The sequence below is a fragment of the Cololabis saira genome, chromosome 11 (genome assembly GCF_033807715.1).
Source record: "Cololabis saira isolate AMF1-May2022 chromosome 11, fColSai1.1, whole genome shotgun sequence".
Taxonomy (NCBI): domain Eukaryota; kingdom Metazoa; phylum Chordata; class Actinopteri; order Beloniformes; family Belonidae; genus Cololabis; species Cololabis saira.
The window spans coordinates 13088454-13665169 of NC_084597.1; the positions used below are offsets into that span (position 1 = coordinate 13088454).

At 40.0% G+C, this 576716-nt stretch overlaps 12 protein-coding genes, 14 non-coding genes and 2 pseudogenes across 34 annotated transcripts; 17 read left to right on the forward strand and 11 right to left on the reverse strand.

The window, feature by feature from the left end:
* Nucleotides 1-1332: 1332 nt before the first annotated feature.
* Nucleotides 1333-4585, reverse strand: surf6 (surfeit 6). Its single transcript, XM_061733765.1, has 4 exons — nt 4356-4585; nt 2779-2991; nt 2594-2676; nt 1333-2515 (listed from the first exon to the last, which is right to left on the reverse strand). The coding sequence occupies exons 1-4, from the start codon at nt 4444-4446 to the stop codon at nt 1826-1828; spliced, it is 1077 nt and encodes a 358-aa protein (XP_061589749.1). The 5' UTR covers nt 4447-4585; the 3' UTR covers nt 1333-1825.
* Nucleotides 4586-4614: 29 nt separating this feature from the next.
* On the forward strand, nt 4615-10117 carry LOC133454992 (surfeit locus protein 1). 2 transcript variants are annotated; one of them, XM_061733766.1, is made up of 9 exons: nt 4615-4764; nt 5516-5591; nt 6571-6698; nt 6798-6880; nt 7882-8073; nt 9215-9287; nt 9451-9613; nt 9786-9867; nt 9953-10117. In XM_061733766.1, the coding sequence occupies exons 1-9, from the start codon at nt 4702-4704 to the stop codon at nt 10017-10019; spliced, it is 927 nt and encodes a 308-aa protein (XP_061589750.1). In that variant the 5' UTR covers nt 4615-4701; the 3' UTR covers nt 10020-10117. The 2 variants fall into 2 exon arrangements, with proteins under 2 accessions (XP_061589750.1, XP_061589751.1); XM_061733767.1 differs by having other exon boundaries at nt 5534-5591.
* Nucleotides 10118-36789: 26672 nt separating this feature from the next.
* Nucleotides 36790-41941, forward strand: LOC133454874 (large ribosomal subunit protein eL8-like). The gene is made up of 6 exons (XM_061733591.1): nt 36790-37041; nt 40314-40485; nt 40669-40818; nt 41033-41173; nt 41432-41511; nt 41782-41941. Exons 1-6 carry the CDS (start codon nt 36790-36792, stop codon nt 41914-41916), a joined length of 930 nt encoding a protein of 309 aa, XP_061589575.1. The 3' UTR covers nt 41917-41941.
* LOC133455823 (small nucleolar RNA SNORD24) lies at nt 40522-40594 on the forward strand. The gene has a single exon (XR_009783748.1). It is a non-coding gene; the product is annotated as a small nucleolar RNA SNORD24 (small nucleolar RNA).
* On the forward strand, nt 40894-40963 carry LOC133455824 (small nucleolar RNA SNORD24). The gene has a single exon (XR_009783749.1). It is a non-coding gene; the product is annotated as a small nucleolar RNA SNORD24 (small nucleolar RNA).
* Nucleotides 41280-41352, forward strand: LOC133455813 (small nucleolar RNA SNORD36). Its single transcript, XR_009783739.1, has one exon. It is a non-coding gene; the product is annotated as a small nucleolar RNA SNORD36 (small nucleolar RNA).
* LOC133455811 (small nucleolar RNA SNORD36) lies at nt 41563-41639 on the forward strand. Its single transcript, XR_009783737.1, has one exon. It is a non-coding gene; the product is annotated as a small nucleolar RNA SNORD36 (small nucleolar RNA).
* A 46-nt stretch (nt 41942-41987) lies between the features above and the next one.
* Nucleotides 41988-43847, forward strand: LOC133454876 (large ribosomal subunit protein eL8-like; annotated as a pseudogene).
* Nucleotides 42691-42763, forward strand: LOC133455820 (small nucleolar RNA SNORD24). Its single transcript, XR_009783745.1, has one exon. It is a non-coding gene; the product is annotated as a small nucleolar RNA SNORD24 (small nucleolar RNA).
* Nucleotides 43187-43259, forward strand: LOC133455816 (small nucleolar RNA SNORD36). The gene has a single exon (XR_009783742.1). It is a non-coding gene; the product is annotated as a small nucleolar RNA SNORD36 (small nucleolar RNA).
* On the forward strand, nt 43469-43545 carry LOC133455809 (small nucleolar RNA SNORD36). The gene has a single exon (XR_009783735.1). It is a non-coding gene; the product is annotated as a small nucleolar RNA SNORD36 (small nucleolar RNA).
* Nucleotides 43848-43892: 45 nt separating the features above from the next.
* Nucleotides 43893-46230, forward strand: LOC133454877 (large ribosomal subunit protein eL8-like; annotated as a pseudogene).
* Nucleotides 44569-44641, forward strand: LOC133455822 (small nucleolar RNA SNORD24). The gene has a single exon (XR_009783747.1). It is a non-coding gene; the product is annotated as a small nucleolar RNA SNORD24 (small nucleolar RNA).
* LOC133455815 (small nucleolar RNA SNORD36) lies at nt 45066-45138 on the forward strand. Its single transcript, XR_009783741.1, has one exon. It is a non-coding gene; the product is annotated as a small nucleolar RNA SNORD36 (small nucleolar RNA).
* LOC133455810 (small nucleolar RNA SNORD36) lies at nt 45349-45425 on the forward strand. The gene has a single exon (XR_009783736.1). It is a non-coding gene; the product is annotated as a small nucleolar RNA SNORD36 (small nucleolar RNA).
* Nucleotides 46231-48176: 1946 nt separating the features above from the next.
* LOC133454575 (uncharacterized) lies at nt 48177-50758 on the forward strand. Its single transcript, XM_061733301.1, has 2 exons — nt 48177-48690; nt 50187-50758. Exons 1-2 carry the CDS (start codon nt 48181-48183, stop codon nt 50652-50654), a joined length of 978 nt encoding a protein of 325 aa, XP_061589285.1. The 5' UTR covers nt 48177-48180; the 3' UTR covers nt 50655-50758.
* A 3598-nt stretch (nt 50759-54356) lies between these two features.
* On the reverse strand, nt 54357-62027 carry LOC133454878 (large ribosomal subunit protein eL8-like). The gene is made up of 9 exons (XM_061733592.1): nt 61968-62027; nt 61806-61898; nt 56232-56403; nt 55897-56046; nt 55542-55682; nt 55204-55283; nt 54806-54936; nt 54587-54656; nt 54357-54490 (listed from the first exon to the last, which is right to left on the reverse strand). The coding sequence occupies exons 1-9, from the start codon at nt 62025-62027 to the stop codon at nt 54386-54388; spliced, it is 1002 nt and encodes a 333-aa protein (XP_061589576.1). The 3' UTR covers nt 54357-54385.
* On the reverse strand, nt 55077-55153 carry LOC133455812 (small nucleolar RNA SNORD36). The gene has a single exon (XR_009783738.1). It is a non-coding gene; the product is annotated as a small nucleolar RNA SNORD36 (small nucleolar RNA).
* LOC133455814 (small nucleolar RNA SNORD36) lies at nt 55363-55435 on the reverse strand. The gene has a single exon (XR_009783740.1). It is a non-coding gene; the product is annotated as a small nucleolar RNA SNORD36 (small nucleolar RNA).
* Nucleotides 55752-55821, reverse strand: LOC133455825 (small nucleolar RNA SNORD24). The gene has a single exon (XR_009783750.1). It is a non-coding gene; the product is annotated as a small nucleolar RNA SNORD24 (small nucleolar RNA).
* Nucleotides 56123-56195, reverse strand: LOC133455821 (small nucleolar RNA SNORD24). The gene has a single exon (XR_009783746.1). It is a non-coding gene; the product is annotated as a small nucleolar RNA SNORD24 (small nucleolar RNA).
* A 2241-nt stretch (nt 62028-64268) lies between the features above and the next one.
* On the forward strand, nt 64269-102221 carry usp20 (ubiquitin specific peptidase 20). 3 transcript variants are annotated; one of them, XM_061733768.1, is made up of 26 exons: nt 64269-64530; nt 64658-64770; nt 66311-66364; nt 66653-66715; nt 66834-66974; nt 67068-67170; nt 69145-69214; nt 69324-69437; nt 69545-69623; nt 72498-73011; nt 73116-73265; nt 75670-75738; nt 77119-77231; nt 80198-80370; nt 85304-85398; nt 86196-86229; nt 86309-86354; nt 86451-86631; nt 87364-87490; nt 87570-87739; nt 88683-88764; nt 95278-95386; nt 95490-95592; nt 95690-95758; nt 96628-96796; nt 97470-102221. In XM_061733768.1, exons 2-25 carry the CDS (start codon nt 64693-64695, stop codon nt 96783-96785), a joined length of 2895 nt encoding a protein of 964 aa, XP_061589752.1. In that variant the 5' UTR covers nt 64269-64530; nt 64658-64692; the 3' UTR covers nt 96786-96796; nt 97470-102221. The 3 variants fall into 3 exon arrangements, with proteins under 3 accessions (XP_061589752.1, XP_061589753.1, XP_061589754.1); XM_061733769.1 differs by having other exon boundaries at nt 72498-72978; XM_061733770.1 differs by lacking the exons at nt 95278-95386; nt 95490-95592; nt 95690-95758; nt 96628-96796; nt 97470-102221 and adding an exon at nt 94800-94920 and having other exon boundaries at nt 88683-88780.
* A 12300-nt stretch (nt 102222-114521) lies between these two features.
* ptges (prostaglandin E synthase) lies at nt 114522-121358 on the forward strand. 2 transcript variants are annotated; one of them, XM_061733303.1, is made up of 4 exons: nt 114522-114673; nt 114792-114874; nt 119882-120178; nt 120301-121358. In XM_061733303.1, the coding sequence occupies exons 1-3, from the start codon at nt 114566-114568 to the stop codon at nt 120129-120131; spliced, it is 441 nt and encodes a 146-aa protein (XP_061589287.1). In that variant the 5' UTR covers nt 114522-114565; the 3' UTR covers nt 120132-120178; nt 120301-121358. The 2 variants fall into 2 exon arrangements, with proteins under 2 accessions (XP_061589287.1, XP_061589286.1); XM_061733302.1 differs by having other exon boundaries at nt 119882-121358.
* Nucleotides 121359-129063: 7705 nt separating this feature from the next.
* On the reverse strand, nt 129064-273245 carry garnl3 (GTPase activating Rap/RanGAP domain like 3). 5 transcript variants are annotated; one of them, XM_061733777.1, is made up of 31 exons: nt 272866-273245; nt 224051-224120; nt 195508-195582; nt 191665-191764; nt 187389-187507; nt 186744-186808; nt 171662-171725; nt 171488-171514; nt 171307-171382; nt 169763-169861; nt 169574-169677; nt 163929-164037; nt 163760-163805; nt 163545-163651; nt 162628-162743; nt 162070-162174; nt 157712-157786; nt 156718-156832; nt 156518-156544; nt 156327-156431; nt 155595-155708; nt 150035-150192; nt 148987-149145; nt 147458-147524; nt 147005-147112; nt 143991-144109; nt 142265-142400; nt 138651-138710; nt 135228-135446; nt 132480-132600; nt 129064-132391 (listed from the first exon to the last, which is right to left on the reverse strand). In XM_061733777.1, the coding sequence occupies exons 1-31, from the start codon at nt 272961-272963 to the stop codon at nt 132226-132228; spliced, it is 3129 nt and encodes a 1042-aa protein (XP_061589761.1). In that variant the 5' UTR covers nt 272964-273245; the 3' UTR covers nt 129064-132225. The 5 variants fall into 5 exon arrangements, with proteins under 5 accessions (XP_061589761.1, XP_061589760.1, XP_061589762.1 ...); XM_061733776.1 differs by having other exon boundaries at nt 162070-162192; XM_061733778.1 differs by lacking the exon at nt 272866-273245 and adding an exon at nt 244332-244578 and having other exon boundaries at nt 162070-162192.
* An 83873-nt stretch (nt 273246-357118) lies between these two features.
* Nucleotides 357119-485550, reverse strand: si:dkey-34e4.1 (carboxyl-terminal PDZ ligand of neuronal nitric oxide synthase protein). The gene is made up of 11 exons (XM_061733781.1): nt 485036-485550; nt 480480-480551; nt 427402-427498; nt 427234-427288; nt 421899-422007; nt 421117-421258; nt 414463-414650; nt 404843-405004; nt 401531-401729; nt 397353-397671; nt 357119-359288 (listed from the first exon to the last, which is right to left on the reverse strand). Exons 1-11 carry the CDS (start codon nt 485138-485140, stop codon nt 358727-358729), a joined length of 2010 nt encoding a protein of 669 aa, XP_061589765.1. The 5' UTR covers nt 485141-485550; the 3' UTR covers nt 357119-358726.
* Nucleotides 485551-501052: 15502 nt separating this feature from the next.
* Nucleotides 501053-511666, reverse strand: cacfd1 (calcium channel flower domain containing 1). Its single transcript, XM_061733771.1, has 5 exons — nt 511173-511666; nt 506202-506274; nt 502429-502554; nt 502168-502275; nt 501053-501800 (listed from the first exon to the last, which is right to left on the reverse strand). Exons 1-5 carry the CDS (start codon nt 511279-511281, stop codon nt 501710-501712), a joined length of 507 nt encoding a protein of 168 aa, XP_061589755.1. The 5' UTR covers nt 511282-511666; the 3' UTR covers nt 501053-501709.
* Nucleotides 511667-515202: 3536 nt separating this feature from the next.
* ptcd2 (pentatricopeptide repeat domain 2) lies at nt 515203-523651 on the reverse strand. Its single transcript, XM_061733304.1, has 10 exons — nt 523534-523651; nt 520459-520551; nt 520255-520384; nt 519993-520110; nt 519803-519881; nt 519636-519727; nt 519419-519532; nt 519256-519330; nt 519055-519168; nt 515203-516128 (listed from the first exon to the last, which is right to left on the reverse strand). Exons 1-10 carry the CDS (start codon nt 523643-523645, stop codon nt 515907-515909), a joined length of 1149 nt encoding a protein of 382 aa, XP_061589288.1. The 5' UTR covers nt 523646-523651; the 3' UTR covers nt 515203-515906.
* Nucleotides 523652-534382: 10731 nt separating this feature from the next.
* On the reverse strand, nt 534383-562496 carry map1b (microtubule-associated protein 1B). Its single transcript, XM_061733772.1, has 7 exons — nt 562068-562496; nt 559070-559171; nt 545883-545965; nt 544742-544882; nt 537904-543205; nt 537585-537811; nt 534383-536513 (listed from the first exon to the last, which is right to left on the reverse strand). The coding sequence occupies exons 1-7, from the start codon at nt 562249-562251 to the stop codon at nt 536358-536360; spliced, it is 6195 nt and encodes a 2064-aa protein (XP_061589756.1). The 5' UTR covers nt 562252-562496; the 3' UTR covers nt 534383-536357.
* Nucleotides 562497-576716: the final 14220 nt, after the last annotated feature.

Here is a 576716-nt window from a genome sequence, read left to right on the forward strand (position 1 = left end):
TGTAATAAGAAGATAAGATCTACTTATTTCAAGTGAAAATTTACTTGAAACAGGTGAAAATTATCAAATAAGTTATTTTTCTGGTGTTATTTTTCTGGTGATGACTCTAAATGTTGAAATAGCAGTAAAACCACATTCATTGATGAAATGACATAAGGGATGGAAAGGGGGGATGGCAGTTTTACAGGGGGGATGATTTGGACCGTTTTTATTTCAGGGTGGATGCCATCCCCCCTAAACTTGAGTACTGTATGTATATATATATATATATATATATATATATATATATATATATATATATATATATATATATATATATATATATAATTCAAGGAATACATTTAAAAATATGATTGCAAATCACTAAAGAAAAATAAGTAAAAATAAAAAAAAAATTCCCTTTTGTTCATGAATGTATATTTTGGAAACTTTAAAATTCTTTTGGCATATCAGTTTATTAATCTTAATCTTTTTTTTTTTCTTTGCTTCACTGAGCTTTATTTTCACACAGAGCAATTCCATATGTGAAGAATTAAATGCAAAGTAACTATACATGTAATGCAAAGTTAAGTATGTTGAATATGCAGACAGATAGCTATATACATAGGCTATGATAAATCACAATAAAAGACAAGTTCTCATGGAATTACTTCACTATAAAAGACAGGCTGTCATCATCATCCAACCCCATTCTGTCTTTTGCAATGCACATGGAAAAGACCCTTTCTGATCCATCATTCACAATCTTCAGGAATCCAGCCCTAATGCATTCATGAGAGACGTCTGATGATGAGATTGGTCACTCCGTTAGGAAAAGTGTTCCTCTATCTGGTTCACGTGTCCTTTCATTCACTATTTTTTTCATTCCCAAAAAATAGCTATAAGAGTTTCAAGGTCAGAGAGTCAACTTGAGATCGGCTCCAGCTGAATCTCCAGTATGCTTGAATCTTTTACAGGCGCTCAAATCTGACCAATATAGAGCAGCTGTAGGCCACACATTCTTAATATGTTTTCTTTGTAGTCCTTTTAGATTTTATTCCGAACTATTCAAGTTGTAATAGCTTCATCTTCATTGATATAATAATAATGGAATTTATTGATAGATTCCCTGAATAAGGAGAGCTCTGAGTGCTTACAAGATTAAAACGAGTTAAAACAAGTACAAGAAAAGGTCAGTATCAATAATAATTTACGGGGAAGTGGCGAAAAAACACACCAGCATCCTCTCCTCTCTACTCCCCTTAACAGTTAAATGCTTTCCTGAATAGGAGGGTTTTCAGGCCTGTTTTGAAAGTGTCCAAGTTCTGTGGAGCCCTCAACTTGGCGGGGAGACTGTAAGACTGCGGGGAGATAGATTGATAATTAATAGTTACATAGGGATTGTAGAAGTATTCTGAATGCAGGAAAAAAAAAATCATGGCATTCCTGTAATTCCATATTTCTTTGCATTCAGTGTCAAGCAGAATGCCAGAGTTTAACATAAAGAGCCATAAAAAAGGAAGAGAAAAAAAAAAGACAATAGCAAGAGATTTTTCATTACCCATCTAGTAGATCTCTCATCCCTTTTGACAGTTTTGCATCAGTCCTCATATCGGTGTCAGTAAAAACAAAAACTTCTGTTTTTGTAGTGTTATGGAAAATTTCATAGCTTATGTTTTCCATTGAAGTTAACAAACTAATCTGAGAAGACATGCTTTTATTGATAATATCACATAGTATATTACAGCTGCAATGGAAGAATAAGTTGTGCATGAGCAGTTCACTTTTACGAACATTTTAAAAATGTCTTTCCCACAGAACGACACTGACATTACATTTATCTTCTCTAAACTGCAGCTTTTTTCAAGTCCTCGGGCAGTACTCTGCCCCTCTTCCGCGCTTTGCTCTTCTTGTTCTCTATTTTGAGCTGCTTGCGCTTCTGGAGGTTCTTTTTCCTTTTGTCCTGCCTTTTCTGCATCTTCTCTACGACGTTCCCGCTCCGTTCCTCCCAGTTCTTCTTCCTCTGCTCACGCTTCTTCTCTTTCTTCTTCAAAGAGGAGCGCAGCATGTCTTCGTCGTCTTTAATTTTGATGCCCTCTGCCTTATAGAGCAGGTTGGTCCACTTCATCTTCATTTCCATCTCTTCGGCCTTTGCCTCATCTTTCTCTTTGAGCTGCTCCAGCTTCGCTTTGCGAGCTTCGACACGGCTGAGGAGCTGCTTGTAGTTCTTCCCCGTCAGAGGCGTCAATTGGCCCTTCACACTTTGTTTCTTTTTCTTCTTTTTCAGCATTTTATCAACATATTCCTGTTCCACCGTCTCCACTTTGTTAAAGATAATAGCAGTCTCAGTTCTTTTGACTGACACAGGAACCTGCGGTTTTTCCTTTTTGATCTCTGCTGGTGGCTCTTTCCCACTTTCCTCAGCAAGCTTCTTCATCAAAAAGTCTTTCCTCTTCCTCTTCTTGCGCTCCCGCTCAAGTTTACGCTTTGCACGTTTTGCCTGGACTGCCTCTGATAATGCATCTTTTGGGGCACCCTAAAAAAAAAAGAAAAACGGATGCATAAATGTTTAAACAGTTTGGGCGAAGGATGCCGACATCAGAATACAACATACCTGCCCTCTGGACTCTTCAATCTTTTGATGCAACCTCTTGCGCAACGCATCTACTGTGGAAAAAGTGGATACAACGTCCCGTCCTTTCATAGATAAAGAAAAAAAAAACACCATAAAATGAGATCAAGTGATGTTAAGGAGATTCTGAAATCAGACCATTAGTGAACTTGCATCCTCTCAGATACCTTCAGGCATGTGTGTTGTGGCTCCATTTGTAGTCTCAGTCTTGACCTTGCTTTGTTTTGCTGCAGCTGGACTTCTCTGAGCTTTTGGAGATGGTGTAGGCTTTTGCTGAGGTTTGGGCGAGTTTTCATTCGTGGCATTATTTTTAAGGTCCTTCTTTTTATTCTTTTTATTCTTCTTTGGTGGATCAGTGCCATTTTTACCCTGGAAGTGAACTGAAGACGGACAAACATGATAAACTATATGCCTTCCTTGGAGCACAATTATAAGTTCTTGCCAGGTTACGGTCTCTTTAATGCTTAAGTTATTTGATGGAAAACAAGTCAGTACAGCTCTGAAAGAAAAATAAATTTCAAGACCCTCTTGCTTCCTCATTCTCCACGAGGCAAAAGTCAGTGACAGCTGACAATGTGCCCCAGTTTTCCCCATCAGTTTTTAGTAAATGCGTTAATTGCGTTTGATAAAATGACCCCGCTTGACAAGTCAGGGGGTGTTTGAAAGATCATTGAAAGATCAGTTCACCCGAACGATATCTCATGAAACAATTCCTGTGCCCTCACTGAAATAAACATCGGCCCATGAATCGATATTCAGAAATTAATCTTTGCTTCCTTGATCAAACTTGTGTGCCATTTATAGCTTATAAACATGAAAACAAACATGCAAAAGGCTCCCTATCTGTCAAACCAAGGGCCACTCGGACTTGTAGGAACACATAAACACAGCAAACTGTGAAAAAACGAAATGTTATTTTCCACATCTCTGCAGTTCTGTTTCAAAGAGATGGTGCCTTTGAATGTGTCACTGCCTACTGTTCATAGTTTTACATCAAATTATGCATTTTTCTGAACTTTTAGTTACTTCATGTACGTGCATGGTTTCCATTAGTTATGGGATTATTCGTTTTCCAATATTTTTGTGTTGTGTTTATCAACAAATGTAGCAAAAGCACTAAATACTCATTTAAGAAGTTAAGTATTTCCATCCCGATTTATTATGGATAAAATTGACTCTGACTTCACTCTGTATTGGAAAAATTTATTGTTTGGTTTCATCAGTAATGAAAGAAACAAATCTAAAGAATCTTTTGTAATCAATTTAATAATTATTCTTGCAAAGTTTAATATTCATAAATCCAAATTCAGTCATTCAAAACCCCTTTTTTTAATTTTTGATAATGAAACCAAACAATACTTGAGTTCCATCTCTGACTCAAATAACAAAAAAGCTGTCAAAACTATTAATTTATGCTCTCTATTTAATGTGTTTGTTTAAAAATCCCCCTGGCTCCTGTGTTGTTGTACTTTTATGTATTAATGACTGTTTTGTATGTCTGTCTGTTTATGTTTTTTGTAATATGAGAACTATTCAATAAAGATTGTAAAAAAAAACATCATGAGCAAACAGAAAAGTAGACTATCGCCCCCTGTGGTGAAACAAGGGAATGCACCACACACACGTTTATAATATGCTATTTTCTCCCGCTGACACATAAATCCCTACATGTTACAGTGTCTTTTAGACTCAACCCCCATAAAAAAGGTTGTAAACTGCAATAAATAAAGCCATTAACACTTACCAAACGGTCTCTTCTTTGGCTCATTTTCTCGCTGGGAAATCACTTTACTTGCAAGTTTCTGAATGTACGCGTCCTTCGCCGCGAGATCCATCTTTACAACTAGAAATATATGTCGCCGTGAAAATAGGAATACGGAACAAACGCACGCACAAATTTACGGATTTAAAGCATCATATCTTTGTACACACGTGGGTCCATGGTGTGATGTTAAAACTAGTAGGCGGAACCTTAGTAACCCGGAAGCAAATGACACCTAAAAGTGTCCGGGTGGAAACAAGTTGGTTATGTAGCTGTTATGTAGGTGATATTTTTCTACACGCGTCTTCATCAATTTGTTCATTTTAGCATGGCTTCTCTGAAATCACTGCTGTCTCACTCCAGCAGGCTTCTTCCGACATTTAACAAACAGGTGAGTTTGTAGCAGAGTTTGTGCGTGTTTTTGAAGAAGCATGCATGTCCCTTTGACTGCTCGACCTGCACGTCTGTTTCAACCGCGGATGAATTGGATATTCGACATTCAAAGACATCCATTTAACTTGTGATACATACCACTGATTTTGGTCATATTGCTTGTGATGTGTTCATGGTCATCTAGGCTATATATCACAAGAGAGTAATTATTATAAAATCATATTATGGGCTGATTTAATGTAGTTTTATGAATTCAACACCCATAAAACTTGTGATACATACCACTGATTTTGGTCAAACGACCATGAACGCATCACAAGTGGTTTGAAAACAATTGGTGACAAGTTTTATGGGTGTTGAATACATTAAACCTCATTAATCAGCCCATAGTATGATTTTTTTTTTTTTTTAATTATAATTACTGTCTTGTGATATATAGTCTGGATGACCATGAACACATCACAAGTGGTTTGAAAACAATCGGTGTTATTATGTATCACAAGTTTTATGGGTGTTGAATTCATTAAACCTCATTAAATCATCATTAAACCTCATTAAATCAGCCCATAGTATGATTTTATAATAATTACTCTCTTGTGATATATAGTCTAGATGACCATGAACACATCACAAGCAATACGACCAAAAATCAGTGGTATGTATCACAAGTTAAATGGATGTCTTTGAATGTCCAATATCCAATATCCAATATCCAATATCAAACCAATTCAACCGCAGTCTCACTTCAGGGTTTTTCTACTTTGCAGACTTATGTTTTCATCAAAAGGACTCTCTTCGTGCCAAGACTCTTCAAACGTGGAGACGGTACTTGACATTATTTTCTTATGACTATACAAGAGAACTACCTTGATTCTCCAGCTCTATTTTATTTTCTTAACAACTGTGTCAGTTTTGAACAGAAAATAAGAAACTGATGATCTAATCGATATTTTAAGGCAGTATTCCTAAACCAGGGCCGATACCGAGTACAAATCAGACACCAGTATTATTATTTATTTATTTTTAATGGCAAATAAACATATTTTTTCAAATTAACAATGAATGAGTAATTTATAACAAATAAGCAATTCCAGGAATTAAACTTAAAGTATGTACATGGGAAATAAACAGGCATTTAGGTTTTAATATTTGAACACATCAGAAGTGCAAACATCTGTCATAAAGTTGACGTGTTCTTTTGACTTAATTTTAAGAGCAGTCGGTCAGATAATTTGGAGATAGTGTCAGAGAAGGTTTGTCTTTCCGACCTGGGAAACTGTACGACATATCCAGACTTTTTTGATCATTTATGCTGCAGGATCTAACATTTCACCAACAGGTGAACCCTGGTGGGGTTTTTCTAGTCCAAAATAACATCACATTGCGACCGTAATGCTTAATCTAGATCACCAGCTAAACCCATGCAGCTGCTTCTCCACCTGCTCCTCAAGACAGGAAGTTTAGAGCTTGTATTATAAAACTTCCTGTGCTGGCTTTAACAGCAACAAAGATACATTAGGATTCTGTTTATACATTTAAGTTTGTATTGGATTGTGGATAGACGTACTCCATATACCCTAATGTTCAGCAGTATTGCCATCAGATCAACTCAAATATCAGGCAATATCCATTATAAATATTGATCTGTGCATCCCTGTTTAACATAAAACATTGACTATGAATAACATCTGTTACTCTGATCATATTTATGAAAAAACATTTATCATTATCATCATTTATTATTCCTTTTCTTGATGTGGTTTCTTACTGTGCCAAAATCACGGTTGCACTTGAACGTTTTCAGGCAAGTTTATCAACTTGGGGCGGCTGTCCAGCTCCGCAGCAGCCGAAGCAGAGAAGGGCGAAGACTCCTTCCTCAAATGGTTCCTGCTTCTCATCCCTGTCACCACCTTTGGCCTTGGGACTTGGCAGGTACAATTTGTGGAGTTTTTGATGTCTCTTATCATTTTTTGTTTTTAGGTCTCTTGTTTGTTTGTCTTTATTTACTCATATGACGCCATGTCTTCGAAGGTGAAAAGGCGTCAGTGGAAAATGGGGCTAATTGATGATCTACATCGACTAACCACAGTAGCGCCCATCCCGCTTCCTCTTGAGTAAGTACATTTATTGGCCCAAGTATAAATCTCTTTGCACTCATGGAGGAAGACCAACTAAAATGGCTAATTTATTCAACATAGGACACTGAATAGGCTGTTTATGCAGACCAAATACTTGCTTCACAGATGTTGCTGGAATACAGGAATAACACACATACTGTATGTCCTGTCCTGAAATTGGAAGTGAATTAGAGTTATTGGTGGAAATTATTGTGAATATATGGGATTAAATGAAACTGCAAATTAATCTTTCACAAGTACAACCTAAAAACTTGCTTCACGTTAATCTTGATTGAAACAATTATATTTAATATAAGTACAGCTGAATTGTACCCAGGATATTCCAGCATTTTCTTTTCCTAAAAACAAAAGTACATATGTGTATGTATTTTAGAAGCGTTTACAAGATTAATCTCTTACAAGTAAATAAAAACAAAACAAAATAAATACAATAAAAATAAGTCATCAAAATATAAGATGGTCAATAATGGAACTGTACTTATAATAGTTATGTTACTTATAATAGTAACATTACCAAATTCATGATTTTAACTTCTTGTGGAAAGTTTCTGAAAATGTTCTCGTATTTTTGCTGGCAATTATGATGTTAGTACCATTAAATTGAAACTGATGTGTTTTGGATTAATAAAATAAAATATTTATGTTGTTTCAGTGCCCAAATGTATTGATCTCATTGTAATTGTGGCTCTTTTACAATTTCGAACAAATATATTCCTTTTCAGTACTTTAATATGTAAATACAGTATTTTCTAAGGTCTCAGATGATGAAGCACAACGGTTCACTGATAATCATAGCAGCTCATGCTAAAATAAACACTTTCTTTTGTTTCCATTTTGTATCTTAAAATGCACAAACACGAAATGCATTTTGTATTTAGATTTAAATGATGCATCAGATCCCTGCAGCATTTATTCATATAAATAAATAAACTAATAAAATTAAGTTCATTGACCATTTCTTTCCTTCCTCATCGTAGTCCTCATGAGTTGAACGGTCTGGAGTACAGAAGGGTGAAAGTACGTGGACACTACGACCACTCACAGGAGCTCTACATCCTGCCCCGCTCACCCGTCGACCCGGAGAAAGAAGCCAGGGAAGCGGGACGGCTGTCTTCGAGCGGAGAAACTGGCGCCAATGTCATCACCCCTTTCCACTGCACTGACCTCGGGTAAGGAGCCAGATAACGCATTAAGGGCCCGATTTACTAAAGGTTTGCGTGTGTAAAAACGTGTGCAAACTTGACAGCACCCGCAAACCAAAGTGCCAGCTGATCTACTAACAGCGTGCAAAGACGACTGCGTCTCTCAAATGCGCAAAATAGCACACGCAATCCATTTAGTACTTTTGCCCTGATGAATAATCAATATGGGGCGTACCCGCCAGAAATCGCTAAATACTGGGAGGGGAAGATGCAAATTGGTCCATTTACCACGCGCAATGAGATTTACCAAGCCTGAAAGTTTTTGCAGGGATTGTGATTGCGTCTGTATTTAATACGTTTGAAAGGAAGGTGCTAATCTCCACATGCAAAAGGAGAAATATTTTATTTGAATGTTAAATCGAGTATTATTCAACAAAAGGTTGCCACAGGAGGCACATTCATTTTTTTATTTGTGATAATAAATAAATCACGTGTTTTCATGAAGAAAAAAGTGTTTCTCATTGTGCGCCTATACTTGTTCTGCAGTCATACCCCGGTGTTGTGCCGTATGCACCCCTGCCGTGAAAAGCACCCCCTCGTCTGACAAAAATGATATTCTCATTCCGTGTTCTGTTCATGTTCTGTTGTCCATGTTCTGTTTAGCGTCCAGTTTTGTGTTAATGATTCATGTTTAAATGCGCTCATGGATTCGGGTAAAAAAAAAAAATCGGGTAAATGGTTATTGATGTCATTAATTAATAGCCTGCTTACTGTGTTGTCTCCATAATATTTGTAAATATATATAATATAAACTCCTAAGTATGTGTTTGTGTGAGTGTGTATATATAAATATATTGAAGTGTCAGTGTGTTGTTTTTTTTCTTGGTCTACTTATCATTGAATATACGAGGGGGTGCTTTTCACGCCGCAAACCGTAAGACGCGCAACACCTCATTTAAATACTGAGGTTTGCACCTGTTATCAATTGCGCACGCAATCTTAGTTGATCACCCGCAAAACACACAACAACAGCACGCGCAAACTTTTTCAGTGCACACGCAATTTAGTACTCTTTATTTAGGATCTTAGTAAATCGGGCCCTGAAGGTACTGACTGTTCTGATTCACACAACAGCCAACATTGCTCCGTGGTATTTGTGTTGCTGCAGCATTACAATCCTGGTGAACAGAGGGTACGTCCCAAGGCAGAAAATAAGACCCGAGACCAGGACGAAGGGGCAGGTTAGTATCAAAGACTGTTGTACAACAGCATTGCAGAAACAACACAAAAATAAAAGTGTCTCTACTGCAAGAGACACCTCCTTTCTTGGCATCCAGCTGTTACTTTGCAGCTGACTTAAAAATTTGCATACCGAATGACGCTTCTTAAACATTTTTTATCCAGGTTGAAGATGAAGTGGAAGTGGTGGGAGTTGTCAGGCTCACAGAGGTTCGTAAACCATTTGTGCCGGACAATGACGTAGCAAGAAACCGCTGGCATTTCCGTGACCTGGAGGCCATGTCCCACGTCACTGGAGCCGCACCCATGTTCATCGACGCCGACTTCGGTAACCACTCCGGATAATCATCATCTTCATCGTCAATGTTGTTTGATTGATGATTAAATCATGATATCCGTGGCTGCTTTACATATCAGTTACGGTTTTGCTCCAGCAATGTCGGACAGAAGAGTGTTTGCATCTTTCACATAAATATGATGAAGTGTTTTGTGTCGTGCAGGAAGCACCATTCCTGGTGGACCAGTTGGTGGACAGACCAGAATAACTCTGAGGAATGAGCACATGCAGTATATAGTAACATGGTGGGTGGAGATGTCATCTTTGTCCTGTAAAAGTAGTATTTATTAATGTATTATTATTAATATAAATAATTCCTCCTCTTTTTAGGTACGGCTTGTGTGCTGCTACCTCCTACATGTGGTATACCAAGTTCATCAGGAAGATCAAACTGTAATTTATTTAATATGAGATTGTCATCATATATATAATCTGCAGTGTATTTACTGATAATTACATATGTAAATAGTGAATAAAGTGAGAATAAATAAAGCGTGGAGCTTCTTCACTTTGTTTGCAGTCTTGAGTTGATTAATCTATATTCTGAAAATCTCAGAGAAAATAGATTCAAAACATTTGTGTGTGCGTATTACTGGATATGTGATTTGTGCTTGGTACTTGATTGGTGAGTATTAATAGATTTGTGCGTGCGTAAGTTTAAATACGCATGCACGAATCGCCTGATACACATGCACAAAGCTATAGATACGCACAGATGGTTTTGAGATCCTTCACACCTCAGAAGCCTCAGATTCGTCCATACTGTACATGGTGCATTTAAGTACTGGTGGAAAGATGGTTCATCTGATTTTTCATCTGGGTCCAGCATTATTTCCCTTGATACTTAGTTACCTGCCCTAAGAAGGTATACCTAATTCAGACCACCGTAGACCACTGTGATGCCCCACCATTACTATCTTTATAGTACATACATATACTACATTATAATTGTTTATGCTACTCTGTTTTATAATTTTTAGTTTAGTTTATCCTATTTTATTATCTCATTGTTTTATCTCAATGTATTTAAACATTTTAGTCGTTATTTATGGTCTATTTTATACATTCTATTATTTTATTCTCTCAGTTTTTAATGCCTTGCTTTCTAAACCTACTTTAAGGATTTTATGTTATACTTTTAAACTCTTTTAGTGTTTATTTTAACCTCATAGCCTATCTTATCCTGCTTTCTTGTAGCTCTTAGCTCCAGTGTTTCCTCATGGGGGGCCTCCATGCTGGGAGTGGGCTCTGGCATGCAGGGGTGTCGTCCTGGGGTCATCCGGGCCGGGATGGTCTCTGTGGAGCGCGCGCGCCCCCCCCGTTATAAAGATTTGTACCATTTGGTCTAACTTTACTTTCTAGTGGCTGAAGATGCATTGTACTCCTGCATCAGTCATATTGAAAGTAACCCTTTGGACAAATCGAACTAAATCACTTGCTGAGCTCAGTGGTGAATAATGCAGCCAACAATCATGGACATATATATATAAAAACAATGTATATCCCCCCCTCACAAAAATAAGAATGTTATTTGTTGTCTGAAAATGGTTCAAATGTTATTTTATTGTCTGAAAAATCGTTCTTGTTATTTTATTCTCTGAAAAATCGTTCAAATATGTTATTTTGAAAAATGTAAAATAGGTTTTGTTGAGAAAATATGTTTCTCTATTTTTCTTATTTTTGTGAGGGGGGATATATATTGTTTTTCGGCACTACCTTGTTCTCTATAGCTGATATAACATGAATTACTCCTATGTGGGATCAATAAAGTTCTTATTTTTGCCATCTGAGAAAATTAAATATACTATATTTGATGCCTAACTGTTTGCCAAGTATATGAGTGACTGTATGAATGAATTAATGAGACGTAAAACGTACATTTCTTTGTAGAAAGGCGCTTTATGAAAATAAGTCAATTTACTTGTATTAGTTTACAGCGCAGTCTTGCCACATCCAATATGGCGGCGACGTTGACGTATCGCAGCAGCGATTCGAATCAAAACTTTATTTAAATTCTACATGTCAAACTTTATTTAAAATATAAAAAACAACACAGATCGATATGTTTTGCTGCTACAATCTTCTTACTCATGGTGCACCAGCAACCAGAACATCACCAAACAACATTTAAAAAAAAGAACGAAACCGGCAAAACCATGCATATAAAACACACAAAACCACAGTTAGTGAAGGAAACCTCCAAACTAAAATGGCATCCAATGAGTCCAACTCTATACATCCATGGTCCAACCTCTTCACTAACTGCGGTTTTGTGTGTTTTATATCTGTGGTTTTGCCCTATTTCGTTTTTTTTATGTGTTTGGTCTTCCATCTGCGATAGTTTTTACAGGTGATGTTCTGGTTGCTGGTGCACCATGAGTGAGAAGATTGTAGCAGCAAAAGATATCTCTCTGTGTTGTTATTGTTACTTGTTATCAATAAAGTTTGACTTGTCAAGTTTAAATAAAGTTTCCATTTGAATCAGTAAACTGACTCGATCTGAGTTTCAAACGAGGACAGACGAGATTACTGTCTGGTGAATATCACATGTGAAAAAAATATTTATTATATGTCCTCCACAGTCCAGGATATTCAGCCTAATCCTGATTTGACATGCTTTGTGAAGGATGGGAACTCCAGGATCACTGACACTTGCTCAACAGAATCTGCACCACCATGTGAATGGCAAACAGATATTGGGCTTAATTTTTACTGGGTATTTTATGATAAACGTCTTGATGTTGGTGACTAATCTGTAAATAGGTAATTTAAGACAGGTCAGTCTCAATGCAGGAGCTGATGGATCAGTTATGGTACCTATGAGGAGAACATGTAAAGAGTTGAGCACGATTCAAAGGTAAGTACGTACTAGTGATGTTTTGTAGGGTATATAATTACTCCAAGAAATGTAGTTTGATGGCTTTCACGTTTTCCCGAAACAGTGACAATGAATTTCCAATTCCTAACAGATTGCCTAAATTTGTTTGAAAAAAAAAAAATCACATTTCTAATCTTGGAATTGCTGCTCACAGAATTTAAAGAATATATAGGTTACACCTAAAAAAATAAAGGTAGTATTTAAACACAACAGTATCTGTTAAAATCAAAGATTTTATGGAGAGAAAATGTATGGAGCTACAACTTTCAGCAACAAACAGGCATTACTGCTCAATTAATTCAACAACAGCATGAAACATCTCTTCCACCAAAAGAGAAATACCAATATTTGATGGTAACCATCCAGTATGGATCATTTATCATGTCATTTGAACAAGGGATGGAAAGTAAAGTCTCAAATGAACAAGACTGCCTGCACTATCTATAGCAATACAGCAGGGGGCAGCAAAGAGAACTGTTTAGAAGCTGTTATGATGTGTCAGATAATTAAGGCTACACTAGAGCCAAACACTTAATACAGGACCAAAGAACAAGCAATCTTTGTGCAACTCAGGCCTCAATTGAAAATGATAATATTGGAAACATCATTCAGCAACAAACAGGCATTACTGCTCAATTAATTCAACAATAGCATGCAAACTCTCTTCCACCAAAAGAGAAATACCAATATTTGATGGTAACCCTCCAGTATGGATCATTTATCATGGCATTTGAATAAGGGATTGAAGGTAAAGGGTTTTTTGCACTGTTTTTCTTTCTTTTCCCGTACTGCACTACATTTTTATTTTCCATTCCAATGTATATACTGTTTATATTTTGTAATTAAATATTTTTTACTCTTTTTACCCTTACCCTGCATGTGTGTGTTAAGTGTACTGCTGCTGCACAGAGTGAATTTCCCCATTGAGGGAGAAATAAAGGATAATCTTATCTTATTTTATCTTATCTTAAAGTCTCAAATGGCCAAGACTGCCTGTACTATCTATAGCAATACACCAGGGGGCAGCAAAGAGAACTGATCAGAAGCTGTTATCATGTGTCAGATAATCAAGGCTACACTGCAGCAAGTGCAATCTTCTCAAACACCAATGAGAGGTGATGTAACCTCCATTAATTCACAACAGGACCAAAGAACAAGCAATGTTTGTGCAACTCAGACATCAAATGAAAATTATTATATTGGAAACATCATTCAACAACAAACAGACATTACTGCTCAATTAATTCAACAGCATGCAACATCTCTTCCACCAAAAGAGAAATACCAAGACTTGACGGTAACCCTCTGGATCATTTATCATGGCATTTGAACAAGGGATGGAAAGTAAAGTCTCAAATGGCCAAGACTGCCTGTACTAACTATAGCAATACACCAGGGGGCAGCAAAGAGAACTGATCAGAAACTGTCATCATGTGTCAGATAATCAAGGCTACACCAGAGCCAAACACTTAATAAAGAAACACATTGGTAATGAAATGAAGATTGGAGCAGAATACATGGAAAAAGCTTTAAGTTGGCCAACAATAAAAGCAGAGGATGTTGGCTCCCTTCAATCTTTTTTGCTGTTCTTGAGAGGATGCTGTAATAGGATGGCAAGCTTGCAGTATAAGTTCCTTGAAATCAGGCCTAAAAACATTACTGTTTACTGAAGCATACACTTAAATTAAATACTTACCTGCTATACTCTACTGCCCTAACTTTTTAACAACTTGTGCTTTTTATTATTTTACCTCTATTCTTATCATTTTATTTCATTTTATTTGTTATTTACTGTTTAATTGTGTCTTCCTGCTTTTAATGTTTATGTAAAGAACTTTGAATTACCTTGTGTTGAATTGTGCGATACAAATAAACTTGCCTTGCCTAAGATTCTTGTGATGAAACTTCCATACAAGTTAAGGGAAAGATGGAGAGCAGCTGCTTGTGACTTACAGGACAGAAGTGGATGTAGGGCATTGTTCGCTGATTTTGTCAGCTTTTTGGAGCAACAAGTGAAGGTTCTCTCTGATCCATTCTTTGGAAACATCCAGGACATGCAGGCTGCTAACACGAAAGGAAAGGTTTTCTCAAAATCTATGCCTAGAAACCAAAATCTTGCAACTGTGGCTGCAGTCATCACGTCATGCCACATGCTAGCACGTAGGGAATAACTGTTGCAGCTGTTGTGGTGCATAAAACAAGCGCACCCATTCTGCAGTCCCCGTAGTTCTCAGAGAGAGGAATTACGCAGAGATCTGGAACGAAAAGGTATGCAACTTGCTGACACAGCTGTAGGGGAAGGGAAATGCAAGAACTTTGAGTGTTGATAGGAGGTGACCATTACTGGAAAGTTGTGTCTGGGAAATTAGACTCTCTGAACAACTGGTTGCATTAGAGTAAATTTGTCTGGCAGATACAGATTGTTTTTAGGTATACTGTTCATAATTATAACACTAGAGGTTCCAGTCAGCTCAAATTACCAATTCCAAGGACCATTCATCTAAAGAGATCTTTTATTTATAGATCAGTGACATTGTGGAATAACCTGCCTCAAAACCTCTGCATATACAACAAATTAACTTTTAAAAAGAATCTTAAAGTCTACTTAATATTGTAAAGTTTTTGTTGTTTATTTGTTCTTTTTGCATTCTGTATAATTTAATAATTTTCTTTTCCTTAATGTAATTTTATCTAGTATCGAACTTGTAATTGTGCATTGAGTTAATCATGTAATCACTTGTATTTGCAATTGTATAACTCCTGTATGTTTCTTTTTTTGTGGAACCCAGGAAGACTAGCTGGTTGCTATGGCACCAGCTAATAGGGATCCTTAATAAAATCTAATCTAATCTAAATCTAATGTGAAACTAACTTCACATGTGCACTCTGGTCATTCAATTGGGAAATGAGGAAGGGCTTTTTTTTCTGTTGTGGAAGAATACGTCATCAAGATCCAGCAACGTGGATGCATCAGTAGACAAACAATAAAATAAACAAACACACTTAGACTAATAAATACAGTTGTGATGGGATCAGCGGTCCCGCTCACAACGTAAAACTAAACTAGTTAACTGTGTTAACTATGTTTCTCTGCCCAGACACAAAACAGCCTCTCATGTGGATCTTTGTAGATGGAGAAAAAGGTGATTTGGTCTTGGCAGTCAGCATTCCTCGGTGAACAGCTGGATGGTTACGCTCGGCAGGTGATCCTGATAAAGAGCGTCTCTCTCTCTCCTGCTCTCCTCATCTCAGTGTGGATGAGGGGAATGCATGGGCAGAGCAGCTGGGCCTCCTTCAGCTCCAGGTTGGTCCAAAGGTGTTCACGTCGGGTCATGCAAGGGCCCTTCATTCAGCTCATCTGGGGCTCTGAACATTCGCGGGTCATTTGTTGCAATGCTGCAGACTATGGTTGCCATTTCAAGGCAACCAGACGCTTCTTCAGGCACGATAATGGAGAAGGCCGGCACATAGCTAGTAGCTCTTCATGCTAAAATAGGAGCTGTGGCCTTCTTCATAGCTCACGGAGAACTCCATGGGACCGTGGACAGGTCCGACGTAGAAGAGATCTTAGGAGCAAAAGAGGAGGAAAAGAGAGAAAAAAAGTGAGAAGAGGGGAGACTACTTTTTATAGCTAGGTGTTGTGATCGAATTGATCACCCCGGGTTTGTTGATTGAGCTGGAAAAGTTAAATAAAGACACAAGACTGGGATACAATTAAAGAGGTTACCTTTGCAAAGGGAGACCCAGGCTGAACCGCCTCTGCAGCCATCCTACCTAGATCTGCCAGCTCTGCGAGAACAAGTTTTATTACTCTAGAGAAAGGGGGAGAGGGCCGGGGTGGCCCAAGTTTTATTGCTCAGCGGCCTCTCTTATCTGGTGTCTGGTACAGCATGGTACTTTCAGTGAAAGTCAGAGGAATGCACATTAGTTCCACATACAGAACATTTAGTTAATCAGCACATGCAGTTTACATATTCAGTTTGATTTTAAATTATTATTTATTCAACATAGGTCCAGGCTGCCATAAATCGAATGCTGCCCCTCCTGCCATTTGGGGTCCTTGTCCAATGAGGGAGCTATTCCTTATCACAGAAGCGCCGTAAATGCAAAGCCTGCTGGGGCTTTGAGTCAATATGGAGGCTCCTTTGTTTCGAACCATGCGGGCAGCTGTAAGAAATCCAGGCTGGCCTCAGAGTTAGGCCTCAGAACTAGGCCTAAGAATTGATATCTTTCCATGATCAAAACAGGACTGTGGCCCAAGTTTTTACAGGTGTTGGTTGTCCCATTGTTTGCAGGAAAATGTCTGTTTTGTTGCTGTCCTGGTGTAGCTGTGTCATAAGGTGCTCTGTACAAAAGGTGGCCGAGCTTCCTGCATCAAAGAAAGTCTAATTTGACAAGATCTTATTTCCATTCTTGGCCTTTATCTGCAGTGGTACAATTGAAAGTACACATCCTTGCTTACCGGCCCCAGTGTGAGCACAGTTCTGCTGAGGGACACCAGGATTTTTTGTTTGCTGTTCTTCACGTGATTTGAGCTTGGTTGTGATATGAATTATGATTGGATGGTTTGAGTTGCATATATTGCACGTTATACGACCCTTGCAATTCTTGCTGACATGACCAGGATTTTAACAGCCAAAACAATGAACAATGCCCTACATCCACGTCTGTCCTGTAAGCACAAGTTGTTAAAAGGTAAGGGCAGTAGGGTACAGCAGGTAAGTATTTAATTTAGGCGTACACTTCAGTAAACAGTAATGTTTTTAGTAAAGTTTTTAGGCCTGATTTCAAGGAGCTTATACTGCAAGCTTGCCATCCTATTACAGCATCCTCTGAAGAATAGCAAAAAAGATTGAAGGGAGCCAAAATCCTCTGCTTTTATTGTTGGCCATCTTAAAGCTTTTTCCATGTATTCTGCTCCAATCTTCATTTCATTACCAAAGTGTTTCTTTATTAAGTGTTTGGCTCTGGTGTAGCCTTGATTATCTGACACATGATAACAGTTTCTGATCAGTTCTCTTTTCTGCCCCCTAGTGTATTGCTATAGAAAGTACAGGCAGTCTTGGCCATTTGAGGCTTTAAGATGAGATAAAATAATATAAGATTATCCTTTATTTCTCCCTAAATGGGGAAATTCACTCTGTGCAGCAGCAGTACACTTAACACACATGCAGGGAAAGGGTAAACAAAGTAAAACATATATACGGTAATTACAAAATATAAACAGTATAAACATTGGAATAAAAAATAAAAATGTAGTGCAGTACGGGAAAAGAAAGAAAAAAAGTGCAAAAAAACCCTTTACTTTCAATCCCTTGTTCAAATGCCATGATAAATGATCCATACTGGAGGGTTACCATCAAATATTGGTATTTCTATTGGTGGAAGAGAGTTTGCATGCTGTTGTTGAATTAATTGATCAGTAATGCCTGTTTGTTGCTGAATGATGTTTCCAATATTATCATTTTCATTTGATGTCTGATTTTCACAAACATTGCTTGTTCTTTGGTCCTGTATTAAGTGTTTGGCTCTGGTGTAGCCTTGATTATCTGACACACGATAACAGCTTCTGATCAGTTCTCTTTGCTGCCCCCTAGTGTATTGCTTTAGATAGTACAGGCAGGCTTGGCCATTTGAGACTTTACTTTCCATCCCTTGTTCAAATGCCATGATAAATGATTCATACTGGAGGGTTACCGTCAAAAGTTGGTATTTCTCTTTTGGTGGAAATGATGTTTCATGCTGTTGTTGAATTAATTGAGCAGTAATGCCTATTTGTTGCTGAATGATATTTCCAATATTATCATTTTCATTTGATGTCTGAGTTGCACAAACATTGCTTGTTCTTTGGTCCTGTTGTGAATTAAAGGAGGTTACATCGCCTCTCATTGGTGTTTGAGAAGATTGCACTTGCTGCAGTGTAGCCTTGATAATCTGACATATGATAACAGCTTCTGATCAGTTCTCTTTGCTGTCCACTGGTGTATTTCTATAAAAAGTACAGGCAATCTTGGCCATTTGAGACTTTGGGCCAGTCCCAATACACCCCCTCGCCCTACTTTTTTGCCCTACCCCTAAATTTTGCGCGTTTCCGTGAGGGTAGTGGTGTTCTAATTACTCTTTGCATATAGGGGTATTGGGCATAACGAGGGGTACGGTGTATGAATCTAAACCGTTCAGAGTGAGGGATTTCAGATGCTGACTCGCCGACGGAGGGCCAGAGAAAATTTCCCAGAATGCTTTATGTCATATTTGCATACTGAATCAAACAAAAAAACATGGCGGACATTTCAAATTTTTTAGTGAATAAATCAATATTTTGAGTTAGTTTTTGCATAAAAATGAGTTTTGATTACATTTCTAGCGAGAGATATATATTTTACTTTCATAATATTCACTCATTGAATGTACATAATCATTCGCTTGCTCGTTGTTGCGAAGTTTTTTCAGATGTCGCCAGAATAAAGGCTGATTTATGGTTCCGCGTTACACGAAAGTAGAGCCCACGCCGTACCCTACGCTGTACCCTACGCCATACCCTACGGCGAACCCTACGCCGTAGGCTCTGTGTCGATTTAACGCAGAACCATAAAGCGGTTTTCACATAGAGGGCGCACAGTGGCAGCCACCGCCGGCTTTCCCATTCATTGTGTATGTGCCGCACGCCGTTGAGTTTGCGCGGCGGCAAAAGGCGCAAGCTGGTGCAAGACGGCGCAAAGCGGCTTTCACCTAGAACGCGGTTTGCATTCTACACTGTGTACACATTTGAACAAGGGATGGAAAATAAAGTCTCAAATGCCAAAACTGCCTGTACTTTCTATTTTTTTTTTTTTTTATCCCCCATTTTTTACCCATTTCATCACCCAGTGCTCATACCTAGACAGTCCTTGGCATTGTTCCCCTCTGCCAACCCAAGGAGGGCCCTACACTGAGCTCAGGTCTCCTTCTTATCCTGAGGAGTGATGGACCGCTTCTTTTCACCAGACAGGATGAGGATTCTCCGGATGAGGATTCTCCGGCCGAACGTAGTGCGTGGAAGGATCACGTTATTCCGGCCGGATCCTCCCCACCCCATCTGGCGCCCCGGTTGCCCAGAGGGGGCATGTATAGCATGTTGCATGTTTTTGTGAGGGTAGCTCCCATTAGCTACCCAAGGGAACACGGGGAGAACATGCAAACTCCACACAGAAAGATCCTTTCGCCAACCCCACCCAGGGTGTGGGCACTGAAGTCATGGGAGAACTAACACGCACTTCAGCGCCCACAGCGTCCCCGGCGGGAATCGAACCCAGGACCTTCTTGCTGTGAGACGGCCGCACTACCTGCTGCGCCACCGTGCCCCCCACTGCCTGTACTTTCTATAGAAATACAAAGGGGGCAGCAAAGAGAACTGATCAGAAGCTGTTATCATGTGTCAGAAGGCAAGACAAGTTTATTTGTATAGCACAATTCAACACAAGGTAAGTCAAACTTCTTTACATCAACATTAAAAGTGACAAGACACAATTAAACAGTAAATAATAAAATAATATGAAATAAAATTATAAGAATAGAGGTAAAAAAATAAAAAGCACAAGTTGTTAAAAAGTAAGGGCAGTAGAGTATAGCAGGTAAGTAATTGAGCAGTAATGCCTATGTGTTGCTGAATGATGTTTCCAATATTATCATTTTCATTTGATGTCTGAGTTGCACAAACATTGCTTGTTCTTTGGTCCTGTTGTGAATTAATGGAGGTTACATCGCCTCTCATTGGGGTTTGAGAAGATTGCACTTGCTGCAGTGGAGTAAAATGTGTCATTTGTGTTTGTGAATGTTTGCTTTCCTTGGTACGTGCACTGAGTGGGTGTAAATATGCCAGTCAAATTTACTCTCTACTGCAACCAGTTGTTCAGAGAGTCTAATTTCCCAGACACAACTTTCCAGTAATGGTCACCTCCTATTAACACTCCGAGTTCTTGCATTTCCATTCCCCTACAGCTGTGTCAGCAAGTTGCACACCTTTTCGTTCCAGATCTCTGGGTGCGCTTGTTTTATGCACCATAATCGCTGCAACAGTTATTCTCTCCGTACCAGCATGTTGCCAGGGGTGGCGTTACAGAATAACAGTAAAGGAAGGAGTCCGAGCACAGACCTTTGCAGCTGTGACAAATGTGTATAAAATAAAACACAAGCACCTTCTCTCATTCTTGGCCTTTATTTGCAGTGGTACAATTGAAAGTACACATTCTTGCTTACCGGCCCCAGTGTGAGCACAGGTCTGCTCAGGGACAACAGGGTTTTTTGTTGGCTGTTCTTCACATGATTTGAGCTTGGTTGTGATATGAATTATGATTGGATACTTTGAGTTGCATATATTGCATGTTATATGGCCCTTTCAATTCTTGCTGACATGACCAGGATTTAAACATCCAAAGCAAATACCTCTCTGCTTTATCAGATCAAGTCTCTCATGATGAGTTGTGTTCTTAATTTGTTCACAATTTTCCATTTTGTGATCACCTGTGCATATGCAACACGATGCAATCTTGTTTCTTGCAACTGTGGCTGCAGTCATCACCTCTGCAGATATCAAAGCTACAGAATCACTGATCTGCCATGCCTCCACTTTATCAAGATTTTGGTTGGAGTGGAGTCATGGCAGATCAGTGATTCTGTAGCTTTGATATCTGCTGAGGTGATGACTGCAGCCACAGTTGCAAGATTTTGGTTTTTAGGCATAGACTTTGAGAAAACCTTTCCTTTCGTGTTAGCAGCCTGCATGTCCTGGATGTTTCCAAAGAATGGATCAGAGAGAACCTTCACTTGTTGCTCCAAAAAGTTGACAAAATCAGCCAACAATGCCCTACATCCACATCTGTCCTGTAAGTCACAAGCAGCTGCTCTCCATCTTTCCCTTAACTTGTATGGAAGTTTCATCACCAGAATCTTAGGCAAGGCAAGACAAGTTTATTTGTGTAGCACAATTCAACACAAGGTAATTCAAAGTTTTTCACATCAACATTAAAAGTGGCAAGACACAATTAAACAGTAAATAACAAATACAATGAATTAAAATGATAAGAATATAGGTAAAATAAGAAAAAAACACAAGTTGTTAAAAAGGAAGGGCAGTAGAGTATAGCAGGTAAGTATTTAATTTAAGTGTACGCTTCAGTAAACAGTAATGTTTTAAGGTCTGGTTTCAAGGAGCTTATACTGCAAGCTTGTCATCCAATTACAGCATCCTCTCAAGAACAGCAAAAAAGATTGAAGGGAGCCAACATCCTCTGCTTTTATTGTTGGCCAACTTAAAGCTTTTTGCATGTATTCTGCTCCAATCTTAATTTCATTACCAAAGTGTTTCTTTATTACCGGTAAGTGTTTTTGGCTCTGGTGTAGCCTTGATTATCTGACACATGATAACAGCTTCTGATCAGTTCTCTTTGCTGCCCCCTGGTGTATTTCTATAGAAAGTACAGGCAGTCTTGGCCATTTGAGACTTTAGGATAAGATAAAATAAGATAAGATTATGGTTTATTTCTCCCTCAATGGGGAAATTCACTCTGTGCAGCAGCAGTACACTTAACACACGCATGCAGGGAAAGGCTAAACAAAGTAAAACATATATATTTACAAAATATAAACAGCATAAACATTGAATGAAAAATAAAAATGTAGTGCAGTACGGGAAAAGAAAAACAGTGCAAAAAAAACCTTTACTTTCAATCCCTTGTTCAAATGCCATGATAAATGATCCATACTGGAGGGTTACCTTCAAATATTGGTATTTCTATTGGTAGAAGAGATGTTGCATGCTGTTGTTGAATTCATTGAGCAGTAATGCCTGTTTGTTGCTGAATGATGTTTCCCATATTATCATTTTCATTTTAGGCCTGAGTTTCACAAACATTGCTTGTTCTTTGGTCCTGTATTAAGTGTTTGACTCTGGTGTAACTTTGATTATCTGACACATGATAACAGCTTCTGATCAGTTGTCTTTGCTGCCCCCTAGTGTATTACTCTAGATAGTACATGCAGTCTTGGCCATTTGAGACTTTACTTTCCATCCCTTGCTCAAATGCCATGATAAATGATCCAGAGGGTTACCATCAAATATTGGTATTTCTCTTTTGGTGGAAATGATGTTGCATGCTGTTGTTGAATTAATTAAGCAGTAATGCCTATTTGTTGCTGAATGATGTTTCCAATATTACTATTTTCATTTGATGTCTGAGTTGCACAAACATTGCTTGTTCTTTGGTCCTGTTGTGAATTAAAGGAGGTTACATCACCTCTCATTGGTGTTTGAGAAGATAGCGCTTGCTGCAGTGGAGAAAAGTTTGTCATTGTGTTTGTGCATGTTTGCTTTCCGTGGGACGTGCACCGAGTGGGTGTAAATATGCCAGTCAAATTTACTCTCTACTGCAACCAGTTGTTCAGAGAGTCTAATTTCCCAGACACAACTTTCCACTAATGGTCACCTCCTATTAACACTCCGAGTTCTTGCATTTCCATATGCACCATAATCGCTGCAACAGTTATTCCCTACGTGCCAGCATGTTGCCAGGGGTGGCGTTACAGAATAACAGTAAAGGAAGGAGTCCGAGCACAGACATTTGCAGCTTTGACAAATGTGTATAAAATAAAACACAAGCAACTTCTCTCATTCTTGACCTTTATTTGCACTGGTACAATTGAAAGTACACATTCTTGCTTACCGGCCCCAGTGTGAGCACAGGTCTGCTGAGGGACAACAGGGTTTTTTGTTTGTTGTTCTTCAAAACTTTGAGCTTAGTTGTGATTTGAATTATGATTGGATGCTTTGAGTTGCATTTATTGCACGTTATACGACCCTTTCAATTCTTGCTGACATGACCAGGATTTAAACAGCCAAAGCAAATACCTCTCTGCTTTATCAGATCAAGTCTCTCATGATGAGTTGTGTTCTTAAGTTGTTCACGATTTTCCATTTTGTGATCACCTGTGCATATGCAACACGATGCAATCTTGCTTCTTGATAAAGTGGAGGCATGGCAGATCAGTGATTCTGTAGCTTTGATATCTGCTCAGGTGATGACTGCAGCCACAGTTGCAAGATTTTGGTTATAGGCATAGACTTTGAGAAAATCTTTCCTTTCGTGTTAGCAGCCTGCATGTCGTGGATGTTTCCAAAGAATGGATCAGAGAGAACTTTCACTTGTTGCTCCAAAAAGTTGACAAAATCAGCCAACAATGCCCTACATCCACGTCTGTCCTGTAAGTCACAAGCAGCTGCTCTCCATCTTTCCCTTAACTGGTATGGAAGTTTCATCACCAGAATCTTAGGCAAGGAAAGACAAGTTTATTTGTATAGCACAATTCAACACAAAGTAATTCAAAGTGCTTTACATAAACATTAAAAGCAGGAAGACACAATTAAACATTAAATAACAAATCAAATGAAATAAAATGATAAGAATAGAGGTAAAATAATAAAAAAAGCAGAAGTTGTTAAAAAGTAAGGGCAGTAGAGTATAGCAGGTAAGTATTTAATTTAGGCGTACGCTTCAGTAAACAGTAATGTTTTTAGGTCTGATTTCAAGGAGCTCATACTGCAAGCTTGTCATCCTATTACAGCGTCCTCTCAAGAACAGCAAAAAAAAAAAAAGAAGGGAGCCAACATCCTCTCCTCTTATTGTTGGCCGACTTAAAGCTTTTTCCAATTATTCTGCTCCAATTTTCATTTGATTACAAAAGTGTTTCTTTATTAAGTGTTTGGCTCTGGTGTAGCCTTGATTATCTGACACATGATAACAGCTTCTGATCAGTTTTCTTTGCTGCCCCCTGGTGTATTGCTATAGAAAGTACAGGCAGTCTTGGCCATTTGAGACTTTAAAATAAGATAAAATAAGATAAGATTATCCTTTATTTCTCCCTAAATGGGGAAATTCACTCTGTGCAGCAGCAGTACACTTAACACACATGCAGGGAAAGGGTAAACAAAGTAAAACATATATAATTACAAAATATAAACAGTATAAACATTGGAATAAAAAATAAAAAAAAGTAGTGCAGTACGGGAAAAGAAAGAAAAACTGTGCAAACAAAACCCTTTACTTTCAACCCCTTGTTCAAATGCCATGATAAATGATCCATACTGGAGGGTTACCATCATATATTGGTATTTCTATTGGTGGAAGAGAGTTTGCATGCTGTTGTTGCATTAATTGAGCAGTAATGGCTGTGCGTTGCTGAATTATGTTTCCAATATTATCATTTTCATTTGAGGCCTGAGTTTCACAAACATTGCTTGTTCTTTGGTCCTGTATTAAGTGTTTGGCTCTGGTGTAGCCTTGATTATCTGACACATGATAACAGCTTCTGATCAGTTCTCTTTGCTGCCCCCTCTTGTATTGCTCTAGATAGTACAGGCAGTCTTGGCCATTTGAGACTTTACTTTCCATCCCTTGTTCAAATGCCATGATAAATGATCCAGAGGGTTACCGTCAAATCTTGGTATTTCTCTTTTGGTGGCAATGATGTTGCATGCTGTTGTTGAATTAATTGAGCATTCACTAGCAAGGACCACGCCATCAACGAGATACGTTTAATTGATTTATTGAGAAGATGATGACGATGATGATGGCGATGACGATGATGATGACAAAGATGATCCGTGGTTCGGTCGATGCGTTGTGGGGAAGCTGGTAGGGAATCCGCCGCAGCGCCCGGGCAACGACGGACCCCCTAGGACTCTATGAGGTAGAGAAAGAGAGGGAAGAAGGAGGAGAGAAAAGGGGTGGGGGGAGGGGTGCAGAGAACGAGAGCGAAGAGGAACTGAGGGTTAGGTTAGTATTTGAAGATATGCCGGAGAGGCGTGGTGCCAGAAGAGGCGTGGTTGGGGCGTGGTTGAGGCGTGGTCCTGCTCCTGAAACTCGCTGGTTAAGCTTCAATTCACTAGCAAGGACCACGCCATCAACGAGATATATTTAATTGATTTATTGAGAAGATGATGACGATGATGATGGCGATGACGATGGCAATGATGATGGCGATGACGATAATGATGACAATGATGATCCGTGGTTCGTTCGATGCGTTGTGGGGAAGCTGGTAGGGAATCCGCCGCAGCGTCCGGGCAACGACGGACCCCCAAAACCGATTATTTAAGGAGATGCGACTGAGCGGATCTGAGGTCGCTAAGATCTGAGCGAATGTAGCGATGATAGGTTTGGGAGGACCAACGGCCCATGAGCTGTATGAGGTGCTTTGGGATACCGTTGCGGGAGGCTGAAGTGGCGGCTCCGATCCTAAAGGAGTGACCGGAGTAGTGCGTGGGAGAGATGCCAGATAAGGAGAGTATATGACGGAAGTGATGGTGAAACCAGAATCTGGTGACGACGTGTCCTGGCTCGGACACGAAAAGAGGATCTGTCGAAGATGTGCTCTGTGTTTTCCGGAATGACAAGTAGTTGGCCAGGGTCTCGAAAGTATTCAGTGGTGATTGGTCTTTGAAGTAGAAGACAGGTGTTGGTGAACCTGATTGATTGGTCTTGGTTTGCTTCCGGTAGAAGACTATGATGTCGTCAGAGTAAAAAAACAGGTCAGAAATGCATGCGTAGCGGCGTGGGTTGAAGTGGATGGTGGGCGCAGTGAATTCAGAGCATATAAGGAAGCCACAAAAGGCAAGTAAGAACATGGCTTCAAGGGTTAGAGCGACATAGGGGGTGCTGTATCCGGAGCAGATGGTGTGGATGCATGTTGATAACAAATTAGCAGTAAGGGGAAGGCGGCGTGGATTCTGGGCTGGTTCTTGACGTAGAAGTCCTTTAAGGAGAGCGGTAACCTGAGGACGATTAGAGGCTGGGCTTGGACTGCCGGTTAAGAGCTTGGAGAAAAATTGATACCGCTAAGATAGACTTTGATGGTCTGTGTCTTAATAGCCATCACGGAATGGGCGTAGGTGATGTAGCTAGACAGGGTGATGAGGTCAAACGATGGGAAGGTTATGTTGTGTCTACCGTGAAAATGACGGAAACTTCTCCAGGTGGTCCAGTACGATGATAAGGTAGTGGGTGATAAGCTGTTGATGATGGCATTCTGGGATTCGACGATCAGAGGTCTTAGGGCTGGGTTGAAAGTCAACGCAGAATAAGGAGGAACTGGTGTTGGAAAGGGATCTGCATGTGGGGCCAAGCTTCTGAATTTCTGGAATAAGAAAAGAGAAAGAGAGTCAGCGATGGTGTTGGAGTGACCGGGGACATGTGCTGCACGGAGGATATATTGATGTATGACTGAGTGCCAGACTAGGCGGCGCATGAACGGCATGATGGATGTGGAGTTGGAGCGTCCTTTATTGATTATGTCGACTACTGCGAGGTTGTCTGAGTAGATGAGAATGGACTTGCGGGACCATTCATGGCCCGAGAGAATTGCGGCCACTGTGATGGGATAGATCTCGTAGAGAGCGGATGAAGCCGTGTAGTATTCGTTTGCAAGCTCTGAGGGCCGTCCTGCTGCGAACCATCTGCCATCGTAGAAACCCCCAAAACCGATTGAAGGAGCAGCATCGGTGTAAAGATTGATGTCGTGGGGGTGAGCCAGTTGGTCGTCATAAAAGAAAGTGATCCCATTCCAGGTGGCAAGGATGTTGAGCCACAAACGAAGCTCGGCACGGCTCGAGTTGTCTAGGGAGATGGGAGACAAGAGAGATGGAACAGCGGAAGCGATGGACAGCAAGTGGGAGATGAAGGCCCGCCCTTGGGGAATAATGCGCATGGCAAAATTGAGGTGGCCCAGGAGGGAGAGGAGTTGGCGTTTGGTGCAGCCTGGGGCTAAGAGGAAATTGGAAATGAGAAGACTGATTCGGTTGAGCTTTTCGGTCGGAAGAGAAGCCTAAAAGAGATCTGTATCGAGAGTGATTCCGAGGAATTCGAGGGAAGTGGAGGGGCCCTCCATTTTCTCGGCGGACAATGGAACCCAGAGTTCGGAGAAAAAGGAAGTCAGGGTGACCAGGCCAGAAGCGGGTGGCGATGAGGGAGGGGTAACGATGAGGAAATCGTCCAAGAGATGGACGAGGAAAGGAATGCCGTGGTTGTTGGAGAGGATCCAGCAGAGGGCCTCTGATAAGGTTTCGAAAAGTTTGGGGCTGCTCTTGCAGCCGAAGGTGAGCCTGACTGCGAAGTAGTATGCACCTCGCCAGCGGACGCCGAAGTATTGCCAGAAGTCTGGGTGAATGGGGAGAACCTTGAAAGCGCTGGTGATATCCGCTTTTGAGAGCCACGACCCTTTCTCGGCGAGTTTAATGAGGGCGATGGCGTGATTGATGGTGGCGTAGTGAAGGGAGAAGTCTTCGCTTGGAATCAGGCTATTGATGCTTGGAATGGAACTGCCATGAGGCGCTGAGAGATCGACGATGATACGTTTCCTTCCTGAGTATTTCCTGGTTGCAATGCCGAGGGGGCTGATTCGAAAGTTCGGAAAGGGGAGATGAGTGAACGGGCCGATCATGAAGCCTTCTTTAACTTCCTTGGCGAGCAAGCGATCGACTGACTCCGGCTCGTTTATGGCGGACAGTAGATTTTTGCATTCGAAAGATGAGGGCAGAAGTGAGATAATGCCGGGGTGGAAACCTTCACTGAACCCTTTCACGAGGAACTTAACGAAGCACGGATTAGGGTGGTTGCGAAGTGCCACCCCTAAAGCGGGAATGTTGATAGGTGTATAGAGATGCTCACCTAGTTTCTGCGAAGTTGGGTTGTGCGGGCAGGCGGGGCGGGCGTGTCCGCCGCCGCAGTAGGAGCAGACATGGAGGAAGCGGCACTGGGACATATTGCAGCCGGTGTCGTTGAAGTTGTTACAAATGGAGCGGCCTCCTTGATGCATGATGGGCCTGCCTTTAGCATCGATGCCCTTGGTTATAGGAATGCTGATGGATGGGGTGGATGATGTGTGCGTTGGAAGTAAGGGTGCTGGCGGTGCTGCTGACGACAACCGGGAGAAAGCTGAAGATCTTGCTTGGGTGGAATGAGGCCCAGCGTGGGCAGGAATGGAGCAGGAAGAAGCTGGGTGCGATGGGGCACCGCACAAAGAGCATGTTAGGGCTGTGCGGGCGGCGAAGATGCAGCAATACAATTCGGTGTCCAGTGTGCCCCAGTATGTGGCTTCGTTGAACTGATGAAGGCGAGTTTCAGCTTCGGAAGCGAAGTGGATGTGGTATAGATAAAAGCCGTTGCCTCCGAAGCGGAGGGCCAGATTGAGGATGCTGGATAAGTAGTCGTCCAGTTCCTGGTGACGTGAAGGAAAGATGGAACACATGACATCTCTGTAAAGAGAGAAAGCGTATGCAACCTCGGTCGGTGTGAGCTCTTTTGAACAGGTGGATGACTTTCCTTTCGGGTGGAGGCACCCTTCATGGTCTTGAAGATGTCTGTCTGCAGGTGGTTGGTGGAGGGAAGGCATGAGGAGGAGTGCGAGATTAATGTAGTTACCCTCTATGATTTGTTTGCGCAGGTTGGCCGGAACTGGAGAAGGGCGGGAAGCGAAAGCGTTGGGATGACGGACGGCGGGATTAGCTGTGGACAGGGTGAAATGAGTAGTTGCCTGCGGGGCCGGAACGGGTTGAGGAAGGAAACTGGGTTGAAATGCGGTGGGAGGGAGGCCGGGTACCAACATCCCGATGCCGGTGGCTCCAACCGAGGTAACCTGCTGGGACTGATGGAGCTGGGAGGCAGAGGATCCTGGCAATCCGGTGCCGAGAGCCCCTTCTACCGCTGGCAGTTGAGGCTGCTGAAAGGGCATGGCAGGGGGTGCTAGCATCCCGGTGCTAGCAACCCTGGCCGAAGTTAGCTGTTGTAGGTTCTGGAGGTGGGCTAGGTGCTGGAGGTGGGCTGAGGGGGGCGCTGGCATCCCGGTGCCAGAAACCCCGGCCGGATCTAGCTGCTGTAATTGCTGGAGGTGGACAGTGGGGGGCGCTGGCATCCCGGTGCTAGTAACCCCGGCTGAAGTTAGCTGTTGTAGGTGCTGGAGGTGGGCTAGGTGCTGGAGGTGGGCAGCGGGGGGCGCCGGCATCCCGGTGCCAGAAACCCCGGCCGGATCTAGCTGCTGTAGTTGCTGGAGGTGGGCAGCGGGGGGCGCTGGCATCCCGGTGCAAGGCACCTTGAGGAAGGAGGGAGGAGACTGCTGGTGTGGGTGGAAATCCGGATGGGAGGTGGAAGGTCCAGGAATGATGAGGCTGTGTGCTCCTGCTGAAGTAGGTGATTGACCTGTGTTACTTGTTCCGATGGCTGTTTTTTGGAGGGTGGCGATGGTCCAGTCCGAGATGTTTGCAGAAGGCCGGCCGTCGAGGTTTCTCGCTGGAGCGTGGTGACGCTGGGACCTCCGGCGGGTTGCACAGCCTGTATCGTCGGGTCGATGGCGAGGGGCTTGGGTTAACCTCGTAGGAGAAGGAGTCGGGGACCTGCGACGACGGCTATGGGCTGATCGGGATTGTCCGCGTCCTCTTCTCTCCAATGACGGAGCTGGGCTAGGAGACGGTGAGCTGCAGTAATCCCGGATGTTCAGGAGAGATGAACCGGGCGGGATGTGGACCGCTGAGGAGACGGAGCTTGGCCGGTTTGCCGGCTTCCTGGGCGGCTGTCGGGCTCGGGAGAGCGGTGTTTCGGGCACGGCGGCGGCTGAAGAGTTTTCCTCCTCCGAAACTTGCTGGAGATCCCCTGAAAACAGGTCGTCGTCCGATGGCGACAGCGACACGAGATCCATGCCTGAAAGGTAAGAAAAATCTTCGAGATACGAGTGGTAGCGTTTGACGTGCTTGCGGCTCTGGTGCAGAGAACGAGAGCGAAGAGGAACTGAGGGTTAGGTTAGTATTTGAAGGTATGCCGGAGAGGCATGGTGCCGGAAGAGGCGTGGTTGAGGCGTGGTCCTGCTCCTGAAACTCGCTGGTTTAGCTTCAAGTAATGCCTATTTGTTGCTGAATGATGTTTCCAATATTATCATTTTCATTTGATGTCTGAGTTGCACAAACATTGCTTGTTCTTTGGTCCTGTTGTGAATTAAAGGAGGTTACATCACCTCTCATTGGTGTTTAAGAAGATTGCACTTGCTGCAGTGGAGTAAAGTTTGTCATTTGTGTTTGTGCAGGTTTGCTTTCCTTGGCACGTGCACCGAGTGGGTGTAAATATGCCAGTCAAATTTAGAATCAGAATCACTGATCTGCCATGCCTACACTTTATCAAGATTTTGGTTTCTAGGCATAGATTTTGAGAAAACCTTTCCTTTCGTGTTAGCAGCCTGCATGTCCTGGATGTTTCCAAAGAATGGATCAGAGAGAACCTTCACTTGTTGCTCCAAAAAGTTGACAAAATCAGCGAACAATGCCCTACATCCACGTCTGTCCTGTAAGTCACAAGCAGCTGCTCTCCATCTTTCCCTTAACTTGTATGGAAGTTTCATCACCAGAATTTAGGCAAGGCAAGACAAGTTTATTTGTATCGCACAAGGTAATTCAAAGTGCTTTACATCAACATTAAAAGTGGCAAGACACAATTAAACAGTAAATAACAAATAAAATGAAATAAAATGATAAGAATAGAGGTAAAATAATAAAAAGCACAAGTTGTTAAAAAGTAAGGGCAGTAGAGTACAGCAGATAAGTATTTAATTTAAGTGTACGCTTCAGTAAACAGTAATGTTTTTAGGTCTGATTTCAAGGAGCTTATACTGCAAGCTTGTCATCCTATTACAGCATTCTCTCAATAACAGTAAAAAAGATTGAAGGGAGCCAACATCCTCTGCTTTTATTGTTGGCCAACTTAAAGCTTTTTGCATGTATTCTGTTCCAATCTTCATTTCATTACCAAAGTGTTTCTTTATTAAGTGTTTGGCTTTGGTGTAGCCTTGATTATCTGACATACGATAACAGCTTCTGATCAGTTCTCTTTGCTGCCCCCTGGTGTATTTCTATAGAAAGTACAGGCAGTCTTGGCCATTTGAGACTTTAAGATAAGATAAAATAAGATAAGATTATCCTTTATTTCTCCCTAAATGGGGAAATTCACTCTGTGCAGCAGCAGTACACGTAACACACACATGCAGGGAAAGGGTAAACAAGGTAAAACATATATAATTACAAAATATAAATAGTATAAACATTGAATGAAAAATAAAAAAGTAGTGCAGTACGGGAAAAGAAAGAAAAACAGTGCAAAAAAACCCTTTACTTTCAATCCCTTGTTCAAATGCCATGATAAATGATCCATACTGGAGGGTTACCATCAAATACTGGTATTTCTGTTGGTGGAAGAGATGTTGCATGCTGTTGTTGAATTAATTTAGCAGTAATGCCTGTTTGTTGCTGAATGATGTTTCCAATATTATCATTTTCATTTGAGGCCTGAGTTGCACAAACATTGCTTGTTCTTTGGTCCTGTATTAAGTGTTTGGCTCTGGTGTAGCCTTGATTATCTGACACATGATAACAGCTTCTGATCAGTTCTCTTTGCTGCCCCCTAGTGTATTACTCTAGATAGTACAGGCAGTCTTGGCCATTTGAGACTTTACTTTTCATCCCTTGTTCAAATGACATGATAAATGATCCAGAGGGTTACCGTCAAGTCTTGGTATTTCTCTTTTGGTGGAAGAGATGTTGCATACTCTTGTTGAATTAATTGAGCTATATGCCTTTTTGTTGCTGAATGATGTTTCCAATATTACCATTTTCGTTTAAAGTCTGAGTTGCACAAACATTGCTTGTTCTTTGGTACTGGTGTGAATTAAAGGAGGTTATATCGCCTCTCATTGGTGTTTGAGAAGAATGCACTTGCTGCAGTGGAGTAAAGTTTGTCATTTGTGTTTGTGCATGTTTGCTTTCCTTGGTACGTGCACCGAGTGGGTGTAAATATGCCAGTCAAATTTACTCTCTACTGCAACCAGTTGTTCAGAGAGTTTAATTTCCCAGACACAACTTTCCAGTAATTGTCACCTCCTATTAACACTCCGAGTTCTTGCATTTCCATATGCACCATAATCGCTGCAACAGTTATTCCCTACGTGCCAGCATGTTTCCAGGGGTGGCGTTACAGAATAACAGTGAAGGAAGGAGTCCGACCACAGACCTTTGCAGCTGTGACAAATGTGTATAAAATAAAACACAAGCAACTTCTCTCATTCTTGGCCTTTATCTGCACTGGTACAATTGAAAGTACACATTCTTGCTTACCGGCCCCAGTGTGAGCACAGGTCTGCTGAGGGACAACAGGGTTTTTTGTTGGTTGTTCTTCACATGATTTGAGCTTGGTTGTGATATGAATTATGATTGGATGCTTTGAGTTGCATTTATTGCATGTTATACGGCCATTGCAATTCTTGCTGAGATGACGAAGATTTAAACAGCCAACGCAAATACCTCTCTGCTTTATCAGATCAAGTCTCTCATGATGAGTTGTGTTCTTAAGTTGTTCACAATTTTTTCCATTTTGTGATCACCTGTGCATATGCAACACAATGCAATCTTGCTTCTTGATAAAGTGGAGGCATGGCAGATCAGTGATTCTGTAGCTTTGATATCTGCTGAGGTGATGACTGCAGCCACAGTTGCAAGATTTTGGTTTCTAGGCATAGATTCTGAGAAAATCTTTCCTTTCGTGTTAGCACCCTGCATGTCCTGGATGTTTCCAAAGAATGGATCAGAGAGAACCTTCACTTGTTGCTCCAAAAAGTTGACAAAATCAGCAAACAATGTCCTACATCCACGTCTGTCCTGTAAGTCACAAGCAGCTGCTCTCCATCTTTCCCTTAACTTGTATGGAAGTTTCATCCCCAGGAGCTTAGGCAACGAAAGACAAGTTTATTTGTATCGCACAAGGTAATTCAAAGTGCTTTACATCAACATTAAAAGCAGGATGACACAATTAAACAGTAAATAACAAATCAAATGAAATAAAATGATAAGAATAGAGGTAAAATAATAAAAAGCACAAGTTGTTAAAAAGTAAGGGCAGTAGAGTATAGCAGGTAAGTTATTAATTTAAGCGTATGCTTCAGTAAACAGTAATGTTTTTAGGCCTGATTTCAAGGAGCTTATACTGCAAGCTTGCAATCCTATAACAGCATCCTCTCAAGAACAGTATGTATCCTGTTCCAATCTTCATTTCATTACCAATGTGTTTCTTCATTAAATGTTTGGCTCTGGTGTAGCCTTGATTATCTGACACATGATAACAGCTTCTGATCAGTTCTCTTTGCTGCCCCCTAGTGTATTGCTATAGAAAGTACAGGCAGTCTTGGCCATTTGAGACTTTAAAATAAGATAAAATAAGATAAGATTATCCTTTATTTCTCCCTAAATGGGGAAATTCACTCTGTGCAGCAGCAGTACACTTAACATACACATACAGGGAAAGAATAAACAAAGTAAAAAATATATAAATACATAATATAAACAGTATAAACATTGGAATGAAAAATAAAAATGTAGTGCAGTACGGGAAAAGAAAAACAGTGCAAAAAAACCTTTACTTTCAATCCCTTGTTCAAATGCCATGATAAATGATCCATACTGGAGGGTTACCATCATATATTGATATTTCTATTGGTGGAAGAGAGTTTGCATGCTATTGTTGAATTAATTGAGCAGTAATGCCTGTTTGTTGCTGAATTATGTTTCCAATATTATCATTTTCATTTGAGGCCTGAGTTGCACAAACATTGCTTGTTCTTTGGTCCTGTATTAAGTGTTTGGCTCTGGTGTAGCCTTGATTATCTGAAACATGATAACAGCTTCTGATCAGTTCTCTTTGCTGCCCCCTAGTGTATTGCTCTAGATAGTACAAGCAGCAGGGCTGTACAGTGCGACAGTTTTCATCGCATTTGCGAATAAAAATCATCCGGTGCGAAGAGAAATATGTATCCACTCGCATTTGTGCGAGTGAGTTGCGCTGGGGTCATGTTAAAAAAAGTGTGAAAATCAATAGACCAGCCTTTCTCAACCCGGGTGTGGCAGGAACCCTGGGGTGTCGTCCAAAAAATTACCCATTCTGACATTTCATAAATAAATACCGTATTTTCGCGACCATATGGCCGGGGCGCCGTGTGGAAAGGTTATTAATACTATTAATACATCCATGATCCGACCGCGCGTGGCGACTGCGCCTCGACAAGCGGACCAAAATCTTACTCCGCTCAGAAGAAAGTAGTACCTTTTTGCGGTCCCGATCACGGGACTCTAGCGGGGTTTTGAGCTCTGAACTTTTAAGTCTGGTGTAGAGTTAAGCCTTACCTTATTAAATTAAACCTTTTTCGGGTCGTGAGTAGGATAAACACGGGGAAACTTCTGCTGAGTTTGAGAGTACTTTACTGTCCGCTCAACAGCGTAGGATTTTAGAACATCAACACAGCAGCTAGTGCTGTATCACTCCGCCCAATCTAAAACATATTAACAACTACAGATAAACTGACTAGTGTCATTATAGTCCCTGATTTACATCAGAATATAAAGAATATATTTATAACATAATGAACCCTGAATTACCAAAATAACCTTCTTAACAAAAATAAATCTCCTCTTACACTTATAAGGTGAGCATGAATCAATCTTTTTTTTATTATGTAAAATTGTATGTATTTATTTACTTTTATTTATTTATTTAATTTTAGTTGTTAAATTTCTGGAAAAGAAAAAAGTCAAATCATACATGAGAGAAACTATTCAGTTTGTGGCTAAATATTTTTATTGTATGAAACTGAAGATGCATAATGCAAACCTGACATTTACTTTTAGTTCAGTTTGTGGAAAATGGTTGGCCTGGCTTTCTCTTTAAAACTTAAACAGTTATAATGCATTACAAACTGTAACAATAGGGCAAACGCACAGCATTGTTTTGTATTTTGTGTCTTTCAAATAAAAGACCATTTTTTCCAGTCATATGTTCCTCATTCAAGGTTGTTAAAAAAATACTGCTATAATATCGGATCGTTATCGTGACCTCAGTATCGTGTATCGTACCGTATCGTGAGATTAGTGTATCGTTACACCCCTACTAAATGTCCACCCGGGTGTGCTAGTAAATTTTTATTTGTGCTACTAAAATTTTTAACTTGCTAGCACCAGTGCTACCATTCAAAAAAGTAAGCGTACAGCCCTGAGCAGTCTTGGCCAGTTGAGACTTTACTTTCCATCCCTTGTTCAAATGCCATGATAAATGATCCAGAGGGTTACCGTCAAATATTGGTATTTCTCTCTTGGTGGAAGAGATGTTGCATGCTGTTGTTGAATTAATTGAGCAGTAATGCCTGTTTGTTTTCCCCTACTTGTGTCAGCAAGTTGCACACCTTTTCATTCCAGATCTCTGCGTAATTCCTCTCTCTGAGAACTAAGGGGACTGCAGGATGGGTGCCCTTGTTTTACGCACCACAACAGCTGCAACAGTTAATCCCTACGTGCCAGCATGTTGCCAGGGGTGGCGTTACAGAATAACAGTGAAGGAAGGAGACCGAGCACAGACCTTTGCAGCTTTGACAAATGTGTATAAAATAAAACACAAGCAACTTGTCATCCTATTACAGCATCCTCTCAAGAACAGCAAAAAAGATTGAAGGGAGCCAACATCCTCTGCTTTTATTGTTGGCCAACTTAAAGCTTTTTGTATGTATTCTGCTCCAATCTTCATTTTATTACCAAAGTGTTTCTTTATTAAGTGTTTGGCTCTGGTGTAACCTTGATTATCTGACGTATGATAACAGTTTCTGATCAGTTCTCTTTGCTGCCCCCTGGTGTATTACTATAGAAAGTACAGGCAGTCTTGGCCATTTGAGACTTTAGTCTAACGTTCCACACTCCAGTCCAGTAGGTGGCGGTAATGCGCCTTCAAGTTGGTTTGCCAACCGCCAATAAACACCATTGAAGAAGAAGAACAATATAACTTGAGAAGAAGAAGAACTGCACCGTCACTTAAGGATGGTTACTGATCGGTTGATACACTGTCTAGAACAGCGAGGCTATTTTGCCCCACACCAGAGCGGGTTTAGGCTAGGGCGGGGAACTATGGACGCAGTTCTTGGGCTAGACAAAGATATAAAGAAAGCGCTGGTGAATAAGGAGGTGGTGGTTGCTGTGTTTTTGGATATAGAGAGAGCATATGATATGCAGTGGAAGGAGGGTTTGGTAGTTAAATTGTATGATGCAGGGATACGAGGAAGGATGCTAAACTGGATCAGGGAATTTTTGGCAGGCCGTACAATACAGGTGAGGGTGGGAGGAAGCCTGTCGGATATTGTCACAGTGGATAATGGTACTCCGCAGGGGAGTGTGATTAGCCCTGTACTGTTTAATATAATGGTGAATGACATGTTTGATGACGTGGGAGAAGGCTTTGGTAGATCCCTATTTGCGGATGACGGAGCAGTGTGGAAGAGGGGGCGCAACATCGAGTACTTGATGAGAGAGATGCAGAGAGCTCTGGACAAGGTGCAGGGTTGGGCGGACAAGTGGGGCTTCAGGCTGTCAGTAGCTAAATCCAATTATGTGATATTTGGCAGGAAAAAGACTGTTGGCAGGCTGGGGCTTGGGCTTTATGGAGAACAACTGGTGAGGGTTAAGGTCTTTAAGTTTTTAGGGGTATGGATGGATGAGAGGCTGACATATAGAGTACATGTGGAAAAAATGGGTGTTAGGTGTGAGAAGGTCATTAATATCATGAGATGCCTAACTGGCTGTAATTGGGGAGCAGACAGGAGCCAAATCCTGATGATCTACAGGGCCATGGTGAGATCAATATTTGATTACGGATGTCTAGCATATGGGTCGGCGGCTAAGACAACACTGGCTAAACTGGATGTGGTGCAAGCTAGAGCCCTGAGAGTATGCACAGGTGCATTCCGGACGACGCCGACCTCTGCACTGCTGGTGGAGACAGGGGAGGCCCCTCTGAGACTGCGGCGAAACAAATTAGCACTTAACTATTGGGTTAAGTTGAAGGGGTTTTTATCAGCTCTCCCATCAAAGGATTTACTGGATGAGTGTTGGGAGTTTGAGGAGGGGCAGACAAGGCTCAATAGGGGCAGTTATATGGAGTCCGTTAGGGACTATGTAAAGGAGCTGGGATTAGGGGGAGTGTGTATAGCACCCACGATATGCTGGCCGTCTGTCCCGCGGTGGTTGTGGGCCGAGGCAGATGTGGACATGACGGTGAGAGAAATTGTACGTGAGGGGAAGATTGGAAATGTGGTGGAAGGGGTGGAGAGACACCTTGAGTGTAGGTGGAGTGGATATATTAAAATCTACACAGATGGTTCAAGGGACCCACACACGAAAAAAGTGGGATTTGGAATGTTCGTCCCTCATGTCCACATCTGCCAAAACAGGAGGCTACCAGATGGGATTTCTATTTTTACTGCAGAGCTGGTAGCATTATTGTGGGCACTGAGGTGGGTGGAGGAAGGGGGGTTGGAGCATGTAGTGCTGTGCACTGACTCTATGTCGGCCGTGATGGCGTTGGGGGGAGCAGAGGGGGGCAGAGCTAGAGCGGACATTGTTGGGGAAATCTTAATGACTGTAACAAAACTGGAGAGGAGGGGGGTTAGCATTGGGTTCGTGTGGGTACCTGCACATGTAGGGGTGGAAGGAAACGAGAGGGCAGATCAGGCAGCTAAGGAAAGTTTGGGCAAAGATGAGGTGGATGTGGGAATGCCACTTGGAAAGATGGAGTGTAGGAGCATTATTCATGAAAAACTCCAGAGTCAGTGGCAACAGGAGTGGGAGGGAGATAGTAGAGGGAGGAAACTATATAACATCCAACCATCAGTGCAGCCTAGTGCAAGAGTGACCATGCAAAGAATGGATGACATCAAGATGACACGGCTTAGACTGGGTCATTGTGCTCTGGCAAGTGGGCTAGTATTGGTGGGGAAGCATCCTGACGGCAAGTGTCAGAGTTGTGGAGCACTGGAATCTGTCATGCATGTAATGATGCACTGTCCAACTTATGCTGAGCAAAGAAGGGAACTATTTTTAGCATTATCAGGGATGGGTTTTAAGAGCTTTTCTCTCCCAAATATGCTGGGTAAAGGGCTGGAGCAGAGAGAGGCTGCTGAGGAGATAGTTCACTTCCTTAGATCTACAGGTCTATATTGTAGAATATAGACCAGTGTGGCTCAGAGTTGCAATGACGTAAAGAAACCAGTGCGAGGCAGCAATGCACTAAACCGTGCCTAGTCTGCCGAAAATTTAAAGAAGAAGAAGAAGACTGCACCGTCACGCCGCGCGTACCTTTAAAAAAAAAGTGAAGTGAAGATGTCTACAGAGGCTCCAGACACCCCAGCTCGTCCTAAAAAGAGGAAACATCAACACAAATATCGACGGGAGTGGGACGAGGGAAGAGGGCAACCCGTGGCTCGATAGTCACTGACTACATTTACATGCAGTCAAAATTCTGGTTAAGGTCAAAATTCCAGTTACTGAAACACTCATGGTGAGTGCACGGCTCGTTCCTCCACGGGGAAACTATTTCACTTACATCTGCTTCCATCTACGTCTAATTGTTTGTTTTGACGCCGTAAAATGTACCTATGATATCACTTAAACCTTTACTTTGTTTCTATGTCGATATTGCGGCTTTATTTAGTTTTTTGACTGAAGATGACTGGGTTGATGTGTACAAAGTGTAGTTGGTGTGAGGAGGCTAACACTCCGTGGCACGTTTTTGCTTCTTGTTATATTATTGTAGCGTTTTGGTATATCTTTGTGTTAAATTGTGATCATCTTGAGCCAAAGACGTAATTTATGGGAACAGCAGCGTGAGTCTGGTTGTCTTACCGGGCCTTAGCATTTGGCTTTAGCCGGAAGCTGTATTAATAATAACTTTAATCAAAGGAACGTTTTCTAAGTGCATTAAATAATTCACGTGAATACTTGGTTGCAATTAGGTCTTAATTGAATATTTGGAGCAGCGGTGTGTTTGCATGGTAATGTCTGTTCTCATACTTGGATTCAAGACTCAATAAGTTGGTGTGTTTGAAGACATCTATTTGGAAATAAGACGCATTTTGATCAATGTTTACTTAAACCTCGGTGTAGAATGAGATTTTAACAGTACAAAGGGGTTCTCAAAAGCCTACCTGATTATTTAGTTTATTTATTTTTAGCAATCTAAGACAAATTGAACAATAAATGTAAAAACATTGAAATAACATGCAAGGAAAGGAAGAAGCCTGGAGGCTTATATAGAATCCTTTCCATATATGAATAAAAACAAGCTACACAAGGGGGAGTAAAAACAAAATAAAATGTAACTCAGATTTAATAATAAACACTACAAAGATGAAACAATAAGAAAGTTCTTTAAATGTTTTTTGAATATTGGCAAGGATGGTGATGATTTAAGAGATTTGAGTGAATTCCACAAGTGGGGGGCCTTGTTACAAAAAATATTGATGAATCCAATTATAAAATGCCCTTTTTTTTTACTGTTAATACCTGTTTTTTTCTGTTTTTTATTACTTTTTAGCAGTGAAATGCAGGACACAATCGGATATCCCCAGATTTAATACAAAAACGAGTTTAATTACTACTTTTTAGAACTATTTAGAGATCTATCCAACAGCCATCACATAACACACGGTGAACTTCCAATAATCAGCTGATATTTATATGAAACAATGATGCTGAAGAGAATTAAAACAAAGATATATACCCGGCTAGACTATTTAATGATTGCAATTTATTTTGAACAGTTACATTTAACCCAAACTCTTCTGGTAAAGCTTTAAAATCCAGACAAAAATAAACAGACAGATAAATCATCACCATCCTTGATTTATTGAGTGAATTCCACAACCTGATGATGCTTGAATTGTGGTTAGTTCATAAAGCCTTATACTTATCACTCCAATATCTGTTTCCTAACTCCACAGCCTAAAGGAAAGAAGGCTAAGGGGAAGAAGGTGGCTCCGGCCCCTTCTGTGGCCAAGAAACATGAGGCCAAGAAGGTCGTCAACCCCCTCTTTGAGAAGAGGCCCAAGAACTTTGGCATCGGTGAGTGTTTAGTTATTATTCCTGGGATTGTAGTAGTGCAGATGATGTAAACGAGTATTTGCTATCTTAATACTAATGCTGACAATTTCCCACCAAGATCGCTGATGCACTTTAAAACGAGGACGGAAGAGTTTACTGTTTGGTGATCAAATGTTAAAAAAATGTATATTATGTCCTCCACAGGCCAGGATATTCAGCCCAAGCGTGATTTAACACGCTTTGTGAAATGGCCTCGTTATATCCGCCTGCAAAGACAACGCTCCATCCTCTACAAGCGTCTGAAGGTTCCCCCTGCAATCAACCAGTTCACCCAGGCTCTGGATCGCCAGACTGGTAAGATTCACATCGGTGGCATGATGAAGTGCTCCCAGGTTAGATTGTGGGTCCTTGATGATACTGTTGCTGCTTTGCAAATGATGTGAACGAATATTTGCTATCTGAGTCGTGCTGACTATTGACTACCAAGATCGCTGATGCAATCAATTGAAATATTGCATTGCTCCATGTGTCGATGGTGGAGTTTTTAATGTAGGATTTTCCTCTTCAGCCACCCAGCTGTTCAAGTTGGCCCACAAATACAGGCCAGAGACCAAGCAGGAGAAGAGGCAGAGGCTGCTCGCTCGTGCTGAGCAGAAGGCTGCTGGAAAGGGAGACACTCCCACCAAGAGGCCTCCTGTTCTTCGTGCAGGTGAGGTGTTGAGCAAGTGGTCAAATTATAGATAATGGTTACTGATGTGTATGAAGCTGGACAAAGGGTTCATGATCCCGTTACAGCTTTATTTAACTTGGCCTGAATGCAGTGATGACTTGAATTTCTTCACCTGAAACTATCTTGATGTTCTTTTGAGCTTTTTAACCCTGAGCATAAGTGGCCAACATTTGAAGTGAGATCCTTATGTGCTGCATGTTGGTAGAGAAGTTCATTTGAAAATCTTCTTTGCTGCAGGTGTGAACACCGTCACCTCTCTGGTGGAGAGCAAGAAGGCCCAGCTGGTCATCGTTGCCCACGATGTGGATCCAATTGAGGTAAAAATGCTAATTTTTTTTTGATTTGAGATGAACCTAGAAAGTGGTCACTAGCAATGATGTCTGAATTTCTTCACCTGAATCCTCTATGTGGATCAAAACATACGAGCTTTTTAACCCTGAGCAGAGACCACAACTGAACAGTTTCTTGTTCACGTCTGACCACAAAATGGTCATATAGAACTCTAATTTTAAATTATTTTTTTTCTGCTGCAGCATGATTCACGACATACAACTCCTTCATCTGTGCTTTATTGTTTTTCCCCTCAGCTCGTTGTGTTCCTGCCTGCTCTGTGCCGGAAGATGGGTGTCCCATACTGTATCGTCAAGGGCAAGGCTAGACTGGGCAAACTGGTGCACAGAAAAACGTGCACTTCAGTTGCCTTCACAACGACTAACCCGTAAGTGTGATCATAAAGCTGTATTGGTTCAGAGTTTTTATTAACAATTAAATACATATTTCGGTCTTAGTCGCCATGATGCGCATGGTGATGTCATGTCTCTGTTCTCATACTTGGACTTAAGAAGTTGGTGTGTTTGAAGACATCTATTTGGAAATAAGACGCATTTTGATCAATGTTTACTTAAACCTCGGTGTAGAATGAGATTTTAACAGTACAAAGGGGGTTCTCAAAGGCCTACCTGATTATTTAGTTTATTTATTTTTAGCAATATAAGACAAATTGAACAATAAATGTAAAAACATTGAAATAACATGCAAGGAAAGGAAGAAGCCTGGTGGCTTATATAGAATCCTTTCCATATATGAATAAAAAACAAAACAAAAGCTACACAAGGGGGAGTAAAAAAAAAACAAAAAAGAATTTAACTCAGGTTAAATAATAAACACTACAAAGATGAAACAATAAGAACGTTCTTTAAATGTTTTTTGAATATTGGAAAGGATGGTGATGATTTAAGAGATTTATTGAGTGAATTCCACAACCTGATGATGCTTGAATTGTGGTTAGTTCATAAAGCCTTGTATTTATCACTCCAATATCTTTTTCCTAACTCCACAGCCTAAAGGAAAGAAGGCTAAGGGGAAGAAGGTGGCTCCGGCCCCTTCTGTGGCCAAGAAACACGAGGCCAAGAAGGTCGTCAACCCCCTCTTTGAGAAGAGGCCCAAGAACTTTGGCATCGGTGAGTGTTTAGTTATTATTCCTGGGATTGTAGTAGTGCAGATGATGTAAACGAATATTTGCTATCTTAATACTAATGCTGACAATTTCCCACCAAGATCGCTGATGCACTTTAAAACGAGGACGGAAGAGTTTACTGTTTGATGATCGCATGTTAAAAAAAATGTATATTATGTCCTCCACAGGCCAGGATATTCAGCCCAAGCGTGATTTAACACGCTTCGTGAAATGGCCTCGTTATATCCGCCTGCAAAGGCAACGCTCCATCCTCTACAAGCGTCTGAAGGTTCCCCCTGCAATCAACCAGTTCACAAATACAGGCCAGAGACCAAGCAGGAGAAGAGGCAGAGGCTGCTCGCTCGTGCTGAGCAGAAGGCTGCTGGAAAGGGAGACACTCCCACCAAGAGGCCTCCTGTTCTTCGTGCAGGTGAGGTGTTGAGCAAGTGGTCAAATTATAGATAATGGTTACTGATGTGTATCAAACTGGACAAAGGGTTCATGATCCTGTTACAGCTTTATTTAACTTGGCCTGAATGCAGTGATGACTTGAATTTCTTCAACTGAAACTGTCATGATGTTCTTTTGAGCTTTTTAACCCTGAGCATAAGTGGCCAACATTTGAAGTGAGATCCTTATGTGCTGCATGTTGGTAGAGAAGTTCATTTGAAAATGTTCTTTGCTGCAGGTGTGAACACCGTCACCTCTCTGGTGGAGAGCAAGAAGGCCCAGCTGGTCATCGTTGCCCACGATGTGGATCCAATTGAGGTAAAAATGCTAAATTTTTTTGATTTGAGATGAACCTAGAAAGTGGTCACTAGCAATGATGTCTGAATTTCTTCACCTGAATCCTCCATGTGGATCAAAACATACGAGCTTTTTAACCCTGAGCAGAGACCACAACTGAACAGTTTCTTGTTCACGTCTGACCACAAAATGGTCGTATAGAACTCTAATTTTGAATTATCTTTTTTCTGCTGCAGTATGATTCACGACATACAACTCCATCTGTGCTTTTTTATGTTTTTCCCCTCAGCTCGTTGTGTTCCTGCCTGCTCTGTGCCGGAAGATGGGTGTCCCATACTGTATCGTCAAGGGCAAGGCTAGACTGGGCAAACTGGTGCACAGAAAAACGTGCACTTCAGTTGCCTTCACAACGACTAACCCGTAAGTGTGATCATAAAGCTGTATTGGTTCAGAGTTTTTATTAACAATTAAATACATATTTCGGTCTTAGTCGCCATGATGCGCATGGTGATGTCATGTCTCTGTTCTCATACTTGGACTTAAGAAGTTGGTGTGTTTGAAGACATCTATTTGGAAATAAGACGCATTTTGATCAATGTTTACTTAAACCTCGGTGTAGAATGATATTTTAACAGTACAAAGGGTTTCTCAAAAGCCTACCTGATTATTTATTTTAAGCAATATAAGACAAATTGAACAATAAATGTAAAAATATTGAAATAACATGCAAGGAAAGGAAGAAGCCTGGTGGCTTATATAGAATCCTTTCCATATATGAATAAAAACAAGCTACACAAGGGGGAATAAAAAAACACAAAAGAAAATGTAACTCAGGTTTAATAATAAACACTACAAAGATGAAACAATAAGAAAGTTCTTTAAATGTTTTTTTGAATATTGGCAAGGATGGTGATGATTTATTGAGTGAATTCCACAACCTGATGATGCTTGAATTGTGGTTAGTTCATAAAGCCTTGTATTTATCACTCCAATATCTTTTTCCTAACTCCACAGCCTAAAGGAAAGAAGGCTAAGGGGAAGAAGGTGGCTCCGGCCCCTTCTGTGGCCAAGAAACACGAGGCCAAGAAGGTCGTCAACCCCCTCTTTGAGAAGAGGCCCAAGAACTTTGGCATCGGTGAGTGTTTACTTATTATTCCTGGGATTGTAGTAGTGCAGATGATGTAAACGGATATTTGCTATCTTAATACTAATGCTGACAATTTCCCACCAAGATCGCTGATGCACTTTAAAACGAGGACGGAAGAGTTTACTGTTTGATGATCACATGTTAAAAAAAAATGTATATTATGTCCTCCACAGGCCAGGATATTCAGCCCAAGCGTGATTTAACACGCTTCGTGAAATGGCCTCGTTATATCCGCCTGCAAAGGCAACGCTCCATCCTCTACAAGCGTCTGAAGGTTCCCCCTGCAATCAACCAGTTCACAAATACAGGCCAGAGACCAAGCAGGAGAAGAGGCAGAGGCTGCTCGCTCGTGCTGAGCAGAAGGCTGCTGGAAAGGGAGACACTCCCACCAAGAGGCCTCCTGTTCTTCGTGCAGGTGAGGTGTTGAGCAAGTGCTCAAATTATAGATAATGGTTATTGATGTGAATGAAACTGGACAAAGGGTTCATGATCCTGTTACAGCTTTATTTAACTTGGCCTGAATGCAGTGATGACTTGAATTTCTTCACCTGAAACTGTCTTGATGTTCTTTTGAGCTTTTTAACCCTGAGCATAAGTGGCCAACATTTGAAGTGAGATCCTTATGTGCTGCATGTTGGTAGAGAAGTTCATTTGAAAATCTTCTTTGCTGCAGGTGTGAACACCGTCACCTCTCTGGTGGAGAGTAAGAAGGCCCAACTGGTCATCGTTGCCCACGATGTGGATCCAATTGAGGTAAAAATGCTCAATTTTTTTTGATTTGAGATGAACCTAGAAAGTGGTCACTAGCAATGATGTCTGAATTTCTTCACCTGAATCCTCCATGTGGATCAAAACATACGAGCTTTTTAACCCTGAGCAGAGACCACAACTGAACAGTTTCTTGTTCACGTCTGACCACAAAATGGTCATATAGAACTCTAATTTTAAATTATTTTTTCTGCTGCAGCATGATTCACGACATACAACTCCTTCATCTGTGCTTTTTTATGTTTTTCCCCTCAGCTCGTTGTTTACCCTGCCTGCTCTGTGCCGGAAGATGGGCGTCCCATACTGTATCGTCAAGGGCAAGGCTAGACTGGGCATTGGAGAAATAAAGGATAATCTTATTTTATCTTATCTTAAAGTCTCAAATGGCCAAGACTGCCTGTACTTTCTATAGAAATACACCAGGGGGCAGCAAAGAAAACTGATCAGAAGCTGTTATCATATCAGACCATGACAGAGTTGTCATTAAACCTGTTGGAAGTTGATGTACCACCACAATGACTCTGGAAATATGATATTAAGGTGGAAAAGTTACATAGTGTTGCTTTAATCCCCTTGTTTACTATGACAAGTGTTTAGTTATTAATCTCAATTGCTTTAATTGTGTAACTACTTATAAAAGCCACATATGATTGTAGTGGCAGCTGTCCATGCTGAAGCTCTGTCAGGTGGGACTCATGGGATGCCATTTTAGTTTGTAGGTTTCCTTCACTAACTGTGGTTTCCTATGTTTTATATGCCTGGTTTTGCCATTTTTCGTTTGGTTTTCCATTTGTGATCATTTTCACAGGTGATGTTCTGGTTGCTGGTGTACCTTGAGTGAGAAGATTGAAGCAGCAAAAGATATCTCTCTGTATTGTTGTTGTTGGTGTTACTTCAGTTGTCAATAAAGTTTGACATGTCAATTTTAAATAAAGTTTTGAGTTGAATCAGTAAACTGACTCGGCCTGAGCTTCAAACGAGGACAGAAGAGTTTACTTTCTGGTGAATATCACATGTAAAACAACGATTTATTGTATTTCCTCCACAGTCCAAGATATTCAGCCTAATTGTGATTTGACACGCTTTGTGAAGGATGGGAACTCTTCAAGAATCCAAGGATGGTGACGACCGTTAATTAGAGTCAGGTGTATTGATGCAGGGAAACAACTAAAACATGCAGGACTGCGGCCCTCGAGGACCGACTTTGGACACCCATGTTTTACTGGAACCCCAGAAGCAGCACCTTGCCACCTGTCCCTTGAAATACGGAATTGTTCTGTAATTGGGATTTAAAGGTGGCGTTCCGTATTGAACCAATACAGACACATATTATGCCGGGAGTCTCCAACCCTGGTCCTGGAGAGCACCTATCCAGCATGTTTTAGATCAGGGGTAGGCAACCCTGGTCCTCGAGTGCCACTGTCCTGCATGTCTTAGACCACGTCCACACGTAGCCGTGTATTTTTAAAACCGAATATTTCCCCCCCTCCGTTTATAAAAAAAATTGTATCCACATTACATGTTATGTTATGTTATGAATCTTTATTTCGGCTTGTACAGAACAAGATGAAAAGGAAGAAAAAAAACATTTCTTTTGCCGAAAAGGTGTAGCTGAAGCCGTAGCTTATAGTGCCTACCCTTTTTTCTTATGATCAGCAAAAATATGAGACATTAGTTTTTACTCAGTGGAAACAAACAATACATAAAGAAGAAAAAAATAAGCAAGACAAAATATAAAATTGACGTTTCACATCCTAGAATGTTTTTGATGGTATACTTTATAATTATAGTGTTTTATATTTATTTACAGTATTTTCTTTAAACAATTTCTTAAACTTGACGATAGAGCGACACATTTTTAGGTTGTTATTACAACTATTCCAAATTTCTCTAGCCTTAACTGATGTACATCTCTTTTTACTATTAGTTCTTGCTGTCGTCATCTCAAACATGAGTTTCCCCCTCAGATCATAGCGGGTTTCTTTTATCTGGAACAGGTCCTGAATGCAGTTTGGAAGCAGTTTCTGCTGGGCTTTAAAGGCAAATAAAACAGTTTTCTGCTCTACTATATCATGGAATTTTTAAGGTATTATATTTAATAAAAAGATTATTTGTTGGTTCATAATAGTCGGTTTTATTAATTATCCTTAAAGCTCTTTTCTGTAATAGAAAAATAGGGTTTGTATTTGTTTTATAGGTGTTACCCCATATCTCCACACAATAAGTCATGTATGGAACAATGAGTGAGTTATACATTAAAAACTGTGCTCTTTGACAGAAAAAATTATTTGTTTTATTTACTATTGCTAGGGTTTTAGACATTCTTGATTTTACACTATTTATGTGTGATTTCCAGCTAAGTTTATCATCGATTATTACCCCCAGGAACTTATTTTCAAAATACTCTTTCTATTTCCATACCACTAATTTTAATTGTTAGCCTATATGATTATTTTTTTTTCTAGTGCCAAAAATGATGAACTCAGTTTTAGTTAGGTTTAATGATAACTTATTGATATCAAACCATGCCTTCACATGTTTCAGTTCTCCTTCCACCACATTCAGCAGCTGTTCCAAATTCTTCCCTGAACAATAAAGGTTTGTATCATCAGCAAACAAGACATAATTTATTATTTTAGACACTTTACAAATATAATTTATCATTTATTTACATCGTTTTTAAAAAAAAAAAAAACCTTCCACACATAACCGAAGATCTGCGTTTTCGACCACATTCATAAGCATTCCAAACCTCTATAATACATCCATGTTCCAAACCTGTAGGTGGCATTATTTCCGGTTATTTCCCCAAATCCTACCCTATCAGAAAAGCCCTCTGTTGTCGTCACTTCCGCCTAAACAAGCAACATGGCGCCAAGTTCCTTCGTTTGGACCGACAAGGAAACAGAATTGCTTCTAAATATCATTTTGGAATATAAAGTTCGAAAGACGGAGGAGAGCATAGATTGGGAATCTTGCCAAAGCAAATATGTGTACATATTGACACAATTTTTGGAGCAGTATCCCGCGGAGAACTCTAACGACTTTCCTCATGAGAGGGCCGAGTTCACGCAGAGTATCTTGATACAGAAAATTAAGGCTGTGAGGAGCGAATATCGTCTGGCTGTTGACAACGGACGCAGGAGCGGGTATGGCGGAGTCGGTCTTCTCTGTTTCGAGTTATGTGAACAGATATGGGGTGGTTCCCCCGCCACCACAGGCATGCCGTCTGGCATAGAAACAAGTGACTTGAATGACCACGCGTCTGTTCCCTCGCCTGCTGCGTCCTCCTCGTCCGCCGTGGAGCCATCTGCTTCAGACACCGACCAGGAGAGCAGTGAGACGCCCTCAGGGAGAGAAAGAAGAGACTTGTTCCTGGTAAAGTATATGCACTTTTGCTTAACAGAGTATGTGTACGTTTACAAGGATACAAAGTAGGGATGGGGGGTATGGACTAAAAAAATTATCACGATCATTTCTGGCATTTATCCCGATAACGATAAAAATTACGATAAAAAAATACCAATTCAACTCCACCTTTTTAACTATAAATCTATCACCACATTCAGTCTTTTGAGCCCCCAAAACACTGCTCTTCTTTCTTTCTTTCTTTCTTTCTTTCTTTCTTTCTTTCTTTCTTTCTTTCTTTCTTTCTTTCTTTCTGGCTCATATCTTTCTTTCTTTCTCATTTCCTTCCTTTCTTTCTTTCTGGCTCATTTCTTCCTTCCTTCCTTCCTTCCTTCCTTCCTTCCTTCCTTCACGTACGTTGTGCGTGGATTCAACACAGAACCATAAATCTTTCTTTCTTTCTTTCTTTCTTTCTTTCTTTCTTTCTTTCTTTCTTTCTTTCTTTCTTTCTTTCTTTCTTTCTTTCTTTCTGGCTCATTTCCTTCCTTCCTGTGCGTGGATTCAACACAGAACCATAAATCAGCTTTACACAAAAACGTCATCAACGGGAATTTATCGTTTTTACCGCGAGATGATCAATTCTTACCGTGGGAAATTTTTCTTTCTTTCTGGCTCATTTCTTTCTTTCTTTCTTTCTTTCTGGCTCATTTCTTTCTTTCTTTCTGGCTAATTTCTTTCTTTCTTTCTGGCTCATTTCTTTCTTTCTTTCTTTCTGGCTCATTTCTTTCTTTCTTTCTGGCTCATTTCTTTATTTATCGTTTTTACCGCGAGATGACAAATTCTTACCGTGGGGAATTTTTTTGATGGTAAATCATGAACGGTAAAATATCGCCCATTCCTAATACAAAGATGTTTATTTGTCACATGCATATGATTACTGATGTAAAGCATGCAGTGCATAGGGGGGGAGGGGGCAGTAAGAGCAGGGGCATTGGCATATAGTCCATGGGCCAGAGCCCAAAATTTCACTTGTCAGCACCTCTCAAGGTGACCAAACTTGCTCATAATTTTTGAAAATATCCATGTCTGTAGATGATATTCCTGAATCCGTATGGTCCTGTGAGTATTCCAATTGTTGTATTTTGTGTCTCTGTTGTTCCTAGATGACACAGGGATAAAAAATAGTATATCATTTTCTGAACTTCATGAGCTGATAACTATGATACAGCTGCCACTCAGGAAGGGTTATCATACCAGAATATCATCTACAGACATAGATATTTTCAAAAATTATAAGCAAGTTTGGTCACCTTGAGTGGTACTGATATCTGTCCTGGCCCATGGACTAATACTAATGATTCAGGGGGTTGGGGGGTGTACTGTGTGTATGTAGGGGTTGGAGGGTTAAGGGGCAGTGTATGTGTGTGGGGGGAGTGTGTATTGTGTGTGTGTGTTGCAGATGCCATCTGGACGCTATAGTTGCACTGAAATAACTATTCAAATATTCATTTTTTTGATGTTCAAAGGAAAGACTGAATGGACATCGGCACAACCGAATGAAGAGAAAGCTGCCAGCCGAGACCCAGTGGCTTAATGCAATGGAAGAGGACCTGCGTGTGAAGAAGAGATTGGTGGACTTTTTGGAAACATCAGAGAAGCAAGCAGCTGATAACTTTGCTAAACTTTCAGATACTCTTAGCAGGTTAACTAAAACTATGTCAGAAGGTTTTTCTGTCCTTAGACAAATCTTGCAGCCTCCACCCACTCAGCCATCACACTACATGCCATATGAAGCAAGAGGGCACATGTCACACACACCATATATACAATCAGCACATCCTAGTCAAGCTTTTCAGTCACTCTCAAACATCTCCCCTCCTGTCAGAGGAACACAGCGGAATGCAGTTAACACACAAGATGCAGCTCATTCCAGCACAACTGCTGGCAGCACAGGGTTTTCTTACACTCAAGGTCTTTACAGTGATGAGAACTGATCACATTTCTAAAGTTTTCTTGTGTTAAAGGAGCTTGAGGCAAGAATAAGAAATGAGACGACCATCGGGGGTACTGCAGCCAACAGCGAAGCCGGCACAGGAGAACGGGGAGAACGCGCATGCAGTGTCATTTGACGTCACATCCGCAGGACAGCGCGGGAAATTCGGGCCCGGAATTTCCCGCGCTGTCTTGCGGATGTGACGTCAAATGACACTGCATGCGCGTTCTCCTGTTGCCGGCTTCGCTTTTGGCTGCAGTACCCCCGACGGTCGTCGTTGCGCTAAGTCTCATTTCTTATTCTTGCCTCAAGCTCCTTTAAATGTTTATCGCATGTTCTTGCGATAAATGTGAAGTGTTTACAGTTGGTTACAGGAGCTGAATTTGGGTTACTTTTTTGCATTTAAGATGCAAACTTATTTTCTGTAGCATGTTTTTAAAGTGCGTTCTTTGTTAAATACTTTTAAATAATTTTCCAAATTCTTTCATACTGAAAGATTTTTTTTTTTTTTTTAAGAATATTTCATACATTTATAACACTGTTTATTCATTCTGTTTATAAGTATACAAAGTGGTAATATTGGTTTTCAACAGTTTTCTTTCTGCAGCAATACTGACGGCAGTGACTCTGATACATACAATAATATTATAAGTAATATCAGCCACATATAGGTACTGAATAAAACGGGTGATAAAAAGAAAAGATTGTGAGGAAAGAACGGAAACATCCTCTTGAGCTCTTATTTGCCTAAGTGTTCTTGCACATTTCCAAATGTTCAGTGACAAGTGCAATGTTTGTTTTGACACAACAATAATAATAAAACATTTTTGCCACTTCAGTAAAACAGCTTTGAAGAGTTTTCTTTGATTTTTTTCTGGCAAAATTGGCCCCTTTATGGATCCAGATACTGGGTTAGGACTCTCCTGACGCTTTTCCCTTCAGCTGTCAAGCTGTCTCCTCTGACAACAGCTGGTTCTGGGTTTGGCTGGTTGTCTCTGTTATAGCGAATGGCTTCAGCAACATAGTTGTCATCTATTGTGTCTTTGGAGGCCTCGCAGTAATTGTGAAGCACAAAACACGCATAAATGACATAGGGCAGGTCATGTAGATTTATATCCATGGCTCTCCTCAAAACTCCAAAACGGGCCTTTAGCCTCCCAAAGGCACATTCTATTACCATGCGCACTCTGCACAAAGAAAGTCCGAAATACTGCTCCTGAACAGTGCTTCCTCCATTAGCATATTCCTTCATTAGATTTGGCAATAAGGGGTATGCGGGATCGCCCAAAATGTAAACTTGAATGGGTCAACAATTTGTTTTGGACAAGGAGGGATTTTTCCATTTTTTAAAAAGTCGTTGGTGGTTGAGTTGGAAAAGACACGGGCGTCATGGACACATCCTGGCCACTTCACTACCACATCCATAAAGCAGTATTTATAATCACATGTTGCTTGGATATTTAAGGTAAAATTACCCTTTCTGTTCACATAATCAGTGGAATTTGCTGAAGGCTGCTTAATCCCCACATGTGTCCCATCCACTGCACCCATGCACTGAGGGAGGCCATGTACCTGTTCAAATTTTTCCACTTGTGAATGCACTGCACTTTCAGTTGTTGGTAGTTGTATGAACTGGGGTCCCAAGTGCACTGTTATAGCTCTACACACCTCCCTGACAATGTTTCAGACAACCTGTCTTGACAAACCAAATGCATTATCTGTTTTCCGTAATCTGCCCTCGTCAGCTAAATAGTAAAGCGCGCACGCAACTTTTTTGATCACACTGACGGGTGATCGCATGACCGTGGACCGCCCCTCGATATGAGGACGTAACATCTCCGACAGTGACAGGAGTGAGGACCGGGACATACGAACATTTTCAGGTCTGGATAGTTCTGTTGATGACACAGCTCTTTGTATCACGGTGTGCTGAAGCAGGGAAACATCTGGGGTAGGCAACCCTAGTCCTCGAGTGCCACTGTCCTGCATGTCTTATGCTACCCTGCTTTAACACACCTGATTCTAATTAATCGTCATCAGCTTTGCATCCAGGGCTGCACAATTCTGTTGATGACACAGATCTTTTATCACGGTGTGCTGAAGCAGGGTAGCATCTAAGACAGGGGTGCCCAATCCTGTATACACGTTGATTGTCTTCAAGTTAAACATTTACATTTTCACTCATGTGGCCCTCTAGCGTTCACTGACTGACACAGACGCAAGTTTCTGAGGCTCCAGCTGCTGCTGCTGACGGACATCGGTCCTTCCCCCGTGAGACATGAACATCGCAGTTACACACGTCTTTCAGAACTCGTAACTGTAAATTTAGTATCCCATTTTAAGAGATATTTTAAAAGTCCTCGCTTTTTTGGCGGAAATGCCTTCTCTCTCGTTACATCCATCCATCTCTCCTATTTATTGTTCGGAGTTTGCTCCATGGTTTGCTCCCGTTGTTGCCTCTAACCTCGCGAGAACTGCCGCCCAGCCTACAGCAAGCAGCAGTTCTCGCGAGGCTAGTAAGAATCCAGTTTGGAGGCACAATAATGTTGCTTTTTAAACATTTTCGTATTATAAAAACAGGAAATTTACGGGCAAATACTAATACGGGAAAGAGGGGTAAAATACAGTAGTTTCACGGCCAAAACGGGAGACTTGACAGGTATGCCGATGTCCGTCAGCAGCAGCAGCTGGAGCTCAGAAACTTGCGTCTGTCAGTCAGTGAACGCTAGAGGGCCACATGAGTGAAAATGTAAATGTTTAACTTGAAGACAATCAACGTGTATAGAAATATGAAAATATTTAAAAATAAATAAATGTGCTTTAATTTACTTTTGTATTTTCATTTAGGCTCTAATTCTAGGAATTACACACATAGGAATGTCAGCATTTTAGTGTCAAAGGTAAACCTATCAGATTATGAGCACATATTAGTTTGTAAGAGGTTGACAGGTAGATATTTTAGATTTCTTGTAAACCTGTCTTAAAATGTAAGGTTTACTGGTTTCAATTGCAAAAAGCCAAATCAAATAGATTTGTTACAAAGATAATCCATCCAAAAACTGAGGAAGCCATGACATCACCAAAGGATATAGCACGGTGGTGCAGCGGATAGTGCAGCCGTCTCACAGCAAGAAGGTGAAAGGGCCTTTCTGTGTGGAGTTTGCATCTCCCCCTTATTTTTAAATCCAAAACTTGTCAGGTATGAGTCAGGGGAGTCTCAAAATTGGTACACAAATGCAGTCAAGTCCACAGACCACCAAGCGTTTGTAAATCAGGTTATATTTGTGTGTATATCAGAAATACATTTGTATATCTTGTCCAACACATTAGAATTGTCCCGTGTATTTGTGGTTGATTGTTCTAGCTCCATAAAATCTTGCATTTTATTCATACTGTTGTGTTTAAGTAGTCTTTTTTTTTTGCAGTATATATAGTGAGCAGGAATCCAAAGATTGAAGTGTGATTTTTTTTTTTTTAACAAATCTAGGTAAACTTTCAGGAATTGGAAATGTATTGCCACTGTTTCTGGAAAACTTGAAATCCATTAAACTACATTTCTCTGAGTATTATATACTCTACAAAACATCACTAGTATGTACTTACATTTTATGTCCCCCAATTATTTCTGCATTAATAATTAAAGAAGTAGCATCTGGTTTAACATTAAAATAAAATGATTTGACAGAAAGACAAGTCACACCAATTACGATATTTGTTTTTATTTTAAACATGTTAACCAAGCTTGGTTGCCAGTTCCTTGGCTTTAGCCTTCTCCAGCTTCGTGATGCGGGCTGTGGATTTGGGACCCATGATGTTGCCTCCCCAGTGACGACGGATCTGAAAAGACAAGTTAAGAGTTTTTGAAGAGTTAGATTTGTTTTTTTGATACACATATTATCAAAATGCAGATAGCACAAGTTAACGGACACCCACCTCCTCATATCTGTCGTTGTAGTTGGTCTTGATAGCTTCAACAAGCTTAGCAAGTGCACCTTTATCCTCACTAGAAAGGGAGGAAGGAGAAAAAAAGAGATTGTACTGACTACTTTACATGACAAAAACCTTTTAGCGCATCATGGCGACTAAGACCGAAATATGTATTTAATTGTTAATAAAAACTCTGAACCAATACAGCTTTATGATCACACTTACGGGTTAGTCGTTGTGAAGGCAACTGAAGTGCACGTTTTTCTGTGCACCAGTTTGCCCAGTCTAGCCTTGCCCTTGACGATACAGTATGGGACACCCATCTTCCGGCACAGAGCAGGCAGGAACACAACGAGCTGAGGGGAAAAACGTAAAAAAAGCACAGATGGAGTTGTATTTCGTGAATCATGCTGCAGCAGAAAAAAGTAAAAAAATTTAGGGTTCTATATGACCATTTTGTGGTCAGACGTGAACAAGAAACTGTTCAGTCGTGGTCTCTGCTCAGGGTTAAAAAGCTCGTATGTTTTGATCCACATAGAGGATTCAGGTGAAGAAATTCAGACATCATTGCTAGTGACCACTTTCTAGGTTCATCTCAAATCAAAAAAATTTAGCATTTTTACCTCAATTGGATCCACATCGTGGGCAACGATGACCAGCTGGGCCTTCTTGCTCTCCACCAGAGAGGTGACGGTGTTCACACCTGCAGCAAAGAAGATCTTCAAATGAACTTCTCTACCAACATGCAGCACATAAGGATCTCACTTCAAATGTTGGCCACTTATGCTCAGGGTTAAAAAGCTCAAAAGAACATCATGATAGTTTCAGGTGAAGAAATTCAAGTCATCACTGCATTCAGGCCAAGTTAAATAAAGCTGTAACAGGATCATGAACCCTTTGTCCAGCTTCATACACATCAGTAACCATTATCTATAATTTGACCACTTGCTCAACACCTCACCTGCACGAAGAACAGGAGGCCTCTTGGTGGGAGTGTCTCCCTTTCCAGCAGCCTTCTGCTCAGCACGAGCGAGCAGCCTCTGCCTCTTCTCCTGCTTGGTCTCTGGCCTGTATTTGTGGGCCAACTTGAACAGCTGGGTGGCTGAAGAGGAAAATCCTACATTAAAAACTCCACCATCGACACATGGAGCAATGCAATATTTCAAGCGACTGCATCAGCGATCTTGGTAGTCAATAGTCAGCACGACTCAGATAGCAAATATTCGTTCACATCATTTGCAAAGCAGCAACAGTATCATCAAGGACCCACAATCTAACCTGGGAGCACTTCATCATGCCACCAATGTGAATCTTACCAGTCTGGCGATCCAGAGCCTGGGTGAACTGGTTGATTGCAGGGGGAACCTTCAGACGCTTGTAGAGGATGGAGCGTTGCCTTTGCAGGCGGATATAACGAGGCCATTTCACGAAGCGTGTTAAATCACGCTTGGGCTGAATATCCTGGCCTGTGGAGGACATAATATACATTTTTATTTAACATGTGATCATCAAACAGTAAACTCTTCCGTCCTCGTTTTAAAGTGCATCAGCGATCTTGGTGGGAAATTGTCAGCATTAGTATTAAGATAGCAAATATTCGTTTACATCATCTGCACTATTACAATCCCAGGAATAATAACTAAACACTCACCGATGCCAAAGTTCTTGGGCCTCTTCTCAAAGAGGGGGTTGACGACCTTCTTGGCCTCATGTTTCTTGGCCACAGAAGGGGCCGGAGCCACCTTCTTCCCCTTAGCCTTCTTTCCTTTAGGCTGTGGAGTTAGGAAAAATATATTGGAGTGATAAATACAAGGCTTTATGAACTAACCACAATTCAAGCATCATCAGGTTGTGGAATTCACTCAATAAATTATCACCATCCTTGCCATTATTCAAAAAACATTGAGGGCCGAAGAACATAGCCTCCTATCTGCAAAATTGTCTGGTGTTTTTCACTTTAGATGACATCACAAGGTGGGCTGCACCTATTAAGCCTGTCTGTACGTTATTTCCACCCATATGTATAGAGGTATCCTTAAAAAAAAAATAGCATTCTACAACAAAACAAGTTTTTTGTGTTTTCCCAAAAAAGTGAAATTTTCAGATAGGATGTTATGTTCTTCGGCCCTCGATTTAAAGAACTTTCTTATTGTTTCATCTTTGTACTGTTTATTATTTAATCTGAGTTACATTTTCTTTTGTGTTTTTTACTCCCTTGTGTAGCTTTTGTTTTTTATTCATATATGGAAAGGATTCTATATAAGACACCAGGATTCTTCCTTTCCTTGCATGTTATTTCAACGTTTTCACATTTATTGTTCAATTTTTCTTATATTGCTATAACTAAATAATCAGGTAGGCTTTTGAGAACCCCTTTTGTACAGTTAAAATCTCATTCTACACCGAGGTTTAAGTAAACATTGATCAAAATGAGTCTTATTTCCAAATAGATGTCTTCAAACACTAACTTCTTAAATCTTGAATCCAAGTATGAGAACAGACATCACCATGCAAACACACCGCTGCTCCAAATATTCAATTAAGACCTAATTGCAACCAAGTATTCACGTGAATTATTTAATGCACATAGAAAACGTTCCTTTGATTAAAGTTATTATTAATACAGCTTCCGGGGGAAGCCAAATGCTAAGGCCCGGTAAGACAACCAGACTCACGCTGCTGTTCCCATAAATTACGTCTTTGGCTCAAGATGATCACAATTTAACACAAAGATATACCAAAACACTACAATAATATAACTAGAAGCAAAACCGTGCCAAGGAGTGTTAGCCTCCTCACACCAACTACACTTTGGACACATCAACCCAGTCATCTTCAGTCAAAAAACGAAATAAAGCCGCAATATCGACATAGAAACAAAGTAAAGGTTTAAGTGATATCATAGGTACATTTTCCGGCGTCAAAAATAACAATTAGACGTAGATGGAAGCAGATGTAAGTAAAATAGTTTCCCCGTGGAGGAACGGGCCGTGCACTCACCATGTTGGTTCAGGCAGAAAGGAAGGCCGGGGGATTCTGGGTAAATAAATATCGCGAGAGTTACGCTCCCGGAATACCGCGAGCGTAACTCTCGCGGTATTCCGGGAGCGTAACTCTCGCGAAACTCTCGCGGAAAACTGATCTGGAGTCAGATTGATCTGGATCAGCTGATTTATCAGCAATGAGTGCAGCGTTAATTAGTAGTCCACAAAATAACGAAACATTTAAAAAAAAAAAAAAATCATATATATAAATCCCTATTCAAAAAGAGACAAAGCATCACAAAACTCCGAACATTCATAAAATAAAACCAGAATCAGAATCAGGTTTATTGGCCAAGTGAGGTCAAACAAGACAGGGAATTAATTTGACTCGATTATTTCGCTCACTGTACAGTAAATAGACAAATGTGCGTAGCCCCTCTGGTGACATTTAAAAAAAAAAATGCGTTGCCTCGTGGCCACGAGATAATCAATTCATACAAATTACAGATCTTATTAACATATACAATTTTTTTTTAAAGTGAAAGGTGCAGCAGTACGAGGTAGTCATGGTTATTGAAAGGTGCTTGTTGCAGCCATTATATGTTTGATTATTGATTGTTGATTGGTTGTTTATTTGTGGTTGTCGTTTGTTGAACGCTAGGTGGTGCAAGAGGGAATTTAGGTGAGTTCACGGGTGCAGGTGTAATTGATTGCAGGTGATTGAGACCGTGATGAGCACACAGTTTGTGACCGTGTAGCCATGCACACCTTTTTTGATTTTATATTGGAATAAACACTGTTAAATTGCAACAGAAGTTGTGTGTATTTGTATGTCGATGTAAAGCACTTTGAATTACCTTGTGTTTGTATTGTGCTATACAATTAAACGTGCCTTGCCTTGTATTTAGTTCACGCGTCCAAACTTTTATGTCCCAGTAAAGCAATCCCTTAGGGACTTTTTGAGGAGCAATAGTCAAAACACAGAAGTCACAAACTCGCTAAGAAGAATCGCCTGAGATTTGTCAATGGGACAGTTGTAGCCTAATGGTGAAGTAGCGCTACTAAGGAGGCTGCTGCAATTGGAATAATGATCAGAAATGCCTTCTCTCTGGTTACATCATGGATGTATTATAGAACGGGTTACATCCATCCATCTGTCGGATGTTTGCTCCCGTTGTCTCGCGAGAACTGCCACCCAGGTTACAGCATGTGGCAGTTCACGCGCAATTAAGTTAAAAATCATTATATTAAAACAGGAAATTTACGGGAAAAAAATACTAATACGGGAGGACGATGGGAAAGAGAGGTAAAATACGGTGGTTTCCCGGCCAAAACTGGAGACTTGGCAGGTATGGCTAAACTACATTTCACTGTCTTCATGCTGTTTCCTTTTAAACAATGTTTTTTCTTCATCACATGGTGCGAACGGAGCCATATCACATCAACACCAGCAAGACGAAGGAGGTGGTGATCGACTTCGGCAGGAACCCTCTGCCTCTTGCACCGGTTAACATCCAGGGGCTGGACATTGAGACGGTGGAGGAGTATAATGGCCCTTTTGCACTATCACCTCAGCTCGGTTCTACCCGTTTTGCGCTTTTGCATTAGGGCTGAGACGGGTAGAGCCGCTCCAAGCCGATACCTTTTTCTGTAACCATTCTGGCGAGGTTCTATAAGCGGGCTGAGCCGGGACTATTTCTGAGGTCACCACCCTCCTCGCCACTGATTGGCTGTGGAAAAACACACGGGTGGAGCCACGTCGAGCCGCGCCGAGCCGGGCTGAGCCGAGACTAGTGGAAAAGTGCCAAGTGTACCTGGGTGTTCACCTCAACAACAAACTGGACTGGTCACACAACACCGACGCCCTGTACAAGAAGGGCCAGAGTCGACTCCACCTGCTGAGGAGACTGAGGTCCTTCAGTGTGTGCAGGGAACTCTTAAGGACTTTTTATGACTCTGTGGTAGCGTCTGCTGGAGCTGCGGGAGCTCTGAGAGAGAGAGGAAGAGACTGAACCGACTGGTCAGGAGGGCTGGCTTGGTTCTTGGTTGTGCTCTTGACTTTGCTGAGGAGGTGGGTGAGAGGAGGATGCTGGTCAAGCTGAACTCCATCATGAACAACCCCTCTCACCCCCTACATGACACTGTGGGAGCATCAGCAGCTCCTTCAGCCAAAGACTGCTCCACCCGCTGCAAGAAGGAACGCTCCTTTATCCCCACAGCCATCAGACTCTTCTTCTTCTTCTTCTTCTTCTTCTTCTTCTTCTTCTTCTTTGGAGTTTTACGGCAGCTTGCATCCAATTAGTTGCACTGCTGCCATCTTCTGGATCTTTCAAAAGCTCACACTATATTCTCCTCATTAGCCCAGTATCATTCAAAAATTTAAATAAACTCTGCCTCCCCCTTCCACTCGATCCCACTTCCAAAATACTTCTGACTGTTATTCCTTTCATGCCCATTTCTTGCAGCTCTGCCACTAGTTCGATTCTTTCTCTATGGTACCTCCTACAGCAAATCAGTACATGTCGCACTGTCTCAGGCTCCTGACACTCAAAACACAGTCCATCTTGATGCTTACCCATAATGTGAAGAGTACTGTTAAGAGCAGTATGCCCAATTCTTAACCTGGAAATAATGACATCTTCCTTTCTCCTCCCTCCTCCTCCGATGTTTACTGATTCTGTCACTTTCTCAGTTATTGAAAACAGATGCCTCCCTTTATTTCCTTCCTCCCACTCCTTCTGCCACTCCAGAATGATCTGTTTTCACACAATACTTTTCCCCTCACCCTAAGATAAGCTTATGTTGACATCCACCCCCTCCTTTTTCACTGCTTTCTTAGCCAACATGTCTGCTCTTTCATTGTCCCGGATACCTGAATGCGCTGGAACGCACATCAGCACCACTTCAGCACCCCTCCTTTTCACCATTTGATTTGCTATCAGAATCTCATATACAAGATCTTTCCTCCCCTTGGACATCCCCACCCCAACACTCTTCACCGCAGACACAGAATCACAACAGATCAATACTACGATTCATCAGCTGTTCTGCCCACCTCACTGCCATTAAAATCGCATATAACTCAACAGTATATACATTCAAAAAATTAGAAGTTCTCATATATGATCGCACATTCTGCCTGTGCTCGGTAAAAGCTGCACCCGTAGCACCTGTCTCTTGATCTTTAGAACCATCTGTGAACACTAGGGATGGGCGGTATGGACTAAAAAATGTATCACGATAATTTCTGGCATTTATCCCGATAATGATAAAAATGACGCTAAAAAAAATACCAATTCAACTCCACCTTTGTAACTATAAATCTATCAGCATATTCAGTCTTTGGAGCCCCCAAAACACTGCTCTAAAAGAATACCAAATTCTACTAAACTACACCAATTAAATTGAATTAATAAAAACCAATTAAATGAGTCCACCTGTACTGTAAAACTGTAATGACTCAGATCCGCCATGTTTGTTACACAAACACGTATCAACGGGAATTTATCCTTTCTTTCTTTCTTTCTTTCTTTCTCTCTTTCTCTCTTTCTTTCTTTCTCTCTTTCTTTCTTTCTCATTTCTCTTTCTTTCGTTCTCATTTTTCTTTCTTTCTTTCTTTCTTTCTTTCTTTCTTTCTTTCTTTCTTTCTTTCTTTCTTTCTTGCTCATATCTTTCTTTCTTTCAGGCTCATATCTTTCTTTCTTTCTGGCTCATATCTTTCTTTCTTTCTGGCTCCTTTCTTCCTTCCTTCCTTCCTTCCTTCCTTCCTTCCTTCCTTCCTTCCTTCCTTCCTTCCTTCCTTCCTTCCTTCCTTCCTTCCTTCCTTCCTTCCTTCCTTCCTTCCTTCGCAGAACCAAAAATCAGCTTTACACAAAAACGTCATCAACGGGAATTTATCATTTTTACCGCGAGAATTTTTTTGACGGTTTATCGTGAACGGTAAAATATCACCCATTCCTAGTGAACACTAACACATGATTATTGTACCTCTCAGTCACATGACACGGAAACTCATTGACCAAATCTGCTTCCTCATTCTGCTCCCAAATTTCAAGTAACCCCAAGTCAGTCATTGGGACTTGAAGCTCCCACACAGGTACCACAGGCCACAACACTACAGGACAGAACTCTCGATCATATATTAAAACTTCCCGAGCCACCCTCTCCCCTGTCCATCCAAAACTAGACCCCCCCCCCCTCCTTACTCCTCTCTCCCAGGTTGCTCGCATAACCAATCTGACAGGGTGATCGTCCCTTTGACCCATCAGGTTCACCCAGTAATTAGCCTGAAGCTGTTTTCTCCGCAGACACAAAGGCATTTCTCCCATCTCAACCTGCAAGGAGCACACCAGAGATGATTTTATAGCTCCTGTACATATCCTCAGCGCTTTAGCTTGGACTACATCCAGCCCGGCCAGCACAGACTTGGAGGCAGACCCATACACCAAGCTTCCATACGCCATTCTTGATCTTATCAGATACACATAAATCTGTCTTAGTGATGTTTTATCTGCTCCCCACTCTATTCCAGCTAAGCACCTCAATACATTCAACACTTTTTTGCACTTGTCAATGACTTTCCCTATATGGTCCCTCCATGTAAGCCTCGTATCAAAGAATACTACCAAAAAATTAAAGCTCTTAACCCTCTCCAAGCTATTGTCATACAGCATCAACTTCACATCAATTTTCTTTCTAGTAAAGAACATAACTTTTGTTTTCTCCACAGAGAATCTGAAGCCCCACTTTCTTCCCCATTCCTCCACTTGTGCCACAGCTTCCTGCATTTTCCTCACTATATACTTCACATTCTTACCCCTCTTCCATAAACTACCATCATCAGCAAAAAATAACGACCTGCCAATCCCCGGCTGGACATTCAGAAAAACGTCATTGCCATCAGACTCTACAACAACCAACTCTAGTCACTCGAGTGCAATAACCTGTTTTTCTGAAAACACCACCTGTATATTTGCTCTGTTTAAATATGTGTGTGTCCTATATATATATATATATATATATATATATATATATATATATATATATATATATATATATATATATATATGTATATATATATATATATATATTTGCTTTACTTTATTTATTTCTCAGGACATTGCACATTGATGAACATATATACATATGTAAATGTGCCAGATTGTAGCACAAGGCTAGTTTCCATCTGTAGTCCAATATAGGCAGGTAAGGTGTTAAAAGCAGAAAAGGTAAAAATGCAATAAGAAAAAGAAAACAGAAACAAAGACAAGTACAAACAGCAAAGACAAGTACAATTAGTAAAATGAGAATGATAGTGCACCAGATTGATGCATTTAAATGCATTATGCTCAAAAAACTTCCCGGACGCCCCCACCAAACCCCCCATCGCCCCATGTATATATTATTCGTTTTTAGCGTTTGGCATTCCTTTTGTACATTGCTCATTTTTTATATTGCTCTTTTTAATTACTTAAATATTATTATATCTTATATTATATCTTATATTATATTATATATATATATATATATATATATATATATATATATATATATATATATATATATATATATATATATATATATATATATATATATATATATATATTAGGGCTGGGCGATATATCGAGATTTTAATATTTATCGATATATTTTCAAACGCGATATGGTACGAGACAATATCGTTTATATCGATTTAATTTTTTTAAATTTTTTTTATTTTTTTTTTTATTTTGATATAGCTTATTTTGTGACAAATTGACTTGAATGTTTTATTTGAGATTTGCACAAATGTTTTGTTATTTGCACAACTGTCAACCTCAGTGGAAAAGTCTGCCTGTTACTGTCTACATTGTATTAATTGTACAGTGTATTTTAATTTAATTGTTATGCAGGAAAGGGATATTTGTTTTATTTTATTCAAGAAGCATTTTTATTCTATATATGCAGGCAGTTTATTTTTATTTCATTTGTTTTATACATGTTGATATTGTGCAGACCTCTGTTAATAAAGTTACCTGTGTGACATTTGGCACGAGGCTTTGTATTAAAACTGATTGTTTTTTTAAGGGTTTGCCTCAGAAAAAAATGAAGCTAACAGAGATGCTATGCTATAATGCTTTGGGGGAAACCCCAATTATGGCACAGAAAAAATATCGAGATATATATCGAGTATCGCCATTCAGCTAGAAAATATCGAAATATGACTTTTGGTCCATATCGCCCAGCCCTAATGTATATATATATATATATATATATATATATATATATATATATATATATATATATATATATATATATATATATATATAAATATAATATATATATATAAAAATATAATATATATAAAATATATATATATATATATATATATTTTTTTTTTTTTTTTTTTTTTTTTAGCATGTTCGAAATAAAGTTTTTCATTCATTCATTCATTCATTCATTCATTCATTTATTCATTCATTCATTCATTCATTCATTCATTCATTCATACTTAGCTATTTATTGGTTATTTTTTTTGGGATATACTTTTTTATACCTTTTTTCGTGTATATTTTGTAAAGATTGTGGAGCGTGTATGTTTGCTGCTGCACAGGTGAACTTCCCCTCTGGGGGATCAATAAAGTTTATTCTCTTCTCACAGGGCTGCCTCCTCCTCCGGCGGGCGGCGCCTGCGCGCCTCGCTCCGCCTCCCGCCTGCGTCGTGCGGCGCTCCGCCCGGCAGCTCTGCAGGATGTTGGGTCGGGGGTATTATTATTATTACGTAGCTCGGCTTTTCTTGCAAACGTAGTGTCACCTGCTCACTTTTATCATGGCTTGTTTACGAGAAGACGAGAAATAATCGCCATGGTTTGGCCGGAGACTTCTCTTGTGTGGTAATGCGAGCCGTGTCACGCCGCACTGCTGTGAGCCGTCGTGGGTAAACACGGGGCCCGTCGAGCCCCTAAACATACATTTTCGTAAAAAAAGGTAGCGTAAACAGTCATGTGGGTGTGTGGCATATGTTTTTTAAGGTGTGAGTGAGCGGGGACGTGTGGTTTCTGTGCGCAGAGATGGGATGACGAAGCTCACTGTGGCCTCTAATGAAATAACACAGATTTTCTGATGCTGAGCTGAAGGCGGAGAGCAGCCATGGCAGAGCAAGACGTCTGTCCTCACCTGGATTCAATAGGCGAAGTGACAAAGGAGGACCTCATCCAGAAGTCCAAGGTGGGTGAAAGTGTTCACGTCCTAGTGCAAGTCATTGGCTGACACACACACACACACACACACACACACACACACACACACACACACACACACACACACACACACACCCACCCCATTACCAATGTTGTTCAGGTGAGATGTGCCAAAATAGAAGAGAGGAAGAGATTCCTGAGATCAATCTCTATGACATAATCAGTACTGGAGTTGAGGGAGGATGAGGGGGGATGGCATCCCCCCTGAAATAAAAACAGTCAAAATCATCCCCCCTGTAAAACTGCCATCCCCCTTTCCATCCCTTATGTTATTTCATCAATGAATGTGGTTTTACTGCTATTTCAACATTTAGAGTCATCACCAGAAAAATTACACCAGAAAAATAACTTATTTGACTATTTTTACCTGTTTCAAGTAAGTGTTCACTTGAAATAAGTAGAAAAATCTGCCAGTGGGACAAGATTTATCTTCTCTTTACAAGCAAAAACATCTTGTTCCACTGGCAGATCTTTGTACTTATTTTAAGTGGAAATCTACTTGAAACAGGTGAAAATTGTTGTTTTTTCCAGTGATGAGTCTTGTTTAAAGTGTAATGAGATTTTTTTACTAAAATGAGACATTTTAACTAGAAATAAGACAAATATTCTTGTTAAGATTTTGAGTTTTTTCAGTGATCCATTTTACTTATCGTGTGAAGGACAGAGTCATATTGATAAGTTCAGAAAACTGTTTTTTATTGTTGTGTTTTGATGTATTTGATGTAAGCCCAGTGGATATTTAAAGCTTACAGAAGGCTGCATTTAACTGCTGCTATGTCATTCCTGCAGTATTTCTGTAGGTGTTTTGGTCAGTGCTATTATTTGTAATATATTATATTATTTGTAATCAGCACAAATTATCTGTCCCCATATGATAAAATCCGCCATCCCCCCTGATTTTTTTTTTTTTTTACAACTCGAGTACTGGACATAATACATCCGCACCTCTGTTAAAAAAATACTCTATATTACCCATTCATAAACTCAATGTTTTTCACTCATGTTTATTTGTGCACAATTTTATCAACAATAAGCAAGATCTTCCGGACACCTTTCATAATTTCTTTAGTTTTTCATCTGACTTGCATTCATACTCAACTAGACACAGTGTCAATCTACATTTACCCTTCCGTCGAACATCTTTTCATCAGTTTAATATTTCATTTAGAGGTCCTAAACTCTGGAACAATTTAGATATGTCTCTGAGATCCACATTGTCATTTATATCCTTCAAAAAATTGCTGGAAAAACATCTCATGTCCTAATTTTTCAATGTATTCTCTATTATGTATCCTTGTTTTCTTTTCATGTTTATAATTAGAGTTTTCCTATGTTTGTACATTTAATTTTCTGTTTACAGTAGATGACGGGGGTGGAACTCTGTACAAGCCCTCTGGGCTTCGTTCCCTCCTTGCACTGTTTTTTTTAAAATTATGCTAAATAAATAAATACAAATACAAATATGTCTGCATGCACATTTCAGTTTATACTGTTTTCTTGGTTTGCAGGGAACATGCCAGTCCTGTGGAGCCGGGGGCCCAAACCTGTGGGCCTGTCTCCAGGTAGGGTCGGGACTCAGATGCACATTTAAAATGCTTTGAGTTATCTTTATCTCATGATACTGGCTGGCTTCTGCAACAGCAGCTCCTGCTGCACTTACCGTGCATCATCTGCTGGCAGGAGGCAGGTGACTGCTTAATAATTAATGATAGTGTGGTGGATGAATGTAACTGCAAAAATGCAGCATATCTCAAACTTACAGGCCAGAAAGTTAAATTAGTCTTGTCTTTTGATTGACACCGTCTTCAGATCAGGCAGATCCTGTCTCACACAGTGTCTCTGCTCTCTAGAGTGACTGCCCTTATGTCGGTTGTGGAGAGTCCAACTCTGATCACAGCACGCTGCATGCACAGGTAAAACCCTCTTACGATAAATAAACTCCCTCTTCCTCCAGCATTTCACATCGTGACACCTTGACTGCTTGAACATTTAATCGATCTAAACTAATGGCTGTTTGTGGGCTTCTTTTAGGCTAAGAAGCACAATCTGACAGTGAACCTGACAACCTTCAGGATCTGGTGCTATGTGTGCGAGCGGGAGGTGTTTTTGGATCAGCGGCCGGCCCTGGTACCAGTGCCGGCTGCTCCCCACCACTGCAAAGCCACAGAGCAGGTGCAGTATCAGCCCAGTGCACCTCGATCATTTCCACCTCTGGCTTTGTCATGAATGCACACAACTTATGTAATGTATTAATCGTTTTTACAGGATGCAGCCCCCTCAGTCGCAGGTCACCCACTAAAAGCAGTACCGATTGCAGTGGCAGAAGAAGACGGTTCAGAATCAGAGGAAGACGAGCTTAAACCCAGAGGTGCACAACCAGTGGCGAAACAACTCAGCACCGGGCCCCGATGCAAGATCATTAAACCGGGCCCTGCCCATCACAATGCAAAACAGACACGCTGTGATTGACGCAATCTCTCAGCAGATGCATCACCATTCAAATGACAACGGGCAATACTGACAGCTTTAACCCTTAACACAACCACAGCGCAGATAGATATGTTTAAAAAAAATCAATAACACAAGCACATTGCAATTTGGTGACACGGCAGAACACCACATAAAAACAATCATAGCGCATAAACACAACAAAAGCACATATAACCAACAGCATAACGCACACAGTGCGCCGGTGTGCGACAGAACACCGGCAGTGCCAACAGCTGAGAATAAACCCACACAGCACACAGATTGAAATTTGGTGGCACGGCGGCACACCACAAATAAAAACATCATAAACACGCATAAACACAAACAAACTAGTGATAGACTATCACTATAACAAATATTAATAATGATGGGTCATTACTTACCATTACAGTTTGACTTTGCGGGCCTTCCGCTGGGCAAAGTCATTACCCTATTGGCCCGAATATAAGACGACCCTGATTATAAGACGACCCTCTTTTTCAAGACTCAAGTTTGAAAAAAGACTTTTTGAACACCAAATTCAATTTTCATACAGAAAATAATTACAGTACATCTGAAACAAATGATTATAACAATATATTCGAGAGAAAAAGCTTGTTATTTTGCCTCATTCAAATCATCATCTTGAAGTTTGCATCATAACTTCTCCTCAGCTGCCGGTTCACCTGCCGATCTTCCACTCACTTTTCTCGTTTCTCCATCTTCTGTTATCTCTTCTCTCATTTTCTTCTCTTTTCTTTCTTATACTATTTTTTATTTCTCTTCTTCGTGACAGGGGTTGGCTTTGGCCTGGGGAGTTAAGTTCAGGATTCACTTTAAAGATATCTGGCGCCATCTAGCGGTGTGAATGGGTATAACGTCTAGACCCCGAATGTAAGACGACACCCACTTTTTCAGTCTTATTTCAATGCAAAAAACACCGTCTTATATTCGGGCCAATACGGTAATTGATTCCTGTCAACAGTTCAACTCTCAAGCCTGAATTATGGTTCCGCGTTAAATCGACGTCGTAAGGTACAGCGTAGGGTACGTGGCGTAAGATCTGCGTTGGTGTAACGCGGAACCATAAATCAGCCTTCACTCCTTTCCTCTCCTCACTCGCCAACTCTTCCTCTACGCAAATATGGATTACACATGCGCACTACACCGGCATCATCCGAGATCATCTATAAATTAACATTTTTATTTAAACTAGATATATCTTTATAACCAGCCCATAACATTGATGTAAACACACACACCTCAAAAAAAAAAAAGAAAAAAAAAGTCCAGGGCCCGCACGTCCCCAGGTCCTGCGCGTGCGGGCCCTGGACACGTGCGGGCCCCTATGCAGTCGCATTGTCTGCATATATGGTAGTTTCGCCACTGTGCACAACGTTTAAACGTATCAAAAGTTTTTAAGGATCGAAAAAAAACAGGCGGAAACGAGTGTTCACGCAGCACACAATGTGTTAAGATGTAAAAGCATAAACTTACCAGCCCCTTTTCCATTAATCCAGACTTGCAGCTGTAACGACCCATCAGGGGCACTCCTTGTTTCTCTCGGCAGCTTAATTTTATTTTTCCCTCTGCTTGAAGATGTTTCACCTTCCACCCAGAAAGTATCATCCGTTCGAACTGACTGGTGGGGAGTTTTGAGCTCACAAAATGTTCAAATCATATGCAAATCCCTGACAGTGATGGGATTTGCATGTTACTTTCAAAGCCTTCATTCAAAGCCTCTGAAAGTTACAATGAGCGAAATGACGGAGAGTGTACACCGCCACATCCCCCCTGCTTTGCCTTTTTTACACCTGAGTTCATTAATACATTATATAAAGAGCTTTGTGGGTGTTGTTCTTGTTGCTTGCAGGCTTGACGGGAATGAAAAATATTGGAAATTCCTGCTACATGAATGCCGCTCTTCAAGCCCTGTCCAACTGGTGCGTTCACTTACTCCCTTTTCAGTATTTAAAAAAAAAAAAGTAATTATTTTAGAGTGACCTCCTTCTAAGGCAGATGTAGTGATCCTGTTATCCGTTTCTCCTCCAGCCCGCCTCTCACTCAGTTCTTCCTGGACTGCAGTGGGCTTGTCCGGACCGATAAGAAGCCGGCTCTGTGTAAGAGCTACCAGAAACTCATCTCAGAGCTCTGGCATAAGAAACGGTAAGAAAGGACATGCTTTGAGACCAGTTTCCAGGTGGAGGCTTTACAAATTGGATTAAAACGTTTTTAATTTATTCAATTTCTCCCGTTTTCTTTTGCGTCCTCAGGCCCAGCTACGTCGTACCAACCAACCTGTCTCATGGGATCAAACTGGTGAACCCCATGTTTCGAGGTTATGCACAGCAGGTAAGAAGCTCATTGTCTTCAGACTAGCAACCCCATTTATGTATTTTTCATACATATTTATATTTACTGTTGAAACACTTTTTTTGTCCCCACCAATGTTAGGTCTAGCCTGGATTATGGTAGTCTAAAATAGTCTAATTTTCTTGAAACAAGACTTAAAAAAAAAAAAAGAAATTAGTTTTTGCAGCACTGATAGTAGTATGACTTTGAGAAAGTAGACATACTGAACTTATTCAGTCAAGTTTAAACATTTTAGAGGAAGATATAGCTGGTTGTAATTAATCATCCAGGCTTCCTTTTGTCCTGTCATGACAGCAAAAAGTTGCTCACCCATCTGTGCATTTAAAAAAAAACCAAAAACAAAGGATAAACTCACAATATTTTAATCTTATGGCTAAAAACAGCATGTGTAAGATAAATATGCACGTTCTTTCAGCTGCCTTTTTGAGTTCGTCTTTGTAAAGAGACGTCATCAAGGAAAAGACTTTTGGGGGGGAGGTGGCTGTGGTGTAGTGGGTAGAGTCAGCTGTACTCCAACCAGAGCCTGATGCCCCCCCATCATCATCCCAGCCTCGATGCTGGTACTAGTCCCAAGCCTGCATGAACGGGGAGGACTGTGTCAGGAAGGGCAACTGATGTAAGAAAGAAAAGGAAACAAATTCTAGGTGTGGATGCAGTGGTCGACTGTGGCAACTTCTGCAAAAGGGAATGAATAAAGATGAAGAGAGAGGGACTTAAAGGGGACCTATTATTAAAAACACGTTTTTTTCTTGCTTTAACATATATAAAGTGGTCTCCCCTCAGCCTGCCAACTCAGAGAAGGAGGAAAGCAACCAAATTCTGCAGTGTCTGTACAGCCGCCCGGATGAGCCGTCCAGTCTGATGTGGATCTACAAGACATTCAGATTCTGCTCCCTTTCGTTACGTAACCAAAATGCGATTTACATAGGTTGGCCTCCGATGCGTGAAACCACGCCCACAACTAACTCCGCCGGCCGGAGCTTCAGCAATTTTTTCGTATCGGTGTATCGCGTCATTCAGGCAGCCAATCAGCACAGTGCCTCATTATCATAGCCTCCCCACCCACTCAGAATCCTGCATAGATAATGAGGTTAGAGAATGGGAAGATAAAGACATGGCTCAGAGACTGAATTTCTAATTTATGTAGCAAAAACAATCAAAAGCTTGTTTTTAAGACATTCAAGGCCTGTTTAATATAGGTATTAGATGCCATAATAGGTCCACTTTAAGTAATCAAAATATGTAAGTTAGGGGTTATAATAGCCAGACAGAATCAATCCACTAAGTTTCCCTCTAAAATAAGCTTTCTATCTGCTGCCTCTTACATTAATGCAAGAGGGTTTACTTAAGGTTTACTGAATTATTACTTTTTGAACACTTATGTTATGCCATATCCTCAAAATGCACACAAACACTTAAGAAAATGCATAACTTTGTCCGACTCCAAGTTTGGAGGAAACCTGAATTGTCACTTAAAAAACACAAACAGCTCCAGTCGAACCCTTGAAATTGTTGCATATCCTGATCATTTGAGTCTTTCAAGTCAAGTTTTTTCCAATATAAACAATATTTTTTTGGGCTCAAGAAAAGATTTGTGTATCTTAAATTGTGAAGTACTGAGGGTGTCGCATAATTAGATTACGCAGAACTCAATCTGCAAATCACAGTACCTGTCTCCACCTGTCAGTGGATTACCAGCTTCCTGAGTGACAGGAGGCAGCAGGTGAGGCTGGGGAGCATCACATCCAGCACCCGCACCATCAGCACTGGCGCCCCCCAGGGGTGCGTCCTCTCACCACTGCTCTTCTCCCTCTACACCAGGGGTGTCAGACTCCAGTCCCCGAGGGCCAATTAGAATCAGGTGTGTTAAAGCAGTGAAACATCTAAAACATGCAGGACACCGGCCCTCCGTGGATTCAGTTTGACACCTGTGCTCTACAACCAGACACAACCTCCAGACACAAGGACAGTTTCTTCCCCCAAGCTGCTGCTCTGATGAACTCTTATCACTCATAGTCTATAATAATAATAATAACAATAATAATCATCATCATCATCATATGCTGTAACAATGCACCTTCCAACAATAATCATGTCTGCCTCATTCTGCTGCACCTTTCACTTAAAAAAAAAAATTGTATATATGTTATTTAGAGCCGTCATTACCATGTCTACCTCATACTGCTGCACCTTTCAGTTTTTTAATTGTATATATGTTAACAGGGTGCTTGCGCAAGTCTTGAAAGTCTTAATAAGTATGGAATTTTGAAACACTGTTTTCCAGACCTTGAAAAGTCTTGAATTTTGTGTGAAAGTTTTAATAAAGTATGGGGAAACATGTATGGTAGAATTTTACAGTATGCTCAAAGGCATTGTGAAAATGTAAAATTCGTGTACTTGTGATTTTCATGTTTTGAAACGTTTTCATCAGTAAAAACATAATTTACTGTGAATAATGCATTCGTTGATTGAATACTAGCCTATAAAAAATTCTAACAAACATTTCTAATAAACACAATTGGTACAATCTCAACCAATGGAGTAGGCAGTGGGCACACAAGTAAACAAGTACGTAAAGTTAAGGTCTTGGGAAAAGAAATATCAGTTTTAAAAAAGTCTGGGAAAAGTCTGGAATTTTAATTTGGAAAAAGAGTAAGCACCATGGTTAATTAGTGCCACATTTGTTTATTTACTGTTTGCTATTTTTAAATATGGGTACAGTGAGCGAAATAACCGGAGTCAAATTCCTTGTCGGGCAATGTTCAAACTTGGCCAATAAAGCTGATTGTGATTCTGAAATCAAGTCAAGAAGAATCAAGAATCTTCATTTTCCTCGTGTCCTTCATGCTCCAGGACACCCAGGAGTTCCTGCGCTGCCTGATGGACCAGCTACACGAGGAGCTGAAGGAGCCTCTGACGGAGTGCAACATGAGCGGGGACGGGAGTGACATCGAGGAGAGAAGAGACGGGGACCGCTCCCCGTCCGAGGATGAATTCCTGTCCTGTGACTCTGGTTCCAGCAGCGACCGAGGGGAGGGAGGAGGGGCGGGTGACGGCGAGCTGCTCTTGCAAGACGAGTGCGACGGGGTGAGGTCGCCGCCTGCAGGGATGAGGGGTGTCGGTTCGCCGGCAGTGATTTCTGAGAAAGAGAGGCTGAAGGAAAAGAGGGTGTCCGGCTCCCCGCTACGCGGAGGCTCGCAAGAGATGGACGAAGATGCGGATGTGGACACAGCAGCTGAGGAGGGGCTTCCTGAGAGGGGGGAGGAAGAGGTGCTGGCAGCAGCGCCAAACACAGAGGTCCAAAGCCAAGACAACAACCAGACATCTAACACAGGTCCAGGGCAGGCACAGAGCACCAACACATCAGGTTCAAGCACACGAGTAATATCAGCGTCACTCTCAAATTCTTTTTTTATGATCATTCGTCTTTGAATTGTAAATCTTGTGCCTCCGACTTTATTTTTCACTTAGAGCCCGACAACGAAGCGTCGATGACCCAGCCCCAGTCCACTCCCTGCAGTCCTGTCCGAACCCTTCAGGAGCTGCACCCCAAACTGTCCTCGAGTCCGCCTCGCTCCAGCCCCCTCCGCTCAGCAGGACCTGCGTACTCCTTCAAAAAAGGTGGGCGACTGTCTCAACATCACTGCTAAAGATGTTTTGATGATTTTTCAGGACATTTAATCTGTTGTGGGGGACTCAAACTTACACTCGTGGATAGGGATGGGTAGGGATGGGAATTGATAAGATTTTTCCGATTCCATTTTCGATTTTGCTTAACGATTCGATTCTCTTATCGATTCTCATTTGGAAAAAAGGAGAACAAACAATTTTAGTATCAACTTTGTTTTATATCTTTGAACAAAAAAATATAAGTGAGGTCTTAAGACGCCCCCCAGCCTTGGGCTCCTCGATGGTGCCAGGGGGTCCCCACAAAATTATTTGTAATATAAAATATGTATTTAATATGAAATAATAATAATAATAAAAGTAAATATTCTTCTGTAGAAATTAACTAAATACAACAAATTATTTTGTGGCAATTACACAAGAATGTCCAGTAACATGTTCAACACAACAAACTTAGTCACTGCTGGTGACTAGGCATGGGACGATATGAAAATTTCATATCACGATATTAGTGGACAAAAATATCACGATTACGATATTATCACGATATTAGCGTGTCGCTTATAAAATTCTTAAAATGCAAGGAAAAACACTAACCGTGGATCCACTGGTTCCTTCAGAACATTTATTCTCAAATCATTCTCAACACAGTGACACTTGAGGTAGAGAACAAATAGTGTACTGTAAATGTTATGCATTACAAAGTGTAAACTATAGTACCGGTACTTATTTGAACTTTCTTTTTTTGTAAGAAAATACTTCCCTGAGAGTCGAAAGAAATAAGTGACAAATAGAAATAAAGTGACAAAGTAGAGCCAAATGCACACTGATTGTATTACTCTCTGAAACTTTAACAGTGGCTGGCTGCCTGCTACTTAGTACGGCTCTCTGGAAAATAATAAAATAAACGCACTGCTCTGTAGTATACAAAACAAAAGCTGCATGGCCAACACAAAGATTGAGTGAAAATAAAGTGCCACAGTAGTCAAATGCACACGGATTGTACTACTCTCTGAAAAAATATTAAATAAATAATAATAATAAATAATATTAATAAAATACATGAAAAAAATAACACTGGCTTCTACCTGGCTGGTAGCCTTGTGTGACCAAAATTAAAAAATAAATTTAAAAAATAAATAAAAAAATTGGCGATAATTACAGTACCCCACGATAACGTTATCGCGGCCGTTTTTTATCGCAATATACGATAATATCGTATATCGCCCCATGCCTACTGGTGACATTCATCTATTCTGGCCTGGGTCATACTCTTCCCTGCCTTGATGAAAGGAGAAGCTAGCGGCTTTAACTTCTCCCATAGATGAGCTGACAAGCTGCAGCTGTGTCAGGAGCGCGCTCCGCAGTCTGCCGGAGCGCCCGGCACGTCCGCCCGGCCGAGCGCGCAGCTCTTCTAAAGCATGATTTATGGTTCCGCGTTAAATCGACGCAGAACCTACGGCGTAGGGTACGCCGTACGGTGCGTGACGCCGCGTACCCTACGCCGTAGGCTCTGCGTTGGTGTAACGCGGAACCATAAATCAGCCTTACCACACGCCGGCTGACTCCGCGCTCACAGCGCATCAGTCGGCCGAACCCTAACAGTTTCCCCCCTTTGTTGAAATGTCCACATTGCAAGTATTGTCGCCCTGTTGTCATTCTTTTTGGTAAAATGTAACCAAACTTTCAAGCGTTTATGCCGCTTTGTCCCCGTGTTTTCCTGCTGGGCGCGAATGCGCACGTTGCGCAACGTGCTTGGTGACGTCATTCGCGCCCACTGGAATCGATAAGGGAATCGTTTGGGAAAAAGGCAAACGATTCCAAGGAATTGAAACACTGGGAACCGGTTCTCAACAAGAACCGGTTCTCGATTCCCATCCCTACTCGTGGACACACATTTGTACCACTAATTACAGTTTATCGTGGATAAAACGATTTGAAGTGGTATGTGGTGTCAGTTGACTCTTATAAGTTTAATCTTAAGAGTGCAAGTAGAAAGCAGCTCTCTTCTTTTCGTTGTTGTTTGAAGGCCGTGAAACATTTGACCAAGTAGCTGTGTTAAAAAAAAAAAAAAAATTCAGCCTTAGGATTTAAATTCCATGTCTGAAAAGATCTCCATCCACATTACACCCATAAAAGCACATCACACATCACACTGGGCGTGTGGTTGAAAACAGGTTTACTGGAAAAAAAACTTGTTCTTGTAAGTAAGTTAATAAATAAATAAATACATAAATGGGTTTATTTCAATGCATGTAAGGATTCGCAGCTTTATGAAGTGCAGGATTTGGCTGCAAGCCAGCTGATACCAAAGACAACAAAGTTAGCAGCACCTGCTACGTTATCATTTACGCTAAAGTGCACGTGTGTGTTATTTTTTTTTTGTCATATGATACAGGCTCGGTGAATCAGGGACGGATACGTAGCAACCCAGAAGAGCAAATCATGAAGCGATTTGGTGCAAGAGGTTTGAATTCCCCCGAGTAGCCTAGATGCTGGGCGTAACTGTCACAGAAGTGTTACGCTTTGAAATGTAAACATGTTAACGTGGATGTAGCCTGTAACGCCCCACCAAGTCGGTGAAAGGTTTCTGATGTGAATATTATTAATTATTATCCACACTGCTTTATTTAACTGAGGTTGACTGCAGACAAAACTGCAGTCAAGCAACTGCAAATAAGGGGAAATGTACTGCATTGAAACGATTTATCTCCAGTATTGACGATCGGAACAGGCAAGCATAGTGACAAGAAAACAGATAAACCTTTTGTTTGTTGAGTTTAGGTCTGGTTTAAAATTTTGTTTCAGGGACCTTATGCGGTGGTATGAAAACATGGCGTACCACTAGAGGGAGCTCATGCACCGCAGTGTGACTGCTTCAAATGACATGATCAGTGACATTTGTACTTTTGATTAAAATGTATTATGACCTTTATGTTAAATTTAGACCCATCAACGGGTCCAAAATCAAATGACGACGGTGTCTTCTGCTTGGCTAGTGAATGCTTGGATTGGGCCTAAAGCAGTAACTGTTTCCCCACCATGCTGATGGCCCACGTTTATTTGATTGTTTGTGTATCAAGCAGATGGAGTCGATCTGCTAAGGGGCATATTAATAACATATCCTGTCAGCATTATTATTTTATGTTGCCTTGATATAGATCAAACAGGTTAATTCCTCCAGTGAGGCAGGAGCTCAGGCAGAACATTTTCATCATAACCGCATGTTCGTCAGACGACCACACAGACGCTACAGACGTATTTAAAGGTCGTGCGCACTCCTTTGAGCAGGAATTCCTTCGTTCATCTTTCTTTAACCCTTTGTTGTTTTCTAGTGAATCTTAAGAAGAGGGCTTGAGTTGTCATTTGTGAGTTTTATACTTGCAAAAAAGGTATTCAGTCTGCACATTCAAGCCTGGTAGTGAGGAAATCCTCAGAGCGAATAAGACATCTTTTAATCCAGGGCTCCATCGCATCATGCACCTACAAAACAGGATGTCTCCAGCAAGTGAGGCTCACTAGCCGTTTCTGCTCGGAGGTCGAGGCGAAACGTAAAACAGGGAGCTTGACACATTTTGAGGCATCTCATTTCTCCTTTCGCATAGAATAAAAAAAGATCAAAACAGGTAAATCATCAGACATGCAGAGTAGAAAACAGTAGTTCTTGGTGACAGATTCACGCGTAGGAGAAGGTAATTTAAAATGAGGTTCTGGGTTTTGCAGCAGGAGTACAGACTTCCAGACTTGTTTTTTTTTTTCTTCACTGATTCGCAGCACCAAGGTTTAATTTGCTCTGTCAGCCGGGTTTGTCCTCTAAAACAGCTCCTGCCATCTCTGCGTTTTCCAGCTCAGCTGTTGCTGAGTTCCAGGAAGAAGAAGCAGTCTCACTATCGCAGCGTGATCTCTGATATCTTTGATGGCTCCATCCTCAGTCTGGTCCAGTGTTTAACTTGTGACAGGGTAAGATGCACGTCTCATGTTAAAGCACCAGGGGAGGCTGCTCACGTATCAGGTCACAAACAAAATATTTGTATCGTTTGGATGGAAAGATTACGATGCGCCTGTTTCATCTCAGTTTTGTTAAAAAATGTCTACAGAAAATTCTGTTTAAAATAACAACATTTCAACATTTTAAAAAGGATTATTCTCCTTACAACAACCCCAGTTACAGAAAAGGTTGGGAAACTGTGTAAAAAGCACGTTAAAAACAGAATGCAAAGATCTCCAAATCGCAAAAGCCCCTATTTTATGCACAATAAAACATAGAAAGCATATTAAATGCACCTTTGCCCCTCCTTTCTCTGTTCTTTACCTGCCATTGTTTTTGTAATAATTGCGAAGTTGTTTCTAGGTGGTTTTTCAGAGATTCAGAACAGGGGTCATGTTCTGGGTCTCTGGAAAGCGCGTAGCGACAACTTCTATTGTAACATATGCTATATAAATGAAATTGAATTGCACTAAAGTGATTCACATTAAAACTTTTCATGAAAAGCAGCAACATCTTCATTAAAAAAAAAAGTCATAACCTGGAAAACAAAAAGCTTGAAAAGTGAACTAATTAGGTTAGTTGGGAATAGTTTGGATATGAGGCCGGTTCTTTCGGATTAAAAGGACAAACCAGAAAAGCGATCTTGGACGACTTTGATCTTCAAGTGCTCCTGTGGTTTTACATTAAAAACAGGCATGATTTCATAATGGAAACTATTGTCTAAAATGGACTGAAGCAAAGAGGAAAACTGTCCTGCGGTCAAATTAATCAGTTGAAATTCTTTTTGGAAAATGAGGGATATTGCTTCCTCCAGAGCAAAGACAATCAGGACCATCTTCTTTATCAGCGCTCAGTCCAAATGCATATTTGATGGTACTGGGTGCATTGGTGAATGGTGTCGACATGTTTTAAAACCACATATACTGCCAAAGTCGTTTTCATGGACGGCCTTGCATCTTTCAGCAAGATAATGCTAAACTGCGTAATTGCTGAACTGGGTTTCATGCAGTCAAAGACCTTTGAAAAAATCCTGAAACACAAAATATGGTGCCTAAGATCAAAGGGCCATATAAAACAAGAAGGGGACATTCCTCTCCCAAAACGTAAAGTAAAATTTAAAATGAACAAATTAATTCCTAAAAATGTCCTATAATAAAAAAAAGTACCGTAACATTCATAGAGCATGTTTCACAGATACCAGTCACAAAGTGCCGTACAATAAACATGATAGATTTAGATTAGAAAAAAAAAGCAATGAAAAAGATTGCATGGCGTGAAACAACATAAGACATACCTTTTTAAAAGCTTGTCTGAAAAAAAAAAAAAGAAAAAGATTTCAGTTCCAGAGTCTCAGTGCCACCTCCCCAAAAACCCGATCATCACAAGCCACCAGCACCGCTCTCCTCTCAGAAGACCTCAGAGATTGACCACAAGAGATACACATATACACTACTGGGGTGCCATTGAGAATTAAAGCAAGAATTTAAAAATTGATCCTCAAACTGAAGCCAGTGATGAGTTTATTTTTTTAATCAGAGTTCTGTGGTCTCTCTTCCTGGAGTTGAGTAAAAGGTGTGCAAACTGCATTTTGAACAGCTGCAGCTGGTTCAGGGATATTTTGTTCAGACATGTAAAAATTAAAGTAATCTAGCCCTGGAGAGATAAAAGCATGAAGGATCGTTTCCATATCTTCCTCAGAAACAGCTGAGCTTGGGTCCGAAAGAACCAGCACAGAATATTAACCAGAATCAGCTGTCATTAAAACATCATTCTAGTTAAAAACAGTTAAAACTGAATTATGTTTAGGATTCGTCAAAGATGTAATGCTTTTCTAGAAGAGCTACGAGGTGCTAAGCGACAACCTTTTCTAAAATCTTTGATAGAAAGATCAGCTTTGTAGCTTTCAGGCAAAGATGGATCCAAATAAGATTTCTTTAGCGGTGGTTGGACCAGAGCAAAGTTTAAAAGCAGAGCGACCAGAACCAGTCAAGGAAGTTAATCACATCAACTACAAACGGCTGATTAAGTTAAAAAACGGTAAAATGAGGACATCAGCAGGACTTGATGGAGCTTTAGTTTTGGATAATACAGCACTAATGCTGTCTCGTGTAACGGGAGAGAATGGGCAAGGTTGAGGATGGAGAGAATGAAGGTGCAGTATTACAAAGTAATTAAGACAGTCACTGTCAGAAGAAACTGAGATCTGCTGAAAAAAATGTATTTGAGATTTGCAAATCATTGCATTGTGTTTTTATACACGTTTTATACCTTTTTGAAATCAGGTTTATGATTTAACTCAGGGGTCGGCAACCCGCGGCTCTAGAGCCGCATGCGGCTCTTTAGCGCCGCCCTTGTGGTTCCTGGAGCTTTTTCAAAAATGTTTGACCTTTTTTTTCCTTTTTTTTTTCTTCTTTTTTTTCCCTTTTTTCTTTTTTTTCCCTTTTTTTTCTTTTTCTTCATTTTTTCCTTTTTTCTTCCTTTTTCCTTTCCTTTTTAATCTCGATCTTTTGACTTTTTTCTCGTAATTTTGACTTTTTTTCTCGAAATTATGACTTTTTTTCTCGAAATCTTGACTTTTTTTCTCGAAATTTTGACTTTTTTTCTCGAAATTATGACTTTTTTTCTCGAAATCTTGACTTTTTTTCTCGAAATTTTGACTTTTTTCTCTCGACATTTTGACTTTTTTCTCAACATTTCGACTTTTCTCGAGATTGTACTTCAGCATTAGACTTTTCATTTTTTGCGGCTCCAGACATATTTGTTTTTTTGTGTTTTTGGTCCAATATGGCTCTTTCAACATTTTGGGTTGCCGACCCCTGATATAACTATTTCAATAGTGGCTGTTATCATATTCATCGCTCAAACATTTAATTAAAAAAGCTCTCTTCTTCTCTGCTCGATACACACAGTGTAATCCAGCCCTCTGCATGTGTGACAGGTCTCCACCACAGTAGAAACCTTCCAGGATTTATCCCTCCCTATTCCCGGTAAAGAGGACCTGGCCAAGCTCCATTCATCCATCCATCAGAACTTGCCCGTCAAGACCGGCGTGTGTCCCGACACTTACGGCTCGCAGGGCTGGATCACCTACATCATGGACTCCATTCGTCGGTCAGTGACTCGCACGTGCACGAGTTAAAGAAAAGGCCACATGAGAGCCAACGGCTGAATTCAGGAGAATCTGATTACCTGTGTGGTTATTTATTTGGATATGCTTTAATCAGGAGTGTTGAAGGGTTTCATATTGACCTTATCTTCAGATGTAGGCAGAGGTTGGAGAAGCGTGACTCGAGGGCAAAGTCTTCCCAGAGAAAGTTGGCGTGTAAAATCTTGAGCTGTCACGCTTGGCTCCTTAGCCGTGAAATTCCATCTTTTCACTCTGAAAATCCACCACACCTGATTTTTCTGGGAAGATGAAAAAGAAAATTGAAGTTTGGCGGCCATACAAACGGAGACGCAGACAAGAGACGGTGATGCAAGTGAGGACATGCAACCCTGTCACTTGGGCTAATGTGTTGTACCCTGTTCCTCACGGTGATGTGGAAGGATAGTTCTTGGGACTTCAGCTGTGATGATGCAGGTGTTTCGTGATTCACTTAACAGGAAATGCAGTGAATGAGCTGATTACCGTATTTTCTGGACTATAAGCCGCTACTTTTTTCATAGGTTTTGAACCGTGCGGCTTATACAAAGGTGCGGCTATTCTGTGGATTTTTCTTCCACCGCTAGGGGGAGTGCTAACCGGAATTAGAATCAAAACTAAGACAAAATAAATGCAAAGAAGAATACGCTACTTTTTCTTTAGCAGATAGAAGTAGAAGTAGATTTCAAACAGATAAATAGATAAATAAATACCGGTTATTTTCTCTTGGTTCTGTCCCGTTTTAATCAGCAAAGTTGCTGCCGTGTTAAAAGACACTGTTAGGAAAGGATCTATTTAGGTACAAACATGTACATCATTTACAGCTCAAAATCGTTCTGTACATGTAGTAAATATCTTATCTAACAACATAAATATCTGCGGCTTGCATATCTTTTTTTTTTTTTAAATAAAAGTGGGTGCGGCTTATATACAGGTGCGGCTTATAGTCCAGAAAATACGGTAGTCCATTTTTTGTGGAAAAACAGCACAATCCTGGATTTACAGGATGATATGTTGTAGGGCTGGGCGATATGGACCAAAAGTCATATCTCGATATTTTCTAGCTAAATGGCGATACTCGATATATATCTCGATATTTTTTCTGTGCCTTAATTGGGGTTTCCCCCAAAGCATTATAGCATAGCATCTCTGTTAGCTTCATTTTTTTCTGAGGCAAACCCTTAAAAAAACAGTCAGTTTTAATACAAAGCCTCGTGCCAAATGTCACACAGGTTCCTTTATTAACAGAGGTCTGCACAATATCAAAATGTATAAAACGATGAAATAAAAATAAACTGCCTGCATATATAGAATAAAAATGCTTCTTGAATAAAATAAAACAAATATCCCTTTCCTGCATAACAATTAAATTCAAATACACTGTGCAATTAATACAATGTAGACAGTAACAGGCAGACTTTTCCACTGAGGTTGACAGTTGTGCAAATAACAAAACATTTGTGCAAATCTCAAATAAAACATTCAAGTCAATTTGTCACAAAATAAGCTATATGAAAATCATTAAAAAAAAAATGTAATTTTTTTTTTTTTTTTTTTTTTTTTTAAATCGATATAAACAATATTTTCTCGTACCATATCGTGTTTGAAAATATATCGATATATATTAAAATCTCGATATATCGCCCAGCCCTAATATGTTGTACGGTTTACTGGGAAGTAATCTGCACTCGTCTGTTGTGATGAAGAGTCGGTTCAAAAGGCAAGGCTTTCCATTTACCAGTCAGCCCACACGCCGACTCTCACGTTTGGTTGTGAAATATGGGTAGTGACTCCAGGGTTGCTAGAAGATAAATGCAAGCCACACTGCACAAGTTGGATTTTCTTAATCTTGGGTGAGACGTCAAGAGCGGCGTGCACAATGATGATGCACTGTTGTGTTGTAGGCTACGGCATGATGTGGCAGGGTGCAGGTTGCGTCATCAGCGTGCAAGAGCGGCTAGAAAACAAGAGGTGAAAATGAACCACAGACGTGATGTTTGTGTGTGCTGAATGCGGTTAAAAAAAATTGTTTAAAATGAGTTTCTGGTCATCATTCGGACGACTAGACTAGAGTCTGGTGCACCATGATGTGACTCAGGCTGTTGATACAAATGTGATGCGAGATGACTCCTTTTGCCTCAACTCCACCAAATCTGACTCTTTCTCAGTCTTGTAAAGCTTAGTTTCTTTTATGCTTAGCTTCTTTCTTTTGGGAGGAATTACTCTGGGTTGCTTAACCTTTGTCTGGTGTTAGCTTTCTGTTACCATCTCCGATGTTAACGGGTCGGTTTTGACCCGTGTTTTAAATGATCTCTAAAATACACTAAAAGCAATTATCCATCATCCAATTTGTTTCTCATCTCTTGGTTACATTGTTAGGCTTCCTTATCCATGAAAATATTGGTTTTAATATTTTTGGTATGGGACTCTGGGCCTTTTTTTTGTCAGTATAGCCCTTAATTTCAATTTTAAAAACTGGTAAAATGAGCCTCAAGAGAATCATATGAATAAATAAAAGGTTGTTGTGTTACCTGGCTATTACGGAGAGGTATTAGGACACATATCTTAAATACATTTGTTTCATTTATTTTTTCATTTTATTATTATTAACTATAGTAACATCTATGGTGTTATGGGTAAGTTTCGACCCAATTTACTTTAAGGAAATGGAAAAAAAGTAAAAGGTAACAATTTCAACCAGAGCCTTTTATAATTTAGTGAAAAAAAAATGTTGGATATTATTTTGTTGAAATAAAGGTTCCTGACAAAGTCAAAAAGCCTTGATGCAATAAACGCATTTTTGTGGTATTTTTATGAATTTAAAACCTAAGAACGGGTCGGTGGCGACCCTAACAACAGACAAAGGTTAAATACATTGTTTTTGGGCTTGTGTGCAGAAGGAATCATATCTGTCGCAGCCTGTTTTTGGTTGCAAGACGGTTCTGTCTTTCGTCTTTGCTCCCGAAATTGTGTAAATTGAGTAGAGTCGCTGCTCTTCCACATTGAAAGGGGCCAGTTCAGGTGGTTTGGGCTTCTGGTTCAGGACGCCTCCTGGACGCCTCCCCTCTGGAGTTGTTTCAGGTGTGTCGAACCAGGTGGAGGCCTTAGGACAGACCTCAAACATGAGGGAATGCCTCAGTATTTCCCTGGTAGAACTAAAAGTGGTGGTCTGGGTTCTCCCTGACCACTCACACCACTACCCCTAAGACACCTAAGTGAAGAGGTCTGAGCCTCCAACCAATCTCAGATAAGTGGAATTTATTGGATAGATTTATGTTTCATTGAGCTGCAAGCGCCGAGCTAACAGGATGATTTACAGCTCTCCAAAGGTTTCTAGGTGACATACCCTTCTTTTTACGACATTCTTGCGATAGAAAAGCGCTGCAGACATGTTGTTAGACATAAAAGAAGACTCAAAGGTTAATATGTTCACACCTGGATCAGACGGTAAAGACACGGATACAGGCTCTAACTTGCTGTCGTTCAGTAGATCCAGCTGTGAACAGATAGTCATCATTACTGGCTTGGTGTTCTCCAGTTCTGTAACCGTCTACGCCGCACTGTGACACAGAGGAGTAAATCAGTGTTTGGTCACGTCTGTTCCGGAGAATTATATTTTTCAACGGGTGTGCGGGCTTGTTTGAATCATTTCTTTCGTATTAGACGGTGAATCCCATGAAGATGTGCATATCAATAATTTTTAAGGGAATTTTGAATCATCAGCATGACCTTTAGTGATGAATATAGAGCAGGGGTCGGCAACCCAAAATGTTGAAAGAGCCGTATTGGACCAAAAACACAAAAAACAAATATGTCTGGAGCCGCAAAAAATGAAGTCTTGTATAAGCCTTAGAATTAAGGCAACACATGCTGCATGTATCTATATTAGTTATAACTGGGAGAAGATTTATTTTTTTTATTATGCACTTCGAGAAAAAAGTGGAAATGTCGAGAAAAAAGTAAAAATTTCGAGAAAAAAGTCTAAATGTCAAGATTAATGTTGAAGTACAATCTTGAGAAAAAAGTTGAAATGTCGAGAAAAAAGTCAAAATGTCGAGGAAAAAGTCGAAATGTCGAGAAAAAAGTTAAAATTTCAAGAAAAAAGTCAAAATGTTGAAAAAAAAGTAAAAATTTCGAGAAAAAAGTCGAAATGTTGAGAAAAAAGTCGAAATGTCGAGGAAAAAGTCGAAATGTCGAGAAAAAAGTTAAAATTTCAAGAAAAAAGTCAAAATGTTGAGAAAAAGTCAAAATGTCAAGATTAAAAAGGAAAAAAGAAGAAAAAAAGAGGAAAAAAGGAAAAAAAGAAGAAAAAAAAGAAGAAAGAAAGGAAAAAAAGGTCAAACATTTTTGAAAAAGCTCCAGGAGCCACTAGGGCGGCGCTAAAGAGCCGCATGCGGCTCTAGAGCCGCATGCGGCTCTAGAGCCGCATGCGGCTCTAGAGCCGCGGGTTGCCGACCCCTGATATAGAGAATCGTCATCTTTTTCTGTCAGCTCTGTATAGTTTTGTAGGGTCTTAAAACCTAAACCCTCTTCGGAGTACCCGTCCACAACAGCAAAATAAGTTTTATTGCATATTTAAACTTTTGTTTGCCAAACTTCACTTCGTTCAGCAGTAACAGTAACATGAGCAGCAATAGCTTTTTTTCCTTTTTCAACAAAATTATTGCACAATTGGCGAAAAACTAAAAGAAAAACACTTGTTACGAAACGGAGAGGTTCCTGTTCAGAAATGTGGACTGATCTGAGATTATCCACGGAGCACATTGTGTACCGTGGCTGAAAGTCGACTCTCTGCTCGTGGCTGGATAATACTGCTGACGGTCATCGTTGTCAGAAACGTCCAGGTCAGGACCGTCTCTGCTTGCAGTGATCAAATCTGGCCATGTTGTGTTTTTCAAACAGGTTCGTAGTGTCATGTATCCCGAGCTGGTTTTGGGGTCCCATGGTGACGCTAGAAGACTGCCTCGCTGCCTTTTTTGCTGCAGATGAACTCAAAGGTACGCATGTCCTGAAATGTGCATTGTGATGGGGAAAAAGGTGCTTCACGTCGGCCCATCCTCTGTCAACTTCTCTGGCCTCCTGTAAAACAACGCATACATTTCAAGATTCTCCTCACCCCATTCACCCCCAACGAACACGCTCCACTGATGCCAACGCTCTCACCACCATCACCAGGACCAAATGCCTTTGCCACTGCCCTTCCCCCCTGGATCTCATCCCCCTCCGGCCATCCTTAACTCTGATTCACTGCCATCTTTCAAAAGTCATCTCAAAACCTGTCTCTTCAACATCACTTACAACACCTGATGAATCATTTTCCACCCTATCTCTTTCTTATTTTCCTGTCTACTGTCTGTAATGTTGTTTTTGAGTTCTGCATTCTGTGTTTTTTTTTTTTTTTTTTTTTGCACAAAGATGATTTTAATTTACCGTTTTGTAGAACATGTAAACATCAATCTTTCCCCACTTGTAGAATTCACTCAATAAATCTCTTAAATCATCACCATCCTTGCCAATATTCAAAAAACATTTATTTTTTTTTATAACTTTATAAGGTTTTTCAATATTTTTTAAGACAAACAACCCCACATATATCCCACCCTCCCCAGTTCCCACATACAAAGAAGATAATAGCAATAAAACATAATATGTAAACAAGAAATAAAATAAAAATTGAATTAAATTAAAAAATAAATGAATAAAATTAAAAATTAAAAAAAAAGTACACAAATAAAATAACATTAGTAATAATAACACATGTGTGATTTTTATGTTTTTGTGCCCTTGTTTCCAGGAGACAACATGTACAGCTGTGAGCGGTGTAAAAAGTGAGTGTTTGCAGTAATTCTATGAACTGATAGTGTTTATCCTTCACATGCATTTGTTTACTCATTTTGTTCTGTGCAGGTTGAGAAATGGCATTAAATACTGCAAAGTTCTTAAGCTTCCAGAGGTACTTTTTATTTTTAATCATCTGATCCTTGTCTTGCTTGAGATGAACAGTTTGATCTTGGTTGCGATCTGCTGCTCGACTACGTTTCTCTTCCAGATTCTGTGCATCCACCTGAAGCGTTTCAGGCACGAGGTCATGTACTCGTTCAAGATCAGCAGCCATGTGTCCTTCCCGTTGGAGGGCCTGGACATGCGGCCTTTCCTGGCGAAAGAGAGCCCATCTCAAGTCACCACTTACGACCTTCTGTCCGTCATCTGCCACCACGGCACGGCAGGAAGTAAGAGACCAGACAACATAGGACTGGGCGATATGGACCAAAAGTCATATCTCGATATTTTCTAGCTGAATGGCGATACTCGATATATATCTCGATATTTTTTCTGTGCCTTAATTGGGGTTTCCCCCAAAGCATTATAGCATAGCATCTCTGTTAGCTTCATTTTTTCTGAGGCAAACCCTTAAAAAAACAGTCAGTTTTAATACAAAGCCTCGTGCCAAATGTCACACAGGTACCTTTATTAACAGAGGTCTGCACAATATCAACATATATAAAACACATGAAATAAAAATAAACTGCCTGCATATATAGAATAAAAATTCTTCTTGAATAAAATAAAACAAATATCCCTTTCCTGCATAACAATTAAATTAAAATACACTGTGCAATTAATACAATGTAGACAGTAACAGGCAGACTTTTCCACTGAGGTTGACAGTTGTGCAAATAACAAAACATTTGTTCAAATCTCAAATAAAACATTCAAGTCAATTTGTCACAAAATAAGCTATATCAAAATCATAAAAAAAAAAATGTAATTTTTTTTTTTTTTTTTTTTTAAATCGATATAAACGATATTGTCTCGTACCATATCGTGTTTGAAAATATATCGATATATATTAAAATCTCGATATATCGCCCAGCCCTAAGACAACATCAGGGTCCCGTCTTTCTGCTCTCGTCCGTCTTTGGTGACGTTTCTGTGCTACTTTTATTTTTTTATTGATACAGGTGGACACTACATAGCTTACTGTCAGAATGTGATCAATGGCCAGTGGTACGAGTTTGACGACCAGTATGTGACAGAAGTCCATGAGACGGTGGTGCAGAACGCGGAGGCATATGTGCTATTCTACAGGTGAGCATCGGAGGACCTCATTTACTCAGAATCGGCACAGCTCACTGCGCTCACTGGGTTTTTCCACGGACTGATGCAGGAAAAGTAGCGAGGAATCGGTAAGAGAGAGACAGAAGGTGGTGGCTTTGGCCAACATGAAGGAGCCCAGCCTGCTGCAGTTTTACATCTCCAGAGAATGGCTGAACAAGTTCAACACCTTCGCCGAGCCGGGCCCCATCAGCAATCACACGTTTCTATGTCAGCATGGAGGTAATAGTGTGGTAATTGTGTCCAAAGCCTTTCAAGATCAGAATCAGACCTGCTTTCGCTAAGAGCTCAAGGGGTGTCAGATGGCTGACCTGGTTGAGGAGGCACTGAATTGCTGTTAATGAAGGTTACCAGACCCAAAAACTCTGTCGATTTTGGGAAAAATTATAAAAATCTGACTCTGATGGAAGAACGCCACATCTGCAATTTCAATAACATTTAGGTTTTTATTTAAAAAATGCTGTGACTGACAAATAAGAAAGGCTGAAGATTTTATTTGATGACAAAATATCAATATAAGTAATCACACCCACACCACCCCAAAATAAAATAAATTAATAAAAATGACAGATGCAGTGTGCAAGGATTTGCAGTTAATTTGAATCCCATATTGAAATGAAGCTTGTCAAAAGACAATGAATTAAAAGTTGAAACTGATTTTCAAACTGACGACGACGAGAACAAAACGGCTTCAAAGCATTTGAGACCTGAGCAGACCCGTCTCTGGTGTCCTCGCAGGCTCGGCAGGTTTTTGCTTCTCTCGTCGCGTCTCCGCCATTTTGAAAATATTGCTGGTATGAATTTCAATGTGACCCCAACTCTTTGTTTTATCACACTCATACTGGATATGTTGAACCATTTTCAATAAAAAAAATAGATACAAAATTAAAAGACTGAGTCAGCGCTTCCAAAAACAGCAGAATTACAACCGTCGACTCGCATTGCACATCGCTCATTTGCAGCGTCGTTTTTGAATTTCGATCACCATAAGTCATGTGAATGTTTTGATTTGGGAAAACCTGGCCATGTTGCTTCTAAGTTGCAGACTTTCACCGTGCAAGAAGGGAGGCAAAGGGTGGTTTTCTTTTTTGTCCTTAAAAAAAAACAACAAAAAAAACAACTCCTTTCACATTGTTTCATTAACCTTAATGCTTTCTCTGCACAGGGATCCCTCCTAATAAGTATCAGTACATCGATGATCTGGTCGTGATCGTTCCCCAGAACGTGTGGGAATACCTGTACAACAGGTAAATGTACACAGCGCTGCCATATTAACTTCTTTTTTTTTTTTTTTTTTTTTTTATTGATCTTTTTATAGGAAACAACATACAATGAAAACATGGAAATCTGTAGTCAAACACACGCATTATACATTGTCTCCTTTTTTTTTTTTTTTTTTTTTTAAAACACACAAAACCTAACTAAGGAACAGAGTCTCTGTAGCGTTAAATAATAAATAAACAGATGAGCAAGAAATGATCAAAGGAGGAAAGTAATGTATGAGCAAAAATGCATACAAAAAACAAATGCAGTGGTGAATGTAGATGCCCATAAGTGATATCCCATTAACTGGAAATAAATAAAACATAAAAAAAAACAAATTAAGGAGATGAAAAGAAAATTAAGGGAGGGGGGGGGTCAGTCGGTGGGTAGAGTCTTCAACGCGGTAAAGTGGTCTATGAAAGATTGCCATTTGCGAACGAATTTAGCTGCGTTGCCTTTTAAAGAGTATCTCACCTTCTCCAATTTAAGAAAAAACATAACATCACTAAGCCAAATAGAAATAGACGGGGACTTGGGGGATTTCCATAGAAGTAAGATACGACGTCTTGCTAAAAGGGATGTGAAAGCCAATACTTCTGACTGTGTGTGGCTGATATGTGAGGAGTCAACAGAGAGTCCGAATATTGCTAAGAGAGGGGCCATAACAACTTTTTTACCCAGAACTTTAGACATGATCACAGAATAATCACTCCAAAATTTCTGTAACCTAGGACAGGAGAAAAACATATGACTTAAATTGCAGGGAGAGCCCTGGCATCTGTCACATAGGTCTGCAACATTCGGATATATTTCCGATAATCGGGATTTTGATAGGTGGGCTCTATGCAGCACCTTAAATTGAATAAGTTCAAATCTAGCGCAAGGCGTGCTAGATCGTATGCTACGGATAGCTTTATCCCACAGCTCCCCTGTGAAGTCAAGGCCCAACTCTCGTCCCCAACCCTCCCGAGCTTTATCTACAGAATGATCATCAAATGTCATACACAGTGCATATATCTTAGATATCAGAGACTTTTGACTGAGTTTCATTGTTAGAAGATCATCCCACGGTTGGTTAGCAGGAAGGGAAGGGAAGCATGGAAACAGAGCAGAGGCGCAGTGTCGAAGCTGGAAGTAGCGAAACAAATGGGAGGCAGGCAAATTGAACTTTGACCTCAGATCTGAAAATGTGGAAAAGATACCATCCTTATATAGATCCCTGAAGTGCTTAATGCCCCGGCTGTACCAAATCATAAAAGTGGTGTCTATTAGTGATGGAGGGAACAGATGATTCTTAGTAACAGGTGTATAGATGGATGGAGAAGCAAATTTAAAGTGGCGCCTAAACTGTGACCAAATCTTAAGGGAGGAAAGCACCACAGGGCTATTTGTAAACTTAGAGGGATTCAATGGTAAAGAGGAGGAGAGTAGGGCCGTTACAGAGGATGAAGAGAGTGACTGAGCCTCCAATCTGCACCATAATAACTCAGGAGACTGAAGCCAATAAGTTAGTTTGTGAATATGCGCTGACCAATAGTAAAGCATAAAGTTTGGTAGTGCTAGACCCCCATTAAATTTAAATTTTTGGAGAAGCGAATACCTCACTCTGGGTGTCTTACCGGCCCATAAAAAGTTGGAAACAATTTGGTCAAGTGATTTAAAAAAAGATTTTGGTAGAAATAAAGGAGTGCATTGGAACAAAAAAAGAAATTTAGGCAATACAGTCATTTTCACTGTGTTAATTCTTCCTATCAGTGACAATGGTAGGGAGTTCCACCTCTGTAAGTCCGCCTTCACTCGAGTTACCAGTGAGGAAAAATTAGCGGTGAAAAGAGAGGGCAGAGTGCGGGTCACATTAATCCCTAAGTATCTAAAGCCTGACGGGCTGAGTTTAAAGGGGATATCAGATTGTTTGAGTTGTAAAGCAGAGGAGTTTATGGGGAAGCATTCACACTTGTGAAGATTGACCTTATAGCCGGAGAAGGATCCATAATTCTTCAACAGAGATAATATTGGTGCGATGCTGGTTAAAGGGTCAGATACATATAAAAGGAGGTCGTCTGCATAAAGTGACAATTTAAGTTCCACATTGGACCTAGAGACTCCGCGAAATAGAGGAAGAGTTCTTAAAGCAATTGAAAGTGGTTCGACGGATAGAGCGAATAGCAAAGGGGAGAGAGGGCAGCCCTGTCTCGTGCCACGTGATAATGTAAAATAAGTGGAGTAGTTGTCATTGGTGTGAATGCTGGCCTGAGGGGAAGTGTAAAGAAGTCTAATCCACGATATAAACCTGTGTCCAAATCCGAATTTATGAAGTGTTGCAAAAAGATAGTTAAATTCGACATGATCAAAAGCTTTCTCAGCATCAATTGCGATAACAACTTCAGGGAGTGGAGAAGAATCTTTAGAGAGAATCACATTAAGAAGTGTACGAACATTATAGAAGAGCTGGCGTCCCTTGATGAAACCATTCTGCTCCTCAGATATGATGCTAGGAAGGATCTTATCAAGACGAATTGCTAGTGCTTTGGCTAAAATTTTGACATCTACATTCAGTAAAGACAAGGGCCTATAAGAAGTGCATGATTCAGGGTCCTTGTCCTTCTTCAAAAGGAGGGCAATAGACGCCTGCATTAAAGAGGGAGGCAATGAGCCATGATCAAGGGACTCATTGTACATTGAAAGTAAAAGGGGGGCTAATTTGTCTTTGAATTTTTTGAAAAACTCAGCTCCGAACCCATCGGGACCAGGGGCCTTGTTGCTTTGCGTAGCTTCAATGGCGGCAGCAATTTCTTGCAAGCTGAAAGGAGCATCGAGGCCATTAGCCACATCCAAATTAATAGTAGGGACAGTGATATTATCAAGAAAGGAGGTCATTTCTGCTGTGTCAAGTGGAGATTCTGACTCATAGAGAGAGGAGTAGTATGATTTAAAAGTTGTGTTGATGGCGATTGGATCGGTGGTAAGTGTGCCATTAGAATCTCTAATGCTGGGAATCAGTCTCGACGTTGCTTGCCTTTTTAATTGGTGAGCCAATAACCTGCTTGGTTTATCGCCGTGTTCATAATAGTTGGCATGAGCGCGTAAAAGGAGCCGTTCAGAATCGGCAGTCGCTATAAGATCGAATTTTGACTGCAAATCAAGCCGTTGTTTCAGTAAACTCGGACTCGGGTTAACTGAGTTTAGTCTGTCTGTGTCCTGAATTTTAGATGTGAGCTCCTGTAATTTAGCCCTGCGGATTTTACTGGCGTATGCTGAATAAGAGATAATCTGTCCTCGCAAATATGCTTTGAGTGATTCCCATACTAGCGAAAAACTGGTAGAATCTGTTTTGTTTAATGCAATGAAATCATCTATTGAAGCAGATATAGAAACATTAAATGCATCGTCGGATAAAAGCAATGGATTAAACCTCCAGGGAGAAGAAAAACGGGGGCGCTCAGACCATGTTATATTCAAAGTTAGAGGGGCGTGATCCGAAATAACAATTGGGTGGTATACGACAGAAGTAACTTTGGGGAGAAGAGAGCCATCAACAAAAAAATAGTCAATACGTGAATATGACTGATGTACTTGAGAAAAAAAAGAGAATTCCTTATCTCCAGGATGTGAGACCCTCCACGGATCAACAAGCCCGTTCTTGACTGTAAAATCGGTAATAGATTTTGACATAGAGGATTGAGTCAAAGTACGAGGATTCGAACGGTCCAAAGAAGGATTAATAACACAATTCAGATCACCGCCCAGTATTGTAATATGCGTATTTAAGAAAGGGAGGTTGCCAAACAGCCTATCCGTAAAATTGGGGTCATCAAAATTAGGGGCATATATATTCACCAACAATACAGGGTTACAGTATAGAGTGCCCGCAACAATAAGATATCTACCATTCTTATCGGATATTGTCCTGGAGACGGAGAAATTGACTCTTTTGTTGATCAAAATTGCTACTCCTCTAGACCTAGAATCAAAATTTGAATGAAAAATATCACCCACCCAAGCTCGTTTGAGTCTGAAATGATCTTTATTTCGCAAATGAGTTTCCTGAAGGAAAGCTATGTCAGTGTCCAAGCGTTTCAAATGTGAAAAAATCTTTGATCGCTTAATTGGATTATTCACACCTTTCACATTCCAGCTAGTGAATGTAATGTTTGATCCAGTATCAGGCTTGCGCAGATTACGATCGTTCATAGGCATTCTCTGAGAGAAAATAAGACCGACTCACCCACCACCAGAGGAGATATAAGGAAAAGAGGTAAAAGGGAAAACCAAAACAAACAAAACTCAGGAGTATATACATACCTACAGAGACAAAAAGCCAACATCCCATAACCCCCGCCCACCCACCCAACGCACATTAGATGATCCCATCCCCAAACGATGGAAACAGCCGTGCTGGCTTCAAAGGAAGCCATTCTCAAAAAGAGATGCTTTCGACTATAAAGCTAAATACAAAAACAAAAACAAAATTAGCTCCTGCAGAGTTAAAACCTTTAAAAAAAAAAATAAATAAAATATGAGGCATATGAAACCATCAATCTGAGGCATTCTGACGATCGCTGTCTTGTCAGGGTAACAACAAACGTAAATTAAGGAGATCTTTGGCCTATAGAACAATAATATATACATATATGCACTCACACACCCACACAGACACGCACACACATGCACACAATTTAAGAAAAGACAGGGGTGCGTGCATATTTTCTTATCAAGGCATCATACCAGAGAAATGATTAGGCCATCAATTTAAAACGGTGTTGTTCCCATTGATAGTTAGAAGAGAAAAGAAAAAAAAATTAATAAATAAATAAAAAATAAAAAATAAAAAATTACGACATAAAGTCCCATTTTCTGAATTGACTCAGTCACTCACCCCGGGCCAGAGTCCCGCACGGACATCAAGCTGGATAAATCGTCCCAGAAAACTAGCTGGTAGTCACTTTTTTTATTTTCCTGATGAATGCCAGGGCTTCATCTGGCGACGTGAAGTCACGCTGCTGGCCGTCATGGGTTACACGCAGCCGTGCGGGATACAGCAATCCATACCGGACTCCTTCAATCTCCCGCAGCTGACGGCGCCCGATATAAAGGCAGCGCGCGCCCGCGCTGTCTTGGCTGTGTGGTCCGGGAACACGGAGATGCTCATACCCCGGACTTTGATCTGCTGCCGCTCTCTCGCCTTTCTCAGGATGTCAGCGCAGTCGGTGTAATAATGGAGCCTTGCCACTATTGCGCGGGGCCGCTCCCCGGGCTTCGGTCTCGGCATGAGGGTGCGGTGGGCTCTATCCACCACCGGCTCTGCGTCGAGGGAGAAGGCTTCCGCCAATAGCCTGGAAACACCGGCTGCAGATGAAGAGTCAGGATCCTCCTCCGGGACGCCAATAATCCGTACGTTCTGCCGACGAGACCTTGACTCCAAATCCTCGCATCTGTCCTCCAGCCTCACATATTCTTTCGACAAGTGATCCACTTTTTTCTGGAGAGCAACGATGTCGTCTGAGCAGCTTGAGACGGACAGCTCCATCCCAGCGACCGTGGTCGCGAGACCCGCGACGTCCGCCTTCATGGATGAAATACTGCCAGAAAGATCGGCTTTAAGAGAAAGCAGCTCGGACTTAATGGACGTTAAATTCTCGGTAAGTGCTGCCTGAAGCTCTGACCGAAATATAGCTGCAACATCATTGCGGAGAGCGGAGAGGAGTTCGGTTTTAAGCCGGCTGAACTCCGCAGCTGGAACCTGCGCAGCGCAGGTGCTCTCCGGAGGAGGGGAATCACCGCGGGGCGAGGAGACGGCATGAGCAGCAGGCCGCGGGTTAGCTAGAGGGTTATTCCCCGCTTTGAAGGACTTTGGAGGCATTTCCGTGGTAAGTTGTCGAAGTAACCGCGTTGAAAATAATTTAGTTAAAACCAAAGCCGTGGGAGTGATGCAAAAAGTGCCTATAAATGTTGAATTAAAATTAACTCTGCAGGAGCTCCGCTAATCACGTCTCACCCCATGTACAGCTAAGCCGGAAGCCTGCCATATTAACTTCTTTTGGGTTTCTATCTGACTCGTTAAGTCTCTGTTCACCAAAATGTACAAGTTTGGAGAGGTATAATAAACATGCGGAGACCAAAAACACTTAAACTCTTTAGGAATGGTTCCAGTTAAAGCACACTGGCGGGTTTAGAAAACTATTTGCAGTGTGCGTGTGTGCGTGCGTGCGTGCGTGCGTGCGTGCGTGCGTGTGTGTGGCGTTTTGCGTTGCATTTTATTTGTATGATAAGCGCTAAACAAATAAAGTTTGATTTATACACCATATTATATTTGTATACCTTAAATAAACACATTTATGTATTAGAATATACCAGAAAACATTGTTTTTTGCTGTTTTCTGATGCTGTTCTCCTTCCTGCATTTGTACATTCATCTGTAACTGAGTAGATACCGCGCTTCTGTGCGATACTGGTATTTATAGTTACTTTTGATTTGATATCGGTGTCTCCGTTTTCAGCTTTGGAGGCGGCCCAGCCGTCAACCACCTGTACATTTGCGCCATCTGTCAGGTGGAGATCGAAACTCTGGCGAAACGCAGGAAAACAGAAATCGACACTTTCATCAAGGTAAACGCCTGCACGTCAGTGGGGTTTCATGTGTGTGTAAGTCTATCTTCATGCTTTGTGTTCAGGCATTTTTAAAGGAGTGTTTTTTCTCCATCATTTGCAGCTGAACAAAGAGTTTCAGGCTGAGGAGGCTCCGACGGTGATCCTATGTATCAGCATGCAGTGGTTCAGGGAGTGGGAGAGCTTTGTGAAGGGCAAAGATAATGGTATTACCCAGCAGTATAAATATACTGGTGGTTATTTGAGTTGTCCATCTTTGTCTCTTTACAAAACTTTTTTTTTTGTTTTTTCTCTTCATGTCAGAGCCACCGGGTCCCATCGACAACAGTAGGATTGGTGTTATGAAAGGAGGACACATACAGCTGAAGCAAGGTAAGACCTCAGCACTGACGGAGGATGATGGAAAGGTGCAAATGATGTAAACGGATGGTGATATATATATATATATATATATATATATATATATATATATATATATATCGATTTTAAATCGTAATCGCGATTATGTAATTAGAACGATGTTAAAACGTGAAAATCGTAAAATCGATTTTTCACTTTTTTTTTTTTTTTTTTTACCTTGTCTGCACACATATTAATGATTGATACCATATTAATGATTGATGGAAATACCTCTCAATACCTGCGACAAGTGCCCCATGGGAGAGGCTCTTTAGTGTAGGAGGGGGCGTTGTAACATCGGCCACCGGGCATCCCTCAAGCCAGATGCGGTAGACCGGCTCGTGTTCCTTGCAAAAAACTTGCAAATGTGAATAGCAAATGTAATGACTGACATTACACACCTCTACCTCCTTCATGGGTTGCATTATTATTTAGCATGCAAAGACCCAGTTTAGTTTAATTAGAAAATGTCTTGTTTTATTTAATTGGAAATATAACTTACTGTGTGTTTGCAAGTGCTGATTTGCTGATTTTTTTTTTTTTTCAGAGATAAAACTTTATATTTTATTATATTTTTTAAAACTTTTTTTCAACTTATTTTACAGAGTTTTGCACTTTATTCATTCATTTTTGGTTTAATAAGAGCAAAGTTTGCACTTAAAGCCCAAAGGGGCAAATGTTCAATAAAAAAACAGCATATTTGAAATCATTTCTTTGCCTTTTGTCAATTCTCAAAATAATCGTAATCGAAAATCGGATTTTGAGAGAAAAAAATCGAGATTTTATTTTTGGGCAAAATCGAACAGCCCTAATATATATATATTTTCTGTTTTCCACCTCAGGTGCAGACTATGGTCAGATCTCAGAGGAGACGTGGCAGTACTTGCTGGGCATTTACGGCGGAGGCCCTGAGATTGCAGTGAGACAGACGGTGGCGCTGGCTGACCCCGAGAGCCTTCATGGGGAGAGGAAGATTGAGGCAGAAACCAGAGCACTTTGAGAGGAATGGAGGTTGGAGTATTCACTAATGTTAGTTGTTGGCTGAATTGAACCGAACAGTGTCTTGTTAATCCCCAACGGGCAATGACATCGTTGCACTTCAGTATCCAGGGTGTGTTATTGCTCCTTTACCGTAAAATAATCCAAGATTATAGCATCTGTTGTCAGACACTTTAATCCTGTTTTCATCATTAAGTCATATCTGTTAATTTCTTTGGCCAGTGATCTCGACTTTCCGGCAACGACAACAGTAGCAAACGGTGGACATTTTCTCCTCTGTCAATCTTCTCATAAGCTTGGTTGAATTTGAGGTCTTTTATTGGGGCTTTAAAATTTCAATGAGCTTGTCTCATGTACAAAAACAGCTTTGCAGTCGTTATTGTTACTCACAGATGTTAAAATAGGCCAGAGCATCCAAGTAGTGTAGAAAAATCTTGTGTACAGACTTTTGGATTACATGGAAGCTGAAGCTGAAGTCTTGGAGCGTGAGACAACCCCATCCACGTTTGTTTGCGTCAACCACAGCGGCTCATAAATTCCTTCTGGCCGGCAGAGAGCTAACTATCTGCAAATGTGGCCAAGAACAACAGAGAAGCAGTTGAAATCTCATTTAGGGAGCTGCAGATGAGGGTGCTTTGGTTCTCCAACAGTTTCTCACGTTTATGTTTCATTTTACTCTCCCCAGGTCTTCTGATGCCCACTCCTGTCCTCACAAGAAGCTGAGGAATTTGCACCTTGGTGGAGAGGCCCCTTTGTATATGTAGCGATGTATTATTTTGATGCAGCGCCGCAAAGAGGAGGAAACGGTACTTCGGTAGCGTGTAACTTATTGGATAACTCAGATCTTCAGTGTTAAGGCGTTTTAATAACAAATAAGTTGTAACATCTCTGGAGCTGTTTTCAGTAGCTGTGGTGTCTCCGTGGCTGCTGTAGTTGACTACGTCTCATGTACTGCTTCAACCGTCGGTGGCAGGCGGGGCAGCTGCCGGTATCACGAACCAAAGTGCTGCAGAGAACATGGCTTCATGGGTTTAGTGCAAGGACTTTTTCTGTTTCACTGGTAGCAACAACCACGATGCATTAACACGCTTTCTGTTGTGTGCCTGTTTACTCGTTACATAGGAACAACTGCAGTGAAAAAGGTGGGATGTATCAAATAATCAACCCCTGCACCTCCCACCTCAACAGCACCGTGGAGCGAGCCCTCAGGAATTAAGTCTTTTTTTCCCCTTTGTTTAATTATGCCAGTTAAGATGGCCATAGCAGGTTTATTTATGACTACAAAACATGCACGTTTGGGTTAAAACAGATCATTGTTGGGGCTCACACTGCATGCAGCTCCAACAGAGGCATTTTACTGACAGGATGACCCCCCCCCCCCCTCCTTCTGCTCAAACAGATAATCTATCTGTTGATGTGCTCGAAATTATCTAAACATTGACTGGCTCTTGTTTAGTTTATGCAAGCACAACCATCAAATAGTCATAAGGGCATGTATAGTGTTGAATGGTATGATGTTATGAGTCATAGAGGAAGAGATGATAAGAAGGGCGATAAGAGATACTGTTCAACAAAAATATTACTTTTTCTCGTAAAAGCCTGCAGAGAAATTCTCCTGCAACATTAGTTTAAATCAACTTGCATCAGCTGCTATTTGAGCTTCCTGGGATTCAAAGTAACGTGACAGTTGTTTATTAAATAAAGCACTTTTTCCACCATGTAAAAGCAAGAACGAGCTAGTTTGAAATCACTAATCACCACAGGATGTCAAAATTCAAACCTGTTACAGCAGAAAGGTTCTTTCTGTTTTTTTTTAGATGCTTTTGAGCTCTTTCCTCATTGCCATAATTTGTCATTTAGTTATCGAGTAAGAGAGTAAGGACAATTTTACACAGGTGTTTGCTTTTAAAAAAAAAAATTTGTGCATATGTATATATCTTAAATTACGCTCCATTTTAAAGGTTTATTAATGATGCACATCACTGATTAAAACACTAAAGCTTGTTTGCTCAAGTTACAATCCGCGTGTGAAGATTTCCATCATCCTCTGCGATTGAACCATATTTTAAGTCATCGGGTTCCAGTTGTTTGCTGTTTAAAGTCACCTGTCAGTAACTGCTCTTAGGTTGTTTTTTTTTTATATTTTTAACTTTCCGTGTGTGCTCCAGCTGTTTGCTGGAATTGAGATTATTGGAAGAAAGATTAGACTTCAATCCAAATGTCGATATGGATAGCATTATTTTTTTCTGTTTATATTCGGTGTTTGATGATATTGACATCCATTTTTACAGAAGAGCAGAATGGATAAATGCTGCTGCTGTGTTTAAAATCAAGAAATACTTTTTAAAAACCTGTGATTTTCGTTAACAAATGACCTAAAATTTGAATGAAGGCTCATTTTGGTCTTCAGGTGTCAGGATCTAGCGGGCTGTTTTCTCCTTTTCCCTCTAAAATAATACTTAGCAGTCATGGATTATGTAAAGATAATAAAAGTTTATGTTAAGTTCATCTATATATACATTTTCTTTCTCAGCAAATAGGTCAGTTAGTGGGTTTTTTACCAGGTAACAAGGCTTGTGTCGGGGAACATGAATCCAAACTTTCAAAGTTTTTTTTTTTTAAAGCTTAACGTGCAGTTAATTTATTAGCTCTTTCTAATCTTGAGAAATTTGGCTGATGATGGTAGAATACTCGCCAAGGTGCATCATGTTAAGTAACCCTCTAATACAGCCGACACAGTTGCACTTTGACCCAGCTTTTAATCTTTTGTATTTATGATAAACCGGTTAGAGTTTGTAGAAGTGCAATGATTTAAGCCACATTTACCGAGAGGGATAATTGTGACGGACATAAAAGACAAGGCTTTTAGGTCTGGAACCGGCACCACTCAAAATGCCAGGTATATTTTGTAGTCCTGTCTATGAGAGGAGACGGTACCTTTTACTTGGACCTGAATCTCCATAATAAATTAATTATCAGCAATCGTCCAACTTTAAATCTCCCCCCAATCCCTCTTAAGACTTAACAAATTAAAATGTAAATTTTTCTCCCTTCTTTTTGTCTAAAAACCTATAAAAGCTGAAGTTAAGGCAGCTGGCAGGAAGCGCTTTAATGCCAAAGCAAGCTACCCGTTAACTGGGGAACTGGGGAACTGCTGGCTGTAACTTGTTATCCCCCCACCCAGAAAAGCCGACCCGTACAACAACATTAATCTAATTGATGCTTTTTTTATCATTAGTTCATACATGACAAGTTTGACTCCGGACGACGTCAGAGGTCTTTCTGCCGGAAAGATGACGTACTTGTGCTTTATCTTCATAAAGTTGAGAAGAAATACATTTTGAACATCTCTTCACATTAAATAAGTGTGACCTGTGAACACACCCCAGGATTTTGACTGTAGAAGAGTAGGAGCAGGTTTGACTAGAGGAAAAACAAAAAACGTCTGCTCCAACGAACGAACGATGTTTCGAAAGTCCGTAAGAACACGAGTTCACTCAAATATTGTAAGCTGCACTGCATTGCAAATATAGTGCAGCATACAGTATTTACAGCATACGGTGGTTGTAATTATTGTGTAGTACGTCACCATAAACATGCTCTGACAAAACCAGAAATTGACCACTATTTAAGGTAGACTGGTTAATTGCATGCTGGACATTTTTCTGGAACTAGCGCACCGTCCAGATATGTCCTGCACTCTGTGGATTTTGTACTTGAAATACTGCGTACTACGTATTCTAGGTCAAAGTTTTGCATCTGAACAATGTGGGTGGATATAATAGAATAAATGTACACGGTGGCATTTAGTGAGTTTTGAAAAGTTCATAATGAGATATGCATCGCACTTTTGAATAATAGCCATTTGCGTTCCCAGGTGAAGGTCTGAACTTCTTCAAAATTGTATTTTCATTCAGTTTCAGTGATTTCTTGCACATTGAAAAGGCTCGTTTTTTTGCCAACAGACTATTGAACTGGGAAATATTCCTGAAACCACGAGCAACCAGGAACTTGGGATTGTGGGAAATACTATGTATGCACTGCGGTTAACAGGCGACATTGGCGTCGCCGAGCTGCTCTCCCTCTGAAAGGAGGCGTGTCCATCTGCAGCAGTGGGGGACCAATAAGAGCCAACTGCAAGACAGCCACTAGGAAGGTCATTCATTTCACCTGTGACATGTCAAGATGTTTGCTGTGGCTCGTGAATGTATTTTTGACTGTGGTTCACAAGAACCCGCGCGTACCCGTTTAGATTCTCGAGCACGTCGTCAGCTCTTAGAAAGGCCACTAATACATTGTTTTGTGGTGTAAGTTTCTCTTTTGTTCACCCACTACTTTAACAACAAGAGATGATAATCATTACTGTGACAGTATGTATCCTGTGTTTTGATATGTTTGAGGGGAAATAAGTGCAATGAGAAATACAAATAAAAATCCTTGTGCAATTTTGAGTTTTCTCATGAGAGAAATACTGGATATCTTTTAAATGATAATAGTTTCAACAGCTGAGGTAGTTCAGGATACTCCAGCGCAGTGTTAGGAAGTCTTGAGTGGTGATTACTTAACTATTCCCACAAATGGAGTATGTTTTTGCTCGTGTTAGAGCACGTAGTTATGCGTGTGAGCTTTTCATTTTACTGGAAAAATGCGAGCATGGCTGTGGTTCAGAGGTTAACCACGGTATCACGGCAGCATTTCACTCACTCAAGTTCTCCCTGAATTTTACAGCATTTGGCTGCAGTGGTCATGACCATGTCGGTACGTCCAGCGGTGGACGGTGGGATGTCTTAATGTCTGTGTAACTGATGTAATGATTAAAGTTTTCTGGTCCTCAATTAATCTTGTTTGTTGTTTTTTATGTGTTGAGTCAGACGGCACATGTGAAACAGACAAAATCTGTTTGCAATTAGTTTGGAGATTTAAATCTCAGAGAATTGGTGAAGGGGAACTTGCAGGATCCCTGACGTCATCATGGAGACGACCACTCACCCTGTTTAAGCTCATTTAATCTTGAATCGCACGTTATGAGCTGTGGTAACGCCTTATGTGTTGTTGCACAAAAGATGTTGTAAAATGCTACACAATGCCATTACAAAACTAAAGTAATGAACCTCTCGTGCATCACAACTATTAATCATAAATCTGGAAACATTTCACAAAAATACTGCAGCATTTGGAAATATCCACATATGACATTTCATTAAAGGTAGGGTAGTCAATTCTTATCCAGAACATTTTCTTAAAACCACAGTTGTTTAGCTTCCCCTTTTCTTATGTGAAGCAAAAATAGAAAATATCCCTGTCTCTGTAAATTGAAACTGTAACAAACATTTCTCCAGCCAATCACTGACAGGGGGAGGGTCTTTTGGAGGAAGGCCAGAGAGGAGCAAGCTCTGTTTTGCTGATGTTTGTCATAAACAGCAAATGTGATTTTTTTTTTTTTGTCCAGTAATTACTTATCCTTCATTTTAATTATTTCTTTTTGTGTTTGCCTTGTTGCTTTGTTTGATTTATGAACTACAAAAACTACTGTATGTTGTGAAATGTCCTGTTTTGTTAAATATATTGTTGAATGCCAGTTTGTTCTTAGAAATGCTGCATTCTCATTTTGCTTTTGTGTGTTTTTAAAATACATTATGTTGCTGTAAGATATATAACTAATACGGATATCTTCGCATTAATATTGCACATTTACAATAGAAATTTTTTTTTTGTTTTTACTGAGTCTCATCCCTACGACGGAGTATTAGGGCTAAACTAAGACAAAAAAAAATTGGAAATTACGAGAATAAAGTCATAATATAATGAAAATTAAGTCGTAAAATTACGAGAATAAAGTCGTAATAGAATAAAGTCGTATTATGAGAATAAAGTCGTTATATTATGAGATTAAAGTCGTAATATTACGAGAATAAAGTCGTAATATTACGAGAATGAAGTCTTAATATTACGAGAAGTCGTAACATTACGAGAATAAAGTCGTAATATTACGAGAATAAAGTCGTAAAATTACGAGAATAAAGTCGTAACATTGCGAGAATAAAGTAGTAACGTTACGAGAATAAAGTCGTAACATTATGAGAATAAAGTCGTAACATTATGAGAATATAATTTATGAGAACTCTTCTCCCTGTGTAAAAATGAATATTGAGCATTTTGTGAAGTTATATTTATATATTTATAATATATATAATATTATGACTTTATTCTCGTAATATTACGACTTTATTCTCAAAATATTACGACTTTATTCTCAAAATATTACGACTTTATTCTCGTCATTTTACGACTTTATTCTCGTCATTTCCTTTTTTTTTGTCTTAGATTGGCCCTAATACTCCGTCGTACGTCCCTCTATTACATTTGTCAGGTAAATATGAGCCCACATGGGAAAGTTAAGTGCAGTAAACAGCTGTTGAGGTTTTTGTCTCCCAACAAACGCATTAGTATTATTTTGAGTCCGTACAGAAATCGAAGGTCAAAGTCCAAAAGCCAAAGTATGAAGCGAAGGTGAATAGATGCTGCTCCATGTTTAATGCAGGGTAGCCTGCATGCATATGAGAGAACTTAACCCCCTTATCTGAAGTTTCACAAGAATGGAAGTCAAAGGAATTTCCTCAAACCAGTTCCTGATGAAAGTCATTGTGAGGTTTATCAGGCCAAAAAGATGTTGATTGTACTGTGAGGAAATGGCCGTCTATCCGTTTGTCAGGTGATCGCATCCACCAACAGCTCTGGGTCCATTTAGATTACAGAAAGGTTATAAGTTAGCCTGGACTTCTATCCTAATAATGTTCCTCCTCGATACAAAGAATTAGATTCCTCTGGATTTGACTTTGATGTCTAGCGGGCAGCACCGACGTATGCAGAATAAACTGCCTCTGGACGCCAGCGAATAGAAATACAACCAATCAGAGAAGTGGAACGTGTGAAGTAGGCATAGCAACAACCAGGCTAGTATTTATAAAGGACATCTGAAATGACGTGCGGTGAAGTAGGAACACCGGTGAATGACTGTTGCAAGTTTTGCATTAAAAACGTCTTGATTAAAGGTGTTTTTAGTAATTCTGCGCCATCGTGATCGTTTTGATTGATGGCTCTTAGACACCCCATTTGAGTCGCCACAAAAAAAGCCAGCCTCTGCCTCATTGTGATTGGTTCGGTACAACATTTACTGGTGGAAAAGGCTGGGGAGAACCTTTGCAAAGTGAAAGGGGAAGGTCAACAAGCTTGTTAAAAAGAAATCACCCTCAGCCGACTTAATTGAAGCTCTGTAAGAGCTGGAGCCAAAATTCCTCCTTTGAAAAGCAGCCGCTTCTCCCGAAACACTGAGATTTAATTTGTGCATTCACTCACATAAGTATGCTAGATATAGATCGTTCAAAGTGGAAGTCTGCGGCAGCCAAATGCTTGAGGCTTAGGAACAACTGTGCTCAAAAATGGATGACATATACATTAGCAACATCCACTTCCTATCTGCAGCTTATTGGCTCACTGTGGATCATTTGTCAGTTGATTGATGATTAAGGCCTCGAAGATTCTCTTTTAATGATATTTCAATATTCTTGTGGGGAAATGCGTTAAATCAAGCTTTAGTTTAGACTTTAAATTCACCTAACTCAGTTAGAATTAGCGCCTACAGGATTTTAAACTCTCTTGCAAGCGCTGCAAATGGAACATCATTAAAAATCTCTGAACTCTTCCTTTCAATCCAATACACAGTGCAATCCCAGTTGATTATTCTCTCTTTTATTATTGTTATGCCATTTGCTGTGAATTTGTATGAAGTCTGAAAGACAAAAGAAAAGGAGGACTTGTTTAAATCTTAGAGAGATGGCAGCTCTTAAGTCAGGAGCTGTGATGTCATCTATAGCCCCACGTGCATGCTGAGCTGTAAAGAAGCCAGACGGAGTCATCCTTCGACCGAGAGGGAAACATAGTGGAGTGCTGAGACGATGGGATGCACATAAAGAGCGTGCGTGCAGAAAAGATGACCAGCATGCTGCCTTCAGGTAAGAAAAACCATGCCTGTCACAGTATTTGTCACTCTTGCATGTTTTCTGCAATGTGTGTTGTCTCAGACTGAACGCACACACACACACACACACACACACACACATTGCTTTGACACTTAAATATTTCTGACAGGATGATTACATTAAAGATGGGTAATGAAGCCGTGCATGATGCACTTCATAAATCACCAGACATATTGACAAATTAATAAATATCCCATTTTAAATAGGCAGTGATTTAAAAAAAAAAACACACAACAAAAAGTGTCATTTGAGGAACAGCAGAGCAGCGGCTCCTGCTGCGTCCGTTCACTGGGATGGGCTGGGTGTGGCATGAATCAGCACCCTGCTCGTCCTCTCTGTCCTCATCAGTCGTCTTCACCCCTGCCTGTGGCTCTCTGAGCACCAGCTATAGATCATGAAGTCAGGCAGCATAGATCTCAGAGGGAAAGCTGACTTTGATATTGGATACGTGGAAATGTCTCCTAATCTTTACACAGATCCTGTGTTTACAACTGCAACTATTCTGGAAATGCTCATAGGCATGAGGCACTGAGGACTGAGCATCCACAGACTCGTCTTCTGTGTGTATGTTAAATAAATCGGTCCCAGGGAGGTGATCTCTTCATTGTTACAGCTGTTACAACAAGCCTGCTTTACACATACATTTTTAATGTTTCTGTTTATGAGCGCTTGAGTGGTTGCTCCCCTTTTTGGCTGTGCTGTAGTACTGAGTCAGAAATTAGTAATACGTGACTTTGGATGTCACTTTATCTATAAATCTTTGCATCTTTTGAGCTGGGCTGTGAACCGTCTTTCACCAGCTTGGATGTTTTACATGTTTACTCTCCCTCAGGTCTTGAAGACACTTAGTCTTATACAGAGGTGTCAAGTAACAAAGTACAAATACTTTGTTACCTTACTTAAGTAGAAATTTTGGTTATCTATACTTCACTGGAGTAATTATTTTTCAGACGACTTTTTACTTTTACTCCTTACATTTTCACGCAATTATCTGTACGTTTTACTCCTTACATTTTAAAAACAGCCTCGTTACTCTATTTCATTTCGGCCTTTAAAAAAAACTATCCAATTAAATTTCGCCATCCGGATAGAGTGAATTTGGTTGTGGTTGTTTCAGATGTTCTTGTCCAGTTTTGTTCTTACATCCGTTCCCTCAGATTCCTGCAACTAAACTTGGATGTACATTCCAATAAAGGTTAGGATAAATGATAACATGCCTCTGAAGTTTGACTTTTTGCACCATTACAATACTTATAGGCAACTAGTCATCATATCTCCTGCTCTCTGAAACACATGTTAATGCTCAATAGTACACATATATGCTTCTTTAATATATTTACATTATACTAAGATACATTCATTTCCAATGGCTTTTGTCCTTAATGGCTTTTTTCCACCTTACATTACTTTTACTTTTATACTTTAAGTAGTTTTGAAACCAGTACTTTTATACTTTTACTTGAGTAAAAAACTTGAGTTGATACTTCAACTATTATTATTATATTTTTAAACTCTAGTATCTATACTTCTACCTGAGTAATGAATGTGAATACTTTTGACACCTCTGGTCTTATAACTTAAAAACTAAAAAAAAGTACGTTTTTTTATGGCTCTTACTGGTTTAGTTGAATAAAGAAGAGAGGAACCCTGCGGACTGTTATTGCCCCGGAGTTCAAAAGCAGCCGTCTATTATGGCATACACAAATGCACGAGGGTTTATTTGTGCGCATGGCACGGTCGACTCACTTTAGAGCCACCAATCAAAGGCTCACCGATATTCCACCGGCTTTGAAACCAAGATGCTGCCAACCACACAATATCTCTTACAATATCTCTTATTTTGGCATGATGATAACAAGCCACATTCTGCTCAACAGCATGGCTCTGAAAACCAGCAGAAAGGTGTTTTTTTCCTGTTAAAACATAAGCTTTAATTTCATTTGAAGGAACATTCGATTACTTTTAGGGGATGGCATCTAGCTCTGGCGGTCTCTTGTCCCTTATATGACAAATACTGTGGGACTTCACCCACTTTTGCTTAGATTAGCTTTGGTTTTGTGAATCTATGATGCTACATAATGTTACCTTTACTGTATATTTGTCCTCATTAAATCTGTCTGAAACTGTCCAAACTGAAACAAAAATACAAAACCAATGCCATAGTGGACTAGCGGAGCTGTGTTGAGAACTGCGGTCAATCGGCCCGCTGCTCACGGGTCAAGGCCATCCGCCTCGTGAGTGCGGACGAGGCTCGTTCGGTTCAGGTAAAAACCGGTAAACGGTCACTTGCAGCACTGGCCGCAGCGGTCCCCTGGTACAGCTAACAGCACAGAAAGCCATATTACCATACCTTTAAAGTTTGTGACTGTACTACATTATGGGCCCGATTTACTAAGATCCTAAATAAAGAGTACTAGTGCGTGTGCACTGAAAAAGTTTGCGCGTGCTGTTGTTGTGTGTTTTGCGGGTGATCAACTAAGATTGCGTGCGCAATTGATAACAGGTGCAAACCTCAGTATTTAAATGAGGTGTTGCGTGTCTTACGGTTTGCGGCGCAAACTTTGCGCCATGGAGAGTGGATGGAAAGCAGGATATAGTCGCAAGCGCAAAATGAAATTTGACGAGTTGGAGTTATAGAGATATTAGTGGAAGAGGCAAATTGTTGTGCCGTATTCAGCACCCCTGCCGTGAAAAGCACCCCCTTGTATATTCAATGATAAGTAGACCAAGAAAAAAAACAACACACTGACACTTCAATATATTTATATATACACTCACACAAACACATACTAAGGAGTTTATATTATATATATTTGCAAATATTATGGAAGACAACACAGTAAGCAGGCTATTAATTAATGACATCAATAACCATTTACCCGATTTTTGTTATGTGATTGTGGGAAAGTATGACTATTGTGGAATCCATGAGCGCATTTAAACATGAATCATTAACACAAAACTGGACGCTAAACAACATGACACGGAATGAGAATATCATTTTTGTCAGACGAGGGGGTGCTTTTCACGGCAGGTGTGCTGAATACAGCACAACACCGGGGTATGACAACTGCAGAACAAGTATAGGCGCACAATAAGAAACACTTTTTTCTCCATGAAAACACGTGATTTATTTATTATCACAAATAAAAAAATGAATGTGCCTCCTGTGGCAACCTTTTGCTGAATAATACTCGATTTAACATTCAAATAAAATATTTCTCCTTTTGCATGTGGAGATTAGCACCTTCCTTTCGAACGTATTTAATACAGACGCAATCACAATCCACGCAATTACTTTCAGGCTTGGTAAATCTCATTGCGCGCGGTAAATGGACCAATTTGCATCTTCCCCTCCCAGTATTTAGCGATTTCTGGTGGGTACGCCCCATATTGATTATTCATCAGGGCAAAAGTACTAAATGAATTGCGTGTGCTATTTTGCGCATTTGAGAAACGCAGTCCTCTTTGCACGCTGTTAGTAGATCAGCTGGCACTTTGGTTTGCGGGTGCTGTCAAGTTTGCACACGTTTTTACAAACGCAAACCTTTAGTAAATCGGACCCTATGTCTTTATTCACAGTTAAAAAAAGTTACCAACGGGAAGACAGCCGTTGGCTACGACCAGCCATCAATAAAAAGACCACACCCCTAATTATGCATATGTTCGCAGCTGTATATAATCTTACCCGATGAGATATGTAAAAATGACCTTTCCGTAGATGTTTCACGGATGTAAAATCTAAGTATGAAGAGACCAAAATCAGGTTTTTGAATCACATGCCGGACCATCCCTACTCATTAGTACGGCCGCTGTTTTGTCAGCACAGTAAATCTAGACGCTCCCATGTGGTTACAAGTGGTAGTTGCTACATAGATGGGCTTCAAAGAGACGTCCAAACCCGTCACTCAGTGAGTATATCTGTAGCATTATAAAAAAACGTGAAAAAAAAGGACAGATGAGGGTGCAAATTGTTGTGCAATGGAAAAATGATATCAGGCGAGAACAATGAAACGATAAAAAGACAGTGCTGATTGCTTGTTGGCTGTCAGAAGAACAGATGTTACATGTTACATAAGTATATCTTAATTATTCCATTGATTTGTAATTTCATGTTGATTTAATATTGAATTATTTTATTTTCTAAGCACTTTTGTCTTATGATTTGCACAAGCGTCAAGTTATTCCCTTAAACTTGCCTTAAGGAGTGAATCTACACTGTACTTATCAGCTTCTCTCCAATTTTCTGTCCTCAGGCATCTTTTAATTCTCTGATAACAACTGTGCTCCTTCAAGCTCGAGAGAAGATGCCCGACATGACACGGGACAGAATTCACTCGTATATATTGCAGTGAGACCAGATGCTGCTGTGATTTACGTAAAAGCCAAGAACGGTGGTGTGAGGAGAGCGAGGCACTTGGTTCTTCTGAAAGCAGACCGGCTGGACAGGCCGCAACCGCCTGAATCCACTCATCTCTCAGAAGCTTTTTTTCTTCTTTTTGCAAAAGGCAGCCTGTGTAAATATTTGCATACCATCGCCGACAGCCGTGAGAGATGGACACCTTAAACGACTTTTTTATTAACCTCTTGGTACCCTTTGAGTCTGCAACTGTGTGGCTTTTTTTTTTGATTAATGAAGACAAGGTTCAAAGTTGAGATCTCCTTGTTTTGAGGAACTTTCTGGTGCACCACAGCTTCCATTTTTCATACATTTTTGTTTGCAATACTTTTCTACACAGCTTCCAAAGAAACTTGTGTTTCACAAATATGATTTTGTAAACATATCAAGGAATTTTTTTTGAATTTAGTTGATATTTATTTAACGTATACAATTGAATAAAATATTAAATGCAATGACTTGAAAACATGACATTCAATTTAACTCACATTATATTAGAAATATGTTGTTTTTTTTGTTGAAAGATTTGTTTAAAAATCGTGGCTTTTCTTGCTTCTAGATGTTTCTGTTCCTTCTTGAGTAAGGACGTAAAGACGCCAGTGTTTGTGTGTACATTTGTGCATACCTGTATGGTCTGTGTGTACACACCATGGGCTGTGTGATGTGTTCTCAGTGGGTTGACATGTGGACCGTGAGGGCGAGGAGGACGGGCCGCCGGGCCATGGAGCTCGCCACCTACCCACAGATGCTCCAGGGAGGCTACCACAGGGTCACGGGCCTCCACTACATGTCCTCCTTCTCTGATGCTGAGGACTGCTGTGACGACACCAGTTCAGGCAGTTCGCCAACGCTGGACTGGCAGCCGCGAGGCACTGACGGGTGACGTTTGACCCTGAGGTGCTGCGCTGCAAATATGGACAGAAACATGGCTGCATTCACACCGCTGGCTCAAATTTGATTTTTTTTTGCATAACTAGATTGTATCTGGAAAGGTTTGTTGATGGTTTGAACGGACAAAAACTATTTTGTTTTGTTTTTTTGTGCCTAATAGGGTTCAAAACACACATGGAAGCCATTTTAAAATGCGGTTCCAATCGGATTTGCTCAGATATGTCTCAGTCTGGACAGTCTAGTTGCTCAAATAGGATCTAATTTGCAATGCAGGACAAACAGCTATGTCTGTCAGAGTGATGAAACTGTTCTGTCCGTTAGGTGAAAGCTAACCTCTCTGGACCATGCACCCACTGTGCTGACGTAGCGGCGGAGACAACCGCCTGAAATAAAGACGTACACAGAAAAATCCTCAGTTTCTGGCACTTTCTTACTGGTGAAAAACAACTGCACCCCTACATAACCATTCATGACAGTAGCCAAAATAGTTCACCATCTTTTGCTTTTTATTTGTATTTATTTATTCTTTTATCACGACAACCGCATGCATTAAGAAATCCCAGGCAGGACACGCAGACCTGATCTGATCACTTGCCAACATTGCATTAGAAACAGTGTTCCTGTAAGAATTTGAGAAAAAATCTACTTTTTCAGCGTTAACTGACAGCCAATCAAAGTGCAGCTATGCAGGTGGTGCTATACACCAATCGCTTGGTAGCGGTATGGGCTTTATCCTGTAGTGCTGTGGCTAGCATTGCTGAGCTGCCTTGATAAGACTCAGATAGCAACACAGAAAAAAACATAATATGTTAGTTGGAGCTGATAAATATTACTCGACAGTCATTTTAACCGTCTTTATTCTACCTGGGCTGAAAGAGACTAAGTTGCAGAGGTGTCAAGTAACGAAGTACAAATACTTTGTTACCTTACTTAAGTAGAAATTTTGGTTATCTATACTTCACTGGAGTAATTATTTTTCAGACGACTTTTTACTTTTACTCTTTACATTTTCACACAATTATCTGTACTTTTTACTCCTTACATTTTAAAAACAGCCTCGTTACTCTATTTCATTTCGGCCTTTAAAAAAAAAAACTATCCAGTTAAATTGCTCCATCCGGATAGAGTGAATTTGGTTGTGGTTGTTTCAGATGTTCTTGTCCAGTTTTGTTCTTACATCCGTTCCCTCAGATTCCTGCAACTAAACTTGGATGTACATTCCAATAAAGGTTAGGATAAATTATAACATGCTTCTGAAGTTTGACTTTTCGCACCATTACAATACTTATAGGCAACTAGTCATCATATCTCCTGCTCTCTGAAACATGTTAATGCTCAATAGTACACATATATGCTTCTTTAATATATTTGCATTATACTAAGTTGCATTCATTTTCAATGGCTTTTGTCCTTAATGGCTTTTTCCCCCTTACATTACTTTTACTTTTATACTTTAAGTAGTTTGAAACCAGCACTTTAATACTTTTACTCGAGTAAAAAACTTGAGATGATACTTCAACTTCTACAGGAGTATTTTTAAAGTCTAGTATCTATACTTCTACCTGAGTAATGAATGTGAATACTTTTGACACCTCTGCTAAGTTGTGAGGAATAATACGTAGCAGGATAAACCTTGCTAATAAGCGGGCTGATCATGTTAGTTGGTCAGCTTCAACTCAATTGCATGGCAACATTTCTGGGGAGGTGCATGTCAGGTTACAGTGGTGCTCATGGTTAGATGTTCCCTCTATGGTGGACATGTGGTTCAATGTTGAATCAAAAACCATAACAAAGTCACGTCAGAAAGCTCCATGGTCAAAGGTTGCCAAAGAAGAAGTTGCTCTACTTTTACTTGGAAGTGTTTCTGTAATTTTTTGTAAGCTTTCGAATCAAGGATTTAATTTATAATGCTATTTTTCATCACTTCTTAGTGGATTTCAATCCTTTCCCTTTTTCATTCATTCAGACCTTCATTCCTATTGAGGATTATGGGTTAAGTTAAGTTACCATTAAATGGAAATAATACATTTCCATTTAAGCAAAACGAGTTCCCTTTTGTGTTTTTGTATGGTATTTAGCTGCATATAAGAAATTGTTTGCATAACACTTTCGTCATGCAGTGATGACGGGATGGTGTTGGGCAATAAAGCAGTGGATAACCGCTACAAAAAACTCCACATTGCTGTGGAAATTTCCTTGTTTTGCAACCAACCACACGTCCCATATTTTGACAGCAGGCCGATATGAAATAATTTTCCCAGTAGGCTCACCGCTGGAAGGGGAGCCACGTTTGCTCTGAACGTCAGCCAGTGTCAGAATGAGCAATGGGGTGAGTAAGTGTCTTTCCAGATGGGTTACACAAACCTATTAGTGTATGATTCAACAAGCAGGGAAAGTTGGCTTCCTCAACTGTCCAAATTTGGGGGGTTGAGACATTTTTATGATATAAAAAAAAGACTGGGTTAGTGAATGGCCTGGCATTTTTAAAATAAGTGATGGTGAGATGAGTCTTAAATCTGAAGTCAAATCAAAGCACTTTCATTTGTAATAAACCCAGTCATACTTGTATAATTATTTGTGATCCATTCATTATCTATATCTATCAGTCCATCATTTATACCCATCCATCAATTATTTACATTTATGGGTCCCAAATGGAAAGCCAATGTGGGGCACATATAGGAATAATAATAATATAAGGGATACAACTGAGCTAAAAGGAGCTTTCTGTAAAGCCTCATCGTGTACATCGAAAAACGTGTAGGTCCCACTCAGTGTCCATGTGGGGAAAAACAGGCAGAGGGGTGTGGGTATGTCATTCATGTAAATTATAAAAAAGAAAAGGGGGGCAGTAATCTTCATGTCAATGGCAATGAGCAGGGGCGTCAATTGGGTATGGCAAGGTATGGCAGCCGCCACACCTCGGCTTCAAGGGAAAATGTAAATGTTTGTTTTTTAAATACATTTATGGAATTACTCTGTGTCTATTTGTATTGATTATTCTATTTCTTAAAACATATAGAATAACTACAAATGCAAATCAGAACAACATGATTGATTTCACTAGTTATTATACACTGCAAAAACTCAAAATCTTAACAAGAATATTTGTCTTATTTCTAACTGAAATGTCTAATTTTTAGTCAGAAAAATCTCATTATATTTAAGACAAGACTCAAAAACAACCATTTTCACCTGTTTCAAGTAGATTTTCACTTGAAATAAGTAGAAAAATCTGCCAGTGGAACAGGATTTTTTTTGCTTGTAATGAGAAGATAAATCTTGTCCCACTGGCAGATTTTTCTACTTATTTCAAGTGAAAATTTACTTGAAACAGGTGAACATGGTAAAATAACAAGTTATTTTTCTGGTGATGAATCTTGTTTTAAGTGTAATGAGATTTTTTGACTAAAAATTAGACATTTTAACTAGAAATAAGACAAATATTCCTGGTAAGATTTTGAGTTTTTGCAGCGAGCGAGACTGCATTTGAAAAAGTTCCAATTTTCTTAACCACACAGACAGTGGCGCCACCAGGGGGTGGCCAATGGTGGCCACGGCCCCCCCTACAAATTTGCTGCCCTCCCCACTGGCCACCCCTACGGAAGAGTATTAGGGCCTGGCAGGAGAAAAATAAAAATAATATTTTAGAGGAGGAAGATTTTTTTTTCATTATGCACTTAGAGAAAAAAATCGAAATGTCGAGAAAAAAGTCGAAATGTCGAGAAAAAAGTCGAAATGTAAACATTAATGTTGAAGTACAATTTCGAGAAAAAAAGTCTAAATGTATTTCAACTTTATTCTCGAAATTTCGACTTTATTCACGAAATTTCGACTTTATTCTTGAAATTGTATTTCAACATTAATCTCAAATTTCGACTTTTTTCTCGAAGTGCACAATAAAAAAAAAATCTTCCCCTCTCAAATATTTTTTTCTCTTGCATGGCCCTAATACTCTTCCGTAATAAACCTAAGTATATCAGTAGGCGTTTTTTAAGTATTTCTGAGCCCTTATACTACAACAGTATATACATTCCTGTAATGATGGCTTTTAGTTTTGGTGTCCACCCCAAGAATTTAAGTGGCCCCATCTGGCCCCCCCTATGAAACATTTTTGGAGGTGCCCCTGCACACAGATAAGCTACATATCAGACCTCTGTGATGAATATTTGCTGGACGTGTTGATTGATACTCTAGTTAAGTTCTGTGACTCGTAACCTTGCCATACCTTAGCTTCGACTGAATTGACGCCACTGGCCTCAGGGGAGGGATTTTCTCACTTCAGTCTGAATGAATGAATGAAACATTTCCGTCTGGTCCAACCATCCTGTCAGCATGGTGGGTGGAGGAATCACCGCGGGTACAAAAACACCCCCCTCCTCCCGGGTCACTCTCACTTGCAGCAGCTTCAGTTTCGGAGGTTTTCACGGCTCTTGCTGAAGGTTCAAAGTCATGATCAGGAACGAGGTTTTCTCCTGCTTCGTCTTCTACGCAGTTCTTCTCGTCACTAAGATGTACGTTATAGCCATCATAACGGGACAAGTCAGGCTGCGTAAAAAGGTGCGTTTGGATGAATTGACTGAAGTCTTTCCAAGCAGGATTTATTTGACCTGCAATCAGTCCTGAATTGTTTGGTTTTTACAAATGCGTTTTTTTAAATTCTTCTCGTTTTAAAAAGGCTTTTGCCAACCCCGAGGACGCGATGAGACACGGAGGTTTGCAGTTTCACCGAGAAGATCCTTATGTGGAGAGATGCCGGAGGTAAGAGCGCAAGAAAAAAAAAAAAAAAAACTTTCTGAAAACACTTGTTTGGACTTTGGACATTAAACAAGCATGCGTCCTATATCTAAATCACAGCATGGAAAACTGCTCACTAGTATTTAAAGTATGCCGATTTCTTACAACTGTAAGGCTGAAGCAAACATTTCTGCAGAAGTGGTATGAAGTAAACATGTAGGCTGTACAGTACTTACTAGAGTCAAACCACTTGGTCAGATTACACCTTTAATATTTTCCCTAAGGATATATGTATTATTCCTTCTCCAATTCTGTTGTTGTTTTCCCCCCGGTGCATTTCACATATAAATCATCAGGTTGTTGCTGCAAGCAGTGATTCCCATTTTGTTTTTTGTGCAATTTTCCAGTTCAGATACAACTTTTCCATACTTTAATGTATTTCCCCCCCTCTGATTTGCAATAGAGTTGGCAGCCTAAATATGCAGATTGCTAAATTTTAACTTGTCTGAAACTGCTTTGTCAACCAAAAACAAAAAAGGAAAAAAAGGGAGATCTTGTAAAGGATTCACTTCTGCTTTTCTTATGTTCATGTGCTGAACTATCTACGAACTTTGCAGAAAAATAATCGCAGTTGGGAGACAATTGCATATCCTTCTGTTTTAAAAATCTACCTTGCAGATTCCCTTATGCTGACTTGACTTGACGTGTTTCTGTTCGTTTTTCAAGCCTGCAGGCCCCATCAATTCTTTTTCACATGCATATTCTGGAAAATCCGATAGCGTGGCATGTTTCCTAGAATAATACTTTTGTTTGCTCTGACCGCTTGGGAAGTAAGCAGGAAAGTAGTCTGATTGTGGTCTGAGGGGGTTCCCAGAGAGAGAAAGTTACTTCTCAGATTTTGCCTGGGAAATGAACTGGACCGAATCAAGCTGATGCAGGAAATAAAAGAGTTACGTAAAGAAAGAATTCCATCTCTCGATCTTAAATGATTTGTAAACGTGAATGAGTCACAGAGATTTTGAAATACTACTATACAATCCCCAGCCTGCTGACTTCAGAGCTTGCCCTCGGGAAGTCTGCCTTATATTGTTGAGCTGCAAGCGGACCAGTTTGGGGTTTTCTGTTTATTGCTTCCAATTTCATTTACGGTCAGTTTCATGTCCCATCTGTGAGATTACCTTCATGTTTTGTTGTTCAGATGTGAAAGCAAGCTTTTGTGACAGTGAACCAGAAGGTTTCTAACCGACCTTAGCCTCCAGTTTATTTCAAATTATATGAATATGAAAATACAACCTCATTTTTCTTTGATAAACTGATAGTGTCGGTTGTCTTCCAACCAGAAGGCTGGTGGTTCATTCTGCTGATTTTAGCAGAGCAAAAATAAAAGTGTCACTCAAAGAAACACAGCTCATATGGTCCAGTTAAACACAAAAACAACAATAGCCACAAACAATGGAGTGAAACCCCCCCGGGTGGGGTCAGAGAGATGGGTTTTGTTCTCCAGAAAACCAGTGGGAATGGAAACGCACACCAGTTACTCCCAGAAACCCACCTTTGTAAAACCTGAGCATCACTCTACTTGCTTTCAGTGGCACATTAGAGGTGGCCACTTCCTGCGGATTCTCTCTTATCTAAAAAAGTGATTCTGAATTAACTTATCACTCATCATACTTCCTGTTTGTAATCACTCTACAATGATAAATATAAAATTATATTGAGCAGCATGACTTCCTTTAAGTGAGGAGATGTTGTCTTAAGGGTTTTCTTGTCCATTTGAAATGCTCGAGGTTCAAATGTCTTATGATCAGAGGTGTCAAAGGTATTCACATTCATTACTCAGGTAGAAGTATAGATACTAGAGTTTAAAAATACTCCTGTAGAAGTTGAAGTATCAACTGAAGTTTTTTACTCAAGTAAAAGTAAAAAAGTACTGGTTTCAAAACTACTTAAAGTATAAAAGTAAATGTAATGTAAGGGGGAAAAAAGCCATCAAGGACAAAAGCCATTGAAAATGAATGCATCTTAGTATAATGCAAATATATTAAAGAACCATATATGTGTACTATTGGGCATTAACATGTGTTTCAGAGAGCAGGGGATATGATGACTAGTTGCCTATAAGTATTGTAATGGTGCAAAAAGTCAAACTTCAGAGGCATGTTATCATTTATCCTAACCTTTATTGGAATGTACATCCAAGTTTAGTTGCAGGAATCTGAGGGAACGGATGTAAGAACAAAACTGGACAAGAACATCTGAAACAACCACAACCAAATTCACTCTATCCGGATGGGGCAATTTAACTGGATAGTTTTTTTTTTAAAGGCCGGAATGAAATAGAGTAACAAGGCTGTTTTTAAAATGTAAGGAGTAAAAAGTACAGATAATTGCATGAAAATGTAAGGAGTAAAAGTAAAAGTTGTCTGAAAAATAATTACTCCAGTGAAGTATAGATAACCAAAATTTCTACTTAAATAAGGTAACAAAGTATTTGTACTTCGTTACTTGACACCTCTGCTCATGATTAGTTGAAGTCTTGCAAGTTTATCTTTGAGGGGCAGAGCTGCATCATAAATAAACACAACTGCTGTTGCTTGTGGGGAAGGTCAGGGATGGAAGACATAGCTTCAAACTATGCAGCAATAAATAAAACATTGACAGATAGTTTAGGTTTTGAACAACGAAAAGTAATCAAATCCGGCCGTTCACGTTAGAGCCAATATCAGCTTTAGCTCTCCAGCAGAGCGCTGGCTGCATAAGACTGCTGAAAGTTAGCTGGATTTATGACAGTTTTGGATTTATTTGATACTCAAAAAAAAATGTTCAAGACTGCAACATTTTATTGTACTCAAATAATCAAATATGCATTGCTATATCATCATTTCTCAGAGTGTGTGACATCATGACGCATTGCCGGAAGCTGTTCTTTTCATGAATGTAGAGTGATTCTGACCAATCAAGGCAATTTCAACCTTATGACATCACTAGTTCACATCCTGAAATAAAGAGATCACAACACTTGGACACAATTCAATTCAATTCAATTTTATTTATATAGCGTCTAATACAACAGAGTTGTCTCTAGACGCTTTCCAGAGACCCATACCCAGAACATGACCCCCGAGCAGTTATTACATAAACAATGGCAGGTAAAAACTCCCCTAGTGGGAGAAAAACCTTAAGCCAAACAGTGGCAAGGAAAAACTCCCCTTTAGGAGGGAAGAAACCTTGAGCAGGACCAGGCTCATAAGGGGGGACCCTCCTGCCGAGGGCCAGACTGATGGGTCAGGGACGGCAACAGCACAGCAGGCAGGTGGAAGCAGCAACGGGATGACCAGGGGTGGGGACCGCAGGCCAGCACGCAGCTCCCGAAGCTCCGGCCCAATCAGCAAGTCCCAGGTTGGGGTGCAGGGTCAGGGAAAGACTTGTGCTCCATACGGACACACAATTTACTTTGCATTGAAACACAGCAGCACTAAATAGGGCCTACATCTTTCATGTATATACTAATTTAGAGCTTTGAGGTAAGAAGCCATCATTGCCTCTCTTAATATATAAATCAGAAAACAGGGAAAAGCATGCTGTAGACACTTAAACACACCACTGGCTAACAACATGGGTCCCGTATTAGAAAACTACTTAAACGAAGCACAAAGGACTGTAGTTCACAGTGAAATGTGTTTGTTTAGCTGTAGTGATAACAAGGTTGTTCCAGACTTTGTGAGAAAACGAGTATAGTTTTACAGCATTATATCAGCATTGACGAAGCTTTCTCACAGAGCTTCATTGGACCTCTTGGCAGAGATGGACTCCAGAGAGTAATTACAAAAAGAGATTAGAGCTGCAAGCAGCGATGAACGGGCCCTCGCACCCTTGTGCACGTTCAGGCGTGCTGCAGTGGAAGCGCTTGTATGACTTGCATGTAGATTCTTCAGGCCTGGACATTTAGCGGATGACACCAGCCATGACTCTCTATGTCAAACCATTCAAAAGTTATGGCAGAAAGTAGGAACTATCAGATATCGACCGATCAGAAGAAGGGGCGGGGCTAATTCAGGCCAATGAAGGTCAAGTACTCAATACCATGTCCGATGACACCACCCACAAGTCTTTCTCACAACCCGTTCAAAAGTTATGGCAGAAAGTAGGAACTATCAAATATGGACCAATCAGATGAAGGGGGGTTGCGCTTTTTGGCGTCTATCGTCGCCACGGTAACGCTTTTAACTGAGAAAAGTAACGCCCATCGTTGCAGGATGGAGACGCACATTTTGAGTTATAACACACCTGGGTGCACGTTACGGTTCGGCCCGTATTAACGGCCAAAGAAGTGGCATAAATTGCACCAAAATTACACGATTAATTCAAAATGGCCATGTACGTCAAACCGTATTGTGGGGCTTGAGGTACAAAATTTTGTAGGGGGCGCTGTTGAGCCATTTTGCCACACCCATTAATGAAAACCATGAAATATCAAATTTATAGCCAGGGCTGTCTTGCATGCAAAATTTGGTGACTTTTGGGGAACTATCAAATATGGACCAATCAGATGAAGGGGGGGCGCGCTTTTTGGCGTCTAGCGTCGCCACGGTAACACTTTTGACTGACAAAAGTAATGCACGTCGTCGCAGGATGGAGACGCACATCTTGATGTATAACACACCTGGGTGCACGTTGCGGTTCGGGCCGTATTACCTGCCGAAGGAATGGCATAAATTGCGCCAAAATTACACGATTAATTCAAAATGGCTGACTTCCTGTTCGGTTTCGGAAGAAACTTTTCTTTAAGTTCATAGTTAATAATGTTAATGTTGACCAATGTTAATAATGATAATAATAATAATAACAATAATAGTAAAATGACTCATCCAAACTATGTGGGATAAGCCTCGTAAGTAAAGCCATAGTTATTAAAATTAAGGTCCTTCAGTGTGATTGGCTGTTTCCTGAGAGATAAGTTTTGGTGACATTTGTCAAACAGGACAGTTACAGCTTCCTTCATATTGTGCCTTTTTCTCCCCTCTCTTTTAGGGCTCACTTAAACGACTTGGAAAACATCCTCCCTTTCCTCTTCCTGGGCGCCATCTACTCCCTGACTGGGCCTTCGCTGACCGTGGCCCGCGTCCATTTCCTCGTCTTCTTCCTAGGCCGCCTGCTGCACAGCGCTGCCTACCTGTTTGCTCTGCCGGCGCCCACCCGCTCCGTTGCCTACTCGGTCGCGCAGATGCCCTGCATCTCCATGGCTGTGCAGATCCTAATATCGGTCGCAGTATATGCCTGAAACATCTGAGGGATGAAAGACTGAACACGAGGTGTTGTCCAATAGGGGTGGGTTAAAAAATCGATACATCATCGATATACATGTGTAGGAACGATTATCGATACATAAATCCAAGTGTTGATTTAATTTTTTTTTAAATCACAATTTTTTTCCCGAATTTATCACCCAGTGCTCCCACGGCGCTGAAGTCATGGGGGAACTTTAACACGCACTCAGCGCCCAACAGCGTCCCTGGCAGGAATTGAACCCAGGACCTTCTTGCTGTGAGACGGCTGCACTACCAGCTGCGCCACCATGCCCCTTAATTTTTTTTTTTGGAGAATCCCTTCCATTGCCAAAGAAAAATTGGTATTGTAACTAGAATATCGATATCGAATCGTATCGGAAATCGTATCGACTTGGGACCTAGTGTATCGGAATCGTATCGTATCGGGAGGTCAGTGATGATACCCAGCTCTATTGTCCAAACACTTCTGTGATGACTACAGTTTGTGACCCAGGTCAGAGTAATCAGCTGAAGGGGTTCGAACCCAGCTGGAGTGCATTGAGAGAAGCACACAAATGCACCAGTTCTAGTTTTTGGGGAGATTTTGACAGTATTTTAACTCATATATTTTTCAAAATGTGACAGTAACTTAAACAATATTTGAAGTGTGATACTTGATATCTGACGTCATAGACTGTACTTGTGTATTTAACATGCAAATATGAAGGTTGATGCTCTTTTTCACATAATTTTTCTCACCGACTGACATTTGTAGACCTGCAGCCTCTGTGGAATATTTCCCTAGCCGAACTGCACTGCATGCTGATCCCTAACCTCTCTTTTGTTTACACAAAACACAATCTGATCGACGTGGCTTCATATCCTCGTCGTGGCTTCATCTGTTTCCTGTGTGGGTTTTCCATCTTTTGTGTTATCATTTGTACCCTTCGCTCAACAGAGTTTTTAATGGATCTTGATGTGCTGACTGATGAAGTGTTGCAGGATTAAATACCCCTCTGTCTGAAGCGGCTCCTGTGTGAACGAAACTGGTTCTCAGGCAATTTTAAAAAGGAGGACAGGACCGACGTGTAAACGTCTCTACAGCATGCAGGTTCTCTTATAATTTGATCTGTGAAAATGTATTTTAAAGATTTTGTTAATGTTAATTTATTATTTGTTTGTCATGTTTATCACTCCACAGTAACAATTGTTTTTTTGTCAATAAAACATTGCAGCAAACTTGTCTAGATTTGATTATGGTTGCAGAGTTTGCTTAATCGTGCAGAGACTGGTTTTTCTGGGGATGGGGCCCCATTTTGTGTGTGAGTGGGAAGATCCAGGAGTTCGAGGCAAACTTCCAGCATTCCTGCACCTCTTACGTAAGACCTTGGGCTGTGTTGTGTTCGCTGTCGTACCCCGAGGGCCCTGGGAGGGCGTAATAAAAACCATATACATACTTGCAGGCAGCACAGTGCTCGGTCATGCGTGCAGACCAAACACGATTATAATGGGTGGCCTTTGTCAAATGTTTTCTTTCATCTGTCATCTGTCTTTGACTTGGTTGTTTCTCACTCCAGTGTAACTAGGAGCAACAATTTTCCACCTCTGTAGTCATGTGATCCTACTAATGCGACTTTGGGCAAATTTCCAACCAGTGAATATGGCTAAGCCTAAACTTAGAGCTGGAATCTTTTGTGATTATAGCTTTAAGTATGAAAAACTTGGAAAATGGGAGGACTGCAAAACTAATTTGCTTTGAATGAATTAGCTTTGACAATACACATGATCCAAGAGAGAAATGAAGCTGACATGCAAGGAGGGACTGGGGTGTGTCTGTATTCAGAGCGTGCATCAACTTAGTGGTTGTCTTAATGAGTTTTAGCCCTTGGGTTAGAGAAAATAAGGTTCGTGACCTAGCTCCCACAGTATTTCGTGTATTATTAACCTTTCACAGATCAAACTGAAATTGCATGTTCAGTTTTTTTTTTGGTATGTGTACGTGCAAAAAGCTTTGTTTTCCTTGGCTGCTTGTTCTGCATCAGGAGGTGAGTTCATGCTGGACTAGACAGTCTATTATTCAGAGGCTGAACGCTGTGAAAAAAGGTATGAGTCAGGGCTTCCCTCAAAACACAAGAAACTGGGATAAAAGCTTTGTTTTGATAGTTTTATCTCATGGCAGCTACATCAAAATATACCCCCACCTTGTGGCGACACACAGACTATACACAAAGAAGTCTGGTGCTCCTGATTTCAGCTGTCTGGGGAGACCAAACCGTGGCGGCTTCCTGCATAACCACACCAGATGTACGTGGCAGAACAGGTGGTACTCACTAGATCCGAATTTCAAGTAGTTATTTGCATAATTAGAGTAAAGACGGGTGGCAGTCACAGTTCAATCTTGTCGTTGCCTTTAGTCGGGATTTATTTTTTCTTTTTTGAAATTATGCCAATATTGTTGGAGACCTTTAAGGGATCAGTGAAAGAATTAGTCTTTTTGCATCCCATCATAATTCTTTTGCTTTTTATGACTGATTTAGGGTCTAATATGTGCTACTTTTGGCCCCTGTGGCTCCATGACAGCACTGACAAGTGCTATGTTTTCCAAATTTAATGTACTTGTATTTTGCGTTATATGAACAAGATGTGTTCCCTATTTAACAAGGTCGTTGTAATATGGGAAACAGCAAGTGCTGTGAAGGCCCGGCGTGGCCTGAACTCTCCAAAGAAGATGAACACTTGGTCTCCATCAAACGGATACGTGGCTGAGCTGAGCTTGATGAGCTTGAAGAAAATGAAAAGAGGAAGGGATGAATGATAAAAAGCATTAAGAAAAAAGAAATGTTTCATATGATGCACATCCTCTTAACTGAGGGGCGATGCTACCATGTCGGTAGATGTAAGGCAGGATCCATTTAAGGTGTTAAACAAATAATCATTCACTTTTTACTGTTCTTATTGCCCTCTTAAGTGGTTTTGTTTCTTGTTTTGTACTCTTATTGTATTTTTTGTTTAACATTTTTTAGTTGTTTTAAAACTTGGTTTATTTTTTGTTTATTTTTTAACTTTGTTGCAGCTGTTGCTGCATTAAAGGGCCCGACCCATAAAGTCAAGTTTTAAAATGTTTATTCAATCTCAATTTAAATGACAAAATCTGGCATTACATAGTCAGACAAAATTCCATATATTTAGGTCAATATATAATCGAAATGACAAAGCAGATATTACGTATAAATTACAGCTGCAAGCAGCGAGGAACGGGCCCTCGCACCTTTGTGCACGTTCAGGCGTGCTGCAGTGGAAGCGCTTGTATGACTTGCATGTAGATTCTTCAGGCCTGGACATTTAGCGGATGACACCAGCCATGACTCTGTATATCAAACCATTCAAAACTTATGGCAGAAAGTAGGAACTATCAGATATCAACCAATCAGAAGAAGGGGCGGGTCTAATTCATGCCAATGAAGGTCAAGTACTCAAAACCATGTCCGATTGGCCGCTCGGTGGCGCAGTGGGTTAAGAGGCGGCTCATATACTGAGGCTACAGTCCTCCTCCTGCAGCGGTCGCGGGTTCGAATCCAGCCCGCGCACCTTTGCTGCGTGTCTTCCCCGTTCTCTCTCTCTACCCCTTTCCAGTCTGCATCTCCAATAAAGGGCCACTAGAGCCCAAAAAAATCTAAAAAAAAAAAAAAAACACCACCCACTAGTCTTTGTCAAACCATTCAATTGAGCCGTCCAGCAGCTAAACCCGCATGGAGTGCAACGTCATGACCACATTTAAAGGGACCACGACCCCTGAACAGTCATAGTTGCATGAAGGACAACATGCTGCATTTAATAATGTGTGTAGAACCACACTTAATAAACAAGGTGAATTATGTCTGTAAAATTCACTACAGAACTATCAAATATGGACGACCAGATGAAGGGGGGGGCGCGCTTTTTGGCTTCTATCGTCGCCACGGTAATGCTTTTGACTGAGAAAAGTAATGTCCATCGTCGCGGGATCTAGACGCATATTTTGATGTATAACACACCTGGGTGCACGTTACAGTTCGGGACGGCCAAAGAAATGGCATAAATTGTGCCAAAATTACGCGATTAATTCAAAATGGCCGACTTCCTGTTCGGTTTCGGCCATGGCACCAAGAGACTTTCCTTTAAGTTGCGACATGATACAAGTGTGTACCGATTTTCGTGCATGTACGTCAAACCTTATTGTGGGGCTTGAGGCACAAATCTTTCTAGGGGGCGATGTTGAGCCATTTTGCTACGCCCATTAATGCAAACCTGTCAGTGGTCAGTGCAATGGGAGCTGAGGAGTCAGGATGAGCCCGCATGGTGGGTCTAGCCAGGGCCACTTTTGCATCAGCAAAGGCTTTGTCTCTTTCTGGGTTCCAGTCCACCTCACGTTTGAGCTTGTTGCCTTTCAGGGCCTCATACAGTGGTTGCATGGTGAGGGCCGCCCCGGGTATGAAACGGTGGTAAAATTTAACCATACCGGGAACTCCTGCAGTGTTTTCACAGTGGGCGGGCGTAGAAAAGCGGTAACTGCCTCCACCTTGGATGGCAATGGGACCACCCCATCCTCAGTGACCCTGTGCCCCAGAAAGTCAATGGCGGAGACGACGAACTGGCATTTTGCTGGATTAATGATAAAGCATAAATTGAAATGTTAAATAAATGTATTTGTATAAATAAAAAAAAAAAAAGAAAACACATCCGCGATCGGGGCACTCGTCACGTGATCAGGATCTCCGCTCGTCACTCTATGACGTAGAAAGGATGCCCAGGGAATTCCCTATGTTTGACGGAATGGGAGAATGGTTAAAACAATTAATTTAAATATCGCCTGTCTCCACTTCCTGGTTCAAAAGCCTTTAAAAATGATATTTTGTGGCTGGATGACGCTCTGGTTAAGGTCTGGTTAGGTTAGGCATCACTTATGATTGGTTAGAAGTAGGAAACGCTTTTGGTTTTTGCTAAAAATAATAATTTCACATCACTTACATCAGGGGTTCTTAACCTTTCTGACCTTGGGGCCCAATTTTTTCAGTACAGAGTGGCCCGGGGCCCGTTAAATATTAACAAAGTATAGCAGGGGTATTCAACTTTAAAAGGGTCCATTTAGAGAAAATTTACTCAAGCGAAGGTCCAGAACATCATAATAAATATATATATATATATATATATATATATATATATTCAAGTAGCCTCATAGTTGTATCAACATCTGCATCTGACTGTTATATTAAAAAAGTACATATTTGCCCATTAACATGTGTAACTTCAATTACACATTTTTTTCTCTTAAAAATAAAATAGATTTTATTTTATTTTTCAAATGCTATCTTATTTTATTTCTATATCTTTTTATAATAAATGAATATAAACACATCTTAACAATTTAAAAGTTTAGCAGTTTTTCTTTCTTCCCCTTAATCTTATGCCCCCACTTTCTGTTGTTCAGTGAGAGAACTGAGCTCTAATTTCTCCTGTCAGGACTTTAAATCTGGGCTGGATGGTGTCAGGTTCTCATGCACATGAGAAGGTGCTCATTGGTGAGCCTGGATCGATATTTAGTTTTAATTATGTTAATTGTGGAGAAAACTGCTTCACAGCTGTATCTGGACCCAAACATGTTTAAGATGGTCAGCTTATTTTCTGTGACTTCAGTTCAGACTTGAGTGGATATGTTTGATGAAAAACTTTGTGTTTTGTTTCAGTGGCGTTTCACTTTCGCACTTTGAACGCCACGGTCTCTGAACGCATGAGACACTGGTTTTGTCCCAGTGGGAAGACTGAACCAGGATGAATCTGTCCATTCTGGGTTGAACTTTCCTTTCCACCTGTTCTCATCTCTGTAAGACTCAAGCTAATTACTTACTAAGTAACTTACTAAGTTTTATTTACATTAATAAGTTGTCAGGACTGCGCGTGTCGGATTTCATCCGAGCCTGATCAGCTGAGACGGGCAGAACCCGCACCTCTCTGGCCGCTGCAGCCGTGTCACTTTCCAAACGCTTTTGCGAGCCCGAACAACAGTCCAGTCCACACATCTACATCTACAATCCTTCAGCAGTAACGACAGAGCCGCCCGAGCGGCACCGACCTCCCCGGCCGCGGGGACGCGTCAGGATTAATGATCACGCCGCGCTCGCTCGCTCGCTCTGGGCCCAAGTGTGGGCCGCGGCCCTATGGTTAAGAATCACTGACTTACATGACCTCCGTCGTCATGGCGACAGCAAACAACATGGTTAAATACTCAAATTTACGTTAAATACTAGAAAACATGGTTAAATACTCGCCGTCAAAATACTGTTAAAAATCATCAAAACACCATTAAAACACTGTTAAAACAGCGTTAAAAACATGCTTTTACAAACTGACAGTAACAAACAGTAACTTGCGCGTCAAAAACTCATAACTTAGCCACTATAATAAAGAATAATATATACATAATAATAGTGTAATAGTCCGTGTATATCACGACAACGGATCCTATTGACTTCACATAGTACAATATCCGTGGTGCTCACACGGAATTATACCATTTCCGTGTTGGTGTCACGGAAAATAGTGGTGAGAGGTCGTGGGCATTTCACCGATTTTTGTGAGATCAGGTTGACCAGAACACTAGTAACAACATAAATTATAACCTGAATAAATGCTGTATGGTAATGCTGTGACTAACATCTCTATGCAGGTGAATTATGTACACATCACTATGAATGATAAAGGCACTACAAACCATTAAATATATAATTTTTCTCCAGTCCTGGCTTGCGTGCAAAATTTGGTGACTTTTGGGGCACGTTTAGGGGAGCAAAAAGGCCCTCCTTTCGTCAGAAAAATAAGAATAAAGAAAAAAAAAAAAGGAAAAGGAAAATTCCTACAGATACAATAGGGCCTTCGCACTGTAAGTGCTCGGGCCCTAATAACAGCAACTCCTCAGCACGGAAATGAGCTATTCTGTCCTAAAGTCGCTAGATGGCGCTAAATGACCTCATCGCCTAATTTTCATAATTTGCCATTTGTATGTAATTGTCACGCCAGCTGTAATAGAGACGAATAAAGTGGTGGAAGAGATAAAACGGAAGTTTGAAAAACAGAACATGCTTAGAACTACAAATTAACTTTCTTTTTGTTTATTCTTCTTTTTATTATGTCACAGCCCTCTTCCTGTATCCTGCAGGCCAGTGCAGTGTCATTGAATAATTATTAAATAATGACATTGAATGATATATTAATAATCTCCTGTTCTAAATGAATGTCTACTTGTATTTACAATCATGTTGATGATGTCTATGCAACTCTAGATATTGAGCCACTTTTCATATTTTTTATACTTTTATTTACCTATCGTAATTATGTTATCTTGTAAAACAGGTCTCTTGAAAATGACGCCCCCGTGTCTCCACGAGACTAACCTATATATACCGTATTTTCTGGACTATAAGCCGCACCTGTATATAAGCCGCATCCGCTCTATTTAAAAAAAAAAAAAAAAGATATTTAGCCGCAGATATTTCTGTTGTCAGATTAGATATTTACTACATGTACAGAAGGATTTTGAACTGTAAATGATGTACATGTTTGTACCTAAATAGATCCTTTCCTAACAGTGTATTTTAACACGGCAGCAACTTTGCTGATTAAAGCGAGAAAATAACCGCTATTTATGTATCTATTTATCTGTTTGAAATCTGCTTCTACTTACTTCTATCTGCTAAAGAAGAAGTAGCGTATTCTTCTTTGCATTTATTTTGTCTTAGTTTTGATTCTAATTCCGGTTAGAGCGCCCGAGCGGTGGAAGAAAAATCCACAGAATAGAACCTTTGTATAAGCTGCATGGTTGAAAACCTATGAAAAAAGTAGCGGCTTATAGTCCAGAAAATACGGTAAATAAATAATATTCACTAGTGCAGAGCCAGTACAGGATCAGCCGGTGGTGGTGCATGTGCAGTCCATTGGACGCTGGTGGCAGTGATGATCAATAGCCAGAAAAAAAAGGACGCTTAACAAATGCTAGTAGTAGTGACAGTGGGACTATGAATGCTGGGTGAATGCTGAAGATGCTCAGGGAGCTAAGATGTCCCACCTGACAAAGCTCGATTGAAGTTATCACTATCAGGGCATCAGGGTTCGACTGGGAGCGGTGCAGTTCGTGCAGTGCGGTGACATTTTCCAACCAGTCAATTAACTGATCTACTAAGGTCTACTTGGAAGGTAATGATTGTCACAGTTGTAGGCTGATATATTGATCTCACTAGAGTCGTTCAGACTACTTTCTGGGTCAAATTAAAAATGTTTTTTGGTCAGGAGGGTTCAACATTTTTGCAATGCATTTACGGTATTGATAACTGTTTAAAAATGAGAACACATTAGTTAAACAACATTAAAAACTAAGTATTTCATGCTGTTTCTGTCTTACTTTCACCAGTTTTGTTAAAAACATATTTTAATCAGTTAAAAGTTTATTACATGTTGTAAAGCCTAATGGACATGTCACCAATTCCTCGTGTGTTTAAAAAATGTAGGTTGAAATGTTAAGTTTTAGAGTAATAAAAAAAAGTAATAGCGCCGAGGGGGATGTTACCATGGTTCAAAAAGACATTTTCCAATGCCAACACATTCAAAATTGCTAGTACACGGCTTAAAAGCCACGAATGCGTCTCCATGAAATCAAAATAAATGACATTAAGCTAACATGGAGACAGCAACAGCAGTTTTAAGTAACAAACAAAAGTACTGATGACACATTAAAAATAGAGATATTGTAGCCTTAATAATTTGCCAACAGTAATTGTTTTTATGCCTTTGCCTGGATATACATTTTCAAACTGAAGATGAGGGTTTCCAAAAAAATTAACCAAACAATCCACAAACTTCAAATCCATAAATATTTATTACATATTAATGAACATAATCAACTACTTTCACAGCAGTGGTCTACAGCACTTGTTTAAAATAACTGCTCAAATAATAATAATAATAATAATAATATTAATAATAATAATATAGTTTAGTTTCATTTGAGGCAACATTTGATACACAAACATTTACAAGTATTACTTGGCATTAAAAACGATGGCGATACAATATTTTAAGACACTTGGTGTTTTTGTTTTTTGTTTTTTTGTACATTTTCTTTAATTCTGATATCACAGAGGTTCAGCGACAATCTTAAACAGGAAATATAGATTCATATACAAAAACAAAAACAAACATAAAACCCAATAGTGACGTAAAAGCTCCAAGGAGAGGTAGAAATCAAGAGTACTCAACAGAAATGGTTGAAAAACTGGACCGACACAAGCGAGAGAAGCAGTGTTCCTCCCATCACCCACCCTTGCTGAGGTCGACAAATATTTAAAGATAGCATCTTTGCATTTAAAAACAATGAAATAGTTAAAATCCACTTCTCGTTCCATTTTCATCCCTTTCTTAAGTTGTGTTATTAGAGGAGTTCATGCTGCGGCAGGCTGGGGAACAGGGGGAAAGGCGTAGTGGGAAAAAGGGGGAAGAAAAGCTCATGCAAGTATCTAACAGCTGTTGTGTTGTGAAACGTCCACATGAAGGCGCTCTACTGCAAACATCAACTTAACCGTCATGCCTCCAAGCTTGCTACCTTACTCAGATTTCTGCCTTGACTGTATTTTTTTTGCAGATTTTCAGGTTTGAGTCCAACGCAAAAGGAATGAACTCAGTTTACTAATTTTGAAAGAAAACCTTAGGAATTTTAACGTGAAGGCAGTTTGTGTAAAAACTTGTCATGGCTTGTGTTTCAGAGCTGCTGCGTTTTCATTAGGACAGCCTGCTGCAATGTTGTTTTCATTATTATTATTATTATTCTACCAGGGGGATAATTAGAGGAAATTGCTCCCACCTGTTTGACGGAGTCTCTTAAAAAAATCCAGATTAATTTAGTGTATATGTGTAGAAACTAAACAATTTGAATGGGCATTGCATTATTTTTTACAAATTAAGTAAAATTTGATACAACCAAATAAAATGTGTGGTTCAGGTATACCTGACAAAAGAACCTGATTAAAGTGAAGTTTTATTCTGCCGCTGACGCAGGATCCAGCTGAGCAAGGAAGGAACAGCCGCTACGACCCCCATCACCTGTCAAAGTAATGCAGGTTTATTCAGTCTTCCATCATTGATGAGACGGCAATGCCACAGAGCAATGCTGGTTCTTGTAAACCCCGGAAAGCAATGCGGTAACGATGAACATTCTCACATGCACATCATGTGAGATGGATGGTAGAATTAGAAAAACAAAAAATCCTAAATTTATGATTTCAGTCGGTACTTTGATAAGCTGATGATCAAATAATATGCATTCACACTTGAATGCCACGTAATTCAAAGTTGCTGCTGATGATTGTGAATGTCAGTCTTGGGATGGTGTCCGTCTGGATTTTACAAACTTTACTACTTTGAAGTTGATGCAACACTGTCAAACAAATATTGGCAAGTCAAGCTGGTAATTACAGTAACTGTGATGTGACATGAATGCAGTTTCAAGCTTGTAATAGAGAGTTTGTTCAGTAAACTCAATATCTGATGTTTAACTGAAGAGGCAGAAACATGTTTATCATGAAATGCAGGGCCATTGATATCACAAGGGTAGCCATGTCTCATATTACTCTCTAAAAAATATATATATTTTGAAAATCTGGCTTATTTCAGTCCTTTGAACTTAAAAAAAAGTGTACTAAAATAAGCAGCAATACAATTTCAGGCAAACCAATTAAAGGTTCAGCAATGACAGGCAAAAAAAAGAAAAGTTTTTAGGATAATTGAGTAATGGAACCTTTGTGTTTGGCATTGTAAGATGTGTTGAGCTGTTTTTCAAAGACTCAAAGTGCTATGGGGATAAAAAAGTAACTAATTCAATCATCAGTGCCTTCCTGAAGTTAGTTGTTCTCTTATTTTACAAACAATGAAACCCTGATTTGATCATTTAGGCCAACATTTTCCCCCGCTTAAACACGCCTGGGTCAAATTAGCAGGTTAAAGCCGTCAATGTTGATCCAATTAGGTGTGTTTGAGCAAAGAAATGTCTAACACAGGACCTGGGCTGAAGAACACAGATTCAGGCTCCTTATTTTTTCTATTTTGTTGTGGACATAATTTCTTCCAAAGAAGCTATTTCGTGGCACAGAAAAAAAAAAGAGAAGCAGTAGCAGAAGTGGCTGATGTAGGTTTAATGTCCGCTCAGTCTTACAGGGTAAAATGTTTACCGTATGAATTAATTGTGGATCGTCGCTGTGATCCAGCATGGGCTGAAATCATGGCGTCTGCTGTCAGATACTGGAATGTGGTGGCTGTTTGGGGAGTAATTCAGTGAAAGTGGTAAACGGCACTTGTGGGAGACTTGCGCCTCCAGCCCTGTCAACCTGCAACGTGTGAATGAGGAGAGGCAATTTGGATGGAAATCTACAGAGAGGATAAAACACCATACTTTTACCAAGTGTGGAAATAAAATGATATACTGTATATATTTTTAAAGATATCTATAAATATGCATCACAGGCCGGAGTGGCATATATGCCTGCCGCCGTATGCAGTTTCATGTAAAAACAGATGTACACATACATATTCATATCACACAACATTTTGAAGTGGACTGGAAATAAACACATAATATACAACATATATTGAACAAATTCAGAGGAAATTGTGAATGCACAGATTTTTGTTGTACCTTGGTGAGCAGATTTACATTCAGCTTGTGGTTTGGGGGGTCAAATAATTCTCTCAAAGTTGCTGCAGTCGGTGTCCCAACACACCACAGCATCCTCAGCTCACTTCCTCTTTGGGTTATCTGCCGCGGGGGGCATTGCAAACACTTGACACGCAGTGGGTAAGTGACAAACACGCACGATATCACGTCTCCTCGCTCCCTCTGCACCCATCCCATGTGATGAATGGGGAACGGAGGGATGCTGGGATGTAAACGCGGGAGAGGGGTAATAAAGCCAACGCACAAATTAAAAGCAGGATATATTAAAAAAAAACAACAAAACAAAACAGTAAAACTTGGTAAAACAGTGACAGTAGAGGAGTAGGTGAGCAGAGAAGTGCACAATGGGATTGTCTTCACTTTAAATCCAGGACATCTTCCTCAAAGGACGTTGAGAGGGCGAACGTGCTTGTGAGGGGTGGGCTCTCCGTCTGGAGCATCACCTTCTCTGGCTCGGCCTCCAAACTGGACGAGCAGTGCAGCTGCACGTCCTGGTCTGCCTCCGAGGACTCTGAGGTTATCCTGTTCGGTGCAGAGAGACACGTCAAACTTTCAGCTCACAACGGTAAACCCAGTCCCCTAAATGTGTCTCCAGAGTCGGGTGCGTCACCTGTCGCTGTTGGTTGATGTCAATGCCCGCACCTTCGACTCCTCGTCGATGTTCTTCTTGCTTATCTTTCTCTGTTTGACCGATCCACTGTCTGGTTTCCCACTTGGTTCTTCCGTCAGGCCTTTGTGGGTGTTAGGTAACAGGAGAAGAAGCGCATGAGTGCCCATGTGGGGAGTGCACTTATCCTGCAAGGCCTGACACTCCATGGTAACAGTCATGCACAAAAATATAGTCCCATGTTTGTTTGTGTTCTAGGTTTAATTTGTGTGTGTGTGAAGTAGGGATGGGCGGTATGGACTAAAAAATGTATCACGATTATTTCTGGCATTTATCCCGATAACGATAAAAATGACGATAAAAAAATACCAATTCAACTCCACCTTTTTAACTATGAATCTATCTCGCTCTCAGATCCGCCATGTTTGTCATCAACGGGAATTTATCTTTCTTTCTTTCTTTCTTTCTTTCTTTCTTTCTTTCTTTCTTTCTTTCTTTCTTTCTTTCTTTCTTTCTTTCTTTCTTTCTTTCTTTCTTTCTTTCTTTCTTTCTTTCTTTCTTTCTTTCTTTCTTTCCTCCTTTCCTCCTGCTCTCTCCTTCCTTCTTCCCTTCCTGTTTTCTCCCTTCCTTCTCCCCTTTCCTTCCTTCCTTCCTTCCTTCCTTCCTTCCTTCCTTCCTTCCTTCCTTCCTTCCTTCCTTCCTTCCTTCCTTCCTTCCTTCCTTCCTTCCTTCTTTTTTCCCCTTCCTTCCTCCTTTCCTCCTGCTCTTTCCTTCCTCTTTTCTCCCTTCCTTCCTCCTTTCCTTGTTTTCTCCCTTCCTTCTCCCCTTTCCTTCCTTCCTTCCTTCCTTCCTTCCTTCCTTCCTTCCTTCCTTCCTTCCTTCCTTCCTTCCTTCTTTCTTTTTTCCCCTTCCTTCCTTCTTTCCTCCTGCTCTCTCCTTCCTTCTTCCCTTCCTCTTTTCTCCCTTCCTTCCTTCCTTCCTTCCTTCCTTCCTTCTCCCCTTTCCTTCCTTCCTTCCTTCCTTCCTTCCTTCCTTCCTTCCTTCCTTCCTTTTTCCCCTTCCTTCCTTCTTTCCTCCTGCTCTCTCCTTCCTTCTTCCCTTCCTCTTTTCTCCCTTCCTTCCTTCCTTCCTTCCTTCCTTCCTTCCTTCCTTCCTTCCTTCCTTCCTTCCTTCCTTCCTTCCTTCCTTCCTTCCAAAAATCAGCTTTACACAAAAACGTCATCAACGGGAATTTATCGTTTTTACCGCGACATGACAAATTCTTATCGTGAGGAATTTTTTTGACGGTATATCGTGAACGGTAAAATATCGCCCATTCCTAGTGTGAAGAAAATTAATCATCTGATTGCAGCGTGTGCAGCATGTGTGCAAAACAAAAAGAGCAGATGCTTTTATCCAGAGCAACTTTGATAAGAGGAATACAATCAAGCCCTAGCATCAAAGTACGGAACATCAATCCAAGCAATTTTGCGTACATTGTTCCAAAGTGAGACAGGTTATTCAAGAAGAAAGCCTCTTGTGTCTAAAACTAACATGGAAGCAGAAACACCTCGTTCTCTCTGTCAAGCATGGCGGTGGAGGGTTAATGACTTGGGTTTGTTCTGCAGCCACAGCCCTCCCCTCTATTACCACAGTGTTCTGGATGCAAATGAGGGGCCTTGTGTCCAACAGTTAAAGCTTGGTTGAAATAGGGTGATGCAGCAGGACCAGTCTTTCTTGAGTCAGCTGCCTCCGCCAGGATGTCTGCTGTAAATACTAGTGATGCACCGATTGTTCGGTAACCGAAATTGTTCGGCCGAAAATGGCAAAAAAAAACACTTTCGGTGTTCGGTGGAATAAGTGGGGAAAAAAAACGAACAATTAATAACGGTGTTGTAAAATAAGGAAATAAACTGGCCGCTCCGTCCCGTAACGTTGCGCACTACATAAATCGTTGGCCAACCAAAAACTAACCCCATAAGAATTTTACCTAATAGACTGGCCGCTCCCGTAATAAATCGTTGACCAACCAAAAACTAACCCCATAAGAATTTTACCTAACATTCACCAGGAGGTGGAACCAAAACAACATAATGCTGGGAAATTATTTTTTTTTAGTTTTTTTATGTTCAATAAATATTTTCTACCTTGTAATTTTGTAAAAGATTTTTTTCTTTGAAAAGCATGCCTAAATCAAATGTATTTGATTTATGCAATGGTGAAAAGATTGGCAAAATAAATGAAAAACTGCTGAAGAACCATGTTCGATATTGTTCGGTATTCGGCCAAGTGTTTATTATTATTTTCAGTTTCGGCCACAAATTTTCATTTCGGTGCATCACTACTCGAGCTCCGCTGCTGCTCATGTGTGACGCAGTTCTGTAAAATGACACGCGGCTGTCCGTGTGTCAATTTACCCACAAAGTATGTTTGTGTTTCCGACCCACCCACTGGCACGGAAACACAAACATGCTTTGCCTGGTTGTTGCTGATGGTGGGTACGGCTGATCGCCGCAGCTAAACAACGCTTTGTGAGCAAATATTCCTTCAAATGAAACTGAAACGGATAATTGAATGTGAAGAAAAAGTCCTAAATTCTGCTAGATTTTTCTTTTTTCTTTTGAAGCTTTACTTCTTTAAAAGCCACAACAACCAGATGATTTCTTTTTTTTTTGTAATCATGCAAAACACTGGACTAAAAAAAAGGGGGTACTAACTTTTGCACTTTGATAAAACATGTATTGTTTAGTTTATAACCATAGTTCAACGTACCGAGCAGCTCTTTCCGCGTACGGGTGGCGATCTCTTTAATCTCCATGCGGGATAAGGACAGAGAATGCGTGGCGGAGATGAGAGGAGTCGGGGGCACCATGGCGGGGGCCTGGGTTGTCAGGACCTTGTTGACCAGAGGCGACTTCAGGGGCCTCTCGATGCTGCGGCCCACCAAGTTACACAGAGGGATCTTGAAAATGTGTTTGCACATTGCTTCTCCTGCGAGGGAAAATCCCAAGGAGGAGAGACGGGTGAGAAAAAAAGAGCAGACAGTCAGGAAACTGATATAACAGTTTGTGAAATAAAGGAGTGACAAAAAGAGAAAAGATGGGACCAGAATGTCATAAAAAAGAGAGATAAAGATAAGGTGAAGTATGGGAATTAATAGAAGGATAACAATTCTAGGACTATTTGTTATTTAGTAAGTTTTAGTAGAGTACCGTAGTAAAACTAGGAAATATGTTGTACACATTATGAAGACTAATGTATTAAAATGTACCTTTTATAATCAGTCCAAGTACGACGGAGTATTAGGGCCAAACTAAGACAAAAAAAATTGGAAATTACGAGAATAAAGTCATAATATAATGAGAATAAAGTCGTAAAATTACGAGAATAAAGTCGTAATGTTGCGAGAATAAAGTCGTAATAGAATAAAGTCGTAATATTATGAGAATAAAGTCGTAATATTACGAGAATAAAGTCGTAAAATTACGAGAATAAAGTCGTAACATTACGAGAATAAAGTCGTAATGTTGCGAGAATAAAGTCGTAATATTATGAGAATAAAGTCGTAAATTTATGAGGATATCATTTATGAGAACTCTAACAGGAAGAGCTTCTTCTCCCTGTGTTAAAATGAGGAATATTGAGCATCTTGTGAAGTTATATTTATATATTTATAATATATTACGACTTTATTCTCGTAATATTATGACTTTATTCTCGTAATTTTACGACTTTATTCTCGTAATATTATGACTTTATTCTCGTAATTTTACGACTTTATTCTCGTAATATTATGACTTTATTCTCGTAATTTTACGACTTTATTCTCATAATATTATGACTTTATTCTCGTAATTTTACGACTTTATTCTCGTAATATTATGACTTTATTCTCGTAATTTTACGACTTTATTCTCGTAATATTATGACTTTATTCTCGTAATTTTACGACTTTATTCTCATTACATTATGACTTTATTCTCGTAATTTCCTTTTTTTGTTTTTTTTTTGTTTGGCCCTAATACTCCGTCGTAGTCCAAGAGCATGAAAACTTGAAAATTATTTTTCCCATTTAAACATGAATGAGAACATCCAACAAAGTAAAACTTAAATGAAGAAAATCTAAAGTGATTAATAGTCCAATTTACTGAAACAGCATGCAACCGTAAAATTAATCATCCTTTCATCAGAAAGCTAATGTAATATAACTGTTTGGCAGCTATTTATAGCAGTCCATCTATTATTCTGAAGAGACTACAGGACTTAAAGTCCGCTGGGAACACATTTAGTGGATGTTTAGTTTTTCAAAAATGACACGATCTGCCCACAAAGATGCAGCGCGCCAGCCTGCAGTTCCTCACTCTGCCACATGGGGTCAGTATTGGTGCTCAGCAGAGTGAGCTAATCCATTGATCCAGGCGCTGATGGGAATGGATCAAAGTGGATGCTGGGCAGCAGAAAGAGAGAGGACCTTCTCATCTGAAATGTCAGTGGGTGAGAGGGAAGTAAAGAGCCATGGAGACAAATAGAGGGTCCCAGATACATTCTGTTAGTTCTGTTAGAGATCTGCTCTCATGTACCTGTGCTGTTGAAGAGCAAAAAACAAAACAAAACAAACAAAACAAAGCAACAAACAAAACCAAGATGTGAAGGGGAAAAAAGGCATGCTGTTTGGAATATATAAATCACACACACAGATCAATATATTCCACATGCGCTTGTTTCTGAACCGGGGGAAGCGCCACTCTCCACCACACTGGCCAAAGAATGACACGAGCATCGGGGATGCCGTCACGGTTTTTGGAAGCCATTATTGTCCAGAAGTGTTTTTGCTGCAGGTCTTTAAGCCAGTGAAGGTAGATGGTGGCCTCCAAAGTAACAACAGATGGGATTTTTGTCAGCGGCCCTTCAACCTTTCTCCCCTTCCTCCAGCCAAACCCCCTCCCACCCCCCCGACAGCCACCCACCATCAAACTGTGTCACCACAGTTTGGACTCGCACTCTGGATCGAAGAGAGGGCTGACAAAAGTCTCCATGGCGACAGTGCAATCTGTAAATCATGCTGCGGCAGAAGTGTCTTCTTCCCTCTTTGCCTCTTTTCTCCCATCCTCCTGCATGTATATACAACCCCTCTCTCTGCCCTCTCGTACCTTGTTCTTAGGGGTGTGCAAACAAGGGTACCTCACGATTCGATTCGATTTCGATTATTGGAGCTTCGATTCTTCGATTATAACGATTGTCGATTCGATTCGATTATTGGTGCCATGATTCTTCGATTATTGTGATTTTTAATGCTTTTTTCCATACAAGATTGATTTTGTCTTCATCTGTGGCTACATTTGTAAATAAATAGCCAATCAATTAACTCAGTTCCTCTAACAACACTCATTAAGTAAATAACAAGGTTTTTTGACATGTATTTTTCAAAGACACAAAATAATTTATTTTATGACTATGTAAACATTTGCTCTTTGACTTACTTAACTTTGACCAGGGAAAGCTGCACTTGCATGAGAGCGCCCTCTATTGGCGGAAAACACTGAAAACGGTCAAGCCCTGGATTTAATGAGTTCATTAATTCAATTAAACAAGATATGTACTTCCATCAAATTTATTTAGTGTAAACATATCTGCCATATTTCTAGTGAATAATAAGAAATGTGCATTCTTGAAAATGAAATGATTCCGCAGCTTATTCAGTCTGGAATCTGGATAGGATAACTTAAAAAAAAAAAAAAAAAAAATTTTTTTTTTTTTTTTTTTTTTTTACTGGACCATAATCGATTACAAATCGTCACGTGACGCATCGCGATGCATCGACACATCGATGAATTGCACCCACCTCTACTTGTTCTGCATCCCCTCCCTCTCCTCTGTCTCTAATTATCAAACCCTGCGCCCTGATTGACATTATCAACTCCGTCTCACTCTTCACTTTGCGCTCTGTCACCTTTTCCCCTCCCCTCGTTCTATCCTCACGCTAATGCTTTAATTAGTCAAAACAGAAGGGGTGGCGGAGGATGGGGGGGTGGTGGGAGACACAACGTTCACTTAACATTCAACCGGCGTCCAAGTCAACATGCCGCCTCGGGGCAGACAGGGTGTTACACTCTGGGAGCGTGCGCATGTTAGTGTGGCAGCTTTATGAGTGTTTTTTATGAGCTGAGGATGAATTGTGGGAGAATCCTGCAGTACCTTCGGCATCCTTAGACATGTACAGGGAAAGCTTGGTACCATAGGGGATCCGTATAGAATCTGAACCAGGGATGAAGAAGAGGATTACACAGACTGAACACACACACACAAGTAACACACATTTAGGTGAGCAAACACACACACCAACACAGTAGGTTTGTCATCTCTCCAGGTGACGGAGGAATTACACACAAAACCAGCTAAAAAACAGGGCAGCAAATAAATAAAAAGTCCCTTTGAGGGAACTGATTACCCGAGCCAGTCTGAGAGCGTAAATCCCCTCCACGTCTAATTGAAGCTGCTACGGCTAAACCTTCCTCCCTGTTAATTTTAATGGGAGCCGTAAAGAGCTGCTCCCCCTCCGCTCGATGCCGTAGCCGCAGGTACGCTGCAGATGTAATAATTGTGCCGCTCGGACCCCGTGCTTCATCTCCGTCACCAGAATTAACTGGATGCATTTGCGTTACATTTAGCGCTGGAAGGTCTAATGGACAAAAGAAGAGGTGACTTCTCCTTCATCCATCAGTCGGTCCGGCTCGCTATGATTGAGCGAGCTGCGTTGTAACGGCATTAACAACGGCAGTATCAATCTGGAGGAGGTCAGGGACGGGGGGAGACGAGGCGGACTGATCAAATATACAATGAGAGATGAAGGAGAGAGGGGGAAAGTGGTCTCGAAGGGAGAGAGAGGCTCATATTGATCCTCAATCATCTTTAAAAGCTTTCTCTTGCTCTGATGTGTTCTTGAATGGTGGTGGAGGGAAATCTGACGGCAATAAGACTGAAACTTCTTAACTAATTTGTTGTTTTATCATTGAGGATCAAATAACATTAGTCCAACTTCCACTGACTGTCCATACGACTGATGTCAGATCGTATTTTCATCATCGCTGCTATTGTAGGTCTTAATTCATTTAATTATTCGTTGATTGATTGAATTTATTTATTTAAAACAGGGATAATGCACAAAAAAAACATTAATCTTGTAAAACAAGAAGAGATGCTTTGAGCCAGGTTATAGCAACAATTGCTAATTTCCGCCTGTAGTCCCTGGGCAGGTAAAGTGCTAAGCAGATACAATATTAAGATTAATTGAAATAAGACATAATAACCATAATATTTAAAAATTTGACAGAATGCACTAATAAATAAAAGCACGGAAACAAGAGCGCCAAATCATAAAATCACAAATCACATTGCTGCCTTTAACTTTGATCATGTTAGTCAGCTGTTTCATAAGCTGTTTTGTTTAAGGATCCTCAAAATCCTCTGGTCCTTCGATACTGAGAGCGTGCTGAAAGTTTTCCATCCATGAATTAATTTCTGCCTGTCCGGGAAGTAAATTATTGAAATAAAACAAAACAATTAATTCTGCCCAAGTCAGTTTATCCCCCAGAGTCCAACTCTCACATTTGGGCACCTTAAGAACAAGTCTAGGTGGCCTCTATGGAGAATGAGGCATTACGAGAGGGCGTCGCCACTGATAGGACATGCCTATCTGTTGCCATAGTAACTTCATCGGCGAGACAGCAGTGGCTTGTCATTTGCTTGATTTTTCAGACGTGGAGCTGTTTTCTTGAGAAGAAAAGGAGAAAACAAAAGGGTCTCTATTGGGAGAAGCTGAATACCAAAAAACAACCAGCTGCATTTTGGGAGAAAGCCTGAGATCAGTGACGGTGATCTATTCAACCCATACTGGAAATGGCAGAACTTGAGTATGTCAACACCTCATCCAGGGGAAACCTTTCAAGATAATGGCAGCGGAGAAGTGATGTGAACCTCTTATTCTCTCTATAAAAGGTGACATCATCATATTTTTGTTTTGTTTTGTTCGTGTCTCTGCAGATAAATACACCAACACACACTCATACAACCGCAAATCAGAAAATGCTCAAATGGGAAAATGAAACCCCTCAAGTTATTATTCTTGATTAGTTTAATGTTTGAAAGACAGCTACAACTCAAGATATTCACTCTTTTTTTTCAGTCAGCTTAATTTCATTTGAACGCCTCTATTATTGCACTTCCCGCCCTAAATATATATATAAAAAAAAGAAAATTTGGGAAAGAGTTTAGTGCTACAACAGATGATAGTAATGACGATTTGGTACAAAAGTAGTACCCAAGAGAAGGGTCTCCACTTTGTCAACATAACTTCCTTAAGGAAAGATTTAGCGTGATTTGCTTCTCATCCTACAGTGCATAATAATAAACTATTCAAGGAATATAGAGAAAGTTCAGTCCATAAAAAGGCGAGGCACAAGCCTAATACAGACGTCTGTGACCTCCTGTCCTCCACATGTCACCTCATCAAGAACTGCTATTCATCAAGAGCTGATGAAACCACAGATTACTTTGTCAAGCGTCAGGGTATGGAAGCAAATTCACAAAATACATTTAAAAACTGTGCTGTGCACGTGCTGCTTTCAAGATGACATCTTTTCCAGAGATGTCCATACAAAACTCGGTTCTGCGCAGCTTACAAAAGGCACAGTGAACTGATTTATTTTTTCCCCCCGCCCCACTTTTTGGAGAAGCTGATGCAGGTCTGACATACGAAAATGGATGAAACGATAAGAAAAATAAACCCCAAAATATCTTGGTTTGCATACAGTGGCGTCAATTCAGTGGAAGCTAAGGTATGGCAAGGTTACGAGTCACAGAACTAAACTAGAGTATCAATCAACACATCCAGCAAATACTCATCACAGAAGTCTATGTAGCTTATCTGTGTGGTCAAGAAAATTGGAACTTTTTCAAATGCAGTCTCGCTCACTGCAAAAACTAAAAAAAAAGAATATTTGTCTTATTTCTAGTTAAAATGTCTAATTTTTAGTCAAAAAATCTCATTACACTTAAAACAAGAGTCATCACCAGAAAAATAACTTGTTATTTGACCATGTTCACCTGTTTCAAGTAAATTTTCACTTGAAATAAGCAGAAAAATCTGCCAGTGGGACAAGATTTATCTTCTCATTACAAGCAAAAAAATATTGTTCCACTGGCAGATTTTTCCACTTATTTTAAGTGAAAATCTACTTGAAACAGGTGAAAATGGTTGTTTTTGAGTCTTGTCTTAAATGTAATGAGATTTTTTTTTACTAAAAATTAGACATTTTAACTAGAAATAAGATAAATATTCTTGTTAAGATTTTCAGTTTTTGCAGTGTATAATAACTAGTGAAATCGATCATGTTGTTCTGATTTGCATTTGTAGTTATTCTATATGTATTAATAGAATAATCAATACAAATAGACACAGACTAATTCCATAAATGTATTAAAAAAACAAACATTTACATTTTCCCTTGAAGCCAAGGTGTGGCGGCTGCCGTACCTTGCCATACTGAATTGACGCCCCTGTTTGCATATTGTCAGCAAACAAACGGAGGCCAAAGTAAATGCAAGCATCACTGCTTGTTTTTTTTTTAACATCCCATGTCCTAGTTTTTTTTTCTGATCTGAGGTTGTATCACATGGTTGAGATCAAAGTCTGGATTAGGAGAGCATCCAAAGTCAAAAAGATCTGCAAGCAAAGCTGACACATGAAAATGATTAATATCAACACCCCGCGGCTGCTCTGTCGTGCTGCTGCGCCGCTGTGCAGGGCTTACCGTCACCGAGCGGCGAGGGAAACACAGGCATCTCATAGCCAGTGGGAGTCTGTGGGGAACTTTGAGAACTGGTGTCTCTGGAGCTGCAGTTGGAGGCTGAGCTCACCGGTGCCGACGAGACGAAATAGATGTCTGACTGTGGGCAGATTAACAGAAGCAGGAGAAGAGGGAATTAAATTAAAAAAACGGAGATGGTGGGCATGTAGAGAAGGCAGGAAATATTAGAGAGCACCGAGGTAGGTGGTGAAATGAAGACGGACAAGAAATAAAGATACACATTTGATACCAGATGCACTGTTTTCAATTATCTGCGTGTATAAATTATTAGTGAATTATTGCCTTGTAGCCATGGCGATTGTCTGGCATATTTCCCACTGGGGTAATAAAGTTTGATTGAATTGAGAGAGCTTGAACGGCTACTGTACTTCAACCAAAGATCCTCTATACCAGGGGTCGGCAACCCAAAATGTTGAAAGAGCCATATTGGACCAAAAACACAAAAAACAAATATGTCTGGAGCCACAAAAAATGAAAAGTCTCGTATAAGTCTTATAATGCAGGCAAATGGCGAAAGGCAAAATGTCGAGAAAAAAGTCTAAATGTCGAGGAAAAAGTCGAAATGTCGAGAAAAAAGTTGAAATGATGAGGAAAAAGTTGAAATGTCGAGAAAAAAGTCAAAATGTCGAGGAAAAAGTCAAAATTTCGAGAAAAAAGTCAAAATTTCGAGATAAATGTTGAAATGTCGAGAAAAAAGTTGAAATGTCAAGATTAAAAAGGAAAAGAAAAAGGAAGAAAAAAAGGAAAAAAGAATAAAAAAAGAATAAACAAAGAAAAAAGGAAAAAAAAATGAAAAAATGGAAAAAAAAGGTTAAACATTTTTGAAAAAGCTCCAGGAGCCACTAGGGCAGCGCTAAAGAGCCACATGCGGCTCTAGAGCTGCGGGTTGCCGACCCCTGGTCTATACAGAAGATAGCGCATTACCGTTACTGCCAATGGTATGAAATGGTATACACTTCCGGTCTCCTAAATGGGCGTGGCCGCCCCTCTCCCTACATCGTTTTGGAACATACAACACTAGATACAGTACAACTTTCTTCCAAAAAGACTTAAATAATAAAAAATAACAGTATTATTAAGCAAAGAAGCAAGTTTTATTTTAGTTTTAAACTTCATTTTATCCGATGGGAAAACGATGAGAGCCAAATCTCGCGAGAGTGTGTTGCTCAGACATAGACAGGTTTCAAACAAAGTTCATTTTCTCCTAATCTGTCGGTCTGAAAATGTCCATTTTGGTGTCAGAATGTTCAGAAGGTTTGTGGCTTTTGGAAAATGGGTCCCATATTTACTTAGGTTACTATGGGGCGAAGGAATTGGTAATAATCTGTGCTCACGTTCACTTTTCCCATAGGACTCAATAGACTCAGGACCTACTTCCTGTCTCCTAAAGGGGAGGGGCAGTCACGTGACACAGATACAGGAAACCGAACCGTAGTGGGCTGTCTCGTTTATTGAACGTCTCTGCTTCAACTACGCAGAGTGAGGCCTGCAAAACTTGTATTATGAATTTTGCGACAGCGGAAGTAAAATAGCTGAAGGTACAAACATCACAAACGACAGACTTCAAAAGGACATTTCAGAGAATAAAGTCATCCAACATAAGTAGATGTCAAAAAGAGTTCCTGACTGAAGAGCATGAATCTGATGGTGTGTTATGGATCCCACTGACCCGTGAGGCGGCCAGCTGCAGCTCTGGCACCACTGCTGTGTACACCAGGTTTCCATTCACCACCAGCCGGATCTCAATGGAGTCCGTGGTGAAGGCCAAGATGTACGGGAAAGCACAAACTGCAAAGACAACACAAACATACAAAGTCAGCGCATCTCTTTGAGATGAAATGCACAACCAGGCAACAGTTAAAAAGGCCGTTCCTCTCATTCATCGCCTAACCATCCGCCAGCTTCACACCTCACAAAAAAAACTAAAACCCTGGTCTTCATACACAGTCCTGACAAACGTGACATCATTCAGGAATTGCTTACTCTACCTCTAAGTGTGTGCAACTAGAGTGAGACAAATAAAAGACTGTCTTATAACAGTGTGAAACATTATCAAACAGTTTTTATACATACATGAGTTTTTACACATTTAAGTTAATTATCACTCAGTTTTATCTTCTGCTCTGAATTAAGAGGAAAACATTCGGTTTGTAGCAAAATACTCAACTACTTTAATCTGTCATTAGCCAACTTTGACAGCCTGAATTGGTGAAGAAAGTACAACAATTACTTTTTAGTTTAATATTAGATTAAAAAAAAAACCAAACATACATTTTGAGCCAAAATGACAGTTACCTTTGTCAATCATTCACTCAGAAAATTAGGTACAGTTTTAACATAATAAAGTCATAGAAAAGCAACTGGTTAGTAAAAAAAATGAACTAACTCTTAAATTGTATGATATAAAATATTTTTCTGAATTATCAATAACAGATTAACTATCTTATCGATGCTTGGCCCAAATTGTCCACCAGTCTCCAACACCCTGCAGGTTTTACCACTCATTTCTAGGTGGTGACGAAATCCCAAACCATAACACTTCTGTCTCCATGCTTAAGATGCTTAAGAGCTGCTACCAGTTTCTTTGGACCTTCACTAAATTTTGTTATTTTGGCCAAACAACTACATCTCTGACTTGCCTGTTCAGACCAAAGTATTCCAAAAGTCTTTATCTGTGCCAGCGTATGCTCCGGTAAACTGCTCCTATGCTTTTTTAAAAAGGCACCAAAGACTTTCTCTGAACATCTACAATGCAAAACTATGCTATGACTGAAGATGCACATGCACATTTTTACACACACACACACACACACACACACACACACACACACACACACACACACACACACACACACACACACACACACACACACACACACACACACACACACACACACACACACACACACACACACACATATATATATGTGTCCAAACATTTGGTCTGTACTGTATATGGCAGGGGTATTCAACTAGATTCGGCCGGGGGCCACATCTGCAAAAGGACTGTATGGAGAGGGCCGCACAATTTGAAAATTTGGGGGTTTTCAAAATGTATTTTGCACTCAAAGACGAAGACTTATGTATATATAATACATTTGTATTATACATTTGAATATATCTACTTTACATATGAATTATGTATTAATTGTCTCCAGATTTAGTCATTGTGAATGTTAAATATAATATTCAGATAAATAAATATTATTTTAAATGCAAGTTCATTTTGAAACCATGCATTGTGAAAACTTAATGAAGTTGATATTGACCTACTTTTAATAAAACACGCCATAATGACAAAGCACCACTTTCCACCAAGATTTCCTTATTTGAATATTATATTAAGCATTGAGCACAAGCATTGCAGTCCATAGTAGCCAGTTTGATGTTATAAATAAGCAACCAAAATATTAACCATAAGCTCCTTTATTAATGACACATCTGTGCATTATATCAGCAAAACAAAACAATCACATGAAATTATAGGAGGCTTAGAAGTTCCATCAGAAATGCAAAGTCCTCACTTATTCAAATTAATTCTGTCTGTCTGCATGTGTCTCAAGGCTGCTCGTCAGCCAGCGGTGTACAGTGGGCCAACAAAATTACGCAGCGCAGTTGGCACTCTCTCAAAAACAATTTAAATAAAAAGAAAACAGCTCGAGCTCGGAACTGAAGTACAGTAGTGCAAACTAATGTGTGCCATATTGTCCAATGTCCATCACTCATTTACAAAAAAAAATAAAATAAAAATAGATTTACCTTATCTAACTGTTCGGTTTTTTCCCCACTTATTCCACCGAACACCGAAAGTGTTTCTTTGCTATTTTTGGCCGAACTTTCGCTGCATCACTATTATTAAAAAAAAAAAAAAAAAAAAAAAAAAAAAAAAAAATTCAACAAACAACCCCTTTTTGAAATATGACCAGGGGCCACATAAAAGCTCCTGGCGGGCCGCATGTGGCCCGCGGGCCGCCATTTGAATATCCCTGGTATATGGGTTTAATTTTGCATTAAATAGACAGGATTTCACAAGGATCAGAGTGGTGCAATAAATCGTATTCAGTTGAGATGTACATCAATCAAATGATCAATCAAGTGACTTTTTCAAATAGTGGTATGATTGAAAATAACTTATTTTAAAATCTCTTGCTAAAAGGATTTTCCAGTGATTCTCCACTATTCTCATTCACTTTTTATTACATTAGACATGTTTATTTTTAGTGTACAATTTGGAACTTTTAATGTGCATTAATTATGAAAACAACAAATTTTATGTTTCATTTTTTTTCGTTTTTCACTTGGTTTTACAAATCACGTGACAGCTGTAACTGGTGTCTCAATAACAACTATTTTGTGTGACCAGTGTTTTTCATGACGTCTGTTTCATTACTTTGATGTGCTTCTTTTCTTGTGACAAGTGTCTGTGCATGAAATAAGGGAAACATGATAGATGCCTAACAAAAAGGGGTAGAATTTTGTTTCCAACTGGGTCAGGATGAACAACAACAACAACAACAACAACAACAACAACACTCGCAGTCAAAAACATGCACAAAAATACACACGTAAATCACACAGGCCAGCTTGTGGTCACACATGGTGTTTCCATGGCTACAGCAAGCTCTGGCCAGGCCTGCAGCATGGGCAGGGTGGGGCCCATGCACTGTTGCCATAGTAACCTACCAATAGCATTGGGCATCTGGTTCCAACTGAAGTGGAAATCAGAGGTGTTCGACTGGATCATCGGTGTGGAGCCATTAAATGGACAAACTTTCTTATACGAGCAAATATCTGGAAAAAATAAATTGTAATAAAATAAAAAAACAGGTTAAAAAGCATCATATTCATGTTAACTGTTGTGTATTGTCTTTGTCTGAATATGAGCAGTATCTTTATTGTAGCTAAGAGAAGAAAACACAATTTTTTTCCCTCTTATCTAGACGTAAAAAAAGTGAGTTATAGAAAGCTGAGTTTTGAAAAGAATAAATAAAAATCTCTGAATTTTATCATCCTAATGTGGTCTGTGCAGGGACCCTTACTCTACCTGCTGAGGAAAAAACATTAAGGCTAAGCTTTGACACTGGAGACAGAGGGCTGAGTAATATCTGAAATGTTAAGAGTCAAAGGGACACTCACAGTTGTAACACAGGAGCAGACCTGCCTCGCCGTCTTCATAAACATCAATGGCTGCTACAAAGTTTACCTGCAGGCAAAGAAAAGTCATTTTAAGGAAATCCCTTCAACATGATGCAAAAAGTAAGAGCACAGTTTTTAAATTGGTGGGGGGCTGGACTCTTATGGTTGTAGGTAGGGCTGGGCGATATGGACCAAAAGTCATATCTCGATATTTTCTAGCTGAATGGCGATACTCGATATATATCGATATTTTTTCTGTGCCATAATTGGGGTTTCCCCCAAACCATTATAGCATAGCATCTCTGTTAGCTTCATTTTTTTCTGAGGCAAACCCTTAAAAAAACAGTCAGTTTTAATACAAAGCCTCGTGCCAAATGTCACACAGGTACCTTTATTAACAGAGGTCTGCACAATATCAAAATGTATAAAACAAATGAAATAAAAATAAACTGCCTGCATGTATAGAATAAAAATGCTTCTTGAATAAAATAAAACAAATATCCCTTTCCTGCATAACAATTAAATTAAAATACAATGTGCAATTAATACAATGTAGACAGTAACAGGCAGACTTTTCCACTGAGGTTGACATTTGTGCAAATCTTAAATAAAACATTCAAGTCAATTTGTCACAAAACAAGCTATATCAAAATCATAAAAAAATAAAAATAAATAAATACATTTTTCTTTTTTTAAATCGATATAAATGATATTGTCTCAAACCATATCGCGTTTGAAAATATATCAATATATATTACAAATCTCGATATATCGCCCAGCCCTAGTTGTAGGTGTATATATGTATGTGGAAACGCGTGTATCTATAGATATATGAACAGAATAAGTCAATAAGATTGTACACAGCTGAATATAAATTCACATTGTAAATAATTAATGTCTTTACGTATAGATGAATACAGGGACTCGGGTATACCACAATTTATATTTATGAAATTCTTACTATTAATTTGTGCATCCTTTAACTATTTCAAGTTTTTCTTTTCTTTCATATTTAATAATGAGGGTCCAACTGAAAAAAAGAGTATTGAATTCAAGGGGTAGGAGTTCATAAGTTTTTTACTTCTTCCTACTCCTTTTTCTAGCATAACATGTTTGCTATTACGGTATATTTATTAATTCTCCTCTACTTTGTTCATGATAGTGCATTTATTATTTAGTGATTTTATTGTTCTTTTTTATGTTATTGATTTATTGTTCTGCTGTTTGATTTATTTATTTTTTGTGCTCATGTTCGAAATAAAAGATATCAAATCCAAGCAAATAAATCATAATTTATTTTGGTCAGAGTGAATGTTAGTCAGAAGAGATGATACCGCTCCAGTCTGCTCTTCTATTACTCCCGTCTCTTCCTCCTAAGCGAATGACAACGTCTTGATTCAACTGGGCACCCGGATAATCAGCAGCTAAATAAAGTGACTGACGGTCCGGCTGCAAGGCCTCAATTATTACCCGGATTTAATGACGATGTCATGAGAAGAGTGCCTGAGTGAGCGTTTTGTGTGCCTCACCCTGTTGGCGTCTACATGATGTAGCCGATAGGCATCCCCGGTGCTCTCATTGATAAGGTCAAACTGATGTTTGTAGGCCACACAAATCATGTTGTCATTTTCCCCTGTCGGACCATCCACCAGTGCCATCACCACCGGCGGGTCACACAGACAGATTTCCTGAGGGGCAGATGATACACATTTATATTACATCTCTTAATACTTGCTTTTGAAATTAATTACCGTATTTTCTGGACTATGAGCCGCTACTTTTTTCATAGGTTTTGAACCGTGCGGCTTATACAACGGTGCAGCTATTCTGTGGATTTTTCTTCCACCGCTAGGGGGAGTGCTAACCGGAATTAGAATAAAAACTAAGACAAAATAAATGCAAAGAAAAATACGCTACTTCTTCTTTAGCAGATAGAAGTAGGTAGAAGCAGATTTCAAACAGATAAATAGATAAATAAATACCGGTTATTTTCTATTGGTTATGTCCAGTTTTAATCAGCAAAGTTGCTGCCGTGTTAAAAGACACAGTTAGGAAAGGATCTATTTAGGTACAAACATGTACATCATTTACAGTTCAAAATCCTTCTGTACATGTAGTAAATATCTAATCTAACATAAATATCTGCGGCTTGCATATCTTTTTTTTTTTAAATAAAAGTGGGTGCGGCTTATATACAGGTGCGGCTTGTATATCTTTTTTTATTGTTTTTTTAAAAATACAGCGGGTGCGGCTTATATACAGGTGCGGCTTATAATCCAGAAAATACGATATACAATAAACCTTAAACGGTAAAGCTTTGATGATGCAATTTTTGTTTTTTTTTGTCTTCACAAAATTGTCAGTCACGCTGAATCTGAAACGATCTGTGTTTTTTTGTACAAGGAACACAATGATCAGACACAATCTGGGGCAACGGAGGTGCTTCAGAACCTCATTATTTACCTCCAGCTTTCGGATGAATGAGAATGCTCACTTGCCATCATCTTCATTCAAGCATTTATTTTTCAATTTAAAATAAAATCACTCTTCTCCTTATTCATGTCTTGTCTGTCGTACCCGTATGTACTGAAACTCCTCCACCGGAGAGTCTGCCCCTGTGGCGACGGCACTGAAACGCGGATGTTTCCTGGTAATGAGGAGGAGTTTGGTCCTGATGGCTGCAACTATTCTCAGCTCGGAGCTGTGGTGGGTGTTGATAGAGTACAAATGACAACCTGGGCCCAAGAGGGGGAGGAGAGGAGATTGAAAGTAAGGTACATTAGATGTGCCGTGCTGCAGATTCAGCTCCCTGGTATCATCCAGTGGATCAGTGCACCCACATCAGACAGCTGACTGATAACCCTGGTGTCTGTCAAACTATGGATGTGCTGGAGCTGGAACCAGGACATTTACTGCATCACACTTCAGAGTGATCAGAGCTTTGTTTGTTCTTTCAAATGATTAAACATCAATAACAGGTTAAGCTCTTAACTGATTCTGATTAGTCGGTCTCCCAAAAATGACAAGAGAGATGTTCCAAAACTTATTTTGGTAAACAACATAAAGCTAGTGATATTGCTAAAAAAACAAAAATGTTAAGCAAAACTTTTTAAAGCTCCTTTTTAGAAGACCCTCTTTATATATATATATATATATATATATATATATATATATATATATATATATATATATATATATATATAGTATAGTTGTCTGCATATACAGTTTATTAATTGTTATTACCAAATATGGCAAATATATACATTATATATATATATATATATATATTTATATATATATAAATACATTATAGATATAATATAATATATAATATATATATATAATATATAAATACATTATACAAATACATTATATAATATATAATATATAAATACATTATATATATATAATGTATATATTTGCCATATATGGTTTTAACAATTAATAAACTGTATATGCAGACAACTATATGTTAATATAGCTAGAGTTGGCTAGACTTTGATATTTTAGTTAAAATTAACATCTGCTAACAAAATATTGGCAATGTCACGACTTGGAGGTGTAAGACTCCGATGCAGGAGACTGAGGAGACAGGAATACCAAACCAATGTGATTTATTTAACTAACAACGGTGCGGAGCAGGATGCTAAAGCAAAAACAAAAAGCCGAAACTAGACAGGCCCAGGATGGATTACATGAACGAAACCGTAACCGTGGCAACAAACAGTTCAGAAGAAAACCGCAGCAGGGAGGAAGAGAAATAGATGACAAGATATACTCATGACGAGACAGAGGTGTGAACAATTAGGGCAAATGGGAACAAGGGGAGTCAAGACAGAACTAAAACACAAGGGCACAGGAACAAAAAAACAACAACAACAGTGGCAGGAAAACAGCAGCTTCACCCTCTTAGCTTTCTGTTTTGCTTGGTCTTTGTAAAGTGAAGCTAGCTGTTCAATAGCAAAACAGTTAGGGCCGTATTCACAAAACATTCTTAAGAAAAAAAATCTTCTTAAGTGTAATTTTTTTCTTAAGTTCAGTCTTAAGAAGAAAAAAGAGAAGAAGTCGTATTCTCCAAAAAAGTTCTTAAGTATTTTCTTAACTTTCTTCTTAAGTTTCTTCTTAAGAAAAAACTTAAGAAGAAATGGTTTTCTTGAAATAAAAGTTCTCAAATTTGTTCTTAACTTTTTTCTTAACTTTAAGACAACCTTGACCTGTCTTAAGATTTAGTCTCTGAAAAGGTAAGACTCTAATATCACCTTTATCAACACATTTGCACATGCACAAACAAAGATCCGCAATATTGTGGAGCGATGCATTGGTGTAGTGAAGTCTCGCTTCAGGTGAATTGACTAAATATAATGAAATTAAGAAAAATAATAATAATAATAACAATATAATGAAATGAATAATACATATCATTTTGTATACCAAGTACGTAGAGGTGCACTAAATAAAAACCCAAACATATGTAGCTAAATAAAACAAAATTAAATTAAATAGACTGAACTTTCTTACGAACTTCTTAATTTTAGATCTTAAGACATTTCTTAAGATTTTCTTAAGAAGATATTGGTGAATCCGGCCATAAATTTTACCCAGCATCCCAATGACATCATGTAAATTTATCTAAAAGGAATACATTTATGTATTATAGGTGACTTCTGATTGGGTCCTGGGTTAGCCAATGGCTAACAATCATCATCATCGTAGACTTTTGAAACTAAATATTTCGCTGCTGGGTATTCGAAGTTCCTTCAGCTGATCCAAAATAGAGAAGCTAAAGAGTTGCAGCAGAATATTTAGTTTCCTTGGCCAACTTTGACATAAAGTCAGTGTATTTTCGATTCATCTCCCGAGCTCGTTAATTACCCGTATATGCATAATGATGCTGCACAGTACAAGGGAAAACCTATGGGTCACCAGGGGCTTGTCAGGTTATGATCAGTGTTGCCAGATGTACGATAATCATTGTATTTGTGCGACAATTTCGACTTCTGTACAAAGTAGGATCAATAGTCAGAAGTGTACAATAATTTCACAATCCCTCTCGAAAATGTTTTTACTATTCAGCCGATTCTTTTGTTTGTAATTGATCTGGTGTTTTGTCACGTTTTATTTATTTTATCCTCACTTTCTCTCCCACACAGACACGCCCCCATAACCCCACTCCGTCAGCGAACATTTTTCTCAATTGCTGTTGTTGTAGCGTACAATAATTTTATGCAAAATGCGATACTTTCTGGCTCTCTGGACAATAATTTTGTTTTTCGGCACTATGTTTTTTTAAAATAGAAAAACATGTATTCCTGCATTTCCGGTTGACAAAATGAAAAAAAGAAAGAATAAAAACTAACAATAAGAGTCTTACAAAGCCAGAATTAAGAACCGCATGACAAACCGAAGCGAGAGTGGTCATGTTTTATCCAAACCTCCACCTGTGCAGCTAATGAAGCAACAAGAACTATCCCTACATCCTACGCCGAGCTCACCTAAACTGGCTTTTCAGTTTATTTGAAAGTTTATCAAAGGTTATTCTGGTTAAAAATGGACAAAGTCTTGGGGCAGCTTTGCAGGCCCCCAAACATAGTTGGTGGAGGAGAACTGCCTTTGAGAGGCATCTTACTTCAAGAAGCTATTTGGGGGTCTGTGCTTCCGGCAAAAGCAACGTAGATGCTTGGAGGCTGGTAGTTAGTAGCCAGGTGTATCTCCTAGTGCAGGGGTCGGCAACCCGCGGCTCCAGAGCCGCATGCGGCTCTTTAGCGCCGTCCTGGTGGCTCCCTGGAGCTTTTTCAAAAATGTTTGACCTTTTTTTTCCTTTTTTTCTTCTTTTTTTCCTTTTTTTCTTCTTTATTTCTTTTTTCGTCTTTTTTTTCCCTTTTCATTTCTTTTTTTCTTCTTTTTTCTTCTTTTCCTTTTTTCCTTTTTTTCTCTGTTTTTCTTCCTTTTTCCTTTCCTTTTTAATTTCGACATTTCGACTTTTTTCTCGAAATTTTGACTTTTTTCTCGACATTTGGACTTTTTTCTCAACATTTCGACTTTTTTCTCAAGATTGTACTTCAACATTAATCTTGAAATTTTGACTTTTTTCTCGAAATATCAACTTTTTCCTCGGCATTTCAACCTTTTTCTCGACATTTCGACTTTTTTCTCAAGATTGTACTTCAACATTAATCTTGAAATTTCAACTTTTTCCTCGACATTTCGACTTTTTTCTCAACATTTTGACTTTTTTCTCGAAGTGCATAATGAAAAAGAAACTCTTCCCCCAATAATAACTAATATAACTAACATGCAGCATGTGTTGCCTTCATTCTAAGGCTTATACTGTACAAGACTTTTCATTGTTTGCGGCTCCAGACATATTTGTTTTTTGTGTTTTTGGTCCAATACGGCTCTTTCAACATTTTGGGTTGCCGACCCCTGTCCTAGTGCCAACCTTGATGATAACTGAGGTGTAAATCAAGTGGACATGCAGGACAGCGGCCCTCGAGGACCAGAATTGGACACACCTGGTTCAGAGACTGTGACTTCGCCCCTTTGACTGCGAACTAGACACTTTTGCTCCCCCTAAAGTCATTTTAAAACACTGAGAATTACTTTTGTTTTACCTCCATAATCACTTTGGTGACTCGGTTTCCTTTGTCAGGATGTCGACTGTAGATCTTCTAGCTATGATACAGTCTGTGATTAACTCGTGGATAGAGTGACGCTAGCTCTATCCAGAGGTAACGGTTGTCTCAGACTAATAATCCTGCTAGCCCAAAATACATTTTTGAGAATGGTTACTTTTGCCAAAAAAACAGAATCTTCCATTTTTCTTTTTAGAAAATGTAATTTGTTATCTGTCTTCAATGTGAACACTTATCAAACCTGTGTGTTTATGTATACGTTTGTATATTCATCTCATGACCTGCCATTCAGCTTCCAGAATTTTTTTAAGTTTTCCTCAGACATCCATTCATATCAGACACGACACTCAAAGAACTTTCACCTTCCTTTATGCCGGACTTCACACAATCAACGCACTTTAAAATACAGAGGACCATCGCTATGGAACAATTTACCTACATCACTAAAATCAATATCTTCACTGGCTTTGTTCAAAAAACACTCGAAAAATCATTTTTTAGTTAAGATCAGAAACACATCTGGAGTTTTTAAATTGTACTTTTTTTCATGCAATTATACTACATTTCCTTCATTTTTTTTCTCCATCTTTCAATAATTCAGTAGTGTTTTTCTTTTTCATGTTAAATTGTCTTTTTCTGTTTTATATTATCTATTTCTATATTGTGTTTTTGCTTTTGCTGTTGTTATTGTTTTTTATGTTTGTTTTATAAAGGGGAGGCATTTTCATAAGCCTTTTTGGCTTCCACCTCTCCTGCACAATGCTTCATTTTTACTGTTATGTTTTATGTGCAAAATAAACTAAACTAAACTAAAACTAATAAGAGAGTAAACAGAGAGCTAGATATCAGATAGCTTTACTCTGTTTGCTAACTTGTTTAACTGTGTTGCTCACAGAAAAAAAGTGAATAAATTAAAATGGTTAAAACTATTTAGAATTTTTCAACAGCTGACTATCATTTCTTCTTAACTTCGAATATTTTAGTCTGAGTTTAGTTTTTCACCTATAAACACAGAGAGGATGTGAAACATTCATTGATTTCAGAAACTAAAGCCAAACATCTCAAGGATACCACACTGAAATAATAATTAAGTGGACCTTAGAGCTTACACTTTCAAGTTTTCCAAACAATAATTGAGCTTTATTTCCCTCCTTTCTTGTGCTGGTGGCCTAATCCATCTCATTCCAACCGCCACCACAGAACGATTAGCCATGTTGGCATTTAATCATAAAAAGCACATTTCAGGATCATTAACTTCTGAGCATGATGGGTTGGGGGTAGAGGACGGGCTTTCGTGTCTTTTACAGCTTTGTATTCAAAAGAAAAAAATACAATTTGAAAGTTTGACGGTGAATAAACTCCTTCAGTTGCTGATCAAAAACATTTCATTAATTTAAGAGTGGGCTGATTATAACTGATGATTGTGAGAATAATTTTAGGGCCTGCAGATATTTTTCTTGCTTGTTGCAGGGACATGTCATATCCTTGCATGCCTTGTGCCGTACCTTTAGTTTTCTCCAGTTTGTTCTCCCGGCAGTCACATTTGCCTCTGACAAGCCTTTCCTCCAGGCCTCTCTTGATCGCGTTGAGTCGGAACACGTAGAGCCGAGCGTCCTTCCCTGGAAACCGAACAAAAGCCGCTTCTGTTTTGCATGAAGGTTACTCTTAATTTGCCGTCCTGTTTTAAGCATCCTCCTACGACCAAGACAATGGTGTTTTTTTTTTTGTGAGAGGATTACTAGGAGCCTTTTTAGGGCTGGTGTTCTCTCAGAGGCTTAATTGAAGCCCACACACAGTCGTGACAAATGTTTGCGCTTCCGTAACATAATCACTGCCAAACCCAATTCAGCCCTGTTTGTCAATATTAGGAATAGCTAATCATCTGCAGGGTAATTAATTATACGCTCTTGCAGTTGAAACAAACATGAGGCAAATCCTACATTTTGTGTTTATTTTTTTCCACTCTCGTGTGGTCCTGCGACACGGACAGACGTATACAAGCCACACTGGGGCTGCAGGTCAGTTTCCATAGATCAATGCAAGAGATCAATGCGTTCATTGCACCACGTGTGTATTTAACAACACAATGCAGTGACAGAGATTAATACAGAGAGGATAATGAGAATAATAAAGTGTTGTAAATAAAGTTCAGATTCAGTGGTGAGGGTTGCAGAAGATGGTAAAGTCTCTGATGGGAGGGAAGTTTAACAGGTGTCTCCCTCTTGGTCCAAGCCTACCTTTATCAGCTCGGACGATCAACAAGTCCTGAGGCTCAAGGATGTGCACTTGCTTCACCGCCATTGTTTTGTCAAACACTTGCACTGGAGGAAGAGTCTGCGACTCTGAAAAACAAATCGCATCATAAAATGCGGAGTAATACCTGAATCTCCTGCGCAAGTAGCATAATTATTAACTTGGTTTCACTCACCACCGACGGAGAGTGCTGGATCAGGACCTGAAACATGGACAACATCATTAATATCATCATCATCATCATCATGTGCGCTATTCATTTTATGTTTATTATCACATTAATTTGTTTTAGTTTTTAGCTCAAAATGTATTATTAGAAGAATAAAAGAAAGGAAATTCATAAAAATAAATATGTAGTGATTAGGATGGTCCTACCATCCAACAGCATGACCCCTGTTGTGTCCGTGGCAACCAGCACAGACTGGCCCCAAGAGTCAGCACATACGATCTCATAGGGGAATGTACTGCAGAATGACTGGGACTCCCATGGCTGAAGCAGACACACAAGATATACTCAGAGATGTGTTTAGTCTACATGAAACAAGCGTCCGTGTTTCTGACCAGCAGCAGTTTGGGGAAAGAAGTTATGGCGTGAACAGATGGTCCATTTAAAACAAAGCTTGACTAACAACAGCAATATCTAAGCTACTTTGAACTTGTTCTGGATGTATTTGTGTACTATAAGAGGCAATATATATTCATATATATATATATATATATATATATATATATATATATATATATATATATATATATATATATATATATATATATATATATATATACATATACATATATATACATATATAAATAATCTTTGATAACATTGAAGAAACAATTATGAACCTCTTTTATAATACCTATAATTCATTTCTAAAAAGGTACATAGCTAGTGGATTTTTCAGGGTTTATACAGCAATCCTTATGTTAAATTTAATACCAATTTAATACCTTTTTCACTAATTTCAGATTTAAAAAAAAAACTGTCACAACATTAAGTGTTAATCACGGACCTTTTAACATTAATACAGATTTTGACCTATAGAACACTATACAGAACAGATTTATAGACTCATTGATGTTGACCAGATGTTTCACATTTATTTCACTTTGTGAATGACAATAAAATAATACCAATTTAAAAAATAATAATACCTTTGACAGTGAATTTAACACTTTTAATGGCCTTAAATTTGGCAATTTTCATTCATCACTTTTTAATACTTTTTAAAACCCCGCGGAAAGCCTGTTTTTAAATTTACAAACAATGAAAAATCGTGTGCTAAATATTCTAGTATCAGTAAAGGGACACTTTATTGTCTGAACATTTATTTAGGGGGTCACATGAAGGTCTTGCTTGGGCCATCACCTCTTTTCTGCACAGGCCTGTGGTCACGAGGCTTGTTGGTGCATCTCCTCTCACGATGGTCTTCAGCTTCAAGGCCTGAAGAGCAAATGGCATCAGATATAACACACAAAAAGGTGAGTTTGACATGATTTAACTTACACTGGACAAAGCATGAATTCTTCAAAACAGTGGAACTTAAATGACATATATAATATTATTTATATTCATACTGATGCAATAATGTGTGATCCACTTCCCTTGGTTGATTTGAAGGTACGATATTTATTTTGTGGATGTATTTGTATATTTTTCTTTTAATCTTGTACCTTAAAACTAACTATTTAACTAACCTGAAACTGTTCACTGGTTTTCCCGAACTAATCCAGTTGGTAAGAAATGTGTTAAACCGATGAAAAGCAGACAAACAACAGAAAACTTAAAACTTAAAAATTTAAAAGCTAAATTTAAATGTAAAAAAAAATAAAAAAAAATCTTCAAGTAGTGCCATCTGATCCAAATATTGACTGCCCCAATTCGAGCTGCACAGTCAGCCGCTACCATTTACATATCTGCATAAACAGTCAAGCCGGGGATCATAATCAATGCCAACCAACTGTACAGTGGCTTAGCAGTGCAGAGCAGCGTGCCACCATTTAGAAAACCCCCATAAAGACATTTGCAGACATGCAGAAGAACATATAATCATTGTGCTTTATGCGCGTCACAACGAGTGGACGTGCAGATAGTTGGTTCAGTTGAGAACAAATTGGATTGCCAATGACTGGACGTGTCTGCCTTTATTGTTTCCAGGCTTACACCATGACCTGTCGATATCTCAGCGCTTTGTGCGCTGCTAGTGAAAGGAACAAAGTGGAAGAGTAAGACAAACAGAAGTGGTTAGAAAACCAGGTAACACGAACGGGTCGGGGATCAGAATCACTGCAAAGGTTTATCTGCACAGATGTTGGTAGATTATCATATTTTCTTTTAGGTTTCTGATTGTAATTTGGGATTTATTTTTTCATTTTAACTGAAACGACATCATGCTCTCATTAGGTGACGGCTTGCATCGGGTTCGGCAACAAGTCAGCAATTGCCCATAATCTCTGAGCCATCCTGAAACTAATTATTTCCAAAATGCCAGGGGTCGTCTTAGTTCAGCATCACAGTCAGAGCACAAGTTGTTATTCCATCCACATCCTCCCGCATGCAGGTCTTGACTTTACTCAGCTAATCTGTCAAATGTTACAGCTTTTGAGAGACTACTTTGCTCAAAGAAGACAGAAGAACCCCCACCTTTTTTTTTTTTTAAAAAGGTTTGTTTCATTTTGCTGTGGTACCTTTGTTGGAATAATCCCACACTCTCCAATTATAACTCTAAGCCTGAAAAACTTGGAACAGTAAAGACTTTTATGGTTGTTTTGTTTTATAGAAAAACATGTATTTCTGGATTTCTGGTTGACAAAATAAAAATGAAAAACAGAAGGAATAAAAACTAACAATAAGAGTCTTACAAAGCCAGTATTAAGAACCGCATGACAAACCGAAGCGAGAGTGGTTTCAAGCCAGGCAGGTTTTATCCACACCTCCACCTGTGCAGCTAATGAAGCAACAAGAACTATCCCTACATCCTACGCCGAGCTCACCTAGACTGGCTTTTCAGTTTATTTGAAAGTTTATCAAAGGTTATTCTGGTTAAAAATGGAAAAAAGTCCAAAACATGCAGGACAGCGGCCCTCGTGGACCAGAAATGGACACCCCTGGTTAGGAGACTGTGACTTGGCCTCTTTGAATGCTAACTAGACACTTTTGGTCCCCCTAAAGTGCTTTTAAAACACTGTCTGAGATTTACTTTTGTTTTACCTCCATAATCACTTTGGTGGCTCGGTAGCTTTTGTCAGGATGTCGACTGTAGATCTGTGAGCTCACCTCATCACATTGTCCTGCCTGGATGGCAGCATATAGTGATAGTGAGGACGGAGGATCGCTGCTACGAGACAGCACTTCAAGTTACTGTGTTGAAGGTGCATTTTTGCGTAAATCCAGGTAAATAAAATTAGATAAGGGAATGTTCATTAACATAGAATAAAAAAGTTGTAGTCGTAAAAAAAAAGTAATCCATGACATTCATTTCCTACCAGATATACGCTCTCTTTTCCTAGTTTTCTTTACTTTCTTTGCCATGTAAACAAACTTGGATCATTTCCACTTGTCGCCAAAACTTTAATAGTGATGGACGACGATGGTGAAACACGTTCGAAACCAAAGAGACCACTGACTTTAAACTCACACACAAAGACTTCAAATACCTTCTTAATGATAAGATCCTGGGGTTGTAGTGTTTAGACTCTAATCAATCCCCACTTATTAGGCATGCATAGAGACGTGGGAGGTCGTTACCATGACAACCATCCTCCACGGAGTCGGCGGCTACAGGTGGAGGGTTAGGAGCAGTACTCGAGTTGTAAAAGAAAATCAGGGGGGATGGTGGATTTTATCATATGGGGACAGATAATTTGTGCTGATTATAAATAATATAATATATTACAAATAATAGCAGTGACCAAAACACCTGCAGAAATACTGCAGGAATGACATAGCAGCAGTTAAATGCAGCCTTCTGTAAGCTTTAAATATCCACTGGGCTTACATCAAATACATCAAAACACAACAATAAAAAACAGTTTTCTGAACTTATCAATATAACTCTGTCCTTCACAGGATAAGTAAAAAGGATCACTGCAAAAACTCAAAATCTTAACAAGAATATTTGTCTTATTTCTAGTTAAAATGTCTCATTTTAGTAAAAAAAAAAAAAATCTCATTACACTTAAAACAAGACTCATCACTGGAAAAAACAACAATTTTCATCTGTTTCAAGTAGATTTTCACTTAAAATAAGTAGAAAAATCTGCCAGTGGAACAAGATTTTTTTGCTTGTAATGAGAAGATAAATCTTGTCCCACTGGCAGATTTTCCTACTTAATTCAAGTGAAAATTTACTTGAAACAGGTAAAAATTGTCAAATAAGTTATTTTTCTGGTGATGACTCTAAATGTTGAAATAGCAGTAAAACCACATTCATTGATGAAATGACATAAGGGATGGAAAGGAGGGATGGCAGTTTTACAGGGGGGATGATTTTGACTGTTTTTATTTCAGGGGGGATGCCATCCCCCCTCATCCCCCCTCAACTCCAGTACTGGTTAGGAGGAGCAACAGCGAGCTCAGTGGACGAGAGACATCACAAGATGCGAAAGACTTGTATCCGTCAGACACTACATAGATTTATGAAGTAGAGCGAGTAACTAGAATAAACCATGAAGGAGAGCATAAAAAAATGACTAGGGCTGGCTGTTTAAACGAGCTCCAAGAGGCCGCCTCATCCAAAGACAAGGTTAACGATGAAATGATAACATCAAGATGTGAAGGTGCTGAAATTACTCCCATACATATTAACAGTCTGTGTTTGTGTACAGTATGTGCACGTGGTGTCTTTTACGCTGGGAAATAGGGGTGGGTATTGGGAAGGAACTCACGATACGATACGCATCACGATACTTGAGCCACGATACGATACACATTGCGATATCCCGATTATGCGATATCCCGATTATTATATTCTACATAGTTCACCGAAAAATGTAAAAATGCATTACACATCTTAAAATCCAAGTTGTATATATGTACATCAGATGATAGTGATGGATCTTAAAATCCGAGTTGCACGTTCATCAGATTATAGTGACAATTCATGGGACAAACTGAGTCAAAACAATGTTTTATTATAACTATACAAGCTAAAGTTACAACATATTTGTATATGTTTTTCATATTATTTACATCATATGAAATTAACATTAAATTTAGTATGAGGTTGCTTTAATTATGTGGCAAATGATAATAAACACAAGAAAGATGGGTACTAAAACCAAGGACAGGCACAGTGATCAGTCAGTATAGATATAAATCCATAAATAAATAAACCTCTGTCCATTATTTTTCATTTTTTAAAGACAGGCAATTGTGTTATGTAAAAAATGAATTATAAAATTAAATAAAACGTGAAATAAAACCTGAGCTCAGTGCAGGGCCCTCCCAGGGTTGGTAGAGAGTGGCAATGCCCAGGACTGTCATTTATGTAGGAGCACTGGGTGATATAATGGGAAAAAGATCGGGGATAAAAAAAAAAAAAAAAAAAAAAATCGATATTCAAATTTTGAATATCGATATTGAATCGGCTGGAAAAGTATCGCGATATATTGCCATATCGATATTTTTGCCCACCCCTACTGGGAAATGCGTGTTTTCTTGCTGCTTCCTGCAGGGCTCTTGCAGATGCTGTTCATGTATATGTGTGTACACTTGTATAGATTTACCTGCCCTATTCTGACAAACTCAGCCTGGCGGGCCTCCTCCTTCTTGCGCGCCGACTTTGGAGACTCAGGCAGCACGTCGCTAAAGGACCGCCGGTTTAACATGTTCTGGGGAGAAAAAGGAACCTAAACACACCAAATGTGGCAACCGCATAGACACACACACACACACACACACAGAAACAGAGAAAGAGAAAAGCATAAAAAGGGTTCTTAGAGATGGACACTGGCAGGGGGTGAGAGCGACAGCGGCGAAACACAGCTTGGACTGAGGTGTGTTGGGAGCAACAGTCAAAAGAGGAAACTGGAAACGCAAACAAACAGGAGAAACAAGAATAAAAATGATGAGAGGAGAGCGGGAGCCCTGCTGAGAGAGTCAGCACTGCAGTGGTGTCCTGTCGCTGTGGTGCAGTATGCAGGGGAAAAGTGAGGGCTGCGGCGAAACACAGCAGAACCAAACATTCGCTGCTAGCGGCTGAAGTGACAGGGAGGAGTCGGGAGGGGGTGGCCTCTGCACAACAGCAGAGGTATAAAAGAAAGAAAAAGAACATGTTTGGGTACCTTGTGCAGGTCAGGCATAAGGTCTTGGTAGAGCGAACGGATCAACATGTCGAGAGTCCGCTGACGCTTCTGGGCAAAAGTTGGCGTCTCCAGTGTGGCTTTCTCTCCATTGATTACTGAAGGGGATGAAGAAAGATCAGACAACTGTCACACGTGATTCATATTCATCTACCGACATAAATTGATATTTAACATTTCTTACATTTTTTTTTTAAACATGTTTCTTTATTGGGTAATCCATGTAAATTATATTACACGATAAACATTTCTTTTAAAGGGTTCGACAGAATACCCCATTTTATATTTTACCATACACACACAAAAAAAAATAAAATAAATATATATATATAAAAAAATAAAATAAAAATAAAATAAATAAGGACACAAAACATAACAAACTGCAAAATACGTAATTATAAACAGGTTCCAAAGTAAGTACCGATTACCAATCAAACTCTGACTGAAGACAATAATAATAGGAAAAATAAAGTAATAAAGTAAAATACAGGACACGCAAAACAGCTGCAACAAAAAAATTAAAAAATTAAAATAAATTAAGAAAACAAAATAAGATAAATAAATAAAAATTAAAATAAACTGACATAAGAGGAACCCTAAAAAAAATTAGACATGGTTAGCAATATCATACTTCCCTGTAATTAAGTTAAATCAGATTAAATTAATCTTCCAAGGATGCCAAAGAATTAACAAAAGAAAGAATAGGTTCCCAAATATAAGAAAACCTATCAGAGCAACCCCTAATACCATATTTAATTTTCTCTAAATATAAAAATGACATCAGGTCTTTCAACCAAGAGTTGGGAGATGGCGGTTTTTGGTCCTTCCATTGAAGTAGAATACGTCTACGAGCTACAAGAGAGGAAAAAGCTATTATATTAATCTCAAACATTTCTTACATTTGACTAATAAAAAGTCCCTGAATTCTTGGTGATCAGTAAAAACAGGCGGAGACGGTAGAGGTGGTCCAAACAGCGGAACACTCTCCTCTGAGAAAATCTTCAACCTGTGGAAGAAAGCAGGTTTTGTGAGACGTTCCTCCAGCTAATCAGATCAAGTAAATACAGCCTCTCTTATGTTAAGATCTAAAGAAATAAAGAAACTCAAATCTCACCTGTAACTGTCATTCTGGCTGTTATACCTGACTAATGCAAAAATATCTGCAGGCAAACAGCTAAGGGAATCACAAGTCAATATTTCCTCATTTGTATTCTCAGCCTTCTGATCGTTAACGAAGCAGAGGCTCTGGTAAACATTGCAGTCGTGGTTCATGTGAAGGATACGAGTGAAGTGCGATCGGATCATGGAGGGTTTGAAGGATGACGATGCATCATCTCCTTCCTGAAATACTATGGTAACAATGTCATTCCCAATGTGCCTCTTTCTCTCCACCTGGCAGAGGAGACAAAACACAAAGATGGAGAGGGAGGCAAAAACAAAACACATCATCTTCAGCTCTGAACTAAAGTCTTCAGGATTTTATTTCAGCATATGATCAAAAACAATTTGGTCCTTACCAGGTATAATTCAAATGAGTTGAACGACATGACATATTATACAATATTTTAGTTAACAAAATGCAGAAGCAGTGTTTGAAATACATCTATACCGTCACTGCTTTCATTGGAACAAGGAGAGTATGTTGCAGCCTGGTGCGACTAATCAAATGTACTTTATTTATTGATCATCAGCAAGCGTGAGCACCTCTATAAAAGCACACATCCAGAGTAGGGCTGGGCGATATATCGAGATTTTAATATATATCGATATATTTTCAAACGCGATATGGTACGAGACAATATCGTTTATATCGATTTAAAAAAAAAAAAAAAAAAATTATTCATGTACTGATAAATAAAACTGCAATGGTACCTTCTCTTTCACATCACATCACATCACAGCACGAGACAATATCGTTTATATCGGTTTAAAAAAATAAATAAATAAAAATTATGATTTTGATATAGCTTATTTTGTCACAAATTGACTTGAATGTTTTATTTAAGATTTGCACAAATGTTTTGTTATTTGCACAACTGTCAACCTCAGTGGAAAAGCCTGCCTGTTACTGTCTACATTGTATTAATTGCACAGTGTATTTGAATTTAATTGTTATGCAGGAAAGGGATATTTGTTTTATTTTATTCAAGAAGCATTTTTATTCTATATATGCAGGCAGTTTATTTTTATTTCATTTGTTTTATACATTTTGATATTGTGCAGACCTCTGTTAATAAATGTACCTGTGTGACATTTGGCACGAGGCTTTGTATTAAAACTGACTGTTTTTTTAAGGGTTTGCCTCAGAAAAAAATGAAGCTAACAGAGATGCTAACAGAAATGCTAACAGAGATGCTATGCTATAATGCTTTGGGGGAAACCCCAATTATGGCACAGGAAAAATATCGATATATATATCGAGTATCGCCATTCAGCTAGAAAATATCGAGATATGACTTTTGGTCCATATCGCCCAGCCCTACATATTATACAATATTTTAGTTTACAAAATGCAGAAGCAGTGTCTGAAATACATCTATACCATCACTGCTTTCATTGGAACAAGGAGAGTATGTTGCAGCCTGGTGCGACTAATCAAATGTACTTTATTTATTGATCATCAGCAAGCGTGAGCCCCTCTATAAAAGCATACATCCAGAGATATCAGATGTCTGTGCACATTACCAAGAAGAAAAGACTTTATTATATTTCCTTGCCCATCAAACCTGTTTTTTTGGCTCCTTTGTGCAATGTGAGGAAGATTTGTTTTCTCGTAAATAAATAAATAAATAAAAAAAGGCAAGACAGGAGATAATCTTCCCAGTAGTGAACAGTCCAGCAAGTTCACCCAAAGGTGAGACCACACAATGTTGAGAAAAATCACAAACAGCTTAAAACCTACATCCCAGACTCTTCAGACGCTCAGTTAATATACTAAATGTTAAAGTTCGTGACACTGAATTTATGAAAGGTCTGCGTGACTACAGCTTTTATGGAAGGGTTGGCAAATTTGTTCAGCTAAAAAGTTAAACTTTCAAAACAATGTAGTGTGGACAGACAAGAATAAATAAGAAGTGTTTGGCCATATGCAGAGGAAATGGCCTTTGAAGATGCATATCAGAGGAAACACTTAAAGCTCCGTGGCAGGAAGGTGATGATTTGAGAGCCTTTTGCATCTACAGGACCAGCCATCGAGTCAACCATGAACTCCTGGCTATATAAAGTATTTTAAAGTCAAATGTGAAGCCACATGTCTGACAGACAAAACTAATTTAATCATAAAATAGGATGATCCAAACCTCGCTGGAGTTAAAGTTAAAGCGGTTTAAGGTCTGTACATAAACATTTACCCACAAACCTAAATGAGCAACACAGCAAAGATGAGTCAGCCAAAACGCCTCGACAACAGCACAACAGACCGATAACGTCATACAGAAGTATTTACATCAGCTTAAAGCAGTTTTACAAGATGTTAAATCATAGCTTTTCAGACACCGCTTCCACAATTTGGCTCAATTTTTGTGGTAATTTGTGTTTTTTTTTTTTTCATGTACTGATAAATAAAACCGCAATGGTACCTTCTCTTTCACATCACTGTTAAAGCAGCACAATGTAACTTTTCCACCTTAATATCATATTTCCAGAGTCATTGTAATCAACATCAACTTCCAACAGGTTTAATGACACCTCTGTCATGGTCTGAGGGGTCTGTATCGCCTTCACTGGCACTATGTAACTGGATGCTGGAGGTGGATGGTAGGAACCCTGCCACACTACTGGTAAAGCACTACCACTTTTGTCCAAAGTAGGGCTGGGCGATATATCGAGATTTTAATATATATCGATATATTTTCAAACGCGATATGGTACGAGACAATATCGTTTATATCGATTTAAAAAAATAAATAAATAAAAATTATGATTTTGATATAGCTTATTTTGTGACTAATTGACTTGAATGTTTTATCTGAGATTTGCACAAATGTTTTGTTATTTGCACATCTGTCAACCTCAGTGGAAAAGTCTGCCTGTTACTGTCTACATTGTATTAATTGCACAGTGTATTTTAATGTAATTGTTATGCAGGAAAGGGATATTTGTTTTATTTTATTTAAGAAGCATTTTAATTCTATACATGCAGGCAGTTTATTTTTATTTCATTTGTTTTATACATTTTGATATTGTGCAGACCTCTGTTAATAAAGGTACCTGTGTGACATTTGGCACGAGGCTTTGTATTAAAACTGACTGTTTTTTTAAGGGTTTGCCTCAGAAAAAAATGAAGCTAACAGAGATGCTATGCTATAATGCTTTGGGGGAAACCCCAATTATAGCACAGAAAAAATATCGATATATATTGAGTATCGCCATTCAGCTAGAAAATATCGAGATATGACTTTTGGTCCATATCGCCCAGCCCTAGTCTAAAGGAGCTGCCAAACTCAACAAAAGCTGAAAGTTACATTGTGCTGCTTTAAGTGGTCTCAAAGAGAAATGCCAAATTACTGAAAGAATGACACAAAACAACCAAAAAAAGACACAAATGAGACACAAAACATTAGATTCAGGCACTCAGCCTGTCACAGAGCAACTCTCACAAGACTTCTATGCAAAATCCCAGTCAGTATCACAATTATTGTGGAATCAGAAATCAACCTAACATGCATGCTTTTGGACTGCAGGAGGACGTCAGAGTCATGCTCCACATAAAGGCTCTTCATTAACTGTTGATCAGCACATCACATTACACTGAACCGCCAAACTGTCAGGTTTGACATCCAGCATCACAACTAGCTCTTATGATTCAGGTGGAAGGGAATCGTGCAACACTCCAGCAGCCACATGCAGCACCAGCACACTCTGTTCCTGTTATTGACCACCAGAGAGTCTGTTCTTCAGAAGAAATCCAATTATGTGTCAGATCTGCAAAGCACCAACCCTTTTAGATCTTACTCAGTAATAGTGGCATTACAGAAAAATAGCAATAATGTCATTTTTCTTCTCCCTCGCCTCCTAAAGTGACTGTATTTAGTGGCTCCTATTATCTTTGCTTTCTGCCAGCTTACTTATGTGCCATCTTTTCTCTTCAAGATTAGAGGAAGAGTCCAGGGTTAAATCAACCGTCAGTCTATTATTGGATAGTAAGGAGTATAAACCTTTGTTAAAGGAGTTGGTTTGGTACTTTTATATATATGACAAAAACATATTTATGACCACAAAGTCACATGTTCAAGATAGCAAGCATATACTCTGCAATTATATTGTCCTATTTGTTCTGTTACTTTTACTTTGTCTGTTTTATTTATTCATTTTTTAAATCTCTGTTTAATATCCTAGAGTGTTTTGAAATGGATTATTACCGTTATTACTACCGTAGTAGGGCTGGGCGATATGGACCAAAAGTAATATCTCGATATTTTCTAGCTAAATGGCGATACTCGATATATATCTCGATATTTTTTCTGTGCCATAATTGGGGTTTCCCCCAAAGCATTATAGCATTGCATCTCTGTTAGCTTCATTTTTTTCTGAGGCAAACCCTTAAAAAAACAGTCAGTTTTAATACAATACCTCGTGCCAAATGTCACACAGGTTCCTTTATTAACAGAGGTCTGCACAATATCAAAATGTATAAAACAAATGAAATAAAAATAAACTTCCTGCATATATAGAATAAAAATGCTTCTTGAATAAAATAAAACAAATATCCCTTTCCTGCATAACAATTAAATGAAAATACACTGTACAATTAATACAATGTAGACAGTAACGGGCAGACTTTTCCACTGAGGTTGACAGTTGTGCAAATAACAAAACATTTGTGCAAATCTCAAATAAAACATTCAAGTCAATTTGTCACAAAATAAGCTATATCAAAATTAAAAAAAAAAAAAAAAAAAAAAATTAAATTGATATAAACGATATTGTTTCGTACCATATCGCGTTTGAAAATATATCGATATATATTAAAATCTCGATATATCGCCCAGCCCTATACCGTAGACTCTCCTCCTTTTGTGTCTCATGTTAAAAGTTTGGACATTATCAATAGTGAACTTGCACGGATCAAAAACAATGTGGCAGCAACTGGCAAGTCCTTTTCATGTTCTCTTTGTGCACATTTTCTAGTAATCTAGTTTTCTAGTAATAATGTCAGATGAAGCGTTCCAAACCCAAAAGAATGAGCCCTCGAGTGTATCTGCAAAAGTGTATCTAGTGTGCTGCAAAATGTGCTGCAATTCGGTCCCGAATTTCCCGTGCTGTCCTGCGGATGTGACGTCACATGACGCTGCATGTGCGTTCTCCCCGTTCTCCCGTGCCAGCTTCACTGTTGGCTGCAGTACCTCCGACGGCTGTCGTGGTGAAGGGTGGCGCTAGAGAGTCTCATTTCTTAAAAGGAGCCTCAAGCTCCTTTAAATAAATCTATTTATTTAACATAGCTCCATTTCCCTGTGTTCTAACATTAATTTACATTTTGCTGGGAATACATATTCTGGTCTAACTTAAAACTACTTTTATTCATGTCAATAAGTGCATGTCTATATTCCTTACCATCTAATAATTGACCTACAGTTGATTTAATTCCTGAAGTTTTTTCTAAGTACAAAGCTTTTAACACATATCAGGAGGAGCATAATCTGCTAAAAAGTAAAGAAAAGGAATGGGAAAGACATCAAAATGATATTGTTGTTGTGACGTCTTTAATTACAACGAAACCTTAAAGTGCGTCACTGAAAGCCAGTAACGATTTCATGACGGCGCTCCGGGTGAAGTCAGGTGATCTCAAAGGTCATTAGGATACATCCTCTGAACATAAATCATCTTTATTAGAAGGTGCATGCAAATCACTCAAAATCAATAAGGTAATTTAGTTTTTCTGGAGCAAGAAGCAGCTGAAAACTGCAGAGACACAGATAAGGAAACACACCTGCTGTTTGTTCTCTTTAGAGTAGGGTAACATGGTGGACACGTGGAACATGAGCTCATGGCCTTGGTACACCGTGTAGATGGACTTAATTCCTGTAGTGTCATCTGCAAAGACGAAAAAGACAACCCAGGTACATTGGAAGCTGTGTGTGCTAAAGTGACGAGGCCCGGATGTAACGTGAGCTCTTACTCTTGGTGTCTAGCCCTCCGCGGTAACCTGCCCATCCCTGCAGCGTGATGGTGTCCCCAAGCAGATTGAGAAACTTCTCAAAGTGCTCACTCCCAGTCTCTAAAACAAAACAAAACAAAACACACAAGTTTCACTCCGTCTTCAAAAAAAAAAACACATAAGGTTTCAAAATAGTTTCAAACTTTCTCTCCAAGGATGAGCTTAAGGCTGCGTCCCAATTGACCCCCTCGCCCTCGTTTTCTTCACTTCCCCTAACTTTTGCGCGTTCCCGTGAAGGTAGTGGTGTCCCAATTCCTCTTTTCACCAGGGGGAGGGGGCATAGTGAGGGCGAGGGGCTGAGAATAGCCCCTTCAAATCGAGGGTTTTCACATGCTGACTTCGCGAGCGAGGGGCTATGAAAATTTCCCAGAATGCTACGTAAACTACGCCGTAGGCTCTGCATCGATTTTACTCGCCGACCGAGAAACAGGCAGAGTCGTCTCAGATTGTGACCGAGGGAGCAAGCATTTTTTTGTGAGAAATAGAGAGAAATAATCCTGTGACTCGTCAGATTTGTTTTGGATGTTTCTGATATAATAGTCTTCAGAAACCACAAAGTAATCCAGCTGTTATCTGGGTAATTTACACACTTTCAGATAAAGTTGCCGAAGATCACGCCAGAATAAAGGGATTTATGGTTCTGCGTTACACCAACGCAGAGCTTACGGCGTAGGTTACGTAACCTTCGCCGTAAGTTCTGCGTCGATGTACACGGCGATGCGCGCCGTACCCTACGCCGTAGCTCTGCGTCGATTTAACGCGGACCCATAAGCTCCGGAGCCGGCAGGCAGAAATCTCTAAATTTCGGAGCAAATTTCTTAACAGGCGTAGCTACAACTGTTAGATTTCATCTATTAAACCAACATCTTCCTAAATGATTTATTTCAGCCAGCGTAATTCTCAACAGAGCTGCAGATTTCTCTCCCGGGACGACGGCGCTGGGTTGACCCGGCGGACACGTCTGTCCCCCCGGCTGTGATCTGCTGCTGCTCCCCGGGGCCGGGGGCTCTTCTCATCCCCGAAAACTTTGGATAAACTGAGCCCAGGTTGGGGATCTTAACGGTTACTTTTGAGCCTGAAAAAATATTAAAACTTAATAAAGCGGCATATTAACAGCGCTACAGCTGAAATTAAAACAGCTTTTGGCTCTCTGCTTCCTGATCAGGTTAGGGATGAAAACGAGGGGGAGTAGGAGAAATGGGACAGGCACCTGGGCCAAGTGCCCTAGATTTCAAGTGCCCTAAAATCTCCCCCTTCTTTTTTAGGGGTTAGGGAAGAAAAGAAGGGCGAGTGGAGAAAAGAAGGGCGAGTGAAATTGAATTGGGATTGGGCCTAAGAAGCAGATTGCTTGGCTAAAATCCACTTATAAGTGAACGTTATCCTTTTTACGTGACACTGAACAGGCTCTATTGACGTATTTCCATCCAAAACTGGTCTAAACAGTTAATTTTCTCAAGATGTAATAGTCTTTTTGTTTTGTAAAAGGGAAGCAAAAAGGGATTTACCATTGCTAAACATCTCATCATCTGTGAGTTGTCCATCTTTGGCATACAGCACACCAAATTTAAAGTTGACAGAACCCTATAAAATCATAGTTAAGTTAAAACAGCGAACAACTCAATATGAAATACATGTTCTTATATACAGAAATGCACATAAAATATGTAAAACCTGAGGATTGCCTACCTCCTGTTCCTCCAGCACAAGCAGATCCTGAGGATGAAGAACATACAAACTCATCATTTACACTCACCACCAGCTCAGGTACGGATCACAGAGCCTGAAGACATTATGAAGCTTATATGTTGCTGGTTGTCGGTGCTACACATCGATACGAGTGGGCTCCAGTGTCCCTCTCACCTTCTGAATCTCTGGGTTGAGGATCTCCCTGGGGCCTCGCTCAAACCTGTCCATGTTCATTGCACTGTAAGAGGAGCAGGAGAAGTGGGAAAAATGAGTGTTGCAAGCAGAAAGAATTGGGTCATTAAGTTTTAAGCTTGCCACAGAAAAGATGAACTCGATACAGAGGGTTTCTTCTTCCTCCTTTACCATTTGGGCTCATTCGTAATGTGAGTAGTGATGCTACAGTAGTTGGCCTGAGGAAGTTATTATCTTCAATTTTGTGTCCTGCATCTAGAGTTGCTCATAAACTGTGTTTATTTTGTGTACTTTAGCAAATAAGGCTAGTTTAAAAGTATGAAACACCGGCCCATCCTCAGACAGTGAGAACATGAGAAGAAACTATTATTTTTTTAGCTATTTGAGTAAAATGACCCAATACTAAATTCATTTGAGTGGCAAAAGTATATGATTTGATTTGATTTGATTTGATTTATTTGATTTATTCATACTCACACATGTGAATTGGTCTCCTGGAGAAGCTATCAAAAGCTTATGGTAGGAGCCAATGAACATACATACAGTAGCCAGTAGGAATGGGCAATATTTTACAGTTCACGATATACCGTCAAAAAAATTCCCCACGGTAAGAATTTGTCATCTCACGGTAAAAACGATAAATTCCCGTTGATGACGTTTTTGTGCAACAAACATGGCGGAAGGCGGATCTGAGAGCGAGGAGCTCGTTGTTAACCAGTTTATCTGGAACTGGTTTGGATTTATAAAGAATGACGAGGAGCAAACATCATCTATTATGTGCAGAGTCTGCAAAAACAGAAGGAGATGGTTGTTACATTTTGATATAACGTTTGACTATTACGAAAAAAAATTGCAATAGTATCTAATTTGTGGCACGTTCCAACCACAGGTTAATTTGCACATTTTATTTATATTAGAAGAGGTCATCAGTGATAGGATGCTAGGAAAACTTGAAGGACAATGGTACTTTTGCTGTTTGCACTGTTATCCCACTGTTTAAGCCGATACAGTTTGAATAAATGTTGAATCTGTTCTTAAATTTCAAACTTGTTTCATTTGAGTCATTACAGTTTTGCAGTACAGGTGTACTAATTTAATTGGTTTTTATTAATTCAATTTAATTGGTGTAGTTTAGTAGCATTTAGTATCTTTTAGAGCAGTGTTTTGGGGGCTCCAAAGACTGAATGTGGTGATAGATTTATAGTTACAAAGGTGGAGTTGAATTGGTATTTTTTTATCGTCATTTTTATCGTTATCAGGATAAATGCCAGAAATTATCGTGATACATTTTTTAGTCCATACCGCCCATCCCTAGTAGACAGGAATACATACATGCACTTACACTTAATACACACAAAACAATACAACATGCACATTATACTAGACTACCACTTACATACAACATATCACATTACAAACACTTAACATGAAACATTTTGTGATCCCAGAGTGTACATTTATATATATGAGCTTAACAATTGATTCTTTAACTGCCGTTTAAATATGGAGATGGACTGTGACTTTTTAAGGCTCATTCAACTCATTCCAAATCTGTGGTCCCCGACACACAACACTCATACTTGTTCCCACAAGTTTACGTTTTTTCCCTATAATAAGGTGTTTATGTCTAGTTTTGTGGGTGTGCTGGGGAACGGAGATTGGGATGAGTTGAGTTAGTCTGGCATTAAACCTGAGACCACCTGATATATTGTACATGCATTATGGAAGTAGTTCTATTCTTTGAGGCGAAGAATACCATAGTGGGCAAACAGGTGGCGAGTAGGTGAATTAAATTCAGTCCAGGAGATGGCACGGATAATTTTTTTTCTGTAAAACTTCACATTTTTTTAGATGACTGGGGTAAGTATTACACCAAATAATATTGCAGTAATTAAATGAGGTTCAAACAAGGTTTTATTAAGAGTGAGAAGGGCAGAGCGTGGAAGCAGGTGTCTCAGTTTGAAAAACAGGCTGACATATTTAGATAGTTTTTCCACAAGGTGATCGATATGACATTTAAAATTTAGACAGTCATCAATGAGGACCCCAAGGAACTTTGTAGAGTTTACTCTCTTTATTTCTTCATCATTTATTACGATCTGAAAGGCCACATTTTCCATATTTATTCAGTTTTTATCGAAACAAAATAATATATAATTTGTTTTCTTAATATTAAGAGAGAGTTTATTTACTTTAAACCAAATGTCCACTTTAGAGAGCTCATTATTAAAGAGGTCTTGTAGTTCATGAAGGATTTTATGTGATATAAAAAGGTTTGTATCATCAGCAAAAATGATTTTTTGGAAGACCTTTGAGCAGTTGACCAGATCATTTGTATAAATAATAATAAAGAGTAAAGGCCCTAAAATGGAACCCTGAGGAACCCCATATTTGATGTGTCTATATTGAGATTTGTTGTCATGGATGTGTACATATTGTTGTCTCTGTGAAAGGTAACTAGTGAACCATTTAAGAGCTGTGCCTCTGATCCCATAGTGGGTCAATTTGTTTAGCAGTATGTTATGATCGATGGTATCAAAGGCCTTTGAGAGGTCCAGAAACACCAACGCCATATTCCCCTTTATCTAGTGCATCGTTTACCCTTTCGAGGAGATCAAGTACAGCCATACAGGTAGTGCTCTTTTTTTTTCTGAATCCATACTGAGATGGTGTAATTATATTTAATTTATTAAAATTATCACTCAGTCTATTGTAAGCAACTCTCTCCAGTATTTTGGAGAATGTAGGTAGTATTGATATGGGGCGATAATTTTCTCTGTCATTTTGGTCACCAGATTTATATACAGGAATGATTTTAGCTATTTTGGTCATTACGGGAACAATACCTGTAGATAGGGAGAGATTGAGACAGTGGGCTAGAGGCTCGACAATTATATTTGCAATAGATTTTAGGATTTTACTATTAATCTCATCCTCACCTGCTGAATTGGAGCTTTTCATAGCCATTATAATGTTTAAAGGAGCTTGAGGCCGGATTGTGGCAAGATTTATGAAAAAAATCCGTATACATTTTAAGTTTTCTAGTAATAATGTCAGATGAAGCGTTCCAAACCCAAAAGAATGAGCCCTCTAGTGTATCTCTCCTTTGCCTTGAACAGGCTGTGTGCTGCAAAATGTGCTGCAATTCGGTCCCGAATCTCCCGCGCTGGGCTGCGGGTGTGACGTCACATGACGCTGCATGTGCGTTCTCCCCGTTCTCCCGTGCCGGCTTCGCTGTTGGCTGCAGTACCCCCAACGGCCGTGGTGGCGAAGGGTGGCGCTAGAGAGTCTCATTTCTTAAAAGGAGCCTCAAGCTCCTTTAAGACTTCATTTTTATTCGTTGGTTTCAGAAAAAAAGAATTTAAATAATTATCTGTCAAGTATTGCTTAAATGACATTCCCTGAGGTTGACTAATCTTCCCCGAAAGGTTTTCCCCTATAGAAACAAAATAATTATTAAATTCATTAGCAAGATTAGTGCAGTTATCATTAGCAGAATCAGGAAGCACAGTGTGTTTCTGACCCCTATTCAGGACATTGTTTAACACCTGCCAAGATCTTTTTTGAATTACCCTGGGATAGTTGTAGGAGTTCACAATAATAATTAGCTTTACTTTTCCTTATAATTTGTGTAAGTTTATTTCTATAAATGGTATAATTATTTTTATTTTCTATACTTGAATTTTTCAGATATCTTCTATATAGTTTATTTTAATATTCCCTTGGTTTTGTGTCCGTCCTCCTGTGGGTGACAGTCTTTTCAGGAATAGTATTATGCATAGAATCAGTTACTTCATGAACCAGGCCGTCATACGCACTGTTCGGATCGTTGCAGAGATAAACAATGTCCCAATCTTTGGCCTGAAGACTAGTATTTAACTGCTGTAAAGTTCTCTCATTTAGTACTCTGATTTTTACAGGGTGATGTGAAGGCAGACAATTTAGAGCAGGGTTGAAAAACAGTATAATTGGAAGATGGTCGGAAATAAAAAAAAAAGCACTCCTGATTCAAGTTTGCTACTTCAAATGTTTTTGATGATATTATCAATGATTTTCCTAGATGAGTGGGTTACTTGGGTGAAAATGTTAATAGTGGGAAAAAAAGCAGATGAATGCAAGGTATTTATAAAGTCATTTTTGATTGAATCATCCCCGGAGATGTCAATATTGAAATCTCCGAGGAGGATGCCGTCATTTATTTATGAGCATTAAAAGCTCTTCCAATTTTGAATTAAAAATGGTTAAATTAGCGGTAAATCACTCCAACAATAAGATTTCTGCTTGTTATATTATTTATCTCAATAAAGAGGGAATCGGTAAGATCATCATTAAGGACAAGGTCCTCACAAACATTTACATGCATGCTAGAATGAACATAGAGACAAACACCTCCACCTAATCTATCTAGTCTATTTTTATGATATAGTGAATAGCCCTCAATATTTGAAGGAGCATGAGGCTCCTTTTAAGAAATGAGACTCTCTAGCGCCGACCTTCAACACGACGGCCGTCGGGGGTACTGCAGCCAACAGTGAAGCCGGCACGGGAGAACGGGGAGAACGCGCATGCAGCGTCATGTGACGTCACATCTGCAGCCCAGCGCGGGAAATTTGGGCCCGAATTGCAGCACATTTTGCAGCACGCAGCCTGTTCAAGGCAACGGAGAGATACACTAGAGGGCTCATTCTTTTGGGTTTGGAACGCTTCATCTGACATTATTACTAGAAAACTTAAAACGTATACAAATTTTTTTCATAAATCCTGCCTCAATCCTGCTTCAAGCTCCTTTAAGGTGTCCATATATGATTTATCATTAAACCAGGTCTCACTACAGCCAATTATGTTGAAACAACAGCCTGTGCTTGAAATCAGAGTTGCTAATTCATCATGGTGTTTATTCAAACGTCTTATATTTAAGTGTAAAGCTGAAAATTTGTTAGTATCATTTAGACATTTGAGTTGCTCAGGAGCATAGTTCATACAGGTTACATTCACACTCATATCAATACAGTGACGCACAGCATCTCCTTCAAAGTTTCAATCGTCAAAGCCCATATAATGATATAGATGAGCTGTAGGTAGCTGGGATCACAACAACCACACACACACACACACACACACACTTTAGCTTTCAGTAACTTCTGATCAGTCCTGCAAGAAAAGCTTCAGTTCTGGGATGTTGGTGGGTTTCTTCACATGAGAAACTTCCTCCAAGTCTTTCTACTTTGACTTTCTTTTTATTCTTTTTCGACTTTATTCTACCTCACTCATTCTTTGGTAGAAAACTTTTGTGCATCATGTTGTTTTTTCTCCCTCTGCTCGACTCTCTTCCTCCTGTGATTTGGTTCACAGACAGTTCTCAGATTTTTCTGCAAACATGAAACATTGCATCGAAACTATCAACTCCTATTTTGGTCTCATACATCCACAAACTATTTTTAACAGCAGCCTCGTGGCTCCTCCACATGATCTCAGGAGCACCGCATTTATTCAACAATCTTCGAGAGAAGAGGTTTTCTTTTTGCAGTCCTTCAGGACATTATTCTTACCATTACACCATTATTCTTCTGCTACGAGCACTCCTGATGGTTAACGGGATGAAAAAAAAGCATGTAGCCGTTTAAAATGCTCCTTTGAGACTTTGATGATCATCCTAACGCTTCATCTTGGAGGAATCTTTGTTTGACATGCTTGAAGAGTGAAAAAATAGGTTTGAATTTCCTCCATTGAGACAAACCCTGGATTGGTACATACTTCTTACAAATGTTCCTGCCCGAGAGCACCAACAACTATTATTCTGAGATCTTCAATAACCCCTTTCATTTCTTCTCGACATTTCTTCTATACACTTCACTTCATCAGTTTCTCATAGGTTATTTTGTAACTATTAAATGCCACTGACATGTAAAGATGATGTGAGCGAGTAGAGTGGACATGATAGGGTTGGACATTTGCACAAATAACAAAATATGCGCCAGTTTAAGTTTTCCAAATGTGAGGATTTCAAGTTTAAACATCCCTTGTGATTTTAAAGCTATATGCAGTTAGTCACTATGCTTTCTCAGAAATGATAATAGCGAGGACTTCCGGTGTAGCGACTAATGGACTAGGACGTGTTTTTTTGAGCTCCTGCAACAACCTTTAAAAATATCTATTTTTGGTACAGCTTTTTCATCTTCCTTCGGTTTATTTTTCCCGACCTTCATTATTCTACTTTGGCCCCGTATTTTTGCCGACCAAAATGCCTCCAAAACTCAAACCATCCGCACCACCCCCGCGGCCCTCTCCGCACGCAGCATCCCCGCCTCGTGGTGACCCCCCGTCCAGCCTGGCCGAGGCCGCCGGGGCCGCTCCTTCACACGACTTTAAGGCCGAGCTGCTCGCATCACTCCGCGTTGAGATGGCGGCTGTTTTTAAATCGGAGCTTCAGGCTGCTTTAAATGAAAACTTGTCGAGCATCAAGACTGAGCTGCAAGCGGTGAAGTCGGAATTATCAAAAAGCATTACAAACATCCAGTCTGATGTGCGCGCTCTGAAGAACACCGTGGTTGAAATGGAAACATCTCTTTCATCCTGCACCGATGACATCACAACCTTACAGGCTAAAGTGGAGCATCTGTCAGCTGAACTGATGAGGCTGGATGGTAAATGCGAGGATCTGGAGGCGAGATCCCGGCGCAATAACATACGGATCGTGGGAATTCCTGAAGATTTTTCCACCTCTTCTGCTGTTACGGATATTCCCTCTCTGCTCAAGGAGGCTTTCAGCCTGGAGAAGGAGCCTCTCCTGGACCGGGCGCACCGCACCCTCCAGCCGAAGCCGAAGCCCGGAGAGCGCCCTCGTCCCATCATCGCCCGTCTGCACTATCATACAGACTGTGTGGATATATTGCGCCGAGCCAGGGCTCAGCAACGGATTACGTGTGGAGAGTTGACTTTTTCTGTCTTTCCCGACCACACCCAGAAGACGGCCCGTGCCCGAGCCGCCTTTAATGACGTCCGCCGCCGGCTCCGCGAGATCCCGGGGATCCGTTACGGTCTGCTGTACCCCGCCCGCCTCCGCATCACCCACAACGGCGCAGAAAGGGAGTTCAGGTCGGCAGAGGAGGCCAGCGCTTTCATCACGTCGCTCAAAGTCTAGTTGAACTTTTTTCAGTTCATCAGTGTCGGTTTTTTTTTTTTTTTTTTTTTTTTCTCTCCCATATATACACGGTATGTGGTTTTCAGTTTAACTTGGTCGTGATTGGTTGTACCTCTCTGTTAATGTTGCTGGGCTTGCAGGAGCTCAACACGAAGCTTGTTAGTTATTATCTTGTTAGTTATGCTTAAAGCCGTAAGTGTTCTTTTCAGGGATCTGACTCCTTCTGGAGTTTGCACTGGGTTCTCCATCGTTTGGGGATGGGGTCGTTGTAAGTGCAATTGGGGGGTGGGGGGTGGGGGGTTCAGTAGGTTAAGTTTGTTGTTGTTTTCAATTTCCCCCCTTTTTTTTTTTATTTTTTTATTTTTTATTTTTTTTTTTTTTTTTTCTCCCCCTTTTTTTTTTTTTTTTTTTTTTTTTTTTTTTTTTTTCTTCTTTCCTCTTTCTTTCTTTCTTTCTTTCCTCCCTCCATCCCTTTCTTTCCTTTCCTTCCTTGGGGATCCGCATTCGGTACATCTCTATCTTTAGGAATTTAACATATGGCCACTAATACTGGTACTTCTGTGAGGTTGTTGAGCTGGAATATTAAAGGCATGGGGAGTCCAATTAAGAGATCGAGAATATTTGCTCACCTGAGACGTCTTAAAGCTGACTTAGTGTTCCTTCAGGAAACCCACATGCGCACCAAAGACCAGGTCAGACTTAAATGTCCCTGGGTTTCTGAGGTGTTTCACTCTGATTTCAACTCTAAGGCCAGGGGGGTTGCTATATTAATTGGTAAGTCAATGCAGTTTTCAGCATCTAAGGTGATTTCAGACAAAAACGGCAGATACTTAATTGTGGCGGGTACGCTATTTCATATTCCCATATTATTAGTTAATATATATGCCCCCAATTTTGACAACCCACACTTTATGAACAAGCTTTTTGAATGTCTCCCCTCATTGAACGACAGTCTTCTTATAATTGGCGGGGATATGAACTGCGTAATTGACCCCAAACTAGACCGCTCCAGCCCACGAAATCTGACTCCTTCTTCAATGTCGAGGTCTCTTTCAGATTTTGTGTCCAAGAACGGTTGCACCGATCCTTGGAGATTTTATAACCCTTGTACCAAAAAATATTCCTTCTTTTCTCAGATGCATCAATCTTTCTCTCGGATTGATTATTATTTTATTGATGCTAAACTAATTCCCAAAGTACTGTCTGTTGATTATCATCCTATTGTGATCTCCGACCACGCTCCTCTTTCTTTGGATATTCAGTTCTCTTCACAGCCACGCTACTCAACATCTTGGAGGTTCAATACATTACTTCTCTCAGATAATAAGTTCACCAATTTTATTACAACTAAAATTGATGATTACATCTCTATAAATCAAAATGATATGGAACCAATTTCATCTTCACTGCTGTGGGAATCATTAAAAGCATATTTGCGGGGACAAATTATCTCCTTCTCTGCTCACTTGAATAAGTCCCGGAAAGCCAAATTACAAGAACTCTCTATTAAGATCACAAAATTGGACCAACAACTTGCTACTTGCCCCTCTCCCAGTTTTCTTAAGCAACGTGTCGATTTACAGACTGAATTTGATCTCCTTACCACTAATGACGCAGAGCGACTTCTCTTACGATCACGCTCCGTATATTATGAACATGGAGACAAGGCAAGTCGGCTCATGGCTCATCAGCTACGTCGCCAGGCAGCCTCACGTATGATCCTTCAGATAAAAGATTCATCAGGCTCATTGCATCAGGATCCCACCGCCATTAATTCTGTCTTTCACTCATTTTATTCCTCTTTATATACGTCTGAATCTCCATCTGGCTCCACTGAATTGAATTCATTCTTAGATAGCCTCAACTTTCCTGTTATAGGCTCCGATGCTGCTAAAAATCTTGACTCGCCATTAACGGTAGAAGAAATTAATCTCGCTGTGAGAAGTATGCAAAATAACAAAGCTCCTGGCCCTGATGGATTTCCAGTGGAATTTTTTAAGAAATTTCAGGATAAATTGTCCCCTTTATTGCATGCTGTTTATAAGGAATCACTGGAACATGGCACTCTCCCTCCCACTTTAAGGCAAGCCTCCATAAGTCTCCTCTTAAAAAAAGATAAGGATCCAACTCTCTGCGGCTCATACAGACCTCTTTCGTTAATAAATGTAGATGCTAAGATCCTTGCTAAAGCCTTGGCTTATCGCTTGGAGAACATTGTGCCAACTATTGTCTCAAATGAACAGACAGGATTTGTTAAGGGGCGACAGTTATTCTTTAATGTGCGGACACTTTTAAATATTATTCACTCTAAAACTATCACCACAACACCTGAAGTCGTAATCTCAGTCGATGCTGAAAAGGCATTTGATAGGATTGAATGGGACTATTTATTTACTGTACTGAAGAAGTTTGGGCTGGGGAATGGGTTCATTTCTTTGATTCGTCTCCTTTACACGTCTCCACAAGCAAGCGTTTCCACTAATGGCATTCAGTCCAATTTTTTTACTCTAGCCCGTGGCACCAGACAGGGGTGTCCCCTCTCTCCCCTATTATTCGCACTAGCTATAGAGCCCCTGTCAATCTTTCTGAGGTCCTCCCCCACTTTTACTGGGATCTCCCGATTGGGAACAGAATATAAGCTGTCACTTTACGCTGATGACTTACTGTTATATGTCTCGGATCCTGTCCTCTCCATTCCTTCAATTTTATCTGCTTTCCAGAGATTCGGGTCTTTCTCAGGCTATAAAGTGAACGTATCTAAAAGTGAATGCTATCCCATTAATGACTCAGCAACACAGCTCGTACAGTCAGATATCCCTTTTAAGATTAGTCCTTCCGGCTTTAGGTATCTTGGGATCAACGTAACCAGAACGTTAAGCTCTCTTTTTTCTGCTAATCTCTCACCTTTAATGTCTACAATTAAATCTGACCTCCATAGATGGAAAAGCTTACCTCTTTCATTAATTGGAAGAATTAACGCAGTTAAAATGAATATTTTGCCCAAATTTCTATTTCTGTTCCATTGTCTTCCACTTTTCTTACCAAAACACTTTTTTAAAATAATTGATCAAACTATTTCTGACTTCTTATGGTGTGGGAAGGCTCCTAGAATCCGCAAATCCACACTTCAGAGATGTAAATTCAATGGCGGACTGGCACTTCCCAATTTCCAACTGTATTATTGGGCAGCACATATTCAAAAAATTTCATTTTGGTTCAAATCGGTGAATATGCCATGGTGTAAATTGGAGGCACAGTCATGCATTTCATCCTCTTTACCTGCTCTACTTACCTCATCTATTCCATCCAACCTCTCTGTCTTTACAAATAATCAAGTGGTTCACTCCACACTTAAAATTTGGTATCAATTTAGGAAACACTTCAAATTTAAGTCAGCATCTACTTTAGCTCCATTACTGAACAATCATTTATTTCGACCTCCGCTTACAGATTCAACCTTTCTCATATGGCATAATAAGGGCCTGAAAAGTTTTGGAGATCTTTACAAGGATGGTATCTTTCGCAGCTTTGCAGATCTCTCAGGTGAATTTAATCTCCCGCCTTCTCATCTCTTTCGATACTTTCAGATTAGACACTGCGCTAAAGCTTTGTTTCCAGTTTTTCCATCCTCTCCGCTGACTCTACAGTGGGAGGTGCTTTTAAACCATGATCCACTTCAAAACCAGAGGACCATGGCCGGTTTACTTCAAACCAAAAAGACATTTTGGCTTTTACTTCCTTACTGGCAAGACGCCACCTTCTTCTCCACTGGAAGTCGACTAAGGCTCCTTCTAGTACCCAGTGGCTCAACGACACCATGTTTTTTCTGAAGCTGGAAAAGATTAAATATTCACTGAAGGGTAGTTGCAACAAATTTTATAATAAGTGGCTTCCCTTTCTTACATTCTTCCACTCTCTCCAGTCCCTGCCTCCTGATTGACGGATCCCCCCCCCCCTCCCTCTCTTCTCTCATTCCTTTCTTTCTTCCTCCTTTTTATTTATCTTTTTATTTACTTTTCTTTTGTTTTTGGGTTTTTTTTTTTTTTTTTTTTTTTTTTTTTTTTTTTTTTTTTTCCCCTTTTTATTCATCTATTTTTTTAATTCATACTGTTTAGCTTAAATACTTAAATATTACTTGTATATAAGAATATAATAATTTTCGTGTATTTGTCATTGTTTTGTGTGGATTTTTTGTTCTGTTCTTAATTCCAAAAAAAAAAAAAAAAAAGGAGGTAGACTGTATATCTTTTTTTTGTTTATTCCTGTTCAACTGTGCCTTACCCCCTAATAAAAATATCAAAACAAAAGAAATGATAATAGCTATTTTTTACATTTTCATTTATGACGAAGCCCTGCCTTTATCCAGAGCAGTGACAGCAGCGCTTCACCATCCCCAGCTGGTCAAGTAGCACATCACTAACACCTACGATGACTGAGAGGACCGAGGGGGAAGTCATGCATGCTGCAGCTCTCCCTCCTAGGTTACACCTGGGGTCACTATAGGGCTGGGCAATATATCGAGATTTGAATGTATATCGATATATTTTCAAACGCGATATGGTACGAGACAATATTGTTTATATCGATTTAAAAAAAATAAAAAAATTATGATTTTGATATACAGTAGCTTATTTTGTGACAAATTGACTTGAATGTTTTATTTGAGATTTGCACAAATGTTTTGTTATTTGCACAACTGTCAACCTCAGTGGAAAAGTCTGCCTGTTACTGTCTACATTGTATTAATTGCACAGTGTATTTTAATTTAATTGTTATGCAGGAAAGGGATATTTGTTTTATTTTATTCAAGAAGCATTTTTATTCTATATATGCAGGCAGTTTATTTTTATTTCATTTGTTTTGTACATTTTGATATTGTGCAGACCTCTGTTAATAAAGGAACCTGTGTGACATTTGGCACGAGGCTTTCTATTAAAACTAACTGTTTTTTTAAGGGTTTGCCTCAGAAAAAAATGAAGCTAACAGAGATGCTATGCTATAATGCTTTGGGGGAAATCCCAATTATGGCACAGAAAAAATATCAATATTTATCGAGTATCGCCATTCAGCTAGAAAATATCGAGATATGACTTTTGGTCCATATCGCCCAGCCCTAGGTCACTACTACTGGAAACCTGCATATCCTCAAACGCAGTGAAATATCCATACGGCAGTGTTTGGTTAACTACTTTAACCACTGCTGACCTACAAATGAGGACAGTCTGGGTGGAGATGGCCCTATATGTAGGGAACATTGTCTTGTCTCTCTCAGAAGAATGCAGTGATGGAGTAACTGTATATCAGCGGCTCTGGTACAGTCACACTACAAGCAAACAACAGTGAACTAAACATGAAGTGGGCAGCTGTGGTAAAAAAGTGGAGTTCAGTTAGTGATGGAGTGACATCTACCCTCTTCTTTCCTAAGTGATTAAACATCCAGCACATTTGGGACTATCTTTCCCGAGGATCACCATATCTGCCATATCTGACTTGCTCATCTCAGGAAGTGAAGATAGTACTCTGAAGTTTCAAAGACCACGGAAAAGGTCTAACAAGATGAGAGCCGAGGTCTGTGCTGCACCTCCAGCGTTGCTTCAGGGCTTCTCTCAGAGACAGCACAGCTGTCTCTGGTGAAGTGCTGTAAAACCTAAAACCGGACTTAAAGTGGCTCTTCTGCTAGAGGAAGTATGAGCGGCGTTTGAAAAATTTGGGTGACAGCCGACAGTCTTGAATGCAGCCAAAAAGATTGATAGTTCTCAGTTTTGACAGGGTTCAGACCAGGGTTATAATAGTTTTGAATTTTTCATTTTAGTTTAGTTTTATTTCGTTTTGACTTTTTCTCCTTCAGTTTTAGTTTTAATTCGTTTTTAGTGTGGGTTTGCTAGTTTTTATATTTTCAAAAATGCTTAGTTTTAGTTTAGTTTTTATTAGTTTTGACGTCACGCACCGTGAGGCGTTCAGGTGCCGTAGCTGCCAGTTGGAGATAAACGGCCAGAGCGGAATAAATTGATCAAACCAAGAGGCTTATATTGACAGGGACGAAAACGGAGGAAATTATATCTATAATTTCAGTTTGTTTTAGTTAGTTTTTTAAATATGCAATATAGTTTCAGTTAGTTATCGTTTTTGTCTTTTAATTTTCGTTTTTATTTAGTTCAGTTAACGAAATAGTTTTTTCAATTTTAGTTTTCGTTATTTCGTTCGTTTTCGTGAACGATAATAACTCTGGTTCAGACGCTGCTTTTTGAGCATTGGTGCTACAATAACCTCTCTGAATGCAGTGAGAGGTTTATGGCTGGAGGAAGTGAAGGTAAACTGAGTCATAACTTCAAGGTGGAGAATAATTTCCTGAGTGCCAGTGGCAGTGCTGATCTTATAATTATTATAGGCAGATTTGGCAGGACTGACGCTGGATGTGAAGGCGGATGGGAGCGATTGATAGCCCGTGAGATCACGCTGTTATCTCAGATTCATATGCAGGTTTTGGAGAGCATCAGTCAGCCATGGGTGAAGCAGGTTAGAGCGGGCAGGTTTTGTTGATAGACGACACAGATTATCCAGACGTGAGCTCACAGTCGGGCGAAGAGACCGTGCAGCATCATTAACCTCTTGTGAGAAAAAAAAAAAAAAAGAGCTAAGAGGAAGTAGGGCGGAATCAACCGCAGTGGAAAAATGTCATTTCAGAGGTTACAGCAGAACAAGAGGTGGCCATTAGCGGCACATAAAGAAGTTGATTCAGTAGTGGTAACAGACCTGAAGAGACACAACTACAATGATCTACAAATGGACTTCTCTGGTGATTGCAACTTCTGCTGTGATAATTGAAGCTGAAACATGCTCAAATATGATGTTTGATTATCTCAAAATGTATCATTGAGGTCATGTTAGGGCTGGGCGATATGGACCAAAAGTCATATCTCGATATTTTCTAGCTAAATGGCGATACTCGATATATATCGATATTTTTTCTGTGCCATAATTGGGATTTCCCCCAAAGCATTATAGCATAGCATCTCTGTTAGCTTCATTTTTTTCTGAGGCAAATCCTTAAAAAAACAGTCAGTTTTAATACAAAGCCTCGTGCCAAATGTCACACACGTACCTTTATTAACAGAGGTCTGCACAATATCAAAATGTATAAAACAAATGAAATAAAAATAAACTGCCTGCATATATAGAATAAAAATGCTTCTTGAATAAAATAAAACAAATATCCCTTTCCTGCATAACAATTACATTAAAATACACTGTGCAATTAATACAATGTAGACAGTAACAGGCAGACTTTTGCACTGAGGTTGACAGTTGTGCAAATAACAAAACATTTGTGCAAATCTCAAATAAAACATGCAAGTCAATTTGTCACAAAATAAGCTATATCAAAATATTTTTAAAATATTAAAAAAAATTTTTTTTAAATCGATATAAACGATATTGTCTCGTACCATATCGCGTTTGAGAATATATCGATATATATTAAAATCTCGATATATCGCCCAGCCCTAGGTCATGTTCATTATTTCAATTAGAAAGCAAGCTACCACTGAATTTCTTTCTTGCATGATCAAGTCTTTCACGAAAACAAAACCCTATTCAATTAGTTTTTACAGATTTGTTAATGCGTGCATATTTTGTGGCGTGTGCAGATGGGAAGGAAGCACCTTTGGCTGCAAATATTGCATGCCTACATCCCGAGTAAATGGCAGTAAACACCGCAGGATGACTCAAGCTTTAGAGCAGATAAAAACACTTTTTCCCTAAAGCGTGTAAAAACATTAGACTGCTGTTATAATGACTGTGTGTGTTGTGAGTCTCTGATATGAATCAGTCGTCTTTGTAGCTGCGTGATTCAAAAACATCATCTATTCTCATTCACATTTTGCAAAAGATCTGTCTGCTCAAAGCTCCAGACCGGGTGCTCACCTTAGGATGGATTTGACTGATAGTGTTTTGGTCGGGCTGTAGGGGAGGCTGATCTTCAAAGTCCCCTGAGCGAGAAAAGACCAACACAGATCAGGTATTAAAAAAGTTATTGCGACGTCAGCAGCGTTTGCCTTTTCCTTTGAGGGATTACTTCTTTAAAACTCATTTTTTGTGCTTCCCATAACAGGTTTTAGGTGCCAAAGAAGGAAGATCCCACAGCGCTAAACAACATTCCAAACATACAACTTTTTCCCACATTAGAGTTTGAATAGTTGGAAACTTTTTTTTTTCAGTTACACAATGATAACAACAAATTCATAAACATTTTGTACCGGGTAGAGTCTGACAGAAACAAGACAAATCAATGCTATCATAATGGAGGTGCACAACCCTAATCAGGTTCCAGACGAGGCTGCAGGACAAAATTAGATCCGAGCTATCTTGGTCATGTAACTGAATCACTAAACAGAAAACACACGCTAATCAACATGCATCTCATGGGCGGCGACTCAGAGGCCGAGCAGCAAAGTCTCTCAAGATAGCTGTTTGTGGTTATTCTACGTTAAAAAAAACCCTACAACTGTGACTGCAGGAAACAAGAAAATATTCATATTTAGGACCACTTTGTGCACTTTGTAAACTCACCGTCTTCCTCCAGAGGATGGCTCGGTACTGAGGAACCCGCTGGTTGTTCTGGTCCGAGAGGACAACTGACAGGTAGAAAGGGTTCTTCTCTGCGTCGGTCCCTACATAATTCTGGTGGACTGAGGAAACACACAAAAAAGAAAGAGTTAAAAAAAAGAAGCTATTTAATACACTCACCCAATATTAAAGCTGCAGTTGGTAAGTTTATTTTTTGTTGATTTGCTGAAATTACCACTATTTTCTTATAAGATTACGGAGATGACGTAAATTAAGAAATATATGTGCTCCTTTGGCACCACCTGCAGCTCGCAATGCAGTTTACGAGCTCCCACCGCTCCCCGTTGCAGCTCCTCCAATCACAGCCAGGGGGCGGGCTTGCCAAACATCAATCACAAATGCCCCCCCTCCCTTCCAGCTTTGAGCTTCACGTAAACATTTGCACGGCACCACTTGAGGAAAACTAGATGTGAAGCGGTTGTAAGAGCTTTCTTGAAAGGGCGGGCAGACAAACACCGCATGCGGATATCGCCGATTTCTCGGCAGTTGCTGCTCACATGTGTAAGCAAAGTACGCAGAAGAAGAATGTTCAGTGTTGGGTGTAACGCGGTACAAAGTAACGCGTTACTGTAACGAGATTACATTCGCCAGTAACGCAGTAATGTACCGCGTTACAGTTGTAATTTGGGTAATCCCGTTATAGTTACTCTAAGACAAAAAAAATATGTTACTTTAGTTACTTTAAGCTTTTCAGCTACATGTAGAACGGGAGAACAGAAAAGAAAATCAAACTTGCCTTTCATGCATCTTCACGCGTTGCGCAACACTTGCCTGACTTAAGGCTGATTTATGGTTCTGCGTTAAATCGACGCAGAACCTACGGTGTAGGGTACGCGGCGACGCACACCGTACGGTGCGCATCGCCGCGTACTCTACGCCGTAAGTTCTGCGTTGGTGTAACGCAGAACCATAAATCAGCCTTTAACGTGATTTGACGTGATTTAACGGGATGTTACGTGATTTTACGTGATTTTACGGGACTTCTGGTGCTGATCTGGGCACTGCAGTAATAAGGTTCCAACAACAGGATGTCTCAGAAAATTTGAATATTGTGATAAAGTTCTTTGTTTTCTGTAATGCAATTAAAAAAAACAAAAATGTCATACATTCTGGATTCATTACAAATCAACTGAAATATTGCAAGCCTTTTATTATTTTAATATTGCTGATTATGGTTTACAGTTTAAGATTAAGATTCCCATAATATTCAATTTTTTTGAGATGGGATATTTGAGTTTTCTTAAGCTGTAAACCATGATCAGCAATATTAAAATAATAAAAGGCTTGCAATATTTCAGTTGATTTGTAATGAATCCAGAATGTATGACATTTTTGTTTTTGTAATTGCATTACAGAAAATCACAACATTCTAATTTTCTGAGACAGTCCTGTAAATGTTGTTCATTGGCAATCGAGTTATGGTGCAGCTCAGGTGATACTGCGGAGTAATCCAAAAGTAATGTAACTAGTAATGTAACTAGTTACTCTCAGCAACCAGTAACTAAGTAGTGCAGGGGTTACTTTTTTAAAAGTAACTAGTAATATGTAATGGATTACTTTTTTTTACTGGACCTTTGGGAAGTTCTCCTCTGCAGCTTTAAGCATGTGTAGACATCACAGTTGGCTTATAAGTGAACTTATGATGAATTCTGAATGTTATTAGATGAAAATTTAGCTAATTAAAAAGTTAAATTTTGATCTTTTTTTTCCCCATTCTCACTTTCATCGTGTTTGTGTCTTAACTTGTCTTATTTCTATACTTCCTTTCATTCAGACCCTCTTCAAAGTCTTTTCAACTGACCGGGTAACATCTTCAGACACAAGCACACATCTAAAGCCAATTAGACGCTGCCTCTGTTTTTGTCCTTGTTTGAAGGTTCTCTTTTCTTGTAATGTGTATTTATTCTACAATTGAAGTCTGTAGGTAAGAAATTACTTTGCAAAGTTGTTCTACTTTACATTTTTGTCTGTTACAGACAAAGGCACACTGAGTGTCTGTACTCAATCACAAGGAAGATTGAACATTTGGAGCGATTGTGTTACTGAAGGTGCTTCATCACACAGGAAGTGGCCTCCAGTTCATTATGTGCCGTGCAATGCAGTCATTTCTGCTCAGGCTGTGAGACACAGATGGCTCAGCGGCGGTCCAAACAGGACGAGCCAACTTTCTTGAGACACAGCTCATATTAAACCGGCCACGCCATGGCATCATTAGAACCTGGGTGGAGGAGAAAAGGGATTTTCTACCATCAAAAACGCCTCCGTCTCTCCCTTTCAACTGATTGTGTTCCTTCGTGACTAAAGTCGCGGTAAAGATGCTCAGACTGTGATCTTTCGCAGCCGCCTGCGCTGGATCTCTGGGAACTGGCAGGTTGTTAATGAGGATGATGAAATGATGAGGTTCAGGAAGGTGCAGGAAGAGGCGACGGATTCAAAAGTATTCTTTAACAATCTCCTCTTCTGCTTTATTTTCTCAGCCAGGCTGAATTAGGCTCACTGGTGTTTCGATGGTCGTTCCTGTTGCGTGATCCAGCTTCGACCAAGCTTTAGCTGTTGGACGCGTGGCCTCATGTTTGTCTCCAGAATATTCTGCAGAGCTCGTGGGCGTCTCAGTGGCTCTAAGGTTGCCAGGTCCTGTGGCTACAAAGTAACCTGGAGAGATCACCCCTCCCACCTCGGTGTCATCGCTCCATAGCACATTGATCCAGAATAATTGCTTATTTTTAATGCAGCTTTTTTTTCTCCTTTGATTTGAACCCATACTTAATCAGTCATCTTTAATTGTGCTCATGATCTTGAACAGATAATATACAAAGCAAAGAATAATTCACTCCCCTGCAACATACAAAAACTGTTTAAGGATAGAGATGGGCAATATGAGTTAAGGGGGGAACATAATCTCAAACAACCAACAGTTAAAACAACACTTAAAAGTATGTGTATTTCAGTTACAGGGGTTAAGTTGTGGAATAGCTTGCCAGATAATCTTAAACAAAGTAAAAACATCATACAGTTTAAAAATAGTTTAAAACAGACCATGATTGGTAAAAACCAACAAGATTGAAGGATAAGATGCAAGAGAGAGAATTATGGAATTATGCAGGTAATATTTACTGATCTTTTTGTCCCTGTTTTAATCAGAACTATTTATTATTTATTTTTCCTTTTTTATTTTCTTACTGGTTCTTTGTTGTTACATATATATATATTTTTTTTGTTTTTTGTGTTTGCTTCTTTTTTGGGTAGAAATGCTAGAAAGCATTTGTTGCAGAAAGTGTAAATAATAATAATAATATTAAAGGAGCTTGAGGCCGGATTGTGGCAAGATTTATGAAAAAAATCTGTATACATTTTAAGTTTTCTAGTAATAATGTCAGATGAAGCGTTCCAAACCCAAAAGAATGAGCCCTCTAGTGTATCTCTCCTTTGCCTTGAACAAGCTGTGTGCTGCAATTTGGTCCCGGATTTCCCGCGCTGGGCTGCGGATGTGACGTCACATGACGCTGCATGCGCGTTCTCCCCGTTCTCCCGTGTCGGCTTCGCTGTTGGCTGCAGTACCCCCAACGGCCGTCGTGGTGAAGGGTGGCGCTAGAGAGCCTAATTTCTTAAAAGGAGCCTCAAGCTCCTTTAAAGGGTAGGCATTTATAAGCTCAGAGCTTCAGCCTATTCCTTTTTGATCCAAATGATTACAAGATATGCTATGAATGAGTGTACCATATTGAGCACATGATCGAAATAAATAAATTAAAAAAAAAAAAAAAAAACATTTAACATCTTCAATGAGACCTGAAGGGTCTGATCTAAAGCCACTGTTTTGTTTTGAATTTGTGTGAGCGGGCCACCGTCCGCCCTTCAGGGTAAATGTGCTTGGACGTCTATGTCTATGTTTTTAAAAAACATTTAAAAAATGTTTTTGACTGTATGTCCTGCTTTCATGGGCTTCTTTTGTTAGTGGTGTGTGAAATTAAAAGATAGATGAGGCTCTGGGCGGGCACATGAACGGGTGCTAAGAGGTTTTGGTCTCCGGGTGAAGACCAGCGCAGCAGGGAAATAGGGCTGATTTCATAGGATAAGAAGCAGTCTGAGGATGTTTTATTTCTGCAACTTCTCCATGCTGGCCCATAACCTCTGTCCCCCCGTCATCCCTTTGACTTTTTTCAGTCTATTAAAAACCACCTCCGTGTGTGAGTGTGTACTTTTAAAACAGAGCGGCACTGACCTTTTCCCAAGAAGTATTTAAAAAACCATCTGGTGTGGTACTCTGGATTCTCCAGATGGACGTCTGTTCTCCTCCAGGTTCCTGGAGCGTAGTCAAAAGCCTGTTTGTCACACACACACACACACACACACACACACACACACACACACACACACACACACACACACACACACACACACACACACACACACACACACACACACACACACACACACACACACACACACACACACACTACAGATTCAGCGAGCTGACTGTTGATTACTACAAAAACTAGTGTCCTGATGTAAATTGCAGGAGTAAAACTTGTCAATTTTGAAAGCTTGGAGGCTAAAAGGATAGTACGTGACCTGTTTTCTAATAGAAACATACTAAATGGAGTTGGGAACAATGCATCAGAGGGAATAACATTAGCAAGGGTACACAATGAGGTTTCAACGTGGTTGAATTGTTAGAAAACAACTGAAAAACAACAAATGTGAGCTTGATTAACAAATTTATTGGCTGGTGTCACTTTCCTATGCTATGGCACTTTAGAAGATGTGTTTAAAGCAGCTGATGAAAATGTTACAAACCATCTCTGATTTTAAGATTAGTCTTCAAACTTTAGTGTTTAATAAATCTTATAGTTAAAGCGGCACTATGTAACTTTTCCACCTTAATATAATATTTCCAGAGTCATTGTGATGGTACATCAACTTCCAACAGGTTTAATGAACCTCTGTCATGGTCTGAGGGGTCTGTATCACCTTCACTGGCACTATGTAACTTTGAGGAGCATGGTAGGAACCCTGCCACACTAAAAAACTACACATTTTTATGGCTTTGACTGCTTTACGGCATACGTCACTTCCCCCTCCTTCCTGATTCCCAGTCGAGACGAAAATGGGCGGGGCTTGGATCGCAGAGCTCAGCAGAAGCTGGTAACCCGTTGCTGTGTTGTAGCTGCAGCAGCTCCACATAACAGACGTGGGGAAAAGATGGCTAATGGTTTAACTTTTCACCGCTTTCCTGCTTGGAGGAAGAACCACGGAGGCCAAGTATCTGATATAACAGAGTAAAAGAGTGAAAGAGTCGTTGGCTTGCTTAGATCGCGGCTGTAACGACCAAATACCTTCCACACAGTAAACCACAAACACTCACACAGACCGGGGTCGGATCAAAACACGTGTTTTATTCCCCACTTCGCCAGCTAAACGCAGTTGCTGGCCAGCTCTCTGCGGTGCAATTAACCCCAATCTTCAGATAAAACTAGTTTGTTGAGGAAAAAATATTAACTCTTATTTGTAGCTGCAGAGGAAAAAAATAATCTCACGAGGAAAACAAAAATATTGCTCACGCCTCGGAGCCTCTTCAACATAATATAGCAGTCAATAAAAAAGAAAAGAGAAGTAAGAGTGATACAAAACATGTACTGTATGTTGTACTATTATACAAATTTATTGAAACACATGGCGAGTCCAACATTTACCAAAGCAGCTGACAAACACTCCTAAACAAGGTAGCCGGAGACGGTGGTTCTGCAGAACTGCGGCAGAAAATCCCTTATAAAGAGTGCAGCTCCGACGAGGAGCTCCATTCTTTAGAAGGGATTTCATATGGATCCAAACCGTTAATAATCATTATTTTCTCCATATACCTCTCCCTGGCTTCCTTGTTTAAGGTATCCCGGTAAATTCCAGTTCCTTTCCAGCAGTTTAACATCTTTTTTTTTGCGTTCCGTCTGTTCACTTGGTGAAACAGAAAAGTCCGTCCCGTCTTCATTCACTATCAAAACAAATGCACGCGACGGGACAGGATCTTTTTCCGGCAGTACGCGCTGGTGCTTATGGGAAACGTAGTGTTCTTTCTGGTAAAACACTACCGCTTTTGTCTAAAAGATGGCGCCAAACTCAACAAAAGCTGAAAGTTCCGTTGTGCTGCTTTAAGCCTGGCTGATGTTCCCTGAACTATCCTTTTAGTTAAGGCTTGGACTGCTGGGGGACCTTTGGGCTCTCGCTTCCCTCGGTTTTACTTACTACTTTTGTATGTACGGTATATTATTGTCAATATTATTGCAATTATGATTGTTCCGTCTCATGTCTCATGGACAGATATCCCTGGAGAGATCCCAACTCTTCCCGACTGGTTGAGGCACATGGCTGTCCTCTCTGTTCATGAGGTTTTTCTTTTATCCCCTCTCCACTGTTGCCTCTTGCTTGCTCAGGATGAGGGATTGCACTCAAGTTATGATTCAGCCTGTTTGGGTCCAGCAAAACTGTCGTCATGAACTGGTATTACATTAACTTTGAATGGGGAATCAGTGGAAATGACTCGGATTAAGTGGATTACGGTGAACCGGATTGAACTGGAGTACAACTGAACTGAATTGGACCGTCTTTGACAGTATCAGATGTTTCTTCTGCAGCTTTAACAGCTTTTCTTGAAAGGATTTCCCCGAGGTTTTGGAGTGTTTCTGTGGGAATTTCTTCCCATTTCCTTCGTAGAGCGTTTATGATGTTGGCCGAGGAGCCCTGCCTCACGATCTCCATTCCATTTCATCCTTAAGGTGCTAAACTGGGGCTAAGGTCAAAGATATTTCAACTTCTTCCACTGAACTAATCGAATCACGTCTTTATAATCCCTGCTTTGTGCTCTGACACCCTGGAAAACACACCCACATCATGATCCCTCCTCCTCCAAACTTCACAGCTGATACAATGCAGTCAGTCAGGTGTCATCTGCCAAACTCAGACTCCCCCACTCACTCTGCAGGACCCGTTTCCACTGCTCCACAGTCCTGTGTAGATGTACTTTACACCACTTCCATCCGCTCGGCCATGGAAACCCAATCCATGAGGCTCTCAAAGCACAGTTTTTGTGTGTAAATGAAAGCAGCTGGAAGTTCAGAGCTCTTCAGGGGTGGAATCAGCAGTGGGTTGCTGATTTTTATCCACCATGTGCCTTACCAGTTGCTAAACCAGGCCTGGTCCGAGTAGCTGCTGCTCCAAAACATTCACACTTTCTAATATATGCTTATAGACAGGGCCGCCGCAAGGGGTGTGCGAACCGTGCGACCGCACAGGGCCTCGCGCCCCAAGGGGCCTCGCGCTATGGGCCGTTTTTGAAAAAAAAAAAAAAAAAATATTATTTTTTTTTTCCTTTTTTCCCTTATAAATATTAACAATCACGTTCCATTACAGACCTAAATGTGTACTAGTCTGTGCATATCAATAAATATATGTGCGATGATGCGCGTGTCTGTTGTTCAATACAACTGATCAGACCAAGCGCAGACACAAGCTGCTCTGATCAAGACGGGTGGAGTTGGAACAAACTGTCACACAATGTCGAGAGAACGAGACAGATTCAGGAAATTTCCATCAGGGGATGAAAAAAGAAAAAAACTAAAGAAAATGGAAGAGTTTAATGCCTCTCTGAAAGGCTCGTTTGATAAATTTGTTAGAAAAATCACCAATCCGACCGGGTCTCAAGCAGCCGTGGGGCCCCGCGTTGAGGCAAGTCAAATAATGATGAGGCAGGGGAAGGTATCCAGTATTTTGCTAATTGGAGAGTTAAAATTGTGCATATAGACACCCGATCCGACCCGATAAACCCAAAAATTTCGCGCGTGTGAGCGTAGCGAGCGCGCGAGGCCCCCCCCCCCCCCCCCAGCCATTTTCGCACAGGGCCTCGCAAATCTCCCAGACGGCTCTGCTTATAGATGTTTATGTACCACTTCTAGTTTGAGTTTAAACAAACTCAAGTTCTCCTTCAAAACGGTATGGGAAAAGGGACTCTCACACATTTCATATTTTTGTTGCACAATATGAGGGAGTGGACGAGAACGTGTATAAACTGTACCTCATCTGAAGAGCCATTCTCCACCCTGAAGCGTCCTGCCCTCTGTATGGCCCCATCTGCATCACTGGAAATCAGCTGACAGGGAGACAGAGACATGTTTAAAATTAGACGTCAGATCAGCCATGGCTTCTGGAAGACAGTGAGAAGAAGGTCATAAATACATTAGATCTGGCTACGCTCGAGGGCCAAAAGAGGAACAACGGCAGACGCGTAAATTCCATGTGACAACAACAATACGCCTCCTGCTGCAAACATGCAAGCAGCCTCATCCTTTGAATAGATGACCAACATGTAAGCGCTACTTTAATCTTCAATAATTACTGGAGCGTCGTGATGAGATTTACTTGCCTTCGCTGTAAAACTCTCAACTTATCGGCCCAATTATCCGTCTCTTGCTGACTCACCTCCTCTACCCCGGCGCTGGAGAGCGGACTGGATAAGTGCGAAATGGGGCAATTAATGTTAGTGTGAAGACTGAGCAAAACAAGAGAGGCCAGAGGACGAGAACATAATGTATCCCAGTTAGGTACACACAACCTGCAGAAAAAGGATTTCAGGATAATTGAATGCTTATTCAGTTTCTTGCTGAGTGTAAAATGAGATTTAGGTGATTGCTTGCACCGTCTGTAACCTCGGCGCTCTGTGAGTTCAGTGACACAGTCAAGACAATTTAAGCCTTTCCAGCAATGGCGGCAGTCGGGAGGTCCACCAAGACAGTCAAGATAAAGTTTAGTGTTTACTTCATTCATTGCCATCATTAAGTTAAAGTTTCAACTTGGGCAGTTTGTTGGATGTTTATTTTGCATTTAACGCTGACAAAAGAGCAAGAGTGAAATGCGTGGCATCATTGCGACTAGGGCTGTTCCATTTTGCCCAAAAATAAAATCTCGATTTTTTTCCTCAAAATCCGATTTTCGATTACGATTATTTTGTGAATTGACAAAAGGCAAAGAAATTATTTCAAATATGCTGTTTTTTTATTGAACATTTGCCCCATTGGGCTTTAAGTGCAAACTTTGCTCTTATTAAACCAAAAATGAATGAATAAAGTGCAAAACTCTGTAAAATAAGTTGAAAAAAAGTTTTAAAAAATATAATAAAATATAGTTTTATCTCTGAAAAAAAAAATCAGCAAATCAGCACTTGCAAACATACAGTAAGTTATATTTCCAATTAAATAAAACAAGACATTTTCTAATTAAACTAAACTGGGTCTTTGCATGCTAAATAATAATGCAACCCATGAAGGAGGTAGAGGTGTGTAATGTCAGTCATTACATTTGCTATTCACATTTGCAAGTTTTTTGCAAGGAACACGAGTCGGTCTACCGCATCTGGCTTGAGGGATGCCCGGTGGCATGTTACAACGCCCCCTCCTACACTAAAGAGCCTCTCCGATGGGGCACTTGTCGCAGGTATTGAGAGGTATTTCCATCAATCATTAATATGGTATCAATCATTAATATGTGTGCAGACAAGGTAAAAAAAAAAAAAAAAAGTGAAAAATCGATTTTACGAGTTTCACGTTTTAACATCGTTCTAATTACATAATCGCGATTACGATTTAAAATCGATGAATCGAACAGCCCTATGCCACGCCTTTAGCGGTGATCTTAAAGATTCCATCTGACAGCCTGGAAAGATGGAATATTTAGAGGAAATAAGTCTGAAATGTAATATTTCCACAGACAAAGTGGAATCAACCTTGTTGCACTAAAGGCTGCAGCAATGCGGCGGCAGTCTTTGTAAACATCGACTTTGAATATTGGTTTCCCCAATATGTTATGCTTCTGGGGAAAAAGGTAAACATCTGTCTAATTGCAGAAAAAAGAGAATTCTGGTAAACTAATTGGAAGAGTCACCAGGAGCTCTACAAACTGTAACTGTCAAATACCTTACCGCAGAACAACATTCGGACAATCAGCTTTCTCAGTAAAGAGCGGTCATCTCTGGAATGGACTCCCGAATGAAATGAAATTGGTATCAGATAGCAGAATCTTTGCATCCATGGTTAAGAACTGGCTGAAAACACAACAAGATTGTACCCACTTTTGAAATGTTACTGTGTGTGTTGTGATGCGTGTTGAGAGGGAATGAATGAGTGAGGGAGTGAATGACTGAGGGAGTATGTGTATGATGTGTGGAGATTGTGGGATTATGTGACTGTTTTTGTGATTGTTTTTAAATAGATGTAATTTTATATTTTGTATCATAGGTCCTAGATATTTTTGTATTGTATTTTATTGTTAGAAAAGCCCAACTAGGGACAGGAGTTGCAAATTAGCAATAGCTAGAAACTCTATGTGCAGAACATCAGTTGTTGTCATTGTACTATGTTTAAACTGCATTGTCCCTATCAACTAAACCAATAAATAAATAAGTATTTTCCATATGCCCAAATCAACACATGTTACAATGCAGAGTTGTTTTCAGACGGGTAGGATTTCGATATTTAAGCTCATTTTGAGCTCAGCCAACGGTTTTGCACACGTATTAAGTGGGCGGGCGTGAGACTGGAACTGATTTCTTCATCTAACTCCACCGCTGACGCTGTTTCTGCCTTGTGTTGAAATAAAAACAGTACAATACCTCAGTAAACAGATGCATACATGTTTGAAGTTTTGATACTGTAGGAAAGATTGTGAGCATAAACACTGTGGTTGTAACACACACATATATATATATATATTGACAGATCAACGTTTCTCATCTTCTTCTTGTGAGCATCTGCATAACCTGATAAATCTGTTCATTTTCTGATCCACGTTCCCTTTTTACCCCCAATCCTATCTCACTGATTGATACTGTGTTGCCAGGCAACACTCTCTCTCCTCCTTTTGCAGCTCCTCCTCCTCCTGCCCATCTTTTTGCCCTTCGCCTCATGACCCTCTTGACTGTCAAGCTCTATTTGATCCATTCCCCAGTAAATGTTTGCACTTTGCCATTGTGTAAAAAAATTAATTAATTAAGAAGGGGGAAAAAAAAAACCTCTCCCTGGGTGTGAGTCCCTGCAGTATGGCATGTCCATATGGTCTGAGAAGCTCTAAAGAACCTGAGGCGTGCAAAATAAATAAATAAATCCAGGAGGGAACAATGAATTAGTTCACAAAATAAGAGACTGTCTAGAAGTTCGACTACTAACAAAACATCAAAAGGATGTGAAATGTTTTCTATAATAATCATTAACCAGTTTTCTAGTCTTCCATGTTTACATCATGTTCAAATTACAGTCAAAAACCACACAAAGCCTCAAAGTAAAGAGACTTTTCCTTTAATGAAGGTTTACACAAACAATACTGTGAGTACCTGCAAAAGCCTGCACAAAACTCAGCCAACCACAGTGTTCATCAGTCTGGAGAGTGGGTGGTGCACCCCTCTTCAACAGCTCATTAGATTGTGCCAGACTGTGCACTGACCAGGAAAAGTGATGAGAGGGCACTTATCAGCGGCAGAAAGACACAGAGGATAAACTGCATTCAAAACATTCCTGTGGGTTAGTGAGGACAAAGGTGAGACCTATACATTCTGAACAAAATCATTAATAACTGCCATTCTGACTTGATTATTTACTCTAAATTAAATCTGCTCTGCAGGACTACAGCAGGCTGATTACAAAAGACCTGAAAGGACATTTCCAATTAGGGGTGGGCAAAAATATCGATATGGCAATATATCGCGATACTTTTCCAGCCGATTCAATATCGATATTCAAAATTTGAATATCGATTTTTTTTTTTTTAATTTTTAATAAAAAAAAAAAAATGTTATCCCCGATTTTTTTCCCATTATATCACCCAGTGCTCCTACCTAAGTGACACTTAGTACCCATCTTTCTTGTGTTTATTATCATTTGCCACATAATTAAAGCAACCTCATACTAAATTTAATGTTAATTTCATATGATGTAAATAATATGAAAAACATATACAAATATGTTGTAACTTTAGCTTGTATAGTTATAATAAAACATTGTTTTGACTCAGTTTGTCCCATGAATTGTCTATAATCTGATGAACGTGCAACTCGGATTTTAAGATCCATCACTATCATCTGATGTACATATGTACAACTTGGATTTTAAGATGTGTAATGCATTTTTAAATTTTTCGGTGAACTATGTAGAATATAATAATCGGGATATCGCATAATCGGGATATCGCAATGTGTATCGTATCGTGGCTCAAGTATCGTGATGCGTATCGTATCGTGAGGTCCTTCCCAATACCCACCCATATTTCCAATGTTTGCCTCACTGCAGAGACTCAGAGAAAAACAAATGTCACTGGAGACTGAATATCAGGAGATTAAAATTATTTAAAAAAAAGGATGCATAGCTGTCTCCAGAAAAGATGGCGACTCAGTGAAACAGCCAAAACAATCGTTACTTAACCACCGACTCAACTTTTTATCCTGTTTAGTCAGTGAACTCCCACAGCAATGAATATGAAAAGCAACAACTTTACAGCCCTGATCCTTGGGCTTAGAGCCTACAGACAGATGCTGGGGTGCTGGTGGGAGTCATTGAGCCACAAGCTTGGCAGCTGTGCATCAGATCCCAAGACGGAGCATAATTTCATTCCCAAGAACGATGGATTTGTGGGTATAAGTGGAATGTATTGTGGAATTCTACAGGGGCTGTTTTTTGCAGTGTATGTAAGATCAAACATGGAGCTGATGGAGCTAATTTGTCCAAAAATATTTGCACTGAGACCATAATAATCTCTATAGAGACTCTATAGAGACTAAAAACATACATTTTCAAGTTTGCATTTTAATTACGACTCCAAGGAGTGGGAAAACCCACTGGGTGAAACATAAGGCTGCATCACTATCAGGTAAACTTTTGTCACCGTCAATACAGTAACTAAAACTATACTGTACTGTACATACTTCTATTGAGCAAAGGGTTATGAACATCAATATCATTAAAATATACCTCCCATATTCTGTAACACTGACTTCCCCCAGCTAGAATATGCACATAAGACAAGTGCGAGCTGCTGTCATTCCCTGAGGTATATGCTGGATATAATGAGACAATAAAATCTAGCAGATTGAGAGAGGAGCATGCTGACTGCAGGTGCAAACCTCTGATAAACAACAGAGGGGTTTCTGTGCAGTAATTAGCTGTGTCGTTGGAATACTGGCAGAAAATACTGCGTTCTCTCCTGTCGGATGCATATTAATAGGTATGACAAGGAATATATATCCTGGTCCGCTGGTATGTGTCTGCATATGTTTATGGATGCAAAAATGAGCCTTGCTATTAAGATCTGACTCTGTGTGTGTGTAGAAAAATGGAAAGTAACTGTCGAGGCTGTGGGACTTCATCTCTCTCGCCTCCTGCAACACTAACCGTCCATAATACAGGGGAAGCCGTTGCAGCATTCAGACAAAGCATTTCACCGCCTCCCCAGTGTACATGTGCGGTTGCACGTGAGAGGAAAACATTCCCTATCAGAAACGTACGTTTCAGCAGGTGTTTGTGCTGCAGTGTGTGAAGAGGCTCTCTGCTGTTTATGGGGGTGAAAGAATGAGAAATGTCAGGTGAAAAGAGAGATCAGGGACTCCGGGGTTGTCTGTGCAGGTGTTTATCCACGCGCACGCCACAATGCAGCCACGTTCTCTAATTCGTGTAACACAAGAGCTGCTAAGAAGTGTAAGCTGGACTCCCACGAGTTCCCTCTGGGCCAGAAAGGAAATTGTGAGGCAGCAGGGTAAAAAGAGAGATCCTCCAATGTGCCTCTGCGGTTTAAAAAACAACCTATTAAGCAAACTTAGAGGAATGGGGCTGAAAAAGGAAAACAAATTCTTCGAGGGCTGATTATGAGTGGCGCCTGGCTGCAAATTGTCTTCTCAAGTCCTATGGAAGAAGCAAGAGAGTACTTAGTATTACCTAGGAATGGGTGATATTTAACCGTTCACGATATACCGTCAAAAAAATTCCCCACGGTAAGAATTTATATCTCGCGGTAAAAACGATAAATTCCTGTTGATGAAGTTTTTGTGTAAAGCTGATTTTTGGAAGGAAGGGGGGAAGGAAGGAAGGGAGAAAAGAGGAAGGGAAGAAGGAAGGAAGGAAGGGGAAAAAAGAAGGAAAAAAGAAAGGAAGGAAGGAAGGAAGGAAGGAAGGAAGGAAGGAAGGAAGGAAGGAAGGAAGGAAGGAAGGAAGGAAAGGGGAGAAGGAAGGAAGAAAACAAGGAAAGGAGGAAGGAAGGAAGGAAGGAAGGAAAGGGGAGAAGGAAGGGAGAAAACAAGGAAAGGAGGAAGGAAGGAAGGAAGGAAGGAAAGGGGAGAAGGAAGGGAGAAAACATGGAAAGGAGGAAGGAAGGGAGAAAATAGGAAGGGAGGAAGGAAGGAAGGAAGGAAGGAAGGAAGGAAGGAAGGAAGGAAAGGGGAGAAGGAAGGGAGAAAACAAGGAAAGGAGGAAGGAAGGGAGAAAAGAGGAAGGAAGGAAGGAAGGAAGGAAGGAAGGAAGGAAGGAAGGAAGGAAGGAAGGAAGGAAGGAAGGAAGGAAGGAAGAAAGAAAGGAAGGAAAGGGGAGAAGGAAGGGAGAAAACAAGGAAAGGAGGAAGGAAGGGAGAAAAGAGGAAGGAAGGAAGGAAGGAAGGAAGGAAGGAAGGAAGGAAGGAAGGAAGGAAGGAAAGGGGAGAAGGAAGGGAGAAAACAAGGAAAGGAGGAAGGAAGGAAGGAAGGAAGGAAAGGGGAGAAGGAAGGGAGAAAACAAGGAAAGGAGGAAGGAAGGGAGAAAAGAGGAAGGAAGGAAGGAAGGAAGGAAGGAAGGAAGGAAGGAAGGAAGGAAGGAAGGAAGGAAAGATAAATTCCCGTTGATGACGTTTTTGTGTAACAAACATGGCGGATCTGAGAGCGAGATAGATTTATAGTTAAAAAGGTGGAGTTGAATTGGTATTTTTTTTATCGTCATTTTTATCGTTATCGGGATAAATGCCAGAAATTATCGTGATACATTTTTTAGTCCATTCCGCCCATCCCTAGTATTACCCACATTTTTTAAAATTATATTCTTTCCAGAAATATAGACGTCAAACAGGAGGTACTATTGCATGAGTTTCTGAGGAAGTGACGTGTGAATAGACAACAAAGTAATTCTAGGAGAGTGGCAACAAACATATGGAAATGTCAAAAAATAACATACATGTAAAAGACTAATAGCTCTATCCAGAATATGTTACCCATCGGGTGAAAAAGGGAGAGACTTTTTCTCTTTTTAGTCATTCACGCATGCACGCATGCATTTTAACAAACACAATCAACTCCTGACGTACTCGTAGAGCCTCTGTTTTCAGCCAGTCCCCAGCAGTGTGACGGCACATGCGTGTGTCTGAATATCAAATCAATACTTTTCTGAGTGCTGATGGATAATTGATCTCATCATTGGGCCTGCACATGCACGCTCACAATCCTTCAAGAAGGCAGACTGCACAGAGGCAGCAGAGCAGGAGAGGAAGTGGAAGAGGATGAAGAGGACCCAGAAATGAGAAAGAAACAAGCAGATGCAGATGTAGACAAATAAACTGGGAATTAAAAGAGGAAAAATTAAAAAAGAAAGGGAATGATTGAATGCAATTTTTCGTTTAAAAAAAACCCTGGAATGCAAGACTTCTAAGCATATTAATCTTCTTTATGCCTTCCTGTTAGTCTCCTTTTTTAAACGACATTGTTGAATTGTAGATTTATTCAGATGCAATCCAGACGAGGAAGTGGGACGAGCTACTTCTAAATGCCTCTGGCTCTGAAATGAAAAGAACCATTTATTTTTTTACCATAAAAGAATGTTATGTAATTCACAATAGAAGCTTTCTTTTACTCCTTGTATAATCACGTGTACAAAAATGTACAAAAGATGTGTAGAAAATTCATTCACTCTCTCAACCTGCGTCCATCCCATCCAGGGTCATATTCAGAGCTTTTTCCCTTTCCTATGTCAGAAGATAAGAAGTAAGGTTCACTCTGGATGGGCCTCGAGTCCATTGCAGGACATAAACAACCATGCACGTTCAGACCTGCAATTTAAAATTAACAGACTTTGGAAAGTAGCTTCTTTCATGTCAGCACATAATAAAAATCACCTCAAATTTTAATGCAAACATTAGGTAGGATGCTTTTATATCCTTGTTCTGGTCCATCCATCACTGATTCTGTTCAGAGCTTTTATGCAAACAACCTCTAGCTTGTGCTTTTTGTATAATGGAAGCTGCAATCATCATCAAGCTGCAATCTTCAGCTCTCACTGGTGTGAAATGATGAACATGACAATCAGCATCCCCAAATCTGAGACTGTGGCTCTCAGTCTGCTCAAGTGGAGAAATTTTACCATTCAATAGGGAGTAGAATCAGTGCTGTTACATTGAGAGGAGACAATTGAGGTGTTTCAGGCATCTGGTGAGGATGAGGAGACGGACCCAGGACAAGAAGGAGAGAAAATATATCTCAGCTAGTCCCTGAAGAACAGCTGAAGGTGGTGGCCAGAAGGAGCTTTGCTATGCTGCTGCCCATCCATCCATCCATCCATCCATCCATCCATCCATCCATCCATCCATCCATCCATCCATCCATCCATCCATCCATCTAGGGGTGGGCAAAAATATCCATATGGCAATATATCGCGATACTTTTCCAGCCGATTCAATATCGATATTCAAAATTTGAATATCGATTTTTTTTTTTTTTTTTAATCCCCGATTTTTTTCCCATTATATCACCCAGTGCTCCTACCTAAGTGACAGTCCTGGGCATTGCCACTCTCTACCAACCCTGGGAGGGCCCTGCACTGAGCTCAGGTTTTATTTCATGTTTTATTTCATTTTATAATTTATTTTTTATATAACACAATTGCCTGTCCTTAAAAAATGAAAAATAATGGACAGAGGTTGATTTATTTATGGATTTATATCTATACTGACTGATCACTGTGCCTGTCCTTGGTTTTAGTACCATCTTTCTTGTGTTTATTATCATTTGCCACATAATTAAAGCAACCTCATACTAAATTTAATGTTAATTTCATATGATGTAAATAATATGAAAAACATATACAAATATTTTGTAACTTTAGCTTGTATAGTTATAATAAAACATTGTTTTGACTCAGTTTGTCCCATGAATTGTAACTATAATCTGATGAACGTGCAACTTGGATTTTAAGATCCATCCCTATCATGTGATGTACATATATACAACTTAGATTTTAAGATGTGTAATGCATTTTTACATTTTTCGGTGAACTATGTAGAATATAATAATCAGGATATCGCATAATCGGGATATCGCAATGTGTATCGTATCGTGGCTCAAGTATCGTGATACGTATCGTATCGTGAGGTCCTTCCCAATACCCACCCCTACATCCATCCATCCATCATCCATCCATCCATCATCCATCCATCCATCCATCCATCCATCCATCCATCCATCCATCCATCCATCCATCCATCCATCCATCCATCCACCCCCCCTCTCCCCACCTGCTGCTTGTTACCAAAGCAAGAGAGTATTAAGACCTCTCCACTGAAGTGGTATGGACTGAGGCTACTCCTGATGGGACGTATCTGAAAAAGCCTCCACTGTAGCCATCCTGATCAGACTCCCAAACCACCTGAAGTGGCTCCTTTTTGAAAGACTTTCCTCTGAAAGCCAATCCAGATTAATGAGCTCCTCACCATATCTCAAAGGCTGAGTCCAGCCGACCTTATTTTGCCAACTCGTATTCATACAATTTGAAAAAAGATGCATTTTTTAGGACACAACTTACAGGCTGCTGTAATGAATTAATGAAATGCAGTTTCATTGATTAATGTTAAGCTGCTCTCCTGCAGTTGCCTTAGGTTTTATGTGGCCACAGTGGTAAAACCTTTAAGACAGAAATCGAATATATTTGTCTCTATCTGTTTAAGGCCAGACAGTGGGAGGGGGGAATTCAGGAGAACACGGCCATAAATATCTCAGCGTTACACAGACCATCCAATGACTCAGAATAAAAATAAAAAGACTTAGTATAGAATATAAATATAACATGCTGCATTTGAGGAAGGAAGAAAAATGTGGTGAATCAAATGTGTAGAAACCAAATACAGAACTCCAGCTTTATTGTAACTAACTTTTTAGCAGACATATATGGTAATTTCTCTTAATAATTTAACAATGTGGAAACAGTCCAAAAAAAACAAAAGCCTGGCGATGATCTGTGTTACACACAATTTTCTGTGAATCCAGTGAGTTAAAGGTAAGAAGTCAGTGTATATAAAGAGTAGATCCTAACAAGGGTCCACCATGTTAACTAAGACCATCCGAGAAACACGTAGCAGTTTCTTGAATGACCACTAGGGGTTTTCTCCAAAAGAAAATCACTGTCAACTGAACTCCATATTAAATGTCCAACTTTACAGCCTGGTACCAGTTCTGGTGTCCACGGCTAACCTCTCAATCCATGATAACTGTACAGGGGGGTGACTTTTATGTACCTCATTAGGTAAAATTGTATGAAGCCTGTTTGGAAAATTGGAGATGTGGCTTGTTGAGTGAAAGTACTCTCTAAGTTAGTTGTGATCACCTTAGCTTCTGGGTAGGGCTGCAACTAACGACTATTTTAATAGTCGACTAGTCACCGATTATTGAAACGATTAGTCGACTAATCGGATAATTAGTAATTTTTTCTTAAATTTATTATGTCGCTTTAATTATGTGGCAAATGATAATAAACACAAGAAAGATGGGTACTTCAATGAAAAATACAGGACTGTCTCAGAAAATTAGAATATTGTGATAAAGTCCTTTATTTTCTGTAATGCAAAAATGTCATACATTCTGAATTCATTACAAATCAACTGAAATATTGCAAGCCTTTTATTATTTTAATATTGCTGATCATGCCTTACAGTTTAAGAAAAATCAAATATCCTATCTCAAAAAATGAGAATATTCTGGGAATCTTAATCTGTAAACCATAATCAGCAATATTAAAATAATAAAAGGCTTGCAATATTTCAGTTGATTTGTAATGAATCCAGAATGTATGACATTTTTTTTTTTTTTTAATTGCATTACAGAAAATAAAGAACTTTGTCACAATATTCTAATTTTCTGAGACAGTCCTGAAGATATTTTATTCAACTTTGCCGCTGTTCATACAAAAAGTTAATAAAATGTCCTATTTAAAACCAAGGACAAGTATAGACATAAATCCCTAAATAAATAAACCTCTGTCCATTATTATTCATTTTTTAAGGACAGGCAAATGTGTTATATAAAAAATAAAATAAAACGTCTCATATTTTTTCTCTATCAAGTGGGTGAAATCGGTTCTGGATGGCAGGACATGATCTGGGTTGAACTGGTGTTGTTGAAACCCGTCACCCAGACCCGACGTGCTTTCTCTTCAAATGCTTGCATTACCAACGTGCTCCCGTGATAAGCAAGGTCTGCTTTGCAAACCTTGCAAGTCATTTTTTTATTTACCGTATCCAGGCTAAAAGGCTCCAAAACTTTAGAAGTTTTGTTACATGCAGCTGCTCTACAGGACGGGACGCCGTCATTATTGTTTACACGCTACCGCTCGGCAGAGACGCTAGCGCGCATGCGCGACTCTCAGCAGAGATTGTATTGAAGTGAGACGCCTCACTCCGTTGGAAAAACACGTCTGGCGACAATTGTCGACAATGGAATTCATTGTCGACGAATCGTTGCAGCCCTACTTCTGGGCGTTTAGCACTTTCAGTTAATCTAACATTTGAGCTGTGAAATAAAAGCTCAGTTTACGCTTATTTTAACAGACGTCTAGTTGTGCTGTTAGCTGTACTAACGCACAACTGTGACCTGTTCTGAGTTGGCCTGAAACATTCTGGGCTAACAATGGCTCGTCGCTCCCTGCCTTTGGCCTTCGGCAAAGCTTAGCTGAGCAGCCAGAAGCAGCATCTCACGATTCCTTTAGCTGACTAACTGGACCACTGTCCAACAGCTGATTTACCAGTGGTCTAAAATAGTTAGCCTTCAGTAACTGAGCTAGCTATTTTAGCCCATTTGCCCATTTGCCCAGTTTTGGATTAACTAGAGTAGAGTGATGCCAGCTTTGACTAAAACGGTCCACAACCTAAAAGATTTAGACTTCCAACCGACCTGAACCGTGTGGTGATACTGAACATGCTGCATCGGGTTACTATTACAGACCATCTCACATCTCCACTTTCCAAAAGTTCAATGAATGTTTGAAACTCCTTCTAATACATATTGAATGTGAAGTTAAAGCCTTTTAAATCTATGCTACAAATATCCATAGTTTCCCACATCCTTCCTCCCTGTTTTTTTTAACAACAATGAAGCCCATTAGCACTCAGGATTCAAAAATAAAATCAGGTTTCAAGTAGCCTACAGAGTCTACTCTTATTAGCCAGACCACCTCAATGTTGATTTGTATTTTTGTTGATTTTGCTGGATATAAGAAAAAGAGTACATATCGCGACATGACTTCTTATCCAACATGCCATATATAACAATATGGCATCCAGATGACTGTGATGAGTCACTGATTACAGTGCAGCATGCACATAAGAAGCTAGCTCACGCTGTGGAGAGCACCCCCAAAGCAATTAATAATGTCGACATGAAATAACAACCTGTTAAGGGGAAGATTAGAGGTGAAATCAAAGACAATATTGTTCTGTTTGCCATGTAGACACAAATCGGTACCTGATTAACACGACCTGCAGCTGAGTACAAATCCAGCCAAGCTGACTGCTACATCAATTTATATGTACATCTATATAAGAGCAAGAATGACTAATCTACTGACGTGAACAGAGAACACCGGGATATCGACCTGCTCACCCACCCAGGATTCACGCTGATGGGTGCAGCAGGTTTAAGAGGCCTGAAGAGCAGGCAGACGCCGCTGCGAAGTGTTTGGATGGCAGAGCTCAGCGGATGAGTGCCACGTATGATCTGATTAACAGATGATTAGTTATGCATCAAAAAGGAAATTGGGACGCGGCCAGATGGAAGAGCAAGATCCCAAAGGAGATAGATTAATACATTTAAAAAAGGCTGATTTAGAAATGCATCTACGGTGACGTCATCTTCGAAATTACTTTAAGAGATTGGCAGACATATGCTTTTCCTAGAAGAAAAAAATCAATTATTTTAAAGGGGCCCTGAAGGATCTTACAAGCATCATTTTATTTTTGGAGCCTCGTTTGAGGCACGAAAGGGAAGATAAGATGGCCACATCTAAAATAGACAGTAATAGTCATTAAAATAAGAAACACATCCAAGAGGAGCCAAAATGCATGGTCTAGTAGAAGTTTTAAACACAAATAATGAAGTTCCAACAGAATAAAAGTGGAATAAGTTTGAAGAGACTTAGATAAGACTGAGGGTTACTGCTAAAAAGCTATTCAGAAAAACAGATGAAAGACAGTCTCTTAGGGCCCGATTTACTAAGATTCTAAATAAAGAGTACTAAATTGCGTGTGCACTGAAAAAGTTTGCGCGTGCTGTTGTTGTGTGTTTTGCGGGTGATCAACTAAGATTGCGTGCGCAATTGATAACAGGTGCAAACCTCAGTATTTAAATGAGGTGTTGCGTGTCTTACGGTTTGCGAGCGCAAAATGAAATTTGACGAGTTGGAGTTAGAGATATTAGTGGAAGAGGCAAATTGTTGTGCCGTATTCAGCACCCCTGCCGTGAAAAGCACCCCCTCGTATATTCAATGATAAGTAGACCAAGAAAAAAAACAACACACTGACACTTCAAAATATTTATATATACACACTCACACAAACACATACTTAGGAGTTTATATTATATATATTTACAAATATTATGGAAGACAACACAGTAAGCAGGCTATTAATTAATGACATCAATAACCATTTACCCGATTTTTGTTATCTGTGACTGTGATTGTGGGAAAGTATGACTATTGTGGAATCCATGAGCGCATTTAAACATGAATCATTAACACAAAACTGGACGCTAAACAGAACGTGACACGGAATGAGAATATAATTTTTGTCAGACGAGGGGGTGCTTTTCACGGCAGGGGTGCTGAATACGGCACAACACCGGGGTATGACAAATGCAGAACAGGCACACAATAAGAAACACTTTTTTCTCCATGAAAACACGTGATTTATTTATTATCACAAATAAAAAAATGAATGTGCCTCCTGTGGCAACCTTTTGCTGAATAATACTCGATTTAACATTCAAATAGAATATTTCTCCTTTTGCATGTGGAGAATCCTCAAGATGAGCCATCCCCACCCCAGTCCTCAAATCAGGCACCAACAAGCATCCCTGCGTAATGCTGGGCAGATTAGCACCTTCCTTTCGAACGTATTAAATACAGACGCAATCACAATCCCCGCAAAAACTTTCAGGCTTGGTAAATCTCATTGTGTGTGGTAAATGGACATATTTGCATTTTCCCCTCCCAGTATTTAGAGATTTCTGGCGGGTACGCCCAATATTGATTATTCATCAGGGCAAAAGTACTAAATGAATAGCGTGTGCTATTTTGCTCATTTGAGAGGCGCAGTCCTCTTTGCACGCTGTTAGTAGATCAGCTTGCACTTTGGTTTGCGGGTGATGTCAAGTTTGCACACGTTTTTACACACGCAAACCTTTAGTAAATCAGGCCCTTAGTGTGTTATTAACTACACAGATATCAAACAGAGCAAGGCATCTTCATTTGTAAAAGACTGGTTTATCACTGCAAGTGTGCATTTGCATGCATCTGAAAGAGTCTCAGACTGTGTTCAGATGGCCAGCCTAAACCAGATTCTTGGCAGATCCAGATTATAGAATAGAATAGAACTTCAATTGTGCAGCAGCAAACACACACACTCTCAATGGTTTTTACTAAATACACATGAAAGTATGACAAGGTATAAAAAAAGTATATCCTAAAAAAGTAAAAATACAAATAACCAATAAATAGCTAAATAATTAAAAAAGCGCAATATAAAATGTAGAAAAATGAGCAATGTACAAGAGAAAATACTAAACCCATTATATCCATATAAATTTGTTCACAGTTTGAACAGCCAAAAACAACATTGAAATGTTTTTGTTTGTTATTTTTCTCAAATGGGATAAAACCATCTGTGGAAGTGCTTAAAATGTGATTTTAGCCATATCTTCATGTATGCATGTCAATCTGAATGGTCCGGTCACTCTAATAGGATTAAATTAGTGTTTTTTACCATTTGCAACACAAACAACTACACTACCAGAGTGATGGAAGTGACGGTTTTGGAGCACAAAAATGACTGTTTCCTCTGCCTTTTTCTTGCAGTTTTGTCATTGGAGAGTCGTTGCCAATACAACAACAGTCCATAGGTGGATAGATTCAGAAAATATGCACCGCAGCAGAATATAAATACATGAAACATCAGTAAAAGCCAGTTCCTCTCTTCATTTTTGTTTGCATTAAGGGGCCACAACTGCTTTGGAGTTTGCTACAGAAATTACAACAGCAGTTCTTCCATTTCAAGAATTTTTTTCAAATATTTAAAGAATTTAAAAATAAAACAGAAAATAAAAAAAGTGAGTCATCAAAAAGCCATCACACGCTATAAACTAATCTAATTTTGATTTGGCTTTTCATCGGTCAACCACAGTGGCTCTACTTATGATTCATGAGAACATATTCAGTCAAAAACCTTAAATTTCTCATTGACATTATAGAAAACAAATCTCAAACTAATTTGAGATTTGAAATGAGCAGCGATATGACAGAGATAAGATTAATATGGGAAGGATTTAATCCTAGAAGTCAGCTTTTCTTCACCGATTCAGCCCACCGTTGGGAGAAACACTGGACTAATACCAACCAGTTCATTATTTGAATAAGAAAAAACCCTGCAGATCAGCTACTGTAGCACCTGAACAAAGTCAATACACCAAAACTTCATCCCACACTGTCAAGTCAATTTCTTCTATACAATCCAATATGACAAATAAAAAAGGAAGTAAACAGAGTCTTCATCAGTGGAGCAATCAACAGTAATACATTATAATAAACTTATTTTTAACAAAATATGTGTAAATATTGTTTAAATTCCTATTATAGCACAATCATTTTTGAAGTATTCAACTGCTTTCTGAGAGGGCTATGATTATTTATGTGGCTGAATTACTAGCAACTATTTTCTTCAGTCTTGAGAAACTGACTAAATAGATTCCCATATGACATCTTTATAAAAATCTGGAAAACAGCAGATGTTTGATTAAGCAAATCAATTCAACATCTGCATCAAGGCTGGCTCACTGAGTAATAAGGTATAAAGCGTTGAATTCGTTGGTCTCCGAACATACTGTGCTCAAAGGTTGCAGTCAAATTACATCTCAAACACAGCAAAATCAAAAAAAAGTTAAGGAGATAGAAGAAAAAAGGAAATTTCTGCAGAGAAATACATTAGCATACACTTCTAGCGGATCAAAACAAGTCGGAGGGATAACTTGTGTATTGCTTATTTGTTTCTTTTTCCTTCTTTCTTTGTTATTGAAATTATCCGAGCCAACAAATTATTCTTTGTCATTCTTTATATCCACTACATTTGCAGTAAATATGTAATACTGTAAAATAGACAACATTTCATGAAACTGAAAACTTTGAAGCCACTTTATGCAGTCATATGACATCTGACCACAAGGGGGCATATGGCTCTGTGCTGTGACGAAAACTGACAATAATGTGTCAATGAGTGAGGCCAGTCTGTCTTGTCTTGCAATACCAATTTTTCCCACAATCCCTGCATTTCATTGTGTCCATGGGTTGCCATGTGAACTTTCTGGTGATATGCTGCCCCCCCATGGCCTGGCGTGGTATTGCTACACAGAGTGGCTTTAAAGACACGTTTTTTCTTGCTTTAACATATATAAAGTGGTCTCCCCTCAGCCTGCCAACTCAGAGAAGGAGGAAAGCAACCAAATTCTGCAATGTCTGTACAGCCGCCCGGATGAGCCATCCAGTGTCATGTGACTTCTACGAGCCGTTCAGATTCGGCGCATTTTCGTTACGTAACCAAAATGCAAACCACGCCCACAACTATAAAACTGTGTAACTGCATGCGAGCGTCCGACTATCGCGTCGCACTGCGTGACATCGGACGCTCTCTGTCCATCTCCCTCCAGCCAGCTGCCACTTTATTGAGGTTTTTGTAGTGAAATGAGGAGGTATCATAGAGATAACTTCTCATCTCAACTAACTGGATCAGCCGTTGCTCATCCATGACCGTTTCCTACAGCGCTTTCAACCAGCTTTCAACGCGAGCGACAGGAAGAAAATAGAAGCAGGATGTCCGACAAATGTTCAGCTCAAAACGGCACGCCGCGTCGCGCTGCGTTGCTCGCGGCCAGTTAGGACAGTCCAATAGAAAATAAAGCAATGGAATTGATGTTGTTGGTGACGCTCGCTCGCATTGTAAATAACTCTGCCGGCCGGAGCTTCCACCATTTTTTCGTAGCGATGTATCGCGTCATTCAGGCAGCCAATCAGCACAGTGCCTCATTATCATAGCCTCCCCACCCACTCAGAATCACGCATAGATAATGAGGTTAGAAACTGAGATGCTGCAGACATGGCTCAGAGGCTGAATTTCTAATTTGTTTAGCAAAAAAAATCAAAAGCTTGTTTTTAAGACATTCAAGGCCTGTTTAAAATAGACATTAGATACCATAATAGGTCCCCTTTAAGTGAATCTTTTGATTAATTAATTAACTACATTTCCTTGGTAACTTTAAGGGTTCTTGGACAGTGCAGAGCTCTATTTTTACAAATGAAAAATATAACTATTAGCTTTTGATAGTTAACGTTGGCTAGTATTATTTTAGTAGCTGGGTTGCAAAAACTCAAGAATTTAACATGCCACATTTTTGATTTGCCATTTTATTGTAATAGCAGCTTGTGAAAGTCACTGCTGTCACCTCAATTTGTGCACCTTAAAAACATGCCGACAAAGTCCACCACAGAGTGCGTCTCACTGCGAATAAATTCAAAGTGGCAATGCAGTCAAAAGCCTCTGAGGCATTGACACTAACACTGGCAGGCAGGCGGCAGCGGAGCAGTCTGCACACCAGTTGCTGTGCGAGACTGGTAGATGACCTCTCGACACAGTTTCTCAAACACAAACACACACTCGTGCACATGCAAACTAATACAGCAGTGTCAATTGTATTTATCACAGCATCCTATGGCACACTCAGCGGCACAGAGCCGAGACAGAGGCAAACTACATCACAGTGTGTATCACAGGTTTGTGCTTCAAACACTTTTTTCTTTCAGTTTTAGACATCCACTGCCCACCTCACTGTCACCACCTCCATTACAGAAACATTCAATTCAGGCTGTCAAAAAGCTGCCAAGGCAGCGTGAAGCAGCTTTAATTGTTGCCGGCTTCAGATTTAACACACAAGTTTTGCAAGTGGGAGTCGCCTTTGTGTTGGTTGTCTCTACTTAAAACGCAGAGTCCGTCACGAGGTGGTTTCTGCTCAAAATTTTGAAAAGTGAGTTTGAATGTGTGCTGACGTAAACAAACAGAGGGACCCCCCCATGTGAGTGTAATGCGGGCTCAAAGTCAGTCTGCATCAGAGGGATATTTACCTTCTCTGTTTCTTGGTGTATTGTGTGAATTTAAAGGAGCTTGAGGCAGGATTGAGGCAGGATTTATGAAACAAATGTGTATACGTTTTAAGTTTTCTAGTAATAATGTCAGATGAAGCGTTCCAAATCAAAATGAATGAGCCCTCTAGTGTATCTCTCCGTTGCCTTGAACAGGCTGTGTGCTGCAAAATGTGCTGCAATTCAGAGGCCGAATTTCCCTTGCTGTCCTGCGGATGTGACGTCACATGACGCTGCATGCACGTTCTCCCCGTTCTCCCGTGCCGGCTTCACTGTTGGCTGCAGTACCCCCGACGGCCGTCGTGGCGAAGGGTGGCGCTAGAGTCTCATTTCTTAAAAGGAGCCTCATGCTCCTTTAACTTCCTACTTCCTACTTTTTCTCCTTGTTAAAAATTCCTTTTCCTTATTCCTTTTTTTTTCTTTACATTTTGTTCTGGGAACCTTTGCTAGTGACCAACATTGCAAGACATTCTCCCAAGGAGTTTAAAATGGTACCTTGCTCTAAATTTAGATATATTTTTTGCCTTTTCTGCTCTACCAGCAGCAACGTGTTTGTTTTTTAAACAAATAAACTGAACTTATTGTTCTTGTGGTTGGTGGTTTTACATCTTCTTTGATTATTTAAAAAGTGAGCACATTTTTCTTAAAATTATGAGTTCTGTTAAATCCGGACAATAAAAGAAAATCACTTGGGCCTCACTGAGTCTTAAAGTTAGTTCAATAAAATATCACATGAACAACAAAATATGATTACACTTCATGATTTATGAATTATTCACAGTGAATTTGAAAAACTGCTTGTAACGCCTATGATTTGATACCTTGTAGAAGTGTGTTTAGTAGTGAGGCACCCAGGTCATGTCACAGAAAAACAAGCCCAGAGCATCATCACACCACATCCATGCCTGACAGGTGAATTTCAGGTGAATTTCAAACTAATCGCCGATCAAAGTCCTGTACAAGTTGCAAAGATAAAGCTTGTGGAGCTCGGTTCTGTGGCCGGAGTGGAGCTTGAACAGCTATGCCTTAAGAAATGAAGAAACAAGTATTCAAATTTTGAACCAAATCCCAAATTTTTCTACAACCTGTAAATCATGATGTAACATCTGATCTATAACAATATGTAAAGTATTTTATTAATGTTGTGGAGATGTAATAAAAGCATGAAAAATTCTCTTCAAGTCCTGTGAGGGGAGGCAGGAAGGGTCGTCACCTTACTGAGGAGTCGTCATTGAAAAGAGCTGGTCTGGACCATTGAACTATGCTCAAATTTGAACTCCCAGTAAAAAATAACACCTTGATTTCTATTATAGGAGTTGTTTGTGTTGGACCTGTTTATTATAGCAAAAATATCTTCCAATTGGCCTGTTGTATTTTCAAAGAATAGCATGCCATTAGTCTGGGGTTAATTGAGATGCAGGTTTTCAAAGATAAACACTGCTGTCATGTTCTAGTAGGAGAGAAGAGATTTTGACTGCGTAATCTAAATATATCATATTTGTAATTTTCTTCTTGTAGTGTCATATTCTCTAACATTTTCCGTGCTAATTGAGGCCTGTAGAGTTTGAGATCTAGATCTCAGGGGTTGTGTAATTTCCTTAAGCATCGCATTGGCTTGATCTAGGACAGATCTTGCTGAGACGTTCACTCCTAAGATCATCTTGAATGTTTTCAATCTTTCTCACTGAAAAATGCAAAAAAATTATATTTTTTTAGAAGTGCTCTTATAACCCTGACTAGCCTGAGGGAAAGTCGCAGTCGGATCCCTGAGATAATTGCTAATGTCTGTCCTCTCTGGCACTGTGTGATCATTTAATTGTGTGCATTTGACTTGCTTACCCTCTGAATTTTCTAGAAGCTGGAAGAGTTTAGTTAGTTTTTCACACACTATACTTTCCTCTTTACATAATTGTACAACAATTATGCACCATTACAAAAAGGTTATTTTTCAAATGCGATTCTTTTTGACACTTTTAAAGGGACAACTTTATTCTCGAGTGGACAGGGTTTTGAATCTAAGTTGTCACATGAAGTTGGTGGTTGTGGAGTAGAGGAACTCATACCAACACCACCTGTTGATATGCACGCTTCTACTGACAACTGCTACCAAAAATAAAATAGATAGGATGAGTCATGGCTCTGTTTATGCTGGTCTGTCTTATTACTATCTACCAGTTATGTTGAAATATTATAAAACAGGATGAATTAAATGTGATCTAAGTCATGTAGTAACACTATAAAACACAAAAAGTCAAGTGTCATAGTTGTAAAATTAAGAGACTCATTTCAATAACACACTTTAGAAAATTGATGCTATGATGCAGATGCAATTTGGGCAGCTGGAAAGACACATTTAGTTACTTTGAACCAGGAAAACTACAAAACCCTTGCTGACATCTAGTGGTCAAACTGCAGAAAGCAACCAACTCATCAGCGTCCGCCAGCTACAGTAACTAGCAACATAAATTACCCATCAAACAGAAAATAAGGACGTTTGGAATCACTTTTAAAGACCTACTGTAACATATCCATCAGTGTTTTCATCTGGATAAAGTTTCTGCCTCAAAATCCATTCTATTCAGTTTTTTTTTTCTTGCAGTGTAGCCGGTTCTTGCCTTACGTCATAAATATAATCCTATTTCCCATGTGTACCTCAAACATTATCATTGGCTTTGTCACCCACTGTACGACGATCTTCTCCTTCCAGGATTTTATGATGCTTGTAGTTGGTTTTATACCTGTATAACGACCGTGTGCAAATAGCCTGGCGATCCATAAAAATTCACCTCATAAACATCATCTTTTGTGCAATGGGTCTTGTACCCCTGCAATATATAGCCATTTCTACCGGTACGGAATGAACCGAGCCAGTTGCAAGAGGGTGTGGGTGGGTTTTATGCAGTAATCCAACAACTGAATTGCTATTAACACCTTGGATTGACAGGCGTTTGCAGAAAACCGACAGCAGTCACTCATCGCCACGCCCACTCCACCACATGCCATTTTAATATCTTGTTCACACTCCTCTGGTTGTGTCTCTCATGATGTCACATGCTTCTCTTCCCTGATTGGTTGTGTCCCTATCCAAGATTGTTCTTAATGTCAATCCAGAGCAGCCAAAATCATTTAAAATGAAACCAAATCTTTATCTGAAAAAAAAGGCAGTGCCCCCCCCCCCACAAGAACTTTAACGATATCCAGACAGTCTTTGGACGTAAGACAGTCAGCAACATTTAAGTTTGAACTACTGCCTCAGAGTGTTTGGATGTCCGTGTTCAATCCAATTAACGCATGTACAGTATGAAGACAAGTACAAGTACAAATAATTATCCTCAGCATGAGTCTGTTTTGAACACAAGTCATTTCCTGATGGGATAAGACGCTAGGTGGTGCGGTTTTAAGAGGAGGAGGCGGATAATGAAAAAATAATGATAAGGCTTAATAAGCCCAGGTTGATCATCAAAAATAACCTCATTCACATCTTGACAATGCTCATATTTTAATTTTCAGTCATTGTCTCTGCAGTGAAATTAAGTGTTTATTCTTCTGTGGGACAAGAAAAATATAAAACTGTAGTATGCCCTTGCAATTGGTGCACATTAGGGCTGTTCGATTTTGCCCAAAAATAAAATCTCTATTTTTTTCTCTCAAAATCCGATTTTCGATTACGATTACGATTATTTTGTGAATTGACAAAAGGCAAATAAATTATTTCAAATATGCAGTTTTTTTTATTGAACACTTGCCCCATTGGGCTTTAAGTGCAAACTTTGCTCTTATTAAACCAAAAATGAATGAATAAAGTGCAAAACTCTGTAAAATAAGTTGAAAAAAGTTTTATCTCTGAAAAAAAATCAGCAAATCAGCACTTGCAAACATACAGTAAGTTATATTTCCAATTAAATAAAACAAGACATTTTCTAATTAAAATAAACTGGGTCTTTGCATGCTAAATAATAATGCAACCCATGAAGGAGGTGGAGGTGTGGAATGTCAGTCATTACATTTGCTATTCACATTTGCAAGTTTTTTGCAAGGAACACGAGCCGGTCTACCGCATCTGGCCTGAGGGATGCCCGGTGGCATGTTACAACGCCCCCTCCTACTCTTTAGTGCCTCTCCGATGGGGCACTTGTCGCAGGTATTGACATTCATTAATATGGTATCAATCATTAATATGTGTGCAGACAAGGTAAAAAAAAAAAAAAGTGAAAAATCGATTTTACCATTTTCACGTTTTAACATCGTTCTAATTACATAATCGCGATTACGATTTAAAATCGATTAATCGAACAGCCCTAGTGCACATACAAGGCTTAAAGCGGTACAGTAAGTCAATGGAAAGTAATAAAAAAAATAAAAAAGAGTCTGTGGAAAATTAAGATTGTGATGCCTTTTAGCCATGAAACAGTTCCTGTGTTGACAGGATTGAATCCCTGGGTTCACGGTCCATGTATTTTTCTGTTGCCTCGGGACCAAGAAATAAGCACCTGATGGTTCCTGACAAGAATCATTAAATTGTCATAAAAGTCTCAAAATGACCTGAACATGTTCCTTCTGCAAATATGCTGTTGGTTAAGTGTATGCTTTTCTTTGATGGGCTTTGGCCCACCTCTACCAGTATGTCACAGCAGCAGAGCACTCGCACTTTTTCACTATGACACTTTGGCTTCATCAGCTGCGTCTGAGGTGGTGTTTTTTAGTTGATTAGAGTAGAGCAGCTTCCAGCAGAGATGCTGTGCTCAAAGCTTTCAGGACCGCAGGCTGTAAATTTATACAGAGTGGTCGTTTTTTTCAAGCCTTCAGTCACATTTATTCTGCTTTTCAAAGCAGTATGAAGAATATTGCCACTATTCAGATGTATAACTTCAGTTTGGAAAGCCATATTTCATTTGCATGACTGAAAACATGTTTAACTGATTGCTGGCATACGACACGTCCTGTACCATATATATTCATTTTTTCTTTTATTATTTCATCAAATAATCTTCACAACTAGCCATTTGTATAGCAAGGCTGATTTTTACTCTCAGCAAGATCTGCTATAGTCGGCTTTCTAGTCTGACGCCATCCAGGAAGTGAAGAAAACTGCTGTTCTTCCACTGACCAATGGGGACTGGCTCAAAATGCAAGTCAGTTTTCACTAGGGGTGTAACGATACACTAATCTCACGATACGGTACGATACACGATATTGAGGTCACGATAACGATACGATACTATAGCAGTATTTTTTTAACAACCTTGAATGAGGAATATATGACTGGAAAAATGTTTATTTTATTTGAAAGACACAAAATACAAAATAATGCTGTGCATTTGCCCTATTGTTACAGTTTGTAATGCTTTATAACTGTTTAAGTTTTAAAGAGAAAGCCAGGCCAACCATTTTCCACAAACTGAACTAAAAGTAAATGTCAGGTTTGCATTATGCATCTTCAGTTTCATACAATAAAAATGTTTTGCCACAAACTGAATAGTTTCTCTCATGTAAGATTTGACTTTTTTTTTTCCAGAAATTTAACAACTAAAATTAAATAAATAAAAAAAAGTAAATAATTACATACAATTTTACATGATAAAAAAGATTGATTCCTGCTCACCTTATAAGTGTAAGACGATATTTATTTTTGTTAAGGTTATTTTGGTAATTCAGGGTTCATTATTTTATAAATATATTCTTTATATTCTGATGTAAATCAGGGACTATAATGACACTAGTCAGTTTATCTGTAGTGATTAGTCTGTTTTAGATTGGGCGGAGTGATACGCCACAGTACGGCACTAGGTGCTGTGTTGGTGTTCTAAAATCCTACACTGTTGAGCGGACATTAAAGTACACTCCAACTCGGAAGAAGTTTTCCCGTGTTTAAGGTAAGGCTTAACTCTACACCAGACTTAAAAGTTCAGAGCTCAAAACCCTGCTAAAGTCCCGTGATCGGGACCGCAAAAAGGAACTACTTTCTTCTGAGCGTAGTAGGATTTTGGTCCGCGGGTCGAGGCGCGGTCGCCACGCGTGGTCGGATGCGCATTACTAGTCAACACAATAGATTAATATTAATAATCCAATATCGCGATACACCTTGTCACCTCCACGACACGTTTCGTGGCGTTTTTGTATCGCGAAATTTCGTGGCACGATATATTGTTAAACACCTAGTTTTTACTGACCCCCGTGTTAAAATGTCCAACCTTTCAGCAGAAATAAACATATATCATAGATAGTTTCGGTCTCTATCAAGAAGTGTAACATCCACGTTTGTGTATGTGAACTTTAACCTAACCCATCAGTAAAAACTATACAAAGCCAAAAATGTATGTTTAATTAGGGACATGGTTTTTTATCCATTAGCTGCTATAATGGCTAATCATCACTTTACCTACTTAACAGTGTTTTGACTTCTGAGCCGTAAATAAAGATCTGACACTGCACATACATTTTCAGTTTAAAGAAATTATGGCTTGCTGTGCTACTAATCATAGCCACAAGACCCCCTGCAAACAGTTCTGGGTTGGCCTGGAACGGTTGCTTAGCAAAGCTTTCCAAAGCAGCCTGGAGTAGCTATCCACAGGACACCAGCTGGACCACCTCTGGCCACAGCTGGATCCTCCGGGGAAGCAATACCAAACAAATTATCTTCTAGTCTTCATTTCCGCTATATCTGTAATAAGGATGTTTGGATAAATTTGACCAGAATAAATGTCAGGTAATATTAGTTAGTATCCAATGTTACATAAACTAAGCATGCCAAGCTAAATTAGCAGACTAGCGGCAATTGGACTAAAGCTTGCGTTCCAACTGCTTCGCCAGCTGCTTCACGTTGCTCATCAATGCTATAAGGATCTTCTTTCATGTCTTCTCAGTCTGCGTAATTTAAAGTTGCCCTTAAAGTGTCAATTATGCAATACATGTCAATTATAATCATTACAACACAAGCTGAACTAAGTGTGTGATTAAACAGTTGAGACAAATCATAACATCAGCTTCCTTTCAAACACTTAAATGATGACAGGATTCAACAGACCATGTATTCTTTTTATTATAATAATCATAACTATTATAGTGGATAAATATTTTTTTGTTGGCTGTGAAACCAGTTCTGTTTGCAAGACAGTTGATTTCATGTCAGCTGTACTGGCTCCGCAGGGTTAATGTTGACATTGCTGTGTACTTCAGGATCAGCTGGTCAATGCTTGTTCTGACACGTAAATCTGAAATATTGTGGTTTAGATGTGAGTTAAATGAGATGGGTACTTGATTTAACTAAAAAGCCAAAAAGAGGAGAAAAAAGTAGGTAATTAAATGTATCCCATGATCCAAAAGCACCTTTTGCAGCAACAATTTACAGTGGCTGTTTTCTAAATGGCTTTATTAGATTCTCACATGGTTGTGAGAGCATTCAGGCCCAATCTTCTTCACAACATTTCTCCAGTTCATTACGGTTTTCAGGTTCTGCACACCTGCAGATAATCAATTAATGAAGGGTTGATCATTAGCAGCAGTTGTCTGCACATATTACATCCTTTCAAAGTTTGCAAGGGAATACTTTGTATTGTATTTATTTTGGCTTCATTTTTTAAAAATAATTAAAATAAAAAGTTATATCTCGTGCATCTATGACTGCATTTGTTTAATAGTAAGACCCACAATATTCACACATACATAAAGTCCATCCATCCATCCATCCATCCATCCATCCATCCATCCATCCATCCATCCATCATCCAACGCTTATCCGTTCCCGGGTCACAGGGGCAGCAGCCTCAGCAGAGATGCCCAGACTTCCTTCACCCCAGACACTTCCTCCAGCTCTTCCGGGGGGAGTCCAAGGCGTTCCCAGGCCAGCCGAGAGACATAGTCTCTCCAGCGTGTCCTGGGTCTTCCTCCTCCTCCCGGAGGGACATGCCTGGAACTCCTCCCTAGGGAGGCGTCCAGGAGGCATCCGATACAGATGCCCAAGCCACCTCAGCTGACTCCTCTCAATGTGAAGGAGCAGCGGCTCCGAAAACCGGTTCAGGTTCCTCCTGAATCCGAAGTTCAACTATCGACCGTATTCTCCTCTCCAGTACCTTGGCGTAGACTTTTCTGGGGAGGCTGAGAAGTGTGATCCCCCTATAGTTGGAACACATTCTCCGGTCCCCCCTTTTTTAAAAAGAGGGACCACCACCCCGGTTTGCCACTCCAGCGGTACTGTCCCCTTCCTCCATGCAATGTCGCAGAGGCGTGTCAACCAAGACAGCCCTACGACATCCAGAGACTGGAGGTACTCAAGGCGAATCTCATCCACCCCCGGTGCCCTGCCACTGAGGAGCTTATGAACCACCTCAGTGACCTCTGTTGCGGTGATGGATGAGCACGTCCCCGAGTCCTCACCCTCTGCTTCCTCAGTGGAAGGCATGTCAGTCGGGTTGAGGAGATCCTCAAAGTATTCCTTCCACCGTCCGACGATGTCCCCAGTCGAGGTCAACAGCTCCCCACCCGACCCATAAACGGTGCCGGCAGAGTACTGCTTCCCCCTTCTGAGGCGCCGAACGGTCCGCCAGAATTTCCTCGAGGCCGACCGAAAGTCTTCCTCCATGGCCTCACCGAACTCCTCCCAGACCCGAGTTTTTGCCTCGAGGACTGCCCGAGCCACATACACAAAGCATAAAATTAAAAACTTGGTACTAACTTTTGAACGTGGCTGTACATGGATCTGATACAATTTTTTTTGTCTGGGTACAGTAGATCAGGGAATACTGTCAAGAAACGTCAATGTCAAGAAAGGAGTGATGCGGTGGTTATGTGATGGCAGCCGACAGAATTTAAAATTTAGGGAAGTGCTGCATCCATGTTCCTTTTGTATAAAGTGGATATTTGAATTTGTGGTTTGTTGTGTTTCCAGTAGAATTTGGTTGTAGAGTGTGAATGCAAAGTGGATAGGGCTTGAGTCGTGGGAGGAGAGTATGATCACTTTTGGTAGTTAACTGACACAATAACTCCCACAGGTAGGCCTTTATTATTATTATTATTATTATTATTATTATTATTATTGTTTGCCCTTGTATCAAATTATTACTCAATATACATGGTAGGAAAGAGAAACATTAGAGAAACGTTAACAAAATGGATTAAAAAAAGACCACAAATTCAGGGTGTGGCAGCAAAGTAAAAAATTTAATTTGTCACGGCTGCAATAACAAGTCGTTTGGCACATGTTTAATGCAAAGAAGTAACTGTTTCATCAGGCTGTTTGAGGTGTCATCCTCCTCATATTTTCTGCTCTCTAATTTTCTCACACACACCCCCTCACATCACAGCATTGAGCGTGGCGTCTGCTGCTACTGATATGCAACATGTGGTTTCTCCTCAAGACTAATCTGTCACACGCGCAGTGTGCAGCCCTGTGGGCAACCCCGCAATATGTCCCTGGTAGGAAGTGCAGTTGCAGTGCAGGACTTCCTGTCCCTCTAGGCTATCGGGATGCACAGACTCAGCTCACATGGAGGGATGTAACCTTACATACACACCCCCCCCCCAGGAACAATGACTCAACATCTTTATCATCAACTACAAAGACACACATGGTACATGACTTTCAAATTGTGTGAGTTATAACAAAACAAACAAGCTCTTTTAGACCGGGCAGCGAGCAGAGTCCTACGTCATCGCAAGTGGAGGACCTGCTGTGATCCTGGTTCTCAAAGCACATAGCTGGACCACACCCAGTATGTCATGATTCATCAGCCCCCCCCAGATCCATGCCAACAGACAAAAGGGGGATGGTAGTAAGATAGAAAGGATAAAGAGGTAGAAGGGGAGGGGAGGACATAAAAAGTGGAATCTATGAGGAGGATGAGGAGATGCTCACGCTGAGGGACAAAGAAAGCAGCACACAGGAGAGTGGGGGCGGTGGGTTGGACTCACCAGCTCAACCGAACCATAGTGCTTCCTGCTGAAGTCCCCACGCCTGCAGCCCAAGTCCTCTGAGGCAGAGCTGCAACAGAAACACACGGTCAGACACTTGGCCTGTTCTACCTGCATCATGAAGTACGGACACAAACTGTGACATCACTCATAAACAAGTGGCAGTTGCAGCATCTGCTTTTCTTTTTGTTTCACTGATCCCACTCTGTGCTCTTGTTTATCGACCCTTCATCCAGACCCCGTCCATTATTTCTTTTCTCCTTTCCGCCTGTGTCTTTGTTGGCCTGTGGTGGCTGGCAGTGGCGCGGTTAATGGCTGGGAGCGGCAGCCCACCCAGGTCTGATTAAGATGTGAGCCCTGATTGAATTAAGCTTCAGTGATAGATGGAGACTGGCTGAGTGAGCTGAGTACTGGTTACGACGGTCAAATACACACATACTAAAGTAACAGGTAGGCAGGGCAGGTGTGTGTTTCAGATAATGAAGTCCTCTGTAAATTGTAAAAGGTGCTGATCTTCGGCTTGCTTGCTGATTGGGTAACGTATTGTGTCACGCATCGCGTGCAGGACTGGAGGCGATGCTCAGTCAGTTAAAGGTGCGGTTCCAACTTGACCATAGTCCCGTAGACTCGTCAGCTAACCAGGCTAAGCTAGCGGCGGACCGGCCTGTAGCAGCAGCTGCTAGCCGCTACCCTGCAGCTCCCGAGCAGCCGGCCACGCAGGGCGGCTGGGTGACGGTTCGGCGGAAGCGTAGTCCTAAAAGGCGCACGGAACACCACCACTCACTTCATGTGTCTAACCGATTTTCCCCACTCAGCGACACACCCGTTGAGAAGCTGACCCTGGTGATTGGCGACTCAATAGTCAGGCATGTGAGGCCGACTCCAGCGACCATAGTTAGGTGCATCCCGGGGGCCAGAGCGGGCAACATTGAAGCTGATTTGAAGCTGCTGGCAAAGAGTAATCGTAAATTTGGTAAAGTTATCATTACTGTCGGAGCTAATGACTCCCGTCTTCGCCAGTCGGAAGTCACAAAAATGAATATTGTCTCGGTGTGTAACTACGCCAAAACCATGTCGGACTCCGTAGGTTTCTCTGGTCCCCTCCCCAATCTGACCAGCGATGACATGTTTAGCCGCATGCTCTCGCTCCGTCGCTTGCTGTCGCGGTGGTGTTCAGAAAACGACGTGGCCTTCATTGACAATTGGGAGACGTTTTGGGGAAAGCCCAGTCTGATTAGAAGAGACGGCATTCATCCCACCCGGGATGGTGCAGGTCTTGTCTCTAGTAATTTGGCCAGTTTTATTAGACACTCTCCCTGACAATGCAGGGTCCAGGCCAGGATGCAGAGCTGCAGTGTTACACACTTCTCTGCTGCTTCTCGAGGACCAACGCCTGCCAATAAAACTGTATGATTGCATAATGTAATTGGCGACTCTAACCAGGTGCCTAGCAAAATAGAAGTGGTTGCAGTTCCTCGCCCTCCAAAAGTTCACCAGGTGCGGCGTTATGGAGGCGTTAACCAAAATAACCTTTAAAAAATTAAAACCAATGCGCTTTTGGTACCAATAAGAGACCGAAACATTTGATGCGGACTACTAAATATACGATCGTTAAGCTCGAGAGAAGGAGTGATATTTTCTGCTTAACAGAAACATGGCTACAGGAGGAAGAGTATGTTAGTTTGAATGAATCGACTCTGCCCCCGGCTACTTTAATAATCATATTCCTAGAAGCACGGGCTGAGGCGGAGGAGTCACAGCAATTTATAACTCCAGACTCCAAACAAAAACTGAACCTAAACGGAATTATAATGCATTTGAAAGCCTCATGCTTAGTCGGAAATTTCCGAGCTGGAAATCAGAGAAGCCAGTTTTGTTAGTGGTAGTGTACCGGTCCCCTGCTTGTGCTTATCTAGAGTTTCTGTCTGAATTTTCAGATTTCCTATCTGGTTTATTAATCAGTACAGATAAATTCATCATAGTGGGCGACCTTAATATTCATATGGATGTTGAAAGCGATAATCTTAAATTAGCTTTCAATTCTCTTCTACAATCAATGGGTATCTCACAAAAAGTGGACAAACCGACGCACTGTTTTAATCATACCCTCGATCTCGTTCTCATCTATGGTGTTGAAACTGCTGATCTGTTGGTGTCACCTGTAAACTCCCTTTTATCTGACCATTATTTAGTAACGTTTGAATTTAATATTGTCGATGTTGAAGTGCAAAATAGGAGGTATTATTTTAGCAGATGTTTGTCTGATGAAGCTATTGCTAAATTTAGGGAGGCCATTGCTCATAATAATAATAATAATAATAATGAATAATGACTTGGATTTATATAGCGCCCTTCTAGGCACCCAGAGCGCTTTACAGAAATCATTATTCATTCATACACATTCTCACCAGTGGTGATATATACATATCGCGCCTAACGGCCCCTCCGACCACCACCAACATTCATACACATTCACACGGGGCATGCTGGGTAAGGTGTCTTGCCCAAGGACACTACGACAGCAAACTGGGACAGAGCGGGATTCGAACCGCCGACCTTCCGATCATCTTATGACAGTGAAAAATAGTGAAGTAGTCGAGAACTACCACATGTATGTTAGACCCCATCCCGACTCGACTATTCAAAAATGTTTTTTCTCTTATTGGTGCAACAATACTGGACCAAATCAACCTATCCCTAAACTTAGGATATGTACCACAGGTTTTCAAAGTTGCAGTAATTAAACATTTGCTTAAAAAACCTTCTCTTGACCCAGACACCTTAGCTAATTATAGACAAATTTCCAACCTTCCATTTGTATCTAAAATTCTGGAAAAGGCAGTTTCAAGCCAGTCATACGACTATTTGTATAGAAATTATCTGTTTGAAGTCTTTCAGTCTGGGTTCAGAATGCACAGAGACAGCACTGGTTCGAGTCACGAATGACCTTCTTATGGCCTCAGATAAGGGATCAGTGTCCATACTGGTGCTACTGGACCTCAGTGCTGCTTTTGACACTGTTGATCATGGCATTTTACTGCACAGGTTAGAGCATGTTGTTGGGATTAAAGGGACAGCTCTACGTTGGTTTAAATCATATCTATCGGACAGGTTCCAGTTTGTTCATGTACATGAGGTTCCTTCAGAACAGTCGAAGGTCTGTTATGGTGTTCTGCAGGGTTCAGTGCTAGGGATAATCTTGTTTAGTTTATACATGCAGCCATTGGGAAGTATAATCCAGAATCACGGCATACACTTTCATTGCTATGCTGATGATACGCAGCTCTATTTGTCCATGAAGCCGAATGAAACAGAACCGTTAGTTAAACTTCAGACATGTCTTAGGGACATCAAGGACTGGATGTCCGGAAATTTCTTGTTTCTAAATTCAGATAAAACAGAGGTTATCATTCTTGGTCCAGAGCATTTCAGGAAGGGATTTGATGGTGTTGCGATGGCTTCCAGTGCAACTGTGAGAAACCTTGGTGTTGTTTTCGATCAGGATTTGTCGTTTAAACCATATGTTAATCAGGTTTGTAAAATAGCATTTTTCCATCTCCGTAATATTGCGAAGATTAGGAAAATCCTCTCGCAGAGTGATGCAGAAAAACTAGTTCATGCATTTGTATCTTCTAGACTAGATTACTGTAATGTGTTATTAGCAGGATGTCCAAGTAATTTGCTGAATAGGCTCCAGCTGATCCAAAATGCAGCAGCGTGAGTGCCGACAGGAATCAGCAGGAGAGACCACGTCTCTCCAGTGTTAGAGTCGCTCCATTGGCTACCCGTAAAATTCAGAATCCAATTTAAAATTGTATTATTTGCGTATAAAGCCCAAAACGGCTTAGCTCCGTAGTCATAGTTGCAGCTATAGAACAAGACTATAATAGTTAGTCTCAAATATAGCTTCGTGGTAGATATGCTGCTACAGGCCTATGCTGCAGGAGGGCACCAACATGATCCACTGGGCGGTGCCTCTCACCCTTCTTCTCCTCTCCTCTTCCCTTCCTCTCTTCTCCATTTCCATTTTTATTTTAAGTACCTCATAGCCATCATTTTTGTCCATCGTTCCTATAGTTTTTTGTGCTGGCCCCCTTTTTTCTCTTTTGTGCATGTTTGCAGGCCGGAGCTTCGGGAGCTGCGTGCTGGCCTGCGGCCTGCGGTACCCACCCCCGGTCATCCCATTGCTGCTTCCACCTGCCTGCGGTCCCCCAAGCCCCTTTGGTCATCCCGGTGCTGCTTCCACATGCCTGCTGTGTGCTGCTGACGTCCCGACCTCCCCCAGTCTGGCCTTCGGCAGGAGGGTCCCCCCTTATGAACCTGGTCCTGCTCACGGTTTCTTCCCTCCTAAAGGGGAGTTTTTCCTTGCCACTGTTTGGCTTAAGGCTTTTCTCCCACTGGGGGAGTTTTTACCTGCCATTGTTTATGTAATAATTGCTCGGGGGTCATGTTCTGGGTCTCTGGAAAGCGTCTAGAGACAACATCTGTTGTATTAGACGCTATACAAATAAAATTGAATTGAAATTGAATTAACAGACAGACAGTTATATGAATAAAAAGAACATGTATTCTAGCTCAACAATTTAACGTGTCAGTATATAATAAAAACTCAAAAGAGGATAAAGAAGCTGCAGATGGATAGAAACACAGCATTGCACCACGCTATTTTTATTTGTTTTAGCTAACAAAGCCAGATTTAAAAAAAAAAAGCAGGTTTAATGACGAACACCCTCAGACCAAACTTTAAATGAATATTTGTGCTATTCACAGGATTGTTGCCCAGTAGTGTTTTTTTTGCAGCATTCAGATACAGATCTGGCAGTAACCAGGGTTACTGCCATAAAAAAACATGTTCTATTATGTGTCTTATTTCCGTCATCAACAATGTGCAAGATAATTTCTGTTACTGCTGTATTCATGCTAAAATATCAGATTAATTTTTGTCACAGAATTTACGTTTTTAAGGTGAAACCATCGTTCTAATTAGTCCATGGCATTTGAATCGGGATGAGGGTCTCTAGACCGTCACCAGATCATTTGAAAACCTTAATAATCCCTTTTTGTAGTCACTCTGGTGTCGATCGCTGTCCAGTTACATGACTCATGTTTACCTCCAGAATCCTCAGGTAGAAAAAAAGAGTTCATGGGTGACACAATGACCACGTCCTCCAAAATAGTCAACCCTTCACCACCTGGCAACCTTTAAAAACAAACTGTACTTGTTCGGTCTCTTTATAATTACGCTTTTCATGCCAAACAATGTTAGGAAATGGTTTTACAATCATTTCTAGACTGATGTACCACAATGGGCACTTCTCTAAGAACATTACTTATGGCTTTCATTTTTGGCATCAAGTTAATATGCAAGTAAATGCTACAGACCAGCAAAGTGCCAAAACATTTACTTTTATAGGAGGTCTGCACTCCTGCTGATCATCAATCCATCAAACGCAGATGATGGGCAACGCCTGGCTACAACTAACCCTCTTGAATCCTATATAAGCATTAAGGGGCTACTCAGTATTGCCCACATGATTTGGGTTTTTTACTTTATTTTATAGTCGATTGCACAGTGAAAACGTGAAGCATACTGTATATCGATGTTCTTCCGAGGTTTCATCTGCTGAATTTTAAAATCCATCATAATCAAGCGACTTAATATCACATCAAGAACAACAACAACAGATTAAAATCTTATGAACATGACTTTAAGTAAAAGAGCTATTCAACACTTTTGGAAATGCACCAGTTAGTTTTCTGGCTGAGACTTTGTTGAAAAAGATCAACACCACATTCAAATCAGTTTTAATCTTACTTTTTTCAGTTGGGCTGTTAGCTACCGTAATTGACAACCTTTGCTTCAAATTTAAAAAGACACATGAATATTATATGAGTTTCATCATTTAACTATGAACTGGTAAGTTCTTTCCTTTTAAATATTTCAGATAAGCTTGTGAGCAATAATCCTTCTTGCTCATTTTTTATAGCCGAATTACCAGAGAGACCAGTCATTCATTCAAGCCTCGTTGTGTTTATTCCAGCCATATGATACGGTCATGTGTACTGAAGGAGTATCATGTTACAATAGAAGAACCGTAGCAGCACCACCACCGAACAGCCGCTGCATCGCTGCATCTTTTCATTCATGGGGATCACATTACCAGTGATCCTTCAGCCTAAAATCTTAAGAGATGAATGAAACAGAAAAAACAAGCTCAGTATGAGTCTAATACAATTAGTCAATCACTCTATATGCAGCGGGGGTTGTTCTCAAAGCTCCCTTGTGAAAAAGTTGTATTTCTTTGCAATAGCAAAAGTAAAAGTGTGACCTCAGCTGTGATAGATCATGTCATCACAATGTCAAAAAGTTGTATTTCTTTGCTTTAATCATATCAGAAATGAAGGCCTTTACAAAATCATTACAGAGCAGGAGAGGACTAATAGGCTGAAATAGTTTCTCATTCTTCACAGGGGAAGGGTTGAAATGGGAAAATGCAAAAATAGGAAGAAAAGCTTCCATGATTATGATCAAGAACATTGAAGATTGGACCAAAGACAGAGAACACGATACGAACTCACAGGTGACCTCAGCTGTGATAGATCATGTCATCACAATGTCAAAAAGTTGTATTTCTTTGCAATAGCAAAAGTAATGAGAATCTGCTTTAATCATATCAGAAATGAAGGCATTTGCAAATTCATTACAGAGCAGAGGACTAATAGGCTGAAACAGTTTCTCATTCTTCACAGTGGAAGGTTTGAAATGGGAAAATTCAAAAATAGGAAGAAAAGCTTCTGTGATTATGGTCAAAGGCATTGAGGATTGGACCAAAGACAGAGAACACGGTACGAACTCACAGGTGAAGGTACGATGTAGAGTAATTCCCCACACATGCAGTCAAGAAGTTTTCCGGCACGAGCATGCAAACACCGAGCTCACGATTACAAGCAGGAGAAGAAACAAACAGTTAATAACATTTACATGTAACTTTTGTGGGATGTAAAGGCTAAAAAAAAAAAAAAAGTAGTATCACGCCCGTGTTGGATCGTTTTCTGCGTGTGGATTAATTCAGGATTTTTTTACTGTAAATTTGAGCAATAATTGAAATGATGTGAAACACCACTGCAACCGTTGTGTCCTTCAACCTGGTCTTCTTTTTGTTTGTTATATAGGGTACAGCTGGAACCCTCTCCGGCCCCGGCTACGTTGTTGATTCGTCTGCGTCTGAAGAAAATTTCCACTTCAAGGGCTTTCAATCACATGATCATGTCTGGCACTATTGTATGCCTGAACCATCTCAATCCTGCGGTTTTACCCTGATCTTGGATAGCATGCCGTGATACCTTCTGGTGTCAACCTCATTTAACTGCTTATACTTGGAAACGTGTTATTTTGGTTAATGCCCAAGTTCATGATATGACCACAGATGAGGGTCAGGATGTAGACCGAGGAAGTCATGAGCATCACCTCCCACTGGCGCTGAGGGTCGCAAGAACATTGCAACTAGGGATGGGCGGTATGGAGTAAAAAATGTATCACGATAATTTCTGGCATTTATCCCGATAATGATAAAAATGACGATAAAAAAAATACCAATTCAACTCCACCTTTTTAACTATAAATCTATCTCGCTCTCAGATCCGCCATGTTTGTTACACAAAAACGTCATCAATGGGAATCTTTCCTTCCTTCCTTCCTTCCTTCCTTCCTTCCTTCCTTCCTTCCTTCCTTCCTTCCTTCCTTCCTTCCTTCCTTCCTTCCTTCCTTCCTTCCTTCCTTCCTTCCTTCCTTCCTTCCTTCCTTCCTTCCTTCCTTCTTCCCTTCCTCTTTTCTCCCTTCCTTCCTCCTTTCCTTGTTTTCTCCCTTCCTTCTCCCCTTTCCTTCCTTCCTTCCTTCCTTCCTTCTTTTTTCCCCTTCCTTCCTTCTTTCCTCCTGCTCTCCTTCCTTCCTTCCTTCTTTCCTTCTTTCCTTGTTTCCTTCCTTCCTTCTTTTTTCCCTTCCTTCCTTCTTTCCTCCTGCTCTCTCCTTCCTTCTCCCCTTCCTCTTTTCTCCCTTCCTTCCTCCTTTCCTTCCTTTCTTCCTTCTTTTTTCCCTTCCTTCCTTCCTTTCTTCCTTCTTTTTCCCCTTCCTTCCTTCTTTCCTCCTGCTCTCTCCTTCCTTCTCCCCTTCCTCTTTTCTCCCTTCCTTCCTCCTTTCCTTCCTTTCTTCCTTCTTTTTCCCCTTCCTTCCTTCTTTCCTCCTGCTCTCCTTCCTTCTTTCTAAAAATCAGCTTTACACAAAAACTTCATCAACGGGAATTCATTGTTTTTACCGCGAGATGACAAATTCTTATCGTGAGGAATTCTTTTGATGGTATATCGTGAACGGTAAAATATCGCCCATTCCTAATTGCAACTTTCACCTCTACCAGATTCGAACTCAGACCTTCTTTTACATCTACTTCTGAATCAACAAAAGTATTCTTCATCTCAAACAGGCTGATCTTCAATCCAGCTGTATTACACGAGTGATAATCAGTTTAATAGAACCCTGGAGGTCCATCAGCAACGTTGCCAGAAGAGTATCTGCACAAAGTAAAAGTGTGACCTCAGCTGTGATAGATCATCACAATGTCAAAAAGTTGTATTTCTTTGCAACGGCAAAAGTAATAAGAATCTGCTAAAATCATATCAGAAATGAAGGCATTTGCAAAATCATTACAGAGCAGAGGACTAATAGGTTGAAACAGTTTCTCATTCTTCACAGTGGAAGGTTTGAAATGGGAAAATGCAAAAATAGGAAGAAAAGCTTCTAGGGCTGGGCGATATGGACCAAAAGTCATATCTCGATATTTTCTAGCTAAATGGCGATACTCGATATATATCTCGATATTTTTTCTGTGCCTTAATTGGGGTTTCCCCCAAAGCATTATAGCATAGCATCTCTGTTAGCTTCATATTTTTCTGAGGCAAACCCTTAAAAAAACTGTCAGTTTTAATACAAAGCCTCGTGCCAAATGTCACACAGGTACCTTTATTAACAGAAGTCTGCACAATATCAAAATGTATAAAACAAATGAAATAAAAATAAACTGCCTGCATATATAGAATAAAAATGCTTCTTGAATGAAATAAAACAAATATCCCTTTCCTGCATAACAATTAAATTAAAATACACTGTGCAATTAATACAATGTAGACAGTAACAGGCAGACTTTTCCTCTGAGGTTGACAGTTGTGCAAATAACAAAACATTTGTGCAAATCTCAAATAAAACATTCAAGTCAATTTGTCACAAAATAAGCTATATCAAAATCATTAAAAAAAAAATGTAAAAAAAAAAAAAAAATACATATTTTTTTTAAATCGATATAAACGATATTGTCTCGTACCATATCGTGTTTGAAAATATATCGATAAATATTAAAATCTCGATATATCGCCCAGCCCTAAAAGCTTCCATGATTATGACCAAGAACATTGAAGATCGGACCAAAGACAGCGAACACGGTACAAACTCACAGGTGACCTCAGCCGTGATAGATCATCTCATGACAATGTCAAAATAGAGTGTAAACGAGGCTGGCGCTCAGCCTGCATTATACACTTTGTTTCTGTGATTGGTTCAGTTGCGTCCAGAGCCAGTTTCTACCACTTCTAAGTCAAAGTTGAATGCAGAGGAACCAAATTAATTATTTATATCAAAGAGGAAAATAATCAGAGACCAGTTTAACTGTTAATGTGCATACATATGTGAGCCAAGAAAATCTCTAATTTAAAAGAATTAACCATAAATTAAGAGTAATTCAGGAAAACCACATTCAAGTGCCTCAAGAAAAGGCCGTGTTGGCCATGATTTGTTTCAGGGCTCTTTTAATGCGCTCTATTGATTATGAATGTATCATTGATGACAAAAGGGAGACAAGATCGTTACATTTAGCATTTCTTTATGTCAGCTTCGTGAACAGAAATGACCTTGTGCAAAAATGAGGTAACGCAATATTGCGCACGGAGAATTACCTTCCTGACACCTCTAAAATATTATCCACTGAGGGCGCGACTAACTACACAAGCTTGAATGATTTGTACTTTTTGCATAGCTTGTACTTCCATGAATCTGCATCATGGTCAAAGTGCTTTGTGCTTTCTCTGATTCTCTTGCCCACATCCCCCGTTCCACTTGTATTTCCACCTGGCTATTCCCTCTCTGGCGAGGTTTCTCAGAAGGATGAGTGACGCCGTTAATACATAATTCACACGAAAGCTTTAAGAACGTGTTGGCGTGCCTCAACTGCAGGATGTATCCATCACTGCTTCCTAACTGATCTCTTCTTCCAGTCTTGCCTCTTGTGCACAGTGATGGTCAGAGTGGGGCTCCATTAAAGCTTCACGACAGTTTCTACTTCTTTATGCTCCATTTTGTGCTAGTCAGCACCAAGGTCACAAACTGACCTCAACTCCTCTTTTCCATCAAAAGTCAAAAGAGGTCATGAAAGTGACTGCAGTGGAGGTTTGATTGGTTCATGATTTGCTATAATACTTAAACCTACTGTACTTATGGAGAGATATGGGAATATTTAACGAGTGAGTATATTTTTGGCTTTTTTGAACTTGGGTTACAATATATAAATCTCTCAGTCTCTCAGTAGAGAACATACTTTTGTTCAATCTTAGCATCCATTGTCTGGGTTTTTCATTTTTTTTTTTTTTTCTTTTTTTTCTTCCCTTGTCTGCACACATATTAATGATTGATACCATGATGGTAGAAACCAAAAGTATATATATGTGCATTATTGCTATATTTAATATATATACATATATATACGCATACATATGCGTACACATACATAAATATACATATACAAACCCAGTGATTTTTTTTTTTTTTTTTTTTTTTTTGGGGGGGGGGGGGGGCTGACGACATCCACTGCCAATCCAGGAAGCAGGAACACACGGAAACACACGTCAAGCACTGGAAATCTGCAACAAAAAACCACAAACAAAGCACGAAACCGGCACAGAGCCAACCAAAACAATAACAGCAATCGACCTAAATCTTGAGATCTGATTGCAGTCTGAGCTAAGCTATCGCTACCGCTACCTAAACCCAAAAACTAGAGAGCCAGCATGCAGGTGAACAAGCCAGTGTGTATGTCTATGTGTCTGTGTGTGTGTATGTATATGATCATGTGTGTGTGTGTGTGTGTGTGTGTGTGTGTGTATATGCGTGTGACTAAGTGACTATGTGTGTGTGTGTGTGTGTGTGTGTGTGTGTGTGTGTGTGTGTGTGTGTGTGTGTGTGTGTGTGTGTGTGTGTGTGTGTGTGTGTGTAATAAACCACAACAAAGTTCCACCTGAAGTGTATCTATAGTGGGGGAGGGGGGGGAGCAACCCCGCCACCCGCGAGACCAGAGGCCGACACGGAAGAGCCCGGAACCCAGGCCACCGGCAACCCCACAGAGGGGAGAAGTAGGAGGGAGGCAACCCACCGCCTGCGAGGACCCCCCCCCCCCCGGCGGCGGGTTTTTCATTTTTAAATGCAGCAATTTGAACAAATATGGTGGATGCACCTTGTAGTGAACTTGTAGTGTACTTTTTGAGATGCGTGTGGTTCCTGCCAGACCAGTGAGACGATCAAACTGTGCTGACTTCTTTTTTGGAGGAGGTTTTAAAAAAAATAAAATCTCCTGAATTAAAGATCTTTGTTTCTGATGAGGAAACTAGTCAAAGCTACGTTAGCACAAAATATATTCAATCTCTAGTCAGTTATAAGATGTCATCTTGTATAGTGCTGACATTGGGTTTCCCATTGATAATAAACTTTAAAAGCCATGCTGACAGTGTTACTTGAAAGTTGGGTATAAGTTTATCATTACTAATGATAATAATAATTAAAAATACCTAACATCTATAACTTAAAAATATGTGAACATTCGCTTTCCGTATCTGGACTGATGTCCTTGTGATGCTGTAGCAGTGGTTCAACTGCTGTTATAGTATTTAATAACTGTTTATCTGTCTTGGACATCACCTTGTAGGGATTTCAGCCCTTTTTTCTGCAGAAAACTGCTCCGAGTTTTCTGAAACAGCATCCTTGGATTGTGGCAAGATTTATGAAAAAAATCTGTATACATTTTAAGTTTTCTAGTAGTAATGTCAGATGAAGCGAACAGGCTGTGCTGAAAAATGTGCTGCAATTCGGTCCCGAATTTCCCGCGCTGGGCTGCGGATGTGACGTCACATGACGCTGCATGTGCGTTCTCCCCGTTCTCCCGTGCCGGCTTCACTGTTGGCTGCAGTACCCCCAACGGCCGTCGTGGTGAAGGGTGGCGCTAGAGAGTCTAATTTCTTAAAAGGAGCCTCAAGCTCCTTTAAAGGAGCTGTATGTAAGAGCAACAATAAAACGAATCATAAAATGACCCTGATATGTCAACAGACATTTAAAAATCATGTTAATTTCAAATACTTATGTCACTGACAACAGCGCTCAAGCCAGGATATTCCAGTTTAAAAAGAGGAGTTGCAGCCCTCAACTGATGTTTATGTTGTCATTTTTTGTTTTGGCCTGAAGCTCCACCCTCCACCTATCTCCCAATCACCAAGTCAGTATTGTTTCTGAAGCTCCACCCTCCACCTATCTCCCAATCACCAAGTCAGTATTGTTTCTGAAGCTCCACCCTCCACCTATCTCCCTATCACCAAGTCAGTATTGTTTCTGAAGCTCCACCCTCCACCTATCTCCCAATCACCAAGTCAGTATTGTTTCGGCATCCGGGTTGCCAGCTCGGCCCTAATTATCGCAGCCATGGCAGCCTACGTTCCTGCTGCATTCTGCAGCCTACCTGGCAACCTCTGGTCGGGGGGAGGAGGGGGAGGGTACACGCCGCTCAACAATATTTTGAAAGTGACTGCAGTACCAGTTTTGGCCATTTCTTACAGACGGCTCCTTTAAGTTTAATCAAAGCCTAGCTTTTGACTTGGTCCTTCTGTAACATTAACTTTATTCTTATTTCACTACGTTTTGGCACATTTGTCTTGGGTTTGATTTCAGGGACAAATGTTGTAAGATTTTCCTTTTAGAAATCACTCCCATAGTTCAATACTAATCCCTATGTAGTAAAACCAAAACCATGATACTACCACCACCATGTTTCCTGGCTGAATAGGATACGACTGGATTCACTAACTAAGGTTGCAGTGTTTTAATTTCTCCAGATATAGCTGTTAACAATTAGACCAACATTTTATATTTTGATCTCATTAACAACCTTCCTTTTTTTGTTTTGTTTTGGTGTGCAGTGGCTATTATCTTCCACTCCTGCCATGCACATAACTGTTGTTCAGTGTTCAACATCAAAATCAACCAATGTGAGTGAGATTTTATGTTTAGCTAATCTTTTATTACAGCACACTTATCACTTGAGTGATTTTGTTGGTTGGCCACCTAAATTACTGGGGTCCAAAGCACAGCCGAGAGGATTTTCTACATTTTTCCGGTCCGATGGGCATTAACAGCTCTTTTCTGATGCCTTTCATGACTGGAAGATGGGCACTGAAGATCAGAGTTTGATTCCTTAATCCCTTAAGACCTGACGAAGCATTGCAGAGTACCTGCATGCATGTGCAGAGGACAAATCTTTAGGGGGGTTAAAGGAAAGAGGGCGACCAGTATCAACTGATTTATCTCATTGATTGAAAATCTATGACTATAATCTCACTTTTAAATTAACTGCTGATCCCTTAGGTTTCACATCCGGTTGCCACTCTGAGATAAGCAATAATGGATCATCTTGACTTACTGCTGGGACTAGTGTGAAAATATCAGGCTAAGACAAAGCTTTGCTGATGTTTAGCAAATTTGGGCACTGGGTCACAATTACAAAATATCTTTATCAAATATCAGTGCAATAAATAAAAATAAGCGATGATTTTCAGTCTACAAAAAGGCATTGAAAATGTAGAGATTGAGCTTGTTTATGCAACAGTTATCTCAAAAGGCCACTATCCTGTTTTAACGTGTAGGGATGTGTTAACAGTACCTTCAGGTAGCAAAAATGCATCAAGTTGTTAGCCAACTGGCACAAAAACAACAGAAGAAGAATGCATCCCTCCTGCCACGCCTCCTCTCGGGGAACGTGTGTGGATTTGTAAAGTTAGACATTAATGTTGTCTAGACAAGCCAAAGACCACAGCCATCAAAGAGCTCTGTGTGTGACGCATTAAAAAGAACAAAAGAAAAAGACAAAACTCAGCATGTCATAAGTCTAAGATGCACTTTTATCTGCAGTAACCCAGATGTTGGCAGCAGCACCCGGCAGGAGCACACATGCTTTCTCCCTGAAACCAAGGCACAATACAAGCACGTGACGTTTGCAGGTGATGGTGCAAATTCTGCTGTGACTCTGCCCTTCCCAGGCCCAAAAATACTTTTTGAATTATTATTCAAAACGTATTTTAAGTAATTATTATTTTGATTATTGAAGTAAGTTTGGCTTTTTAATAAAAAAAAAATTTTTAAATCTAACTTGTTCGGGTGGAAATTTTAAACTGTGTAGCTTGCCAGAAGGAGCTTGTCATCTGTACAGCTGCTATTTTGGTCATGTCAAACTCCTGACATGCTCCAACACATAAGAGGTGTTATTGTAACACACCTCTAAACTTTATCCTCAAATCAAAGTGCTCTTGTGTTTATACATCACTTCTTCAATTTTTACTCCAGTGTTCAGATATTTGCTCTCCAGCAGCCTAATGGACATTAACCCCAAGAAAAATGATGATGAATGCTCAGATCAATGAGAAATAGTGCAGAAAAAGAAAGAGGTCAGATGGATATTCATTATAACTCAAATACTGCCCACTGTAATACCAGATAGAGAAGAATGTTTGGCCCAAATATGGCCCATATCTGCTGTTGTAATAGACTTGAGGTGAATCTGGTTGCCTGAACTTGATCGCACATCCGGCAGATATAATCCAATTCTTTATTTTCTTTGGTCATTTGGGCCACGTCTGGCTTTCACAACACTGACTTGTGGAAAACACCATCAAGTGCTCTTTAACATGTTCTTTCCAACCAGGTGAATAACTGGACTGAAAACTAAGGGCCAAATCCACAAAAGGATTGCGCGGCTTTTGCGGCCGCTAAACCGGTGCAAATGAGACAAAAAGAGAGCGTCTAATTCACAAAGCACCCGCAAAGGGCGAATTGCAACACAAACTGCGCTGCCAAGCAAATAGTGGCATTGTGCGCCTGTGCCATTTGCATGCATGTAAATTAGGTAATATTCATACATTCGGCGCAAAATTGCCCCCTTTCTATGCAAATAAGCCTCATTGCAAAAACCGACTAATTCACAAAGGCCAGGGCTATTTGCCACACGCAAAAATAGTGGAGCAAATACCGTCTTTCAGAAGCGTGTATTAAACTGCGCGCAAACTCCTCACTCCCCATCTCTCTGTTTCTCTCTCTCTTCAATATCATTCAAGCCTGTGTGATACTCAATGATATTAAGGGTGAAATCTATAGTCAGACATGACTGTACACAGTCAGATCAAGTGGGGTTGTGGACTTATCTCGGATTTAAAAATAAAAATAACAGGAGCTCAGGATTCATCCATAAAAGGGCTGCTTTATTACAAACAATTCCACCATATAAACATATAAATCTAGAATGTGTGTGTTTAACAGCTTAATAATGTCATCACATATCACAACATATATCAGACTTATAATAAAATAGCGCTGATCGTGTCCCTGTGAAGCTCAGCTACAGTCAGGACTCTCAGTTGCTGCTGCAGATGCAGCAGCTGGACGGGTGGGCTGCCACCCGTCCCTTGAAATACGTAATTGTTACGTAATTGGGAATTAGAATTCATATAAAACAGTTTATTCCGTATTTCACAATCGTCCCATGCACGTCAGTCACATACGCACACACTAGTTAAGCCTAATTATGCCTAAATAATGGTCCGCGTTAAATCGACGCACTGTACGGTGCGCCAGCCGCGTAACCTACGCCGTAGGCTCTGCGTCGATTTAACGCGGAACCATAAATCAGCCTTGAACAGCACTGAGGGAGGAGGGAGGAGAGGGAACAGGGCTCTTCGCACAGTGTCTTGAGGGTTTACAGGCTGAGCCTACCGTTAGTTCTTAAACTGTAAAAAAAAAAAAAAAACGGGGGGAGAGAGACAAAAGCATGAGTTTGAAAAGTGGGGGGGGCATGTCCCCCCTGTTCCCAGTGGAAATTGCGCCCTTGCGCCTCACGGCGTTTTATTTTCACTCGCTTTATTTTTTATTTCTGCAGTTTTCATTATGGACCAATCTGTGTGCTGAAATATGGAGAACACTGGAAACAGCTCCGCTCACTTACTGAGACAAGTGTGAATTGCACTCAGCTCCAAAACTTTATGGGCGTGTTTGCGCCGGTATATCATTAGAGCAAAATCTTTTGTGAATAGGACCTTAAAGCGGGGCAAATTGCGGGCGCAAATGCAGCGCAATTCACAGCGCTATTTGCGGGCGCAATCTGTTCTTTGTGGATTTGGCCCTAAGTGTCTAAGTTACCAATAATAAGACTTGAGGCCTAGCTTACCACTTCACTTGTTCTTGTATTCAGCGGATCGGAAAAGTTTGAGGAAAAATACAAACAACCCTATTGTTTTAAATATGATTGACATTTGTTTTGTTACTTGTAAATATTTGAACATCAATCCGTCCTGGTCACGTTTCAGTCCTATCTGAGGTAATGCCAATTTCAAACCAGAGAGTAGCGACCCAGGATTTCGAACATGGGCTGAAAAGGGATTAAGGGCAGTGCAAGATATGTACAGAAAAGATGACGTATTTATGTCCTTTTCAGAAATATCAACCAAATATAACATCCCAAAAACGCATTTCTTTAAATACCTTCAAATTAGAAATTTTATATCATCATCTCAAAACTATTCGATAGACATACCTATTACTTCCTCACTAGAAACTGCAACTATAGGACATTACTATGATAAAGGTTTAATTTCATCCCTGTATGATTTGCTCGTATCCGGGTCCGATGAATCTTCAAAACATAAGCTGCGATTGTGGATGGAAGACATAGGAGATGTAATATCACTGCAAGACTGGAAAGGGGCATGTATGAAAGCTCAGAAACAAACAATTAATAGCAACCTGAAACTTATTCAGTATAAATGGCTGATGCGTACATACATAACCCCAGTCAAACTGCACAAATTTAATGATAACATCCTTGATACATGTATTAAGTGCAATGAAGCAAGAGGAACGTTGTACCACTTCATATGGGAATGTGTGAAAGTGAAATCCTTCTGGCAGGATATTATTAATATGATTGATCAGATATTAGGCAAAAAGTTACCAATGGATCCAAGGTTTTTTATTCTGGGTATATACCCAACTACGCCACAATTACAAATTAAAAAATCTAGACTTGTAGATATGTGTATATTACAAGCTCAAACGCATCATTTCCCTTAATTGGAAAAATGTTGATGGACCAAGAATTGGAAGGTGGATTAAAGAGATAGCATCAAACATGACAATGGAAAAGATAACTTATATTATTAGACGGAAGCAACATGTCTTTGATGACATCTCAGCTCCTTTTATATGTTTTTTAAGACATGATACTGATGTTGGGAACTTACTTCAGCAGGAGGAGGCTTAGAGGGAGTAGAATATCCATGTGGGGTGATATAATGGCCTGAAAATGTTCTTGAAATACATCAATGTCATAATTGATTTCAGTATTTGTATGCATGTATTTGTATGTATGTCTGTATTCACACGGGCATGCGTATACTGTATATCACATCCAGGGTTCTATTGCTATCAGCTGTACTTATTTAATGGATATCTATTTTTACGTGTTCCTTAATCAATACTATATCTATTAATGTTTTTCCCTCTTTTGATGTATTTTGTTTTTTTTATTATTATTATTCTAACCCATTTTTCTTATACCAACTTGGGGACGAGGGGATGGGAGGGAGAACGGGGAGAAAAGGTTTGCTTTGTTGCCTGTAACAGTGACTGATGTTTGACTTGTTGGAAACTGCAAACAAAAATCTAATAAATACATTAAGGAAAAAAAAAATAAGACTTGAGAGATGATCCAGATTTCAGTAGTTTTAACAGTTAAACAGGTGCATGAAAAAGAGTCAGAACAAACATCAGACGGCCTGATGCAGAATGACCATGAAACAAAGGAGCATCTGATGTTGAAGCGTAGAGGATGATACATTCTAGTAGACAAAACATTGGTGTTCCCACCGCTAATCTCTGTTTGGGTAATGTAGGAGAAATGTAATTTTAAACTTTTGGAAAGCTTAACAAAATAAAAGCCTATTGGTTGACAGTTTATTGAGAAATCACACAAGATTGTGCTTGCAAAGGCCTTCTAATATACAAGATGTCATAAATGCATTGACAACTGGAAAAACTAAAAAGTTGCCTGAAGCTTTTGTCAACAAAATATTCAGTAGAAGACTGACATCCTACACTTATTGCCCCAACCAAATTTCATGGAACCTCAAAGCAAGGCTTAATATTGCTCATTTGGACGCAATAAACACAGATGCAGTTATGTGCCACAAGCTACATGATGCACCTCAGTTCCTTCACAGCCTCTGAAATATTATTAACAAAAGGAAAGCATGATTTCCCAAACAATAAATGGATAAATACTGTTATTAGAACATTTCACTTTATGAATGAACATGAAAGGACTCCAGGCTCCACAGATATTGCAAAGTGGAAAGAAGTGGTTCATCTATTGTGAGCTCAGTGCTATAAAAGCCTTAATATTCTCAGTGTGTTTAACTGTCACTGCAGCCCGGAGCTCTCCAGCTTTGCTTAAGCTGGTGAAGAGCTGCAGTGGTGGCATTTTCAGGCTCTACAATAAGAAGCAGGAAGTGAGCAGCAAAGCAACCTTGGACGACACCTGAACTAAAGCCGCACACATCCAGAAGCAGAAGCTTGAATTCAGAGCGGTTGGCATATTTAGTCTGCCACCTCCAGTACTCGAGTTGTAAAAGAAAAATCAGGGGGGATGGTGGATTTTTATTGGGACAGATAATTTGTGCTGATTACAAATAATATAGTATATTACAAATAATAGCACTGACCAAAACACCTGCAGAAATACTGCAGGAATGACATAGCAGCAGTTAAATGCAGCCTTCTGTAAGCTTTAAATATCCACTGGGCTTACATCAAATACATCAAAACACAACAATAAAAACAGTTTTTTGAACTTATCAATATGCCTCTGTCCTTCACAGGATAAGTAAAATGGATCACTGCAAAAACTCAAAATCTTAACAAGAATATTTGTCTTATTTCTAGTTAAAATGTCTCATTTTATTAAAAGAAATCTAATTACACTTAAAACAAGACTCATCACTGGAAAAAACAACAATTTTCACCTGTTTCAAGTAGATTTTCAATTAAAATAAGTAGAAAAATCTGCCAGTGGAACAAGATTTTTTTTTGCTTGTAATAAGAAGATAAATCTTGTCCCACTGGCAGATTTTCCTACTTATTTCAAGTGAAAATTTACTTGAAACAGGTGAAAATGGTCAAATAAGTTATTTTTCTGGTGTTATTTTTCTGGTGATGACTCTAAATGTTGAAATAGCAGTAAAACCACATTCATTGATGAAATGACATAAGGGATTGAAAGGAGGGATGGCAGTTTTACAGGGGGGATGATTTGGACCGTTTTTATTTCAGGGGGAATGCCATCCCCCCTCATCCCCCCTCATCCCCCCTCAACTCGAGTACTGGCCACCTCCACTCTGCCTCGACACTGAAAAGCATGACATGAATTATTTAAATGTTTCCGTATATACACGCTGCAGCCTTGTGTTTGCTCTCAGAGAGAAGAACTGAGCCGTTTTTTGAGAGGACTACAGCCACAAAGCTGCGCATCAACAAGCACTAGGGTTTAATTAAAAAGCTGTCGTGCCCGACAGTCTGTTGCAGAGCATCAATACTAACACAATGGAGACTTGTGGATTCACCCACTTTCCCAGCAATACACGCATGAACTGGAGAGAGGACAGAGTGTAAAACTAAACCTGTTACCCCACCTAACAGCGTAGCTACTGGTCGCCACTTTGCGCACCAGAAAGCCGGTTTGTATATCAGGGGTTTGCTCGTGGATGCATAAAATACTGCAGGGACACGACAGACAGAGCCGCGGCGGAGAGCTGTGGATTCAACAGATGAGCATTTACAAGCATGCACAAAGTGTGTGAGCAGAATGTAGGGTTTTTTTTTTACCGCTGATTGAAAGTCAAAAGTTTGTTAGAGGCTGGATCCACACTGTTCATGTCCCCATGCGGTGTCGGTCCTGCGGACGAGGCGGAATGGCAAAAAAAACGGCTCTCCTCGCTCTCCTAGAGGCGCAGGGACATCACTGTCTGCGTCGCCAGCTGAACTGACTGCAGCTGATCTCACTCCGGCTGCTGGTCCGACTCTCGCTGGCCCTTCTGATAGCGCCAAAGTGTGGAGCCGCTGCGTAATGATGATGCGGTACGGCTCTCCAAAGGAGCTGTGTGTTTATTGCTCTCTTTCTTTTTCTCTCTCACTCTCTTTGTGCGCTTTTGCACGCACACACACGCACACGCACATACACACACCCACAGGTCCATGTATCTTCAACTTCAATGGTGCATTTAATGTCACCACATTTTCACTCTCCCCTATTCTTTTTTTTTTTTTTTTTTTTTTTGCTGGAGGCAATGCACAACCAAAAGCTCAATTGGAATAAGCTTCTTTCTTCCTCTTTTCTCTCTTATAAGTAGCTGCTGGTACTCCGCCAATTACGCAGAGGTTTTGTCAGGGTTTTAGGGCTGCAGAGTGATGTCAGGATGCAGGATTGAGGCTAAGATTATTTCTCTAACAAGGGTTTTATTCATTTCCTACCTTAAAATTGAAGTCCTGATTAGTTGTCAACATGACCTCATGGCTCTATTCATCTAAAATCTCCAGCTGCTTCTTCTGCAAACTGTAGGTCACGGTCACTGTTGGCTTGTACTCAACATGTAATGAAGTAATAATTTACAATGCAACTGTAATGCAATTGCACACTACTTTAAATCTAACATACTATATCTATATTGGTATAATTACTAAGGTTGTCTTCCTTCCCCTATCTGATTAATGCAATTATTATTACATATAATCTGTCACTCATCTCTAAATTCAAGATTACAAGTAATTTAAAGGTTGGCTACCTTATACTTCATCCATGAGTGATAACAATATTTGCCTAATAATCTGCAGAACTGGCAATTATCCTTGGGATTTGGTTCCAGAGCCAAATCAAAGAATACATGCTTGATAGCTTTCAAATGAATTTTCCAAACTTGGCAAACAAGGGGGCATTTCTAACTGATCCATAAAGGATCTCTTTCTTATGAGACATCACATAAGAAAGTACTCACTGTGATCAGCTGATCGCAGTGGGTATGACCATTAGGCAAATACACCCTTAAGTGTACAATAACTTTATCTCATCGTGTCTTTATTTATGAGTGATTAAAAAAAATATTTAGGACAATATTAAGTATCTCCACGAATCAGGGTCTTGGGGATCCACCTTTCGCAGAGATTACATGGTGATGTTGTTTCCTATGTTTCTTGTGAGTCTTTTTGGGATTTTTAGAGGACTTTTGTTGCATTCTTGTTCACCACGTTGCTTCAGTTCATTGAGGTTTTGGGGATTCACTTATGCGAGGCTCTCTTAAGGTCCTTCCACAGGATTTTTATCGGGTTGAGGTCTGGACTTTATTCTTTTGAATGGATGAAAATATCCATTCTGATGTAGATGTAGTGCTTCAGATTACGGTCCTGCTGCATCCAAGCTTTAGCTGTCACATGGGGGGCCAAGCATTTCTCTCGAGAATACCCCAAGGTGTCCAGGTCCTAGTGCTGCAAAACAACCCTAAATCATCAGCCTACCACCGCCGTGCTTCACACTGGGTATGATGTGTTTCTGCGAATTATTTTTTTTTTTTAGGAAACATGCTGCTAGGAACTAAGGCCACACATCTCCACTTTGCCCTGAGGTTGTTCCTCACATGGTTGGTTCAGAATCCAGTTGTGTGAATGTCAGTCAGTCAGTCGGTCGGTCGGTCGGTCGGTCGGTCGGTCGGCCATTCTTCCATGTTCTTCAAATGGCAACCCTTCCAAACAAACCACACTTGTTAAGTCCTTCTCTAAATGGCTGGTAATGGGAATCAGAAGATGGCGTGCATAGGCATGGGGCGATATACGATATTATCGTATATCGCGATAAAAAACGGCCGTGATAACGTTATCGTGGGGTACTGTAATTATCGCCAAATTTTTTTTTTTTTTTTTTTGGTCACACAAGGCTACCAGCCAGGTAGAAGCCAGTGTTATTTTTTTCATGTATTTTATTAATATTATTTATTATTATTATTTATTTAATATTTTTTCAGAGAGTAGTACAATCCGTGTGCTTTTGACTACTGTGGCACTTTATTTTCACTCAATCTTTGTGTTGGCCATGCAGCTTTTGTTTTGTATACTACAGAGCAGTGCCTTTATTTTATTATTTTTCCAGAGAGCCGTACTAAGTAGCAGGCAGCCAGCCACTGTTAAAGTTTCAGAGAGTAATACAATCAGTGTGCATTTGGCTCTACTTTGTCACTTTATTTCTATTTGTCACTTATTTCTTTCGACTCTCAGGGAAGTATTTTCTTACAAAAAAAGAAAGTTCAAATAAGTACCGGTACCGGTACTGTAAGTGTCACTGTGTTGAGAATGATTTGAGAATAAATGTTCTGAAGGAACCAGTGGATCCACGGTTAGTGTTTTTCCTTGCATTTTAAGAATTTTATAAGCGACTCGCTAATATCGTGATAATATCGTAATCGTGATATTTTTGTCCACTAATATCGTGATATGAAATTTTCATATCGTCCCATGCCTAGGCGTGCATAAGGAAAGCAAAACTGAGCGATTAAAGGAAGGACTAAAAATGAAAAGTAGAGCGATATGTGCCATAAGAGGCGTCAAGATGGGTTAATTCCTCATCCTGCAGACTTCCTCTTTGTTATGTAAAGATACTTACAGAAATACACAAATACAGCAGGTGAAATGTGAGCTGAAGAAAATCTGATACCGTCACAATAGCACAGCCACAACTTCATGCGCCCATACACACACACACACATGAAACACAACATGAAAGAGTGCAGGAATGACAGCACTCAGCTGCTCATTAAAGTTTAATCTGCAGAAACCCCCTCTGTGGCCCGACCGACCACAGGAAAGCACCTGAAGCCATGAACATGCAAGACAAGAAATTCTTTTCCCCTATGAAAGTAGCTGCTTTTAAAAATAGCACAAGCTGAAATACAGCTGTTATCTGCAACGGCCCCAACACTGAACAAAGTGACACCTTTTCAAAGGACGCCAGAGGAAATAAAAGCTTTTGTTTGAGCCACATCCGCATCAAGTTACAGGCAACCAACCCGAGACACCTGAACACCCCGGACTCTAATTAGAGTCTAGAGGTGGATAACTCACACGCACAAAAAAACCAACAATCATGCATCTTATATAAACATAACGTCATCACACACCCTCCTGCCATGACATGATGGCACTCGGTCAGACGCTGCCTTTGTTACCATTTCATAAGGGTATCTGTTGTCAAGGAAGTGGAAACCGGGAAGATTTCCTCTACAAGGATCTAGCTGGCAGAGGGGCTATCGTCCTGTGCATATCACAGCTGCCATGGACAGAAATAATGGCTTTAGTGAGACATCAACCTGTTTCTGATGACAAATATAATCCCGATTTCCCTCAAAAACACACAAAATACTGTGTGTTTTGTGTCATTGCCTTGAAGGATGACACCTGCAGCAACCTAAAGCTACAGTGCCAGCAGCTTTCTTTGCACTGTTCCTCAGAGTGTCGACGTAATCCTTACTCTTTGTCATCAAGGTTTCCCGTGTTCCCTGAACTAGCAAAACAGCCTCTCAGCTCTGGGCTCCCGCCACAACGTTTCACTGTGGGAAGTGTGTCTCTTGATTGAGCAATCAAAAGCAGTGTGCATGTACGAAACAACTCCAGTTTGGTCTTGTCAGACCAAGAGACTGCTGTGTGAGCAACCAGATGATGACCAACAAAAAGTTTTTTTTAAATGCACCATGAATGCCAAACGTCTTTTGTTTTGCACGTTGTAACATGCAGATGTGAAATATCACTAAAGTGAAGAAGATGCTATGAGAAATCAGTGTGAGAGAAAGGGTTGTGATGTTACATGGCCTCCCAAGAGAATCAAGTCTGATCCCCATCCACTTTTCTCCAAGACATTTTCACTTTTCTACATCACTTGTGGGTGGAATCAGGAATTAAGGAAGAAAAAAAAACCTTAACTCCAGTTAATAAATAGATGGTTACAGGTTGAGAACTAGTGAAGCCGATTAGTAAAAAAAAGTGAAAATTGCCTTTTCTAGGTGAGATATTCAGTAAAAGGCAACTCAGCTAAATTTGTTCGTAAATGGCAATCTTTCGTAGATTATTTTAACTCATTGAAGACTCTACCCACCGACTGATCCCTCCCCCTTACCTTAATTTTCTTTTCATTTCTTTCATTTATTTATTTGTTTTGATTATTGTTATTTATGCTGCATTTTATGTTTTATTTATTATTTCAATTTAATGGGATATTAGTGATGGGCATTTGCATTTACCACTGCATTTGTTTTTGTATGCCGCATTTGGTCATCCATTACTCTCCTCCATTGTTCATTTGTTGCTCATCTGTTTATTTTTTATTTAACTCTACAGAGACTCTGTTCTTAGTTCTGTGTTTAAAAAAAAAAAAAAGGGACAATGTATAATGCATAATTCATATTTTTGATTATTTGTGTCCATGTTGTCATTGTATGTTGTTTTTTTTCTAAAAAGATCAATAAAAAAAATAAATAAATAAAAAAAAAAAAATTGCCTTTTCTGCGTCTTTAAATGCCCTGTGATAGACAGGCGACCCGAAGGTTTACCCCTGCCTCTCGCCTGTCATGAGCTGGGATAGGCTCAGGCAGACCCCTGTGACCCTGCACAGGATTGAACAGGTATAGAAAATGGATGGAAGGGTGGATGTTTCTTAAAATCAAACCCAGAAAGTATGCTCTGTCCTTCAAATTCATCCCATAACTGTATTTTTGTCATTTATAAAAAATGTGGAAATCCCACAAATGAGCCCACATCTGCAGTTGCTGGGCAGAATTTAGCCCCTGCAGAGCTTATAGGGAAACCCTAGTAGTCTGAAATAAAGACAAAAAGTAATAGAATTAGCTGCTGTAAGATGTAAATCTACCTAATAAAGGGAACGTTTGTGTTTTTGTTCTACTTTTGACAGTATTATGAGTTTATGCCATAAATTGACGTTCTTCAACACAAATGTGGTTTGTTTACCTGTCGGCGAGGGTGTGTGATGCCTTTTTTAAAAACGTTTTGTCAGAGCTAAAACCATAAACTGTATAAAACAATGGACAAAGCATATATATATATATATATATATATATATATATATATATATATATATATAAAAACTTAAGACTTCTACACAGTAATCTATAATCTCTCGTTTTCTTTGTTTTATAGAACCACATAATATTTTTTTGTTTTTATAGAAAGAGAATCATTCTTATAAAAAAAAAAAGAATAAAATGTAAAATAATACAAATTATGACTTAAGATGACCATTTGGTGCATTATTGTTTAATTCCCTATGAAAAGTGACCCATCCAGCTGTTAAATAACCAATATCCTTCTTCCTTTGTGCCTATTAGAGGTGCCGGCATTGATTAGGGGGTCCAAAGTAACCTCTAACTCTCCTTACATGTGTGTGAGTGGAGATGGCGGAGCTGGACTATCCCAGGCTCTCTGGTCCCCCAGACAAAGACCGCTTCAAAAGGTGGAGATTTATTGTAGATGTAGGCATTATCGTGTGGGCTTTACAGTCCATGTGTCCGTGCCAGAGAGGTTGCGGTGCACAAGTGCACAGCAACTGAAGCTGCATGGAGTTGCGTGACGTACATCAGGAGCTCCTGGCTCAGTAGTGTGAATCTGTCTGACCCGCGAAGCTACTAAGCTCTCTCTCTTTGGACAGCTGCCACTCTGGCTCCACAGTCTCACAGAGGAAATCAATACACCTCTCTTTCCCATGCTTACGATATCCAAAACCCATCTTACATGGTGCATCAGACAACAAGCATTTGCCAACTTTAAAGGAGTAAAGCCTGCTAATATGATCTAGAGGGAGTGTATGAAAATGAGATCAAATTAGGACACTGCACGCACTTTTATGCAAAGTGGATGATAAGCTACTACAAGCCCCAACACAGTGGGGTTTTTATCAGCCACTTGTGTTGTGATGTAACATGCAAATCACAGACCTACCATGAGGTCATTTTTTTTTTTAAATATGTCGTTATTGTTTGAGACTTGCAGGAGGCAGCAGGAATACCACATACATTTTTAGAAGAGGTATTTTCTCATCATCTATCTATAAATAATCTCTTACTTTCTGTATACACTGAAATTTGTTCTGTTCTGGCCAAGAATACAAATCTAAGACAAGATTATGCATCATGAATATGTATTGTATGCCTTGATTAACCAGGATATCTCAAGTATAGCCATTCATTGTTAAAGAAAAAAACAACAATATCCAGAGTTCCAGTTTTTACCTCTTTCTCTATAAAGCTGCTTTCACATAGAACGCGGTTTGCGCCGCGCACACCGCCGGGTGGGCGCAGACTCGAGTGGGCGCAGAGCAAGGCGCAGAGTAAGGCGCACATGCACGCATCGCGCACATTTGTTGCAAATTGCTTGGCGACCAAAAAAAGTTTTTCCGGTCTGGTGCCCTTTTCCCACTCATTTGGACGTACAGTAGCTACAGCTCGGTTTGAAAAATGTGTCCCTGCTTCAAAGAAAAGCCCTGGCTTTAGTTCTTCTTCTTCTGAGGAAGAGGGGACGAGCAGCAGCAGCAGCAAGGAGGTCTGGGTCCATGAAATCCTCATGAAGACAGGATTTGGGGGAATACAGGCTCGTACCACTTTTAAACACACCTGGTATGCCCAAATTCTGGGAGATTTCGCTCCACTTTTGTCACTTTTTATTGAGGTCACGAACGATAGGCCTGCAGTCTCGCTTCCCACAGCTCCTCACAGACTCACAGCCAAGATCATTCTTTCCTCGATCTTGATCGTCTCTGATCTACAACCTGCAAGTTTTTCCATCCTCCACCACCTTTTCTGCTATTGGATGCGCCGAGATGTCGTCACAGCGCAGCACGGTGAAATTAAAAAATGGCCACTCTTGTTCGGCGGCAGCACAAACACAATGAATGGGAAAGCCGGCGGAGGCCGCCGCTTTGCGCATTCTATGTGAAAGGGGCTTAAAAAGGTTGTTTTAATCAACCACAGTGATTGAAACAACTGTGACAGCTTATTTATTTTTATCTCAATCAAGTACTTTTCTTTTCATTATTCAAAGGCTCTGAGGGGCAAAGCCCAACAGCACTGAAGACAACGAACACATACACACTGAACAACTTGTGTTTTCTGATTCATGGTTGAGGTTTGTGAAGCTTTGTTGAATTGATTATAAAATTAATATTTATGAAGTGATCAGGATGATCAGTTGCTTAAAGCAGCTCCAATGAGTTTTGTTAATGTCACGATATCAGTTTCAGCGTCATTTGAAAGGAGTATTCCATCACTTTCAGGAGGTGTCATATAGCTCCCATGATCTTCCATCTCTACTATCAGCCTGTAAGACCAAGCCAAAGTCACTTCCCAGTAGGCATGGGGCGATATACGATATTATCGTATATCGCGATAAAAAACGGCCGCGATAACGTTATCGTGGGGTACTGTAATTATCGCCAATTTTTTTTTTTGGTCACACAAAAAACCAGCCACCAGCCCGGTAGAAGCCAGTGTTATTTTTTTCATGTATTTTATTAATATTATTTATTATTATTATTTATTTAATATTTTTTCAGAGAGTAGTACAATCCGTGTGCATTTGACTACTGTGGCACTTTATTTTCACTCAATCTTTGTGTTGGCCACGCAGCTTTTGTTTTGTATACTACAGAGCAGTGCCTTTATTTTATTATTTTTCCAGAGAGCCGTACTAAGTAGCAGGCAGCCAGCCACTGTTAAAGTTTCAGAGAGTAATACAATCAGTGTGCATTTGGCTCTACTTTGTCACTTTATTTCTATTTGTCACTTATTTCTTTCGACTCTCAGGGAAGTATTTTCTTACAAAAAAAGAAAGTTCAAATAATTACCGGTACTATAGTTTACACTTTGTAATGCATAACATTTACAGTACACTATTTGTTCTCTACCTCAAGTGTCACTGTGTTGAGAATGATTTGAGAATAAATGTTCTGAAGGAACCAGTGGATCCACGGTTAGTGTTTTTCCTTGCATTTTAAGAATTTTATAAGCGACGCGCTAATATCGTGATAATATCGTAATCGTGATATTTTTGTCCACTAATATCGTGATATGAAATTTTTATATCGTCCCATGCCTACTTCCCAGATAGCAAAAGATGTTAATTCTATGTTGAATTAGGGTCAAAAAGGTTGACTTTTGGTTAAGGTTGATGATGGATGGTGGATCAACCATCAAACAATCATCCAATTCTAACCAATTAACCAATGTTGAACAGATGTAATTGAATCAATTTTGCTTTGTGGTTGAACTATCAATGATGCTTTGTGGTTGAATACCAATCTAATCAATGATCAACATATGCGTTTTGTCGTCAGCAAGGCTTCAACATTGCTTCAACATGGATTCAATATTTCTGCCTAACCATATTTCAACGTTGATTCACTCATACTTTGCTGTCAGGGTTTGGACTCCTGTTCCAGTTGTTCGCTGAAAACTGTTCTAGATGTAAAACTAACATCCACAAGTATCATTACAGAGCAGGAGAAATGCTGGACGTGAACAAAATGGATTTAGTAACAGACTCTAAGACTGGAAACTGTTTTTAAACTGTTTTTGATTCTTTGATTTATTAGTTAGCCACATTCATGCTTTTTTTATGAAGAACTGCATCAAAGTTGTTGTTGTTTAAAAAAAACCATTATTTTTATACTGATAATTTACAGCAAGCAGTCAGCTCTTGTCCTGTCATGGTTGCCCAGTTACACATACATAAGAAAACACACGCACGCACACACGCACGCACGGACACACACACACACACACACACACACACACACACACACACACACACACACGGACATGAGGGTCATTTAGATTCAGTCCTTGGCCTGTTTGTTTCCGCTGCTTCTCAAATGCCAGCAAGTCACCATGTGGCCTCTGTGAAATGTCACTACGTCAGGTTGCAGCGGTTGATAATGGCGATCTCATTAAATGTGATCTGGTGAATTAACCTTTTGTCTACAAACGATCAGGCGGTCTCTGGACGCCACTCTGACCCGCTCCCTCTGGCTCCATGTGCATTCACACAGATTTATTTACATGAGTCTGAGTGGAGCGGGAAGGCTGGAGGGGTAAGAAAATGTAAAAAGAAGAAGAAACAAATCCACTGATTCAGAACATAAAGACACAGAGTGGGCTTGTTGTCTGCATCTGAAATAAACCCTCCTCTGATCCCACCTGCTCTCCATATAAATGTCACTGCTTCTTGGTGCACATACTCCTCCCAGTGGAAGCCTGTGACCTGTGCAACATCTACGACGCTTTCTGAAGCAGTTGCAGATGAATTTGCTCTCACTGGCTCCATAATCTTGAATGAAATAAACCCTCAGATTCTAACCACAACTGACAAGAATCGGTCATTTAATTATTTATTCTTGCAACCTCTATCGATCCGCCCCGCCAGTCTTTTTACAGAAACAGTCTGCCCTCTAGTGGTAATTTTTCATTATCACAGATGAGATGAAAAGCCAAAATAAAGGAGGAAAAAAAATTCTGAAGGGATGTTTGTCTTCAGCAATAATACTCGTTTAAATTAAATCATGATTTAATGGCATAAAGGAACATGCTGAGGGAAAGGTGCTGCTGCAGCCCAAAGGTCGACGCAAAGTACGTTGAGCCCAGGCTGAAATTATGTTGATGCTAAAGTTTGGACAAACATATGCAGCCTCAGCGGTGACTGGAACGCTTTGGGGGATTTTTACATAAGGGTTGCCTCTATTTAAGTTTTTAAATTCACCTCTATTGTGTTTCTACACAAGTTCCTCCCTGTTTCCTGGTTTAATCTTAGTCCAGTTTCTCAGCTTTTATATCTCATTATATCTCTGTTCTTCACTTTGTTAGTTGCCACTTTACAAAGTTTATCTATCATAAACTTGGCCCATTGGTGTCTCCTTCTTCAACTTCTTCCTAGTTCTTGCAGGCAATGATACTGTTTAATCTCTCATCAGTGTTTCCATTTCCAGGGCTTCTGTGATGAGAGATTACAGGGAAAACCCCCATATTGTGCTAATTTCAAGCCATTTTATTTAAATTTGTGGTACTTCTAGCATTAGCTTGACCAGAGAATACCCATTACGATTCACAGCCCCCAGTACAAAATGTACCAAACCAATTACACTGGGCCTGGGCTTTATGCAGGACCCATACAGGGGCATCCAAGAGCCACTTTTCAAAACAACCAAGATGGTTAAAACTATGTGCAGCTGTAAAAATCCTCCTATTCACATTCACATGTATTTTTAACATTGAGCTGCTTCCAAACCAGTCAGCAGAAGAAAAAAAACAATCATTTTATTTGAAATATGCTGTTTGATCAAAGCAGAAGAAGTTCTGTGCTTCAAAATTATTTCATTTTTGGGCAACGGGTGCCGCTCTTTGTACAAATTAGCGTCAGTTTATCTTGAGAATCTGCAGCAATCGATGTAAAAGAGTATTTTTCTCAGCTTAAATGGACGCATGACCAGTCATACAGGAGTACACATAAATGCACCTTTGAGAAGTGATGAACTGACTTAACCTTGTACTGCAACTCTGTCCCACCCAAAGAGTCATCCTCGCATATTCAGGTATTTTAATTCAACGCTTCCCCTGCGATAGCATGTTCTCGTGAACCAAATGAGGAACTGAAGTGGGTTTTATGTTGCAATTGACACTGGAAACACCCTTTCAGCAAGCTGAGCCAGCAACAACCAGGCTCAATGCCAAAAAAGGGAGAAATACTGTAAATATCCCTAAGAAACAAGACTGTGTTTGTACAGCAAGGCGACTGGCTCAGAGCCGGTTAAGCTTTTACCTTCGCACATTTTTATAAAATCTTCAAAGCTGGCATTACCATGCTATCATGTTCACGATAATGGTTCGACATGCAGATCAGGTGTAATGTTCACAGTCTCGCTTTTGTGTGGTTACATACCTGCTACACCCATTATAGTGCTGTAGATCAAAAGTTTGACATGTTTTTATATCTTTCTTTGAGGGTAACACTTAATGGACACTCAAGGAGCTCAGGTTGTTGTAATTCATTTGGTTGCAAAATCAAATGGAGCAATGGAAAAAGTCTTGTGATACCGTTGTACAATGAAGTTATATACCCTACCGTATTTTGCGGACAATCAGGCGCAGCGCATTATAATGTGCAATAACAATGAGCGGGTCTATCTTCATACATAAGGCGCACCGGGAAATAAGGCGCATGATAAAACATATATACAGTAAAGCTAAACAAAACAGTCTGTAAGTCAAACTTTATTCAACTCACAATAACTCAGAATATCGTTCAGCTGTAACTAAAACAGAAAAATAAACACATTTTAAATCATTTGTGGTTCCACAGATTTAAAAGTGGCGAAGGTAAGCGTCGTACTAGGTCCTGTTCTCTGATTAGTTCATCGTTGCCAGCGATAGTGGACACCTGAAGTTAGTGTGAGGTTGGAACAACGTTGTATTCCAACATTTAATAATAATATTTGGATTATGATATAGATTTGAAAATTGGGTTTACGCTAAAAACCTAAAACAACACAACATAAAAACCTTGACGTCTAATTACAGTAAGGTAACATGGACTAGATGTTGGATGACGGTTGCTTACCACATACATAATTAGTTATCTACCGTTGTCTGACGTTGCAACCCCTATCCAATCGACAAGGACCAACTTTAATGTGTCAGCTGAACGGTCCGACAATCAATCAAGCTGAGCAGCTTCGTTGCTACCAAAGTTACACCGAAACATTTTGACAGATATTTGGGCGCAGTGTATCACATAAAACTGGTTCAAAGTCACAAGGCACAACAAAATTCATACATACATTCATACACTGCCGATTTTTGAGAATGATTAAGGATTTTAAGTGCCAAACTTGCCTGGGTGAGTATACAACCATAAAAAATGCCAGAAATAAGGTCCAGGTTGTAAAAAACCGAACTTTCCCTTTAAGCTTGAATTAAGGTTCTGCGCCAAAACGACGCCGTACACACGCCGTCGCCGTGACGCCGTGACGCCGTCGCCGTGACGCTGTCGCCGTGATGCCGTCGTCGTGAACCCTTCGGATTTCTCCGTCACTCTTTTCCTGAATGGTTTATCCGACTTTTTCCGGTCACAGTGAATCAAAGAGACAACTATTGTGCAAAAAAAAAAAAAAAAAAAAATCAAACATACACGAAGAAAAGAGCGCTGAAAGTTCACGACTGCTTCAAACCGGAAACCAGAAATGCGTTGCTACCAAGCGAACCAATCACAGCCCTCTTGTCTGCGTTTGGTCTGCGTCGCCTCGACGCGTAGTTACAATTTTTGGGAGGTGCACGTCAGTGACGGCGTCAGTGACGGCGTGTGGTACGCGTCGACGCGTACCCTACGCCGTAGGCACGGCGTCGTTTTGACGCAGAACCATAACTCAGCCTTTATAGTGTGGAAAATACGGCATATATAAACTGTATTTTATTCATATAAACTTAAAAAAATATGCTCATTCTTATGGATGCGTCACAGTTATTACAAAAACACCCAAACAAAGTTGTTTGATATAACCATTAATTCACTATAGTTCTCTTTCACTTTTATATAAACAGCTGGGTTTTGCCAGAAATATCATATTGCCGTCACTATTTCAAGAAGCTGGGTGTCATGATTGATTACTAGCTATCGTTTTTTTTTTGTTTGTTTTTAACCATACTGCTGTGATCATGTGCCAATTATATTCTACAACATTTGAGAAACCAAGCACCACCTAACTTAATATGCCACTCTGCTGTTGGTGCAGGCTATGGCTATCCGTCGCCTTGACTAATGCAGTGCTTTCCTTGCTGGCCTACCAACATGTGTTGTGAAAACCTGATCCCATCTATTTGAATTTCATTGAAATGCTTTATTATCCCAAACACTGATTTTCACATGAACATCGCCTGGCATTGCCATCCCTTCGAACAAGGTAAGGCCAGTCCAGTTATCTAGCCTTGGTCTGGGGCTCTTTGCTGGGGGGGGCATACACACCTGCTTTAAGATTTGCAGCAGATGCCACCAGGAGAATCTCTATCAAAGTTACAACTATAAAGAGAGCAAAGAATGAACTCCTGAAAGCACATAGCACAAACAACTTGCATTGCTGTTTGTTTCTTTTCCTTTCTCTGTGCCAATTTTCAACTAAACACCTTATGCTTTGCCTGTGGTTATGGACCATTTCATGGAACTGACCGAGTTGCTGTCAGATCATGTGGTGTGTCACCCCAGTCATGAAACCACAAGCACGGAGGGCAAATTGACTTCCTCACTGCCACCAGCACTGTCTCCCAGTTATAGTTCACTTCTTTGCTGCCCCCACTTGATCTGGAGTGGTTCACTACGTACAGTATAATAGTACGACCTTAAGAATTCATCGTACAGCAGAAGTAACTTGCAACTAAAACAGAACAAAATCTGATCAATTAAAAAGTTAAAAAGAACATTTCTTTCTAAAAAGCAGTGGATTAAAGTCATTATAGTAAAGCACAGTCATCTCAGTTTTGCTGGAGTTCACTAGTAATCACAAGTAGAGCTCTTTCTTCGAAAACTTCTATCCAAGGCAGGGTGTCCCTGGATGGTTTCTGTTTTATATAAATTTGCAAACCAAAATGCACACTACACGGAGAACAGCTGAAAATAAACTCACATGTGTAATCTGTTAAGTATTACAGCAGGGAAGCATGCTCCAGGGGAAATTCCCTTGAAAGTACTCTAGTTTTCTAAAATAACGTTCAGTCTCTATAGAAAAGTATGCCCTTATGTTTCTTCAAGCACTTTCGAATTGAACTTCAATGCCTTTCAGTCTTTCACATCTTGTTCTGTTGCTTGCCCGCTAACCAAGGAAAGGTTTTGGCCTGCGTCCCGTAAAACCGCAGGGTAAAAATGTACAACAGAAACTCTCCATAGGCTCCATTTCCTCCTCCTCCTGGATCACTCTGTACAGGTTATGATGGGGCCAGCGGGTTGATGTGGAGCGGCGTACACACATAATGTGAATGTTTTGATAATGTGCAGCAGACTTCCTTTGATGTCTCTTTTTGAATCGGCGGCATTTCAGCGCACACACACTTTCAGTTTGCATCACTCCTGGGAGTGATAAAAAGGGAGCTGTATTCAACTTTGTAGAAAAAAAAAAAAAAACTCTTCTTTATTATGAGTCTTGAGTGCATGAGGTTTGTGGCCCAACTCAAGGTGGCTGCATTTCAAATGCTACCCAGCTTTAACAACAACAACATCTCACTACCCGGGTTTATTCCAGTCGACTATAATGGGGAATGTTCTTCCAAGCCTCAGCCTTGTGCAGTAAACAGTGCATTTAATGTGTAGGTATGTCATAATGCCTTAAATGGAAGCAGATGTGTTCAGTCAAAGAGTAAAAGTGTACATGGGGTTGTAATCAAGTGAAGGATTTTTCTTTATTTTTTTCCTTTGTATTTTTTAAATGTAGTAATTTGACTCTATTTCTCGATCTAAAATGAGGCTGGTGCGTTGCATTGTGCACACGGCCAATGTGTGCCGGCCTGTGCTGAGCTATGCAGCCACATATGGGAGTGATTACAGTCCAGTGTTTACCAGATCTCACTGAGGGACCGACTCCACGGCTGAGCAGAGCACAACCAGCCTTGTGGACTCTGCTACATTTCCCCCCACCTTTAACCTTCTTTGGAAAATCACACAAATGAAGGGAGTTCTATGAATGCAGGAAATACCTTTTCAGGAGTGAAATAATGAACTTGCTTTCAGGCTACCTGCATCTGAAACATTTTTCACAATTGCTTAAATGTGGGAAGTGTATTTGAAGGGGGTGACACATAAAGGTAGGGCTGCACGATTCTGGACAAAATGAGAATCACGATTTTTTTGCTTAGAATTGAGATCACGATTCTCTCACGATTTTTTTCCAATATAAAATGTATTGCACTTATTACTTTAACTTTGCAACAGCTGAACAAAAATATAATAACAATAAACATCTCTTGTCTTCTTTACACAAACCTTTGAATAATTTAAACAATAACAATTTTGAACAATATTTGTTCCTCCCTGAGTTGAACACCCTTTCAGAAAGGGGACTTGTAACAGATCCTGTAGTTCTGAGGCAACAAATTATTCCTCTGGCTGCTTTTTGCTGTAACAGCTGACATTGAACATAAAAACAATAAACATCTCTCTTGTCTTTAAATAATTTTAACAATAACAATTTTAACAATATTTATGTGCAATATGTGTTAGGTGATGAGAAAGGTAGATGTTTCTCCAAATGTAATCCACAATCATCAACAAAATATAACAAACATGACAACATGATAGTTGACCATGACAGGACTACAACAACCTAGAACATAGGCCTAGTCCTTTTTTTTATGCAGCCATCTTTAAAAAAAAAAAAAAAAAAATATATATATATTTTTTTTTTTTTAAATCGTCGTCATTTGGAAATGAGATCGCGTTCAAGCATGAATCGAGATCGCGATTTTTAATAACGATTAATCGTGCAGCCCTACATAAAGGTGTGTTATACATCTATAGATGTGAAAAATGATTAAAAAACTTTAAAAAAAAATGTATTGTGAGTCAAGAAAGTACCTGGCTTTAATGGAGTATTGAAGTAAATGGTAAAAGTAAAAGTCTAAATCTACAATGCCAAACATTTCTATTTTTAGCTTTTGAAACATGAGTATTTATTTTTTTTCCTCTTTTCAGTTTACACCCATTACAAATGTAATACATTTGAATTTTCATCAGTTTCGATGCATTGCAGAGGACCCTTTGTGACCTGATTCAAACGTATTCCAGCATTCAAGCCCTCAGTGAAACACAGGTGGCATCAACCACCCAAACAATGATTTAAAAAAATATGATATTATATATATTCATAAATGAGAGCAAAGCCAGTCAGACAGACATTGTCTGTACATGTGTCAATCATATTTATTTTGAATTCATGTTTTTAGTTTAGTCAGAGGCTGAACGATACATAATTTTGCAGAATATCCTCAGATTCTATTCATTTATTTTTGTAACAAAAGTCTAAAAGGTTGAAATACCTAAAACAGGACTACAATTGGTTAGAGATTGAAAAAACAGGACCCCAATACCAATATTTATCAACCGCTTAACTATTCTCACCAATAATTTGGTGAGTATAACAAATAGCACTACATCAGTTATAACATACCAATGCCATGCTCCATAAAGGGTTGACTTCCAGTTCTCTTAACTCAAGTCCCATCTCTAAAATGTAATCCTGCTGTCATCAAGGGAGGAAAAACCATTGACGGATCAATTTCAACAGATTTATCATCATTGTGGGTCCTTGACATACAGTTGTGAGAGATTGGCTGTTTTTATTCTTGTTAAAAAGGGGACATTTTCAGCATTTTTAAATCATCTCTTTAGACCCAGCTTTTCTGCCAGGCTTTTAACCCAGTATGAGATGTTGACTATAGCTTATTTTAATTTATTTTAATTATTTTTACCATAATCTTATCTTTGTGTTTTTTTTTAAATGTTTTTCATTTTGTGTCTTTTGTCGGTGTAAAGTGTAGTTTATGTTCAGCTCTTGGGTCAGTGCTTGCTGTTTTTAAAGTGCTTTATAAATAAGGTTGGCTTGGCTATTTTGGGGGACTGGACAAGATTATGGTTAGGGCTCCCTGTTTTGTAAAACTACAGTGCGATGGGGGAGTTTAAAATCCTTTACGATCACTCACAATCTGTTAAAACTTAGGAAAGATAAACTTGGGAAACTTGGGATAAACTTGGGAGTCATCTAGCAGAAAACCTTGGCCATAGGCAGCGTTGGAACGATGATACTAAAAATAAAAGGCAGAGTGCTCAAGAAACAGTTACCAGAGAACAATATTTTGGAGCACCCCACAGCCCAGCACCGACTCCCTTTCACAATCTGTAAGAGAGAAGTAAAGCCCAGAGCGATGCCAAGGACGCCTTCAGACCTCAGCAGTCCACAATCTGCTGCTGCAGATGTGAGAACACCTCATTGCTATGATACCAGGTTGGGGCTTTGCCACCAATTACTGAAACAAAAAGCATGAATAATTGTCAACATTTTTTATTGTATTATATTTTTGCATAATATCTTAAAGTTTTACCACTTAGTTATAATATTTTCAGCCATAAAAATACTTAAAAAGATGAAATCATGATTCAGTTTAGGGCTGGGCGATATATCGAGATTTTAATATATATCGATATATTTTCAAACGTGATATGTTACGAGACAATATCGTTTATATCGATTTACATTTTTTTTTTTTTTCATTTTTTTTTAATGATTTTTATATAGCTTATCTTGTGATTTGCACAAATGTTTTGTTATTTGCACAACTGTCAACCTCAGTGGAAAAGTCTGCCTGTTACTGTCTACATTGTATTAATTGCACAGGGTATTTTAATTTAATTGTTATGCAGGAAAGTGATATTTGTTTTATTTTATTCAAGAAGCATTTTTATTCTATATATGCAGGCAGTTTATTTTTATTTCATTTGTTTTATACATTTTGATATTGTGCAGACCTCTGTTAATAAAGGAACCTGTGTGACATTTGGCACTGACTTTTTTTAAGGGTTTGCCTCAGAAAAAAATGAAGCTAACAGAGATGCTATGCTATAATGCTTTGGGGGAAACCCCAATTATGGCACAGAAAAAATATTGATATATATCGAGTATCGCCATTCAGCTAGAAAATATTGAGATATGACTTTTGGTCCATATCGCCCAGCCCTAATTCAGTTTGAACCAACTTTAAGCGTTCCTCTCCTTGATACAGTGGATTGGTATGATCAATTTTAGTTTGACATTTACAACACATTTAAAGAACAGAGAGATCAAACGAGCAAATCAAATTATAATCTGTTGGGACAACGTCTTACGATAACTTGTCATGGGCAACAGAAGTCTGGGTTACAAGTCAACAAAAACAGTGGCCTTTAAATGAGGGAAATATTCACTCTTTTCCTGTTTCCAACCACAATCAACATTGGCTTTGTTGATCCAGGCCAACAAAAAAAACCCTGAAAGTTCAAGTGGGTTTTCTGAGGCAAACATAACAATGCAGCCAACTGTTTGAGAGGTTCAGCCAAATTATCCTGTCGGAGCCCGGCTTCTCTCTCAAGTCTTCACAAGCTACTGGTCAGTGGAATAATCATCCTAACGCGTCTTTAATCCTTTTTTTAAAATAAAGTTGATGTCAGAGAAAACGTATTTTTGTTGTTGTGTTACCTAATCATAACTAATTTTGCTTCCTACACCAAGCCTGTTTTGGTGCCAAATACTAAGAGAGAGAAACAGGAAAAGCAGGGCTCGGATGGAATTCAAACCACAGTCTCCACCAGCTAAAGAAAATTTGTCTAAATTGGACTCTATTTGAATCCCTGCACAAAGGTTGTGAGGGTTTCTCCATTGCAATATCTCAACCTTCTCATGTAGATTTTTAGCAGTGTCTTCTTCTTGTGCATGGCTGCATACTAAGCGCCATGACACTAGTGCAGGAGGACACCGTGTTAATATGTCAAAAACTCAGCCTCAAAAATCCCAACAGACATGACAGGGTTCCCTCTTTCCCTGAATTTATTTTCCAGGAATTTTCCAGGACATTTTCCAAGACATTTTAAGCCGACATTTTAAGCTGACATTTTAATTAATGTTGCTCCTCTTCCCTGTGGGCTCTGTGAGCATCTCACTCTGTTGACAACTACTTTTATTGGAAATTAATGAGGTTAAGTCTACATGAAAAGTAATTAATCTCTCTAATTTCTATCTGTGCACATACACAGTATTTTAATACAACAGAATTCTTAAAGTGTTTTTTTTCACTTACTTTCTATTGTCAGACAATAAAACAAGTGTAAAATACTGCAAAAGCGTAGCCCATTGAAGATGAACTGTTAACTGTAATTAGGTCCCGCTCTGCTGAAATCAGGGTTGCAGCCAATTCAGTAAAAACCTCACATCACGGACCAAACACTAACGACACTTTTCAACTTTCAGTTGCTAGTTTTGTCTCTTAGCGTTTAGTCCTTAACAGAGTCTGAAAAGTCGCTTAATCTGGTTACAGTCAACTGGAAGCACTGGCTTGGAGAACCGTGCTAAGCGGAAGAGGACATTTGATTGGCAGGTAGCATCACGTGGGGCGCTGCGTCAGCTAGAAGCCTTCGACTCCATGGCGCAGCCTTAATGTTGCCCTGATCAGGTGTCAACAGATGTACACACGCAGAACTTTTAACCTGTTTACATTCACTAACAAGCCAAGGGGAGGATAATTTTCCAGGACAATTTAACCGTTTCCAGGATATTTGACCTTTTTTTAAATTTTCTATATATTTATATTTTCCAGGACTGGAAAATTGAACAATCAATTTCCAGGTTTTCCAGGACGCGTTGGAACCCTCCATGAGAACTCACAGGCTTTTCAATACTACATTTACACTATGAACTAGAGCCCTGCTGTTTTCTTCATCCCACTCCTGCTGAATTTCTGACCATTACCGCCCGCACCCACAACGTGTGTGTGACACTCCCGCCCGCTCCCGCAGTGTTTTCATCCGCTCCCGCCCACACCCGCAAAACTCGCCTTTGCGCACGCATCAATTATGTGATTGTGGTTATAGCAACGAGAGTAGGTTGTGAGTGGCTCAAAGAACACTAATAAATAACATAAAATAAACAATGTTAAAGGAGCTTGAGGCAAGAATAAGAAATGAGACTCATTAGCGCCACGACGACCGTCGGGGGTACTGCAGCCAACAGCGAAGCCGGCACGGGAGAACGCGCATGCAGCGTCATTTGACGTCACATCCGCAGGACAGCGCGGTAAATTCGGGCCCACAATTGCAGCACATTTTGCAGCACACAGCTGCAAACACAGCCTGAGGGCTCATTCTTTTTCGTTTGGAACGCTTCATCTGACATTATTACTAGAAAACTTAAAACGTATACACATTTTTTCATAAATCCTGCCTCAAGCTCCTTTAATGAAGGAAACGAATTACTGTAATTTAACAAATGAATCGCTTGGCCATTACATTGCTGTGGAGGAAGAGAATGTTGCTGACCGACTGCGGTCCCAATCCCTGCTTCTCTCTTACAAGATACTCCACACACACTAAACGCAGTTTCTCCAAATATCTGACTGGCCTTGCTTTGTCTTTGTTTTGTAAAGACCTTGTTTGAGGTTCTTTTCCACATCATTGATTTCCATCTGGTTGCTAGACTACATCCCGATCCCGCAATATTTTTTTTAGCCGCCCGCTCCCGCCCGCACTAAAGTTCAGACCGCCCACTCCTGCGAGATTTACGTTGGGTCCCGCGGGACCCGGCGGGACCCAATCCCAATGCAGCCCTCTATTATGAACCTTTCAGAATATCAGGCTCGCTGTTGCCATTGGTAGCCATACTATTCCTAACAATGCTGTATATGGTATTTAGCACACAGTACAAAGAGTCTAACAACACGTCCACCGATGAAAAGTGATGTCTGACTTATACTGAAAAAAATAAGTGGAGTTGGTTACTTTGCTGATGTAGGTAGGAACCATACATCCTCACAGGGTGTTGCAAAGGGTCTGTATTACCTGAACCCAGTCACAGACACCTACTCAGAGTAGGTGTCTACAAAAAAACCCACAATACAGCGTTTGCTCGAACCACTATGACATTCAAGAGCTTTGAGTTTTTTTAGATAACAGTTTCCAAAAGCAGTAGCCATTAGCCTAACTGTTAGGGGTGGGTTAAAAATATCGATATATCGATATTTCATCGATATACATGTGTAGGAACGATTATCGATACATAAATCCAAGTATCGATTTAAAAAAAAATAAATAAATAATAAAGAAAATATATATATTTTTTTAAATCCCGATTTTTTTCCGCCATTTTATCCCCCAGTGCTCCTTCCTAAGTCAGTCCTGGGCATTGCTCCCTCTAACAGCCCCGGGAGGCCCTGCACTGAGCGCAAGTCTCCTCCTTAACCTGCGGAGTGAGTAGGCCGCTTCTTTTCACCAGTCAGGGGCTTCTCTGGCCGGACGTAGCGATGGAAGGATCACGTTATTCCGTTATTGTAACTAGAATATCGATATCAAATCGTATCGGAAATCGTATCGTCTTGCGACATAGTGTATCGGAATCGTATCGTATCGGGAGGTCAGTGATGATACCCAGCTCTACTAACTGTCAGCCTTGCTCGAAATCCCTCCCTGATTTTTCCAACCACTAGCGCTAGACACACACTAGCACTGCTGTCTACTGAACCTACGACACTAGCAACTCATAAATATTCACACAACCTTAAAAAAATGTTCCTCCATCTAATCACGCGTTAGCATCAATGTCTTCCAGACGTGAATATTAGCCTTTTTTCCTGTCGAAGGCCATGTAGAAAGGCATCTTAAGCCAGAAGAAGTTTCAGTGAATAAACCTACCTTCTGCTCTGTGCTTTATGATAGACTGTAACAAAGATGGAAAGCCCAGCAGTCCATGCTATCAATGCTGCAAGCTACAGCATAACCAGTGTAACCTGCATTCCCAAAACCTTTGGTTTTGGCAACTGGCAAGGTTAAAGAAGACATAAATAGCCTTTGCAGGGGAAATTACTAATTACTACTAACCTTTTAGCTTGAATTGACTTAGTGGAAGTTTGTATGGGAAGACACCATGATTTCTGCAAATCAATCTTATATTGTAAAAAAACCCAAAAACCTCCTTATCTCAACATATTTGTAAGATTTAAGCTAAACAAAAAAGAAAAAAACCCTAACAATTGTAATCTTGTTCTGATCAGACACTGTTCGCTTTTCTGCCCTCGTGGTCCATTCAAACCTCTCTTTCCCAGCACATGCCTTTCCTTGAATGAACCACAAATGTTTTGAGAAAGACTGATGAGAACCAAAAGGATTCCATGCAATGAGGTTAGTTTCCACCACATGTGAATTCACCGATGCTGCCGTTAGTTTCATTGAAAGCATTCTGATTTCTGACACTGGATTCAACAGCAATTGTCTTCCCACTGTGGTAAAAATGTGCATGTGTGCTGGTTTGTGACCAGTCACATAATTCCCGTCTGTCTCACTGGCACTGTCCCTTAGAGTTATGTTGTTCAGTCAGTTTGTGGTCGGAGTCGAACCAGTTCTTTCTTGGCTCCTCTGAGTGTCACTATGTTGCCTAATCTCATTTAAACCGAATCAGTCAAAAGTTTGGTGACAGGCAGACTCCACAAGGAGACAAACTGCAATTGTTATGGAAAAGAATGAGAAGAGACTCTAACTAGGTTAGATTTGCTATTCCTGGAGGATGTCCAGGCTTCCCCTCGTCTGTCAAACTCAAGACGTAAGGTTAAAGACTGTGCTCTGCGTGTGCTTTCCTTTGCACCAGCTTCGATCAACTCATATTTCTTAAAGGAGGATTTAGCTGATTTGCACTTAAGTAATGTTGCATGAGTCATTGTGGATGAAAAATGAAGCTTTCGTCTCGAGCCAACGACAGACTAACACACTAAACAAATGCATGTGAAACCCAGTCTTCATGGCCATGAACAAAGTAAGTTATAATCTTTTTAAATGTAAAGGAAAATATTTTAGGCCAAACAGTAATCTTTTCCTGACCGTTATTTAGCTGAAACCTATTCAGGGTGAAACAAGTTTAACCAAGGTCCTCCAAAAGAGCTGGTTTGCGATAGCCTGGCCAGCCATACCTAATGACACATTTAACCTAATTTTTCAAATGACAAAACCAACAACAGTCATTCCCCAGCATTCCTACTACTATGCGCACTGTTTTGGAAGTTTGTTGTTCATATTAGTCTGGTTATCACTCTGCCTACATCGCTATAGCTGTCCAGTGCTATCAGTTGCTATTGTATGGCATCAATTCAATACCAAAATTGTGACTCAGAACCTAAAATCCGAGAACCAAAACCGAGAAACTGGAACCAACAAATCTAAATCTGTAACTGGAAGTGCATCATCTTTCTGGGTTAAACTTTTGCCACCATTATTTCTAAAAACATCACAATTTTTGAAACGTCTTTCTCAGTTGCATTTTTTTTGTGTTTGCGCTTCTGAAATGAGTGTCAAATCAGACCCGCATCAATCTTGAGTGGGTAGGCGGGACATACCCAAGATGTAGTAGCTCATTGGCTGATGAATGACTCAGTGCCTTGCCTAGACGTCATAGCAACCAAAAACTTGCTTTTCGACTGTAAAACATGTAAGGTTTTGAGTCACAATACATTTGGTGTTAATTTACACCATGGAATTGTTCCCTGGCAATCAAAGTCAAATCTAGAGAAACCAAACTAACTCGTTAAACTCAGGAGCCCCAGGTACAGGGGGCACATGTCATTTAAGATCCTCAACCTGAGATTATCCCAGGCGTAAAGGACTAATTCTTTACATCAACGAGGAAAATAATTAGGAGGGCTTGCCAGGCCAGGTTTTAGAAACACTGCAGCCACAATCAGAGATCTTTGGGAGTATGTCAGTGATAATCACTTAATTGACAAGTTGACAAGAGTCAAATGTGTCATCCCACTTTAGTGATAGTATAGACAGAGTACCGACAGACAGACAAGATCGTGTTAACTTTGTATGTGAAATAGGTTTCCATGAAGGACTATTTGGAAAGGCATTGTCCTGTGGTCGCTGCTATCTTTTTAAAGGTCTGTGGAGTCCACTAAAGATGTTGGACAAAGTTCTGTTTATAGACATAGAAACATAGACCATGAAATCTCCTCCTTTTAACACATACAAAGTCAAAATGACTTTGATTTTGCTTAAGGGACCCACACCACTGTAATCTTAGCATCTCCCATCAGTGATATTAGAGTCTTGTCAGGGGTTGAAAATACTTATTTTGACTTCTATCCATGAGCCAAAGCTATTGTTATTGCAAACTAAATCATATTCAGTTCCAATTCAAAACTGCTTCAATTCATGTCACTTTGGCCCTGAACAAAAGTTTACCTTGGTTTATTTTAACTCCAAAATGTTTCTTTAACCTCATCAGATTTCCAAGATTTATTTTTTTCCACATAGGTTTACAACTTTATTCTCAAATGTAGTTTTTCCTTTTACTACTATTCCCCTTCCCTTTGTAATTTCTCCTCCAAGTCACTGTTTCCACCTGGTATTAAAATCCATCCTTACTAACATCTGGACAGATGTTTTCTGGAGACTCACAAAGCTGCACTCAGCTTCACATATGTAGTCGTCTTAGTAAACCCAATAAACACACATTGATGTGAAAGACTGGTGGACTTTCCCTCAACGAGTTGACAAATTTGAAGACACATTTTCAACTCTCCCCCGAAGTGGAGGCACACAAGCTGAAAAAGCATCCAGCCACCAGCATTCCTCCACCAGCAAATCTGGCATCGCAGATGAAAATCACACAATAATTGCTTCCAGCAGTCCAGTAGTCCAAGTTTTCTGCTTTCACCTGCAACTCTGCAGCTACCTGCTGTCAGTGACAATATACGCCAGCTGGCATTCCGCTGACTTTGTTAGATAAGGCTTAGTCATGACCATAGCTGTCCAAAACACAGTTGGAAATAATAATGTGATGTGACGTGTTGATACTAAAACGGATTATCTCCGGGAGATTAGGATAGATTGTGGCAGCTTTACACTGTAACTTTACATTAACAGAATCTGGATGTGAAATAAGATTGAAATGAAATAGAGACATTTTTTTAATCAACATATAATTAGTTGCTTTCTCTAAAAGATCTACACTGAGACGACTTGTTGCCTGGTGAATATGCAGAAAATGTTTACGGCATTTTAAACCCAGCATACAATCAGTCTATTGAGAGAATAATTGAATTGAATGTTAGAAATACTTAGCAATGCCTCCTTTAGCGAGACTGTATGTAGCCGGGGAGAGGAAATGAGGGCAGATCAATGTCTACATAACCCTCCATCATGACATACTTCCATAGGTGAGCATGTGGAAACATTCCAACCTATGTGTGTCTGGAAGAGCTTGTTTCTAATGTGCAGCGAGGATCCTTATGAAGATGCCACCACAGATATGTGTATGTTCATGGATCTTTACAGCACAGTGAAACATACACAGACCTCTCAGCAGCAGCTCTTAACTTCAGTGTCTTCTACATCTGCGCTGTACAGGAGAGAATCTCTCTCCCCATTCAGTCGTTTTTCACGCCCAGCTCTGATTGATCATCTGGTAAACCGCTTCTGCCTGAGAGACAGACTGCCAGGAAGCTTTTCAATGTGACTCGAGGTGAACAGCGTGCAGAGATGGAAAGAGCTCTTTTACTGTACCGCGTAGATCAGGCTAATTAGGAGGGATGTGTAATTTTGAAAGCAAGTGCTTTGCACTGAAGCTGGCCAAATCTCACCCCCGCATGGGCCCTGAATACAGCTGCTGCTTCTATTTGGAAAGTGAGACCTGGCAGCCGGGCTGAAGTCATCTTCAGTCCACAAGTCTCATTGTCGTAACATAACAACATGCTGAACAAATGAGAAGAACAAAAAAGGCCCTCGCATAAGATGATTCATTTTAGCATTTTGATTGCCCCAAGCTAGGGCTGGGCAATATATCGAGATTTTAATATATATCGATATATTTTCAAACGCCATATGGTGAGACAATATTGTTTATATCGATTATTTAAAAAAAGAATAAAAATGTTTTGTTTTTTTTAATGATTTTGATATAGCTTATTTTGGGACAAATTGACTTGAATGTTTTATTTGAGATTTGCACAAATATTTTGTCATTTGCACAAATGTCAACCTCAGTGGAAAAGCCTGTTACTGTCTGCATTGTATTAATTGCACAGGGTATTTTAATTTAATTGTTATACAGGAAAGGGATATTTGTTTTATTTTATTCAAGAAGCATTTTTATTCTATATATGCAGGCAGTTTATTTTTATTTCATTTGTTTTATACATGTTGATATTGTGCAGACCTCTGTTAATAAAGGTACCTGTGTGACATTTGGCACCAAGCATTGTATTAAAACTGACTGTTTTTTTAAGGGTTTGCCTCAGAAAAAAATGAAGCTAACAGAGATGCTATGCTATAATGCTTTGGGGGAAACCCCAATTATGGCACAGAAAAAATATCGATACATATCGAGTATCGCCATTCAGCTAGAAAATATCGAGATATGACTTTTGGTCCATATCGCCCAGCCCTACCCCAAACATGATTCTGTTTGGGATCCCTGATTTTGTAAACCTACACTACAATGGAGAAGTCCAACCCCTCTGAAGAAACAACTCATAACTCTTTCACCTTTAAATTAAGTTTCATTGACTTGTACGAGGGTGAGTGGGGCCACTGACACTGAGGTGGCCTGGATCTGCCCTGTCTCATGTTGTGGTCCAGCCTGGATCAACCTTGTGAGAAGACATATTGTGTACCGCAAAAACAACACACACCAACAACAACAACAGCCAGAAGCTAGCCGGCTCACTACTCGCAGTACGTATACCCTACTGTTCGGAAGAAGTGCAGTAGAAACTGAAAAGAACCACGTCGGAGGACATTAGAAAAAGAAAATCTATTGTTTGACTTTTGCAGAGTGACCAAGCAAGAGAGGGTAAAACTTGGACTGGGTTTTATTTTGTTAGTGAGCGCAATGAAAAGAAAGAAGACGCAAGACCGACACTGAACTCTCCATCTTCTTGCTGGACTAGTAATTAAAGTCTCATCAGTGGTTGGCTTGCTGTGTGTTGTCGCTTGTTTTGATGTGCCAATAAAGCTGTTCACTCTGTAGTTTTGTCTGCTTATTTTGTCAATTGTTAGGAATCTCGGAAATACGCTATATCGCACTCAGACTAAAGTTAGATAGCAACATCCTTCACTGACACTCGCTTTGTAGGTCTCTCATACCAGGCAATGTTCACGTTTTGTCAAGTTTACATTTTGTAAAAGTACATTTAGTTGACTAGCTGTTTGACAGCAATGTGGTTGTAAAAGTGTCTCTGTACCTAAACTTGTTAGCCAGATTTGTGAATCTAAAGTTCTCAATTAATGAAGTATAAACCAACAGATTTTTCTGGATTGGTGGTTTAACATGAAAGAAAAATTAAAAATGTATGATATACATTTTCGAGAAAACCCTTTTGGATCACAGCCCAAATAGTGCGTATCTGAGGTGAAGTGTGGCAGCCCCCTAGTGGCTACAGAGGTCCTATGCATCTAAACAGTATGCACAGGGTGTAAATCCATGCAGAAATCTTGCATTTTAAGCAGATGGAGGAAGATCATGAGTGATCTAGCACACCTGTGTAGATAGAAATTGCAGGACTTGGAGACAACGTGACCTGAAAGGTAATCTGCTCACAAAGGTGTCAGTCAAAACAAAACCTGATATAAAGTCAAAAAAATGAGGAGCTTTAAATATACTCCATACTGAGGACACATTTACTATTGAGAGTAGCAAGAAAGGGTTTATTTAAAGATAAATCACTAGAAAAGAGGAGGCAGGGACTTCAGTTAAAGTGAGAGTTTACTATGAAAGCTGCAGGATCGCAGAGACACCACCATCTGATAGATGATTGCGACCACAGAGGAGCTGCAGCTTGTGGAGCAGTCTGTGTCATCCTGCTGGAGATTTCCCAGGAGGTTACATATCTCACAAATACAGCCACACCAGCTGCACGTTATGCGGTCTGTTTTTCACCACGACCCCTTGTCTTCACGTGTATGTCCCCCCAGCATGTGCCTGGACTCCCAGCATGTGCCTGCCCGGTATGGGACCCACATCAAAATGAGCTCATCCCCCAAATCACAATGCTTTGCGTTGCATGGCCGCAGCAGGCATTTAACACGTGCACATTGTCCATTGCATGACCGGATGAACGAGAAAGTGACCTGATTTCGTCTGTGAAACAACCTGCCATGGGGCTGCTCCGTCAGTGTTGCAGAGTCAGGTGCAGGCGGGATTTACCCGTGCGTAACGCATGCCTAACGTAACGCACGGTCCGGTAAGAAATGGGAACGCTTGGTAGATATTCATAACACGCATCAATATTTCATTTTAGCCCCAAAAGAAATACATATGAGGCAGCATGCCTATACTCCTATTGGGCACATTAAATGATTTGGGACATCCCTCTTCTGACCGTCTGCGCGCACAGAGTAAATCACCAGCCTGCAAGGCGAAAGTCAAATCCAAACTCCTCATTATACTCTAGTGAAAAGCGCCACTTTGGGGATGGAGAATGCTGCTCCAGAGGCTCTATAGTCTAGCCATTTTTTTTAGCCCCCTTCTTGTCCCAGACAGATATTAAAACAGAGAACCTACCTGGTAATCTCGAAGCTGCAGCCCTTCCGGAGGAGCTGGGCTCTTTTCCGCATGATGCCTTTGTCTCTCCCGAGGTACACATTTTTATCTGAATTCATGGGTGCTGGGCGAGCAAGGTATAGACTCTGGGAAACAGCAGCGCTTTGGTTAAGGAGGGGGAGACTGGGAGAGGCGGAACAGAGGAGAAGAAAAACAGGCGAGAGGGAAAATGAGAGACGGAAAGAAAAAGAAGGGATCCTCCGACGCACGGCTCAGAGTGAGCTTGATGACTTTCCCCCCCTCAGGTTAAACAGAAGACGCGTGCTGCTGAAGCAAGTAGAGGTTTGATGCATGGTGGTACTTCCATAAAGGCTCAGAAGAGCAGGATGTGGGGGGGCTGCTGCAGTTGTCACCCTGAGAGGACTGCGCTGCTCCACAAATCCCCAACTGCGAGGAGCTCACACACACGGCGCCCCTTCAGCTCCTTCAGCCCGACACTGAGTGGCTGCTGGGCAGTGACTTCACGAGACCGATCATGGAGGAGGAGACAGACACAGATGTCAAATTACATTATTCCAAGTGTGTGCATGTCTGTTTGGGGAGTAGGTTTGGTCTCAACATTGGTAGGGACGATACAACAGCATAACCTGCATGTACTTTTTGCTGGGGACGGGACATTAATAAGACCAAACAGATTGGGTGAACGGGGGTCAGGGCTACATATTTGTCACGAATATGAACTAGGGCTGTTCGATTTTGCCCAAAAATAAAATCTCGATTTTTTTCTCTCAAAATCCGATTGTCGATTATGATTACGATTATTTTGTGAATTGACAAAAGGCAAAGAAATGATTTCAAATATGCTGTTTTTTTATTGAAAATCTGCCCCATTGCGCTTTAAGTGCAAACTTTGTTCTTATTAAACAAAAAATTAATGAATAAAGTGCAAAACTCTGTAAAATAAGTTGAAAAAAAGTTTTAAAAAATATAATAAAATATAAAGTTTTATCTCTGAAAAAAAAAAATCAGCAAATCAGCACTTGCAAACATACAGTAAGTTATATTTCCAATTAAATAAAACAAGACATTTTCTAATTAAACTAAACTGGGTCTTTGCATGCTAAATAATAATGCAACCCATGAAGGAGGTAAAGGTGTGTAATGTCAGTCTTTACATTTGCTATTCACATTTGCAAGTTTTTTGCAAGGAACACGAGCCGGTCTACGGCATCTGGCTTGAGGGATGCCCGGTGGCATGTTACAACGCCCCCTCCTACACTAAAGAGCCTCTCCCATGGGGCACTTGTCACAGGTATTGAGAAGTATTTCCATCAATCATTAATATGGTATCAATCATTAATATGTGTGCAGACAAGGTAAAAAAAAATAAAAAAAATAAATAAATAAAAAATTTAAAAAAAAGTGAAAAATCGATTTTACGATTTTCACGTTTTAACAACGTTCTAATTACATAATCGCGATTACGATTTAAAATCGATTAATCGAACAGCCCTAATATGAACCTAATTAATTGATAGGCTAAATGATCAATGCAAAATAAATCTGTATCGACTTATACTAACTTTCATGTGTATTGGTTCACCTGATACACGGTCCGATTCAAACCTTTGTTTTCAAGAACTACTAAAGAAACATTTTGAAAACTTCCAGAATATTCCAGGATGCAATTTAAATTGCAATATTTGAACATAACTTAAATTATATTAACATACACAATAAATACAAACTTATTAATAATCTCTTAACTACTACTTAACATATATATGGAACTACATGTTAGCCTACATTGTCCTTCACCACAAGAGTAATACATTGCTTTAAAATAATTAACTGTAGGGTTAATTTTATCCTTACAACATTTGGGAAGACAATCTAAATAACCTATATATCTGAACTCATTATATAATGCAAATAAGGTTGCTTAAAAGTTGGTGGGGACAATTTGAGCCTCCTGAAAAGTTGGTAGTGTTATGTCCCTACCGTCCCTATGCAAACCTACGCCCTTGGTTACACTACTCACTTTCTGCATGCATGCGAAGTGAAAATTTAAATCCCTTCATTTACATGGCGTTCTTGTGTTGAAGGAGTCAGATATTAAAAAAGTGGGGCTATTCTTAACTTCAAAGGGGAGAATGGGTTGCTGTCTGAAAGATAAGTCTGCCACAGTTTGGAGGAATGTCTGAAGAGGAGCCATCGAAAAATAACAATACGATCTTCATTGCAGACAGCAAAAAAATAGGCAACATATGGACACTATGAGTGCAAGACACATTTCCAGAGTTATGTGGTAAAATAACTTTCAAGTGCAAAATGATGAAAATTCCAGCTGGACATGTGAAAAACATCAGGGAGTACAGCCAACTTGGGACGCTAATGACACTCGGAGAGCTCACCAGCTGTAAAAAGAAATATATGCAGCACAAGCAGACCCTTTATACGGAGAGTTACAGATAGATGTTGAAAACACTTGTCCCCTCTCACTTTTGTCTTCTTTTAATATAATTTTTCACTTTTTAATCTCAATATCTTGTCTGTAAACCACAACTATGACAAAATGCAGTTCCAGACAAACTGACAGTTATGCAGTATAAACACATTAAAAATGTCCAAAAGGATATTGGTGTTAATGTAATGATGTAACATTAAACAATTTACAATATGTCAAACATATTGTATATATATATATATATATATATATATATATATATATATATATATATATATATATATATATTGACATATTGTAAATTGTTTAATGTTACATATATATATATATATATATATATATATATATATATATATTGGAATCTATATTTTATATATATATGTATAAACACACACACACACACACACACACACACGCACACCTATCTATCTATCTATCTATCTCCTCTCTAGTCCATGTCTTGTTCCGGTAGTCCACATCCTGCGCAACTTCCAGATCCAGTCTGATAAACTGGCGATGGCTAATCATCCGGAGATTGTGATGATTGATAGACTCCAGAAGTAAGCAGTAATGATGAGATGTAGTGATTCCAAGCGACTACAATATCAAGAAGGAACCTAAGAAACCGAAGAAATACCAAGGCTGGACGGAAGAGATGGAGAAGATGTGGAGGGTGAAGACAGCAGTGGTGCCAGTGGTAGTCGGAGCACTCAGACCTGTAACCTCCAAGCCGGTAGAGGGAGTAGGCACATCCCTGCTACAGTTCAACTAACAAAGGCTGGCTTTTAGTTTAGTGAAAACGTACCACCCTGAATTAAAAAAATTACCTGGTGGTCACGTGAGGGAGGAGATGCTGGATTAGAACAAACCTGCATAAGGGGCTGTGGCAGGGTGGAGAGGTTGATGGGACACGCGCACCTGTGTCCCATCCGCCTGAGTGGCTGCAGCTCTCCACCCTGCCACAGGGGCGCTTTCATCAGTCGATGCAGCAGATGATAACAAGTTACTAATGGTCTAAGAGTGTTTCCCATTTGTACTCAGAAGTCAGAATTTATGAGTTTCTAGTCTGAAGTTTAACTGGAAGGTCCTGAGGTTGGAATCCCAAGTTGGAAAGTCGGAGGAACCTCACCTATCTTGACTTCATAATCCAACATGCTAGCATTAACAAAGTAAACACTGAGATACTTTTCACTTTTTGTTACAATGATGTCTTATTTTATTCACTTACAGTCCAACGCACACATTTATCTACTTGCTTTTTATCAGTCAATTAGTTGCTACACCATTTAAATGTGATAAATAACCCCTACAGTGTTGTTATTAATTAATACTGCTAACAATAGCTAGCTGTGGCAGGGTCAGGTGTGACGTCATTCCCAGCTCTGACCAATTTACTTTTCATCATCTGTGAACTTGTAGCATGATAAGCTACTTTTGAAAGTAATGCAGCCCAACATAACTTTGAGAAAACATGTAAATACTGTGATACTTGCTGTTGTTAAAGGGTCACTGGTAACTTATTTGAACATGATGACAGAGATTCAGTAGATGTTTAAGTTCAATCAGTAATGTTTCTCCACAACAAAGTCAGATGCACGGAGACAGCTTGTTTAAGGAAAATACACAGGTTCCCAACAAGATATCACAATTCAAATTGTGCTCAGAGCCAACGAAGAGACCTTCAAGGATTTAAGCAGTGTTCACTCTGCTATAGCAACACTCAGCTGCAGGTGCTCCCAGCTGTGTTGAGCTATGGATTAGTTGATCAGCTCAGGAAAAAAAAAAGCTCTAAAAATATAACAGTGTGGGCTGTGTGTGCATCCTGCTTCATTGGGGAGGGACTTCAAGTCGGTGATTCACAGGAAATAGAGAGACAGGCCTGGAAGACTGACATTTACCATTAAATCTACAACATCTGTCTTAAAACAACAGCTGTCTGATGATCAATTGATCTTGTTTTGATTTGGCTTATAAAACCAAAGCTCTATGTGTACATTTTTCTCTTAAATGAAATAATCTGTTCTGTTAACACTTCTCGATTGATGCCCAGAGACTAAATCACTTATTTTGTTATCAGAAACATAGGAGCGTATGGCATATTATGTTTCTGTGTGCTCTCCTCTTTGCTCTTTCTCCTTTGCTCTCCTCATCCCGTTAAGTTTTTCAATCCAGTATATTTTCCATCCTGTTCCCAATTCTAGACACGAAACATCAAATTAATTTAGTTTTCTTTTTCATTACTTCACTGGTGGCTGTCACTGTAAAATTATATTTTCTTTCAACCTAATCAGTTATGGTGGAAAAATAAAAAGGCTTTTACCGTTTATGCAAATGACTAAGTGTGAGAGTTTCTGTATCCATTCACATCTGAAAGTGGGAGTCAAACCAAGTCTCCTCCATCACTGAAGCCTCATTCACATAGCCTCTGTGGTATCTTTATTCTGCCACTCAGAAGCAGAAAGGCAAGCGAGGCAGGATTCAGCCACCCACAAACAATATTTCCAGGACACCACAATGCGATGGGTTTATCCAACACAGTTTATTCAGAGTTTATAACCAGACACAAGAGAGCGGATAGCAGCCCGGTGTTCCACCCCCGGTCTCCGGATGCCGCCATTTTTACAAAGGTGGAGGTGATCAGAGTGGATGCAGCTGGTCTATGTTTATGTTTATTTGTAAGGATCCCCATTAGCTGTGGCCTTAAACACAGCTAGTCTTACTGGGGTCCACATTAAAAAGCAATACATTTAAAACATACAGTTAAAAACAAGACATAAAGAAAGAAAATGAAATAACACGACAAACCTACTTTAAACTTTACCGTACATGTAAACGATTATCTTAAAGCAAAAAAACATACATGAAACATTCCCATATACAGTAAAACATCATCTAGGCCATGAAAATCAGCTCAAAAATACACCATACTCTGTCCAGTATGTATGTGTATATATAAGTGTATATATAAATGTATAAGTATGTGTGCATGTATGGTATCCTATACATATGGTATTCCAAGGTGTTTCTTAATTTTCTTTTTAAGAAACTACTCTGCTGCCGCACCAGAACCGCTACGCCATGGCAACCCATCACCACAGCAAGTCTGTAGCTCTGCCACTGTTTCCTTTAGGCCCCGTTTACACAGAGCAAAAACGGAGGTGTTTTCATGCGTTTTGGCCGTTCGTTTACACGAAGACGGAGGTCAAAGTCACCAAAAACGATCATTTCTGAAAACGCCGGCCAAAGTGGAGATTTTCAAATACTCCGTTTTCACGTTCGCGTCTAAACAGAGGAAAACGGAGGAAAACAGAGATTTAGGCTCAGAACGTCACAGAAACGTCACCAGCATCATTTGTGCGACCTATGTTTACAATTTGTTTGGCCACCGTCAATATTTTCTTGTATTTTATATTCTAAAGTCACACTTAAAAAGTAAGACCCCGTCCACACGTAGCTGGGTATTTTTAAAACCGAATATTTCCCCCCTTCCGTTTATAAAATAATTTGTATCCACATTACATCGTTTTTTTTTAAAAACCCTTCCACACATAACCGAAGATCTGCTTTTTCGACCACATTCATAAGCATTCTAAACCTGTAGATCATCTGCGCCTCCCGGGGAAGCTGCAGCTCCGCGGCGCGCAGCTTCCCCGGGAGGCGCGTCTCCTTCTCTGTAAGCCGCAGTTAACGAGCCCGAGTCCCCCCGTGTCCCGGCCACGGAGCTGCTGCGTTAATATCTTCGGTTTAGCAGATATCCGGCTACGTGTGGACGGGGTCTAACTCCACTTCTCTGTCACTCCAAACGAAAGACTCTCGTTCAGTCTTGGAAGTAACTGGCAGTCAAGGCTGATTTAATGGTTCCGCGTTACACCAACGCAGAGCCTACGGCGTAGGGTACGCGGCGACGCGCTCCGTACTGCCCCCTGCAGGTTTGGCTGCTCATAGCACCTTAACAGCGTTTTCATGCCGCTTCGTGTAAACGAGGATTTTTTTGAAAACGTAGAGGGGGAAATATCCATTTTTGTAAATACCCGGCTACGTGTAAACGTGGCCTTAGTGAGGTAGTAACAGGGCCTTAACAAAGGCAAAATGAGGGCTGTCTGAAATGGGCATTTAGAAGGGCACAATGTCAATTTCCCCGAGGAAACCTCCCAAAGGGATTAATAAAGTCGTAGGACTCTGAATCTGAATGATGACTGCAAACTTGAGAAGGGGAAATCAATGTGGACGCCGGTAATAAGTGACCCATAGTCAAAGAACCAGCTCAAAAGGTTTGAAGAGTGTTGCCACACAAGCCCTCTTGACAACAACAATTCAAGACGCCCTGGATATAGGGCTATCACCTTTGCGGCCAATATGATCGGAGCAGTTGGAAGGACAGACAATACTACGAACTTTCTAGCCACTTGGCAAATCCTGTTGCCATTTTTAGAAACCTGGAAGAAGCTCCTCTGGCAGAGGCCAGCCTGGCATCCCTCTGCTGCAGCAGTTCTGCAAACAGCACCAGAAATAGTAGAACTGAAGCCAGAACTCCTCTTCATGTCCACCTGGAATTACCGGGAAGACACTTTTATTTCTGTTTCTGCTTTATTCAGCCCAATGCTGGCCATGATTGGAGAAAGCGAGAAAAGGGATCATTCTTTAGGTTGAGTAAAACCGCGGAGCTTTGCAAAAGCACTTAACGGGCCCCCAAATTTCCACCTATGTGAATGCACAGCTGTTGAGTGGAGGCGGAAAAAAAGGGGAACGCCAATGAATCATTATATCACAAACTGTGTACATCCAGTTGTTGATCTGGTGGGTACAAGCGTGTCGAGTTCCACTGCTTATGATTCACTTTCTCGTCTTTGATCAGCAAAATTGTAAATTCAAGTCAAAACACTCTTGTGATTGTCAGAAACAAGTAAAATATTAAAGCTGCAAGCAGCGATGAACTGGCCCTCGTGCGTGCAATTTTCACCAATTAAGGTGAAGGAGTCAAAACTAAGTCCGATGACACCACCCATGACTCTTTATGTCAAACCATTCAAAAAATATGGCAGAAAATAGGAACTATCGCATATCGACCAATCAGGAGAAGGGGCGGGGCTAATTTGCGCCAATTAAGGTGAAGGAGTCAAAACCAAGTCCGATGACACCACCCACGACTCTGTATGTCATACCATTCAAAAGTTATGGCAGAAAATAGGATCTATCAAATATCGACCAATCAGAAGGGGCGGGGCTAATTCATGCCAATGAAGGTCAAGGACTCAAAACCGAGTCCGATGACACCACCCACGACTCTCTATGTCAAACCATTCAAAAGTTATGGCAGAAAGTAGGAACTATCAAATATGGACCAATCAGATGAAGGGGGGGCGCGCTTTTTGGCGTCTGTCGTTGCCACGGTAATGCTTTTGACTGAGAAAAGTAATGCGCGTCGTCGCCGGATGGAGACGCACATTTTGATGTATAACACACATAGACGGATTACCGCATGGGCAAAGTGGGCGTGTGCCCAGGGCCCTGGAGCCAATTGGGGCCCTCGGCTTTCAAACTTTAAAAAAATAAATAAATTTAATAAATAAATAAAAAAAATTTTTTAAATAAATTTACAAGCTCATAGGGCCCAATGATAGGGCCCTGTTTTGTGTGATACGTTCATATATAATCGTAAATTGTAGGCTATAATTACGATAAAATGTGCATTGTGCGGTCAGTGTAGACTAATTCTTACTTTACAACTGTCCTGAACGCATCAGGGCCGTGAGCCAACGCTCATTGGATATAAAGCCTGATTTATGGTTCCGCGTCAAATCGACGCAGAACCTCGCCGTTGGGTACGGCGAGGCCTACGGCGTAGGGTACGCGGCGATGCGCACCGTACGTGCGCATCGCCGCGTACCCTACGCCGTAAGCGCCGCGTTGGTGTAACGCAGAACCATAAATCAGCCTTAACAGTTAGAGCCAATTTGCCGACTCGGCAAATTTGCGGCCATGAAGGAGATGAGCGCTAAACTTTAAAAGAGGACTAAGCATGTACAAAGTTTTATGGAAGAGTCAACTGCCATTGGTGAGTCAGTGTAACCTTCATAAATAATTTCTTTATCAGAATGTTGTGTAGACTTGACCACCTGGCTATTTGAATGTTTGTGTTGTTTTCAACTAGACCGCCGAGTCTATTCTCTGTTATAGAGCTCAGAAATTATGTTATAGACCGCTGTGTCTATATCTATCTAAATAGATTGTGTCATTTTAGACCAGTTATGTTTTTTTTTTTGTATTTAAACTGTATCAAAGATGGAACTGAGTCAGTCCGTGACTATGTGAGTATTCAGCTCCATGTGATTGGCAGCTGTCAGGCTTGTGTGTGTGTGTGTGTGTGTGTGTGTGTGTGTGTGTGTGTGTGTGTGTGTGTGTGTGTGTGTGTGTGTGTGTGTGTGTGTGTGTGTGTGTGTGTGTGTGTGTGTGTGTGTGTGTGTGCTTCTGAACAAGTTTGTGACTTTACTCTGCTTTCTGCAGCATAGGCCTATAGGCTTAGCTCAATAAAAGTGAGAATAAATATTGTTTGATGGGTAGGATGAGGTGTAGTTGAACGTTAAAATGACTATCATAAGGGCCAATGGAGAATGCTCCGCCTCCTCTGTACTGAGACCCATGCTCCGCCACTCCGCCATCCACAATCACACGGTGTGATTGTGGATTCTCTGCGCCATTGTGTGACCAAACTGAGTGATTGGGGAGGGCATGCACCGTCCACATAGGATATTATTGTAGGTAGGGGCCCATAGCGAGTTTGTGTCCAGGGCCCGTGGTCATGATAATCCGTCCTTGATAACACACCTGGGTGCACGTTACGGTTCGGGCGAAGAAGCGGCCGAAGAAATGGCATAAATTGCGCCAAAATTACACGATTAATTGAAAATGGCCGACTTCCTGTTCGGTTTCGGCCATGGCGCCAAGAGACTTTTCTTTAAGTTGCGACATGATGCATGTATGTCAAATTGTATTGTGGGGCTTGAGGCACAAAGTTTTCTAGGGGACGCTGTTGAGCCATTAGGCCACGCCTATTAATGCCATTAAATATAAAATTTTTCACCAGGGCTGGCTTGCGTGCAAAATTTGGTGACTTTTGGGAAACGTTTAGGGGGACAAAAAGGCCCTCATTTCGTCGGAAGAAAAACTAGGATAAAAACAAAAACGAGAACGAGAAAAACAACAATTCCTACAGATACAATAGGGCCTTCGCACTGTAAGTGCTCGGGCCCTAATAATAAGGCGTCAATGCATTTTGCCCAAACAGCTCCCATATTTGACCATAAATCTGCAGAGTCCTGTGTCCTTGAGACGGTAAATAACTTTAGACTTGAACTTTGCTTGCAATGTTCATTGAACATCAGCTGATAAATGACGAGTCACATACACCATCATGTGACACGCTGATGAATGCAGAAGTTTTCCGCCGAAACATGTCAGGTAAATAATAACCTAAAATCCTCGTATGAGATGAAAGAAACAGCAAAGTTTAATTGTAAGCCAAGACAAAAGGAACTTTATTGAATTAATAACTTTACACGTTCAACTTACTCTGGCACAGTCACCTTCAGCAGGCTTCACAACAGAAGCTCATCACAATTCCCTCAGCGAAACGAAGAGCAGGTGTGCTCATCAGCAGGAAATATTCTGAATTAAAAGCACCACTTGATCCCATTAGGCTTTTTTTTTTTTTTTTAAAAAGCCAAGATGCTGTGGGTGAGCTTTTGTATCATTTTGAACAAATGACAAGTCACTTCAAATTCTTTCAGAACCGGATTTTCTTCCAGAAATGACAGCATCACCTTTGTAGCTTTGCTTCAAAAAAACGTTAAAATTCACCCACAAGAGATTAACAAAAAGCTCCCACTTCTCCTCGTTAAATCCTCCCTCGCACAAAGTACACTGTCGTCACATTCAAGAAGAACTCATGAAGAAAAAAGAGGAAAAACAACAACCTGATTATTTTAGTAGTTCCCACTCTGATTAGTAAATAGTTGCGTGGTTGCATGTGCGATGCATGTTTCACCTTTTCCATCCAGCACAATGAAAACTGAGCTGATTACTCCCACATATGTGCAAACACAAGCGCGCGCACACAGCGTCTAGTATGTCATCTTGTGTTTAGATGGAGAATTCTCTGAACATGACTCAGACAGACTCGGCCGTGTTTGTGCGTTTGGGAAGCCTTCCCTACCATTGCTCAAGCCTTCTGACTCACAGTGATTCAACAGTTCTGCAGAAGCGCATCAACCTATGGTAAGAGAAGCCTTTAAATAGCTGCACTCTCGCCAACAGCGCTTTATCAAACTAAACTGTTTTACAGTGAGAGCTTCTGGCAGACAGAAATACGACTGAGGGAGGAGGTTGTGGGACTCCGTGAACAATGAAAGACTCATTTGGATATACAGTACAGACCAAAAGTTTGGACACACTTCCCCATTTGTTTGAATGAGGAGGTGTGTCCAAACTTTTGGTCTGTACTGTATTATCCTATTTTTTAATAAATAGAGTAATGTTTCTGAAATGTCGTTAGAAAAAAAATCTTAAATTGCAGAGTGGGTTTAAGATAAATATAATACTGTACATCCTTCCAAGTTTGGGACGTGCTGTGTACCTTAATGGAAGTCTCAGTGTATTGTGGTCTTTGGAAATTCTGGATTTCTACGTACTGTAGTGAGGAGTAAAAACATTATCCCACAAAACCAACTGCAAAATACTGAAATCCAGCAGATGTGCAGCTATCCTGAAGTCCTGCCCTCACTCGCATGTTTACTCTTGTACAAAAGGCTCTATTGTTCACCTTATTTGGACTAATGTTTCCTCCTGATATTGCGTTTTGATGCAACACGCATGTGTAATGCTTGTCCCGGAGTGAACACCGTAACTGTGGATTCACACCAAAAGCGTGATATATCGCACTTTGGCAGGCCTGGACTGGGACAAAAATTCGGCCCTGGACTTTTTGATCCAGACTGGCCCACTACATTTTGGGCGCAGATACTGTGCCAACTCGCCCCGTAAACACACAAGCCCTTATTAACACTACTGTACTTAACAATATCTCTTTACATTCTGGAGCCTTGAATAAAAGAAATTATGACTACACAGTGTGTTGCTCACTTGCTCTTAAGAAGGATATTAGAGAAAGGATTTAAGATTGAAGTGTGTTTGACTCACTCATACTGTATGTGGCGAAACTGGTGATGATGGCATTGGCAGGCTGGTCACTCGCAGACATAGAAATACGAGAGCCCTGTGAAAGACAGACAGCATTATTTAAGTGATTTCTAATCACTGATTAAAATGGTAAATTGACAAACCAGTACTTAATATTCTAATTTACAACAATACTCACAGAGTGAAATAAAATACTGTCTGGCCCTTGATGAACTTAATAAACAGTAGGGGAACATCTCCTCAAACAAATAGGCAGCCTGTGTGTGTGTGTGCGCGTGTGTGTGTGTGTGTGTGTGTGTGTGTGTGTGTGTGTGTGTGTGTGTGGCTATTTAAGGCTATTTATGACATTGCATGAACTGCATCATGTTTTATAAATATGCACACTTCTGGAGACCCCCCTAAATATAAATGCAGATGTTTTATTGTAACAGTAGTTAATCAGTGTTTTATTAGTTTTAACTGCATAATGTGAAACAGTCATTAAACCATAAACACTGACTGAAAAAAATATGTAAAGCATATTTGGTATGTTGTTAGATCAATGTCCTTCATGAACAAATAGGACTGTGGGCAGAAGAAAGGTGCATGTTGATACTTAAAACACTAAAACTGTGTACATGATGACATGATTTGGGGGATGTAATTATAGGTTAAAAATTGTGAAACTAGCAGATCTCTATGCTCAAACCACTTCAAGTATAAAATAGTACAAAAAGCAACTATCAATTAATCATATGAATATAGTTATTTTTTCAATACTTAATATAACTTGATTTTGTAGGCTAACACACCAAACTATGCAGATTTTGCGATTATGTCAATAAACGTTCATAGACAATTAACGGAGTTAACGGTGCAATTAAGTGTTTATCCACGGCATGTTAGGCTAGCAAACACCTGCCATCACCACCACCTATCTCCTGGTCCTGTACCACCATGGCAGCGGGAGCCTCACTTTCACCCTCATCTTCCTCCTCCTCCTCCTCCTCCTCCAGCATCGTCACCTGCTGCTCAGACGGACCCGCAGGCACAGCTGAAGTCCCGGAGGCCAGGCCGGCCCCCGCAGGAAACATGGTTACTGGTTACATGGTTAGGTTAATGTTTTTGCTGGTAGCAGCATCACGAGCGAGTGATTTTTCAGCACCGCCTTTTCAATTTTTCTCCATTTTGCTTGTCTGTGTGCTGTTTCTTTCTTTCTTTCTCTCTCGCTCTCTACCGCTCTTAACGATTGCTCATCATTAAAGGTGATTGGACGAGGGGGGGTCTAGTACATGAACGGTGGGACTCTTGGGCCTCTGTAGCCTGTCATTGGGCCGGCCAGGTATTTTTTAGACAGGCAAGTCACTGGGCCTATGAGTGATGTGTGAGAGATCATGGCAAGACGAAGCAAAAAAAAAAAAGAAAACTGGCTGCCACTGGCGGCCCATTATTGAACGGCCCACCGGGAAAACTCCCGGTACTCCCTATGGCCAATCCACCCCTGCACTTTGGGAAGCCTTCTTTATATTTCAGCCATGCATTTGCTGAGGAAGCGGAGGACTGGCGCCATCGGTTCATCTGGGTCCACAAATGCCGCTTTTGCACTGGTACCACCTCAGCTCGGTTCTACCCGTTTTGCGCTTTCGCACTAGGGCTGAGACGTGTAGAGCCGCTCCAAGTCGGTACTTTTTTCTGTAACCATTTCAGCCAGGTTCTTTGCGGGCTGAGCAGGGACTATTTCTGACGTCACCACCCTCCGCGCCTCTGATTGGTCGGGGGGCGGGGCCGTCAGACGTTTGAATCAGGAAGCGGGAGTCAGAGCGAGAGCGACCCGCGGCTCGCGGCGATTTTATTATAAAGCGCAAAACGTCTGTTTGGTGATCCAAATCTGAGGTGCAGATGTTCATAAACCTGGTGGCTGTCGAGAAAAAATTAAAAAAGCGATGTAGACGGGCTGTTTTTCTCTCAGCCGCTCGCGGCTCCAGCTGATTTCTCATCGGCGCCGACATGAACAAAGCGGTTGCGCAATCGAGTACGTCACAGCAGCTTCACCACAACCTGCCCACTTCTCACCTGGCAGTGCGAAAACACACATGTGGTGCCGTGTAAAGCCGCGCCGAGCCGAGTCGGGCCAAGTAAGTCCTAGTGCAAAAGCGGCTAAAGTGCTGCAAACCTGGCAACTCCACTGAGAATTTTATCATCTGATATTGGAGCTCCGTTTTGATGCTTGGTTTCTGCGTTATTTCCACGTAGAAAAGAGTGAGTTTGATGCTTTCGTCAACAAGGTTGGTCGGCAAGCCTTTGGTCCAGGTGAACGCCGCAGTCTGTTTGTGGTGAGCACCACTGACACACCGGGTTGTAGCGGATTTGGTCATATTGTTTAAACTGTGTTTTGTGATTAATAAGAACGTTTTTAATGACTTTTAATTGACTAGCAAAATAAAACTGTTCAGACCATTTAGCTCCTCAACCATTAGTTATGTCTTTCCAATGAGCAGAGTTCAAGTAAAAATGGCAAACAGCAAAAATGTCAGTTTGCTAGATGAGATAGATTAATTCCTGATAAAATAAGTTTGTGTGTACAGCTATGCTCATCTATGCATATGAATGATGTATGTTTGTGTGTGCACAAAAGTACAATGTGCAATGGGCAAGGCTTCTTGCTTTGGGAATCCCGGTCTGTGATTGGACGCCTCATTTGCATAAAGTTGAGATTTTCTAAGTTTCAAATTGATGCTCTGGATGCTGGCATGGTGCCGCTCCCGATGCTTCCAACGCCTCTTGCAGTGAGCTTTCGTAGACAATGAATGGCAGCCAGACGCCCGTGACGCTTTCAGTGTGAATGCACAGTAACACTGCAGGTGCGTTAGTGCAGCGATAACATCATCACCAACAAAGTCCGACCGGGGCTGCTGACGTTGCATAGATTCTGGATGGCGGTAAGAGAAGCTGTAGGTGAAGTAAGCACACGGAGATGTTGCCATTGGTCCTGGGAGCTGTTCTCCGCATATTTGTGCGTCAATGACAGGTGGGGCTGTTGTTCCTGTGTGTTGTTGGAGTTTGCATGGTTACATGGTTGTGTTCAGACTGTTGCTTGTTGGTGTGGAATCCTTCACAATATGTCCCATCTCCCAGTAGACACCAAGCCACTGTCCTACGATCAGTGTTACAGGAGATTCAGCACAAAAGGCTCCTCCTTCAGCAGTCACGTCAACGTATGACAGCAGATCTGGGCGGATTTAGAGGAGTACAGATGGACATGTTGCAGTTGATGAACACTGTACGTGATCATCAATCAGTCAGCACAAGGGCCACACGTCATACCTCCTGAGCTCAGCAGCACGCCACATGAAATACCTTTACACTTTTCTACTCCTGGTCCTCAGGCAGCTCGTTATCCACAACCCACTCCTGTTATCAACTATGAGTTCCAGCCACCTACCTCAAATACTAGTGGGAGCCCTCTGTATCGGGGGCATCAGCTGGCTCTGGCTGCGTTGCACCTTCATGGGGGTCCACCATGCCCTGGTGCAGTGGGGGTGATCCGGCTTGCTTCCAGTGGGAGGATGATGCTGGACCTCTTCACCCCACCTTAGGTGGAGGCGAGCCCTGTTGACAGGTGGGATGGCTGGGTTGGCGTCCCCCTTCCCGATGCAGATGGCTCTGTAAGGTGGGGTCCTCTCTGGTCCTTCTGTGCTCATCGTTTTTTTTAACTCTACATTTTAATTATTATGATGTGTATGTGGGGGAGTGGGGTTTGTGTGAGGGGTGGGGGGGTTTGGGCCTTGTTTTAACTTTTTTAATTGTACAATTTTTAAACATGTAAAGCACTTTGTACTACATAGATGTATGAAAAGTGCTTTATGAATGAACGTGTGATTGATACTTGGCCGAGAGCTCAGTATCGAATTAACAATGCCTTCACTGCAGCTCGTATTGATTTAGTGGATCGCACTTACCCTATAGAATCACTTCAGAGTAAGCACCTGAATGGGTTACCCCTTGAGCCATTTAAGAAGATTAGACCCCTGCTTCTTATCGGCAGCGTCCACCCTCACCACCCTGGAGCCCTGCAGCCATTCACACCAGGCTGGGTTGGACATTGCAGGCTCCTTCTAGTGTCATCTGTAAACTGAACAGGTCACAGCAGTGTCTTATCACATCAATCCTGCTTAAGGTGTCAGATTTAATTAAGTGTTATAACTGGCTCAAGTTTTGCCAAACATCCAGAGCAGGAGACAGTGTATAAGATTAAAGAATATAAGTATAACCCTAACAGAAAGAACCTAAATGATACCTGGAAACCATAGGGATCCTATGAGGTGTGAAGTCAGTAAATCAGTGGTGTAAGTGTGGATGTGTGAAACATGGTGTGGTGTGTGAGTGAATGAAGAGAATAGCTCAAACACAATTGATATAACGCAGGGAGACTACAGCAGGGAGTGACGGCCAGGTCTTCCTCCTCTGGATCTCTCTCTCAACTGGAAGGAGCATGGCATGTATAGACCTTAGGGAAACACTGGGCCCAGGTGCTCTCCATTAGCCATCAGGACAATGCCCTACCCGGGCTCACCTATACGATAGGCCTAAGTAGGCACACTATCCACTACTCATAATACTATGCGTGGGGCATCACAGAAGCATGTTGAGAGGTTGTGGAGAGCAGACACCATCCCTCTTAAGAGTGATAAGATGGTGACCTGCTTCAAGCAAGATTACCTAGCCCTTAGTCTGCAGGAGAATAGGACAACCCGAGTGGAGGTCCGTTATGCCACTCCTTTGTTACGTCGTAAAGACATGCCACACCTTCGAGCCACCCCAAGTGCAGTCATGCCAAACCTGACATGGGTAGAGAGAAGGCTTAAAAGAGATCCTGGGAAGATAAAGATATATCAAACAGAGATGAAGAAGCTGATTGAGACGGGATATGTACTCAAGATTGAGCATTCCGAGTTGGATGAAGAGAAAGAAGCGTGCTACATTCCTCACCACCTCCTTACTCATAATAGCAAGCATCAGCTGGTATTCAACTGCTCTTTCCAACATCAGGGACAGAATCTCAATGAACATCTCTTGCCTGGTCCTACTCTGGGTGCATCCCCGGTTGGAGTCCCCTTAAGGTTCCAACCGCAAACTGGAATACAGTTCAGTTAAACAATCCTCTCGTCTCCTCCTTTCTTTGCACCGACTCCAGTCTGTGCCCACACCTAAGAAGCTTCCTGGCCTCAAGTAGTGTTCTGGCCGACACTACCGGTTGAGAGCGGTGATAAACACGTCTAGTGCCTTACAGACCTTAAAGGTATTGTGACATGAAAAACAAATTTTTCTTGATTTTTTGTGTTTTGTTGGGTGTCTTGACATCAATTACACCCAAAAAACAACGAACTTTTAACATTCAGTGTATTGTGTGCTTTCTGGGATTTTCCGCATAACTATGCAAAAACGCCGCATCTGGTTTGGTGGCGGGCCGTGACGTCAAGGCCCGCTAAATCACCGCCCCCTCCACCCAGCTCCCTGCCTCCTCTCCTCTCCAGCGCACCATAAAGGCTGATTTATGGTTCCGCGTTACACCGACGCAGAGCCTATGGCGTAGGGTTACGCGGCGACGCGCACCGTACGCTGAACCCTACGGCGTAGGCTCTGCGTCGATTTAACGCGGAACCATAAATCAGGCTTAACACGGAGCTGTTTAGAGCCTCTTTTGTTCTCATCATCGGAGGAAAACTGCTAAGAAGACCCGCGGCCACTGACTGGACTTAAGATAAGGGGACACTGCTGCTTGCATGCCTTTATTTTTATGATTGTTTGCTGTGGTTCGCCCTGCTGCTTTTCCGTGCATGCTTCGCCTGTCGCTCCCGGCTTAACTCTCCGACGCCGCTGTGAGCGTATGGCTGGGTTGGAGGAGGTTGGGAGGAGGAGCAGGGCAATGATTGACAGGAAAGGGGGAAAAGGAAGCGTTTTTCACGGCGCAAAAAAACACTGTCATAAAAAGCCAGGAATGGAGTACTAGAGTGAAGTTTTTCTTGTTACACTCTTTTAGACACATTTGAGGGATGTTGGCCAAGACTTTTAATAGTGTTAAAAGCATGTTAAAAATGATGTCACAATACCTTTAATAATTCGATATCTTCCCTACAACTCTGTTTCACTGCCTTGCCTGCTTCTGAGAGAGACACATCTGATTCTGAAGACAAATTGTTGTGCTGTGTCCACAAGCTAGCCATTTTCAGATGTTTGGTCCTCGTCGGGTAGTGGAAAGCAGAGCTAAAATATAAAATGAGACTAGAACAATGAAGTTTAGATTTTAACATGCTGTTAATCCCCTTAAAAAAAGGTTATGCGACTGCTTGATCCACACTGCATTGTCATTGGCGCCTGTGGTTTAACCAAGGTCTAATAATCTAATGGTTAGTCTGAAACCAACCCGCAAATAAGAAAAGTTGCAGTTCATTGACTGACCCACTTGCTCTGGAAGTAGAGTCGATCTCCATCGGCACCCCTGTTAAAAACATTAACTTTGCAGCAGAAATAAGCATATTTACAGCCTGGTTCAGAAAACCCTTTTGGTCTCCACAGCTATTTCTCAGATCCATCAGAACTGTGCCATGTACCTCTTTTTGTAGCAAGTAGTGATATTAGATAAAGCAATACATTTATTTCTAATATGGGGTGTAAAGTTATCTGGTGAGTTTGCATTAAGTCTGCCCAAACTTGAAAAAGACTTGGACTTAGATGACAACTTTCTTCTTTTCCTTTTCCATCAGTTTACTTTTTGAAACATCCATTTAGTTGCCAGACAGTCAAGAAGGTTGAAAGTAAGGTTGAAAACCTTCACAATGCAAGAGAAAAGAGCACACAATATATATTACTTGCCATTATCCATACATGATGTAAAATACTTTAACAAAAGCATATAAGCGACAATACTACTATAAACCTGCATAATCTTTCACATGTTGCTACACCTACAAGCTAATCAAACAGATCAGCAGAGCTAGATTGGCTTTATGTTATAGTTAAACATTTTTTTGCAAGAAAAACTGTCAACTAGTCGTCAATGAAAACATAACTGTCTTCCCACCAGTTGCTTCCTAGAAATGGCCAGTACTTTGTGTTTTACCCTTTTCAGCTCTAGACACCTGAGCTCTTTCAGCATGTGCCCACAGCTTTCTCTGCAGTTCTCTGACTCTCCACTGCTGATGAAAACCTTACGGAGTCCGTTTCTGCTTCAAAACAAGAGTTCATCTTATTTCAAGATAAAGTTCCGGGGCACGGTGGCGCAGCTGGTAGTGGTGCCGTCTCACAGCAAGAAGGTCCTGGATTCGATTCCCACTGGGGACGCTGTGGGCGCTGAAGTGCGTGTTAGTTCCCCCATGACTTCGGTGCCCACACCCTGGGTGGGGTTGGCGAAAGGGCCTTTCTGTGTGGAGTTTGCATGTTCTCCCCGTGTTCCCTTGGGTGTTTTTGTGAGCTACCGTCACAAAAACATGCACACAGTCCTGGGCTATACTGCCCCCTCTGGCCAGCCGGGGCGCCAGATGGAGTGGGGAGGATCTGGCTGGAATAACGTGATCCTTCCACGCGCTACGTCCGGCCAGAGAGGCCCACCCTGTCTGGTGAAAAGATGCAGCCTGCTCACTCCTCAGGATAAGGAGGAGACCTGAGCTCAGTGCGGAGCCCACCCGGGGTTGGTAGAGGATGGCAATGCCCAGGACTGACTTAGGTAGGAGCACTGGGTGATATAATGGGAAAAAATTGGGAATAAAAAAAAAAAAAGATAAAGTTCCTGTTCTTCAGAGACTGACATCACATTTTTGTGATGGTGTAATCAAAAGTGTAAGCTTTTATTTGGCTGTTGGATTAGTTATTATTACTTCCTCAACAGTCCTAGTCATGCTCTGAAGCTAAACAGTTTTTACTAACCCGGCCTCTCTTAAAGGAGCATGAGGCAGGATTGAGGCAGGATTTATGAAAAACATTCGTATACGTTTTAGGTTTTCTAGTAATAATGTCAGATGAAACGTTCCAAACCAAAAAGAATGAGCCCTCTAGTGTATCTCTCCGTTGCCTTGAACAGGCTGTGTGCTGCAAAATGTGCTGCAATTCCGGGCCGGAATTTCCCGCGCTGTCCTGCGGATGTGACGTCAAATGACGCTGCATACCCGTTCTCCCGTGCCGGCTCCGCTGTTGGCTGCAGTAACCCCGATGGTCGTCGTGGCGCTAATGAGTCTCATTTCTTAAAGGAGCCTCATGCTCCTTTAAATGCAACAGTTGTTTCTGATTTTGTCACTAGAAATTGAATATTCCTGTGGAAACTTCTATGATGTGGGTCGGCTGAAGGAACTATGACTAACTTTGATTGGCACAAGGTGGGCGTTTTCCATTTGGCCTCCTGGGCCTGTTTGTTCTGCCTACAGTAAGGCACCAAGCAGTATGAAAAAAAGGATGCTTCAAAACCACCCTTCAGAAAACCTATGTGTGACATCACAGATTGTCCGGTAATATTTACAGACAGACTATCGGTTTGACCAGCAGCTGAGGGTTAACGTGATCTAAGTTGCTGTGCTCCAAAAACTTTCACATCAAGCTCTGTTTGCCAAGCAATTATCATAGAGTACGGTTCAGAGTAGTACCTGGTGTTAAAAGCCTATGTGATAGAAGACATGTGACCTTTTAAACCCCCACTTCAATGGCGTTAGTGTCCCCGGTTTAACATGGATCTGAAGGTTAGCGTGACTGCTAGTACTATTCCCGTATAAAATTTGACATCAACCCTTAGAGATGTCTTTCACAGCATATATTTGCAGAATCTGATAGTCTCTGCTTTTAGCAACTGCCTAAGTGGTTTCTTGAACAGGAGGAGATGTACATCTCACTGCTAGATGTACATCTTACTGCACACTAGTTTAATTGTGACATGTGTATAGGTCCATGCAGTCAGTAAATCTGTTAAATAGAAATAAAAATGTATTTCATATCAGCAATACTGGCTCCATAGGCTAAATCTCAAAATCGGAATTTCCATTATAATAAAGTTAGCTTTCAATTCAGCAGCTGGTATAAGAACCTCTGGCAGCTTCGGCTTTGTGTGCACTTCCTGTTTCCAGCCAGTTTAACTGCAGAGCAACTAAACTTATGCTCACATTCAAATTCATTTCAAAATTTTCACTGTTGTGTTAAAATTAGCTAAGTTAGCCACATGCTAACTGACAGGGTAGTTGTCCCAAAGGCAGAAAGCAAACAAAGGAAACTTTGTTTCAGCTTAAGCGGGTCTCCCTGGAGAGACAAAGATGTTTTCTCTTTTACGGCACTGTTCAAGATTTACTGTTGTTCACTGTGATTTCTTTAATTTCTTCAATTTTTACTTCTTTAAAGGTATTGTGACATCATTTTTAACATGCTTTTAACACTATTAAAAGTCTTGGCCAACATCCCTCAAATGTGTCTAAAATAGTGTAACAAGAAAAACTTTACTCTAGTACTCCATTCCTGGCTTTTTATGACAGTGTTTTTTTGCGCCATGAAAAACGCTTCCTTTTGCCCCTTTCCTGTCAATCATTGCTCCGCTCCTCCTCCAAACCTCCTCCAACCCAACCATACGCTCACAGCGGCGTCGGAGAGTTAAGCCGGGAGCGACAGGTGAAGCATGCACGGAAAAGCAGCAGGGCGAACCACAGCAAACAATCATAAAAATAAAGGCATGCAAGCAGCAGTGTCCCCTTATCTTAAGTCCAGTCAGTGGCCGTGTGTCTTCTTAGCAGTTTTCCTCCGGTGATGAGAACAAAAGAGGCTCTAAACAGCTCCGTGTTAAGCCTGATTTATGGTTCCGCGTTAAATCGATGCAGAGCCTACGCCGTAGGGTTCAGCGTACGGTGTGCGTCCCCACGTAACCCTACCCCGTAGGCTCTGCGTCGGTGTAACGCGGAACCATAAATCAGCCTTTATGGTGCGCTGGAGAGGAGAGGAGGCAGGGAGCTGGGTGGAGGGGGCGGTGATTTAGCGGCCCTTTACGTCACGGCCCGCCACCAAACCACATGCGCCGTTTTTGCATAGTTATGCGGAAAATCCCAGAAAGCACACAATACACTGAATGTTAAAAGTTTGTTGTTTTTTGGGTGTAATTGATGTCAAGACACCCAACAAAACACAAAAAATCAAGAAAAAATTGTTTTTCATGTCACAATACCTTTAAGTCTCTTAGTCACCCATTTCCTCCATATGGTATCTACCATTGTTGAAGTGGGACAAAGTGCAAAAAAGTGATATGCAGTTGTCGAGGGGGAAGACCATTCCAGCAGTCCAACGTTATTGAGTGGTTTTTGTGGACAGCACGGAGAGGAGACTGCCAGACCTAGACTAAAAATAACCCAGATATTCCCTCAAATGAAACTGAACCTCATATTTTAATGTCATGTACTCCTTTCACTGCTAAATACGTAACTTTGTGAAATTAAAGAAAAAAAGGCTTAAAGCTGTTTTTGAATCTCTCAAAAGTTCTCTGACAGACAGTAAATAAAAGGTGAATGAACCCCATTTTTGGACATGAATAATACACAAATATAAACAGCTTCATCCCACCTTTAATAACTGTAATATTTGCTCAGTCTCTGCAGGTCAGTATCCTGTGACATCAAATGTTGGTTTAGTCACAACTTCCACCTGAGGCATAATCACGAAACATCCACAGATGAAACCCACGCACGGTTGTGTTATTGGGTGTTCAAGATCAGGAAGCCTAAAATGTTTCATAGGGGAAAATCAAAACTCAGTATTATGATAGCAAACTGCATTTACAGTGCATTTAAGAGAACCTCATCTTCCATCTGCATCCAGCCGGTGCTGCTAATCTATAACTTTTCCCCATCTGTCATGATAGGACAGTCAAGAAATTCACTAAAAGTACAGAAACCAACCTATAATCCTCTATGGAAAAACCACTGTCATGTATGAAAAGTTGTTTTTTTAAAGTCAGGAGCCAATGACTTGTGAGAGATGGGCAAGTTCGGAAAATGCTGTTTTTAGTTACAAACATGTTTTTTTCTGCACTCCAAACCCAAAACAGGTGTCTAAGTTTGGTGGCTTTGATGCATGTGCACAAAGTAGGGGGGGGGGGGGTATAAAGAAGAAGGCAAAAATGCGTTCCCAGAATCACTTGCGTATATGATCAAAAACCATCACGAGATAGTTGCATAACAAATGTGAACAGCACGTAAACATGGCAATATGTTCTCCCGGCAGCTGAATACACGACCACAACAGTCAGCAGCCACAAGCTTTCACTAACTGAAAGCTTGTGGCTAAATCCTTATGGATTTACTTTCTCCTGTGCATGGTTGACACAAATTATGGAGACTCATGCAAAAGCAACCAAAGCAACTTTCTTTAGTTTTTCTCTTCATGGGTGTGATCACAGCAGATCACAGATCTCACCTGTAGTTCGCAAATTGATTTGACAGGGTTTTTTTGTTTTATTTTTAATGTAGGATGGAACCTTCCCCATTTATCCCAGCTTAGGAGCAGGAACAGTCCTAAAAAGTATCAAGGGAATAAAAGAGGGATAGATAGCAGAGGGCAGGAACAGCCAGTAGTGACCACAAGGCAGCGCGACATGGTGAGCAATTCCCGCAGTTGAAGTGGTGAACAGTGAAAACAATCAGGTGGTGAATTCAGACCTTTTTACTATAGAAATGTTACAATAGTCAGCAGCTGCTTGAACTGGTTTCTTTTGTCAGAAAAAGTAAATAAAAAGTTTTTCCGGTCAGGCGCCCTTTTCCCACTCGTACAGTAGCCTACAGCTCGGTTTGCAAAAGCTCTCTACCACTACCAAAAGTTTTCTACCACTTTTAAACACACCTGGTATGCGCAAATTGTGGGAGATTTCTCTCCACTTTTGTCCCTTTTTATTGAGGTCAGGATAGGCCTGCAGTCTTGTATCCCACAGCTCCTCACAGCCAAAATAATTTTTTCTTCCATCTTGATCGTCTCTGATCTACAACCTGCAAGTTTTTTTTCACCCTCCACCATCTTCTCTCCTATTGGACGCGGCGAGATGTCGTCACAGCGCGGCACGTGAAATTAAAAAATGTTCAATTTGGGCGCAGGCAAATATTTAAAGATATTTAGATAATTTTACATATTTTGTGGCGCAGTATCAGGCCAGCAGAGATCATTTTAGATTCTTCCCGTGCCCTGAATGCATTAAGTGACGGAGCATTATTTGATAGGATGTTAGTGGACTATCAAATTATGCTATCCCTGAAATATTGATTTAAAATGGATGAATTGAGGTAAAAGAATGCTGCGATTCATCCTGCAGTGGCAGTGAGGTGATTAGTATCTTACCTGAATGCATTAAGTGACGGGAGCATTATTTGATTACTGGACTATCAAATTATGCTACCCCTGAAATATTGATTTAAAATGATTTAAAATTTGATCCTTCAAAATACACTACCCATGAGATGACTTGCATTACATTTTGTGAACATTATACGATAAAGAGAAAAAAAAAGAATTCTACTGCTTTATTTGATATTCATTCAGTCATTTGCCTTTATTTAACCAGGCAGGTCATTAAGAACATACTTATTTGCAATGACGGCCTGGCAAGCGACAAGGACCACTTGGGGGGAAAGGAAATGGGCTAGGGAGTAAAACACAGTAAAATTGTAGCTCTGCAAAGGTAGAAAACCATTAGGGAGTTTTTTCTGATAGGGTAGCAAACATCGACAGATAGACGCTATCGGTGTATGCAGTGGTAGCATTTTTCAGCAAAAATCGGCAGAACACCTGCGGCGTTCTGCGCTTTGCGCCCAGAGCGGACTGCTTCGCCACCAAGCTCGGCGGCACGTGAGAAGGCACCTACCGCGGTCACTAGCGGAGCAGGCGGGGGGGCAGGGGGGGCGGCCGCCCCGGTCCCACTGCTCCGTGGGGGCCCAGGCCGAAGAGGAAAAAAAAAAAAGTGTTCTGAATAAAATAAGGAAAGTTGGACTATATAACAATTGCGTTCATAAGGATAAAGTTGTTTAAAAAAATAAAAATGAAAGAAATAGTCCCTTCTCCCCTTGTGTGTCTGCCTGTCATGCATGGGTACGTGCGCGCCTGTTGTCTGTTTACTTTTAAGCCTGATTTATGGTCGTCGGTCGTCGTGTAGGTTGAACACATGTGTATGAATTGTGCTACTCGGCGAATCTGACATCTATGGCTAAGATGAGCGAAAAGTATGAGATAGAAAGTCGAAATTATGAGATAGAAAGTCGAAATTATGGCTTTTTATGTCATAATTATGACTTACCGTGGGGATATTTTTATTTTTAAGGCTAATGGCCCTTTTGCACTAGTCCCGCCTCAGCTCGGTTCTACCCGCCACGGCCCCGTCTTGCGCTTTTGCACTAGGGGCTGAGGCGGGTGGAGCCGCTCCAAGCAGATACTTTTTCTGTAACCATTCTGGCGAGGTTCTAACCGGGCTGAGCCGGGACTATTTCTGACATCATCACCCTCCACGCCACCGATTGGTCAGGGGGCGGGGGCCGTCAGACGTTTGAATCAGGAAGCGGGAGTCGGCGCGAGTGCGAGTCGGGGCTCGCAGCGATTTTATTATAAAGCGCAAAACGTCTGTTTGGTGATCCAACTCTGAGGTGCAGATGTTCATAAACCTGGTGGATGACGAAAGAATTAAAAAAGGGATGTAGACGGGCTGTTTTACTCTCAGCCGCTCGCGGCTCCAGCTGATTTCTCATCAGCGCCGACATGAACAAAGCGGTTGCGCAATCGAGTACGTCACAGCAGCTTCACCCCAACCCCCCCACTTCTCACCTGGCTGTGGAAAAACAAACGGGGACAAAACGGGTGGAGCCGCGACGAGCCGAGCCGAGCCGAGCTGATGAGGTCCTAGTGCAAAAGCGCCATAAGATTTCATCTTATTTTTTTCTTTTACTGGCGGAAATGGGCTTCCATAGACATCACTGGATGTCATTAGATTTTTATCTCCAGTTTGATACTTATATCTTAAAGTCTGCATTAGCTTATAATTAGGTTTGACATAATGACTGGTAAATCCATGGTGCTGAAACCTGATATTCTGACCGTGTCGCCTGCGTGCTGTGGTTGTGTGTCAGAGGGGTTGATCTATGGCATTTTTTTAGCGATTATGTTTTAACTGGGATGTTTAGGCCACAAGGGCCCATCTAGAATGCTTCGCCCCCCCTGGGCTGGGACCCCTGCTCCGCCCCTGACCGCGGTGTTTGCGCCGCGCCTGCCTGCGCCCGAATTGAACATTTAGACCAGACGATTCTTTTTTGTTAGTTTGTTTTGTTTTTTCAGATCCGGGGCTTTTGGAAAAACATTCGAGGCTTGAGCCCAAGTAGCCACCCCCTAGATCCGCCTCTGCCGAGGCGAGCCTACAGGAGTAGATGCTGTTGGGTTTTCGTGAGGGTCCCTTGTCACAAACTCTGCAAACCTATGTACGTCATTAGCGAGTGACATCTACAATGAAACGGCTGCAGTGTGGAATGAGCAAATTCCTGTTTTTTGGATTAGACTGGCAGGGTTCAAGCTGTTCAAGAGTCCTTTTACAATCTTATTCTGCACTGTGAAGACATTTTATTTTGTGGGGTTCTAGTTTTTAAAAGGGAGCATTTTATTTCTGTACTGTTCTTAAAACAACAGCAAAAAAGCTTAAAACAAAACATTTTTTCCTATTGTGCTCTGGGTAGGAATAAAATTGTTAAACAAACATCTGGTCTCTGTTTCCCTGGGTTCTGATTCACTGTCTCTCCCTTATTGTTAGAACTTGTTGGTGTGGCGTGTGACATAGCAGCTTGGTGTCTACATACAAAACAAACTTACCCACAGATACAAAGGAAAGCAAGATCGATCACGCAATTTATGTCCGTTCATTAGGCAGTCTCTGAAGCCGTCCCACGATGCTTTTGTGTTCAGACCAGGGAGAAAATGTTGACAGAAATGTCCCAAAGCACCATAAATACACCCAGAGTAAAGAAATCTGAATCTGTCTTGGAATTCATTTTGACGTTAAATTAGTGTTTTTATTAGGGCCCGAGCACTTGCAGTGCAGTGCTATTGTATTTGTAGGAATTTTCTTTTACTCGTTTTTTTTTTTACTCGATTTTATTTTCCGACGAAATGAGGGCCTTTTGCCCCCCTAAACGTGCCCCAAAAGTCACCAAATTTTGCACATTTTGTTGTATAACACACCCGGGTGCACGTTACGGTTCGGGCGAAGAAGAGCCTGAAGAAATGGCATAAATTGCGCCAAAATTACGCGATTAATTCAAAATGGCGACTTCCTGTTCGGTTTCGGCCATGGCGCCAAGAGACTTTTCTTTAAGTTGCAACATGATACAGGTGTGTACCGATTTTCGTGGATGTACGTCAAACCGTATTGTGGGGCTTGAGGCATAAAGTTTTCTAGGGGGCGCTGTTGAGCCATTAGGCTAAGCCCCTTAATGCAAACCATTAAAGGAGCTGTATGTAAGAGCAATAATAAAACAAATCATAAAATGACCCCGATATGTCAACAGACATTTAAAAATCATGTTCATTTCAAATACTTATGTCACTGACAACAGCACTCAAGCCAGGATATTCCAGTTTAAAAAGAGGAGTTGCAGCCCTCAACTGATGTTTATGTTGTCATTTTTTGTTTTGGCCTGAAGCTCCACCCTCCACCTATCTCCCAATCACCAAGTCAGTATTGTTTCTGAAGCTCCACCCTCCACCTATCTCCCAATCACCAAGTCAGTATTGTTTCTGAAGCTCCACCCTCCACCTATCTCCCAATCACCAAGTCAGTATTGTTTTGGCATCCGGGTTGCCAGCTCGGCTCTAATTATCGCAGCCATGGCAGCCTACGTTCCTGCTGCATTCTGCAGCCTACCTGGCAACCTCTGGTCGGGGGGAGGAGGGGGAGGGTACACGCCGCTCAACAATATTTTGAAAGTGACTGCAGTACCAGTTTTGGCCATTTCTTACAGACGGCTCCTTTAAATATCACATTTTTCGCCAGGCCTGGCTTGCGTGCAAAATCTGGTGACTTTTGCGGCACGTTCAGGGGGGCAAATAGGCCCTCATTTCGTCTGAAAAATAAAAAAAAAAACAAGGAAAAGGAAGAAAAAAAATTCCTACAGATACAATAGGGCCTTCGCACTGTCAGTGCTCGAGCCATAATAAAAGGATCTGGAATCTTTTATATGGTTATTTGAATGATACCTTAAACATATCGTCAATGAGACAATTACGAGAGGCGACATGAGTTTACTTGCTGAAAGTCTTCATAATTGTGAACTCCATGTATTTGAGTTGGATGCAGCACAACTGATACAGGCATTCATATTCAAATACTGATGTCTTCATTTTCCAGAGGTCATTTTATGATTTAATGATTTAGCAGTTGTAGTTGATACATGTCTATGTTTACATTTTCCTGATGCTACATAATAAAGTTCAGTGTTGCAATTGTAAATTGTAAAGTTTCACACACACATTTGGTGCAGAGTTGCCACATGAGCAAAGAGGATTCCTGAGTTTTGATGAAAACCAGTTTGAAATTATTTAATATTTTGTTTTCTAAGAAGATCTGTCCCCAAGCATTGGTACTTTTTGTTGAGTATCTTCTCAGTGAAGAGCTGGAGCCAGTACAGCACTTGCTGAGTTCACTGCAAAGACAGAAAACCCTGATTCAGTCCAAAATTACCAAAACACACCTGTCAGATAATAATACATTTTATTTATAGAGCACTTTTAAAAGATCTCAAAGACGCTTCACAGACACAAAGGTAAAACATCGATCAAGAAAATTAAAATGAAAAACAACAGGATAAAAAAGATAAGAGATAAAAGATAAGATGAAGGATAAGAAACAAATCACACATTAAAAGCTGTTCTGAAGAGGTGAGTTTTGAGATGCGATTTGAAGGTGGGTAAGTCTGTGCAATTGCGGATGTGAGCGGGGAGAGAGATCCAGAGGGTGGGGGCAGCTATGGAGAAGGCTCTGTTGCCCCAGGTCCGGTGCCCTGGTGCCCCGGGTCCGGTGCCCCGTGTGCAGTGCCCCAGGTCCGGGATTAAATTAATACATTTTATGTTTATGTTTTATGAAAAGCACTTTGTGTTACATTTTTTGTATGAAAGGTGCTTTACAAATAAAGTTTGATTTGATTTGATTTGAATATAAATGCATTTTCATTAAAGTCAGACAATAATGCCCAAAAAAGTACTCAAAAGTACTAAAGTTGGAACGCAGTTGGATAATAATAACACATTTAACACAGAATTAGGTTATAATTTATGTAATGTGTTATTGGTAGTCAAACATAACATGAGCATAAGTTACATTGAATAACCCCTCACCCCCGCACGCTTGAGGGTTAAATGTAACTGTACAGGTAAATAGTTATTTAGCAGACGCTTTTATCCAAAGCGACGTGCATAACATTACAGAATATACAGAACAAAACATTCTTTGAACAAAGGCAACAAGTTTTAGCAACTACCGGTAAGTTAGCAACTCACCGTTATTTTTATCTGCTCCAGTGTCGGGAGCCTCCGTCCTCCTTTCACTTCCTGGTGAATGCCCCCCAGAGGAAATTCTCGAGCATGTGCAGACTGCAATATCCAACATTCCGACTGCAAACAGGTTTTCTAGGTGCTGCAACCCGATTACTAAATGTCCGACATAGGTCCGAAATAGGTCTGAAGTAGATCGGGTTCAGGTGTTTACATGCAGTTTAAAAGTCTGAACGATGTCTTATACGATCAGAAACCCGATCAGAAACCCTAGGGATGTAACAATATATCGTGCCACGAAATATCGCGATACAAAGAGTCACGAAACGTGTCGTGGAGGTGACAAACTGTATCGCGATATTGGGTTATTAATATTAATATATTGTGTTGACTAGTAACGCGCATCCGACCGCGCATGCCGACCACGCCTCGACCCACGGACCAAAATCTTACTCCGCTCTAGTACCGTTTTGCGGTCCCGATCATGGGGCCCTTGCAGGGTTTTAAGCTCTGAACCTTTACTTATGTAAGGTTGGTGTAGAGTTAAGCCTTACCTTATTAAATTAAACCTTTTTAGTAGGATAAACACGGGGGCAACTTCTTTCGAGTTCCAGTGTACTTTAATGTCCCTCAACAGTGTAGGATTTTAGAACATCAACACAGCAGCTAGTGCCGTACTGTGGCGTATCACTCCGCCCAATCTAAAACAGACTAATCACTACAGATAAACTGACTAGTGTCATTATAGTCCCTGATTTACATCAGAATATAAAGAATATATTTATAAAATAATGAACCCTGAATTACCAAAATAACCTTCTTAACAAAAATAAATCTCCTCTTACACTTATAAAGTGAGCATGAATCAATCTTTTTTATGATGTAAAAACTTTTATTTATTTATTTATTTATTTAATTTTAGTTGTTAAATTTCTGGAAAAGAAAAAAGTCAAATCATACATGAGAGAAACTATTCAGTTTGTGGCAAAATATTTTTACTTGTATGAAACTGAAGATGCTTAATGCAAACCTGACATTTACTTTTAGTTCAGTTTGTGGAAAATGGTTGGCCTGGCTTTCTCTTTAAAACTTAAACAGTTATAAAGCATTACAAACTGTAACAATAGGGCAAACGCACAGTATTGTTTTGTATTTTGTGTCTTTCAAATAAAAGACCATTTTTTTCCAGTCATATGTTCCTCATTCAAGGTTGTTAAAAAAATACTGCTATAATATTGTATCGTATCGTTATCGTGACCTCAATATCGTGTATCGTACCGTATCGTGAGATTAGTGTATCGTTACACCCCTAATCGGATCCAATCAGTATTGGGCGAAAAGGGGATTCCTCCTTTCATCAAAGATAAAATAGACCCAATAACCTCTGAAACACTAGAATTCTGGTTTGATTTTGTTAAGAAATTTAAACTAAGGAATGATCCGAAGGCACTCAGAAACATTTAATACTCAATTCAAGCCCGGAGAAAATGATGCCATATTTAAGCAGTGGACAACAAAAGGTATTACAGCAATAGGTACAGTAACTGAAAATAAGGAGTTACAGAGTTTCCAAACTTTAAAAGACAAGTTCGGGCTTCAAAACAGGGATTTGTTTAGATTTACTGTATACAATTCAGAGATTACTACAACAAGGAAGTGAAGATGGAGCCTTCATAGGAGATAAACTCCTATAAGTGTAATGCTGAGTGCATATAAACCTAACAGTAAATGCACCAAAGTGATCTCCAGGTTTTATGAGAGTCTTATGGAATGCAAAGGCAATTCAACATTATATGTGAAATCGAAATGGGAAGAAGAATTGAATGTGGAAATTTCATCAGAAGAATGGTATGACATGTGTATATTCCAACATACTTCCACAAGCTCACACCGATGGAGAATGTTAAATTGGAAAAATTTAATTCTGTATTTTATAACGCCTAAGATCCAAAGTTAAAAATCGTCAACATCTTATCCTTGCTGGAGACAATGTGGTTCTTTAAATGCACATCATGCACATATTTTTTGGAATTGCGAAAAAGTGAAATCTTTCTGGAAAGATGTACATTTAGTTTTGACAAAAGTACTTGGGTATGAGATTGACATGTACTGTCTTATACTTGTGTCACATTACAACGGTAGTGCAGGCAGAGGATCGCTGGTTGGTTAAGACACTCCTTACAGCTTCTAGGAAAACCATCACGAGAAGCTGGTATAAACCTGAATCCCCTACTCTAAAACAGTGGCTGGATATTACGAAAGAAATATGGACGATGGAAAGACTGACCCATATCCTGGGTTTGAGGGAAGGGCTATTTGAGAAGAGATGGCAAAAGTGGACATTTTATCTAGAGAAAGCATAAGGATGCGGACTTCTTTTTTTCTTTCTCTTTTCTTTTTTTGGATAGATTATTAACGTGCTAACCCACAAGTTTACGTTCATGTTTTTCTACTTTTTATTTTTATTTGTTTGTTTGTTGCACGGTGAATATACAGATAATTTTTGTAATCTGGTAAAAATGTGCAGTTGTAATAACCTGAAAGTCCAATAAAGAAAAGAAAAAAAAAAAAAAAAAAAATCATACATAAGTACGTACGTACGTGCGTGCGTGCGTGCGTGCGTGCGTGCGTGCGTGCGTGCGTGCGTGCGTGCGTGCGTGCGTGCGTGCATACATACATACATACCGGTACATAGATACAGCGTTTTTTGTTCACTTGAGTTTCATACAAGGTCATTTCTTGGATAGCGCTTTGAATGAAACTTCCTGAAAAGTCCTTTATAATTTGCACTTTAGTTCTTTGAGCAAGATGCCAGGTAAATCCTGCACAGGTTGCTCTTTTACACAAAGTCAAAGACAAATGAGTGTAGACTTACTTCACTTAGTGTGCCTTAGGTGCATGTTTTTGGATTATGGGAGGAGCCCAGAGTATCTGGATGAAACCCCATGGCACAGGGACGACTAGCAAACTCCACACAGAAAGGCCCCAGCCAAGTTCAAACCATGAACCAATTGTGAGGCTTCAAACTATATTTACAGATCTGGACACATCCAGCATCCCCATCTGCTATAAATCCACTGAGTCATCTGCATATTGCTGACCTGAGCAATACAGAAAGCACACTTGAGGTGAGTCCATCAATGACGGCGGGTCCTATGCCAGCAGAAAAATTGCATCCAGAATCAAAAATACACTGTTGTGGCATCTAGCAGGGCAGAGCAAACATGGGCACATCTCTGCGGGTCACAGGGTTTTTTAGAGGGTGGACGGATAAACAAATGGCTGGCAGCGAAGGCACGGGTGTCAGCAGTGTTGGCATCCCCCTGGAGTCTCATCCTGCAGCAGCATAAACATGAGGTGAAAAAAATGCCACTTCAGAGACCATGCTTCAAACGGTGACAGAGAAAAGCTGCTTTCTAAATTTCTAATTCTGACATTAGTCTGGATTGAAGCAGTGTTTTAAATGTTTGAGATCTGTGCTCCTTGTAATGGAAAAGATGGAGCTTGACATATTTGTGCTGAAACCAGTGAAGAATAGTTTCCTATGTTCTTTCAATTTCATTTTATAAATTATGCTGCTCCTTATGTTTGTGAGTTCTCCATGTCTTTTTTTCATGTAGTCTCATTTCATTTATTTTTAAAAAGCAGAAAATTAAGAAAAACTAGTAGTTGAAATAAAACTTGCATTCCAAAGACATTGGGAAAATGGTTAAAAAAACTTTATTGTAAATCTCAGGAATCAATATTTCTCTCACACAAACATATCAAGTGTTTAAAGTAATACATTTTACCATTTGATTAAAAAAAATCTCATTTTAGAGACATCTAAAGAAGCTAGGCATCTAAAGATTAAGAGAATCTGGAGGAATCTCTGTGCGCATTGGACTGGGCAGTAGGTCAATACTGGATGTCTGATTTTTGGGCCCGCAGAGGGCACAGCATTAAAGAGAGGCAATACTTTGTGATGGAAATCCCAGCACAGGTTCGAGAAGGTATTCCATGCTGTCCAAAAATGCTGGTTGAAGCTCAATCATGCAAAGAAGAAGCCTTATGTCACCCTATTTTTGGATTTAAAGATTGTTCATTTCCATACTTTCAGTATTTGACATGGTACCAACCTGGCCCTGATTTAGTCCACACAAAACACAATTGTGTGCCCAATTAAAGTTAATTTACATCAGCCAAAATACTCCAAACTGCACAAAACCAGTAACCCGTGGGAACCATGTGGTGCAGAGGAGGCTGCACAGAGAAGGAGCAGGCCCAGCGCTTGCTGAGGTTTGCATTTTATACCTGTAGCCACTCCCACAATCCCAGGTGCGGTAAATCACCCTTTGGCTACTTCGTAGAGAAAATCTTACTAAGCACAAGACCAAAAGTGGGCCATCACTGACATGTTTTCTACGTCCCATTGTGAATAAAATATTGTTTAAGATTTTCAAATGATCAAATTCTGTTTAGAAATGGCATCTATTCATTTTTTTTAATTTTTTTTTGTGAGTGCTACAGAAAAACATTTCAAAGTGTTGGACCAAGCAAAGATGTCGTATTCAATTTTTTTCACTGATGAATTCACTGATGGTCACATATACAAACGTCTAATTATTTATTTTCAAGATTGTACAAAACTCTGTTTCTTATGTTTGATTAAAACATCACACAGCCAATCCGCATCGTCAGATATATTCTTTATCACAAGGGGAATATTTTGTCCAAGAGAAAAAGAGCTTGCTCTTGTCTTGCTCATCAGCAAACAAAAGTCTTCAGCAATTTTCTGTCTTTGTGTAGCAGCTGATTGCACCAGTAAGTGGTTGAAACTCTGAGCAATCAGACTGGCACAAAACAGAGTCTGCATACCGATGTCCTGCAGTAATTGACTCTGCAATCATGTCATACTTGTGGAGCCAAAGTGGGGATTGTGTAAAATAGAGCTTTTTCAACCATCACACCAAAATACTCTGTGTGAATGTGGGCTCTCTATTGATCACACAGCTTCCTCAAGGGCTGGTTTAACAGCTGGCACACACAAAACCAAATACTTTGAAAATATCCATCTGCCTATTTTTGCCTAATCAGGGTGATTAGGCATCCACAAATGAGATTTCAAATAATCCTGTCATGTAAATGGACTACTTCATATTACCCTGATTAATCTCAGGCCGTTTCTTCTTGTGAATTGTAATGGCCTCGTCCATGTCTTTAATCTCAGTCATCCCATGGGAGAACATCTCTGTTATCATTAAGATGCACAATTATTCAGAATCATGGGCTGACAGCCACACTCTGTATTTTAATCTGATCTCTCAAGCATCTGCTTAACTGATAGGAACGCTTTTTCAGTTTTGCCCTGAGTGCTACTTTGTTCTGAGCCCATAAACCTGTGAAAACCATGAGCATGCATACATAGAATTTGGGGCTCTTGTATCTCTTGTATGATATTAAAGCTTTAAACCTCAGCAGCAGCAGGAGCAGGAGGAGCAGGAGGAGGAGGGGGTTAGACAATAAGACAGACATTTGTGGGTGTACATGCTATAACAGCAATGCCCTTTCAATTTGTGTTCAATATCCACTGAAGAGTGAAAACACTGTGCAAAGATTAGTTATTATGACTTCCTGAGAGTGACTTTATGGTCTAGTTTAGGTTAAAAAAATAGCAGCCATTGTTCAGGTGTGTGTGTAGTAATGGAATCTTTTTTTTAAATTTAAGTTTTGGTTTTCCTCTGAGCTCCTTCCTTTTGTATTACCTATGGCTGACAGAGACTGAACTATAATTTTAACTGTATTCTTTATTGAAAACATTCTGACCAGTGAACTGTGTGGGAGTCACAGCAGAAATGATGGCAGTATTATGGGCACTTAGGTGGGTTGAGGATAACAAACAAGGGCAATCAATTATATGCAGTGATTCAGCAGCAGTATTAACAACGATAAAAGAAACCAAATCCAAGTCTAGACCTGACTTACTGTCAGAAATCTTCCAGAGCTTGTACAGAATTCACAGAGCAGGGTGTGAGGTGGGTTTTCTTTGGGTCCCAGCGCATATTGGTGTGGAGGGTAATGACGTGGCAGATGAATTAGCAAAAAAGGCAGTACAGGAGGAAAGTATAGAACTCACTTTACAATATGGATTGTCAGAATACACTGAAATCATAAATAGGTCAACAAAAGAAATGTGGCAGAGGGCATGGGGAACTGAAAAGAAATGGAGGTCTTATTTTGCTATTCAGAGCTCCGTGGATAAAGGGAAATGCACCTTTAATTGTAAAAGGAAAGACTCTGCTGTTATTTCCAGGTTGAGGCTTGGGCATTGTGGGCTGAGGAGTGGGCTGGCTCTGATTGGGAAACACCCGGATGGTAAATGTGAGTGTGGAGGCAGAGAAACAGTGAGACACATCCTCGTCCAGTGCAAGAACTACGCTCTACAAAGAAGGAAGCTGTTTAGAGACCTGGGAGCAGCTGGAGAAACTACATTTAATCTGCGTAATTTACTCAACCTGGATGACTGGACTAAGATGGAGAAACTTTTGGATTATTTGCACAATATTGGACTGTATTGGAAGATATGATACACTGACAGAGACTTGAATAAAGATCGGTAGAGGGCAGCAATACGCCGTTGATGCGTCCAGTCTGCCTAAACCAAAGAAGAAGAAGAAGAACTGTGTGGGAGAGAGCATTGAACCGGGACTTGGCTGTCAATCACGCAGGGGTGGGTGTGTTTTCCCTTGTAACGCTTCTATTCACAGGTGAGTCCTGCAATCAAGGCTCTCAGGTGGAGAGACAGCGGTGATAAAAGGGGGAAACGGACGCGGCGTGGGGGACGACGCACGGCAGAGAGACCAACGTGCTGGAGGCTGAACTGGAGACGGAGATACCTGCTCGCCTTCCCAGAGGTAGAGACAAACCCTGCTTGGCCACCTCATCTGTTTGAGAACATCTTTTTCCTGCCTTCCAACTTGGTTTGACTCGCCGATGCTGCTCCTCTGTTGACGGCGAGAGTCGGCCGGACCCCGCCCCTCACCTGTCGGCCGGACCCCGCCCCTCACCTGTCGGCCGGACCCCGCCCCTCACCTGTCGGCCGGACCCCGCCCCTCACCTGCCGGGCTGATCCCGCCCCTCACCTGCCGGGCTGATCCCGCCCCTCACCTGTCGGCCGGACCCCACCCCTCACCTGTCAGGCTGATCCCGCCCCTCTCCTACTGGGCTGATCCCACGCCTGCTTTCCTGGTGCGGCACGCTAGGGCTCCCCCAGCGCATGCAGGCCTTGAGGCAGACGGGGCGGGCCAGACTGGGCAGGCCAGTACAGACTGAGTGAGACCATTGCCTTATCATATAATCACTGATCTTTATTGCTGACTTTTATTAATTGTCTTTTTTACTATTTTGCCTTTGCTGAGCATTTTCATTCACATCCTCATTTTTAGGGGGCCACTGGCTGTCATTATTGTTATCTGGGGGATAAGTAATTTGATTGTGGGGAGGGGGTTGAAGGGATTCACCATAGACGTTTCTTTGAGACCTGCTTTACAATGGTGTTGCATGTGTATTTTGTGAATTTATTATTAGGGCTCGAGCACTTACAGTGCGAAGGCCCTATTGTATCTGTAGGAAATGTTTTTATTATCCTCGTTTTCCTCCTTTTTATTTTTCTTCAGACAAAATGAGGGCCTTTTTGCCCCTCTAAACTTCCCCCAAAAGTCACCAAAATTTGCATGCAAGCCAGGCCTGGTGAAAAATTTGATATTTAATGGTTTGCATTAATGGGCGGGCAAAATGGCTCAACATCGCCCCCTAGAAAACTTCGTGCCTCAAGCCTCACAATACGGTTTGACGTACATGCCACGAAAATCGGAACACACCTGTATCATGTTGCAACTTAAAGAAAAGTCTCTTGGCGCCATGGCCGAAACCGAACAGGAAGTCGGCCATTTGGAATTAATCGTGTCATTTTGGCGCAATTTCTTCGGCCGCTTCTTCGCCGGAATCGTAACGTGCACCCAGGTGTGTTATACATCAAAATGTGTATCTCGAACCTACGACGATGCGGATTACTTTTCTCAGTCAAAAGCATTACTGTGGCGACGATAGACTTCAAAAAGCGCGTTTGTACTTTTTTGCCATAACTTTTGAATGGTTTGACATAGAGAGTCGTGGGTGGTGTCATCGGACTCGGTTTTGAGTCCTTGAACATAATTGGTGCAAATTAGCCCTGCACCTTCTTCTGATTTGTCGATATTTGATAGATCCTATTTTCTGCCATAACTTTTGAATGGTATGATATACAGAGTCGTGGGTGGTGTCATCGGACTTAGTTTTGAGTCCTTCACTTTTATTGATGAAAATTGCACGTGCGAGGCCCCGTTCATTGCTGCTTGCAGCATTAATTTAATTTGCATTGGTTGATGCGTTAATTGTTGCTGTGATCCTGATTTGGTTTGAAAATTACTTTGTTGCAGTGCAGTGATATACCTAGGTCTTGACATCTGAGGCATTGTGACACCGTGGATGACGTGAAACTCCAGCTTTCTACCCCCTGCAGGGCCGACACCTTTGAACTGGCCTAAACACAGACATGAACCACGCGAATGCCATATGACGAAGTTCCTGACTGACTGATATGTTAATACCAACTCATTTGGCCACAGACTTGAATTACGAGAAAGCCCTATGGGGTAATTTACAACTTAGTGACAGTCATGCCAAATGCCCGATAACGGCATTTGGCCACAGATCACATCTGACTGTAAATTGCTTTTTGTCTCTCACTTGGCTTGTTCATTCCTGCCTTTTGTGCTTTGAACTTACTGTATAAAAGTCATGATTTCAAATCATTCGTGGTCGGCACACCAACCCAAACACGCTCTGCGTAGGTCTGCTCACCGCCGGCTTACTGAATAAAACTCACTACACCACAGCGGGCTTCTGAACTGGATTTTATATTATTCTTCAACACATCCGTCACATTCTGGTGGCCAAACTATTTAAGTGAAGCTCCCCTCCTCCCATTTTTTTAATTTACCAATATTATTGGTTGCAGACCTTAAGCCCCAGATTTATTTTACTCCAGTAAGCCGAAATATACTACTTATGTTGTTCACTATTGTTGTAATAAAGTGTTGCAACTTTCCACCTGCCTCTGTGGTCTATTGGGGATTGAACAGAACCTACCTATTGTGACACCTACCTAACAACAAACCATAGACTGTATACAAAAATGGATGAAGCAACAGTCGCGTGACGTATTGGTTTCTGAAGAGCGCTTTTTTTTCTTCGTACAGAGCACAGCAATGGAAGCCAAAGTGAACACGCCCGCAATATATGTCAATCAAAGTTAGTTTTGGCCACCGGCTCCTTTAGCCAACCCCTGCCAAAATAGCTGCTGGCAGACATTTAAAGCAGAATATCTCTTTTTGCATATTGACTCATGGCAAAATCAAAAGTTACTGCTGCATTTAGCCAACGTATGAGTTATACAAACGGTTGATTGCTTCGGTAAGCTTTGTTGCATGACAATTACGGATGAGGAAGTGATAGTGGTTAGCTATTGGCTTAGTCGACTATCAATCATATATTAGCAATCGATCTTATTGTCCGCTGCAGCTCAGACTGCAACAGGAGAGCCTTCCTGCGCTTCGCAATGAATCTCTATAATGACTATTTGAAGAGACTGAAATCATGACCACTCCAGAAATTAATTTCCCTTTGGGGCTTAAAGTATTCTGAATTTGAATTAGAAATACATTTTTTGCTCTACATAAATTCCCCAGTACAAAAAAAAAACCCTCAGAATTTCATGAATATAAAATTAAACAACTGAGACCAAAAGGTTTTTTTGAACCAGGCTGTAAATATGATTATTTCTTCTCTAAAGTTGGACATTTTACCTCCGAGTTAATAGAGATTGACTTGCTTTTGCAACCAGGCTCCAGCGGCCAGTTGAGGAACTGCAATAAAACTTAGATTCAAAGTAAATGGTTAGATGGTTGGTACTTGACTCAATCCAAAAGGCTGCATCTGGCCTGCTGCTCTGACTCAATACAGGAAAAGTTCAAACATGCAGCTCCATACACAAACCACTAGGAGCCAAAAACCAGGTCAATCTGTCTCAATTGATCCCCATGTAAAAATGCTATGTCACAGCAGATTTACAGTTTTGCTATTCATAAAAAGATTTCACATCTATGGCAGATGTACAGAGGCTTTATTTCTATGTACCTTATAAGGTACAATTTTATCTATTGAGTGACAGCTGGCTATGGTTGATTGCTAGATTTCATCACTTTTATTTAAAAGTGTTCAACACTTTTATCTTGACTTCTGAGCTTTGAATAAAGGCATTACAGAGTGTAACATTTCCTATTTTAGATATAATATATTTTTGTGCTTTTAAATGCATAACCAAAAGGGTGAGATTTACTCTGGTTTGACTGGGAATGGTTTGAGGATGAAGGTAAGTTAAGTAGCAGGCAGCAGCTGCCTCTGCGCAAGGGCAAAGACTGCTACCTGGACTAACTGTTGGATGGTCTACCTTAACTTTGACCAGAGCTCTGCTAGGACTGGGCTCTGACAGAGCCCCAGGGACCTCAAGAGTGCTTTCAGTTAGCCAAGCGTCAGTCAGTCGAGGTTCCCAGTGGTGCGTGATTTAAGCAATCATCTGTGCTTGTTTCAGCTCCAGCAGTAGCCTACGTGTTTCAGATGTCACTTTGGTAGTGACATCTGAATTGAGAATGAATGTAAGGCCCCTTGAGTTAGCATCATTGGTTAGCATGAGCTAAGTCAAACTAAACTAAAATAGCTAACTTATTGAAAACTGACGTAAGACGGACGTGTTCCAGGTAGCCTCTGGGCTTGCGTCTTCCGGCCATTTGGTCATTTATGGATTAACCTAGGTTGGGTGGAGTCAGCTCCAGCAAAATGGCACCGCCAGAGATTGCTTTGAGGGGGGTTTTTGGCACTGTCCAGACGTCTTGGGAAAAGAAAGAAGTCTCAAAGTAACTTCATAAAAAAAAAACCTATGGGGGATGTCACAGGGATTGTGATCACTCCTTTTTGCGCGAACATGCCGGTTTAGTGCAACCCTGCTGCTGTCAGCTGCTCTGTTTGAGCCATCTAGCTGGGCTGAGGCTAGGTTTGCAACAGATGGCCCCAGTATCTCCGTTGGTGCTCGCCCAAAGTGCCAGCAGCCCTAATTTTAGTGTCATTTTTGGAAATTCTGACTTCTGAGTACAAATAGAAAGTTATATACATGTGATCAAGGGTGTGAATACAAATTTACATTGGTATTTACATGTAGCAGTGAATGCATTTTGTTTACTTGGTTGAGTATTGTAGTCCAGAATGAAATAGCTGAACATTAATATAATCTGAACTTTGACATAGAGAACTTTTGATCTTCCACTCTGATCACTGACAAAGATGAGATGTGAATAATTTATTAGAATATAACCAGCTATAAACTAAGTCAGCAACAACCTCCCATGAGACTCAGATAGATAGACATGCCGAAACTAACCCGTAACTCAAAAGGGGTTATAAAGCAAAACTGTCTTGTTTCAAAAGAGGTATTTGTATGCACCAAAAGGGTAAATGCCTACAGAGAAGGCTAAAGAAAGTCAAAAAGGCCTCACACCACATGCTGGGAGCTGTGTATGAACAAATGTAGCTGTGTATCATGTGTCTTCTAGCTTTCCTTTTACCTCCATTAACCTGTCAATATCTTCCTGGCACACTATTTATCGCTGCAGTGATTGTCTACATCAGCTGAAGATCCACAGCACGCTTTGTGTGCTTACATCAACTTTATTACTCCCTTCTTTGGATAGTGTCATCAAAACAGCAGCTATGTAAATCAGCCGCTTCCTTTCTTTCCATCTATCCTCCCATTATATTGCTTCCTGGACTGTGGGAGGATCAAGGAGGCAGATGTCAGTTATTTTTGATGTCGCTGTGACATGATGGCTCTGAGAAAATCACATTATGGTTGTCTGCAATAACAACATCCATGGAATAACCATGTTGTTCCTTTCAAAATGTCATTCTGACTGTTCGGATGCTGTAATATGAGAAACATCAATTTCGTCTGGCATTTAATGAAGGTGTATCAGATTTAGCAGATGGGAGCACACGTCTGTTTGTTCGTGCTGTGTGTACCTGGGCATGCATACACACATGACAGACTGCAGGATGTCTGTCGCTGTGGGGACATGCAGAGAGCAGGTGCAGTAGCATCATTACAGGGATTCCCTGTCACTTGAGCTGTCAATCCACTGAGGGGAGGAAGGGGTTTCCTTGAGAGCTACTTTAGTTTTGCATTAACGCTTTTCTCATTTAGATGTGTAATATTTTCCGCAACCCTCTCCAATTTTTTCTTCTACCACTTGAAAATTTGTCTGTGCCCATTCCTGCTATAGATTTTGATTGACAATAAATCCATACACTGCAAGTTTCTAGTCGTAGTAAAAGAACGGGATCACACTGTGAAATTTGCAGTTGCATAAGATCAGTGCAAGGCACACTGTATGATTTTGATCTGCTAACGCTGGATTCATACAGCAGCGTCGCCTGCGTCGCCTGTGTCTGTCTCCATAGAAAACAAATGTAACTCTTTAGTACTTCAATTTGACCCATAGATGTGAAAAAGCTGTTTCCATTGCAGTTATTTGAAACATTCCTTGCCAGAAAACCCCCCGTGCAAACTATTGTGAGATGTACAGTACTGTGTACACACATACACACCTAGTTTCTGTAAAATTGCACAAACATTTCGAGGGTAATGGAGACACTACTAGTAGTACTCTTCCAGTCATGCCTCTAGGCTCGTCTTCATATACACAAATCAGACTCTGACGATCAAATTGGTCCCCCAAAATCAATGACAGAGTATGATGGCAGCTCTTCCTGCAGTTCATTAATATAAATGGGCTTTGCTTTTCTCTTGAACAGTGACACGCTTATATCCCACACACAGGCACACTTACAGGACAATGCTTAACAAGAAATTGAATTCAATGCTTTGTAAAGAATTTAATCATTTATTCAAAGGTTATAAGAAAGCATTCTCACATACCCATGAAAAGTGTACATATACATCACTTGCTGGTGTTCCTCACTTTTTGAAAAAATAAAATAATGCAGGAGAAAGTGACAGAAGACTCCCTCATGCTGTATTATACATCAAATGATGAAAGGATTGAAGTGTTTTGCTCTTGTATTCTTTCATCAGACCCTCCTCCTCCTGCTGTTAAGTAGATTGCTCTCCTGTACTTTGCCAAGGGCTGTACGTTGTGTGTTCATGGGTCCCGTAATACTGCTCTTTTTCTTGTTTTCTTTCAACAGAAAACCATCCATTGTTGCTGCAATTTGCTTTTTTAAATTTCTTTGTGGGATTCCATTTGTGCTATTCTTCTATTCTATTCTATTCTATTTCAGCTTCACCCGACGACACGTGATGAGGAATTATTTACACAATGACTAAGATTTGGATGGTATACTTTAATAATGTGAAGGCTGCAAAGATCAACAAAAAACAGAGCAGTAAGTGTGTTTCTGGGTTGGTTCAGTCATTTTATCATGTTCATATGTTCTCTGTTTGCCTGCTATAATATACAGCACAAGATTCTACTTAGCCAATGCTTTCATATTGACGGTCAACCATTCTGATTTGTACTGTGAAGGGATGTGTTTGAGTGTTAATGCCCCATTCGCATGGCAACTATCTGGTCACGGAAGTCACGGAGGACCTCTGTGATTTTAACCTGTCTGAATGCACCATGTCCATGATTTGTAAAGTAAAAATTCTACTGCAAACTACCTACCCTATTTCAACAAACACCAAGATCATGAGATAATTTTAATCCTGCACTTATCAGTGATTCGGCAATGTGTCGGCAGGCATCTTTAAAAAAAATAAAAATAAAAAAAATAAAAAAATATAAATATAAAATATATATATATATTAAAAAATAAATAAAAATAATAATAATAATATATATATATATATATATATATATATATATATATATATATATATATATATATATATATATATATATATATACAGGTATATATATATGTGTGTGTGTGTGTGTATATATATATATATATATATATATATATATAAATTCTTCTTGTTGCCTTTTCTGTCTCTTTCCAAGTGTAATTCTGCCTGTATTCAGCCTGTATCCACCACCTATAGTGTAATGATGTTATAATTTTATCCGTTCGCGGGTCGGGGGGGGCAGCAGTCTCAACAGAGATGCCCAGACTTCCTTTACCCCAGACACTTCCTCCAGTTCTTCCAAGGGGAGTCCGAGGTGTTCCCAGGCCAGCCGAGAGACATAGTCTCTCCAGCGTGTCCTGGGTCTTCCTCCTCCTCCCGGAGGGACATGTCTGGAACACCTCCCTAGGGAGGCGTCCAGGAGGCATCCGGTACAGATGCCCAAGCCACCTCAGCTGACTCCCCTCAATGTGAAGGAGCAGCGGCTCGACTCCGAGCTCCTCCCGGGTGACCGAACTCCTCACCCTATCTCTAAGGGAGCGTCCAGCCACCCTTTCGGAGGAAACTGATCTCGGCTGCTTGTATCCGCGATCTTGTCTTTTCGTTCACTACCCAAAGTTCATGACGATAGGTGAGGGTAGGTGCGTAGATTGGGCGGTAGATCGAGAGCTTCGCCTTTCAACTCAGCTCCTTCTTCACCATGACGGTCCGGTACATCGACCACATAACTACGAACGCCGCACCGATCCCTCCGTCAATCTCCCGCTCCATCGTTCCCTCACTCGTGAACAAGACCCCGAGATCTTGAACTTCTCCACCTGAGGCAGGACTTCTCCACCCACCCGGAGAAGGCATGCCACCCTTTCCCGGTGGCGAACCATGGCCTCGGTTTTGGAGGTGCTGATTCTCATCCCTGCCGCGTTGCACTCGGCCTCAAACCGCCCCAGCACATGCTGAAGGTCCCGGTCCGATGAAGCCAACAGGACAACGTCATCCGCAAAAAGCAGAGATGAAACCCTGTGTTCCTCCTGAATCCGAGGTTCAACTATCGGCTGTATTCTTCTCTCCAGTACCTTGGCGTATACTTTCCCGGGGAGGCTGAGAAGTGTGATTCCCCTATAGTTGGAACACATTCTCCGGTCCCCCTTTTTAAAAAGAGGGACCACCACCCCGGTTTGCCACTGCAGCGGTACTGTTCCCTTCCTCCATGCAATGTCGCAGAGGCGTGTCAACCAAGACAGTCCTACGACATCCAGAGACTTGAGGTACTCAGGGCGAATCTCATCCACCCCCGGTGTCCTGCCACTGAGGAGCTTATGAACTACCTCAGTGACCTCAGCTTGGGTGATGGATGAACACGTCCCCACGTCCTCACCCTCTGCTTCCTCAGTGGAAGGCATGTCAGTCGGGTTGAGGAGATCCTCGAAGTATTCCTTCCACCGTCCGACGATGTCCCCAGTCGAGGTCAACAGCTCCCCACCCGCACCGTAAACGGTGCCGGCAGAGTACTGCTTCCCCCTTCTGAGGCACCGAATGGTCCGCCAGAATTTCCTCGAGGCTGACCGAAAGTCTTCCTCCATGGCCTCACCGAACTCTGCCTGCCGGTACCCATCTACTGCGTCAGGAGTTCCACAGGGCAACATAGCCCGGTAGGACTCCTTCTTTGGTCTGACGGCATCCTTTACTTCTGGTGTCCACCACCGGGTTCTAGGATTGCTGCCATGACAGGCAACAGAGACCTTGCGTCCACAACTCCGAGCCAGCCGCGTCGACAATGGAGGCAGAGAACATGGTCCACTCGGACTCAATGTCTCCCGCCTCCCCCGGGATCTGAGAGAAGCTCTCTCGGAGGTGAGAGCTGAAGATGTCCCTGACAGAGGGCTCAGCCAGACGTTCCCAACAGACCCTCACAATCCGTTTGGGTCTGCCCAGTCTGTCCAACCTCCTCCTCCGCCAGCGCATCCAACTCACCACCAGGTGGTGATCAGTTGACAGCTCAGCCCCTGTCTTCACCTGAGTGTCCAAGACATGCGGCCGAAGGTCAGATGAAACAACAACAAAGTTGATCATTGACCTTCGGGCTAGGGTGTCCTGGTGCCATATGCACTGATGGGCACCCTTATGCTTGAACATGGTGTTCGTTATGGACAAACTGTGACTAGCACAGAAGTCCAACAACAAAGCACCATTCGGGTTCAGATCGGGAAGGCCGTTCCTCCCAATCACACCTCTCCAGGTATCACTGTCATTGCCCACATGAGCGTTGAAGTCCCCCAGTAGAACAATGGAGTCTCCAGTTGGAGCACTATCCAGCACAAACAACAGTGAGAGACCGTTTCCCGACCCGAAGGCGCAGGGAAGCGACCCTCTTGTTAACCGGGGTGAACTCCAACACATGGCGACTGAGCTGAGGGGCTATAAACAAGCCCACACCAGCTCGCCGCATCTCACCCTGGGCAACTCCAGAGTAGTGGAGGGTCCAGCCCCTTTCAAGGGGCTGGGTTCCAGAGCCCAAGCTATGTGTGGAGGTGAGCCCGACTATCTCTAGCCGGTGTCTCTCAACCTCACGCACAAGCTCTGGCTCCTTCCCCCCCAGCGAGGTGATATTCCATGTCCCCACTGAGAGGGTTTTGGTCCAGGGATTGGGTCGTCGAGGCACCACGCCACGACTGCTACCCAGTCCACATGGCACCGGCCTCTCACGGTCCTTCCTGCGGGTGGTGGGCCTACGGGAAGGCGGGCCCATGTCGCCGTTTTGGGCTGAGCCCGGCTGGGTCCCACGGGCAAAGACCCGGCCACCAGGCGCTCGCCTACGAGCCCCAACCCCAGGCCTGGCTCCAGGGAGGGGCCCCGGTGACGCCGATCCGGGCGACGTAACGGTCCTTTGATTTTTCTCCTCCATGATTAGCTTGTGAACCGCTCTTAGTCTGGCCCGTCACCTAGAACCTGTTTGCCATGGGAGACCCTACCAGGGGCATAATGCCCCCGACAACATAGCTCCTAGGATCACTCGGGCAACACAAACCCCTCCACCACAGTAAGGTGGCGGTTCAAGCAGGGGAATGATAAACACACAGTTTTTGTTTCCTTGTGAAGCTTATTTATTTCTCAATGATAAACACACAGAAATAAATAAGCTTCACAAGGAAACACAAACTCCAGATCAGCAGAAGGGCAACAAGGGATGACAACATTTGTGGCTGCATCATGCAGTAATAAACGTTTTATCTCCAAGCTACTACTACTACTACCGTCATTTATCAGACGCTTTTTTCCAATTGTGCATTGCGTTGTGGTGGAAGCAGCAGGCATCTTTCACTTGCTGAGCGGAGCTGTCGAGAGGGAGTGTAGCTCTGAATGAAGGAGTGAAGGTAGGCAGGAGACGTTTGGGTAATTGTTTGGTAGCCAGAAGCAGAGCTTTGAACTTGATGCTGCAACTGGAAGCCAGTGCAGAGATTAGCTGTGGAGTGACATGAGCTCTCTTGGGTTGGTTGAAGACCAGACGTGCTCCTGCATTCTGGATCATCTGCAGAGGTTTAACTGAGCACGCAGGAAGGCCGACCAACTAAATACTAAATAAAGTAATTTCTTTAGTTAAATGCAAGGCCTCAACGTCCCTTATGGGATTACTGTCTGTAAAAATCTTAATACACAGACTGTGCTTATCCAGCGGGAATAGACTGAACCAAATACAGATGAGCGGGGGTAATTTTAGAATGATTGCAGTACCAAATGTAATTTTCATCCAGTGTAAATAGGAAATTAGCCGCACAGACTTCCATACCTGTGAAGAAGACAGTCAAAACCATGTAGCAGCCTGTCCCTGTGGATGGAGTTCTGATAATCAAACGTTTGGTTCAGCTTGCAAGAATAGCTCATCAGATCTAGTTCAAACATGATCTTGAAGTAATTTGTACAGTATGAACAACTGTGGTTAAATGCTGTGCATCTCAAAGCCAGCTGAATCATGAGCACAAGTGACAGGCAGTCCTTTTGAAAGAAAAAAAGAAAAAAAAAGAAAACAATTGTATTCTTTCCATCTTGATTTGATAGAGAAGAACATCACTGAGAGCATTATTGGAGTTGGCTTTTGCTTTTCACATTCCTGAATTCAGTGTTTGATGAACCAGTGGGTCCATCCATCTTAACTGGCTGAAGTAATATTAGCTCTGCACTATTTCTAAGGTTCATAAGAAATACAGAGAGGATGTGGTAGAGGAGAGAACACCAATAACAATAACAGATAAGAAAGGTCTGCTGGGAGGAAGGAACACAATATGTGGGATATGTTGGGTAGTCATTAAAGGTTCAGATCAGAGTAGAATTATCCAGATTCCATATCTTCAATCCCATTTGACTTCACATCTTGCTTATTTTGTTGCTGTCCCAACTTTGGTGACACCACCAAAAATGGGGTGGTAGAATAGAGTTGAGACCCTAAAACCAGCTGCTGTGAAAAGTCTGACTGGAAAGGGAGTTTTTGTTCTGCATCCCTGTGGTGTATTAACCAAAACATGTCATGGACATTACAGTAAGATCACACGTAGAACAGAATAACAGGAGCGCTGCTGGTGTCCCCACAACCACCGGCGCTCTTGCTATGGGTGCGACAGTGAACTCAAAAGAAAAAATGCAGGCACTCTGGTGGATTGAAAAAAGTTAAAAAACCCTTATTTTGACTGGGTTACATCTAAAAAACACCAACGCGTGTCGACTTGTGCCTTCCTCAGGGTGTATGGAGAGAAGAGACAAAAACCATCCATAATTATAGGATTTATTGGTTTCCTCAAACACAATTTGAGCAATTTTAAATTCCACTATATCTTCAAATTAAAAAATTTTAGATTTTAAGAATAATGGGTTTGTATGCTCATAAAAACTGACATTATGGATGATTCTGATGGCTCGGTAGGATACTCAGTGGTTGTAAAGAGCTTTTGTAATTAATTTCCCACACCTCTGAACAGTATTTAAGTAAGACAGAATCAGTGAGTTATAAAGAATATGAAGTGATTTATTGTTCAGAATATGTTTACCTTTGGCCAGGACTGAGATGCTTCTAGATACTTTGTTCTGTTAATGTTTAATGTGAGGTTTCCAAATGATTTTGTCATCAATTATTACACCAAGGAATGTATTGTCGTATATCCTTTTTAGAGTTACACCCTCTATCTGGAGTTGAATTTGAGTATTTTTGTAACACTTTTCAAAAAAACATAATTTTAGTCTTTTTTTTATTTAATGGTAATCTATTGTTGTAAAACCATTTCTTTAGTTTACTGATTTCCAAGGTGATTATAGATAGAAATTGTTTTGTAAATTCTCATCGGAGAACCAGATGGTTGTGTCGCCAGCAAATAACACAAGTTCTGGTACATTAGATACTTTACATATGTCATTTATATACAAATCAAATAATACTAGTCCCAGCACCGACCCCTGAGATACGCCACACACAATCTCCAGACAATCAGATTCAGTATCTCCCACCTTCATAAATTGTTGTCATCTCTTTAAAAGGTCCTCATCCAGTTCAACACTACCCCCCGAATCCCATTATGTTCTCGTTTTTTTAATTAAAATGTCATGATTGATTGTATCAAAAGCTTTCTTAAGATCTTTAGATTTTAGAATACCCCTATAACTAATTTCTCACTGTCTGTCGTGTTGGTAATTTCTCATACAACACAATAGGAAGAGGTATGAGCCAGGTAATACACAAAACACTTCATCCATTCAAATGGCAGGTTTCTAAATTGAAAAGTTTGTGCACTATTCCCAGAAATACTGTTAGCTACCTTGGAATAGAAAACTAGCTTTCAAAGTGGTGCTGCACTGTGGGGGTCAAAAGCTGTTGGTTGATTTATGAAATGGCTCAAACATTCCTGTTTCCAAATTTATTCAACAAATAAACCTCCTCATTCAGTAAAACTCTTTGTCGATCATAAATCCTGCTACAGGAGGCCCGTTCTCTGCTCTGAGTAAAGTTCTCCAGGTTAGCAGCCAGTGTGTGGTCATATTTTCCTCTGAGCTAAGCAGCCAGTGGTGGACAGTAATGGAGTAAATTTACTTGAGTACTGTACATAAGTACATATCCAGAGGATTTGTACTTTACTTGAGTATTAGATTTATTTGGTACTTATTACTCTTACTTGAATACATTTCCAAGACAAATATTTTTACTTTTACTCGAGTAAATTTCTAGGAAGGCTGAAAAGTACTCGTTACTTTCAGGTCTGCTCTTTTTTCTTCTTCCCTAAAATCCTATTGGACACAAGCTGTTTTTGTCAAGGAGGAGACCTATCACAGTGCAGCTCTCCACTGGGATGTACGTAAAGCGGAAATACGTCAAGCCTCCTCAAAACGATACCGCCAAAGTAGCCTGCGTTTGTCAAGACAGAGCCGCAACAAGTGAAGACAGAGCCACAACAATGGCTACGCCTGCGTCAGGAGAAGGAAGACAATCCGCTGAGTCGTCTGAGTCTGATAATGAGCCGGACTCGGAGCAGGGACTTTCACAAAATCCTTGGCCTTATCTTAACTCAATGTTCGAGTTCGACCGAGTAAAAAACGAGGGCACAAACAAACCACAGACATTTATTTTCAAATGTTTATTGTGTCTGCCGAAGCAGAACTACCTCTCTGCTTTGAAATTTACTCTTACTCTTACTCTTACTTTTACTTAAAGTAAATTTAAAAGCATTTACTTTTGGATACTTAAGTACCTTTAAAAGCAAGTACTTTTCTACTCTTACTCGAGTAATATTTTGACTGAGCTACTTTTACTTGTAACGGAGTAAATTTTGACCAGTAGTATTTGTACTCTTACTCAAGTACTGGGGTCGAGTACTCTGTCCACCTCTGTAAGCAGCCAACTATAGATGAGACCATATCTGTCCATTTCTGACACGACATTCTCCCCAGCTTGCGTTTCATGGAGTTAAAACTTCTTAAAAAACCACAGTAGATATTATTCTGACTCCGTATCTCAGACCAAAGATGAACAAGGAAACTGATAAAACTCCTGCCAAACCGTGTAGTCCTCCAAACATATCGTATATCTGTGGGACAACAAATGAGCCTGTGAATGCAACAGATCTCCCTGCCATCTGTTTGGGTCCAGATGTGTTTTCTGTCTGTTTGTAGCTTTTACTCAGTGCACAATGCTCCACTGGAAGCCAGTCAACTATTTCTCGGTGGGTGGCTTACATACAAGGACAGCCAGCATCTTATAGATGAAACTCTGTCAATCCTGCCAGAGAGGATAGCTGTGACACCTCAATACAACTGCTCAACAGCTGTTTCTTAGATCTCTGATCTATCTGCATCCCCAGATAGGGGGCTCTTAGCATGGAGGGGAAAGTTAGGAACGATCCCGAGGGCCTTTGCACTGAATGGAGTTTGGAGAGATATCTATAATCATGACTTATTAGGTGTAATAGTTTTACTATTATCAGCATCATAATTACCGTAATGAAAAAATAAATTGTAACTGTATCTATCAAATGACTTTCACACAAGGGAGTGGAAAGGGATGCCATATAACCGGCAACATTGTGAGGAATCAAAGTTATGGAGGTAGTTCATCATAATAATGTTCAGTCTGTCTTACCTAGCAACACCAGTCTGGAGAAAGTGACATGGTTACAATAAATAAACATATTAAACAAACGCTAAAATTCAGAAGAAGTTTAGTTATCAAAAACAAAAAGAGGCTGCAGAAAGCAACCATAGTGGAAAGGGGCTGGCTGATAGTTAAGAAATGTATTTAAAAAGAAAAAGAAAATGATATATTCTGGTCATTTTGGTCACAAAGCTTCCCTTGGTTTTATGTAAGCATTAACTACCTGGCTAATGTTACCTCACAAGGCTACACATAAAATCAACTTGGTGGTTTGTCATTCCAGTCAATCGCAGTCAATTATTCTGTAGTTTTTGTATATCAACTACGAAAATGAAACAACTGTAATTTCGGTCCCGATGTAATGATTTTAGTAAATCAAATGCCCATAGGGGATGGCTCAGAGTCAATTGACCACAATGTTGAAATGTCCAACTTTGTAGTGGAAATACACATATTTACAGGCGTGTACAAAACAGGTTTTGGTCTCCCGAGCCAGATTTCATACCCGAAACAACTTTATGGAAGTTTAATTTTTTGGTTTCTCATCAGGTAAAATTATACAGTCATGAAGGTATGTATTATTGTAGGGATGATTGTTTTGAGTGACTGCTGGCTATGGTAAAGAGTTAACTATTTTTACTGAACCAGGTGGGGGTGGTGACGACATCCACTGCCAATCCAGGAAGCAGGAACACACGGAAACACACGTCAAGCACTGGAAATCTGCAACAAAAAAACCACAAACAAAGCACGAAACCGGCACAGAGCCGACCAAAACATGAAGGGCAATCGACCCAAATCTTGAGATCTGATTGCAGTCTGAGCTAATCTACCGCTACCGTTACCTAACCCCAAAAACTACCGAGCAAGCATGCAGGTGAACAAGCCAGTGTGTATGTCTATGTGTGTGTATGCGTGTATGTATATGATCGTGTGTGTGTGTGTGTGTGTGTGTGTGTGTGTATATGTTTGTGTGGCTGTGTATGTGTACGGCGGCCTAGGGGGCCCACGGGCGGGGCACCCACGGCGCGGAAAGAAGCAGCCAGGGATCCCGCGGCGGCGGACCGCGACCCAGGCAATCCCCGGCCACCCGGTCAGGGCCGGACATGTGGCCAGGAGGCCCTCACCCTCCAGGCCAACGACCCCCACCCGGCAGGGGGCCAGCCTGCCCGGAGAGACAGAGCCTCCCCGGCCGCCGATGTGGGCAGGCGCACCCGCCCCCACGAAAGTGGCCCTCCAAGACCAGAGGGGCGCCCCGCCGCAGAGGCAGCGGGGGGGACCGGAGACGGGCCCGGAGAGAGGGAACAGGGTGACACCCGCGCAGGCCCGACAACGGAGGGCCCCAGACCCAGGCATCCCATTCATTCATCCATTCACCTATCCGATACCTATACTAATAATAAGATATACTATAATAATAATATATACTATACATAATAATAATAATACTAATAATAATAATAATAATCACCTTTGTATAATATAATATTGATAAATTATTAAGTTTTGTTGTCCTGCCAATGGAGGCTCAAATCCTCCATGGCAGGACACTTCCACACCGCATTCCCACCGACACAGACACACAATCACGCACCGTTTCCCCCTCCCCGGGGGGGTCCAGCACTGCCAGAAGGCACCCCAGGCTGCACGGCGAACCCCGCCAGGCCGGGTATCCCGACCCACCTATCCCAGGCCGGCGAGGGAAAAATCCATATACATTTTAAGTTTTCTAGTAATAATGTCAGATGAAGCGTTCCAAACCCAAAAGAATGAGCCCTCTAGTAATAATGACTTGGATTTATATAGCGCCCTTCAAGGCACCCAGAGCGCTTTACAGAGATCATTATTCATCCATACACATTCTCTCTGGTGGTGATAAGCTACGTTTGTAGCCACAGCTGCCCTGGGGCAGACTGACGGAAGCGTGGCTGCCATATTGCGCCAAACGGCCCCTCCGACCACCACCAACATTCAAACACATTCACACGAGGCAAGGTGGGTAAGGTGTCTTGCCCAAGGACACTACGACAGCAAACTGGGACAGAGCGGGATTCGAACCGCCGACCTTCGGATCATTGGACGACCCGCTCTACCACCTGAGCTACTGCCGCCTAGTGTAGCTCTCCTTTGCCTTGAACAGGCTGTGCTCTGCAAAATGTGCTGCAATTCGGTCCCGAATTTCCCGCGCTGGGCTGCGGATGTGACGTCACATGACGCTGCATGTGCGTTCTCCCCGTTCTCCCGTGCCGGCTTCACTGTTGGCTGCAGTACACCCAACGGCCGTCGTGGTGAAGGGTGGCGCTAGAGAGTCTAATTTCTTAAAAGGAGCCTCAAGCTCCTTTTAACCTAGGGTCGGCTAGTAGATGGTCCATGGTGGTACTTGACTGGAGCTCTGCCGGTACCTGTTTAACCTTCAGCAGTGGGACATCAGAAATAAGGACGTATGGCCATATTAGGTAATGTTACTTAGCATGAATGGTTAGCACAAACTAAGCTAAAATAGCTCAATTGTGATGAGTTAACCAAAGTGGAAGGGATCCAAGCAGGGCTTTCTCATTCCACACATTTGCTTATTTTTGGATTGACCGGGGTTGGGGGGAGTCCTGCCAATATTGTGCTGGGTCTTTGTTTACTCTTTTTATACAAACTATGCTTCTAGATAACTAGTTTGTTGACTAGTTATCTACCAAGCATTGGATACTACTGTTAACAGTTAGCTGAATCTAAAGGGGTATAAGGGTAGGAGTCAAACATAATTTTCATCAATATAAAGGCTTTGATATAGCGCAGACAGATTCGAGTGACACAACAGAGAATAACATACTTGCAGTCGTCATCCAAACATAAGCTAGAGCAATATTGTCAACAAACATCGGACAGGAAGTGATGCAATTATTAACTTTAATGTAGAAGAGTGTTCAAAATATTACTAAATAATGTTTTAATAAGTTTGTCTGATCAGTAAATTAAATAAGTGTCATAAGAAAATTTATCTGGGAGCATTAGCATTATTTTCAATTCCCTAATATTTCCGCCTCAAGGTTTTTTGAAATTTTAATTACATAGAGCACATCAATCAAGGGAGAGAAATGATTGAACATTCAGAAGTATAAACTTTTCATGCAATGCAAGACCAAAGTAGTTAATTCAGAGTAGAAAATGTCAGGTGGGTATATGTGGACAGGTGTTCTGGAGACACATGTAAGATGAGAGAAAGATAAATATGGAGCGATGCACAAAGATGGGGTCAAGCAAAGGGAGGTATAATGAAGTGAAATAATTCACTAGATGAGAGAACACAGACAAGAAAGAAATAGGTGACAGAAAAAAGTAAGAAGAGAGAAGTAGTAGCCAGAGGCAGGACAAACGGTGACAGAAAGATATGTTTTATAGATGAAAAGAGAGTCACTGTTAAGCTGCTGTCACAGCTTTGAGCCTCCACCATGAACACGTGCCATTTATGCTTTGATAATGAATGGAAAGCTGCATGTGGCTGCTGCCTGGCAACATGATCAACTTTCTACAATAAACACCTGTCCCATAAAATAAGAGGATACATTAAAATACATAAATCAGAAGGGAATAGATAAATCAATGCTCCTGGGTTCAGGTTTGTGTTTGTAGCATATTGTGCATGCGAGTGTGTGTTCCTGTGCGTGTGCACACATCCGTTCATGACAACTATGAGACTGAGTGCTGCAAATAGGACAGGATGTCTTTTTGTTATGTGTGTCCCCGGAGAGCGTGGTGCATGCTGCTTCAGCATCACTCCAATCAATCTGTCACTGCACTGAGAATAATCTCACTCATCTCCATAATGGAAAGATTACATTATAGAAAGGTGGGAAATGTGGGGCTTTGCAGACCATCCCATATTCTAAAAAAAAACAAAAAACTTTTGATGAGGCAAAACCTTTACAGATATATCTTGGAGTGAACCGAATAAATCTCTTTTCATATTGACATATCTCTGGAGTATTTCTTGTTATTGTGAGGCCAGACTCATTTAAAGGCACTGGATGAGGCGTTGCTAAAGTAGTTCTCTTAAAAGGTGCTCTTCTCATCTCTCTTCCAGTTGTGATGACACACATTTAGTGTGAAAACATCTCAGATTTGGAGAACACTGCGGCAGTACATCTGAATACACATACTTCCTGACTCTGTGCTCTGTGGCACTGAATTTATCAGTGTTACGCACAAACTCACTTAAATTAAAACCACACAGCATGCCCTCTTAATAAAAACATACAGAGAATGAAGAAACAAAAATCATGTAGTCCTTTCCAGGTCGAAGAAGGATGGCAGCCTAAGGCCTTGCATAGATTATCAGCAGCTAAACACCATCACTGTTAAGAACAGGTATCCACTCCCCCTCGTAAGCTCCATGTTTGAACCCCTGACCCACGCCTCTGTTTTTATCAAGTTGGACCTCCGCAACGCTTACCACCTACACATTCGGGAAGGAGACGAATCGAAGACGGCTTTCAATACCCACCTGGGCCACTTTGAATATCTCGTTATGCCTTTCGGCCTGACGAATGCCCCAGCCGTCTTCCAGGCATTGGTAAACGACGTCCTCAGGGATATGTTGAACATTTTTGTGGTGGTCTACATGGATGACATCCTTGTGTTCTCCAGGACTGAGGAGCAGCACCAACAAAATGTCTGCCTCGTCCTCCAAAGGCTTTTGGAAAATCGCCTGTTTGTTAAGGCTGAAAAGTGTGTGTTCCACTCCACCTCAGTGGACTTTCTGGGCCATGTTGTGGAGAAGGGTCACGTTTTGTGCTGATCCCAAGAAGATCCGGGCAGTGGAGGACTGGCCAACCCCTACTGACAAGACCCAACTCCGGCGCTTCTTGGGGTTTGCAAATTTTTATAGACGGTTTGTTCCGGGGTTCAGTCGGGTCGCTGCTCCTCTCACTGCACTCACCTCCACCCTTCATCCTTTTTGCTGGACCCGTGAGGCAGAGTCAGCATTTGGGACCCTGAAGGGCCTATTCACTAATGCGCCTGTGCCCTCCCATCCAGACCCAGCACGTCAGTTCATTGTGGAGGTGGATGCGTCTGACACAGGGATTGGAGCCGTTCTCTCCCAGCGGTTGGAGGAGGATCAGAAGATCCATCCATGTGCATACCTCTCCTGGCGATTATCCCCAGCAGAGAGGAACTATGACGTGGGTAATCGGGAGCTTCTAGCAGTTCATGCTGCACTGGAGGAATGGCGGCATTGGCTGGAGGGGGAAAAAGAACCCTTTATAGTATGGTCTGACCACAAAAACTTAACATGCGTGAGAACCGGCAAGAGACTTAACCCCCGACAAGCACGCTGGGCGCTCTTTTTCAGCCGCATCGATTTTACCCTCACCTTTCTCCCAGGCTCCAAGAATGTGAGGGCTGATGCCCTCTCCCGCCTGGAATCTGAATAATCCACCAAAGCCCTTGCAACCCCTGACACCATTCTCCCACCAGCCCGGGTTGTGGGTGCCGTCACCTGGGGAATCGAGCCTGTGGTAAGAACGGCTCAATGCACCCAACCTGACCTTGGCAATGGACCCCATAATCGCCTGTTTGTACCGGATGCAGTCCGATCCCAAGTACTTCAGTGGGGTCATGCCAGTCGTTTCGTCTGCCACCCTGGTGCTCGTCGTACGGCAGCCTTCATCTGGAGGCGCTTCTGGTGGTCTTCCCTTGACGCTGACACGAGGGAGTTTGTAGCCGCCTGTGAAGTCTGCTCCAGCAGTAAGGCCTCTCATCAACCCCCATCAGGTCTCCTACATCCCCTCCCTGTCCCCAGTCGGCCATGGTCTCATGTGGGGGTGGATTTTGGGACTGGGCTTCCCCCATCCCAAGGAAACAATACCATACTCACCATTGTTGACCGGTTCAGTAAAGCAGTTCACCTTGTTGCCCTGCCCAAACTCCCCACAGCTGCTGAGACCGCAGACCTCCTGGTGACCCATGTCGTACATCTCCACGGGATTCCTCAGGATATCGTCTCGGACCGTGGCCCCCAGTTCACTGCTAAGGTGTGGCAGACTTTCTGCAGTGGAATTGGGGCCACAGCCAGCCTTTCATCGGGATACCACCCACAGACCAATAGACAGACGGAGCGAGCTAACCAGGTTGTGGAAGCGCTACGTTGCGCTACCACCAGCAACCCTGCTTCCTGGAGCAAGTACCTACCTTGGGTTGAGTATGCTATTAACACTCTGGAAAGTTCTGCTACGGGTCTGTCTCCTTTTGAATGCTCCTTAGGCTACCAACCCCCATTGTTCCCAAGCCAGGAGCTAGAGGTGGCGGCCACCCAAGCTCATCTCTATTGTTGCCAGCGTATCTGGAAGGCTGCGTGGAGGGCCATGCTGCAGGCGAGAGGTCTCGACGGGCTGCCGATCGATGGAGGAGCCCAGCACCAGACTACAGGCCGGGTCAAAAGGTGTACTTGTTGGCCCAAGATTTGCCACTTCCTGCCACCTCCCGGAAGATGGGACCCCGCTACGTTGGCCCATACGCTATCGACTGCATCAACAACTCCATGACGGTACGCCTCCACCTTTCAGCTTCACTCAAAGTTCAACCCGTGTTTCATGTTTCACGTCTCAAACCGGTAGTCCCCAGCTCCAAACCCCCCCCCCCCCACTGGGAGTCCTGGAAGGTGGTGACATGGTCTGGGATGTTAAGGAGCTCCTTGCTGTCCGTCGTCGGGGCCGGGGCTATCAATACCTGGTGGACTGGGTAGGGTATGGCCCCGAGGACGGCACCTGCGTTCCTCGCTCTTACCTGGCTGACGCCCAGTGTCTCCCGTAGGACAGGGGGTCCTGTTAGGAATTCTCCTCCTCTGGCTGGGAGAGCCAGCAGCACAGGTGCTGCTGATCTTCAATCAGCCCCAGCTGCCACTAATCACCAGCCCAGGCATAAAAGGAGACCTGGACCTTCACTCAGTGCTTGATCATACTGAACCCATGTGGTAACTAGTCTGGCTCTTCGGGAATTTTCTCCAGCTTTTTGCAGCTCTCAAGTTTGAACTTTTTTTGTCGTGCTTGCTTTAATCCCTCTTTGTTTTTTGTCCCAAGGCTTTTTTCCCTGTGTCTACATTGCCTCCCTGGAAACCTCCTCGATGCCTCTGCTCCTCTTGCAACCATCTCTTGCAACCATCTCATCTCTCTGTGACCCCCTGCCATCTACTCACGACTGACCCTTGTCTCCTGGACCCCCAGCCATCTCTTTCCCCGTTTCCTCTGCCTTCCCCTCCGTATCTCACCTTGAGTTAGTTTTCCCTCCCTGGACTGGTTAGTACACGCACACTCATCATTTCATAAAACACATACACACACGCACACATAGTTATTTACACATCTCATTCATATACAGACGCACCACATTCCCCCCATTTTAGTATCCATAGGATAGTGTAGGGTTTTCCCTATTACATTAATAAACAGCCTTCTGGCTCTTTATTTAAATTGTTTGGTTTCCTGTCTGTTTGTGGTTGGCTACTCGGGTTCACCTCAGGTTTTGGGTCGGATCCAACAGAGCAATTGATTGAATTTAAAGTCACATAGTATTTTTTATTAAAGGGGACCTATTATGAAAAACAAGTTTTTTTTCTTGCTTTAACATATATAACTTGGTCTCCCCTCAGCAGACGGGCCAGGGCCAAGACCCGGGTTCCCCCGCAGCCAGCGCCACGGACCCAGTTCCCCCTCAGCCAGCGCCGAGGACCTGGGTTTCCCCGTAGCCAGCGCCACGCACCCGGGTTGCCCCGCAGCCACCGCCACGGACCCGGGTTCCCCCTCAGCCAGCCCCGAGGACCCGGGTTGCCCCGCAGCCAGCGCCACGGACCCGGGTTCCCCCGCCACCAGCGCCGAGGACCATGGTTCCCCCTCAGCCGGTTCCTCGTATCCTGTGTTCCCCACCAAGTCAAAGTTCCCCGCCAAGTCGTCCAAATTCCCCGCCAAGCCGTCCAAGTTCCCCGCCAAGCCGTCCAAGTTCCCCGCCAAGCCGTCCAAGTTCCCCGCCAAGCCGTCCAAGCCCCACGCCAAGCCGTCCAAGCCCCACGCCAAGCCGTCCAAGCCCCACGCCAAGTCGTCCAAGCCCCACGCCAAGTCGTCCAAGCCCCACGCCAAGTCGTCCAAGCCCCACGCCAAGTCGTCCAAGCCCCACGCCAAGTCGTCCAAGGCGCAAGCCTGGGCCTCGTGGACGACCCCCCGAGGTGTTTCGCCGGTCTGCCTGACCTCGAGGACGACCCCCCGAGCTGTCTCGCCAGTCTGCCCGGTCCCGAGGACGGTCCCCAGAACTTTGGCCGTGTGTTGGCCTGGGTGACTCATAGTGGGTGACTTTAATATTCATATGGATGTTGAAAGCGATAATCTTAAATAAGCTTTCAATTCTCTTCTAGAATCAGTGGGTATCTCACAAAAAGTGGACAAACTGACGCACTGTTTTAATCACACTCTGGATCTCGTTCTCACCTACGGTGTTGAAACTGATGATCTGTTGGTGTCACCTGTAAACTCCCTTTTGTCTGACCATTATTTAATAACGTTTGGATTTAATATTCTCGACGTTGAAGTGCAAAACAGGAGGTATTACTTTAGCCGATGTTTGTCTGATGAAGCTATTGCTAAATTTAGGGAGGCCATTGATCATCTTACGACAGTGGGAAATAGTGATGTAGTCGAGGCCAGTGACCTGGGTTCTACCTCTGCAGATGTTGATTTCCTTGTTAGTAACACTGATTTGTTGCTTTCAGCTTTAGTTGAAGTTGCTCTTTTGAAAAGGAGGGTTTCCAACCATAGGAGCTTAACTCCCTGGTATAATTCAGATATCCGCATGTTGAAACAAAACGTGCGTAAAATGGAAAGGAAGTGGTACTTTTGTAAGTCTGTAGACTCTTATCGTGAATGGAAAGATATTCTAATAGTATATAAAAAAGCCATTCGCAAAGCCAGAACAACTTATTATTCAACGTTGATAGAGGATAACAAAAGTAACCCATGTTTTCTGTTCAGCACTGTAGCCAGGCTGACAAAGAGTCATAACTCTGTGGAGCCGTGAATTCCTGCAGCTCTCAGTAGTGAAGGCTTTATGAGCTTCTTTAACAGTAAAATCCCGACAATTAGAGAAAAAATCAACCAGCCGGTTGTGGGCGTTTCTTCAGCTTTAGCGACTTCCCTAGGCTCTGACTTGACTCTAGATTGTTTTGATCCTATAGACCTCCCTGAGCTGACCTCACTCGTCAATAGAGCTAAGTCAACCACATGTATGTTAGACCCCATCCTGACTCGACTATTCAAAAATGTTTTTTTCTCTTATTGGTGCGACAATACTGGACCAAATCAACCTATCCCTAAGCTTAGGATATGTACCACAGGCTTTCAAAGTTGCAGTAATTAAACATTTACTTAAAAAACCTTCTCTTGACCCAGACACCTTAGCTAATTATAGACCAATTTCCAACCTTCCATTTGTATCTAAAATTCTGGAAAAGACAGTTTCAAGCAAGTTATGTGACTATTTGTATAGAAATGATCTGTTTGAAGTCTTTCAGTTAGGGTTCAGAATACATCATAGCACAGAGACAGCACTGGTTCGAGTCACGAATTACCTTCTTATGGCCTCAGATAAGGGATTAGTGTCCATACTGGTTCTACTGGACCTCAGTGCTGCTTTTGACACTGTAGAACATGGCATTTTACTGCACAGGTTAGAGCATGTTGTTGGGATTAAAGGGACAGCTCTACGTTGGTTTAAATCATATCTATCTGACAGGTTCCAGTTTGTTCATGTACATGAAGTGTCTTCAGAACAGTCAAGTGTCTGTTATGGTGTTCCGCAGGGTTCAGTGCTAGGGCCAATCTTGTTCAGTTTATACATGCAGCCATTGGGAAGTATAATCCAGAATCACGGCATACACTTTCATTGTTATGCTGATGATACGCAGCTCTATTTGTCAATGAAGCCGGATGAAACAGAACCGTTAGTTAAACTTCAGGCATGTCTTAGGCACATCAAGGACTGGATGTCCGAAATTTCTTGCTTCTAATTTCAGATAAAACAGAGTTTATCAGTCTTGGTCCAGAGCATCTTAGGAAGGGATTAGATGGTGTTGCGATGGCTTCCAGTGCAACTGTAAGAAACTTTGGTGTTGTTTTCGATCAGGATTTGTCGTTTAAACCATATGTTAATCAGGTTTGTAGAATAGCATTTTTCCATCTCCGTAATATTGCAAAGATTAGGAAAATCCTCTCGCAGAGTGATGCAGAAAAACTAGTTCATGCGTTTGTATCTTCTAGACTAGATTACTGTAACGTGTTATTAGCAGGATGTCCAAGTAATTTGCTGAATAGGCTCCAGCTCATCCAAAATGCAGCAGTCCGAATGTTGACAGGAATCAGCAGGAGAGACCACGTCTCTCCAGTGTTAGCGTCGCTCCATTGGCTACCCGTAAAATTCAGAATCCAATTTAAAATTGTATTACTTGCGTATAAAGCCCAAAACGGCTTAGCTCTGCATTATTTGCCTAGTATTTGCCTAGTGCCTTATGTTCCTGGCAGAGCTCTCCGTTCTCGGAGTGCAGGTTTACTCGTAGTTCCTAGAGTATCCAAATGTAGATTTGGAGGGCGGGCGTTCTGCTATCAGGCACCATTACTATGGAACCAACTTCCAATCTGGGTTAAGGAGGCTGACACCACCTCCACCTTTAAAACTAAACTTAAAACCTTTCTGTTTAGTAAAGCCTATAGTTAGTGTTTAGTAAACCTCTTGCTGGTGTTGGTAAATATTTAGGTAGTGTAAACTCTAGTGTGTTAGAGTCAGTATTCATAGTTGCAGCTATAGAACAAGACTATAATAGTTAGTCTCAAATATAGCTTCGCGGTAGATATGCTGCTATAGGCCTATGCTGCAGGGGGGCACCAACATGATCCGCTGGGCGGTGCCTCTCAACTTTCTTCTCCTCTCGTCTTCCCTTCCTCTCTTCTCCATTTTTATTTATTATAAGTATCTCATAGCTATCATTTTTGTCCATTGCTCCTGTAGTTTCTTGTGCTGGCCCCTCTTTTCTTTTTTTTCTCTTTTGTACATGGTGCAGCATCCTCTGCTGGTGGCGAGGAGCATCTCTGAATGCACAACACCGGAACCTGCAGCGTGGGAGTGAGAGAGGAAGGGTAACGGCCCAGTCAGGCGGGGGAGAGATTTGTCCATCAAGACACCTCTCCCTGGCCCTGCCCCTACTCAACCTTTCCTCGACCCTGAACCTAACCTGGGGCTTGCTGATTGGGCCGGAGCTTTGGGAGCTGCGTGCTGGCCTGCGGTCCCCACCCCCGGTCATCCCGCTGCTGCTTCCACCTGTCTGCTGTGTGCTGCTGACGTCCCAGACCCCCCAGTCTGGAACTCGGCAGGAGGGTCCCCCCTTATGAGCCTGATCCTGCTCAAGGTTTCTTCCCTCCTAAAGGGGAGTTTTTCCTTGCCACTGTTCGGCTTAAGGCTTTTCTCCCACTATGGGAGTTTTTACCTGCCATTGTTTATGTAATAATTGCTCGGGGGTCATGTTCTGGGTCTCAGGAAAGCGTCTGGAGACAACTTTTGTTGTATTAGATGCTATGTAAATAAAATTGAATTGAATTGAATTGAAAGCATTATGCAGAGCGTAAAACCATGAGAGGTGGCATCTGTTATTAGCATTAATGTTTGCACTAAAACATGCACACACTGGTTGCCAATACAACACAGAAAGTTTCAGCTTATAATTTGTGGTTCCCACTTACAAACTTTAACATTGGAACAACACAAACTTTTAGCTTTACTCTCTGCACATCCAGTGGTGCACTGGGCCTTTCTGGATGTTCTCTGCCTGGACAATATGATCATATAAGGAAATTCCACCCTGTATGACATCAAAGAGAGTGGATGTTAAAAAAAGCTCTCCAGAAGGAACCCATCTCAGGACCTTGGACACAAATTATTTTGTGTATATACTATAACAACCATTTTCCTCATTTCGTTGAACCTCCAGTGATGCTTAAGTTGATAATTCACCATAATACTACTGCAGATAAGTAAAAAAAATAATGACTACATTAAGTTGTTGCCTTTCTGTCGGATTTCAGCTCTCATTATTATCATTCCCAAGTATGTCTAATTTAGCCTGTCTCACCTGATTGTACCACCTGTTTGTCCTTTGCTCCAGCTGGTATTTATAATCCTATATCCTTCCATTCACCTGCCACTTTGTTTGTCATGCTCATCATGTTGGTCACTATGTCCCCACTTGCCTCCAGCCTGTTCCTCTCACCTTTGGTCTTTGTTTTTTTCTGTCATTGCTCACTATTCTTCCTCCCATCCTTCTGCATTTGAGTCTTTCATCATCACCAACCATTGACATAAGCATATTGACATATGAAATCCTATTTTAATTTTCCAGGAAAGCATGGTGTAGAAATCTGGCGACGTCACTGCAAGCAGATACTGTAATGATTACAGGTGAAGCATTTGAGTAAGATGCAATTTTCATTACAAAGAGCAGTGAGTCACTCTCTCTTGCTGTTTCCGTGCATGAAGGCTGAGCTAAGCACTTTGTCCAGATGGCAGATTAGAAGCAAGGTCACATGCAGATAAACATGGTGAATCTTAACGAAATGATTCTCCACTGCTGGAGAAATCAATAAGGCCACGCACTTCTGATGATCTTTTGGTCTCCCACAGTTAAAACATGAATTATATGAAACGCATCAACATGGTAAGCACTGATAGGAGGAGTTAATGGGAGCACATTTGTTTCAGGGGGGACATGGGGGCTGTGAATGTCAAATAATTCACACCTCATGAGTTTCATAGTGGTTTAAGTGAAGGCCCTATTAGACTATATTTAAAATTGTGTCACTTTTGCAACGAGTTTGTTTCAGGGTCTGTGTTAGATTCGGACTGAAGAAACTGCCTCTGGACCCCACTTTATAGGAATACCCTACCACTAACAAGAGAACTAGAGCATATGATGTAGGAAGCACAATTTTGCGTGTGAATGCAAGGCACAGCCGAACAATTTTAGGCATAGAATTTTTGCAAAGTGAACAGATGTGGCTAGCCAGAATAAAATATGTGTTTGGGCCAAAACAAATCTTATCAGTCTATAAGTTAGGGCCTGGTTGGTATTAGCATAAAAGATGATGGAAAAGAAAACTATTACAAGCTCTCATAGAAAATGTAATGTCTTTAACATCCAAACAAAACTTCAGTTCCCTTTAGACAGGCAAGAGACGGACATCTTACCACCTTAGACTTACCATAAAGTAAACAAACAAAAAAGACTTAAAAAATATTGAGGCAGACTACATGAATAATTCTTAAAGTCCTCAATTGAGGGAGAGAGGGTGTTGAATATCTCTTTGAAGATGCAATATTCTTCTTTTTTTTTTTTTTTTTGTAACTTTTCTGAAGTGTTTTTGTAAAAAAAACTATCATCACAGATTTGATGGGGGCTCTAAAAACAAGGTAAACGCAGTCCGTCATACAATATACTTGGGTTTCAGAATGTCGAGATATTTCCTTCAGGAGATTTTCTTTTTAAGATCAGCTCACTATGATGTCATAAGGGTAGATCTTCTTTATATGGTCATGCTCTATTGAAATTCAGTTAATTAAAAAGTACTTTTGAATCCCTTAAGGGAAATTAATTGTTGCAGTAGTCATGATTTCAGTTTCATCAGACACATTTATTGTAGAGGTCTAAAGCTGTGGGCACGAAGGATCTCCTGTAGCTTCTGTGTTGCAATGGATCTGAAGAAGCCTTCGACTGAAGACACTCCGTTGCTGAATCATTGTGTTGTCATGAGGATAGTCAGGGTTGTCCATGATCTTCTTCATTTTTTGAATAATCCTCCATTGCCCAATCAGCTCCAGAGGCTCTAGAAGAGTCCCCGAACAGAGCTATCTATCTTTATCTGTTTCTTTAGTTTCTTAAAGTCACTGGCTTTGATGCTGCTCCCCCAAATGATGACTGCAGATGTGATTGAACTCTCAACAACAAACTTGTGGAAGATATACAACATCTTGGTGTAAACGCTTAAGAACCTAAGTTTCCTCAAGAAATAGTCTTTCTGTTCAAGAAATAGTCTTTCTGTCTCTCCTTATAAACAGCATCAGTGTTATCTCCAGTCTAGTCTGTTGCCCTGGTGAACAGTTGTTATACTCCTCCACCACCTCCAGTTCTTCTCCCATCATGAAAAAAAGTATTCAACTTAATCTTGACTCTTTTCAAATCCACAACAATCTTTATCTTGTTCAGTTCCAAAATGAGTTGATTGTTCCCACACCGTGCCTCAAAATGGTCCACCAGTTCTCTGTAATTCAGTCTCTTGTCCATCACTGATACACCCCACACCTGTAGAGTCATCTGAGTATTTCTGCAGATGACAGCACTCTGACTTATCCAGAAAATCTAAGGTTCACAGTGTGAAGAGGAATAGTGAGAATACAGTTCCCTGTGGTGCTCCTGTGCTGTTGACCACCAGGCCAGACATACAACCATTCAGTCTCACAAACTATGGGGTATTTGCCAGGTAATCAGTAATCCAGTTGATTGTGGAGGCATCCAACTGTATCTTCTGGAGTCTACTATGTGATAATGCAGGCTGGACGGTGTTAAATGCACTGGAGAAAATCGAAGAACATGTCCTCACAGTACTGCCTGCTTTGACTGGATGACTAGGGGTTCGTCGAAGCAGGCGTATGATGGCATCTTCAACTCCGACCCCACAAAGATAAGAAAACTACAATGGGTCCTTTTCTTAGTTTTTTGATTAATGCTTCAAACTAAGAACTTATGTTTTTTTTTTGTTTCTCTGAGATCTCAGCGTATCATTGTTTTTTCCTTACGTGATGAGGTGAACTGTAAATTGACAGAATTTGGTATTATGTATAATCCATCCCTAATGTATTATGTAACTTAAAAAACTATTTTTTTTTTAATTTGGCTCTTTGCGCACAGCGGCATGACGTTACTTCCATTGAAATGTTAGGATTCACTTAAATATCCAGTGCCTCTAGCCTATGTTGCTAGTCTATGGTAGACGAAAATATATGTCACACCAATTCTTTGTCTTTTTTTGTTTTTCATATCAGAGCTCTTTACTTGTGTCATTGTAGTTCTGTTTTCACATTTTTAGTTTATTGTCCATTTAACGATAACTTGTAGAAAAAAGAAAGGTTGTCACCTTTCTTTCTTCAGAAATGATTTGGAAGTGCAGTGAGCCACCAGTGCTGTGTACCATTCTGCACAGCGTCAGCTATATGTAACTCTTACCTCAGTTTCTAAACCTTCCCTAAGGATAAAGAGTTACAAAGCCACTGAATAATCAATATCAGGCGTGACAATTTTATAGTATCTCATAGCTCCATAGTTTATCTCATAGTCTGTAGCCGACACTTCCAAGCGACAGACCTAATTCAACCACAGTCTCCAGATGGACGACGGCAACTGAAAAATGGACCCCTCCATCTTCTCTTTCACTGGAGCAACTACTCAGGGCTGAGGGGTTTGGTAGAGAAGAGCGACCTACCCATAATTTTAGTACTCAATTGTAACTGTAGTTTAAGTTTCACTTTTCATATATTTATTGTGTAAAGCAGCTTGAATTGCCTTGTTGCTGAGATGTGCTATCTACGGTAAATAAACGTACCTTGCCTTACCTTTTTTTTCTTTCTTTTTTTCCTCCCGATTTTTTTTTCTTTTCCATTTTATCACCTAGTGCTCCTACCTAGGTCAGTCCCCAGGAGGGCACTGCACTGAGCTCAGGTCTCCTTCTTATCCTGAGGAGTGAGCAGGCCGCTTCTTTTCACCAGACAGGGTGGGGTTTATTTGGCCAGACGTAGTGCGTGGAAGGATCACGTTAATTCAGCCAGATCCTCCCCACCCCATCTGGTGCCCCGGCTGGCCAGAGGGGGCAGTGTATAGCCCAGGACTGGTACATGTTTTGGTGGTGGTAGCTCACATTAGCTACCCAAGGAACATGGAGAGAACATGCACACTCCACATAGAAAGGCCCTTTCGCCTTGCCTTACTGTCCCACTGCTGAACCTGCTGCACTCTTTTTCTCAAACATAAAGATATAAAACTGTATTTTTTTGTGAAGAATCAACAACAAGTGGGACACAATCATGAAGTGGAACGAAATTTATTGGATATTTCAAACTTTTTTAACAAATAAAAAACTGAAAAAGTGGGCGTGCAAAATTATTCAGCCCCTTTACTTTCAGTGCAACAAACTCTGTCCAGAAGTTCAGTGAGGATCTCTGAATGACCCAGTGTTGACCTAAATGACTAATGATGATAAATGGAATCCACCTGTGTGTAATCACATCTCTGTATAAATGCACCTGCACTGTGATAGTCTCAGAGGTCCGTTTAAAGCGCAGAGAGCATCATGAAGAACAAGGAACACACCAGGCAGGTCCGAGATACTGTTGTGGAGAAGTTTAAAGCTGGATTTGGATACAAAAAGATTTCCCAAGCTTTAAACATCCCAAGGAGCACTGTGCAAGCTATAATATCAGACCACTGCAAATCTACCAAGACCTGGCCGTCCCTCTACACTTTCAGCTCATACAAGTAGAAGACTGATCAGAGATGCAGCCAAGAGGCCCATGATCACTCTGGATGAACTGCAGAGGTCAGAGGTCACCTACAGCTGAGGTGGGAGACTGTCCATACTACAACAATCAGTCGTATACTGCCAATTCTGGCCTTTATGGAAGAGTGGCAAGAAGAAAGCCATTTCTTAAAGATATCCATATAAAGTGTCGTTTAAAGTTTGCCCCAAGCCACCTGGGAGACACACCAAACATGTGGAAGAAGGTGCCCTGGTCAGATGAGACCAAAATTGAACTTTGAATTGAAAATTGATGGGAAGATGGATGGAGCCAAATACAGGACCATTCTGGAAGGAAACCTGATGGAGTCTTGTAATGGGAAATTTTAGTATAATATACATTTATACTATAAAGTATAAATGTATATTATACATTGAAGGAAAGGGAGAAAGCCGTGGCCAGGGCCGGGAGAGAGGCCGGGGACGCAGAAAGGGGGGCGGAATGGAGGACTGACTAGGGGTGGGGGAGAGAGCCGACGGGGGGTCCGGTGGAAACTTGGGGCCGGCTGAGAGCATGCTGCAGACACGTGAGAGCACCCACGGTGACACACTTACAAATACACATACACACAAGCACACTGTTACTCTGCCAGGTGCACATCCTAACACAGAAAACTTATTCAGTGCGAAGATAAATCTTTCTTTAACGTTCAAAAGTGAACTATGAAGGAGCTTAACAAGAAGGAACCTTGTTTTTCATTTATTGTAATAATTAATCTGATCATCGACCAGTATTTTGGGCAACTGTGCCGTAGTTTCGTGGGAGATAATCATTTTTACTTTTTGTTGCCTAGAAACGCCATTTATTTTTCCACAAAGGAAACGTTAATCAAGCAGACAATCCTAAGTACCCCCTGACCGCCTCAAAGATTTAACAGGGCCATTTGCAGGTCTGGATTGTTTAGGTGTGTGTACACAATGTCCAAAGGGAAGGAAATCAGCACACTCGTCTGTATAAGATTATAAAGTAATTTATTAAAAAACTTGGAATTGAGTATTGTGTGGTAGGAAAGATTATTCATGAGGTGTGGGTACACACCCCGCTGCTGTTGTAGCTGCTTGCCCGTAATCAGTATCCTCTCTGACGTGAAGCAGTTGAGGGCATCAGGCCTGTGTTTGACGCTTTGTTGAAAGCTGGTCTGTGAAAAAGATTCGACCTGAATCCACATACTATTCTGTCTCCGGTTCCAGCAGAGAGTAGGTGGTTTTTCAGTTGTTGATCTTTCCAACGCTTTTATCAGCGTTCCAGTGCATCCTGACAGTCAATTTTGGTTTGCCTTTTGTTTTGATGGTAAAATGTACACGTTCACTCGTGTGGGGTCGGCACGACGTAGGATCAAGCGGCCGTTCAGATTTCAGCAACAAGGCCTTGGTCCTGCGGCGATCCGAGGCCCGGTGACGGGTTCCCCGAGCCAGGAGGGGCAGCTGAGATTGGGTAAGAGACACACCTCTCGATAGATCTAGGGGAATGGGTTTTTGTCTGTCTGTTTTGTCTAATGGTTGTCTTGTCTAATGTTTTTGTCTAATGTTCATGACTGAAACTGTTTATTGACAATGTTGTGGGTTTCCAACATTGTGAAGTAAAGTTTCGATTGTTCACTCAAGATCAGCGCTACATGATGGCCGGGTCGACCCGCGCCGTCATCCCGGGGAGAAACCTCTAGCTCTGTGGAGAATTACCGCTGGCTGAAATAAATCATTTAGGAAGATAAATGTTGGTTTAATAGATGAATAATTAGTTTGTCTGAATATAAAGTGAAGCTTCATGTTTTTACTAGATGGATAGAAAAAAAAACTACAAACTACAGACAAAACAAAGCTACAACTGTTAGATAATAGATTTATATATGTATATATATATATATATATATATATATATATATATATATATATATGTATGTGTATGTCAAATAGATTTTAAGTTATATGTTGTTTTCTTCTTGACAGCTCTCTATCGTTAACAGTAAAGTTACCTTAGCCAACTTAACGTTACGTTATCGCTTTGTATTAACGTTATTGGGACAAATATGCCAAGTTCTACATTCATTACAAATAGGCAACGTAGCTTTGTCACAATTTTTAATCGTTGTCCTTACACTAAATTGAATTAAAAAAGTTATATATTAAAGTTACTTACATTTATATTCATCCTTCTCCCTCTCCACGGTGCAACTAGTCCTTTCTGCCATCACAAAATTGTCCTGTCCAGTCGCCGCTGTTTTGTATTGCACTTGTGTTTTCTCAATAAAGCTTGTAAAAACAATAAGAAATGCGCTGTCCGGCCAAGGGCGCATTGCATTCTGGAATATAATAAGCGAGGTAGACTGGTCTGAAGCATGCTGCGGATTTTGTCCAAATCAGTAAGACATCCGGGTATTTTTCGCATACTGCAGATTTTGCTTCTGTTCACATACAGCATACTACATACTACATTTTGGCAAAATCAGTACATACTAGTATTACAGTATGCAAGTTCGGAAACGGCCAAAGATACTCTATACAGACGTTTATAAAACATCTCTGCGGCAGGAGAAAGTGTGTCTGAAAGACTAAACGAGTGTCTGGAATGCAAAAGTGTGCCTAACTGACACAAAAAGTGTGGCAGATGAGAGTATTTGGTATTAAAACAAATAATTTCATTTTTATTAGAAAACATAATTTCATTCCTTTTCAGAGTATTATAAAATATACGTTTTTTTGTTATTTCTGCTAAATTGCTCCGGTTATTACTGTGAAGAATATACATTTAAAGTGTAAGTGTTTGGGGTAATTGTGCGTCAATCCAGTGGTAATACCTCAGGGCCCCAGTAGGGGGAATAGTGCTCCTCTTCCTCACTTAATACAAACGACTGAAGGCGAGAGCTGCGTTTGTCTTTTATACCTCTTCCCTCACTACGTTTCCCTATTTAAGGTTATTACCGTACACAAAGCACTATAAACTTAGCGACCGTTGTTGATGATTGTTATTCTGTCATTGTTGTTTATTTTAAGTGAAGCAATGTGAATTGAGTTCTTTTATATTGTTTAAGTTACTGGCTAACTCCGTCATCGTGGGAGGCTAAGCTAAATGCTACTATTGTCTCACCACATGGTGTCTGACTGTTGCACCATTTTATTTCATCTGCGAGATTGTCTGTATGGTGCTTAAAAAACGTTATTTCATTACTTTAATAAGTTAGTTAATGTGTTAATTAGGATATGAGTTAAAGATAAATGTATTTCCTTTGGGTTGGAATCCATGTGTTATATTGGTTGAGGGTGTAATTTGCATCATTAAGAAAAGGATTAATTTGGTTGCTGAGGCTGTAGTCCTGAGACTGAGTGTGTTCTTACCAGAGAATACCTTTGATTTTTGTTGTACTTTTTATAATCTTAATACAAACGAGTGAAGGCGAGAGCTGTGTTTGTCTTTTATACCTCTTCCCTCACTACCTTTCCCTGTTTAAGGGCACAACAAAAGCACCTGGCTGATGAGGATTTGTGCAAATTTTATGCCGTATTTATGTCCAGCTTGAGTTTGGTCGCTCATGTATTGTGTTAACGGTAGCTTTATTGCCGACCGAGCGAGCAGCTGTGTCGGTCTGTATTTAAGTTAAATGAAACTTATATGAATGTAGAAAGACTAACTCTTTTTTATTTTATTCCTTTATAGCTCTTACGGTGTGTTTGTAGTGTATTTACATCCAAGGAATAAAAACATTGTGAACCATCAGTTTGAGAGTCAACCATCATCAGTCGGGGATGATACAGAAATTATTTTTTCCTTCTGTGCGGCCCGGTACCAAATGACCCACGGTCACGACACGGTACCGGTTCGCGGCCCGGGGGTTGGGGATCACTGATTTAACGCACCATTCTCCTTTTCTATTCCCCTTCTTATGAATGCAGTCTGTCTTGTCCCAGGATTCCTTTTAAGAAACGTCTGATATTGTCCCCGTAGTTCCTACCCGTGATGAACCCTGTCTGATCTGGATGGATGATTTCTTTTTCACCCAGTGCTCCTACCTAAGTGACAGTCCTGGGCATTGCCATCCTCTACCAACCCCGGGAGGGCCCTGCACTGAGCTCAGGTCTCCTCCTTAACCTGAGGAGTGAGCAGGCCGCTTCTTTTCACCAGACAGGGTGGGGCCTCAGGATCACGTTATTCTGGCCGGATCCTCCCCACCCCATCTGGCGCCCCGGTTGGCCAGAGGGGGCATGTATAGCCCAGGACTGTGTGCATGTTTTTGTGAGGGTAGCTCCCATTGCTACCCAAAGGAACACGGGGAGAACATGCAAACTCCACACAGAAATGCCCTTTCACTAACCCCACCCAGGGTGTGGGCACCAGTGGTGTAAAGTAACGAAGTACAAGTACTTCGTTATTGTACTTAAGTAAGATTTTTGAGAATTTGTACTTTTATTGATACTTTCATTTTTCTGTACTTTTACTTTTACTTCGTTACATTTTCAAGGAAAAAATCGTACTTTTAATCCGCTACATTTAAAATTGGACACGTCGTTACTCGCTACAAATTAAAGCCATGAGAACAGCACAGCGGGGGCTGATTTATGGTTCCACGTTACACCGCCGTAGCCTACGGCGTAGGTGTGCGTCGATAAGGCGGACGGGAAGGAGGGGGGGGGCGAGTGAATTGCCCGTGATTGCCCGGCGGCGGGTCCGTGACGAGACACCTTTAATACCGTTAATATTATAGATCCATGCGAGACACCTGGGGCAGACGGGGAGACTCGGCCTCCCCGAGAAGGAGCCGCAGCCCCCGGGAGAGTTGCGCCGCAGAGGCGGGCCGGAAAGGCCGGAGGAACCGCCGTCGCGTCGAGTACCGATGAAGACTGAAGCCTGAATTATGGTTCCGCGTTAAATCGACGTAAGGTACGGCGTAGGGTACGCGGCGAAGCGCTCTGCGTTGGTGTAACGCGGAACCATAAATCAGCCTTGAGCGGCAGCCGACGCTCAAGCCGACGAAATTAAAATGGGTTAATGGAAAGAAACGCTAAAGGGGTCAGAATAATATCACCATTATTTAGAGTTGTAAGCAAATTCTTGGATTCTTCATTTCTTTGCAATCCTTTTGAAAATAATTTTGTACTTTGAATTTTGTACTTTGTACTTTGTACTTTTTACTTTTTACTTTTGTACTTAAGTACATTTTACACCATGTACTTTTGGTACTTTATTATATTTAATTTGAGGTACTTTTATACTTTTACTTAAGTAATTTTCTTAATGGGTACTTTTTACTTTTACTTAAGTAATTTTCAAGCAGAAAATTTGTACTTTTACTTAAGTACAATATTTTTGTACTTTTTCCACCTCTGGTGGGCACTGAAGTCATGGGGGAACTAACACGCACTTCAACGCCCACAGCGTCCCCGGCGGGAATCGAACCCAGGACCTTCTTGCTGTGAGATGGCTGCACTACCGGCAGTTGCCGTTGACCAGTACAACTGGCTGAGAATCACACGTCACCTGAAATACAGAGGCGAAGTTGAAGAGATTTTTTAAAAGATAAGACTAACGAGCAAGCGGAGCAAAACTATCCCTCTTGTTGGTTGTTAGTGTTTTTAGTGCTGCAAGTCACAAGTTTGATATATTGTATTAAGCCTACATAAGTTAGAGTTAGAATATGCAATTTGAAGAATAGCTGAGTGAGTGAAATCTGACCTGCATTTGAAGCCATAAGTAAGGTAAAATCAGGGTTTCAATAAGGTTTCAATAATATGTGCTTCTTTAAAGCAGCACTATGTAACTTTTCCACCTTAATATAATATTTCCAGAGTCATTGTGATGGTACATAAACTTCCAACAGGTTTAATGACACCTCTGTCATGGTCTGAGGGGTCTGTATCGCCTTCAATGGCACTATGTAACTTCGAGGTGCATGGTAGGAACCCTTCCACACTAAAAAACTACAATTTTTTACGGCTTTGACTGCTTTACAGCAAACGTAACTTCCCCCTCCTTCCCGATTCGTAGTCGAGACAAAAGCTGGGCGGGGGGTGGAGTGCAGAGCTCAGGAGAAGCTGGTATCATCGAAGCAGCGAAAAAAAACGAAGAAAATTTTTAAATGCCCGGACAAGAATAAACATTGGCCCGGCGTTCACTCGCTGGCGTGAGCTGAAAGACGAGGAGGGATGTCCGACAAGAGAGACAGAATTGTTACGATACAAATGTAAATGTAGAGTTCTATGTTCAATAAGAATCAAAATTAGAATGTTTTCACATACAGGGGATTCGTCTTGGGTTCTAGTATTTTTCCTGAGAACTGTAAAATTGTGCAGGGCTGATCTGCAAAATATAAGGAATGGGCATTCAGTTATTCACAGGTTATAAAGTATTTTTGTATTTTGTCAGTAAGTATGTTGGACTAGCGTATGAGTTTGTAAGGCGCATTATCTCGCTGAAACAGGACAGGGGGGTGGGGGTGACTTCACTATTAAAACCAAGTTGAACTTAATGATTTTCAACATCGTCATATTATATTTTTTAGCCAAAAATAGATACATTACCTCTTCGCTATCCATCCTGCAAACGACCGCTGAAAACAGAAAAGTGGTTTTGAAAGTCTGTCGTTCATTCACTATCAAAACAAATGCACGCGACAGGGACAGGATCTTTCCGGCAGTACACGCTGGTGCTCATGGGAAATGTAGTGTTCTTTCTGGTAAAGCACTACCGCTTTTGTCCAAAGGAGCCGCCAAACTCAACAAAAGCTGAAAGTTACATTGTGCTGCTTTAAACCAACTGGGGACACCAACTGTTACAACCTAAAAACAGAAATGGGAGGTGTTTGCATTCATCATTCATTAGATCTGTCCGCCAGCAAGCCTCCAGGAATTCAACCAATCAGAAAACAGTGTAACCAAAGCTGCTCATTTTCAAAAAAGAAATTTTACAATTCTTCCTTCATTCTTCAATGTAATTATAGATTTTAGATGTTATGGTGTGTGAAAAACAACTCTACATGTCCCAGAGATTAAAATCAGGTGAGTGAAAATGAACATAATATGGTTCCTTGTACAGATTAATATTTAAATAAGACATTTGTAAAAACATTCTCCGTTCTACTTAATGTATTTAATGTTTAAAGCATAGCCTGTTAGAAGCAGATAATAAAACATTTATGCTGGACTTACTTTTGATTCAATTACACGGGTCATGAAAGCAGCACCCAGGGCCTGGTTGTTGTAGAAATGATGCGACCGGAGTTGGCACGAAAAAATCTCCAAATAATTCTGTGCTCCGGTAACAGGAGGACCATGGAAGAGAGTATGGAGTGCTGTAAAAAAAACACTTTAAAACTGCCCTAAAACAGCCATGTACCAAATTCAGATCTATAAAAGCTTTCATTTTGCATACAGAGGCTTTGCTGTGGTTAAACAGTTTGTTGGACAGGGGATAGAAAAAGGATGAAAGTTCTCCTCTCAGCATTTCCTACAATTAAAGGACCAAATGCTGAAAAAGAGATGAGCTGCAACAAAGTTCTCTAATGACCCTTATGTAACAAGAAAAGAAAAAGTTCATGAGATCACCAGGATGTCGTGTTTTTGTGACTGCTTGCATGTTTGAGATCAGCCCGAGTAGACAACAGAACATGTGTTGGCTCAGGCTTCACAGCTACCAAACAAACAGCATCAGATGTATACATAAAGCTCAAGTTGTTATTGTCACCATCACTCTACTGCTGTGAGTATCAAGGTCAAACAAGTCCACTTGAGTCCCATGTGTCCATATAACATCATTCAAGAAGTTTCAGTTGTAGTTTTGCTAACTCCAGATGGACTTCCATGTTATTTTTAGACAGAGGAGGCAACCCTCTCAAACAAGGTATACTTGTTCAATGGTTCTGGTGTTGTCCACTGCCATTAAAACATGCTCCTTGAGGCTTGTTGGATCTGAGATTTTTTTAAATTTTTTTGTAACTGTTTGCCAATTGTCTAATATATTTTCTAATGAATAATCTTTTTCCCTGTAGAACTTTTAACTCCAACTTGTCTGGAAATGTTTTTTTTTTTTTATTATTTTCAGATGGATGTGAAGCAACAATCGCTTCTTTAAGACTGTTGCTTATGTCTTAGCTCTTCTGGTAATTAGGGCCCGAGCACTTACAGTGCAAAGGCCCTATTGTATCTGTAGGAGTACTCGTTTTTTTTTGTTTTTTTTTCCTTCTTCCGACGAAATGAGGGCCTTTTTGCCCCCCTAAACGTGCCCCAAAAGTCACCAAATTTTGCACACAAGCCAGACCTGGTGAAAAATTTGATATTTAATGGTTTGCATTAATGGTTTGCAAAATGTGCATCTCGATCCTGCGACGATGCGCATTACTTTTCTCAGTCAAAAGCGTTACCGTGGCGACGATAGACGCCAAAAAGCGCGCCCCCCCCCCCCTTCATCTGATTGGTCCATATTTGATAGTTCCCCAAAAGTCACCAAATTTTGTACGCAAGCCAGACCTGGCGATAAATTTGATATTTCATGGTTTGCATTAATGGGCGTGGCACAATGGCTAAACAGCGCCCCCTAGAAAACTTCGTTCTTCAAGCCTCACAATACAGTTTGACGTACATGCATGAAAATCGGTACACACCTGTATCATGTCGCAACTTAAAGAAAAGTCTCTTGGCACCATGGCCGAAACCGAACAGGAAGTCGGCCATTTTTAATTAATCGTGTAAATTTGCTGGAATTTATGCCATTTCTTCGGCCGTTTCTTCGCCCGAACCGTAACGTGCACCCAGGTGTGTTATACATCAAAATGTGCGTCTCGATCCTGTGACGATGCGCATTACTTTTCTCAGTCAACAGCGTTACCGTGTCAACGATAGACGCCAAAAAAGCGCCCCCCCCTTCATCTGGTCCATATTTGATAGTCCCTATTTTCTGCCATAACTTTTGAATGGTTTGACATAGAGAGTCGTGGGTGGTGTCATCCGCTAAATGTCCAGGCCTGAAGACATCTACATGCAAGTCATACAAGCGCTTCCACTGAAGCACGCCTGAATGTGCACAAGGGTGCGAGGGCCCGTTCATCGCTGCTTGCAGTTTTAATTTATGATTATGATTACACACCTGAAAGCTCCAGACCAGAAAAGTGCCAAAATGTCAGCTTTTGTAGATACAGTATCTGCTGATAATCACTTCATTAAGGCATGATGATTAGTAGCATCACTTGGCTGGAACTCACCCTGAAGTCTTATGAAAACAATATGGGGGTGGTTAGTATTCCCAACACGTTTTTGTTTTGTCTTGTTTTTCTGTTGTTTTTTTTCTATCTGGCCCCATTTCTGTTTTATGAATAAAAGCATGGTTGAAAAATGCGACCGTGTTTGTCTGAAGTTGTATTTAGCTAATACTAAGACTCACTACAATCAGAAGAGGGTACTTAAACTTGAATAGTCAGGTGTCTTAGGTGATTATTGTGACTTTTGTGTTTCAGTCTGCAACATTCTGAACTGATGGGATTAGCTAAAATCCAAAAGTTTCATCCTTATGTAGTTCATGAAGTTGTGAAGACACACCGAATAAGCTCCCTAATTCCCACGGAGAAGCGCTTGCTAATGACACAGGCATTAAATCTCCTCCAGGCTTTTCAAATACTCGTGAAAATATTAAAAACACATTACTCCGTAGCGCCACGCTGAACAGAAATGCTCACAAAGACCACAGGGCCGCCAAACCTTCAGCACCATTTTAAGTCCTTCATAACATGCTGGAATCGTGCTCGCCCCGCTGTTCAGATGTTCAGGGGGGAGATGTGAGGCTGCTGTCGTCGCCCACAGCAGTCAAAGCCACAGCTCTTCCCAGTCAGAGCTGCCAGAGACAATATTATGCTGGAATTCCATATCCTTTACTTTCTGCAAAAAAAACATCAATTATTTCATCCCCGAGAGTCCCAGTGGATATTTTGCTTTTGTAAAAAAAATATTTACATTGTTATTCACTCAATATTAATTCGATACAGTTTCTGTCTGCATATTTTTTTCCTTTCCCAATATTAAATAAGGATGTATCTGTCTTCTAACTTATGTTCCCTTTTCCATATGTTCATTCACATCGCGTTTTTTTCTAACCGTAAATCATTTGCAATTAATTGAGTTAAAGGAATTGTTTAGCATTTTGAGATGTATGCATGTATTTACATTTTTCCCAGAGTTTGACAAAAATCGGCTACATTTCGGGCGTAATTTGTATCATTTGCAGACAAAATGAACACCTTGGAAAGCAGTCTCAAATTCTCATAAGAGTGAGACTACTAATCCCCAAAACCTCCACCCCTGACTTTTAGGTTAATAGAGCAGACACGCCTGGAGGGATGTGGCACGCTTCAACTCACCTCCTCTGATTGCTCATGTTTCTATGAGCTCAGACACCCCTGCTGACTTCTAATCATCCAGCCATCTTTGTTTGGATAACCTTTGCAAGTGGGAAATATAGATATAAAAAAGTCACTTCCCAGTCTTAGTCATCACTAGTTGTATTGAGTCTCACAGACTAGACCTGGCAGTATAAAATATCCAGTAATAACACAGTGCAGTTGACCTTTTTTTGTGCAGGTTATTATAGTAGTGGATATGTACAATATTACTTTTTTCTCCACTTGACCTAAAAGCGAAACATTTCTGTGGAGAGGAAATAGTTTTCACCTGGGGTTATTGTGTCTCCTCTCGCGTCATTCTCTGGATAAAATATGAAGCTTTTACTCAGACTTGCCTCACAGGCTCTTAAGGGAGCACAAAACAACACTTAATGCTGGCCAAACAGAGTTTCTAGAAACTAATAAAAAGAGCATCAGTGACAGATCTTCCAATTATGTGATTCAGAGAGAAATGTAGTTCTGCTGTCAAAAGAAAACAGGACATCAACAAATGGCAAATGTGTCACTAAAAGCATCAGCTACATGTTTGAATAAAAAGCCTTTCAATACCACAGACGTTATGCTCCAGCATGCTGCTGTCTGTTGCCATGATTTCCCAACATGTTTTTCTTTATTCCAACATCCATAATTCTGTCTTCACAATAAAAATATGACACAAGGAAAGAAGATTGTGCTTGCCTTCACAAAAACCATAATTCCTGGACTTGTTTATATACATCTATTTAGAAAAAAAATTCTAATTTCCTGTCATTTACCTGTCAATCCACATGAAATATGAACCAGTGCAATGAATTGTGGGTCTCTATAGATCAGGTTCTCAAGGAAACTGATTTTAATGCCAAGTAGATTTTCAATATAACGCACCAATAAGAAAAATCTGGAGTGCTATCGATATTATCATTCTGTTAAGTTGCGGCGAGATCCTTTCTTTTTTTCATAATTATAGACCAATCTCCAAGTTTTAGAAAAATGTGCTCATGTTATTGCTTTTAACGGAAGAAGACATTTACATTGAGAAGGTTCAATTTGTGGTTTTAAGCAATATCTCTATAATATAGAAGTGGTAGTTCTCATACTCTTTACCAAAAACTTTTTTTTTTAAGTTTCTCAATAAATAAGCACAGGCCAGGTTTCTCTCCAGAAAAAAAATATGGCATCCCTCAGGGATCACTTTGGTACCACTTTATATGACATTTTCTTTGTACATGTTTCTTTTTTAAACACATTATTCAGAGATGTTCAGACTTAGTGCTTGTTTTCACTGTTATGCTGATGACACTTATATTTTCCTATTAATCCCAGATTCTCTCATTCTGAGCTATGAACAGCTAAAACGTATGTTAACCAGAAATATTTTAACACCACAGGAACACGGTTCTTATTCAAATAGACAGGGTGAGTTTTGTTCTATAATGTCATGATGCCTCAATAGCTGCAGGAATTTCTTCACTTGTCTTAACTAAACATCCATGAATCAACTCATGATTGTACATAATTTAGATGTTAAAGGTCTAACAAGAATCAGTAGCAGTGGACAGCTATCATGATGTTTTAGTGCTGGCTCTACAGTCTAAAATGTTTTTAACTTGATTTTAAAGCAAAACTTTTGAAGAACTCAATAACGTTTGTATTGTTGTAGCTTCAATGTTCCCCTACAGGTATGTAGGTAGGTTTCTTTTCGTGCCTCTGTCCAAGATGTTGCCTCTGTCTTGTCTTTTGCTTTCTCTTCCATCATTACTTTCATGAGTTTCTTACTTTTCTTTGCCATAATCTTGGGTGTTGCCATGTGAGCTAGTTTCATCATTGTTGGTCTGTGACATACTGTAGTTCTGTTGAGCGATAGGCCATTGTCGTGAGAGATTACCAGGATGGAAATCTGAAGTTACTTTGGCTGGTTTTTGTTGGGACAGTTGACTTTGAAAGCTAGAAAGGTGCTTCCTAACAGTAATAATAATAATTAAAGCTGCAAGCAGCGATGAACTGGCCCTCGTGCGTGCAATTTTCACCAATAAAAGTCAAGGACTCAAAACTAAGTCCGATGACACCACCCATGACTCTTTATGTCATATCATTCAAAAGTTATGGCAGAAAATACGAACTATCAAATATCGACCAATCAGAAGAAGGGGCGGGGCTAATTCATGCCAATGAAGGTCAAGGACTCAAAACCATGTCCGATGACACCGCCCACGACTCTCTATGTAGAACCATTCAATCAGATGAAGGGGGGGCGCGCTTTTTTGAGTTATCGTCGCCACGGTAACGCTTTTGACTGAGGTAAAAGTAATGCGTGTTGTCGCAGGATCGAGACGCACATTTTGATGTATAACACACCTGGGTGCACGTTACGGTTCGGGCCGCATTAACGGCCGGAGAAATGGCATAAATTAAGCCAAAATTACATGATTAATTGAAAATGGCCGACTTCCTGTTCGGTTTCGGCCATGGCGCCAAGAGACTTTTTTTAAGTTGCGACATGATACAGGTGTGTTCCGATTTTCGTGCATGTACGTCAAACCATATTGTGGGGCTTGAGGCACAAAGTTTTCTAGGGGGCGCTGTTGAGCCATTAGGCCACACCCATTAATGCAAACTATTAAATATAACATTTTTCGCCAGGCCTGGCTTGCGTGCAAAATTTGGTGACTTTTGGGGCACATTTAGGGAGGCAAAAAGACCCTCATTTTGTCGGAAAAATAACGAGAACAATTCCTACAGATACAATAGGGCCTTCGCACTGTCAGTGCTCGGGCCCTAATAATAATACATCTTATTTGTAAAGCACTTTTCATAAAATAATCTCAAAGTGCTAATCAAGTAAACCTTCAGTTGAGGTGGGAACTGTTATTTTAACATCTTTGATGCTGCTTTAAGGCTCTTTGTGGCCTCTTACCATGTTATTTATCTGCCTTTTTTTCTACTATATGAGCCTCATGTAGACTGGTCCTGAAGCACCGGACTTTTATTGGCACCAGAGGTAACAACTTTCGTACTCAGACTTCCTAAAATGTGCAGAGAGATGTTGGAGAAGAAAATCAAGCTAAAAAGATTTAGTGACTATCTTTTAAATTTCTTCTTGTTTTTCTTGATCTCTTTCTTTTAATCATGAGTTGACAGAAAAACATGCCCTACTATTTTAAACATAATTTATTGTTGCTGTATTGTTCATAAATTGCTTCAACTGATATAAAAATTTTTTTTAGATGCTGTTTATATGAAGTTTATACACCATAGCTATGTTGGAATTCCTATGAACAAATCTAATTGTTTCCTTTAACTCTAATATTACAATTTGTCGTATTCTGTTGGATAAAATTAGGATAAAACAAACTACCAAGTTTAGAAATTTAAAAAGTAACTTGCCTTGTGTATCAGAATAAGCTGGGCCAGAAGGTTGTTGAATTGTGCAATTAATTTCAATGAACAGAGCTGATTAAGTTTCCATCAAATGATATATATGCCTTTATTCATTTACATGGGTTTCAAAAAGAACAAAAGAAGAAATAAACAGCAAACACAAGTGCAGAAGCAGCATTGACTGCTAACTCTGGCTGTGGAAAAAGTTCGCTCAAAGTTTTTGTGAGGGGAAGTTGGGAGAATATTCCTTACATTAACACTGCATAATTAAAGAACTGTGACCTTTCATCTTTTTAATCTGATCTATTACAGGTCTAAAAAGCTATTAAACTGTTTTTGTGCTGCCACGTTGCCTTCGTAAGGAACAGTTGGCCACATAAATTCATTAATTTTCCTTTTTTTGCAAGGACAATTACATGAATGATGGTCCTAGAATGATCAATGCTATTGAGAAATTTGCATTTAAAGATATATACAGTAACACTGTCATTCTCCGAGGCCTCCGTTTCCATTTTTGTGAGTCTGAATCATTAATGCAGATAATCTGATAAAACATTGATGACACTGCACTGTAGCAGTGTCCTTTGCGATATAGCTGACATTCCAGTAGACACCAGTGTTTGACTAATTCAGGAAAATAAGAGTCAAGAACATTAGGTCTTTTGTTTCATCTTTACTGGCAGCAGGCTAGCTGGAATAGCTCGTCCATGTTCACGTGATTGTGAGCCTTGCACACAAAGCTGCGATCACTAACTCAATCCCGTCTACACAAGTGGACTTTTCAGCCCCATTAATGTGTAACTATAGTACAATGACTGTGTGTCTTCAGCATCTGTACGTAAAAACAGAGAGTGAAGCTCCTCAGGGCTGCGATGCATTGATCTGAGATCAAATGCAGTCCTCTATTGACCTGGATCATTGCCCAGGATGGAAGATACCTCTCTGCAGAGAAAGAGGTGTGTGTGGGGGGAGGGGGGGGTGAGGCACACCGATATCCTACATAATTGATTATTCCGTTGGGGAATCCCATACTGAAGGTTGGAACAAATAGTAAATTGGCCTCCTGCACTATAAATAAAAACTTCTCTTCCCATGTTTTGCTTTACTGGACACTGTGAGAACAGCTTGAATGGCTTAGAGCTGAGGGATTTTCTATTTACTTTGTTTCTAATAAGTGTATCTGATGGAGGCCCTGATGGTAAAAAGGCTGTCAGTCACACGTCAATGCCCTGCAGCAGCAGTTGCTGCAGGGAAACCTTCATACGCGCGTGGACAAACTGCTCACCTTGAAAAAAATGAGCATTGGGACGAGGCAAAAAGTCTTAACAGCTCTTTTAAAATGTTATGAGTCGGAGATCCTTTTTAAATGTTTAGGGAAAATGATGGAAAATAATTAGCATGAGGGATGGCATAACAAATAATTTCTATTTTTAATGAGCCATGGAAGCATTGTTGGACAATGATTAGACTAAACGGTCTCTTCCAGGTTCCTAGTAAAGCATCTGTGAGTAATACATGTCAATGCTTTACTATCCGCAGCCATGTTGCGTCACAGTGCATTCGACTTCATGCGCGGATTAAATTATGTTGAATGTTTTTGTTTTTTTTAGCAGTTATTATGTTGCAATGTGTTGCAGATGTGAGAAATGATGCTGAAGATATCGGCAAAGGTGACATGCTGATTAAAATACATGCAAGAACAGTTAGTTTCAGCTGTAGAGTAAGGATGTGTGCTTCTGAAGATATTTGCCTTTGTGGCATCCTGTGGGCAAGGTAGCATAAATTAAATAAGTGGAAAAAAATACAAAAACAAAAGAAACACAGTGAGATGCTGCAGTTTTTCCAACTATATCTTTTTATTATTTTTCCCTCCAGGTGTTATTGCCCCCTCAACCCCTTGCCACAAGTAATGCTGGGAAAAGCCAAACTTCTGGGTGTAAAACGCTTCAGTCTGAGCTCGTTTTACTCCTGCATCCCACCTCATTTGCTTCGCCTCTCAAATCCATTTATTTTCTACCACTACTCATCAAAGGTGATACCAGGGCACTTCCTTTAACATCACTAAAGAAAAATAAATCTGTAGAATCTCTTTAATATTAAAATTTAAAAGTCAACTCTAACTTCATGATCAGTTTATTTTCAAAGAATTTCTTTTTTTTTTGTGTCGGACCCCTTGATGCATAAAATATCTGATGACTAAAACCATTCAGGGATAAAAGGATGTTGGAAAAAACATCAAATATATGTAATTGAAAACCGGTATAATTCTTTTCTAAAAACAGATCTATTTTCCCCTAGTTGTTTATGAGACACTCGTGTTTTCAATACACAGTGCACATGGAATTAAGCATGGCTTGCCGATGCAGTTTCCACAGATGACAGCAAATATAGTTTAAGCAATGTTTTCATTCAAATTCAGTCAAATTTAACACACATTTCTTTGTTTTGTTGGGCATTTGTTGTGTAATTAGAGGATGAAGAGGGGAAGCGCTAATCAATTAGCTTACAGTAGCTGTCTTTATCCAACATTTTCTGATTCCACAATTACATTTTGATTAAGTCTCAGCATTTATGGCATAAAAGACTACACATTTGCAGAGGATCAAAGCCAAGTTTTAAAGATGCAGTCATGTGCAAAGTTAGTACCCTCATTGAATCCTTTTTTTTTTATGTAAAAAGATACTTTAACTTTTTTTTACGATAATACAAATTCAACAGTGCAGTTACTCAAAAATAAAGCCAAAAATGAAAAGAAATCTTGTGGGCAATACTAAGTACCATCTTACTGTTTCCATAGGATTTAAGAGGGTCAGTAGCAGCCAGGTGCATCTAATCGTCATCCCTTGATGAATTGATCATGGTGTTCAGAACTCTATAAAAGCAGATGTTTTGCAAGTTTGACTGGAACATTCAGGTATGTGTTAACACAATGCCAAGAGGGAAAGTTATAAGCAATCGTCTTAGAAATATTCACATTATTACGAAAACATGCAATATTATAGTTGAAAGTATCAAGGTGATATATATATATATATATATATATATATATATATATATATATATATATATATATATATATATATATGTATATATATGTATACATAGATACTTCAGTATTTGAGGGCATGAAGACAATATCTTTCTGTTTTGCAACTAAAGCTTCCCATATTTTCCTGGCTCTTCTCTAGATACAAAGAAGCATAAAAACTGGGTTCCAGGTGATTGCTAAATATATGATGGACATTTAGAGGATGAATGTATAACATTTGGAAAACAATGGACCATCATTTATCGATTTGTTTGTTGCTGCAACATTGACATTACGGATGTTATTAATGTCATGGCAATAACTCTTAGAATCTTTGCACAATCCTGGTGGTAAACATTAAAGTCAGATGTCCGGCTTCCCAGGATTGGAAATCTCTGTAAAATTCATCTCTAAGAAAGACTAAAACAAATACAAAAACACCTAAAAGTTACATCCCACACGAGCCTCGGTTAGACCTGTGAAATTTTAGCAGAAACTCTGAAATCAGTACTGGGTCATGCAACCTGACAGTTATTTGAAATGCACCAGATCTCCATCAGAATGGCTGAAAAATTAAAGAATCAAGTAATGTTGCAAAGAAGAATGGTCTAAAATGTATGCACAATGAAATGAGAAACTGGTTAAGTCGTAAGGATCCATCTACTTCAAGTCATTGCTGCTTAATGTAAATGTACAGGCTGTTGAATTGTGGGGATACTTAGTATTGCCTGCACGATTTTATTGGTTTTGGTTTAATTTCTATGTTTTATGTTTGTCTAAGGTTGTATTTGCTGAAAAACAAGACCTAAAATGGTCAGATAACATCTTATAATGTTTATACAGAAAAAACTAAACTAATTGTAGTATTAGAAGAGGGGCTGCTAACATTTGGACATGACTTTACTTTCTTTCGTCAGTGTTTGAGGCTTTTTCTTTCATCCTTTCCTATTTGTCACAACTAAAACACATTTTCATCAAAAGCAGAAATAGTCTTGTTTTCAACTAGGCAATGAACTGAATCAACAAAGAAAACACTAACTTTCCCAAAGATGTGCTGAGGCCTATGATTCTGAAAAAACTCTTTAACAAAACAAGCAAGAGGGAGGTTTAAGATACTCTTAAACCCACCCGCCCCTGATGGTATGAAGCACAAAAAAAAACAACAAAAACCTGGATCTTCCCTTTGTTCCTTCTCTGACTTTCTTTTATCCTTTCTTTCCACACACCACCTCTTCAGGTGCATTAAAGAGAGCAAGGCTTTTCCCAACATCTGCCATATCTTCTCACTCACTCTGAAATCTGGCATTTCCATGATAGCTTGTGACGCCTCACACAAAATGTTTTCATGACTACTGGCAAAAATAAAATATTTTCCCTCATTAGCTTTGAATCTACATTAAATTATGTGTGACTTCAACAGTGCATCAATCACTACATGTACTCTGCTTAGCTCTCTAGTCTCTAAAAAGTAAATTACATCTGTAATCTCATTACAAAAATACTAAATCTGTCTATTGGCTAATAATTTATACAATAGAGTATTTTTAGTAACAGGTGCACCGTGTCACAAGTAAATGGAATAATATAGAGTCCTGAAATGGAGACCAGTGCAAACATCGGGGGGTCAGAGAGTTTTGTATTAGATTAAAGCCGATGAAGAGAAAGTCTCCGGTGCCTGCAACAGCAGCTCGTCTTCAACTCCGCTGGGGGACATTAGCGTCCTCCTGGCTGCTCTCCAGCAGCTCATCCTCAGAAAAACTGATGTGAAGGCAGGTATCGTTGAGAGGAGAGGGGAACGGCGGCGGGTGGCCACAGGTTCCCGAACGCAAGGCGTTTACATCGGTGGGAGAAGACTCGGGTGACGACAGAACTGCTTCCCCTCTCTCCTCCAGGGGACTTCCGCAGCTGCTGGACGCCGTTAGAAACGTGGTGCGGTGCCCGAACAGTTCTTCGTCGTCGTCGCGCAGGGGCGAAAGCAGGGACTTGGTGTCGGAGCGGACGCCGGAGTCCTCGCTGGTGGACGAGGAGCTGCTCTCTCCGTTGCTCAGGGAGTGGAAGTCGGCGGACGACAGGGAGCCGGGGGTCATGTCGGGGAACGACAGGCTGCTGCTGCGGCTCGGGGCCGCTTCGTTGGCAATGATCTCCGTGGGTGTGGGCGCAGCTGGGACCTCTGACCCCGGAGAGAATGTCCTGCTGCCCCTCTTGCGGTTCGTGGAAGGTGGAGGAGGGTCGAGTTTGGGTATAATCTGTTTACACCTGCCAGGAAAACAGAGTCAGTTTAAAACTGGTAAAATTCCTTTCAAAATCAACACAATAAATTCACAATTGATTAGTGATGCACCGAAATGAAAATTTGTGGCCGAAACCGAAATCGAAAATAATAATAAACACTTGGCCGAATACTGAACAATACCGAACATGGTTCTTTGCAGTTTTTCATTTATTTTGCCAATTTTTTCACCATTGCATAAATCAAATAAATGTGATTTAGGCATGCTTTTAAAAGAAAAAAATCTTTTACAAAATTACAAGGTAGAAAACATTTGTTGAACATAAAAAACTGAACATTTTTTAATTTCCCAGCATTTCTTAAATATTCCAGCAGACATTATACCAGCAAAGAACAATAACTTAAAATAAATAAATTAGCAAAATAAATTTTTTGGTCATCTTTGAGCTTACGTTAGGCTTAACTGACTGAACATTGTAACATAGGCCTTAAAACAATAAAAATGCATTAAAGCGCTCAGGGTTTTTTATCATTTCAAATGATAAATCAAACTTGTAGTGCTGAAAGACTTTGCAGATGTGCCCCCTCTAGATATTTGAGCAGAACATTCATTGCAAACAGCCATTCTTGTATTATTCTTTGCCACTCTAAAATACTTCCACACTGCTGACATGTTTGCACCGCACCACTTCACTCCACGCTCTTCCACGTTTGATTTCATCATCTAAACGCACCTGTAATAGATTGATTTATGTTGTTTTGGTTCCACCTGCTGGTGAATGTTAGGTAAAATTCTTATGTGGTTAGTTTTTGGTTGGCCAACAATTTATGTGGTGCGCAACAGTTACGGAGCGGCCAGTCTATTTCCTTATATTACAACGCCGTTATTAATTGTTCGGTTTTTTTCCCACTTATTCCACCGAACACCGAAAGTGTTTTTTTTCCATTTTCGGCCGAACAATTTCGGTTACCGAACAATCGGTGCATCACTACAATAGATCCATTATAATGTCCAAAATATATTTTTAAGTAAAGTTTTGCGTAATCTTTCCTACAACAAGCCTCGGGTTGGTTTTGCTTTCCATTAGACAAATTATACCCCATTAACCTGAGTGCACTGAGACGTAAGCTGTTACTACACAAGATATTGGCTCCTCCTCGACTCCCTGTTGTTCTGGCTGTCAAGGACCTTATCTACATCCCACAGCTCCCTTGATGCTATAACAGAGGAGCACTGGAAATAAAGAAAAGAACAGCCAGAGCTTGGTGGATGGGAGTAAGGAAGCGAAGACAGAGCTGCAGGCTTCGCTTTGACATATGCACCAGAAATAGCAACGCTGCAGTCACTGACGTTAACCACAATGCAGCTGTGAAAGGCACCAGAGTGCACATCCCCACACAATCATAGTCATTCTCTAAGAAAATGACTCCTGACACACACTCGATAACAAGCTCTGCTTCCTCCAGGACTCCTCCCAGGTACGCGATACCGATGGTTGCTAACTTTGTTTTCCCATTAGATCCGGTCTGTTGTTCAATCTTCCCCTCAGAAATGAACTTATTTGACTAAATGAAGTCATTAGCGTCTGATTCTGCAGGATGATGTGGACAACTGCGGTAATGACAGACTTGAAGAGATGGGAAGAACATCTTCAGGGATAATTATCTATCATTTTCTAAACTAATGAATGGAGCAGTGCACAGAGCACAGAAGGGTAAAAGTCAAGCGGAACTCTTCTGACTCTGTTGCCACGGGTACGAGGGGGTTATCATTAACTGTTAAGTAGTGGCTCTATTGACTGTGACCGATTTATATTTCTCCAGAGACAAATATCTCGACAACTACCAAATGGATGGTATAGAAGGTGATTTCTATTTGAATTTGATGGGCTTTTAGGAAAAGTTCTAGGGGACAGCAATCAAATTTGTTACAAACAACCCATGTTCTTCTCAGCATCATTGATAAAGGCAGCTGGGTTATCAGGAAAAAAAAAATTCCTGTTCAAAATTTTTCAAATAAATTTAAGGAAATGACAGTGGGAGCAAAAGTAGCCCACATAGATTCTAGGGGTGTAACGGTACATGTATTTGTATTGAACCGTTCAGTATAGCGTGTTCGGTTCGGAACGGAGGCGTACCGAATGAGTTTCCACACGGACATATTAAGTAGAGGACCGCACGTTGTGGAGCAGAGCGCTGCTGCAGCTGCACATATATAGGCAGTTGCGCTCACACCGAGAAACAACAAGCAACAGTTGTAGCCGACCAAATCCGCTCCGACCCGGTGTGTCTGTGATCAGCGCAGACAGACTGCAGCTTCGCCTGAATTATGGTTCCGCGTTAAATCGACGGCGTAGGGTCGCGGTGCGGTGTGCGTCGCCGCGTACCCTACGCCGTCGGTTCTGCGTTGGTGTAACGCTTAACCATAAATCAGCCACCGGGAGCAAATGGCTTGCTGGGTTGATGTTGATCCGCGGACCAAACTTGTTAAGGAGCATCAAACTCACTCTTATCTACGTGGAAATAACGCTAAAATATAAAGAAGGCGTCCCAAAGTGTGATCTATGGTGAAATAGGAAAATTAAGATGTGTACGCTATATGTGTAGGCTGTTCCCACTGTTCCCTTCAGTTCTGCAGCGCAGCTTGAAACCCTGCCCACCCCCGCCCCGCTGCAGGCACTGACGCTTTCAGTGTGAACGCAGGGTAATGCCGCTAGTATTGGCAATAAAAGTAAATTATTTATAAATGTTAATTAATCTGAGCAACAACTTTAAACTGTTCAGTGTTGCAACTGTTCAATTTTGCACATCAGGGAGATATTTTTTTAAAAGTCTGAGCCAATGTTATTTTGTGTGTGTGTAATAAACAACTAGCACGTTTATATTTTGCATTTTGGTTTCTTACTGTACCGAAAATGAACCGAACCGTGACCTCCAAACCAAGGTACGTACCGAACTGAGAACTGAGATTTTTGTGTACCGTTACACCCGTTACACTAAACCGTTACACTAAAAGATTCACATCAAAAAAGAGTCAGAATCACTCTTTAAAGGAGCAATGTGTAAGATTGAAGGTTAATATATCCCAAAATAACCAAGGACAGCGAGAGAGTAAGAAGAAATAAAAAATAAATATGTGACAAACATAACTATGTGTTATACTGCTGAGATATCTACCATGTTAGCATGCTACATAACTAGCTTCGGGACGCCCAGTCTTGTAATACCAGTTTCTGCCATCTGTGGCAGTATCGAGCAACATAGCACCCTCAGTACAACATGACACTAAAAAGTCACATGGTTTGTGAGTGTACCTGTTGACTGTCATGTAGGTACCGCCCCAAGTTACCATTTCAGGATGGGTAAACAGAAACAGCAAGGATGGCTGAGCTCTCTGGAAGAGGACTGTCCCATCACCACAACCACCTGGTACTAGGAAAAAAGCCTCGTTCTGAAGCCTCTCCAACAGACCGCAACATGTGAGACTGAGCCCAAACCTGTCCTCCACCATCACAACCCAGGGCTGTGTGCTGAGTCCTCTGCAGAGGGTTATAGGCTCAGCTCAGAAGATCAGCGGCTGCCCTCTGCCCACCCTGGTACAGCTTGCCAACTCCCGCTGCCTAAACAGGACTAGATCCATCCTCAAAGACACTGCACACCCTGCTCACCACCTGTTTAACCTGCTCCCCTCTGGAAGGCGTTACAGGTCAATGAAGGCACGCACAACCCCATACACAAACAGTTTTTTTCCCTGAGCCATACGATCACTAAATAACTCATAGGTGGTGAATACTATCCCACGAACACCTCGGACTGTTGCACCTATCACTTTAGCTATTGCTGCTGCTTTTACTGCTATATTACCAGAGGTGGACAGAGTACTCGACCCCAGTACTTGAGTAAGAGTACAAATACTACTGGTCAAAATTTACTCCGTTACAAGTAAAAGTAGCTCAGTCAAAATATTACTCGAGTAAGAGTAGAAAAGTACTTGCTTTTAAAAGGTACTTAAGTATCCAAAAGTAAATGCTTTTAAATTTACTTTAAGTAAGAGTAAGAGTAAATTTCTTATTTTCCACATCAGTAAATTACTATATTTTTTCTAAATTAATTTAAGGATCTTTTAACTCTTATTTCTGAGAATTCGATGTTGAGTTGTTGAAAGCAGAGAGGTAGTTCTGCTTCGGCAGACACAATAAACATTTGAAAATAAATGTCTGTGGTTTGTCTGTGCCCTCGTTTTTTACTCGGTCAAACTCAAATATTGAGTTAAGATACGGCCAAGGATTTTGTGAAAGTCCCTGCTCCGAGTCCGGCTCATTATCAGACTCAGACGACTCAGCGGATTGTCTTTCTTCTCCTGACGCAGGCGTAGCCATTGTTGCAGCTCTGTCTTGACTTGTTGCGGCTCTGTCTTGACAAACGCAGGCTACTTTGGCGGTATCGTTTTGAGGAGGCTTGACGTATTTCCGCTTTACGTACATCCCAGTGGAGAGCTGCACTGTGATAGGTCTCCTCCTTTGACAAAAACAGCTTGTGTCCAATAGGATTTTAGGGAAGAAGAAAAAAGAGCAGACCTGAAAGTAATGAGTACTTTTCAGCCTTCCTAGAAATTTACTCGAGTAAAAGTAAAAATATTTGTCTTGGAAATGTATTCGAGTAAGAGTAATAAGTACCAAAGAAATCTAATACTCAAGTAAAGTACAAATCCTCTGGATATGTACTTAAGTACAGTACTCAAGTAAATTTACTCCGTTACTGTCCACCACTGCTCAGGAGCATAGTTCATACAGGTTACATTCACACTCATATCAATACAGTGACGCACAGCATCTCCTTCAAAGTTTAAATCGTCAAAGTCCATATAATGATATAGATGAGCTGTAGGTAACTGGGACCACACAACCACACACACACACACACACACACTTTAGCTTTCAGTAACTTCTGACATTTCTCCACAACAATGTGAGCCTCTGAAATAATACAGGGAAGTTCTTGTATTAGTTCTTTCTTCTAAAAGATTATACAATTGCCTGAATCGTGCAGGTGTTAAGTATGTTGTGCCTTTCCGTTCTTTAAGCCTTTGTTTTAGTGAAATAACTGCACAAGAGGCATAGTAAGATGTTGTTCATCAATGTCTTTATAAAAAATATCTGAATACTAAGACCGACTTCTAATTTTATTATAATTTCAAAAACAAAAACAGAATGTTTAAAGCAAGATTTCTAACATTTGCACATCATTGTAGAAAGAAGTAAAATTATATTTAGATTTCTCTAAATGTAGAGTAAGCGTAATAAAATACCTGGTATTAGATAAGGCTTCTTCTGCAAGAAAATAGTGATTTCTTTTTTTGTGTGTATTGCATTTAGATGATGGACCTGCAGGTCTAAAGTTGTTCCTCGCGAAGGCACTCAGACACAAAGTCATTCTAAATGACTAATTTTGAAAATATCATGGTTCAAAATACAAAAAAAAAATTAAAAACTTCAAGTATGCATACGTTAGAGTATGTTTTCAGGTCTCACATGCAGCCTCAAAGACGAGTGATGCCTTCGTGCGAGCATAACTTTATCACATCTCCATATGAAAGGTGATCGATTTAGCAAATCATAACACACATAGGACAAAAACATACACTCCAAGTAGGGCTGGGCGATGTATCGAGATTTTAATATATATCGATATATTTTCAAACACGATATGGTACAAGACAATATCGTTTATATCGATTTTTGTATTTTTTTTATTTTTTTTTTTTAACATTTTTTTTTAATGATTTTGATATAGCTTATTTTGTGACAAATTGACTTGAATGTTTTATTTGAGATTTGCACAAATGTTTTGTTATTTGCACAACTGTCAACCTCAGTGGAAAAGTCTGCCTGTTACTGTCTACATTGTATTAATTGCACAGTGTATTTTAATTTAATTGTTATGCAGGAAAGGGATATTTGTTTTATTTTATTCAAGAAGCATTTTTATTCTATATATGCAGGCAGTTCATTTTCATCATCACTGTTTTTTTAAGGGTTTGCCTCAGAAAAAAATTAAGCTAACAGAGATGCTATGCTATAATGCTTTGGGGGAAACCCCAATTAAGGCACAGAAAAAATATCGAGATATATATATCGAGTATCGCCATTTAGCTAGAAAATATCGAGATATGACTTTTGGTCCATATCGCCCAGCCCTAACTCCAAGATGTATAAAGTTTCAGCAAGTGTAAGACAGGTAACACACAGATGTGCCCTTAGCTCTGACTGTTTAACTCTGAAAGCAGAGCCCCCGCTGGAAAGGAAAAAAAAATTAAAAATCTTGACGAGCATCTCTTGTCCTCTGGCTACAGTGTGGATATAAAGCGAATGTGGAAATCAGACAGTGCTGCAATGCATAAAACATCATAAATCACTGATTATCCCGATGCTAATGTGGTCCTTAATCTGCAGAACCATGACCACATGTAAATGGAAGATATTATGCAGTCATTAGCAGAGAAATCACTGGTGAGACCTACACACGAGCCCTCAGACACCCACAATATTCATCTACAGCATGCCCAGGCCCATGCTTGTGCCACAAACACTGCTTCCACATACTGGTTCATATGAGTAATACTCACATAGATGTAGGATAAGGGGCAGAGAGGAGAGGAGGAGGAGGAAGAAGAGGAGAGGAAGAGGGCATAGGAAGTGGCTGAGAGCTCCCCAGGCTCCTAGGGAGAGGCAGGCTGGTGCAGCAAACGATGACAGGGGCAGAGATGGGAGGGGGGCAGGGCCATGAAACGCATGAGCTGGGGGTTTTAGGCAGTGGCAGCTGGTTGGGGGGGGGGGGCATTATTCTGGGGTTCACTTTGATTGTTTGAGCTGAGATAGGGTGATGAGATAGTTTAGATGAGGAAGAGGATGAGCAGGAGCGGGTCTTCACACCTGTACCAAAGAGAGGCAAGAGTTAGTCCACAGAGGACCAGGAAGTCCAGCAACGGGAGGATGAAATGAAATCCCAGAAGGCCAAGAGACAATAAATGTATGTAAAGAAAGAACTTTCATTCTATAACAGCCTAGGGATGGGCGGTATGGACTAAAAAATGTATCACGATAATTTCCGGCATTTATCCCGATAACGATTAAAAAATACCAATTCAACTCCACCTTTTTAACTATAAATCTATCTCACTCTCAGATCCGACGTGTTTGTTACACAAAAACGTCATCAACAGGAATTTATCTTTCTTTCTTTCTTTCTTTCTTTCTTTCTTTCTTTCTTTCTTTCTTTCTTTCTTTCTTTCTTTCTTTCTTTCTTTCTTTCTTTCTTTCTTTCTTTCTTTCTTTCTTTCTTTCTTTCTTTCTTTCTTTCTTTCTTTCTTTCTTTCTTTCTTTCTTTCTTTCTTTCTTTCTTTCAGGCTCATTTCCTTCCTTCCTTCCTACCTTCTTTCCTCCTGCTCTCTCCTTCCCTCTTCCCTTCCTCTTTTCTCCCTTCCTTCCTCCTTTCCTTGTTTTCTCCCTTCCCTCTCCCCTTTTCTTCCTTCCTTCCTTTTTCCCTTCCTTCCTTCTTTCCTCCTGCTCTCTCCTTCCTTCTTTTCTTCCTCTTTTCTCCCTTCCTTCTTCCCTTCCTCTTTTCTCCCTTCCTTCCTTCCTTCCTTCCTTCCTTCCTCCTGCTCTCTCCTTCCTTCTTTTCTTCCTCTTTTCTCCCTTCCTTCCTTCCTCCCTTCCTTCCTCCCTTCCTTCCTTCCTTCCTTCTTTTTTCCCTTCCTTCCTTCCTTCCTTCTTTTTTCCCTTCCTTCCTTTTTTCCGACCGAATTTATCGTTTTATTTTACTCGCGAGATGACAAATTCTTATCGTGAGGGATTTTTTTGACGGTATATCGTGAACGGTAAAATATCGCCCATTCCTATAACAGCCTGGATAGATTTGTTTTACTTTTAGGCCCCTGAACACTGACTGGAGTAAGCAAAGGGGACAGTTGTCTGTGAACATCAGAAAGATGCAACTATTAATTGTTTATAAATTCAATGGGACTGCAACCAACTTCCTGTGGTGGGGCTTTAAGAGGAAATTCAACCTTAGGTTCATTAGAGGGATCGTACCAGTAGCAGACAAAGGCCAAAAGAAAAAGAAAAAAAAAGAAGAAAAACTGTAGATATTCAAGCTGCACGTGACTGTTTGATCGCACCATCTGTTGCCTTTTAACCTAACTACAATGGGCTCTGTGGAGGAAGACTCAGGAGGAGTTCACTATAAAAAGAAAAACAGAAACAAGCCAGACTCCAATTTGCTAAAATGCATGCTGGCAAACCGTAGAGTTTCTGGGTGAATGTTCTTTGGAGTGATGAGATAAGATAAGTAACATCAAAGCTTTCTGTGTTCAAAGATGGAAGAGTGAAGCTTTCAAAAACCACTGCCACTGTGAAACATGGGAGGAACTCGGTAATGTTTCGGGGCGGTTTTTCCATATCTGCCACCCGGGGGGCAGTGCTCAATAAATGTCAAGGCTATCAGGAAGAGGGGCCAATGACACCAGTTGGCAGATGCAGAGGTCTCACTACGAAGACCACCTGCTGACAGTCATGCAACCGAACGCTTCACAACAAGACATCATGTTGAAGGGATGGTCATTTTTGCCCATTCCACTTGAATTTGTTTGATCATGAAAAAAAAAAGAAGCACAGCTTACAGTGCTGTGAAAAAATGAGCCCAAATCATCAAACAAATTTCAATATAGGGCTGGGCGATATGGACCAAAAGTCATATCTCGATATTTTCTAGCTGAATGGCGATACTCGATATATATCGATATTTTTTCTGTGCCATAATTGGGGTTTCCCCCAAAGCATTATAGCATAGCATCTCTGTTAGCTTCATTTTTTTCTGAGACAAACCCTTAAAAAAACAGTCAGTTTTAATACAAAGCCTCGTGCCAAATGTCACACAGGTACCTTTATTAACAGAGGTCTGCACAATATCAAAATGTATAAAACAAATGAAATAAAAATAAACTGCCTGCATATATAGATTAAAAATGCTTCTTGAATAAAATAAAACAAATATTCCTTTCCTGCATAACAATTAAATTCAAATACAATTAATACAATGTAGACAGTAACAGGCAGACTTTTCCACTGAGGTTGACAGTTGTGCAAAGAACAACATTTGTGCAAATTTCAAATAAAACATTCAAGTCAATTTGTCACAAAATAACCTTTTTTTTTTAAATTGATATAATAAAAAAAAAATGATATTGAAAATATATCGATATATATCAAAATCTCGATATATAGCCCAGCCCTATTTCAATATCATACAAAGGTGAGCTTAGTGGATGGAAAATGCCGTTTTTAAACCGGGTCCTATTTGCAAAAGTGAATTGTTCAACCACTTTCTTCCCGCTCACTTTCAATATGCCGAGAACTGATTACTGGCACACGTGTAGAATCAAGAAATCCATTAAAAAAAATGCCAGAACAAGTGCAAAACAAACTCCTTGGCCTCTATCAGTGTGGAAAGCGTTACAAAGCCATTTCGAGGGCTTTGGGATCCCAGAAGAACACAGTGAGAGCTGTTATCTATGCAAGGAGAAAATATAGAACGGTGGTGAAACTTCCCAGGAGTGGCTGCCCTACCTAAATCACTCCAAGTTTGCATTGACGACTCATCCAGGAGGTAATAAAAAAACAACAACTAAGAACTAAAGCACTCAGGCCTCACCTGCCTCAGTTATGCATGATTCAACAATAAGAGAGACAGCAGGCAAAGATGGTATCCATGGCAGCGGGTGTTCCTGATCTGTTGTTGCTCTTCTCTCCTCTTTCTGTCTGTCCTCTCAACCCCCAACCAGTCGAGGCAAATGAACACCCTTCCTGAATCTGGTTATGCCGGAGGTTTCCTCCAGTTAAAGAGGAGTTTTGGCTTTCCACAGTCGCCTGGTGCTTGAAGAAAACGTTTTGAAGAAAAGTTTTGATGCAATCTATTGGTTTCCTTAGCGAAGCAATAATCTTGTTATGTCATTGACTTTGTATGAGTTGGACTGTACTGTTGACGAGTCTTTTTTTGTTTTGATATTTTTATTAGGGGGTAAGGCACAGTTGAACAGGAATAAACAAAAAAAAGATATACAGTCTACCTCCTTTTTTTTTTTTTTTTTGGAATTAAGAACAGAACAAAAAATCCACACAAAACAATGACAAATACACGAAAATTATTATATTCTTATATACAAGTAATATTTAAGTATTTAAGCTAAACAGTATGAATTAAAAAAATAGATGAATAAAAAGGGGAAAAAAAAAAAAAAAAAAAAAAAAAAAAAAAAAAAAAAAAAACCCAAAAACAAAAGAAAAGTAAAAAGATAAATAAAAAGGAGGAAGAAAGAAAGGAATGAGAGAAGAGAGGGAGGGGGGGGGGGATCCGTCAATCAGGAGGCAGGGACTGGAGAGAGTGGAAGAATGTAAGAAAGGGAAGCCACTTATTATAAAATTTGTTGCAACTACCCTTCAGTGAATATTTAATCTTTTCCAGCTTCAGAAAAAACATGGTGTCGTTGAGCCACTGGGTACTAGAAGGAGCCTTAGTCGACTTCCAGTGGAGAAGAAGGTGGCGTCTTGCCAGTAAGGAAGTAAAAGCCAAAATGTCTTTTTGGTTTGAAGTAAACCGGCCATGGTCCTCTGGGAGCCCGAATATGGCAACATGGGGGGAGACTTTTATATTCACCGAGAGTATTTTTGACATGGTGTCAAAATAATTCGACCAAAAGCGAGAAAGTAGTGGGCAAGAGTAAAACATATGGGTTAAATTGCAGGACGAGGCATGACATTTGTCGCATTCGTCAGTGACACTGGGATAGATCTGTGAGAGTCGAGCTTTAGAAAAGTGGACTCTAAACAGTACTTTAAACTGTATAAGTGTAAGACGAGCGCAGGATGAACTTGTGTAAATTTTTTTAAGAGCAGCGTCCCACCAGTCATCCTCCAAATTTAGATCCAGTTCATCTTCCCAGGCAGCCCTAACTTTAATAACTGGAGAGAGATCGTAAGACAGAAGGTCATCGTAAACCTTAGAGATCAGTGATTTTTGAAGTGGATCATGGTTTAAAAGCACCTCCCACTGTAGAGTCGGCGGAGAGGATGGAAAAACTGGAAACAAAGCTTTAGCGCAGTGTCTAATCTGAAAGTATCGAAAGAGATGAGAAGGCGGGAGATTAAATTCACCTGAGAGATCTGCAAAGCTGCGAAAGATACCATCCTTGTAAAGATCTCCAAAACTTTTCAGGCCCTTATTATGCCATATGAGAAAGGTTGAATCTGTAAGCGGAGGTCGAAATAAATGATTGTTCAGTAATGGAGCTAAAGTAGATGCTGACTTAAATTTGAAGTGTTTCCTAAATTGATACCAAATTTTAAGTGTGGAGTGAACCACTTGATTTTTTGTAAAGACAGAGAGGTTGGATGGAATAGATGAGGTAAGTAGAGCAGGTAAAGAGGATGAAATGCATGACTGTGCCTCCAATTTACACCATGGCATATTCACCGATTTGAACCAAAATGAAATTTTTTGAATATGTGCTGCCCAATAATACAGTTGGAAATTGGGAAGTGCCAGTCCGCCATTGAATTTACATCTCTGAAGTGTGGATTTGCGGATTCTAGGAGCCTTCCCACACCATAAGAAGTCAGAAATAGTTTGATCAATTATTTTAAAAAAGTGTTTTGGTAAGAAAAGTGGAAGACAATGGAACAGAAATAGAAATTTGGGCAAAATATTCATTTTAACTGCGTTAATTCTTCCAATTAATGAAAGAGGTAAGCTTTTCCATCTATGGAGGTCAGATTTAATTGTAGACATTAAAGGTGAGAGATTAGCAGAAAAAAGAGAGCTTAACGTTCTGGTTACGTTGATCCCAAGATACCTAAAGCCGGAAGGACTAATCTTAAAAGGGATATCTGACTGTACGAGCTGTGTTGCTGAGTCATTAATGGGATAGCATTCACTTTTAGATACGTTCACTTTATAGCCTGAGAAAGACCCGAATCTCTGGAAAGCAGATAAAATTGAAGGAATGGAGAGGACAGGATCCGAGACATATAACAGTAAGTCATCAGCGTAAAGTGACAGCTTATATTCTGTTCCCAATCGGGAGATCCCAGTAAAAGTGGGGGAGGACCTCAGAAAGATTGACAGGGGCTCTATAGCTAGTGCGAATAATAGGGGAGAGAGGGGACACCCCTGTCTGGTGCCACGGGCTAGAGTAAAAAAATTGGACTGAATGCCATTAGTGGAAACGCTTGCTTGTGGAGACGTGTAAAGGAGACGAATCAAAGAAATGAACCCATTCCCCAGCCCAAACTTCTTCAGTACAGTAAATAAATAGTCCCATTCAATCCTATCAAATGCCTTTTCAGCATCGACTGAGATTACGACTTCAGGTGTTGTGGTGATAGTTTTAGAGTGAATAATATTTAAAAGTGTCCGCACATTAAAGAATAACTGTCGCCCCTTAACAAATCCTGTCTGTTCATTTGAGACAATAGTTGGCACAATGTTCTCCAAGCGATAAGCCAAGGCTTTAGCAAGGATCTTAGCATCTACATTTATTAACGAAAGAGGTCTGTATGAGCCGCAGAGAGTTGGATCCTTATCTTTTTTTAAGAGGAGACTTATGGAGGCTTGCCTTAAAGTGGGAGGGAGAGTGCCATGTTCCAGTGATTCCTTATAAACAGCATGCAATAAAGGGGACAATTTATCCTGAAATTTCTTAAAAAATTCCACTGGAAATCCATCAGGGCCAGGAGCTTTGTTATTTTGCATACTTCTCACAGCGAGATTAATTTCTTCTACCGTTAATGGCGAGTCAAGATTTTTAGCAGCATCGGAGCCTATAACAGGAAAGTTGAGGCTATCTAAGAATGAATTCAATTCAGTGGAGCCAGATGGAGATTCAGACGTATATAAAGAGGAATAAAATGAGTGAAAGACAGAATTAATGGCGGTGGGATCCTGATGCAATGAGCCTGATGAATCTTTTATCTGAAGGATCATACGTGAGGCTGCCTGGCGACGTAGCTGATGAGCCATGAGCCGACTTGCCTTGTCTCCATGTTCATAATATACGGAGCGTGATCGTAAGAGAAGTCGCTCTGCGTCATTAGTGGTAAGGAGATCAAATTCTGTCTGTAAATCGACACGTTGCTTAAGAAAACTGGGAGAGGGGCAAGTAGCAAGTTGTTGGTCCAATTTTGTGATCTTAATAGAGAGTTCTTGTAATTTGGCTTTCCGGGACTTATTCAAGTGAGCAGAGAAGGAGATAATTTGTCCCCGCAAATATGCTTTTAATGATTCCCACAGCAGTGAAGATGAAATTGGTTCCATATCATTTTGATTTATAGAGATGTAATCATCAATTTTAGTTGTAATAAAATTGGTGAACTTATCATCTGAGAGAAGTAATGTATTGAACCTCCAAGATGTTGAGTAGCGTGGCTGTGAAGAGAACTGAATATCCAAAGAAAGAGGAGCGTGGTCGGAGATCACAATAGGATGATAATCAACAGACAGTACTTTGGGAATTAGTTTAGCATCAATAAAATAATAATCAATCCGAGAGAAAGATTGATGCATCTGAGAAAAGAAGGAATATTTTTTGGTACAAGGGTTATAAAATCTCCAAGGATCGGTGCAACCGTTCTTGGACACAAAATCTGAAAGAGACCTCGACATTGAAGAAGGAGTCAGATTTCGTGGGCTGGAGCGGTCTAGTTTGGGGTCAATTACGCAGTTCATATCCCCGCCAATTATAAGAAGACTGTCGTTCAATGAGGGGAGACATTCAAAAAGCTTATTCATAAAGTGTGGGTTGTCAAAATTGGGGGCATATATATTAACTAATAATATGGGAATATGAAATAGCGTACCCGCCACAATTAAGTATCTGCCGTTTTTGTCTGAAATCACCTTAGATGCTGAAAACTGCATTGACTTACCAATTAATATAGCAACCCCCCTGGCCTTAGAGTTGAAATCAGAGTGAAACACCTCAGAAACCCAGGGACATTTAAGTCTGACCTGGTCTTTGGTGCGCATGTGGGTTTCCTGAAGGAACACTAAGTCAGCTTTAAGACGTCTCAGGTGAGCAAATATTCTCGATCTCTTAATTGGACTCCCCATGCCTTTAATATTCCAGCTCAACAACCTCACAGAAGTACCAGTATTAGTGGCCATATGTTAAATTCCTAAAGATAGAGATGTACCGAATGCGGATCCCCAAGGAAGGAAAGGAAAGAAAGGGATGGAGGGAGGAAAGAAAGAAAGAAAGAAAGAGGAAAGAAGAAGAAGAAAAAAAAAAAAAAAAAAAAAAAAAAAAAGGGGGAGAAAAAAAAATAAATAAATAAATAAATAAAAAAAAAAGGGGGAAAATTGAAAACAACAACAAACTTAACCTACTGAACCCCCCACCCCCCACCCCCCAATTGCACTTACAACGACCCCATCCCCAAACGATGGAGAACCCAGTGCAAACTCCAGAAGGAGTCAGATCCCTGAAAAGAACACTTACGGCTTTAAGCATAACTAACAAGATAATAACTAACAAGCTTCGTGTTGAGCTCCTGCAAGCCCAGCAACATTAACAGAGAGGTACAACCAATCACGACCAAGTTAAACTGAAAACCACATACCGTGTATATATGGGAGAGAAAAAAAAAAAAAAAAAAAAAAACCGACACTGATGAACTGAAAAAAGTTCAACTAGACTTTGAGCGACGTGATGAAAGCGCTGGCCTCCTCTGCCGACCTGAACTCCCTTTCTGCGCCGTTGTGGGTGATGCGGAGGCGGGCGGGGTACAGCAGACCGTAGCGGATCCCCGGTATCTCGCGGAGCCGGCGGCGGACGTCATTAAAGGCGGCTCGGGCACGGGCCGTCTTCTGGGTGTGGTCGGGAAAGACAGAGAAAGTCAACTCTCCACACGTAATCCGTTGCTGAGCCCTGGCTCGGCGCAATATATCCACACAGTCTGTATGATAGTGCAGACGGGCGATGATGGGACGAGGGCGCTCTCCGGGCTTCGGCTTCGGCTGGAGGGTGCGGTGCGCCCGGTCCAGGAGAGGCTCCTTCTCCAGGCTGAAAGCCTCCTTGAGCAGAGAGGGAATATCCGTAACAGCAGAAGAGGTGGAAAAATCTTCAGGAATTCCCACGATCCGTATGTTATTGCGCCGGGATCTCGCCTCCAGATCCTCGCATTTACCATCCAGCCTCATCAGTTCAGCTGACAGATGCTCCACTTTAGCCTGTAAGGTTGTGATGTCATCGGTGCAGGATGAAAGAGATGTTTCCATTTCAACCACGGTGTTCTTCAGAGCGCGCACATCAGACTGGATGTTTGTAATGCTTTTTGATAATTCCGACTTCACCGCTTGCAGCTCAGTCTTGATGCTCGACAGGTTTTCAGTTAAAGCAGCCTGAAGCTCCGATTTAAAAACAGCCGCCATCTCAACGCGGAGTGATGCGAGCAGCTCGGCCTTAAAGTCGTGTGAAGGAGCGGCCCCGGCGGCCTCGGCCAGGCTGGACGGGGGGTCACCACGAGGCGGGGATGCTGCGTGCGGAGAGGGCCGCGGGGGTGGTGCGGATGGTTTGAGTTTTGGAGGCATTTTGGTCGGCAAAAATACGGGGCCAAAGTAGAATAATGAAGGTCGGGAAAAATAAACCGAAGGAAGATGAAAAAGCTGTACCAAAAATAGATATTTTTAAAGGTTGTTGCAGGAGCTCAAAAAAACACGTCCTAGTCCATTAGTCGCTACACCGGAAGTCCACTGTTGACGAGTCTTGAGATGATATTTGGTGCTGAACAATTAAAACTGCATTGAATTGAATTGAGAGAGTTCTTAGGCGTAAACCACCGCTGACCAAAAACAACGCAACAAACAGTCATACACGGTGGTGGTAGTTTGATGGTCTGGACTACTGCTGCAGGACTTCTTGTAATTGATGAAACCATTAATTCTGCTCTCTTATGCAGCAGGACAATAATCTGGATCACACATAGGGTCTAGATTAGTATGGATTTCTGTTTTTCCCCAATAAATGAAATCATCATTTAAAAACTGCGTTTTGCATTTACTCAAGTTATCCGTCTGATGATCTAAGTGTGACAAGAAAGAAACGACAGAAGAATTCTGTACGAGGGGCAGATAACTTTTCACAGCACTTTACATGAGTGAATCTACAAACCGTCGCATAGTTAAGCCATTTTGTGTTGAACATTTACAACTATCTGTGTGGGGGCGGAGCTTGGACACACCTGTTACATGACCAATACTATAATTCATCTGAAGAATATTCACATGCCCTGAGGACTGGAGTTGCAATTAGGAGCTTGTATTTTATGGAACGTATTTCCAACCATTCCAACCAGTTTTGAGGTATCTCGTTAATTCAGAAAAAAAGAGCAGAATTATTTTTTTTCATTAAAACTTTTCTCGGAATTCTGAGATAATTTACTCCTTAATTCAGAAAAACAGATCGGATTTTTTTCCTATATTCCGTTAAAATATAGTAGTTGTTTTGTAAGGTTGTAAAAACGGATCTATTCAGATTATTTGAGCTCAGTAAATACAGTAGAGCCAAGGACTGTTGTCAAGCCATTAGAAAGGAATGCATTGTCTCAATAGGCCATTTGTGTGGAGGAGCCTGAGTACGTACTACAGAAGTACCTATACGTGTCGAATGGTTTAGGTTAATTAAAAAAAATGGGGCAGTTTATTACAAAATGCGGCTTTATTACAAAATGAAATAAAAAAGTTATTACATTTTGGACGTTTATTACAAAATGCACCGTTATTACAAAATGCAGCTCAACAAGCCTCGAATTCCCATACAAATACAGTAAACTGACTCAAGTTATGATGTAAGGCGAAAATGAGCTTCCCCTCCTTAAAAGACTAGCAGCCCCCACTGGATGTACCTCAGCCTGGTGGCCGAGGAGTCCTCAGCCACCAGGCTTATGAACATCTGCACCTCAGAGTTGGATCACCAAACACACTTTTGCGCTGCCATTGCCTGTTGAATAAAATTAACAAGAAGCCGCGAGTCTCTTTCGCTGATTTCCGCCTCCTGACTCAGCCGTCTGACGGCCCCGCCCCCCCAGCACCCCCCGAGACTCCCCCGTCTGTAAAAACAGATCTCATGTCAACAACACGTGTAAGTCTGTTCCAAATCGTAGTTTGTGCCTCCACCTAGTGGCTACGACTGCAATGAGCAGTTTACGTGCATTCCCGCGAGTGAAACGGCCATATTAACCTCGGACCATCTGTAAGTGTTGTACTACATCCTTTTCTCTGATTGGTTCTCTGATTGGCGATAGCGGCCACCTGAAGTTAGTGTGAGGTTGGAACAACGTTGTATTCCAACTTTTGATTATATTAGATTTAAAAATTGGGTTTAGGCTAAAAACCTAACGTTAACTTGAAATCTAGCTACCGTAAGGTAACACTGACTAGATATTGGATGATGGTTGCTTGCCAGCGCTACATAATTAGTCATCTAACATTGTCTGACGTTGCAACCCGTATCCATCCAAGGGTCGACTTTAAAAAAATCAATATGAAGACCAGAGCAGAAAAATATATTGTGGATGTTACAATAATGTACTTCAGACATCCTACAGCATCTGAAGTACCAGTGACTCAAACGCACAGCATGTTTCATTGACTTTTTTCAATACATAGGAATAAAGCAGTCGATCAAGAGAATTGTTTGACACTACAGGAGCTTTACACATCAACAAGTTCAGATACGGAAAGGAAATCAGTAAAACAAATCTCCCTGACTTTGATCTCTTAGAAGAAGTGGTGCAGGGTTCGTTTCAGTGATGTCTTTGGAAAAGACAGCAGGAGCCCTGAAGCAATTATAAAAACACCAGCCGGGAGTGGCTTTAGAGAGGCGACAGTGGGTATTTGTAAAAGCATCTTGCTTTCGTAAAGAAATGATCACACTCCTCTGAGTGTGTGAGATGTCTGTGTGGGATGTTTAAGAACGTAGGAGGGTGAACACGAGTCTCAGCAAAGTGGCTAAAAACCTGAGATTTACAACTGAGCTAAACAGCACAATGTCTGCCCACAAGAGTCCTTGGCAAATATTTTTACAGACTCACTTTCCAGTTCTGCAGTTCATCCGAAGGACCAACATGCAGTTAGACCCTGCTCACATTAGTGGTAAGGTTTATGACTTCCTGTTTATGTCATCTGTGCTCTGTTGAGACGGTACCTTCTCCTGCTTCTGGATATCAGCATCTTCTAGTGAGACATCTCACAATTCAACATTTTCAACAGTCCAGAGCACACAGGATCTCTGTTCTTCTACCTGCTATCCTTATTTTGTTTAAGCAGAAAAACCTTCTCTACTTTTATTGGTAGGTCTGGAGGGAAAACCAAAAAGGAAGAATCGTAATAAAAATACGACCACCTCCTCCTCAGACCTTCCAGCCGCAGTGTCTCCATTTAAAGGGGACCTATTATGGCATCTAAAGGCCTTGACACACCAACCCGACTTCCCCCGCTCTCTGCCGACTGCTGTGTCGGCTCGCGTCGGCTGTGTCGGGCTCTGTCGGGCTCACTAGACACACCGCAAATACGACACCCGACGGCGAACTAGCACGTACGTTCTGCGCATGCGTGAGAGGTAATTCCCCTCCATACCAGCAGGCAGCGGTGGTCTGTATTCAGTGGCTCAAGGAGGGGGACAGCGCTTTTTTTTTCAAAGCTTTATTGAGAAAACACAAGTGCAGACAAACAAAACTCTGACCAGAACAGATCTGATCAAAACAGACCAACAAAACTCTGTGTAGAATTACTGCTGGCTGAAATAAATCATTTAGGAAGATAAATGTTGGTTTAATAGATGAAATCTAACAGTTGTAGCTACGCCTGTTAAGTAATTTGCTCCGAAAATTTCGGGATTTTCTGCTTGCTGGCTCCGTAGCTGATTTATGGTTCCACGTTAAATCGACGCAGAGACTACGGCGTAGGGTACGCCGTACGGCGCATGTCGCCGCGTAACCTACGCCGTAGGTTCTGCGTAGGTGTAACGCAGAACCATAAATTAGCCTTTAGTGTGAATATTGTGAAAGGAAAATATTGATTTCTCGCTAGAAATGTTTTTTTTTTATTCAGTCCGCAAATGACGACGAAAAGCATTCTGGGAAATTCTGGGAACAGCCAATCACAGAGTGAGTTGTTTGACCGACGGCCGACGCCGATTCAACATGTCGAATCGGCTGAAAAGCTCCCGACCTGTGGCGACGTGCGGGACACACCGGGGAAACTATGCCGACAGACGAGCACCGACGCTCACCGACGGCCCGACGGCCGATTTTCGGCTTGGTGTGTCAGCCCCTTAATACCTATTTTAAACAGGCCTTGAATGTCTTAAAAACAAGCTTTTGATTGTTTTTGCTAAATAAATGAGAAATTCAGCCTCTGAGCCATGTCTTTATCTTCCCATTCTCTAACCTCATTATCTATGCAGGATTCTGAGTGGGCGGGGAGGCTATGATAATGAGGCTCTGTGCTGATTGGCTGCCTGAATGACGCGATACACCGCTACGAAAAAATGGCGGAAGATCCGTCCGGCGGAGTTAGTTGTGGGCGTGGTTTCACGCATCGGAGGCCAACCGATGTAAATTGCGGCCGTCGTTACGTAACGACGGCCGCAGAATCTGAACGGCTCGTAGAAGCCACATCACACTGGATGGCTCATCCGGGCGGCTGTACAGACACTGCAGGATTTGGTTGCTTTCCTCCTTCTCTGAGTTGGCAGGCTGAGGAGAGACCACTTTATATATGTTAAAGGAGCTTGAGGCCGGATTGTGGCAAGATTTATGAAAAAAATCCGTATACATTTTAAGTTTTCTAGTAATAATGTCAGATGAAGCGTTCCAAACCCAAAAGAATGAGCCCTCTAGTGCAGGGGTATTCAATTAGATTCGGCCGGGGGCCACATCTGCAAAAGGACTGTATGGAGAGGGCCGCACAATTTGAAAATGTAGGGGTTTTCAAAATGTATTTTGCACTCAAAGACGAAGACTTATGTATATATATATAATACATTTGTATTATACATTTGAATATATCTAGTTTACATATGAATTATGTGTTAATTGTCTCCAGATTTAGTAATTGTGAATGTTAAATATAATATTCAGATAAAGAAATATTATTTTGAATGCAAGTTCATTTTGAAACCATGCATTGTACAAACTTAATGAAATTGATATTGACCTACTTTTAATAAAACACGCCATAATGAAAAAGCACCACTTTCCACCAAGATTTCCTTATTTCAATATTATATTAAGCATTGAGCACAAGTATTTCAGTCCATAGTAGCCAGTTTGATGTTATAAATAAGCCACCAAAATATTAACCATAAGCTCCTTTATTAATGACACATCTGTGCATTATATCAGCAAAACAAAACAATCACATGAAATTATAGGAGGTTTAGAAGTTCCATTTGAAATGCAAAGTCCTCACTTATTCAAATGAAAAAAATTCAGGCCAATCCTAGAAGCCTAATGATGTAAACAAGTCCTGTGTACAACGGAGGTTAATAATAATGTGACAAACATTAACACTGTGCAACACTGGCAAAAAATCCGAAGTAAAAAACATCTCCAACAGAGATTAACATGTACCAACACTATGCATCGTTAACCGATGATGAAGCATTTTGACCATTTGGCCCCCCTGCAGGGACACAACGACGCCTTGCAGATTGCTCAAGCCCCCCTTATGCTCATAGACATGCGGGTTCCAGTTCCTGGGGACCCCTGCCGGGACATTGTCACGCAAGGTCCGGCGTTCTGCATCCCTGCCGAGACTTCCAGCCCCCACAGAGACAAAGAACATATACGGACTTCCTGATCACTCAGGGGTGGCCCCAAAGCTAAAAGTCCCACCTCTCACTGGGCTGGTTTATTCCTGTAACTTTTGTATAAAAACCCTTTGGACAAAGCAATTTGTGTCGACACACCAAATACAGACTCGATCTGCGATGGTCATGTCGACCGCCGGCTGAACTGATTAAAACCTCTCTATACCACGAGCGGACTTCTGAACTGGTTTTTGTAATATTCCTCAACATTTGGTGCTGTGACCCGGATTGACAATAAACCTTCGACGGAAACTCCTTTTCCAGACCAACGACACAACCAGCGACTCTATCTAAATTTTCAAAGGTAAGGGATCCATTTAAATCCCAAATTATTGTTTCTGGGCTGTTGTCGAAAGTCTGTGAACTGGAGTGCCAGAGAAAGTTGACGTTATCCTTAAATTTAGGTAAGTCCGCTGTGTGGTTGTGAAGGTTATATTTTTTATTATTATTTTGTGTTATTGGGAAGGTTATTGTAGAGATGTTTTAGGAATGCTGACAATTTCATAACACTTGAATTTGATTGTGTTGTGAGAATGTTCTGCTTCTCCTGCCTTAAGAATCTGACTCGCTCTTCTAAAAAAAGGTTTAATATCTCGGGTAACATTAAAGAGAGAAATGGCCAAGAGCGCCATGGTTGGTCTGGTACCAATAAAAAGATAGTCCAGGGGGACTATTCTTATGCATATGCAGGACGTGGGGTCCGTAAGTGTTGGAACATTGATATATTTGTGAGAAATAGACATACTGTATGTAGAGAATCTGCCCTTTTATTTTATAAGTGGGGATGACACGCTCTCCCCAAAATGGAGTATATTTCATTTCTGCAAGAATCGACTCGCTCTTCTTTGCATCAACAGGAATGATTTATATGCTCAGGTAGACTGATAGTTGGAAAGTTTTTGGGAAGTTTTTCAGTTCTTTAAATACATGTATGGTAATCACGGTACCGATAGTTTTATTTGTTAGTTTTGTTTGTTACTTAGTTAGTATTAAATATTGTTAAAATAACTAAAAAGCACTTCAAACTCCCTCAGATTTGTGGAGGGATGAAGGTAGACGCCGTAATGCAGAATCTCAAATAGCTTCGCTTACTGATCAAAATAAAAAGCTGATGGCTAGAAGGATTTAAAAACACAACGCAGACGAAAAAGAAATTAGAGAACCAGTTAAATGATAAAATCAAAACTTTTATCCGGTGAAACTGATTAAAGAATCAAATGACGATGACACTTCTGATGACGACTGGATTTTACAAAAATCCAAGATCTGTTGCCTACAAAATTTGGAGCCAAATAATGGTAAGAGATTTTAAATTAATAAACAAAATGTCTAGAGGAAACAGCGGTTAAACTAACTTTGCCACATGATTTGAAAAGTAAAGTACTTGATGCGCAAAGTACTTGATGCTTGTAGAATTCCCTTTTAATCCCACAGCTGTTGCCAAAATCACACCAGAGCAAGCTCAGACCTTTTTTCACAGTATTTATTGCCTTAACAGTTCAAAGGGAAAATTGATAATCCCAGGGAACTTTATGCTAAAACAATTTTGACAGCAAAAGAGAATTGTGGTCTGTCACGAGATCAGATTGATGGATTCCCTCCAGGGTACATGCAAAATATATATTTGCTAATTGCCCTCCACAAAGGGTAGGCCTGGATAACGCAAAAAAAAGAATCTGAAATGTATGAAAATACTAATGTCTTTTTCAAAAGTGTTTCCTACACAGGTTGAGCGCTGAGAGGAGGCGCAGAGGAAACAGCCAATGATCGGCTCCCATTGGGGTGAGCCAAATCAGAACATCCCAATTTACATAATCTTATCCTGCCTATGGTAAAATTCATCATGTAAGTGCATGGAAATCTGTCTGTGGCCTACTATAACGTCTCTGAATGCATGTATAACTAATCTCTAACTAGAGGTGTCAAGTAACGAAGTACAAATACCTCATTACCTTACTTAAGTAGAACTTTTGGTTGTGTATGCTTCACTGGAGTAATTATTTTTCAGACGGTTTTTACTTTTACTCCTTACATTTTCACGCAATTATCTTTACTTTTTACTCCTTACGTTTTAAAAAAAACAGCCTTACTCTATTTCATTTCGGCCTTTAAAAAACTATCCAGTTAAATTGTGCCATCCGGATAGAGTGAATTTGGTTGTGGTTGGATGAGAAGTATAAACATATTTGGTTTGTACGTGTCTGCTCTCTGAAACACATGTTAATGCTCAATAGTACACATATATGGTTCTTTAATATATTTGCATTATACTAAGATGCATTCATTTTCAATGGCTTTTAGCCTTAATGGTTTTTCCCCGCTTATATTACTTTTACTTTTATACTTTAAGTACTTTTGAAACCAGTACTTTATACTTTTACTAGAAAAAAAAATGTATATATAATAAATTTTGAGTTGATACTTCAACTTCTACAGGAGTATTTTTGAACTCTAATATCTATACTTCTACCTGAGTAATGAATGTGAATACTTTTGACACCTCTGTCTTTAACACTCGTCCTGACCTTTCCTGTTTTCCTCACTGACGGCTCTGCTTATAAAGATGGAATACCATACGCAGGTTATACAATTTGTGATAATTCTTAATTGTTGAAAGCGCCCCCCTCTCCAGCTCCACCCAAGTAGATGAAACTATATACTGATCAAAAGGTAAAACTGTTACAATCTATACAGATTCCAGATATGCTTTTGGTTGTGTATATTGTATTTTATAGATTTTATATATTGTGGGCGAACCGAGCATTTATCTCATCATTGGAGATAAATGTGGTTAATTGATTGGTGAACTGTTACAAGCCTGTCAACTACCTTCATCTATTGCTTTGTTAAATGTGAAGCCCACACCCAGTCCATGGACCCTGTTTTCACTAGGCAATGCTTCAGCTGACCATGCAGCAAAAGAAACTGCCAAATTTGGCTTACCTGTCTATGTAAAACTTTGCCCTTCTATACCCACTAACGACCTGGTTTCTCCTAATGATGTAGCTCTCCTACAAGAAGACTACTGAGGTGAAGGAAAAACGGATTGTAGCATTCCCATGGTTGTAAAAATGTAAATAATTTGTGGGTCAGCAACGACGGCCGCGTTGTTGCACCCACATCCTTGTACCCGTGATAGCTGATGAGCAAAAGGGGGAATGTGTCAGATAGTGTTGAAAGACTGATAAGCTCCAAGATTTGCATCCTATAAAAATATTGCAAACATTATCAACACTTCCCCCCACCGTGATTTTTTTTGAAGCTCTGCAAATAGACATTATGTGAGGGATATGAAATTATTCTTGTATGAAAATGTTCATGTATGAAAATGTTTTTGTATGTGCAGAGAATTTTAAACTGGACTTAAATGGACAATGTTGACACCTGTTAACACCCATTAGGAAGCACAAAACTCACGCTTCATGAAAGGATTATGGGTAGACCTATGACCATACCAAGCAATTCAGTTCTGTATATATGAAGAAGATGGACTTCCATGCCATGGATGAATCCATGATATCATTCTGTTGTACTCTAAACTTTTGCTGTCCAGTCAATCCACAGACAAGTAAAAGCTGTCCAGTCTCCTCCTAGTGACAAACCGTGCCATAACCTCCAACCCGGCAACTGGGTCTGTGTCAGGGAGTTCCGACGGAAAAACGCCCTGAAACCTCGCTGGTCTAAACCTCAACACGTCCTGCTCACCACCAACACCGCCGTCAAGTGTGAGGGGCGTCTAACCTGGTTCCACGCATCCCACTGCAAGAACACAACTCCTCGACCATGCAGCGGAAACCAGCCGATTCCTTCTTCTTCCTGCCCGGAAGTAGCTGAGCTCCAGCACCTGGGACCTCTGCAGAGGAGCAGGGGAGCAGGGGAGCAGGGGAGCAGGGGAGCAAAGGAGCAGCACAGGCCAAACTGTGACTCCACATGCTCTCCTTCTGAAGAACCGCTTGTTAAGCCTAAAACAAGCCAAAATCCACTATTATAGCTACCTTGCTACAATGGTTAATCGCTGTTCCATACCTCTACCAAAGGATGTTTACTGGATTTGTGGCGTGAAGGCTTGTGAATATCTTCCAAACGGTTGGTCTGGAATATGTGGTCTGGGCCATGCGGTACCAGCCATGAGAATCGTTCACATTGTTAGAAGAGAATTGTACACACACACACAAACACCATGGACAAGATTTTTTGGTGCCCTCGTTCCAAATTACGGAGTCATGGCAGCTTTGGACCAAATAAGGGATCTATCTCATGCAGTTGAAGATTAGCCAACACCACTGCAAAAGACATGCCTATGCTCTCACAAGAAATGACTGCTTTAGGGATGATGGATTTATTAGCTTCTCAAGGGGGAACTTGTGCTGTCATTAAAACTGAATGTTGTACATTTATACCCACAATGCCACAGTCCAAGAAATAACGCATCACTTGAAAGATATTGCCAAAATGTTACATACACCTGTCATAAGTAGTTTGTTTCATTGGTTTAAAGAACAGTTAGGACACGTTGGTTACTTGATTTTTGAATTTGCTTTGTTGGCTTGTTGTTATTTGGTTTCCGACCACATGTCTAAGGTTTACTTGCAAACATATGTATCACTCAAACTAGTACTAAAATGATGTACTCCACTGTAAAAAAAAAAAAAAAAAGAAAAAAAAAATTGTGAATTGATGAAGCATTTTGACCATTTGGCCCCCCTGCAGGGACACAACGACGCCTTGCAGATTGCTCAAGCCCCCCTTATGCTCATAGACATGCGGGTTCCAGTTCCTGGGGACCCCTGCCGGGACATTGTCACGCAAGGTCCGGCGTTCTGCATCCCTGCCGAGACTTCCAGCCCCCACAGAGACAAAGAACATATACGGACTTCCTGATCACTCAGGGGTGGCCCCAAAGCTAAAAGTCCCACCTCTCACTGGGCTGGTTTATTCCTGTAACTTTTGTATAAAAACCCTTTGGACAAAGCAATTTGTGTCGACACACCAAATACAGACTCGATCTGCGATGGTCATGTCGACCGCCGGCTGAACTGATTAAAACCTCTCTATACCACGAGCGGACTTCTGAACTGGTTTTTGTAATATTCCTCAACACCGACTAAAAAAAAAGGCTACCAAGCATCTTAAACTTAAATGCGATATGCATTCTCTGCACACATTACAAATAAAAATCGCACCTTGTGTGAACGCATTCCTGGCATGGCTGTCTGCCTGTGTCTCAAGGCTTGCAGCGGGCCAACAAAATTATGCGCAGCGCAGCGCAGTTGGCACTCTCTCAAAAACAATTTAAATAAAAAGAAAACAGCTCGAGCTCGGAACTGAAGTTATTTTCTTGGAGGATCTCGTCATATCAGACAGTGAACGTTCTCCACCGCATCGGCCCTTCTCTCTTCTCTCTCCCCGATCTCCTGTGCTGTGCGCCCCGTGACCGTCTCCATCACCAAGCGGCTTTTCCAAATCCAACTCAGCCTGGATCATTTCTCGTGTCCTCTGCTTTTTCCCCACATCCAAGTAACTGTTCGGTTTTTTTCCCCACTTATTCCACCGAACACCGAAAGTGTTTTTTTGCTATTTTTGGCCGAACATTCGGTGCATAACTATTATTAAAAAAAAAACAAACCAACAAACACCCCCTTTTTTGAAATATGACCAGGGGCCACATAAAAGCTCCTGGCGGGCCGCATGTGGCCCGCGGGCCGCCAATTGAATAGCCCTGCTCTAGTGTATCTCTCCTTTGCCTTGAACAGGCTGTGTGCTGCAAAATGTGCTGCAATTCGGTCCCGATTTTCCCGCGCTGGGCTGCGGATGTGACGTCACATGACGCTGCATGTGCGTTCTCCCCGTTCTCCCCGTGCCGGCTTCACTGTTGGCTGCAGTACCCCCGGCGGCCGTCGTGGTGAAGGGTGGCGCTAGAGAGTCTCATTTCTTAAAAGGAGCCTCAAGCTCCTTTAAAGCAAGAGAAAACGTGTTTTTCAGAATAGGTCCCCTTTAAAGTGATGGACCCGGTAGGATCCACAGACTTAGCAAACTAGCATCCCATTCCATTTGGTGGAGGTAGTGCACCACTTTTTTTGTTTGCGGATTTCCAAAAAACGAGACAAGAAAAATATGGCAAACAGGCTTTAAAAAGGGAGAAAAAGAAACTGGTTCAATCAGATGAATATTGAAGGAGCTGAGACGGATGTGATGTTTCTGTTTGTAGAGACTACAATGGTGGCGATGAATCAAAGATGGAACTCTTACTTGAAAGGGATCGACAGCTGAATAACGATATCTCCTGACTCCAGCATATCCCATCAGCACTGAGTCAACATCACCTCACCACTCAGCATTTTTTGGGGCCACACTGAACTGCCTAACTCAAGTCCGGAACACATTTCAGGCTTGTTGTGAGGCTGTTCCTGGCAATGGAGACATGCATCACATTTGAAGCCCCGTAAAACTACCCCAGACTAACAGAAACCTGCCTTGACTCAGTCAGGAGGAACCTCGCTCTGATGTTGGGAAAACTTTCCTCACTCTGTTCTCTTTATTCTACATGTATGCTGTTAATACAGTCATTACATTTGTGTTTGTCTTTTTTGTGACCAGCCAGATGGGCCAATTTGTTGTTGAGGACAAGGAACAAGATAAGAATAGGACTGTATTTGAATTAACCAAATGATGCATTGATTTAAACAATTTCTAACTTGAACTGGATAAGAGGTTTATCAATAGACTAAACTGGACTTTATTTAATTAAAATGCATCGAGTTTGTTTACTTTCTGTATAAAGTACAATCTCAGTTCCAAAAAAGTTGTGAAACAACTGCCACATTTAGCAACAAAAAAAAAATAAAATTATATATATATATATATATATATGTATATATATATATATATATATATATATATATATATATATATATATATATATATATATATATATATATTTTTTTTTTTTTTTATTTTTTTTTTTTAATATTTTAATATTATAAAAAAAAAAAAAATTATATATATATATATTTTTTTTTTTTTTTTTTTTTTTTTTTTCATATTTTCTATGAAGTTGCAAAATGCCTCAGTTTCAACATTTGTTTATGTTCTACTGGGGATAAAATATGGGCTTCAGCGATTTGCAAATCATTCCCAATGTTTTAGGAACTGGGGTCTATATAATCTATATCTACCTACTGTATATATCTACTATATCTACCTCTATATAATGATTTTTGTTGTAAATTAGTGCCACACGGATAAACTGAATTGAATTATATTGTATATAAATCTGAAAGCCCAGCTGAATCCCTCTGGAAAGGGTCAATCTGGCATTATCTATTTCTGAAGAGCTGCGTGCAAAAGTGTATAAATCTGAGAGCACCGGCTCGGCCCAGATGCCAGGAAACATCATTCATTAAACGACCATCACAACCCCGCAATTTAATTGTCCAACAAGATCTGCTGGTGCAGCTCTGGCACACTGAACCATGATTTTAATGAAGGGAAAAACTAAAATCCAACAGAGGGGAACCTAACAAAACCTGTACTTAGAACATGTAATGTTGTTAGACAGAATTGGAAAAGAAGGCTGTTTATAATGTTACAGAGGGAAACATGCTTTCTTTTGTGAATTTTGGGTTTGTGTCAGCCGTGTTCGTTTTTGCTCAACACAGACATTCTGCACCTTTTTATTTCTAGCTCGAGGGATTACAATCTTTGGTCGGTAGACCACATGGCGATATCTCAAAAAACGGTTGAAAAGACTGAAACCTGGCAGAAATACTGGCTGGGTCCCGGGAGCCAGAACTTACTTTGGTTATTATCTGACTCAGTTCAGTTGTTGTGGCCACAAGAAGTAGCTTCATCCTGCTGAAACATCCTGTTTTCTTATAAGTTTGACTTCTGTGTGTTATGTAAAGCGTGACTCACTACAGGATTGGTTGTAGTGGTCAGTGACAGAACACATACCACAGGGAGTTGTCATAAAAACGCGACCGGGTTCCAAACAGGTTTGAAGGATGAACAATGAACCCCCCCCCCCCAGAAAACTTGGAATTGATTTAATTTTATTCAAAGTTGTCCAATGACTCATCCATCCGTCCCTTCATTTCCTGTCCCGCTTTATTCAGCTCAAGGCCACTGGTGGTCTGAAATGCTGGAAATTACTTATTTTTTTCTTCATTTTCAATTTGAGATAAGAAATATGCCGTGTATCAAAACAAGTTAGTAAAGGAGGGAAATGTCTTCTTTGAAAGGTTGTGAAAACAAAAGCTGGTGGAACATTTTATAACTGGTTAACTGGAACAGGTGAGAAACATAATTGAGAATAACTGATTTATCAAAATTCTGCACACAAGAGAAAAGGCTGAAAACCAATTACGGCTCCGACCTGCAGGGCCGCAGGCAGAACTGCGTTAAAAACAGAAAAGTAGAAAATATTTGATGGATTCTGGAGCACTTCTGGAAATCGATTGTTCTTCTACTATGCAAAGATTGAAGACTAAAAACACAAATAAAAAATAGTGCTACTTTCTCTTGGCCCAAGTTGATTTAGTGCTTAAAAAGAAAAGTGCTGCAGTGCAGTTTAATAATGCCCATTCCCCAACTGAGACATTGTTCCTGGCATCAAATTCATACTATGTAAACATGCTTCACCTTTAACATGAAATATAATATCTTTTGTAATATATTTAATTACAGTACTTGCCTCATGTTTTGGGCCTGACCCCAATATCACAGATGGATAATGTCGACGACTGCTATTGGCCTGGCTTTAGCCACTTGGAACATAAATATAGCCCGTGGTGGGACATAATGCATAAATTAAAGTGATACTCATTAATAATGGGAAAGGAACCAATTCCACGGCTCTGTTTTATGAAGGAGGGAGGTCAGGAGAGGGGACGTCGACGAGACAGAACAGCAGAGGAGTATTTGGTTCGTAGAACATAAAATCGGACCACTCAGGCTGTAAACAGTAAAGCACTTGGGGAATCCGGAAAACAAAAGAAAATGGAAGCAATACAATTGTGCTGTGCGGTGGGGAGGAGGAGGCGCAGGAGTCCAAGTCCAGCAAAGTTAATGCAAAGGAGTTTGGCAGGAGGACAGGATAACACAAGGGAGATGGTTTCCCGTCTTCCACGGCTTTCCCCTCTTTATTTTTGTCGAGCTGTAGCTGAGTCACTGCATTACAATACCCATATGAAAGTTGTTCAGTTTCAAAGCTGCTGCCTAGTTTTTTTTTATTTTCCCCTCAGTGCAATAATAACTCCCCATTTTATTATTTTTATCAGCCATTTGTGGATCAGCCTGGTTTAACATTTTATGAGGAGCCAAATGGGAGCAAACAAAGGATGTGGAGGAAATCAGAGAAGGAAAGTGACTTCGAGGGAGATCAGTTATATTATCACTGATAGCGATTTAAGTATTAACAGCATCATAATTATCCTAATCAAATCATTTTTTTAACCTTCTGAGATACAAGTGAGAAAATTTATTTCTGCATTTCTGAAAAAAATACGAGGACAGCGATAACATTTCATCCCCCTTGATATAAGTTTCATTGTTTGTAGTGTTATAAGCCAAAACCCTTCACTGGAGGAAGTGAAATGAAAGTAAAAATTCAGTAAAATTTAACATCTAAAAAGACATCTGCTCACCAAAAATAGACAAAAACAGAATGTAGCAAGCAAAGACAGAAAAGGGGCAGAGTGAGTCACGCAATATTGTTTTTTCAAAGATTTTATTATTTGTTACTTATTATTATTTAATTTATTTATTTATTTATTAAAGACTTTTTGTTGTCCTCGTGGCCTTTATTCAAGGTGTAGAAAGGGAGTGGGATAGAGAGAGAGAATGGGCGCGACATGCAGCAAAGGGAGGCAGGCCGGGACTCGAACCTGCGACCGCTGCAGGAGGACTGTTGGGCTGCTTGCTTTAACCACTGTGCCACCCAGTGGCCCATTACAGTAATTATAATAATAATTAAAAAAAGATATTAAAAAATGATAATAATATTATTAATAATAATAATAATAATTATTATTATTATTATTAATAATAATAATAATATTTTACTAATGATAGCTATTCTATTTTTTATTCTTTTTGCCATTTTTTTGCCATTGCTTTAACATTAGCATAAGCTACATAGCATATATCATTGTGACTTAACGACTATACGAATAGACAAAATTAACTTACAAGTGTTCATCGCCCCAATCTAACAGTAACCACTGAAATAGATTTATAGATAAGTGTCACCATGAATGCTAGTAGATAACTAATTAGCTCACTGCAGTCTAACCCACTTGTCACACAGCTAACGTTTGCAGAGTACTGGATAATACACACAGATGCAACATGTTTCTGACATTGTATGGTCACTTAACTACTAAGCTGGTTAAAAATAAAAGCCATCCATCTAACTTCAGGGTTGAGTCTCATGCAGAACTAAGATCCGTTGCAGTTCCTCGACTGGCCGCTAAAGGCTGGCTCTAAAAGTGTGTGCATCTCCATTGACTCCCATTTAAAAATGTCCAACTTTAGAAATAATCATATTTACAGTCTGGTTTTAATCATTTGATTTCACATTCATGACAACTCTGAGGAGGGGTGAATTTTTCTTTTTTTCATGTGAGGAGAATTTATATTGAGCAGTACATTTATTTCTGATTTGATTGATTGACAGTTGTCTCAGCCAATGGCTTGCCGTTATCACTTCCCCATCCGTAATCATCATGTTTCTGATCTCACCGAAGCAATCAGCAGTTTGTACTAAATGACATTTTTCGATCTTGCCATCAAGTCAACATATTAAACAGCATATTCTGCTGTAAACGTCTGCCAGCTATTTCAGCTGGGTTCAGCTGAAGGAGCTGGAAGCCACAGCTTACTTTGATTGACATAAGGTGAGCATGCTGTCTGTCATGTCTGCGCTCAGTATGATTTGGAAAAAAACACTCTCAGAAACCAGTGGGTCACATGTCTTAATGGTGCGTCCACTGTATTTATGGTTGGTTATAAAAGAAAGAAAGAAAGAAAGAAAGAAAGAAAGAAAGAAAGAAAGAAAGAAAGAAAGAAAGAAAGAAAGAAAGAAAGAAAGAAAGAAAGAAGAAAGAAAGAAAGAAAGAAAGAAAGAAAGAAAGAAAGAAAGAAAGAAAGAAAGAAAGAAAGAAAGAAAGAAAGAAAGAAAGAAAGAAAGAAAGAAAGAAAGAAAGAAAGAAGAAAGAAAATCGTAGATTACTCAGATATTATAGTAACCTGGTGGTATTTTAAATACTTTTTCCACAACAGCGATCTTCTGCTGAAACTCCAGAACCCATACAACGGTGTTTGGGCCAAGACTTGTACTAGCTCACCGTGCACAGATCTCATCAACCCTGCATGCAATCTTACCCGTGGTATCATATAATCTCCACATAAAACAGGCATGTAGAGAATAATGGACAGAGATGCAGCATGTTTGTCCTTTGTCTTTGTGGGCTTGGAGCAGTGCCCAACATCTTCAACATTTATGTAATAATTGCTCGGGGGTCATGTTCTGGGTCTCTGGAAAGCGCCTAGAGACAACTTGCCAGAATGGCAACCAGAATGAAACCACGTTGGGCCCCTGAGCAAGGCCCTTAACCCTAATCGCTCCCTGTGTGTTTGTTCTCTCACATGTGAGTCGCTTTGGATAAAAGTGTCTGTTAAATGACAGTAGTAGTAGTAGTAGTAACTTGTGTTGTAATAGATGCTGTATAAATAAAACTGAATTGAAGTGAATTATATTCCTTCACAGGAACCAGAATTTCTATCATTCATTTTGGAGACGGAAGTGGGACAGAGCATTTATGAACAGGGCTGCACATAAGTGGGCCGCCAGAACGCATGCGCGGTCAAAATCCACAGTGCGCTGTCAATCTTGCGCTGCGAAGCGCTTTTGCGTACCAACAGCTGGGGCTCATATCATTGGTTGTGGCCAGACCAGAATACTAATATTAAAAAATCTATTGCGAGAGCTTTTCCCCAGAACTGCCACTCAAAGTTGGTACTGGCCAATCACAGCGCGTCCTTACTCCCCCGTCCATGATCGTTGGGCAGGAAGAGAGGTAAGGATCAGCTTTACTGAACAAACCCCGACACGTCTCGTCAAAATGTCCAAGAAGCAAGCGCCATTAAGTAATTATTTTGGCGTTCCACCACCACCAACTACAAAGAGACGCCAAACTGAACCACTACCCGTGGATAGAAACAGAAAACGTGTGTTCGCCGAGAAGTGCTGCATGATGTTACGCGGCGACGCGTACCGTACGTTCGCGTTCCCGCATATCCTACCCCGTAAGCTCTGCGTTGGTGCAACGCGGAACCATAAATCAGCCAGTGTCCGTCACTGCGTGCAGCAGTTTCCTGCAACAGCAAGACGCTGCTCTCTGATTATGGTTCACAGTTTATGAAAACCCCAAATAAAAAATAAATTAGAGAATATTTTATGAAATCAATAAACAATTCCATCATCAAAATTGTAACAAATAAAGGTTCAACATATCTTGCTTTGCATGTAATAAGACTAGGTAATATATTAGTTTCACCTTTTAAGTTATTATTATTGAAATAAATTAACTTTTACACCATATTCTAGTTGAATTATTGAAATAGATTAACTTGTACACCATATTCTAGTTGAATTATTGAAATAAGTTAACTTTTACACCATATTCTTCACCTGAAGCAATATTCTACACCTTGGTTGATGTGGACATACATAGCATAGGAGGCTATTTCAGCTGCTTTATGGTTGGCTGTCTGTACAGTCATGCAAGTTAGATTAGAAGTTTTGGGGGGGTTTTTTGGCTCCTGCGCTGCTGAAATCGGGGCGTCCTTTATTTCTATTTCTGAAAGTTGGCAACCCTAGGTGCAAAATATGCCGTGAGCATCCCAATCTGGCCGATAAAAACTGTAACTTACTTATACTGACTCTACAGACTAACACGCACCATAATTTGTTAATTCATCTTTATAAGTGAATAAATATCGTTTTGCCTATAACTTATTCCTGCATCCCTCTTTTATCGATCCGGCGAGACGGGTCACCGCGTTTTTGGAGCCCCAAGTCACATATCCAGGGGCTCCTCTGAGCACCAGACCAAAATAATTATGTGCAGCCCTGTTTATGAAGCAAGAGTAACATGTTGGGTCATTTTAAATAAAGTGAAAGGAGGCCTTAAATTGAACATACTCACAATAGAAAAGTAATATTCAGATGTAAATGTACCATCCCCTACTCAGAAGAGTTTTATGTTAGTACTTAATTTAGTTTCTTTTATAGTGTTAATGCGATGAAAATATGACTTTTGTAGCTGGGACATTTCATCTTGTAAAGAGATGAGAGATGGAATTGGCTGGGAAAAATCACAGTCCTATAGGAAACAACAGTATGTGAGTCTGGGTGTGCAGCAGACTGACGTGCACACACACACACACACACACACACACACACATGCAGACAAAGGAGGCATATGAAATTACAGCATCCAACTGTACTCTGTTAAGTCAATTCCAACCCCTTATTTTTCTCTTTGTCTAATTTAAAATCAACTTTAACATGCTCTGTGGAGAGTTCCCTGCAAATTGCTTTCCAAGTGTGAGAATAAGAGCACGGAGGAGGTTTGTGGCGCTCGAGAGCTGTGCTTCATCTCATGCTATAAATGTTTTTTGTTTTTTAAAAGCATCACTGGTTTTCGTGGGCAGCTTTAAAAAAGATTAAAATCTCATTAAAAAGCTCATTAAAACATGATTATAAGTCGCGACTCCACAGACACACTTAAGGTACAGTAAGAGCCGCTCGTCACATGCCGGATAACTTTTTAGTCAGTGGTACAAAAGTAAAAGCACTTGACAGGCTAAAATATGCACAGCTGCAAGAAACAACCTAAGAAAAAAATAATCCCCCGAACAGCAAAACACATCACCAAACGCTCTCCTCGCAGAAAGAGAGGCCTTTAATGGCTTCTGAGAGAGAGTTATTTTTCTTAGAAAAAGAAACACTGGAACGGGGGTTAAAGCTGATGGAGTTCCCGCCTCTGTGTCTCTCTCTCTCTCTCTCTCTCTCTCTCTGTGTCTCTCTCTCTCTCTCTGTGTCTCTCTCTCTCTGTGTCTCTCTCTCTCTCTCTCTCTCTCTCATAATCCCCTGATTACAGTCGTTCTTTCATTAGCTGCAGGCGGTTTCTGCTGAGTTGAGCTGTTCTGCAGCAGTAACACTGAACGCCACGGGATGTGTATGTCGCCGCGTCGCCTGGTTACCTCAGACACAAACTGACTGCTAACACAACTGGACTGAAGACCGTATAACACACACGTGCAACATTTAGTGAAAAAATATACCAAATGAGCTCATCTTTTGTTTCCATGCTGTTGCTTTAGGGGTCATTATTGGCTAACAACCTCAGTGAGAGGCACTCTCACTGTTTAAAGAGCTATTTGTTGTTTTTTGGGGATTTAATGCTGAACTTTTAATACGTTTTTCAATGTTTAAACAGAGCCAGGCAAGAAGCTCCCAGTTTGTGTTCATTTTAGACTGTATTCACTGTATAAACACACAAATGCAACAAATTTGAGATGTTAACAACTGATATTTTTCAAAATCTTTCAAAATCTATATTTTAATCATCAGTTCTTTGAGAAGAGACATTAAAATCATATAATCTCATTTTAACATTCAACTTTTTTATATTAGAATAAGGCCAGATATTTAATGGTTCCCACAACACTTACTTAAAGTTAAGTAATTTTCTTTAACTTTCAACAGACTTCAGGTTTACAATACTGATTGTAAAAAAACATACATTAAGACTTTGAGGTCTGGGTAATTGTGACAAAATGTTTTATTGTTTTTTTTTTTATACAAACAAATTCAGGAGACTTCAGGAGATTAATTAAAATTAAAACAGTTTACCTGCCTTATTTGACATCATTTTTGTCAGCACAACCTCACATGTGAGAATTTAAAGTTACTTTTTTCATTTTGATGAACTGTATTAGCATATTCGACTTAAAATCAGAGTAGGATTTTCTTTTACTGTGAAAACGGCAAACTTGTTTACTGAATTATTTTTATAGCTAAGAAAAGAAAAATAAAATATACTGTTTTCACAGCAAAATCCAGACACCGTTTGGATTTCCTCTGTCCATCCAAAGACAGATGCTCAGGGTTAAAATAAGGGTGAGTGGAGAGCCAGCCCCTAGTGGTCAGTCGAGAAATTGCTGGTTTTCTTAGTTCTGCATCAACTTTAACCTGGAAGTTAGGATGTTGGCCCTTGTAATAATTTTTTCTGATGGGTTAATAGCAGGAACAGAGCGGTAGAGAAAACTTTACTAACTTGAGGACTCGAGACGTTTGACTCGACTACAACACCACTTCGCCTGATTGTCCCAGTTAGTTATCGAACCCTAACCACATGTACGATTGGAACTGTCAACGGCATTGATGTCCAATGACTTTGGGTGATTTTGGGGACAGCACGAGAGAAAATGATCCATTTCCACTAATACAGAACATACTGAGCCAATCCCAATTTGCTGGTCCTCCTACTTTCCTGGCCTTTTCTTCATCTATTGGTGCTGCCTGCTGGAAATCAAAGAAAAATCCAGATACCAGACAGATTCTTTGCATCAAAGAGGAAACAGATGTCTGGCTGGGCAAGCATCCTTCTGCATATTTTACAACAGCACTGCTCAAAATCAATAAATGTCCCCAAAACAACCGCTGAACTGGTTGCTTCCTGCCTCCTTGCAGGATATTTTCAGCTACCTTACCACACTAGACAAATCCTTGTTTGGTCATTTAAAGGGGTTACTAGAAGACAATCAGACAATGTTCCTCAACTGTTGGTGGAAGAACTTGCTGGAGGGTCTCTGAGAATCGTGCCAGACGCATGATCTCACAAGATGAATGTAGTCGAGGGTGGACTGACTGGCAGATTCGCTGTTTGAGACTTTTGAGAACTTGTAACTTGTACACGTGTAAAAGAAGCTGGAACTGACCCAGTTCTAACTAAACAGAGTGTTGACATGGGACTATAACCGTGCGTAATAAAGAAAACAAAGAGCAGATTCTTACTTTTCAACCATGATGGTCAAGTGCATCCCTCATTGCAATATATAAATTACCAATTTTAATTCTAATAATTATTCTTGGCATTATCATAATGTATTGTTTCATAGTTTATTATTATTATATTAAGTTATGAAATCTCATGGGATGTTAAACTATAGTATTATTATACTGTTATATATAATAGTATGGTGATATAATTTGGTTATATGTTATAATATTTTATAAAAATTATGTTTTATTAGGATATTACTATATTATTATTCTATATTATATCATGCTTCACCACTCTATATGATAATTATTTATTTATAATAATATTAATAATACATTTAATTTATAACGCACTTTCCATTCGAGAATCTCAAAGTGCTACAAGAAAAAAAAAAAATAAATAAAAAATAAAAAAAAAATAAATTAAAAAAAAATAAATTAAAAAAATTAAAAAATAGAATAAAATCATTTATCATAGCTGGCATATGCTTTCTTAAAAAGGTGGGTTTTGAGCCCTCTCTTAAAAGAGTCAATTGTCTGTTTATCAAAGGAAACGATCAAAGGAACCATAACTGATTTAATGAGCCATTCGCTGCCAGTGTGGCGGAAAAGTCTTATTTCTAATAATACTCTGTTTTGGAAAACAGAAGCTGTTCTGATAGCAGAATCCACAATTGAGAAATGATACTGAAAGAAGCTACAAATTCAGTCTTCTATTTGTTTAATTTATTTACTCTCGAATTAATATTGTCAATTTATGTATCTACTTTCATCACCTTATCCACACACACACACACACACACACACACACACACACACACACACACACACACACACACACACACACACACACACACACACACACACACACACACACACACACACACACACACACACACACACACACACACACACACACACACACACACACACAAACTGATGTCGTCTTTTGTCGTTGTTTGCACTGTATGTTAATAAAAAAAAAAAAAGAACGTACACGTGTAAAAGAAGCTGGAACCGACCCAGTTCTAACTAAACAGAGTGTTGACATGGGACTACAACCGTGCGTAATAAAGAAAACAAAGAGCAGATTCTTACTTTTCATCCATGATGGTCAAGTTTCTCGACGTAAATGGGACAATCTCGTTGCTGCAGCTCTCCTGGTTCCCGGCGGCGCCGTTGGACCTGATGAAGGGGTCCAGGTCAGCGAGCGGCTTGGAGCCGTTCTCCACGTTGAGCAGGTTGATGTACGACTGGATGGAGTCCACCTGGGTTGGGGAGAGAGGTGAGGCTTGGAGCGGCCATGTGGGAGCAGAGCTGAAGAGCTGGTCCAGGGTCTGATTGTAGTGGTTCTTCAGGTCCAGGGAGAGACAATTCGCTGACGTGGAAACGGAGTCGCATGCTGGCTGCCGGCCATCTGGAGTAGATGGCAAGAAGAACAAGTCACCGTTAAAATCAATAGGAAACAAAATAACTACAACCTGAAAGTTAATCTGATCTTTTTTTTTTCTTTTTCTTTGTAACGACCTCCCTCGGTGCAGAATCTGCAAAGAGGAGGTGGTACGTTTTCAGCCGCTGAATTCGCTCCAACCACGTCTGCGATTAGCAAGATAATTACTTTCCACCAAAACGGCCTACATGACTTATGCAAACATGAAATATGATGTTTTTTTAAATTAAAACATGTACAAGCACGGGCTAAATGCACAGTCAAGTAAAGCTGCAACCAATATGTGTTAAAATTCATGCAAACACTCATCTCTGCAGAGCAGGAACATTTTGTTTTGGCAAGATCAGCCTTTCTCTAAACCTTCTCTAATTTCCTTTGTGTTATTTTTATGGGAATAATGGGTTATTATAGGGTGGGGGTCAGCAACCCACGGCTCTAGAGCCGCATGCGGCTCTTTACCGCCGCCCTAGTGGCTCCTGGAGCTTTTTCAAAAATGTTTGACCTTTTTTTTTTCTTTTTTTCCTTTTTTCTTCTTTTTTTCTCCTTTTTTTCTCTTTTTCTTCCTTTTTAATCTCGATATTTCGACTTTTTTCTCAACATTGACCCTTTTCACAAAATTTTGACTTTCCTCGAAAATTTGACTTTTTTCTCAACATTGATTTTTTTCTCGACATTTCGACTTTTTTCTCAAGATTGTACTTCAAAATTAATATTGACATTTTCGACTTTTTTCTCAACATTTCGACTTTTTTCTTGAAGTGCATAATGAAGTGCAAAAAATAATCTTCCCCCAGTTATAACTAATATAGAAACATGCAGCATGTGTTGCCTTCATTCTAAGGCTTATACAAGACTTTTCATTTTTTGCGGCTCCAGACATATTTGTTTTTTGTGTTTTTGGTCCAATATGGCTCTTTCAACATTTTGGGTTGCCGACCCCTGTTATAGGGTAATAACTAACACTCTGTTAACAATGGGTTAAGTATGAAGATGTTATTGTGCAATGAAGAAAAGTGGCATTTTAAGTTTATGCACGTACCTCAACTTTAATCCTTTTATTTTGTTAGGCTTTTAAAAAAGCCCAACAATCTTCTCAAAGTAAAACCCAACCTCAAATACTGTCACACTGCCAGACGACGAATCATTTTGTTCTTAATTTCATTACATGAGGGTGACATCAGACTGGACTATAGTTTGTGTTTACTGTTAAAAAAAACATTGTTATACCGTGGTATGAAAAGGGACAGGTATTTCTTTTTTTCATATTGTTTGTCTTTTCATGTCACACAAAACCAGCGTCCATGATTAGACATAAGGATTGAAAGTGAGAGTTTTACTTCTCTTCTCCATTTTTCATCTCAGTGAGGTTTTTTGTTTGTATATTTATCAATATTCTCTTCACTTTCTGAAAATGAGGTCCAGATCTGAGCTCAACCCTGCAGCCCCGTTTTTAAAAGCATATAAAATGCTCTGAATTGCAGGTTAAGATTTCACCAACCTGAACAAACAACTGCAAATGTAATAAAAATAAAGAAATCCTTGCACTGATAAAAACCCGAGCTAATGAAAACATTTTAGTGTTGTGAAATATGTTGTAACAGTTTTCAGCGTCTGTCTGATCTTTGAGGCTCATTACGTCAGTGAGACACAGACTTTTTTTTTTTGCTAAAATCCTGCACTTCGTTTTCCTCCTTTTGCAAAGGTAGCACTTTGTTGTTCATTTTAGAGGATGTGCAGTGAAAATTAGGCTCTGTTCAGCCTCCTGTGGTATTTTATTTCTCTGCACAGATTGAAATCTGTTATTCTGATGAAGATGAGTAATTTATTGCAAGATACAATTCCTATTCGACTTAGGGCTGGGCGATATATCGAGATTTTAATATATATCGATATATTTTCAAACACGATATGGTACGAGACAATATCGTTTATATCGATTTAAAAAAAAAAAAACATTTTTTTTTTTTACATTTTTTTTTTATGATTTTGATATAGCTTATTTTGTGACAAATTGACTTGAATGTTTTATTTGAGATTTGCACAAATGTTTTGTTATTTGCACAACTGTCAACCTCAGTGGAAAAGTCTGCCTGTTACTGTCTACATTGTAGTAATTGCACAGTGTATTTTAATTTAATTGTTATGCAGGAAAGGGATATTTGTTTTATTTTATTCAAGAAGCATTTTTATTCTATATATGCAGGCAGTTTATTTTTATTTCATTTGTTTTATACATTTTGATATTGTGCAGACCTCTGTTAATAAAGGTACCTGTGTGACATTTGGCACGAGGCTTTGTATTAAAACTGACTGTTTTTTTAAGGGTTTGCCTCAGAAAAAAATGAAGCTAACAGAGATGCTATGCTATAATGCTTTGGGGGAAACCCCAATTAAGGCACAGAAAAAATATCGAGATATATATCGAGTATCGCCATTCAGCTAGAAAATATCGAGATATGACTTTTGGTCCATATCGCCCAGCCCTAATTCGACTGCTATTTGTTTTTGAAAAAGCAGTCTGACAAAATACAGATACAAAGCAAAATTGTTTTCCCCAGTTGCATTTACACCTGACATGTTAGTTCCATTCTTTTTGGGGTGGAGAGACGTGTAGAATCGTCCTCCTGTGAAGGCGGTCTTAACAGGTAAAGTTTGAGAACAACAGACATGAGGGTCATGTACTCTGCATGTACCGCTGCACTTCTGTTCTTGTGTCAGCATCTTTACTCAATTTTGCATTTTTATGTTGTTGTCAACTGTCAGAAAGCACAGCTGTCTGTTGGTTGGTCATTTTGGTTCAGATGAGCATGTATCCTTTCCAGAAATTAATTTAAAGCGCCAGTGAGGTGTCTACTTATTTTCCAAATCCAAAAACAGCCTTGAATGAAATCCTGGAAGGACAGGACTCTTTCATTGACTCCCCCAGGGGCGTCAATTGGGTATGGCAAGGTACGGCAGCCGCCACACCTGGGCTTCAAGGGTTAAATGTAAATGTTTGTTTTTTTAAATACATTTATGGAATAACTACAAATGCAAATAAGAACAACATGATCGATTTCACTAGTTATTATACACTGCAAAAACTCAAAATCTTAACAAGAATATTTGTCTTATTTTTAGTTAAAATGTCTCATTTTTAGTCTCATTTTTTTTTTTATCTCATTACATTGACAAGACTCAAAAACAACCATTTTCACCGGTTTCAAGTATATTTTCACTTAAAATAAGTAGAAAAATCTGCCAATGGAACAAGATTGTTTTGCTTGTAATGAGAAGATAAATCTTGTCCCACTGGCAGATTTTTCTACTTATTTTAAGAAAGAAGTGAAAATGTACTTGAAACAGGTGAAAATGGTCAAATAAGTTATTTTTCTGGTAATGACTCTTGTTTTAAGTGTAATGAGATTTTTTGACTAAAAATGAGACATTTTAACTAGAAATAAGACAAATATTCCTGGTAAGATTTTGAGTTTTTGCAGTGAGTGAGACTGCATTTGAAAAAGTTCCATTTTTTCTTGACCACACAGATCAGCTACATAAACTTCTGTGATGAGTATTTGCTGGACGTGTTGATTGATACTCTAGTTAAGTTCTGTGACTCGTAACCTTGCCATACCTTAGCTTCCACTGAATTGACGCCACTGGACTCCCCCCTCCTTATCAGTGAGCAAAGTGTCTCCACTGATGCAGAACTGACAGTGTCGGCGAGCAGGAAGTCAGCAAGACTGTCTGCTCCATCCACAGGCAAGCCGAACAATGAGGACACCAGAACCTGAGGAAGTCCACCTGACACCTGTCTGCATGGGAAAATCAAACGGTCACTCACCATGGCCGTTGGCTTGTGTCTCCTGCTGCCCCAGCTGTCCCGTTTTTACGGAGCGCGCCTCCAGCTCTTTCAGCTGCTGCACGAGCAGCGCCAGGTGCTGCAGCAGGTCTCTGTTCTGCAACAGTAGCTGGTGGATGCGGGCCTGAGCTTCCATGCGAGCTGCAGTCTCTGCAGCCATTTGATCCTTCAACAGCTGCACCTGCAGTTAGAGAGAAGGTCAGAGCTTTAGTCAGAGTTTACCTTAATCCATTCAAATGTTTACCTTCTCTGATCCTATCCCTTTTACCTTGAATATACTTTAATGGTGTTTGAAACGGACTCTCGCATGAAATAATAAATAGGGTATTTTCAGAAATGTTTGCATTTATATCTGAATAAAGTATCACTCTGCAGACACTGTGCTTCAATTACAGTGTTAGTGCTGCCCCCTAGTGGATAAAGGTTTAATGCTGAGAACACAAGGTTCAGGTCACAATTATTATCCCCAAAGAAGGTATGCAAAAAGCAGTGAAACTTTAGTTGGTCAAAATGATTCAACCCTCCCAGTGTTTTTTCTCTTCAAACTAGTGCTGTCAAGCAATTCATTTTTTTAGAGATTAATTAATTAAGATCTGTAATTAATTAATCTAATTAATCTTTTTTAATATCATTTAAAAATTGCTGAGAAAAGCCCTCAACGAGGTGTTTTCCTTTAAATTCATTACAGTATTGTGGCAGATCAAAAGATTTTTATATAACAAAAAAAGTGGATGTATGAAGTAATTTATTTATTTTTTTAACAGATGCAGTCCTAGCCATTTACATCAACTTGGCAAGAACATCCGCCAGCCTCTCGGTCGCAAACGAGCTCTCCTTGAGTTTAGTTTGGTGAAGAGCGTGGCTGTGGCTTGGTACATTGCTAACATCTTTGCTGCTAACGTTAGCTGGGACAGATGACGACAGATGCTCATCTGAAGTGGGAAGGCTCTAGCCATTTTCTTAAAGTGGTTTACTGTGTCCACAACAGCAAATTCTGTTGAAAGCAAACCTGGATGTAATGAAAGTGTAAGAATGACTTCTGCTCTGACTGTTTGTTTCATGATGATAGTCAGGAAAAGCATCACTGTTTATACGATAGTGCTAAAAAGCCAGACTGAGGGTTGCCTCTGAACATCTGACACGGGGGCTTTGGGAGTTTGTTGTTTTGTCTGATGAAACTAAGGGTGCTTTCAGAGCTGTGGCCCGTTTGTTTTGTTCCGATTCAGGGGCTGAACCGATACAGTTGTTTCGTTTTTCGTATGTGGAGTTTGTGTTCACAAGGCAAACGTCTGTAGCGGTTCAAAGCTGTTAACAAATGCCATGCACGAACCAACTGTTCTCTCATTGGTCAGAAATGAACGCAGAAGGAGTTTCCTTTTCCGTATCCCGGGAAAAACAACAATGGTTATAAAGCCCCTTTCACAGAGAGGGCGCAAAGCGCAGACCGCCGCCGGCGATCCCATATCCTAAAATGGGTACTCCCAGTACCCAGTACCATAAAACTGTCATTGCTGGTATTTAATTAATGTAATATGTATTGAGTATTGTGCATTTAAAATAGCACTTTATATTTACTGTGCAATCGGGCAATCAGCAATATAATTACGCACCTAACACTTTAACACTTCGGCACTCTGCACTTTAATCAGCCCTTTGATATCTAATTTTAGCATTTATTATTACTGAAATTCGTATGGTCCCCTGACCCTTGGCCTGTATGTTTCATGATCCACTATACTTTTCATTGTTTTTGCTTTTCTTTTCCTTTTCTGACCTATTGTGTTTTTAAGGACACGCTTTCTCTCTTGTAATTGCTCCTCCTGCCTACTGGCCATGGAAGCTAACTGTTCTACTTGTCGTTACTGTTGTTTTATGGATTTTATTATTTTATGTTGTTGACATTAACCTGCCGAAGGGACTAAAGATGAAAATTAGCCGTTGGCTATAATCTTGCATATTTACATGTATATGTTCATTAATATGTATTGTCCCTGTTATAAATAAAATAAACTCAAACTCATTCATTGTATATGTGCTACTGCGGTGCAAGAGCGGACCGCTCTGCCGCCGAGGTCAGCGGCGTTTGCGTCGCGCCTGCCTGACCGAATTGAACATTTTTTAATTTCACCGTGCCGCGCTGTGATGACATCTCGGCACGTCCATTAAGAGAGAAGGGAGAAGGGAGAGAAGAGAGAAGAGAGAAAGTTGTGTCCAATAGGAGAGAAGGGAGAAGAGAGAGAAGGGAGAAGAGAGAAAGTTGTGTCCAACTCTTCTCCTTGCGCCGCGGTCGCACATACACGATGAATGGAGTTGTGTGGGTTGCTGTGTGGATTATGTTCTCACTCCAAACGCACCGCTCCAGGTCTGGAATGGCAGCGAGCCGAGACCACCTCTCCTAGGAGATCTCTGCTCGCTTGTTTTGTCCCGCATCCGAGCGCGATTGCTGTGTTCACATATACCAAACGATCCGATCATTAGGGGGAAACGCTCCCTGTTCCGGAACAACTGCTCCAAACGGGACAGGTGTGAAAGCACCCTAAATTTGAGCTGTTTTGGGGCTCCCCCCCCCCCCCCCCCGGACTATTCCTTACTCTGTTAGATTGTTTACTCCACTGTCGACACTTTACATTGACACTTTACACTGTATATTTACACTTTACACTGTCACTTTACACTGTATATTTTATTTAAACCACAGTCACTCTATTGTACATTTTTTCTGACATTCTTATATTTATATACTTTTTTGTACATTCTTTCTTTGCACATTTCTTGTACATATGAGACATGCCCCACTTATCTGTTTATTTTATCTTTATTTTTTATTATCCTATTTGATACCTTCAACTTTTTGCTGCTCAGTTGCCTTGAAATTGCCCCTCGGTGATAAATAAAGTATTTCTGATTCTGATTCTGATTGATGCAGGTTTTGTTTGGCAAAGGAAAGGCAAGGCTCTCAACACAAGAAACAGAAGGTGAAACATGGTGGTTGGAGCATCATGCTGTGGGGTTGTCCAGCTGCTTCAAGCTCATAGAACCTCAATCATGAAAAACAAAGATATAGTTGATCTTCTGAGGGAGAATGTAAAGGAAATCTGCTGCCAGCATGGTTTTCGGCCCTCCACAAAGACAAAAACCCAAAACAAGCATCTAAATTCATCCAAAAAGGTCCTGGAGCTGTGCTCTCAGAGACCAGATCTTAAAACCCCACAATGAGTTGAAACAATTTGCCATGGATGGATGGGACAAAATCCAGAAAAACATGAACTCTGCTCGTCTCCGCGAGCTTCTCACCTGTGCGACGGCCACCTGAGTGTGTTGCTGTTGCTGCTGCAGCTGCTGCTGCAGAAGTTGCAGGTAGTGCTGCGACGCCAGTGGAGTGAGAGATGGAGAGCGAGGGCTGCTGGGAGCGATGCCCTGGGGCGTCACAGTGAAAACTGACCTTCGATCAAAGTCCTGAAGAAAAACAAAACAAAGCACAAAAGCAGCATCTTATCATCAGAGCCTCAAACCACCAGTTTTACATCCTATATATAAAATAGCCATTTTAATAACTTAGGCACTAAATGATTATGGTTAATGAACCAGCAGGACAGAGGCTTTCTTTTCTGAACTGCGACTCTCTGATCTGAAGTCCCACCGGAGCCTGAATTGAACTGCCAGCCAGAAATGGAATAATCTCCAAGCTCATTAAAGCATCACTCTCTCCTCCACTGTTTCCGTTCCTCCCACCATTCCCTCTCTCAGATGATTTTCCGCATGATCTGACATGAAACCTGAAGAAGTTTTATACATTAAAACCCAACCTTCTTTTCTCTGCAGTTCAGGGTCGGATAGAGGAACCGTTTCCTTTTAATAGCTAAGTATGATTTAAGTATGTTTGCACATATTGCACAAACGCACATACAATTCTTATCCGTACAATCACACCAATTATTTATGCTGTCAAACCAAATGTGTGTCTTTGTTGGAGCTCTACAGGGAATGCTGTAATACCCATATTCTACCAGTAGAAGGCAACGTAGCACAATGTGAATGCAGCACATTCAACTTCTGGATGTCAGAGTGAATCTCCCAGAAATAGCCCTCAAGAGCAAGAAATATGAATACATGTGATTACAAAGTTTATGATACAGTCTTATGTGGTTTAGACAGTCTTAGCTTTTAGGGATATTTGCATTGATCTTTGACAATAACTACTGTAAATAAATGGCCGGTGACACTAAAGATAAAGTTGATAGAAAGAGGTTGAGAGCTTGTTTAACAAAAAAACAATGAGCTTTTATACAAAACAAAACAATTTGGTTGTTTTGCACAATTAAATTTCATCTTTTGCACAGAAAGATTCAACAATATTCTTTATTGTTTTTAAAAGGTTTCACAAACATACACTTTGGTAATTATTTATTTGCAGCTCAGTAAGATTAATTATTTTGATAATATCAAATTACCTCTCATGAAAAGGTGCTGACTATTTTAAATCATCAAAAAGGAGATTTTTGTATGTCAAAGTATTAGATTCAATATCATCTGAAGGAATACTTCAGTGCATTTAAGAGGTCTCATTTACCGGTAGTTCTCGCTCTCTTCTACTTGTTGGCCAAAGCCGATCAAAGTAACTTTGGACCCGCCCTCTATGGGGTTGCTGGTGGCCTCCTCCACTATAGATACACTTCAGGTGGAGCTTCTTAGTAACCACGGTAACAGTATCTGTGAACCTCATCATGTTTTTCCATTGTTAGCATTTTCACAAGCTGACATTTGAATTTAGCTGCAGACTCGTCGTCTTGCCTCTGGGTCATAAGCACGGAAGCAGTGCAGTGATCATCCCAGTGATCATCCCAGTTATCACGCTGCATCCTGAGCACTACTCATCTCCAGGAAGTCTTTTGATTCATCACCAAAGGCATTCAGCATTCTTGAATGCCTGTAATCTGCCAATCAGTGTATCAATAATAGGAAACCAAAGAGCTACAGAGGAAAATCAAATCAAATCACGCACGCACACGCACACACACACGCACACGCACACGCACACGCACACGCACACACACACACACGCTCACCTGCATGTTTGCTCTGTAGTTTTTGGGGTTAGTTAATCGCGGTAGCTTAGCGCAGATTGTGATTGGATCTCGAGAATTGGGACGGTTGCTGCTCGTGTTTCTGCCGGTTCCGTGCCGGTTTTGTGTCTGTTCTGTTTTTTTGCAGATTTCCAGTGCTCGACGTGCGCCTCCATGTGTGTTCTCGCGTCCTGGATTGGCAGCGGATGTTACCCCCCCACCCCTCCAAAAAAAAAAACAAATTGGGTTTGTATGTGTATATATATGTATGTGTATGCGTATGGGTGCGTATATATATTAAATATAGTAACAATGCAAAAAAATAAATAAATAAATAAAGATTTCCACATGTCTCTGAGTCCATGCAGTAATTTCCACTACAGATGTTGGGTTTCTAAGGCAGTGCTGCCTGAGGATCCAGTTTAGATGTTTGGCCCCAATCATGGAGAGACATCGTAGTACATGGAGCATGGCCACAGACATCTCACCGATGGAAGAAAAGCCTCAGACATTTAGGGAAAAAAAGGTATCATTTATTGCCCTTTTGACTTGTTTTATTGTATTTTTTGAGTAACCTGAGGCTGTTTTTAATTGAAGTAGCTTTGTAATTGTAAAAAAGACAAAGTGTGTGAATTTGCTCTTTTGCACTTTCAAATGCCATAGATTTGTTACAGGATTGTTCATATTTGACCTGTTGAATGTTGCTCTTTGCTTCAAGCTTTTTCATTCATAACCGGAAAATGGAAAGAAAAGAAAATCGACTTTTCTTTCTTTATTAACCAAGCCAAGAAACATTCTGATCCGTGGCTGAAATAACCATGATTTGATCGGAACTCTAAGGCATTTGATCCGTTACAGACCTGCTCGACAGCACTGTAAAAGCAGCTCAACAGTTCCTTTTATTGAAGAAAATCCCTAAGAAAAATGCTTTCCCACCCATGAGTACTTCCTCCACACCCCAATACAACCTGCTTTATCAAAATCTATCGGCCTTCCTCCCCGTTATCAAAATGTTCTTCTATTTCCCTCATCCTTTAGTCCCTTGCTGCTTATCTTCATAGAACAGATGCTCATGAACCTCTCAGTGGGATTATAGTGGCGTTTCACAGAAATCAAAGGGAGCAGACTGGCTTTTTGGGATTAGGTGTTCCCCTTACGCAGCCGGGTTCCCCACTCCAATCCCTCCGTCTCTCTTTCAGCCGGGTGACAACAAATCAGTCTACCACTTCAGTGACGAATCCAAAGAAAGCATCAAGACACTCCCAAGTATTTTCATGCTGTCGTTCTTTCTGTAAATGCTCTGAAGAAAATTCCGGATTTATAACTTCATAAAGTTAAATATAAAATACAGCCGAGAAAGAATCTTTTTAGCTTCTGCAAGAGTAACCAGGTCATTGTGTACCGACAGCATGCTGCCAAATGGGAGTCATTATTAGTCAGAGCTGCAGTAAATGTTCAGGTACTGCAGCTGATGCCAAAGCTCTGTACACTGTAGATGCTTAACTCAATGAACCATTTGGCAGCTTTGTACCCTGATAATAGTGTAAAACACCACTAAAGCAGAATCAATGAATCAAGAGAACAGAGTGGATGTCCTGTAGCTGCTAAAAAAAGGGTTGTATTTTGTAGCAGTGAAAGCTGCAATCATTGCAATTTGGAAGCTGCTGTCATGCAAAAGGTTACATTACTGAGTATTAGGGGTGTAACGATACACTAATCTCACAATACACGATATTGAGGTCACGATAACGATACGATACGATATTATAGCAGTATTTTTTTAACAACCTTGAATGAGGAACATATGACTGGAAAAACTTGTCTTTTATTTGAAAGACACAAAATACAAAACAATGCTGTGTGTTTGCCCTATTGTTACAGTTTGTAATGCTTTATAACTGTTTAAGTTTTAAAGAGAAACCCAGGCCAACCATTTTCCACAAACTGAACTAAAAGTAAATGTCAGGGTTGCATTATGCATCTTCAGTTAGAGTTCAGTTACAATAAAAATATTTTGCCACAAACTGAATAGTTTCTCTCATGTATGATTTGACTTTTTTCTTTTCCAGAAATTTAACAACTAAAATGAAATAAATAAATAAAAGTAAATAAATACATACAATTTTACATCATAAAAAAGATTGATTCATGATCACCTTATAAGTGTAAGAGGAGATTTATTTTTGTTTAGAAGGTTATTTTGGTAATTCAGGGTTCATTATTTTATAAATATATTCTTTATATTCTGATGTAAATCAGGGAATATAATGACACTAGTCAGTTTATCTGTAGTGATTAGTCTGTTTTAGATTGGGCGGAGTGATACAGTGATTCTAAAATCCTACACTGTTTAGCGGACATTAAAGTACACTCCAACTCGGAAGAAGTTTTCCCGTGTTTATCCTACTCACGACCCGACAAAGGTTTAATTTAATAAGGTATGGCTTAACTCTACACCAGACTTAAAAGTTCAGAGCTCAAAACCCCGCTAGAGTCCCGTGATCGGGACCGCAAAAAGGTACTAGTTTCTTCTGAGCGGAGGAAGATTTTGGTCCGCGGGTCGAGGCGCGGTCGCCACGCGCGGTCGGATGCGCGTTTCTAGTCAACACAATGGATTAATAATAACCCAATATCGCGATACACTTTGTCACCTCCACGACACGTTTCGTGGCGTTTTTGTATTGCGAAATTTCGTGGCACGATATATTGTTACACCCCTACTGAGTCTGGACACTTTATTAAGTATCTATTGTTAAGGCTTTCCTTTATTTACCAGTTCATGGTTTTGTAGCAGGTTTTTAACGGCACTGTTAAACTTGCAACAAAATGGGACAGCAGCTAAGCATCCACAGCTTCTTTAGTAACCGCAGGAATTTGGCTTTCGGTCATAGGTCATAAGAGGTGAAAAAACTAAAGATGCCACCTCCGATTAAGCTCACCTGAGAAGAGCGAGTCATGTATGAGCAAGTGGCAGCAAACGGGTCTAAAGGGGTTATTAGGTACAGTTTAGTGACTCTTGCTACTTTAGGTCCCTACCCTGGCTAAAAATCCTTTGCCAAAGCCAAAAAGGAGAAATGTTGTGTCTCCATAGGCGTTTATGTCTGACAATTACTAGACAGGAAATGAGGGCAGGGAGAAGAAGGGCCCGCAGGCCAAGATTCAGACCGGGACCAGGTGAAGTCTTAAAAATGTTTCATCATCTCGAGACAGAGTCAACAATTCTAAAAACTTGTACGTGACACCATCCAGAAACTGCTTACCCTGCCTTTAAACTTGAACCCTGCGATGAGGTCGCACTATACGTAGAGACTTATTTTGTGCAGACTTGGCAATATACTAGTTGAATCCTGCTGTGAGAGCACTTTACATTAGGAGATCCGACCGGCCCGGGTCGGATCTCCTAAAGTAAAGTGCTCTCAATTGACTTAAAATGTCTGTTTTGGTGTTTTGTTTGAATTAGCATAAAATGTTTTGTGATGTCAAAATCACTTTCGAATGGTGCCGCTCCCAGCTAAGCCACTTACCCTCACAACGTTTTTGGAAGTACTATTACTCCTCTGCCTGGTTATAGCAAATATGTGCTCCTTGCTTTCTTTTTAATGTGTGTTCAGTGAGGAAGGCAGAGAAGAAGGATGTGTAATCGTCCAATCATGGCCAAGAACATGAACATGAATGACCTCTAAATGTGTGCTCGCTACCACAAATTAAAACTATTTTTTTTACTTAATTGCTGAACTTGAATTAATGTGGATGATTGAAAAAAGAAAAATAATTTCACAAGAGTTTATTATGATATTTTGATTTCAGAATTTCAGAAACATTAATGTAGTTTAGGGTGCTTTCACATCTGTCCCGTTTGGAGCAGTTGTTCCGGAACAGGGAGCGTTTCCCCCTAAAGATCGGATCGTTTGGTATATATGAACACAGCAATCGCGCTCGGAAGCGGCACAAAACAAGCGAGCCGAGATCGGCTAAGAGAGGTGGTCTCGGCCCGATTCCATTTCAGACGTGAAGCGATTCATTTTTTTTATTTGTAGTGAGAACATAATCGACACAGAAACCGACACAACTCCATTCATTGTGTATGTGCTGCCGCGGTGCAAGGAGAAGAGTCGGCGCAGCCTCCACCCCCTTCTCTTCGTGCCGAGATGTTGTCACAGCGCGGCACTGTGAAATTAAAAAATGTTCAATTCGGGCAGGGTTCGGGCGGCTTCTCGCCCGCAGAGCGGTCCGCTCTTGCGCTGCTAGCACATAAGGCTGCGCTTTGCGCCCTCTCTGTGAAAGGGGCTTGTTGTTTATCCCGGCTGCGGAAGAGGAAACTCCTCCCACGTTCATTTCTGACCAATCACAGAGCAGCTGGTTCGCCCATGGCATTTGTTAACAGCTTTGAACCGCCACAGACGTTTGCCTTGTCAACACAAACCCCACAAATGAGATACGAAACAACTGTATCGATTTAGCCCCTGAATCGGAACAAAACAAACGGGCCACAGGTCTGAAACCCTTAAGTCACTTGCTACATTGGACCTGCTGTCGTGAAAAAGAGGGATTCAGTTGTCAACAGTCCAGACGAGGAGTCTTCTTAGTGACTCACTTTCAATCAGCTGAACACGTCTATGGGTGCTTTCAAACCTGTGGCCCGTTTGTGTGTCGCCGACGGTTGCTGTGTCGATTATGTTCTCACTACAAATTAAAAAAATGAACCGCTCCACGTCTCGAATGGAATCGAGCCGAGACCACCTGTCCTAGGATCTCGACTCGCTTGTTTTGTGCCGCTTCCGAGCGCGATTGCTGTGTTCACATATACCAAACGTTCCGATCTTTAGGGGGACACACTCCCTGTTCCGGAACAACTGCTCCAAACGGGACAGGTGTGAAAGCACCCTAAGATAAGCCGCAAAGTGGAGGAAACTGACTTTTTTTCATATACAGTAACACTCTAATGCTCTGTGAAGGTGCACACCGGGACGTGCCACTTCCTGGTCGCCCTGGTATCCCTGTGAAGGCGCAGCTGGAAGGAGGAGGCGGAATAAAAGGCAGGATCTCTGGTGTATCTTTCTACTGTGATATCTGTGTGAAAATGGCCGCTCGTACATGCATAGCAACCTCTTCATTCCTAAGGCTATATGTTTCAGGACATTACAAAAACCTTTGGTTCTATGTCTTAAAATTTGAAAAATGCAACCCCAGATGAAACACGACGTGGCATGTGATTTAACAGAAACAATAACAAAGGCGGTCTTTACTTCCAGAGGAATTAAACAGGTTTGCTGCAGCCAGGTGCTGCTAATCAAATGATTAACTGATCATCAGCAGGTGTGAGCAGATCTATACAAGGTCTAATCTACAGTAGAGCATTAAGGTATATTAACATAATGCCAAGGAGGAAAGACATAAGCAATAATCTGAGAAAAGCAAATGTGGCAGCCCAATTTTTTCCTTTTTTTTATCCAGAGTGGATATAAACATTGTGGCTCAATTGAGCAGAGTGGAGCATATGTGTACAAACCACTCCTAGCAGCTGTCCGACACAGCGGTGGAGGGGTGATGATTTAGCTCTGGTTTGCACCTGGCAGCGTTCTCTGTATACCATCTGTCTAACAGTTAAGGCTCGGATGAAATTGCACTGTCCAACAGGGCGGTGATCCCAAACACACCAACAAATCTAGCGCGGACTGGGTGTCAAAGACAAGAGGCATGGAGTTGTTGTTGCTGATTGAAATGCAGTGGCAGGACTGGAAGAGAGCTGGTCATGCATGAACACCCTCAAGCTGCAAACTGGATATAAGAGTGGGAAGTAGGGATGGGCGGTATGGACTAAAAAATGTATCACGATAATTTCTGGCATTTATCCCGATAACGATAAAAATGACGATAAAAAAAGTACCATTTCAACTTTTGTAACTATAAATCTATCACCACATTCAGTCTTTGGAGCCCCCAAATTACTGCTCTAAAAGAATAATAAATGCTACTAAACTACACCAACGTATCAACGGGAATTTATCCTTCTTTCTTTCTTTCTTTCTTTCTTTCTTTCTTTCTTTCTTTCTTTCTTTCTTTCTTTCTTTCTTTCTTTCTTTCTTTCTTTCTTTCTTTCTTTCTTTCTTTCCTTCTTTCTTTCTTTCAGGCTCCTTTCTTTCTTTCTTTCTTTCTTTCTTTCTTTCTTTCTTTCTTTCTTTCTTTCTTTCTTTCTTTCAGGCTCATTTCTTTCTTTCTTTCTTTCTGGCTCATTTCTTTCTTTCTTTCAGGTTCATTTCTTTCTTTCTTTCTTTCTGGCTCATTTCTTTCTTTCTTTCTTTCTGGCTCATTTCTTTCTTTCTGGCTCATTTTATTTCTTTCTTTCTGGCTCATTTTATTTCTTTCTTTCTGGCTCATTTTCTTTCTTTCTGGCTCATTTTCTTTCTTTCTTTCTTTCTTTCTTTCTTTCTGGCTCATTTCTTTCTTTCTTTCTGGCTCATTTCTTTCTTTCTTTCTGGCTCATTTCTTTCTTTCTTTCTTTCTTTCTTTCTTTCTTTCTTTCTGGCTCCTTTCTTTCTTTCTTTCTTTCTTTCTTTCTTTCTTTCTTTCTTTCTTTCTTTCTTTCTTTCTTTCTTTCTTTCTTTCTTTCAGGCTCATTTCTTTCTTTCTTTCTTTCTGGCTCATTTCTTTCTTTCTTTCAGGTTCATTTCTTTCTTTCTTTCTTTCTGGCTCATTTCTTTCTTTCTGGCTCATTTTATTTCTTTCTTTCATTCTTTCTTTCTTTCATTCTTTCTTTCTTTCTTTCTTTCTTTCTTTCTGGCTCATTTCTTTCTTTCTTTCTTTCTGGCTCATTTCTTTCTTTCTGGCTCATTTTATTTCTTTCTTTCTGGCTCATTTTATTTCTTTCTTTCTGGCTCATTTTCTTTCTTTCTGGCTCATTTTCTTTCTTTCTTTCTTTCTTTCTTTCTTTCTGGCTCATTTCTTTCTTTCTTTCTGGCTCATTTCTTTCTTTCTTTCTGGCTCATTTCTTTCTTTCTTTCTTTCTTTCTTTCTTTCTTTCTTTCTGGCTCCTTTCTTTCTTTCTTTCTTTCTTTCTTTCTTTCTTTCTTTCTTTCTTTCTTTCTTTCTTTCTTTCTTTCTTTCAGGCTCATTTCTTTCTTTCTTTCTTTCTGGCTCATTTCTTTCTTTCTTTCAGGTTCATTTCTTTCTTTCTTTCTTTCTGGCTCATTTCTTTCTTTCTGGCTCATTTTATTTCTTTCTTTCATTCTTTCTTTCTTTCATTCTTTCTTTCTTTCTTTCTTTCTTTCTTTCTGGCTCATTTCTTTCTTTCTTTCTTTCTGGCTCATTTCTTTCTTTCTGGCTCATTTTATTTCTTTCTTTCTGGCTCATTTTATTTCTTTCTTTCTGGCTCATTTTATTTCTTTCTTTCTGGCTCATTTTCTTTCTTTCTGGCTCATTTTCTTTCTTTCTTTCTTTCTTTCTTTCTTTCTTTCTTTCTTTCTGGCTCATTTCTTTCTTTCTTTCTGGCTCATTTCTTTCTTTCTTTCTGGCTCATTTCTTTCTTTCTTTCTGGCTCATTTCTTTCTTTCTTTCTTTCTTTCTTTCTTTCTTTCTTTCTTTCTTTCTTTCTTTCTTTCTTTCTTTCTTTCTTTCTTTCTTTCTTTCTTTCTTTCTTTCTTTCTTTCTTTCTTTCTGGCTCATTTCTTCCTTCCTTCCGTCATCAACGGGAATTTATCGTTTTTACCGTGAGATGACAAATTCTTACTGTGGAGAATTTTTTTGACGGTATATCGTGAACGGTAAAATATCGCCCATTCCTAGTGGGAAGCAATTCCTCCAAAACAATGTGATGTTATAATTCTTCAGGAAATGTTTCCGTAAGTGACTTACTATGATAGTCTGTCCAGGTTTAACGACATTCAGTCCAGCCAGACTCTGCAAAATCTCACTGACGGCTTTTTCACCCAATGAAGCACCAGCTGAAGGGATTGCTCCTCCTTGTCTTCCTCCACATTTACTGTCCTCTTCTTCTTCCTCTTCTTCTTCTCCTCCTCGCTCTGCTCCCGTTAGTTTAGAGCCTGCAGAGAAAAATACAAAAGCCACAACATCCATTATGATTTTAGTTCATCGTCGGATTCATTTCCATGCAGCAATACATGTGAAAACTCAAACGTATGCAGAATTAATGAACAAGCAACTATTAAACACAGATGGTTTTAGTTTGTGTCACTAAACTGTACATTCATGCTTTTTTTTAGCATACAAACTATTTTACTCTTTCAGTTCTCTGATACCAGGAAAGTATTTAATTACAGTCATTAATGGGAGCACTGACAATCAGCTGCTCGTGTTGTTCAGCCCACGTGAACTGTAGAGCAACAAGAAAAGCCTTTCGGTTGCTTTAATCTGTTTACATTTCAGTTTATCCAGACCTGAGCAGTGTTTGCTGTCGATTAGGAAGATAGAGATGATGAAGAAGTGTGAAACAAAAGTGATGAAGGACAAAGTCAGAGTTTATTTAGTGGATAAACAAACATTGTTGGCCTTTCATTAGTAAAGGCTAAAGCATGACCATGTTTGAACAATGCTATCGTTCATCCTGATGTTGACAGTGAAATGGGTTTTTATTCACTACAAGTCTGTGTGAAAGTTATTGGTATTGCCTCTGTTAAAAAAAAACTTCAATAAAAAAATCAATAAATAAAACGGCTACAAAGAGTTGATAAAACAGATCCAACTTAAAACACGTGGTGTATTTTTGAGTACCGTAATTTCTGGACTATAAGCCGCACCTGCATATAAGCCTCATCCGCTCCAATTACAAAAAAAGATATCCAAGCCGCAGATATTTATGTTGTTAGATTAGATATTTACTACATGTACAGAAGGATTTTGAACTGTAAATGATGTAAATGTTTGTACCTAAATAGATCCTTTCCTAACAGTGTCTTTTAACACGGCAGCAACTTCGCCAAGAGAAAATAACCGCAATTTATTCATCTATTTATCTGTTTGAAATCTGCTTCTACCTACTTCTATCTGCTAAAGAAGAAGTAGCGTATTCTTCTTTGCATTTATTTTGTCTTAGTTTTGATTCTAATTCCGGTTAAAGTGCCCTGAGCAGTGGAAGAAAAATCCACAGAATAGACGCACCTTTGTATAAGCTGCATGGTTGAAAACCTATGAGAAAAGTAGCGGCTTATAGTCCAGAAAATACAGTATTTAGTTAACCAAACCGAAACCACTGAAAGGACATGGAAATAACGCAAAAATAAACTCTGCAATAATCAGAATTCAAATGTAGCTCTTTGATTGAGTATTTATTTTTTTGATTAAATTTTCAACCGTTCGCTATATTGCCACAAAAAAGAAACGTCTTTGCGACTGCTGCTGAATTTGGAAAGGGTGTAAGTAGAAGTCTTCTCAGTCTGATCACGTAAGATGCTGATTGGGGGTTACTGTGATGAAACTCTGCAAAACAAAGCTGTCAGCTGGAACTCCCGCCTTCATGAACACATTAGAAGCATGAACAGCGTTGCTATCCACTGACTTTAAATGTGGTGATGTCAAGCACTGCCCAACTGAATTGTGGGATCCTTGTGTCATGGTGGCAGAGTTGTTTCCATGAAAAGATGGGGAAAGTTAAACTTTTCCATCTGTAAATAATCTGCAGTGTATATATAATTTCCCTGGCTAGCGTTGGGCTGCATTGCGTGGCCGATGCTTGATCGACCAGTAAGCCCGTCCCACCGTAGTTACTGTTGCTAACATATTCACATATCGGTGTTGTTTACAGCTTTTACAGATTTTGTCGACTTCCTATGTAGGGCCTCCCTTGTCCAAGGACGGTGTAAACATAGATTGAACACACAAGGACCACCTTTTTTTTTTGAGGAACATTCAAACAAGACTTCAAAAATTATTGGAGGGATGTGTACAAAATCTCAAAGAAGATACAGTTGAATTAAACTGCAGGCAAGGTTTTACAGATCATAGTGCACGCAGGAGAGGCTAGGGTTGGGCGATATATCGAGATTTTAATATATATCGATATATTTTCAAACGCGATATGGTACGAAACAATATCGTTTATATCGATTTAAAAAATGTTTTTTATGATTTTGATATAGCTTATTTTGTGACAAATTGACTTGAATGTTTTATTTGAGATTTGCACAAATGTTTTGTTATTTGCACAACTGTCAACCTCAGTGGAAAAGTCTGCCTGTTACTGTCTACATTGTAGTAATTGCACAGTGTACTTTAATTTAATTGTTATGCAGGAAAGGGATATTTGTTTTATTTTATTCAAGAAGCATTTTTATTCTATATATGCAGGCAGTTTATTTTTATTTCATTTGTTTTATACATTTTGATATTGTGCAGACCTCTGTTAATAAAGGAACCTGTGTGACATTTGGCACGAGGCTTTGTATTAAAACTGACTGTTTTTTTAAGGGTTTGGCTCAGAAAAAAATTAAGCTAACAGAGATGCTATGCTATAATGCTTTGGGGGAAACCCCAATTATGGCACAGAAAAAATATCGATATATATCGAGTATCGCCATTCAGCTAGAAAATATCGACAAATTCAACATCAACAAATGTAGACATCCGCCTGGGTCTTATGGACAGCTCAATGCAAAGTAGACATTTAGTTCTCTTTTGTTTTGAGTTTATGACGAGATAAAAATTTGAAAACTAAATTGCCCGTCTTCTCAGGATTTGTGGATTCAGTGATACAAGTACGCCAGACACAGTGATTTACTAATTTTTTTCCGGATTAACAGATGTCCAAGTTCTGGTTCCTGTGGAGCTGATAATCAACAGCCATGGGCCCATCTGTGTTCCAGGAGCGGATCTTACCAATAGACCAATTCAGTTGGTCAATCCTTGAAGCCGGTGAGTGAACAGCAACCCTTACCGAGCAGAAGGGATCCATAAGGGATTTGTCAGCATGAGCAGGTGCAAACATTATGGTAAAAAAAGAAAGCAATTTCAGGGTTGACAACATGAGGGTGTGAGTTTGGGGTCACTGAAGATCTGGACACGGACTCAGATAACACAGTAAGTAATTAAGATAAAAATAGAGGCAGTGGATAAAAAGATGATGTGCTGTTTCATAGGTCTTTCTTCATGAAAGAGCCACTGTGTCTGAGTTTGAATGTGGGCTTTAGGGAGGGAACTGGCCTCTCCACTTACCAGAACCAAGACGTAGTTCCAGGACGTTCTGGTTATTTTAGGTCCTGTCATACACGCTAGGGCTGGGCGATATATCGAGATTTTAATATATATTGATATATTTTCAAACGCGATATGGTACGAGACAATATCGTTTATATGAATTTTAAAAAAAAAATATACCGGTATTTTTTTTTTTTTTTTAATGATTTTGATATAGCTTATTTTGTGACAAATTGACTTGAATGTTTTATTTGAGATTTGCACAAATGTTTTGTTATTTGCACAACTGTCAACCTCAGTGGAAAAGTCTGCCTGTTACTGTCTACATTGTATTAATTGCACAGTGTATTTTAATTTAATTGTTATGCAGGAAAGGGATATTTGTTTTATTTTATTCAAGAAGCATTTTTATTCTATATATGCAGGCAGTTTATTTTTATTTCATTTGTTTTATTGATTTTGATATTGTGCAGACCTCTGTTAATAAATGTACCTGTGTGACATTTGGCACGAGGCTTTGTATTAAAACTGACTGTTTTTTTAAGGGTTTGCCTCAGAAAAAAATGAAGCTAACAGAGATGCTATGCTATAATGCTTTTGGGGGAAACCCCAATTAAGGCACAGAAAAAATATCGATATATATCGAGTATCGCCATTTAGCTAGAAAATATCGAGATATGACTTTTGGTCCATATCGCCCAGCCCTAATACATGCTCAAAATTGGAACCAGAATATTAAAAAAGGACATAAAACTATAGTGTAGGCAGTGAAATTGAACCCTTAAGATCATAGATAAGCGGTTATTGGTTCATGCTACAAAATGATGGTAAGTTAAAGTTATGTCCTCTGAAATCATCTAAACATGACTGCAAATGTTTCTGTACAGTTGTGGGATCCTTGTTTTTTTTTTACAAAGTTTTCAAAGCACCAAAGCTTTAAGCACCGTTTTCTGTAGCTGAGAAAGAAGTTTTTGCATCAAAGAAGAAGAAAGAGTGAGAGACTGAGGCTTATGACGCTGCAATGTTTTCCATAAAAAAAAAAAAAAAAGAAATTCTGGTGATTAACTGATTTTCCGTTATGAATTTGGAATAGCAGTCTAGTTTCTTACTCTGACAGCCACGGCACAAGCACGATCTTTGGGTTTTCTATCTCGAAGAGTCATCAGTCCGTCGACATCGGAGGAGTAAAAAAAAAGGAGTAAAACTCTAGAGATAAATTAAGATCCACTTTCTTTTTGTGTGCTGAATAAGCTGGAACCCACTGTCTGAAATTAAGCGTGAAATGACTCTCATTAAAACTTATACCAGTGACAAAAAGTTGAAATATGTGTAAGTGTGTGTGCGTGTGTGTGTGTGTGTGTGTGTGTGTGTGTGTGTGTGTGTGCGTGCGTGCGTGCGTGCGTGCGTGCGTGCGTGCGTGCGTGCGTGCGTGCGTGGAAACAGGTTGCACCAACAATGTGCCACAGATTCACGTGTATGTTGTTGGCGCAGAAACCAGACGGAGCAATTAATGACTAAATGCCCCTCAGCGATGTCTGACCAGACCCCTGTGTTGCCATGGTGATTGGATGTTAAGAATTCTCCCCAAGACAGACTTGGAAATCACCTAGACTTGGCTCTGCAGTCCTCCTAAACTTACTCAGCAAAAAATCTCTTCCCTCCTATAAAGTAAATCTGTTTACCGGCATTGTCTGGACCTCGGTATTGATCGGAGCAGAAAATACTTAACTAAATGTTCCTACTTTCCAAAATGTGGAAAATGAAGCAGAGGAACAGTTTTTATCTTGTGTATTTTTAACAAATAAAACTTAGTTTCTGCCACATGTGGATGGTAATTCTCTCATTCCAACATTTCCAGCTCAGAGAAAATAGTGACGGAGATTCAAAGTGATATTTTTCTTTCCATTATCTAAATATACTTTAACAGGAACATTGTCCTGGAAACTAAATTAGGTAATTTAATTTGCTAATTCCTTTTGTCGGACAAGAATTCTTAGGTTTTTTTAAATACCTGACATGTTTCGGCGATTCCTTTCGCCTTCATCAGTCACAAGATGGTGTGTGTAAATTAGGTAATATAATTGATCTCCTTCAAATCATAACCACTACATTCTTACTACTCTTACTTTGAACTCACCAAAATGAAACAACTTCCAGGAAGGATTTCAGGCAGACCTCTACATAGTTTATTCCAATTACTCCAGATCTGTTTCAGGGAAAGCGACAACTTTTCTGATGTCTCTCACCCACCAAGCCTGCTGTTCCCCCCCAGCTGGAGCAGGATTAAGTTTTGTTTCCATGATCCCCAATATCTTTACGTATGTCTTAAAAGTTTAGATTTATGACACCGTAGCCTAGCCACCATAAACTGGACAGCTTCACTGCAAGCCTCGTCTGGCTGAAATTACTTTTTATCAGCCCACACCACCGCCATGGTCTAGACTAAAACACCCCAACAGGTAAACCTGACCTGCAATCTCTCCAGTGTTACTGTTGTGATCATCGGGTATCGTCATTAAAACCAGGCAGCCTATGCGTGTTCTCATCCTGTCCTCACTAGGCCTGTGTTGAAAAAATCGATTTTCCAATTCTAAATCGATTCTCATATTAATTCCTAAAAATCGATTCATATTTCTAAAGATTAATTTATTTTTTTATTTTTTATTTTTTTGGGGGGGGGTGTTTTTTTTAATTTTCTTTTATTTATTTATGATTTTTTTTTTCATCATTACATAACAACTTTTGGTTATTTTTTTGTTTATCCCCAAAAAAGGAATGTTTTGTTGGACACGAGAATAACTGGTGCCATGTTTTTGCCTTTAAATATGTTTAAAGGTATGAAAACATTAAAGTGTTCAGTTATAATTGCATAAATTGTCTATATTTCATTACTTTATACACTGTCTTGGGGTTACATTTGCAAAAAATGCTAAAAACCAAATTCTCAAAAATGAAAAACCAAAATAGACCGAAAATGGAACAAATAAAAACGGAATGTGGGAAAAACTAAAACCGATTTCATTCGTCTGTTTGCTGCCCTGGATCTGTTTGATAATTCTGACCCACATGATGTTTTCTGAAAGCAGTTTATCAGCATTCTGGGAGCTGATTGGTCCTTACAGCATCATTAGCTGCAATACTTGCTGTTGAATCTCAATATAATACTAGTATTCATATGTTGCATAACTACAGTCATATAATTCATGCAACAACAAAAAAAACAGTTTTAATTACACTAACCCAAATCAATATCGGAATCGAATCGTATCGAATCAAATCTTGATAATTGATTCTGAATCTTAAGAATCAGAATCGAATCGATTCTCGACATTTGAATCGATCCCCAGCCCTAGTCCTCACCGTTGGCGCCGGACTCCTCTGTCGACTTCTCACTCTCCCCGTCTGCCTGTCCATCAGCGTCCTGCTCGGCGTGCTGCAGACTGAGCTTGTGGCACACCTCAAACGCCTGGCCGATCGTCCGCACGATACGCATGGCCTGCGTCTGACAAGATGAGAGAGGTGGATTGACGTAAAAGATAACAGGGTAATCTCCACCGCAGCGGTGTGTGATATAATGAAGCACATCTCTAAATAGATGAAAAATACATCCAGGCCAAAACAGATTCAACTCTAAAGACAGCAGTGGCTGAAAGAAAAAGGCTAAACTAAGGGAAGATACAGAGATGTGAGTGTAAAGTTGTTGTCAGGACTGTCCTTGAGTGCATCTATTCTGCATTCACTGCAGGCTAAGAGTCCGTCACGACTTAATACTAACTGAGAAACTGTATATTGAATCCAGGAGAAAATTAAAAACAAAAATCTATTACCTGAGCTGACATAATCAGGACATTTCTTAAACGATATATATATAAAAACATGAAACTCACATAATGAAAACAAATAAATCTGCTGTATCTTGTGAAGAATTTTAAATCTGGACCCAGGATGGGTATTTCCCCTTGTTTCCAGTCTCTCCACGGAGGCAAGCTAATCCTCTGCAGCCCGTGGTTTAGTAATCAGTGAACAGACTGGCAGGGTGGCATCGATTTTCCTCATCCAGCCCGTCAGGAAGTGCACAAACATTTGTCTTCTCACTAATAAGGTGTGCATTTGGACAACGTACGGGCCGAGCCGAACTGCACCTTTTTCTTTGATTTGAAGACGTTGCATCTGAAGGAGTTACTGGAGCCATCCCTGGCAATGTAGCTGAAGATCTTCAAATCCTGGGAATCGTGGGATACGTAGAAAATCCTAAAAAGGAAACAAAAAGAAACCTGAGAATACTGAAGATGATGCACCAGTATCAATTACCTATTTATCACCATTATTTACTCCTCAGTCAAACAAAAAATACTTCTTTCTGAAGAAAGAGGGTAATATTTAAAGTCTACGGCCAAAATGTTTGGTAGTGATACACAATTTGGTTCATTTATTGCTTATTTTGTGTTCTTAGATCAATGCTTTGGGTTTCCATGATATACTGAAAGACATTTACGAGTTTTTAATACGTTTCCCAGCCTGGCCAGCCATCCCATTCACTTTGTGGGGCCGGTGCTTCTCCCAGTCAGTCATTTTCACCGGCACAGATTGCACCAAACCAATAAATGACTCACGCAGGAGTTCTTCCAGGAGCCAAGCTTCAAAACAACCAAGACGGTGTCAGAATTTCACCGCGAAACTCCTAACAGTCATCCAGAGATGTTCCAACCCCACTGCACGTCATTTTGAACTTTTGTCGATACCAGCGTGGTTGTGACCCTGCTTATGAATGAATGAATGAATGAATGAATTGTTTATTTCGGTTACATTACATTATTTGCAATTCAAACTGTGTGTGTGTGTGTAAATGACAAAACACTTTCATACAAGTTTACACTCATCAGTTTCACACAAAAAATAATAATAAACTCTGTAACCGAAAAAGGAATAGGCTGAAGCCAAAGCTTATATTTGCCTACCCTGTACTTTCCAACAGAAAACCCAGATTATCTGCAATATGAAAAGAAACAAAAGAGAAATTTCCCTTTAAATTGTTCTGCTTAACCAAATTATACTCCAATCATTTAGCATTGTAATCCTTAATTATTTTACTTTTCAATATTTTTTTAAAATTCAACAGAGATTTACACAGTTTCACTTCATCACTAAGTTGATTCCATAATTTGACTCCCAAAAATGAAACACATCTATATTTAACATTAGTCCTCACACGACATCTTTCAAAGACCCACAGCCTTCTTAAATTATAATTCGTTTCTCTTAATTTAAAGAAATGCTGAAAACAAGCAGAAAGGCTATTGTTCTTAACTCGAAACAAAATTTCGAATGATTTTAAATATACAATATCTATGAATTTTAATATGCATGACTCTACAAATATGCTTATGTCAAATGCTTTGTTTCTTGATTGGCTGCATGTTCTCTCTTTGATGTCCAGGGGTTGTTTTTTCTGCATCTGCTGGTACTGCCCCCTGGAAGTGAGCTGAATCCAGTAGAACCAGACTAATTCTTTCTATTGAAGATGAAAAGAATATGTATAGTGCTGCTGATTCATCTGGCCGGCTGTACATCAAACTTTGGGCCAAATTCTTACTGATGGAGATCCATTCTTTCTTAATAAATGTCCAGAGTTGATCACAACTTATCATTTTCTGCATGTCCACCTCCTGCCTTTTGAGGATTGACCACAAGGAGGACCTTTTGATACTATTCTTTATTCATGCCAGTGTTTGTATCCCTAAGAGTCCCTTCAAGCTACATGATTTTAGGCCAGAGAAAAAATGCAGTCAAGATGTATACAATAATCTAGAAAGTAGGGATGGGCGGTATGGACAAAAAAAATGTATCACGATAATTTCCTGCATTTATCCCACGATAACGATAAAAAAATACCAATAAAAAATTTGTCATCAACGGGAATATTTCTTTCTTTCTTTCTTTCTTTCTTTCTTTCTTTCTTTCTTTCTTTCTTTCTTTCTTTCTTTCTTTCTTTCTTTCTTTCTTTCTTTCTTTCTTTCTTTCTTTCTTTCTTTCTTTCTTTCTTTCTTTCTTTCTTTCAGGCTCATTTCTTTCTTTCTTTCTTTCAGGCTCATTTCCTTCTTCTTTCTTTCTTTCTTTCTGGCTCATTTCTTTCTTTCTTTCTTTCTTTCTTTCAGGCTCATTTCTTTCTTTCTTTCTTTCTTTCTTTCTTTCTGGCTCATTTCTTTCTTTCTTTCTTTCAGGCTCATTTCTTTCTTTCTTTCTTTCTTTCTTTCTTTCTTTCTTTCTTTCTTTCTTTCTTTCTTTCTTTCTCTTTCTTTCTTTCTTTCTTTCTTTCTCTTTCTTTCTTTCTTTCTTTCAGGCTCATTTCCTTCTTCTTTCTTTCTTTCTTTCTGGCTCATTTCTTTCTTCTTTCAGGCTCATTTCTTTCTTTCTTTCTTTCTTTCTTTCTTTCTTCTTTCTTTCTTTCTTTCTTTCAGGCTCATTTCTTTCTTTCTTTCTCTTCTCTCTTCTCTTTCTCTCTTTCTTTCTTTCTTTCTTTCTTTCTCATTTCCTCAATTTATCATTTTTAACCGTGAGATGACAAATTCTTACTGTGGGGAATTGTTTTGACGGTTTATCGTGAACGGTAAAATATCGCCCATTCCTACTAGAAATAATATAAATCTCCACCACAAAGACTGAAGTAGTTTAACACATCAATTGTATTGCCGTCTAAACGTTTGGCGTGAGTGTAATGCTTTATAAACAATGCTGCAACACTCCCTGTGTAGTTATGTCCTTGCCAGAAACCATAAGCTACCTCTTTGTACTGAACTGTCAAAATAAAAGCCTGAGAGCTACTCTCCCATCTGTAGGTCCAATGCACCAAACCGTCCCCACTGGGATCCAGACAAGTGACTTGTGACGATCCTCACTAAGACACACACTCATGAATGCACAAACAAGCAAGGATAATTACATTTACCACACACAGTTCCTTGTGGAAGTGCAGCTTTGCCAAATGCCAGCTATCTATTATTTAAAAACGCACACATTTCTGAGAGCACGCAATGCCGGCTGCTGCGTTCTTATACCAGGATGTGACAGAAACTATCTTGACATATTATAACTACATTTTTGTGAGTTACTTAGCAGTGACCAACACCTGTCCTCAGATATATATATATATATATATATATATATATATATATATATATATATATACACACACACACACACACACAATGTGTATACACGTACACATTTGTAAGTCATAAACAGAGATGAGGGAATTTCATTAAAATAAACAAATTACAACTTGCGCTTCACAAACACAAGCTTGAAAATAAAATCTAGCAGTAGAAACATGTAAAAAAAAATGTATTCAAAGCTACATACAATTGCTCCGCAGACTATATGTTGTAGATTATTCATAAGTAATGTCACTGGATTTGGAAGATATAGCTCATTCAAGCGCAGATGATGAAGTGCATGTGAAAGTAAAGTATGGCTCGACTTCATCTACAGAAGTTCAGTTCGAATTATTTCCGCTGAGAGACATTAATAGCGCTTCGGATTGTGTCGTCACGCCATGTTGGACGCTACAGATTTAGTTCTGTACATCAGCAATGAAGGAACATGTAGCTGTAGTTGTCTTTTCGTGAATATTTGCTTATGTATAAAAAAATTGTGCAGGTGAAGATGTGCCTCAAGTGGCAACAATTCAACAAGAAGACCTAATTGCTTTCCTACCTGGTATTTGGAAACATATCAACCGATGCATTACTTCTCTGTGAATATTACTGCTATCTACAGTTCAGATTTGCTCTCTGTTTGCAGTTTTCTTTCATTCCACATGGACTTGAAACTGTTTGATCTAATAATGGCATGTTTAAAAGAGCTGAAGTAAAGCTGTTGGAAGTCCGGTCAAAAAGGGTCCGAAAAGTTGCAGACAAATGTTTGACCCACACAGTCATTTGACCTGTTTGTGTGACGCACACTTAACAACTAAGTGCCAAGAACTGAAGGCCAGCTTCAGAGGGAGACAAAACAAGACAGAGAGGTCTGCCCTCGTGATATTCAGGCATGGTAAAAAAAAAGTGTAAACCTGGAGGACGGCTTGGTTGGAGCCGGTTGCTCGGCTGCTACTGGGGTAAAGCGCTCAATGAGCTAGAGGCCTCTCACTGTTCAGCGCAGGCAGCTGCTGCGTCGCTAAGCTTCAGCTTTGGATCCTTGTGAGGCCGTCTCACCACGGGTTGCAGCGGTTTGTTTACAGCACGAAAAAAAAAACATGTTATCATTGAAATAAAATAACTATCCACTACGAATGGGCAATATTTTACCGTTGACGATATACCGTCAAAAAAATTCCCCACGATAAGAATTTGTCATCTCGCGGTAAAAACGATAAATTCCCGTTGATGACGTTTTTGTGTAAAGTCGGATTTATGGTTCGTATGTGAAGGAAGGAAGGAAATTAGCCAGAAAGAAAGAAAGAAAGAAAGAAAGAAAGAAAGAAAGAAAGAAAGAAAGAAAGAAAGAAAGAAAGAAAGAAAGAAGAAGAAAGAAAGAAAGAAATTAGCCAGAAAGAAAGAAGGAAGAAAGAAAGAAAGAAGGAAGAAAGAAAATTAGCCACAAAGAAAGAAAGAAAGAAATTAGCCAGAAAGAAAGAAAGAAAGAAAGAAATGAGCCTGAAAGAAAGAAAGAAAGAAAGAAAGATAGAAAGAAAGAAATTAGCCAGAAAGGAAGAAAGAAAGAAAGAAAGAAAGAAAGAAAGAAAGAAAGAAATTAGCCAGAAAGAAAGAAAGAAAGAAGAAATGAGCCTGAAAGAAAGAAAGATAGAAAGAAAGAAAGAAGGAAGGAAGGAAATTAGCCAGAAAGAAAGAAAGAAAGAAAGAAAGAAAGAAAGAAAGAAAGAAAGAAAGAAAGAAAGAAAGAAAGAAAGAAAGAAAGAAAGAAAGAAAGAAAGAAAGAAAGAAAGAAAGATAAATTCCCGTTGATGACGTTTTTGTGTAATAAACATGGCGGATCTGAGAGCGAGATAGATTTATAGTTAAAAAGATGAAGTTGAATTGGTATTTTTTTATCGTCATTTTTATCGTTATAAATGCCAGAAATTATCGTGATACATTTTTTAGTCCAAACCACCCATCCCTACTATCCACTATCTATTTCATTCTTTATTCATACATTTTGATATGGGAGTCATGAGAGACCCTTTTGACCCTAGTGGTCAACAGAGGAACTGCAATTTCCTTCATGTGGTGGTTTGTGTCAGGCCAGCCAGCTTTTAGTTTCTTATAACTCATCTTCTCTTGACTTGTTTATTACACACTTCCGCAGCTACAGTACCAACAAAGCCATCGCATCCCACAATGCAATGGGTACTCCCAAGCCTTGCCCTATTAGACTAATATCAGACAGTTTCAATGCTTGGGTGAAGAGTAACAAAGATAGTGAGTTTCAATACAGCATTCATGTTGTTTTAATTTGTCAGTGTTCAAACGTGCAGCTAACCTGTATATTGGATCCTGCATGATCAACATCTTGCTCTCATCCATGTCCATTCTTTCTCTGCATGACACAAAAGATCATCATTTAGCACAGATGCAGGAAGTATACTTTCATCCAGAGAAATATCTATTTACAATCTAACATTTCACTTGAGAGTTTTTCATCAGCAGCTTACCTTCTGTTTCTTCCTCAGCATCACCTTGACTCCATCAACAGACACCACAATGCTGACCTTCTTCTTCTTGATGTTCTTGGCCTTGAATTCATACTGAGAAAACAAAATAAGAACATATACATTAAAAACACAACTAAAAAGCATCTTCTCTTTTCTGGGTAAATTTAGTGTCACAGAGTATGATCTTTCAATAACTTCCCATTCATCATCTAAAGAAAATGCTAGAGTTTCCTTTTCTGCCTGTTGGAAAACCGAAGTTACTTCTTGTTTCACTTTTACACGGAGGTATATGCTCCGACATGCACACCGCAAACATTAATCTCTTAAACTTAACACTTAAACTTAACCCCAGCACTCTTGCTCCTCACTGCAGTGAGTAATATCTTACTTTCCCAGAGTACATGCATTAAGGGAAAGAATGCTAGTAATAAAACATTATCTGCAGCTCTCTTCCATATATATATTAGATCTTGAATTAGCTGGCAGCTCATACTAGTCTTCTGAAGATTGTGTGCTAAATATTCTTATCCAAGCCAACTTTAAAAAAAAGAAACACTGTAGTGATCTCTGATGCCAAAGAACAGACAGCAGGAAAGTTGCATGACCAAATCTAAAATAGGCCTGCCTAAATATAAACTATATGCATTTAAAGGAGGCCTATTATGACATTTAATGTATATTTTAAACAGGCCTTGAATGTCTTAAAAACAATCAAAAGCTTGTTTTTTCTACATAAAGTAGAAATTCAGCCTGTGGGCCATGTCTTCATTTTTACTAGTGATGCACCGAAATGAAAATTTGTGGCCGAAACCGAAACCGAAAATAATAATAAACTTGGCCGAATACCGAACAATACCGAATACATGGTTCTTTGCCAATTTTTTCACCATTGCATAAATCAAATAAATTTGATTTAAGCATGCTTTTCAAAGAAAAAAATCTTTTACAAAATTACAAGGTAGAAAATATTTGTTGAACATAAAAAACTGAACATTTTTTAATTTCCCAGCATTATGTTGTTTTGGTTCCACCTCCTGGTGAATGTTAGGTAAAATTCTTATGGGGTTACTTTTTGGTTGGCCAACGATTTATGTGGTACGCAACAGTTACGGGAGCGGCCAGTCTATTTCCTTATATTACAACGCCGTTATTAATTGTTCGTTTTTTTCCCCACTTATTCCACCGAACGTGTTTTTTTGCCATTTTCGGCCATTTTGGCATGCAGTAAGACACGGTGTAAACGACTCCCTGGGATCTTAAAGCCTGAATTACGGTTCTGCGTTAAATCGATGCGTACCCTACGCCGTAGGCTCTGCGTTGGTGTAACACAGAACCATAAATCAGCCTTTAGTTCCCTGACCGGGTCACCTCGTCTTCACACTAACAGTTCTTTACTCCGATTCCTCATCATTTCATTTCTTATGTTACAAGACAAATGAATTATGTTAACTGTAAAGAAATCACAACACTGCTCAACGGCTTGTAAAAGTCACATGACACTGGACGGCTCATCTGGGCGGCTGTACAGACACTGCAGAATTAGGTTGCTTTCCTCCTTCTCTGAGTTGGCAGGCTCAGGGGAGACCACTTTATATATGTTAAAGCAAGAAAAAACGGGTTTTTCATAATAGGACCCCTTTAATGTCCCAGAAAAATCAACAATATTGTCCGCGGGACGTGTATGACTCTATAGTGCTTGCCTCATGAAACACTGGAGCCATGTGGAGGCTGAGTGACTAACACATTTCCCTGTTGTCAGCTGGCGTTTTTGCTAAGGAACTTAGCAAGTCGGGCCTGTCAGCTCAAATCAGTGTCCCTTTTAAACATGAAGCACACTTCTCTTGCTTGCTAACAGCTATTAGTATCAGGACACAAGCATCCATCATGTCACAGAAAGCAAGGCGAGTATGGGTGCAAATCAGCTGAAATGGAAGATGGTTTGCTTGGAGACTCAACTGAGAAAAAAAGCTGTTTCAAGCAGGTGTGGCATACTGGAAAAGTAATGTCATATTTGTGAAGTCTAGGATATCAATGTCCAGTGGAAGTAATTTACTTTATATGTGTTACTGTTAATTCATATTATTTCAAGGTTAAATAATTATTTACCTGAATATATGTATATTTTGGAGATTGGATATGTCTGTAAAAAAAAAACACTGTCTCTTCAAGAGGCAAGGCAAAAAAAAAGTATGTGCTTGTGTTGAACTGTGCAATTTTCTTTCATTAAAAGTTGCAAAAACGAAGATGGACGTGTTTTTGGCAGTTCATTTTGAGGGTGCAACACAGGGACGTAACGTAGCTTAGCAATAAAACTCAATATTAAGTTAGCAGCTTCTATAAAAGGAGCCATAGGCCTATTTGATTTTTTTTTTTTTAACTCTAGAAAGCATGAATTTGGTTTATAATTAAGTGACTATAAACTCCAAACTCAGAAATACAATTCATGCGTCATGCTACAGCTGTTGTACAGAAATAAACCGAGCTGAAAAGACCTGGTTGAAAACTGTTGAAAACTGCATCTTTGTACTGATTTTCTTCTGTGTTTAGACAGTGATTAGTTTTGTTTCTTTGTTTTGTTTTTTAAAACTAGTGAAGCTTATTGTGATGGGACTAAAATAAAGAGACATTTTAAGTTTTTTGGGGGGGCTGCATGCGTGTTGCTCCTACGTGCTGGTATTAAAGCTTTAGCTAATTATAATATAATGGGCAGAATTTAATGAGTTATTGCAAACTTGTAAGCAAACATTTGCTTTATCACACTTGAGACAATTATATCATTAATTTACTTTTGTTTTGAGGTGTGTGAGCAGACAAATGCTTGTTACCTTGCAGCTGCTAAGCATTAAACCTCATTAAGTAAATTGCTATCACAGTTATTGGGCAAAAGTACAATACATAGAGAAATGCGGGGTGGCCTCCTCAGTCAAATTTCATGCCGCCTCGGCCCTCTGAGAACATTACAACTGTCAGTTTTTTTTTTACAGACATTTCTGGGATAAAAGACTTCATTAAACCAAAAAAGACAACAAATTGCAACTACGAGCAAACATAATTAATCAAATATAAGAGAATGTTAAATCGTATTACTTTAAAAAAAATATGGTTAATTTATCAGAAATGCAAGTCACAAGATGCCTGTCAAGGAGAGACTCAAAGAAAATCAGAGTGACAGAGAAGAGTCAAGGCAAGAGTAGTGTACCGATTAAATTGCATTAAAACTGAAGTTTAGGCAACATGACTTTAATATTTTATTCATTTCCAGATGTTACAAAGAAAACACTTAACGAGCGCCTGAGTGGTTAAAGACACGCAGCTGCTTCATATGTGAGGAGGACGGGATTTGCGACATACACCAAAAGCATCAAGGCTGAGATGCTCATAATCTGGATGTACATGAGGAATATTATCGTTAAAAATCATGAAAGCTACTGGCTGTGTTATGTATCTTGAAAAAGTTACAACACGTGAACATTATCATTTTATTAATGTTTTTAGATGTCCCAGTAAATGTTTATTACCTTGCACCAGACTAGCTGCTAACAGTATGCTACATTTTTTTTTTAAAGCAGGATATTGAAAATTTGAAAACAAACAGTTGCACATAAAATAGTTTCACAGCAATATTATCATTCATTTAGAGTTTGTGTATTAGTAAATGTTAGTCACCTGCACCATGCTGGCTGATGTCATTATAAGGTTGCTTGCGGACACTTGGGATAGAAGCATGGAAATAATTTCATCCATGAGCCTGAGTTTGTGTCCTATTAAGTAAGTTAGCCGTTGTATGGTCTCCACTTTTAGCTCTGTTTGTCTCTGCAAACTCAACAACAAACAATGTTTTGTAACTTAATACCTCAGCATGCTTACCCACTCGAGTTTAATTGTACTTTGGCTGATGCAACGATGCAACAAATAAGCAGTAGTGCCTTTGTATAAGAAAATAGAAATAATTGCACTTAATTGTGCTATAAAATCAATTGAACCAAAACAGATTAAACCAGGCAGCTAAACAACAACCTTGCAGTCTTTACAGACTCTCAAACTGAGGGAGTAGCATATTTTAATTGAAAAACCCCTTCAACAGTATCATATTATTTTCATATTCCATATTAGAGATGTTGTGATGTAATTTTGTACTATATGCAGGTTAAAAACGGAAAGATCACCGGCCAATGTCAGTTAAAAAGTTGTTGTTTTTTGGTCCTTAAAGGGGACATATTATGAAAAACACGTTTTTTCTTGTTTTAACATATATAAAGTGGTCTCCCCTCACCCTGCCAGCACAGGGGAGACAAAAATACCATGAATTTCTGCAAGCTTTCTGACCCCCCCGCCTTACAGAATCCCCCCAGTGTCACGTGATTTTTTTTGAGCCGATGAGAATCTGCGCCTATGGTGACGTCACCCGAGGCGCAGAGGTTCGGCCTCCGCTGCTGAAACCACGCCCCACAACCAGCTGTCTCCGCCGGCTCGAGCGTCCGCCATTATTCAGCAGCGGTGGCTGTTTGAACAGCGAGGGAGAGTAGAAATGAGATTTTGCATCGACATTTACCCTCATAAAAGGATCAGTTCCCACAGCATGGACCTGGTAACTGCACACGAGTCAGCGGTAAGTTCCTTTTTTTTTTTTTGTTATTTATATTTGTATGATCTTTGCATGGGCTAAGTATTTAGCTTAGCTCCGGAGCACCGGAGCTGCATACGGAGCTGCGGGGGCTGCTCACGGACCGGACCGTCGAGGAGCCCGGGCTCGGGGCTCTATTAGTACCGTAATACATTTTTCTTCTGTGGTTTCAGATCTTTCAAGCACCTGGAGCTGTTCACATTCAGAAAACGCGCGGTCCTTCCTTGAGCCAGCAATAGTGCATACATTTTATTTATATATTTTAACAATAAAGTTGCCATCTGTGAAAATTCAGTGTTGTGATTTCTTTACAGTTAACATGATTCATTTGTCTTGTAACATAAGAAGTGAAATGATGAGGAATCGGAGTAAATAACTGTGGTGTAACTGTTTAGAATTAAATTCAATCTTCCTATTTGAAAACGAGGTGACTAAAGGATGATTTATGGTTCCGCGTTACACCAACGCAGAGCCTACGGCGTAGGGTACGCGTCGATTTAACGCAGAACCGTGGACACGCTTTGCTACGCAGCCGCTGCTCTTCTCCCCAGAGCGACGCTTTGTCTCCTCCCCTGCTACACGTCATTCAAGCAGCCAATCAGCACAGAGCCTCATTATCATAGCCCCCCCCGCCCTGAAAATGAAGCACAGAAAAAGGCTTTAGAAGCGGAAAAAATAAAAACATGGCCCAGAGACTGAATTTCTGACTTATGTAGAAAGAACAAGCTTTAGCTTGTTTTTAAGACATTCAAGGCCTGTTTAAAATATACATTAAATGCCATAATATGTCCCCTTTAAAGGCTGAGTTATGGTTCTGCGTCAAAACGACACCGTGCCTACGCCGTAGGGTACGCATCGACGAAGAACACACGCCGTCACTGACGCCATCAGTGACGCCATCACTGACGCGGTCACTGACGTGCACCTCCCAAAAATTGTAACTACGTGTCGAGGCAACGCAGACCAAACGCAGACGAGAGGGCTGTGATTGGTTCGCTTGGTAGCAACGCATTTCCGATTTCCGGTTTGAAGCAGTCGTGAACTTTCAGTGCTCTTTTCTTCGTGTATGTGTAATTTTTTTTGTTTTGTTTTTTTTGCACAATAGTTGTCCTTATCTCTTTGATTCACTGTGACCAGAAAAAGTCGGATAAACCATTCAGGAAAAGATCACGAATTAGCGGTCACGGGGGGTACTGCACCGCGGCGAAATGGAGTGAGGAGAAGTCCGAAGGGTTCACGACGGCATCACGGCAAGTGCACGGCGTCGATTTGACGCAGAACCATAACTCAAGCTTAAGTCTGTAGCAGGCAAAGCAGGTGGCACTTCCCACTGGGACTGCCCGTTATCCAGAAAACAATGAGCGTCCAATCCATTCATTCACCGCTGCCTGCCAAATGCAAAAAAGGTGGAAATAGAGGAGAGAGGGGAATGCTAATGTGCAAAATAAATACCAGTATGAGGAAAACTGAGAATAAAGAAAATTGAAGTAAGGGTGTGAGGAATGTTGAACCGACAGGAGGAGGCAGAAGGACGGGAGGAGGAAAGAGACAGCTATTTTTATGTACGGACCTCCTGGAAGTTGTGACCTTTTTATCCAGCAACAAAAGGCTGCCATGCAACAATTAGGAGAACATTATGTCAGGACCTGTCAGATCAGATTATAAGGTAGCCTGGGTTTTATTTGTTGTCTATGAAGCTTGTACATGTCCACACTGGCTGTGATGTCTACAAATAAATGTTTTGACATAATTAAAAAGACTGTTAGTGTATAAAACTCTCTTTCAGTATGATTTTCATCTGGTGTTTGTAATAGCCTGAATCTCTGCCTGAATCTACGGTGATTAAAGTTTCAGTCTCTAATTATTCAGAACCGAGTCCTGAGAGAGCTGATTAAAGATAGAATAGCTTCAGAGACGGGAAAAGGAAACATACCATATAAACACAGATACACCGACCGGGACTTAAAAGGGACCTAAAGACGAGGGAAAACTAAGATGTTGTACTGTGATTTAGAGGAGTTTTCAAAACACATGGGACATGTCATTCTGCCAAAACATGCAAAAATATAAAAGATTCAAATCGTAGGAACTGCACAATTACACCTATAAAACAAACAAATCATGCACAAGAACATTTTTCCAGGAATGAATTGAGCGCTCGTTATTTGATTTTGAAAATAAAAAAGAAAACCATACACTCAAAAACATGACTGAAACGCCAGAAAACTACCAGCAACACATCACCTTCCTAATTCAGACCCTAAGGAGCAGATAAACTGCCGAAGAGGCCTGCAGCCCCCCCTAACGGGAGCTAATAGTTACACAGCGAGACACAGGCAGTATAAGACACTAAAACCACCAACATTTAGTAAGTGTCATTCTTTTGGCTCCATAAAAAGCCTGCAATCCCCCCAAAAAAAACATTGTGTGTGAGGGCTAAGACGCACCAGACAGGAAACAAACTACCTTTACTTACACCTCAGCGTCATGACATGACAGCTCTTTCATAATTTAAAGTTTATGTCAGCATTCTGGTGAAGCAAAATGGGATTTTACAAACTTCATTTGAAGTATGAAATTTTTATACTTACTTTGCTTAAGTGCAAGGTGTTTTGAAATATTCAGGCTTTTAATGCACTTGCATTGTTATGTTTTTTTTTTTTCCTTGGATCAAAAAGTGGGACAAACAATTAACAACTCTTGACACAAGCTCCACTTTGAGTCCTGAAGTGTCAGGTTCATGAACCTTCAGAAAGATATAAAAATATTTCAAGGAAGAGCTGGAGTCTGCTGTGACATTTACTGAAACTTATGGTCTTTTAAAAGTTGTTGACATACAGAGGGACATGGGTTTTGCATCGCGTAAGATACTCTCCTAGGAGAGTCGTGTTAAAACCATAAACTCGGCCTACCATACGGACTGTGACTGTTGCAGTGATACAGGAATGTCGATGGAAGCAGACTGCGAACATTTATTTCAAATATTGGTCGTCTGCATTTAAGCTGTCAGACTCATCAATCTCCCCAGAAGGCGTAAGACATTTCCATCAGCCTTCTTGTCTGTAATCTCAAATGAAAGTGTCAGACAGAATAGTGATGGGTGTTGTTGTGTGCACAAACTGAGGAAGGGAAGCTGGCTCACTGCAATATTTGAGACAAGATTTATGAAAACGAGTTGGCTACTTCAAAGCAAAGACAAAATTAAAAACTTTACAGGAACCACCCAATGAAAACAAATGGCCAGTGCCAATGTTCAAAAATTGTCCTCAACTGTAATATTCAAATTTTTCAGGCTATCTCACTTACATTTTTACGACGGAGTATTAGGGCCAAACTAAGACCAAAAATAAAAAATAAAGTCATAATATGAGAATAAAGTCATAATATTAGGAGAATAAAGTCGTAATATTTTGAGAATTAAGTCGTAATATTTCGAGAATAAAGTCGTAATATTAAATATATTATAAATATATAAATAGAACTTCACAAGATGCTCAATATTCCTCATTTTAACACAGGGAGAGGATGCTCTTCCTGTTAGAGTTGAATTAATTATATTCTCATAATATTACAACTTTATTCTCATAATATTACAACTTTATTCTCATAATATTACGATTTTATTCTCATAAATTACGACTTTATTCTCGTTATATTACGACTTTATTCTCGTAATGTTATGACTTTATTCTCGTAATGTTACGACTTTATTCTCGTAATATTACGACTTTATTCTCGTAATATTACGACTTTATTCTATTACGACTTTATTCTCGCAACATTATGACTTTATTCTCGTAATGTTACGACTTTATTCTCATATTATGACTTTATTCTCGTAATTTCCATTTTTTTTTCGTCTTAGTTTGGCCCTAATACTCCATCGTACATTTTAAAAGTTTTGAGATTTTTTATTTTTTGTATTTTATTCTGAAAAATAACTTTCTGCTCATATTTTTTGCATCTCCAGATTGGACCTCTAAAGTTCAAGCACCGATCATCTAAACATCTACCTCTACATGGGTGAGCCCTGGCTTCCTCATACAAAGACCAGTTCAAAAAGAAACATCCCTGTTACCATGGTAGCGGACTGACAGTGGCATGTGTACCGGTACTTGCTTTAGGGCGTTAACCATTAACAGCAGAGTGAGTGGGGAGTAGGGTCAGCGGGGTCAGGGAGGCCAAACAGCTCTGCTGCTCGCCAGAACACAAAGAAGATAGAAGATTTAGGCTGCGTCATCCAGGCAGATTTTGAGCAATTTGGTACCTGGTGCTTCTGAAATGGAAAAAGTTGGCGAGTTTGCTAGTTTACAATACGCAGTTGGACCATATCAAGTATTTCACTGTGTTAAATGTAACTCAATGGAAGTGGCCGATGTAATTATATTTGTTTTACCTCTGCAAGAGTGTGCTTTAAGCAGCACATTCTTCTTTTTTTAATGTGAATACTAATGTTAATAAAATGCCAACCCCAGCCTTTTTTGCTGATTGGTTTTAAGACTACACAGCAACACGGGCCTCAACTTTGTTCGGTGTTATAAAGTACCAGGATTATTTCACATATTAAAGTCTATATTTGCCGTGCATTTTTGTTTTTTTAATTAATGAAACCAGAGGTGGGTAGTAACGAGTTACATTTACTCCGTTACATTTACTTGAGTAAGTTTTGGGAAATGTTGTACTTTTAGGAGTAGTTTTGAATCACTATACTTTTTACTTTTACTTGAGTAGATTTGTGAAGAAGAAACTGTTACTCTTACTCCGCTACATTAGACTACGTTGATCTGTTACTTTTCTTTATCCCTTTTATCCGTGTACGCGTCAATCTCATGATATCACTGGGTGATTCTTTGGGGAAAATGTTTGTTTTTGCATGTTTTGTCACATTTACACAGGCTCAAACACACACAGAGTTTCTATGAGTTCATGGGCTTGTTCTAGTTCTGCCTGGTTAAAAAGAAAAGTACAAAGGCTTGAAATTTTGTGCTACTTGTACTTAATTTATTTCTTTATTCTGTTATTCTTTTATTATTTATTAAAGTACTTGAATTTACTTTAAGATTATTTTAATTTAAGTTATTTATTTTTTATTAATTTTAATTTATTTTATTATTTTATTGATTTAATTTGCCTGAAGATGATTATTTTGTACTTTTGTCTGTTTGAATGGTTGTGTTAAAAAAAATAAATCAGACGTTACTCAACAGTTACTCAGTACTTGAGTAGTTTTTTCACCAAGTACTTTTTTACTTTTACTCAAGTAATTATTTGGATGACTACTTTTTACTTCTACTTGAGTCATATTATTCTGAAGTAACAGTACTTCTACTTGAGTACAGTTTTTGGTTACTCTACCCAGCTCTGAATGAAACAAGAGAATTCTTCTTCTGGGACCCCTCAACCATGGAGAAAAAAGCCTTAAAATAGGACATAATCAGCAAGCTCTTTCTCCTCCTGCACAACTCAAAATGAAAAGAGGTGTTTGCTTATCCATTGTTCAGAATATTGAGATCAAAGTCTAGTGATAAGAATCCTACTTTTGATCATATCTGTTCAGGGCCAACATAAATAAACGACCCTATACTGGGTTGTATAATCCTAAAAACAGACCCCACTGGCCCTGAAAGGTGCATGGCTGCAAGAAACTTCTGCATACAAGACCTACGATGAGCTTGATTCATTTGAGTGTGAAAGTCCAGCCACAGAAAAATGCAATAATTCAAAATCTGGGAAGAGCTTGTTTTCAGATCTTGTAAGTGGATATTTTTAGAATGAAATGATGAATGGAAGAGGGGGATTTAGAAACAGCAAGACAAAATGTGGTATAAGAAATCAGGGACAGCCCATCCGACAGTCTTGAAAAGCAGAGGAATGTGAGTGCATTGTGGGTCACTGAAGCTCCCCGTTGTACTACTGAAGCCATATAGGAGTCCCAAACAGGCCCTATAGATCGTAACCTAGCAACCCCTTCATTATAACAGCAACCTTTTTGAGAGTTTGCTGGAATTTAACTGTTTTTTTCCCCCCGATCTCTTTGATATCCAGAGAAATGACTGCTTGGAGTAGAGCTGAACTGAGAGACAGAACAACTGCTCAACTTGAAATATTTAAAAGAGAAAGAAGAAAAAACTGAAAATCAGCATTTGAATCAAAGTTGTCAGTTTTAATGTATTTTTACATGCACTGAAAGTCTCTTTTGTCTCTTTTTTTCTTCAGAAGAAAATCCCTCAAGCTGCTGCATCTTACAAAGTCACAGCAGTTTAAAAAAAGGCAATGTTTAATCCCAGATGCACAGCTCTTCTCACTCTCCGCTAGGAATGGGTGATATTTTACCGTTCACGATAAACCGTCAAAAAAAATTCTCCACGGTAAGAATTTGTCATCTCGCGGTAAAAACGATAAATTCCCGTTGATGACATTTTTGTGTAAAGCTGATTTATAGTTCTGTGGATAAATCCACACACGACCGACCGACCGACCGACCGACCGACCGAAGAAAGAAAGAAAGAAAGAAAGAAAGAAAGAAAGAAAGAAAGAAAGAAAGAAAGAAAGAAAGAAAGAAAGAAAGAAAGAAAGAAAGAAAGAAAGAAAGAAAGAAAGAAAGAAAGAAAGAAAGAAAGAAAGAAAGAAAGATTCCCGTTGATAGGTGTTTGTGTAACAAACATGACGGATCTGAGTCATTACAGTTTTGCAGTACAGGTGGACTCATTTAATTGGTTTTAATTCCATTTAATTGGTGTAGTTTAGTAGCATTTAGTATTCTTTTAGAGCAGTGTTTTGGGGGCTCCAAAGACTGAATGTGGTGATAGATTTATAGTTACAAAGGTGGAGTTGAATTGGTATTTTTTTTGTCGCCATTTTTATCGTTATCGGGATAAATGCCAGAAATTATCGTGATACATTTTTTAGTCCATACCGCCCAGCCCTACTCTCCGTAAGTCATTTTGTTCCCCCCCCCCGGACAACCCTCTCAGCCTCGGTCCCGGACGAGGAGGACGGAGTGACTCCCATGAAGGTGGAAACACCCAAACCTCCAGAGTGAACTGGCACATTTCATCATTAGTCAGCAGCTGTGTGTATGAAGGAACAATTACCTGCACTGTCTCCATGGACAACGACCTTGGCCTCGATACGAGGGACCGGGGAGTCTGCTTCTCTGTAAACTGACTCATGTGCGCGGACCCAATAGGAATTGTGTTAAGAAACAGAGTGTGTGTGCTTGTGTGCCTGACTGCAGCTCCTGCTCGCATGAAAATATTATGGATCGTCCCCTGGTGTGCATCTGCAGTGTCCCCCTGAGGTGGACACGATGCTGACAGGAAACAGCTCACTTAGCGCCCTGGTTAGTGGAGGCTTTTATGTGACAGCAGGATCTCATGCGAGACTGCAACTCACTGCAAGGGTATAGAACAACAGTGGCTTTTACTGCAATTAGGAATGGGCGATATCCCCACGGTAAGAATTTGTCATCTCACGGTAAAAACGATAAATTCCCGTTGATGACGTTTTTGTGTAAAACTGATTTATGGTTCTGCGTTAAATCGAAGAAAGAAAGAAAGAAAGAAAATTAGCCAGAAAGAAAGAAAGAAAGAAAGAAAGAAAGAAAGAAAGAAAGAAAGAAAGAAGGAAGTAAATTAGCCAGAAAGAAAGAAAGAAAGAAAGAAGGAAGTAAATTAGCCAGAAAGAAAGAAAGAAAGAAAGAAAGAAGGAAATTAGCAAGAAAGAAAGAAAGAAGGAAATTAGCAAGAAAGAAAGAAAGAAAGAAAGAAAGAAAGTAGCCAGAAAGAAAGAAAGAAAGAAGGAAGGAAATTAGCAAGAAAGAAAGAAAGAAAGAAAGAAAGAAAGAAGGAAGGAAATTAGCAAGAAGGAAATTAGCAAGAAAGAAAGAAGGAAGGAAATTAGCAAGAAAGAAAGAAAGAAGGAAGGAAATTAGAAGGAAGGAAATTAGCCAGAAAGAAAGAAAGAAAGAAAGAAAGAAGGAAGGAAATTAGCAAGAAAGAAAGAAGGAAGGAAATTAGCAAGAAAGAAAGAAGGAAGGAAATTAGCAAGAAAGAAAGAAAGAAAGAAAGAAAGAAAGAAAGAAAGAAAGAAAGAAAGAAAGAAAGAAAGAAAGAAAGAAAGAAAGAAAGAAAGAAAGAAAGAAAGAAAGAAAGAAAGAAAGAAAGAAAGAAAGAAAGAAAGAAAGAAAGAAAGAAAGAAAGAAAGAAAGGGTATTTTTTCTATCGTCATTTTTATCGTTATCAGGATAAATGCCAGAAATTATCGTGATACATTTTTTAGTCCATACCGCCCATCCCTAACTGCAATATAAAACCATTTTTAAGGGCCACTTCTGCTGAGTTTTCTTTGTACCTTTCAGGAGCATGTTTAGTCCAGAATTTAGTATTTACACATACACAACCACCGCTAGCACTGACACCTTCATCGCCTTCTGGGAGCTAGTGCTGCAACTTTTTTTTTTTTTTTTAGATAAATGCCTTTCATAACTTACACAGCCAGTCTGTTTACAGTAGCTGACAAAAGAGAGCAGATCAATCATGGCCTGTGTTAATATACTGGACCAGAGGCAGGAAGTAATGAAAGCCCAGCAGCAAAGCGGGTCACGTGCTCCACTTGACAGAACACAGCGATGTCCTTCAGTCTCAAATTAAAGCAGCGAGATTAAGGATGAAAGTCTGCCACGGACAGAAAAATGTGCGTCTAAAGGAAGAATTTGGCCACCTTTCGTTAAGTATCAATTATACTTGAAGCACGCTTGTTAGAGGAGGCGGCTTAGCCGCCGGTGCAGGTCCAGTCAGGCTCTCCTCGGGCGCTGATGCCCTTGGAGTGAGAATGGACCCACGCTTGAATGAGTCAGTGACAGGCCGGTGAAAGGACAGCCGGCCCCAGAGCGCTGACGGCACTTCCTCAAGGTTAGTCACATGGGGCCATGGAGAAATTCTCACGTTCAACGGCAAGCACAAGAAAAGGAGCCCTAAGTTGTTGTTTACATACAGTAGCTTCACAACTTGAGGAAAAAAAAAAACATCATACAAAGTAAATTTAGATCATCTTATTATCTCACTCTGCTTTAGATGAAACGGTTCATATGGGCTTCGACATGTCTGACAAAAGAGGAAACAAACGGACATGTCCTGACACCAGGAAAGGTAGCAGAAACCAAACAATCATTATGCAGCACAAACAGATGAGCGTCATCCAAATCCTCTTTTATCTCGGAACAGGTTCCTCTAAATGAAAAATGTAGATGAACCAAAATCAAAGAAAGTTATGTAAATTGTTGATGGAAAAGTTCATGCACTTAACACATCCCTAGACACTTATTTACCACAATTACATGACTAGAATTATGTAATTTTGATACTATATAATGTTTAACACGGGAGTAGTAGCAACCCTTTAGGTGAACTTAAGGACTCAAATAATCAGATATTAGTTTGATTGGAGGACACCCAGTTAGCCCTGCTTTCATTAATCAGTCATTAAGGCCCCGTTTACACGGAGCAAAAACGGAGGCGTTTTCATGCGTTTTGGCCGTTCGTTTACACGAAAACGCAGTTCAAAGCCCTCAAAAACGATCATTTCTGAAAACTCCGGCCAAAGTGGAGATTTTCAAAAACTCAAAAACGTTTTCACGTTTGCGTCTAAACAGAGGAAAACGGAGGAAAACAGAGGAAAACAGAGGAAAACGGAGATTTAAGCTTCAGAACGTCACATTATGCAACAGAAACTCACCAGCGTCATGTGTGTGACCTGTGTTTACAATACGTTTGGCCACCGTCAATATTTTCTTGTATTTTACCTGTTTTATATTCTATATAAAAGACTTATGGTCCCGCGTTATATCGACGCAGAGCCTACGGCGTAGGGTACGCGGCGATGCGCGCCGTACGGTGTGCGTCGCCGCGTACCCTACGCCGTAGGCTCTGTGTTGGTGTAACGCGGAACCATAAATCAGGCTTAACTGGAAGTTACACGTGTCATTTGTTGATGTTTTTTCCAGGATTCTGATTGGCTGGCATGACGTTAACAGCGTATTTATACAGGTCCGTGTAAACGAGGATATTTTTGGAAACGTAGAGGGGAAAATATCCGTTTTTGTAAATACCCGGCTACGTGTAAACGTGGCCTAAATCTCTCTCGTCCAGCCTCGCGTGTTGTGATGTTTATTCTGTGCCATGCTTGTTGCCAACTGGAACACACCCATCACATGTCAATCACAGTTATCAAAATCAGCCATTTCAGCTTGGATTATTTAAGTAATGCTAATGCTATTTCGCATTCATTCTTTTCAAATTTTTCCAAACATCCTCACTTCAAGAGTTGCTGTTGAAACAACATCTGAAACAAAGACTAGCAGATCCACACCAGAGGAGCTGAACATATGTAACTCCTGCTGCAAATGTCATTCTATCATTGCATTTGTGCAAAAAGTGAATAAAAAAGGACTGTTTGTGAAGGCATCTCGTCACCATCTTGGGCACCTTGGTAAAAGTCTGCACCAGTTGATGTGTTTTAAGTACAAACAAGCATGGTAGCAAGTACTTTGTGACAAATGGATCTAGGGCTGTTCGATTTTGCCCAAAAATAAAATCTCGAATTTTTTCTCTCAAAATCCAAAAATTTTCGATAACGATTATTTTGTGAATTGACAAAAGGCAAAGAAATGATTTCAAATATGCTGTTTTTTTATTGAACATTTGCCCCATTGGGCTTTAAGTGCAAACTTTGCTCTTATTAAACCAAAAATGAATGAATAAAGTGCAAAACTCTGTAAAATAAGTTGAAAAAAAGTTTTAAAAAATATAATAAAATATAAAGTTTTATCTCTGAAAAAAAAAAAATCAGCAAATCAGCACTTGCAAACATACAGTAAGTTATATTTCCAATGAAATAAAACAAGACATTTTCTAATTAAACTAAACTGGGTCTTTGCATGCTAAATAATAATGCAACCCATGAAGGAGGTAGAGGTGTGTAATGTCAGTCATTACATTTGCAAGTTTTTTGCAAGGAACACGAGCCGGTCTACCGCATCTGGCTTGAGGGATGCCCGGTGACATGTTACAACGCCCCCTCCTACACTAAAGAGCCTCTCCGATGGGGCACTTATCGCAGGTAGTGAAAAATCGATTTTACGAGTTTCACGTTTTAACATCGTTCTAATTACATAATCGCGGTTACGATTTAAAATCGATTAATCGAACAGCCCTAAATGGATCTTGTCTCATCTGATTTATAATCTTACCCTCCCGGTATGATCCACAGCAGTAATACATGACGCTGCTTCAAAACTGTTCCACATCATTTGCAAAGGACTTTACTGGCTCAACAAATGTCGCTTTCTACATATGAGCTGACACAGATGCAGCCACAGGCATATTTGACAATTAAACTGACGTATTAGAGGAAAAATGAATGAATGAATGAAACCCAAAAGTAAAATGTGTCCAAATAGCTGGCTGGGAGATGGAGGATTGAGCCAGAGCATCGGATCAACAGAGCATCCTGCAGAAAGAGTTTAACATGAGGACCGCAGTGAACGCAGAGATGCTGAGTGTTGCTTTGGCTGGCGCAGGAGCCTGGCAAGGCAGCGCTCTCAGAGTAATAGGATTACTGGGACAAACTTTGTCAGATCACATGCACTGAAACCCCTTGAGCAGCCACTAAAAGCGAGACAATCATCACCGATATAGCTATATCCATATAGTAGAAACCCTGGCTTATGTGTGTAAATTAAGCATAATGATCCTAACTAGAGGTGAACATTTTAGGATTTCAAATGGAGAAAAGTTTTAAACCTTTTATGGTGCAGTTTATCAAAAACAGTTGTCGATTCATTAATGTGATGAAAGAAAATGTTGAGTCTTGTGTTTTTCAGTCAAAAATTCAAAAATTAATTCCAGCCTTTTAAATGGGACAATGCAGTTTTCTCTCGAAGGCGCCTCAGTATTTTCTTTCTCAGAATTTCACAGCCTAACCGTTTAAAAATACGTATCACCAATGAAGAAAACAATTATTATTTCATTGCATTAACAAAAGCATTTAAAAGACCATCTGATAAACAATAATACTCAAGCATATCAAGATATGGCGTTACAAAGGGAAAATGTTAATGGTCAGGACACTGGAGAGGAATCACAACAACGGATAAAGGCGACAGCGATTTAAGTAGGTGATGAACCACTTTGTACTGTCAGGTTTGCGTACGAGGCTGTTTTCAGGGGGCAAACGCTGGGTGTGAATTGGGGGCGCCATCTGGGGCTCCTCTAAACATGCTCCACAAAGCCCCTTCAAAGAGGCTTTAAGAGGGTATGAGACAATTCATGATGGCTAAACATGAGAGGCTTAAATATGACCTGAATGGACTCCAGCAACTCTTCATCCAACTCAGGACACTGACAACTTGCCAGAAAAGAGCAGAATTAGCATCCTGCAGAAATGACTGAATCATGACAGCATACCGTCGCAGTTTACGTGCACCGATATAAACAGGTGATGTAAATATCAGCACTGTTTAGTTTCAAAGTTGTTCGGTCCAATGTTTTTATGTGTAAAAACACAATAACAAGACTTTTTTTCACTGCATCCGTAGTCATTTATGAATGAAATCCCACCATAAACTAGAAAAATAATGCAGATACGGTAATACTAAGCAGTGTTGGTCAAGTTACTTTGAAAAAGTAATTAGTTACTGATTACTGATTACTGAACCAAAAAAGTAATCCTGTTACTTTACTGATTACTTATTTTCAAAAGTAATTAGTTACATTACTAGTTACTTTACTTAGTTACTTTTCAAAAACATGATGCGCAACCTGAATACACTTTACTGGAACAATATAAAACAATAGAACTTTCAGTTTAATTATATTCTTTGTGCATATTCCACCATATAAAATTAAATGACAATAAGTAAATGAAACGGTCTATTTTTAAACTTGTTTATTTTCAGTCTTAAATTTATGCACATTGCGTCGGGCAAAATACAGCTCTCTCTGACTTGAACTACAATATAACCTGCGACAAGCTTCAAAACAAATACTGCATTTAGTAACGCAGTGACGCAGCCTTCTTTCAGAAAAGTAAAGGTAATCTAATTACTGTTTTTGCAATTGTAATCCCTTACTTTACTTGTTACTTGTAAAAAAGTAATCGGATTACAGTAACGCGTTACTTCTAACACGTTACTGCCCATCACTGATACTAAGTAACCCCATACTTCCAAAGGATTTAAGAGGGTAAGATGCTGCAAGATGCTGCCAATCATCAGCCAATGGTCCATTGATGACATCATTATTAGTAGGTGTGCAGATCTCTGTTACAAGCGTGTGTTAACAAGATGCCAAGAGGGCAAGACGTAAACAATTGTTACTACATATGGAAAGAGATATAAAACTATGTCCAAACAATTCAGAGTGTAATGTTCCACCGTTATAATGTGTGTTCAAGACAGCTGCCAGTCTTCTCACCCCAAACTCACCCCAAGATCAGACCAGGCAATGCCCAGATCTACATCATTGATGATATTTACACCTGTGCATTGTTTTTTGTGCTGCTCAGTAATAGGGATGGGTACTGACAAGATTTCTACGATTCCAATACCCTTATCGATTCTTATTTGAAAAAAGGGACAACAATGAGGCAAATGACATAATCAGTTCCACGTAGAAGCATAAACTTCGGTCCACAGACCTCGCTGGCCATGTTCAGTGATAAATCTATAACAGCACAACCAGAATGAGAGGAAAAAATGTGCTGATCAGGTAAGGCGGAGTGTGTTTCACAAAAAAACTGCACAGCATTAGGACAAAGTATTTATTCAATTATGTACTACTGTTTAAACGACATGACGTTTTCCAGTTTTTACCTGGTAGCATTAAAACTGAACTACGTTTTTTTTTTTTTAGATGTTTTTTAAACTAAAGAAACTTTTTTTGCTGCTTAGCTTCTTCCACATCTCTTTACGCAACAAAACTGCATTGTGGTTCAAGTTGGAGAAGCTGCTTTGAAGCATTTATTGCCATCTGCACTCACATCAGCTCATCAGGGCAGAAAACTGAATGAATGATGAGGGAGGGAACGGCCCACAAGCCCACGATGATATGCACTTGAGGCATTAGCATGTTTCTGGAGCAGAATCTACATTTTCTGAATCTCTGCTTTTTCATCTTTGCTGCAGCTTTTGAATAATTTGATTCCAGCCTGATCGCAGTGTAATCTTTTCCAGCGACTTGTCTTCTCACCATGTGTTTGAGTTTGGGAGAGCTTTGATTTCACCTGCTCCCCTCAGATCTCGGGCTTTCTTCCTGCCACTTTGACTCTGCCTCCCGCTGCATTAGCCCTCATTAGGCAGATCAGAGAAATGCAGGAATATGTTCTGACTTCCCACAATTATCTTGGCACTATTGTTTTTCTGGCTTTCACTAAACGGACCTCTAAGGGCCTTTCGGAGACAGTTACATGGGATATGAGACATCGCCAAACTTGTGTCACTTCAAGCAGTCAAACGAGTAAGCATTCATCCATGAATCGTATTCCCCACCCAGCCTCTGATGCAGGCCCGTCTCTACATTTACATCAAACTAGCATCATGACACTCTGGATGGCATTTAGTTAAATACGTCATTTTATCCAAACCAAAGAATTTCAACAATTGGTGGATGGATTGCATAGAAACATAGTAACCACGGTAACAGTATCTGTGAACCTCATCATGTTAGTTTTTCCATTGTTAGCATTTTCACAAGCTGACATTTGAATTTAGCTGATATGGCTGCAGACTCGTCGTCTTGCCTCTGGGTCATAAGCACGGAAGCAGTGCAGTGATCATCCCAGTGATCATCCCAGTTATCACGCTGCATCCTGAGCACTACTCATCTCCAGGAAGTCTTTTGGTTCATCACCAAAGGCATTCAGAATTCTTGAATGCCTGTAATCTGCCTATCAGTGTATCAATAATAGGAAACCAAAGAGCTACAGAGGGAAATCAAATCACACACACGCACATGCACACACACTATAAAATAAATATGGTCTATACCAGGGGTCGGCAACCCGCGGCTCTAGAGCCGCATGCGGCTCTTTAGCGCTGCCCTAGTGGCTGCTGGAGCTTTTTCAAAAATGTTTAACCTTTTTTTTTTCAATTTTTTTTTCTTTTTTTTCCCTTTTTTCTTTGTTTATTCTTTTTTTTATTCTTTTTTCCTTTTTCTTTTCCTTTTTAATCTCGACATTTCAACTTTTTTCTCGACATTTCAACATTTATCTCGAAATTTTGACTTTTTTCTCGAAATTTTGACTTTTTTCTCGACATTTCAACATTTATCTCGAAATTTTGACTTTTTTCTCGAAATTTTGACTTTTTTTCTCGACTTTTTTCTCGAGATTGTACTTCAACATTCATCTCGACATTTTGACTTTTATCTCGAAATTTTGACTTTTTCCTCATCATTTCAACTTTTTCCTCGACATTTTGACTTTTTTCTCGACATTTCGACTTTTTTCTCGAAATTTTTTTTTTAATTCAAGATCTTTTTATTAAAATTTTCACAAAGTAAAAAAGGTGAAATGCTGCATGTCAATTACAAACATTTTGATTAGGCATGGGCATGTTAATCATAGCATACACCAGTGTACAGAATATAAAAAACAATTAAACAGTATGAAAAAATATAAAATAGTAACAAAAACAAACTACAGACCAAACTAATCCCTCCCCTGTCACTGCCAGATTACTAATCACAATATGAGGTCACTCTAACATCAAAAGCCTGCACTAGGAATATAAAAGAAATATGAAGTATAGTTCACAGGGTCTGGAATGCTTCTAGAAAAGGTCCCCACACTTTCTGGAACTTATTTGATTGCTGAAGCGAGTATCTAATTTTCTCCAGTTTTAAGCAGGACATGATGTCTTCCAGCCATTGCGCACGAGTAGGAGGGAAGGGATCCTTCCACCTGAACAGAATTGCCCGACGAGCCAAAAGGGAGGCAAAAGACAAAGTGTGCCCCTGTGCAGTGGTTAACTTCCTTCCTCCCTCCATGACCCCAAACAGGGCAGTCAGTGGGTTTGGTTCTAATCTGATTTTAAGCACCAGAGAGAGAGTATGAAATACTTCCATCCAGTACTTATTTAGACATGGGCAGGACCAGTACATGTGGATGAGAGAGGCTTCTGCTACCTTACATCTTACACAGTATGGACTAATATCTGGGTACATGGAGGATAACTTTGCTTTGGAAATATGAGCCCTGTGTACCACTTTAAACTGAATTAAGCAGTGACGTGCGCACAGGGAGGTTGTATTAACCAGTTTGAGTATGGACTCCCAGGTATCCTCTGATAAGGGAAGCCCTAAGTCCTGCTCCCATGCTGCTTTGAGTTTATCTGTAGGGGCACTCCTAAGATCCAGCAACATGCCATAGAAAGACGAAATGAGCCCCTTTTTGAATGGGTCTGTGGCAAGAACTTTGTCAACTGTGGTCGAGCCTATCGATGCACCAGGGCTGGGTGTCTGGGAAAGAACAAAATGTCTAGCCTGAAGATACCTAAAGAAATGTGATTTTGGAAGGCTGAATTTACTACTTAACTGCTCAAAAGATGCCACGGTGCCGTCTATGAACATATCTCTAAAACGAATCATACCCCTCCTGTGCCATTCCTGGAAGGTGGGGTCCTCAAGGGATGGTTTGAAAGAGTGATTTGATGCAATGGGGCTAAGAAGAGAGAAGCTGTGAAAACCAAAAAACTTCCTAAATTGGGCCCAAATTCTAAGAGAATGTTTAACCACTGGGTTTTTGATTGATTTAAGTGAAGGAAGTGGAAGTGAGGAGCCGAGTAGGGCAGGAATTGACAGGTCATCAGTTGGATGTAACTCCATCGCCACCCAGTCAGGGCGGTCAGCGCCGTCGCAGTAGAAGGACCAGAATGCAAGGCAGCGCAGGTTAGCAGCCCAATAATAATAACGAAAGTTTGGGAGGGCCAGACCACCTGCAGACTTAATTTTTTGAAGGTGAGTTTTGTTCAAACGTGGCCGTTTACCCCGCCATAGGTATGAAGATATAACTGAGTCAAGGGACTGAAAAAAAGAACCAGGAATAAAGAGTGGTAAGGTCTGGAAAAGGTACAAAAATTTAGGTAAAATGGTCATTTTAACTGAATTGATGCGACCCACAAGAGACATTGACAGGGGTGACCATTGTGTAAGGGTTTGTTTGGTCTCATTTAACAATGAGATAAGATTCTCTTGGAGCAGGTCTTTGTGTTTCCTTGTCACAGATATGCCTAAATAGGAGAATTTGTCATTTGCGATTTTAAAGGGAAAATTGGAAAGGTCTAAAGCATGCGATTCGAGATTGGTAGGGAAAAGCTCACTTTTGCTGAGATTCAGTTTATAGCCTGAGAGTTTCCCAAACTGACTGAGAAGTGACAGCGCAGGGGGTAATGAGGCCAGAGGGTGAGAGATGAAAAGCAAGAGGTCATCGGCATAAAGCGAGACCTTATGTTCCCTGCCACCTCTCCAGATACCGGACACATCCTCACAAGATCGGAGCGCTGTGGCAAGCGGTTCGATAGCCATGTCGAAAAGCATGGGACTAAGGGGGCACCCCTGACGGGTTCCACGATGCAGATTAAATGGTTTTGACCGTTGAGAGTTCGTACGAATTGAGGCTGTTGGGTGTAAATAGAGAAGTTTAATCCACAGAGCAAAGTTCGGACCAAAACCAAACCTGTCCAGCACAGCAAAGAGATAATCCCATTGGACGCGATCAAATGCTTTCTCCGCATCCAGAGAGACAACGCATTCAGGGATAGCCTCAGAGGCAGAGTAGATAATATTGAACAGTCGCCTTGTGTTGAAGTAAGACTGCCTACCTTTAATGAAGCCAGTTTGGTCTTCAGATATAATTGTGGGGAGGGCATTCTCCAGCCTATGGGCTAGGACTTTAGCTAGGATTTTAGCATCTGTGTTTAAGAGGGAGATGGGCCTGTAGGAGGCGCATTCGGTAGGATCCTTCCCTTTTTTAGCTATGAGGGTGATGCAGGCCTCCGAAAAAGAAGGAGGGAGGGAACCGTGGCTGAAGGATTCTGAAAGAACTGTAGATAGCAGTGGGGAAAGCAGAGTAGAAAATTTCTTTAGAAATTCCGCCGGGAAGCCATCAGGGCCAGGACATTTACCCGACTGCAGTGAAGAAATGGCTCGAGTAATTTCCATCAGGGATATCGGTTCTTCTAATGTCTTCCTTAGATCTGGTGAAAGACTGGGAATACTAAGACTATTTAAAAAGTCCGCAATCTCATCTCGATCAGTCTGAGATTCCGAGGTGTATAGCTGGGTATAAAAGTCCCTGAATGCTTCATTTATGAGTAAGTGGTCTGTAGTTACATGGCCATTTGGTAATCGAATCCTAGAAATATTTTGTTTAGCCTTAGAGCCTTTAAGTTGGTTGGCTAATAATTTGTCAGATTTGTCTCCATAAACATAAAACCTGGTTTTACTTTTCAGAAGTGACTGTTCAATTGGGTGAGTGGTAAGCAGGTCAAATTTAGTTTTAAGTTCTAGCCGCTTTTTGTAAAGATCTGGGGATTTAGTCCGAGAATATTCTTCATCGACCTCTTTGATTTGGCGGGCAAGGTCTGATCGCTCCCTATAAGATTTTTGCCTCACCCTAGCAGTGTAGGATATAATCTGTCCCCGGAGATAAGCTTTGAGGGAGTCCCAGACAGTTAGACTAGACATTCCTGGAGTCATATTCGTGGATAGGAAAAAGGCTATTTCCGTTTCCATAGATTTAACAAAATTTGTGTCCGACAACAGAGTTGAATTGAATCGCCACTGTCTGTCTCTCTGAGGTAGGTCAGGAAGGGACATGGTTAGAACCACAGGAGCGTGGTCGGAAATGACAATGCTCTGATAAGCACAGGAATGAACCAGGGGAATCAGTTGATTATCAATAAAAAAATAATCAATCCTCGAGTATGTGTGGTGCACTTGTGAGAAAAAGGAGTATTCTCTGTCACATGGATGTAAAGAACGCCACACATCACAAACACCGTAGTCAGAAAGGAACGCCTGAATAAGACGGGCTGACTTACTTGCTGTGCCGGGGTTGGTAGAGGATCGGTCTAGGACTGGGTCGAGCCAGCAATTAAAATCACCACCCAGTATGAGAGAATATGTATTAAGGTCAGGGAGCAGTGAAAACAGTCGTTCAAAAAAGGCTGCATCATCTGAATTAGGGGCATAAACGTTCACAAGTACGACCAATGTATTGAATAATTTCCCAGAAACGATCACGTAGCGACCAAACTTGTCAGAAATCACATTGTGCTGCTCAAATGAAACATCCGGACTGATCAGAACTGAAACTCCTCGGGCCTTAGCTTGAAAGGAGGAGTGAAATCTCTGCCCTGACCACCTCGGGAACAGGCGGCTATTATCAGAACTGCGAATATGAGTTTCTTGTAGAAAGGCTATTTCTGTTTTAAGGTGTTTTAGATGTGAGAAGATCCTCTTCCTTTTAACAGGGTGATTCAGACCCTTAACATTCCAGCTCACCAACTTCAAGTATCTACTCATAATATCTAAGAAGAAAAATTAGGTGTGCACAATGACCTAGGCAGAAAAAAAGAAAACGGAAAGGAGGTTGAATGTGACCCACATTAAGTAATGAGTTGAAAAGAGTTAATGCAAAGTTTCTGGCAGTGACATATCCCCCCGACCCACCCCCCCCCAACTAAGACAGCTGCTATAGAAAAATAAAAAAAAAGCAGCAAGCTCTTCAAAACAAACAAAGTGCAATAACGCATCTTCCAATCCTACACACTAATAGCTTTTGCTCCCGTATCATGGGTGTATACATATTAGCACCTTAAAACGTGTAGATATAAATAAAAAAAAGAAATACCCTCTCAAATCTTGACCTGGAAGTCCCGATATGAGCCCAGAAATATTTGTACAAAAATATAAAATATAAAACGTCCGACTTAAGCAGCGTAAAAGTAAGGTTAACAGCTTACAATTATTACAAAACTTATAGGTAAATCGGAAAAGCTTTTTTTTTTTTTCTCTCCCTCTTCACCACTTATTTTCCCCCTTCCCTCAAATAGCCAAAAAGAACTGCAAATTAATAATATTTGCAAAAGGGCAGTCAAACTAACAACAGAGAAAATACTGGTTGTCGCGGGGTTACTCACCCTCCCCTCAGGAATAATGTGGCTCACGTAAAAAAAAAAAAAAAAAAAAAAAAAAAAGAGAGAGAAAAAAAAAGTCAGTCCGTGAGCGTCAGTGAGCCGCACCGGGCTGCAGGCGGAGCCGTGACAGCCTCCAACGGTCCCGTTACGGCGGGTTTTAAGTTTTGCTGCGACTCGTGATGAATTTGCGCGCCTCATCCACGGAGCCGATCCACTTCCTGGCCCCCCCGGACAGCGTTAGCCGGAGCCGGGCGGGGAAGAGCAGAGCCGGCCTCAGACCCAGCTGGTACAGCTCCGACATGACTCCGCTGTATTCCGCTCGTTGGCTGGCAACTTCGGGGCTGTAATCCTCCACTATCCGGATGGGGTGGCCGCGATATTCCACCTTTCCTCTCCGGCGCGCCTCCCTGATGAGGATATCTTTCGTCTGGTACCGGTGAAGGCGGAGGATGACCGGACGCGGTCTCTGTCCCGGGGCCGGCTTGGCAGCGAGCGAGCGGTGCGCTCTGTCTATCTCTGGCGGTGACGGCAGCGTATCGTTCCCGAACACCTCACACAGCAGCTTGGAGAAGAAAGCCGTTGGAGACCCGCCCTCGGTAGACTCCGGTAAGCCCAGGATACGGATGTTCTGCCTTCTGCTTCGGCTTTCCAAATCCACCACCTTAGCCTTCAGCCGAGCATTATCATCCCGTAGAGTCGAGCAGATGCCTTCAAGGTCCGTAACTCGCTGGCTGAGGTCTTCTGTGGCGAGTTCAAGGGACGAAACCCGTTGGCCATGGTCCTCGACCGCGAGCCGCGTTTGGTCGAGTTTGGAGTCGAGCTGACTGAAAGTATTTTTGAACTCGGCGGCCAGGGCAGCGCGGTGTTCCTCCAGCAACGTGGTAATGGCCGCCAGGGTTAAGACAGCGCCAGCCTTGTCCTTTTTTCCCGACTTGCCGCTCTTCGAAGCCATCTCGGAGGTAAGTGGGCTCGTTCGAGACAAAAAAAAAAAAAAAACAGCAACAGGGAATCCCTTTTAAAGGAAAAAGTTTGAAAGTTTGAGGGCTTGGTGGTTTAAAAAGTTTGGCATTTACGGGAGCACTCGCGAAACACGTCTACTCCATCTGCTCACCAACCGGCTTTTTTCTCGAAATTTTGACTTTTTTCTCGACATTTCGACTTTTTTCTCGAGATTGTACTTCAACATTCATCTCGACATTTTGACTTTTTTCTCAAAATTTTGTCTTTTTCCTCATCATTTCAACTTTTTTCTCGACATTCCGACTTTTCCCTCGACATTTCGACTTTTTTCTCGACATTTTGCCTTTCGCCATTTGCCTGCATTATAAGACTTATACGAGACTTTTCATTTTTTGCGGCTCCAGACATATTTGTTTTTTTGTGTTTTTGGTCCAATATGGCTCTTTCAACATTTTGGGTTGCCGACCCCTGGTCTATACCAAGTACCCCCATGATTCAACAGCTTGCAGTTCCACCTGCAGCAGAAGACTTTACTCGTCACTCACTTTTACTGAGGATGAATTCAGCCTAGGAATGGGGGTGATATTTTACCGTTCACGATATACCGTCAAAAAAATTCCCCACGGTAAGAATTTGTCATCTCGCGGTAAAAACGATGAATTCCCGTTGATGACGTTTTTGTGTAACAAACATGGCGGAAGGCGGATCTGAGAGCGAGGAGCTCGTTGTTAAACGAGGCTCCAGCTCCGTTATCTGGAACTGGTTTGGATTTAAAAAGAGAGACGAGGAGCAAACATCATCTATTATGTGCAGAGTCTGCAAAAACAGAAGGAAATGGTTGTTACATTTTGATATAACGTTTGACTATTACGAAAAAAAATTGCAATGGTATTTAATTTGTGGCATGTTCCAACCCCAGGTTAATTTGCACATTTTATTTATATTAAAAGAGGTCATCACTGATTGGATATTATTTTCAGTGAACTTTTATTTATTTGTACCGTTTCTTTATTTATCAGGTTGTATTTTTTTCTACTTTGTGATTTTATAAGCTGAGAAAACTTGAAGGACAATGGGACTTTTGCTGTTTTCACTGTTATCCCACTGCCATACAGTTTGAATAAATATTGAATCTGTTCTTAAATTTCAAACTTGTTTCATTTGAGTCATTACAGTTTTGCAGTACAGGTGCACTAATTTAATTGGTTTGTATTAATTCAATTTAATTGGTGTAGTTTAGTAGCATTTAGTATTCTTTTAGAGCAGTGTTTTGGGGGCTCCAAAGACTGAATGTGGTGATAGATTTATAATTACCAAGGTGGAGTTGAATTGGTATTTTTTATTTTTTTTTTAAATCGTCATTTTTATCGTTATCGGGATAAATGCCAGAAATTATCGTGATACATTTTTTTGTCCATACCGCCCATCCCTAATTCAGCCCTCATCTTTTTTCCAAGATTGCAGATCATTAAAGTCTCTTCCCTTACCTTGTTCTCTTATGGTTCCACCACAGCATTTCCAAAGGGTTGAGGACTGGACAATGATAAGCCCACTTCACATGGGCTTATCATGGAGTTGGAGTTACTGTGCGGTAAAGTGAATTTCTAAGCAAAATTTACCAACATGGGAAAATTGACATTGGTGATCGCAGTGAATGTCGGTAATGGTAAATTTTCGGTTTATCGCCCAGGCCTACTTCAACCAATGCATAATTTTGTGTTTTCAGGGTTTATACAGCAATCCTTATGTTAAATTTAATACCTTTTTCACTACCTTCAGATTTTTTTTAAAAACTGTCACAACATTAAGTGTTAATCACGGACCTTTTAACATTAATACAGATTTTGAACTATGGAACACTATACAGAACAGATTTATAGACTCATTGATGTTGACCAGATGTTTCACATTTATTTCACTTTGTGAATGACAATAAAATAGACTGCTTAAAATGTAAAAGGTAAAAAATAATACCAATCTAAAAAAAAATAATACCTCTGACAGTGAATTTAACACTTTTAATGGCCTTAAATTTGGCAATTTTCATTTATCACTTTTTAATACTTTTTAAAACCCAGCGGAAACCCTGGTTTTTGTATTTGATAAACAGATTATATTACAAAAAAACATTTGGACCCTTCCAGGATTGTGCAAGACTAACCAGATGTAGCACCTTGCTTCTCCTTGACAGGAAAAGAAGAGCAGAAATAAGGAAAAGGCTACGATGAAAGAGAGAGGTGGTAACGAAATAAAAATGAATCAGAGCATGGGGAGGGTGTACAACAGAAAAGAGAGAACGACACCTTTAGGGTTTCTATTCATAACACTGGAGGAAGATGAGAGAAGTTTGATGAATAGACTCAGACACACGCACACACAGCGTCATATCATTCAGAAGTAGGCCGGCATCTCCCGTCCACTCAAAAGCCTGCAGCGTTTTCCTCAATCATCATCCAGCTAACAATGTCATAATTCAATCGGCCGAGCTTATCTGCCTACTCATGCCGACACTACTGAGACTGCTCCCGGCCACAGATATGCAAACATACACACCTGACAGGTGTTTAATCTCAACTAATGTGTGGAACACACATTTGGTAAAATACACAATTCAATTTATGCGACTATGATGAGAGCAGCCCTAACTTTGTGATTCATGTTTTAAGTACGGAGCAATTATGGAAGTGAGAGAGCGAAGTAAATCTCATTTACCACCAGCTCTGTCATTGGCAGTTATGTGGTTACTTGAATGTAGGACACAAGACTATACAAAGAGAACTGGACAAGCCTTCTGTGACATCACCCACAGGTTTCTGAAGAGTGGTTTTCAAGCCTTTTTTTAGATTCATGTACAGTACAATGCCATTTTGACAGCAACAAAAAATAAGCAAAAAGGGTAAAACAAGCAAGCTCCACTGCAAAAACAGCCCCAATAAGCTTAATATTCCTAAATCTAGTCAAATTGTCTTATATTAAACAAAAATACAGAACATTAGTATTCTTGAAACGAGTAAAATGGCCCAGCTACTAAACAGAAGTGCATCTTTACCTTAGTAGAAATTTGTTTTTGCAATAAAGTACCAAGATGAAACACACAGTAACCACAAGCTACCATGACACAGTTTCATCCCATTAACAGCCAAGACCTGGAGGACATGAACTGAACTCCTCTTGCTCCTCCTAGTTATCCTGCACACAGGTTTTTAAAAGGAGAAAAAAATATTTTTGGAGCCAGACCTGTTACAGATTGTGAACTTGTCTTCAATGTCAGGTGTGTTCCCAGAGCCGCTGAAAACAGCTGTAATTAAAGGAGCTTGAGGCAAGAATAAGAAATGAGACTCATTAGCGTCACGACGACCGTCGGGGGTACTGCAGCCAACAGCGAAGCCGGCACGGGAGAACGGGGAGAACGCGCATGCAGCGTCATGTGACGTCACATCCGCATGACAGCGCGGGAAATTCGGTCCCAGAATTGCAGCGCATTTTGCAGCACACAGCCTGTTCAAGGCAACGGAGAGATACGCTAGAGGACTCATTCTTTTTGGTTTGGAACGCTTCATCTGACATTATTACTAGAAAACTTAAAACGTATACGCATTTTTTTCATAAATCCTGCCACAAGCTGTCCTGCGCCTCTGCTGAAAAAGGACAATCTTGGCAAGACACAAACGAACAACTACACGACCATCTCAAATTTTCTTATTTAAAAAAAAAAGTATGTTTTTAAAAAGCAACTTTTCAACAGCTAAACAATTTCTTAACTACAAAAAAACAACTGCTACGATGCCTTCCAGTCAGGTTTTAGACAGAACCACAACACTGAAACTGCTCTGACCAAAGTGTTTAATGACGTATGTTTGAATACAGATGGTGGAAAAATGTCAGTCTTAGTTTTGCTGGATCTCAGTGCTGCATTTGATACCTTTGACCACGATATTTTATTCAAACGACTGGAGAAGTGGGCATGTATTTCTGGAACTGTACTAAACTGGTTCAAAACATACTTAGAGAACAGGAAGTAGTTTGTGTCAATAGGTAACTTTACATCTGAGCAGACAAGAATTACAGGTGGAGTTCCCCAAGGTTCCATCCTGGGACCTCTTCTGTTAAACACTTACAGTACATGCTCCCACTGGCACAGATTATAAACAACAACAACATAAACTACCATAGCTATGCAGATGACACGCAGATATATATTACAATGTCAGCAGGAGGCCGAGGCCCTGTACAGGCTCTTGGTAAATCCAGTGAGGACATTAATGATTGGATGTGCCACAACTTTCTCCAGTTAAACAAAAACAATAATAAGGTAATTGTCTTTGGAGCCAAAGTGAAACGATTGCACGTCAACTCAGAGCTTCAATCTATACACCTAAAAACTACCAACCAGGCCATAAATCTTGTTGTAGTGATGAACTCAGACCTAAAAACACATTAAGACAATAACAAAGCCTACTATCTTAACAATATATCAAGGTTACAAGATCTGATGTCTCAGTGGGTCCTGGAAAAACCCGTCCATGCATTCATCTTTAGTAGACTTGATTATTGTAACAGCATCTTTACAGGTTTACCTAAAACATTTCAGAATTCTGCAGCTCAAGTCCTCATTAAGACCAAAAAAGTGGCCACATCAGTCCAGCTCTGAGGTCTTTACACTGGCTGCCTGTCCGTCAGAGGAAATACTTTAAAGGGGACCTATTATGGCATCTATACCTATTTTAAACAGGCCTTGAATGTCTTAAAAACAAGCTTTTGATTGTTTTTTCTAAATAAATTAGAAATTAAGCCTCTGAGGCATGTCTTTATCATCTCAATCTCTAAACTCATTCTCTATGTGGGATTCTGAGTGGGCGGGGAGGCTATGATAATGAGGCATGTGCTGATTGGCTGCCTGAATGACATGTAGCAGGGGAGGGCACAAAGCATCGCTCTGGGCAGAAGAGCAGCCGGCTGCGTACACTATTAAACCGTGTCCTAACTACATGCGATGCAAGCGAGCGTCAGCGACAAAATCAATTCCATTGCTTTATTTTCTATTGGACTGTCCTAACTGGCAGCGACGCGGCGTGTCGTTTTGAGCTGAACATTTGCCGCCCTGCTTCTATTTTCTTCCTGTCGCTCGCGTTGAAAGCCGGTTGAAAGCGCTGTAGGAAACGGTCGTGGATGAGGAACGGCTGATCCAGTTAGTTGAAATGAAAAGTTATCTCTATGATACCTCCTCATTTCACTACAAAAACCTCAATAAAGTGGCAGCTGCTGGAGGGAGATGGACAGAGAGCGTCCGATGTCACGCAGTGCGACGCGATAGTCGGACGCTCGCATGCAGTTAGGACACAGTGTTTAGTTGTGGGCGTGGTTTGCATTTTGGTTACGTAACGAAAATCAGCAGAATCTGTTCTGCTCGTAGAAGCAACATCAGACTGGACGGCTCATCCGGGCGGCTGTACAGACACTGCAGAATTTGGTTTCTTTCCTCCTTCTCTGAGTTGGCAGGCTGAGGGGAGACCACTTTATATATGTTAAAGCAAGAGAAAACGTGTTTTTAATAATAGGTCCCCTTTAAAGTTCTGATGCTGGTCTATAAAGCGCTGAATGGTCCAGGACCAGAATATACCAGTGACCTCCTGATCCAGTATGAACCTTCCAGACCCCTCATAAATCTGGATCTGGTCTTTTATCAGTTCCCAGAGTCATAACCAAGCAGAAGCTGCATTCAGCTTCTAAGCTCCACATATCTGGAACAAACTGTCAGATCAGCTGAAACGTTGATGATGAACATGTTTGTGTATATGGATACGTTTTTTTCATCCAGATATATTCATGACAAAACTCACATAGTCAGTTAATTTCATTCACATTGAATACCTGATGATGAGTTAAGGCACGTTTTAATGGTTAAACTAGTTGCCAAGGAGACTCAAGGAGCAGTTTATATTTGTTGTTAAATCAGAGCTGCAGGATAATATCAACAAGAGCAAAACACTGGCATTCACCAAAAGATGACCTCGTAAAAACCCTGAAGGTTGAAAAAAAAAATCTAAACATGTTGTGGAGTGAATCAGTATGCCCAAACAAGTTTGAACAAACTTCTTTGGAGTAAAGAGATGGAGAGAAAAGGAGAGAGAAGCATTATTAAATGACATTTTGAGCAATGCAAGCTTAATTTGTCAACAATAGTGCTATTTCTAGCACTATTTTAGTCACACAGATAAAACATTACTGATCACCCCTAGATACAAGTGGTTTCACAATACAAAATAAGGCTGCATCTCCAAAATTAATCATAATCGCAATATCAATTGCAATGTCACAAAAACAGAGAAAATGTTATAATTGGTCCGGTGGTCTTTAATTTCCCAAATGCCATGGATTTACAGTCTGAATGTCAATAATATATTTGACCAATCGGATGAAAAAAAATACTGTCTGAGATGCCAATTTGGAGACTAACTTCCATGGAGAGAGTTGAGAGTGTCTACATGACAGACAGGAAAGAGACAAGCGAGAACAAAAAAAGTTATGGAACCAGAACTTCCTGGTCCTTCCTCCCTGCAGCTGTGAGACTACACAACCAGCACTGCTCACAGTAGACCACATACATAACAACCTGACAATAAATGTACATACTGGAAAATAATGTGCAATATCATTCACTGCAACGTGCAATTATGTAAATATCCGTCTGTTATCTTATTTTATATACCAGTATTTTTTATCATTATTATTATTGTATATACCAGTACTGTTTATAGTGTGTCATACTCTGATATTATTATTGTATTATTATTATTTTTATTGATGCATCTTGTTTTGCACTATCCCCATTGCTGCTGTACACTGCGAATTTCCCCGCTGTGGGACTAATAAAGGAATATCTTATCAATACAGACTCCAAATACAAAAGTATCTGGTAAAATGTTGCTGGTAACATCATCATATCATCATTGCAATATTCAACTATGATATTCCTTATAGCATGTTTCCCTACCATCGTGCAGCCAAGTCTTAACTTGCATACTTATTACTTCATGCTTTGCAAGATTGATCAAGAAGAACATACTTTGGAGGATGGGAGGAGGTAGTTTTGTCTTTATAGTAATGGAAGTACATTTGATGTCTTGATTCAGCTAGCAGACACACGCATCTGCAGAAATGTCAGAGTAAACTTTCAAATAAGCTACATTTTAATATTTAAATCACAAATCTCAAGTGAGAAGAAATACATCCTTGCATCCTAGACATGCATCTTAGGATGGATTGAGATTGCCTACTCAAGTCAACACAAGTCCACTCAATGACATCCTCAATAAAGTGTGCAGGCTAAGAACAAGTTATGGGATTCCCATTGTACTCGGCTAGATGCAGACCTCAAACTGGGATAGTACATTTGACATTTCATAAATACCCAAAAACACAAGCGCAGACAAGAATGCAAACTGAGAAACCTAGTAACATATTAATAATTGGCTTCACAAAGCTTTTTGTAATGCAATATAATAGGGTTTAATGATTTTCGCTGCATAGAACAGCATTAATAAACAGAAAAATAAATACTATGCAGTAGGGGTGTAACAATATATCGTGCCACGAAATTTCGCGATACAAAAACGTCACAATACGTGTCGTGGAGGTGACAAAGTGTATCGCGATATTGGGTTATTAATATTAATCTATTGTGTTGACTAGAAACGCGCATCCGACCGCGACCGCACCTCGACCCGCGGACCAAAATCTTACTCCGCTCAGGAGAAACTAGTCCCGTTTTGTGGTCCCGTTTTGAGCTCTGAACTTTTACTTATGTAAGGCTGGTGTAGAGTTAAGCCTTACCTTATTAAATTAAACCTTTTTCGGGTCGTGAGTAGGATAAACACGCAGGCAACTTCTGCTGAGTTCCAGTGTACTTTAATGTCCGCTCAACAGTGTAGGATTTTAGAACATCAACACAGCACCTAGTGCCGTACTGTGGCGTATCACTCCGCCCAATCTAAAACAGACTAATCACTACAGATAAACTGACTAGTGTAATTATAGTCCCTGATTTACATCAGAATATAAAGAATATATGTATAAAATAATGAACCCTGAATTACCAAAATAAACTTCTTAACAAAAATAAATCTCCTCTTACACTTATAAGGTGAGCATGAATCAATCTTTTTTATGATGCAAAATTGTATGTATTTATTTACTGTTATTTATTTATTTAATTTTAGTTGTTAAATTAGAAATAAAAAAAGTCAAATCATACATGAGAGAAACTATTCAGTTTGTGGTAAAATATGTTTACTGAAGATGCATAATGCAAACCTGACATTTACTTTTAGTTCAGTTTGTGGAAAATGGTTGGCCTGGCTTTCTCTTTAAAACTTAAACAGTTATAAAGCGTTACAAACTGTAACAATAGGGCAAACGTACAGCATTGTTTTGTATTTTGTGTCTTTCAAATAAAAGATAATTTTTTCCAGTCATATGATCCTCATTCAAGGTTGTTAAAAAAATACTGCTATAATATCGTATCGTATCGTTATCGTGACCTCAATATCATGTATCGTACCGTATCATGAGATTAGTGCATCGTTACACCCCTACTATGCAGTGTACTATATTATGAGCAGTAGCTGATTTTGACACAGCTACAAATTATACACTTAGAAAAGATGGTGATGACGAGAAATCTGATTTGATCCCGTCAATTAATTTTTTTATTCCAAAGCAGAATCGTGAACCTTGTTACAAAACCGGGCTTGATAACGCCATCAGGATTCTTAAAGGCTCAAATCATCTCAGAGCTGTCTGAAATGCTGTGCCGGGAAACTCCTGGTAAACACTGTTAAAGCAATAACATCATTCATCCAGTAAAGCCACAAATGCAGTTCAGTTACTCACAGACTTTTGCGCTGTAATGCCGCTATGAGGTTGGACTGTGGGAGAAAGCCGGAGTACCCAGAGTAAACCCCCACAACCACAGAGAGTTCATGACATTAGAAATCATGTTTCTTCAGAAGGGGTTTGTTTTGGGTGAATTTGAGGGCGTCACACTGTGCATGACTTGACTAATTGTGGAGCTGAAAACAGAGCATTGCGTTGGGGTAGCTAATGAAAGCAAAAACCCATTAATATACACAAAAAACATGATCTTATTAGTGGAGACTCATTATCTTTTTGTTCTTCCATTGGTGCAAGGGCTGGCTGTCCTTTCATTTTACCAATCAACCCCACGCATCAGTGTTGAATTACAGTAGGGCAAGGAAAACACACCACATTAAGATGAAAATAATTCTTAACATCTACAGTACATTTATGTATACATAAATAAACACACCTGTACATATATATATATATATATATATATATATATATATATATATACATACATACATACATGTGTGCGTGTGCGTGTGCGTGTGTGTGTGTGTGTGTAAGGAATAATGCCCGATGAGGTGTACATTATCATAAATATATGGACGACGCGCCCGCAAAGTCCATATATTTCTGATAATGTACACCTGTAAGGGCATTATCCCGCTTATACCGCAGTCACTTACCAAAAAATATAAATATTAAATCAGTTATTCATGCTTTAATGTGTTTTCAGTTGAAATCATTAGTTTTATAACACGCCACCGCTGAGCGGCTGAGCAGACTATTTAATCTCTCGCCTGTAGCCGTTGCAACCTGGTAGTTTTTAACAAGCCATAACTCAGTTTCCATGGTAACACCTGAGGGTCTGACTAATACCTGGAACAATCATTACCGTCCCATAAGGTCCTTATGCAATGGACACAGTGTTGACTTCTCCAGTAACTAGGACGGAAGGGAAGGGAAAACCAAGACAATGGATGATGGTTCAAACGAAGAAGCGGCTGACATAACAGGGCTGTCTAGTGTGAGACTCACGCATTTCAACAAGTTCACACGCTCTCACACCACACATGGCATTTCTTATGCTGAAAAAATTAACTTCAGTGCACAGTAACTCCAACAGCCCATCTTACAAACGAGTCACGGCTGACTACTGCACGCTGAGCTCTCAACTCAGAGCAGCTGTCTGGAGTTACCGACCAATAAGCCAATCTGAAAATAGATTTTTTTTTTGTTGCCGGCTAAGGGTTATCATACATTTATTGTTATCAAGGTAAAACTGCCCAATTTACTACTACTACTGTCATTTACTGCCGATTCTTTTATCCAAAGCGACTTATATCCTAGAGAACAACAGAAGCACGAAATGCTGTCAGTTTGTTGTCAGTTTTCTTTTAAAATGACCATCATTGGCTTGCCGTTAAGGTGCACTGAGTAAGACTTTTGACGCTTTGACAACTTTGTTGAGAAACGTCTGGTAACTGAGCATCACAGTTTCTAGGTAATTTGCCAAACCGGTTGCAGAGATACCCATGTTTGCATTTTCTTATTATTCCACCAATGGTATCAAATTATTAAACTTGGTTTCTAAATTGTACCAAAGAGGACCTGGAAAGATCTCTATTGGATGATAACTGATTCATATGTTCATCGAGTTTACTAATTAACAGATAATAAATTTAATTAATGTAATAAATCGATTTCACTTAAAGGGTTAATAAATAGGGGTGGGTTAAAAATATCGATATATCGACATTTTATCGATATGCATGTGTAGGAACGATTATCGATATATAAATCCAAGTATCGATATATATATATATATATATATATTTATTTTTTTTAATCCCGATTTTTTCCCCCATTTTATCACCCAGTGCTCCTACCTAAGTCAGTCCTGGGCATTGCTCCATCTACCAACCCCGGGAGGCCTTGCACTGAGCTCAAGTCTCCTCCTTACTTGAGGAGTGAGCAGGCCGCTTCTTTTCACCAGGCAGGGTGGGGTTTCTCCGGCCGGACGTGGCGCGTGGAAGGATCATGTTATTCCCTTATTGTAACCAGAATATCGATATCGAATCGTATCGGAAATCGTATCGTCTTGGGACCTAGTGTTTCGGAATCGTATCGTATCGGGAGGTCAGTGATGATACCCATTCTTAATAAATCCTCTATTAATAAAGTGTTTTAATTGAATCTAATAACGGCAGCATATGAAAGAGCAGTTTAACAACAAAAATCAACAACATCCCGTTGGACAATGTGACGTAAAGTTGGATTCATTATTTGTATTATTATATTTGTTGCACCATTATTTATCACAGAACAACAACTGAATTCAGCCTCACTTGGGTCAACAGTCTTCAGTGGTCGTTGCTTTTGTGTATATGTGTTTTAGGCTATTTAATTTATGTTTTTTATTAGCGTAAACGTCAAAGTAAAAGTGTCCATCAAAGGGTACTGGTACTACAGTATACCCCAAGTTTCTGGTACAACATGAAGTTCCTACAATGCCGTGCTTTGCAACAGACGGCAGTTGATTTCCACTTTTTACCAAGCTTTTCACACAGCATAGCATGTGCTGACATCACTGAGCCTGATTGTGAAGTTAAGCTTAATGAAGAAGAATGTGCTCCTGTTTCTGTGTGTATTTACACATTGAACAATAAAACAGCTCTTTTCAAAGCTAAGATCACATCTAATCCAATAAATATGTAGGTCACCTACTATACGGCTGTACATCTGCCATTAAGCTAGCATGAAAACAAACTGAAAACAAAGCCCCCCCTTTATAGTTCAGGCCCCCCCAACTACACCCCACTTGGGTTTCAGTGTGTTCTCATTTCTCCCCTGGTTTTCTGGGACATGTGGGATGGGTCATTGTTATGCAAATAAGCTATTCACTGATATGTTGGAATTACTCATGCTGGTCAGTTCTGATAGGATAGGCTGTGTTGTTTGATCCGCAGGTTTACAGTAAATGTCTCGCTATGCATTTCACATTCTTTCATAGACATACGTTTGATTTTATCAGTTATCCGTGAGTGATTTGTAAAGTCACCATGTTTGGAGGAACCGACTGCTCAACCTAGGTTACAAAAATGGGTAGAACAAGCGAGTCAGACAGAATATGCTTAGGTTAATTTAGTGACCGCAAGCTGCTACCTATTTTAGCTTGGCGTGGCTCTTTTGAACTAGGCCTGTGTTGAAAAGATCGATTCTCCGATTTTAAATCGATTCTCATATTAATTCCTAAAAATCGATTAATATGTCTAAAGATCGATTTAAAAAAAAAAAGAAAAAAAAATCATCATTACATTACAACTTTTGGTACTTTTTTGTTTATGCCCAAAAAAGGAATATTTTGTTGGACACGAGAATAACTGGTGCCATGTTTTTGCCTTTAAATATGTTTAAAGGTATGAAAACATTAAAGTTTTCAGTTATAATTGCATAAATTGTCTATATTTCATTGCTTTATATACTGTCTTGAGGTTACATTTGCATAAATGTTAAAAACCAAATTCTCATAAATGGGGAAAAAATAAAAGCGATTTCCTCCGTCTCTGTTTGCTGCCCTGGATCTGTTTGATAATTCTGACCCACGATGTTTCTGAAAGCAGTTCTATCAGCATTCTGGGAGCTGATTGGTCCTTACAGCATCATTAGCTGCAATACTTGCTGTTTAATCTCAATATAATACTAGTATTAATATGTTGCAGAACTACACAGCCATATAATTCATGCAACAGCTGAAAAAACAGTTTTATTAACAGTAACCCAAATCAATATCGGATCGGATCGTGATAATCGATTCTGAATCTTAAGAATCAGAATCGAATCGATTCTTGATATTTGAATCGATCCCCAGCCCTAATTTGAACCTATGATGCAATGTAATGTTACCCCTACAATTATTCTGATTAAATATGTCCTTGTTTCAGATGTCATTTTGGTACAAACACCTTAGCAATTATATTAGTGAAACCGAAAATAATAATAAACACTTGGCCAAATACCGAACAATGGTTCTTCGCAGTTTTTCATTTATTTGGGCAATTTTTTCACCATTGCATAAATCAAATAAATGTGCAGTGAAATACCCGCCAGTCACAATTTGTCTTACTGTACTTCGCGGTGGGGCAGGGCTGATCTCCGCAATTTGAAGCCTTATATAATAATTGTAAAAATCCGGGTTATTTTCTTGGAGGATCTCGTCAAACATACAGTGAGGGTTCGCACACCGCATCGGTAGTACAGGCCCTTTTCTCTGCGCTCTCTCCCCCATCTCCTACGCTGTGCGTCCCACGACCGTCTCCATCACCAAGCGGCTTTCCCAAATCCAACTCAGCCTGGATCATTTCTCGTGTCCTCTGCTTTTTCCCCACATCCAAGTAATGATCTGACATGTTTGCTGCATTTAACACTGCACGCCCCTCACTCCATGCTGATCGCTGTTTGATAAGCTTCATCACACGCCGTTATTAATGGTTCGGTTTTTCCCCACTTATTCCACTGAACACCGAAAGTGTTTTTTTGGTATTTTTGGCCGAACAATTTCGGTTACCGAACATTCGGTGCATCACTAAATTATATGAAAAAGACTTTCAGAACCCACACAAGAAGTCTCAGAGCTCCAACCAACCTATGCCAAAACCTTTGCCATGAGATTTCCATGACGGAGTAGATGTGGAGCTCCCAGGGTAGGTTGGTAGTGGGCCATCCCATTTCAAATGTAATTTCAGTAGTGACATCAGAAATGGCCGCCATGTCCGGTCATTAAGGGGCCACTGCAGACCAGGAGGCAGAAGTCCTATTGCAGACTTCCATTATAAATGTGTTTGTTTGTTGTTCAGCGACATTAAAATAATAAACCTGCGTAGTTTTTTCTGTGGCTTTGTCATAGCCAGGTCTCGTAAGAGGTCTAGGCAAAGTCACATAATCCAAAAGGCCACCTAAGAGACTGCTAGGCAGCAATGATTTGGCCGATGCAGAGTTAGTATACAGAGAAGAACCTCTTCACAGAAGGCGATTTCAGTCCAAACTGTTCTCTGACACGCTTCCTCCATGGTGGAACAAGTTATCAGTGGCCACAAGTGCTTAGCCTCTCCAGGTTCAAAAAACTGTTGAAAACTTTACTCTTCTCGGCGTACACTGCGCTCTTTCTTCAACTTCCTATGAACTTCCCTTGAATATCGTCTTAGCTGCACATATGCGAATGCTGCCTTGGCTTCACTTACTTTGAGATCTACAATGTTACTGGGGCTTGATTGTTTTCCTCTGTTGAAAGTCGATTTGGATAAAATGTCAACGTAAGGTAATGTATTTTCTTTAAAATACCAATGACTAAGCCCTGTTAGGTCTCTATTCACAGCTCAAAACTCTAGACAGCGCTAAGAGCTAAAGTAGTGACAGCTAATCATTTACTATGCCAGCGGTCAGTCAAAATACCACCAATGTAATTATGCCAAAATGTCTTGCTTTATATCATTTTACATTTAATTTCATTTCATTTCATTTTTATTTATTCTGGTCATGGAAATATGCAAAGAAAAAAAGCAAGCAAGTAAAATGACAACACAATCAAAAACATATTCCAGAACTAGAAAGGAGCAGGAAGAAGAAAATCTTATTATACCTGCCCCTCCCTCAAAAGAAAACTGAACAATAATAACAGATGGTCTGCACAATTACTTAAAAAAAACAAGAAAATAAATTGTCTGTCTCCATACGCATATATTATATATTTAGACTATTTCATACATACATTGCTATTTTTTTCTCTTTAAATTTATATTTAAACTGAAATATGTTTATACAGCACTTTAAATCATAATTTAATGAATTCCATAACTTAATTCCAACAATTGAAGTGCTCATCTGCTTTAAGGTTGTTCGGGCAAATAAATGTTTAAAATTTAATTTTCTGCGACTATCTTCGTTATTTAAACTGAAAGTAAACATGTATTGTAAGTTTTCTGGTAATAATTTACATTTAGCTGTGTACATGATTGTGAGTGTCTGTAACTTAACCAAATCCTCAAGTTTCAGTAATCTTGATTCAAAAAATAATCTGTTGGTGTGTTCTCTGTAATGTGTATTGAAAATAACTCTAAGTGCTCTTTTCTGTAATAAAAATAAAGGATTCATATTGGTTGGATATGTGTTCCCCCAGATTGCAACACAATAAGATAAATAAGGCAAAATTAATGAACAATATAAGATTCTCATTACTGTATAATTTAACACAAACTTAGCCTTGTTCAAAACTAAAATATTTTTGCACACTTTTGATTTTACATGAGATATATGAGCTTTCCATGTCAATTTATCTATGACTATTTATCTATAATAACCCCTAAAAACCTAAATTGTGATACTCGTTCAATTGGTACTGAAGAATTATTATTATTATTATTAATCTATGAATTGGTACATGAAGTGAAAGAAAGAAAGAAAGAAATTCACTCCGTGTACTGTTGTTGCACATCTGCAATCTAGGGTTGGAACCTGTCATTTAACTAGGCTGTAAATATGTTTATTTCTATTATGATATCAAACAAATTTAACAGACACAAATGGATATTAATTTGCTTTTGGAGTCAACCCCCCCCCCCCCCCAAAAAAAGACTTTAACCCCTGAGTTCAACCATTTAAAAAAAAACATGAGAAAAGTAAGTATAATAACTGGAAGTGAGAGTCTAATGGAGTTATTTATTTCTGTTTCTGCCAAATATCTTTCAAAACACCAGTGAGCTGTATGAATAAGCCAGGGAGTTTGTGAGTGACAGATTAGTTGATCAAAAGTTACCGTCTTCTATAGCTGGCACACAAAGTACTGGTGAAACTATCAATATTTTACAAATGCACAAACTCCTTTAATGTTTGAGTATGATGAGTTACTTTGCCAACCCGCCTCCAGCTCTCCAGTCCCCACCAACAGCACTTTCCCTCTTATAATTACTGGATGTTATAAAACAACAAAGTGTAAAGTGGGGCACACAACATCCTATAAAACCAGTGCAGTTGAGCAGCGTTTCGAACGAAATCCCTAAATCTACCAGCAATTTCTCTAATCGAGATTATCTGAATTATAAGGATGGGTGTGACCTGTGATGGTACGTCTTTCCATATCACTGAATAGATATCCAAATCCCCAATTAAATACCTACCCATGAAACAGATATCAGGATATTTGGTCCCACCCCCCGCAAAAAAAAAGGGTAACTTCTCAACAGGGAGAATGTGAAGTCATATTCATAAATGAAATCGCATCTCAAAACTCTTCAGGACAGCTTTTAATGTGTGATTTGTTTCTTATCCTTTATCTTATCTTTTATCTCTTATCTTTTTTTTTATCCTGTGGTTTTTAATTTTAAATTTTCTTGATCTCGATTGTGGCAGGGTGGAGAGGTGGATAGGACACGCGCACCTGTGTCCCATCCGCCTGAGTGGATCTCTCCACCCTGCCTGCCTTATAAGGCGGAGCTGGACAGCAGAAAAGAGGTCGGAGCTGCTGTCATGCGGAGGTGCTTGTGCACTGTGTGTGGGTGATTATTAAATAAACGGTTCTGCACGAAACTCTGTGTCTCTCCGTCCTTCGGTCGGGCCCCCGTGGCACTCGCCCTGCCACATCGATGTTTTATCTTTGTGTCTGTGAAGCGTTTTGAGATCTTTTAAAAGGGCTCTATAAATAAAATTGATTATTATTATTATTATTATTATTATTATTATTATTATTATTATAAACAGCCAGGGAATGGGTGCTGTATCATCTTTTGAATCCGTGCAGACATTTTTCAAAGATATAAAATCAAACGATGCCATCCTAAAAGTGTGCCACTATTCAAATGTATAGATTTCAGTTCTTTATTTTTATCAACATAGATTATTAACTAATTAGTGTGGCAGCAGGTTTCTAAAGCTTTTACACTGGCAGCTTCCCCACAAGTGTGTTTTTTGCAGAACTTTAACTAAGGCCAAGTCATCAGCAGAATTAATTGTAATCATTATTATTGATCTTAAAATAATGATTTTTACTGAGTTTGAAACAAGTTTTCATTTATGCATATTGGACTGGACACTGAAATGACCCTAGTTAAGGATAAAAACAGAAGTAGATAACAGCATCATCGGCATAAAAGCATTGATGTTAGTTGAGAAAAGGATGGTTCTTAAAAGAGAACCATGGGGCCCCTTTTGAAACCGTCATTAAGGCAAAGAGGGACCTCTTCATTTTTATCTACTGGGTTATGGGTAAAAAGTAGTTGGCAAACCAGGATACTGCTTGAAATACCAACATTTTAAAGGGTATTAATTCATACTTTAGGGTCTAATTTCTCAAAACCCTTTGACTGATCAATGAAGAGTGAGGTATAATACTTTGTGTGACCAACTGCTTCACTTATATAATTTACAACCTTAAGAGCCACTGTAATGGTGCTATAACTTCAATATGATGTGATATGTGCTTCAATAAATGTCATTAAAATCTGATGACATTTTTTGTTATAAACGATCTTCTCTTTTGTAAGGAAGCACAACTGAGGTACAATTGAGGGAGGGTTCAAGTGGGGGAACATAAGGGAATTTGTAATTACTTTAAAGACAGAGATTAGAATTATATGGAAGAGGCTCATCAAGATATGAAAGTCATCACTAGGGGTGGGTATTGGGAAGGACCTCACGATACGATACGCATCACGATACTTGAGCCACGATACGATACACATTGCGATATCCCGATTATGCGATTATTATATTCTACATAGTTCACCGAAAAATTTAAAAATGCATTACACATCTTAAAATCCAAGTTGTATATATGAACATCAGATGATAGTGATGGATCTTAAAATCAGAGTTGCACGTTCATCAGATTATAGTGACAATTCATGGGACAAACTGAGTCAAAACAATGTTTTATTATAACTATACAAGCTAAAGTTACAACATATTTGTATATGTTTTTCATATTATTTACATCATATGAAATTAACATTAAATTTAGTATGAGGTTGCTTTAATTATGTGGCAAATGATAATAAACACAAGAAAGATGGGTACTAAAACCAAGGACAGGCACAGTGATCAGTCAGTATAGATATAAATCCATAAATAAATAAAACTCTGTCCATTATTTTTCATTTTTTAAGGACAGGCAATTGTGTTATATAAAAAATAAATTATAAAATGAAATAAAACGTGAAATAAAACCTGAGCTCAGTGCAGGGCCCTCCCAGGGTTGGTAGAGAGTGGCAATGCCCAGGACTGTCACTTAGGTAGGAGCACTGGGTGATATAATGGGGAAAAAATCGGGGATAAAAAATATTTAAAAAAATAAAAAATAAAAAAAATAAATAAAAAAAAATTGATATTCAAATTTTTAATATCGATATTGAATCGGCTGGAAAAGTATCGCGATATATTGCCATATCGATATTTTTGCCCACCCCTAACCGAGACAGCTAAAAAAAAAGATGTTTCCTTCTGTCTTGCACAGTATATGGTCCTTCTCATGAAGTATTCTAGAAAGAAAATACAGAAAACTGTGGAAATCTGACTTTTGGCAGTCTCTGGAAGGAATCTGCATCTTTAACGGACATGTGAGGGAAGCTTAAAATCCCATTAGGGCTGATCAAAATTCAAAGAAAGCATGCATTGCCCGGCCTCAGCCTAAAATCTATTCCTGTCAGCACTGAGTAGACAGCCAGATATGGGCTAAATTGAGACAGTCTATTCTGGTTGGAGGAAAGTGAGTGGAGGGGAAGAAAACATCACTGGAGGGAGGGGGAAAAGGGAGTAAGAGAAAGAAAGGGATGATGGGATGACTCGGAGAAAACCCTTAAACCTGATTCCTACTGTAGAGAGAGAGAGAGAGAGAGGCCTCCTGTAAATAGTGCATGTTTGTCTCCAAAAGAGATTCCCGTACATACACTCACCCTTTTCTGAGGCAGTGAGTCGTGGAAGATACTAAACTTTTCCGAGAGGATGAAGCAACACCGGCTTTTGTTATTCAGCCTCATTAATCAATCGCGGAGGTCGTTGGAACAGTAGAGGTCTTACTATAATGGGGCTGGAGCTTTCAGGCAGACACAAACAAGTCTGAGTGCTCTTGCACACTTTCTAAGCCACTGGTCAAACTCAATGAAACACATTCTTAAAAACCAGCACAGTGAAGCAGTCAGCCATAATGGAGGAAACTACAAAAAAAAAAAAAAAAAAGTACTTTGAAAAGATCCACAGGATAAAAAACTGTGTCTTTTCACTTTCTTGCTGTGGGAATGGCAGGTGTGCGACTTTGGGAAACGGTCGAAGACTTGAATCAACTCGTTTGCTCTCCCTCCCTCGCGTTTGCTGCCGTTTTTCTCACATCGACTGAGACTAAAGAGATTAACTGAGGGAGATGAAGCCACTGTGGCTCTGCCAGCCTCCAGACAATCCCTCGATATTCCAGGACTTCCAAGTCTTTCTGCTGCTGCTGTCAGTTCATTCCTCACTCTATTTAATTACACTCAACCCCATAGAGTCCCTGCTTAGTCCTTCAGCGGAGGTGTTGTGCTTTTAAATTATAGGCTGCACCATCGCTCGTGTAAAATCTATACAATCCATATAAAGTTAATTACATTTGACTTGGCAGCCGAGCCTAAAAACCACACGCCTGCCCTTAAACAGTCACGTGTCTGCGTTGACAGAGTGTAGGCAGTTTCAAATGGTTCAACCTAAAAGGGAGATGTTGACACAAAAATGCCCCCCACGTGTTTGAAACCAGCAGCTGCACAAACAGCAGGGGCACTCATGACTTCACAAGAGGTTTGTAAAGCCCACCCACAACCTCTGATAGAGAAAAATAAACTTAATTTGCAATCAATACTGACTAGAACCCACCTACTTTACAAATTAGTCATTTATGGTACTGACTAATGTTACCTTCCATTCATTTTGATAAAATATTTCCAAATAGCCAAATTTTTTGTGCTGCTAATAACATCCCAAAAGTGCGTGCTGCCGGGGTTGAAACCAATACTTGTGGAGTTCTGATGGGATCAACAGTTGCTTGGTCGTCTGTGAATGGTCTATCTCCACAGGTGATGGGCCAGTTGTGGTCACATGCAGGTAGGAATGGGTGATATTTTACCGTTCACGATATACCGTCAAAAGAATTCCTCACGATAAGAATTTGTCATCTTGCGGTAAAAATGATAAATTCCCGTTAATGACGTTTTTGTGTAAAGCCTGAATTATGGTTCTGTGGTTAAATCCACGCACAACGTACGTGAAGGAAGGAAGGAAGGAAGGAAGGAAGGAAGGAAGGAAGGAAGGAAGGAAGGAAGGAAGGAAGGAAGGAAGGAAGGAAGGAAGGAAGGAAGGGAGAAAACAAGGAAAGGAGGAAGGAAGGAAGGAAGGAAGGAAGGAAGGAAGGAAGGAAGGAAGGAAGGAAGGAAGGAAGAAAATAAGGAAAGGAGGAAGGAAGGGAGAAAAGAGGAAGGGAAGAAGGAAGGAGAGAGCAGGAGGAAAGAAGGAAGGAAGGGAAAAAAGAAGGAAGGAAGGAAGGAAGGAAGGAAGGAAGGAAGGAAGGAAGGAAGGAAGGAAGGAAGGAAGGAAGGAAGGAAGGAAGGAAGGAATAAAACAAGGAAAGAAGGAAGGAAGGGAGAAAAGAGGAAGGGAAGAAGGAAGGAGAGAGCAGGAGGAAAGAAGGAAGGAAGGGAAAAAAGAAGGAAGGAAGGAAGGAAGGAAGGAAGGAAGGAAGGAAGGAAGGAAGGAAGGAAGGAAGGAAGGAAGGAAGGAAGGAAGGAAGGAAGGAAGGAAGGGAGAAAACAAGGAAAGGAGGAAGGAAGGAAGGAAGGAAGGAAGGAAGGAAGGAAGGAAGGAAGGAAGAAAATAAGGAAAGGAGGAAGGAAGGGAGAAAAGAGGAAGGGAAGAAGGAAGGAGAGAGCAGGAGGAAAGAAGGAAGGAAGGGAAAAAAGAAGGAAGGAAGGAAGGAAGGAAGGAAGGAATAAAACAAGGAAAGAAGGAAGGAAGGGAGAAAAGAGGAAGGGAAGAAGGAAGGAGAGAGCAGGAGGAAAGAAGGAAGGAAGGGAAAAAAGAAGGAAGGAAGGAAGGAAGGAAGGAAGGAAGGAAGGAAGGAAGGAAGGAAGGAAGGAAGGAAGGAAGGAAGGAAGGAAGGAAGGAAGGAAGGAAGGAAGGAAGGAAGGAAGGAAGGAAGGAATATAAATTCCCGTTGATACGTTTTTGTGTAACAAACATGGCGGATCTGAGAGCGACATAGATTTATAGTTGAAAAGGTGGAGTTGAATTGGTATTTTTTTTATCGTCATTTTTATCGTTATCGGGATAAATGCCAGAAATTATCGTGATACATTTTTTAGTCCATACCGCCCATCCCTACTTGCAGGTCAACCAAGCAACATCATCTACCAATTGATTAGTGGTCCAGTTGAAAGGTTCCTGAAATGCTCCAGGGAAAACCAGAGGACTCAGCTGCTGCAAGTGTTTGGGTTTTTTTTGTTTTTTGTTTGTTAGAAAGCACTGGAAGGATGAAAAGGCAGGAACGTCCTCTCTTTTTTGTAAAAGATTTCAAAATATTGAAAAAAGCAACAGAATTTAAGCATTGCTTACCCCGCCTTTAACAAGATCCAGACAAAAGTCAAAAGCACAAGCGTTCCAAAACTGGAAATGTGCATCGACAAATTAGGAATAAGGATGGAGAACAGAGATGAGCGCAATAATCAGTTTGAATACTCAGGAAAAAGCCAATCAGAAAACTAAACGAAGAAAAAAAAGCAACAAAACACAGAGAAAAAAAATGAATTATTGAAAAGTACATAAAACAAAAAACATGACAGATCCAAGATATGCGTTTGTGTTTCATTGCTTGTGGATCCATTTGAGCCGCTGTAATGATGATGTCTTTTTTCCCTTTAATAGGCCGGTGACGACACTGAGAAATATGCTTAGTTTTTGTGCTGCTGAGAGTCAGCTACATGAGCAGATCCATAACACCCCCTCATATCCGACCATAAAATATTAAGCTGCAGCCAGCAGACGCTTAGACTGGAGGGAGAGGGAAGCAGCTCGCCTGGTTCCCCTCAAGGACAACAAAATCCAAACAACAGGACCAATAAAACTCCTGGACAACCACTTTACATCTACATAGAAATTGAAGTTTCTTCCTCTTTTCCCTGATCTGTTAGCAAAGCTTGTGTAGCAGACCCAAGACGGGATTCACAATTACAACTCAAAATCCCAAAACGCTGAAAAATGGGAAAAAGAAAATGTAATGATTTGCAAAACTTGTAAATTTACAGTATTTTCATTGTACCATCCTTAGAAAAGAATGTGAGGGCACTCATTGTACTCTCTCCTCTTTAAACAACGGTTCCCACTAGGAATGGGCGATATTTTACCGTTCACGATAAACCGTCAAAAAAATTCCCCACGGTAAGAATTTATCATCTCGCGGTAAAAACAATAAATTCCCGTTGATGACGTTTTTGTGTAAAGCTGATTTATGGTTCTGAGTTAAATCCACGCACAACGTACGGGAAGGAAGGAAGGAAGGAAGGAAGGAAGGAAGGAAGGAAGGAAGGAAGGAAGGAAGGAAGGAAGGAAGGAAGGAAGGAAGGAAGGAAGGAAGGAAGGAAGACAAGGAAAGAAGGAAGGAAGGGAGAAAAGAGGAAGGGAAGAAGGAAGGAGAGAGCAGGAGGAAAGAAGGAAGGAAAGAAGGAAGGAAGGGAAAAAAGAGGGAAGGAAGGAAGGAAGGAAGGAAGGAAGGAAGGAAGGAAGGAAGGGAGAAAAGAAGGAAGGAAGGAAGGAAGGAAGGAAGGAAGGAAAGGGGAGAAGGAAGGGAGAAAAGAAGGAAGGAGGAAGGAAGGGAGAAAAGAGGAAGGGAAGAAAGAAGGAAGGAAATGAGGAGGAAGGAAGGAAGGAAAGAAAGAAAGAAAGAAAGAAAGAAAGAAAGAAAGAAAGAAAGAAAGAAAGAAAGAAAGAAAGAAAGAAAGAAAGAAAGAAAGAAAGAAAGAAAGAAGGATAAATTCCCGTTGAGACGTTTTTGTGTAACAAACATGGCTGATCTGAGAGCGAAATAGATTTATAGTTACAGAGGTGGAATTGAATTGGTGTTTTTTTTATCGTCATTTTTATCGTTATCGGGATAAATGCCAGAAATTATCGTGATACATTTTTTAGTCCATACCGCCCATCCCTAATTCCCACACACCTGGGACCTAAAGAGGCAAGTTGCTGGAGTTTTGGGAGAGGAACACCGACCCATTGTTGTCTGATATAGGATTGGAGCTTTTCAACAGTCCTGGGTCTTTTTTTTTTTTTTTATTATTATTATATGCCAAATATTTTCAGCTGATGAAAGGTCTGGACTAGAGGCCAGTTCAGCAGCTGGACTCCTCTACTACCAAGGCCTACTCTTGCCATGGATGCAGTATGTATTGCATGTTAGGTCCACTTGCCCGTCTCCTCTTTAATCCAGAGCATGTGCTGTTCACAGTTTCTATAAACGGTTACAAGTTTAGATTTGTCAAACCACAGGACGGTTTTCTGCTTTGCCCCGGTATTGTTTTGATTCTGCAGTCAGATTCAGATGTGACTTCTTCTTTGCATGTCAGTGTGATAATCAGAAGGGTTTTTGAGCTCATGCCGGGATTTTAATTAAAGAATCATATCTGGTTCCAACGCGGTGCTGCCCGAGGGTCTGAGGATCATAAGCGATCTGTATTGATTTTCAGCCTTCCTCCCGGCACTGAGAGACTTTTTCAGATTATTATTATCTCTTTTTGATGTTATGTGTCGTTGATGATGAGATATTCAAAGTCTTTGCAATTTTATATCCTGAATTATTGTGAAATTGCTTCACCATTTCATCACAGACTGGAGAACCTCTGATCATCTTTACTTCTGACAGACTTTACTTTTCGGCATCTAAAATGTTTTTTAAAGTTATCTGAAAAGTTATTTTAAGAACAAAATCCAAGTTTGAGATTTACAAATCATTGTAAAGAAAAAAAAACAAAAACACAGCTGAATGCTATGTAAAACCACCAGCACACACAGTTTTCAATCAACTAATTCCCAAATTTAATTTGCTGTTATCATGTGATCGTCATTTTTGTAAACAGTGGATGCTACTAAGCAAAGGTTATAAAGAGAGGGCGAAACTAAACCAAAGTCACCCTCAGTTCACCGTAATATCCACACAATATCAATAAACGGGGACGTCTAGTCACTCTAACTGCATATTACTTTAGATGCACTAGAAAAACTAATAGACATAAAGGTTATGGCTCATCTCACCTGCTAAACTAATTGCTTATATGAAGGAGCGCTTCTTTTATTAGCCCTTGATGAAACAGCTTTAATACGAAAACTCATCGAAACGAAAGTTAACAGTCGACCATACACAATCCCATTTTATGTATTATGTGGATTTTTTAATAGGAACATCTCGAACAGATACTACAGACATCCGACATCGCCTTGATAATGATATTTTCTCTGAGAAAATCTTATATTCTGGTAGAAATCTCCCCCTCCTGCCTGCTGCAGCTTCTGTTTTATAATCAGAGCCACCCTGCCGTGCATCACCTTGGTGTTGGCACTCACATTCCAACCCCAGGGATTTACTGGTTTGGGAATTGCAGGAATTAAGACGCATCATCTAAACGCTCAGCCAAAACACACAGACACATGGGCCCTTCCTTTGCTCTGCAGACCTACTTTTGTTCGATGGCTTTTAGCTTCTCTCTCAAACAGTCACTTTACTATCATTTTCTACCCAGCGCCACAGTCACCTACAAACCCAGTTACCATGGCATAAAAAAAGAAGAGATTTCCCAAAAACAGTGGAAAATTCTGAAGGATGAATGCAGATTAATGCTTTTCGGTAGCTGAAGAAACTAAAGTGAACATTTCTTTCCTGCGTTTGTTACTCGTCTAGGGTGGAGAGCCCCATCACGTCTGGACCAGGTTCGTCTGGTGAGTCACACTTATATTAAAAAGGAGCGCCCCGGCTGTTAGATTGCCTTTGTCGTATAGCTCGGAGGAAAAATGTTTATTATTACTATGACGTGATTGTAAGAATGTGGATTTTTATACATACACTGGGGATGGGCGGTATGGACTAAAAAATGTATCACGATAATTTCTGGCCTTTATCCAATAAAAAAAATACCAATTCAACTCCACCTTTTCAACTATAAATCTATCTCGCTCTCAGATCCGCCATGATTGTTACACAAAAACGTCAGAATTTATCCTTCTTTCTTTCTTTCTTTCCCTTCCTTCTTTCTCCCTTCCTTCCTCCTTTTCTCCATTCCTTCTCCCCCTTCCTTCCTTCCTTCCTTCCTTCCTTCCTTCCTTCCTTCCTTCCTTCCTTCCTTCCTTCCTTCCTTCCTTCCTTCCTTCCTTCCTTCCTTCCTTCTTCCCTTCCTCTTTTCTCCCTTCCTTCCTCCTTTCCTTCTTTTCTCCCTTCCTTCCTTCCTTCCTTCCTTCCTCCTTTCCTTCTTTTCTCCCTTCCTTCTCTCTTTCCTTCCTCCCTTCCTTCTTTCTTTCCTCCTGCTCTCCTCCTTCCTTCCTTCCTTCCTTCCTTCCTTCCTTCCTTCCTTCCTTCCTTCCTTCCTTCCTTCCTTCCTTCCTCTTTTCTCCTTTCCTTCCTCCTTTCCTTCTTTTCTCCCTTCCTTCTCTCCTTCCTTCCTTCCTTCCTTCCTTCTTCCCTTCCTCTTTTCTCCTTTCCTTCCTCCTTTCCTTCTTTTCTCCCTTCCTTCTCTCCTTCCTTCCTTCCTTCCTTCCTTCTTCCCTTCCTCTTTTCTCCCTTCCTTCCTCCTTTCCTTCTTTTCTCCCTTCCTTCTCTCTTTCCTTCCTCCCTTCCTTCTTTCTTTCCTCCTGCTCTCTCCTTCCTTCCTTCTCTCTTTCCTTCCTTCCTCCCTCCTTTCCTTCTTTTCTCCCTCCCTCCCTCCCTCCCTCCCTCCCTCCCTCCCTCCCTCCCTCCCTTCCTTCCTTCCTTCCTTCCTTCCTTCCTTCCTTCCTTCCTTCCTTCCTTCCTTCCTTCCTTCCTTCCTTCCTTCCTTCCTTCCTTCCTTCCTTCCTTCCTTCCTTCCTTCCTTCCTTCCTTCCTTCCTTCCTTCCTTCCTTCCTTCCTTCCTTCCTTCCTTCCTTCCTTCCTTCCTTCCTTCCTTCCTTCCTTCCTTCCTTCCTTCCTTCCTTCCTTCCTTCCTTCCCACAAAAACTTCAACTGGAATTTATCATTTTTACCGCGGGGAATTTTTTTGACGGTATATCGTGAACGGTAAAATATCGCCCATTCCTAACATACACACACATACATATATATATATATAAAAACTTGAAAGGCAGGCCCGCCTTGGGCGTACAAAAAAGCTTGGTGCTCAACTGAGTTCAATAATAATACGTCTCACACTAAATCTAAACAAAGGAAACACATGTGGGCAGACTGACTCCCTCTCAAGCCACACAAACCAACTTACTGTTCATGTTCTCTCCTTCTATAAAAATGTATCACTGTGTTGTTTTCCTCCATCCGACGCCACGCTGTCAAGCAGTCAGTGGATGCACCGCTGACCTCTCAAATACATTTCACCTGACGGCACACACTCTTTACTGCATGTGTGATAAATGTGTCATCAGAGTTTCAGTCCTCAATCACAAACCAATCACCAGGGGACTGAGCCGACAAGTCTCAACAACCCCGGGGACTTAAGAGTAAGAATGTGGTTTTGGGGAAAAAAATAAATAAATAAATAAAAATATATATTATATATATTGGTGGCATACATGCAAGCAATCAGTTTTACACTTGACACAGACATGTGATTTGGCAGAGAAGGCCCTGTAACCCTCCGCAGTTTTGGATGGTCAGTGTCAATACTGGAAAGAGGCCATATTATGCTTTTCTGTGTTTTCTGGCCTTTAATAGTGTTACAAAGATAAATTATAAACTTACATGTGACCTGAGGCTAAACAAAAAGAACAAAAAGTGTTATGTATAAAATAGGGTGCTGACCTCACTTCCTTCGAGAGTTTTTCTAACAGCGGCTCTCTATGACATCATAGATGGACAGATTTTGACTTGACTATGACTGTGTATTAAGAGTTACGTATGTTTTTATTCTGACGTGGATCGGTTTGTTGGAGGAAAAGAAAAATAATGTATTTAATGGATCTCACAAAAAAAGTAATCACTGAGTCAGTCATGATTGTTGTGGACTTGTGGAGTAAAAAGTAGTTTGTCTACAGCATCATCAGATGTTTCTAACTCGGTCAGCATTTCACTTCACCAGCACATCTGTGTCTCCGTCTATCTATGCCTTTTAACTCAAACATACACAGAAAATCATCTATATAATAGGTACACATTCCCAGCTTCTTGTTGTAAGACATTGACAGTTTTGTGCCCATCTTACCCTGATTCTCCTCATAGCTGCCACGATCTCCATCCGACTGTTTGGCCTGGGTACATCCAGACTCCCCACGTACTGAAACAAACCATCACACAGAAACACCTCAGTCAGATCAGACCCCATGCATTACAGCAGGACAAAGATATTCCATAATCATTGCTTTTCTTATGATATTATGAATGAAATCATTCCTGCTTCTATCCCCCAGCTCTTATAGTTGAGCCCTGTGCCGATTTAAAACTGATTCAGCTTAGGAATGGGCGATATTTTACCGTTCACGATATACCGTCAAAACAATTCCTCACGATAAGAATTTGTCATGACGCGGTAAAAACGATAAATTCCTGTTGATGACGTTGTAAAGCTGATTTCTGGAAGGAAGGAAGGAAGGAAGGAAGGAAGGAAGGAAGGAAGGAAGGAAGGAAGGAAGGAAGGAAGGAAGGAAGGAAGGAAGGAGAGAGCAGGAGGAAAGAAGGAAGGAAGAGGAAGGAAGGAAGGGGAAGGAAGGAAGGAAGGAAGGAAGGAAGGAAGGAAGGAAGGAAGGAAGGAAGGAAGGAAGGAAGGAAGGAAGGAAGGAAGGAGAGAGCAGGAGGAAAGAAGGAAGGAAGAGGAAGGAAGGAAGGAAGGGGAAGGAAGGAAGGAAGGAAGGAAGGAAGGAAGGAAGGAAGGAAGGAAGGAAGGAAGGAAGGAAGGAAGGAAGGAAGGAAGGAAGGAAGGAAGGAAGGAAAGGAGAAAACAAGGAAAGGAAATGTTTGAAGGGAGAAAAGAGGAAGGGAAGAAGGAAGGAAAGAGCAGGATGAAAGGAGGAAGGAAGGAAGGAAGGAAGGAAGGAAGGAAGGAAGGAAGGAAGGAAGGAAGGAAGGAAGGAAGGAAGGAAGGAAGGAAGGAGCAGGAGGAAAGAAGGAAGGAAGGGGAAGGAAGGAAGGAAGGAAGGAAGGAAGGAAGGAAGGAAGGAAGGAAGGAAGAAAAGAGGAAGGGAAGAAGGAAGGAAAGAGCAGGATGAAAGGAGGAAGGAAGGAAAGAAAGAAAGAAAGAAAGAAAGAAAGAAAGAAAGAAAGAAAGAAAGAAAGAAAGAAAGAAAGAAAGAAAGAAAGAAAGATAAACAATTATCCTCTGTGGAGTCAGACGCTTCCCAAACCGTGTGCTCATCCTCATCTTTAAGCGTAACAGTTTGAATCAGGTTTTCCTTCTGTAGGGAGCTACTTCTGTATTTATATTTCCATTGCAGTGTGGGAAGCCTTCTGTTTCTATTTCAGACTAAATTGTTTATTGTGCGGTATAGATGACAGCACCGTGCCTGTTTAGTAAGCCGTTTGCGGCTTGCATACATTAGAATTCATTGCAGGCTGTAGGGAACATGCTGCCTTTGATGTTGTTGTTATTTTGATCACAGCTGATGGACCGAGAGCATCAAATCTGCGCCGCTGACTTGCTGGTTTTGTTGTTGCATTTAATGACTCATACACGTATTTCTTTGTATTCAATCAGGATCTTGTGGGTTATCTATTAACAGAGATTTTTCTTTCTGAAATGAAATGTGATGCAGTTTTCTTCAAGTGTTGTTGCTGTCTAATACGGAAGTGTTGCCCTGAGTGTTCCCCCTCGGTGTTGTGGTTTGATGTTATTCAAAAGCTGTTGTTGAACTTTGGATCAGTAACACTCCCTTTCTTCCAGAGAGCTACTTCCTGTTCTACATTAGCAGCACTAATCAGCAAACACAGAACATGATAAGACTGCAGATTTGTGTGACTTCAGCTCAGATATCTGTAAACAGGCATTTCTAATGTTGTTCAGCATCTATAAAAGGTGATTTCTGCTTTGTCAGTTTTACATTAATGGAATTAGAAACTTTTTTTAAGTATGCTTTTTCTTGCCACTGCTGGAAATGCAAACTAATCCTCTGGTTCTTCTAAAGTTAACACTGATTTTTGGGGGTTGCGGTTCCAGCGGGCGCAGAAGAAACTGACTGCCATGCATAGAGATACAAGCATCCAGAGTAAAGAAGTATATGATGGCAGCAATCATGGCTGTTCTGATCTTGGACGCTCATGTACGAGTTGAAACTTAAAGCTCGCTCCTTCTCTGTACATTCTGTAGCAATGGAAACAGCTGAGGGGTACCTGGCTGTTGAGGTTCTATCAGCCTCATGTCCAGTATCAAAAGGAGACCAATGTATCCCTAATGTTTTTATACTTTTCTTTTAAGTACATCCACTTTTAATGAGAACAATTAAAAAAGTGGTTTATGAAAACTGAAATGTTGCTTACCCAAAAGGTTAAAAATTCAAAGACTTTAGAAAATAATTCATTGTATAAAACAGTTATCTCTGAGATGTTTTGTCTATTGTATTGCTGTTCTGTCATGCTCTACATAGAGCGTTTGGTGAGAAATAAGAGAATTTGTCTTCATTTGAAGCTTTCTCATGTAAGTCCTTTCGTGTGAAGGAACTGAATTTTGCCTCATAATTTCAGTTTTTTTACTGATTTATAGACATAATTTCTATATATTTGCAAATTACATTAAACTTACAAGTTTTCTCCCGCAAATGAGTAAGTTCATAGCCAGAATGTATGATTATAGGCTATTTGTGCAAGTTTATCAAATCGGAAATCTTGGTTTGGCTTTTTTTTTTTTTTTTTTTTTTGCAAATTTGTGACTTCATAAAGACATTTAGAGTTTACAAAATTGTCAACATTTTTTTTTACAAATTTCAATGTGAATTCATGTTTTTTTTTTCTTCCTTCAAGTATGTGATTTTAGATTAACTTTTTACCTTGAGCTTAGTTTCACAAATCTAGCCTGTTTTCTTCTTGGAGTTTAAACAGATGAATAAACCATCACACATCTTAAACAGTTTGAACTCCCGCATTGTACTAGAGCAGGGGTCGGCAACCCACGGCTCTAGAGCCGCATGCGGCTCTTTAGCGCCGCCCTGGTGGCTCCCTGGAGCTTTTTCAAAAATGTTTGACCTTTTTTTTCAATTTTTCCTTCTCTTTTTTCTTTTTTTCCTTTTTGTCTTCTACGGAGCCCCTAAAGGGACACAGATTTTTTTTTTTAATATAATGAGTTTTATGTGCGCGCGTGAATCCTTTAAGTGAGCACGTAAACTTTTTTCTTCCTTTTTCCTTTCCTTCTAATCTCGACATTTCGACTTTTTTCTCGACATTTCGACTTTTTTCTGAAGATTGAACTTCAACATTAATCTTGACATTTCGACTTTTTTTCTTGAAATTTTGACTTTTTTCTCGACATTTCGACTTTTTTCTCAAGATTGTACTTCAACATTAATCTTGACATTTCGACTTTTTTCTCAAAATTTCAACTTTTTTTTGACATTTCAACTTTTTTCTCAACATTTTGACTTTTTTTTCGAAGTGCATAATGGAAAAAAAAAATCTTCCCCCAGTTCTAACTAATATAGAAACATGCAGCATGTGTTGTCTTCATTCTAAGGCTTATACAAGATTTTTCATTTTTTGCGGCTCCAGACATATTTGTTTTTTGTGTTTTTGGTCCAATATGGCTCTTTCAACATTTTGGGTTGCCGACCCCTGTACTAGAGTGTTCCAGATCACGGGCCTCCTCATCTCGCATGGGGCCCCGAGAATGCCAGAAACGGCGCTGTTGGAGACCACATGTGTGCAGTTTTTGAACAGGACGTCGTGCCATGTGTTCAAACTTTACATCCCAGCTTCCGTGTCTAGTGCACCTGCTGCTCCCACCAACAAAATGAAACTCTGATAAAAGACCGTTTCTATTCAGATAAAGACAGAATATGTTGTGATTTCAACTTGGCTTGGAAACATATCCCATGCTGATACGCTTCCTTACAAAGTCATGCTCTACATAGAGCGTTTGGTGAGAAATAAGAGAATGTGTCGTGTGAAGGAATTAAATTTTGCCTCATAATTTCAGTTTTTTACTGATTTATAGTAATTTATAGTCATAATTTCTATACATTTGTAAATTTATTACATTAAACTTACGAGTTTTCTCCCACAAATGTGTAAGTTCATAGCCAGAACTTATGATTATAGGCTATTTGTGCAAGTTTATCAAATCGTAAATCTTGGTTCGGCTTTTTTGTTGTTTTTTTTTTTTTGCAAATTTGTGACTTTATAAAGACATTTAGAGTTTACAAAATTGTCAAAATTTTTTACAAATTCTTTTTTCTTCCTTCAAGTACCGGTATGTGATTTTAGATTAACTTTTTACCTTGGGCTTAGTTACACAAATCTTTCACAAATCTAGCCTGTTTTCTTCTTGGAGTTTAAACAGATGAATAAATCCTCACACATCTTAAACAGTTTGAACTCCCGCATTGTACTAGAGTTTTCCAGATAAGGGGCCTCCTCATCTCTTGCATGGGGCCCCGAGAATGCCAGAAACGGCGCTGCTGGAGACCACATGTGTGCAGTTTTGAACAGGACGTCGTGCTCAAACTTTACACCGGATTCCAGCTTCCGTGTCTAGTGCACCTGCTGCTCCCACCAACAAAACGAAACTCTGATAAAAGACCGTTTATATTCAGATAAAGACAGAATATGTTGTGATTTCACCTTGGCTTGGAAACAAATCCCATGCTGATACGCTTCCTCGTTGTGCAGCGGCACTCTGGAGTCCGCCACATCGTCCACCAGGTTGTACCTGTTCCTCGCCGGCATCCCGGGCTCCAAACGAGAGGGAAAACCCTCCTCTAAAACACAGCAAACAGTGTCCAGCAGCTACACAGACAAACACAGGGTCGCTACGGTCCCCATGTGAGCGCTCAGCGCGGCTCCAGGAGACGCTTCCCGGTGGAAACGCGCTCCATTGTTGCCGCTTGGGGCTCCAAGCGTCCCGTCCTCAAGGAGGACAAAACTGCGGGTCTGTTTTCCCAAAACAAACCACTGACAGACACTGAAAGAATCCCGCTCCGCTTGTGCTTCTTGGGATAAATGGAAACGCGGAGGAGGTCTGCTGCAGAAGTCCCAGAGGAGATCCAGATCCGTGTCTCTCCGCAGGTGATGCGGCTCAGTCGCTCCAGACGCTGCAGCCGTCTGTCTGTCTGTCTCTCCCTCCCTCCACAAAGCACAAAGCCGGTCCCTCATTGGAGCGAAGTTCCCAGGCATGAGGGCATGATGCAACCAGGAGCTGGGAAGCCAGCCAACAAACAAGTTGGTCCTCCCCTTAGGATGTGAGAATAAGACTGCCTACTCTCATTTCTGGCCGCTGGAGCTGGATTTACTCTGGGGAGCACGTTTTGCAGACAGCCAATTTGAAGCATCTCCAATGGTGTAATGGTGCTCTAGGGTTGTATGCATTGTTTGACTGTTACACAAAACACTGCAGCTTTTACTTCACTGGAAATATTTTGCATCTGTACCAAGATACTTTATCAAAGTAGGATTTTATTGAAAAAAAAAAGAGTCAATTTCCCAAGATCTTCGTGTTTATTGGACCATATTACACCCAGTACTCTTGTCATTTAGCAAAAAAAATCTTGTTCCACTGGCAGATTTTTCTACTTATTTTAAGTGAAAATCTACTTGAAACAGGTGAAAATTGTTGTTTTTTCCAGTGATGAGTCTTGTTTTAAGTGTAATGAGATTTTCTTTTACTAAAATGAGACATTTTAACTAGAAATAAGACAAATATTCTTGTTAAGATTTTGAGTTTTTGCAGTGATCCATTTTACTTATCCTGTGAAGGACAGAGTCATATTGATAAGTTCAGAAAAGTGTTTTTTATTGTTGTGTTTTGATGTATTTGATGTAAGCCCAGTGGATATTTAAAGCTTACAGAAGGCTGCATTTAACTGCTGCTATGTCATTCCTGCAGTGTTTCTGCAGGTGTTTTGGTCAGTGCTATCATTTGTAATATATTATATTTGTATTCAGCACAAATTATCTGTCCCCATATGATAAAATCCACCATCCCCCCTGATTTTGTTTTACAACTCGAGTACTGATTACACCGGTCATGAAATCGCTTCACTGGCTTCCAGTGAGTCAAAGGATAGAGTTTAAAATCTTCCTGCTGGTCTACAAAGACCTGAATGGTCTTGGACCAGAATACTTGATCTGTTAGTCCCTATGAAGCTCCCAGACCCCTGAGGTTCATCTGGATCTGGTTTGTTGTGGTTCCAGAACCAGAACCAAGCAAGGTGAGGCAGCGTTCAGTTATTCTGCTCCTCACCGGTGGAACAAACTTCCTGTAGACCTGAGGTCTGCTCCAACTGTCAGCTCCTTTAAATCAGGGTTAAAAACATTACTGTTTACTGAAGCGTACTCTTAAATTAAATACTTACCTGCTGTACTCTACTGCCCTTACTTTTTAACAACCTGTGCCTCTTATTATTTTACCTCTTATCATTGTATTTGTTATTTACTGTTTAATTGTGTCTTGCTGCTTTTAAGGTTAATGTAAAGCACTTTGAATTACCTTGTATTGAATTGTGCTATACACATAAACTTGCCTTGACTTGCCATGCCTTATTGAAATATTGCAACGACACAGAGCTCCCTGTGTAACAACTGTGTTTATGCAGCTGATTTTTGGCTGGCTCCAAAAGCAGTCCCTCCATACATATACAAATCTTACAGCCTGGTTCAAGAAAAGGACACATAAATGCACCAAAATTGTCTTCAGCATCAACGTTCGTTCACTTGGATTGGGGCGATGTCAAGCATCACTGAACTGTATTGTGGGTTATTTGCATCCCAGTGGCTGCGCAGACTCCATCACAAGTTGGGGACTTTTCACACTGCACTGCGAAAATCAGCCTATTGAATTGTAGGCAAACAGCTAGTTCTGGACTTTGACATCATACATGGGGATGGAACTGTTTCAAACTAAGCAGCGCACACGTTTCATTGCTTGTCTGGAATGATAAAGTGTCGTCAGATGTGGTTAAATGATCAGTCCACTTGGTAGGATTGTATTTCCCTCTGGGTATTCCCTGGTACTCCTATGTCTTCATCATTTGCATCCAGGTGGAATGATAGCTGTGCAAAGGAATATTTTTGTCTCTGTTTTTAGAGGTTCCCCCTAGTGGCAAAGATGTTGAGTTGCTTTTGTAAACCTGTCCATGCTTGTCTTTACAAACTGGAATAAACGCAACAACAGACAACTGGTGTTATTGCCTGATTATTAAACTTTTTACACTGAAATCTGTTTAAAAATCAAAAGGCAATTGTTGTAAGAGATGATTAGATGTTTGGTGAAAATGGACAGGTTGGATTATCTGATATGGATCTGTGATGTCACAGAACCCTGAACAGCTCATGGAAAGACATTTTCCAACACAGAAATAGTGACAGGGTGGTTTTTGTTAATTTCAGATGATCAAATACATTCTTTCAAGGACAATTTCTGTTTATTTTTCCACAATATGTTCACTAAGATAAATTCTACATTTTCGATATACAACACAACATGAGGCAGTTCAAGTAAATGCTATATTCCACCATATCAATTATATAATGAGCGTATTTGATGTATGAGTTATTTTTGATTATATGCACTTTTACGTAGAATACTTACTAATTTGTGATTGCACATTTTTTAATCTAAAGAATTGTTTGTAAGCTCCTATTACTGTATAACTCTACTGTATAATAACCATCAAAAGAGATCAAATAAATGTAGAACTATGAAATAAAACACTATTTTCCTTTTCTTTGCCTCATTAAGTCTTATTGCTTCATTCTGCTTTAGTCCCCAAACCTCAGAAGATCAAATGGTGGATTCACTTAGACCTCAGAGGAGTTGTTTTCAGCATCTCAAATGTTTTTCCACATCAGCCCAACTATTTGTTGGTAGGGGTCAGTCTTAGGCCCTAAGCTATTTACTCTATATATCAATGACATAATCAAAACATCTGATGTATTAAAACTTATTTTATTTGCTGATGATACAAATATTTTCTGCTCAGGAAACGACTTGAATATACTGGAAAAAGCGATTAACAGAGAAATGACAAAACTAAATACATGGTTTAATATAAACAAATTATCACTAAATCTGGCAAAGACCAAATTCATGTTATTTGGGAGAAATAATGTAAAGAAAAGCATAAACTTGCAAGTTAATGGAAACAATATTGAAAGAGTGAGGGAACATAAGGTTCTGGGTATATTAGTGGATGACCTCTTGACATGGCGACCACATGTAAAAATAATTCAAAATAAGATGGCAAGGAGTGTGTCTATTCTGTGGAAATTGCAGAAATCTCTCAATTTAAACTCGCTTAAGACCATATATTCGGCACTAATAGTCCCACATATGAGGTACTGTGTAGAAAATTGGGGTTTCACTTACAAGGGCATTACAGAACCAATATTTAAATTGCAAAAAAAAGCGCTTCGCATCATTCATTCTGTCCCAGCCAGGGCACATACGAACGAACTGTTCATAAAGACGAAATATCTAAAACTGAGAGAGATACTTCATTTTCAGATGCTACAAACAATTTACAAAGCAACACAGGCGGCATTACCAGTAAATGTTCAGAAATTGTTCACTCTTAGTCAAGGTCCTCACAGCATGCGCAGCTTGCTGCAGTTTAAACAGAAAAAGATAAGGACAACGATGGGAAGCCATAGTTTGTCAGTAGCTGGTGTGAAAATGTGGAATAGCCTAAACAATGAATTAAAGTTAGCAAGAAATTTAACTGTTTTCAAACATGAGTTAAAGAAGCTGTTATTGAAGGAATATCAAAACTAGGTACAGGAAGGCAATGTCTGGCTATGTGTACAAAACAATGGCAATGTGGGAAATTCAGCACTGGAACACCTGGCATGGAAACAAAACATGGAAACAAAACAAAGTCACTATAAAATGTGTGTGTGTGACATTGAGCTCTATCACAGCACAGCAGATATCACGACCAAGCAGAACATAAAATCAAGAATGGAGATTCTGAACTGGTCAGTAAATGCTATTGACAAGATTTTTTCTACACGGCGTGCTGGGACAAGGGAACCGGCCTGTCCAGATGGGACATTCTTGGCGGGATACACCATGGACAGTTGGAATAAGTGGAAAGTGGTGTGTCTTGGGGTGCTGGATATAGAAGACGTGGAGGACGTCTATATATTCACGGGCATGACGGTGGGCCTGGTGATCCTAGGGCTTGGCGGGGTCTGGATGCTACAAAAGTTGAGAAAAGTGAGAGCTGATCAGGCAAAGCTGCTCTCTGGCCTCGCTGACATCCAGGAGAGACTGACCAGTGTATGGTCGGAGGTGTCCAAAGCTCGGGAGGAGATGAAGTCAGTACGAGCGGAGGGGGCAAAGGCGGCTAGAGAGCCAGAGGACGGCGACTAATCAAAATCTGCATTGACACACGCACCTCCATTGCAAAGTGGATTGCATGCAAAAAGAGGCTTGGACATAAAAATAACTGAACAGTGGACACAGTAGTAAATCACAGGAACGGTGATCAGGATGAGTGGACTGGACACGTGTACAAACATACATGCTATCTGGACTGTGAAGGATGAAATTAGACAAATTGCTATGTGGTAAACTATGTATCTTACTGAATTCTGTTGTTGATGTGATCATGAATCTTACATAGAACGGGGCGGGACTTTGATAAGCGTCAGCTTCTCCCGTACCCTTTTCGTCATGTGCTGAGTATGCAATGTATAATGTTCTGGAGATGAAATGTGTCTATATAAACATGCCGAAATAAACGAAAATAATAATAATAATAATAAATATCCAGTGACTTAACAGTCATTAATATCACCATTAAAAAAAATGTTTTTATAGCTGGACATCAGATCTCATTGCAGACAATTAATCAATAGTCTGTTTGATAAACCTTCAATTTGAAATAAAAGAGTTCATTCTTCAACATTTTTTGAGCAAATATGTCTAAAATGTATACAATAAATGAAGCCAGCAAATGTGTGCAGTATTACGTGTTAGGTTTTCAAAGCACTGAAAACTGAGATCTTCCTAACTAAACTAAACTTCCTAAACTAAAATAAAGATAAAAATCCTCTCAAGACAGAAAATGACGCCACGGCGCCCTCTGTTGGTCAAGGAAGTTATTGTAGTTAAAGTCTATTTTACTCTTAAAATGTATGTGTTTTTAGATGACATGTAAAGTGAATATCTTTCTTTCTGAGTTGGTAATGTTCCACTTTACAGACAGCATATAAATATAATTAATTCAGGTTCATATTTGTATGCCATAATCCTTGAAAACAAAAAACAAATTGAGATTCATTAACATGAGAGAGAGGGCAAATGCCTCAACTAAATCTTCTCTCAAAAGAAAAGACATCAAAACTATAAACACTTCGAAAAAAAGTATAAAACTGATATGTAAAATGTTAATTTAGTAAATAAATAAGTTATATTAAGCCGGATCATGGAAATACCAAAGGCTTAAGATGGAAAAAGCTAAGTTCAGTGTTGAAATATAGTCTGAAATATACAAGGAGCATTTTTGACGCCACAGTCGAATGAAAGCCGGGTCTGAAACACATCTGCCTTAACCCTATAAAGCCAAGTGTATCACATTGTATACATGGATTTCTTTCTGAGACCTTTGTAGTATCCTCTTAATCAGAAAAGGAAGAAAAAGTTTCATTCAAATCAAAAATTGTTTTAATACAAAATTTTAAGTGTTTTTGATTCCAATATATAATTAACATTTTAAATAAAAAGAAATTTGGGATTTTAATTTTTTTTTTTTAATTTAAATTCCTATCTGCTGGGCTGAGGTTTGCTGGAGGAGCAGATGCCAGCAGACTCAATAAAACCATTCACCAGGCTAGAAAAAAATCACTGGTCAGAAGGTGGAGATGTTTGAGTCAGTGAGGCACACAAGGTCAAACTGTTCTCCTCCTGAACTTTGATCTCTCCATCTCTCAATGAGTTTATTGAGACTGTTCAAAAGTACTTGTGAGGTAGACTGCCGAACTAAGTAGTACCTTAAACTTTCTGTATCTTTTTTTCCCTGTTAATACAATGTTAATGTTAATACATTTTAAAATCCTGCTGTTGGTTTATAAATCTCTGGATGGTCTAAATACATCTCTGATGTAGTCCATAACGAAGCAACCAGAACCCTCAGGTCGTCAGGGTCACACCTACTTTCTGTACCCAGAGTTAGAACCAAACAAGGTGAGACAGCGTTCAGCTTTTATGCTCCTCACCTGTGGAACAAACTCCCAGAATGCACCAGGGCTGCTGAAACTCTCAGCTGCTTTAAATGTCAGTAATCTCCTACGATGCACTGTAACTTTTATTTCTTGCATTTCATCTCTTTTATTCTTTTTTAACTTATTTATCTCTAATTTTCTATTCTGCTTTTAAACTCTTTTCCTTTTATTGCACTTTGAATAATGTTGTACATGAAATGTCCTGTACAAATAAACTTGCCTTGCCTTTAAAGATATATACCTAACTAATTATATCTGTCAATATAAATGTATACATTTATATAAAGCCACTCTGTGTATCATTCTATGGGTAAATACAGCTCAGTTTATAACAGTTTATCAGTCTAAGGCAGTGATTCTTAACCATAGGGCCGCGGCCCAAGTGTGGGCCGCGAGCGCCATCTAGTGGGCCGCGAAAAGAATTTCAGTTTTCTACGTTTGGGCCGCGGGGGCCGCGGGACTGCATCCCGACCATGTGGTGGCGCTGTTACTGACTGCCAGCCGGTGGAGGAGGGAACCCAGAGGAAGAAGACGGGGGGAGCTCTATAAAAGAGGAGAATAATGCTGCGGCACGTTCTATTTACCTCGGACACTCATCCAGCTGCTTTATCTTTTATTATTTTAAGATCCTTTATTTTGCACGAAATAGGTTTAAATCTGCCAGGATAAGGGATCGTTTTTACTTGGTCTGCGCTCAGAGTCTGCTTGGATCCGCCAGGATCAAGGATTGTGGTCTGCGCCCAGCAACGGGGGGAGAGCAAGCACAGTGGGATATTTTCCAGGTATGTTTTAAATTAGTTTAACGGTGGAACTGGTACTCAACAATTTCTTAATATGTTTTAGCTTTGAGGAGAATATTTTTGTGATGTTTTATTAAGTTAAAAAGTATATTTTCTTTGTGTTCAAGAGTAAACACGTGCGTTTGCCGCCATCTTGTGGAATTACTCAATACTGACATGCACGAGTGAATGTATTTTATTACATTTCGTTAAGGCAAAGACCATATTTGTTCATGTTAATTGTTTAGTTACTATGTATGTAGCAGTTTTTGTATTAAAAAGGTGAATTTCCCTGAGATAAAGTTAATTTTCACAAGACTTAGTGAAGGTAATGAGCCAATAAGAAATTGTTTGTTGCTTGTAGGCTATATTATTTTGTAGCTTTATTAAGATTTTGGTTTGAATGTATTTTACCATTTGTGTACTGCAGGTTAAACCTAAAGTAACTTAAGTGTGCAGTTTACAGATATGATTTAAAATATGGTTTAAACTTAACAGTTTGCAAAGAAGTGTTGATGTAAAATGTGATTTAAAATGATTACTAAAAGCTCTGGTTTGAGGAAACACTATCACTGGCCTGATCATTTATCCTTTATTTTCCAGTGCAACATACGCAAACACGATGGAGAAATTCCTAAAACGGAAAAATGAAGACGACAACCCCACCAAAAGTAAATTCATGCGCAAGTACAATCCGGACTTCATCAAGTACGGCTTCGTAAACGGAGGTAGCGCGGCGGTGCCGAGAGCCCAGTGTGTGGAGTGTGGATTAACTCTATCCAACGAAGCACTGAAGCCCTCAAAACTACAGCGGCATCTAGAGACCAAGCATCCGACGCTTGTGGGAAAGCCGGTGGAATTTTTCAAGAGAAGAGAAGATGGGTTGCAGATGCAGAAAAAATCTATCGTGTCACTGACTGGTACCTCTAAATGTGCATTGAAAGCTAGCTACCTCGTTGCCAGACGTGTGGCACAGAGGAAGAAAGCTTTCACCATAGCAGAGGAGTTGGTTCTGCCTTGTGCTGTTGATATGTGCCGTGAGATGATCGGAGAGGCCGCTGCAAAAAAGTTTCTGACCATCCCACTCTCAAACGACACTGTGAGTCACCGTATCGTGGACATGGCCTCAGACATACAGCAACAACTCATCGAAAGAGTAAAAAGTAGCCCATTTTTTTCTTTGCAACTTGACGAGTCCACTGATGTCACGAATGCTGCACTGCTGCTGGTTTTTGTTCGCTATCGCTGGGACAATAGTTTGCACGAAGACGTACTGTTTTGTCGAGAGCTACCAACACGGACTACGGCTCAGGAATGTTTCCGCTGCATGGATAACTTTTTCAGTGAGAACGGCATGGACTGGCAGAACTGTGTCGGGGTGTGCAGTGACGGTGCAGCATCAATGACTGGCAAGCATCACAGCGTCATCAGACAGATTCTGGATCGTGCACCAGAAGCTAAATGGACACACTGTTTTCTCCACGTGAAAGCCTCGCAGCAAAAAAGATGTCACCAGAGTTCCACGAGGTGATGGATATAAGTGTGAAAACCATCAACTTCATTAAAAACAATGCTGTGAACTCCAGATGTTTTGCTAAACTGTGTGAGGAAATGGAAGCAAATCACATCCAGCTGCTCTATCACAGTGAAGTGAGATGGCTCTCAAGAGGACTGGTCCTCAACCGGCTGTTTGAACTGAGGAATGAGGTCTTCTCATTTCTCACTGAGAAAAAATATCATCTTGCACATCACTTTGCAAACACAAAGTTCACAGCAAAACTTGCCTACCTCAGTGACATTTTTTCCCTACTGAACCAGCTGAACATCTCCCTTCAAGGAAGAACCAGCAACATTTTTGTTGTTGCAGACAAAGTTCAAGCCTTCAAGAGGAAACTTGCTTTGTGGACCAAGAGGGCCCAGGAAAAGAGAATGGACATGTTTCCACTTTTGTCGGTCATTTTGGATGACTTCCCCCATGTGAACATCAGTGACTCAGTCTCTCAGCACCTCTCACAACTGGCAGAGAAGTTTGAAGACTACTTTCCTGAGGATCCCAGAGAGGGACACATGTGGATTTTGGACCCGTTTTCTGTGGATCCCATTACAAATGATGTTGCTTTGCCCTCACATCTGGAATCCCAGCTTCTGGAAGTTTCCACCGACAGCACTTTAAAGTTGCAGTGGGGCAAACTGGACCTGGGCTCCTTCTGGATTGCTGTCTCCAAGGAGTACCCATCTCTTGCACTGAGGGCTGTGAAACAACTCCTCCCATTCACAACAACGTACCTGTGTGAGTCAGGATTCTCCATCGTGGCCACAACTAAGTCCAAAGCCCGAAACAGACTCAGAGCAACGCTGGATGCTACTCTGAGAGTGAGCCTTTCCCCCATTCCACCCAGACTGGACCTGATTGTGTCTCAGAGGCTCAAGTGTCTCATTAAGAGCTGCAGATAAGGATATTGTATTTTTTTGTAAATATGTATATCAAAGAAAATAAAGATTATTCTGGTTCTGCTATGCACAAATATAGTTTCATTTGCACTTTATTTCAATTTTATTTACAGTTTATTTAATTTAAAAACATGTATTTATTTTACGTTTTATTAATAATAATGGCTTGGTTTTATATAGCGCCCTTCAAGGCACCCAGAGCGCTTTTTACAGAGACCATTATTCATTCCTACACATTCTCACCGGTGGTGGTAGCTACGTTTTGTAGCCAAAGCTGCTACGTTTGTAGCCACAGCTGCCCTGCAGAGTGACAGAAGCGTCAGTCGGCCCCTTCCGACCACCACCAAACATTCACACGGGGCAAGGTGGGTAAGGTGTCTTGCCCAAGGACACGACAGCCACTGGGACGGAGCGGGATTCGAACTGCCGACCTTCCGATCATTGTACGGCCCGCTCTACTGCCATCCATTGATTGATTTATATGTGTATATATATTTTTTATTCTGAGTCCTTCCTTTTTTTTATTTAAGTAAAATCTAATTATTGATCTTTTTTTATTAATAAGCTTGAACTGATTGATTTGTCCTAGTATAAATCAAGCTTGACGTGTGCATGTTAACATTGACATGTTTCATAAAAGTCCGTGATGATCATTTTATTTGACAAGGTTTTTGCTTGGGCCCTGGGCCGCTCTGTACTGAAAAAATTGGGCCTCGAGGTCAGAAAGGTTAAGAACCCCTGGTCTAAGGGAAAGTATACAGGACTGTCTCAGAAAATTAGAATATTGTGATAAAGTGTGATAAAGTTGTTTTTTTTTTGTAAAGCAATTAAAAAAAACAAAAATGTCATACATTCTGGATTCATACAAATCAACTGAAATATTGCAAGCTTTTTATTATTTTAATATTGCTGATTATGGCTTACATTTAAGATTAAGATTCCCAGAATATTCTAATTTTTTGAGATAGGACATTTGAGTTCTCTTAAACTGTAAGCCAAGATCAGCAATATTAAAATAATAAAGGGCTTGCAATATTTCAGTTGATTTGTAATGAATCCAGAATGTATTACATTTTTGCATTACAGAAAATAAAAAGGTATTTATCACAATATTCCAATTTTCTCAGTCCTGTATATCACTCCTGACCACATGGGAGTAGCGTGTCACGAGAAAGTTCAGGTGTCTGATTTCAGACAAAGGAAGTACAGTATACCTCTAGTGAGATAAGGTGGTATTAAAAGACGTGTCGGACTGTCCCTCATTAGTACAGTACCGTCAGTAATTCTCTTGTCAGCACAGCAGATCTATATTATGCTAGAAAACAAAACACAGGTTTCAGTGAACCTACTGTTACACCCCCCCCCCCCCCCCCCCCCCCCCCCCCCCCCCAAAAAAGAAAAACTAACTATATTTGCCACAAATTGTTCCAGGATATTCTTAAACCTATTATCAATGACTAGACAGGCTCTTAAACGTTACGCTTTATTACTTGAATGAAGTTAATGCTGACCACAAACATTAGTTCCTGTAGTTGCATAACTTAGCCAAAAGTTTAAAAAGTTCCTGTACTTCCTCTCAGATGAATACCTGAATTTGACAGGCTTGTATGGTGCAGTACATTTTTACCGAGTAGTGCTATTTCATAACCCCGCAGTCACCAAGCTTTAGCGGTCTAAAATAGCAACTCATTTAAATCCAGAACTGTGAGTGCCCAGATCCCATGACTTCAAAACAAGCCCAAATCATCCTCCTTCCATCTCTGTGCCTGGCCATTGGTTGTTTTCCACAAAAGCGGCACTTATTATGCATTATGGTCAGTATCTGTATTTTGGTCTGGTCTGTCCACCTAGTTTGTTCAGATTAAACTCTGCAGATCTAAACCATCATGTAAACTTTAGCGAGAACATTCCTGCTCCTGTGAAAACATCCAAACCAGACATTTGTGCTCAGTCCTTTTCTAACAGTTGTATCATGGACAATAACTGAATCATTTGAAATCCGAAACATAGATGCACATTTTTTCTTGACATTTACAATTCGACTTTTAATCTTCACATGACGTGTGTTCCTCTGTGAGTGTGAAACACAACTAAAACAAAAGAAAGTAACACCACCATAGTATTAGCAACTTTGTTTAATTCACAACCTCAAAACAGGGTCAGGATTACATTACAACACACACTGGACACATACAGAATCCCTTAATGTAAAACATACATTCAACACCTGAAGTTTCAGTTTCGGATGGATGCAACTGCAGTAAAATAAAGAGAAAGGACTTGGATGATGAATGGATATGAAACATGAAAACAGTGTTACAACCGTAGTGGAAGGTGTGTAGTGTTTGACTGTAGCATATCACTGGTGGGAGTATCATCTTTAACTTTTCAATGCTGGTTGTCCATGTTTTCACAAATGCTTTTTAACTGACTATGTAATGAGGAGCGATTTCACAGACTCATGTTTGTGCTGGGTATGAACGGTACCTGAGAGCTGGTGGTAACATGTGAATAAGCTACTAGAACACTAACCTGCTGGCAATAGTAATACAGTCATTAAATGTAGCAGTGCCACTTCTGACCACAGGGGGGTAGAGAGGTCTGCAGTGGAGACCAAAGAGTCACTGACAATACTGTGCTCATGAATGGGGACGCTCCGGCACATTGTGTACAATTTTGTGTACAATTTTGTGCAATTAGTAGGTATAGAACAGGGGTCGGCAACCCAAAATGTTGAAAGAGCCATATTGGACCAAAAACACAAAAAACAAATATGTCTGGAGCCGCAAAAAATTAAAAGTCTTGTATAAGCCTTAGAATGAAGACAACACATGCTGCATGTTTCTATATTAGTTAGTACTGGGGGAAGATTTTTTTTTTCCATTATGCACTTCGAAAAAAAAGTCAAAATGTTGAGAAAAAAGTTGAAATGTCAAAAAAAAGTTGAAATTTCGAGAAAAAAGTCGAAATGTCCAGGAAATAGTCAAAATCTCGTAAAAAAAAGTTGAAAAGTCGAGAAAAAAGTCAAAATTTCAAGAAAAAAAGTCGAAATGTCAAGATAAATGTTGAAGTTCAATCTTCAGAAAAAAGTCGAAATGTCGAGAAAAAAGTCAAAATGTCGAGATTAAAAAGGAAAGGAAAAAGGAAGAAAAAAGTTTACGTGCTCACTTAAAGGTTTCACGCGCGAGCGTAAAACTCATTATATAAAAAAAAAAAAAATCTGTGTCCCTTTAGGGGCTCCGTAGAAGACAAAAAGGAAAAAAAGAAAAAAGAGAAGGAAAAATTGAAAAAAAAAAAAAGGTCAAACATTTTTGAAAAAGCTCCAGGAGCCACTAGGGCGGAGCTAAAGAGCCGCATGCGGCTCTAGAGCCGCGGGTTGCCGACCCCTGGTATAGAAGTTTTAAATCGTGTTTATGGCTTGTATGTCACGATGGCAAAACATTAACTGGTTTATCCAAAAATATGCAAAATGGTGGAACAAACAAGCCCAACTCAAGGCAGTTACCACAGGTTAGCACCTGTCACTTGCCCAGCTTTAGTCCGGTCCCACCAACAGTAGCAGCAGCAGCAGAGGATTAACAGTGGCTGCCACTCAGACCCTTCCAGGTTGGTTTGCGAGAGCGGAAAAACCAGCTATACCCCTGATGGTTTGTGCCCACAGGCCTGCCAGTTGCAGCCAGTCCACCCCGAATGCTGTCTCGGTCAAATTAACTGAAAATGCACAACGCTAAGTAGCTAAGCTGATGACAACTGATTTTCGGCTTTACATAAATATAACTGATGAGGTACATAAAAATCTGCTTACCGCAGTGAAATACTATGGGGGATCAAAACTTTATTCATTTAAACAGGGTGTAAATATGTTAAATACCGCACTGAAAAGTTTTAACAATTTAGATTGACTCGCTTTTAATGAACTGAAATTGTACATCCTTTTGCGCTGGCAACGGCTCAAAAAACGTGACGTTCTTACTCATTTTTACACGAGAAACCAACACATGAACTTTCTTTTGAAATGTTGCCCCTGTGTGGTCAAACGTGGCATTGCTACAACCTGTGCCTTGAAGCCAAAAGCAGCTGTAAAAGACACAAGAACATCAGAGTATTTCAAAAAGTATTTTCATGATGACACAACAGAGGGAAGGCGAGAAAAGAACAAACATTGTGCAATGTCAGACTTGAAGGTAAACCATAGCTTTGGTGAACTTTAGGGATGCAGACCAATTAGTCCCTGATTCAAGACGCTTCCCCGCAATTAAATTATAGACTGGTTTTGGTAGAGGATACTAACTGCAATTTACAATCGACATAAAAAGATCAAGAGGTGTTCAGAAGAAAATGTAAGGTTTTACTAATTAGCAGATTCAGATCTTTGTTATGTAACCTGCACAACTTGGCAGCAAATCGCTTGATCATGAAGGTACACTTACAAATGAGCCGAGCCATGCAGCGAATGCTACTAAAGGTTTAGTGCAGTATGCCTCAGCTGATGAAAATTTCACAACATGAAAACATAAAACAAAAATAGTGATCAGGTCTTTATCTTTGGATATACCAGACACATTCCCTCATGTTAAAAATATTCCCTTTTCCTCTATCTGCTTCCAAATGCCCTCAAGCTGCAGTTCAGAGTTGTGTTTGCCCCCGGGCTAAAATACTTTAATACCAAAATCACTTTTTTCGATACGTCTCATAGAAGAATCTTTAAAAGTCTGAACTCTGTGGATATTTGATCAAAGATAGTCAAATAAAAACGCTTCAACAACTTCAGAAAAAGATGATGAAACTTAATACAGGGAATCACCACAAACCAGACACTCAAACATTTTATGAGCCATTTACAATAAAAAGTTAAGAAAATGTGAGGTTTTTTAGTCATTTTGTGGTGTAGTAGTCTTTTCTTCAATAAATCAAAGAATTAAAAACAATAAAATAAACACACAACTGAATTATTTGTTCATCAAGCCTGAACATTTGATTCGTTTTCTTTTGTAAGCCCCTAAAAGCTTGATGGTTGGTTGCTCAAGCATTTGCTACAAAAAGTTCTGAGCTGCAGTACATATGTTAAAAATGAGTTGCTCTGTTAGAGATTTGGATGAAGCTGTAAGGCAGGTCTGTTGACTTATTTTGGTGAATGGTTGTAGGATCTTTGCAGAAAGTTTAACTGCTTCTAACAAGGACAATCTTGCATGTGTGTCCACCAGTGAGCAGCAGGTATTATTTTACCAAAGCTCAGTCGTTGCATGCTGGACTTTGTACCGTCTAAAACTGTTGTGATTAGTTTCAACAAATACAAACACAAACAAAGCATTTTTTCTTTTTTCATTCTCCTGTAACGTTAAGATTGTGCGGCCAGACCATTCTGCAGCACTATATGGTCTGGACATGCCAGAAAAACACATTTAAGACTTCCAACCAAATCCTAAACTAGATTTCCCTCTTACAATAGTTAACGTTTATTGTGAATTAAAGGTAGTGTAAGTGATTCTTTGTCCCATTCGTTGAATATTTCCTCACCATCCACTAGCTGCCCATTTTATGAGTACACCAGTGAGTACGCTTCTTCCTTAATGTTTTCAAGCAGATTGTAAAGATTATATTATATCAGTAAAAATGACTGATGCTCAGCATTTAACAGCTCCATAACCAGGAGGGAGAGGCTTCAGCATAGGCCTGGGCGATAAACCGAACATTTACTGTTACCGACATTCATTGAGATAACCAACGTCAATTTTCCCATGTCGGTAAATTCTGTGTTTTGATAAAAAAATACAAAATAAACTTCTTTTTGTCTGTTTTGACTGTGTGCTGATAGGCTAGTTTCATTCTCCTTTAAGAAGGCGTGTCTGTAATCACGTGACCCCACCCGTCCAGTCTGAACGAGAAGGGCTGTTGTGTCAAATACCAAGTATTCATACTTCAAACCAGCATCCCCAGCTCTACTTCAGGGAGTTCGTAATGTTTTCGGGGAGGGAGGGGCTAGCTCTCAGGGTATTGTTTACATTTTGTTTCAAATATCAACATGCGTAACATCATCCAGAAATTGCTTACCTTGCCTTTAAAAGAAAAAAGTATTTTTACAATAAAGTCAACTCTGGATTCTTTAACTGGCAACCCAACTTTAGCACTGCGATGGAAGAACTGTAATTGTTTAATAAATAGTGAACTTTTATGGGTTTTTTTTAAAAATTATTATTATTTGGACATTTGTAAAATTATCCCTTGGAGTACTGTGTTATTATTTCTGCTGATATATACAGAAGTTTTTCCAACGTGCTGAAACTGAAAGCGTTGTTCCACCCACTCCATTTTGACTTAAATTAAGAGGGATATTCAGCCAAAAGCAGGACGGCACACTGAAAACACAGCAATGAGTCTGTGTATCATTTGATCGATCTATCTATGTGCACTGCACTCCGTCTACCACACAACTCTGAATCACAACCTTAAAAGTCAGTTTTGCACATTTTACAATCGTAATAATGTCAACCTCAATTTCATGAAAGGCTTTGGGGAAATTAAGACATTCATATATCAAAAAAAAAAAGAAAGGTTTAAAACTGACACCAATATCAACCAAAACATAAAAACATACAATAAAAGTATCATATTGTAGAAATAATTCCCCATTTACACATCAAAATTAAAAGGTGCCAAACAATCAGCTGAATTCAACATCAGTCTGTTCGGATATTATTGGGACAGAACAACAAGAATGCAGCAGATTAAATCAATAAATAAACATCACATCTGCGATGTTGTGTAGGGAAGGAGAAGAGGTAGGACGACAGGAAAAGGCTTTCCAAATGTAAGAACTGAAGAAAGTGGTGAAAAGGCGGGTGCCTCACTCTGGAGCGCCGTTTACCGTCCCCGTCATCCTCTCTTCATCCCCTTGTTTCTGATGCTGCAGTCTGGCGTAAGTTACGGCGTCCCCCCTGGAAGAGGAAGAAAAGGACGGCAGGATGCAAGGGAAGCGTGTTAGTAAAAGAAAAGTTATTTGCAGCAACAGACCAGAAGGGTGGAAGCAAAGATGATGCAGGTATGGCAAAAAAGCAGGATCAACAACAGCAAGGTTATCACAGAACTCACCCCCTCAAGTTAATATGCACGAATAAGGGGGCTAACAAAAATTATTAGGCATAAAACAAACAAAAGAATGTATTACTTATTACAATGTTATATTCTGCATTTATTGCAAGAATCTGTTTTAAAGCAGTGTAATGCGATTGAAACATGAGAAAATGTGAGTAATTGCATCATATTTACTGTATTCATGCCACCAAGTAAAATATGACGTCTTACTTTTTGCCTAAAGATGCAAGGCCATACAGAACTCCGGTCGCAAAGGCAATGGCATTCCCAAACAAAGTCGTAAACGAGAAACTCACGAACACTGGAAACAGTGCCATCCTGACAAAATTAAGCCAATGAGACGTCAAACAGGAGAGAGAAAGTCATTTAGTACATTTTGCAAAACAACCACATTCTTTTTAGTAAAATTGGCATTTTCATTAGGAAAAGAGGAGACGTCGATGACGTAAGCCAAAGCATAATTGTTCTCACCCACAGTAGAAGAAGGATTTCTGCCAAGGTTTGAATTTGTCTGCACGGGCTGCGATTGCATTAGCAAACTCTATGAACTGACAGCAGAACGGGACCTCGCAAAGGAACAGCACGAAGGCATTCAACCTTGATGTGGGAGGAGAGGACACAGCAGAGTGTAAATCCATCCCAAACACGGGAATATGAACACAAGAACTGGATCATAAAGAACCACTAGGGGTGTAACGATACACTAATCTCACGATACGATACACGATATTGAGGTCACGATAACGATACAATATTATAGCAGTATTTTTTTAACAACCTTGAATGAGGAACATATGACTAGAAAAAAATGTCTTTTATTTGAAAGACACAAAATACAAAACAATGCTGTGCATTTGCCCTATTGTTACAATTTGTAATGCTTTATAACTGTTTAAGTTTTAAAGAGAAAACAAGGCCAACCATTTTCCACAAACTGAACTAAAAGTAAATGTCAGGTTTGCATTATGCATGTTCAGTTTCATACAAATAAAAATATTTAGCCACAAACTGAATAGTTTCTCTCATGTATGATTTGACTTTTTTCTTTTCCAGAAATTTAACAACTAAAATTAAATAAATAAATAAAAGTAAATAAATACATACAATTTTACATGATAAAAAAGATTGATTCATGCTCACCTTATAAGTGTAAGAGGAGATGTATCTTTGTTAAGAAGGTTATTTTGGTAATTCAGGGTTCATTATTTTATAAATATATTCTTTATATTCTGTAAATCAGGGACTATAATTACACTAGTCAGTAAATCTGTAGTGATTAGTCTGTTTTAGATTGGGCGGAGTGATACAGCACTAGGTGCTGTGTTGATGTTCTAAAATCCTACACTGTTGAGGGACATTAAACTACACTGGAACTCAGCAGAAGTTGTCCCCGTTTATATCCTACTCACGACCCGAAAAAGGTTTAATTTAATAAGGTAAGGCTTCACTCTACACCAGACTTACATAAGTACAAGTTCAGAGCTCAAGACCCCCCAAGAGTCCCGTGATCGGGACCGCAAAACGGGACTTCTTTCTTCTGAGCGGAGTAAGATTTTGGTCCACGCGGTCGCGGCCGTGGTCGGATGCGCGTTACTAGTCAGCACAATAGATTAATATTAATAACCCAATATCGCGATACACTTTGTCACCTCCACGACACGTTTCGTGACGTTTTTGTATCGCGAAATTTCGAGGCACGATATATTGTTACACCCCTAAGAACCACCATGCTTCTTTTTTTCTCTGTTTACTGGTATTCAGTCATGGAAATGATGTGTAGTCATATGATTCAGAGGAACCTGTCAATTATAAGCTTTTAGTGGTCATAAAAAAAGGTCTTAAAAAGAAGTGAAAACAACCTCATTTTGGACAACAACTAATTTTAAACCCTGCCTTTATTTATCCATATAGAACTAATCAAAAATGCAGAAACAGTGTGTGACACCTTAGGAACGCCTCACAATTTAATAGCATGAATTTGGAAAATGCAAATTAAGACTTTATTTTAAATGTTAAGGTTAATTATTGTTTGATATGTATTTACATGCATATCTGTATGTGGAACTTGATTGATGTCTTTCTTTAGTGGCATTGTAGTAACAAACCAATGAAAGCTCCATGCAAAAAAACTACCAAAATAAACAGTTAGCTACACCTACTAAAGATCAATCAAGTGACTTTGGTTAGAAGCACCCAGCATTCATTATTTCCAATTATAAAAGTAAGGGTGTACTTACATGAATAAAAGTCAGATCATGCTATATCAAAGAATTGAGTAAAATTAAATTAATTAAAAACATATTTCTATTAAGCTTCCCTAAGAACTCTCTCATTTGAGGTATTAAATATTTGCCCGTACCACTGAACTATATCACATCATCACTATCATATTAAAGCTACTATACGTAAGATTTACTTTTTTTAAATATTAAAACATTTGCCAAATGTATGTAAGCATGTTTTAAAAAAGGTAAGAAATGTTGACAGCATATTCAACAGATGAAGCCAGTGTCTCTACAAAAAGCCAACCTGAGGGGCACTGCGCCACAGACAAAAAAGGGATAAAATCTGGGATAAAAATATTTTTAAAAAGCCAATAAAAATACTTTGATGATAAGTGGAGATTGTCCGGCAAACCTTGTCAAAGCATTACTCACCCTCACTACTGCCCTCATTCGGTCAGGAGTGGTATCATTACATAGTGTGGCTAAAATCGACAGTTATCAAGGCAGATTTCTTCTGCCCTTCCTGACATTTGAACATGTGACGTGTGGTTACACGTCGATATGAGACTGCTGCTAAATAGCCATGTAAGGCAAAAACAGAGGAATGTAAATGAGCAAGAAATACAAATATTTTATGCATTTAATTAGCTGCTCTGTCATACTGAGATGGGTATTGATGTTTAAGATATGTTGGGATTAGTGATGCACCGATTGTTCGGTAACCGAAATTGTTCGGCCGAAAATGGCAAAAAAAACACTTTCGGTGTTCGGTGGAATAAGTGGGAAAAAAACCAAACAATTAATAACGGCGTTGTAATATAAGGAAATAGACTGGCCGCTCCGTAACTGAACCACATAAATCGTTGGCCAACCAAAAACTAACCACATAAGAATTTTACCTAACATTCACCAGCAGGTGGAACCAAAACAACATAAATCAATCTATTACAGGTGCGTTTAGATGACGAAATCAAACAGCGAAGAGCGTGGAGTGAAGTGGTGCGGTGCAAACATGTCAGCAGTGTGGAAGTATTTTAGAGTGGCAAAGAATAATACAAGAATGGCTGTTTGCAATGAATGTTCTGCTCAAATATCTAGAGGGAGCACATCTGCAAAGTCTTTCAGCACTACAAGTTTGATTTATCATTTGAAATGATAAAAAACCCTGAGCGCTTTACTGCATTTTTATTGTTTTAAGGCCTATGTTACAATGTTCAGTCAGTTAAGCCTAACATAAGCTCAAAGATGGCCAAAAAATGTATTTTGCTAATTTATTTATTTTAAGTTATTGTTCTTTGCTGGTATAATGTCTGCTGGAATATTTAAGAAATGCTGGGAAATTAAAAAATGTCCAGTTTTTTATGTTCAACAAATGTTTTCTACCTTGTAATTTTGTAAAAGATTTTTTCTTTTAAAAGCATGCCTAAATCAAATTAATTTGATTTATGCAATGGTGAAAAAATTGGCAAAATAAATGAAAAACTGCAAAGAACCATGTTCGGTATTGTTCGGTATTCGGCCAAGTGTTTATTATTATTTTCGGTTTCGGCCACTAATTTTCATTTCGGTGCATCGCTAGTTGTGATTTAAGCTTGTTCAGTAAAACTAAAACCAAATAATATTTTTACACAATAAACAGCCTAGCCAGCCACATCCTACGGAAATATTCGTGAAATGTGTCTGGTTCCTCTCCCATTCAGACCCATTTTCCACCATTAAAGTAATCAAACTCAAATCCAGAGGGACCAGTCTAACTCTTCAAAAAATCAATCAAATCAAATAAAAAAAAATAAAAAACTAATTAAGGGGCCTGGCCTAGCTAACCTTTTTCAAACTGTAACAGAAAAAAACTGATCCTTGTTCTTTTACAAACAGCAATTCTCTGACAGAAGGAAGGATACGCTATTGTTAGGCAAGATGTCTGTGGTGTTTGCTCCTCTGACACAGCCAAAGTCTGGATGTATGCAACATGATTGAGATAACTGAAACAAAAATAACAAAGTGTAAAAGAAGACTTACACCATCCATACGCCAGCAGCGATGTTTAATGGGTTCAACGTGACACAGTTCCACACTCCTGCGATGGCACAGGCTGTTTAGCAGAAAACAAAAGACACAGAAAAAGTGTGTTGTTGAGACAGAGTACAAAATAATAGTTCTCATCGACAGCCCTCAGTGTTTAATATACAGTAAACATCACAATGGATTAACGTGTGTGTAGATGCTGAATAACCCTTTAACATGGTAAGAAGCCATAAAACACTGAATGTAAAGCTCACCTCCAGCAATATGGCATAAATATAATATCTATTATAAAACCTGCTGGCAAATAACAAATTACTGGAAAAAAACCCACCAAAAAAACAAAACCATGTAAACATTTAAAGCAGGCTTCATTTTTCATGTTAAAAATCAACTGTCAGATGGTCAGCTATGATCAATTTCACAACTTCAAATTGCAAATGTTTCATATTTTGCCATTTTTAGGTTTTGTTTTAAATATTTAAGCACGTTCACTGCAGATCTTTCTTATTTACATGATGTAGGTTGTGCTGTTCAATGCAAAGGCCCAGTGCGAGTTGTCACATCCATACGGCCTTAAATGTATCTTTATCGTCAGCAGGTACATTAAAGTCGCTCTATGTGGCAATATCACATCTGATCATATGAGTGCAATATAGATCTGCTGTTTTCACAATGAGCCTTTAGTAACTGTATCTTGTCCCACTTAAGTTGCAATTTGCCTTTCTTGTGATTAGGGCTGCAGCTATCGAATATATCTTGTTATCAATTATTCTATCAAATATTCCATCGATTAATCAGATAAAACTTACTTTTGCTTAATTGAAGCCTGATTATTTAATATACAATAGAAAACAAGACTGATCACTCAATAAAAACAACCAATTTGTTTCCTTTCTAAAAAAATGTATTTACATTTTATGCAAAACTAGTAAGCTGTTAAATTTTCAAATAAAAAAAAAAAAACTTTCCCGAGACTTAAAATTAAACAAAAATGTAAAAAATTGTTTCCCGCTTATTTTTTATTAGTATCAAAAATAAAAAATAAATACTTTCAAACAGAAATGCCTGGCTGTGGACCAGGATTTGGAACAAGAGTCTTAGTCTTAATCTCTAATAAAAAATGATCCCACACGTTCAACGTCTTGTCTCTTCCTCTTATTATTTTCACGTCCCTGCGTTTGCTCATTGTCGCTGTCACTGTTTTTCGGTCCCGCCATCTGCCATTCTGTACAGCAAAACTATTTACACACATTACGACAAGTCCGCCGCCGCCTTCTTCCGCTCTATAGTACATACATGTAAGTCTGTTGTTTCACATTAAAAAAAAAACTGTACGAAACATGAGCTTTAAATTTATTTTTTTTAATTATACGAGGCTTCGAGGAAGAGGAATTTCTTGATTATTTTTTGTAATCAAGTTACTTGAGGAATCGTTGCAGCCCTACTTGTGATATGCTGCCTCCATGTGGTCAAAATTGTTATCGCTACATAGTGTGGCTTCAATTCAACCTCATTAGTGGGAATTAGAAATATATAACACAAGACTTGGTGTCATCCTACATTAGAGAGATGTGGGAGACGAACCAGTGGCAGGAAAACAAAACAATGTTAAGTTCTTAATGTATAATGCATACGTCACTGGAACAAACAGTTAGAAACCTTGTTTGTTTTGTTTTTAAAAACTGATGGTTATTCATTGCCATATTAATAAAGCAGCAAGTGACCAGTGATGTGAAGAACCTGTTGCTGACTGTAGACTGCAAAGCAGAATAGAGGGACTATCTTCCGATTGCAGGATACAATCGTGCTTTATGAAAGCACAACTGGGGAGGGAATGTTGCGTCCTTGTCAGATCATTAGGAATGCACAACTGCAGATTCAGAATAAAGAGGGGATTTCTAGTGCTTCTTAATACGAGGCTAGGGTGAAATGTGAAGGAAAAACATTTTATTCACACAACCAGCCACCAAAATGGTGCCGTAACACATTATTATTGCTGAAAAGGGTGGAAGGCCCTTTCCACATCAGGAGAAGTTTAAGTTTCTGAGGGTCTTGTTCACAAGTGAAGGAAGAGAAGTAACAGGACATTGGTGCAGGGTCTGCAGTAATGCAGTCTCTGTACTGGTCTGTTGTGTGTTGAGGGACCTGAGCCAAAACATAAGAATCTCTGTTTACCGTTGAACCATGTTCCTGCCTTCACATGTGGACAAGAACTGCAGGTGGGGGCTGAAAGACTAAGATTGTGCATACAAGCGGCTGAAATTAGTTTTTTCTACAGGGTGGCTGGACATTGAGAGGAGCCAGTCGAGGTGGTTTGGGAATATAATGACAATTTCCCCTGTCTGAGGCGGTGTGTCCAGCACGTCCTACCAGGATGGAGCCAAGCGACAAACGTAGGAGAAGCTGAAGAGAATATCCCGCCAAACACTGGACTAGGGCTGGGCGAAATATCGAGATTTTAATATATATATCGATATATTTTCAAACGCGATATGGTACGAGACAATATCGTTTATATCAAGAAAAAAATCAAAATCAAAATAAATACATTTTTTTTATGATTTTGATATAGCTTATTTTGTGACAAATTGACTTGAATGTTTTATTTGAGATTTGCACACATTTTTTGTTATTTGCACAACTGTCAACCTCAGTGGAAAAGTCTGCCTGTTACTGTCTACATTGTATTAATTGCACAGTGTATTTTAAATTAATTGTCATGCAGGAAAGGGATATTTGTTTTATTTTATTCAAGAAGCATTTTTATTCTATACATACAGGCATTTTATTTTTATTTCATTTGTTTTATACATTTTGATATTGTGCAGACCTCTGTTAACAAAGGTACCTGTGTGACATTTGGCACAAGGCTTTGTATTAAAACTGACTGTTTTTTTAAGGGTTTGCCTCAGAAAAAATGAAGCTAACAGAGATGCTATGCTATAATGCTTTGGGGGAAACCCCAATTATGGCACAGAAAAAATATCGATATATATCGAGTATCGCCATTCAGCTAGAAAATATCGAGATATGACTTTTGGTCCATATCGCCCAGCCCTAGGGCACTTTGGTATTCCCTCAAAAGAACTGGAGGAGGTGACCTAAGAGAGGGAGGTCAGGAGGTCTTGGCCTCTCTGCTCTGGCTGCTGCCCCTGTGACCATAATGGATGGATGGATAGATGGATAGAAGGAACATACCTGCTCACATTTCTTTGGTGTTAATGACCTACTTTCAAGTAACACCTTGAATCGACGTCTTTTACTATTAATGGGGCATTTTAACCTTTGATGTTACCTCATTAATTTTATTAAATGATCGGACCGCATCGTAAACACCATAAAGTAATATCAGGTTGAAAGTCCAGCTGTTGGGCCTTACAAGACCACACTGCAGGAAACATTGACAAAAAAAAAAAAGCCTTGTCCTTATGCCCATTCAGGATTTTAATAATACAGGGCCCATTGAATATGCAGTGGTTAATGTGATACAGGGACTGTGACTCTGGTGTCACTGAGGAACGGGGAGGAGGGATGGACGAATAGGGAGAGCTGCAGCACTGACAGCCAGCTTGTACTGTAATATCACATCCGGATTACAGTAAACCCCTGGGAGGAAAATTCACCATATTTATTTATCCGTCGGCCTGCTCTTATTATTTAAGCGGTTGTGGATGAGTCAGTCAGTCAGGCCACCAGGCGGTGCCAGCAGGGGCTGCTGCAGGGAGAGACAATGAGCCATGACAAAGCTTTTGTTTATGGCAGAGCAACTGATATGCAGTATGAGCACAAACAAGAGCTTTTTTAAACCAAACCAATGCCTTTACTGTAATACCTCTACTCTGGTCGTGGTATAAATACATTATAAGGAGCTTACATGATGTCAAGAAACCAAACTCACCTGTGGGTCACAACAACAACACAGCTGGCGGTTCACTGCATTTGTGGGTGGGTGCTAGGAATGGGTGATATTTAACCATTCACGATAAACCGTCAAAAAATTCCCCACGGTAAGAATTTGTCATCTCACGGTAAAAACGATAAATTGAGGAAATGAGAAAGAAAGAAAGAAAGAAAGAAAGAAAGAAAGAAAGAAAGAAAGAAAGAAAGAAAGAAAGAAAGAAAGAAAGAAATGAGCCTGAAAGAAAGAAAGAAAGAAATGAGCCTGAAAAAAAGAAAGAAAGAAATGAGCCTGAAAGAAAGAAAGAAAGAAATGAGCAAGAAAGAAAGAAAGAAAGAAAGAAAGAAATGAGCCTGAAAGAAAGAAAGAAAGAAAGAAATGAGCAAGAAAGAAAGAAAGAAAGAAAGAAAGAAAGAAAGAAAGAAATGAGCCTGAAAGAAAGAAAGAAAGAAAGAAAGAAAGAAATGAGCCTGAAAGAAAGAAAGAAAGAAATGAGCCTGAAAGAAAGAAAGAAAGAAATGAGCCTGAAAAAAAGAAAGAAAGAAAGAAATGAGCCTGAAAGAAAGAAAGAAAGAAAGAAATGAGCCTGAAAGAAAGAAAGAAATGAGTCTGAAAGAAAGAAAGAAATGAGCCTGAAAGAAAGAAAGAAATGAGCCTGAAAAAAAGAAAGAAAGAAATGAGCATGAAAGAAAGAAAGAAAGAAAGAAAGAAAGAAAGAAAGAAAGAAAGAAATGAGCCTGAAAGAAAGAAAGAAATGAGTCTGAAAGAAAGAAAGAAATGAGCCTGAAAGAAAGAAAGAAAGAAAGAAAGAAATGAGCCTGAAAGAAAGAAAGAAAGAAAGGAGCAAGAAAGAAAGAAAGAAAGAAAGAAAGAAAGAAAGAAAGAAAGAAAGAAAGAAAGAAAGAATTATTTTTTTTAGTATTTTTTTATCGTCATTTTTATCGTTATCGGGATAAATGCCAGAAATTATCGTGATACATTTAGTCCATACCGCCCATCCCTAGTGGGTGCATTGAGAGATGAACATGGCTAACTTTCAGAGACTGCACAGTTTGACAGTTACTTACAGATCCCTCCCAGGACGCCGGCTATCTTGCAGAGCCACCGGTACCACCAGGTCATGCCGTCGTCCTCTGCAGCAGCCTGGCTGCCAGCGGTGCTCTCCTCGGTGCTCATGCTGCTAAAGCTACTGCACTTAACTCACACTTTTCACCTAATTCAAGTTCTGCAGCGCTGGCAAAACTAACCACGAAGTACCTTGTTTTTTCCACAGCGGCTCCTCTCAGTAAAACCTGATGTAATTTCAACTTTTTTGAGGGGGGGGGCGTTATTTAACGCATATTTTCTGTCCTTTGTGCGTTGGTGATAGAAAAAAAAGGTTCCACTAAGAGCTAAAGAAAGCGTCGCCAGCAGCTGTCCCTCGGAGTGAATATCGCTGCTGGATGTATCCCCAACTTCTGACCAGTAATTCACAAAAACTCTCATAGATACGGGTTGTAGAAATCGATAAATGTGTTGAATCTGCAGCAGACTCTTCTGTTGTTCTGCTGGGGCTCCGCCAGCGCTGCAGCGGTGCATTGTGGGAGGGATCTGTGCGCGTCATGCGTTTGTTTACAAGCAGGAGAGTTTTTTTTTTTTTTTTTTTTCTTTTTAGAAACTTTATTGAAAGGTCAGACGTTACAATTAGTGAAAACACATTCAGGTGTTCCCAAGGCAGGTAGTAATGTACATGTCCAATTACAACAGTAATAATAAACAACAATTAAACAAATGTAGTATATAATGGCATGACGTTATTAATAGAAAAGACTACAACAGCTGAGTGAATTGAGCATGACAAATAATACAGCATTAGAAATCCAGAAAGAGTAACAAGGGAACATGAAACTGACCCTAATGTGACATATTTTAAAATGCTTTAACCTAAAGTGCAACAGACTGAATAAAATAAATAATAAACAGACATAATGAAATAAAAGGAACTTATATAAATAAGTAATTAAATTAGTAAAGTAATAAAACTAGGAAGTAAAAAAAAGCAGCTTTTATAAGGGGGAATTCAGATGGTTTTTTTCAATTCAGTAGGGAAAATTCTTTAAGAGATCATATAAATTTCGTGCCTTAATTGTTGTTATACGTTTTAGAGATTTCAAATACATTTTAAATTCGTTCATAAATACACAAAATTTTGGGGATGATTTTAGTATCCTATTCTTGTGGATAAAAAATGTTGCCAAGCAGAGGATTACATTGCAACAGAGTTCATCATTTTTGTTTTTCAAGATCATACCAAAAGTTACATTATCTTTAGAAATAGAGGATGGGAACGATGCAATTTTCCGTTTAATAAATCTGTGAAGATTATTCCAGAATGTTTGTATTGCACCGCAAGAGAAGAAAATATGGTCCGTAGTTTCAATTTCATTTTCACAGAATGTGCACATATTGTCACTGATATTAAAGCGTAATCTAAGTAATTCTTTAGAAGGATAAATGTTGTTCATAATTTTAAAGTGTGTTTCTTTCGTTTTGGGGGGTATAGGAAATATTAGGTACATTGTTCTTAATTTATCAATTGATTTTTTATCAAATTTATGTAGTATATCATTTTTGTTTTGTTTGTTGGGGAACAAAGTTCCACTTAGGCAGTTTCTAATGAATTTATTGTTGCATTTCTTACAAGCAGGAGAGTTTCAGTCAAGTAGAAAGACATTGATGTGAGTTGTACTTTTTGTGGTTTTCCCAATGAAACACTGATTCATTTATTTTGGTCTTGCCTGTACACAAAAAACTGTGGAGTAAATTGTCCCGCTTTATTGTAGATCAAATCTACCCCCAATTTAATTTGTGCTGGAAAAATGTATTGTTTGGATATTGAATTTGACAGGAATCTCAACTGTAAATTTTATTTGATCAATTTGCTCGTTATTTTAACTAAATTCTATATCCACAGATCCAAATTTTTAAATAAAAAGCCGAATTTTCCGGAGCTGTCCGCATATATCAAACAATACATATTCTCCATAAAAAAAGTTTCACATTCATAAAGCAAAATTCTCCAAATCCTGTCCATCCTTAGTTCCCTTTAAAGTTGATTTCAAAATATATTTTGAGACAATACAATTGGTTAATAACAAAAAATGTAACTGTCAACCTCATAAAAGAAATGATTTCGGATATCTGAATGTATTGCCTTCCTTTTATTATTTAGTGTAATTGTTAATGTCACAAACTACTTGCACTTTATTGAGATTTTTTTGTGAAAAGAACAATTTTATACTTTTTGGACTATAATGATGCTTATGTATGTTTGTGTTTTATATTATTGAATGATGTCTGCCATTTATTTTAATGTTATTGTATGTTTCTGGAATTGAAATAAAGTTTCATATAAAAAAAAAGTTTCAGTCAAGTAAATGGGAACATTTCATATTCATAAGATGAAGTTCTCCAAGTCCCTTCCAAACTTTGATATATTTACAGTGGAATAAACTTTTATATAAACAATTAAGAGCTATTGTCAAAAAGAAAACTGAACGAACACTGCTGTACTTTAATAGCGTAAACATATTTTGTGACTTTTAATTTGTATGTTTTCTTATGTTTTTATATTTGTATTATACAATTGTAAATATCTACAATGAGAAATATTTTATTTCACATACAAAATGAATGTGCGTATGCCTGCAGTTTTTCAATAAAGTTTGAAAAAAAAGTTTCAGCCAAGTAAAAGTCACATTTAAAAAAATAAAAAATAAAGCAAACTATAATCATAAATTCTGAGGTCACTAGACGAAAAAGTTAATCTTGTGACAGTACTACGCAGGGATGTTTCTAGTTTTCTTTCTTTCTGGGTCTCAATAATAATGTTGATTAATCTATTTTACTTTCATAAGGGTTTCATAATATTTTTTATTAAGTCCAAAGTGTAAACTTGTCCAAAGTTTAAATTCAAGTTCCGTTTGAAAAATAAAACTACTTAGTAGATAGATATTTTGTAAAGCCCGTGAGCAAGCTCAATTGCCATTAGGTTCTCTTGACAGAAAATATATTTAAAAAAAATAAGATGAAATGTACAGAAATGTATACATTTCTGACTTTATACATTACCAAATATATTTAAGACAAACTCAATATTCACGACCATATCAACTCAGAACCTCTGATTTTATAAACTCATTTTTCCGAGGAAAAAAGCATTTTTAGTCTCCTAAATTGGCTAATTTAAGAAAATTACAAAAAAAAAAAAAAAATACAAAATTCTGACTTTATGGGGGGAAAAAATATCCAAAAATATATAAATCCAGTTTTCAAGAAAAACTCAAGAAATGCTCATTTTAAAAAACGAATTCATGTCAAGAAAAACTGCAGCCATCACCCAAACCAGAAATATAATCAGAAGTCACCCAATACAATTATTCATAAAATGATGCAAAATAAATTATGCTCCCAAAATGATACAAAATAAACAAATAACTATTTTTAACCAGGTTAAATATGAATTAATTAGTATTACTTTAACTTTAATTTAATTCTTTAAGTATACCCACTAATTTTCCTGTTGCAAAAAGTTAGATGGTAACTTTTCTCTCCATGAGTTAATGTGAATATTCAGATTGAAACATCACAATTTTCTTAGATTGTAAAGGCAGTTTTTCACCATTACAATGCAATATAAAAGTATTTCCCCAAATTACTGGGCTTTGTTTTCCCAAACTGGATGATAATATATTTCCATATGCAACAAAAAAAAGAAGTTTTGCACATTGCTGTTGTTAGTTATTTGATATCAGAGTTGCAGTAGTTGACATGTCTCTGTTCTCTGTGATGTAAAAAGTTCAGTACAGACTTATGACAGATTGGAAAAGTTTGGGTCATAATGTTATCTTATGATGGGGCTGAAATTTATCGAAGAATGTGGATATACCGCTGCTGACGTGATCGCTTATGAGTGTTGGGTGTTTAGACAAGTCCCAAGTATAGATAAAAGACAAAAGGTTTACTTTGTGAAATAAATTAATAAATACACAAGGCAAATGACAGCTGGGGGAGGACTGATTCAGTGAGAAAGTAGTGCACAATGATAAATCACTTCACAACACAAACAAAAAAAAGGTAGCTTTCTACCATCTGTGCTTTTTTTAATTAATAAATAACATTTTCAATTTATATCACTCATTCACACATTTGTACTGAATATACAAAACCTGATCCTCCCAAAATCATTCACTACATTAATACGAGGTCCTTGACAGCAGATCTACCATTCCTGTATTTAGATGGCTTTACTTCTTTTAACGACTTTCTTGTGAAGAACAGGGAAGTTGAAATACTTTCTGCAGATCGTTTGGATATTTTAGAACAGGTAGATAATCTGAGCTGCTTATGATGAACAATATACCTGCAAAGAAGTGATAAAACTGATGCGAACTTTTCTAAAACAGCAACACTCAGTAGCTTTAAATGACCATTAGCTGTTGTGAGTTGATTTAATTAAATGTTTTTGTAGCCATCTATACTTGACAATGAAATCTGGTTCCTAATTAGAGTAGTTTACAAAAAGAAAACTATATAAAAAATATTACTAAATAAATTCACTTGAACTGGCGAAGGCTATCTGAATGTTAGCGTTGTAATAGAAAAATAAAGCTGTCAAATCTTCACGTTTGCATCCGTCAGCTTATTACTGTTCACGTATCATAACTGCATTGGCGAGCAAAGAGTTCATGATCATCAAGTATCAATAACAGCCTTGAAAGTCCATCACTGGAGGCCACATCAACTGTGACCGTCTCCAGGCTTCACTCTGACCACAGAGTGGACTGCAGAGGTTTCAGCGTCCTTCGGCTGGTCCTCCTCTGCTCTTCCATCGGTGCTGGTTTCCTCTTTCCTGTTGGCGTTCGGCAAAGCATGTCATCGAGGGTCTGCCGAGTCACCTGAGAGGCTTGCTCGAGCCGAGTCACTATCTGGTCGACGTTTAACTCGTGTGGTCCACCCTCACTTCGCAAACGGAGGAGATCCACCTGAGACAGGTCACAAAAGAAGACCACATTGACCACAACTGTAAGAATTACTGAACTGATTTTTCCATTGTTATGTTCAAAGAAGAAATGAACAGGAACCTAAAATCTCTCCTCACTATTGCAGTAATGCAAATACAGATGTGCAAAAGTTGGAACCTCTTCTTTTAATTCTATGTTGTTGTTTTTTTAGTTAAAACATGATTAAAACCATTGGGTCTCAGTATAAGGTCATTAAAACCACAGATGTCCAACAGCAAAACCTTAAAACAGTTTTTGTGCCATTACTTATTCAACAAAATATGTTGGCAATACTGTGTACCCCTTTACTGCTTTCATAGGATTTTAGTAACGGCCAATCCCAATGTTCACCCTACTTTCTACCACTAGCCCTCACTCACTACCACTAGCCCTCACTCACTACCACTAGCCCTCACTCACTACCACTTCACCCTCAAATGAAGCCACAAGGGGTAGGGCTTTGTAATCTTCCCTAGAGTAGTTATGTTTGCACATACGTCACACCATATCAGGAAGCCGAGAGCTAAAAGCAAGCTAGAAGCTGTTTTAATTTCCGCTTTAGCGCTGTTAATATGCCACTTTATTAAGTTTTAATATTTTTTCAGGCGTAAAAGTAACCGTTAAGATCCCCAACCTGGGCTCAGTTTATCCAAATAACGCCTGTTAAGAAATTTGCTCCGATGTTTTCGGGGATGAGAAGAGCCGCCGGCGATTTATGGTTCTGCGTTAAATCGCCGCAGAGCCTACGGCGTAGGGTACGCAGCGGCGTGCATCGTACGGCGCGCGTCGCCGCGTAACCTACGCCGTAGGCTCTGCGTCGATTTAACGCAGAACCATAAATCAGCCTTTATTCTGGCGAGATCTGAAAAAACGAGCAAGCGAGTGATTATGTACATTCACTGAGTGAATATTATAAAAGTAAAATATATATTTCTCGCTAGAAATGTAATCAAAACGCATTTTTATGTAGAAACTAACTCAAAATATTGATTTTATTCACTAAAAATGAGAAATGTCCGCCATGTTTTTTTGTTTGATTCAGTCTGCAAATGATGACGTAAAGCATTCTGGGAAATTTTCCCTAGCCCTCAGTCAGCGAGTCACTATCTGCAATTCCTCGCTGTGAAGGGCTAGATTCATACCCCCTACCCCTCGTTATGCCCACTAGCCCTAGAAGCAAAGAGGAATTGGGACACCACTACCCTCACGGGAACAATTTAGGGGTAGGGCTGAAAAGTAAGGCTATGGGGTGTATTAGGACTGGCCCTAAGTAGCATCCAGATGCTGTTGATCATCCCCCTTTGATAACGGGATCATCAACAAGTAAGGACGCATTCAGGTGTGCATTCACACAATGCCAAGAGGGAAAGACATAAACAATGGTCTAGGAGAAGTAATTGTTGATGCACATTACATATGAACTTCTGGAACAGGATGGGACCAAAGTGGAGTTGCTTGGCCTTAAAGCCCAGTATCAAATAAACACAGTATTTTAGCAGAAACACTTCATAATAATTGTCAAGGCCAACAGTGGGGATAGAGTTGGGGAGTGAGGTGATGATTTGAGGTTGCTGTTCAAGGATCTAAACATCTTGCAGTTCTTGAGTCGACCACAAAGTCCTCTGTATTAGGAATGGGCGATATTTTACCGTTCACGATAAACCGTCAAAAAAATTCATCACGATAAGAATTTGTCATCTCACGGTAAAAATGATAAGTACCCGTCGATGACGTTTTTGTGTAAAACCTGATTTATGGTTCTGTGTTAAATCCACGCACAACGTACGGGAAGGAAGGAAGGAAGGAAGGAAGGAAGAAAAGAAGGGAGGAAAAAAGGAAGGAAGGAAGGAAATAAGGAAGGAAGGAACAAGGAAAGACGGAAGGAAGGGAGAAAAGAGGAAGGGAAGAAGGAAGGAGAGAGCAGGAGGAAAGAAGGGAAAAATGAAGGAAGGAAGGAAGGAAGGAAGAAAGAAAGAAAGAAAGAAAGAAAGAAAGAAAGAAAGAAAGAAAGAAAGAAAGAAAGAAAGAAAGAAAGAAAGAAAGAAAGAAAGAAAGAAAGAAAGAAAGAAAGAAAGAAAGAAAGAAAGAAAGAAAGAAAGAAAGAAAGAAAGAAAGAAAGAAAGAAAGAAAGAAAGAAAGAAAGAAAGAAAGAAAGAAAGAAAGAAAGAAAGAAAGAAAGAAAGAAAGAAAGAAAGAAAGAAAGAAAGAAAGAAAGAAAGAAAGAAAGAAAGAAAGAAAGAAAGAAAGAAAGAAAGAAAGAAAGAAAGAAAGAAAGAAAGAAAGAAAGAAAGAAAGAAAGAAAGAAAGAAAGAAAGAAAGAAAGAAAGAAAGAAGGATAAATTCCCGTTGATGACGTTTTTGTGTAACAAACATGGCGGATCTGAGAACGAGATAGATTCATAGTTAAAAAGGTGGAGTTGAATTGGTATTTTTTTTATCGTCATTTTTATCGTTATCGGGATAAATGCCAGAAATTATCGTGATACATTTTTTAGTCCATACCGCCCATCCCTACTCTGTATACAACATTATTTTAGTGTTAAAGTGAAGCCACCTGTCAAACAACTAAACCTTGGTTAAAACTGTGTCATTACACAAAATAAATTACCAAAGCTGCCACCACCAAATCCACCTCACACGGACTAAAATAAATATAAGTAAAAAAAAAAAAAAAAAAAAAAAAAAATCACAGTTTTGGAACGACCTGGTCGAAGTCTGCCTGTCATGAAACACTGTAGCGGGAAAAATCCAAGAATCGGCACACTCAACTTAGGAAAACTAAACCATTAAACCATAAAAAGTGTTGAGCGAAAGACTTCACACAACAGACAATTAATCATTTTTAAACAGTGCTGATACTTTGCAGCTTAAGTACATTCATTTTAAAAAGTGTCTGGGTTTCACCTACCACTTCCTGTGAAAACTCAGTCTTTTTCACAAAATATGGGCTTTTAGGTAACATGGCTGCTGACAGGATGGAAATGGCATCTACAAATTTTCCCAACATTGCTTTTATTAAAACCTGAAACACAACAAGTCATGTATAGTTTAAAAACAACTGCAAAAAAGAAAAAAATCTGCTTGGTGCAATTACATGCAGCACCTTTACCTTAATATTTTGGCACAATTTGCTGTCAGTGTTCATAATTTGTGAATACAAAGTTTGCGCCTTCTCTAGGTCATTCTGGAGAAAAAAGAAAAAGACAACATTTTAGCATTCTTTACATATTTATGCATGTATAAAAGGAGACTGGGAAAAAGACACGGCTCACCTGTCTTAGTGCTAATGCGACAGAAAAGCAGTGTGCATGCCTGGGGATGAAGTTCCCTTTGGTCTGCTCTTCTTCTATCAGAGTAGTGCAGATCCTGTAGGACTCTGCAGTGTTCTGTCAATATAAACAGTTCACACCTAAATCAGCTCCAGACGGATTCAAGTTTTGGTCCTGGTATATCAAATCAAAGCCAGGCATTCAATATTTAAATCCTTACCAATTTATAGCAGGTAGCAGTCGCCAGTGTCACAGTGTCTTTGTTGAAGGGTACACCTTGACTCCTCATGCTTCTTAGTACCTCCATAGCACCTGCAATTATCAAGGTTTGAAATATTGCACATGTAATAACAACTTCAGGGAAACTAAGATTTATCCATCACTTACTTTCATACCAGCCTTTAATGAATAACATGTCCATGGCAATGTTAAAAGAGGTTGTGTCAATGAAAAATCCTTTTAGATTCTGGAAGGGGAAGTGAAAAGAAAACATTAGCAATCCAAATCAATACACCCTTCCTGTCATAATCTGATAAATAATCATTTTCTATGCGCTTTTATGATGAGCTATACTTACCTTATCTGTTAGTGTTGCAGTCGCCATGTGCTCCAAACCCAGCTCGTAGCACAATCTCATGAAGAGAGGCCCAAACTTGAAGTCTCCATACAGCAAGTTACGATTCTCTGCATGATACCTTTTGAGTACATTTCACACATACTGACGGTCAAAATACATTTAATGTACTGTAAGAGTTTTAAAAAAGTGTGCATAAAGTGCAGAGGGCTTTTCCCAGTTTGTCTGAGTGACAGTTAACTGCCCGTCTGGCTTACTGTGTTACCTATTGATGGCTTCTCTGGCAACCTGCATGTCGTCTGCAGACTGGCACAAGTGAAGGAGAAGCTTCAGCTCATCTCGGAGAATCAGCTCATTCCTTTGCATTTTCTGTCTGAACAACTCTATATAATTTCCTGTGAAGGTAAACAAAAATAAGCAAGCTGGACTTAAAACTGTGGCCCAGTAACACTGACCAGAGCTCGTTTACCTTCTGAACCGGTAATGAGGTGAGCCACCGCCAGCTTTCTTTGCTGGAAGTCTTGCAGTTTAATGACATCTTCTGATAACAAATGCCTCTTTGCTGCAAGAGAGTAAAGTGGATTATTAAGAATTAGGGTGGAGCAATTTAATGTCAGTAAGCAGTAACCTCTCTCCAAATGTAACCCCATAGACTATAAGGCAGGGGTCGGCAACCCAAAATGTTGAAAGAGCCGTATTGGACCAAAAACAAAAAAAAAACGAATATGTCTGGAGCCGCAAAAAGTGAAAAGTCTTGTATAAGCCTTAGAATGAAGGCAAATGGCGAAAGGCGAAATGTCGAGAAAAAAGTCGAAATGTCGAGGAAAAAGTCAAAATTTCGAGAAAAAAGTCGAAACGTTGAGAAAAAAGTTGAAATGTCGAGGAAAAAGTCGAAATGTGGAGATTAATGTAGAAGTAGAATCTCGAGAAAAAAGTCAAATTGTCGAGAAAAAAGTAAAAATTTTGAGAAAAAAGTCGAAATGTCGGGAAAAAGTAAAAATTTCGAGAAAAAAGTCAAAATGTCGAGATTAATGTTGAAGTACAATTTCGAGAAAAAAGTCGAAATGTCGAGAAAAAAGTCAAAATGTCGAGATTAAAAAAGGGAAAAGGAAGAAAAAAAGAAGAAGAAAAAAGAAAAAGAGAAAAAAGGAAAAAAAGAGAGAAAAAAATGGAAAAAAATAAGAAAAAAGGTCAAACATTTTTGAAAAAGCTCCAGGAGCCACTAGGGCGGCGCTAAAGAGCCGCAGGTTGCCGATCCCTGCTCTAAGGGAAGTGTATTTGTATGGCACAATTCAACAACAGCGTGATTCAAAGTGCTTTAAAGATACTTTAAAACATCATCACATTGTAGAAAATCTGATGATGCTTAACCCTGACAAAATATAATATTTATACCGCAACATTGGAGGGCCAAATCAAAATTGACCTTACGTTTAGCCAATGCTGGGTTATTATAAACAGGTGGATGAATCATGAAGCGCGGTAGCTTGACCATTACAGATGAGGAAGTGATAACAGCTAGTGATTGGCTGAGCAAACTGCCAATCAATCCTATTACAAAAGAAAGTTAATGCTTCATATAAACGCCAGGAGAGTTTGTTGTCATGGGTGTGAAATCAAACAATTGAGAGCAAAACAGTTATTTCTGCTCTAAAGTTGGACATTTTAACATGGCAGATTATTTCTTTCTTTTCCATTTTTATGCCACTATTACTTCTTTGTTATTTTCAACTCGGGTAGAATGACTGTTTGCTGTAACGTCTGTAAAAATGACTGATGCTCAACATTTGTCAGCTTCAACTTGTGTAAAATATACTTTATTTACCCCGTTGCTATGTCTGTTCAACATACCAGAAGTAACTAAAGGAAACCTGACACTACTCACTACGGTGCTGCAGAGAAAGAACCTACACTAAAGTTGGTGGTGTTATTACAGCGCAACACAAAGAATAAAGAAGAACTATAAATGCGGAAACTGGACCTTTTCGGTAACTTGTTCTTACAGTATTTATGTTAACATATGAGACCCATTTGTCTTAATTTCTCAGCCCAGTAACCACTACTGGGCAAGAACAGGCTCATCTGCACCCACTGCCAAATACAACTGAGTTTGCTTTAATATGGGTCATATTATGGATCATTTGTCCTGATTTTCTTACAGGTCAACCTGCACATACCGATTTAGGCTAATGATGATTTTCTTTCTTAGGACCATAAGTCAACTGCATGCGTGACCTAATTCCCCCATAAACAAAAAGTGTGGCTGTATATATATATATATATTAGGGCTGGGCGATATATCAATATTTTAATATATATCGATATATTTTCAAACGCGATATGGTACGAGACAATATCGTTTATATCGATTATTAAAAAAAAAAAAAAAAATTCTTACGATTTTGATATAGCTTATTTTGTGACAAATTGACTTGAATGTTTTATTTGAGATTTGCACAAATGTTTTGTCATTTGCACAACTGTCAACTTCAGTGGAAAAGTCTGCCTGTTACTGTCTACATTGTATTAATTGCACAGGGTATATTTATTTAATTGTTATGCAGGAAAGGGATATTTGTTTTATTTTATTCAAGAAGCATTTTTATTCTATATATGCAGGCAGTTTATTTTTATTTCATTTGTTTCATACATTTTGATATTGTGCAGACCTCTGATAATAAAGGTACCAGTGTGACATTTGGCACGAGGCTTTGTATTAAAACTGACTGTTTTTTAAAGGGTTTGCCTCAGAAAAAAATGAAGCTAACAGAGATGCTATGCTATAATGCTTTGGGGGAAACCCCAATTATGGCACAGAAAAAATATTGATATATATCGAGTATCGCCATTCAGCTAGAAAATATCGAGATATGACTTTTGGTCCATATCGCCCAGCCCTAATATATATATATATATATATATATATATATATATATATATATATATATTTTTTTTTTTTTGCCTTAAAGACTGTGCAAATTACTTTCTTTGCTATTCTGTATTTAAAGTGGAAAACCTGGAGAAAAAAAAATATTTTTCAGTACTTAAGATGATGCATTCACTGATGCAAACAATATGTAGATACACAAAATGAAATTTGCAAAGCTGTTTATATGGTGTATGTACTGAATGAAAATTATAAAAAATAAATAAATATGACAGTATTAACTGTTCTCAGCAAACAATACCAGTTGGGGGCCATCAGACACACATGGGCAACAGAAAATTGGATTGTTTGACTTCACCCCCTTCAAACAATCTGAGAAGACATGTTTACAAGTTGAGGTTTTGTACAGTTTCTCTGAGGTAATTTGACAAAAAAACATGGCACAGACAGTTAACACCCAAAAAACTGGGTTTAACTTTTTAATTTAGGCCATATGTCTTATTTAACTTAAATTGTTCTTGGCACCTTATATTGACTCTAATGCCAATTCATTTGTTTCATGCTCATCTGCTCACGTGAAGACTGTCGTCTCCCGGTCTTTAAACCTGACACTTTTAAGAGTTTGTGCTTAAAAAAAGAGCGTTTCTTTTCTCTTACCCCCTATGCATCTTTCAGTCCAGCCTGGTTGTGAACCACCACAAAACAACCCCCTGGGAGGATCCTTCAGCAGCCCAAAACATTTACCAGCCAGTCTCCTCAGCAGCGCCATGTTGCCCACTGACCGTACCACCACTGGCACCACAAAAGGGGTGTTTGTTGTAAATGTTATTCGACTGTATGGGTTGAAAAAAAAAGTGTTGCCATCTGGTCTACTTCCCAATTTATTATAAAACACATAAATAACGTAAAACTATTTATTTGAGATAAACGACATGGGTTGTTGATCTTTTTTTTTAATTCAGCAGGTCCAATTGGTATCTTCCAAAACAAGACCGTCATTCCTTAAAGAAGCCGCTCTAAATGTTTGCTCAGTAATATTTCTATAATTAATTATGTGTTATTATTACATTTTTATTATTCATTCATTCATTTATTTAAATGTTAATTATATTTTGTTAAGAAGACCAACATTGCAACGAAAAATATGTTTTCCCCTGTAACCTGCAGGTGGCAATGTTGAGCTTTATAACATGTGTGATGAGTTTTTTTTTAACAAACTTTATTCAACATTTCAAAAGTACAAAATTCCTTTGAGGAAACATTAGTTTGCAACTGAAACATAAATTCACAACACACCACCGAATATGTAAATCTATACATTTTTTTTCTAAGATAATCTTCTAGATTAAATAAAAAAATAAATAAAATAAAATAAAATAAAATAATCACAAAATAAAATAATCACAGGGGTAGACATTTCAACAAAAGTTTTTAAGCGTAGCAAAATTTGTAAATTAGAGAGCAAGAGACTTTAACATGGTTTCATATAAATCATGTATAGACTGATTTTATTTTGATAGTACCTTTATAGATGTTATCAAATGTTTTATTTCGTTTTTAAAACATACTATGGAGGGTTTGCTGTTTTTCCATTTATTTTTATGTATATGATATTTACCCAAAATGAGAATTATGTTCACCATCTTGGATACCTTCTTTGGCAGACCATCCATATAAATTATGACCTGAAGCTTGCTAAACAAACAGTTGTTGATCCCAATATTTAACCACCAATAAACATCTTGCCAAAAAAGCTTTGTGACCGAACAAGAACATGTGTGATGAGTGAAGCTGCACTTATAGGAAGAAAAAAAATCACATAATTAATGTTATTAAGTACAATTACTTTCAAATTTGACAACGTTAGAGGAGCTTGACATGCAAACTTTAGATTCAAGGAACATTTACCAAAATTATGACAATGCCACTTGTAGCCAATTTAGAGTTGTGCTGTGTGTGTATGTGTGGGTGGAGGTTGTCATTGCATCACCTGCACACCTGTGGGCATAGGAGGTAATTGTCAATCAGAGGTTAGTTAAGGGAGACACAGGTGATCAGGTGCAGGGGAATTAGGAGCTGGGAAGCCACACAGTTTTTCAACCGTGCACAAAGAATTTGTGTGGGTCCGTATGGTTGTTCTATACAGCAGCTTAATGTGTAGTTGTTTTTTGATAATACACCGGCTCGTCAGCACCCGGGTTTTTGTAGGTGTTTTTTTTTTTAAGCTTTGCACATGCAAAATAAAGTGTTGAACGCAGCTCCCTGTCGGACCACTTCTTTCGGAACCAGCATGAGTTGGAAATGGCTTCAAATTCCCTCACATGGAATTTTTTGTTGATAGATTGCCATAACACCACTGATGTTTTCCCACATATAGATGTATTTGGAGGAGATGGCTTTCTTCAGCTAGTCAGATTTCTTGTCAGTCCAAAAGTTTATATGTTAGGCTCAAAAGGAAGCTTCATACTATGCATTTATTTCTTTAACTCAAATAATGTCCAGAACGTTCTTGGAAAAAATAGATAACATGTATATTTTCAATCTTTCTTTTCGTACAGGTATTTTTCCTGACAGAATGAAAACTGCAAAGGTTATTCCACTTTTTAAAACAGGAGACAAACACAGTTTAACTAACTATAGGCCAGTGTCTCTGCTTTCACAAGTTTCAAAAGTGCTTGAAAAATTGTTTGTGAAAAAACTTGATAGTTTTCTTGAAAAGAACAAACTGCTGAGTGAGAGTCAGTATGGTTTTCGAACAAACAGATCAACATCCTTAGCATTAATGAAAATAGTAGAATAGATAACAGCAATTGAATGTAAAAAATACACAGTAGGAATATTTATTGATTTAGAAAAAGCAATTGACACGATAGATCACAATATTTTAATTTCTAAATTGCAAATGTATGGGATGAGAGGTGTTGTTTTGAAATGGTCGTGCAGTTATTTAGAGAACAGACAACAGTATGTACAGTTTGCTGGTAATGAATCTGTGTGCAGGAAAATTGAGTGTGGTGTTCCCCAAGGCTCGGTCCTTGGACCTAAGCTATTTATTTTATATGTTAATGACGTATGTGAGGTTTCAAAAACATTACAATTTGTTTTGTTTGCGGACGACACAAATCTTTTTAGTTCAGGAGACAATTTGAAAATGTTGATGGACAGCATTGAAAAAGAAATGGTTAAATTGAAAAAATGGTTTGATAAGAATAAGTTATCACTTCATTTAAAAAAAACTACGTTCATGGTATTTTCTAAACAGAAGCAGGATGAAAAGGTGTCTTTGTGTATCGATGGATCTGATATTGAAAGAGTGCATCAGTTTAGATTTTTGGGTGTAATTATAGATGAAAACCTCACATGGAAATCTCAGGTAAATTATGTTAAAACTAAGGTATCAAAGAATATTTTTGTTTTGAACAAAGTGAAACATGTTTTAGATTATAAGACAGGGCTGTACGCTTACTTTTTTGAATGGTAGCACTGGTGCTAGCAAGTTAAAAATTTTAGTAGCACAAATAAAAATTTACTAGCACACCCGGGTGGACAGTTAGTAGGGGTGTAACGATACACTAATCTCACGATACGGTACGATACACGATATTGAGGTCACGATAACGATACGATATTATAGCATTATTTTTTTAACAACCTTGAATGAGGAACATATGACTGGAAAAAATTGTCTTTTATTTGAAAGACACAAAATACAAAACAATACTGTGCGTTTGCCCTATTGTAACAGTTTGTAATGCTTTATAACTGTTTAAGTTTTAAAGAGAAAGCCAGGCCAACCTTTTTACACAAACTGAACTAAAAGTAAAGGTCAGGTTTGCATTATGCATCTTCAGTTTCATACAATGAAAATATTTTGCCACAAACTGAATAATTTCTCTCATGTATGATTTGACTTTTTTCTTTTCCAGAAATTTAACCACTAAAATTAAATAAATAAATAAAAGTAAATAAATACATACAATTTTACATCATAAAAAAGATTGATTCATGCTCACCTTATAAGTGTAAGAGGAGATTTATATTGGTTATTTTGGTAATTCAGGGTTCATTATTTTATAAATATATTCTTTATATTCTGATGTAAATCAGGGACTATAATTACACTAGTCAGTTTATCTGTAGTTGTTAATATGTTTTAGATTGGGCGGAGTGATACAGCACTAGCTCCTGTGTTGATGTTCTAAAATCCTACACTGTTGAGCGGACAGTAAAGTACTCTCAAACTCAGCAGAAGTTGTCCTCTGTTTATCCTACTCACGACCCGAAAAAGGTTTAATTTAATAAGGTAAGGCTTAACTCTACACCAGACTTAAAAGTTCAGAGCTCAAAACCCTGCTAGAGTCCCGTGATCGGGACCGCAAAAAGGTACTACTTTCTTCTGAGCGGAGTAAGATTTTGGTCCGCGTTTCGAGGCGCAGTCGGCGCGCGCGGTCGGATCATGGATGTATTAATAGTATTAATAGCCTTTCCACACGGCGCCCCGGCCGTATGGTCGCGAAAATACGGTATTTATATATGAAATGTCAGAATAGGTAATTTTTTTGACGATACCCCGGTTGAGAAAGGCTGATGTAAGTCAAGAGACATTCATAATGATTTTCAAACTTTTTTTAACATGACCCCAGCGCAACTCACTCGCAGAAATGCGAGTGGATACATATTTCTCTTCGCACCGGATGATTTTTATTCGCAAATGCGATGAAAACTGTCGCACTGTACAGCCCTGTAAGACAATGTGAATTTTGTATTGCTCACTTATTTTGCCTTATTTTAGTTATTGTGTCGAAGTTTGGGGGAATACATACACAACAAATATCAAGCTTTTGTTTATTTTACAGAAGAGCGCAGTACGGATCATACATAAAAAGGAGGCAAGAGAACACACCAATGGACTCTTTATCAATGCAGGATTAATTAAACTGAAAGATATTGTTGAGTTACAGACTTTATTAGTTATGTTCAAGGCAAAAGGCAGAATATTGCCTGAAAATATACAACGTTTTTTTGTGTTTAGTTCAGAAAATAAGGACCATAGGAGGAAATTTGATTTTAAACATCCGTTTGCACGCACCACTTTAAAACAAATGTGTATTTCAGTATGTGGTGTAAAATTATGGAACTCCTTAACAATTGATTTAAAGGATTGTAAAAATATTCACCAGTTCCAGAAATTGTATAAAGACCACACAATTAGTCAATATGAATTTAACGGGTAAAATATCTTTTGTTGTTTTTTTGTTTTTGGTGTTGTTGGTGAGTTATTGTGTATGTTTTCTTATTTTTAGTTTTGTTTTGTTTTGTTTTTTTCATTATTTTTTTTTGGTATTATATAAGCAGCGGCTGTTGAACAGACGGACAGACCATCTTCATATGTATTTTATTTTTTTGAGAAAGGGGCTTGTAATATAAGGCTTTCTTCTTCTTGCCCCCCTTTTCGATCATGGAATGGAATGTATGTGAACTACCATTTCCATGATACGGAATAAATAAAATTGAAATGAAATATGTTAAGACACACTGGTAAATAAAAATGTAACAATTATACATATTTATGTCTGAAAAGATTGAGTTATTCTCCTATAATGTTGCATAATATATAACGTTGCATAATAAAGATTACATACACAATAAAGACAAAAATAGACAAAAACTGCATTTTAGAGTTACAAAAAAGTGCCAACAGGTGGATGATTTCAGGGTCCTTCCAGCTAGAAGTCTGCTGGCAACCACAGTATGTCACGCCATGATGCTGGTAGCCTTGGTCAACTACAACAGGTCTAAGCCCAGTAGCCACGGGTCCTAGCAGAGCACTGCTAGTCCTCATTACAGCTCTGGCAGCCCTTGTTTCAGATGTCATTTTGGTAGTGAGATTTAAAAATGAGGATGCTCGGACAGATTTCATTACTAAATGAAAAGTAATACCAATTATCATCATCACATAGCGCCACAGAGTGAGGACAAACAGGCTTCAAAAGCACTCTTCAGAAAATCTACAGGTGCCCCTCAGAGTGGGTTTGTCCAGTTCTTTTTATACAGATTATGGTTTTTGATTACCTAAACTATGTATGAAATACATAGAACTACTGTCATGATACAAATGTGGACAGTAATATGATTTACAGCCGTCACACTGATTTACAGCCACCAAACACTGCACAGGGCTGCAGCAACTGCCTACTCATGTCACTTCATGTCAATGTACCCACTGACCTATGCAGAATTACACAACAGAACGTGCATCCACAAAAAATAGCTCTGCTGTTAAGGCCATGTCTGGGTCAAACCTTTCAATTTAAGGCCTGACATGCTCAATGTTGACTGCCTGTGACTTTTGTTTTCATTATTTTATAATTTTATAAGAAACATGTTAGTGTTCATGGAGTGCATGTGTTAAATCCATTACAGAATTATGTACATACATAATTATACGTAGAATTATGTATTTAATCCATTATAGAACCTCATACTTTAATGGCTTTTCCTCTGAAGGCAGTTGGAGGACTGGACTCTTCTCCAATTCTGAAGCCATTTAGACGTTTTTTGTAACAAAATGAGCAGTGCCTCTTTTTAAACAAACAATCGCAGGCAGAGGAAATGAGACTGTGACAAGGAAGTTCCCCCTCTGTTGCCCTGGCAACACGATCTCAGCCCATCCAGCTGAGATTGCTTGCTCAGCCAATCAGACACAGGGCCTTTAGATAATTTATGGCTTCCTGCAAGGTGTATGAGTCCCTGTCTCTTAAACTGCACATGCATGCTTGCACTGATTTAAAACTTGCTCTCTCGCATACATCGTAGACAGAGACAGATTACTACATACAACATATGAAACTGTAGTTAGAGTGCAAGCTGAGCGTTTTGTTTGGTAGCAGTTAGATGATGTGATCAACAGGAAATAAAATCATTATGCTGTATGTAGGGGTTCTATTTTAACACATACTCTGATTTCCCCTGATAAACAGCCAGGTTCTGCCTGCAGGTCGTAGCTCTTACATTTTCTTTGATTTATCCTTGTGTGCCTTTCCCTTTGGTTTTGGAAAGTGCCTTGGGGTATCCCATCATGATTAATAAATGTCCCGTCTCACATGGTTTTAGAGCAGAATAAAACAGCTGGTAGTGACTGCACCCCACCACAGTTATTAAGCCACTGCCCTTCGACGGCAGAATCAGATCCATCTGTAGCGTTACTCGTGATGTGCATTCATATGCAGGCGTGCTCAGTCTGTGACTGATTTTCTTCTAAAATCATAAAACCCTGTGGATGTGTGTTGGATTTGTAGACGTGCCTGGAATCCTCTCTCATTTGCATAGCTGTTAAATAATGTAATAGGTCATGCAGGGAAATATAAAAGCTGCGCACTTGCTGGTATGCTGTATATTCATTCACATGGTATGTGGTTGCTCACTGAGAGACAAGTGATGGTGTGGAGACATGCGCTCTTCATAATCTGCTCTTTCTAAATCAGAGTCACATGAGCTGTCTGTCAGGTTACTACATTCAGGAGGAAAAATCATATTTCTAGTTATTTCTTTTTGCTTAACTATATATCTGAAATTTTATCTTATTTCTCCTTATGTATATTGCCCATACATTGATTTTCTTTACCTTATTACTGTAATCAAAGCATCAAGCATGCAGACAAAAACACATCCAGTCTCCAGATGATCACATACTGTAATAACAATGACTATAGATCAAAAGCTTTAACATCTGTTGTCATGAAATGCTTTGAAAAAACTCATTATTCACATACTTTAAACTCAGGTTGCCATCAGAATGGACCCCCTGCAGTTTGCATACAGGCAGAACAGGAGGATGCCATCATGACTCACCTCACCAGTAAACACCTTGAAGATCCTAGGGCTTATCCCAGGTTTTATTTATAGACTCTAGCTCTGCTTTTAATACAATTCAGCTGCATTTATTTGTACTGAAGTTAGTTGAAATGGGCGCGAATCCCCAGGTTATTAAAAGGTTTTAATCATTCCAATCAGCCGGGTCACACAGCAGGTCACGGTTATAATCTCCCTCTCAGAGATCAAACAATGTAACACAGGAGCACCGCAGGGTTGTGGCAGTTCTCCTGTATTCTTTACTTCTGTACACTGACAACTGCAGAATCAAGAATAACTGCAGAATCAAGAATAAGAGCAACTGTATCATCAAATTATCGGACGACACGATTGTTCTGAGCTTGCTGCATTGAGATGACAATCCTACGACTACGAGTATTAGGGCCAAACTAAGACAAAAAAATTTGGGAAATTACGAGAAAGTCATAATATAATGAGAATAAAGTCGTAAAATTACGAGAATAAAGTCGTAATGTTGTGAGAATAAAGTCGTAATAGAATAAAGTCGTAATATTATGAGAATAAAGTCGTAATATTACGAGAATAAAGTCGTAAAATTGCGAGAATAAAGTCGTAATGTTGCGAGAATAAAGTCATAATATTATGAGAATAAAGTCGTAAAATTACGAGAATAAAGTCGTAAAGTTGTGAGAATAAAGTCGTAATTAGAATAAAGTCGTAATATTATGAGAATAAAGTCGTAAAATTACGAGAATAAAGTCGTAAAGTTGTGAGAATAAAGTCGTAATTAGAATAAAGTCGTAATATTATGAGAATAAAGTCGTAATATTACGAGAATAAAGTCGTAAAATTGCGAGAATAAAGTCGTAATGTTGCGAGAATAAAGTCGTAATATTATGAGAATAAAGTCGTAATATTATGAGAATAAAGTCGTAATATTACGAGAATAAAGTCGTAAAATTCCGAGAATAAAGTTGTGACATTACGAGAATAAAGTCGTAATGAATAAAGTGGTAATTTATGAGAATAAAGTCATAATATTATGAAAATAAAGTGGTAATTTATGAGAACTCTAACAGGAAGAGCCTCTTCTCCCTGTGTTAAAATGAAGAATATTGAGCATCTTGTGAAGTTATATTTATACATTTATAATATATTACAAGTTTATTCTCGTAATATTACGACTTTATTCTCGTAATATTATGACTTTATTCTCATAATTTTATGACTTTATTCTCATTACATTATGACTTTATTCTCGTAATTTCCTTTTTTTGTTTTTTTGTTTGGCCCTAATACTCCGTCGTACAATCCCTCAATTTACCACAAGGAAATAATTTCCTCCGAGCCCTGGTGTGACAGGCCACACCTTATTTTAAACATGAATGAAACAAAAGAAACGCTGTCGGATCCTAAAGGGCTAAGGACCCATGGCAGTGTTGTTATTGATAAATGTGCCACTGGATTATGGATGCGAGACTAAAATGGTGTGAACATGCGTGGTCTCTATAAGCTGGGTCAGAGAGTTCATTTGCTCAGGAGGTTGAGCCTATTTGGGGTTAGCGAATAAATATGTTGCTGTTTTTCCACTGCTGTGCTCGGAAGTATCATTAAGTACGGCATGGCAGCCTGAGCCTGGTATGGCACCTTAATGATCCAGTCAACAAACAAAATTGCATGTTTGTTCAAACTGCTATGAAAAGTGATCAAACAAAACCGCAAAATCCTCAATGACCGTCAACACTACCATCAGGAAGAAGCTAGAGAGCCAGCAGACACAAAAGTAACCACTTTGCCTCTCCTTCGTCCCTTCATCTACAACACTCTTAAACAACTAAAAGTCATATCTATCTTAATTTTTATTATCTGATCACATTTCTTCAGCATACCTTATTATTAGTCTTTATTGCCTCTGGTTTTAGGAATTTCATTTTACTTTTTGGACTATTTTTTTTCTTAGTCCATTGTCTCCCTATGTGCCTTATACTGTGCAATATGAACCTGCTGCTTACGGATGTTTTATCTTTGCTGAACCTCCAGTGTGTATGGTATATCTGCAGCTGTGTTCAGCAGTTTTAAGACCAAAACAAATTTCCTTCGGAACAATAAAGTTTATCTCATCTTAACTTACATATGCTGCAGAGAGTTCTGACTGGACTCACCAAGAGAGATTATTTCTATTTTTTTTTTTTTTAATTTTATGTTTTAGCTTCCAGAAGTCCAGAATATAATTTAAAAATCCTCTTCTCAAAAAGTAAAAGCCAATGTTCTTCTATTCCAGCTTGTGTTCAAGGCTTCCTCACATTAAAGTTTTTTTTTTCTTCCCGCAGTCACCAAGTACCTACTTGTGGAGTAAAGAACCATTCAGAATATTTCTATATAAAACACTGCTTGGTGCCATTGTGCTTTAAATTAAATGAAAGGTTATCTCAAAAGCACATGAAGTCAGAAGGATTAATGACGTGAGAATTATGAATGTCTGTACATTTTATAGCAATCCATGCTTGTTGAGATAAAAATATTTCTTAACCCTAGTAAGGTCTTCAGACAGCTAACCAACAGAGCCTTCCCCAAAACATTCATCCATCCATCCATACAGATCTGCAGGAGCCTATCCCAGCTAGCAGTTTGTGAAAAAGGCGGGGATGCACTCTGGAAAAACTGCCAGTCCATCGCAGGGACGGTTCAATATATTTATACTATTTCCATACAAAGTAAACTGCTAAATTTAACATACACAGTGTAAACTATGAGTAATTAAACACGCAAACACCCTCTTATTTACTTTCATTACATGACGATAAGAATGCATAAATGCAGCAATGGGCTTACACTTTAAATATTTATGTTTTAAATATTTCATAGTGTAGATGCACGATCTAAAATTAACTTTTGGTTTAACTGCCAACAGCAAGTAAAGAGATTACATTTACCAGCGAACATTAATATACAGACATAAAATTGCATTATGTATTTTTCAGCTAAAACTAATCGTCTCTTAATGTTTGCATGAATAATTAAACATTTTAGAACTTGTTATGGGAGTATCAAATCTACAAATTTATTCTGAATCTCTTTCAATAAATAAAAATGCATAGGATTTATTTACTTGGATTTTCTCTCAACCGCTTCCTGTCCTAATACCATCAACATTGATTTTCACTAAACCAAAGGTAACTGGGTAATCTGGAGCAATGCCACAGTGGAATCAGTAAATCAGACTGTAACACACAGATGTTCATAAATCATCAAGGCTCTGTCCATGATGTATATTTGCAATCAATTCTGTTTAACGATCAGAACTTAAATCACCAAACATGTTCTAAGAAGCCATTTGTCCTCCTGCAGGGTGCCAACATCACACCCCCAACTTTAATTCCAAGACGGGAAGTGCTGATCCCTTTTCAACAGCCTCTGTCTCGCTATGCTGCTGTTTTTACTAAATACAGTGTTGTTATGAATTAGCATTGATTCCAGTGTCAATTTTGCAACTGGAACATAGTCACCTTTATCCTGGCCAGCCATCCTAATTCTTTTCTTCTTCTATCAGAGGAAGTAGTTTGCTTTCTCTGGGTTCGACTTTGGCTTGTTTAATAATGCACAGAATAAAATGTCTTTAACGCCACTGAAATCTATGAATTGAAAGAAGACTCAGACAAGTCGGTCCTTTTTTTCTTCACAACAGTTTTTATTGTGGTTGTCCTTGAATGTTTACTGTATAGTAGTGAGTCGTCTTACAATAGGTTTGCCACATGGATTCAGTAGAGGAAGTATTGCACACAAAGATCAGAAAGCACTAAGGGATATTTTCACTCGAAACTAATTGCTAGAGGTTACATAGGAGTTTGGGGGGAAAGGGCAAAGAGGATGCGAGATCACAAGACAAATATACCACACAGCTGCAGACAAACAGTTTTAAAGTTCTCCTGGGTGAAAGATGAGGAGAAAAAGGCAGATAAAGAAGCGTAGAGAAAGAAGAAAGAGAAAAAGAGAAATGTCAGTTCAAGTTGAGAGTAAGTTTGATGTTAGTTTGACATTTTCCTGCAGGAAAACCGGTCTGTGGTGTGGTTGTCGTGAAGACCTGGCGTCACTTCAGAAGTATTTACTTCGGTGGATGAGTCCACTTAAGGGCCCAAAACACCCATGCCTGTTGACTGTTGTGTTGTGGTTTGTTAAATGTTTCTCCAGAAGGTGGCCCGTCGGTTGATGTGCGGCCTCTGTACTGTTGGGTTGGTATGTGTCGTGTTTGTGTTAAAGTGACTAGTTTTACTCCACATACTTTCGTCTAAAACACACGTCACTCACGTACACGTCTCTGTGCTGCCTCCCTCATGCTTCTTGTACAAACTAATTCGCTGTCATTCTGGCCTACGTTTCCAGCAAATGTGCTTTTCTTTCTTTTTTTTTTTAAATCACTTTAGCTTTGCTGGTACTCATTTGAAGTTAGTGTGGTATACATGTGTCATAGCACAACTTGCAAAAACTCATACAATGCTCCTCATTCTCTTGAAACACATGTGTAGTGTATGTTGTCCTAAATTTGTAAGTCTGAGCTAAAAACATTAAAACAAAAAAAAAAAGAGAAAAATCCTAAAGTAGCATAAGTCATGCGGGTTTCCCAACCACTCTACAAGCAAAACTATTTATAAATACAGTACAATGCTTTAGAAAAACAAGAAATTTTAGGGTTTATGAAAATATCCTGTCTCCTGAGCTTTACAGCCGTAAAACCCTTTCTCTCCCTTAGCTCATTGATTACATTAAAAAACAATTACAAGAAATAAGATCTGACTTTTTCTTCTAGAAACAATCTTCAAGCCCAGTCCTTGGAAGAGATTTCACAGAAGTGACGAAGGCAAGGGAGGGTGTTGTGAAGCAACTTCCTTTTGCACGGTGTAAAAGGCTCTCTGGACAATCAAGTTTTATAATTTAAATTCAACATAATAAATTATTCCAAAATACACAAGCAGCAACGTAAAATGGACAAATACAGGCATTTATCGAATAATAAATAAAACCTAGTTAAGTTAAAAGACAAAGGAAAAAGGTTTCATAATGGTAGCAGCGCTCTGACTTTCTCATGATTAATATGATGATAGGCATCAGCAAAATGCTCATCGGTGTCAAGTGTATCTTTAATTTCTAAACTTTATTTCACTTCGTAGCCTTTGAACAGTCATTCTAGGATCAACCTCGGGTGTTTGGAGAAACCTGTCCAATCTTTCTGCTAGCTCTACATTCATTTGGATTCCCTAAGGCAGAAACAGAAAAAAGGTGTTACTTTATGCTTTGGTTTGAATAACAGCCATTGTTTCAGAACACAGAAAATGTGGGAAGATTTGTACCCCGGAGGCAGTTAAATTGATTAAAAGATCGATAAATGTTGGTCTAGAGATTGAGAGGAAACTCAATACTCAACGATGGGTAATCTGGGTTGTTTGGTTTCTTATCTTCCCCTGTTCAATCCACTCATAGAAGAATCAGATTGACGGTTGTCCCCCATCTGCAGTTATTGTGTAATAAATGATGTTAATCATCATTTTGGATTTCTATCTTATTCTGTGTTTAAGTGTCTGTTTAGGCTTTATGCTACATGGTTGGATTTCTTTTGCAGAAAACGGTCGCTCCTGGTCTCTTGCAGAACAGGCCTACATTTCTATCTTACAAGCTGGGAAGGACTCATCCTGCATGACGACCGTGCTGCTGCTGGCCAGGACCATGATGTTGAGCTCCTGCTGCTTGTCGTGGGTCTCTTGGTACCACTCCCTCATTACATCCGTGTCATGAGTCGGAATCAGAGTGACCTGAAACAACACAGAAATACATTTCTGTTCTTTAGGGCTGTAGATATTTGGATATTCATTCTTCAGCTGGTTTTCAGTTAAGATATTTGGACATGTGAATTTAATTGTATGCACATAATTCGTAAGCCGCCATTTACAAAACTCAGCGCTCTCACTCACTGGTGGCCGTGAACGCCACCTGGCCCTTACACACAGAGCTTATGTCCTCTCAGTTCGGCCTCTGAAACTACCTTTAAAGGTGGAACAGAATTGCTACAAAAAATTCCTAATTTTTCTATTTCAGGATACACGCTCGACGCTCACACAAAATGAGATAAACATTAACAAATATGTCCTAGCTTGAAAGTGTGGGTGTCAGCAGCTTTTGAGAAGTAAACATAGGAAAGACTTGAGAAAAATAATTGAACACATTTAAAAAAAGAATGATCTTTAAAGAAAGATCTAATAAATTAGAAATTGTCTTTCTATGGGGCGTAAAGTAATTCAAGGATTCAAGGAATTTCAGGACATAAAAATGCATTCATCAATAGCAAATACAACTATACTGGCAAGGGATTACTTTAGGATATTATATATTTGACTTTAAAGGAGCCGTCTGTAAGAAATGGCCAAAACTGGTACTGCAGTCACTTTCAAAATATTGTTGAGCGGCGTGTACCCTCCCCCTCCTCCCCCCGACCAGAGGTTGCCAGGTAGGCTGCAGAATGCAGTAGGAACGTAGGCTGCCATGGCTGCGATAATTAGAGCGAGCTGGCAACCCGGATGCCGAAACAATACTGAATTGGTGATTGGGAGATAGGTGGAGGGTGGAGCTTCAGGCCAAAACAAAAAATGACAACATAAACATCAGTTGAGGGCTGCAACTCCTCTTTTTAAACTGGAATATCCTGGCTTGAGTGCTGTTGTCAGTGACATAAGTATTTGAAATGAACATGATTTTTAAATGTCTGTTGACATATCGGGGTCATTTTATGATTTGTTTTATTATTGCTCTTACATACAGCTCCTTTAATTTTCCTCTTGGGTCCATAATATACATATTCTTGCTAATACAAACTTGCTGATACATACTTGCATATTGTCTCCCCACTGGGCCTTTCCTTCCAGTAAAGAATCAAGGACCACCCGGCTTGGTTCCTGAGCTGACTGGTCATTGCCACTGACCACATAGTAAGACGACCGCACACATTTAAAGAACTCAGCATCCACATTCTTGGCACTGCAGTGATTGGGGATGTAAACCAAATCCATGTACATGGGAGGACAGTTGGGAGATGACAGTTTTCCACTTCCAACACCTGAAAAAAATATACATCCCTCTTAAATCAAATTTCAAAACATTTAAAAGAAAATGAAACAGCAAATAGACTAAGTGATGAAAGTTTGTTACCTGATGCAGCAGTTTTTACAACTCTGGATGCAGAGGTATTGGTTGCATTTTTGGCATCTTTCCCTTCTCCAACACCCTTCTTTGGAGATGCAGTCTTTGAGTCCTTCACTTTTGATAGACCACTCTTCCTAGCTGGAGAAGACCTTTTCGTCAACTTTTTCTTGCTGGGCTTCTCGACTCCATTTGTATTTGCATTGTGAAGGTTTTCCTCAGCCTTCAGAGCCTCTGGGTCCACCATGCAGACATCATGATGGCCTGAAGTTGGAGCTGGGTCCCTGAGTGCTACTGGAGGAGGATCTCCATGCCTGTAGGTCAGAGTTCTATCAGTTGGAAGAGTCTCAGAGTCATCCTCAGAATCAATGTTTGCATCTGCTGTGATAGAAGGGCATTCTTCCGTCCCTGGTGGAACATCAGAGTCCGTCTGCGATGGAACAGATTCACTGATAGATGTGGGTGGAGTCTCCTCACATTGTTTGGCAGACAGCTTACCTCCTGGAGGTGGTGGCCCTCCTCCTGACTTGGCCAGAGGCTTCTCCTCATCCAAAGCCTTCTCTTCATTAATGAAATATTCCAGAGGATTGGGGTTAATGAATGACGGTGACAACTCAGTCTTGGGGTGTCGGTACTCACAAGAAGTGACTAGGCAGAGGTCTACATCTGTTTTAGATGGAGAACAGGGGCTCCTCTTTGTAGAATCTGGTTCTCTAGAGCCACAGACAGAACTGTGATTGCATGGCTCAGTGGAGATAGGTAGCTGTAATGGTAAAGAAACTTTGGGACTCAGAGGAGGAGATTTTTTCTCACGCATGGAACTCTCAGATGTAAAAGAAATTGCCTCTTCTGTCTGGACAAGTGTTTCTCCTTTGAAAATATTAAAAGAGGGGGATGGGGAAGTGGTTTGGGGAGGTGAAGGTGACTTGTCATATTTCTGCTGTGAATCACATTTAGCCATGTGTTCCACAGATTGTAAAGGTGGACTGGCACTGACTTTAGCTGGGGAACTTCCTAGCACTGGAGATGGCTCATTAGAATGGGGAGAAAGGGTGAGAGATGATGCTTTTGGAGTAGCTGGAGACTCCACGACAGTACGTGTGATCTCTGTCATTTGACAGGGGGTTGAGACAGATGGAGTAGACTGAGATGCATCAGATGGGGTTGCAGAAGTGGCACGGACCGAATCAATCTCATCAAAAAGGAAAGGGTGCTCCTTTGCAAATCTGGTGTCTGCAGATGCTTTCACCTCTGTACCATCTGAGGGACTGAAGTCAACCTCAGTTGGTCCATTCTCAGTAGCACGTGAGCTGCTGCCCACTGACTGGTGCTCTGGAGACTGCTTGCTGAAGTCCAGGGCTAAGGAGTGATCGGGGGACTCCTGGCCAAACTCTATTGACATAGTAGAATGCTCTGGAGATTTTGTGTCCTGTGGTATGTTTTTTGTTTTTGGGGAAATGTCTGGAGAGATAGACATAGGCCTTGGGCTATCTTCCTTGGTTGGAGATCCCTCAGCCTCGTGGAAGGTGGTTGGAGTTTGAACCACAGAGACAGACAACGAGTCATCTACCTCTGTTGAGTGAGGTGAGCCAACTTCAGCATGAAGGGAAGGTGAGCCAGTTGTTGGTTCCGGTAATGAACTTGTGGCAAGGGATGCCGTGGATGCTGACGCTAGATGCGAAAATGTGTCTTCTGCTACCACCTCCTCCAGGGGAGTTCCAGACTTGTCTGATGTAGTGCCCTCTGAAATAGACATCTTACTCTCTTCTTTAAAAGCTGAGGATAGATTGGCATCAGATTCCTGTTTGGTCAGTGGTGCTGAGAACAGGATTGAATGGCCATTTTCTCCGTGTTTCTTAGAATCTATATCTAAGGGTGACTTTTCCATCTTCTCAGGGGATTTCAGCTCAGGTGGTGATGGGCTCTTTGGTGGGGACATTATCTTCTCGATTGGCAAGGAACATTCTAACTCTGGCTCAGGTGTAACTCTGTTGGAGGAATCCTCTTTATCACTTGTGACCTCGACAATGATCAGACCCTGTGATTTGTCTTCTGACACAGGTGGTACGACTCCTGCTTTCTCATCTACTGGTGACTGATAATAAGGTGTGTGGCCAGAAGACTGAGGCGAATTACCTCCTTCCAGAGTCTTGTCATCTGGGCTCATGGAGAAATCAGCTGCTGCTCTTGTGCCCCCTGCCAGCATGGAAGACAGTTCTATTGGAGGAGCAAACATTGAAGGGTGCTCAAAAGTACCCTTGTATTCCACTGATGGAGAACGAACAAGAGGAGTTGTTGCGGATATTGAACTGAGCCTGGCTGAGTCATACTTTTCTGGTGAGTCTTGAGTTGTTGCAAGTCCTTCAGCTTTCCCCTCCAAAGGAAACTCCTTACAAAGTTTATCCTCTTCCAGAGATGAAGGGGGAGATATTGTAGCAGCAGAATGATTGTAGTCCTGGCCTTCTGTGGCATCACTCTGGGAATGATCTGACCCTGACCTATCTTGAAGTGGAGAGAGACTCTTTTTATCAAATTCTCCCGATGCTGATTTCTCAATCCTTCCAATATGTTGTAATGGAGACTCTGTCTCATCATTGGTGGCTTCATCACTTGTGATGTCCCTAGGAGTCAACATCTCATCCAAGGGAGTGGGCACGCTAGAGATGTCAATGGTGGACTGAGTGTGGCCCGATGTGATTGTATAATCCTCAGGAACTTCATCTTTGTTTTCATCATCTGAAGCCGTGCTGCTCTCAAAGCCAACTGGCAGCATTTCATCATGGATAGATGCAGCAGGAGAAATTGGCGAGGACACTTTGGGTGAAGCAGATGCAGACATTTTGGGTGAAGCGGATGCAGACATTTTGGGTGAGGCAGATGCAGACAGTATCTGCTTCTCTGTTTCTCTTGGACTTAGCTGCAGATCTTGCACATTTTTATTAGTCACATCATCAATGTCTTCCACATTGTCTTCTTTTTCCAATTCGTGATCCGGCTGGTGTTCATCTACAAAAGGGGCAGGAATAATTGTATCTACTACCATTGCTTGTGGCTCATGAACTTCTTCTGTTTCTCCTTTCTCTTCATAATCGCCTCCCTCAGGTGTCTCTTCCATTACGGTACCTTCATCTTCAAACTTCTCAGAAACACTGCCATTAAGTTTCCCCTTAAGTGGTTGTTCGTCTGGAGTCTCCCCACTGTCACCTTCAGCTTCTGTTGTGGTTATACCCTCATCAACAGACTCTAATGCCTCAGGTGACTCTTTGCTTTGTATCAGTTCTTCATCGGGCACCACAACAGTTGCATCATTGTCTACAAATTCTTCCGCTCTGAGCTCTTCAAAGTCTTTAGTAAGGTCTTCTGGGGAGGACATCAGAGATCTTACTACTTCTGGATCCTCTACAACGACAGGAGCAGGAGAAGGAGCAGGAGCAGGAGAAGGAGCAGCAGCAGAAGGAGCAGCAGCAGAAGGAGCAGCAGCAGCAGTAGCAACAGCAGCAGCAGTAGCAGCAGCAGCAGCAGTAGCGGCAGCGGTAACAGCACTTGCTGCCACTTTGCTGTCAACTTTGTTCTCCTTCTTTGTCACCTTAGACTTTCCTTTGTCTTTAAACTTTGTTGGAGTTCCTGTATCCTTCTTTGAAGCATCTTCTTTCTTCATGGGTTTGAGATTCTTGTCTTCACCTGCAGTTGATGTCTTTTTTATGTCTTTAGATGTCTTTTTGACATCTTTCTTTTGCTCCTTCTTTTCTTCCCGCTTCTCTTTCATGGGGGAATCTCTTCTGATATCCCTTTTCAAAACTCTTTTTGTCTCCTCTTTCTTTACTTTCTCATCCTTCTTACTCTCATGTTTGGAGGTTTCATCTTTTTTCCCAACTTCCTTTTTTACCTCTTTTTTCTTTTCCATAGATGCTTTGGCCTCTTTCTTAACAATTCTTTCAGCTTTTGGTTTTGCCTCAGACTTCTTTTTTTCTGGAGTTGCATTTGAGACAGTTTGATCTGCCTTTGCTTTTGATTCTTTCTCCGATGCCTTTACCTTTTCCTTTTTCAGCGGGAGTTTTTCTTTTTTCTCTGTCTTTTGTGTTTTTTCTTGAGCTGATTCTGCGTCAATCTTTGCCTTCTCTGGTCTGTCTTCCTTTGACTCTTTTCTGATGGTTTTGCTTGGAGATGGCTTTGGGGTTGATTTTAAGCTCTCTTTGCTGTCTGTTCTGTGTTTCATCTTTGCTTGTTTTAGTGTTGGAGTTGATTGCACGCTGGAAGACAGGGATTTTTGAGTGACAACTGCCTGCTTCAAAAACTCCAAGTGCTTCAGCTTCTCTAAACCTTCAAAGATGTGATCTTGGGTGGCATTTCCAGGAAAGAGAACACGCACAACCTTATCCAAAGGATTTGCAGGGTGCCACACAATAAGTGAGGAGATCGAAGTCAAGTAAGAGACAGGGAACTCGGACTCTTTCCCATTGGGAAGCAAGATGGAAGTTGTGTCTTTTTCACTTCCTGTCCACTGTTTCATAAAGTGCTGCATCTCCTTAGTGTTCTTTGATGGGTTAAGCACGTACATATCAAGCTTTCCAACACCCATTTTCTGGAAAAGTGTGATTGGTTCTATAGTATTTCCCACAGGCTTTTGCAAAGGCTCAATCCTCAGATTTAGCTTGTTTAGAAACTGCTGGGTAAATGCTGCCTCTTCAACCGTCCTGCGCACTTTGTAATTAGGTTCCGGGCTATCCAGGTTTTCAGGAAAATTCACGAAGACGACGCCAATATCTGGGGAAATCATGTTCTTTACCCAGTCACTGTTAGCTGTTGAACCTTGTGACTGTTCCTCCTCAAGCTCTGCCATCTTCCTCTGCAACATACTATTGATGCCTGGTAGATTGTCATCACCAATGTGGGTCAGGAGGATCGAGTCCACTCGGTCTAGATGCCTCACCAGCTTCCAGAAGCATGACCTCCTGTCTGAGCCCCCATTAATAAGCATGTTGAAGCCGTTTACGGCAAACAGAGCAGAGTCACCATGACCCGCTGGGAAAATGTAACAGCACGGCTTGGAGAGTTTCAAGAATCCACCTGATGTTGGGGGTTCAAGCAAGTCAAAAGAAGAAGGGATCTCCACTGATTCAGATAGGTACTCTGTGAATTCGGAGAGGCCTTCCATTTCAGGAAGGATGAGGGCAGAGTTTAGTTTCATGTTAATGAATTCTTGCAGGTTGTGTTTTTCCAAGTTGGAGTTTTTCCAGTCGCCTTGTTCAGGGCAGGAGATTGTGAGGTTGGCTTTGTTGGCTGGGTGAATGGTGCTGAGCAATTCACCAATCTGTGTATGAGAAAAATATCTGATTACTAATTTTTGAAATATGCCTAATGTAGTACTGATATAAATGCACCTTCACAGTAAACATTACTGCATGTTAGCCTTTTTTTGCTGTGCAGTTTCTGAAAAAAAATAAAAAAGTAGTATCTTCTTCCAGAGCTGGTCACTTATCTCTGTCTGGATCCTGTCCTGTGCTATCTATATTTCTTGACCTAACTTGCTTCCATTTAACATGGTCACGCAGTGCCCTAGGACAAACATCATTGCTTCAGACTTGCGAATCCATACTGTATGTTACACCAAGCTGATTTAGTGATCTAACCTCAAATGACATGATATAATTGGTTTCTTTGGAGAAAAAAAACATAATTCTATCAAGTCCTGCAGGGTAAATAAAGAATTGCCACTAACCACCATTGGTCAATGTCATGTTGTTGCCAAGAGTTGTCAAGGTGTTTGATCCAGCTTAAATAAGTAAACCGAGAAGCCCTTTTAGGAATGACTACATATTGCACAACAATCTCAAAGCAAAACCCCTCCACCACCGTACTGAACAGTGGGAATGAGATGCTTTTACTGATATGTAGTTAACTCTTGCAAGATATACCCCTGTTCTTTGGCCACAAAACAACGTTTATGTCTCAATTTTTCTTGTCAGGTCCAAAGGAAACTGTACCAAAAATCTTGTGGTTTGCACACCTAGGGTGGGCTATCATGTTCTTGTTAGGGAAATTAAGCTTTTCTTTCCAAAGCATCCACACTTGTTCCGTAATTTTCTTTCTGTAATGCAATGAACTTAAACATTTACTATGAAAACTGAACCCTGCAGTGTGAAAGAGTGGGTACTTCATTGTTTACGCGACTCTATGTGTTGTTATTATAGTTACCTTAAACTTAAGCTGAAGCTAACAGAGGAAGAAACAGCCTGTTCACTGAAATAAAGTTGAAAACTAAAGATTTTTTATTATGCAAACTAAATAAAAAATAAAATGAACAATGCAAAATTAACTGGAATGAAAAAGAATTGCAGCTAAAACTCTGTTCTTCTAATTACTCAAAGGAAAAAAATCCATCCTAGATGTTTTTGTCAATATCTCAAAAACTAAAACAAAATCTAAAGTAAGACTAATTTACTTTTTAATTTTTAAAACTAAAACTAAAACTTCTGATGCACTTGTTAAATTAACTAAAACTAAACTGAACTAAAGAAAAAAATTAAAATAGAAAAAAAAATCCAGACTATTATAACTGACAATGAAATCTTGCATACACTCGATCGTCTGTTTTTATTTATATTTTTTGAGAAAATGTACACATTTTCAATTGTTATTTTTAGCAAAAATAATTACATGTGGTACTTTTAAATGTGTTGTTTGGTGCATTATCATCATAGTAGCTTTTTTCAGCAGATCACAAAATGGTGTACCAATGACAATGTTAAAAAAAGAGGCTTATCTGGAAATGTGTGGATGTCATTGTGAACAAGTCATATTAACATTTTCTTTTCTCATGAAAGGAAAAGTGTGCATATTGGCTAACCTCTTGATCTGTGAATATGTCTATGAACTTGATGAAAGAGAAAGCTCCAGACTGAAGAATCAGTTCACCAGTGTTTTCAGAGCATTGCCCAGAGAGGACCAGAAGCTTGTGCCTGGCGGTGTCTGAGACCATCAAACGAACCTGAAAATTAAAAGAGAAAAGACACATCTGTCTTGAAATTTGAAAAGGTAGAAAATATTTAGAGAGAAGGACTTAGGAGAAAAAATATACAAGTTTTCGTTAACTAAAAGGTGTTTCTTATTTATCTAACTTTTTTTTAGTGATACTTGTATCCTCTGATGGAATCTGTTGGTATTTGCATGTGTCTCTGTATGATTATCTTTGTTGCCCTAAGATACGTGGGAATTTACGTATGTATTTCCTGTGGTAGGCATTTTGTGTATGCGGATCCTGATGCCCCCATGTGGTCAGAATTGGTGTTGCTACATAAAGTGGCTTTAAGAAAAGGCACTCTATGTAGCAACATAGAAAAATTAGAAAACAAAACTCTACTGCAGCAAGCAGCTTATTGACTTTGTGTAAATGGACTACCGCCAGTGTGTCACTCGGATCCATTAGCTGACTTGATCTCTCACTGTTCACTCTGCTATGTTCCCTTTCATCAGTCTACCCTTCTGCCTCTCCCCATCTCTGCTGGTTTTTATTCCACTTCAGCAGCATCAGCTGCTTTGGGCAAGTGACCCAGTCGCTCCTGCTGTGCGATATTATTAATGCACAGTTTAACTGCAGACATGGCTGTGGGGAGACAACGCAGAAAAAAAAAGGTGTTGTGAACAAAATTATGAGTCATCTTTGCTCCTGACTTTTTTCTCATTCTTTCTTGCCATCAAAGCATAAAATGGTTTAAAATTGTCTTTTTTTAATTCAGATTCCACCTGCAGTGGATTTTAACCCTTACAAGGCGCTCCTCAGAGGGCTTGCTTAACCCTTAGCGCCTTGCAAGGGTTAAAATGCTAGCCAGCAGTAATGAGCTGAATTCTTATCCTATTCATGTTGTAATAATTTGTAATGGATCTGTGACACACCCTCTAAACAGTAGGGTAACAAAAACAAATGAAAGAAAACCTAGGAAAGAGAGTACGGCATCAACAGTGCTCATCAACAACAGAAGTTAGTTTACCTCGGTGCAGACGGCTTCATCTGAAGGGTTGATAAGCACCACCGTCTCCAGGATATTACTTTTGTGGTGAAGAATTCTCTGGCCTGGACAGACAGTAGAGGCAAAACATTATTCAATTCAATTCAATTCAATTCAATTCAGTTTATTTGGGAAGGGACAGTGTACATTCATATACATTTAGAATTAAAAATGCAAATGCACCCAATTTTAGCTACAGAGCTAGTTTCCATTGGCAGTCCCCCGGCTAAAAATATAAAAGAAAGACAAGTTAAACAACAAGTTAGAACAAATACAAATAAAGCGTGCAAAAAGTTTCTGTTCTTGTTATTTTGCTTCTATTTAAGATAGAAGGAACAGGAGAACAACCTGACACATCAATCTTCATACTAACACGATCTTAGACCTTTACATATATTACAATAGTGAATACATTACACACATAGTTTCACATTTAGCAGTTAAAAGTTTAGGCGGTAAAGTGCCAAAGTAAGTTAAAGTGCTGGTTACGATTAAAGTGCTGAGGGTTTAAAGTTAAAGTGCTATAATGGGGGAAAGAGAAGGAGGATGGGAGGGACATTAAAAATGTTTTGTTATTTTTTTTAAATATCAGGTTCAGCATAATATAAATAAAACGATTAATAAAAAAGTTATCAATGACAAATTGATCAATTAACTTAGCACATGCAGACAATCTACCAGCTGCACATTACCATGGTAAATGTTAAGTAATTCTGCAAAACGAAGCTCTTTATCAATAAGATTGATGCATTCTCTGGAGGGTGGAGAACAACACCTCATTTAATTTAGCATCTTGACATTAAAGCCTGCATCTGGAGAACATTCTTTGTTGTCAGTTGTCTAATCTGCTCGCTGCCGCCTTTTAGGCGATGATAATACGATCAGGTTTTTGACGTATAATTAGACTTTTATTATTTCTTCATTCAAGTTCACACATCCCTTCAGCTGGCTCATTACGAAGCAATATCAAACCTTTCATGTTTCAGGCATTGTTCATCTTAAAATAAAACATGTAAAATGCTTCTGACGTTTAATTTACTTCTATAACATTGACACAGCATGCCTGCTTGGCTTGGTATTGAACCATGCAACTTTGTGGTCCAGCCTGCATCACTCAAGCGGTCCTGTATGATGTTTGGCATGTATGATACTACAGCGATGCATCACACACCAACACCTCTGTTACCCAGAAGCTAATCAACTCACTACTCTTGGTACTTATCGCACAGGCGGTAAACCTTTGGGTGGTTTTTACTATTCAGCCAGAACTGGGAGAAGAAACAGGATGAGCAAAGCACTGCGGAAGGCTAAATCTGGAACCCGCTTTTACTCCAGGAGCTACTGCCAGGAGCTACAAAGAGAAACAGGTGGCACCGATGCTGAACTTGTTGGACAATAATGAATGACTTATTATTAGCAGCTGGTTTTGGGTGAGCTTGTTGCAGAGTTTACTTGGAAATAGATGATTTATTGCATCAACTCCTAAAAGCAAAAGTAAAAACTATTATCTAAACTGATGTCCGAGAGCGGTGTCTTCCACTAAAACCACTATTCTTGGTGTGAAAGTGTATCAGCCATCAGTGGCAGGATAGTTTGACTTTGTTTTGGTAGTTCTAAGTTTTGTAAAGTCAATTTAGTTCACCATTAGCAGGTATTTGCATATGGATTTTGATTGTTTTAGGATGTTGATCGTCTGAACTAAATAATATTTCTTCTTATATTTCTTAACCTAAATATACAATAGAAAAACCTGTAATGCTAAATTTAAAAAAAAAAACAGTCAAATATCGCAAAACCAAAAGTGCTAAAAAAAAGAAAAAAGAAAAAACACTGTTCAATGGAAACGGTGACCTATACCGCAGCAATACCTTTATTGCAAATTAAAGTTTTGTTGTTATTTTGCCAAAAAGTGAAATGTAAACATGACTATCATGGCTTTATCTTTTATACATTAAATTTAGCTTCACAATACAAAACAGCTAGTATTACCCTCAACATCAGGGCTGTATAAATTATGCTTTTTTCCAGGTTTTCTTTGTTTTATTGAACTATTATGAGTATGCAAAAGCTTTTATTTAGCTTACTTTAAAATATTTGAGAATTTATGTTTATCTATAGATATACAGTATAGCGCAGGCTGCGGTGCAACTGACCATGTCGAAAGCTGGGAACAACCACTCGTACTGCTATTTTTATACTTCTTTGGTATTCTGTCAATTTTGTGGACTTTGCTTTCTTTGCTGGTTAAACGAGGCTTAAGCTCAACAACAAATCAACATGTATTACTTAAAGGAATAGTTAGCATTCTGTTTTAAGGGCAGTTATAGCTGTTTTGAGCTATTTGCAGTAAATGTGATATGTAGTTGTGATAAAATGAAGAATCCTATGATGTATTTATATGAGGTACAATTTTAAATGTGGGGTAAGTGATTGTATGTAATATCTGCTCACCATCTGCTCTATGTTATCCACTAAGCCCATCTCAAGTATGTTGTGAGAAAGATCTGACAGTATCAAAAATCCTTTACATGTACTTTTTGTTAAGTAAATCATTACAACTTTAAACTTGGAGGTAAAAATGTAATACAGAATTTTAAAAGTTTGATTTATAAAAAATGTGAAAAAAAACAAAAAGACAATTCAGTTCTGTACCTTAAGTACAATTTGAATACATTTTCAGCTTCATGCCTTCTCTGAAAACTTTCATTAGTATATCAACTTTTTAATAATTTATTACCCATTATTAAAGCATTCAAATGTTTGATTTTTTAAAATGATTTGTATATTAGTATTGAACCGGCTACTCCCTCAGTCTAAATTGTGCGCAAGACGATCTGTTCCAGACGAACTCTGGCCGCTGGGACAAAGACATTTGCATTCATCTATAGAAAAAAGTCTGGATGGAAAAGGAAATCAGTAAAAACATTTAATTCTAATCTTTATTGTACATCTCTGGCACATAACTTGTCGATACGCTGTGGGAAATTAAAAATACCACTGACAAAGCACAGGAAATTGTAGCAGCTAAATACAATCTATGATCAGATGATTACCAGATAAGACTATTATTTTTTTCCCAAAAAATTCACAAACTATTTCAGCTTGTGTGATGACAAACGATATTGTGACACATTGATCATTTTCCCAACGGCAATAATTTAATTCATGACACGAAGGACAAGAATAATTGATTTGGAGACAAATTTTGACAAGTAACATTTTCATCACATTCGATGGATCTGTCGCACAGATAGTTGGGTGTGACAGGCTCACAACCATCCTCTCGGATGACTGATGATGATAATAGAAAATGATCCTGCAACATGTGCTGCAGTGGGTGGAGAGCTCTTTGATGAAATCATCAGCTTTCGCAGCATCAACCTTACAGTCTCTTTGTTTCTTTTTAAATACTGAAATCAATAAATCCCAGACAAAAGCGAAGGATAAATGTCAGCTCTTATATATGAAATGATGATAATTCTGCTGCCAAACCTGAACAAAGAAGCCCTGACTTTGGAGCGTGGGTGGTCAGTGAGTTGTTGCTTGGATGCAGTCTTTAAATTCAGAAGCTTTGAACACAGAAAGCGCTTCATCCCTAGAGACGTGACACTGCAGCAGTTAATGTGATGGCTCAGCCAACACCATCATGCATATTTCATATGGAAGACTCATCACAGGCCACACAACCATTAACTCAGAAGACTGTCACTCCTCATGAAAAAGCATCTGCATTCATGACTGCAATTTCTACGCATTATATGACCATTGAGGAGAAATAATAACCCTAGCTTTCATTATTTCCAAGGCAAGCGTCAACCTTTTAGCTGTTTAATATGCTTTTATGAAATTGTCTGGAGGGAAATTTTGAGCTTTCATATTTGACATTAAAAACATTTGCATTTTGGGTTGAAGAGTGTTGATTTTCAGTTTTTATTGTGCATATTTTGCAATATTTCATTGGGTCTTGATGTACAGTATCTGTATCATCTATTGGATTAAAAAAAAACACTGTTGGGCAAAATCATTGGCATTTCTTTATACAAATGAGAGATTGTCTCTTAAAAATGATCACATTGATCACCGGGGTAAGTTGCCATCTGTATTTACTTTTGGAAAATGTGCAACAAGCTCCAGCTCTGAGAAAATACGCCAATAAAATATTAAAACCTGCAGTTTCTCAAATTACCACTTGGGGGTGGCTTGAGTAATAATAATCATAAAAGAGCTACCTGTAAAAGTACCCAACTTTACAGATCTTACAACAGGTTTTAGTCCCTATTGCCAACTGAAATTGTATTAAGATATTTAGTTATGGAATAATATGGGTGGGGTTACTTTGAGTGACAGAAGAGTTACTTAAATGAATGTATGTCAGTTTCTTCAAAACAAACCAGACCGATTTCTAGAATGGCAATATATATATATATATATATATATATATATATATATATATATATATATATATATATATATATATATATATATATATATATATATATATATATATATATATATATATATATATATATATATATATAAGAAATGGACGAAGAAATAGGATTATGTTCCCTTGTGTCATGAAATTAAATTTTCGTAAAGAAAATATCCAGCTCTTACATGGATGCAACTGCTTTGACCTCTCCAAAACAAGTTAACGGTTCTTTCACCGGGGTGTTTTCTCATATAATTTGCTTTACAAACCCCACCCAGTATGGATTTCACAACCAACTGAAGGACTGGTTGACAAATAAAGAAGCTACATGAACTTACAAGCGAATATAATAGTTTCCGGCTTCTTCAGTTTAAAACAAGAGTATAAAGTTGCAACAAGTTCCAGATATATACGCTGAAAACTCAAGTTATTGCCAAACACTGATCAACATGAAATAATACCCAGAGGAGCTCTACAAACACAAGACAACAATATGCAAACAATTTATCCTGTAAAAATGCTGCCTTGTTAACTTAAAAAAATCTAAAGATCATATTAAAAGTATTTGATTTAAGAGAAAACATTGCTTAAAGATTAAGGGGCAATAAAGTAGACATGTCATTTTAATTGATAAGGGTATGAATAGTTGTACTTAAAGCTAGTCTATGTAGTAATACCACATCTGACCACATGGGCACAGAAGACAATGCTGAGCTTATGAGTGGGCTCCATCATGTCTTGGAAAATCACTTGGCTGTGTCTTACGCCAGCACTAGACATTTACATTTTTTGTGATATGCTGTATCCATGTGGTCAGACATGGTACTACAACAAAGGGAGTGGATTCACAACACTATTTTCTTGACTTTTTTAACTATTTACTTCGAATCCTGCATGATCTGGGACCAAAATATCAAGGCTTGATATCGGACACCTCTTTGATGCTTTTGGAAAATTGTATTTTCGTCTCTTTCTTAAAGGAGCTTGAGGCTCCTTTTAAGAAATGAGACTCTCTAGCGCCACCCTTCACCACGACGGCCGTCGGGGGTACTGCAGCCAACAGTGAAGCCGGCACGGGAGAACGGGGAGAACGTGCATGCAGCGTCATGTGACGTCACATCCGCAGGACAGCGCGGGAAATTCGGACTCCGAATTGCAGCACATTTTGCAGCACAAAGCCTGTTCAAGGCAACGGAGAGATACACTAGAGGGCTCATTCTTTTGGGTTTGGAACGCTTCATCTGACATTATTACTAGAAAACCTAAAATGTATACAGATTTTTTTCATAAATCCTGCCACAATCCGGCCTCAAGCTCCTTTAAATGTGGTTTAAAAATAAGATGTGTAGGAGCACCCTCATCCAAATCCCAGGAGAACAGAAAAGGGTTTAGATTGTTTCTGAAGAGGCAGCAATCTCAAACTGATGACCACGGGTCCTCTGAGAACAACCAGGGACATGCGTATCTCTGGTCTGTGAAATGAGAGAATAATCAATCCCCAAAGTCTAGTTTTCATCCACTCAAGCTTGTGTACACAAGCCGTATCTGTGACTGCTAATGCAATAGAGGAGCATCTTGTTTTTCTTTGTCTCTCTTTATTGGTTCCGCCCTGCTCTCCGGCTTCATATGTGAGGAAACAGAAAGCACAGCAGTCCTTACACTTTAAGGAACTTAGCAAAGCACCCACCATCATGTGTCAGAGCCAGCTCATTAAAAGTGACAGATTGCGCATTGAAGCTTCCTTGATGCTGACAATTACCTTGATCGATAGAAGTGTCCCTCACGCCCATGGCGACTCTGTCTCAGCAGGAGACGAGGTAATGTGACATGCATCGCCAAGCATTTTCTGTCTGGTTGAATAGAAAGTGCAAGACTGGCACAGACTTCCTGCCCCAGACTGCAGTGGATGGAAACATCAATGAGCATGGCATTGCACCAAGAAAAAAATAAATAAAAAATCAGCAGCACAGCTAAATTCAGAGCTTCCTTCCCTTTCATTTAACAAGACCTTGAATGTAGAAGGCATGGTTTAATTTCAGATGGATCCTCTGCACATGTCAGCATCTTTCTTTGTCTTGTCCTTTAAAGCTAAGTCATTGACACCAGTGACTTTCAGCGACAAAGCCCCTTAAGTAGCGCTGGCAGTGCCATATGTCCCCGCGTCACCAATAAACGGGGTTAAAAAGTGAATCGGCACTCACAGCATCTCTGGGCGTGACACTAATCGCGTGCCAACACTGAAAACTGTGCTGACACACTGAGCGATCAATCGCTAACACTGTGGCATTGATGCCTATCAGTAACGATCAATTTCAATGTCTCATTCACTTATTATCTTGTCAAATCTGATTAAAAATAAGATCAAAATTGTGAGGAAAATATAACATTTTCATATTTCCATTGAGCATTTCAATTGTGGAAAAAGCTGTTATGATGTCTTCAAAAGTTTAAATTACAAATATCCTTAAAGTGGCCATCAGCGGGCCATCTGCAGCCATTTCTATCTTATTTAGGATACTTCTACATGAGCGTCACACTAGGGCTGGGCGATATGGACCAAAAGTCATATCTCGATATTTTCTAGCTGAATGGCGATACTCGATATATATCGATATTTTTTCTGTGCCATAATTGGGGTTTCCCCCAAAGCATTATAGCATAGCATCTCTGTTAGCTTCATTTTTTTCTGAGGCAAACCCTTAAAGGAGCTTGAGGCTCCTTTTAAGAAATGAGACTCTCTAGCACCACCCTTCACCGCGACGGCCGTTGGGGGTACTGCAGCCAACAGTGAATCCGGCACGGGAGAACGGGGAGAACGCACATGCAGCGTCATGTGACGTCACATCCGCCGCCCAGCGCGGGAAATTCGGGACCAAACTGCAGCACATTTTGCAGCACACAGCCTGTTCAAGGCAAAGGAGAGATACACTAGAGGGCTCATTGTTTTGGGTTTGGAACGCTTCATCTGACATTATTACTAGAAAACTTAAAATGTATACAGATTTTTTTCATAAATCCTGCCACAATCCGGCCTCAAGCTCCTTTAAAAAAGTCAGTTTTAATACAAAGCCTCGTGCCAAATGTCACACCGGTTCCTTTATTAACAGAGGTCTGCACAATATCAAAATGTATAAAACAAATGAAATAAAAATAAACTGCCTGCATATATAGAATAAAAATGCTTCTTGAATAAAATAAAACAAATAATATCCCTTTCCTGCATAACAACTAAATTAAAATACACTGTGCAATTAATACAATGTAGACAGTAACAGGCAGACTTTTCCACTGAGGTTGACAGTTGTGCAAATAACAAAACATTTGTGCAAATCTCAAATAAAACATTCAAGTCAATTTGTCACAAAATAAGCTATATCAAAATTAAAAAATTAAAAAATAAATAAAATATATATATATTTTTTTTAAATCGATATAAACGATATTGTTTCGTACAATATCGCGTTTGAAAATATATCTCGGTATATCGCCCAGCCCTACGTCACACCCACCATACCTCCCAACGAAAGTCTGGAGCTTCTTAGGTGAAATCTGACATGACTATTTGCATTGAATTGAGAAAGGACATTTGTTTTGAAGGTGTTCGCATATTGTGAAAGTAACGAGTCATACAACGCATGAACAACAGAAAGTCTGGTAATATTTACAGAATTTACAGAAGCTCCATGTGTGGTCAAAGGCAGGAGTAGATTTTGTTTGTATCTAGAAAAAGTTACGTTTTTATGAATCCAGAATTCTGTAGGTTTTGCTCTGCCAACGGTTAAAATGTGCAAAGAAATACAACACCAGGAACACCTCTTTTTTTGAGCTTACAACAACATCAAAGGTAAGAATTCATCTTTACAACCCTGTATATCAGTCCGAATAGACAGAAAAGGATGCCATGTCCCGTTTAATGGATTTGTGATTTAGAGACGGTGGTTTTTTAGGCTTCAGTGTCGTCCGCGCTGAAACCGTGGAGCTTGGAAATCTATAGCTGGAGCCTCATATATCCATCCGAGAGACTGGGAGTCTCCTCCTTGGCGCTGGATCCAGACTTCCTGTACATCTGACGGATGGTGTGTCTTTTATCAAGATGACACATAATTGCATTTGTCGTCCTGCGCCTGACACCACCTGCTGGTTTCCTTCAAAACACTCATCCCTAATCAGTGAGCGTCCTCGTAGCGCAGACTTTTGTTTGACCTTTTGGACATGTGCTCATTTATTTCTGCTGTCGAGTTTGATGAGAAGCCATTCTTGAGAACTTTACGGGAAAGACTTTAATTAGAATTTTAATTGTTTCACTGTCAGTCAGCTTTTGGTGTCGTTTGGATCGTTCTTCCAGCTGTTTTCCTATGAAATACGTTTGGAATAATAAGTGCTCAAGGCTTTATTTTGTGTTTCAAGCACTAATATAAGAATGAATCAAAAATGTTGGATTCAAATTTAAAAAAAAAAAAAATCACAACTATTTGTTAAAAGTTCACGCAAGAGAAGCCAAGAGAATCACATTTTCTCTTACAGGTCTGGTAGCTGTGTCTCTCCAAGGCTTGGCTCTTCTCCTTTGTTTTTATATTACCGTCTTTCCCATCCTCCCCTGCTCTTATTCGCCTCCCTCCATCTTCTCTGTTCTGCAGCCCTTCCCCTCTCCTCCTCACTTCCCCTCACCCTCTCTGTTCCCCGCCCTTTTTTATGTTCACAGACACAGACACTGGGGATTGTGCACCTCTAATTACTCCCAAATCAACTGTGCATCTAGGCAACAGCTCGCTGGGGGGCGGAGATGGAGAGTGAGCCATGGAGGATGGCAATGAGGTAAAAACAAGGTGGGATGAAAGGGAATGGGAAACCGGACCGCCGCTAGTTTAGATAAATGGCTGTGTTTACCGTAACGGGCCTGTGCATGCATTTCCGGCACTTGATAAAGGGATTTTATTGCAAGAAATAAATCCAGTGATTCAGTCCAGACAAGTATTTGTTGGCTACATTGATTTTTTTTTTTTACATCTACACAGGTGTTCCAGTCTTAAATTGCTTTAACTGCTGCCGACCATCAAAGCCAGAGCCGCCTGGGAGATTTGCGAGGCCCTGTGCGAAATGGCTGGGAGGGCCCGCGTGCATGAGTGCGCAGGTTTTTCGGGTCGGATCGGGTGTCTATATGCACAATTTTAACTCTCCAATTAGCAAAATACTGGATACCTTCCCCTGCCTCATCTTCATCTGGGCTTGCCTCGACGCGGGGCCCCACGGCTGATTGAGACCCGGTCGGATCTGTGATTTTTGTAACAAATTTATCAAACGAGCCTTTCAGAGAGACATTAAACTCTTCCATTTTCTTTAGTTTTTTCTTTTTTCATCCCCTGATGGAAATTTCCTGAATCTGTCTCGTTCTCTCGACATTGTGTGACAGTTTGTTCCAACTCCACCCGTCTGGATCAGAGCAGCTTGTGTCTGCGCTTGGTCTGACACAGTTGTATTGAACAACAGACACCCGCATCATTGCACATATATTTATTGATATGCACAGACTAGTACACATTTTGGTCTGTAATGGAACGTGACTGTTGATATTTATAAGGGAAAAAACGAAAAAAAAACGAAAAAAAAATTTTTGAAAAAATTTTTTTTTTGGAAAAAAACGGCCCATAGCGCGAGGCCCCGTGCGGTCGCACGGTTCGCACACCCCTTGCGGCGGCCCCTCAAAGCCATACTGTCTGCTGATGGAGCAGACATCTGGCTACGCTGGATCCACTCCATCCGTGCAGAGACACTCCCTCACCTTGCAACTGATGAAAAAAGTCATGCTATATAATGCTGAAAGGGGGACAGGATGTATACGAGTATCGGTAATAAAATCTGGATGCTTAGTCGTCTGTAAGAAGGTTTTGGCTGACACTCAACTGGCAGCACACATAGCTGATAAATGCAGAATATTACTAAGCATTTTCAACTAAGTGCTGTTCCTCGGTACATTTTTAAGATGATTGCACATTACGTATTCTGTTTGGTGGTGATTTATCTGAACTCTGCTGCAGTTTTCTGACAGCCTACAAAAATGCACCATCTACAGCTGAGTTAAGTGAAAAGTACCTGGAGATTCTTATAAATTCACAGCATCATAATCCTTTTTAGCAAATTATTAAAGGTCTTGGTACTTGATCACATTGCTGCAAATACTCTGTGTTGCTGCTTTGTGAAAATGTCTACATGTTCTCGCTTTTAGCTACAGTGAACAGGAGCAGTTTTAGGAAAAGACGAACGTACTGGCACCAATAGAGTAAAGTGATTCGTTAAAAATCTTTAATTGAAAAAAATTTACATTAATTATGTTTTTGTGATACATTTCTCTTTGGTTTACCCTGTATACATATGACTTTGTCTTTCTCACCTTCATTTTGTGTCACCAATGTATAAAATACGCACAGAAAATAATTGCAAGGACATAAAATATTTACTGAAAAATGTCTCTTTTAATATGAGAGCAAATTTTTTAAACATTTTTCCTTTAACAACCTGTCGGAGTAGTAGTATGATTAAATGTTGAATAATGATATAATAATAATTTATTAAGTTTTTATCCTGCTAAATACCTTAGAAATATATTTTGGCATTTTAAAATACTACGTGAGTTTATACAGACTTAGATTACAGGATTCCATTAGGTGTGTTATTATGATTTTTTATTTATTTAACATGCGCTAATATAATTTTTACAACTGCATATCCTCAAAGCAGACAAAGTTTCGCGCCACCCCCAGAGATCTCAGGCGCCCCCCCAGGGTGGGCCTGGACCCCAGGTTGGGAGACACTGGCGTAGAGGTTGGCCCACCAGGTCGTCTGTGACCTGCCCCGTGACAGTTTGATTCCAACCTCTGAGTTTGCTCCCATCCTTAGGCCCCGGCAGGGCCGCCGCAAGGGGTGTGCGAACCGTGCGACCGCACGGGGCCTCGCCCTATTTTTTTTTTTCACATTTTTTTTTTTTTCGTTTTCTCCCTTATAAATATCAACAGTCACGTTCCATTACAGACCTAAATGTGTACTAGTCTGTGCATATCAATAAATATATGTGCAATGATGCGCGTGTCTGTTGTTCAATACAACTGCGTCAGACCAAGCGCAGACACAAGCTGCTCTGATCCAGACGGGTGGAGTTGGAAAAAAACTGTCACACAATGTCGAGAGAACGAGACAGAATCAGGAAATTTCCATCAGGGGATAAAAAAATAAAAAAAATAAAGAAAATGGAAGAGTTTAATGCCTCTCTGAAAGGCTTGTTTGATAAATTTGTTACAAAAATCACCGATCCGACCGGGTCTCAAGCAGCCGTGGGGCCCCGCGTCGAGGCAAGCCAAATGATGATGAGGCGGGGGAAGGTATCCAGTATTTTGCTAATTGGAGAGTTAAAATCGCGCATATAAACACCCGATACGACCCGAAAAACCCAAAAAATTTTGGGCCCCCCCCAGCCATTTCGCACAGGGCCTTGCAGATCTCCCAGGCGGCTCTGGGCCCCGGTTACACTTTTCTGCATTGTCACTTCACACAGCATTACACCCTGTTTCTACTTCCGAAGGAGGAACAATGGGCTAGTGAAATACGATGCTCTCACTCATCCTGCACTGGCCTGGACTTCAAGAGAGGCGCTTGAAATTTTCTATTTAAGGCGTTAAGATGAAGTATGTTTAATTAAATACTATTCATCTCACTTTGGTAATTTATTCCATCTGCGAAAGTATGACGTGTTTTTTCTGAGGGTGGAGTGGAAGCTGTTAGACTGATGATAACGTACAGAGTAAAGAAAATAAGAAACAACAAACACGACATAACGGTCCATATGAAACTTTGGCAATTATTATCTTAGACTCTAGACGTGGCAGTTAAGTCGCTTTTATGTAATTTTCCAAGATTTATTTGGGTTTGGTCCCTGCCTTGTTCATTCTCTCGTTTTCTTTCTCATGCATCTTGATCTCTTGGGTCTCTCCCATGATGTCTGCTGTAGTTCTGAGAGTTTATGCTATTATTGTCGATGTCTGACAAAATGCGATGCAAGAGACGACTGGGACGAGAGTCCAGCGATACTTTGGGTAGGTTTTGGCAAGACACCATGAAAGATAATGACGCTTCTTAAAAGCAATCAAATATTCCCTAAAATGAAATTGAAACTGATATTTGAACATGTGGTCATAAGATAAATATGATTATTAAGACAGCTGAGTCACCATAGCTTGTCTGTCTTAGAAGTCTGTAATTCCGTTGGAGGGTTTGAATGTCATTCTTCCTGAAACACATCCCCTCATGTGGTGTTTTGATGATGGTGATAATCGTCAGAAACATAATCTATAACCGGCATTTGATAGAGCTGATATTGGGTGACTGTCGGAGTCACATCTTTTTCACCCTCATCATATCGTTCAGTGACCCCTACTGCCTTATGGATGGGGAAACTTGTCCAGGAAGAGACCACTCCGATCAATATAGAAATCAGAGAACCATCACCCAGAACTGCTTTCTATTGATTTACAGCCACATTGATCTAAAAGGACAAATGGACTCAAACCATGGCAGCAAAATGGCCTCTAAAAGCATAACAGAAACACCATATCCCCCTCACATAAGGGAGGGCGGGGGAGGGGGTCTGAGTTTCCATTTTTATCCTTTGATCTGTTTCCCATCTGCGATAAAAATCGATCAGTGACTGTGAAATGATCAGTGCAAATACATTTTAGCTCCAGTTCACCTTTGACATCAGCAGAGAAACGAGCAGAGTGCCTGGAGACGAAGAGCTTGAGCTCCTGGTCCAGGTTGCAGTCTATGAGGTTGGTGTCCCACGAACGGATCCCTGCAGGAAGGAACACACACACACATAAGATCTTCAGCTAGAGAGTCAATACGCCGAGCAGGCATGACACTGAAAACGGTCATCGCAAAAGTCTCCCAGTCACCCTCCCATGTGCTCAGCTGGTAATTTACTGCCAATTCATTGGGAAAAAAAATCTTGGCGTGAACACATCTGCACTTTTTTATGACTTGGCAAAAGCAAGGAAATCTATAATAGGAAATATCTATAGTGCTGTTTGAGTTTTGCTGCGGGCCAGATGAGGTGATGTTGTGCTGAGTCATTGTTTCAACCTCTGTAATTACATTGTCATGGCCTTTTTTAAACACGAGGGGTACAAAACGGCTTTAAGGAGATAATTTATGGCATTTCTACACAAAGACGACAGATTTATTCACCTCTAGCTTGTTGTGATTGTTGGGTCTAAACTCGAGACACAATAAAATCATAGATAAATCAGGAACAATGGCAAGGATAACTGAGTGTTTTGTTTGTCTTTGCCCAACCCATAAAACAGAGACTGTCCAAGTAAAACACACACACAGAAAATATAAAAGAATTAAATATAGATAATGGCCTTCAAGAAAATAACTTTGTGTTTTGATTTACTCTGCAAGCTCAAGTCTGGCCCTTAAATGCCAACACTGACTGAACCAATAATATCCATGAATATTAATTCAAAGGGGGGTAAAAATGGGCCGAGACCAGTACTCGAGTTGAGGGGGTATGAGGGGGATGGCATCCCCCCTGAAATAAAAAGAGTCAAAATCATCCCCCCCTGTAAAACTGCCATCCCCCCTTTCCATCCCTTATGTCATTTCATCAATGAATGTGATTTTACTGATATTTCAACATTTAGAGTCATCACCAGAAAAATAACACCAGAAAAATTACTTTTTTGACAATTTTCACCTTTTTCTCAATTTTCACTTGAAATAAGTAGGAAAATCTGCCAGTGGGACAAGATGTATCTTCTCATTACAAGCAAAAAAATCTTGATCCACTGGCAGATTTTTCTACTTATTTCAAGTGAAAATCTACTTGAAACAGATGAAAATTGTTGTTTTTTCCAGTGATGAGTCTTGTTTTAAGTGTAATGAGATTTTTTTGACTAAAAATGAGACATTTTAACTTGAAATAAGACAAATATTCTTGTTAAGATTTTGAGTTTTTGCAGTGATCAATTTTATTGTTGTGTTTTGATGTATTTAATGTAAGCCCAGTGGATATTTAAAGCTTACAGAAGGCTGCATTTAACTGCTGCTATGTCATTCCTGCAGTATTTCTGCAGGTGTTTTGGTCAGTGCTTTTATTTGTAATATATTATGTTATTTGTAATCAGCACAAATTATCTGTCCCCATATGATAAAATCCACCATCCCCCCTGATTTTTTTTTACAACTCGAGTACTGGCCCAGACCCACATACAATTCTGAAACTAGGTGATACCTCAAAGAAAATTTAATTTTATTTCTAAAGCACAGCATATTCACTCTCATAATACTATAAAAGCCATTACATGTCATACAAAATCAGTCCTTTGATTTTCTGTGAAACAAACTTTGTGTCACACCAGCGCATTTACTGCGTCACAGTCTCATCTTCATCCTGTCTCACATAAACATGGCACCCCGGACTGGGAGGCTCCGGCAGCAGCCGGGGCCTTTTTCACTCTTTCACTCTTTCACTCTTTCAAACGCGCCCCCTCAGTCTGAAGATGGTCCTTGTGGGTTTCCGTAGGGACCGCAGTGCGGACCGGGCCACGCCCACAAGCCGGTGTGGGATGAGAGAGCTGGATGCAGGAGGACGCTGATGATGATGATGATGATGATGATGGTGGTGGTGGCCGTGATGATGATGGTAACATATTTTGAAGGAAATAAATGGAAAGGGTATTGATTTGTTTCTGTTATTGCGGACTGTTTACCCTCTGATTTTACCCGGCTTTGCCACCACACTGAGCAGCGGGAGACCCCACACCCCCACATCCCCCTCCTCCCTATTTCCCCTCCTACTGTCGGATGAACTGTGAAACAAAAGCCTGACGCACCTGAATGCAACCTCGTTAGGCGTCGAAAAGAATAAATAAGTAAAAAACGCTGCCGCACCAGGTACTTTACATTATTGACGCATTGTCAACATGTGATGCTGAAACAATGTTGTCAGTTTAATTAGGCTCCAGGACCCGTCTCGTTTGTGTAAATGACAGCAATTGGACCCAGTGACATTCAATATGATACAAAAGAAATAGTAAGGCAAACTCCTCTGTAAGACAGAAGATTTGAGATGGGGGGAACATGTAAAGATGTAGTAAAAATAGATGTTTTGTTAGGTCAATTATGTAAATAACATCTGTAATTATCCATCTGTTATTCTTTTTATTCTTGTTATATACTTGTATTTTTTTATTACTATCTTTATTCTCCTTCTTCTTCTTCTTATTATTATTGTATATACTGTCTATAGTGTTTTTTATTATTATTATTATCATTATTATTACTGTGTGATATTGATGCCTCTTGTGTTTTGCACTATCCCCTTTGCTGCTGTAATCTGGAAATTTCCCCTCTGTGGGACTATTAAAGGATTTCTTATCTTATCTTATCTTATCTTAATTTATTATGAGAGGCATTTACTTCAAATAGCTTCAACCCTTTCAATCTTAATCATAATAATAATGATAAAGACCGGATGATGGTTATAATAGTTCTAAATAATCTATGCGTAATTTATCTAATTGCACGGCGCGTAAAATGCAACTTTTAACACCCACATCATTTCACGAGTTTAAAAGCGACAGGATAACACTTCGGGGCTTTACATCTCCGCCCAAGTGTTTCTAGAGACATGAAGTTGAGTTCTCTGTGGCCTACACCCTCCTCTCATCGCTCCATCTTACCTTTCTCAATATCCGCAATGGCACATTTGAGGTGGTCGTCAGTTATGATCTCCCCGATCACCACCAGCAGGTAGAATTTCCCGTCGTTGAAGTGCTGCGAGGGACCGGAGGATGTCGGAGATGTCCCGGTGAGGCTTTGCCCCCCTAAAGTCTCCATATCTGCAGTTTGTACCAGCGTAGCCATGATTCTGCCCTCTCTCCTGTCTCTTCTCCCCGTCTCTGTGCGTCTCTCTCCTTCTCCCCTACGTTTTCAGGAGTGGAGCAGCAGCAGCAGCAGCAGCCTCCTCCCCTCGGTTCCAGTGGTCTCTCTAGACACACACACGGATCCCTGATAGGATTGGCTCTACGGTTTTATACCGGCAGACATGGTGTCATGGTCGGTAACCGGGTAGAGATGAGGTCGCCGGGTGGATTTTCGCAGACTCACTCCACAGCTGATGTCATCCGCAGCTAAACGCCTCCGGAAGTCGGTTACATGTGATGCTTTTCACCCCAGGCCTACAGGCATAGCTGGACTTTATCACTTGTTACTGAAGCACATAATAGATAAATAAAATATGATGATAATATTAATAATATTAATAATAATAATAATAATAATAATAATAATAATAATAATAATAATAATAATTCCATCCTTGCCAATATTCAAAAAACATTTAAAGAACTTTCTTATTTTTTCATCTTTGTAATGTTCATTATTTGATCTGAATTACATTTTCTTGTGTTTTTTTGTTTTTTTGTTCTTTTACTCTCCCTTGTGTAGCTTTGTTTTGTTTTTTATTCATATATGGAAAGGATTCTATATAAGCCCCCAGGCTTCTTCCTTTCCTTGCATGTTATTTCATTGTTTTTCATTTTTTGTTCACATTTGTCTTATATTTGCTAAATAAACTAAACTAAACTAAATAATAATAATAATAATAATAATAATAATAATAATAATAATAATAATAATAATAATAATCCACTGGAAAGGTAATAAAACATGGATATTGTATCTTAAAAGTCTGCTTTTGACCCTCTAGACGACTGAAAACTTTGATTTGAAGAGTCATTTTCTGTCTTAAAACAGCAGTTACAAAAGGTTGCTTGATTATTTGGAGCTTTTGCCCAATAAGTTAAACAACAAAGCCTAGAACATTTTTTGACAGCTTTTTAACCTATTTTTATTGATTGATTTGATTACTCCCTTAAACCCCTCTTCCCCTCAATCATAAAGAAATGAAATGATTGAGGCGAAGAGGGGTTTAAGGGAGTAACTTTGCGTTATGGCTGTCTTTGTTATATGTGTGTTGGCAGGGGATGAAAATTAATAAGCTTTGCTTCTGCCATCCCCTTTTCAAACAGTGTTTGTTTTTGTTTTGTTATAGTGTCTGTTGTTGGTATTGTTGTTTGTTCTGTTCAATGGTGTCCTGTAACTTTCTGTTCTTGTTTTGTAGTACGAGAGTTGTGGTTTTGTTGGTTTGAAATAAATGATTGAATGATTGATTGATTAAAAGTATTTTGTTTCCAAACCTGCAAAACCTTATCTCAAAAGAGGGGAATTTCCCCAAAGAAGTTACCCACCTCCAGCTTTAAAACCAAACTTAAAACGTTTCTGTTTAGTAAACCTCTAGTTAGTGTTCAGTAAACCTCTAGTTAGTGTAAACTCTAGTGTGTTAGAGTCAGTATTCATAGCTGCAGCTATAGAACAAGACTCCAATAGTTAGTCTCAAACAGAGCTTCGTTGTAGATATGCTGCTATAGGCCTATGCTGCAGGGGGGCACCAACATGATCCACTAAGCTGTGCCCATCACCCCTGCTTCTCTTTCCTTTCTCAGTTATTATTATAGTATTATAAGTATCTCATAACCATCATTGTTGTCCATCGTTCTTGTAGTTTGTTGTGCTAGGAAATCACATTGTAGGATTTTTACTGAATTAATTGGTACATTTCTCTGTAAAATAAGTATTTGGTCACCTACAAACAAGCAAGATTTCTGGCTGTCACAGACCTGTAACTTATTCTTTAAGAGGCTCCTCTGTCCTCCACTCGTTACCTGTATTAATGACACCTGTTTTAACTGGTTATCAGTATAAAAGACACCTGTTTTAACTGGTTATCAGTATAAAAGACACCTGTCCACAACCTCAAACAGTCTCACTCCAAACTCCACTAGGGCCAAGACCAAAGAGCTGTCAAAGGACGTGAGAATCAAAATTGTAGACCTGGACCAGGCTGGGAAGACTGAATCTGCAATAGGTAAGCAGCTTGGTGTGAAGAAATCAACTCTGGCAGCAATTATTAGAAAATGGAAGTCATACAAGACCCCTGATAATCTCCCTGGATCTGGGGCTCTAGCAAGATCTCACCCCGTGGGGTAAAAATGATCACAAGAACAGTGAGTAAAGATCCCACAACCACACAGGGACCTAGTGAATGACCTGCAGAGAGCTGGGACCAAAGTAACAAAGGTACCATCAGTAACACACTATCTACCAGGGACTCAGATCCTGCAGTGCCAGACGTGTCACCTGCGTAAGACAGTACATGTCCAGGCCGTCTGAAGTTTGCTAGAGAACATTTGGATGACGCAGAAGATGATTGGGAGAATGTTATATGGTCAGATGAAACCAAAATAAAACTTTTTGGTAGAAACACAACTTGTCGTGTTTGGAGGAGAAAGAAAGCTGAGTTGCATCCAAAGAACACCATAATACTGTGAAGCATGGGGGTGGAAACATCATGCTTTGGGGATGGTTTTCTGCAAAGGGGACAGGACGACTGATCCATGTAAAGGAAAGAATGAATGGGGCCATGTATCGTGAGATTTTGAGTGAAAACCTGCTTCCATCAGCAGGGCATTGAAGAGGAAACGTGGCAAGGTCTTTCAGCATGACAATGATCCAAACACACCGCCCGGGCAACGAAGGAGTGGCTTCGTAAGAAACATTTCAAGGTCCTTGAGTGGCCTAGCCAGTCTCCAGATCTCAACCCCATAGAAAATCTTTGGAGGGAGTTGAAAGTCCGTGTTGCCCAGCGACAGCCCCAAAACATCACTGCTCTAGAGGAGATCTGCATGGAGGAACGGACCAAAATACCAGCAACAGTGTGTGAAAACCTGGTGAAGACTTACAAAAAAAGTTTGACCTCTATCATTGCCAACAAAGGGTATATAATAAAGTATTGAGATGAACTTTTGTTACTGAACAAATACTTATTGTCCACTATAATTTGCAAATACATTCTTTAAAAATCACACAATGTGATTTTCTGGATTTTTTTGTTGTCATTTTGTCTCTCATAATTGAGATATACCTGTGATGAAAAAAATCAGGTCTCTCTTATCTTTTTACGTGGGAGAACTTGCATAATTGGTGGTTGACCAAATACTTTTTTGCCCCACTGTATGTCCTCATGTTGCAGACCTGAAGCTGAATCTTGAAGTTGAAGTCACAATGCTTCAGTGCGACTGCACCAATAGAGTAAAAACATTCAGAGAAATTCAGTTGGAATAAATGCCTTACTGTTAACGTGGACACATGAAATATACTAAAATCTTCTCTGAACTTTGAAAAGCATTTAGGCCTACTGAATAACTAAAGTTAAACCAACTCAAAAAACATGGCGGTAACACAACATTGTTCCTTCGTTTGGGGTAATTCAGTCAGTAGCTCAGATTTACAGGACTCTGTGACTTCACAGACTCTTTATTTACCCTTTGGCAAAACCTAAAAGCTACACACATGCATTTTGATCTTGCAACAGAGTTTGTTTTTCTCTTTAACACTTTCATGAGGTGGTTTTTCAGATATGTCAATAGTCCATTTTTGTGCAAAGGTGTAATGGAAATACTTTTCACACCACACGTCTCCGCCATCAGTGGATGAGTAGCATCAGTCAATCCAAAGTAATCAAAAAGGTAGTTGTGCTGTAACACTACTCAATCATTATGCATTACCGCATTATATAAAAGGACAATTGCAATAATTTGTTCAAAGATGTTTTCATCCATCTTTTTCGAAGTTGAGATCTTATTTCTCTTTGATTTGAAGAGAAGTCTCATAGGACGAGATATGGCGAGTTACAGAGAATCAAAGAGAACGAGGAGAGTTATGCTCATAAAAAGAAAAACCAGTCCTGTGGAAACCCCTGCGAATTTAACAACAGTAAATCTTTGGCAAAACTCCATAAATTACTCTGACTGGAGTCATAGTCTCAGAAATTAAAGAATGTTTAGACATATAATACATACATATAAAGTGTTTGCCATTGAATACTAAAAGCTTCCTTCATGTGGATGTATCATGTGTTGCTCAGAGCGAGAGTTGAGAGAATCTTTGATAGCAGAAAGCTTCAACTGAACAAAAAAAAGAGCGTTCATATGAATGAAATATCAGATCAGAGGGAGGGTTAACGATGAACAACTTCAAATGAATGGTAAATGAAAAAACAAACAAGATCACAGGACTTCATTCTTTTATGCTGCATTAGAAAGGAAATGCGAAGTGTGTGTGCGTGTGAATGTTAAATGCAGTTGGCAGTGCCAGTATTTACTTTGATATAGACATAAAAGATGCTCAGTTTTCCCGTGAGGGGAGTTCTGAAAGTTTACAAAAGAGGACAGAATTAACGACTCAAAACATCCCCACTCGGGCAAAAACGAAGTGGAGTACATGCATCAATGAAGCCACAACGTTAAAACTACAAACCTTCTTCTAAAATTCACGCACTCTCTGATACCTCTAACCACATCTGATCCAATGGTCCATGGTCATTAGCTGTGTCCTAGAGAGCTGCAGCTGATCCTTATGGTCCTCTGGGTTGTGTGATGGGGCATGCATGGACTGACTGATCTGAAAAATCCTGTGGATTCTCAAAAAGGTTTGGGAACTGGGGGATTTGGAGGTCGGATCAATGCCTCGGAGTGTTTTTTCTTTCTGCAGCTTGTAAAGGTACTTTGTACTGTTGAGAGCACTTATGCGATTGTTGGATGGGGGTTGGGCTTCACTTTGACAATGTTCAGGCTTGTCATGCTAATTTAAGACGAAAACATTCCTTAAAACACAAGATTAATTTTGTATTTCACTCCATTTGCTGTGTTAATGGCTTGAACATTGTAGCTGAGTGGTGTAAACAAAACACACACGCAATTCTTGACCCTTACCCTGAACTTCCCTCTGGCGGTCCTCATTGATGTGTCTGAGTATGGATGGGGGTCAGCGCTGGTGAGGTATTGACTTAGCAAGCTGCTGAGCTTGAATATTTCAGCCTGGTGCAAAAAAGGGTTTTGGTCATATTCTCCTAAGGCGTGTGTGTGTGTGTGTGTGCTGGGGGGGGGGGGGGGGGGGGGGGTGTTGGGGGATATGTCTTTGAGGTGACAACACTGCGAGGACTTTGCTTGCATGAATACATTTGAGTCTGTTTTTACACTTTTGGGGCTTTTACAAAATATCAACCAGCAGCGTCCCCCCTTCCAAAAACAAACAAAAATTAAAGCTGCAAGCAGCGATGAACGGGCCCTCGCACTCATGGCCACCGCCCCCCATAAGCATATCAGAAAAGACACCACCCACAACTTCCTATGTCAAACCATTCAAAAGTTATAGCAGAAAAAAGGGACAACCAATCAGAAGAAGGGGCGGGGCTAATTCAGGCCAATGAAGGTCAAGGACTCCATAAAGAATCTGATGACCCCACCCACGACTCCCTATGTCAAACCATTCCAAAGTTATAGCAGAAAATCGGGACAACCAATCAGAAGATGGGGCGGGGCTAATTAAGGCCAACGAAGCTTAAGGACTCATTACAGATTCCCATGACACCACCCACGACTTCCTATGTCAAACCATTCAAAAGTTATAGCAGAAAAAAGGGACAACCAATCAGAAGAAAGGGCGGGGCTAATTCAGGCCAATGAAGGTCAAGGACTCCATAAAGAATCTGATGACCCCACCCACGACTCCCTATGTCAAACCATTCCAAAGTTATAGCAGAAAATCGGGACAACCAATCAGAAGAAGGGGCGGGGCTAATTAAAGCCAACTAAGCTTAAGGACTCATTACAGAGTCCCATGACACCACCCACGACTCTCTATGTTAAACCATTCCAAAGTTATAGCAGAAAAAAGGGACAACCAATCAGAAGAAGAGGCGGGGCTAATTCTGGCCAATGAAGGTCAAGGACTCCATAAAGAATCTGATGACACCACCCACGACTCTCTATGTCAAACCATTCCAATGTTATAGCAGGAAATCGGGACAACCAATCAGAAGAAGGGGCGGGGCTAATTAAAGCCAACTAAGCTTAAGGACTCATTACAGAGTCCCATGACACCACCCACGACTTCCTATGTCAAACCATTCAAAAGTTATGGCAGATAAAAGTATTCTAGGGGGCGCTGTTGAGCCGTTAGGCCACGCCCATTAATGCAAACCATGAAATATCAAATTTATTGCCAAGTCTGGCTTGCATGCAAAATTTGGTGACTTTTGGAGAACTATCAAATATGGACCAATCACATGAAGGGGGGGCGCGCCTTTTGGCGTCTAGCATCGCCACGGTAATACTTTTGAAAGAGAAAAGTAATGCGTGGTGTCGCAGGATGTAGACGCACATTTTGATGTATAACACACCTGGGTGCACGTTACGGTTCGGGCTGAATTAACTGCCGAAGGAATGGCATAAATTTCGCCAAAATTACACAATTTATTCAAAATGGCCGACTTCCTGTTCGGTTTCGGCCATGGCGCCAAGAGACTTTTCTTTTAGTTGTGACATGATACAGGTGTGTAGCGATTTTCGTGCATGTACGTCAAACCGTATTGTGGGGCTTGAGGCACAAAGTTTTCCGGGGGGCGCTGTTGAGCCATTTTGCCACGCCCATTAATGCAAACCATGAAAGATCAAATTTATCGCCAGGCCTGGCTTGCATGCCAAATTTGGTGCCTTTTGGGGAACTATCAAATATGGACCAATCAGATGAAGGGGGGGTCCGCTTGTTGGCGTCTAGCGTCGCCACGGTAACACTTTTGAAAGAGAAAAGTAATGCGTGTAGTGGCAGGATGGAGACGCACATTTTGATGTATAACACATCTGGGTTCACGATACGGTTCGGGCTGAATTAACTCTCGAAGGAATGGCATATATTGCTCCAAAATTACGCAATTAATTCAGAATGTTCAAAATGGCCGACTTCCTGTTCGGTTTCGGCCATGGCGCCAAGAGACTTTTCTTTTAGTTGCGACATGATACAGGAGTGTACCAATTTTCGTTCATGTACGTCAAACCGTATTATGGGGCTTGAGGCGCAAAGTTTTTTCTGTCTGAACCAACCAGATGAAGGGTGGCCGCGCTTTTTGGCGTCTAGCATCGCCACGGTAACGCTTTTGAAAGAGAAAAGTAATGCGTGTAGTCGCAGGATGGAGACGCACATTTTGATGTATAACACACTTGGGTGCACGTTACGGTTCGGGCTGAATTAACTTTCGAAGGAATGGCATAAATTTCGCCAAAATGACACGACTAATTCAAAATGGCCGACTTCCTGTTCGGTTTCGGGCATGACGCCAAGAGACTTTTCTTTCAGTTGCGCCATGATACAGGTGTGTACCGATTTTCGTGCGTGTACAACATACCGTATTGTGGGGCTTGAGGCACAAAGTTTTCCGGGGGGCGCTGTTGAGCCATTTTGCCACACCCATTAATGCAAACCATGAAAGATCAAATTTTTCGCCAGGCCTGACTTGCATGCAAAATTTGGTGACTTTTTGGGCACGTTTAGGGGGGCAAAAAGGCCCTCCTTTCGTCAGAAGAAAAAAGAAAGAAAGAAAGAAAGAAAGAAAAATTCCTACAGATACAATAGGGCCTTCGAACTGAAGGTGCTCGGGCCCTAACAAGACAAGTGTGACACAATCTTAACCCCTCACTCTCACTCATGGTGCACCAGCAACCAGAACATCACCTGTAAAGACTGTCGCAAATGGAAGACCAAACAACATTACAAAAAAAATGAAAACGGCAATACCACGCATATAAAACACACAAAACCACAGTTAGTGAAGGAAACCTCCAAACTAAAATGGCATCCCATGAGTCCCACCTGACAGAGCTTCAGCATGGACAGCTGCCACTACAATCATACATGGCTTTTATAAGTAGTTACACAATTAAAGCAATTGAGATTAATAACTAAACACTTCTCATAGTAAACAAGGGGATTAAGTAGCCAATTATATTAAATTACATGGTTCACTTAAAGAAATACATTTGTGAATCTTGTCCTACGCACGTGTGAATTGTACGACGGAGTATTAGGGCCAAACTAAGACAAAAAAAGTGGAAATTACGAGAATAAACTCATAATATTATGAGAATAAAGTCGTAACATTACGAGAATAAAGTTGTAATGTTTTGCGAGAATAAAGTCGTAATATTACGAGAATAAAGTCGTAATATTACGAGAATAAAGTCGTAATTTATGAGAATAAAGTCGTAATTTATGAGAAGAAAGTTGTAATATTACGAGAATAAAGTCGTAATTTATGAGAATAAAGTCGTAATATTACAAGAATAAAGTCGTAATTTATGAGAACAAAGTTGTAATGTTGCGAGAATAAAGTCGTAATAGAATAAAGTCTTAATATTACGAGAATAAAGTCGTTATATTATGAGGATATAATTTATGAGAACTCTAACAGGAAGAGCTTCTTCTCCCTGTGTTAAAATGAGGAATATTGAGCATCTTGTGAAGTTCTATTTATATATTTATAATATATTTAATATTACGACTTTATTCTCGTAATATTATGACTTTATTCTCATATTATTATGACTTTATTTTTTATTTTTTGTCTTAGTTTGGCCCTAATACTCGTCGTAGAATTGCCCTGTGTTGTGCATTAAAAATTACTATTGAGACTGTTCTAGCTCCATAAGGAACAGCCTCTAAAAGACATTGGATAGACATACAGTCAATGAAATGAAGCATGTGACGTAGGCAGAGGGGCAACCGGAACAGTATCAACAACAGAGGTCCAAACCGGTGTGCAGTGGAGTAGGAACACTTTCAAAGACTGCAGTTGGGTTTGCAGTGTTCATCCAAAGTGTTATTCTCAGTTCTACAGCCATCTCTGCTGTTTCATGTAGCATCCGAGAGCCAATATTCAAATCATTGTTTAAAACTTCACCCCACTATATTGTGATTGGCTCGGTACGTTCTGTATCGATGAAATGACCATGAGTGGGAATACTTCCAATCTCATTTTATTCGAAAATAAGACTGAGATAATCTTTAAAATGTAAGAATACACAAAAAATGACTCAGACGAGTCCTGCACAATTGAGACATAGTTGCTTCTACACCAAAGAATAATCAGTCCACAGTTGTGGAGAACAGGGAGTCAGAATAAAGATTAGTTTATCTTCCAGAAAAAAAAGAAAATAGACTCTAAAAACCTCTGGACCTTGGGTCCCTCGTTTGGCTGCTGCCCCATCTCTGCGGTATCTGTCTGTCCAGTCTGCAGCCTGCTGAGCTGATTTAACTCGATGTGTCACTCCGGGACACAAATGTTCGTGGGAGTGTTTTAACATGCAATTGACTGAGAGAGGCAGAGAGGATGTGGGAAATCAATGCAGCTCATGAGTAGAGTTTAACCCTCATTTATGATATAAACATTCAGTATAAAAACAGCTAAAACCTACAATAAAAAAAAAAAAAAAAAAAAAACTGCAGGAGTTGTATGTTCAACACGCCAGAGAGCTAATTATTTAAAAATGCCAAGCAGTCAGTCTGACCTGTTTTTTTAGGACACAGCGCCCAGAGACAAGCTGTGCACAGCGGTGGTGCCACTGTCACGATCTGGGGCTGTAGTGTTGGTGTGTTTTTGCTTGTGTTTGTCTATTGCAGAGGTGTACCGGAGGACTGGGCGGAGCTTGCAGTCTCAGGAGGGGTCTCACCCACACATACCTGCAGCCAAAAGCAAGAAATTCCTGGGGTCCCCACACATGCATGCCGGAAATCTTTTTTGCAGACATAAATGCACAATTTCCAGGACAAAAAATATAAAATAGATAAGTGGTTCTCAAAGTGAGGTCCAGGGACCAACAGAAGTCCATAATAACCCAGGCCTATCAATAATCATTGTTGGTTAAATGTTGAGTAGACATTGCTCTCAAAAATGCAGTTTTCATATGGACACTTCACAGTTTCCTTATTTTTAACATGTTGGCGCAAATGAGTTCTATGGAGGGTTCTTGAAAATTGCAAAGAAGAAAATTGAATTGGATTTCATCAGCTCCACTCGTCTGCTCATCATGTACTTCATGGGAGAGAGTTCTCGTTAAATGTATTTTGAGGGCATCAAATGACTTAAATGAACACAGACTATCTGTGTTGAGGCATGGAGTTGGAATGGTTTTTGCATAGCTTCCATGCTTTAAGCAGTTGTGCTTGAATAGTTGAGTCCCTTTTTCAGAAGAAAAAAAGCAGTACTTACACTTCGAGTGCATAGCTTGGTGTCAGTCTTCAGAAACCTTCAAAAGAAACTACAAAATCCATCAGTTAAATTGTAATTAACTCATAGCACAAATTACACACAGTAATACACACAGTAGCCAATCCCATCAGCTGTGTGCTATCAGCTGTGTGGAGACTCCAAGCGCCTGACTGATGAGTGATGGAGTTAAGTCTTCAGCTCCTACTCGTCCTCTTCTTCACTGCCATAAATCACGGCTGATTTCCTCTTCAAACAAGACATAGGGAGGGGTACATTGATCCACATGTTGTATGAATGTGAAATGGTACAGGACATTTGGTCAGCGGTTGTCAGGTGTATTAACAATATATTGGGAACAGAACTCACGGAGGATCCAGCACTATGTGTATTAGGCATCATACCAACAGAAGCTAACTTGTCTGCACATAAGTGTTCTTGGGTGAAACTGGCCCTTCTAACAGGAAACAGGATAGTACTTAGGCATTGGAAGTCAAGAGATAAGGTCAGTTTTAAGGAATGGAGAGATGAGTTGGCTAAAATAGCTTCATTTGAGCAGCTTATTCACAGAGTTAACAACAGTGTGGATAAAGATATTATATAGCTCTCCCAGGGCATGTGTAAGGACAAACGATCAAATCTCAACAAGCTTTAACTTGCAAAGAGGTACCAGACAGGGTTTTCTTCTTTCTCCTTCACTATTTGCAATATTTATTGAGCCCTTAGCAGCTGCTATTAGGTAAAATCAAAATATTAAAGGTATACAATGCAAAACATGAGATCACAAAATAAGCCTTTATGCGGATGACGTACTACTCTTTCTCCAGAACTCACAAACCTCACTATCACAGACAATTGCACTTATAGATGGATTTTCACCTCTGTCTGACTATTCTATTAACTGGTCAAAATCCACAGTTTTGTGCATTAACTGCAATTTCCGGAACACAGCCACTACTAAATTACAATCAGGAAACATTATCTAGGCATAAACATCTCCCCTAGGCTGTCAGAGATGGAACTCTCTTCCCATTTCACTTATGGGGAGAATTGTCACCATCAAAATGATGGTTTTACCAAAAATAAATGATCTTTTTTCAATGATACCATCCAAACCCTCCCTCTTGGTTTAAGTCATTGGACTCATATGTGTCAAAAATTTTGTGGAAGAAAAAACCACCACATATTGGCGTAAAGACATTACAAAAACCCAAAGAATGTGGAGGCTTAGACTTACCTAACTTCCAGTATGATTTCTTAGTTAATAAATTGCAGTATGTTTTAAAATGGTGTAAAAATCATTCTTTAGATAGTCAATGGCTGGATTCAGAACAAGTGTTTTGCAATGATCTCGAAATCTTAGATTTACCATTCATGAGTCAAAACATTAAACATCATAAATGTTTTAAAAGCATTAATATTATCTCAACTCTGACAGCCTGGTGGGAATTCCTTAGAATAGCCAAAGTCTCACTTTTTCCATGTGACCGCACACCCATGTGACCGCACACCCATCTGGAACAACCCAGACATCCTGAAAAATGATAAAAAGATGGTAAACTTTACTCAATGGAGAGACCAAGGAATATGGCATCTACAACATGTAATTATAAGTGGACATTTTGTACCTTTTAATACACTCACTGTTCAATATGGAATTAGCAGTAACACATTTTTAAAATACCAACAACTTAAAGGAGCATGAGGCAGGATTGAGGCAGGATTTCTGAAAAAAATTTGTATACGTTTTAAGTTTTCTAGTAATAATATCAGATGAAGCGTTCCAAACCAAAAAGAATGAGCCCTCTAGCGTATCTCTCTGTTGCCTTGAACAGGCTGTGTGCTGCAAAATGTGCTGCAATTGTGACCAGAATTTCCCGCGCTGTCCTGCGGATGTGACGTCACATGACGCTGCATGCACGTTCTCCCCGTTCTCCCGTGCCGGCTTCGCTGTAGGCTGCAGTACCCCCAACGGTCGTCGTGGCGAAGGTGGCGCTAATGAGTCTCATTTCTTAAAAGGAGCCTCATGCTCCTTTAAGTCCATAATAAATAAAAAAATATAAACTCAACCAATTGGACCTGCAACTTCCCGCTAATATAATAGAGTTAATAGATCTAAACACCCCAAAGTTGCTATCGAAACTCTACAGGTTAATGTCCAAAATAGATAACTCAGTCTCTCTCCCAATCTCAAAATGGGAGGCGGACCTCTCTCTCAACACTGACCAGATCTCTTTGTCACAAATATGTTTAAATACTTTCACTATGACCAAGAACCCAAACTTACAACTTATACAGTATAAAGTTCTTCATAGAATACTTTATACAGGACAAAGGATGTTTATTTTTTATTTAACCTTTATACAAAGGATGTTCCAGATGCCACCTCTAATATCTGCTCACAGTGCACAGAGAACACCCCAGATAATTATATGCATGCTTTATGGTTTTGTGCACCGGTACGGAAGTTCTGGATGGAGATATGTGAGGATTTATCCACATGGCTCAATTACAGAATTCCAGCGTGCCCCACACTATGCATGCTAGGTCACTTGGGAGACATCCACATGGAATCTAACCTGGCTCACTCAGTAGTCATAGCTGCAACTATAGAACAAAACTATAATAGTTAGTCTCAAATATAGCTTCGCGGTAGATATGCTGCTATAGGCCTATGGTGCAGGGGTGCACCGACATGATCCACTGGGCGGTGCCTCTCACCCTTCTTCTCCTCTCTACTTCCCTTCCTCTCTTCTCCTTTTCCATTTTTATTTATTATATTTAGGACAGTCCTAAAAAAAATAAAGCAATGGAATAAATTTTGTAGCCGAAGCTCGCTCGCATGTGACACGCGTTTGTGTACGGAGCCGGCTCTTCTGCCAGAGCGAGGCTTTGTCTCCTCCCCTGCTACACGTCATTCAGGCAGCCAATCAGCACAGAGCCTCATTATCATAGCCTCCCCGCCCCTCACCCCTCGTTCACACTGAAAGCGTCACGGGAGTCCCGACGCCAGCATCTCGCCGCTTGGTGCATTCACACTGAAAGCATCAGTGCCTACAGCGGGGCGGGGGTGGGCGGGGTTTCAAGCTGCGCTGCAGAACTGGAGGGAACAGTGGGAACAGCCTACACATCTTCAGTTTCCTATTTCACCATAGATCACACTTTGGGACGCCTTCTTTATATTTTAGCGTTATTTCCGCGTAGATAAGAGTGAGTTTGATGCTCCTTAACAAGTTTGGTCCGCGGATCAACATCAACCGCCAGATCCCTTGCTCCCGGTTAACCATAAATCTGCCTAGGCTGATTTATGGTTCCGCGTCACACCAACGCAGAACCTACGGCGTAGGGTACGCGGCGACGCACACCGTATCCGTTTTTCATAGACAATGAATGGCAGCCAGACGCCTATGACGCCCGTGACGCTTTCAGTGTGAACGCAGGGCCAGAATCCCTCATAGAGGAGGTTAGGAGCGGTAAAAATAAAGACATGGCCCAGAGGCAGAATTTCTGATTTATGTGGAAAAAACGATCAAAAACTTGTTTTTAAGACATTCAAGGCCTGTTTAAAAAATACATTAAATGCCATAATAGGTCCCCTTTAAAAGTTACATGTTATCACAGCGCAAATATTTGCCTCACCGGCATCTCATCTGGCCTTTACATCTCCATTTCCTGGTGAGTAGTGTGAGAGTTTAACTTATCAATTTTATTGCTGTTTATATGTCTTGAGGTTAAGTCATAAGAGGAAGAGGAGTACAGAGACCTGGGGGAGAACTTTGTGGGACCATCTCCAGCTTAACACCACCAAGACAAAGGAGATGGTGGTGGATTTTGGGAGGAGTAAGAGGATTCTCACCCCCATTTCCCGGGGGGGGGGGGGGGGGGCGATGGAGGTGGAGAGGCTGGACACCTATAAATATCTGGGAGTCCAAATGAACAACAAACTGGACTGGACTGATAACACCGAGGCTCTCTACAAGAAGGGGCAGAGCCGGCTGTTCTTCTTAAGGAGGCTACTGTCTTTTAATGTCTGTAGCAGGCTGCTGCGGCTATTTTACCAGACCGTCGTTGCCAGTGCCCTTTTTTTTTTGCGGTGGCATGTTGGGGGGGCAGCGTCAGCGGCAGCCAAGATCAACAAGCTGGTGAAAGTGGGAGCCAGCCTGGACAGTCT

Excerpts from the sequence above, each read along its gene's own strand:
- cacfd1 (XM_061733771.1), bottom strand. The coding sequence starts at position 511,281 with ATGAGCACCGAGGAGAGCACCGCTGGCAGCCAGGCTGCTGCAGAGGAC. Across the intron at positions 506,275-511,172 it reads CGGCGTCCTGGGAGGGATCT|CCTGTGCCATCGCAGGAGTG; the intron begins GTAAGTAACTGT and ends TCTGCTAAACAG. Across the intron at positions 501,801-502,167 it reads CTTGCATCTTTAGGCAAAAA|GGGGGACGCCGTAACTTACG; the intron begins GTAAGACGTCAT and ends TTCCTCTTCCAG.
- LOC133454878 (XM_061733592.1), bottom strand. The coding sequence starts at position 62,027 with ATGGCGTATGGAAGCTTGGTGTATGGGTCTGCCTCCAAGTCTGTGCTG. Across the intron at positions 55,683-55,896 it reads GGCTCTGGATCGCCAGACTG|CCACCCAGCTGTTCAAGTTG; the intron begins GTAAGATTCACA and ends TTTCCTCTTCAG. Across the intron at positions 54,937-55,203 it reads ACGATGTGGATCCAATTGAG|CTCGTTGTGTTCCTGCCTGC; the intron begins GTAAAAATGCTA and ends TTTTCCCCTCAG.
- ptcd2 (XM_061733304.1), bottom strand. The coding sequence starts at position 523,645 with ATGGCGCTGCTGAGGAGACTGGCTGGTAAATGTTTTGGGCTGCTGAAG. Across the intron at positions 519,728-519,802 it reads CATTAAAGGCTGGTATGAAA|GTGCTATGGAGGTACTAAGA; the intron begins GTAAGTGATGGA and ends TGATAATTGCAG. Across the intron at positions 519,331-519,418 it reads TCGCATTAGCACTAAGACAG|AATGACCTAGAGAAGGCGCA; the intron begins GTGAGCCGTGTC and ends TTTTTTCTCCAG.
- LOC133454575 (XM_061733301.1), top strand. The coding sequence starts at position 48,181 with ATGGCGCCAAGTTCCTTCGTTTGGACCGACAAGGAAACAGAATTGCTT. Across the intron at positions 48,691-50,186 it reads AAAGAAGAGACTTGTTCCTG|GAAAGACTGAATGGACATCG; the intron begins GTAAAGTATATG and ends TGATGTTCAAAG.
- usp20 (XM_061733768.1), top strand. The coding sequence starts at position 64,693 with ATGGCAGAGCAAGACGTCTGTCCTCACCTGGATTCAATAGGCGAAGTG. Across the intron at positions 86,230-86,308 it reads AGCTGTGAGCGGTGTAAAAA|GTTGAGAAATGGCATTAAAT; the intron begins GTGAGTGTTTGC and ends TGTTCTGTGCAG. Across the intron at positions 86,355-86,450 it reads AAGTTCTTAAGCTTCCAGAG|ATTCTGTGCATCCACCTGAA; the intron begins GTACTTTTTATT and ends TTTCTCTTCCAG.
- map1b (XM_061733772.1), bottom strand. The coding sequence starts at position 562,251 with ATGGCTACGCTGGTACAAACTGCAGATATGGAGACTTTAGGGGGGCAA. Across the intron at positions 544,883-545,882 it reads ATGAAGCCGTCTGCACCGAG|GTTCGTTTGATGGTCTCAGA; the intron begins GTAAACTAACTT and ends TTTAATTTTCAG. Across the intron at positions 536,514-537,584 it reads AGTGGGGAGACAATATGCAA|GTCACTCTGATTCCGACTCA; the intron begins GTATGTATCAGC and ends GTGTTGTTTCAG.
- ptges (XM_061733302.1), top strand. The coding sequence starts at position 114,566 with ATGATCAGGAACGAGGTTTTCTCCTGCTTCGTCTTCTACGCAGTTCTT. Across the intron at positions 114,674-114,791 it reads AAGTCAGGCTGCGTAAAAAG|GCTTTTGCCAACCCCGAGGA; the intron begins GTGCGTTTGGAT and ends CGTTTTAAAAAG. Across the intron at positions 114,875-119,881 it reads TATGTGGAGAGATGCCGGAG|GGCTCACTTAAACGACTTGG; the intron begins GTAAGAGCGCAA and ends CCTCTCTTTTAG.
- surf6 (XM_061733765.1), bottom strand. The coding sequence starts at position 4,446 with ATGGATCTCGCGGCGAAGGACGCGTACATTCAGAAACTTGCAAGTAAA. Across the intron at positions 2,677-2,778 it reads CACAACACACATGCCTGAAG|GACGGGACGTTGTATCCACT; the intron begins GTATCTGAGAGG and ends TATCTATGAAAG. Across the intron at positions 2,516-2,593 it reads TTGAAGAGTCCAGAGGGCAG|GGTGCCCCAAAAGATGCATT; the intron begins GTATGTTGTATT and ends TTTTTTTTTTAG.
- garnl3 (XM_061733776.1), bottom strand. The coding sequence starts at position 272,963 with ATGAATTCAGATAAAAATGTGTACCTCGGGAGAGACAAAGGCATCATG. Across the intron at positions 224,121-272,865 it reads TGCAGCTTCGAGATTACCAG|CTCTGCCTCAGAGGACTTGG; the intron begins GTAGGTTCTCTG and ends TTTCTGTTGCAG. Across the intron at positions 156,545-156,717 it reads AGGGGTCATGCTGTTGGATG|GTCCTGATCCAGCACTCTCC; the intron begins GTAGGACCATCC and ends TCCATGTTTCAG.
- LOC133454874 (XM_061733591.1), top strand. The coding sequence starts at position 36,790 with ATGGTGAATGACATGTTTGATGACGTGGGAGAAGGCTTTGGTAGATCC. Across the intron at positions 40,486-40,668 it reads GCCCAAGAACTTTGGCATCG|GCCAGGATATTCAGCCCAAG; the intron begins GTGAGTGTTTAG and ends TGTCCTCCACAG. Across the intron at positions 41,174-41,431 it reads GCCTCCTGTTCTTCGTGCAG|GTGTGAACACCGTCACCTCT; the intron begins GTGAGGTGTTGA and ends TCTTTGCTGCAG.
- si:dkey-34e4.1 (XM_061733781.1), bottom strand. The coding sequence starts at position 485,140 with ATGCCGGCGAGGAACAGGTACAACCTGGTGGACGATGTGGCGGACTCC. Across the intron at positions 480,552-485,035 it reads GGATTTGTTTCCAAGCCAAG|TACGTGGGGAGTCTGGATGT; the intron begins GTGAAATCACAA and ends GGTTTGTTTCAG. Across the intron at positions 401,730-404,842 it reads CTCAGGTGGCCGTCGCACAG|GTGCAGCTGTTGAAGGATCA; the intron begins GTGAGAAGCTCG and ends CTCTAACTGCAG.
- LOC133454992 (XM_061733766.1), top strand. The coding sequence starts at position 4,702 with ATGGCTTCTCTGAAATCACTGCTGTCTCACTCCAGCAGGCTTCTTCCG. Across the intron at positions 4,765-5,515 it reads TTCCGACATTTAACAAACAG|GGTTTTTCTACTTTGCAGAC; the intron begins GTGAGTTTGTAG and ends GTCTCACTTCAG. Across the intron at positions 9,868-9,952 it reads ATGCAGTATATAGTAACATG|GTACGGCTTGTGTGCTGCTA; the intron begins GTGGGTGGAGAT and ends TCCTCTTTTTAG.